Genomic DNA, 576,716 nt, shown 5'->3' with positions numbered 1-576,716 from the left:
AACGCCATTACTAGAGAAGAAGGTATTTCTGGTATTTCTCCCAACTCATATGTATTGCAACATCTCTAAAAGCAATGCAGGAGGCAATACTCAAATACTATTTTAAATGACTTTTTGTTTGAGTTTTTCTGGTTTCATTTATTCAAGAACAAACATGTTCATTCTGAAACTTTGTAACAAAAATTGTGGAATGAAGAATGATTACACAGATATTCTTAGAAACAGGTATCAGCTCAGCAAGTGATTTCCAGGCTCTCTTTTTCCATGTTTCCAATCTAGTTGTTTTTCCTGTCAGATAAGGACATACGGACTAATCTTCTAATGATGAAATGTTGTTGATACAGGTAAGTTAAAAGAGGTGTGGGACTGATAGATATAGAGAAACACTACTGATAACTTGCTAAAATATTGTGTTTGTTTTACTTTTTCTTTAATAGCTTGTATGTTTGAGCATTACGAAAGATTGAGCATGTGCGAACAAACAAGCTTCTTTCTGTAATCTATGCTACTAATCACCACTGTTTGTAAATGTCTGAGTTCCAGTTTGCTAACATTGGAATATATTTTCATCCTCCAGTTCACACCTTTCCATTGCTCTTGGGGACTGGTACTTATTGTAGGTGAAGCTAAGATTCTTGCACTAATTTCAGCAGCTGGAGCTTTGACAGTTATCAAATCTTGCGAGATTCCACAATAACATGCAGGAATGGTTATAACAGTTGTTACTTTTTTTCCTTATGAATATTTTGTAGGAACTTTGAGCTACGAAGTTGTGCAATCTTTGGAAGTCAGTGTGGATTATAATCAACATATTCTAGTTAATCAGGACCAGGAAATTAGTGAGATCCTTAGAGTGGCCCCCATGGATCACCACGTCTACAGTGCCAGCATGGAACAAGTGAAGTCACCTGAACTTTTCACTCTGATGAAAGACTGGCAAAATGAGTACAAGGCCCCCATACTTTCCTAGAAGCAAAGAAGGCTGAGTGGCTGATTGCCAAGTGTACCATGCCAAGAGTTGCTGGGATCTCTGACACATTCCAGTGGGAATATTAACAGGTCTGCATATTGCTGGGTAAAGTCTTCCAAACTTCCAAGAGTGCTGTGAATTTCTACTGTTTAATGTATGTACGGTTTGTGGTCCCTAGCTATCCGGAAACTCTCAAAACTCTGCAAATACCTTATGAAACTCTCACACCCAGACAGTTCTCCAAACATTCCTTCTTCCCTCTTTGAGCATATGTGGTCTCCAAATCCTAAAACCATCTGGAAGTATAAGCTATAGGCTTCCAATCATCACCTTGTAATAGGATTAGCACCCCATCAAGCCCACAGATGCTGGGCATCTGCTGTGAAATAGCTGTAATATTTTGAAATAGGAAGTATCATTGAAGGGGTGTGTGGAGCCTGATCCGAAGCTTACCAAAGTCAGTGAATTCTGCTACTCCACATGTCTCAGTAGGTTTTGGGTTAACCAATGGTCAATAACAGCTTTGGATCCTCTGGTTCTTTATCCCGCCTGAATATATTCTGAAGCAGCTCATAAAGACCAACTGAGAGTTATTTTGTCCCTTTATGCTGTGTGAAAATATTGAAATAATATGAATTGGCTACCAAAAGTCTACTCCTGGACAGTGCAAAGACACTCTATGGAGAACCTCTAGAAGAGCCTTTTTAATCCATGGCCTTAGGAAGGCAAGAGAGGAGTGTGTCAGGTGTAGACAATGCCCTGACTCCTAGCAGCAGTGTAGCCCACAACAGGGTAGAGTCCAGAGAAGTTCTAACTTAGGTTGTCTAAATTATGTGGCAGACAGAGGTCCAATGGCCTAGAATTGGGTTGTTTGAAACCTTCCTTTGCTCTTCATCCCGCTGCACTGTGGGTGCTGTGCTCCACCTCCCAGAAAGGCAGTAAGCACACTTGCCTCTAGGTTGCTTGGCACCTGTTAAGCTTAAATTTGCTCTATGATTTTATCAGTGTGGCAAGAGATCTCAGTTCTGATATTAAAAAAGAAGTTACCGTTGAAGACATGCTTTTTACTGTTTTGGAGGCTCTACCTAACCCCGCATCCATCTTGAATGGCAAGAACATTCTTAACAGTTACTTGTAGCTTGTTTGTCCCAGTTTGATAGGTTTATTGGTTTTCAGTGCTTGTTTGTCTTTATTTTGTGTTCCTTCTTGGACATCCTGTTAAAAAGTGTGGCCTATGTTGAACAATCAGTCCTTTCAGCAAATTATAAACTGGAAAACATCTGAAGTAGTGCCACTTTTGACCAGGAGATGACAATGGCTCTGTCCTCCAAGAGGCATAAAAAAGTTATCAGGTACTATTACTTGCCGGCTGAAAGGTTGGCATGAATTCAGGTACTTTGCTGGATTTGCAATATACTGAAGAAATATACATCCACCACAGTAGGATGTTGTGGGGTTGTTTGGTGGGTTTTTTTTGAGCAATATGGAGTTTCTGCTGGAAAAGTGAAATGTGAGTCAGGATCTAAACTTCTGCAAGAAACAGCAGGCATCTGTCGTCTTGCTCAAATTCATGTTTTCATTTCACCCATGAGGGGGAGGAATCTAATGATGCTTCTTTCCAGATATGAACATCATATGAGGACATCTGAATCTCTGTCTTTGGTGTGGACCCATCTAGTCTTTAAAGTAAGGTCAAGAGAACAGTAAAGGACTGAACTGAAAATCATATTAGAAATTCTTCAAAAGGGAAGGCATGCATTAGCTGACAGTAAAGGAATTTTAAGAGGCAAGCACCAGCTGTTACACTAATAGAAGAAAGACGGAACACATTTGACCTGGCAATTGTTTGGAGACTTTATTGTAGTAGAACAAAAGAAGAGCCTGAAATCACATGAAAACTCTTATGACTGGGGGGAAGCAGGGGGTGGAGAGAAGGGGAGAAGAAAAAAGGAAATGATACGTGCCTTCAATTCTTGTTTACAAACTGGCGTGGTCCCAAATGAAAATTGAGATGCAAATTGTTTTGTCTTTTCTCATAGACTTCAATACTTATAAAAGCAAACTCAACTCAGTATATTGATGTTGGGCTTAATTTGGTCACTGAATTGTGTTCTCTTGAAAGAACTGAAGCAGGTACATACTGCTTGAGCTGTCATTTTATGCTAAGGTGGGTACCTTCAAATTGTAGCCATCGGTTGCCCACAGGATGAATTGTATCACCGCTTTCCCCTACACCTCATCTGCCCACAAGAGCTTTTTGAGTGGCACTCCTCCTTTGGGGTCAAACTGGGTAGCTGTGGGCCCCCAGCAGAGGCAGGTGATGGAGATGCCAGAAAAGCACGTACCCGCATCCCTAGAGAGGCTTTCTGCCTCCTGAGTTGTGGCAAATATCACTAAGCTGTGGAGCATCAGAATTTAACACGAGAACTCTCCCTGAATGACAGAGAGATCTCTTGCAAAACTTGGATCAGATTTCTGGCTTAAGTTTGTAATTATTTGAATCTGAGATTTTGGTCTGCATTTCTCTATAGTAGGAATGAAGCAAAGGGATTTGAACAAAATGAGAAAGAACCCAGTGTTCACTCTCAAAATGAACTGAAACAGAATCTTTTCTTGCTGTTTGAAGTTGCTTTAACTTTATTAATATTATTTTTTCAAATTATTTACTTTTCATCATCTTTTTTTCCAGATTTGGCAAGGAAAATTGGCTACCCTTGCAGACTGTCTGCTGCACTGGTCTTGTCAGCCAGGAAATGCAGTCTTCTAATGGGTAAATAAATTGTTGCTTTGCTCACTTCATATTTAGAGTGGTCATTTGTTATTGTTATTACTTGTAATTAATTTAATAATTTGGCAACTTAAATATAAAGCTATACATCTAAAATGGAAAAAATGTACAAATACTAGAATAAGAGAACTTTGTAATGAAAGGTAACCTTGAGCTTAAAAGGTTGAAAACTTCTTAGAAAAAATGACATTTGAACAAACTAGTTTTTGTTGTTTGTGAAGTTTGTGTAGTGTGTGAAGTATCTCCACTGGACTCTGATAGCCATATTTTTTGCAGTTATTCAAATGTAACAGTGTTATGTGTAGAATATTGAATTGATGGATGATGAAGTCAGCTACTCAGTTTCAACCGATCGTGAATCAAGTCCTAAATGTCTGTAGATGTTCCCTAAAATTCTTTTGTATGTCTTGTATGGCAAGATGAACATTTTCAAGGTTAACTGAGTTAAGAGAAATAATTTTGGAAATGTGAGAATTTGTGAAAGGGCTGTTGTCTTTTTCTGGAATTTAAACAAGATTGCAACTTTTGTGCTGGGTAAGATGGTAATTATTTCTGTGCAATAAGAAAAGTGTGAATAACTGTTTCAGAGAGAAGGGGTGGTTTTTCAAGGTGTATTAGGAATAGAAAAGCCACTTATTATTTCAGTGATATATTTATGAGAAAGACAAAATGTGCCTAGTAAACTGAAAAATTCTGTTTAATTTAATTTGAAGCAGTGATTACTGGAGTAAGAAGAAACCAGAAAGAAACCAAAGAACCTTTGCTTTATTTCTGTGGTGCAGCTCTTTTGCAACTCGACTTTTTTCTGACAGTAGCCCATTATGAGGGGCAGACAGGCTACTGATCATATCATACAGCTACACAAGAAAACTAAAATTTCATAGTGCTTCAAAGAAGCTACAGTTTATATTTTTTGTTTGGTGTTTGTAGTTGTAGTGATCATGTTGTTAGTTCTTTCATTCCAGAAGGGCTCACTTAAAGCCCAAGGAAGCTGTTGAATGAAGTAGTGGTGGTCTTTGATGTCATAAAATATTGCAAGTATTACAGACAAAGTGGTTGTGTTAGATTCAGTGAAGTCATCCTATTTCTAATGTCACAATAGGTTATACTGGGTGATTAAGTTTGACTTCTTTGAATACCAGAGATGAACTTGAAATCATCTAGGTATGTGTGTCGATAAAATGGTGCAAAAAGCTGGAAAAGATAGATTCTAATAAGCAGGGAATTTGTTGAGGTGAAAAAGGCAAGGGTAGCTAGTGAAGTGTGAAGACTGGGCTGTGGTTCTGAAATGAAAGGAGAAATCCCACCTAATGAGGCCTGATGTAAGATGAACTAGCAGAGATAGAAGAAGTATTTGTTTGTGCCTGCTTAGTCAGGTTCCCACCAGCAAGCCAAAATAGGTAATTTGTGATTTCAGTGTCAAGTGGGGGGAAAATGCAATATCGGCAAGCAACTGAACTGGAGAAAGAGCATGCTATGGGCTGTCATTTAGTTCTTAAAAAATATGTTTTTACTCCGTCATCACAGGGCTTGTGGCTGGGTGACAGTGACCAAGGAAGTAATGTAAAGCTGTTTCTGACCTTTGTCTTCGACCAAGTTGGGTGGTAGCAGTTGCCTGGGAGTAAAATGCCAGGGCTCAGCTATCCTGCTCTGTGAGGAGCAGCGAATTTGCCACCAAGGAGGGTTCAAACCAAGTGGCTTGCCACCTCTTCACACATCATTTAGAGATTCGCAATGGTTAAGGTATTTCCATCAGCCTCCAAGACTCAGTCCAGGAGCAGGTGGCAACAATACCTGGGACAGCAGAAAGAAGTGTTTCTTGGTAAATGTAAACCCATGTGCTTGTGATGAGTAGGCAGCTTCTATCGCAAGAGCAACCCATCATATGAAAGTAAGTTAGTCTCACTTCCTGCAACTATTTCAATCTAGCACTCATCCTCTGGATGATAATTTTGAGCAGGCCAGTTAGACTGTTACCTCTTTCGCCTGTCTTTTTTTTTTTTTCCCTCCTCAGTCTATCATATTTACCGACTTGTATTTTTGCCTTTTCTGTAGTACCCCCTATGTCTTGCACTTAAGTGGTTTTCTCATTTGTTTCTGTCCAGGGGGGAGATGGGATGAAGGAATATGCCACAGATACTTTAGGAACAATAGAGTGTTCCTGGACTAGAATAATCAAGGATCGACACATCAACCTTTTCCACAACTCTGCAGTAACAGCTATCAGTTGCTTTGAATGGAGTTCCAGTAAGACTAATGAAATGGCAGCCCCCACTGCAACCAGCTACACTGTCTCAAGTAACTTCTTGTCAACCAGTGATAATCTACCTTCCAGTGACTTTCTTTTCTGTTCTGTAGCCAATTTTCTGTTGATGGAGACATAACTTCTTTCTCTTGTCCTCACTATTCAAGACATTTGTTGCATCTGAAACATTAATCTCCTGTGAAGTTTGTTAAATGTTTTCTGAGTATCTCAGGAAATGCTCTCTGTGCACCCTCTGCTCCCCCCCTGTATGTGTACACTGGCCGACATCCCCTGTGAGAACTCCAGCCAGTTAGCAAGACATGAACTCCTCTTCCTGAAGCCTGGTTGGCCATCATTAATCAAGCTGTTCAAATAGCTTGCTTTGTTTTAAAATCAACTTCAGCTAATGTGTGTGTCATTTCCTGCTGTGTCCCCAGGCTCTCTCAAAAACAGTGACATGATCTGGGAACTTTTCTGGTTATCCAGACTGCTGAGGGGTCTCAAGTGTTATAAAAGTCATCTCTAAGGGAGCAGCACCCTCTTCCTCAGCCCTGTGTGAATGGGAGGCTGCAAGATGGTGATGCTTTTCCAAAAAAGGAATTAAACTTTCTTGATTGATGTGGGGATTTGAGGTACCCTGCTCATGCATATACCAGCACTTCATAAGAAAAACCACTGTTTCTGTATGGTGCTGTGGGCGGCTACCTGCCTATGATGGCTCCATGGCAAATTAGTGCTAACTCCTCTGAAGTGACTAATGGAGTTAAGTTAGGATCATTAATGTCAGAATCTATTTTGTGTTGGTCTTACAGCTGTGTTAATTAATACCCAGATGAGGGATGTGACAAGAAATAGTTAAATCATGGAGGAAAATCAATCTGAACCTTTAATGAATTTTTGAAATTAATCTTGGCAGGGAAGGGAGCCTAGTGTGGCAACAGTTTCTCTCTTACTACTAACCTGGAGACAGAAGTAGACGGTGTAGGGAGGACACACCTCTGTTCCAACTTTTATCCATGAGGCTTCTGACCTTTATGTTGTAACGCAGAATTTTATGTGGTGGGTCATCCTGCTAGAGATATTCCACTTCAATATTGAATATGCACCAAATGAGTCAGTGGCAGAACTAACTTACCTGCAATAGGAAGCCAAATATATTCCATTTATGATATATTCTTTTTCCCTGATGAATATTCAGTTGTTTAAGCAAAACAAACCAAACTTCTTGGGACAAACAAAAGTGCCCATGCAGTAGTACCCTATGGTTTGATAAGAATATGAGAAGATAACATTCACACCTGATTAGGAAAACAGAGAAATGAACCTCAGTCTTCAGTACCCTAGGCATGTCCTCTAGTTCCTCTGTTCTTCTGTGAAAGGGAAGCAATCATAAGAACTTCAAATGTAACTCTTTATTTGCTTTGTTCTTCTTGGTCCTAAAAGAAAAGCTTTCTTATTCAACTGTCGGGAATGTTTCATTTGACACAAAACAGATTTCTCCCTCTCTGTCCCCCTCTCCCCTCCACCCCTCTCTCTCTTTCTCTCTCCCCCCCCGCCCCAAGGTATTTTAAGTGTTTTCTACAGATTTATCATGAGATATATTTTCAGAGAAACATTTTTGATTCAAATGCTGAACCAAAAAGGATTTGTGCAGCCCTGTTTAATATATTCAAGATATTACCTTCAGTGAAACTGGCAATTTAATAGTGTTTTCAGTCAATGAACTGTTTTTGTAGCCTTTGGATGCTCTCTTTCCACATTCTACCATGCAGTGCAATGTGTTGTAATGCATTTTATTTAGTTCATTATTAGTTCTCTTCCACTTATGATCTTCATAGTCTCCATGCTGCAAGATAGCACTAGCCCTAACATAGTGGACCACAATTGTGCCAATGTTGACCAAATCAATCTGTCAAATAAGTTGTGAGCTGATCTTTGTAAAAAAATTTAAAAAGTGGGTTTGGTTTACAAGAGTTCCTATTATTTTCTTTCTTTTTTTTCTTCATTTTTTTAAAAATTCAATTATTTGGTGATAAAAGAATTAAAAGTGGCAGAGATGTGATACTCTTAGACAAGTAGGATGGATCCTCTTCAAGACACTCCAGTTTTTTTGCAAGATACAGTTTGGTGTTTTGCATCAATAGAGATGTAGAACAAGAGGAGATTCTTTTTCTGTAGGCAAAGAATTATCTGTGAATAACTGCAGAGGAGGCAAAACTTAAGGTGGTATCAAGTAATTTTTAAGGTGGCAAAATGCCTGTCAGTCTTCAACTTTTATCTTATAACAGGACTCACGTTACATATGAAGATCCTGGTTTTTTAGAAAGGTCTTTTCAAAATATAAAGCTGCTCTTATATGGAGTTTTAAAAACTCAATTTCTTTTAAACCTATCGCATTCTTCAAAAATCCCTCTTTCAGAAGGCTGTAAAATATGTATCAGTCTTCTGCATCTTGTCCTGTTGCTTGGTAAGCATCTTTGAAAAGTAGGTTATATTGATCCATAGCATCTTCCAAAGTAATTATATGTATTTTATGTAACTGCAGAAGTTTTTGACCTTTTACGGAGCATTGCAAGGGACCCTGCTGCCACGATAAATGCCCATAGGGGTGAGGTCTTTTATGGTGGAAGGATGCATGATCAGCTTATGTACAGGGGCTGTTGGTGGGATCAGCTCAAGCCTTTGGCCAGCCAGTGGGTTGTCTGAGCTCCCTGATTCCTGGGGCAGGCTGCTAGTGCATGTGGGAGCTCCTCGCTGAAGCTGCTGCCTTGTCTGCCTTCCCAGGTGGCAAAAGTCGCTGCAAGCCTGATCCTCCAGAGACCGCCATTTGACTTGTTGCCCTTTTCCATGGCAGGAATGGTCTTGCCCAGGCTAGGGCTTGGCAAAATTCAATTCTGTCTGAGCTGGTAAGAAGCCTTGAGTTCACTCTGCCTGTGAAGAAAACCTTCACAGGGTCACAAACAGTGGAAAAACCAGAGGAGTGGTCCTTTCTGGACTGAGGGTGCTGAGGTCTTGTCAGCATCAGCTGCGATGGGACAGGTCCCCACAGCCACTCTGCTCTTAGGGAGCCTTTTCTTTGTTCTGGAGGTCTTTTTCTTTGTACTTAAATGCTTATCGACTCTGCAAATATGCAGGCTGCTCTATATGGAAACTATACTACTGTTTGCATCAAGAGGCTTTGTTTACTAAACAAAATAAGTTAAACATAATTTATTATAATTATTCACCAGCTGGTCATTTAAAAAGCAAAAATCTTGGTACTATGTGCTTAGTGCCTGAAGCTGTTCAATTTAAACCTTTCTTTTAATTCCCATGATGGCTGGATACTGTGCTGCACATCAAAGGAATTTTGGTTTTAAAAGCAATGGTGAGTGCTAGGCTCCCCTTTGATTGCCATCCGCAGCACAAACAAATCTCATTAATCAATATTTTCTATATTTCCTCCTTGCCTTTCTGTCAGTGCCAGAGATCTGTTTCTGATTTGCTATGCTTTGTTTTAAATGAGGGGGAGACTTCTATGGCTATCTTCTGTCTAAAAGGTAAATTTCTCATTACTTTAGGAATGAAACTGTATCTGTTGTAACTAGGGCTTGATCTAAGCCTCCTCAGCTTGAATGTCAAAGCAGGAGCATTGAATCAATTAGAACAGACATAAGTCTGTGAGCAATCCATTGGCCAGGATTCATTCACATAAAATATTTGGTGTACCCTTGCCAACTGGAGTCAAATTAATAAAAGTCACAGTCTGTTCACAGACAATTCTTGAGAAAAGTGATAAATTTGCTGAACAAATTGTGACTTGCTCATCCACTTCCAGTTATGACTAGAAATTATTATGATTAACTGGCGTACTTTCCACACAAGCTTCTGAGACACAGTCCTCTTTAATTTCCTCCTAAACTGCTTCATAGTTTTGTTGTGTGACTCCACACAATGGCTACTGTGGTGTGAATGAATAACCTGAGATGCAGTTTCAGTGTAGCTCGCAAGCAAATGTGAGGAGGAACTGGCACCTTTGATGAAAGCACCTGTTGAAAACTCTATTCATTAGCAGTCTCCATCTTCACATTAGACAAATCCTAACTTTCATCAGGCCAAGTATATGGGACATGTATATCCCCAGTATATGGGATCACTGCATGCCTCAAAACGCTGTCTGCCCTTGAGAACTAAGCGTGGCAGAGGGAATCCAGTGCTGGTAAGGAGTCACATTTGCCGAACTCATTTTGGAGACTAGGAGTACACGGTGACTAAAATACAATGTTTTTAAGGTAAGTTAAATTGCTTCTAGCCTCAGAAGAGCCCTATTCCTAATGTTCCTGAGGTTTTAGCTATGCTGTACTGACCATTACTTCACTATTTCAGTGTGTTATCTGTTTTAAGGCTTCTGTATAAAACACGAAACACAGCTTCACCTCTCTGCATTATGTACACTCGTGGGGGTTTTTAATTCTCCCCTGCCATGTATGTTTTCTATTTATCTTCAGTTTCTTGGTGCCAGACATTTTGGTGCATCTGCTGCCACCAATGAATGGCTGTGCCGGGAAAATCCAACTCCTTAGGGTCGGAAAGGGAGAGAATGGATGATTATTTTTCCATTCTATTGAACAAAGCTGGCTTCTGTTGCCATTTTTAACACTCCAGTATTACTGGAATTAATTTGATGCATCTGTTCCTGAATTACCTCCCATAGTTCTAGTCCTTACTAGACTTCCAAACCAGTGTTGATTTAGGCTTGTTTGTTCCAATCCATATTGCATTCCCATAAACTCTTTGCTATTTTAAAGCAGTTTAATTGGTTTTTAAATCCTTCAATATTAAAGATACAATAAATTTCAAACATCATTATGTTATTAAACACATCTCTAGATGCTCGCTAGTGCAGTATAAAGCCTGGCACTTATCACATTGTCCAAATAAGTTGTGAACATTTAGGTTCCAGAGCCTGGTCAGGGACAATTTAGTGTGAAATCCCCAGTGTGTAACACACTTTCCATAGGGATTCTCCAGACCCCAGCTTAACTTGAACCTACTACTGTTGACTTAAATAGCATAACTGATGAGACAATAAATGCCTGTTGGTCACAGATAACATTTTCTCACATTTAACACTTTCAGAAAGCATGTAATTGACAGATGCTTCACCTTGAATTTAATGTTTTTGAACTTAGAGCTGTGGGGAGATAAAGATTCATTTAATCAATATGTATTTGTGCTGATCTTGTTGAACACACATAATTTCATTTGACTGGTGCTACTGTATCTCATTCTCTGTGAGTTTCCAGAGTTGCATCCCATCTTGGTCCTTATGCATGGATTAATTCAGAAGCAGGAGGAACAAGGTGGGAGAGAAGAGTCCTGTAGAGAAGGGTTAAAGAGACAATACTGAAACTCCCATTAAAAGCAAAGGCACCCTATTAAAAATCAGTGTTTAAATATGCTGCTGGGGAGATCCAAATTTTCTGCTGTCTTCAGGTTAAATCAATTTAACTCTTTAGTCAATATTTCTCTTTTCCCTTTCCCTTTCCCCTGCCCCAGGAAACAGACCTGAAAACACAGTGGGAGACCTAAAAACTTCCCCTAATCTTGGTCCAGCCTAGGACATAAATTTAGAACAGCATTACATTACACTTCCTATGGCCCCGAGAGGCTGACACAATAGCCAAGAATAGCTGAAATAGAGCAATGCTCTGGCCATCTTCCCTCAACCTCTCGCACACTGGGAACCGAAGAAGGAGAGGTACTGAATTACTGCAAAGGTCCCACGCTGCCCGGGGAAGCCAGCTGCACTAGTGGTGCCCTCCCTCCTGCATGTGCTGACGCAGATGATTTATACCACCAGAAGGATTTAGCATGCGTGTGACATGCTGAGTAGCTGCTTTTAAATAGGCTGCCCATATCAGGAGTGAGAACATAGAGGAGTCCAGAGGCAAAAGATTTATTTTAGGCTAGAAAGAGGTAAAAGAATGTGGGTTTGACACATACCTTTCCTAGCATTTCCATTAAATCTAGCCAGAGTTTCACAGTCCCCACAGTTAGGCTAAAATCCATTGGAGATTAATTTTTATTTTCCCCTAAAACTGGAGGTAAGAATAACCACTTAACCCAGTCACAAGCATTTTGAATATTAAGTGAATAAGCTTTTTAATGAAAGTGGCTTATTTAAAAAACAAACTGCGAAAAAAAACCCTTTTAGCCATTTCAGTTCTAAAACCTGATACTTTGAAATAAAGTAAAATGCATACCTGTGTTAAGGAATCTTATTTTGGTTTTAGTTTATTTATAGTGCTTTTCCTTTATATGCATGGAAAAACAATAGTTTCTGACTGACCACTTAGAAGCAATTGTAATGGAAGCACACACTCCACAAATGCATCAAGTCACTCCATTTAAGGGATAAACTCCTTGGCCTTAAAACATTTCCTGAAGGTCAACCACTTGACAAAGGGTGAAAGAAGAGGTGGTAGGGTTTCAGAGAAACATTCCTCCTTTCTGTTCCACCCTTTTAAACCCTAAACTAGGCTGGACCTTTTCAGCATTGCACTGATTTTGAGCAAAAAGGAGTTCCGATGAATAAAAGGAATTACTTAATTTTGTTCTTGTGAAAAAGGAATGCTGGTGCTAATCCTTCCGATTTGGTTGGGGGAAACTAGTATTGAAAAACTATTGGTGGTGATCTTCCTGGTTTTTATTCTGTTTCTGACTAGTCCCATCAATGCATGAATGTTTCCTCAAGCATCTTTTATACTCTGTATTGCAGGAGCATTGAGAGAAAAATTCTTCTTCATCCTTTGCTTCAGAACATAATCCAATCTATGTTTGATCTGGGTATTGGATTTCTTAGGGAGAAAAAACATATACTCAGGGTGTTGTTCACCTGTGCTTTTTGTGAATATAAGCTCAGGCAAAACTCACCAATTTTTTTCATGTGCAAAACATTGCAATGCACCTTCCCTTTGAGGAGTGAGTAACCTTCTAACCTAAATCAGGAGGTTTAACCTGAATCAGAAGGCTCAATCCCATTCCTTAGAAACTTCTGATGTTTCTAAGCGTTGCTGTGCTCAACTTTTTTTGGCAGCAAAAGAAATTGGGTGGCCTGCGTGGGTAAGACAGTGCCATTCTGCATTTACCTCATGTAGCTGGAGTGACTCTGCACTGGCTGTGGCATCTCCTTTTTACCAAAGGATTCAGGTGTGCTTTTCCTAGGACCTTGCATTCTGATGGCATGGTATATGAGTGAGGCAAGTAGGCAAACTGGGGACTGCATAAGGTGTGCATGTGTCTATCCTTATGTGAGCCAGAAGGCTGTAAATGATTCTGTGGGAATAAAGGAAAAGCAAGTTCTGCCAGACCCAGCAGTCAGCTCTGTTTTTTTCAAGCACTTTTAACCTACCTTTGTGTCCATGAATGCTAGAGATCAGGGTGGTACTGGGTAAATAGGAAGATTTTAAACATACTTTTCCTGCAAAAAAGTGACTGTGCCAGGTGCAGGAAAAGAAGCAGTTAGGCTGAGATTGAAAACTAAGTTACCTTTTTATGTGTATTCTTGGTCTTCAGAAGCAGCTGATGCCTTCTGGCAACAAGCAGAAAGCATGCATATTGTAAGCTTTTTTTCTTAAGTGCTCAGGGGGGGCTAGGAAAATGAGTCCCATTAACTTTCAGTGAACTTGTTCAGCTCAGCCCCAAAGATGTTTTGGATATTTTTCCTTCTAAGACATGGTCCAAAAAGTTCCATATCATGCTTAATGGAAATACTATTCATGTTTTCTTTAGTGTTTCTACAGTTTGTGGAAATGACCTGGTGTGAAATTAAGTCTGTTTCCCTCTGTGTCTCTGTCTTCACCCTTGCCAGTTCTTCTTGCCATTTCTTCCCTGGCCAAAGCCTATATTACAACAAAAGTATGGCAGTTGTCTTGCAGCTGGAAGAAACAAAATATAAATTAACTTCAGTCCTGCATTTTTGAAAAACCTCTTCTTGGCCTCATGGAGGACATCATAAATAACCTTTGGCTTCTGCTTCAGCCAGTTATTTTACCTGGGAAGATCAACTACATACCTCGTTTCCCATTTTCTGTGATGGTTACTAGTAGAAGACAAAACCAAAACAGTAAGCACCTTGGGACTACAAAAATGCTTGAGAGTACCAGGAAGTGCAGGGAAGCTACAGAGGCAAGCGTCCTCTCTGATCGTGGTTTATAGATACTTCTCTTTGTGCGTGACTGTATTACTAAAGAGCACTTGCCAAGGAGAACCACCTTCTGGTCTGGGGGTAGTGCAGTCCTGAGCGCAAGGGATGGGGCACCATGTGCTACCTCCCAGGCAGGGGTGTCTGCACATCGTACTGGCCCACAGAGCCTTGCAGTCTGATTTGGCTCTGCTTGACTGTTGTTATTTCTGGTTTACCTCTGTGTAAACTAAACCACAAGGATGTTAAGTTTATCCAGGCTGAGCAGTTCATTTGCTTTACATTAGCATAAGTCATATACAGAAAGTCCCTGATTCCAGACTCACTTGGTAAATACAGCACTGTGTTACCTCTCGCAGCTGCTGGTTGATGAGCCAATATTGAGTGCCATGGTACCTACTCTGGCTTTTGGATGATTAAATGAATTTGGGCATTCACAAAATTAGATTAAAACATCTTAAATGTGTAGAAGCTTAGTTTAAGAATTGGTCCCTTTTTCTTTATGCTCCTTATATAGTCATAGGAGAGAGATAAGTTGTTCACGCTCTGCATGACTGTTTGAAGAAACAAACTATCAAATCCTATCGAATCAGAGTAGGCTTTTGGCTTACATATCCATATTTAGAAACTTAACATAGAAGGTGTAAGTAATTAAGGAGGAATTTAGCTGTGCTACTAAAACACATGCCTATTTAGCTAAGTGCATTTTGCTAACCAAGTTTGAAACTGGTAGCAGATGGGTGTCCAAACAAAAAGGGATGATACGAGGATCACTTGTAGTAGTAGCAAGAAGAATTTTGGTTTTTCCAAGCAGAAAGATTAATGTGTCAACCTCTTGCAAGCTCAGTTGTTTATTTAGTGTGTTTTTTTTTCAAAATCTGCTGAAATAAGATGGTTATCTTCAGAATTCCACCCACTGACATCTGCAGATTTCTGTAGTTATCTGGTCTCGTATCTTATATTGTTTTTTTGTGAGCTGGAAATAAAGCAGGGCTTGTCTGGAAGGAAACTTGTACTGAAGTTTCAGTGTCTTCTGCTGGATTAGATTCTCTATTTGGCTATGGAAATGATCCCCAACTTATCAACAGGTTTATACACTGGCAAACTTAAACTTACTTGGAAGAGTGCTGATTTTTTATACACATAGTAGACTCTAAAGTGCTTTTTATATAGTTCAGTTCAAGTGGTTAAAGAGAGAAAGCATGAGAAATGTAAACATTGTTGACACGAGCTATTTTCTATTAATTAACTTAAGCATATCAAACAGAGTGTTGTTGCCAGCACTTTGCATGCTGTTCCCTTTCCCCAGAAGCTTGTTTGCCAAATACAACACAGGTTGGATGGTGGGAAAAATAATCAGGGGAATCAAGTCTTGATCTATACTTCTGCTATGTACATGACTGGCACTGGCACACCTGTGAACATGTTTACAGGAGCAACTAGTTTCACTACATAAACACAAGGAGCTAGACTGCTGAGTTACTTCACCGAAGCTTTCTGCTAAGTGTATTTAGAGGTTTTGGGTAATAATGCTAGACAGGATCTCTACACTGCTTTATGCCTTCTTGGATAACTGGTAATCAAAGACTGCTCTTGGCTGGGTACTTGCTGCCTTGCTCTTTGGCATCCAGCCCTGGTGTTCTTTTGTCTCAATTTTGCATAGCGGTTATCACAGTGGCTCAGCACAGAGAAGGAGCAAAAATATTTTTAAAAAGTGCAAAGGAAGAAGTAGAATTAAGATAAACATTTACATAACTGGGGAAAATTACCCAGGAAGGACTGGAAATCTGATGACATTCTGTTTACCTACTGCAGTATTAAAACAGTTTGTGAGAGATGCTAAACAGAACACTTTGTATAAATCACTGTGAATGTAAGGACCTGTGAAGCAGGACAGTAAACACCAAAATTATTAAGCTGGCTCAGCAAAATAGAATTTACTCAAGATATTTTGCACAATACCTTTACTAAAGCTATCTTGAGACGGAAAAGAACAAAATGGTACACAGCTTCATGTTAAGTAAAGATATTACGTACACTATATGTAGCATCTACAAACATCCCCTGTTCTAAACAAATCTAGGCCTTGCTATTCTATAAATGCAGTTCTTTCTGAGACTAGAAAAGGTGCGTTCTTGCTTCATTTTTGTTAGGATACTGTTACTAGCATTAGATAACCGTAAGATGTGTTGCACTTTTAAACCATTTTAGCTAATAGAGGTAAAGCTGTGCAAAAATTTAGGCTTTATATTGACCAGTTCTCTTGTCAGCTTGATACAACCTGACTTTGTGCCCCAGAAATGTATTCACACTTCTAAGAGATCAGACCCCATTGAAGAGATGCACCCTGTTTTTCTGGAAGCAGAGGTTTCATTTGGAAAACTACCACAATATTTGTCTCCCCTTTCTGAAGCTACTCTGAATTTTTCATGCCCTCAGATTAGATTAGATGCATGTTTTCTCTCAAGTTTTCATTGTAATCCTAAACAGGATTTTTCAAGAGTTCGGGTTCAGTTACAATGTTGGAGGAGATGCTGGCAGCTGTGGAAATGGACATTTCCTTTTTTGGCTGGGCTAGGCTTGTAACCCTTGCGATTACAGCACGTGGTGTGTGTAAGAAAGCATCAAACCAATCAGACAGGCAAGGCTGGAAAGAGAAGTAGCGAAAGAGGTCTGGGAAAAATCCCCAATTGGGAGATCTGAGCAAAAAAGAAGTTGGAGAATTATTAATGTGCAGATGGATCAGAAATGTTTCTCCAATGGGAAAAGACCACAGTAACCACAAATTTCACATTTTCAAAATAAAATACAAAGTTCACTTCTTTAACTAAAGCTTCTCAATAACAACATAAGACAAGCATATTCATTAAAATAACATAACAACCCTTCTCACTGCCTGGGAAGAGAGAGAGGAGTAGTTTTGTGCACAACTTAAATTTTGTAATAAATACTCAATAAGAACATAAGCTAGATAACATATGTCATGATAAATAGAGTCTAGTCTACCAGGAGGCATTTATTAATAAAAACTACAGCAACAGCCAAAACAAACAGGCCTCCACAGAGCTCAAGTTTCTGCTTCATGTTCTTTATTTGCCAGTGATGTCTAGAGCTCTGAACACAGCAATGAGACATGTAGTAGCTGAACGATAAGTCAGAAGATGGATACAAGCCACTCAGTTACACCAGTAGATATGGAGACACAGGAAAGTTTGGCACTAGATGAGATGAGAGAGCAGAGGAAAGTAAGGCTATTGAAGCACAGTGAACACAGAAGCATGACAACTGTGAAAGGAGTCCTGGGAGGAGGAAGGATGAGTTGTTTGAGTGCTGGAGCTGATTTATTCACTTTTTGTGGGACTGAAAACTAGCGGCAGACCCCGTCCACTGTCAGTTCTGAACATCTGGACAGATTCTGGACTTGCATCCAAACACTGTGTTCCCCTTTCCTTCTTGCAGTTTCTTGCCCTTCTCTTTGCCTTTCTTATGTGTCTCTGCTTGCTCTGGTGGCAGAGATATGCTCCTTGAGTATTTCCCCATGGGAAATGTTTCTGTACTTTCTCAAGTCAATGGGGAGCTGCTTCTTGGATGACTACCTGTGATCAGCGTGGCACAGTGCCCAGCCTTATTAGCTTGCAGTAAAATGTAAATGTAAATGCATCTTTCTCCATCCTATCTTTGTCAAAGCAGCAGGGGGGTGCCACCGGATTTCGGGTGCTCTAAGCATGTTCATATAATATCTTATTTTATTTAGTTTTATTTTGTTTCATTTTTTTAGCCTTTGGAAGCAGGTTTTATTTTCTTCCCTTTGAAAGCAAACAATTGATTCCAAGGTCAGTAAAATGTAATCCCTTCATAAGACCTAAAGATGAGCTTTTCCTAGTAATGTTATGGTAGGTTGTTCTGTCATAAGATTATAAACTTTTTTTTTGGTGTTAAAATATAAATAAATAAGAAAGTTGTATGTGCTCCCAGGGCACTTGCTGAGCTATGAAAATACAAAGTACAAGTACATTTCTCATCACAGAAAGGAGACTGGGGTTATGTTTGGAACAATAGTAGTCAGTTTCAGAAATGCTGTGATTTATTAATTGTGGCGGCTTCAGATTTTTGAGGCATGCATAATATAATCTTCCCCTCCCCCCCCTTTCCCCCAAACAGATAAAACTTTTGGTTGAATTAGGACACAATTCACATGATGCTCTATGCTAGAGGAGCAGGGAAACATTAATTCATAACAATTTGCTCTGCTCATCTCTGGAACAGGTTAATTATTAATTGTCTTACCAAAAATTTGGTGTCCACTTTAATAACTTTTTTTTTTTTTAAAGATTTGGTTCATCAATTCCCCAGAAGTTAAAAGCCATGCGCATACCATGAAGAGCAAGATGAGAATCCTTCTCTCTCAAGCCAGCTAGTATTCAGGTACATGACTAAAATGTGAAATGTTTTATACTTTTTATACTTTTGTCTCTGTATTTCCTCTTTAAGACACAGAGTAACATAACTCAATTCATTTTCCACTCAGATGGTGTTAAGTAGCTGTTATCGATAACATAAATTAAGAGTACTGTAATATAATTCTTCCATAGAAATGATATTTGAAGAAGTTTCTTCTTAGATGGGAAGGCTTCCCGATCCATAGTTTCCAGGGGTTCATTTTTCACATATGAAACTCCCCATCTCAATACAGAGAGCTGAGCTTGTTGTTCGAGTCAACTTACTGGTGTGTTAACAAACTTTGGCACTTGGAAGTAGGACATAAAAAACTGGTGTTGAAGCTAAGTTTGGGGAAAAGACCAATTCATATCTGATGTCTTGCTCAGCTTTTGTACTTGGGAGGTCTCTGACTTTCTGTAACAATCAGATAAAATTAGCTGTCAAAATCAAAACTCATAACAATCTACTTAAGCAAACTTGCCAGATTTGCTGGAATATCTAACACTTGATCTTTGGACATCTGCCTTTACTTTCTCCATTGCTCAGTAAAAGAATATTGTGTTCCTGGTTAGGCTTGTTTCTCCCCATAATCAGCAGGGCCATTTTTGTTGCCCTGCCAGAGATTTTGTGGTCCTACTTTGGTTGCTGTGATTAAGAAAGATCATTTTGATTCTGTTCACTGTGAATCTGCCTCCACCAAGAACGATAGCCTGGACTTTTGCCTTCCTTTTTCACATGAACCCCTGAGTTGTCTCTAGCTCACATCAAATCCTGCTTTTCTCCACTACAGCTGCTCCCTGAAAACTTGCTGGCAGAGAAACAGTTCTTATACTTGTCACCCATTAAGAGGTTAGTCATCTTCACATTGAAAACGTTACCTTTTGGCCAAAGATTGTGATCTGCCACATCCACTCTGTTCTTTCTCACTTGCTTCAGCATTGGGCAGGACCAGTGTGATACCAGCAGCCAGAAGGGTTGTTCTGGGACAATGGAAGTGGCAGATGTAGCCAGAAGCAGGCTATGACTCACTGCACAGAAGAGTCCTCATGCCGCGATGGATGGGGTCCTGGCATGCTCTGCTCTGTGACTGGGAATGTCATGGCTGGCTTTGGCTAGATGTGCACAATAATTACCGAGTGGGTTAAGGAGGAAACATAAAATAGCTGGAGCTTCGTCCTTTAATGAAAGCAAGGCTATTTTGTTTCAGTGTAACTGCTTTCCCTCAAGCTAACTCATGTATGGCTTTTTGTAGTTGTAATGTGACGCTCACCCTGTTTCACCCCAGAAAGATAAATCTCCTTTTTACCATGCCACTTCATCATCTAATTGTTAGTTGTGGGCATTATGTGAGACAGTGCTTCGGCACAGCAGGCAGAACTGATCCCTGTTGCAAGTCCATTAACTCGGATGGAGCTACCTCTAGAGATGAATGTGTATAGAACTTCAGCATTACTTTAATCAGAGTTTTTCATATTCATGAACCTGTGTATAAAGAGAGCTGTGTAATTAAGATAATTCATAATACTGCAAGGTATTCAAGCTAAGATAAGGAAGGTAACTTGTTTTTATAAGGGCACAAATCGATCTCCTGCTGTGGTTAGGAAAGCTTGATCCAGTGCGTGTGTTCAGAGGAAGATTTAATGGTTGTTACATGCACACAGAGAGCTGCAGCACAAGAAGAATAACGTTTTCTGATAAATGGCGTGTTCATTTTGCTCAGTGTTGATGGCTGCAACCAAGGCTAAAGCTCAATAATATGAATAAAAACTGTATTGAGTCAATGCAGTGCTTATCTACAGCCCCCTCCTGAATACTGGGAAAGGGCAAGATTTTGGGACATGAACTGCTGTGCCTTTCCTTTCTCTCAAACTCCTTAAAATTCCTCAGCAAGTGAAAATGTTTTTTGAAAGGGGAAAAAAACACAGCCTGTAAAAGGTGTATGATCGGTCTTATAGTTTCTTGCTGTTTGCCTGGCTCATCGGGAGCCTAGGAAACTCTCCTCCACCTAAAATATGATCTGCTGTGGGAAAGCAGAGCTTTGTCCCTGTAAGTCTGCAAATGGTACTTATGGAAAGGGTTTAAAAATGTTTCCTCAGTGTTTTCAGCACATCATGCAACTAATAATCAGCTCTGTATTCCCTTCTGGCTCAAGTTATGAAGGAAGGAGGCATTCAGCAAGGCTCTCCTTGCTTTCCACAAATCTCACAGTAACTTGCCATGAAATTGTTTGGGAGAGAGGCCAGAGAGCTGATCTGGGGAGGGTTGAGAAGCAGTTTGTCTGTCGTTGCAGGCTGAGCCCTCTACTTTTTGGGAGAATTTGGCACTTTCCTTAAGGAAACTCATCTAAGGGAGAGGCTGTTGAATAGAAAAGCACCACCTCTTCCATCTCTTGGTGAAGTGCAGATCCTATCTGCAGAGGGAGCAACAATTTTTTCTCCCATTTCTTTGCATGCTCATTCTGAGATCCAAGAGACAAACCCTCCTTCTTCCATTGCAGCACCTCTTAATATATTGTGTTATCGGTGCCTTCTCCCTTTAGTGTGGAAATCTCGAGGGGACTAGTGTGTCCTACTGTCTACACCAGGTCTCCTAATTCCTGACTCAGTCCCATGTAGCCGCCAACTTTAAGCTTTTTGTGAAAGTGGAAATGGTATTGCCAGTTTAATCACCTGGGAAGCTCTGTAGGTGGATCTGAAGGGTTTGTTTGGCATTTAGGTTACACAAATGTCCCTGCACTCATTTTTGTATCACTTTACAAAAAAATGGCTTCTGTAATTTGATTTTGGTGTACCATTCTTATTTACAGTCTACTAGTTTTTCGACCTCACAAATATTAATTTGCAGTTTCAGTGAAGGCTCGCTAGCAGTTTCTCTGATAAAGTACTTTAGGAAAAGTAACCTGATCTTTGCAATATTCCTTTCTATGCCTTGCACAAACGCTCTTCCAAATTACATTGGGAGACCTGAAAAGCTGTTATGATTTGATATAGCAATGTTTATATCTCTGCACAATAAGACAGGCAGAAAACTACTGCTCTAAAACTTTTGCATGGATGAGAGGATGGGTTTAAGTCTAAGGTAAAGTCAGGTGCCTTAATATAAATGTATCCACATGTGAGCTACGGGCTTGTGTTTCCATTTTAGTCAATACAGGTCTAGTAAGTGCCAACAGGAGAGTCTAGAGAGCTAATCAGTTGACAAGTCACTAGAGCCTTGTTTCCTACACAGGCACCAGTGCCAGTGTATGCTCCCAGCAGTACCATACCTGGCCTCCAGCTACGCCTCCAGGAGAGCCTCTGTCTCACATTGTCCCTGTGACAGATCTGCCAGCCCCACTTGGAAGTCCTGGATGGCAGTAGGCATCTGTGCTTGTACACCTTAATTGAGCCCTAGATGCCTACTTTGGAATGAGATGAGGTTAGTGAGCTACTTTTGTGAGGGCTCTCAAAGCTCCATTGAATGATTTGCCTGGCTCTTCTCTAGGCTGTAGGAAGAGTTGAGTCTTATTCTGCAGTAAGCCCCACCTTGAATGTTAGGAAAACTCCAAGGTGTTTCACAAGAATAATCACATTGTCTCTGATGCTTTTGTCAAGTTCTAAACAAGATTATTCTTGATTTGCAAAATTTACCAGATGCTGTTAAATGGCCGTCATCCCTCACTGGTCGTGAATTCCCTGATGGATAAACTGACCCAGAGTTTAGCTGACAGGGCAGTAAGTCAGGTTTGTAAAGGAGTTTGACATTCTCTAAAGAAAGAGACTGTTGAATATGAGATTATAATGTTGAACACAGCGATCCTTCTGAATACACTGCATGTTTCATTCAATTTGCAACAGCTGAGGAAGGACAGATGATTGTTGTACATTACAACACTTATAGAAATTGATATTTTAGTTAAAATAAACTTTTGAACTTTTTTCATTACTTTTAAATCCAACAGTGATTTAACTTCCAAATCTGTTCTCATGCCTAGAGAAATACCTTTGCAATTTATTAGGGCTAGATGCTTTGCAAAGTATAAACTGGCAAGCGAGAATGATTACATGTGTGGCGTTACCCAGTAATGAAGGTTTTGAGTGAAAGCTAAAAGATTTTGCCATTGAGTTTTCCATGAACTGTGATGGAAGGTGTATGGTTAAACCCCCACACTTGCAACCTTTATTCTCATTAGAAGTTCTACCACTACCTTCTTTCCCCGCACTGAGCTCTCTGTTGTTTTTTTAATTTCTCTTTTTTTTTTCCTTTTTCTGCTCCAGACAAATACCACAGCGATGAATATGGCAGAATAACTTATAATATAGTGGAATTGCTATAGTTTTTCCCCTGTCTTTTCCCTTCTGTACTTTACCCACTTGTCATCTGATGATATTTACAAATAACCAATAGCCAAAACAATTCCTTTCAGAGGACTCCAAGCAAACCATTCTGTAGATTCTAGAAAGCTAGAATAATTTATTTCACAGCAACTCGAATATTTATATCCCTGGGCATCTTCTAGTTCTGGAAAGAGGGAGAAACACCAAAGTACTGTGGCACAGTCACTATTTTTTATTACATTCCTGCTTTAACCTCAAATGGGAGAACTTGTCATCTAGACTAATGTCCTAACCACCTGGATCTATTCCAGTATGAGGTGCTCTAAGTTTCTGTGAGAAGCTCTAAAGTCTTGGGGTTTGTTCTGAAGAAATGCTTTAAAGTTTTTAACTTCCTAAGCCATTTCAGGACAAAGAAATGGCTTTTCAAGCTCTTTGAGCCTTTCCTAATATTAGATTTTATAGGTAGGTGGATCAGTACCTTTTTGTTTCTGAAAGGAATAACTGTTAAAATGCATTTCTAAGTATTTTTTCAAACAGTAAACTTATTCCTGGCAAACTAGTTCAGCTGTAAGCAAATAATATCTAGTTAGCATTTTATATAGTTTTGGTGAATATGGGATAGTGAACTAAGATTTTATCTTAAGAGCTGCTCTTTGGAAGGAGACCAAATAGAATGTATCTTCTGATTGCAATTTTGTTTTGCTTCAATGTTTTTCTCAGGAGGATTGGAATTATTATAGCTGAATAGAAAAACATCTTTTCCCATTGATTTGAAAGCAAAATGTAAAACAAACTGGTGTTGTAATAAAATTTAGTCCATAAATACAGAAAAGGAAGAAGAAAGGAATACTCTGAAACCAAACAATCAAACAAACCCTTTTTCTTTTTGGTTTGTTCTGGTTTTTTGGTGATGACATTCAGTGGTTGATTAATGTCACATCAGGCCACGTTTTGTTTAGCTACATAATAACTTTCTGCAAACTCTTTTCACGCCTTTATGGTGACAAGAGCTTGGATTTTCCTAGTGATGATTAGTGTCTTGGGGCTTTTAGTGTGGTGAGTGATGCTCTGATTGTCCATTCTCATCAGGCAACATTAGAAGAAAGTGCTTTCTATGGAATATATCTTGTGCCAAAGGATGCGCATCACTACTCCAACTCGTTATTTTCTCTCCTTCATTGAGATTCATTTGGATGTGCAAAGTTGTCCCTTGAACATGAATGCTCTTTGTGCAATTGGATATACTTCATTCCCTTCTAATCTCTCTGTCCCTTTATACCCATTTGTACAAGACATGCTTATCATTCACAAAAAAGCATTCTCCTTTCTCCTATAGTTCAAGCACTGAATCAGGCTAGGTAGATTCTGCTGATGCTCCTGCTACTTCTTTTTTTTATGTGACCTAGCATAAATGATCTGGCCTTTCAGTATCTCAATTGCCTTGTGTCTCTCTTATTAGGAAAAGGATCTTCATCCAGAGGGTGATGGATCACTGGAACAGGCTCCCCAGGGAGGCAGTCATGGCACCAAGCCTGGTGATATTCAAGCAGCACTTGGAAAACACCCTCAGAGATATGGCGTGAATTTTGGGGTTGTCCTGTGCAGGGACAGGAGTTGGACTCGATGATCCTTGTGGGTCCCTTCCAACTCAGGACATTCTATTCTATGATTCTCAAATAAGGATAAAATGCATTCCTGCCTTCGCTCATTCCTGCTATTTCTCAATCAGACCAGTCAAGTCTATGAGTGAGGGAACTGCGTATTTCTCAGAGTACAGTCTCAGGGACAGGGAACAGGAATAAGGCAGCAGCCTGAGTGAACCCAAAAAGGAAACAGAGAAGCCTTGTTTTGGTGTTCAGCCTGCATGGCGAACTGCTTATGCCAGACACCCCACCTCTACTCCTTGTTGCACTCCCATTCCTGCAGCACTTTGGTTAGCTTTTGCTGCAATGTCTCACCCAGAAGCTGTACAGGGCTGCCTGCCCACCTTCAGGTCTACTGGCACCGGGGCAGTGTCTGTGACATGGCAGAACAAAAGTCAAAGTCAGTGTGTCTGCTCAGGTAGGACTGAGGCACCAAGTTTGAAGAATAGAGAATTATGCATCTGAAGTGTAATTTTTCAGAGGCCAACTAAAAGGAACTGTAGAAAGTATGTAATATGCTCTAAAGTAATTGTTTTGTAAATTTTTCAGAATTTTATTGTTTAGTTTCCAGAAATTACCTTTGAAAGTTTCTTGATTTTGTTCATTTTGAATACTCTAGAATTTTCTCCTTCATTTTCATTGCATGGTAGAAAATCACACAAGCCTGCTTCAAAGATTGGTGTTGCTTCATTTCAGTAGTAAATATAAATGCATTCAAATTTTTAAAAAAGAAACAGATTAATTTAGTATATAATTTTCTGCTTCCTTTACCTGCACTAGTACCTCTTTTGCATCATCTGCTCCAGTATCCTTGTAAATAGGGATTTGAAATTTGAAAAAAATTAAAGGTTTAGTTCCTACAACAGAATCACAGAATAGAACGGCATTCACAAAATCACAGAACTGTTGAGATTGGAAGGCATTTCTGAAGATCATCCAGTCCACTCTACTGCTCAAGCTATGGTCAGCTACAGCAGGTTGCTCAGGGCTGTTTCCAGTTGAGTTTTGAGTATCTCAAGGGACAGAGACTCAGCAGCCTCTCTGGGCAACCTGTTCATGTTTGATTGTCATTACAGTAAAAATCTTTTTTCTTACATTTAATTGTATTTTCCTATGTGAGAAGAGTCTGACTCTTGTCTTCGTTACTATGTCCCATTGGGTGAGATCCTCCCATATAGGTAAGATTGTCCTGAGCCACCTTTTCTCTAGGCTGAGCAGTTTCAGCTCTCTCAGCTTCTTCATATGACAAATGCTCCAATTTGTTCACTAACTTCATGGCCCTTTGATGGCCTCAATCCAGTTAGACCATGTCTCTTTTGTACTGAGGAGTCCAGAACTGGACACAGCACTGCAGATGAGGACACAGCAGCGCTCAGTAGGCATGGAGGATCACCTCTTTCAACCTTGCTGGCAACACTTTTCGTATCGTAACCCAGGATGTTGTTGGCTTTCTTTGCTGCAAGGGCACATCACTGGCTTATGTTGAACTTGGAGCCCACCAGGATCCCAAGGTTGTTCTCTGCCAAGTTGCTTTGTAGCTGGTGGGTCTCCAGCATGTCCTGCTGCATGGCTTTATTCCTCCCTGGGCAGGACTTGGCATTTTCTTCTGCTGAACTTCATGAGGTTCCTCTCTGTTCAATTCTCTGGTATGGCTGGGTCGCTCTGAATGGCAGCACAAGCACCTTGTGCATCACTTCCTCCTCCTAGCTTTATATCTCTGAAAGTATGCTGAGGGTGCACTCTGCTCATCATCCAGTCACTAATGACAATGATCAACATTGTATCTCCCCCCAAGAAAAACCTGATGTACCACCCTAGTGACCATCTTCCAGCTGGCTTTTGTGCCACTGATGACATTTTCAGTTCAGTAAGTCAGCCAGGCTTAAATCCACCTCACTGTCCACTTATCTAGCCTATACTGCAGTTTGTGTATGAGAGTGAGTTCTGGGAGACTGTGTCAAAAATGTTGCTAAGGTCAAGAAAAACCACATTTGCTGCTCTCTACTCATCCACTCATTCATCTCATTGTAGGAGTCTATCAGGTTGGTTAAGCATGATTTCCCCTTGATAAGTGCATACTCACTATGCCAAATCACCTTCTTGTCCTCCACATGTTTGGAAATGGCTTTCATTCCATTCTCAACGGACCTAGGTAAGGCTGACTGGTCTGTAGTTCTCTAGAACCCTCTTCTTGAAGATAGGGTTTGTTTGGTTTTGTTTGTTTGGTGGTTGTGGGTTTGTGGTTTGGTAGTTGTTTTGTGGTGTTTTTTTGTTTGTTTGTTTTTTTTTTAATCTTATCTTACAGCCCTCAGGAACCTCCCCTGACTGTCATGACCTTTTGAAAGTAATTGAGAGTGGCCTTGCAATGCCAGCTATGTCCCTCAACACTTATAGGGGCATCCCATCAGGCCCCTTGTACTTGTGTATGTCCACTTTCTTTCAACGTTCTCTAACCTAATCACCCACTGAGGATAAATCTTCCTTGCTCCAGACTTTCCTGTGCATCTCAGGGGTCTGGGATTTCTGAAGCCAGGTCTTTCCAGCAAAGACTGAGGCACAGAAGGCATTGAAGTCCTGTGCCTTTTCCATACTTCCTATTACCAGATCCCTGAACCAGTCTACAGCAGGCCCATTTTTATCTTAGTCTTCCTTTTGCTGCTGATATACCTGTAGAAACGCTTCTTGTTTCCCTCCTCATCCCTCACCGCAGTGAAATCCAGGTGGGGTTTGGCTTTCCTCACCCCATCCCTGCACACCGTCTCTTTATTCCACCTGAGTCACCTGTCCCTGCCTCCACCTCTTTTATGTTTCCTATTCATGTTTGAGAGATGTCAGGAAGTACTCGTTCATCCATGCATGCCTCCTGCCACCTCTGCTTGAGTTCCTTCTTGGCAGGATAGACCCAACTTGAGTTTGGGCACAAAATCCCTGACTATCAATCAGCTGTCCCACATTCCTCTTTTCTCCAGGACTGTCTCCCATGGGATTCTTCCAAGAAGATCCCTGAAGAAAATAGTATGCTCTTCTTAAGTCTAGGGGTTGTACTCCTTCTTTTGGTCTTGTTTCCTTCTTGATGGGATCCTGAACTCCACCATCTTGTGGTCACTGCAGCAAGGCTTCTCCTGATCAAGTTATCACCAATTCACTCTAGAAACATCCTGTCTTGCTTGTGCCCTGCTGTGTTGTCCCTCCAGAAGGTGTTGAGATGGTTCAAGTCCCCCATGAGGACCAGGGCCTGTGAACGTGAAGCTTTTCCCAGTTGTCTGGAAAAGGTTTCTTCGTCTTCCTGACCAGGCAGTCTGTAGCAGACATCCACTGCAATATTGTCCATGTTGTTCTGCCCTCTAATACTCACCCAAACACCCTTAGCTAGCTCATCATTCATCCCAAGGCACAGCTGCCCACATTCCCATGGCTCTCTCTAATAAAGGGAAATCCTCTCATCATCATCCTAGTTTGTTCTTCCTAAAAAGCCTGTATGCATCAATTGCAGCACTATGGTCAGGTGTGCTATCCCATCACCTCTCCGTGGTCTCAGTAAGTTTGCAGCCTGAAATTGCACACAGACCGCTAATACTTTTTGTTCCTCATGCTGTGTGCATTAGCATACGGGCATTTCAGAGAGGCATCCACTCATGTTGATTTCCCAGAAAAAGTGAGAGCTTTCCCCGTAACGTTGTCCTCCCAGCAATTCTTTATTTGCGTGCATACACTTGCCATGAGCCTCTTTCTGCCCTGTTGTGGTGCTTCAACTTAGGAACACTCAAAAAAGAAATGTTAATTGTTGATAGGCTTAAGTGTGTAACGTAAAATAATTTCCAATTTAATATCACCACTGGGTACTCAGAAATGGTGACTGACTTGCAATTGCCCATTGTGGCAACCATCTTTAATTTTTCTGACATCCCTCCATTTACACTCCTAACCCTATAGCTAAGTTGATTAGAACTAGCTGTAGCAAGAGCTATTCTGCTGGCTTTCTGCCCATAAATAACAATCCATCATTTTCTGAGGAGGAAAAAAGTCTTGTAGACTCTTTACCATTCATCCTCACGTCTATTTGCAGCTCCTTATTTCCCTTGAGAAGCATCCAAGACCATTTGGAAGTTGTACTTTTGAATGTCCTTGCTGATCTCCATCCCCTTCCCCCTCCATTTCTTGGAAGGATCAGCTTACGAAGGCAAATCTCCCACATTGTTTAATTCCATTATTCACTACTATGTGCTCATTTTATTTCTGCTCATCACACAGCATTCTTTAGCTTCTCCTTTTTCTGAACTTATTTGGAAATTCACCTCCCATAAGATGCACAAACGTATAAAAAATGGTCACTTTATCATGTCACAGATCTCTTCTTATTTAACAGCAGATTCAGCTATCAGATTATCATTAGGTAATGTGCTGACATACACATCTCTGAGGGAGACGATTGTGAACTGCTGGAGGAAAAATGATCAAGATTAGTCTGCCAAATATATGGTAGGTATTAATCATCACCAAATAGAGGCTGAACCAGCATTTCTTCTCAGAAAAGCAGCAAACTACAATTCAAAGCTTGTCCCTTTGTCTGCAGAATTACTGTAGCACGCTGTGAACTAGGTTTTTTTTTGAACGAGTCAACTTTGGCAGCACATTGATCTCATAATTTCAGAGTTGCTTTCTAGCATTTCAGTGTTCTCTCAGGATTCTCCTTCAACACATAAACACACATATTTTGATAAAATTGGACTGAATTCACATATAACTCACATTAAGAGATTTCAAATGAAGTGTTTTCTCTCATTCATTGATATTTCCCATGATTGAAAATACCAAAACCTACCAAGTCTTTTCAATACATGTGTACCTTCTTATGCTTGGAACAGAGCTTACTTAACATTGCATCTTTGCGTTCTATATCCTCTACTGTACACATAGAATAAATATTAAGATGCTTGTATGAAGTACTTGAGCTTAAATCAGGACTTGATGTCTTGAGCCTAGTGAGATTTAGATCCCAAACCAATCAGTGTTAGTAAACTAAGGCTGTACAAGCACAACATTAGACTGTCTGTTAAATAGACCCTCACCATCTCCCAAGAAATATAAGTGAAGTATTCTGAAATTCAAGTAGATATGTAGAGAAAAAAAGACTCAATAAAGAACTAAGACATATGATCATATTCATATTCATATGATCATATGATCATATTAATGTGATCATATTCAAATTTTTCCCCGTGTAGATTGAACTAAATCTTGAATGCAGTAGATTACTTCATTTTCCACTTCTCATTCTAACCATTTTGCCCTCACTACATGAATTTGCCTTTCTTTACAATAAACACATCAAGTGTTACATAAGGTGTCAAGGAGGGAGATGTTGTCATGCTGATCATGGTAAAAGCAGCAAAATGCAGATCACAGTGTAAACGGCATCAGTAAAATACAAAAGAAGATGTTTTGTTGTTATCTACTGCCCTTAAATTTGCAACATCTTCAAACAAGTATTCCTGTATCTAACAGACTGTTTAAAACTGCTGTGGGCACATCTCAAGACTGTGAACTCTCAGTATTGTTAACAATTTGCCACTAAGGTTTTGCCAGGAGTCACTGAATAGCACAATTAAATTTGTCATGTTCCTTCAAGGCCCATTTCCTTTCAGGGAAAGATCAGCTCTCAAATAGAACAACAGCTGTTCTAGAGGAACAGGATAATCAATAAGTGACTACTGGAGTACTCTTAGCCAAATGATCTTATCCATTAATATAATATTTCTCCTAGCACAGTTGAAGAATGCTGTTTCATCTAAATAGATAACGTTGTTAAACTACAGATCCCAGTTGAATTTTTAGCTTCAGACTAGGGAATGAACGTTGTAGGGGCCATAAAGCTAACAATTTTGGGAGTTTTGGCCGAGAGAGACTCAGTTTCTCCAGTAAATGACTCTTTGAAGATGGTATCTTCTTCTTTGTAAAAAACTGCTGAACTATTACCATAATGCCATTGAAATTCTTTTAGGTCCTGCATATCAGTTGGCATAAATTTCTTATGTTATTCTGCTGACAACATTGCCATAAATGATTCAACATAGAAGTATGTTAAATACATTACTGTTTCCATTTAGATTTGCATATACTTGCGTCTGAAAAGAGGAGGTGAGAAGAGGGTTATTTAAAATGCTTTTTCCTTCCTCACATCAAATACACTAGGTGAATCCAATGTTGAAACAGGTGAAAGTATTGCTGCATTCTGGTCATGAACACAAGGTACCACTAAGCACTGATATATTTTTTTTTTTAAATCTTGTGTAGGACAACTTCTGGGAATGAATTAGGGAGTGTGTTATGACATTAAAATAAAAGGATTTGCGTAGCAGTAGCTGGAAGCAGAAGTTGGTTTGTTCTCCTGCCAAATGGATATATACTGACTTGCACTAGGCTTATTTAGTACATGGAGACCAAATCATGTTTTTATTGAAGCCAGTGACAGAACTCCCATTGACCTGAACAGGATCTGGAATTAATGCTCTGTTTCTCTGTAAATTATGTTTTCACATCTTTTAGGAGAGGTAGTTTTTTCTTCTTGGTCAACGTGGTAGGAACTTGCCAGAACATCATGGAGATCTATGAAGTAACTGCAGATTAATGTGACCGGAAACGAGAGGACAGTTTGACGTGCTGTCTGTTGGAGAGGAAACTTGAAGTAACAAAACCAGAGTGCAAGGAGACCACTAGAACTGGAAGATGGGTTGCTATTTGGAAACAGCAGGGTAAGACTGTTATACCCACTGCACCTCCAGGATTGCTGTAACTAATATATTGTTTGGAAAGGGGGGAATTTGTTACCCCTCATACTTTCTCTTAACTGCTTAACACAGCTGCTGAGAAAGAGCTGGGCATATAAAATAGCCTGAAGGCAAATGAAGCTAGAAAGTGTTTGGCTGTAACATTTCTTTCTAAAGTTCAGGCAGGAATTGTAACAAATAAGTACAACTAGTGGCTTTTCTCAGTAAATGGAGTGATACCTCAGCTGAGCTTTTTCTATTCTCTCAGTGCCCTAGAAAATTATGAACATCATAACATGTTCAGAGATGACATTGATGCCAGGTCTCACAGCTACTGGCTGAGAAGCGCTGATGTGCAGTCAGAGAATGGTTAATGTTTCTTTTTCATTGCATAGCCAAAATAAGGCAGAGCTATACTGCAGACTCTTTCCCAGTTATACTCTGGGGATTCTGAAATATTTCACTTTTCCTGGTGGCTATATGCAGCAAAACAAAACATCAGGCAGTAGTTTACATTCTTGCTGCCTGCTTTATATAGCACCAACCCTGAAGTGACTCTGGGCATTTATAAAAAGAGAACTCTCACAACACGAAACCCATGTGAAAGATGGTGTTGGCTTTCCTCTGTGGAGATTAAAAACAGAGGGTGTGCTGTACAGTGCCAAGCCTAATTTCATGGCTATGGTAAGCTAGAGAGCCTGTTTTCTGTCCCACCATTGACTGTGTAATGCTCTCTGAAAAAGTGCATTGTGGGTTAATGGTATAACTTTTCCTGACAATTGTTCTTTCCAAGTGAATTCACTGGTCTGAGGATGGGACAGATACTTAAAAATGAGCCCTGAATCTAGATCAAAGCAGGACAGTCCTCCCCAGGAGAAGGAAGTATGTAATGCAAAATGCATCTGAATTGCCATTTCCCAGAACCTTCTATTGCATTAGTAAAACTGGTACTAGATTAGAACAGAAACACTAAAAATCCCTAAAAGTTAGGGACTTCTCAGTGTTATCATAGTAAGACATCATCTGATAGAAAATATAGGATATAGCCTGTTCCCTTTCTATATTCCAGTCTCTTCATGCCAACAAAAGACAGTGAATTACCTATTAATGTTAGGAAAACACTCAGGTTCTTTTTAGATCTCTTGAGTGCAGTTTAACAGCCAAAAGCAGAGGAGAGACAGTAAGTGGAAGTTTCCTTGGGTCATTATTCAGCAAAGGCCACAGTTCAGAACTTCCCCGAAGAGCACCAACGCCCCTGTGAACAATGTAAAACAGCCTGGTGGAATGGAGGAGAATTACATGATGGTAAGGTCAATGAAGAAAGCGTGCTCTGACAGCCTGTTTTGCTTATAGATGTGGAGCTCAAAACAAGAATCTCTCTTTGAGAAGGGGACAGGGCAGATTACAAATAAATCAATAACCAGAAATGCTTGTGGGACAAAATATTTCAGTCTTTCAGGCAGCTGAAGTCCAGACATTCAGGGGAAGTAAGTTAAATAACTGCTGGTGCATTTGAATGAGAACATTCATCTTATTTGTCAAAGTCCCACAGATATTCTTCAAAATGACAGAAGTGTCTGACCACATTTCCCCCCTTCCCTACCCTGAATGAACTTGTGAACTAGTTAGGCGCTGTCTGGGTTCCGGACATTTCAATAGTTTTGGCTCTATTCTAACATTCAGCCTAGAGGAATTCCTGTTAATTTTGTTTATGCTTTTTATTAAGCTTTTGTTTTGGTGCTTCAGGCCTTTGCTCTGTGTTGTATGCACTAATGGGAAAACCATTTTATCTGATGAAATCTACATTTCCATAATTCTGAGTAATGTCCACTTTCTCTGAGAACATCCTATGCAAAGATCCAGAGCCTAAACATTCCTGAACTTTTTATTGTTTGGGTTGTTTGCAAGATACGGATGGATCACAAGTGACTGGGAGTAGTTCTTGGTGCTTCTTTAGCAATGGGCAATCAAGTAAGCAAACATCTAGGGTGCAGTGGGTATTATTATGTGGGAGCCTACAGTCAGCAAATCCAGAAACTTATGTTTCAAGCATCTTCTCTTGGCAAGTGTTATAACATCAGGACACTACACTGAGGAGCCTAGAAGAGATCAAGGTTTCTTTTGCCAAGAATGGTGTGGAAATAGCCAGCCATCCTCATATCACAAGTATTGTGCAACCTTTACTGTGAAAAAGAATATTCTTTCAGCTTTTCTGGATAAGCATCTGGATATCTTTTCAGAATAAGCATCATAATGCAAATATCAGGATGAAGTGATACCAAATCCATCAACCTTATAGATCTTGGATTAGCCTGGCAGGTGCATATACTATCTAAACTCTTCCTATCTGATGCTTGTTTAATGTGGTAAGACAATCCTGCTAAACCTTCTGACTTACTAAGTTTGTAGTTGTACTGACCAGTCCACTGAAGCTGCTTGTCAAATGCTTTTAATATAACTTAAGACATAATTACCATTTTGCCCGATGAAGCTTTTACATGTGCCCTGCTTTTTTTATTTTTATCTTGGGCATGTCAGACAGTTTTGCAAAAATTTGTATTTGAATGGTTAAACTTGGCTTAAAGCCTATGACCAGTTTTTTTCTCTACTTTCGAAGTCTATAGAAAGATTTAGAAGGTTGTGTTTTGCTTGACCCTTGCTCTTTTTCTGCCTTTCTTTCATCTCCCAGAATGTACAGCATAAACCAATATAATCATCCTTGGATTATAAAGAAGAACTTGGAGACAGTCAACAAATCTGTTTTGATGTGTTTTAAATTAAAAATATATATGATTTTACATGATCCCAGTATCCTCCCTGGTAGATAATGCTGAAGTATAAAGTGTTAATGACTGGACTATGTTCAGTGGAAACTCTTTACTCTGGGTCTACTTGATTTACCTGGCTAAGATGAATATTTCTGAAGAAAAGAAGCACAGGAGAGTCTGTAAATCTTCAGCCTTCATGAATGGTACATGGTTTTTGAATGACGTTTCAAAGGAGCTGAGCAGCAATTGAGTGAGGAAGAGAAAAGTCAGTCTGGTATTAGTCTGTTGCTGATGAGACTTGGGTATGTAGAAACAAATTAATTATTTTGCTTGATGCATGTTAGCCTCCTGGCTGTATTGGCTCATCTTAATTTCAGTGAGTGGTGCCATGTGCAGCACCGCTTAGTCAGTATTCACCCGAGCTGTTTGTGCAACATCTGAGGGAATAGAGTGACCTTTTTCTTTGTCCCCCCATACCTTGTGCAAGACCAAAGAAAAAGAAATTTGGCATCTGTGTAGATCTTCTAGGTACAGTGGCTAGTACTTGTCTGAAGCTTTGAGGTCAAACTGGGAAAAACAAATCTATTGCAAACTACAAAAATAAACAGAAATAGATTACAGCTGATTAAAAACCATGTCTTCTCCCCACTTCACTTCAGGTCATCAGACAGATTGTCCGTTCTTCTCATAAAATAACTTGACAATTCAGTTTGGAAACTGTCTTCTAGGAGAGGTGAGACTGCATCACGGGCTATGTGATGAGGTAGAACTCTGATCAGATGGGAACTAACAGACTAACTCAATATATTACAAACCAGATTTATAAAGTTGGCTTTGATTTTACTAGGACAACAGGAGCCTTGTCCAAGCAGCTGTCACCAGGACTGGCACTGGCTGTGAGACAGGGCTTGTTCTTAGAGTTTCACTGGGGAAAGATTTAGCACCAGGAAGTTTCCATTTGCTTGCTTGCTTGTGTAATGGATGGTATGTCTCTTTCTTTACTATTTCAGGTTTTTCCTGGCTCACACAGCAGCATCTTGTAATATCATAACATCCTTTATTTAGATCCACGCAAGCAGGAACTCAGGTTGGTTGTTTATTTATGCTTGGAACTGGGTTACTTTTGTTCTGCATGGCGTTCCTTCACCACAAGAGTGAGAAGGGACTGGCTCATCTCAAAATAAAGCAAATTAAACACTAGCAAAACAAAGAGTAACTCTGATTTCACTATCTGATTTCACCACAGACTACCCTAAGTGATAACAACTTCATCTACTGATTATTGGAAAAATTATTTCAAGAATAAAAAGACTTGGTATTGCATTTAAAATTTGAACAGAACTATGTATCAGACTTCTATCATAACAAGCCTCTCTTAAATATTTCCTTCCTCTACTGTTTTTCATATGTCTCTGCATTTCTTGATTCTGCCCTCAACTGAAATTAGATGAATGTGTCCACTAAGGAAGCTTGGATGTCACAGTAGGTACTGGATAAGCATCCTCACCTGGTGATGGTATAGGTAAGATATTGTAAATCAAACCTCTTTCTATTCTTGAACCCATACATTATCTTGTATAAGCAGTGTTTGCAGATGTGTGTTAATGCTAGAGAATCATGGTGAGACTGAGGAAAACTTCTGTAAGTGCTTCCTTTATTATATGAGCATCTCTGATTGGATTGCTCAGAAAGAAAACTTCTGTGATAAAAATCATAGTGACTCAAGTACTGCAGACGTAAATGGCAGGATAGGTGAAAATACAGAATAGCCCCGCTAAATAATTTGAGTTCAATAGCTTTAATTGTAAACACCAATAATGCATAACATGGTTAACACTTCTGGTTTTATAACTTAAGAAGTTTTCTTCACTAACCCACAAGGATCTTACCAGTTTTGGGCTTGATCTTTGAACTTCTTTCTAGAAGGCCATCTGGCAATATGAAACTGCCACTCTGGAACTTGATGGTGAGGCCATGCTCATTTGTCTTCCTCAGCTCTAGCTTTGGTTGCATTTTGGTTTCTTCCTGGGTATGGTGGGGACACCATTGGAATGGATCTCTCATGAGCAAGCTGATGTCACCTTCAAGGCCTCTCTTCTGCCAGTAGAATAGCACTTGTGACATGGTGGTGGGAAGGGTCTGCCTTGCTGCTCAACGCTATTGCGTTGTCAGACAGACACAGAAGTCTCTAACCTGGAGTCACTACTGGGACCGGTGCTGTTTAATGTCTTTGCTGGCAATGTAGACAGTGGGATTGAGTGTACCTTCAGCAGGTCTGCTGATGACACCAAGCTCTGTGGTGTGGTTGACCTGTTGGAGGGAAGGGATGCTATACAGGGGGTTCTTGACAGGCTTGAGAGGTGGGCCAGTGTGAACCTCATGAAGTTCAACAAGGCCAAGTGCAAGGTCCTGCACAGGGATTGGGGAAATCCCAAGCACAAATACAGGCTGGGTGGAGAATGGATTGACAGCAGCCCTGAGGAGAAGGATTTGAGAAAGTTAGTTGATGAGAAGCTCCACATGACCTGGCAATGTGTGCTTGCAGCTGAGAAAGCCAACCATATCTTGGGCTGCATTAAAACAAATGTGACCAGCAGGTTGAGGGAGGTGATGCTCACACTCTACTCTGCTCTTGTGAGACCTCACCTTGAGTACTGTGTGCAGCTCTGGAGCTTCCAACATAAAAAGGACATGGACCTGCTGGAGCGGGTCCAGAGGAGGGTCACAAAGATGATCAGAGGGCTGGAACACCTCTTCTGTGAAGACAGGCTGAGAGAGTAGGAGTCGTTCTGCCTGGAGAAGAGAAGGCTCTGGGGAGACCTTATTGCAGCCCTTCAGTACTTAAAGGGGGACTACGGGAAAGATGGAGAAGGACTTTTTGCAAGGGCATGTAGTGATAGGACAAGGCATAATGGCTTAAAACTGAAAGAGGGTAGGTTTAGATTAGATATAAGGAAAAAATTCTTCACTATGAGGGTTGTGAGGTACTGGAACTGGTTGCCCAGAGAAGTTGTGGATGCTCCATCCCTGGAAGTGTTCAAGCCCAGGTTCAATGGGGATTTGAGCAACCTTGTCTAGTGGAAGGTGTCCATGCCCATGGCAGGGAGGTTGGAAGTTTAAGGTCCCTTCCTACACAAACTGTTCTATGATTCTATTAATTCTTTGCCTTTTTTTTGTGGTAATTGCCAGAAAGTGTCTTAGACCATGTCAGTTAGTTATCCTGCTCCCATTTAATCACAGACATCTCCAGTTGACTTAACTGGGGCAGAATCCAGCCCATTGTGCTTGTGGCTTTGTTTTTAAGAACTCAACTGAGACCGCTAATTCACTGCACCCAAGCCAGATGGTGGATTAAATTAGCAGCTTTTTCAAAGAGAAAACTGATCTGCACAGGCTTTTTCCTGATGTCATCTCATAACATGTTTTGTTTTGTTGTTTCTTTTTAAATCTCTGTTAGTTTTTAAGATAAATCTAGTTACTTTTTTTTTTTATTTTCTAAGAAGTACCTGTATTTTAAAAAATTGTAAGCCTCCCTCCTCCAAGGTTGAAAGTCCCAGCAAAAAGTACACTGTAGCTCTTTGAGGAGGAGTAGCAAATTGCCTTGTTCCCAGATCTGCTTTCAAATGTCCAGGACCTTCCTCATGGTACAACCCTGCAGAGGTACTGCTCCATACAGTGCTCATCACCAGACTGTGCCTTGTGGGCCTGAGCCAGCTCCCCTTGACAGCAGAGAGCCTTTTTAGTGGCACTGAGGGATTAAGCTCTAAAGGCTAGTTTTACTCCCAAGCAATATGCAAACCCTTCAGACTGAATTATGACTTCTTGATCCCTCTTACTGCTCACTCACCTTTGCAAAGTCAATATGAGTAGTCCCATAGAAGTTTACTAACACAGGTATTGTCAAGGTGATGTGTTGGACAAGAAGTTTCAGTGTGGTCTTCAATGTCTTTGAATACAGCTATGCTGCATAATGATATAAAGTGTGATTAAATCCAAGGTACTGCTAAACCCTTTGTCAAACCTATGTTATGGTTTGACAAAATATTGTGATCTATTAAGAACATTTTTAGCTGATTGTAACTGTACCTTCCAGCCTTAAAATCAACACAGTACTATTTGTTTGAAATATTTAAATGTGGATTTCAAACAACTGCAAAGTTATTTTCATCCCACTTATTTAGAAAAGAATCGCATACCACCAAATGAATCTCCAGTTTTGCTACTGCTAACAGACCTGAATACACTTATGAATATGTTGTTAAATTTTGCATCCTATGAGGAATGCAGGGAGAACTAGGAATCATTAGGTAGTTTGTATTCCACAGCAGGACGCATTCCACTGAAAAAGTCCAGCCATCAGGAAAAAGGTAAATATAGGAACCAACAAAAAAGGGGGTCTTGAGTTATTTCATTTTTCATTATGTATTTCAGAGCTGCATTTTTGCCTTGTGAGTCAACTGGTATGTTCTAGGGCCAAAATTTATACCTGAAAATGTAGACTGAAATGCTACTGACGGGGAGAAAAAAAAAAAAAAAAGCAAGATCTTCAGCTTGTATAAACTTTAATAGTGCTGCTGACCAACAGACCTGTACTGTTTAAGGACTGAGTTTATTATGGTTAAAACACAGTGATATACCCAAAGGCCTTGATCCTTAAAATGAACATTTTCTTAAACACTTTAACTCTCTGATCAGTTGGTTTTAATATCTACATATATGAATTACATCTCTAATTTTATGCAATAGAGAGACATCCCATATTATTTCATTAATGACATAGGAAACCAATGAGAATTAAAAACATAAATTGCTATAAAATAGATTCAGAATCAGGGCTATGCTCAGAGTGCCACTGACACAGTAAATAGCCACAGTTGAAGAGTAGAGCAGAATTTCTTCTTTTTCATGACTTAAAGCACAGCTATCACCAAACCCAACCAGCAGGAATGATTCTGATGTGCAGTCTGCTTTTTTTGGTGTAGTTTCACACTATGTTAATACCACAACACCTTCCAGCATGCATGAACCAAACGATTAACATCTGTCTTAGGTGGCTGTTCTTTATCAGCATGTCCCCAAGAAGAAACATGTGTGATATTGAACTGGTGAGGTTTTTAAGATGTGTTCAAATTCACATGGAAGAGAAACTTCAGAAGTAGTAATGTTTTACTCTCTGTTAATAAGTATTGCTATTATGTCCAATATTTATAGTTCTGTCTTATCTTAGGATGTGTTTAAAAGGCTGTCAGACAGAAATCATCTTGGTAACTGAGCAAATTTCATCTTGAATTCCTTGACAGGTTATAAATATGGAACTATGTGAAATTATTTTTAGAGTCATATTAGAAATGTAGACACACTTTAAATCCAGATCAAATATGCATCCTAATATACAAATATTAGGTGAAATGCAAGTAGGTAGTCAGGTATACCCTGGTAAAATCTGATACAGTTCCAAAAGGGATGGCCCTTGATGTCAAAAAATCAAGAAATACTCATGACAGGATTTATTTCAAAGACTGACTTTCTATGAGAAATTCCAAGCCATGCCAGCTGAATCCAAGAAGAGGACCAGAGACCTGGGGGGATGTAGAAGCAGAATGTAATTTGATAATTTATGGTTCTAAATGCAACTTACTTGAGATATTACCAGTGAAAGCATGGTGACATTTAAAGGGAATTTGTGTTTTGTCTCGACATTTCTTGGGTCACTTACCTAGTATAAAAGTCACAAATTTAATGACCAAATCCAAGATATCCTGTATATGCAAACATCTATCTCTGCTCCAAATTAGGAGCCTTGTGTACAGTAAACTAGTCCTAGAATATTAGGTACTGTGTTATATATGGAAACCATGTTTTGTTTTTTATAACAACACCATTTTGTAAACTAGGACAGGAGTCTATGGTTATTGGTAATATATGTCCATGGAACTAAACGACTGTCTCTAATCAAGGCGATTAGCCCCCTTCTCTTAGAGACTTGTTCCTGAGATGTAAAGTCTCCAGCATGTTGGTGCTATGTTGCGTAAAAGTTTTTGTTTGTAAGAAATAAGAACACCTTAAATTTTTCCACAGAAAGTAGCCCAGCTTTCTGAGCGGGTGAATCAGCTGGTGATGGTCTTTCCTCTGCTGAGTCAGCCAGTGGATGATGCCTCTCTTGTTGTGCAAAACCATTGGAATGGACAAGCAAGAGCTGATGGGCTAGAAAAGAGGTCTTTAGATGGTCTCAAAAAACTAGAGAAGATGCGGCAATGTACAAATGCTCTTTCAGAAGCTGCACTGAGCAGGTGCTGTTTCCTAACTAAAACAAAACTAATTGCTTGAAAGGAAGGCATGTAACAGGCCCAAGGTCACATGTGGTGAAAATAAGCAAGAATTACACTAAGGACAAAGACCACCTTCATAATAAATCTTTAAAATGCAAAACTGGAATCTCTACTTAATATTGGGTGCAGAAGTTATCAGAAGCTGGGAACATTATTATCTTCCTCTCTCTGCATGAGAGTCAGAATGCACCTCTACAGTATGTATGGTTTTAGCTCTTGTGGTAGCTGTATCTGAGTCCTAGTGTCTGTCAGACTGTGCAGTCTGCCTGCCAACACTGGAAAGATGTTAGGTACAATAGAAGCAGAGAGCAAACCGAAGCAGATGGTGCTGATGCTGCACTATGAGCACTAGCTGTGCTTTGAGGGAAGGATTGCTTTGGACTGTGTTTAGTCTGGTCCCCTGTAACAAAAGTCCCCAGGATCCACGTGGTTTGAAGCTGTCCACAGTGCCGATCTCCTCCAGGCCCTGTGTCCCTTGTAGGAGCTGGAGTACATTTGGTGCACATCTGGAACAAAGTATCCATCTCAGTTTCCTCCTGAAGGAATTTAGTCCATGTGTAGTGAAATCACTATGTGAATCGAATTAATACCCAGCAAGTGGGGATGACCGTGGAATTTAATTCAAAATTGCACCACTGCTCTGAAACAAAACGTAAATGTAGATGTCCTATCTTCTCTCCTTTCTTGACCTTTGCATTCGTAACTTGGCAAAGGAGAAAAGTCTGTCTTCATCATCCAAATAAAACTAGGAATAAAAATAAGGATTGCTTTTTTTGCAGGCAACGTTGCAAGGCTGATCTGAAAACCAGCATTTAATTTCGTTGCCTCAAATGCTAGATAGCTGAATCCTATCTAACTTTGAACACAACTAAGTCAGGGTTTCCCAGCTAAATCCTATGACTGAGAAGTGTTAAAAAAGTTTTGCAATTAACCTCAAATGTGTCTAAATTTGAAACCTTTCTCTGTATTCAAATGTTTGCTTTATTTTTATTGAATGCAAATCATCATACATGCAAACAATTATTTTAATTGGCATAACTGCTACAATTTCTTTTGTTTATCTTCATATACTTCACTTCACATTGCAATAAGTAGGGCTATGTTCTCCTGACATGGGTACAACTCAGCCTTTTGGAAATGATGTACTGCTACTACGAGTGTTGCAATTTACAGAAAGTTTTGCTGCTGCCCAATGGTCTTGGAGGGGAAGAAAAATCTTTGGTGACTCACAGCCTGATTCTCACGTATTTTTACACATAAGAATGGACTGGCATGTATCAGTACTGAGACCTAACCTACGTCAAAACAGACGTATCTTTTTAATTATCTTTTTAAAGTTACTTTCCCAAACCTTAGCTATTCCTGTAAAATTCTTTCCCCCCCCAATATCTGGTTCAAAGACACCAGAAGATTTTTTACAAATTCATATCAATCATTGTGAACTGCTTTACCCAGAAAAATCTTCTAAATTATTTTCAATTTAAACCTTACAAAAGTACCTTTTTTAGTGTTTGAATCATTTGGACACTGTTCCAAAAAGTGAACCCAGTACTGAGCACTTCAATACTTTAGAAAACTAAACTCAAACAGTAGGTTAGTTAAACCCTCTTTTGAAGGTCAAGCAAAGTAAAACGTACTGTTTGTGTATCTCTCAATGTAAGCTCTCTTGCATGCTTCCAAAAGACAGTTTTTACAGAGTTCTTCATGTTGCCACATGTGATAACATGTATGTAGTATGCGGGCAGTATGTACGTAGTATGAAGGTGGCTAATCAGAGCTTGCTGTTGACCCTTCGTAGAGCATGGGAAGGAAGTGAGATATCTGCAAAAAGTGTTAAGGGCAAGATCCATGAAGGACCGAATGGGGACAGTGTGGTGGGAAGTGGGATGGAAAAACATCTAAGCTCCTATCTGCCCCAAGGAGTCCAACAGTGCAGATCCAAGTGTTCTTGCAGCGAGTGTTTGGGTTTAGAAAGGAGGTGGCAGGGAATGCTGACTTGCTTAGTGGAAATCTTGACAAAATGTCTGGTTGACTCATTTCCCTGATAGTCATGGAGATTGCTCCTGTCTAGTTTTCCCTATGCAGAGGCATTCTTTCCCCTGCCTTACCACAGCCCTGAGAAATAGAAAAGAAGATGTCATCTCAAGCTAGTTCTATAAACACTGCTATCAGAAAAGACATTTTATACTATCATAAAAAGACCCATTGTGCAACTGGAGTCTTGGAACAAGAATGGATTATAGCTCAACCGTTGTTAAAGGTTAATGTTCCTATCATTGCATTCCTTTTTCTAGTTCCCATAACCAGGCTGTAATGATAGATAAATATATGAGCTATTTCTTTGTGTTGGCAAAATCACAATTCAGAAAGACATAGTTTCCTAAGTTATTTTTAAACTAATATGCTGGTTTATAGCTAGATGAACAAAACCATCTTTTTTTAAGAAAAAAAAAGAGAAAGATTTTTTTATGTTATGCTGCTCTTGCAGAAAGCAAGCATTTTCGTCTATCAAAACAGTGTAACAGCTTTCCGAAGTCAACTCATGAACTGAAAAGGAAACTAATTAAAACAATAACATTAATTTAATGCTGCCAAATGTTAACCAATCTGGTACTTTCCATAATTATTTTTGCTGTTGTAAAATAATTCAAACATCTTTGTCATTGCTTTGTATTGTTATGTTCCTGTAAGTGTTGAATGCTGATTCCAGGGCAGAAATTCTATTTACTGTTAGCTGACTGAGCAACGGAGTCTGCACATCTCTCTTCCCAGCTCTTGTAGTTTTTATACAAGGAGCAAAGTAACATATCCTATATTTTAGTGAGTCGGTGTGCTGCTTGCTTAGTGCATGAAGAGCACTATCAGTGAGATGCCCTGATAAAAAATTTTAGCTTCTAGGTAATTCTCCAGATCGAGGCCTAAAAGTTTTGTTATGACATGGCAGTGGGAGAGCACTTTCTTAGCCCAGACTTTCTTTAAAAGTCAGGAGACAGAAGACTCAGTCTTCACAATCTCACCAGATTCAGAGAAATTTCTGAGTTTCTGTAAAATATTGTCTTGCCCAACACTACTAGTTTGCTCAAACACCTGCAAGATCGCAGGTCCTTCTGAGCTGGTAGGTTCTAGTCATGGAGCTTGCGCGTTGTTCATTCTGTGTTTTGAAGGCAGTTTTCTGGGGAGTCCTTAACACAGCATAGTCCTGCTATACTCAGTGCCTGTTCAAAAAACTTACATGCCATATTGCTGTTACTGGTTATAGGTTTTCTGGTTCAGGGACAAACTGAGAGGAAGGAGCAGGCCAGCTGCAGCTACCTCCTATTTTTGGAGTCCAATCTACTGGAACGATATGTTTCTGAACTCAGAGTAACCCTAAATCAGTTTTTTCCAGGGAAGGAAAGCATTCCATTAACTCTATCCTGGCTTGTGATGGATCTGAAGGGAAGTAAATAATTCCTCCTTTAACAATCTCAAGGAACATACTTGTGAAAGGTAGGTCAGATGAGACTTTTTGGTAGCATGGCACCACGGCAGTGGTATATCCAAGTGAACAGAGCCACTCAAACTTGGGATCCAGTTGGTGGCTAAGTAGATGGACCTTGTTCCATGTCGAGGCTCTGTGTATGAGATTGTTCTTTGGAGTGTGTGTTAAACTGTCCTTAAGCAAGAGATGGGGTTAATCCCTGATAAGGAAATCCTTATTGAAAGATTCTTGCCAAAACTTGAATTTTTCCATTTTTTTACACAGGAAGAAATAATGAAGGTCCCTGTGTAGTTGCTTTCCATATATGAGTGGTATAGCTACCAATCCTGTTTAGGTAACTTTTTATGGAAAATTTAGATTCTCGTTCAAAAAAAGTCACCCACAAAACTAAAGAAAAAAACCAAAACAACCAAAGAGAAAGGCAAGCATCTATTAACCTTTCAGCAAAGAACAAATACTGCCAGTGCCCTTTATTCGTTTTCTGAAATTAACTCTGAAACCTAAAAACCACTCAAAAATCACAGGTATTGGTTATTTGGTTCCTGCTATAGTGATACTGAATTCAAAGAACCAATAATGCACAATTTTCAACTTTTGTTATCATTAAAGCTTCTGTTCCTTGTGCAGATCTCCCACCAACAGTGCTGTGTGTTGGTTGTTTACACAGAAGAGCAGATAGTGCTATTTACAAGCTCCATGTGGGTACAAATGAAATTTGTCCCTCATTAACATTGAAGTAGCAACTCTAATATGTTTTTCAGGTTATACTTTTCCTTCATATACTGCTTTTTAACTTCTGTGCAACCCTTCTGTTGCATCTATCAGAAACATCAGAGAAAAGAATGTGTGGTATTTGAGGAGGAGGTTATGAGAAAGTGAGTGACAGCAGTAGTTTGGGCTAAATAGGTTTTAACAGATATAGTGATACACAACTGTTATTTCCATACCTTTTGCCTCTTTTTCAAAGACGTGTTAAAGATCAGAATTTCTCACTTTATTCCCAGTTGTGAGGTTTACTCTATTAAAATTGAACAAACATTATCTTGCAGTGTTGGTTTTTCTGCTGATGAACCAGATATCACTAAAGGATGAAGCAAACACGTGTCATATCCATACAGCAGGAGAAACACAGGGAGGGGATACCTACATTTTTAAAGTGCTTCAGTTACTAGTGCTTATGTGTAAAAATCAGGCTAGTTCTGCTTTTCTTGTCAGACACCATGTACTCTGCTCTTTCCAAAACCTAGAAATACAACACTGCACATTAGTGTCTGGTTTGCCTTCACTGTGTTGTTAAAATTAATATTGTTTCAGATATTAGTTTGGATACAGTCTCCTTAAAATCTAAGAAACTATGTAAATTTTAAGCAATGAAGTAGGTCTATAGATTTTGGCCTATGGTAAACGACAGACTATAATAATACAGCTAATTGCCTGAATGTTTACCCGCAACATGCAAGTATTTGTAAGAAAAGAAAAGATCAATTAAATTTTAAAAGTCTAAGAGGAATTTTGTTCAAGAGATCTATTCAGAGTGGAAAGCTATAAAGTAGCATGCCCTTTGTTTACAAAAAATACTGTGCTTATTTAAATAGGATGATATATAGTATATACACTTTGGCTGATGTCATATAACGTGAAGATTTGGGAGAGTATATAGTAAGTTATATTTAATTACCCTGCACTCTCAAGGCTGCTCCTGAAGTTTTACTAAAGATTTTTTGAAAGTCTGCACAACTACCAGATTTCAGGACACTTCATGTAAAATTACACTCATGCTTATGCAACACAGTATATTTCTCCAATTTTTTACAAAAATATAACCCCAAATACTGAGGTTTTAGAAAAATTCAATGTGATTCTAGTTTTCGCTCGCTTCTCTTCAGAGTAAAAATTAGCCTAATTCAGAAGTATACATTTTATTAGGAATAGCAAAATTGTAATGCATTTTTGCTAAATTGAAAGTTAGTATATGATTTGCTGGCTTCAGACTTACAGACATTTTTTCTTAAATATAATTTTGGTTTAGTTTGCTGTAGGTTTTTAAGCTCCCTTGTGACATTTCCATACAGAAAGTAAAATATTTTTTGATGTGATAGATTTTTACCTGGACTGGTGATGAAATTAAAACTTCAGCATGGAGATACAAATTTTAACTTGTAAAAGTTTCACAAAAAGAGAAATAACAGTATAATGAATTCTAAAAAAGAGTATTATTATTTTTTTCACTGTAGGTATTCTAATTAGGTTTTTGTAAACCTAAAAATTGTTTCTAAAAGCATGTTTTGCAAGCCACCCCACTCCTGAAAGTACAGTGCTTTAAATAAAAACAGTTCAATTTACCTTAAAGTAAACACTAAAAATCTTGCAACAAAAGAAATGTTGGCAGATATTTTTAAATTACTACATCTGATTAGTCTATCATGTTAAAAACATCCAATACAGTTTGTAAGTGGATAGGAATAACTTCAGGTGGATTTTTTTAGTACGGTTGTCACATTTCGGTAAAAAAAGGGAAACACATTTTAGAGTAAGTAATTTTGATTTCATATTATAAAAAATAAAGCCTTGATCGTCCAGTAACACTTAGAGATTATTAAGTATTAAGTATTTTAGGTTTCTATGTAGTAGTACTCAATTTCAAAGGAACTACCCCTGCCTTGGAGTGAGTAGGAATATTAATTTTCATTTATCTGAATTATCTTAACAGTTTGGGGATTTAAGAAAAGAAATAAGTCTAATATTTCCAGAAGAGGACAGAGTTTGTTGTGATGTTCTTTGGTAGGAGAAATCATCTGCATTAAATACGTAGTAATATGTTTAGATGTAAAGACTGAGTTCAGAGACATGGCAAAAGATAAACACAAAGAAAAAACGATAACCCAGTTTCAGTACATGTTAATTTCTTTTCAAGACTTTATGGTAGCTCCTGAAATTCTTCTATCTTGATCTTCTTTTTAAAACATTCTTTGCATACTGCTCAATATAGATGAAATCCCCGAATTTTCATTGTCAGAAATTACAGCATTTCAAAATAGATTTTTACTTGGTACAGATAGTCAAGACGCTCTCACTGGTGCAAGCTTCACCACTAGCCCTATGCACTACTGAAGCAAATGTCCTACATCACCCATCCCCTGCCCCTCTCCACAGCATGCTGCGTCCTTCTCTCTGGCTTCTATGTACTGGAAAATTTTGACGGTTCAATCATATTTGGGTCATTCTGACTTTTGTCACCTACAGCTAGTGTGAGAAAAATGTTGCTGTGCACATGCAGCTCTATCTCATGGGAATTTTGCAGATCTGCAAAATGATCTGAACATGCCCTCAGAGCCCTATCTTTGTACATTCAGAAGGCCGTCACAGATTTAATTGTCTTGCTGACAACTTTAGCAGTAAAATTGGCTGGCTCTTCCCAGCCTAGGGAAGAGAAGACAAGGTTAGAATTGGTTCTTACTGGAAAGGGAGACTGCAGCCCTACTGAAATGGTTAAGACTTTTCCCTGGGTCTTAACTGGGACTTTGAGCTGGATGCTGCGTTGAAACTGTAAACAACGTTGCTCTGCAAGCGGAAAGAGAAAGATTGATTAGGCAATGTACACAAAACCGAAACAATCCTTCCCTTTCTCTCCCCTCTCTCTTCTTCGAGCCCTTCCCTTCAAATAACCTCCTATGAAAAGATAAAAAGTATTGCTTAAAAATGTGTGACAATTTCTGAGGAAGATTGCTGGACTTAATTTCCATTCTGTTTATCTTTACCTCCCTATATAACCTTTAACATCATAGCTCAGAACCTCTTTTTGGCTAGAGGTAAGGGTTGTGTCGAGAACAGAGATAGCTAGGGATATGCTTTAGTGTATCACAATACATATGCAACAACATACCTTAGGTAGCAGGCAAAGAAGTGTTGAGGACTACTGGGGAGAAAGAATATGATGAACTTGGCCAATAAAGGTGCCTCTGTAGAATGTCATCATGCTCTTGATGGTGCAGATCTTGGTTACATCATGAATATTTTTTCTTACAAATAATATTGTTACACATGTAAAGTTACTTTTGGTAGAAATAAACCACACAAAGAAGACTGGTGATGAACAAGCCTGTCTCTTCCATGTAAAACTGATTCAAGTAAAGAAATTACTGCCTTGGAGTGTAGTCAGTGCCACGTTAGCAGTCTTTGGATGTTCCCATTTACAGTGCAATCTTCTCAGCATCACCTTCATTCCAGTGTGATGTCAATGGATGTTAGCTCCCATCAAACATCATAAATGACAATGACTCATGCTGAGACATATGTAATTAATTACCGTTGCATTTTTGATGCTGATACTGCTCTTGGCTCTTTATATAAAAGAAATGGGAAAGAAGGAAAAGGGACAGCATTCTCCTTTCTAGTAGCTACATTATAAAGTATTTGTAGCTTTCAAAATAAATGACTGCTTTTTTCCAATTTTTCTGAAGGGAGAAAAAATCCTCCTGAGATGCAATCTTAAGCAAAGTACAAGAAGTTCCCAAAGGATGCTGAACATGATCAAAAACGTTTCCAGCATTCTTATAATAATGCCGTGTTTACTTTGTCAATTAATGATTCATTACCCAAAACAGCTTGTGCGTTACAAATGGCTCTGCACTGTATTTATGGAGCTGCAAACTGTAAAAGGCAAAGATTGCTTCACTTTTCTTGCAACCATTTGTTTATCTGAATACCGGAAAAGAGAGTTGTAGAGAGTGTGTAGTGTATCGTATGTTTATTTACCTAGTCCTCTAATGCCTTTGCTCTTTGAGTAGGAGCTCCTGTTCTGTAAAGTTTACCACCGTAGGAACTATCAGTTCTGGGTTATCTTTATTTTCCTTCACAAGTGCTAGTAGGAATGTAGGCAGGGCTTGCAGACTGGATATAGAGCCTGGGGTTAGTCATCTAAGTCTAGGAGTATCAGGCAGAGGGTGAGATGTGGTTTCTAGTCCTGTTTCTTTAGATCTATAGAGCTTTAGCACAGCCTCTACCACTGCCATGGATGAACAGGACCTTCTGTTGGCTCTGAGCAAAGAGGCCTGGGACACAAATAACATCTATTTCCCTTTCAAGAAGACCTGTTGTCCCATTACTTGCATGGGCAGAGGCACAATGTGACCCTATTATTGCAGGGTGCCTAGAAGCTAAAGGCACAAAGGCAATTGGTTTCCAAGAGCCATTATAAGTCAGCCATGCAATTATTGCAAGACAGGAAAAAGTTCAGACCAAATACTCTGTTGGTGTAAATCATTCCAGCTTGTCACTGACTTTAATGAAATTGGTTGATTTAGATCAGTTAAGAATATGACCTATCACACACAGAGATGGAAAATGTAGTGCAGTTGGCTTCAGTGGGAGTTGTGCTCCCCTGTCCAAGGCATAGTGTAATCACGTGTATAATATTACTGAGGTCCTACAGCTGTGGGAGATACATCTTGGATTTCCCCACTTTGGTGTTCTTAAAATTATAGCAGAGCTTTTCAATCACAGAACATTTTTATTTTATTTTATTACTATTAGGCCATCTGAGCTTAGCTAAACATGTGGTTGTAACTTTATTAGACTTTTTCTAAAATTAATTACACCCCTTTCACCCTTGATGGTTTCCACCTCAATAAATTACGTCATAAATGGACACACGTGAAAGCTGGAATCTGCTAGCATTAGTCTAAAGTGACAGGTTTAATGGTTTTGATTTGCACATAATGGTTACAGAATTTGATCAAACGCCCAACATGGCAAAACTCTCTTGTCTTCAAAATGCCATACTAAACAGACGTTGCCATTGCTGGTGCCAAAATGTTCAAGTTGCTTAATTGCAGTCTTATCTTTAGTACGGTTTGTTTGGCATTCAGACCAAAGACCACAGAGGGATTTACTCAAAAAGCCTCAGACATCCAACTCTTCCAAGAGACTCCAAGATGCACAGACTCCAACTCTAACATCCAAAGGAAGAGTTGGTACTTCTGGATGAATTGAAATGCAGCCAGTGCATTTCATACCAGCAGGTAGAGAAGATGGAGGGCAGCAAGTATCTTATATCTGAAAAGGAGGGGAAGGACACTTTGCTCAGCATCACTAGACTATACTTCTCTCCACTTGGGATTCATGTAATGGAGATCACTTGTGAATTGTGAAAGAGAAGAGCTTTGGATCCCCTTACAGAAGCTATCATTGCTATAAGCATAAACCTGCCATTTCCTGACTGTGCAATATTTGCACATTTGTTGAATACTAGTGTATCAACACAGTGATATAAATCAATAGTATCAGATAGTGTCTGCAAATCATCAACCTTTTTTCCCCCAGAATTATTTTTTGTTCTTATTGTTATCAGTTTTTATGACCATTATGTATCTTGTGAATGCTACCTAACTAGGGTGATATAAATCTTAGAGCTCTGAGAAATCAAAAGATACTTGCAAGAAATTTTGCAATAACTATATTAAAATAAAACAAATTGGGCCAAAGTCTAGACATTTACCTTTCAGCTTATGTGATTCTTACCTCTGTCGTTCCATTTTTCCATGGAGGTTGTCAGTAAAGTCTCCCCACAGAAGAAATGATAAAAGGTCAGCAGCAGAGTTGGCCAAACAGTAGTTTAAACTGGTATTGTATAATTTTTTCTTACTGAGTTCATTAAAAATGTAAAGTCAAATTATGTACTATTTTCTTTGATAAGCCTTCTGTATATTTCACTAGTAGCTATTCTGAAGTCCAAAGAGCCCAGGTCTGGATCCAATACCTTTTAGAAAACAGTAAAATGCTGCTAGTATCCAGCTGAGCAAAGGTTAGTCTCAGCTATGGAAAATGAATAAGGATTCTACTCTGCAGGTTGCGATTAGAGTGAAATTTCAGGGTATCACAGGCAAGTCCATACTCTCCAGTTGGTGCCACACCATCCTTTGGCAGCGACTGCTCTCTTCAGGGTTTCCAGAGACTTCCAGACATTTCACCAATGTGCAGTTTCAGGACAGAAAATTACTATTAACTTCCCAGAACGGACATATGAGGAGCTGGATGGAGGAAAGGCCATATAAAATTTACATCTTTTGAAGAGCTTCTCCTGTGAGTATGCTGGGTGTCTTTGCAGACTCCTGCTGGTAGTCTTTAATTTCTTCTGCAGAATTTGGCTCAGTGACTTGAATCGAGGGCTTTGCATGAATTAATACACATTGTGAGTAAGCAGAGTACCTGCAGGTATGGAAAAATCCGGCTGAAGAAGTAATCCTATACAAAGTTAAAAGTATGCTGTGGCCCAAGGGTATGTTCAGTTTGCTTACATTAGCTGTCCTACAGAAAGCCATTATGTATTGTCACATAAGTGAGGTTAGGAGAATTTGGACTCCTAATTGGATTTTACAGCTCTAAAGTGATATATTGTGAAGTGCTTTGGATGCTGTAGAGGAGCTTCTGTCCTCAGAGCATATAGTGGAGGAAAGGGGAGAAATACTCAATCTTTTTGGAGAAAACAGTCAAGAGAAGTAAAGCAGTCTGATGAGGTTGGTACCGATCGCAAGTCTGATAGGATCCGGTTGTCTATTTTTCCTGAATACTTCTCTGTGTTTCCATGGTATTTGATTGATGAAGAACACTTGTGGAAGCTTCATTTTTCTGGCAATGGAAACTAGACAATCTCAGAATACAGCTGATCTATTGTTTCTTTATTGTCAGGCAAAAAGAATTGTGGAGAAGTCCTATGGTTGTATCTTTCTGTCCAAAATCCTGTTGCCTTAGGCTACCAGAGGTACTAAGCTACAGAGGTACTAAGAAGAAAGATGAAAGCCTTGTGGCTCTCCAGAAGCGCTTATGACAGGTTAGATAGCTAACTCAGCTATTTTTGTAAATCTGGACTAGTGCCTTCATCTGTAGGCTATTTAGGTAAGTTTGTATTGTATTCATTGATGTCATGGTACTCCAGCCACATATTAAGACACCTTTTTTCTTTTAATTTGAAAGCATATTTATAAAATATATTATTTTTATTTAATGGTTCCTCCTTTTGAAAACTCAAGATAAACATTAATATGCAAGCACTACTGATAATTTTTTTTCTACCAAGTATTTAAGTTTTCAGTACCTCAGCTAGTTTGTTTAAAGCTACAGCATTTTTATCTACTTGAGATGCAGATAATTCTCCTGATCTTTTGGTTTTTTGTAGGGGAATTGGAAAACAATTCTTAAGAACACACTTTTCCATACGTAATAAGAAAGAGGATCATACGAGAAGAGAATAGAAGAGGAGTTGCTCACAGCACTTAACAAAGTTAGCTCATAGGGGATTAATCATTAGGCAGTAGGTAAATTTACATAATATTGTGGGTCAAAAGGGAAATATTTAAGATACGGTACAAATATTGCCTATTGATTTGTAAATTGAGAAGCTGCAGTTCTCATGGGTTCTTATGAATTGTTAAGATCAAGAAAAATATATTTTCATTGTTTCCACAAATTTTGCTGTTTTGAGAACAGGAGAGATTTGGATATGCGCAAACAAAACCACTATAAGCTTTTACAATCAAGTTCATGGTTCCCAGCTCAGTTTGTCCCCTACTTTACCAGTTCCTTCCCACCATGATTTCTTGTCACAAACAGGTAGTCAAGATCTATGAATAAATCACTTGCTGTCACCTCAGACATATTGTTTTGAAGTTGTTTTCTAGCTTATTTCCATGTTGAAGTCTCAGTCATGCTTCTCTCTCCAGCCTCTAATATTATTGCTTTTCTGAGCATTTTTTCTTGAACTGCTTGAGACTGTTGACAGAAAACTGCTTACTGAAGTGCTCTACCAACACCACTCAGAAGAATGCCAGAGTAAAAAAGACAGAGGATACTATCCTAATTGGTTGAAATATTTGAATCAGTAAAAATATTCATTGTCTATTAGAACCACTAGATTTCATCCCGAAGTCGTTGTTTAGCATTGAGTAGAATAGCAACAAAAGTTATTTCTTGTTGGGTGATTCTTTTTTGTACTTAATTTAGGTGGGGGTCAGGACTATTATCTTCTCTTGGAATGTTTCTCTCACTGTTACAACTCTTTCCTCCACATTGCTCAGCTAGTCTGTTTATAATCACAATTAGTCTCCCACAGGGCTTTTCTTTTGAATGTCTTTTTAAAGAAAGTGATTTATAGGATTACCCTCATAAAGTCGTGAAAATGTCTTTATTGCAAGACAGACATGGTTTGGCCTCTCTCATAACGTAACACAAAGTGTTGGAGCCAGTGACAACCTCTTCAGGGATTTTTAGTCAGTGGAGTTTGCATGGGAGCTGTGTTCTGTCTAGTATTCACGTAGGTGTGTGAATACAAGCAAAATAAGCGAGTGCCAGCCCAAACATTCTAAGCACCTTCTGACACAATCTTGAGAGGCAAATAATATTTTAATTTTGAACTATAGTAATTTAATAACCGACCACAGCTAAGATTGGCACTTGACGGCTTGCATCCACTCTAATACTGGCAGATGAGGGACTTGGCATGTGAAATATTAAAAATCCTTCTCTTTGAAGTTCACAGTGTCAGTGCTGTGCTTGGATACAAAATTTGTTTTAAATTTCATACCTGCCCTCCAGAATTTGGCCTGTTAGCATCTGAGGTTTTCAGTTCAGGCTTATTGCTAGTGGGTGCAGTCTCTCCCTTTATGAACCCCACAGAGTACTTCAATTAAACAACCTGAGCTGTTCCAACACTCTAACACCTTCCTCATCTCAGTCCTGGACTGAAAAAATGGAGAAGTAGCATATTTTGAACCCACTAGAAAATAACTTTTGCCATATGATAGTTAAAGCTCAAGACAGTCCCTATCTCATCCCACTGTGTATTTATAATCCCTCTTGAATTCCAGCACATTCTGTTTTGACATTTTTCTCAAAAGTTACTGAGAAAATATGAGTAGTTTCAATCTACTCCAAAACTCTGATACAAAATAAAAGACAACAAAGATTTAAATTATATAAACAGCTTTGTAGTGAATACTTAACCAAGTCATGACAGGAGAGGTCAGGGACTCAGTTTCAAAATGAAGGTTTCTCCTTCTCCAGTATCTGTCATAATGCATGAAATGAAACTATGAATCACAAAGTCCTGAATGTACAAGACATTCTTAAAGGCTTTATTTAACAATTAAGAGACATGTAACAAATGATCTGGGGCTTTTTTGGTAGGCCACCCTCCTGCCAGACCTCTGCTAGCAGAGCAAGTGCCTTTGTGGCACAGCCCGTTTCCTCTCTCCCCATGGCAGTCTGTGCGGGACATCCCACCACACTCATCTCTCTTCAGGCTTAAACCAGAAATCAGTCTCACTGTGTTTACACAGGGGAAGACCAGCAGCTGCTCTGTTAGTGGAAAGATGTCTGAAACAACTTGGTAATTTTGCAAGGTGAGCCAGTACTTTTTTCCCCTCCTGTCCACACCTCCACCTTCTTTTGTCGCTCTATCTTTCAAAACCATTTTGGCAAAACATAGATTCACTTCCTATGGTGCCAACACAAGCAGTGCTGTTTCCTGTTTATTACTCACTGTATTCTCTGCCTTTGCAGGGCTGGCACTTCAAATATGGCAGAAGGAAGCAGCTGGTGTCCTAAAGTGGCTGTTGGAAAACTGCTTTTTTGACTCTTTACCTCCTCTGATCAGTGAGTACATGGTATACCTTCCACACAGTCTGAGACCTGTGTGTACTTTGCAGTATTGCACTTCAGTGAAGTCTGCAGCATGTAGACTAAAAATGTTCAATTGCAAAACAAATTCTGAGAGAAAACCACTGAGCTGTGTCATGCCCTTGGGGATTTTTCCTTGTAGGAAGACAGGGAACTATGCCCAGTTGTCCTGATGGACAGATTTTGAAAGTATTTCAGGGACAAGGCTTAATGGACACTTGTAGATAATCCTACTTAAATGTGTCATAGCCTTGTGCAAAATTAAACACTTGTATAAATGTCTTCATATTTAAAGTATTCTTAGGAATAATGTATGCTTGGACATTGTGTTGAGAATTATTTATAGCCCTCTGCTTGGAACTTGTGCAACCATAACTGAGGCACCATGTCCTGCTTAGAACCCTGCCATGTAAAAGACACTGATAAACGGGAGCAAGTCAACCAAAAGACCACTTAGATATTTAGGGGGCTGGTGAATAAAGGGCAGCTCAGGTAACGGAATTTATTCAGTCTGGAGAAGAGAAGGTTAGGAGATTCTAGTTGTCCACTTCATCATCCTAAACATAGCAGGGTGATAGAGAAGATGGGGCCAGACTCAGAGGTGTACAGGAAAAGGACAAGTGGCAACTGTCACAAGCAGCAGAAGGAATTTGCGATAATGGTGGTTGAGCTTTGAGCCAGGTTTCCTAGAGAGGTTGTGGGCAAGGCCTTCAGGAACCTGATTTAACAGTGATATCAACTGTGTTTTGAACAGAATGTTGGACCAGATGACCTCCAAGGGTCTCTTGGCCTTAAATGGCCTTATGATGCATTGATCCTCTCCATTTTATGTTACTGATGTTTTCAATACGAGTGTTATATTATTCCTAAATTATGGTCTTTAAGTGTATAGAAAGAAGAACAGTACACAGCCTATTGCTGCAGAATTTACTGCCTGAAAAAAATGTGATTGCAAATAGTCATACTTTTCACTGAAACAGGAATCAACAATAGAATAAGCTCTACTATTAGCTGCATTCTTTATCTTGTGCTTCAGTCACAGAAGTTTGTATGCATACAAATTAAAGGGATGCTATATGATGGAAGAATTGTTTCTTTTTTAAAAGTCTCCAGTTGATCAATTAGCCAAATAAAAGGGTTTCTAAATTGCAGTCCTAATTTCCAAAGTTATGCGCGTGTCTTTTTATATTTTATTATTGTATTGAGATGTTCACATTGCTCTTTTCTACCGTTATCTTGCAATTATACCTGGTTATTGCATTTTTGCTCTTTGTTTAGAGCAGTTCAGAACTGTTGTCATTAGTTTTGGTCAAATTTTGCATGAATTTACTTACCTCTATCTTGTAATGTTAGTGCTGTAGACACTGTGAGAGATTGCAGCCAAAACAGAATTAGAAGACCACTGCTTCTGTCAATATTTTTTTTCTGTTTCTGCAGAAATGTAGGATGAAATGTCATTCTAAATTGCACAATACTTTCCCTTTAGGACAGATTACAAAAGGAAGGTGTCTTCCAAAGGAATTATTATTGTTGTTTCTTATTTCTGTTACAGTCATCTGAGGCCTCAGTCAAAATCATGGCCATGTTATTCTAGGCATTAATACATAGAAGTAGTTCTTGCTCAGTTAATTTGTACTTAAGAGACAACAAAAATGGATAAAAAGAAGGAAAATGTATTATCCACAATTTTAAGCAACACAAAAAGTGTTCCTGAATCAAGATTACTAACTGCAATTGAAATTCTAATGAATTAAAGGAACAAGAGTCATAGCTATCTCAAAGGATGTACCTGCAATAGTAGAGATGAGATTGGTAAGCATAAAAATTGCAGCCTAGTATTCTACTTTGACCAAAATTACATAATGTAAAACCAACATCCTTCTAATCCTACTTATCACCCATTCTTGTTAATACCTTTTAGCAAAGGTTTCAGTATTGCTTATGAGGTCTTTTGTAGTGAGTAAGAATGGATCCCTATCTCTAGAATCTTAACTCAGTGCTTTACTAACTAGATAACTCCTCTTTCTTAATAAAAAAAAAGTTATTAGGGTGAGTTCAGAGCGTTTGCAACCACATTAATTTCATAATATTGGAGTTGGTACAGATACTGAACAGAGGTCAGAAGCAAACTGAATGTAAACCTTCATATAAAAAAAGTTAGATATATCTTTCTTAAGGTCTTCCTTATCCTGTGAAAAGATACTGCCTGGTTTTGGTCTATGTTTTTATGAAAATGGCCTTACAAAGGGCATTTGTATGAATTTCAATTAAGAAGATCAATTAAGCTCTTATTAATTTTCTATGTCTGATTGTTCTTAACCACATCTCCATGTACAGTATGTCTACTTAATTGGTACCTCCAAAGCTAAATATTGATTCTGACGTCAGCTGGCTAGATAAGAGAGGCTGCCTTTCACAGAATATCCATGCTCAAAACTAACTTTCATATATAACAGAAAGAAAAAAATTCATTATTCAAATTGAAATTCTATTACAGGTCTTTATAATTTATTCTAATTCTATTCCATCCTGTTATGGTTCCAATGGGGTGCTCTTTGCTACCGCTGACCCACTTCCAATAGTGCATTAAGCTATGTGATTAACATCTGGCACATGTTGTTTGTTCTCTCATCTTCTCCCCAGGGATGTAAGTGCGTGCAGTGAAGTGGCCTGTTAATTTGTTATGTTAAATACGCATGTTGCTACGTATTTATTAGCGAAGACAAGGTCATGGAAATGGGCCTTACGTTTGGACCAGAAAATGAGCAGGTTTGTGAGCATTTTTTTCCTCAGCCCTGATGTAAAATAATAATGTTGTGGGTAAAATTAATGTAGAGATTTCATTTTATAGGATTGATGTAATATCACCTGTTCTTTTTAAAGGTTCTGTCAGTGTTTTGTTTTACTACATTTGTTCTTACAGATATGTGTGTCTCTTTACTGGTGAATTATCCTGAGTAGAAAATGCTTTTTGGATTATATATTATCTTTTATCTGCAGTAGTAAGACTGAAGATATCATAAGCACATATATGTGTGGTACTATCTGACACTATTTTATCCTTAGAAGGATTAGGACTGCGAGTAAAAAAACAGGCCTTCATCAAGAACTGATGGGCACAGTTCTACAGCAGTTCAAATTTTTATCTTATTTTTTTCTCAATTGTGGTTTCTGAAGTGGTTCCTTGTGCAACTTGTCTTTGCTTTCCGTACTCATTTTTTTCCCCAGTTTATTTCTGGTCAGCTTTGCCTGCATAAAAGCTAAAAGCTGTGAGCCCTTAGCTTTTAAAAATGTGAAAAGTTGATTTTTAGAGTTATTGGTCTCTTTCAGACTGAAGTGTTGGAAACAGCTGGGAGGCTAATCAGTAAGTTTCTGAGAAATCCTAATTAATGAAAAATTTAGTGGTCTGGACTTCTTTTAGAAAAAGAGGCTCTTTCCTTGTCAGGTTTCTATATCAACTGGATGTTTGCTTTGTTATCCTAAGAGCACTTTCTAAATGGAAAAAGGAAAGTTTCAAAAAGAATGCACAATAACAGAAAATAAGAAGATTATAAATATGAACTCTGGCTCTCTTAAACTGAATGGCTAAACTTTAATTAACCTCAGTGGGGCCAGGATTTCATTCTGAAGGTTTCTGATAATGTTTTTCAAGCCACAGAATGCAAGTATGAAGAAATACTGTTATCAATGATATACAGAAGTAGAACATGCCAAGAACTACGATGTATGTTAAATTCAGAAAGCTTTGTTCCCATCTTTGCACTGTCACCAGACTTCCCACATGGGACTGATTTTCTCTGTCACACTGAACTCTTTGAAGCAATCACAACTGCAAAATTTGGCATACCAGATTTCAGTACTGCCACTTATATCCATTCTCCTTCACTCTTCATTGCCCGGTCTAATGTAATTGTGCATCTTGTTCTGGTTTTGCTCAGGATATCCCGCAAACTACAAAAATACCCATTAGCTTTGATTGGGTTTATCTAGGTTTTCAAAGCTTAGCAAGTTGATTTAACAGTTCCTATTTCATGTTAAATTTTTCAACTAAAATGGGACCTCTGACCCACTGTTGGTAGGCCAAGGACAGCTAAGATTGCAACAAGGAGGAAACCTGTTTGTAGGAGAGACTATTTGCCCCAAGAATCAATTTCATCATTTACCAAGATAGGCTGAGAAGCTGTCATCCAGTAAGCTGCTATAACAAGCTACATTTGAGTGACCATATTCTCAGCCACAGAGACTAAACCAGAGATTAAACCATTCTGTCAGAAGTAAAACAAGATAGAAGACTGCCTTAAAATTGGAGAAGAATTTGGAAAATTAAAAAGAAAAATCAGTTCCTGATGTTAAACTGAAAGGCTGTCAATGCTTCAAGAGCTTACTTGAATTAATCTTTCTCTCCCATATCAGGCTTTCCCCAGTCTGCCCCTAGGATTCAGCTCACTATTCTGAATCCTTTCATGCTCTGCAGCAGCAGGAGATGATAGAAGAAGAGTCTTCACTTGCAAGAATTTAGTACCACAGACACCTGGGACACCCAAAGAATCCTAAGCCTCTGTGGTCCAGGCACTGGACTTTTGACCTTTGTGTCAGGTACCTAATCACTGAGCCAACAGAAACTTTGTGACTGCACATAATACTGATTATGAGTTACTGAAGATGCCATTGCTTCCTGTTGAATATTATTATAGGGGTAATTTCTGATGTAGTTAATTTTGTCTAATGTCAAATTAGAATTTTCCAGTGGTGATTATAATTGGTTGTGTTTTGCTGCACATGGAAATTCTTAATGCTGCGTTGTTTAAATCATAGTTCTGGAGTAGTAGTTGAGAAGGATTCTTCATAGTGAAGAACTGACAACTGTAATTGTGCAGATTAATTGAAGCAGGTTAAGCAATTAAGGAATTCTATTTATAGCCAGAACCCATTTATCACTCTTCTTTCCATCCTTCTCATTTGTTATCTTAGGTAGAAGAGAAAGAAATAGCACAGCTGTTATAGCTAACCAGAAACAGTGAATGTTTTGTGTAAAGGTAGATTCAGGGCCGGTCTTGAGATCTAGATTAAACATAGGTCAGAATTTGGGTTTCATGACTGAGTCAGGGCCAGAGTTCAAGTTCTGATTTATATGAGTCAAAGAACTTAGCAAACTTGTTGACGAGATTTCTCATCAGAATGGGAGTACCATCCCTTATACTCATCTTCTGGGACAGTCCCCGTCTTGAGCAATGTGGGTCAGCTGCTCCTTTGTGAAAGTTTCATCACTCATCTCAGTCTCAGGAAAGTGACAGACTGTTCCTTAAAGACTTTGGCAATAGCTGAACCTCACTGGAAGAGGGGCCTCCACATTGTTTGCATAGGGGCCAGGGCCAAAGCCATTAATGTGGTTTATGATTCAGCAGCTGGAGTCTGAATAATCTGGAGGAATTTGTATTTGGCGTTCTGGTTTTGGCCTGTTGCAACTACTTTCTTGTTTTTATTTCTTACATATTGATGAGGTGTTTCAGAAGTATAATTCACAATGAATATATGATCCAGCCTGGAGCAAAGAATAAAGGGTTTTGCTTTGTCCTCTGACTGCTACCTATCCCTTGGCCCATTTCATGATCCAAGGAAGAGAGGGTCCATGTTTCATGGGAGGGGTGATGATTATCACCAATGCAGAGAAGGATAAGAGATTGTAATGGAAGAGCTAAGGTCCATGGTAAACAGGTGAAATAAAATTTTAGCTGCTGTAAAATAAAATTTTAGCTGCTATAAAACTGGTAGCTGTTTAGCAGTCAAGAATTAGTTCTTGTTAGTTGTACTTTAGTCTGCCATTGCAATTTTGTATCAGAGCAGGGTGCATATCAATGAAAATGACTGTGATATGTCTGATGCCCCATTTATTTTGCTTATTTTAATTATGGTTCTAAATGATACCAAGGGTCTTCTTTTGGATTGCTCTCCATATCAGAGATAACATAATTTTTTTTTTTTCTGGATCATTTCTAGATCTCAGTAGTTTCATTTAAAGGTAAAAATGACTCTTCTTATTGTGACAGCAAATTCATGTGCATTTTTTTTCATAGTACAATTAAAGTTCTTTCACTTGAAAGACTTTTTAAGGCCTGATATGCTGGTAAGACTTGAAGATTGTTCATTGTGAACTCAGTTTTACTTCAATAATAGATTAGCACTAGTTTTCAAAGACTTATGTCCCTATTTATGTTCTGAAGTTACATATTAAGCACAGTAAGCATTATGGTCAATTGCCAGCAGTCAGATAAGATCCGGCTTTACCTTGTTGCTGTTTCCAAAATGACATGAAAACAGTCCTTCCTACTCCTCTAAAACCGTTAAAAAAAAAAAAAAAAAAAAGGAAACAAAACCTTTTAGATCTTTCTATTTGTCTAGACATAAACCTAAGTATTTCTTTTTCTACACTGAAAACTTCTGTTGTTACTATTATGCTAGCATTTAGAGACTAATCAAGGACAGAGCCCTAGAGATGATTTCTGCCCCAACAATCTTACTGTTAGAGATGGTGGAAAGCAACCTGGCAAGTCACTTCCTCACTGTAGTCTCCCACTTTGACAAACCTTCACGAGGAAGGCTTATTTCTGGTTTTAGACCTTTGTCTACCAAGTGGCTTTGGTTTCTAGGCTGTGTGGCCCTAAGTATGCCACCAACTCCTGCGTCAGCTGGGTTTCTGGGCTTTTCTGGGGAGTTGCCACAAACCCAGGGTCATTAAGGTTTGACCTAAAGTAGCACTTTGTTCTTCTGGAAATATTTTATTTTCTGCTTTGCAGAACAATTACTTATTTTTGTTGGTTTTCACTCCAGTGAGATAGGAATGAAACAGTACTGCTGTTCCTGTGAGAAGCCCAGCTAACTTGTAGCCTCATTAAAGAGGAACCAAAGGCTTGGGGAGCCTTCAGTGTCAAGAGGGCACCCTGGGACCTTGCTGGGGAGGCAGTCCTGTGCCCCCAGGATGCCATACCTCACCCTGCAGAGAGAGCAGACCAGACCCAGGTCCTTCCTCTCCTTCTTTGCATGGCAGCAGCAGTCGTAGAGTTACAGGAGGGCCCTGTGTCTGTGCTGTTGGTCACATTGCTGGTGATAAGACAGTTAGGCTCATTTGCTGCTAGCTGCACACACTCAATACTGGGCTTCCAGGTCATGGGAAGTATATGGATGAGCTCTAAAAATAGGAGGCCACTGCTTTGAGTACAGCTGGTAAGGTTTCTGGGAAATAGCCTTTATAGGGGATCTGAATGTCAGTTCATCTAGAACTTGATATGGCATTGGTGGGGACATACCGAAGAGTGTGACTTAAGTCAGCCAGTGTTGTGGGAATCTTAATCACGAGGACACTCATGTTACATTGAAGAAAAAAGGACAGGCAATCCCAGACAAAAATAACTGTATAGCCAAGATGTTTGCCATTATCCTGTCCCTGTGGGCCTGCTGTGCTTAAGACCAAAATCATAATCTTGCTGAAGGCTCCTTTATTGCCTACACCATTTTTCATTGTCTAGAGATTTCAGTTTCACAGATGAAAATTAAGAAGCATCATTGTCTTTACTGCTAAGCTGTGCTTTGTTGAGAAGTATTTTAACTTATGTGTTTTGAGGCTAAGATCAAGACAAAGCGTTTCAGTATCATCTCTTTGCTAGGTCAATCTCTGATGTTTATGATTGCAGACAAAGGGCCTAACCATTGAGTCAGCCTGAATGTGTACTAAGATGACTTAGGCTGAAGAAATATGAATGCTGCCTTTCAAAATGGGAAGCATGATCTTCATCTGCCAACATACAAGAACATTATGAGCTTATCCACATCATGGTATAGGACACACAAGACAAGATGATAATCATCATTCCTTATACAGATTTAAAGATGCTGACTTCTATATCTGAAAAAAATACCAAAAAACCCCGTAAGACAAGTTTTCTGTCAGATTGCCAATCAAATGCCAACAGATAGAAGCAAAAGGAAAAAGCATGGCAAAAATTCTTATCTGCAGCTATCAAATCAACAGCCATTTCCCTTGACAATGAATTGGAGAATCTTTAGAACATTCAGAATACCCAGAGCAAGGGCTTGGAGGCTCTGAAATATTTGAACTGGTGGGTGTTTTTATATAAGTGCAAACAAAAGGTGTCACTACCTTCCTATGGCATCAAGTTAGTTACAGTCTTGGACACTACAGTAGTTACGCTATTGACATTGTAAGTTTTGACAGTACCTTCTATGGAAAGTTGCCTTTCATTATTTTAGTCATTTAATTCAAAAGCCCTTGGGTAGGAATTTGTGCATGCTCTTGGGAGTCAAAGTCCAAGGCATCATCAGTTGTCTTTCCAAGGTCTTCCATGTTACCAAATCCCTGAAACATTTTCTGGACAGCTGTAAGACTGCCAGGGACTGCCAGCATTATTCCACCTGTATATGATCACTGTAAAGGCCAGCCTTATCCCATCTCTATACCCTCAGAATGGTGAAGACCTTGAGACTCTTGCTGAACAGGATGTTTAACTGGTCACACACTGAGAACATTGACATTTAATAAGCTTAATGGCAGTATGGGGGTTTGTGGGGATCACAGGTGCTGTGTGAGCAAAGCATTTGAACCATGCCTGCATCCACTATTTGCTGAAGGAATAATCTTTCCAGTACTGCTGCACCTTGCTTAGTGTACTAATGGGTGATAATTGACATCAGTGATGCCGGATGATTAGCAATTTTTTAAAAGCTTCCCAAATCAGGTATCTCCAAACTGGAATTTATATTGTACCAAGAGCTCCAAGGGAGTGCTTGCCAGATTTATAAGATTACAGCATCCTTCAACAGTGTGCTGATTGTAGATGCAGTTGAGCCTAAACTTGTTAAGTGACTCAAAATGTTCTAGGTCAGTTTGAGAAATTCTGAGAAGTTCTGAGTTAAGAAGGAAGAATATGCAACTAGATGAATCAATGTTGGTTTCCTGTGTTGTGGCAACAAAATAAATGGCAGCTATGCATCTGAAGATAAATTCAACAAAGTCAAATATAAGTCTTTTATCTAGATGGAAAAACTCCATGCAGCTGTACAGGTTGGAGGCCAAGTGGCTGGAATGCAGCTTTGCAAAAAAGAAGGACCTCTGGGTCCTAGTGGACAACAGACTGGACGTGAATCAACAGTGTACTCTTACAAGAAAGAAAATCAAACACACACTGGGTTGTATTGGTAAGAGTGGAAGCAGGTTGAGGCAAGTGAGCCTGCCCCTATATTGCTCTAATCAGTACTACAACAACTTTGTTTCCAAAAAGTCAGCAATAATTAAAATGCCTCACTGCCTGTTAGCAAGGGGGATCCTTAGAGAGGGACTGGACAGCATTTAGAGGCATTCAAAAATATCAAGCAACTGCTGTCCAACTCCACACTCATCCATTACAATGAACAGAGGCTGTTGTTGATTACTAGTGATGCATCTTTTTGTGGTTTTAGAGCCATTCTCAGCCATCCATTGAGATGGAATTGAAGCACCTTTTTCTTTGTATTGAGGAATGCTGACATCAACTGAACAAAATACAAATTGATTAAAGGCTTGCCACTTCTAAGGATTTACTTCAAAGGCAAGCCAACAGCTTCAGTCTTACTGCTGCACATGCAGTGATAGAGTTGTTTGTATGTAGTGATTGAGTATTACACTAAGTGCTTATGATCACACAACTTTGTGAGCCAGAAAAATAGATTAGAAATGCCAATGTATGGAGATGACTGCCTTTGCATATGCCAGATTGTGCTCTTCCACATGCAGCTGAATTCTCAGTGCTGGAATTCCTCCCATGCCTTTTCAAGCCAACCATGTCATGAAAATGGCTGCCAACAATCTATCCAGAACCTGGCATGAGTCCTTGGCTGGGTGGGGAGGAAGAGGTTGGCCAAAAGACCAACTGAATTGAGCTGAAATAGTTTTTAACCCAGCAATCTGATCTGTCTGCTTATGAAGAAAGTCTTTTATTTTGCTGTTCCTACAGGAAATCAACAGATTATTTTGGTTTTATCTACATTATCAGTAGCAAATTCACATATAGTGCACCTAAAAACATTGACCAGAAGTTGCATATGATGCTCTGGAATCAGTGCTGTGATGGTCATAGTTGAATGTGTCAGCCACCAATAACCACAGTGTTTCTTTGGGATATGGTCAAGAATCAAATTCACCGGCCTTTTCTTTTGAAAGAATTTCCTGAGTACAATAGGTTTCTATAAAATATAGCTTGAACTGATTTTTATTGTCACTGTGAACATTCATTTCAACAGCCTTTGCTGTTTCTCAACTATTTGCGCATCACAATTACTGAATATGCTGTATTTGACATCAGAACTGCTTTCAATTCTGGTAATTTCAAAAGCAACCTGATTTGAACTGTTACTATTGCATCATGCCTTTTCCAGGGAAAAAGCCTGGTCAACTGACTCAGTCAGTCAGAGATGTTTAAAAAGGATTATAATACACTCACTCCTCAGGAGTCAGCTCAGATGAGTTAAAGTTGGGGCAGGTCAAGCCAAACAACTGTCCTCTCAACCCAGCTCTTTCTGAAAATTGTGACACAGGTAAAAATAAGCTGTGAAGTCACTCTATCATTTTATTTCATTTGTGCTTTTAGAGTAAACCAACTCAGAATTGCAAGAATCCGTGAAGCTGGATCAACTTAAGTTCCTTTAACATTTATTGATAGAGCCTTGTTCAAGCTTATTGGAGTCTTTACTTGGAAGGAACACTCCCTAAGTGTCAAGCAATGTATAGAAAGATCACAGCAGAAGTGAGTGCATACTGAGAGATGACTACATTATCTACAGGGGAAAGCTATTCAGTATATGCACAAAGGGAAATTATAGGACAAGAAGCTATTTGCAATGCTCTGTTGGTATGCACAGGAGTGTTTTCTCTTGATGCAGAGAAAGTTAATGAACTAATAGATGTTGTTCTTTCTTCTCTCTGCTGCTGCAGCAGCAACCTGAGATACAGGAGGACCTCATTCATTTTTTTTTTTTTTTAAATATTATGTTGGTGATACTCTAAATGTCATATTCACTTGCTGTTGACTGCCTCAATTTGTGTCGTGCTTCTCAAGCACAATAGGGAAAGAGACAGAACATATTATAAGCAGAGTAATGATGTGAAAACATTGCATTAATTCAATTATTATTTAATTTATCATTTAATGCCTTCAGTAGGTTTTGCAGAGGATGGGATCAACAGAAAGAGAAAGGTGTTGAGAAAGATAACTGGAAGAAGAAATATGAGGTTGTCAGGGCAGCCAGAACCTGGATGACAACGAAGTGTGAAAAGCGTGTAACATGAAACCAAAATGACAGACTTTTTATCTTTTGCTGTTGAGCTAACAATTGATGAAAAAAAGAGAAGGAATTACACAGGCCTTCTAGGATCCAATTAAATGTATAGACACATTGCTGCTTTGGTGGGACTGATACCAGCTCCTTTGGTGGTATATGTTTGTTTGCCAGACCTACTTGAGCCCTTAGGTTCAGGTTCCTACTAGGAATTGAGGGTTGGAGGAAGGGTGAACTGCAATACTTCTGGGGTCTGGGCTAGTCAGAAGATTTTGGTGGTTCTGAGAATCCCCTGTCAATAGTCACCGGCCCTGTACTGACTTCTGAGGCTTTCTAAGTGTTAACCTCAGTTCCTAGCATGAACTAACCACCTTCTTCCTTTTAACTTAGCTTGCTAAATTATTTTTAACATAGAACATTTAAAGTACAAACAGCCTATAAAATGTTAATGAAAAATGGTCTCTTTTCCCTGACATAAGATTAACAAACCCAGGCAAAACTACCAAATGCTGTGCAGTGATATCTAAGCTGAATAACATGAGCTCTTACAACAAACTTTGGCACATAAATGAAATTAAGTTTTTCTAAGAGTTTATTGATGTTTCCCATTATGACATAGTCCATATGGTTCAATTCATTCAATAAAGCTTTATATAAAAAGAAAATTAACCTATAATTCTGCCATTAACTGCCAACAATTAATATTACCTCTGTAGAAGGAAACTTCCCTCAGTTTCATTCTTTACAATTCAGCCCCAGAAATCAGTAATTTATCATTATTGCAACAGTGCACCTTAATCAAAAACAGAGAATGCAACTACTTAAAATGATTTCTAATTTAATTACGTGCTTTTAAAAATGGATTTTTCATATTAGTGATTTCTTATGATGGAAGAAAAAAAAATCACTCCATAGCATTTCAGGAAACACAGTATAAAGATAACAAATCTCTTAATCATATTTTTCTTTTCACAGAACTTCATCTATGAAGTGTTTTTAGAATTAATATGTAATCTGTTCATCTGAGTAATGCCATAGTGGAAGTCTGTTTTATGTAACCTCACTATAACATTCCTATGAGTCCTCAGAAAACATTAGGAGATCCCTATTGCCTTTGAAAACATAGGGCCAAGTCATTAATAGTTTTGCTTCTAATTATAAATTAGTGGGTTTTCTTCTTTTGCAACTATAGAATTTGGAACATATGATAGCAAGAAGGAATAACAGAGTGAGAACCTCCCTGAAACCTTTTTGTCTTTTTTAGGAGAAAATAAAAAATTGTTTAATTTCCAGTAAATACTTGTGATAACTTGTAAACAAAATTATATGAAAAATTGTAAAACAAAGAAAACATAAAAATAATCCCCCAAAATAGGTAAGCCCATGTGTACCTCAAGTGAGTTGTGCATAAGAAGGATTCAAGCAATACGTGCACATTTTTGCCACTGACTCACTGGACATGATAAGAAGGGCAGGAGTTCAGAAACATCACTCTAAATGCCAAAGGTTCCATCCATCTGATATATTACATCAAGCTGACCATATATCCTCACTGACGCTCAGAAGTGCTTCATGGCATGCCCTAGGGTCCTGATGCAGTGATCATTCAGAGCTGGCTGGAGCATGGTCTGTTTCCATTCTGGTCCTCTCACCTTTCCCCAAGAGTAAAGGTGTTGAGAAGGAGCTGGTATGTATCTGGATTTTATCATAATATGGGGCAATATGTTCAATGGTTTTCCTGAAGCACTGCCAGAACCAACTATTTATATATAGCTCGTGAAGAGACAAAGATGAGTTACAGATTGACTTTGATAAGATAAAATTAATTATTCTCATGGTATATGATATATTCCAGTACTGTAATGCTGGAAGATAGCCCTAAGCAATGACCCCTGGGAGCTGCAGTTTCATTCAGTCAGCCCAATACTGTCAGCTCCAAAAAAATGCCAAAAAGGAGACTATGTAAGAAAACTGTTTTTTCTCATTGCCCAGTTTAGTGAGTAGCATCAGAGGGCATGGGGAAAAATCTCATGCTGATCTTACTCCCCCACCCCTGCTACTCATAGTGCAGATGCCTCCATTAGGTACTATAAAATCATACAAGCAGAGGGATCTAAATGACCTGATGGACTGAAAGAGGTTGTCTCAGCCATCTGTTTTTCTCATCTCTTGTCAAGATTGTCTAAATTGTTCTCTAGAGTCCTCCAAAGATGGGAACTCCCCAAATAGTGTTACATGATAGTTCATTGTTTTTCCCAATACTTTTTTTCTTTTTTCACTGTCATTCAAACCTGTCGACCAGAACCATTAAAAAAGTAATCCTTTCTTTTTCTTTTACAGCTTTTTTCTATAACTGAAGATTTTCTATAACTGATGATGTTCCTTTTTTTGTAGCTTTGTTCAAAATTTTTAGACTGGGAATGGAACCCTTTTTTGGAATTCACTTCTTAGTTTCTTTTTAATACTGCAATTGAAAATATCCCTGTACATCATAAAAGTCAGATAGGTGTTCAGCTGAGCCTTTTGGGAGCTGATATTGCAAAGCACTAAGTCTTGGCAAGAAGCCTCCTCTGGAAGGTGTTAGCATATGACCTGTTCTGGGTTTCAGTGATGGAGAGAGAGCTCTCAATTAAGAGACACCATATTGTCATAGTTGTGTAAGATACTGTCTGAATTTCATGACATCTGCATAGACAGTGGAGCCTCCAGTGCTAATTCTGAGAACTAAGCTTGTGGGAGGCTCTGCTGACACTATGACTACCTCAGGTTATGTGCCTAAAATCAGATGTAATATTTTTTTCTTCTGTGACCCAACTGTCCTGTGGGTGTAACTAATTTCATGTAGATTCAGCTGCCTAGGAGCTAAAGGTGTCTAGTTTAAACTAGATGTGTAAAATCACACTGTAGCCAGGGGACCCTCCAGAGAATCATTCATCCTTTCTCAGCCATTGATCTCACTTTTTAATGAATTCTTCCCTGGACAAGCTTATTATACTTTTTTGGGCATTGAAGGGGCCTAGACGACTAAGATTGAGACTGTTAACATTAGATAGGATTAACATTTGAGGTTATTCATATGTAAAGAGAGATAATTTTACTTCATGAGGACATTTAAAGCATACTGAATGGACCCAGTTGATATAAAGTATTTTAGAAGTGTGAAGCTAAGTCATAAAAGAAAGAAGGTATGAATCTTGTACCTTTAGGAACAAAGAATTTTTGTGTTGTTTTGGAAATGGTCCATGAAATGGCAATGAACAGAAGAGCCTCCTGGTAAAATGAACAACTCGGAATTCTACTGTGTAAAAATTTGTGTCCAATTAATGGAATAACATGATATGGCTCTACAGGCTGAAGCAAGCTTTGCAAAAGTATATTAGGTGACCTTTGTTTTCCTTTCCCTTTGTGGGATTCTTCAGCCCACTAAAATAAGGTTACTGTAGGGCAATTAAGCTTTAAGAATCTTGGGGTTTGGGTTTTTTTTGAGTACAACTCTGTCCTGCACTTTGTATGTCAGAAGATTCTTTCATGTGAAATTTATTTTTTTAAAAAATCTGCTTTAATATCTTTTAAACCAATGATTTTCAGGGAAAATAGTAAAATAAAGCAGCAGTAATTTATGGATGGTCAGGGAAGTGAGAAGAAAGTGGGACATGAAAAAAGGATAGGTAATGAGAGTGGAATCATTCCTGCTGTTATGGGTTCAGCATACAAAATACGTTGTGCCAGTTATGTGGTATTGATACTAAATAGGAAAAAAAGTTGTTTATTGAAAATCTGTGAACAGAAAGAAAGGTTTGACTGGTGTTTTACATGGAAAAATACTGCAACAAGTAAAAAGAGGTATGTAAGTTCCTAAACAGATTATTGTCTTAGAACTGTCATTACTCCATCTGATAGGAGTTTAAGTTTTCATATTTTTTACTTTTCTGGATGGTGGAAGATGAAAACTGAGTTTCCAAAATTGGGAAATAAGCTACACTTTTCATTAGGTATTATTTATGAAAATATACTTTTCTGGACATAGTAAAAATGTGAACATAAAAATATTTGCTTATATCATATTGACATGTGCTAAATAAGGTTATCAGAACAATCCCATCCCTATACATTATCCATGGTTTTAGAATTCTTTTCTTATTTTCTGGTATTAATCCTAGCAAGTAGTGGATCCCAGCATAGAAATCAGAATCTTAAATGGGCAGAAAAATAAAGGAACACTGATAGCATGAATATTGGTGAAAATTATTATTAAAGAGAGCTTTTAGGTACAAAAATTACACCTTGATTCAAATTTACTAAAAATGTATAGGTGTTTCTCCAGGTATTCCTGAATTAACACTTGAATAAGCAAGTTCACCGCTGTAAATTTGAAAGTCTTGTAGCCACTCTTCCACTTTCTTTTTTAGTAGGCTTTCAGTCAAGGGATATTAAATCCACCCCTGACACATATGAACAGTGAGTGTTCAAAGATCTGAGTAGTCAAATATCCAAATCATTCTAACTTGGAAAAACTGACCTCTCAGTAATACATAAGCCTTACAGGGCTTAGTTTGGGGTATGCCAAACATCAGATTTTTCTTCTTTTTCTCCTCCCCACTCCCCCTCACCCTGTGGAAATTTTGAAATTAATATATAACCTATATTTCCAGTCTGTTATATCCCATGAGACAGTCTTTGGCTTCTGTGCAATGAATCTAGGGTATTTCATGTGAATAAACTAGGAGTAGGAATGCGACATCAATACATCAGGTTACAATAAATAGCTGAAACCTGTGATACTGTTTTTTTGATCTTTCTTAGGTCAGCAAAGGCACCATTGACTTTCTGTGTTTATATTCCTGCTTTGATGCTTCCTCTGTTCAGACTTTCTAATCCCTTCTGTTCTTTTCCCTCTTTGATAAAAAAAATTCTGGCAGTTGGGATAGCAAAAGCTTCAGATGCAGTGTGTGAACATCTGGGAAACTTGACAGTAAAGTGTTGAGTCCAGCAGGCAAGTAGTTGGCTAAGTCCGTTGCACTGCAATTACTGGGTTATCTCTGACGTTGGAGACCAATATCAAGTGAGTCTTGTAAGAGAATGGGCTGAAGTATCATCATGGAAGCATTTGCTCATCCTTTCTGACACTCTATTGAGTTCAGCAAAGTGTTGGAAGAGGTTCAGAACAAACACTGTAACAGGAGACTTACTGCTCTGTGTTATGCCTGGTGGTGAATCTGTCCCCGGGCCTGATGTAGTGGTAGCACCAAGCACACACTATGTTGATCCTCAGCTGTCCTTCATTTCCCCATGCAGCTGTGGGAGTAGTTCTTATGCTGGCATAATCTTTCACGAGAACTAAAACCAATTCAAACCTTTACCCTGAAGTCCGATATTTTTAGTTTGTGTTTGTCTCCTTCTATATCTTTACCTGATTTCCTTCTATATCTTACCTTATTTTAAAAATGATTTTCCATCAGATTAATTGCTTACCATAAAAATTGCCATTGTTCTATTTTATCTCAGAAATCAATCTAAGTTTACTGCGTTACAAAAAATTACAGACTCTGGGGCCTTAAGGCTTTCCTGAGTTGCTTTTCTTAGCACATCATATGAGTAAAACCAGGCAAAACAGAAAAAAAGCACAAGGCAAGGAACCATTTTGCTACTTGTTTGCTACCATGCAACACTGCCACCAGCATGGCTAAGTGTTCAAATGAGATGAGTTTATAGATGAAGAACAGCTGGTAATAACTGAATGAGAGAGAGACAGGAAAACACTTGCAGAAGTCTGACCCCACAAAAATTGTACTTTTGGATTGTTTTGTTGTTTTTTTTTGTTGTTGTTGTTGTTGTTTTTTCTTATTTTTGCAGGTCTCTTTATGTTACCTTCGCATCAGGTTACATAGTTGTTAACTGGCAGCAAATCAGAGGTGATCACAACAATTGATGAAAAGTAACAAATCTAACCATGATTATTTTGGATGATAAAGAAGTAAAACTGAAAAATCTACAGGGGAAACACGCAAGAGTGCTGTAGAGACACCAGCAGGGAAGAATGCAGATCAAACCGCAGAAATGGCAGGTGAGCAGTCTGTCTAAATTTCACAAAGTTTAACCCTGCTGTCCTGCACTCTGACTTGGGTTAGGTATTTGTTAACACTGCACAGAGCTGTGAGGATGTGTGCTTTACTTAGCATGTATCCTTTGGTAGAATAATCTCTCTGCAATGTAACTGGTATCAAATCTGGTTTCCATAAAGTCAAAGGTATGAAAGATAATTTAAGTATTTGTGTCAGGGCCCTGGGGGACCCGACTGCCCCTGCATGCCCCCCCCGGGCTCCTCCCTGCCCTGCCTACATCCCAGGACCCTGTTTCAGCCCTGTTACCCCCCGTGTGCCCGGCTGCCCTCCTGGCCCAGGGATACCCTGCAGCCCTCAGCCCCCAGAGAGTTGCCAACCCACACTGCACGCTGCCAGTCTGCACTGTTAGAATTTTCCCAAAAGATAAATTCCTCCCCCTGCCTCTTAAATTAATCTCAGGGAAGTATTCACAGTTTCCTATCTCTCTGAAACTTCTGCGTTACTGCATCATATGCTGAAATATAGTACCTAGAGACACTTGATAGTTTCAAATATGGTAATGCCTCTGTTCTTCATTGCTCAGAGCTAAAGACCCAGAACCTCTAAATGCCCACAGAATGCTCCTTTCAAGACTAACAATCTACAGTAAGTAAAAATAATTTTAAAAGCATGCTTTTATGATACGGTTAGATATAATTATAAGCAAGGATTGAAAACATTACCAAACTTAACCCTTAAATGATGTTTTTCATTGGTGGTCTTTTGAATGATTTCCAGAAAATAAGATAAAAGTAAAGGTACTTTACCTTTTAATTTTGATAATTATAGATAAGTTTAATTACGCCAAACTGTATACCTATTCTGAGAGATATCTCTGGAGTACTGCAAGCACTTCTAAGCAGAATGAAAATATAAAGGAAAAAATAAATAAGGGCATAAAGAAACTCTGAATGTTTGCATTATGCTATTAGTATGAATGGCTAAATAACAGGATATCTTAGAGGTAAAGAAAATAACACAGATTTATTAACATATTTCATACAAACAGTAATAGTCTCTTTTGCATGAATATGAGTATTTACTGAGTGTAAATGGCAACACTCCATGATTTATATTTCATGTGATGAACGGGAGTGCCTGCTTGCACTAGGAACTCATCTACACCTTATTTCACAAGTACTGGTAAAGATTCAGTATGTTTGTCTGGTTTTTTTCACCTGTCACAGCATACAGGTATGCTTATTGTCAGAAGTCTGTCAACCACTTATAAGTTTGGACTTTAAAAATACAAAATTGTCCATCAAAGCCTCCTAAAAACTGTCCTGGTTTAAATTAAACTCCTATAAAACCTGCAACTGGACTCACACTCTGCTGTTTCTCTGCTCTTTGCTAAGAAACTGTCCTTCTTGTATCCCTTTTTATAAATACTTAATGTCAGCTTCCCAGCTTATCCAGAGGGCTGACAGATCCAGGTGCATCAGAGAAGAGATGCAGCTTTTAGGCTTCTGGGGGATGCTAGGGAAAAAGCTGGCTACTGTGTCCCTCTTTTATGTACCAGCAAAGCTCCAGCTCACATGTGGTTACCCATAGATGTGGTCATCTGTAGATGTGGTGGTATGTAGGTTATCACCAGGGCTGAAAGAAACTGACTCATTGTGCATCTCTGCCAGCAGTGCTCTTTGAATATTTTGTTTGATTATCTTATTTTGAGATTTCTTGTTTGCTTTTGCAAAAACTCCTTAGCTGTGTCTTATAGACTATTCTTAACAGTATATTTGACTCTCATCTCTGCAAGTGGGCAACTGAAATGTCTTGCTAAAGTCTCTTCTCTTTAGAGTCTTTTTAAGTTCTATCTTAACAATTCTAATGCCTTCTTTACTTTTTTTCCACACTTCACACTAAAAAGTCCTCTAGCTAAGTTATGCCCCTTCATCATGGAATTCACACCCCACCCCCTCCACTGACGCAAACTTTGGAGAGCAGCTCTATGGAGGATAACCAAAGTGCTGCCTCCAGAGCTAAGTGTGCTGTCCTCGCTTGTTATTGTAACATTGATATACATATCTTCCCTTCCTCATTTTTTATATCCTAATGTCATTAGGACAAGCCTGCAGCAATTTTAAAAGCTGGCTGCACAACCTCTTTGACGTCATTACAGAAAGGTCTTGACTGCAGACCCTGCATGTACTGTCTGTGATATAGTGTATAAGAATCTATGTCAGTGCTGGCTCTCAGGGAGCGCTGGAAATGGTTCAACTGTCTGGAATGGGCAGATGGCTGCTATCAAAATTTTATTATCACCATCATTATTATTACAGTGGTTTGTGACACATATTGAACTTTCAGGCTGGTGCTAAAGCTTAAGTATTTGAGCAACACTTTCTGAAATTCAAATCCTTCAAATCCTTTCCAATCTGCCTCCAAAAAGCAGGAGTAAGTTTAAAGCTAATTAGACAGATTGCTTGGTTCCACTTCCAACTTTCAGAATAATTATCTCAAAATTCTTGTTCTCATGTAAACACAACTGTTAACTATTTTTAATTGCCTTGATTTATTGCAGAACTTAAATTCAGTACATGTTAAATGTTCAGCAGGGTGGAAATAAAATTTGAGTTTGTTAAGGGTGCATATGGATTGGATTGTCTACCATGGCCTCTGTATGGAAAAGCTTGTAGTTAACCAAGGCTACTAGATACTGCCTGCGGGAGGTATCCTCTGTAACTAAGCATACTGAGGGACACAAGACTAATCCATATAAGTTTTTTTTAAACAAACGAAACTGCAACATGAGTAGATTTTCTGGGAATACTGTAAGAGTGACATCTCATTTTTATCTTGTAGCAGTTGCCTCCATTCTGTTGGGTATTTAGTTATTTCAAGTTTCTCATGATTTGCTTGTGATACCTCCGCAGATGGCTGAGGCTTTTTTTTTCTGGTTCATCCTGGTAGTGGCTCAGACTGGGTTATGTTGGCTGTCTGTCATTGCTTAGTACTTGTGTTTGGTTGTGTCTCCACTGCTGTTCTGTAGCTCACCCATGTGAGGTATACATAAACCACTAGTGCTTGAGCCTTTACCTTTTGTGATTCCTTTTGTGGTTGTATTTAGTCAATAACCTGAATGCAGTGGTGTTGGCTTTTGGATTCTTTGTTCTGGTCAAGTTTCCTGTTTAACTTGGTGTGCTTTCCACCCTGTCTGCAACGGGCCTGACAGCAGAAGTCCCCTCAGCAGAGGTATGATTTACTGGCATGTTAACTTCTGTTTCCAGGATGTCCAGAATTCTAAGCAGACATCTTCTCTTGTTTGTTTTGCCTTCACCACCAACTTCTTAGTGATGTCTTGGCAAGGTATCTAGTGGGCATGCTGTCATTTCTTATTAACTAAGAGCTGGTTTGTATCACAGTTATCTCCTCTTCTTAACATCACCCTTTCCAGTACCGTCATATTGCCCTGGAGTCCCTTTCAGTGTCAGGTTCAGTGTCAGAAAACTTCTTATGCACCTTAAATTGCTCTTCTAGCCTAGGTTGGGTCTGATATGCCCTTTCACAGAGACAAAGGGAAATAAACCCACTTTTCATTCCTCCCCTTCCTATGTCTGGGTCTATTCTCTCTTCTGTAACAGGGTTTTGTATCCAGATAAGTATAACAGTAATTACATGTGTCATTTCACTACCCTTCCTCTATGCTACAGTTGTGGAAAAGTCCAATGCAAAGACAACTGATTTTGAAGGGGTGGAGAAAGGGGGAAGGAAGGTAGCTGTATTACCTGACTGACTAGATCTGCTGCACTCTGCATTCAGCACATTCGCTTATAAACGATACTGAACAAAGTTTTCCCCTAAACCAACTTTTCCCGGGCATTGATTGCTGTCAGTGACAGAAGTTGCAGCCTGTAATGAATCGAAAGGTTACCTTCCAGAGATGTTGTTTCAAGTAACATGAACAGAGCCAGTCTGAGCTCCAGAAAAACAATCACAGGGAAATAGCATGCAGTTTGTAACTGTCAGAAGCGGTGGCAGCATTGGGGTGTTACCCCACAGCTTGTGAGCTAAGTGTTTTTTACAGAAGAGGAGGGTCAATCCTTCCACAGCTGTTTGGACTCTGTCACCTGTAGCCAGAGATAACTGAGCTGCTAGAAAGTTCATTTGCGGAAGGACTAGTGATTGCCATGAATGTTTCTTTTTCCTCTGTCATAACCATCTGGAAAGTTACTTCTCTTTGTACCTGGCTTTCAGCAAAATCAGCTGTGTAGCCCTCAGCAGTGCCAGAGCTCATCTCCTTCAGTTTTTCAGGGAAACTCACTGTGTCTCAGCCTTGTTCCTCCCCTTTGCTGCCTACAGAGCATGGCTCTGTAGTGAAGGTCACAGGCACCACAAATCTCAAACTGGGAAGGAAAGAGAAGTGTATGTTACTTGCTATTCCAGATGCGACCACTCTCAGAGTATCATTGACCATGTCTTATCTCACTATATTTAAGTGGAATGGAATCTCCTGAGAGATTTAAAATATCATAATCATGAAATGAAGGTAAGTTGAGTGAGCCTACGTCTGTGTTGTTTTCAGTTAATTTCCCTAGCAACATTGAGCAGCCTGTCCAGGGAGCTGTGTCTGTATCACCTCAGATTTTTCTCAGACTCTACTCCCACTCGATAGCAGGCAAGAAATAAATTTTGCTGGCATCTTTCATATACATTCTCTTGTCTTCCCTCAATAATTAACATGACAGATAGTGGCACAGAGAAAGAGAATGGCCTATGTAGACTAATTTACACAGTGCTTAGGGTTCAATGGATAGCTTACTAAGATATGTAACCTCTCTGCTATTCCCCCACCTAAAATATTCAGCCCGACTTACTCAGATACCTACCATGACAGCTTACCTCTATGGTTGTGCAAGCATAAGCTACTTGTCAGATGTGTATCTGACCTTGTTTTCAGATGAAAATGAGGCTGCAAGGAGATTTGCAATCAAAACCAGTTAGTGATGAGATGAATTGCGTAAGAAGAATTGACTTTAAAGGATAAATGAACTCACATTGAGTTGTGCAATGCTGCAACTGGCCTACTAACTGCACCCAAGCTAGTTGACTAGCAGCTAGTTCAGGAAACTCCTTGCCCATTTCTGGGACAAGCAAGATTTGACACACCTTCATAGGATGTGCACAAGAGCGGCCAGCTTTCCATACCTTCTGAGCTGCATGCCAAAATCTTCTTATGATCAAGACCACAGACATGTATTTCTTGAGTTATGAGGAGGGTGATCTGGAGGTGGCTTTCACAAGCAAGAGATGTTAACTCCTGAGAGGTCCCATCGCTGCACCCTAGGGCAGTGTCTGGTGTGCAGCTGAGTCTCACAGCAGGCAATGTCTGCCTTGGCAGCCCCTTCTGCCCCAATTCCCCTCACAGATGGGGGTGTTGATTGTCGAAATTGTGCTGCTCTAGGTCATGACAAAACCATGCCTAGACTGCTCCTAGACAGCATCTGGTTTGGCAGCAGTCGCTGGCCCTCCTAGAGAAAAGATATGTCCCAGTGAATGGACAAGTGAATGAAGAGGGAATTATTTTCTGCAGAGATCATATCTGTCCCAGGCAGGTTAGCTCATAGCCTAACCATATCCAGCAAGTGGTACCACTGTGCGGGGCTCCTGAATTCCAGCCCTCAGTCAGCAGCCTGTTTCTTCATAGCTCATTCATCTCCAAAGACCGCTATGGTGGGCTGGAACGAGGACAGACCGCTCAGATTAATTCAACTGTGAGCCTGGAGTCTACATGGTCTGAGTTAAGTATGTTCTTGAAAGAGGTTTGGCCCAGATCAAAGGGAAATAAAGTAGAGTTTGCATACTTTGCTATAGGGCTAGAATCAGAGAAATCTGAACAAAAACAGACCAAGATTTTTTTTACATGGTTGGATTTTTATTTTTTCATGGAAATCCTGACAGAGTACTTCTTTCCTATTCCTTTAAAACACATTGGCACTTGACCTATTTTCTTCTCAGGTTTACCTACACACAGCATTTTTTGTAGCTTGGGAGAATGCATCAGCTACAGTCACGAAGAAAAAAGCATTAGCCTCATAAAATTACAGTATGATCTTTGAGTTTGGCTGGCAACCATGCTCTAAAAACCACAATAGTCAGGACACAGGGTCAACTGTGAGAGACACTTCATATTCTCAGGCCTGTTCATATAAAGAAAATCATTCCTTTATGAACAATGAAAATGTGCGCGCATGCATGTGCATTCACACAGGTTTAGTAGTCCAGAACCAGATGTGTGATAGGTAAGGTAGCATTTTAGGGAAGGGGGAGGGAGAGCAGGAGAAGGCAGAAAACAATGAGGTGCTCAGGAAGGCAGAAGACATTGTTTTTCTGTAACAAAATAGTCGATGTTTAAGTTGGGGGTCAGTATTTTGTAGGTATCTAATTTCATGGTTATGTAATAAACAGTATTTTTGTAGACACTAGAAGTACGTCATTATGCACTTTTCAAAACCCTGCAAAACAGACAATAGCAGATTTTTAACTTATTTGATTTGCTGGAGATTTATTGTTGAAAAAACCCCAAAGAACAAGAGATGACCTGGCATTTGGAAGAGATAGATGAATGGGACATCCAGGGTATGGACATTAGTTTTCATTTGAGGTCATTTGGCTGCAACACCCAAAATGAACGTTTTCATCAGTTATTGCTCAGTTAGAATTTAAAAGTATGGAAAAAAAAAAGAGGCAGAAATGACTGTGAAATACAGTCTCTAGATGTAGTTAGATTTTTGGCCATCTCAGTTTCCTGGTCCTCTGTATTCTACACACAATACTGTGGCCAGAACAAGCTACTGTAGATGTGAGAAGAAAATGCACATCATCCTGATCTAAAGCACATGCCTCAACCACTCCATCTTTGCTCAGAATTTAGCCAGTGGTAACACGTTAAAACACTTAGGAGTCCGTTCAGCACAGGGCTGTGTTACATATGTATGCTGGCCTATTCATTAAAATTCATGAGTAGGAGTGCCTTAAACTTGCCTACTACAAGGATTTTTTTGTTTGGATAGTCCAGACAGGCTCATAAAAGCCACCAGTGCTTTATATTCTAGATCCAACTCTGCAACAATAAAGCTCCTTAAAATTACATATACATGGAACTAAACTAAATGCCACAATATAAAGAAAACTGTCAAAGCCCCACACTCTATTCTTTAACTACTAGCTTCATTATTCTCTGTAAGGTTAGTGTCTCTGCACTGGCTGAATTAAAGCAAGTCTTATATTTCATGGCTAGAATTCCAGTAAATGTGGAGCATGATACGCAAATATTTTCCTCTCCATTGAAGACTTTATACATAGCCTCAAAATTAATCATTTCTGGAAAGAGGGTGGGGTTTTTTTTTAAGAAAGTTAGCATGAATAAGTGCTTAAACTAGGCAAGTAAGATGTATAATAGACTGCTGCTAATCCTTTTAGCTAATCCGTCTATTTTATCATTCTCACCTGTGAAGAGGTCTTTTTCTTCACTTCTCATGGAAGGTTTAATGTTGGATTTGCACATTCTATAAAAGACTTAACCATGTATATAGCATAACAAATATGTGTAATCCTGCCATTGTGATAACCACTGTGAATGACCTTGTGTCAGACAATCACCTGTTACAGCTCCAGATTGAGTCTGCAGGCAGGTTTAGTTCTAAAAAGGCTTTGCTTCTAAAATGGTTTGATTTTAGAAATGAAGTACAGAGTATTTATTGGAACAAAGTGAAGTAACTAATGAACCTGTCTAATTAATTAAGACAAGAATAAATGATACAAGTTTCCCAGCTAAAATAACAGTAATTAAAAAATGGAAGAATCATTGAGTCCTGGATTATGGAAGAATTTCTATATTTTTTGTATCAAGTTTGACTTAAATTCTCAACCAAGATTACCTTATGAATATATACATAAACACACATGTACATACTTTAGCTTATATGTGCAGACTATAAATTATACCTTTTCAAAGTGAATTCTGCGTCTACCTAGAGACTTTGTAGCGAACCCTGTAAGTAGAAAATGCAGAAATGTGACTAATCACTTGTATTTCCATATGTTTTTAATTTCTATATTTCAACTGAATTTATTTTTTTAAAGTTCCCTACATTTTCACTCCAACATTTCCTACTTTTTTCTTTTTTATTTATACCCAGTAGTTTGAACAGCTCTTGGAAAGTACACAGAAGTTAGTGAGGGATTTTGATCTCCAGGCATCACTGCAGGGGGAGATTTGCAGTGTTTTACACAGCAGTAACAGTCACTGCTTGGACAGTTAGTGGAAACTTGCCAAGGAGCACCTTTACTCTTCCCATGCCCTGAGAACCATGTTGACAAGTGACTGACTGTGTTTATAGGTCACTTGAATTTCTGGTGCTTCCCGTGTGACATAGGTAGTCTCTGCCCTCCCTTTTTTATGAGGTCTACACTTTGTATGTCCTCTGTGTTTTTAAGTTTTCTGTCTGTCATGCTGTAATGTTCCCATATTTAATGCTGCTGTAAACTAGTCAAATCTTGTAGCAGTAAAAACAATAGTTGGTGATGGTGCAGAACTTGGTGTGTGCCAGTTGCTTGGGTACTTACCCAGCATCTCAGGCAGTCCTGAGGGCTACGTTTGAGTTCTTTGCCTCTTCAGCTGCATCAAGACCACTCTACTTGAGCTGCTGGTTTTCAGGTTGTTAGTTTTGCAGAGGTCCTTGCAGTAGTTTCCAGCAGTAGGTGCCCATAGAATTTCTTCCAGATACTCCTCCAGACAGGAAATCTGAACGTGACATGTAGCAACTCCTGAGTGTCTGAAATTTGCTTTTTGACTTACCAACATAATTTGTGATTTTCAGTTAATTAGCCCTGGACTCCAGTAGTTCAACACATGCCCTATTCAGCCTCATCCTGCTTGGGAGGATTATGGTAACCTCTGGCAGAGGAGCAAGTGGGAGGCTGGGAGTGATGACTTCTGTAGCTGTCCCAATATCAAAAGTACGGGTGGAAGCTAGTTTGAGAACCTCTGTGAGGTGTACTTGAGGAAATGACAACTCTTCAGGCATGTCTTTGAAAGCACAGCTAAAGCATATTGTTCCACCAATGAGACATGGTATTAGATTTATTTTCATATGACATTACTTAATAAGATAGGCTAAAGAAGAAAAGAACCCTCATTTTTATAGGTATATGAAAAAAAAGGTAAGACAGACTTAACAAGATTTGCCCCAGCTGTATGCTTTTCTTCTGAACTGTTTAAAAAACAAAGTGATGGACTCTGTGTGGATGTGTAGCACAAAAGCTTTTTTCTCTTTCCGTTTCCTTTCCCACCTCCTGATAAAGCTGCTGGACTTTGCAAGTAGCTGGGCATTCTACAGGCAAAAAGATTGCAGCACAAATGACTTCGTGTAAACATAAAATATTAGAAAAGCCTGGTCTTTCTGTAACTTCCTTTCATGTTGTAGCCAGAGAAGATGGCAGTCAACAGGTGTGTGTCTCCAAGTTTTGTCACCTTGAGAAAATCTGGAGCCTTTTCCTTCTCACAGGTCTGATGTTCATTCTTTCCCATTCCCACTCTCTGTGTGCCCCTGTTTACTATGCCCTGCCTTATTGCTGCTAGCTTAGGCTTTCAGTGTGAATGAATCTTTGACTGACCTTCCTCATACCTTTTGCTGTGGCATATAGCCCTGTCAGGACTGAAGTGGTTTATGGATTTTATTTGTTTACATAGCTCCAACGTGAAGATTACTCTGTGAAAGTTCTCAGAGCATCCTGAGTGAATGCAGGAGTTCAGCTCCTCCTTCAGGACTCTTGAGGAGAGTTTGGGAAGAATAAAGGTGGGATTTTTCTTGTAAGATAGCTGGGAAAGTCCTACTTTCTCACAGTAAATATTAGAGTACCTTTCATTTTTGATCAGTCAGGCGGCTTACTGACAGGACTATGGTTTCTCGTGTATGTAGTAAAGTCAGTCTGAAACGCATACCCTGTCCATCACATTGTTTTTACAGGCATAAATTTAAATAATATATATCTGTTTCAAATAAGTTGCATAGTTATGCTCTTGCCTTGCTTTTCTGCAGCATCTGGGATCCATCAAATTATTATACAGCTGGTTAGATGTAAAGTATGTTTGTGTACTCAGTGCCTGTATTTTCTGTTTCTGTGAATTGTTGGTGTTTTATCATCTCTTTGTTTCAAATCAGCAAAATTGTAATAGTCTATATTTAAATTGTATGGACAGCTTAGTTTCATAACTTATATCATCCTAACCAAATTTCTATTATGGAGATAATTAGGTAACATTTTATAGTGTGAATCTATCATTAATTTGAGTCATTATGAGAAGCAACAGGTAGTGTAACTCCTCATAGGTGTAAATAGATAGGCAAACACAAATTAACATTATTCAGTTTATCTGTTATTGGAAATAAATTTTATTCATTCTTAGAAGCATAGCATCACTAGTTTTAATGTTATGTTTCAACTATGACTTGTTTTGAAAGTTTTTTCAAATTAGAGGCACTAACTGGAGAGAAGAATTCATCTCAGAAGCTGAACCAGATGGTGATCAGGCCAACAGGGACATGTACTACTTCACTCTGCCTGCCCTCCCTCAGACTAAAAGCAATACATCAACACTAGTAATGCCAGCTTCCATGACCTCAGTATTCAATTACGTTTTTTTCTTACAGTCTTACCGTTTTTATAATCCCATAATTTTTTTGAAGCCCTGCTCATAATTTTGGAATAGCTGAGGTTAGCAAAATGGATTTTCACCAAGGGTAGCAACTATAGAAGGTGCCTGAAGTCCAAGTTGTCTTGAGAACACAGGAAAGGCTTTTTGCTTTCTGCTCTTTATAATGCTTTTCCTAGAGCAATTCAGATGTTTTCATCAAGGGATGAAAAAAAAAAAGTCCTCTCTCACTGACTGCAGTGCCAAATGTTCTACTTGTCCTCGTATTCATTAAACAATTCTGGTTGTCTTACTGCTGGTGAAAGAGTTAAGGAGGCTTTCACTGATTTTGAGCTTCATGAAACATTGCCCTGCCTTCTTTGTGTCATGAACTATCAGGTTAACAACATTGTTTCAGAGCACTGTGGCGATAAAGATTATGTAGCTTCATACTAAGGGATGTGTCGGCCATCAAGAAGAGTACATGGTTTAGGAGAGTCTTAGATGAGCTTGGCAGGCAGAATCTCAACTCCTAAAGTCTGTTTGCTGTGGGACCACATGGCATTTGTGCAGTGATGTGTTTGTTGACAAATGTGACATAAAGAAATTTAGGAGGAAAAAGAAACCACATTTTCTTAAAGCTTTTTAGATCACTTTGTGGTTTAACCACACGCGCAAAAACTTCCTGAGTTGGAAACAGTCTCCAGATGACCTACAGGCTTTAAAACTTACCAAACCAAAAAGCTCTCTACCACAAAAGCATTCCAATGGTTGTGCTCTGGTAGAAAATAGTTTCTCATCATACACTTTAGTACTGAAAAATGTTCTGTTTCCTTGTCACCTTTTCTTTTTTCTGCATAAAATACAAACTTATAGTTTAACACAGATTTTGGCTTAAGGAATAGCTTTGTATACACAGCAATAAATTGGGGCATACAGTAAAACTTTTCGGTAACTTGCCAAATTATCTCCGATGTCAGCCAGGCACAACTGTTTTTCTTGGCATTAATTTCAGTTGCGTTTAAACTGCATAATGCACATTTTTAACATCCTTTTGTAGAAATAGCAATTTCACTGGAAAACTTTAATCCACTGGGAATCTGGGGAATAATTGACCACCATGTGCAACAGTAATTTCAAATTAACAATCTAATTTATCCATTATTTCAGTGGGGCTTTGAGCTAGAGGATTTATCATTGAGGCTAACATGGGTAGAGATTTTTTCCTGATCTTTGACCTGCATGCTTTCTTTTACAAGCTCCTACGCTGTGAGGACATCGACACTTCCACCATGAAAGACACCATTGTACAGTTCCTTGGGATTCTGGGTTTTTTTGAACGTGCTGGATTGTACAGGTTATGTTTCTCCTCCACACTAAGTGTGTCTGCACTGTAGTCAGATGTAAAGGCACCTCATTTAGACTTACCTGGCTTTAAACCAAATACCTCGAGACTGATAATCTAGAGCGCTGCACAGCCTACGTAAGCTGCTGAAGAAACTTGGCTCTATGCTTCCAAGGCTACATTGTTATCGATACTAGAAGTAGCTGGTTTAAATCCAGTTTGGGAGTGTTCCCATGAACTATTCACACCTTTCATTACTGGGTAATATACTCATAACAAGTTAAAAGTTTATTGAAATCCAAGCTAACGTTTAGAGTCTGATTCTTCCTCTAGTCATCTTGGTCCTATCTTGGTGATTCAAAAGGACCTCACATGGGCTGAGCGTTACTTTTGTATGGACCTTTGCAATATCGAAGCAGGAGTAAATGATCAAGGTTTAAGGCTTCTTAGCTTAATATTGTAAAAGTATTCCCTGCCTATAAGTACACTTGTGCAGCTTGTGCAACCATCTGTAAGCTTGAATAGGGACAAGTCTTCAAGAATTGTGGGCAGAACTGCTAATGAAATGCAACCCTTCCCTCCCTTTTTCCCATTAAGCAGTTGATCTTGTCTCTGCTCATCCAAGAAAATAATCATAGGGCATCCTTCAGTCCAGGTCCCTCCAATCATGTTACATTGTAGAATGGGTGTATTTTTCACCAACTGACCAGAATTCAGTCTGAAAGTGTGTTCCTTTCTCTTCTGGTAAATAACCTTAGTCATTCTGAAGGACCTATCTTTACGTGTATCAAAGGTCTTTAGCTACCTCAGTTTTATCTGTGGCTTCACATATGCTCCTAAAAGGAAACCTTTTTCTGCAAAGCCTGGAAGTTGAACTCAAATAGTTCAACAGGGTGGCTTCAGCTTTTCTGTGAAGATGAATATCAATGATCTAAAACAAACACCATAATCATTTTCAAGGTCAAAAAGGAGTGAACCAATTTTCAATCTTCTTTAAGTTGTCAACTTTTAAAATTTACGTTGATGGTGGAGGTAGAAACTTGCAGAATTTAGACCAGCTGGCAGCATATTTTTTAATTACTTGTGACTATTTTGTATTCCTTAGGAATAGCCTGCAGACTGTCAGAGCTGAATAGCATTGTGTTAGAACTCAGACTGAGAGGCCTGCTTTTTGGGATCCATTTTGATCTCTGCAGGAGTCAGCCACTGCTTCTTGTTAGTTATATGGTACCGTCTTTACTTTGTTTAAGCTTATAGACCTGTAGAACCAGGAAACTTAGCTACCCCCTTCTAAGAGATGAAGTTAAGCATCATTGTTAGAGAAATACTGGCATCTTTCAAATTAAAAGGCTAAGTAGATTAAAAAATTAAGTAAAAGTGATTTACTTAATAAAGAAAGTAAAACTGAACTCAATGTTTCAACAAATTTAGTGGTGGGACAAACTGTATCTGACCCATATAGTTCTAACACTTGCAATTCTGCAAGATGAAGTGGCATTGTAAGTAAAGGATTCTTATAGCACCTTTTTAGATACGTAGCAGCAAAATGTCATAAGATGCTTCCTGAAGTATAATTTGTTTCCTTTTTGAAGCAACACATGTATTCAAAATATTGCCCTGACTGTGGGAAATACACTAATCACATTTCTATAATATATTTAAAATTCCTTGAGTTTTGTATCATTTCTGACCAGCTACACTGCTATGGCCACTAAAAGTCGAGCTATAATAAGGTCTCAGGAAAGAGCATGCCTTCAGTACATGCTTAGGCCTGCGGTATCAGGTCCTGCTTTCTGCTCCCAGCCTCCCTGATTTTCAGATCTATTGCACTTAACACCTCTGCAGTTCTGCTGACGCCTTTGCCTGAACTTTGTGATGTGTTTTGTACACTTTGTTATAGCTGAACACAATAGACTTTTGTGTTGGTTTAGAATGAAGTGTACAATTAACTCTTCCCTCCAACAAGATAAATGGTACTGATTAATTATTTCTTTCTGTGTAAAGATAAAGCACTATAACCAATTCCTGATTCTCTGTGCTGTGTAATACATCAGCCTGAGTACAGTTACACAAAATAGAGCAAGGAATCATGTCCACTTTCCACTTTCCTTTTTTTTTTTTTTAAATGAAAAATGTGATAAGTGAATTAGAGGCTACATTTTAAAACTTGATCATTTTAGCATATTATTTCACTAGGTGGATTCTGTGCTTTTTGGGAATGAATGGGACAAGTGTATTGACAATAACCCAGTTTGACAGACTGGTCTTAGCAAGAATTTCTGTACTAATTGTTCTGGCTCACGGCTACAAGTTCACATTTTCTACCCAGAAATCTAGAGTGTTACAGTCTGGTGCTTTTGTCTCATCATAGAAGATCTTCTAAGAATATGGGAGGGGTATATCTTTCTGCATTCTGTTTGCAGATCCCTCATGTGATCCAACACTTTGGGATTGCTGATATGACCTAATGAACTACCTAATGCAAACAAATAAGAACTCTGAAAAACTGCTAGTTCCATTTCAAACATTTTATACTGGGAAACTAGGGTGCCCTTGTGTCATTTTTTTTCTATCTTTGACAAAGCAGTGGTTCAAGTTGAGTGCTTATCTCCTATGTGAACTGATGAGCAGTACATTTGGGTTTATATTACCTCATGTAAATCAAACCAACATAAAACTAACGTAGAATACCTGCACGCTGTCCCCTTCTCTCATTGTATAAAGTCTCCTGTGCCCTGAATCTTTGTAGTATGTGAAATGTGTGGCAGATATGCAACACACAGTGGGTTTCAGTATCACTTGAAGCAGAGGCTATGGAGTGACTGATACAGAGCTTGCACTTCTTGATCTAAAGTCTCAATAACTTGCCATGCACTGCTTCTTTTCATATGCCTGTCTCTTTGTCATACCATTTTTATTCACACCAAGGAATTTCCAATGAAAAAAAGCATCATTTACCTTCTCTCCAATATTTCTGCAACGTGATTGAATGTGATTTTTCTCTAAGTAACACAGGTTGCTTAAAAATATATGTATATCTCTGTTTATGTTGCTGTTGATTTCAAGAGAGATAAGGCCTTTTATTGAATCCACCACACACTTGGGATTTCTGATATATAACAGACACCCTTGAGTTCACAAAGGGTATTTGACTTTCTCTTTATGGGGATAAATTTTGCCTAACTCAAAATATACCGTGTAGTGAATGTGGATGTTTGGAAATGTCTTTGAACTTTGATTACAGTTAAGAAGTTGAGAACAATTTAGATATGGATATTGCAATTCAGTCTTTGTTAACCAGTGATCACAATGCGGATTTATTCATGAAGTTCAAAAGATATAGGTGTGTCTTAGAAGACACTATGTGTTCCTGAGTGCCTAGTGCAGAGTTGCCATTGCTTTATGCATAGCCAGGGTGAGTTACTTAACTTCTGTAGGTATGGAAAATGTACAATAGTATGCATAAGAATCTTTTCTTTGTGTCTAGCATGGCAGCAGATATTCATTAGTTAATGTGTCTGCAGCTTTGTAAGATATAAGTAATACACAAAAGCAGCTCCTATGGAGTTCTTTCCTAAAGGCATAGAAAGCCATGTCTACTTTGGACAAATTTTATTCTCTCCATGTCAGCATTTTTAACCTTAAAGGGTTGGAATTCAGGCTGTGTCCATGGATTACAACTGGTCATAATCTGTAAGACTTGTATATCTGTGACTATGCAAACCTAATTCTGATCCTATGTTTCTAGAGAGACTGCTTGTGGAAGCAAGATTTAAAATTTGTTTTCCATTAGTATTTAAGCTTGAGATTAAAATTTGCACTAATGAAATTCAGATGCACGATTTCACGTAGAAGCCGAATATGGGAAGATCACCAAGCTGGCTGAAAAAAAAAATCAGGCAAGTATTTACAGGAAATAGTTAGACACTACTTCCCTGGGTCTAAGAGAAAATTTAGAAGCAAGAAGTTTTGTAATGGATTTTATTACTGTCCCCTATCATCTGGGGTTTTTGTTGTTGATTCTTTGTTTGTTTGTTGAGGCTCAGTTTATCTACATTCAGGCTAATCTGGGATCATAGCACCACAGAATCATTAAGGTAGGAAAGGACCTCTTCAGATGATCTCACCCAAACCCCTTACTCAAGCAAGGTCACCTAGACCAGGTTGCCCAGGACCGTGTTCAGTCAGGTTTTCAATATCTCCAAAGACAGAGACTCCACAGCCACTCTTGGACAATATATTCTAGTATTTATTCTAGATCTAGTATTTGATCACAGTAAAAAAGTATTTCCTTGTATTAAGATGGGATTTCATATACTTGAGTTTGTGCCTATTGCCTCTCATCCTGTTACTGGGCACTACTGAGAAGCAGTCTGGCTTAATCTTCTTCATTCCATGTACTGGTGCCTGGGCTTATTCCTCCCCAGGTACAGGACTTGGCACTTCCCTATGTTGAACTTCATGGGATTCCTGTTGGCCTGTTTCTCCAGCCTGTCCAGGTCCCTCTGAACAGCAACACAACCATCTCATGTATCACTCATTCCTCTACTTTTCGTATCATCTGAAAACTCACTGGGGGTGTGCTCTGTCCCATTGTCCAGGTTGTTAAAGGAGACAGTAAATGGTAAGGACACAGTATCAACCCCTGAGATACACCACTAGTGATTGGTTTCCGTCTGGACTTTCTGTGTCTGGTTACGCTCTTTTGGGCATAGCTGTTCAGCCAGTTTTCAATCCACCTCACTGCCACTTATCTAACCTGTACTTGACCAGTTTGTCTATGGGTATGTTTTGGGAGAGAGTGTCAAAATCCTTACTAAAGTTGAAGTAAACACCATCCATTGCTCTCCTGTCATCCACGAAGCTAGTCACCTCATTGTACTAATCCATCAGGTTGGTCATGCATTATTTCCCCTTTGTAAATCTATGCTGACTCCTCCTGATAACATTTATGTCCTTCATGTGTCTGAAAATGGTTTCCAGGATTATTTGCTCCATCACCTTCACAGGGATGGAGGAGAGGTTGACCAGCTTGTAGTTCTTTGAAACCTCCTTCTTGCCCTTGTTGAAGACAGAGATGACATTTGATTTCTTCCATTCCTCAGGAACCTCTCCGAATCACCATAACCTTTCAAAGTTAATCAAGCAAGAACATCAGCCAGCTCCCGCAACTCTCACAGCTGCATCCCGTCAGGTGCCATAGACTTGTCTATGCCCAGTTTAAGTGTTTCCTAACCTCACCCTCCTCAACCGAGGGTCTTCTTTCCAGAATAAATCCAATAAAATCAAGACAGAGGAGCATACAGCTATTAAAATTAAGGCCTTTGATTTATTTTAATGGCATTCTGAATTTTTGTTTTCCATCAGAGTGATCCTGGAAGTTGCTGAACATGCAAAATTCCTCTAGCAATTTCTTGGAATCTGGAATCTCAATACCATTTTGTAGCATCAACCTCCTCAGAATTGCTCATGAATTTCATGTATAAACTTGAGAAATTATTCTTGTAGATATGACATATATTTTGTTTGTTATTTTAGGCCACTTTATACTTGATCTGATCTCCAAGGTCAGTGTTCTTGTGTCTTTTTCAGGGTAAACAAATCTGTATCCTTCTTTGACCAGGACATCACATCTTGAAAGTGTATGTGACAGAGCTGGAATTCACATTACGTCTGTTTCAATGGTTCGTTCTGACAGCCAACAGGAAAGGAGCATAGTGTTGTTCCCTGCTTCCCTGCCTGGATTTATGACTGTGCCTTCATCATTTCAGTAATTCTTTATTGCAGCAATGTCCTGGGAAAGTTTTTATTTGACTAGGGTAGGTGATAACACAGTGGTCACGCCAGTGTGAAAAAATGGTAATGTTAATGTACAATTAACCGGGTTTGCTAGCTGTTGTTTTCCCTCTGCACCATATTTGTGCTCTTTACCAAAAACCTTCACACTGAAGAATATTCTTACGCTACCCTAAAATTGCCTTGCTAGGAAATTTAACAGAAAGAATTAGTGACAGTTATCCAGGCAATATGCATGTCTCAATATATTTATATTGCAGGTTTTTTGTGATCTTTCTGAGTCTTGTTTTATTAATCTTCTCTCACTTTTCAGTTGGCCTATTATGACTTTCTGGAGTTTTCCCATTATATGGTCCCCATGGACCACAAAATTAGGCTGAAACGTTTGTCCGTAAATATTTGCATTTCTGGTGGGAAATACAAAATTCTAGAAACTCCCAAAATGGCAAAAAGTCTGAAAATTTTCACATTTCATTATGATTCATTGTTTAAACAAGTATCGTATGTGGTACAAAAGCAATTGAAACGACAAAGTTTAAACGATGTGCTTTCTTTAGAAAAAATGAATAGGGAAACCAAACTGTAAGAAACTGTAATGTTTCATGTGAACATTTTTTATTGTTGAAAATATATTAGAATTGGCACATTATTTTAATAATCTCTCCCTGGGAAACAGATCCTTTTTAAATTATCTTTATTATTTTATCAGTAGCAGCATTTGCAAAGGTTTTTGCATGGGATTTTTTTTTTCTGTTCTTATTGTTGAGCAAGAAAAGGTAAGAAAAATTCTCTATAGTTACAGGGAGTTTCATCCTAGCTCTGTAGTCTGTCCTTCCCCACTTCTCTCAGCCATTTGAAAGAAATTTCAGATATGTTAACAGAGGTCATTTCTATGGGAGACTCTTCTGGGAAGAGCTGGCAATCGAAACAAAAAGGAGAATGAGGGGAAGAAATGTTAATGTCACCATTTTATTCATGGAGTTATGATAAACACACTGAAGTCACCGATTAACCCTGTGACAGAGCCAGAAAATGAACCCTGTGACCCAGTCCCTGGCTTTAGCAAAATAATATAATCTTTTAATAAGGAGCTTCGTCATAGGTGGCAATGAGAGAGAGGTCGTAAAATCTGAACAACTTGCTGTTTATTTCTTTATGATGGCTTGCATCCTACACCTGTAGTATCAATACTGAAATACGCTTATAATCGTTATATTGAATAAAGCCATTGTCTCAGCCATAACATCTTTGCCTTTTAGGAACATTTTGTTTCATTATTAAGACACCTATATGAGATAATATTCCCCCCCCCCCCCCCCAAATATTCCTGGTCCTGGTCTGACAAAATTAATTAATGAAATGCTGGCCCCTACTTCACATTGTAAATAGGTTTACTCCTCTACTTCAGAAAGCTACCATTGTAGTGAAGCAATAAGAACTTCCGTCTATTATTTATAAACTGCAGGAGGCTAAATATTGCATTAGAAACAGCACTTGCACACACAGATATTCACATACACTGCAAAAGAATTCGTGCTTTGTCTGGAGGATAATGAAGTCCCAGAGGTAATTTCTGTACTGTGTGGGAAATAATGTCTCCTGCAGGAAATTTATAGCCATGATTGTTCAAAAGAAATGAAAAATATAGTGTTAAATGTTTTTAACAAAAGCAGTCAATTGTTTCATGTTTTTCAGCTGACTCCTACCACTGCCAATTTATAGAAGTTATAAATCCTGGACAAAGTTTTAGGTCACTTCATAGGAACTAGTTTGACTAACTCCAATATATTGTTTTGGTCACATCATAAAATGATTTATTGAATATGCATTTAATTAGAATTCATTGCTGGCCTACACTGGAAATAATAGAGTTTATACCAAAGTTCAGAAAAAGCCATTTGGGAATAGCATTAGAAGATTCTAGAAATAATTGTTTATTTTGGTCTATAAATGACAGTAAGAGTTGTCCAATAAATAACAGATTATTTGTCTTGAGAAGGGTCTTTTCCACCTATATTTAGATGTAACTGAATGCTATAGGTGTGAGGATGAAACAGACAAAAGCCTGTCACTAAAAATCTTGAGGCATCCATTCAGTTCTTGTCCTAGGCTGATACTGCCAGCTTCAAAGGACCTTGCTGTGGTTGGGTGGGAGGCTTGAAGGTGATCAGACACAATGATAGTTATATGGTCACTTGCATGGTGTTTCCTATAGAAACTGCCATGGGCATGCTTAGCCTAATGAGTTTTCTCATATGTTATGATGAATTTGCAATACATCTAAGCATCACCTTCATCTGTATAGAAAAGGGGAAACTCTGAAATTAAATTCAAGTTTCTACTCATATTCTTTAATCAGAACAGAGCATGATGACTTCTTTCTGAAAAAAATTAGAAATAATCCATTTCAACATGTCTTTTCCTCTGCTTATCACAGAGTCCTTCACACACTTTTAGGGAGGTGGATCAAAAACCACCCTCTCACCTTTACTGTCCTTCCCTTTTCCAGCTGTCCTTCCCTTCTGAGATCTCTGACAATGTTTTTCTGGAGTTTTGGGTGATTATCAACAGGTGTACAATTTCTCTTTTGCTTTAGCTTCTCTGTCAGTAAAAGGAGCATAAAACTACCTTGCCTGTTCCACAACAGCTGTGAGCCAAAGCTCATGCTTATAAAGCACATTAAGCTTGGTACATGCTAATGTCAAATAAGGGTAGGTTAGTGATTTTTAGTTCTTTGGATTAATTGATAACAGGAATAATTGAAGGTGAAGATAAAATTTAACCTTTTGGACTTATGTAGATTTGAGGGGTTGTATTATTTTTGTCCGCTGGATCTTTCTGCTGAGGTGAGTTTTATTCCTGAGGGGGGGAAAAATTTAAAAAAAAATAATCCAGCAGTAACACTGAAGAGAAATCCTGTAATGTGCAGGATGCCTCCATGCCCATGTCCGACATGCCCTTTAGAGCCTCTGTCAGTTTCTCCTCAAGTCAGAATCCACTTTTCCTTTATATGAGACTTCCATTAAAGTATGAAAAGCTCAAGACACTTACAGTCTTTCAGTCACTATTTAAAGGATGCTGGGAGTCAGAAAGAAGCACTAAATTGCTTGTGTAGAGATGAACCAAAGCTATCATTCACTGCATGGGTTTTGGACTAGGCAAGGGCTTATTTTAACCCTGTACTTTCAGAGATTCCTCACAGGATCTTTTTTGCTGCATTTAAATCCCTTGCTGTTATTCAAGTAGCCTGCTGAGACCTAGAACAGCTTTTTTTGGTGGGCTTTGAGGAAAGCTGGGAAGTGTAGATAGATGATGCAGACACATCTGGGTATTTCCCTGTAAAATATCTATCCAACAGCTACTCACCCTCTCTTGTTTAGTTAAACTAATAATTTAAAGATAACTATCAGGCGTTTTTCAGCAAACCCCTCACTGAAACAATTGGATGTTTCATAGTTTCCAAAAGCTTCCACAAAAGTCAGCAGGTTTATGATTTAAAGAAAAACACCCTATCACATTCAACAGCTATGAAAAATAAACTTCCTCTCAAATTTGACGTTCCCTGACCATAGTGTAATCTTGTTTAAAGGGCAGTTACTGCATAAGACCTTTGTAACTGTTTAGTTGAAAGTTGCTTGTTGTCTCAGTGAAGTGTTCACACTGAGTATCTACCTCTGCTCCTGTAATGCACTTGAGTGATGCTTGCTCACAGCACTAAATGCAGTTCATTGAGAATAGGTTGTGTAAAAGCTGACCTTTAGCAAACAGGAAATAATCTTCAGCCCTTGAAGGCTTAGAAACTGCCGTAGAAATTAATCATCACTTCTCTAGTAGTTTACTAGGCCTTTTGGGGTTGGACCACACTTCTGGAACGCAGCTCTAACCTCATAGAGTCACAGTTCTTCCCACGCACCACACCTGCTCTTGAGAAAAGTAACTGTGAGCAGTTCTGGAAAAGCAGCACATTTTTTTTCTCTCCAGGTAACAAATCCAGGCTCCCAGGTGGGAGTACCTCCATGATACTCTCATTTTGTCACTTGATGACTGAAAGCGATGTGAGGATAATTCAGCACTAGACCCAACCCAGTATATGGTTAAAGCTAGTGTGTAAAGTTAACAGGGCCTTTACCATCTTCTGCCTTTTCCTTATCAGAAAGAGAAATTCTCTCTCCTTTGCATAAATAATCTTCATTTGCTTAATGCATATATTTGTCAATATGGTCCCAATGTTTCCGTGTCCCTTAGGGAGCCAAGTCTACTTTGATCAAAAGATGGCAGCAATGTTTGAATTTGCTCATATGGACTTGGCTAAAAATAACAGTCTAAACAAAAATGCTTTCAGTTGCTCAGCAAATCATAGTCCATAGAATGCTGCATACTACTTGGGAATATAACCACAGTAAAATCAGGAACCTAGGAGATCTCTCAGGAAACATGACTGGACTCTATTTCACTTATTCTCTGAGGTACCTTTAAAAATTTAGTTATGTAATAAATGTGGTTGGGAATGATTCGTTGAAATGGTTTATATGTGTGTTGGAAAGTGGCACTTCATCAGAACCACAACTTTTTTTTTTCTGAAATATTCCAGCTTCAATAAAACTTTCAACAACACGGGTTCTTTGAGTCCAAGGCAGAATTTGGTGGGACTGGAACTGGGGCTTGTAGTTGGGGATGATTGCCCTAGAAAAGTTGCTAGCCCAGAGTCTACAGTGTTTGCATAAAATGTGATAACTTGTGCTCCTATTCCTGGCCTGACCAAGCATGAGTGTCCTATCTAGCAGCATGTTAGCTAGTCTGTTATAGGCATTCATTTCTCTCTTGCTTTTACTGATGTAAACAGAGACAAATGAATGTACATGGCCCATAATTACAATTTAACTGGAATTTAAAAGACAATGTGTAGCAATGAGAAGACTAAAGTAACGGAACAGCTTTCCAATAGAAATAGCAAAAATATTAATCTGATAAGGTACAAATCCTAATTTAGTTAACAGAGGACTTCATAAACTTCTCTTTGTGAAAGGGATTATGTATGCATTTGCCTCTAATTGCAGAGGGAGAATGAGATGGGCCAACAGGCCCATTCCAATCTCATATTTTTAAAAAGTCTCCTAAATTCTTGTCTTCATCTTGCTGCCATACGGGGACAGTTTTTGAGCTTAAGGTGAGATGGAACAATAAAACTGTTCCCTTTGTAAGTCTATTGGACAAAGTGTTGTAAACTCAGGCTTTATATAAGCATTGAATTAGTTGCCCAAATGGCAGCTAAGACAAAACATCTAACTTTTGTGCATTTTCATGCAGTTGTATTCATAGTTATACTTACATTTCTCAAAAGTACCAAAGCCTGGATACAAGGAAGATGTGACAAAGAGCTCATGTGAGAGGCAGAAATCATCAACACAAGAATCCTAAAATGCTTAGAATGTTCTTCATTAGCATAAAACTTCTTCAGCTTCTCTTTTCTGTGTGTTTATTTCTGGTCTGAAAAACCTGCAAATTTTTGAAAAGGAATGCATCATATTTTCAGCAGGAAAAAATGTGAAAACCTTGAAAAGCATGATTACAAGTGCAGTAAGGCACATTATATTCTCTTTCTGTTCCTTTGAAATGACAGACAGAATTAAGAACTTGTTATTTATGTATTCTGCAATTTTAGAACTTAATAAAAGTAACTTATTGTTAAAAAAAAAAATCTTTGAAAAAGTTATGGCACAGTGGTTCACAGTGAATGAAATTGTCATCACTAGGCCAAAACCGACTCTAGAATTAAATTTCAGGTCTGCTAATTTTAGGCTTCTAAGAGAACATAAATTCATTCATATTTTTAAAGTGTAATAGAAAATGGCAGTCTGTTCTGTACTCTAAAAAAGCAAAAATCTCCTGAGAAAAGAGGAGTGTGAGAAGTAGATAGCATATTCTGATAGTGATGTATTATATGGAGTACTTGTTTTCAAACTACTGCAAGAAAATGTCAAGATTTGCAATTAATTAAAATAGTTAAAGGTGCGTGTTATCTGCTAAGCGGTTTGTCATTCATATTCTATAAAACTAAACAGTTTCAGCACCTAAAATGCCATTTTTTTCTAATCACAGTTTAGCTTTTGGTTGTTTACGTTGGGGTTTTTTTTTGTGTCTTTTAGGAGAAACATAATCACCCTGTGTGAAATTAAAGCTCTTTCAAAGGGCTGCTTCTCTACTTCTCTTAACATTGAAATAGACATCAGCTTTAATGAAAGCAGAGTCTGACCATCATGGCTGTTGCTCTCCGTGAAGTCCAAGACTCAAACTAGCAATTCTGAGAATGCTCAAGGGCAGGTGAAGGTACGGGTTCACCTTGTTTCCTTAGGACTCTTTAACCTTCCTCAGTTACTTCTTGGTTTTAATTGAATTAATGCCTCTTTCAATAGCAGTTGAAGCAGATAGTTCATTTTTGATTTTTTGTACATTTGAAAGAGGAAGGGGTTAGGGAAAGGAGGATACATCCCTAAATAGGAAAGGTGGTTTACCAGTCAGACAACTAATGGTGGTAGCACTCAGCGCTGAGAAGAAAAAAGACACTACAATCGTGCATTAGGATGTGGTAGCATTAATCCTACTGCAGAACTTACTGGTTAGGGACAAGGCAGAAAGATTTCTGCAGTTTGTTTTGGGTAGCTGTTTATTTTTACTTTACTTTTTGTTGAATGTTGCAGAATCCTTCGTGTTGAGATGTAGAAAGGGGTGTGTTTTAGAGAAAGAGCCATCAAGAGAGGATCATCAACACACCACATCTGGGTCTGGGAGTCCTGTGCTCAATTTTTACCCCTGACAAACTGTCTTGACTCAGTGTAAGCAGGTTGCTTTTCCTTGTATTGCTTCTGCACATAGAAAATGAGCCTACTTCTGACCAGAGATGTTGAAAAGCTACATTAATCTTTGTGGGGTGATCGGACATGGCAGACTAAGCACCTGGATAAATGACTGACAACCAAGGCTAGGCAAGTTACGATTTACTTTTTTTCAGCTCAGGTTTTTGGATTGCTTTGTGACCCGTTATGCGGGAAGACACCAAGGTACATGTTTTAATCATGAGGTATGTGACTGTAAAATATAGGTTTGTCTATGACAGAGCCATGATATAACTGAATGTCAGAGAAGCTTCACTTTTTTGCTCTAACGCCTTTCTTTACACAGCAGAATGAGTGTTGGTTACATTAAGATTTGAACAATATTGCACAGAGGCAAAATAGGAATGAAACTGAAGAATTCTGTCAAGAGTACCTTTCCAGGGTGTGATCCCTTTCCCAAATAAAATTCATAGAGTGATATAGTAACACATGAAATTCCTCATAAAGTAGCTGATCCAGCTTTTAATTGCCTGCTTACAAAGATTTACATTGAACTAGAACTGATCCTAGTAGAATTTTCCTTTCAAGGAAATTTATTGTGCACATTTTCTTGACTAAATGCCTACTGTATTTTTGTCATACGTTAACATCTGATTTGTTTAATTTAATACTCTGTAGATGTAACTGTTCTCCAGAAAAAAAAAAAAATCCCTGAACTTTGGAGCAATACATGATCATGCTTCTGACACAGTAATTGCAGTTTTAAAAAAGTAGGCAGTAACAAAACTAAAGAAATCAAAAGTACCTGGAGTGCCAATTCTGGACACAAATTCTCACAGAACTATTGCTACAACACAGGAAAACTGAAACTCCATTTTCGTGCTAAAGATTTACAGGAGCAACATAGTTACTGTTACTCTAAAATGTTTGCAATGTGAATCCAGAGGTAAGTGATATATGTTTCAACCGTTTGGGCTTTTGACCTTTTCAGTATTTGTTTGCCATTTCATTCTCCCACCTATAATCTGGAGATTTATGGCAGAGTAAACGTATTAATCCTAACAACCATATTTTCATTTGGAAGCTGGACTGACTGTCAATAAACATCAAAAGAACTACTTGATCTTCAGGGGACGCCTATTACAAAAGAGGGCTCATGCGTCACACAGAATTGCTGGAGTAAAATATTTTTATTGTGCTGCTTGATGGCAGTTATCACTTGGGAACCTTGCAAGTTTCCCTGGACATTGGGTAGCTGAAGACTTAAAACCTTTCCAAGTTTTTTTGTGCACGTGTCTTTTGTTGGCATGCATTTAAGTAAGGTCTTAAAGTTTTATATTAATCAGAAGCCTTTTTTAGATCTAGGCCTACAGCTCCTCCAAAGACAAAGAGTCTTTACAAGGTTGACCCAAGTTGGCTGATGATGGTGAATATGCCTCACATGCTATGGACACAGTCCAAAGCCCAGTAAAGTCAACTGCAATCTTTCCACTGACTTCTGTGTATTTTGCCTCACATCCTTGGGGCAAAATACTGCCACTGTGAGTCACATGAATATATTTTGGCCCACAATTAATTAAAAAGCATTGAATTCCTGAGACTACTCATGAGACCAAATTGATAATCAATATGAGAGTGAGGAGTCTGCAATGAACGTTGTCATTAGCACTACGTAGTCCACATTTACATTTGTCCTCTGACCTTTGCCTTGTTTTATGATCAGGAAGTAAAATTTTTGTTTTGGAAGTATCCTGCCTACTTGTGTTTGTGCAGTGTGCATTTTTACAATATTTATGCACCAGTGGAATTTGTGATATTTAGTTGAAGATGAAAAGGTATATCTCTTTAAATTTTAAGCAGTTTAGTGCAGAAATCCTATCATATTGCAAGAATGTATAAAACTTAAGGCACTAGAATTACAAACATAGCATTGAAGTAAGTGGTCTGAGCTTCAGAAATATTCAGTCCTTTGGATACTAGGATAATCTAAATATTTGTGTTTGAATGCACCTTTAAAAAATGGTCTTTTTTTCATGAAGCTTGAGCATCTTGGCAAGAAATAGTTTTGGACTTGACAGGCAGTGAATTTTATGTTCCATTTATGTGCAGGATTTCTGGGTGCCAGACCCTGTTTTTACAGAAAAGAAATTTGATTCTCTCTGGTGTTAGCAATACAAGTACTCATCTACATCTAAACCTCTTTTTCAAAATTTTATTGTCTAATTGTAATGTTTATAAATGAACAGCTTAATGCAACACCAGCTGTGAAAAAAATTTTGTGGGGAATGCCACCCACTCTCCTAATGTTATCCCAAGCAAAGTGTGCCTTATGTTTTCACAGACCGCTTCAGAATGACCTCCTAGACAGACCCGATTATCCTGCTTCTCAAGTGCTCCATGTCATTGTCATCAAGCCGACTCCTGTGGCCCTCTTACCCTGTACTCTGCAGTCAAGGTGACTCCAGCATGCAACAGCGCTCCCAAGCTTGCTTGGGTCTAGGTGCTTCACACAAGACTAGTGTCATTTGTAGTCCAGTGTGGGTGGCACATGTCTCTGGGAGTTCTTGACCACCTCTGCACTATACTCCTGCTCACGTTTGCTAGCATCCATGCTGCACTGACACTTTCTAGCTGCTGTGTAGACTTGCCTGCCAGAGCATGCCATCCAATGAGTGTGACCACAGCATCCAGCATCCAATAATAATATTCTGTGATGTTCAACAGCAGTTCCATTTCTGGTTATAAAAATTTTACCACAAAACTGAAAAGTACCTACCATTCTCAGAACGTTTTTTTCTGCAAACTCATGCTTCTTTAATCTTCCTAGGATTTTTTACAGTTTGTTTTACAGGAGTTTATTTGATTTATGGTTTTATTAATTTTCCAAGAACTTTTCCTAGTAGCATTGATTTGCCTGTGTTTTTCCAACAGGAAATGAGATCAAGAATGGTGCATGATGCCAATTTTCAAAATTTTATTAACAGCAGAGAAATGTTTTTTGGAGAAAAGTTGAGTTTTACCACCTGTGTTCTCAGTCCTGAAGATAGTTTTCTGTAAGGACTTGGGCAAATCTCTTCACAGCACTCCACCTCAGTTTTCTTCTGCGTATAATGGGGATAATAATGCTTTATCCGGCCTAGAAAAACACAGTGGAAAGTACAAATAGAAAGCCTCACGATAGGAATGAAAGCTGTTCTATCTGAGCCAAATATTGGAGCCTTGTTAGGATTTCTACAAAGTGGATTTTGATATCCTGTTCATGATTCTCAAGAGTATAAAAAAAAAAAAAGCCAAACTGAATTTGACAGAATCCTTCGCTCACTTTTCACTTGGACAACATGTAAATTGTCAGCCAGAGTTTGCTTATGTGCATGCTGAGCAAAAAATATTAGACCATTATTGATGGAGTCCCTAGAGGGATAAACCGTTTTCTATTGTAGTCTGTGAGTGTCCTCTCTGATATCCACTGGACTGGATGGGTTGGACTGAGTTGTAGAAGAAGAGAAGAAAAAAGGCAACCAAAACCCAAACTCAAATACCACATTACTCAATGGCAATTTGCTTCCAAATGTTTTCAGTGTTTTCAGGGGTATCCTTGTCACAGAGCAGCAGTTGCTTCTTCCAGCTGGATAGCATAAACATCTCCTTGTACCAAGATAAAGCTAGCAAAAAATCATATTTCTTTACTAAAATACTGGTTCTACTGTGGTTCTTTTTTTTTTTACGCTTAGTTTACAGTTATCCTTTTTAGAATTAATACCAGTCTCCTGATACAGGTAAAAGATGGGAGTTAAGTCCTGTCTCCTAAAGTTTGTGCCTTAAGTCATTCACAGCTTCAGAGAAAATGCAAGGGTGGTTATCATCCAATACAGCTATGGCATAGTTTGAAGCTTCAAGAGTGGTGAGACATGGAATAGGGCCTCACAGTGATAGGATAGGTTTGTTAGCAAACTCCTCAACAGCAGTATACTGTCTTTATTAAGATAAACTAAAGCAGATATTAATTGGAACCATATATATCCTCGACAAAAAAAAAAAAAAAAAAGAAAGGAAAAAGCTTCTAAGGAGAGAGAGAATCAAATTAGAAGATTGGATCTAAAACATATATACTGTAATGCTAGCAAGCCTGAGGAAATGCACTGGAACCTGAAATATAATCCAAAACAGCTTTAACTGAGGTTCTGAAGTTGAAGACCTTAAAGCATGTCTTTTAGTCTGACAAACAAACTGATAGCTGTGAGGGTTTAGCACTAAGCCATGAGTTTTGAGCAGATGGTGAGGGTGTCACGACTCTCAATCTGCTAGAAGTAATATTTCAGAAAATTGCAATAGACTAATCTTAAAACCAAACAATGTTAAAGTGATAACTTTTCTTCCTGACACCACCAGCAACAAGAAAAATATGAATGTGAATGCTGGTCTTTCCTTCCACCACTGATCAGAGAGCTTTTTTTGTCTCTACTGGATTGACTCACAAAGTGTCTTTTTAGAACAGGTTATTTTGATTGCATTTTCTGCATATAAAACTTTCTTCTGTAAAATGTGTGTGTATTCGCATTCCTAGTTTATTATACTCCTGTTGCTGTTCTTAGTGGGCCTGTAAGTTTACAGGGTGAGAAGAAGAGGGAACTTGTTTTTAGTACTATATTCTTTGTGTCATTTGACACAGAATTAGGGAAGACTGATTTGGGTGTGAAAGTTGTGCATGACAGACCTCAGATAACATGCTGCTATTATATCCACAGGGAGGAAGCAGTGAGAAAATCCTTGGAGATCTATATAAACAAAATCAGGATTTTGATGGCAGTATATGGAAATTCACATTTGCCCTCCAGAAGTAATTTCTTTCTCCTGTAAGTTTTGGCAAAAAGCCATGCAGGTAGTAATATATTTTTCCATACCAATGGATCCCAAAACACCTTGTAAAAGCATACATATGTAGCAAAACAAATATGCCTCTGTATCGGTTGCAGCATAAGCCACACAGATAACCAGTGCAGAGCAAACTTGCAGATATAAGCATTTTTTTGTCTCCCCACCCTTTTTTATCCTTATTAACACAACCTGCATTATCAATATACCACAGACACAAACAGAATTGTTAAAGTTTGCCAATTAGTTACGTTAAAACAACCTAAGTTAACCAGGTAACATCAGATTTGCCAGTCTAGGTAGTACACACTGGCATAACTGGTGGAGTTAAAGCAGTGTAACAGAGAAATGAATTGAGCTCTTTTTTTTACAGAGCTGTTTTTTTAGTGCGTTTCACTGTTATAAAATTGAATAAGACATTTGTGAACTATGAATTATGGAATTAAAGATTGAGAGTCTACGTAGCTAGTACTTTAAGGGCTACCTCTACCATTAAGTTAAAAAGAATCTCCTTGAAAAAACACATTTAAGTCTGACTAATATTACATAGGAAGCAGAGACTGTGCCATAGGGTTTTTTATATGGAACAGAACCTATTAAGCACCTCATGATGTGGAGGTAATTCCAAATTACGTGAACAGAATTTTCTTGATTTACTGGCAACGTTATTTTTCAGTGCTACAACTAGTGGCCACTGGCATGCTTTAGAGCCAAAACAATGTTCAAGTAGTCCCACCCTGGTAATTTTCTAGCCTGGTTTTGGATGCAGTCATATGAATTCCACGTCTAGTAAAAAAAGTAATAACAACTTGTCTGTTCCTTCTTCATATTTCTACAGTATTGTCTTTCTGGAAAATGTACTCTTGTAACTCAATGCTATATTAAAGGAAAATGGCCAGAATAATCATCTTTCTAATCTGAATCATATCTCCTTTTAAGAATCCACTAAAAAACAGTACATGTCAATTCATTTTGGTCTCCATGATGTACGCAAGATAGGGCAGAGTTGACCAGCTGCAGTTAACCTACTGGTAAGCTCGGCCAATAGATTGCTCCATACTCCAAGCAGATGTTTCTCTTTTAGGCTAATGGAACTCTTGTAGATCATATCCTTTCCCAAGAGAAAACACCAGCACAGTTGGAAGCTGGAAGGATTCATCTCAATAACAAAAGGAAGGTGCCAGCAGCATCAGCAGCAGTTTATTAATAAAAATCCATGAACGGAACAGCAATCACATTTTGTTTTAGCTTGTTTTTTTTAAAAAAAAACCCCACCAAACCAACAGTAAAACACCATTTTTCTTCTCTGCATGGCCCTCTTAGATGTAACATTTCTTTTTCCTATAGCAATTTACTTCTGGGTGAGAGATGAGGAAATTAATCTCTTGCTGTTAGCTGTACTGTTGTTGTGACCCAGTCACAAACTGGGAGAACAACAGCATATATGTAAATATTCATTGTTAAAGCTCACACATGTCACAGATGATAATTGCTATACTGTAGCTGTGTCCTAGTCTAAAATAAGGACAACTTTATTATGCTGGATATATGGACTGGATTTCATTTGAATCTTATACCAGAAGTAGCTCTACTAATGTCCCTCAATTCATACTTGTTTGTGTCACTGTAAGAAAAGAGTAAAGTTCATTATATTTGCTCTAGAGGATGAATGACAATGAACAGACCTAGGCTTCTGTACTAGACTTTGAATAAGAATTGCTTTCAATTCCTGGAATCCTTCTCTTTTCTCTTGGGACTCATACATCCATTTTTGTCTAGTCAACGGTACTGAGAGTTACTTATGAAATGGTAATTAATGCCAGGGTTTTATATCTTATGTAAATGTGACCCGACCCCTGGAGAGACAAGTTTCACAGAAAGGACATAGAAGACAGTTTGTCTTGCTTTGTTACAGTGTTCCAGAAGCAGTGGCAAAGGATTGAGTCTCTTCTCTTGCTATGACTGTTGGAGAAAATGTTACAAAATGCTGCAAAGTCCTTAGAACAAAAATACATATCTCTCTCTCCTTCCTTTTACAATATCTGACATAGTGGAGTCCAAGCTCTACCTGGCTCCTACAATGCATACATTTCTCCCTGGGGAGAAATGATGGGGGGGAGATGCTAAGAATTTTCTCAATGACAAAAAGACAAGAGTGAGGAGAAAGATGTTAGTATCAGAATATCGTTTTTCAAAGAGTTTAGAGAAGGTGGAGCACCTGGTCCAGCAGCCTGGAGTGGAAGTGTTAGGCAACTTGCTTCTCATTTTCTCTTGTCATACATGGTGGGTTGTGGGGCAGGTAGTGTTTGTTAGCACTCAGATGTGTGGGCTCAGCTAAGCAATGAGGACTATGCTGTGACTACCACATCATTTGTAAGCTACTTTGCCCTGGTGAAACCTCTGCTGTTGATGTTGAGGGAAGAAGTGGGGAAATAAGTAGTTTCCATTACAGTCCAATTGAAAAAGAATGGCAAACAACACCGTATCTCACTTTTCATTGGTTGTGTAGCAGTGCTGGCTTTTAATAACCTCTTCTTAAGATTATTTATATAGCCTATTTGCCATTATCCATATCAGTTCATGCCCTTTGTGTGTTTTAGATAACATTGTTGTGTTTCCTTTGACTTAACATTTAGTATGCTGTGAACTTGCCAATAGTCAGAGTAGTTCTGGGCTGCCACTGTCAGATCCTTTCCATAAGATGTTTATTAAGCAACAATTCATTATTATAGATTGTAAATTGAGGTTTCACACGGGAGGTCTCTGTAGCTACACTTGAAGGTTCTCTTTGCTTGTGCCTCTGGTTAAATTTCTATCTCATATTTAAATGCTGAGAAATCTTTCTAGAGAGAAAAGGAAGAACTCAGGCAAAGTTCAGCATCCTTTCTGATGGATTCTGGGAGGCTGTGCAGTGGCCAAATCTGAAATTCCCTAACACCCGATTTTGTTCAGTTCTGGGATTTAGACTTGGCTTTCCCTAGAAAACTGGCCACCCACATGAGTTGTAATCAGAGCCAAACTGCTTCTGCCTGCTGTGTGGCTCTCCAGCCAATTTTCATGCAGGATCCATGAAGATCCATTGAATACACTATTCAGAGCAGCCCCCTGTGCATCAGCAACGCTGATGAAGAGGTAGGCTGGGTCATGGGACACAATCATCAGAATCAAAAAAATGTGTATATAAAAAAAGCTCAAGATACCGTCTAATCCCAACCAAACACTTGGCAAAAATGAATATTTGGGACTCGATTATTGACTGGAATATTGACTGGACTGCTAATGACTTACTGGTGCTGATCTCTAATGATTAAAAATGTAAGGATAAAAAAGAAAGGCTTTCAGGCCCTACACAGTCTAAGTGTTTGCTATACCTGCAGAAAGAGGTTCCTGATTAGACAGGATGTAAAATATCACAGTCCTCCCTACTTACCTAAAAGTAAATATAAAAAGTGTACGCAGCAAAGATAGAAAACAGTTCTTCTCAGACTACAGGCATCCATGAACCATCATGATGGCCTTTCTCCTCGTTTCTGACTCCCCAGTCATTAGGGAGTCCAGCTCCTGGTACAGGATTAGTACAGGCCTTTAGGATTTGTGGGGATTAAGAAAGGTATTGTTTTGTTTGGTTTTTTTTTCCTTCTGGATCTCATAGTGCACATGAATCTGATGGCCAAATCATAACTGTGATACTGTGGGACTTTTACTTGTGCTGACAGCAAGGCACACGGCATTTTTTTTTTAAATTTCTAATGTTTTTAAATAATATTCTGCAGCTTAGACTTTGTGTTACAAGGCAGCCTGCCTCTAACAGAAGAAAAACAATCTTTGATACAGAAATTCCTCCTGAGAAAGGCTTCCAAAAATGAAACAAAGGAGGAACAAATTATTCTTCCCAGAGCCTCTGCTGAGAAAGACTCAGAACATGTTCTCTCAGACAGAATACCTGAGAAGTTACTTGTCTCTTTTTTAGGACCAGAGAAGCCATCTAGGGTGCTCAAGTGTAATAAAAACCAGGAAGACAGGGAAAAGCATCATTTGAGGCATTCTAGGTCATTGCCTCCTGATAGTCACCTGGACCCAAAAGGCAGTCACTGCCACGCACCACAGGCAGGACGTGTTTCTCTGACTGCACTTTAGTCATGCAATAAACCTGTCTATTGCCTCATGGTCTACTAGAAAAAGCAATTGTGTGCAATACACTTTTGCACTGTTAATACCCACCATCCAGCTGAGACAGTAGCTGGGGCAAGTGGCATTGCACTAGGACTGAAACAGGGGAGCAGAGGTCTTGCAGACTGATGACACGGTGTTTGAGAAATGACATTAAGAGTGAGTGCCATCCAGCAACTCAAACCTGGATCAGACAGCAACGTTGTTAGGAGTTGCAGGTGGGCATTTGTGCCCAACTGAGGGACTCAGTTTGACCTGTCATCAAACCATGAAGGAAGTTAAGCAGAGAAGGAAGGCAGTATCAAGGGCCATGGCAAAAATGATCAACTTCGAACAAGCCCACCAGGCTAACTAGCAAGAGTGCTCGGGTAACAGAGAGATGACAGCTGAAAAGAGGGAAAGTTTTACTTAATGTTTGTAGAGACATACAGTTGATCCTTAGGTGTATTTTCCCAAATCAATGCTGTGATCCTTCCCCCTTAATAAAATTGTAGGTATACATGCAGGGCTTCTGACCTGTTTGTACGCTCAAGGAAAGGTGTTTAGTATTCCTGCCAATCCTTCTGCCATTGAGGGATTACATTTAACTAGTCTACTCCCACTGACACCCTTCCACAGCTCTCTTGCAGCCCTTTGCTGTTTGCAGCTATGTTCTTTCACTAAAAAGGAATTCCTTGTCCCCATCCTGAAAGCTCTTCACAGTCATTTCTTTGCCTGCATCTCTGCTGCCCCTGCCTCCTACCTCCTGTCCTCCTTTCCTTAGACTCCTCTACTTCTTCAGCTCATTGCTTATTGTCTGCTTTTCCCACATTTTGCAGTTTTATGTTTTATCCCACTTCTTGTGCAACAACCCTGGCTCCCTTTTCAAAGTTTACATCAAAAATCTGTAAATCTGTCCTGTTCTTCATTGCCAGTGTCTTGATTGTTGGTGTCATTTTGTAAGTGAATTGATGATCTTCTTTGCCCAGAATACATTTTAAGTGCTTGATAGAGGAGACAACTCTGTGGTTTTATGTATTGTAAAATACCAGCTCCATTTTCAGCTCTTCAGTATTAATAAATGACATGTAGCAAAAAGGAGTGGGGTGGAACATGGTGTGGTGCTGCATGCTCTTGATTTCATTGAAATGGTCTGAATGTGAAGACAGAAAGACAAAGAGAGTTAAATTGAGATATGCTCTAGGGCTTTGTGATAATGGAAAGCAGGAAGGGTATTCCTTTGTGGATTTCAGGACAGAGGTCACTTTTACTCACTTACTAACCACTCCCGTTTCCTCCATCCATTCAGCAGATAAAGCTGCTGTCTAAGTCAATAGCTGCTACGCTTAGGATATTTCCTATCACAGTTCTAGAACAAAAACAATTTTGTTTGATTCAAATTGGAGTCATTCCCAGTTCTTAGTGGTAAAACAAATATATATATACACATACATGTCTGTAAATATGCACACATACACAAAGATTCACACTAAGAGTTGCTCATGCAGTGGAGTAAGACTAAAAGTATAATGTGAAAAATGGAACTGGAATGATTAAACTATATTTATTAATGAATTTTAACATCAACAAGAAGTACTAACCTCTCTAGGGAATGCTGTTTGTTCACAGAACAATTGAAAAATGAACCTTTATCTCAACAAAGGAATGCTTGACCGCTGAGACATTTGGAAGATTTACACTTTAATATATACTTATACTGCTTTACATTTTTATTTTCACTGTATTTTAATTCAGTGCTAGGGCTGGGATTTTAAGAGCAGTTGTCAGACCCAGTTTCTGTTGAGTGTTTCAGCAACTACTGTTGATGTTTTGCTCTTTAGCAGAGTTTTCCCGGGTCTGAGTTAGATGTCACTTTCTTGACTTTCCCCCCTAGAAATCTCCTAGAAAAATTCTCCAGGTGTTGCATGCCTTTCTAGCATCATGTGTACTTACTATCTTATTTTTCCTTCTACTTTGCCGTCATGTCTTAATTCTGGAGGATACCCAGCACAGAAATCCAGACTCCTCTTGTCAGAATACCTGCTTAAAAACCTTCCATCTCTTCTTGCCACAGTCCTTTCTCCAGAAGCTATGAGCATCCACCTTGCTCTTCATTGACTCCTGTCACCATTCTCTGGCTTCATGAAGTAAATACTCTTTTTCAAACTGCAGTTAGTAGCATATAACTGACTCTCTGCCATGCCAGTCAGACGAAGTTACTAACCACTCCACCTGTCCCCTCTTCTGCTGCTTTTCAGTATTATTCCTGTGCATTCCGATATGCCTCACATTTCTTTTTCCTCTTAGAAAACGATATGCCTGTCAGAGTCAGTTTTGCCAGTCCCCACTTATCAAAACCTCATGTTAAATATACACTGCTTTTTATCCTATCTGCTTCACTTGGAAGGTTGTTCCAGGATTTCTTTTTTCCAACAGTTAGTACTAGATAATTTAGAACCTACATTTATTTGTAGCTGGTATATACACTAATATTTCAATTTGTCCTATAGCTATAATAGCTCTTAATAGCAAAGTATTTGCAGACATCTCTAACATATTCCTTAAAATAATTTTTTGCTAGCCTAAACAATTCAAGATTTTGCTGTTTTCTTTTAAAATAGACTTTCTATTTCCTTTCTTATTCTGAAGGACTTTTTCTGTACCTGTTACAGTTTGAATTAATATTTACTGAATATGAATGACCATACATGGGGATTACTACTATGCCTTCGTTTATTTATCTAACAAATTCCAACTTCGCTTCTTCCATCTTCATTTCATTTTCTCCCACAGGTACTATTCCAAGTCTTCTCTGTCTTAAAGCCTCTTTACTAAGATGTTCGTAGTCTGATTAGCTTCTAAATTTATGTCCTAATATCTAGGTGTTGTTTTTAGTCTCAGTCCCTGCCTTCATCCCTTTGTCTCTACTTTCATTCATCTCTACTTATATCAGGTTTAACTCAGCAATCAGGTCAGACTCTGAGGTGCAACAAAACAGTTGTCAAAGGTCCAGAGCTTTCAGCTGAGGTAGATAAAGCTTAGTCCATCAGCAGCAGTGCATTTGTGTGCCTGAACCTGGGAAATATCTAGTGGAGAGTGAGTCTTTAAGACACTGATTTCGTAAAATGAAATGGATTTCTCTTGAGCTTGTGTTAACTGTGAATTTTCAGATTGCTCAACCTGACCACAATTGGTGAAATTTCAGAGGATGAATAAAAGACCAGTGCAAATACCTGTGCTATTTCAGTGTCAGAATTGCTGCTCCCAAGTACAAGAACGTTCTCCTTTTCTTAGAAAAAAAAGTACGTAAACTGTTCTTAAAAAGAATAAGTAGTTTCTTTTTCTTCTGCTCTGTTTTTTAGCAATGATTGGACTACTTTGGCTGAAACCTTACATCCTCCCTTCCATTTAACTAAAACAAAAACTCTGAGGCAGAAAATGAACCTGGAAACTTTCAACCAGAACAGTTAGTTTAGTAATTTTGTAAGTAATGGAAAACAGTGTTCAGTGACCTTTAATAGTATAGGTAGTTCCTATTTTACTTACAAGAAGAATTTTATTGTGTAATGTGCATATGTGTTTTATTCAGTATGGCAATCTGAAGTCCCTACTATTTTACTATGTAATGATTATTATATATTTAAATGTAAGAAATGTACTGAAATTTACTGGAAATCACAAGAGCGTGCTAGGTCTCAAGGTGTTTTGGTTTAACAACCCACTTCTATAGGATGTATTAGAGAGTAAAATTCAGTGCACTTCATAAAACAATGTATATTTAAAAAATAATATCTCATTAGAGCAAAAGCCTGAAGGAAAAAGAATTTTAGTTTCCATTCTTGGGTCTGCTATGGATTTCCTATGAATGAGGACAATAATATAGCCTTCTGTTTTCATTTGCCTTATCTTTAAACACTTCGCTATACCTAATCCTCTTTCCTTCTCTGTTTTTTAAAAATGCTTGTCGAGCCAGGATTGTACTTTAAATGGGCCTGTAGTAACTTGCATGTTTGCTGGTCCTACTTTTTCTCTTGGCTATTGGCAGCATTTTAAATACTGCTGACAGCTAGTTTTTTGTACACATCTTCCAATTACATATGACAGTGTGCTTGGCTTGAATTTTGGTTTAAAGCTGTCCTTTGTAAATAAACGTAATCTATTTTTGGGGAATCATGGAAGTGATAATACACTGATTCTAGGCTCCATTACTAGTCTGACTGGGAGAGCGTGTAATTTGTACTTGCATGGTGTTAGTGACTGGTATTAGTCTGTTCCTTTCTTCCAGACAGTGGACAGATATTGTTAATTCTCTACAGCCTTTGTGAACTTCTAATTGAGCTGGCATAATAATGTTTATTAAAACAACTCTGTGGCATACATTCCTGGGATACACAGATGATTGCTGATCCCATAAATACATGTGTGTTACTCCTTGTGAGGTACACACTTCTGTTTAGTGTGTGCCAGGAACTAATGAGCTCAATGAAAGGTCTTTGTCCAACTCTTTCACTGTCCTTAGATGTATGTTGTTCAACATGCTTATATACAAATCATTCAGCTCAATAGTTTCGAACAGATGCTGCAGGAATAGGAGATCATAAGAAACTCCCTTCCATGATCCTTCTGTAAGGATCTCTGTGTTGATTTAACTCAACCAGAAAGTCATTAGTCTTTTTGTATATGATTAAATCACGGAATCACAGGTTGGAAGGGACCTCAGGGATCATCTAGTCCAACCTTTCTAGGAAGAGCACAGTCTAGACAAGATGGCCCAGCACCCTGTCCAGACGACTCTTAAAGGTGTCCAATGTGGCCGAGTCAACCACTTCCCTGGGGAGATTATTCCAATGGTTGACTGTCCTCAATGTGAAAAATTTTCCTCTGGTGTCCAATCGGAATCTCCCCAAGAGCAACTTGTGTCCGATCCCCCTTGTCCTCTCCATGTGAGTCCATGTAAAAAGGGAGTCTCCATCTTCTTTGTAGCTACCCCTTAAGTACTCGTACACGGTGATGAGATCCCCTCTGAGCCTCCTTTTCTCAAGGCTGAACAAACCCAGTTCTCCCAGCCTATCCTCATATGGGAGGCTTCCCAGTGCTTTGATCATCTTGGTGGCCCTTCTCTGGACCCCTTCCAGTCTGTCCACATCCTTTTTGCATAGCAGGGACCAGAAATCTACACAGTACTCCAGGTGTGGCCTGACAAGTGCTGAGTAGAGTGGGATAATGACTTCTTTAACTCTGCTGGTGATACCCTTTTTGATGCAACCCAGCATCCTGTTGGCCTTCTTGGCCGCAGCAGCCCACTGTTCACTTATGTTGAGCTTTCTGTCCACCAGGACCCCCAGGTCCCTTTCCACAGAGCTGCTTTCCAGCCAGGTGGATCCCAGTCTGTGCTGCACTCCTGGATTATGTTTTCCCAGGTGCATGATCTTACACTTCTCCTTGTTGAATATCATAAAGTTCTTGTTAGCCCACTCCTCAAGCCTGTCCAGATCTCCCTGAAGAGCAGCTCTCCCTTCTGGAGTGTCTACTCCCCCACTCAGCTTGGTGTCATCAGCAAACTTCATCAGGCTACACTTGATGCTGGTATCCAGATCGCTTATAAAGATGTTGAATAACATTGGGCCCAGTATCGATCCCTGGGGACTCCACTAGTGACAGGTTGCCAGTTTGAGAAAGAGCTATTTACCACCACCCTTTGGGTGCAGCCTGTCAGCCAGTTCCCCACCCACTGCACAGACCACTTGTCTAGGCCATAACACATCAATTTCTCCAGGAGGAGACTGTGGGAGACTGTATCAAAGGCCTTGGAGAAGTCCAGGTAAACAATGTCCACTGCCCGCCCCATGTCAACCAGGCAAGTCACTTTGTCATAGAAGGCTGCCAGGTTATCAAATGTCTTTGATAAACTGTTCTGTTATAGTAAACTGGAGTAAATTACCTCCAGTAGTCAAGAGTACATTTAGAAACCAGCAATAAAAGGGAAGATGGCAGATGGCATTGTTTTTCCATTTTGACTTGTTAAACCTGACAACTTGGACCTTATGTTGTCTGTATGTGTGCTTTCCTTACTGACGAGACTTCCTTCAGGCTGCAAAGACTCCCATTAGGAAAGCAAAATTCATGGCTTGTTGAAACAGAGCCAAGTTGACCAAGCTGCCATGATTGGATTTTTTCAGTAGACAGGTGACTTTCCTGTGGGCTCAGAGTCCTGTTTAACAAAAACATCTTGCTCCAAACCCAAACATTTCAGTAAAAACAAAAAGGTGTAATGTTTATCTGAATGTTTCATCTGGGGCAATCCAAGCATCTAAGTTCCTCTTGCAAAAGATCTTTCCTCCTTCTCTGTCTTTCCAATAAAAACTCAAGAACTAATGCATGAGTGTTTTCAAGAATTATGAAAACACTAGAAACCAAGGGGGCTTGCTCACTTTACTGTAGTGCTTAGAGTACTAGCCCGGAAGCTGGGATCTGTGGTTGTTTCTATCTCTATCCTGCTTCACATGCTCCTTTAATTCTTCAAGCCTTTGCTTTTCCTCTCACTTCTTGTTGTTGACCAAAATGGAAGACATCACTGTGCCAACACGTAAAAGCATGGTTCATCCACGCTTTTGAATAATGACTACATTTCTTTTAGTTCATATCAAAAGGGCATCCTAGATCTGGAGGGGGATCAAAAAAGGCAGCAGGGATGATTGATCACACAGCATCTGCATGAAGAATGAGTAATTTAGATTTCTCCACCCTGAAGAAGACACAATTTCTAAGAGATAGCCTAGAGGTTGACAGTGGTATCAAGAGAGTTGATATTTATATGTTTTTTACCATCCCTTTCAACTAAGTGGACCTACTAGGAGACCAGCTCAAAGCAAAATGGGATGGGTCGTCAGGAAATTGAGAGCAGACCTGTGGAACTCCTTGAAAAAGGATGTAGCTGTGAGATATTTTTGTGTTAAGGGAAGCCTGCATAAGTATTTAGAAGACTTAAATAGCACCATGTTCAGGGAATAACCTGAGCTGAAACAGTCAGATAGGAAGATGCTTAATGAATGTATCATATAGCCTTTCTTTGTTCCTTCTTCAGCTGCTTATGGCGGCTCTTTGCTGCAGGATCCAAGTTTAAATGGACCTTTAGTCTGAACCAATGTGGCTGTTCTTACATTTGCTCTGTTTTTTTTTCCTTAGTGCAGTATTGAGAATACTTCTCTTACATAGCAATGATGGTCTTTTTCATACTTAATAACACCAATGTTATCTTGACGAGAGCAACAGCACTGCTGTGTCAGCAGGGACTTTGGCTCTCATGGTAGAGGACAGTGTGGACAAAAAGTATTCTTGGAAGGCATTCTGGTCCCTCCCTTTAGAAAACCTCTCAATAATTAGAAGGGACCTTTTACTTTTGTGGGCGAAGAGTACTTGCAAGCACATCATTTTCAGTGTTACCTTATTAATCCTAGTGTTTGCTAGCCAAAAAGTTAATTCTCTAACTACAGGTCTGAACTTTCACTTAGCCTGGGAGGAAGTGGATCAAAATGTGCTGCCTGTCTGTAACTTGGGAGTTACATAGAAGTCTCAAGAGGTTTTACAGATTAGCAGTTGATAATATAACTTGATAATTGGTCAAGAGGTGTTCCAAGCCATATAAAAGAAAGTTTGAGAAAACAGCCACAGGGAACTCCTAAAGTCTTTGATTAGGCCTTGAAAGCTTTGGGCTATTACGAGTGTAATCTTGGCATTGCCATTTAACAACTGTAAACTCAGATTGAAATATCCCAAGTGTTTTAGTTTCTGCAGCTTTAAGAGCAAGCAGGAGTTGCTGTCATATGTCCACAGTTGTATATTGATGATATGTACATGGCTGGTGGAAATCCCCTGGTGAGTGGAGTATGTAGGAGAAGACTGTTAATTTCAAGCAGGTAAGCAAACTAAGAAATATTGGAGTTTTTGCAACTGGCTCATGTGGCTTTAGCTAAATCTAGTAATCGAGAATGTGTCCTTTGGAGACATCAGAGTTGATTTGGATTGGCTGTGCCAAGCTAACAAAGGTGTTTCCTGTTCAAAGTAATTTCAAGAAAGCAATGCTACATGGAGATTTCTGGTCACACTTCAGTCCGGTTGCTGTTCTTCAGAAGGAAGAAGAAAAGGTTAATTTGTGGTCAGTCATGCTGGTCCTCTTTTCCTCTCATGCTTTGCTTTGTATATTTTCTTTAGGTATTTCTTCAGGGAAGCCATGAGCCTGTGTGCTTATGCATGTTGTTTTGATACACGTAGATGAAAGTTTCCATATGCTTTTCCCCTAATTGCTGACCTGTTGAAATACTTTTTCATTTTGAGGCAGACACTCTGGAGACAAAGTGGTTCCCAGCAAAGTTGCTTTTCTGTTACCTGTTTTCTTGGGATCTATTCCATGTTCTGAGATGAGCTTGCTTTGAGTTTGCTACCGTTGTATTAGCTTCATCTAAGCTGCTTGTAATATGAACTAAAGCAAAACTCTAGAACCTGAAGTCCCATTAGGTGGTCCCAGCCTAGAAGACCTTGCAAGCAAAGTGTAAGACGAAAGGTAAAAGGTGGTTGTGACAAGTATGTGGCAAAGTGAGAATACCCTACAGTATGACACCTGCTTCAGTTCATGTCAAGTGCCTGGTAGGTAACCTGGCTTATGCATGGCTGAAGGTCTCCTCTGAATAATGATATCTCACATGACATACAGATGCCACAAGACATTGTCCAGTAATATAAGTGGGCAAGTTTGACAAGTGAGCAGTGATGGTATGTCTACTAGAGAGACAAAGATAGGAGCTACCAATTTTACATAGTTCGTGATGATTGATAAGGTACAGATATGCCATGAAGCATTTTAGAAATCAAGACTGGGATCTTGGACCTCATGCAATTAAATTTTTATTTGATTTTTCTGCTTCCAAATGTTTCTGAATGTAAAATTTTACTCAATTTTTGATAAAGGTTCAAATCAAAATCATCCAAAGTTAAAGTGAACATCCTAAAATAGATTCAAAAGTATAGATGTCAGTTATACATTACATATTTTAGCAGAGATCCTTGTCAGGTTCCATAAACTAAAAGCTATTTTTTCATTTTATTCTGCATCAGGAGTATAGGAACCATAGAGAGCTATTATCTTACAGACCTGTTCTATTAAGTGACTTTTATTAAATTTCCTTTTCTTTCCCTATAGTATTGAGTTTGAGTTACACACACACAAACCCACACACACCCCCCCAATTACTTCAACCAGGTGAGACTGCAAGTTTGGGTAAATATTTAATAAGAAAAACTTTCTATCTGGAGAAATTTTGTGTATACCACATCCCATACAAATTGTGCTACTGAGTGAGAGAGGGGGTTTGGTTTTAACTAAAGTAGCTCAGGGCATTGTTGGCTTTTCTAAAAGAGAACTTTCAGGTTGTTTGTGGGTTTTGGTTTGTTTGTTTCCCGATTCTAAGGAAACTCTTGCATCTATATCTATCTTAGCCTTAAAGCACTTGAATCTAGGGAGCATTCAAAACCCCTTATGGATCCAAATTTCTAGTCCATTTCTCATTTAACTTTATTATACTTTGAGATTTGAATGGGCTGCAAGAGGTCTGGTCATGTGGGTTGGGTGTGCCCTCTCCAGCAAAGCAGGAAGGGAGTGAGGAACGCCAATGGGCAATGTGCTATTGAAAGCTGCAGAGGGATACAGCAGGTAGCGAGGCAAGCTTGTAGCTGGTACACCAGAACTTCAGATGGAACAAAACTTCGCATAGCAAAAAACCAAGAAAGGTTTAGTAATCGGAAGAAGAGGGCTACCCTTAGATTATTAAACGTCACTCAGGTGTGCCCCAAGTTTGTTTGCTTTTCTCTAACATTACTCTTTTTTAAAAAAAAAAAGACCTCTTGAAACATTTACTCCTCTAATAGAAATTGTTTTTCTTGTCCAATTAAAAAAAATCGGTATATTCATTTGACCAATATAAATTATGATCTGCTTTCTCAGGCTGCATGTACTGGCAAGACTCTTTACTGTATGTTTTTAAAATGACAAATAGGACTTAAATCTTGGCAGATACATGTCTAATTAATGCACTTACTGCCAGATATGATGATAACGGTAAGACAGCTGTAAGCTTCCTTATCATTGGTGGCTGTGTCTTTTTTTTTTTATTATTTGCTTCAGATAAATATTTACATTTCAGCTGGATAGAACTAGACCTATAGAATTAGTATTTTGGCATTCTCATACCCATAGCTTGGATATGCAGAGCATACAATGAACTTTCCATAGCTTAAACTGAAATACTGAATTTATTGTAATTGGACTATACTGTAAATAGGTTACCTGTTGCATATCCTACTGTGTCAACAGAAGTGAAAAATTATGTAACTTATACAAATAAGTACAAGGTTTTCAAAAATACTTCTGGCTACTAAAATACGCAGGTCAAGTACATAAACAGTCTTTGTAAATTTGCATGTTTCCAATACTGCAACACTAAATTGGTGCTTCTACAAACATATGCTAATTAAACATCAGTGGCAATACACCCAGCCCCTTGAGATACTGAGATTGGTCCAGTGAAGTCAGAACTTGGTGTTGTGCTACTCCTCAAGCAAACACATTCCTCATTTTTCTCCGTTTACTCATCTGAACATTGGGTACTAGAAAACTGCCACTTACAAATGTCTTTGAAGGCTTCTATTTATATGTATTACAAATGTATAAACAAAGGAAGGTATGATACATGAATGAAAGACTAAGCAAGTGCTGTTCAATGTTTCTTAAGTCAACACTGCATCTGATAAGAGTGGCAATATTGGTGGACACCAAAAATGGTTATTTGAAAACCAGAGTTAAATCCTTTGTTCTTATTAGAAAAAACCCTGGGCTTTCAAGTTTCTTAACCTTCTTGAAATTGCTGAATTAAAGGTGATTGCTGTGTTTCTAAATTGGATCCACTTTATGGGGCTGTTAGGCTAGTTGTCTTTGTCATCATTTTCTTCTTCTGACATAAGTAGTTTTAAATTGTGCTTAACTGAGAGTAAGTTTTTAAATTACGCCCTGCAGGTTGAATAAATAACAACATATTACTGACAGACAAATAAAAATTAATCAAATATGAAGTGATGATCCATTCAGAGCGCAGAACACCACATTAGTTTTAATACAATTGTACAGAAATATCAGGTTTTTTAAGCAGAATTTCCTGTGAAAGTACACTGACATTATCAGCACTTTTAGGAGATTGTTAACATATTCCTATGTCTTTAATATGTGCATGCACATTGTAAACATTAAGAATGATCACTATGCCTTTCTTTGAAAATGACTTTCAGAATATTTAAAAGAAAAACCATCTTCAAAGCACCTTCAGCTACAAGTGCATACAGGAACAAGTGAAAACATTTAAAGCTTTGTAAAATGGGCCTGTTCTGGCATTTCAGAAATAAGTTTCCTTACTTCTGCCTCCCAAAAGAGAATTTCACTTCCTTTTTGCTAGTCAGCTCTTGCCGATTTTGTGTATTGCTGTATCAGTACCTATGCATTAATGTTAGCTGTGATTACTGTAGGGCTGTGTGAAGCTGGCTGGTGTACAGGGACAATGACTGCTGGAGGGTGGCAACGACCCAGCCATTTACTGACAGCAGCAGGCAACATCAAGCCCCACCTGTAGTTTTGAAGCAGCTCGAATTGTCACTGTGCAGTAATGAGACAAGTTGCTTCCAGAGTACCTAACTTCCAATTTTATGCTAATACTGGAATTTGAAGCGCCCTGGGCTGAAACCTGCAAAGCAGTGGCTATGCCTGTTACATCCTGCTCTTGCTTCTCTGCTGGAGGTGAAAGCACCAAGCCATTGGAACAAGCAAGGTGTATTTTTTTATCTGTGGAAAAGTGAAATTCTTTGGATAGGGCAGGAACTAGAACTGAGCTTTTTAAATTGTGATTTTTGCAATTACTTTCCAAACAAAGAATAAAGAAACTTCAGGTTTCTGGCTGTCAGATAACATGCCATACCCCTCTCTTCTTGGTAGCTCAGCACTCATCACTGACTTGATATCATGAATCTCACCAGTGAGGCACTTTCTAAAATGATTAGCTTGTAAACATGTTTGTGTGAAAAGGTGTAATTAAATATTGTCCATGCACTAGGGCAATCAAGAGTTTTACTGGATGAAAGGAAAAATCAAACAGATAGTAGACAAACCCCTAACAATTTCTTCTTATATAGCTTAAAAACAAGACGTTATTTTATTTCTTTTCTTAATATCAGGATGATTACATGTTTCTGGAAGGTATGGCCTTCATAACAGGGAGGTAAACAGGAGTTCAGATCAGAATTTAATAGTTTCCACAGTCTAGTGATAGTGGCTACAAGCTTTTAATTTGGCATGTTGTGGAAAAAGGGTGGAAACGCAAAGTAGAAAATGGCATTGACAAAAACCTACTTTTTTTTTCCTCTCTTTGGTAACATTTTATTGTGTGCTCCAGGACTAGTATTAATATTTGCTCAAGGGGTCTTTTGGGGTACAGTTTTATTATGTTACCTATTAACTCAGTTAGGATAAACAAAAATAGTATTTTTTTTCTTATTGATATTCAGTTTCTGCCTTCACTGCTTTACCTGTATACATATTATTATAGGCACCCAGTTTGAGTTCAACTTATGGTAGTTAAAAACACACTTTCAAGTTTTGCAAATTAATTGAAATATTGGAGAACCAAGATATCACTCAGAGTGGAGTGTAGCTGAACCTAATGTAAATGAACTACTGTAACACTGACATTACAACTGATGTAATCACTTCAATAGTTTTTCCACTATCTTCAAAAAGTTCTTGTAACTTTTTTCAGTGTAGACTGGTTTACCTAACATATTCTGAATATCCATTTCTTTTAATACTGAGTGTCAGATTTTTTTTTTTCTTTTTGAACAGGCAAACTTCAGATGAAATATCCCATTGTTTTGGTGGATTTTTTTTTCTTCCTTTAATTGCCTACTCAAACTTTTCTTCAGGGCTCTATGTTTATGATCAAACTTAAGAACTGCTTTGTCTCCATTTTGATTCCTTATGGAAATGTTCTCCTTTTTCAAGATTGAACTATAACTTTTTAAATACTAAACAGCTGGATCCATGTGGAAGGACCCTCAAAACAATGTGTGTTTAGTTGCATTAATATCTTAAATTATGGTGGTCAATTTTGATGAACAATTTAATTTTCTGTACTGTTTACTTCTCTTTATAATATTCTTTAATAGAAGACACAGCATTTAGCCCTTACTTGTTCTTTTTTACCTGATTCCCAGACTTTAGTGATTGTATTTGGTTCTATCTAGGGCAGCAGAAATAAGATGTTCATCCATTTCCAAAGCAGCAGTGAAACCTCAATAGGTTACTATTTCAATTTACCCCCAGCTGCTCATTACAGTCCTCTTTGCCTGGATAAAGTATGAGGACTCCCTAGTTTTCATTTTCAGACATCTTTTGCTCAAAATAGCCAAGCTCAACTTAAACAGTGGGCCATTGCTAACCCAACATAGGAATGTGTTGCTAACACCCATGGAATCCAGTGCCAGACTATAGTCCTGGTCTGGAATTTACTTGTTTCAATGTGATTAGATTATTAGTGTTACTATTTCTCCTTTTTGTCATGGCAGGGAGAGCAAAAGAGAAGTCTACAGTCTTCATGTAAATTACAGGCACTTACGGATCCTTCAGCAAGAAGGATATTATAGGAATGCAAATTATTATAATTATTGCTGGTATAATAATATACTACAACATGCCCCCTTTGAAGGGTGATGGTGATTCAAAGTACTGGGAAGAATAAATCAAAAGCATTTTCTTCCTCTTACCCAAACACAATACTACGAATTTTACTCTCAACTGGTTGCTTACTATAGAAGTGTATGTACCACCACTTAACTCTAATATGGCATAAGCTTCTGCTGCTCCCTGTTCTGTTATTCCACAATCTGGAAGTACATTGTCAGGAAGGATATTTACATCATTAAGTATAGGGTTTCGGTTTTTTCAGCAGAAATAACAAATTAAAACCTTAATTTCTGGTTATTTACACCACATATCACCACTTATAACTTCTGATAATTAAATATCTTCAAAAGCAACATGAATTTACTAATCTGTGAGTCAATCTAATGAAAATAAGTGTAAAGAGAACCATATACAGCTATCAAATATGCAATTCTTTTCACAATCATAATAATTTTGATATAGCCAAATATATTTTTAAACATTTAATTTACAAATACATTTGCACTAAGAAATGCTGACTACAATAACAACAGCTTTTGAGTCTCCAGATCTTGCATGAAATGTAGAAAAAACCCTTAATTTTAACTTGCATAATTATTTTTAAAAAGAAGTGGTATAAAAGCTAAATGTTTGCAGAGGGGAAATAATATTTTTTTGTGGCTCACCTGCTCTTTATCAGAATAATTGGGCTTCTGACAGTGCCTGACCATGGCAGCATTGTTTCTGTGATTTACCTGGCTGCCTGCAATGTGTCTGCTTCAGCAAAGAATAGTTGCCTGTCAGAGTTAGTTGTAAGAAAGCTAATTTGTCTTCATTATTGAACTTCTCATGTAAATGGAGGGTATTCAGAATATTTGGGAATGTTTTAGGCACAAAGAGCTCATCTATCACTAGTCTATTTAATCAATTAATGGTTGCTGCTCACTTTTCTCAAATAATTCTATTTTTGGTATGTATTTTTGCTCTGTAGAATTAGACTTTTCCCTACTTTCCTGATGATCATAGAGACTAATTTCCATTTTGACATCAGGTATGAGCTACAATTTCTAAACTCTAACTGTTGAACATAAATATCCTTTGCCCTGACAGAACAGAGATTCACTCCCAAAAATATTTCTGCACATATATTTTAATCTCAGTCATGCTAAGCCTTATTCTCAGAAATGTACAGAAGTTACTCAGGCTGTCTATAGCACTGTGAATTCTTTAGAAGATACTGACTTCTGCATTTGCTTCAACATCTGGAAAACATTATCTGTATCAATATTTTTGGCTTAAATAATAATAATAATACCCTATCCACTTTGAGGTGAATATCTGCTCTCAATATTGTTACTTTTATTTTTTTAAAAACATGATTTAGTTGAAAGAATGGAAATATTTCTTTCAGATTTATTCTTCATCTATGTCCAAGTATTTGATCATCTGGGTTTAGATGTGGAAGTTAATTCCTGTGAAATAAGAATATCAGTAGTGTTGTGTCTGTATTGTGCTGACTCCAGGAAAGTAATTTTGGAGCCAGAAGGTAAACATATGGAAATCCTTGCAGCAGCACCATTCCCACAACAAACATCAAAATAGCATCTTGTTTGTTTTTGGAGGGGATATCAAGGCAGTAGGAAAAAAAACTAATAATTTTTTTTTTCCGATCAGCATAACTTCTGGGTGTTTTATGTTTGGTTTTTTGGTTTTTTTTTTTTGTGAAAACTGCAGCAGGTGAATGAGAGGAGAAATAAGGTGCAACAAAGAGGTTTCACCTCTTGATGGTCACACGTGGATCTACAAAAAGATGGGCAAGAACACCAAACTGACTTGAAAAGGTTGCCAAACATTGGAACAGGTTGCCCAGGGAAGCGGTGGAGTCACCATTCCTGGAGGTATTCAAAAGATGTGTCAATGTGAGGCTTAGGTACATGGTTTAGTGGTGGGCTTGACAGTGTTGGGTTAATAGCTGGACTCGATGATCTTAAAGGTCTTTTCCAACCTAAATGATTCTACGATTCTATGCTTCAGGAGGGGATGCTTTGTTAAATGAAGGTATTTTCTGGATGTCTTGCTGTGGTTTTTTTCTAAATGCTTCTTTATAGTCAAGGAATTGAAGAAACTATTCCTTTAAGACTTAAATATGTTCAAAACTTCATGTTAAGTTACCAATAACTCGTATCTTCACAAAAGTGAAACCAGGTCTCGTTCTTTGCCCCACCTGTAGGACATTCCTCAGCACACTTGTTCTTAGACCTGTTTATTCCTAAGCTTCCCTCATGTTAGACCAGCTGTAGCTGTGTCTATTAAACAGTTATGACTATAGCCTTTTCGTTACTTTAAAGACAATGAACTTTGGGACTCAAGCCTTTCCCTCCCCTAATGTGCATGCTTCTGTGGATTTTCCCACCTTTTGAACATTATGGTTTTCTGTCACAGGTGCAATACAGCTGAGACACACAATACTAATACAGATTTTTGCAGGTTTCTAATATGATGACAAGACTTAAATGAAGCAATAGAGTCAGAGTATGTATTTCTCTACTGGATTTTCTTTTGCCTTGATTCTCTCGTTCCTCCTGTCAACCTTCTGCTTCTGACACCGTTTTTTGAAATGGCCAAGTGATGGTGACTAGGTTCTTCAGCGGAACAAAACCCACTGCAGTCCACAGGGCGTGGAACAGTGAGTTCCAGGTCTTGAAACTGGTTTGCCCTGGTTTGCAGCCTTTGGGATCTGTCTCAAACGCATTGCTTTGAATGGACTATTACTATAGTTTAAGGACTTGCTACAAGGTTATTCATTCTCTTCTAGATTTTTTCTCAGCCTTAGGGCAGAGGATGGTGGACACCACACGTGGATGCATTCTAATGCAAGTATGTTATCTAATGCAAAGGTTGCAATAATTGACAGCTTCATAGCCTAACAAATGCATTCTCCACCCATCACAGAGCAATACATAGTATCCAATCCTAAAAGAAATGCAGCTTTTTCTTAAGAGGGAAATGAAAATGTGGTGCTACTTTAGTTTAGAAACTGTTATCAAATTTCTTTACTGTCTGCTTGAGATTTTCTTTCAGTAATATAGCATAATTTTAGAGTGTTTTACAGAAAATTGAATGAATGCTATCTTAGGAACTTTTTAGGGCATTAGGAAACTTGTCTGAAGTCTGTCTGTAGGTTTGAACTTCTATTCCTCCAGAGTGGGAGAGATGCTGTGCACCTAAGTAGCTGGGAAAGCCAGTTTCACTAACTTACCATACAGACTTAGACCTGACTGAAAATCAGTTTTAAATTCATGAATTGTACATGAAAATTATTTCTTTTGGCAAAGCTATTTATCAAAGACTTGATGGTAAGCATGCCAGTCAACATCATGATGCAAAACCAACTCAAATAATCATACTAAACATAGGGCCTGTCACGCCAGTGAAATTCAGTAGCTCACTGTACCCTAAGATATTTTTTGAAAGCAGCTAAATCAGCTGATCAAGAGAAAGTAGCAAGAAGATCTGTAACATGTCATTTAAAATACCTTGTAAAATGTACATTGCATGTAGTGTAGGTGTGGCTTCATTATCTATGAACTTTTGATCCTCTTATGAATCATACTTAACTGTTGGCATTAATTATATCTTGTACCAAATAACTTCATTGTTATATCTGAATGTAAATTTGGACCTCTTAGGGTTTGACCAAAGGTAATCTCCACTTTGGGGCTAAAAAGGGCTCCAAGTAGACCCCATCTGTCCATAGACTGTGTAATTTTATTTATTTTAACTATTAGGAACGATTACTGTACAACTTGTAGAAGACAGCTGTGTATGAATGGCACAGTGTTAAAGAATCAAAAATGTTTTGTTGGATACAGTAATAAAAGGAAAGAGTTTTCTAATAGCTGATTTTGGACCTCTTTAAGCCCTTGTACTCTGATAAGCTCATGCATTATTCAAAGAATTATACCCATACTATGTCTGTGCTTGTTGGGTCACTTTTCTAATAACAAGAATTTTACACATCAGATAATGGTATAAAAGCAACTTTTTGGAATAGAAGTTGTACGTCACAGTTTTTAGCCTGAACAATGATAGTTCCTCGTTGTCCCACTGGGATTCAAAGGGTTAACCTGGTACAACCCAGGGAAAACCAATGTAAATCTTAGGATGCTGAAGAGTGGGGTTTTGTTGTTGGGTTTGTTTGGTTTGTGTTGTTTTAAAGAAACACATGGTAAACATACACAACACCAGCTGCCACAAGTAACAATGAACATGGTTGTTTTTTCTTTTTCAAAAAGTACCAAACCTGGATCAAAGCCGTTGATCAGTGCAGAGTGTTAACTGCTGTTTGATATACAGAGTAATTAGTGCAAGACTAGTTCCATTTTTTTCTGCCATGTGTCTCCTGCTTTCATATGTTCTAGGAATGTTTTTTTTGAGTAAAAATGTATAGACTTTAAGCTAGAGGAGGCAAGACCTATGGTCAACAAGATTCTCTTTCTGGGCACAGAATATGGCTTACCAATTTGTCCAGTGAAATTGAACCCTGTACCTCTCGCCCACAGTAAATCAACCTCTTTCCTACATTTTGAGGCAAGACAGTGAAATCTGTTTCACTATGGCAGAAATGAGGCAGAGCTACGGAGTGCCTCCAAGTAGCAATGAAAAAAGCCCTTGTAACAAGGGAAGTTGACTGTACTCTGTGCCAGGATACCAGCAGAGGTGTGATGCTGTCCATGCTTCAGTTTTAAAGACCCCTATTCAAACATATCAATGACTACTTCAGAATCCTAGAAATATTCCTCCTTGCTTTTCCTTTCAGACAGTCTAAATCATCCATGACAGAATTGCCTAGCTCTTAAAGAAGAGATCCTCAGTCCCTTTTGGTGAACTGGTCCCATGCTTCACTGTCCTCGCTCTTAGAAAGTTTTACCCTTGTGTCAATGTTTAACTGCCTGTCCCAGCAAATTACAATCATTACTTCTTACTTTGTTAGAAAAGAAAAAAAAAAACCAAACCCACTACTGGTTTTTTTCCCCCAGTTACTTTTTATATATTTGGAGACTGCAGTTCATCTCAAACATTTCTGATTCAGGTGCTTTTGTCACTCAACCTTTCCTCAGGGCCATGCTTTCATCTGTTCTCAAGGTGGCAATGAGAGCCTCTTTCACCATTGTTTCGTAGTGCTTGTATGTGCTACTAGCTCACAGGTGTATGAAAACATTGTCAAGAAAGATTCAAGGCTGAATGTATGCGATGTGCTGACGTCAATAGCCCCGGCTGCAAAACAATATTATAACCTGGAGAAAACAGAACAAGTCTATAAAAGCTGTGTTAGTAGAATCAGTTGGTTTCTCAGTGCTGTATAATCCTTCCTCAAATACAGTAACTCTCCAGCAGACCCATGCAGCTTGCTCAGCCTCTAGATAGTTGTACATGTTCAGACTTGACTCTTTCGTCAACTAAGCAGATGAAATAACTGTGCTTGAAGCACATCTTATTTCCTTGCCAGAAACCCTGTTGGATGGGTTTCTTTGTACTCCTTCAAGGCAATGACAGGCCCATTCTTTCTGGCATGAGACAAATGAGCACACAGTCCAGTTGCTGCTGCCTTCTGGATGTTCTCTAGTGTCTTCCTGTCCACCCTGATCTTGCGTGACTGAGAATCTGTGATCACCTTGCACAAGGCAGCTAGCTTAGCCCTTGAAAACAAAAGCTGTGCAGGAAGGATTTTCCAGACCACCTAGTTCTTAAAAGCTACCTTTGTTTTTTTCCCTTGGAGCACACAGCTTCATATTCACTTTAAACCCACATCCCTGGGGCCTATCAATAAAAGGGATGGGTTTCCCCCACCCCTAGTCACAGATGCTCCTTTTTGTTGACTATATCATCTGCATGGTGAACAAGATCATTGGACTGACCTAGCTGAAAATTAATTCATCAACAAAACTAACAATGAATTTTCTGCACAATATCTTTTCAGCTTTTCTGTGTGGAATGGCACAAGCTGTATTGGAGGAATAAGGAATAAATTGGGGCTAACATGGGGCCAAGGCAGCGCAGCAGCGTGGACTTAAATTCACTGAAGCCACTGTGCATCACTAGTCTTGAAGGAATCTGATCATTATTTATCTCAGCAAGATCATTAAACCTCATCCTTACCCCTTCAGTAGAGTGCTGCAGTGGGTTAGGCTCCATCCTTCACTACACTTCTGTATAACTGCTGTTCTCAATGCCATTCCCACATGTTGCTGTACTATTAGGCAGGGCATCGCCCTCTTCTGCCTATCCCAGCCTACGTGCATTACTGGGAGTGCTGTTTCAAATGTGTTTCTCCCTGCTGTTTTGTATCCTTAAAACATGCCGCTTTTATGGGTTCATTTCTTCCCAGCTTGTCAATGTCTTTGGAGCTCATAACAGGGACAGATTTTTAAAGTGAAGCTAGGTAAGCTCAGGAACAATAAAAGCAGCAGATTGAGAGAAGGGGACACATACACATCTTCACCTTTTTGGATACCACCAAATTTCTGTGTGCCAAACTTGTTCTGCTGAACTGCTTCCGTGCTTATGTTTCAGCATAAGCACAACAGACACTGCATCCCTATACCAGCTTGGGTGCCTTGCACATTGCTTGAACTTCAGATGTAAACGTTCGTGTTTTCTTGAGTTTGGGTTGAACTGACTTACCCTTCATAGGAGACGTGATCAAAAGAGCAGCTGAGGCCATATCTTGATTTTCAATGTAGCACCCTAGTCACAAGGTGTTGGCTCCTTTTTGCATCTTTTCTTATGCAGCATTGTGTTCTGGATCCTATGGGGACTATATTTTTCAGAGCCAGGTAACTCAGTTGATGTTCATGTGCTCCCTATCTAACAGAATGTACTGTACAGTAATATATGATATTTTTCATACTTGCTTTTCAAATCATTACACTTGAAGAATCACCTTCTACTTGCACTGGTAACAAAACAAACCCATGCTTAAATCTGCTGCTGCATAATTTTTCTTATCAAAGTTCTTTTCCCATAAAACCTGATGTTGAAATATTCAGCAGCCTTAGGAAAACATGTGACTTCCTCCCCTCAGTTACTGCCTATCAGAAGTTGGCTCCCCTATTTAAAATGAGACATTTAGAACATTTGGGATTTACCTTACACACAGTAAGCCAACAGATGAGGTTCCTCCTTGACCCTGTAGCTGATCATGAAACTGTCAGGAGAGAGTTATGTACTTCAAGAAGGCATAAATCATGTAGTTAATCATAACTAAACCTGTGGAAGTTAACAGGAATCAGTTAAAGGCACAAAACCAATCTAGCAGCCATTTCAGCTGCCCGTTTTGCAAATCCATCATTTGGAAAAAGAAAAACATCCAAGGAAAAACAAATGTCTTTTGCTTGAACGCATACAATTTCCAATACAGAGGTGGTTGCTTGAAATCCCAGCTCTAAATAATTTAATTTGTTTAATTCAAAGTATGAATTAAACATGAGGATGTGTGAGGGGTGTTGTTTTGGTTTTTGTGGGGATTTTTTGTTGGGCTTTTTGGGCTGGGGCTTTTTTTTGTGTTTTGGTGATGGTGATTCTTGGGGTTTTGGGTTGGTGTGGTTTTTTGTTTTTTGTTTTGGTTGTGTTGTGGGTTTTTGTTGGTTTTGGGTGTTTTTGTGGTTTCTTCTTTTTTTTAAAATCATACTTAGTAAGTTCCCTGTCCTGTCTGACCCAACCAACATTATTGGAAGAGAAGGTCTTCTGGACTTCTAAAATTAATTAGATACAGGATTGAGTGAGCACAGACCTGGGCTCAGAGTGGATGTGCAAAATTCAAGCCTGAATTTGCAGCTGAAACTAAGAGTAGAGCTTTCTGCACTCGGATTTTTGAGTCCCGTATTAGAATTTCTGTCAAAAGTGTTTCCTGTGCCTGTTACTTAGGAACTTGGAGCAAGTGAAGTATTGCTCTAGCCAAACAAAACTACAAAAAGCAGGGCTTGGCACAAAAACAATTTACAGTTTGATTGAAGTGGGGAGAGGTAGGGGGATGGGAATCCAGCTCCATACTAGGATAAAATCAAGCTCATTACCTTTATATATTTATTTTTATGTTAGGTTAAAAAAACTGCGTGGGAGGGAAAAAGGGGAGGTGGGGGGGTGGAGAAGAACAAGAGATCAAGAATAGAGAATTGAACCTGAGCCTGCCTTGTCCAGATCAACTGTACTATTGGCTTCTCTGACATCTTTTTCAAAAATCTTTTTAAAATAACTCAATCTTATATTAAAAAAAAAATGAGAAGAGGCTTTATTCCTCATTGGATCCAATGTCGAAGGTAAATGAGTATTCTGTGGCAACTGGATAGTGGGAGCACTTCACACACTAAGGCCCAGAAGGCATTAGCTGTTTATCTAGAACAAAAGATCTGCAGGAGGAGAAACAGAGCAACCCACCAGTAGGCCTTATATTAAGCTCAGCCACCTGATACACTGGCATTAAAATTACTTCTGTGGCTACATTCACTTTTGACCAGGAAAAGGGGAACCTGGAATTTGCTTGTGTTATGGCAGAGCCTTAATTGCTGGACTTATCAATTATTTTTTGTACTGCCTCTGTGATTTCTTTTTTTTAAAACTGGAAATTCCCTTTTTCTTGATGCAACTTGCTTTGCTCTTGGTACTGTTCCATTAAAAGTTTTGTTATTCATATGTCAAAGTTTCTGACAAAATAAATAATTTCATTAGAAAACCTCTGATCAAGCTGTAATTGGCATGCTGCATTCCAGAGCACTTCTCTACAAAAAGAGAGAATGCATATTGTTATGCTCTACTCCTTATGATCCTCAAATCTAATTAAAGATGCCTTGCCATCTGTGAAACAGTTGCAGCAAAATATGTGAAGGCAACTCCAGTTAGCATGTAATAATTTCTAGCCTAAATGTTCCTTTAATCCTTGCCTTTTTGTCTCCAGATGATTTGGGAATAAAATCCTTGAAGCAAATATTTTTGGGCACGGTCATCCTGAAATGTCTCAGTTACTGGTCTGTTATTCAGGAAGTTAGATTACATGGTCACAGTGCTGCCTTCTGGTCATAGGCCCTATTTAACATCTACTGTTATCCTTACCCTTTTCCTTTACCCCTTTCAGGGTGTGAAATACAGACACAACACTGTGCAAGAGCTCTGCGTGGAGCATTTCTTTGTTCTCCTTCTTTTTTTGGTATATATTTTCAGCTACCACTTCCCAGAAACTCTCTGGGATAATAATGTGTAGTGGAAGTCTACTGTCCCAGGAGACTATGCTCAGCTACAGCAGGTTTGAATTCACAGTGTATTCAGGTCTTGGAGAAAAGACCTATAGAACTGATAGGAATGGTAAAGGAGGCTGGTTAGATATTGCTAAGGTGCTACTGTTGAGTGGTTTGTTTGGTTTTTAAATGAACAAAAAAAACCCAAACCAAGATTTAATAAGGACTCTACCTTCTGAGAGAGATTTGTTAGAGGAAAATATAACCTTTCATTTCAGAGGATGGTTTAAAAACTTGCAGAAAAGTAGAGCTTTTCTGTGATGGTCTCCAGCACCTGCTGGTGTCCAGCAGATGGTGCTGAGGAAAGCAGATGTTTCTTATTTATATAAACAATAGTGGGTGTTATTACTGGGTATCCTTCTCCCCATTGTCCAGTCTTCATTGCTGCATACATGCCAAGTGGCATGAAGGAACCTTCCTTAACCATCAGCCACTGGAGATGGAAAAATTATAGCTCAGTTCCCCAGCCAGGTATGTAACATTCCCTGAGGAATGTTATGCTCCACACTTGACTTAACATATGGTCATAGAATTTCATCTATTGTAAACTGGGAAACCAGTAATAGGTATTTTGCAAAATGCATCCCATGCTCTGAGAGATAGGGGTTGGACTAGACTAGCGCAGCTATATCCCAAAAGCCATGATTTTGCCTTGCACAGATTTACCAGAAAGTTTTCTACCTTTGGCTTGCACTGACAATAATCTTATTAGTTGGCTGTGTGATATATTGCAGGCAGAGCTGAACAAGTAGATTAAAAAAAAAATCTGAAAGCACTTGTGACATCAAGGGATAGATGAAATCACCAAGACAATTGAATCATATTTGCAGCAGAAGATAATATTGCAAAATGATAAATCCATAGGCTGTTTTGGCTGACTTGTTTATGTCTTATGCTTTAAAATATTGAGGCCAAAAATGCCAGAGGCCTCTGCTGCTCAAAATGTCAGCTTGAATAGTTGTATAAGGCTATCAAATCTCCTTAGGAAGTAAATGGTATAAAGGTTTCAGTGTGAGTAAAAGTTGAGGCATGGAGCATTTACAGACCTTGTTCCATAAAGGTTGATCAAAAGTGCTTGGTGGGAAGGTGGATGGGTGATACCCTCACGTTTACTTATAAGAATTGCTATTCTGTTTGTACCTCAGCCATGGTCCTAATGGTTAATCAGATATTTGGGAAGAGCAATCACATAAGTCCTATTTCATACCCTGAGCAAAACCAATCCAACTTACATAAGAGTTGGAGATACAGAGGAAAGAATGAAACAAAGTTGAGCAACATGTACTACGGGACTCATGGGAAAAGCAGTGAGCATGAAGCCAATAAGGTCTGTGGCTTCAGAAAGTAAGATGCTGCCATGGAGGGCCCCAAGGAGACTGGTGAAGGTGGCAGCAGGTGGCTGCTGCAGATAGTGTAGGCTCTTGTTTGTGAAAGATCAAACCATTTGGAGATCTTTCAGCAAGGCTTACATGCCTGCTTTTTGCTAGGATGGGAAAAGTAAAGGGTGGCGTCCTGGGGTCACAAGTAAAGCTATCATGCTGATTGGGGTTAAGACTTGTAAACCTATGTTCAGTTCCCTGTTTGATGCAAATTGTTTCTGTGGCAACAAGCAAACCATCTAATGTCCCTGTTTCTTACTTCCCTATCTATAGTATACAGAAAATAGCTTCTGTATTATCTCAGCATGGACTTAAATAAATTACAGAGTGGGAGGATCTGTTCCAGCAGTAGTAGGGATAGAAGAAAATATGCTGGACATAATGGAGAATGGATAAACCTGGAGAGGGAGAAAAAGATTGTCTTTTAGAAAGTAAATGCAATTAGAAAAGTCTTCAAAGGAAATTAACTGATGTTTAAAGACAAAACAGATTCCTCCCCCCTGCCTTTGATTCATCTTGATTTTCTGGAAATTGTTAAATTGTCTCTTTCTGATTCAGCTGTTTACTGGTTTGGTATTAATGTCTTACTGTAGGCTTAGCAGCCCTTATTTCTTATTTCCTTTGATATGGCTTTAAGTGATAGCATCACATCCTGTGTTAATTTGACTTGGGAAGAAAAGTATTTGATGGTTTCATTCTGCAATTAGCAGAATAAAATAAAGTACCCATATTCTCAATGGATAATCAGAATGTTTAGCACCTTAACACTGGGCTCAGCAAGCTGAAATATCCACACATACTCTGCAGCAAAGTTCAGTAGAGATTCCAGAACTAGTGCTGTCTACATCGTGCTGTACTGTGCAGGAAAACAGGCTGGAGTCCTACCAACATGGTGGCCACAGTAGTGCAGTGGACATCTGCACTGGTGAGTTCTGCCTTGCAATTACTGCTGTGCCAGTGCGTTTGATCTGTTTTGGGTAACATTGGTGGCGTTCTGTAGGAATAAATGTATGCACGCAAGGAAACAACATTGTGAAGAGGGACTAAGGCTGGGATCTGATCTGCTGCAGACCTGGATGTAGGAGATGCAGAGGCACTGCGCCCCAATATGGTGTGCGCTGTAGGGCAGGAGCCTGTGGGGTCCCATCAGCACTCCAGTGCCCGTGAGCCCTGCCTTGCCTGGAGAGCTGTAATATGCATTTCTCCCCAAATGCGGAATTATAGTTTTAGCTGGCCAGAATCCACAGATTAACTGCAAAGCCCTCATCTCCACCTCTGTGGTCAGACCTGTTCTTTGAATGCTCTGCTCACATTTGGTTAAAAGGCTGCTGACACACAAACGGAGCGGCCTTTAACCATGTATGCACCCAGCTGCTTGTATGTCCAATGAAAAATGAGTTTAGTATTTTGGTTAAATGGCATAAGAGCCATCTCTATATTTCAAACCAAAATGACAAAATAACGTGGCATATTTTCCTTGCACGGTCACATGGTATTAAAAATGTTTTGTGGAGGAATTATTTTAAGCTAGAAAATATTCTGTTTGTTTTTTCTGTCTGCTGAGATAACAGCAGAATGTTTTGTCTACAGATATCCAGTCTTCGTTAGCTGCTGGAAGATGTAAAACTGATTCAAACTTCTTGGAACTTCAGCTCAAAACAGGCATAATTTATAAAGCTTTAGATGAGAAGTTTCTGAGAAAGGAACTTGCTTTAATAATAGGGAGTTTTGTTGGTTTTTCGTTTTTCTTTTTTTTTTTTTTTTTAGGGTTGTTGGTGTTTAGAATATACTTTGTATTAATTGCTGTTAGTGTTACTTTTCTTTGGGTTTGTTTCCATCTATATGCCTAGACCTCTTGCTCATAATTGAACTGTTGGGGCTGTTAATTAGTCATATTCCTGGTGGTTATCTTTATTATGGTAAGACCTTGACGCCACTTAGGAATATGATTCTGTCTCATTAGATGTTGTATAAACAGAGTAAAAGAGTCAATGGCTGAAGACTTCACAATTTCAGTATGCCAGAGAGAAGAGCAGAGTGATGGATTATAATAAACAAAAAGAATAAACATTACACAGGACAGCAGTTTTTTTTGATTTGGTTTACTTAATTTGATTTGGTTTATTTCATTTGTTTAAATTTTAAGTAGGTGGTGCTCAGTAAAAATGAAAGAAGATCATTTGATTAAGAAAACAAACACTAGAGAAGACGTGGGAAGGGAAGCACTGAAGCGAACCCAGCAGGGAATAAGAAAGGGAAATAAGGGAATTAGACACATTAAAGGCTAAAGTGAAGTGTCAAAGAGAAAGTTGTAAGAAAATATATGAAAAGAAAACTATAGTGAAATTCCTGAAGACATCATGAACATGTGGTATTATCAATTGGTATTGCACTGCTTAGTCTCCAGTTTAGATGTGCATTTTGTGTTAGAAATGTCAACAGGTCTTTCTAAACCAACTTGCTTCATGGTGCCTGTGCAAATGCTGGTAGAGGGCTGGGGACATTCTTGTACTGGTTGAGTAATCTTCCCCTGCTGGACCCGTGGTTCTAGGCTCTTGGCAGTCTGCGCAAGTTTAAAGATGACTATGAGGTTGGGTTTATTAAATATGAGGGACCAGGCCAGCATAAACTGATCAGGAACACAGAGGAGCTTAAATTTACTTCTGTAATCCTCATTAAGGATCTCGGTATCTGCAGTTTTCTGTGGTAAAGGGAAGCAAAGGAAGCTGTGTTCATCTGACTGTTAGAGAACGGATCTGTTTCCCATTGTGTCTCACGTTTCAGTAGTTGCTTTCAATGCCTCTTTTATTAATACTCCGGCCATGAAAACATGAAAACTAGATGTGTCTTTGGCATTGATAATGTTTCAATTAGTAGGTAGTTGGTGCCTATATTAATATGTATATCAGTGTTTGGAGAAGTTAGTTGTTTCCATATACTCTTTTTAGGGAGGATATCTTACCTGGAGTCTGGTCTCTCAAACTGCTGCTTTTTAATGAAGTTGAGCCTGCACCATCTGCTAGCCACACTGATTACTTGGAGAACTTTCATGTTGCTATTCACCTAATAGTTGATGTATAATTTACGTTTTATGTTAGACGATCGCCTTGAGGCATTTCTTCATTGATTCCAATGAAGACTTAAGTTATCTTTTGCTGTAGTGTCTGCATCATTGTTACTTTTTTTAAGGAAAAACTTAAAGAAAAAAACAGTTAAATATGCTTCCTGTCATAAACCTGAAATCTTGTGCCAGTACCTTAAAATGCAAGAACAAGCCATTAACAACTGCCCACGAACATGAAACTGTTTTAATTTGTTGCCAAAACCAGCTTATCAGATTAAGATAGCTGACTGGCCTTCCTAATGTTTGTGCTTCAAACTTTTTCTGGTCTGTGGTTTGCTGTGTGGGATGCTTTTATGTTGCTGGTTTGAGCCTGACTTTTGGTTATGAAAAATGCATATTTGTTATGAATAGAACACAAGAAAAGTATACGTTCACTTTCACTGTGCTAACTTTAACATAAAAACACTAATATAGCTGAAACTACCAGATTCCGACAGTCTACAGCAGCATTATTGAATTCTCCCTTGCCTCTAGAAGAATGTTGAGTATTTGCCTGCTATATAGAACAAAGGGTCTATTTCTGCCCCAGAGATCTGGTATCTTTAGTAATAGTTTAGCTACTCCTACGATGCTGTGAAAATAAATTTGTGTTTGCAGAGGGCTCCAAGATGATCAGTTGAAAGGCTCTGAATAAGTACAAAGTATAATTATTAGCCAATGTTTAACAAGGATTTATGATTAGCATACTGCCTGTGTAAACAGTATTTAACCTAGAGTTAACATAGATCGAGGGCCAGGTGCCCCACTTCACTACATGCTACTTTTTTCCTCTCACTAAAACTCATCTTAAAATGTTTGAGCTATTTGTATTCAGTTTGTTGCAGCTCAGTCTAAAACTCTCAAATGAGGCTACTTTGTTGATAAAACACTGTTTACTTAAATCTTAAAAACAGGCAGGAAAGAACCACTTGATTTCAACAGCTGCTTTTACAAGGGTGTTTTGGCAAGTAGTCATCATTTATTCAACCACCAACACAGAATTAACATGTTAGGGTAAAATTCAAAAGTTTCTTTAGGTTCTCCAAGGAAATGCATATTTAAGAGCAAATCTCCAAGTTTGGCATATTCATACACACTGTAGTACACACTGGAGGAACCTCTTTCTGGCTTAGATTAGCAGTTCTTGGGTTTCTGAGGAGTGTTGCTGTCTTGCAGTAACTGAGAGTCTACTTCCTAATCGCTGTTGGTATTTGACCACCCCAGGAACAGGTTATGTGGCATACATCACCTGACAGTGGTCATTAGAAATACTTTGGTTGAGAAGTTCTTATCCAAAGAACCATACCGATATTTCTTGAGATTCTCAGTGCTCCAAGTATCATTGTGGATGCAACTCATGCATTTCATATTTTCAATGAGATATTTAATGTAATAAAATTCAGCAGGTAACAGAGGCAGACTTTCAATAACATGAACATTATGATCACATGTGCATGTCTATCTCTATTCCATCTCATACTGGGGGTTGTGGTTCACTGTATTTATTCAAGACCCATGCAATAGTTTTGATGGGAATGAGAACTTGACATACCTTTCTGCTCCCTGTCAGAAATGACACCCAGAAATTTCTGCTTAAATGCCTACAAGTTCATTAGAGTTTCTCTGTAAGCTACTTAAGCTGCTTTTTACCTCGTTACTTGGGAAGAAAAAAACATTCCTTTAATACAGCTGGACAGGGGTTAAAGAGAACAAAAAAATGTGTTAAATAAGTATGTAAAATTTAAAAAGGGTATTTAACAGACTTACAGTATCCAGGAGAGTTTGCTAGATTTCAGTATTTCACAGTGCTTACCAACTTCAGCATGTGTCGTCCTTTTTGCTTGAAACCTGTCTGATTTCCATTCAGAAGATGCAGCTGCTTGTAATGCCTCTTTCACTTATACGTTCAAGCAATTCCAATATACTATAGAGGAAGAAGGGAGGGGACAAGAGGAATATCACGACAATCCTTAAGTCCGTGTCATGGTTTGTCACAAAGTAAAAGGTATATTCCTGTGAAGGTCATCCCAAGGATGATCAGAGCAGCAGCATGTCCACTGACTAATGCTACCCAGCGCAACTATAAATAGAACCTCTTCTCTCCCTAGTGCCAGCTAGATGTTAGATTTGTGATCACAGCATTTACAGTCCAGCTCAGTTCAAACAGATTCTGTGCCAAACAGTAGGCAAAAAAAGCAAGCAGACTTCTTTAGATCTCAGCACAGAGGATGTAGAAAATTACATGACAAATTCATTATACGCACAGAGTCTTTGTGGCTGAAGTAAATATTACTCCTGGGTCAGGCCCCTTCCTATCTTCACTGATAAATGAACTGGCATCAATGAGTATATTACAAAGACTTTATGTTTTGGCTTTAGTTTATTCAGACATAAAGTCATGCTTTTTTCACTCAGTCAAAGACCTCAAAGAATCTCAGCTTTGTCTGAGCAAGGTCTGAAGAGCCAGGTCTAATACATTAACAATTTAAAAAAAAACAAACCAAACATATTAATGTTCTCCCTTTTACGAGTTTGCTTTACAATGTGCAATTCAGCACTCTTTCTCCAGGAGAGAAGCAAATGTTAGCAGATAACGCTTAGAGCAAAGAATCCACGGCAATGGACATAGGCTGCTGATTTCCTAAGCACATCGGTATTTTCTTTGAACTGGAGGCACTAAAACTTTGTGAATCAACAGTTTATTAAAGTGCATGGTGGGGTTTTTTTATTATTGGAATTATTTGTATCATGTCAGAAGACTTGTGGTTTTGCATGCTGAAATTTTTTTTTTTGCATAGGGCTGCATAGAGACTGGTTTTTAGTGGCCACTGGGAATGTTTGCATGCAAGATGATGGTCTGTACTCTTGCAAGCTTACAGTCCAAAGGAGAGAGGAGGAACAGCAGGAAATATGTCAAATGCAAGGGGAGCTCAAAGTAAGAGCAGAGCAAAAGATTCAATAAGCAGCACTTCCAAAAAAGCAAATGTCTCTCTGTTACCAAACCTCTGTTGCAATAGTATCTTCAGAGGAGAAAACAAGAAGGCAGTCTGGAGCTCTATAGCTGTGTTTCAACAGCCTTTACAACCATTCTATTTACAAACTTAAAAACAAGACAACCTTCTCTCCATGCAGACCTGCGTATTCAGCTAGTAGTCTTGAGTACTGCTCTTCAATGTGTTTATCAGTTATGATGCCTTGCCCTTGCTACCAGATTTGCTCTTGGGTGCACCTGTGCTACTTCATGGCTTTTAAATAGGCATCAAGTGATTGCACTTGGCTTCAGGAAAAAAGTATCAACACAAAAAAGAAGTAAAGCTTAGCTTACTTTCACTAAGGTTTGACTTTGTAGGACTAGCAAAAGGAAACATAATATATTCAAAACCACCCATGGATGATTCAGAGAGAACATGACAGATATGTGCTAAATAAATTGATATTGCCTTGTATAAAGCTAAGGTTACCTTCTGCATTGGATGTAAGTACCATCAGTAGAGGTTTGGTAACATATCAAGGACAGAAATAGCCTGCATGCCCTTGAAGTAGTAGAGTTGCATTGTGAATGTGCTGTTTTGCCTTCAGGGGTTGAGGGTAGTGGAAGGGAGCTATGGACAATTATATTTTTACTAAGATTTTTATCATATATCAAAACCTAATCTGAATTCTCTGAGGGCAGTACTTTGGTCTTTGAGGCAAATTTCCCTGATTATCTGGATACCGATCTTATATCATAAACCACAAAGCTGCAATCTTTTTTGCTTCTGAAGTAGCTCCCAAATCTTTTGGGTTTTTGTCAAACCTTTCTGGCTTTTGCCTCTTGGCATGGCTGTACCGATTTCTCTAAGTTGTGGTCATTTGGGGTCATTGTTATTATATCCTGAAATGTTTTGTTGGGTTTTTTTTTTAGGGAGTGAAGGGGTGTAACTATTTTAGTTTCCTTCTGTGCAGTAAAATAGTCTTCTGTTTCCCGTGGGTTAGAGTGCTGTATCCGTTACAGGATTGGGACTGTCTACTGTCGGTGTAATAAAGCCTGCCATATGAGGATAGGCTGGGAGAACTGGGTTTGTTCAGCCTTGAGAAAAGGAGGCTCAGAGGGGATCTCGTCACCGTGTACGAGTACTTAAGGGGTAGCTACAAAGAAGATGGAGACTCCCTTTTTACACAGAGTCACGTGGAGAGGACAAGGGGGAATGGACACAAGTTGCTCTTGGGGAGATTCCGATTGGACACCAGAGGAAAATTTTTCACAGTGAGGACAGTCAACCATTGGAATAATATCCCCAGGGAAGTGGTTGACTCGGCCACATTGGACACCTTTAAGAGTTGTCTGGACAGGGTGCTGGGCCATCTTGTCTAGACTGTGCTCTTCCTAGAAAGGTTGGACTAGATGATCCCTGAGGTCCCTTCCAACCTGGGATTCTGTGAAGTTGTACTTACAACCATAGTTCTTCAATGAAAGACAGGAGGTGCTAATGAATTGAGTTACCTAGCCCCCAGTATGTGGTGTTTGGGTACAGTGTGTTCCTGTAATCTCCGGTAAAAGCTACTAATTCATACCTCAAGGGACACACAACTCACTGAGGTGGATTAGACTGCTCTTAGCACCTTAGTTTTTCTCATGGTACTAGAGTGTTAGTACTAAGCATTGTCTTTTTCTTGGTTACAAACTAGAACTAATCGGGTCTTCTAATTTCTTATTTTTTTGGTAAATTTCTCTCCACCTTTGATTTTTTTAGAGTAGCTGCTTATGCTCCTGTCCAGGACAAGCAGGATACTGGTCTGTGTTTAAAACTCTGCAGAGTGTTTTAAGAGCTTTAAAGTAAAAGATTATCTTGCTAAAAGTCTTTGACTGAAATTTTAATAACAGAAATTTACCCAGTTCCTGGGAAATTGAATGCTATTGCAGTGTGCTTCTAAGCTCCCAGGAGGCTTTTTTTTTAAGCAGGTGTTCTTTTGGTCTGTTGATTTTTGGTCTTTTTAGTTCTGTTTTGATGCGGGGGGGTGGGGTTGGGTTTTTTGGGTTTTTTTTTTGGTTTTTTATCTAGAGGAATGGAAATATAAACAAGCCAGCAGATGAAGAGCTGTTCTTGGGTGCATCCTTGATTTCCATCCCCCCTTTCAGTTAAGGAACCTTCTGTTCTCTACTTCAGGTCTCTTCTTGAGCTTAGGGTTGGGATCCAGGGTAAAAAATATGCCACTAATCCATTTATAAAAAGGTTTCTTAGAAAGTCATGCTAGGAAAGTTTATGAGCAGCTTCTGGCTGACTCATTATCAGAAGGTACTTACACTAAGAAGTCAGTAAAGTGGACAATTGATCAACAACTGTGTCCATTTTTCTAAAGTCATTTGTTAGGTGACAGAGATTGTTAGGCTTGGCTGAAGAAAAATTCCTGTGCAAGTAACCACAGGACCAGGTACTTTAGTAAGATATGCTGGTATAAATCTTAGGAAAGTCTGCTGTCATCCAACAGTGACAATACAGTGCACTTCATATGGCTTTACACACAGTTTATAATAGCAGACGCCTTTGGGCAAACAATCTATCCTTCAAGATTTACATTTGTGTATCTCTCTGGTAAACTGTTTGTCTAACTGAAGACACTGGATTAACTAAGCTACCTTTTGTTAATTAAGTAAAAGCTTACTCTGCAGTCATGTAGCCTTAATTAGCCCAAAAGCTAGTGAAAACACAAACACAACTATTAATCTATTCTCCAGGTTATCAGAGCCTTACCAAAGGAAAACTGTGCCGGTAGTATTGTCCTTAATTTTAATTGCTTTAAAAATGTCTACAGTGAGGGCAAAGATTTTTTTTAAGCATGCCAAAGTGGTTTATTGAGGTAATAATTGTTCACATGCTTATCTGAACGATATAATATAATTGCCTAAATACGAGCATGTGACAAATAAAATAAGACCATCTATCATTTATGTGCAATATGCCTAAACTAACTGTGAGAGTCATTGATTTCCACTGTTCGATCTCTCAGCCTTAATTTTCTCTCAGACTGATTTTCTGTGTTGTTTAAAGATGGGCTTACAGCCAGATGTGGGATGCAGAGAAGCACAATTATTTCTGCTTCGTAAATGAGCAGTTTCAAACATGATCTCTTCTATGAGTTTTCAAATACTTTATCTGCATTTTGTGCTTTGAACCCACCTCTCGTTTTCCAGAGATAACTTTGCATCGTGTGTGAACCAGTACAGCAGCACCATAACCAGGAGTTTCACCTTCCTATAGTATGTTGCCAATGGCTGCTCCCAGTGTGAAACACCGCAGACCTTCTATCCAGTGTCTATACTTTTAATTATGACAATGTACATTGATAATCTTAATTCAGCACTCTTACCTCTTTAGGAACAAGTAGGTGTCAAGTGGGCCAAAGGAAGCAGCAGCACTCACTAGGGAAAACAACAGCATGGGGGCAGGGTATGGGGAGAGATAGGCAGATGCTCCTGGCCCACCGTCATCAGAACTGCAAGATTAGGGATTTTAAAGCAGATGTAAAACAAAGATGCATGTATGAAGCCCTTCCATCAGCAAAGCGAGTGGCAATGTAGTGGACATGGAGAGTCTAAGACCCTCCATGAGACTTTCTGCCCGTAAAGGTGCTGTTCTTGCACAGTGGGTTGAAATAGAGAAAGGGTGTGGACAAGGACTTGGTTTTGAAAGAGTGGGCATTATATATCTTCCACCCATTTAATACTAAGATACCAAGGTCCAGCACAGTACACAAAGTGTCTGTGAGAAGAGGCAAATGCTGAGCTGGCTGAAATAATTCCTGTGCCTGTGTACTCAGCATTGTATATCCCATTCTTCCAAATCCTCTTCCACCTTCTCTGGAGAAATTGTCTACTTCATACCCTAAAAAGCCTTTTGGCATACTGCCCCCCTTTATCCACCTCCATTTAGACTTCCATCAGGCACCTTCCTTAGGCTTCCCCACTTTGATGCCATGTGCTGCCTTCTCCAGTGCCATAAATAGTCTCCCTGCCTGTGGTCTTTCTGCTTTTTAGCTCTGGACAGCCTTCATACAACTGTCAATGTGAATGCACAGCCGTTAGCTGGTGTGTGGGATTGGAGAAGGGCCGAAGGACCAGCTTTGCATTTTCTTAGGAAAAAAATCTCTTGTGGAAGGGTCTGCCTGCCAAGGCTTGGGTCCTGTAGGGCAAGCTGCTTGCATTTGGCTCAAGGCAGACGTAACGCTCTGCCTGCAACCCTCTGAGTGGCCAAGGCCTAAATGCTTCTTTGTAAAGAGTATGTTTACTTTATACAAACTTAAGATAAGACTTTTGAAAACTTGATTTTAATAAAAGCTAAAGGTTAGCAAGATATTTAAAGGGGCATGATGATGGTTTACTTTATCCTACCTATAAATGTTAAGGTTAGTTGGTACAGCAAAGACAGTGCAGAAATTAATGGAGTGTATATATAAAATGGGAATGCTGTCAGAGCCAATTTTGTCAAGCATTATGAATACCACTGACGTAAAATGAAAGAATCTTTTTTCATTGCTTTGCTTTTCTGAGTGCCTGGGAACTTGTTGGAAAATCAGAGATGAAGTTCTATTTGAAAGGCATGTACAGAGAATAGGTGAAGATGATACAATGTTCATGTTTATAAATCACTTTGGTAGTCTTGACTTGGAGAAGTTTGTTGAATGTAGTGCTATCTTTTATGTAAAAAAGTGTGCCTGTAGTCTACAGCTTTAAGGATTTATTTTTTTCCTCCACTTTATACTGTAGAATTGTATTCTTTCCCAATATGGTGTTTGAGATGTTTTAAAAATAAATCATATTGACATTTGCATTTAATTACAAATTTCAAAGATAAGAACACATAGTTTATACAATATTTTGGCACGATGTTCATCTGAGTACTACACAATGAAAACAAAGTCTATGAAATTTACATTATTCAAGGAGCCCAAACACTTAAGTTTTCAAAAGTTTGTGTATTGATATGGAGAGAGGTCCAAATAGTGGTCCACTGAAACCAACAGCAAGCTCTTAGTCCTCTACAGAAATAAGCCTGTGGGGTCTACACAAGTTAATTGAGCTGGGGAGTGATTGCAAATTAGCTTTCCTTCACCATTTGTTAGAGGATTTTGTGAGAGGGAGAACTATAGAGAGTAGTTAAACACAGCTGAATCTTAAGACAGTATTGGTATACTGCTCATCTTTCGCCAGTGGTATTTCAACATGACATCTTTGCAGCTACAAAGTCTCAGAAGGATTTATCTCTAAGGCTTTTTCTGGAGGTAGATCACTGCAGGATAACTGAAATACTTGACATAAGATTTGTTTCATGACTTTTACCGTAGTTTCCTTAAGAGACAAGAGAAACTTGTCTTGAGATCAGAGCTCTGCCATGGTTGATATTCCAAAGGCTTGCTTGGAGCAGCAAATATAGGAGACCAAGTACAGCAAATGGGTTTATCTAGCATAGTATCCTTATAGCCAAATTGGTGAGGTATGGAATGGGTATGTGAACAATAAGCTGGGTGGAAAATTGGACAGACTATTGGGCTCCAAGGGTCATGACTGTCAGCATTATGAAAGCCAGTGGATAGCCAGCCACCAGTGACATCACTCGGGATTGATACGGGCATCAAAATTTGGTAACAACTTTAAGAATTACTTGGATGATGGGATAGAGTGCACTCCTGGCAGGTTTGCGAGGTGATACTGAGTTATTCAGGGAGAAACTGAAATGCTGGAGGACAGGGCTGCTATCCATGGAGACCTAGACTGGACAAATGGGCTGATGGGGTCCACATGAAGTCCAACAAAGGTAAGTACAGAGTACTGCACCTAGGGTGGAATAACAGGCTGGGGGCCTGGCTGGGTAGAAAGCAACTTTCCAGAAAAGGCCTTGGGAGTCCTAATAGACAAGTTGAACACGAGTCAGAAGTGTGCCTTTGCAGCAAAGGTGGCCAAAAGCATAGGGGGCTGAATTAGCAAGAATGCGGCCAAAAGGAAATGTTTCCTTCCCTTTATATGGGACTGTGAAACCACATCTGGAGTATCATGCTCAGTTTGGGGCTCCCCAGTACAAGACAGACACTGACATACTAGAGTGAGTCCAATGAACGGCCACCAGGATGGTTGGGGTCTGGAGGCACATAATGTATGATGAAGGGCTGAGAGATGGAGTTGTTGAGTCGTTAGAAGAGTAGGCTAAAAGAAGATTTTATCAATGCCTACAGCCATCTAGTGGGATAATAAAGAGAAGAGGAAGCTGGGCTCTTTTCAGAGGTGTGTGATGGAAGGGTGAGAGGTAATGGCACAAAAAGGTGAGAATATGGGGTGCTCCAATTTGGTCTAAGAAAAAACTTTCAACCATGGGGTAGTTAGATTCTGCAACAGGGACCTGGAGAGGTTATGAACTCTCCAACCTTGGAGATATTAAAAACTGAACAAAGCCCTGATGAACTTGCTGCAACCTTGAGCAGCCAGTTGGATTAGATGACCTCCAGGCATCTCACAGAATCACAGGTTGGAAGGGACCCCAGGGATCATCTAGTCCAACCTTTCTAGGAAGAGCACAGTCTAGACAAGATGGCCCAGCACCCCGTCCAGACGACTCTTAAAGGTGTCCAATATGGCCGAGTCAACCACTTCCCTGGGGATATTATTCCAATGGTTGACTGTCCTCACTGTGAAAAATTTTCCTCTGGTGTCCAATCGGAATCTCCCCAAGAGCAACTTGTGTCCATTCCCCCTTGTCCTCTCCATGTGACTCTGTGTAAAAAGGGAGTCTCCATCTTCTTTGTAGCTACGCCTTAAGTACTCGTACACGGTGACGAGATCCCCTCTGAGCCTCCTTTTCTCAAGGCTGAACAAACCCAGTTCTCCCAGCCTATCCTCATATGGGAGGCTTCCCAGTGCTTTGATCATCTTGGTGGCCCTTCTCTGGACCCCTTCCAGTCTGTCCACATCCTTTTTGTATAGCAGGGACCAGAAATCTACACAGTACTCCAGGTGTGGCCTGACAAGTGCTGAGTAGAGCGGGATAATGACTTCTTTATCTCTGCTGGCAATACCCTTTTTGATACAACCCAGCATCCTGTTGGCTCTTCCCACCTGTATGATTTTGTGGTTCTCAGCAAGTGGGGAAAGCAAAACAAAAACCAAGACTAACTCTAAGACTGTGAATTCTTTATAGACCAATTAGCAAATGACATTCGTACACTTTTAACATCCATATATTTCTGGGTTTTTGTTTGTTTTTTTTTTTTTTTTAACTGACTAATGTGACTCCTAAAAACTGAGTGCTGTTGTGAGCTAGCTCTTGTCTAGGATGTCTCTCACAAACATTATAGAATGGAGTGTGTTCCTAATGCACAGAAATCTTACTTCATGAAGTATATTTCCCTCACAAGCCACCAGTTAAAATATTTTTGCTTTACTTAGATGTTTCTCCCAACTTCTCAAGTTCCTTTGTACTTTCAGATTTATTCATTCCTTTGCATACCTGCCACCTCCTTTTTTTAAAAGTTGTAGGCTCTAGGCACACTATTTTATGCAAAACATTGCGCTGGATTCAATAAACTTTTTCTTTAAGACTATCAAAATGGTTTATAAGATCCATGTATCATATCTCCCAAAATATACTGAAAAATGGGAATCTTCCAATACTATAGTCTCCAGGGTTTTTCTAATGACTTCCTAAATGTAATGGAATGTACAGCAGGACTTTGAAGCATACTTTGTCTTCCTAATGTTACTACTTCCAATACTTATCATCGGTTCAACTGTATTTTCAAAGTCCCTTCCAGGAGCCTCGTGATTAACATGAAGATTACAGCTTTCATTTATTTCAGAAGCTTCTGTCCTTTATAATAATGGATGAACTTAAAATACAGATGACTAAAAATATCCTAGAAGATGGGAATGGTGAAATAACACATTCCTTCAACACTTTCTTGAAGGAAACTAATGAGGCTGAGGAAGTAAGGGATTGCTTGAGGTATTGAATCAGACAGCTGGAGGGGGTGAAGGTAGAACTGCTGGAATTGCACGTATATAATTCCATTCCTCTGGAGAGAGGATTTGTCTGTGAGTGGAGGGGGAAGGAATAAACCTCAAGGGACAGTTCAGTGGAAGGTATAGTTCAATGGATAGGGGAGGCTGAAGTACAAGTTCCTTTCTTATTAAAAAAAAAATAATAATAATAAAAAACAAAAACCAAAAAACCAAAAAAAACCCAAAAAACTCACACCAAAACCAAACAAACAAAACCCCAAATACCACACCTCCCAGCCCCCCCAGCCCCCCCAAAAAAGACCAACCTCCAAGAAATAACAATGAAGCTTTTGAGACCAAATTGTTACAAGGGTAGGTCTGAGCCTAGATCATTAGTTGTCTGGGCTATATTGGTTTTCACTGAAAACAAAGCCTACTGAGATACTTATCAATCTTTCAATACCAAAGTGCTCCCCATGTTTCCAGTGACTGAATACTTATTCTGCAACCTTATCAAGGCAAATCCTTCAAAAGACAACTAAATTAGTTCCCTTACTTGCATAGGTTGGGGCTTTTTTTTTAAATTCAAATATTTAATGAGAAGTTAATGAGATCTAATAAGATCATAGCTCAAATTTCTTTAGCAATTGGATATGAACTGGAGTGCTGTCAGATTAATTTCCATTTTAATTACAGCACCAAATCTGCACTTCTGAAATAGTACTTGAGGTTGCTGGCCATATCTTCAGTGACTGAAAGGAGTTTGATTATATCCAGTAGCGTTCAAAGGTCAGTCTGCACCTGAGGTAATGTTTTTCTCTGTTCAGAAAATAAAAATATTTCAGTAAAGCTTAACGTTATCCTGCCTTGCATGCATGAAATTAATACATCACAAAATTTTAAAAATCAATTTCTATTATGTTTCCCAGTATACAGGATCCAAAAATAGTAGTTAGGATCTTTGGAAAATAATATCCTATAGTCTATAAATCATTTGAAAAGCTGAAATCCAGCAGGATCTCAGTTTCTACTGAGTTATAAGAGACTGTCTACTATGACAGAGATTCTTAAAGTGTTATTTCATATTCTAATTTTTCATGTGCACAATTTTTAATATTGTGTAACAGTTATTTTATATTTATATAGGTCCTGCCTTGTGCACGTATTCAAGAACTTTGCACACTTAAATTGTTTCAAATTCTCAGCAAAACAGCCTAAAAGGTATTTCAGTAATGCCTATCTACATGCATGTGTGCCTTCTACCTGATATATTAAAGATGTCTTTCAAAGTTTGAGTGGTTTCCCATCGCTACAACTTACAATGGAAGCAGTACCCCTTTTTGTTATCTTGAGTCCTGTTTCGCATTTCATTGCTATGTAAGAGGTACAAATCCTGGATTTAATTTAAAAAAAAAAAAAAGTATATCTTGGAGAGGTGTCATGAACTTTAAGCCAATTTAACTTCAGGGATCCATGAACTCTTACATCTGCCTCACCAGCAGAGGTATTGCCTTTGTTCTGAGGGAGTTGTTCCAGATTTACACTAGTATGAGTAAAAAAGTGGCTTGGGAGTTTTACCCAAATAAGAATTGAAAATTACCTACTATTTGAAATCAAAATTCTATGTCATTATAGAATTTTATTGTCATATAGAGACAGCTATCAATGTTAAAAGGTGATAAGGAAGCAGGTGAGTTCAGCCAAATGCCAGTGTACTTTGCACACTTCTGATAAAGGAAATAGCCCCTTGATCAAAAGTATGGTAGTTTTTTGGGTTTGTGGGTTTTTTGTTTTTGTTTTCTGGGTTTTGGTGTGGGTTTTTTTTTTAATTATTATTTGATTTTATTTCAATAGGAGTGCTATAGTCATCAGCCTCTCTGGCAAGCAGCAGAAAGTCTAAAACAAATAAACTTCAGTGGCAATTTCCTGCCCTGGCTTTCTAATATCAAAATTACAAGTGTCTAGTTGAAGTACTTCTTAGCAATGAAATAAATGGAAACACTGACATAATGGATCCAGTATTGTGCTGTGCCTAGTTTTAATGAGGCTTTGTCTTCAGCAGAGGTACAAACATCATGGCAGAATCTGGGCCATATTTGGAAAGTCGTGTTCAGAACATGCACACAGCTGTTAGGTGCTGGTATGTAAGAGAAATGAACGAATTAGGAGTGTGGTAGTGATAAATCAAGATATACCTTTGTCTCTGAGAAATCCCAAAACAGATGCCTTAAAACGTGTTCAGTTTTGCCTTGTGACAGGTTCGTTATTCTACACAATAATAACCACAAGATACAGTGTGTTGCATTTATCCATTACATTATTTTTAGCAAAGGTGATGGAGGGAAACGATTGAAGTGTTTCCTGTTCCTTTGCATATTCTCAGTGCCCTCCATACATCCATTTGACATGCCCTGGTTTTAGTTCAGTATCTACAGATGTACACTGGGCTTTCTTTTTAGGAAAAGGAAAATATACATTTTGGTTTTAATTCACTAGGCTTCTTCCACCTTCATAGAAACTGCTATTTAATAAAGCACCATCTTTATTCAGTATACTATAATTTCAACTTTCTAGCAACAGGTTAGTAATCCCAATCTTTTTTCATCTCAACAATGAAAAAAAATATTTGGAAAGTCTGTAACTTCTATCGTATCTACTTTTTGGCTGCTTCTGTTTGTAATTTGTAAATATTTTGAATGTTTTTAGCCTTTTGGAGGACATTTGCAGTTTCTACATGATATTAAAAGGCTTTTGTCTGGATACTCCAAAGGCTGAAGGGTGTTTAACTTTTATGTCAGCTTTTATATGCTTGACTTTGATTATACAAAATTATGAAATAAAAGAGGGGTTTTCCACTGGCTTGTTAATTAAAAGTAGTGATATTTCTGCTGGCAGGAGGTGGATTATTTTATTTTCTTCCTGAACTGTTTGCAAACTTTTTTTGTGTTGAGGAGTTTGGGGGCAATAGAAAAGATATAGCAAGAAAATTGGGCTTTTAATTCCCCCTCAAATCAATTATTTTTATTAGTAAGCAAACTGCAAAACCAAGAAAATCTAATACAGATAATAATGCAGCATATAATCCCCTGTCAAAAAAAATCCAATGTTTCCATTAAATAGTGAAATTAATCAGAAACTTTACATTCTTTTCAGGGTTGTTACTCGGTTGTGGTTTTTTTCTTGTGTGTGTGGTTTTTTTTTTTTTTTTCTGTAATGATCAGACTCCTTGCAAAATCCAAGGAAGGAATAAAAACACCTATCCATCATTTTTCACAATCCTTTGAAAAAAATCAGTCTTGTACCCTTCTTTAATCCACAATTCTCAGAAGAACCACACATAATCTATGTGGTGTGATGGTTTCAACAATTCTTTCTGTTTGCCTGGAAAGAGAGGTCAATGCCTACATAGACTTGCATAACATTTGTGCACATAGTTCAGTGTCATTAAAGGCAGGACAACAGTAAAAGGCAAATCAACAACATTGAGAATCATTGCTAATACGAGTGTAGAGGTAGAAGAGTGAGAGCAGACTAAGAGTGTGCTTTGGGGACTCTTCCAAGAAGGATGATGAATAGACACACTTCACCCTGGCCGCTTTTTTCAAAAAAGTTAAGTAAAGAACAGCTAGGAGCTTGGGGGGAGAGTAAGAGAAAGTTTACTTTAACTTTGTGCGGAGAAAAATAGAAAGTCTTCTGTGTGCCTAAATGTCGTATGTTCTCAAGTCATACTTCGTTTGCAGGCATTTGCAAGGTTTAGCTGTCTTCTATCTCACTGGTACTTCAAAAGGGATACATTGCATTGCCAAGAGCCACTTTAAAATCCATTAAATGTAAGTAAAAGTGTCAAGCCTACTTCTTCTCCTCTCTCTTCCATAATAAGCAAGAAAGAAACCAAACCCAAAACATTTAAGATACTGACTTGCTTCCTTTGTTGCTAAGATGTTTTGCTGTAGCCGAGGAGCTCTGCTGCTGAGCTGTTATAGTTCTGTGTATTTCATTTTCCAGAGTGGGGAAAAAAACCTAATACAGTGACGAGGACAAACCAGTTCTGGCTGACTGTAGCAAGCTTGTACTCAGGTTCCAGATGCGTGAGCTATGTTTAAAGTGTTAGGCATTTGCTCCTTCTACAAAGATGGCTCTGCTGAAATATTTCAGTGTAAAAAGTCATTTATAGGTTTAAAATAATAATGTGAATTATGTTTTGAAAATACAACACACAGGCAAAGGATCCAAAATTTACGAAATGGTATGCATGCTTCAGCTTGGTCCTACTTAATACTTAATTTTTGTTAGTAGTATAAGACTATGGAATGTGACAGGTTATGAGGAAGTAGGCCACGTTAGAAAGACCTTTTGAATGGTAACTTCAAACACAATCTCTTTGCTCCTTGGTTATCAGTCTATTTAGGTGTGTTATAAATAGTAAAGATAGATTGTTAGATACTTTCAATAGGAAAGAGTGGGGGCAGGACAGGGAAGTAATAAGTTATGAGATACCAATCATTTCCATCAACAGAAAATGACTCATGATTCATAAAAGCTTTCTCTATATTAGAATACGTTGTTCAGAATTTTGTTTAAAAATTAAACAGAACATCTAACTTTTCAGCAGCTGCAACTTCCTGGCCTGATTTCCAAGGGACATTCTATAAATAAAATATATGTTTTAAAGCCTGAATTCTCTTCAGAAGAGCCTATAGGCAGCTTTGGTTGGATATTGTTTTTCAGCACAGCCTTATTAATTTGCCAACTGAACAATGCTTTTGCAAGGAAAGCAATGAGTAAGAAGTATGTTTTGAGTTGGCAAGTCAGAATAAGGCACCTTGCAAAAACAAACATGCAAAAGTTAGTTCTCTGCAAAATCTAAAACAAAACCTATGCCAGTATTTTTTTCTGAATAGCAGTGTACAGCAGCATGGTGAGATTTCATTCAATTTACCACCTGAGAATAATCCTCTAAAGGTATAAATTTCATGGTAAATCCTTCTCTAAGGCTTTCAAAATTCTGCACATTAACAAGAAAATATACAGTGCACAATTCAATATGATCTATGAGGAAAAAGGAAGGCTAGAAGATGATCCCTCTGCCACTTTCTTGCCACACAGGCTATTTGCACATACTTACTTAAAAGAACCAGTTTCTTTTCTGGTGCCTTTGAGATGCCATGTGACTCCATAATACAGAATGCATCACAGGCACTAGAGGGCAAGGCTTAACTAGACACTACAAAAGAGGAAAGTCCTCTCTGAAAAAGCTTTTCCATCCTTTATTATTAAATTCTGGTGTCAGGGATGGAGGTTCACTATACCTTAGGAGCAACTGAGCTACCTTAGAGCCAATAGAGGCAGAAGGTGGACACATCATGCAGTGCTTCTTGGCAGTCTGTTTTAGTGTAGGGACAGAAGAGCACACCCCAGTGATATTTCTCTATGACGTGTATAGGTATACATTTGTTTTATTATTTGCTTGTTTTAATTGTGTATACTTAGCCAGATCAATGCATGAGATCTGGTGTCTCCTAACTTTAGTAATGGCTGTATCTTTACTATTTAATAAACAGGCCAGGTACGATGCCCTGGCCAAGTGGCACAACATAGTGTGGCTTATGTCTGTGCACTTAAACTCTCATCCTTCCTCATGTCCTCTGCCTCTGACTCCCCCAGATAAGATGGCTACATCTAGGCTGCTAACCATGAGCAGTGCCCCCACATAGGCTATCACCTGAACTAAGGCCAAGCACTCACTGGGAGAGCAAGCCTTCAAATGAACCATAACCATACCAGGGAACATGCTAAGAGTGAGGAGGTACAGATAATTGTGGCCCAGTGCTCAGTCTGTGTCCTGGCCTTGTTCTGTTTACGGGAATAGGCAGAGCACGTAGCCAAAGGGGTCAGGATGAGAGCACAGCACTGAATGTTTTTAGCACACTAGGGACATTTGCCCTGCTGGCCTTGGCAATGTTTTCTCATGCACCACTTGGGTCATATGCTCATTCCCTTTCCCTCCTTGCTTTCCCCCACCTGCACCTTACCTTTCTATGCACATCTGAAAGAGATGGTCTAAGCAAAAAGCCTATGATTATACTTTGTCCTGATTGTGCCCTCTAATGCTTGGAAACAGTCTTTGAATTTTAATCTGCACAGCCATATGAAGGCCAGGCACTTCAGGTCCAGGAGCCCCGGTCACAGACTTGGAATGAAGGACTGATCCTCTACTACCCTTTAAAAAAATAATGTTCCCAGGAATGTACAGGACTGCAGAAGGCTGCCTGCTGCCCTGCCAAGGAGCCTGCAATAGCGTGTGTACTCCTGTGAACTTCTGCAGAAATGACATAGTTTAATTTTTGACTTGGTTTGTTTCCAAGGGAATACAGAGCCCTAACCCAGGCCACCCTGTGTTACACACCAGTGACTTTCCCACTGATGGGCAGTGTATGCCTCTGGGCTACAAACACAAGCTGTGGGCAAAAGCAAAGAGAACCTCAGAGTGGAATAATTGTTATCACAAGTAATAATACCAGAAATGAGTAATTTCTCCTGCAAATGTGACAGCAGTGTGGGTAGTGATGCCATCACAGAAAAGGTAGTGGTAGAAGGGACAGATTTACTGTATGGGTCACTATGGTGATTCTCTCTGTTTTATGTAGATGAGTTCATAAAGTGAATAAAATTCTCCCTCAGTGATCTATGAGTTCATGCCCTGCTGCCTTCCAGCAAGACAAGAGCTCCCTAGTGCCCAAAGCATTTTTCAAAATACTGTATAGGATCTAAAATCACTGAAGTGTTTGAAAAGTTTCCCAACACTAAATTTGTCTGTCTGTAATGGTGGAAACCTGGTGGAGTGGTACTCCTTTCAGGGTGTTATGGGCCAGACCTTAAAAGCTGAGAGTGCAGCTTGATTTTGGCTGGCCATTCTATGGGCACAGATTGGTTGACGTGCAACCCATGAGCATCATTTAGAGGAACTGTCAGTAAAGGAGTATGTGGGCTTAGAGGTTATTTTAGTTCTTTTTATAATTTACAGAGCAATTAGCCAAAGAGGAGTTGTTTTCTTAACAGAATGCTGCGATGAGTTGTCTTCACCAGTCAAAATCCAGAACAGATCTGGAAAACTACACAACAAACACAGAAACAAGGACATAAAACTCTGCAAGGGGGAGGAGACATGAAACTTCACAAACTCCAAGACAGGAAGGCTGATCCTGCTCTCTTTGAGATCAAGGACAAACTGTCTACTGGCTTTGAACCAAGAACTGGTTCAAAATTAATAGGAAAATTTTCTTTTTATTTGTCTCTTTTTCTAAGTGTTTATTATTTTGCTCATTTGAAAGTCTATTGCCTCCATTCTAAGAAGTTTTTTTTTCCAGGATCAGAGATGTCTTACATTCCTCAAGTGCAATTCATTTCCAATAAAACACTCCATGTTCCATATCAAACATTAATGTTTCCAGATTGTAAACCTGACAGGTTTAACAGATTTATTCTTGTTTTCTATTAGCGTGAAGTTAAGATTGTGAGGTTAACATTTAGCATGCTGTGGATACTGAGCCACTCTTTCTGTGTCCATGACTTTGCTCTGTGGTGAAACTAAACTGCCAGAATAAATCAGAAAAGCAACTCTTTCCTGAAGTGGCTGAGGTTTGAACAATTGTAGTTTTAACATTCAGTACAACAAAGAAAAAAGATGCAAAATATAAAATCTATTAATAACCAAAAAAGCAAAAATTTAATAAGAAAATATCCTGTAACTAAATATTTAGTGGGGAATAAGTGATTGCCTCAGAAAATAGAGGTAGATGAGAACTATACAGAAAAATCTGGGCTAGTGCAAAATGTCATTAATTCCTTTATGATAAGTTATGGCGCTGTTGACATGTGCAGCCATAGACTTGAGAAATGTCATAGGCTGGAACTCTGGGTGACTGTAGCTCCCAAGTTCCCTACCTGCATCGTGGGCAGAGAAGTAGTGACTGCAAACCCTCCGTTTCCTGGCAGAGGGCAGATGGAAATCTCCCATCAGTTTCTTAGTGTAACATCAAGTCACAGTGTAAAAATGATTGAGACCATGCCTTACGTAAGCTCTCGACCAGGTCTGTGCTGGACTGTGGGAAGGCTGGGGCAGAAGGGCCACCCGGTGTGCTGACAAAGGACAAATTAAATCCTTCTTACTTGCCTGATCGGAAGCTCTGGTTGTATCTATTTTAGCATTACTTAAGCCTCCCTTAAACATGCAAACAAAAAATAACCTCCTTGTTGTTTAGTTCCTGGTTATTGAAACTGTTTAAAGTATTTACAGTAAGCTGTGTTTGGATCCTCTATGGATAAACAAGCTATTTTTTTATGTAAAGCTTATGTGCATAAAACAAACACACTATCTGATTAATTGTTCCAGTGCGAGGAAAAATGCAGCTTACTATGAAAAAAATCACACTAAGGGTTTTTTTTAAATTAATTTTAAAAAGAAACAAATAAACCTGTAATTAGAAATACTTTTGTAGGTTCATTAACAGGAACAGCAACAAAGTAATGTGGAACACAGGTTTTGACCCAGTGTATGAATACAATGTGAACAAACTAGCCAGCTCTAGGTGTCTTAATACTTGGGGCGATTGGCTGCCTGTATGTGTAAAGTGCCATGTTTCCTACCTAAGTCCCTGTCGCTTAAATGCCTGTTTATATGGGAAGAACTGTAAGCTATTTTGAACACTGATTTTAGCACAGTTTGGCTCATAGAGATATTCCTTCAAATTTTCTACAGCACTCAAAATGTAAAGGAGTGATTTTCTGATACTGGAAACATGTAGTAGAGCTTCTTAAGAAAGTAAGAATTTGATGTTAACTTTAAGGTTAATTCAGTGCACTTAAATCCACCTCCTCAGGCATAACTAGAGAGATGGAAAAGAAATGGTAATGTAAATAGACATGAGTTAAGGAATTAAAATGACTTTGCAAGAAAATTCTATAGCGAAACTGACCTTTGTTGATGGAAATAATTTGGTATAAAGCTTAAAAATAGTAAGATTGATCCAAATGATCTTGCATTTGGACCCCAGGATTGCAGCTTGGTTTCACGTCTAATGTTAGAGCCAGCAGGCACATATCACGCTCAACCAGAGGGCTACAGCAGGACCACGCTGGATGTGCACCGGTCGTGACTTAAATATTTATTTGCCTAAAGAAAAGAATGAGTCTTGCCTACTGATATTGGTTAAACCAGATAAGGCAAACAGGAACATATTTATCCAGCTAAGAACAGATAGATTATTTTTTTTAATGCTTTGAGGTGACCCTATGTAAGCAACATATGATTTCCTGTCCGCCCCCCATCCCCCTGATAGCATATAGCATGGTTTTGTATTCATCTCAGCAGAGTGTGTTTAATTGGGTTCAGCACTGCCATAAGTTGACACTACAGATTTCTGGTCTGGAGCCAGTTAATGTTTGTTGCAGATGTATCTCAGGACTCTTATAGGCCTGCCAGAATGGAGCTGCTGAGGGATCCTACAAAGCAATATGTTTGTGTTCCTGGTGGAATAAGTAAGCTGTAACTTTAGGTGTATCAGATTACTTGACATGCTTCATAGGTCAACTGATGGAAAAATGTCAGCTAAAACCTCCCAACAGTGATTCTTCATCTCTTTCTCTTCCACCAACCTGGTGAAAAAAAAAAATATTAAAAAAATTCTGGCAACTGCAGTCTTTTATTTAGAGGAGGATCTGGTTGACTTCTAGTGAACAGGTCATCGTCCTTTCAGTTTCTGCTGTGTTTTTCGCATTCATGGATTTTAAATACTCTAGTAGTTTTACTACTTTGGTAGCCAATTTATGGATTATTAATCACATTTATTACTTTTAATGTGGTTCCCTTGTTCTCAATTTAATGTGCATACTAAAATTGGTTTACTTCAGGATGTGAGCATGTGTGAGAATTATGATTATTTTTTAAGTACTGTCAGCAACGCTTTTGTTAAGATTTTCAGATCCTGACAACTGCACCTAAAATGCTGAGTAGCAAAATTTTAGTTTAGTTTAGTTTGTATGGCACCTGGAGGTAATTCTGTACTAGGAGGCTGCTCTCATTATCTGCATTGGGTATCGGCTGAGAAGTTTAAGACACAAGACTCATTTCATTCCTAGGAACTATTATTAACTCATCTTTTGTGCAACAGAGATCAAAGTGTCTTGAATAAATATGAAAGATATTAAATACAAAAATCTTAAAAAGCTAACAGACAATTCTGTACTCTTACAGATGTGTTAAATTTTATATATATATATGAACACACTCAAAAAAAATTCTTAGTATTGTGTACAACATTTACTCAGAGCAGAGCCACAGGGAAACTACTCTATTTCATCTTTTTTTTTTATACAAACCGACAGCATTTTTAAAACAGCTCTTTCACGTCAGCTCTGTACATAATTGTTCTGTTTTGGCTGGTTAGTGTTATTTGTTGAAATACCACTTCTTATCTTCCATCTCTTTGCTGGCTGTTGTCCACTTTTCAGCTACTCTGCATCTTCTGACTTGTTGGACTTCTTTGGGAAGATGATTTATAGTGCTTTAGATTGTCTTTTTATGCTGCCTGCTTTTGTTAATTTTCTTTTTCTTCGTAATATGTCCCACTATTGTGTTAGTAAGGAGCATTCAGATTTTTTTGTGAATGTGAAGATGACTCTCAGTGTGTTGCAACTATGTGGCAGTGATGAAGGAATAAGGTTATTTAGTTTGGAGCCATAGTTCTTAAGACTTTAACAACTTAAGATTTTATTCTGATATGACAGAAAAGTTTTCATACTCGCATTTCAAACTAGATGCTTTAATGTTTTCATTGTCACCATTCTATAATTGTTCAATGATACTAAGAACAAGAAATATCTCACTTTCTTTTGCAGGAAATAGTATAGAAAGATGTCTCCTCATGAGGAATGATAGAGGACAGTAAGGCATTGTTGTAATTTTTCTTCTTTCTTTAAAAAAAAAAAAGCTGTTTTTAATAAGAACCTGGAATTACTCATGTGTAGTCCATCAAGGCTTTTATGATCTTCAAAACAGGGAATGCTTTTTGTTCCAGCTGAAGTCACATACCAGAGTGATGAGCATCAGAAACCCTAGAGAGGCAGGAAGACAGATGTCCTATAAGGTTAAATTCTTTTCTTCTCCGGGTTGACTTTTTCTGTAGAACATACCATTATGTGGCATTAGCTCCAACTCTCGCTTTTGAGAGTAAACTGAAATTGTTAGATCAGGCCATTTTTTCATTGTCCCTTGTTTTAATTTCCAGTTTTATGTGTGTTGTAAAGTGCAACAAGACAATTTCTGTTGTGAGACCTAAATACAACTTTATCATAGTTTATTAAAAAACATGATGACGGTTATTTGGTTAGCCACCAATTTCCTTTCTCATGCTCGCAGTCTCAGATTACTAAACTATCATCTGGCATTCTCAGACATGCTAACTAATTACCCTGTAGTAGACAAATAAAGAGCACATTTTACAAGTAATGTGTGGGATGTACTAACTAATGTCGCTTTATATGTTGCCTGGATACAGCTTTTATTTGTGTTTAGGACTATTTAATTAACTTCTTAATTGTAAAGTACAGAGAATTGAAGCATATAGTCCAAAGTCTAGTTAATGGAAAAACTCAATAGACTGTAATGAACTTCGGATTGGACACCTACTGCTATGGTCATTAACCATATTGTAGTTGTAACATAAAAGATGAAAATTAAAAGGAGCTTAGATGAAGTTGAAGGAGTCTGTGTGGAGGGGGAGGATGTTATTAGGCATAGCAGAATAATGAAAATGCATTCGTAGATAGGATTGTTCAACATGTATCACTCAGAAGAGTAAAAGAACATTGAACAGCTGCTCAAATGGACATTCTTAGCCTTTCAAATAGGTTAAGCAAGAAGGTCCTGTGGAAGAACTATTATATGTGGTAATGGGTAGTGATCTCTCTCTCCTTTATATTGGCCCTTCTTATGGTTTTGGGATGCCAGTTGCAGGAAATAAATGTTTGATATCAGCATATACTGCTCAATGTTCAATGAAGAGACAGAAGGAAGTACAGAAGGCATATAGGTAATGTTTAAAAGTAAGCCATGGCTCTCTCTCCATAAAATTCTAGAAATACATAGTGTAGAAATGTATCTGATACCTGAGTTAATTGAGGAAGATGGCTGGGACTGAGTCCTCTACACTTAGAGAGGTTGACCCAGGAAGAAGCGAATTCTTGATTCATTTGCTCTCAAGATATGCTGAATTTCCATCCAAGAGGAGAAGGGGAAATAGAACAGCATAGCAAAATTGTTGGAGTTAAGGAATTCATAGTACCAGCTGAAACATGAGTGTATCATGAAACTGCATTAGGCTGCCTGTGCAAGATGGGATGGGGCCATCCGTTGCTTTGTTTTCAAACTCAGTTAAAGGTACAAAAAGTCCACACAACCTTAAATGTGTGCTGTCTATCTAATATCCTCTCAAGGAGGTTTAGGATAGGTAAAAACACTATAATAATAGTGTATCTTTTACTGTGGTTGTGGCTGCCATACCTGGTTTGTGGTGAAATGAGGGGGTTTAGTCTAAAACAGCTAATTTTAGTATTGACATGAGTGTTAAGAAAGGATCAAAATTTTTAAAAGTCATTGATAAAATGAACAGTGAACTGATGACCCAGTTCAAGAATATGGTGAAAGACCACTTTAGTAGAGCTGGCGGCCTCTGTTCCCTGGGACAGGAGGCAGAGCCAATCAGAGCAAAGTGAGCTTTTTCTGCTCTTCTCTGGAGGCATGATTGATGCTTTGCTGCCTTCTGTGCTCATCCCTGTAGTTGCAGAGACTTTCTCCTTGCTCAGTCTACTTCAAACCTGCAGCATGAATTAAAGCAGTGGGAAATTTATGGATGGATGGATGGATGGATGGATGGATGGATGGATGGATAGATGAGTTGCCTTGGCTGAAACAGAGCTACCTGATGGGATATAAGGTCACTGTATTTGTTTTCCAAGATGTTTTTTTATAGAGGCAATGATTTACTGACTATGAATACTTTCAAAGATCTGCTTAAACAAAAGCTGCAAACTTAAACCAGTCTGCTGTATTAGAAGCCAAAGGTTTGTATTTGCTCTACTGAATGGAATTTTCTACTGCCCTAATCTGACTGGAATGGAAAATAAGATAACATTTTGCACATTTAAAAAATAAATTAAAAAACATCGTTTTCAGCAGTTAAGGTTAGATAGCTATAGGTGTGCACACATATATACATGGGTTGAACAGCACCTCTTTCGACATTACTCTGGAATTTTGCTCTCACGCTGAATCCCTTCTGACTTGTTGCAAAAGGGAGACTGGACTTCTCTGCAATGATGATGGTGGTGGATTTGATTCACAGCCTAACAGAGTTAAAGTGTTTCATGCACCACAGCTTAATAAGAAAACAATCCTGAGGATGTTTGAGTGTTATTTACCAGACTTTCTTTATACCAGTACCAAATCCATCTAATCCATTGGATTTTTTGAGATTATGCGCAGTTGAAATGCTAAAGACTAAAGTCTTTCAGAAAGATTTCCTTTAGTTCAGTACAATCAGTCTCTAACCCAGCTTTTACAGACTTCTATGGTAGCTACTTTACAGCCCATTAGTCCTTCAGAAAAGCTGGTCTAAGTTTTATAATCCCTCTTCTTTTTTTTTTTTCTTTTTTTTCTTTTTTTTATTTCTTTTTTTCCCCCAGATAATTTTTCAGAAGCCAGGAGTTTCTCTAAAATCTTTCTTGTCTCATTATTTCCTGGCAATTCTGAGCTGGTTCTTTGTTTTCTATTCTGAGAGTCTGGAATGCCACAATATTTCTCATTTAATTTTTGAGGAAGAGCTGTCTAGCTGTCATGTAAAAGTTTTGGTGTCCTTTTCAAAAATTCATAACTTTTTAAAATTTTACACACATGTGTTTCACTTAAAACAATATATCTAGTGTTTTTGTAACAATGATGGTATGGAGATTTAAGGGATGTAAGGTGTGTAAGTATATATTGACTCCCCTTCTACTACTTGTTTCTGATACAAGAAAAATGAAAAGAAAAAATTACTTCACTCGGTGCTGTCCTGTGCAGTTATCCCACAGTACTGGAAAAATATATTTTTAATAAAACATTTTAGAAGAATGCCAAGTCATTCCTGAAAGCCAGTTCCTGTCAGAAGTCATCTTTTCACCTTCTTTTGCCCTTCTGAGCTAATTGGGATAATGAGTAATTTTTTAAATTCTGTGTGAGTGGTGTCTAGCATGCTGTAAGTATCAGCATCAGGACACAGGAAGAAGTGGCACATAAACCTGGAGGCCAGTATGTCCAAGACACACATTTGCATGGGAAAGAAAATGTACCTGAACTGCCTTTCCGCCATCCAGTGCTTCAAGCAGTTATGGCTGTCAGGCTGCTGACCTGTAATACATTACTGTAAAACCTTAAGTGTGCAGGCATGGCACTCAGAGTTCAATAAATAGCAACTTGAAATCAGAAAAACTGGCCTTGTTCACCATCAAATAAAATATGAAGTCCTGAATCCAATGTGTTTTAGCATGCTAGATGTTTTGCTGAAAAATCTCCAGCACTTTTTTGTTGTGGACTGACACAATGGAAGACATGTTAATATATACCTTTGCTATGAAGGAATTTTACAACATGAAAGTGCTCCACAAGGATAGCTTACAAGCTGCTTTTTCTCTAGGTTTTGGCCCTGAAACTCCAAATAGTCAGATATTGGAAAGAATAATACTGTAACTTGAAAAAAAAATCTTAAATTAAAAATCACTTTTAAATTAAATTTAGATTTAAATTTAAGCAAATTAAAATTCACTTTAAAAAAAAAACACACACCAAAAAAAAAAAAACAAACCACCACTAAATATTCTGCCTCTCACACTCTCTCCTTCATAAAAAGCCCTCTGGACAAATCAAAAACAAAATACTTTCCTCTGCCCATTTCAGGCTACAACTAGACAACCCCTTTGCTTTTTATTTTGGTTAGCAGTTTGGACTCCCTTACGCCAGGACTAAACTGAACAAATATTATGCCTTAGATCATTTCAAGAGAGAACAAACTCCAAAAAAAGCAAAGAAACAATAGACAACATTTTTTTTTCTCAAGGAAAAATAGGTAATTAATTATCCTTCTAAGAAGGATAGATAATAATTTGCAGGCAATATTTTATCAACAGGAGTACAATTTATATAGATTTTTAAGTCAGGAAGGAAAAAAGGAACCCATGCACAGTAGTTTTGAACTAGCTTCAGCCCTACTGTTCTGTGTACACAGTGTAATAATATCCTTAGCAAAACAAGGAGTGGTTTATACAGCCCCATGCTGCATAGGAACCCTGTAAATACTGGAATTTTACATAATGTATAAGTGTCATGCTTTATAGAGGGTATTACATACTTTTGCTACCAGGAATGAAGTTTTGTGGTTAGTAAAAATATTCATCTATAAGCCTGTTGCTGGTGTGTTGAGCAATATCGAATTTTAGAATACCTGTTCAAGTTCAGACCCTTGCATATCTCCTGCTAAGCAAAATGTACAGAGTGATGGCAGTACTTCCAAGTGTGTTGACAGTTTCCAATTCCTTGTGATGATCCCCTGATATAGACCCAGCAAGTGCCTGCTGATCTCATGCTTCCTTTGAAAGGGAAGGGAAGTAAAAGGCCACTTTACATACCCATAAAAGGCCCCATTACATACCCATAAGAGCTTTCAAAACCTGATTAAACTTTGGCTGTGGTGGACAGCTTCCCTGGTAGCACCAAGGCACAGGTCATGCAATCTTTCTGAAGGAGAACAGAAAGGAGTCTTCCCTGAATTCCTGGGGATAATGCAGTTGCCCACATATACCGCAGCTTTTGCACAGTGTTTTAGCCTGGGAATGGATACGTCTAAGTGTTTCTTGCATGTGATGACTCTTTATAAGTTTTTGTGTCACTTATTACATTTTGAGAGCTTCTCTGGGGGGCTCCAGACTTGTTAAATGCAACAAGGGAAGAAAAAACACTGTGAGGAAAAAAGGGTTTGCTAATTGAACTCAGTGATCATAGCAAACGCCATGACTGGCAAAGAACAAATTCAGGACTTAGGCAGCTCTCTTGGATCTGCAGAACTCTTGCCATTTTTGAGCATGAACTCTCTCTGGCTAAGAAATGCCTCGGGAAGGATGGTGCTCTTTGTTTTTCTGTCATATTGTCCCTTAAAAATCTAACTAGAAATTAAGATTTACAGCCCTCGTACAAGGCATGGTTGTCTCCAAAGGAATATACCTAAGCAGCTAGAAGGCTGAGGAGAAGGATTGGATCTAGTTGTCTGGGGATTCAAGGTATATGCACTACAGGATCCTCCTGTTGGAAAAGGTGCTAGGCATGAGGTCTCCATAACAACAACGTACTTGGAAACATATTTACCTGGATGTATGTAAGCAGCCATGCATCCTTTTTTCTCACAATTTGAGCTATCCAGGCACAAGCTGGCTCAGGGGATATTTAGTTAAGCTAGTGTGTCACTGTGTAGGCCAGAATACTCATTAGCTGGTACCCATGATTGCCTTAACACTGCTGCCCTACTTCGGCACAGGGCTGGTTTGCCTCCAGCAGGTGCAGTCAGTGCAACAGATGTATGCGTGTGTCACACCAACAAGGATGATCAGCCTACAAGAGAGGGAATTGGAAATCCTGTTAAGTCCATCAACAGCGGGGAGGCACAGATGGTCAGGACCTCTGAAAATCCTGGTACTTATTCAGGTTTCTTACCATGGATCTAAATGCCTTATTTTAGGTTTCCTATTCCTGTTCATGTTGTCTCCATTTCTCACCTGGATATCGTTACTGTTTTTCCTGAGCAGATCTTTCTGTTTATCTCTTACTAGGATATTTTGCCTGATACTTCACCCAAAACAACTCCGCTATTGCAGTGGAAGAAGAGAGCATTGCTGTTCCCAAGGGAACATTCTCTTCCTACAATTGTAACAAGATGCTTCTGAGTAAAAATTCAAAATAAGCTACGTGTTTTTAAGTTTACATAGCCTTGCATTATGCTTTCCTATCTAACACCCTGCCTCATACCAATCTTCTGTTTCTGTCTTCCTGCCTACAATGATCTGCCTCCTGTGAATTTTTGTCATTTGAAGTCTTCCCTATCCTGACACTGAGTGAGATCACATGAAGTGTGAACATGACAGACAGATTGTGGACTCTCAATGTAATGTGTGGAAAAGTAAGAGTGCTCTGTTGGGTAGCTTAGCTGTGTTTTTTAAAAACATAAAAAATACATAATTTTAACATAAAACTGAAGACGACCAGCCCAATTGAAACTGATTTTTGTTGTGCTACTTTTTTGGAGGCTTTTTGGCCCCATCTTCAGGAGTAAAATGTGTGGTGAACACAGCTAGTTAGAAACGTAATGCACTTTCACACAGTGCGTTAGGAACTGAATACAGAAACAATGAGGGTTTTTTCCTCTTCAGTGAGAACTGGGGCCCAGGGAGACAGAGCTATCTGCTCTGTGCTCATGCCACACTACTACCTTAATAAACATAAATAAGGTGAGATTCTGGGCTTTGGGTCTGGTCCTCTAGTGTACTGGTGCCCCCTTAGAAAAGTCAAGTGTCATCCCATTCCCACCAGGCCTGACAGGGAGATACTCATCACACAGTAGTGTCTGCTCTCCAGAGTTAAGTGTGTTTATATCCATGTGTGACAGACTGTGTCTATATGAATGTTTGGTTTCCACCCAGCACCTCATAGCGTGACAGTAGAATCAGGTCGAGTACTGATGAGCTGGGGCTGATGTCATTTATCAGGACTAGAATGTGAATCTAAGTATGTGTTCAACAGTAGATGAAGATACTCAAGTCAGCAGATGTTAGGTACATTACAGCCCTCACTTGTAGTGCTACTTTGAGAATTACTTAGTTTTCCCTTATTTTCTTTTTTTCAGCTGTGGAATAAGAACAAATTTTTCTCAGTGTAAAGTGCTTTGATAGCTTCCAAATGGAATTTCTGTAAGTACACTGTGGGTTATTATAATACTGGTCTTTGGATTTCACTCTAGGGAGAGTGCATTAATTATGTAAAGCAGACCAAAATTTAGCAATGTTAATGGAGCTCAATCTATTAAAAAAATCTGAGAGGTGTCTTGGGACTTTGGACTGTTACTCCTATACTTTTGAGCTGGCTCAGAGATGACACAATAAATCTGTTCTACTCTTCAAGTGCTGGATTGAACATCCTGTGCTCTTGATAATTTTAAGGGTGGGTAAGTGGAGATAGATATTGTTGCTCACTGAAAAAGAGTGGGATGAAAAGTCTGTGTCTTCTCTGTGTTGGATGTGCCTATGCTCATTTCTGTCCTTAGCCATGTCAGCCATATGGAAAACCTGTTCTCAGATATGGGACCAAGAACAAAGTGGATCCTTCTAGGATTGCTGCAGCTTTTAAAAAAATGCTGACAGGGATGTTCACTTTTCTGTCTGCCATCTAGCAGAGGGTGGTTGTACCTGATAGCTCAAGAAGACCCGGAGACCTGGACAAGTGTCTCTGACAGTGCCCAGACAATGTTCAGAAGGAGCAAGGAGGATGACCAGAAATTTTGGGTACCCTATCCCTTTGCAATGAGATAAGCAGAGGAATGTGGGCAAGCATTCAGCATACAGCGTGAACAAGCTGGAAGTCAAGAGTTTCCCACTGGCACAGAACTAAGAGAAAGTATTCACTGACTCCTGCAGCCTCAGGGCTGAGGCACAGCAATGAGAGCATTGTGTCTGAGTGAGGATCCTGCAAAGATCTTAGACCAAAATCCCCAGTCTTAATGCCCAGAAACTCTGACGAAACTTAGATCCTAAATCTGTGGCTCAGGTCTGCTCCTGAAACAACATCTACCTGCCTAAATAAGCATTAAATTGTTCCTAGATTTTTCTGCTTTGCTGTTTTCCTACATTGTGGACAAAAGGTTAGGGCTCCCACAAACAAGGTCTTCATTAGCAAGCTGAGATTCCAGAGTTGGAAGACATGGGAAGGAATTACCATGGTCCTGAGGAAGGAAACTGACTCAGTTCCAGAAGATAGTGATGCAGAGACAGAGCATTTGGTTTCATCAAACAAGATGGGTTAATCTCCGGCAGAAGTGTTTCCAAACTTTGGAGGTCAATCGAGTTTATTTTTAAACCTAAAATGTTTTGGTTAGAACTAACATCTATAAATCCTATGGCCAGAGTAGCTTAGAACTACATGTTATGGGAAGTGTTAATTTTTGAGCTCGTATTCTGAGTCTTTTTGTAGCAAACAGAGAAGGACAGAGGCCACTTAGTACTAGCACTGCCTTATTTGATCCATTTTAGATACTTATTTAAGGATTAAATGAATAACACCTTAGAAACCCTTTCCACTGAGAAGACTAGTGGAGTATCTCAAATATAGACATATATATTTATACAGATGTACTCCATTGCAGATTGTGATTGATATGGATTCTCTGTAGTGTTTTTCCATAATTTAGTGTTTTGGACAGAACTTTCTCTGCCCCTTTCTCTCTCAGCTAGAGAGTTGTTTTCTGAATGTTGACTATGAAATAGAATAGTGCCTATAAAATCACTGAGAAAGAAAAGCAAATCAAAATCTATTTGAACAGCTCTCTAAAAATCAAATTAAAATTGTGCCTTCACAAAATCTATTGCTTTAATGGACATTCTAAAAAGGGAATGTTTCTTGTTTAGTTGAAGCAAGTAGCTTTCAACAGAGATTGTTCTACTATATTAGAAAGAAACAAGGCAACAGAGAGTTTAGAAAGTGTATAATGCAGATGTTAGAATGCTGTGTGTTTCACATCTATGTTATAGGTAAACACAATATGGATATAAATGAAATATGTTTTGTTTCTTTTTTTTAATTTAAAATGATCTGAAAACTACTGTCCACTTGCATAGCAAAGAACCACTTAAAACCACTCTAACTTGTTGAAGACAGAAATTTTTAAGTGCAACCTCCCACACCTATACCCATTCATATTCTTCATTGATGCTAATTTATACTTCCACCTGGAAAACAGTACTTTTCCCTTCACATACCTCAGATACCAAAGACGATAAGCTATTGAAAAACACAGTGGGGTTGGTGGTTTGTTTTTGTTTTTTTTTTTTCCTAATGATATGTCCTTTATATGTGTGTTTCTAGGATTACATGAGGACAAACTTGCTCCAAGGCAATCATACTAACTCTGGTGTGTTTCCTAACTCTTTAGTGTTTGACTTTGCATCCTTAACATTATGTAACATCAGTTCTGTATGTAATATACATCCTGCTGACAGTCTGAGTACTTGCTGAGTAGCTCCCACACACTGTTTCCTGGCCAGTGAGTGAATGAGTGACTTCTTTTTAATTCTCTGAACTCCTTTAAGCTCCCACTCCCTTCTCATTTCCCAAGGCGATGTAGCTGGCTGACAAGTAAGAGGTCTCATCTTCCCTGCAGCATTCTCACCAGCTGAGGTTAGGTGCAAGCAACAATTTATATTTTGTCAAAAGCAGAGAGGTGATTTTATGGTGTTTTGACAGAAATGTAAAAATGTGAAGTAGTTCAGCTTTTGTTGCTTGTGGAGCCAGGTTAAATGCCCAGTATGTGCTGTGTATTGCTCCAGCAAGAGGCTGATTCAAAGGGAGGAGCATCCATCACAAGTACTGCAGCTTCACCACCCCCCTAGATGGGAACAATTGGTACCACAGATTTCTATACCCTGTTTAGTCTGTGCTTTTTCACCTCTGTTTTCTTTTATCACTCTTATGTGGTCTCTGTGTTTCTGATGGCTGGGACATTTGTATATATATTGCCTATTATTTAAGAAGGATGTTCAGTGGGAAAGAGTCAGTCAGTCCTGGCTGAAGGGGATGTGTTCACAGAGCGTCCCTGCTGTGGCTGAGTTCTTGTGGGGGCTGTGTTCCCCTTAAGAAGTGATAGAAGAGGAGGAAAATGCTCATTGCAGCCTGTCAGTTATCTGATGGGTGTGAGGGGGACAAGACTTGACCCTTTTGAGTTGAGTTTGATTTTGGAAGGACGATTGTCCCAGAGCCCATGGGGAGTCCAACTGTTCCTGCCCACCCTCCAGGGCTCTCCCCAACATTGCCCATGGCCCAGGACCCCATTTCAGCCCCCTGGGGCCATCAGGCCCTGCCCCGGCGATGCCACAGCAGGGCCAATCTCCCACTCCCCACAGCCCTGCCCGGCCACGGGCCCCCAGGCTGGGCTCACCCATGTGCCCATACCCTGGCCCAGGGCTAGGTCTGCCCCCGGCTGCCCTGCTCCTGGCTGCCAGGCCCTGCCCGGCTGGCCTAGAGGGATCCCCCATGGCTCCCAGCCCCTAGGGAGCTGCTGGCCCATTACCAGCCGGCCTGGGCCACCTTTTTGACACTGGTGAATTAGCCACCATGAATGCAGGTGGGTAGGGAAGTCCTCATAACCTGGGCGCAGATCAAAGACATCCACTGCAATTCCCTCATCCACAAATCCACTCATGTTATTATGAAAGGTCAGTCAGGCTGGTTAAGTATGACTGACTTATCCTTGAAAAATCCATGCTGACTGTTCCCAGTCACTTTCCTATCTTTCATCTGTTCAAAAGTGTTTTCCAAGAGGACTTTATGATTTTTTCCAGGGACTGAAGTGAAGCTGATGAGCCTATAGTCCCCTGAATGACTCTTTTGGAGGACCCTGAAGAGGACGCCCCAAAGGACCATTCTTTTTTTTGAAGATGGGTACAAAGTTTGCTTTTCTCTAGCTACCAGGACCTACCCTGATCTCCATGACCTGTCAAAGACAACAGGGATGGGCCTCACGATGACACTGGCCAGCTTCCACAACCTCAGACGAAGACTGATGTGGTTTGAGTTCTTGTGATTAACCCCTGACTCAGTCTGCACCCACTGCTGGTATTTCCTTGCCTAGAACCTTGCCTGTAGAGACCTGGAAGACCTTGTTGTTAGGGGCTGGGGCAAAGAAGGCAGTCAGTACTTCTTACTTGTCCACTGTCACTGAATCACCTACTCCTTCCAGTAATGGGCCCTTATTTCCCTTGTTCAGACTTTGATTTTGGCAACTACGTGCCCTGGAGGGTAGGGAAACCTCAGGGGTTTTGAGCTAGACTGTCCCTCTAATTTCAGCTGATGAAGTCTCAATATCTTTATTTTCAGAGGTTTTTTGAGTGCATTTTTTTTTTGGAATCTCAACAATTTCTTTAACCTACTTTTACGTGTCTGTATGTAAAAGAATTGCTGTGCTGTCTCACAGCAGCATTCTGAATTGATTTAAAGAGATTTCAGAGCCTTAGCCATAAATGTCACGGAAGTGTTTACACTGCAAACATTTTCTTATAGTGCACCTATTCCAGAGCCAAAATCCAAATTCCGCCTGTGGAAAAACTCTTTGATGCCTTCCAGAAGGAAGTTGTTTGTAACTATATGTTTCAGTGTATGCATTCAAACAATACGAAATAGACGATGTTTTCAAAACAAAAGGTGGTTTTAGAGTTGTTTTTAAAGACAGGTTGTATAGTTCTCATGTATGCACTTGCTGAAACATATCGTGTCTTGTGTTCCTGCATATTCATACAGCACTTAGCCTGATAAACTCTTATTGCATTTGGTGTCTTTGTTCCTTCCATATACTAGAACTATCTCACTATTGTGTATGTATGTGGGCACCTGTTCCAAATTATTTCTAATGACCTTAATTAGACCTATTTAAAATTTGTCATTGTTGCTTTTCAGCCTTTATTTAGAATCATATTGCTGTGAATTTGTCAGAAATTGCAGGAGTTGTAAACAAAGTTCCATGCACTAACAACTGCTGCAGCAGCTGTAAACAATATGCACTACTCCCATAATGTTCTTTAAGTTGCAATAACTTTGTTTCTCTGCCTGGCTCAGTGCTTTTACTGCTTGAAGTTAAAATTTGAAAGTAACCACCTTTTACTAAATCATTGCCAAAAATTAGTGTAATAACTACTTTCTTAATGGTCAAAGAGTGCAGCCAAAACCAACAAATGTGTTGACTAAAGGAAAACATGTACACATTGATATAAACTGTAAAAACATGTTATCAACTATTTTCTTAAATAGCCTTAGGGTTTTTTTACTTCCTTCAAAAATGCTAGGCTGAAAATCATCTTGTCTTTCCTTTTCATGAGTAGTTGTATATGACATCAGGCACATCTTCAAAAACCTATGAAGTCCATATATACTGACAGAAAAGAGGTATATTTTAGTATTGGTCAGTCATTTAATTAGCATGACCCTTGTTGGTTACCTTCCCTTTGTGCACAGCTCTCTCAGAGTAAAGAGCAAATTTGACATGGGAGTCATGGAGGTCAAGTTTTGATCATCCCTTCAACTGAAAGAAGAGCCTGCTGTAAAATATTTCTTCTGTCTTGTCATATAACCCTTCTTTCCTGTGCATCAGCTGCTTTGCAGACTGTGGAAACCCAACTACCAACACTTTAAAGGCTAGAGACCTGTTGTGTCAGTAAAGGGCAGAACAGCACCAGCAGGGATTCATGGCTCTTCCATCCCTCTTTATGTTCCTCTGGTCTCCTTTGCCCATCCTCACTGGTGAGGGAGGAACCAAGGCCTGGATCACAGGGCCCTTACTTCAGGCATAAGGAATGTGGCTTTCAAAGTTCAGCCAAGTATGAGCTACCAAGATACAATGCTCTTTTAAACTGTAAACTTGCAGCCAGCAGCACCTTATTCCATGCATCTGTAGTGCTCAACACAATGCAGACCTGCTCTTTACTGGAGAATGGAGGCAATACCACAGAACTACCGATAGTGCTGAAAACTTAACAGAATTATAATGCATGTGTCTTTTGTTACAATGCTGTGAATGACTGTGTGAGGCTGATGACGAATGTGTAAGCAAAATTTTCTGATAGAGTCAGCAGTAGTTTTATCTCCACTCTGATTAAAGAAACATTGTCTTAGTAAATGTTTCTTGTTGATTGCACCAGTTTATAATCTTGCTTGACTAAGTATCAGAGCACTTCAATGTTTCTCTCAAGCTTATTGATGAGGAAGAATTCTAGGGAGTGAAATAGGGTAGCCAGTCAAACTTTTCTGTGTTGAAAGTTCTTCATATATTAGTTTCATTTGATTATCACTAGTTAGCACTCAATAGTAGGTTACATATATTTAAAATACAAATGACTAATTAAGTTATTCTAATGGACTCTGATTTCATTTCACTTAGATATGATCGCCAGATTCCAAGAGTATAACTTGCAACCAAGACTTTTTTTTTTTTCCCAGGGTGGGGAATTACAGTAATTTTCAAAATACTGCAGAAAAGCTACTACTATGAAATTTGCTTGAAATACATTGTGGTTTTGTACATTTACTATGGGACATGGTCAGCATCAACTTGGGGACAGCGGTAATCCCTAGTGGAGTACCCAGTATGCTTATCTTTTGGCTAGCCTCTGGTATTATAACTCCTTTGAAAACGAATCCCTGCATAGCTTTCTAGGGAAGAGCAGTGTTTCACAGAGAGGTGCAAGAAGTTTGTTTCACAGTAGCATTTGCTACATTTTTACTTCTATTTCTTCTTCTCATTTGAGTCAAGGATGACACGTTAAACAACCTTTTGTTCAAGGTGATAGCGTATAGTGATGTAACTCTCTGCATTCCAGGATTTGTGCATCTTTCCTACCATCCGACACCTATAGGCTACAGTGTACCTTTAATTTATTCATTACAAAGGTCTTTCAATTTTTATATACACCTGTCCTTTGGGGATTTTGATCTTAAAAGAATGTATTTTCCATGTCTGAATTTTAAAACTAACGTGTTTAAATCCATACATCACTGAGAATTCTTAAAAACAAATATTTCCTCCGTGCATTACAGCTTAGAGATATAAATGACTAGGTAACAACTACTGCCAGTAAAATATTGCATCTTTAACAAAGCTTTTCTCTAATGGTGACAGCAGTTACAGTATTACAGTTAGGTGTGTGCCAGGACTTAGAAGTCTCAGACAATGCTATCACTCGATATTTAGATTTCAGATGTTTTTATTTACAATGAAACATTCGACCAAGGATTTTTCATGGTGATTGGACCAAGTGAATATGAGATCAAAGCAGTTTGTTACCATCTCAAGATGTTGGTAAATAGCAACAGAACCATGGCGTGGAACAGATGGGTGTTCTCGCTTGTTTAAGCAGGTGAGTAATTTCTCTGCAAATGGAAAGCTTCCAGCTCAGCTTTGTGGCACTGCAGCATAGTATAGTGTACAGCGCAGAATATGGATATCTATCTGCCTAGCTTACTGGGAAAATAATGAAAAGGAATAACCAGTTCATGCTCAAGAAAATAAAGTGAGCACCTAGAGAGGGAAAGAAGCAAGAAGAAATATCTGAAGGTATTGGAGTTGGTGAGAAACAATGTGATGGACTATTTCTAGTAAGATTTCCACTGAGAGATACTTGACTACAGTGTGTTGAATTATTAGCTTGCTAAATTAGTATTATTTTCAGGTAATAATGTTTCACAGAAAAATGCATCCTGTTTGGAGAGAAAAAAAAAGTCAGAATTCTTGTAAATTTGCTCTTATTATTAATAGCATTTTTATTGTAAGGTCTCTCTGGTTTTATTTCCTTATTTCATGGAATAACAACAAATCTGCCTGTGGGTTTTTTCACACATGACTTGTTACCAAAGTGATTAAACACAGTACACTCCAGTTCAGTTCCTGCCTGTTAAAGTTTAGTCCTCAACCACTTAGTTGTTCTGTTACATGCTTTGGACTATACATACCATAAAGCTACATGGCATCTATCATAATTAAATTGTAACAGACTGATAGAATATGTCTGAAATATCAAATAGAGTTAAGACCTAGAGTCTGTTAATGTGAATAATTATTACCTTGGGCAAGGCAAATGTGTCTGCTTACACCGTTGGCCTCAGCTCTACTGAAAGCCTACAGAGCTCATGGGTAGACTGAGCTGCTCCGCAGGATGCTCTTGGGAACTGCTGTACTTTTGTGAGAGCTTCAGATGGTGCTGTTTTCTATGTTATTTGTTATTAAAACAATCAAACCCAAACCACAACTCTAGGAATAACCTGGAATATGACAGATCAGGGGGGTCCAAAATCCCAAAAAAGGAATTCAAGTTCAGAACTGAGCTGCTAAATCAGGACATATTACAAAAGAATCTGGCTATGCATTCAAAAATGTGTAATTGTATACAAGAAGGTATACTCAAAGTGAAATCCAGTGAAGATTACAGTAGTAGTTATTGGGCTACACTGGTACCCAGAATCTTAAAATATTTCATAAAAAAAAATCAAGCAAAATATGATAGCACCTTTACAGCCTTAGTAGCAGCAAAGATATTGGGCAAGGTATACAAGGTATTGGACAGTATTAACTACAGTGAACAGACGTGTGGTGAACTGAATGTTTAGAGATGTTATGCAAGATGGATCATTTAGAAATATACAGCTTTCTTATATGCTGGAAGGTCTATTTGTTATGGCACTTGAGAATACAGTTTTGTTTTCTGTTTTTAAAGCCTGAAGATATCAGGATGGAAGTCCTGCCTACCAAAGTGCTTTAAAAGGAAGCAAATTTTTATGATCTTTTTTTTCCTATTTAGAAGGATATTTCATGGAAACTTAATTTAATGGGACTATACTGATCCATCCTCCCAAAGCGTCAACTCTTGGGACTGCATCGCGTGGTGGTGGTCTCAGTGGCATTGATGTTAATACCGAGCAGATACCATGTCTAGGCAGCTGGAATGTTTGCTTTGGTTGTATTTCCAAAACTTGGTCAAGAATAGCTGGCACACGTACATACACATGTGCCAAATCTACAGGAGAGAGAAAGAACTCCCTGGCAGTTTGACTGCTTTTGTAGCGGCTTTTGTTGGCTGGTGGTTTTTAATATTTTTTTTTTTCTGCAAACTACTCCAGCAGGATAATCCGTCTGCTATCAAAATCATAGTATTTGAACAGCTGTGAACTTACCAAGAGCTTGGTACCCAAAGAGGAACCACTGAGAGTAGTTTGTTTGTTTGATGATACCTGTAAAAGGGTAAATAGCTTCTTTTAAAGATGCATCCAAGTATCCAAGCCCTCTCATGAATGAAACAGCACACATTGCTGAGGACAAATATCTAGTCCTGTTTCCCTGCCTTCAGTCTTAAAAAGAACTTTGAATTGCTCTCTGGCCCCAAAGGAGTAGAAAAAGACTAATGGTTTACCTCTCAGAATGAGATTTTTGGGTAAGGGCTGGATTCAATTGAGTTGTCTGTAACTGGAGGTTTTCCTTCTAAACTGAATTGAAAGGCACTATTGCCTAACCCCAAGAAAGTGGAGAGGAGGGTTGTTCATTGGGATGTGTCTCTCTATTCCTTTGTTTGTTTTCTGCAATAAAGCTTGATTAGTCAATTAGAATCCACCTTGTGGGGTTATTAGGCATAATGGGAAGTAAATAGAGACATGAAAACCAAGGTGGTAGGACAGAATACGGGAAAGGACACAGTTTTAAGTTCAGACAAAAAAGAAATAGTGATAAGACGCACCCCAAGATGCCACTGCAGAACCATACTAAGCACATTAAAGGGCGGACTTTTTAAACACGACAACAAGCTCTTGAAGTGGTGTGACTTTTTACAAAAGGCTGCTTGAAGTATTTGTTTGACAGAGAAAACAGGAGTACTACAATGAGTCTGGTACAGCCACCAGCCAGGTCAGTAGAGTATGCATTGCCTATTGGAGTTATTGTCTACAGGACAAAATATTATTATTGTTGCTAAGCAGCTTGAATAAATTGAAAGTGAGGTGGTAACAGTGCCATGCAATAGCATATGCAATAATTCTGATATGCACTACCACTTTTATGAGCCTTGTGCATATTAAGCAATCCAAACCAAACATTGATATTTACATAGTAAAACCATTAAGAATAAGGAATGGCTGCTGATTTCATCTGAGTTTGCTGGTACAGATTCAGGCCATCAGCATCCTGATGTCAAAAGGAGAACTAGCTAATTGTTGAGCAGGACATTACTGGATAAGAAACCACATCATTTGTGACCTAGAAAATATGATGTTTTTCCACCCAGCCTTGGAAAACATAAAAGCAGAGTTCCTAAGGCAAAGGACACTAACTGGAGCTTCCAGAAGAAATGAGGAATATTAAAAGCGACTTTTTTTTTTTTTATGCTTCAGCTCAATTTGAAAAAGGATCTTGCTGTTCTTTTTTTGCTGGTTTGCAGGGTTTTTGTTTGGTTTTTGTTTGAGGGTTTGGGGTTTCTTGGCGCGGGTTTCATTGGGTTGTGTTTTTTTTTTTTATTTTGGTGGTTTGGGGTTTTTTTTGAGAGCACACCCCAAGACTGCTATTAATGGAAATACAGGGCTCATTTTCTAAGAGAAGTAGAGACCCTGCTAAAGTCTTAATAAACTGGGCTCTCATGCTGTTGTCTGCTGTCACACTTCATTATTTGCACAGTCATGGGAAATCTTGAGAAATAGAAATTATATTACTGACAAATGGAATTGTTTGTGTTTAAGAGATGCTTTTTATACAGCATTTATTTAAAACTATGGATTTTTTGAATCCTTGTTTATGAAAATTTTAAAACAGCAAATTAGCACTTTCTTCATAAAAAATGCGTTCCCCTCAGTAAAATCTAGTTTTCAAAAGCTTACACACTTATGTAATATACCATGTAACTAAACTAATTACATAGCCTGGTTAATGTGCCTTGCAGCTTGGTCCCCTGCATCTAGATTAAATTCTGGTAAATGTCAGCTCTCAGTACCATAGCAGAAGGTAGCCAGATACAAATGCCAACTTTGAAATCACTGTGCTGCATCAGAAATGAAACATAAGTGAAGAAAACGTTTCATGTCAACTGCAAAAAACAATGTTGTTCATTTTTTGGTAAAAAAAAAAAAGTTTCCTTTTGGTTGTCCTGAAAAAATATTTTTTTAAAAATTACTTTCATTGCAGAAAAAAAATCAGTTTTGGCAATACAGCACTTTTTGTTACAGGGGCTACTCAGCAGAACATTTCTGTCTGTCTCTTAAAATGGTATTCACCTCAGAAAGTAATTCTGTCTCTGGTACACAGCAGGTCCAGTAACATGTCTTAGGTAACACAGCTGGTCGGTACCATTCCTGTAGCAGAATAAAGAGGGCTTTTATGAATTTTAGCTGACATTATCTTCATGCATAATAAACCCAAGATCAAGCTGACAACTGCTAACAAATTTCAATTGAATAGAGTGTTCTACTATTTTTTTTTTCTATGATAAGTGTGGATTTATATTAGGTTTGGGTTTTTTTTAATATAAACTACAATCCTTGACTGGTTAAGCTTATTTTCATTGAAAACAGGTACCTCTATCTTTGAGAAAAAAGAAAAACGCCAAAACATATTTGCTTTCTAGATCTAACTAGTAGGACCCAAACAAGGGTTAATACTAAATGAGACTTTCAGCCAAGACATTAACAGGAATGAATATGCCTGTGTCATAGGAACGCATTAGTTATATCTGTGAAACCCAAGTACGTATCTGCTGTAGACAGTAACCCATCTTCCATTGACTGTCTTATGGGTTTCAGCAGAATATGTGGCTGAAGCCCAGTTGCAAGATACATCATTGGAGTAATTTGTAATATGTAGTGTTTATCAGAATATAAATATATAAAAGATAAAACACACATACAAAGGATAAAACACACAGACAGTTAAGTAAGCTGTGCTGCCTGAAATCTAAACATCTTCAAAGAGATATATCATAAGGCAAGTAATTTCAGAACACAGTAAATGATAACCAGATTTATAAAATAGTTTTAGGCTTTACCATCTCTCATCCCATTGCATTGAGTCTCACACATCTAAGGAGCAGCTACTTTTTTATGTTGATGTAACTTCATCAGTTAATTGGGAAAGATGAAGAAACATGGGTCACATGGAAGGGAATGAACTCAATTACAAGAGGGAAAAGTGAAAAAACTGCATGTGTGATCATTTGATGTGTTTTCTGGGGAGAAGTGGTTTTGCTTTCTTTTTCACCTCTTTCCTTCCTATTCTTTAATGCCGTATTCTTTTTAGGAAGACAGCAGAAGGCATACTGATTTTTTTAAAGTTAGTTTTGACCAATAAGCAGTGCTTAGTACAAGATAGACAAAAGTGGCTTTGGCTAAATTATGAGCCTTTGGGCTTGATCCAAGCTCTGGCTCCACAGGTGTGCACCCTCTGATAACAGCAGAAAAGGAGAAACCTGATATACTGATCAGCAGCTGTTTCTTCTTCCTCCTTTTGGGAAACTCAGCTCTTCTTCAGGGAACACAGATACAGCTGTTGCTCATTAAATGGTTGCAGGATGTTGACAGTCAAGTCGGGTGCCATTTTACACCAGTATTTCCTTACTGTTCAAGCTTGTGGGTAAATTTCAGTTGAGTTACTTGCACTTCTTGGTCCAGGTAATCTGGATAGTAGTTCAGGTGTCATACAGATGGTGAGTTTGACTTTTTAATATGTGCTTTTAAAATACTGATGGTATTATTAGAGCTGTTATTTGTCTTACTTCTGACTTCAAGAGGGCATTAATTGTGCTCTCAGGACTGGGAAGAATACATAGTCAACGTGAAGTGCCTTCATCCTTTGTGCCTTGTAAGGGGGATTCTAGAGAATATTGTTTAAGAGGGTTTGGGTTTTTTAAAACTGTCTTTCCTAATTTGTGCTCTAATCAGGTCCTTTATAGAGGGTTAATTTTTTCTTTCTTCACATTAACACATTGGGATGACTCCAAGGCTAGTAAGAATGTTACTGAAGAGTAAACGGTTGAGAAATCTTTCGTGTATGGTTGAATTCATTGTTTGCTTTCTTTCTCAGATGGTTATATCTAAGTCTTTTGGGGAATATCTGCCTATTCTTGATAGGCTGAAAATTAGAGCAAAATTGAATTTTTTTTTGTTTTTATCTCTCTGATCAGGATTATTTCCTTGCATGTGTTTGTAGCTTGGGAATACAACCATACCTGTAGCTATCCTTGGGTGACAATGATCAAACAGCAGCCAGTACACCTTTCTTTTATTTGAATTTGGCTGAGGATGGTATGTGGTCTTTACTTTTAGGTGCCAGATCCCCACCCTCTAATCATGCCTCTCTAATCTGAGAATCTGACTGTTATAGGCCTTTCTGCTTGGGACTATGTCTTAAATAGATTTGGAAGCAGATAGTTATTAGCTGAAGTCTTTCTTGATCACTATGTCATTAGATTTGCTAACTCTGAGATTCTAGGTGGATTCTGAGATGTTGGTCTTGCTCCTAAAGTTCCTATATAATTTGATAATTCACTAGCCTTCTGCATACCAGTTTTAGACATAAATACTGAAATTGGAATTTATTTGATTTGAGAGGGCCTATGAGCATCTGTGGACTTTGGAAAATTTCTTCTGGTCTCGTGAGCTTTTTTTCACTTAAGATATCAGCAATATTTGAGAGTGATATTTGCTGCTGTTGGTTTACAAGAGTATCAAATGTGCCCAGAGCACAGTATAAACATTTGCATATCTTCTCTTGAACCTGAAGAAGAGAAATAAGTAATTGCAAATGAAAATGACCAATGAAATTATGCTTTAAAATTTTTCTTGGACTACAGCTTTAAAATTGGAACTATATTTAGCATTCAATAATATAGCAGCCTCTTCTTTGTTATGGAGTAGAGTCAATATAGTCAATGCATAGTGTACGTATAGGTGTCAATGAGTTCAGTAGTACAGGATGTGGGATCCCATGAGTAGCTTTCGCTTTTCAAGGGATAGCTCTTCATCACTTTTGAAAGACAGTCTCCACTTTATGAAGAACAGACTGAAGAAGTCTGTGTGTGAAACAAAGTATCTTTGAAGTGCTCAGCTCCAGCTTAATTTTTTCCTCCTCGTTTGCCAGTTCAAAAACAAAATTCTAAATCTGCCATAATTTCCTTTTCTGTTGCATAGAAAAAGAAATAATGGTAATGAACTTTCTGCTGTTAATTAAAATAAGCAAACAGACAGGGTCTGAGACTGAAACCCCAGAACTTCTGAGTTGAGGTATGTGACTGATTTCAACTTTGCAGTTGGTGTCCACCTACAAAATGGGATGGTAAAGAACCCTAAATGTAACTCTCACCTGCAGGCTTTGTAGATGATTGCATCTGGCTCTGACTTATGCAGAACTGTAAATATATAAGAGATATGAAGATATGCAGTTGGATCCAGGAAGCATGCAGAATTCAGTGGGGCTTAATTGTCAGCTTTGATCATGGGATAGAGACCAATTTTTTTTGTTGTTGTTTTTGTTTTCTTCAAGTCTTATGTAAGTGTACTTTCAGAAACCTCAATGTCTGTGTTTTGGAATTGAGTAGGGTCCTATTTTACTTTGCAGCTGCAGTGGAATTACTTCAGGAGGACCCCATTTCTGGTTTTTGGCTTAGCTCAAGAGGCCAGAGACTCAACCCAATGGCATTTCCCTGTACGTCTGTAAAACAGTAACTGCTGAACATCACATCCAATCACTTTCAAAACTTTAGGGAAAGTTACAGGTTTTGATAGCTGAAACTTTGTTGATTTCACAGAAAAGCAATAAGAGAAAATGGGAGACACATGGAGCTTCTGCGTTCTCTCAAGTGCAGCCACAGTTTCAGTCTTTAAGTCAGAGACCTGGTTAATGGTTCCTGTACAGCAGAGTCTGCTCTCACAGTTGTTCAACGTGTTGTTATTCTGATGGACTGCCTCCTATGAAAGTGTCAGTGGTGGGAGATGGAAGGGAAATCAGGACATGCCAGAAAGTGTGGAAGAGTAGTCTGTGGTGTTAGAATATCCTAGTAAAGAGAGACAACAGCTCAAATACCAGCAGGGACAGAAAGAGCGAACAGGAGTATGTAGAGCCAAGGAAAGAGACTGCTGTTATTGGAGGAATATGGGTTGCACAAAAGCAAATTTCTCTGGCCCTTATGAACCAGAAAAATTAGAAATTCAGCTGCCAAGAAAGAAGGAATACTGGGGCAAGTTCAAGGCCAGTATGGAGGTAGTAAGAGGTGGGGGGGAGGGGGGGAGGGTCTGCAACATCAGAAGTTTCTGTAAGGTACACCTGGAGGATCCTCCTATGCTAGAGATGAGGAGGTGCTGTGCTGCACAGGGGAGGACTCACTGCTGTGGAACAGGACAGTGCAAGCCAACGGGGAGAAATTTTGCATATTAACTAGGACAGTAGAGGAGGCAAAGATGTTGGAAGATAAAGCACTTTTGGGAAGGGGGAAGGAGGCTTTGTAACAAGGTCTGATTCAGACAGATGGGGAGTGTGGAGGAAAGACTCAGGAGGAAAGCAAAAAACCTCTATGGCATGCTGCAGGCTCAGCTTACAGAAGCTACAGAGTGTGTGACCCTCTCGTTAACTTCATTTCACAATGTTCCCTGCATGCTTTGTGTAGCTTCCAAGTAACACATGACATCAGCAATCTTAATAAAAACCACCTGCTTCGTACATTTTATGTTCAACTCCGTTAAACTTTCCTAATCCAAAATATCCAGTGCTATCTGGAACAGGAGTATCATTAGTTTTCTCTAAATTTGTTGAGCTTTGTTAAATGAGTTCTTTCCTTAAGGGGAAAAACGTGAATTTACATGCTTTAACTCTACATATTTGAAAATCATGTTTCAGCTCTTCAGCTTTGTACACTGATAAATACATCTGCCAAAATTAACTCCTGATCCTCCTCTTGAACCTAGCCTACTTCTAGCCACGTTCATGACCTGTGTTTCAAGAATGAATGTATGACCCCTGTGGACTAGGGAAGTATAGGGTGTAAATGGCCTTAGATCTAGTGGGAGGAATGTTCAACACACCCCAGAAGATCTCTTTAAGCTTCAGGTTGCCTGGAGTCTTTCAAGTCAGGCAAGAAGCTATGTTTACACATCCCTCAGCACAAGGAAGAAGCTGCTGTGGTCCAGAGGTAATTAATATCAGAAGTTAAACTAGCTGCCTCAAGAAAATAAGTAGCATTAGAAATAATTCCTTAGCTTTCTGCTATTGTGCTCCAAAAAGTCTCAGGTAGTGATGTTGCTATCTGTTAAATATTAGCTTAATATCTCTCAACACATAATAAACAACAAGAAGGACCATTCTCTTTCCCTAGGCTACTGTGGAAAGTTTATTCTGAATTTTGTTTAACTGTGACGGAGCTTAACAAAGTTCTCAGAACTGAGACAGAGGCCCGTCTTTTTTGAGGAATCTGAGTTTTCATTGGAGAGTCACAGCCAGAAGTCAGAGCTCCTTCCTGTGGCTCCCTTCCTTTCCAGTTTAATCTGTTATCAGTGACTGAAGAGCGTTTGCTTCAAGGTACATTTTCCATTTTGAGACAGCGGAGCCATTTGCAGGAAGTTTTTGAATGCCTTTTTGCATTATCAAAAAAGTCAGGCACAAGGCTGGCTTCTGAAAACTTATTTTAGGACAAGGAAAGGGGTTATAACCCTGAGGCTTTGCTGTTTAAATCTGCAGAACTTCTTTGGAGTCTAGCTAGGATAAATGAAAGGGCATGGGCTCTGCTGGTTGTGTTGCAAATTTTCCAGAGTGCTTTTTTCTGAACAAGCCAGAAAAAGATTTGCCTGAAGGGACACACGAATATGGGGCACTCAATGAATAACTTGTCAACATAGAAGTTCTGGTTTTTTAAGAGGCAAAAATAAAAGGACCAAAAAGTGGGTACTATAGAGACTGGTGGAGAGAAGAAGGCACGAGGTTGACCTGTGTGTACTTTCAGTAGGATGTGCAGCATGGTGAGGAAGTTGGGTGGTCTTATGAGACCACTGGTCTCCCTTTGAAATTTGCTGCCAGAGCCCAAAGCCTCAGGTAGCAACGTCCCCGTGCCAAGCTTAAAAGCATGGGGCTCAGTCTGGATGTAAAAAAGTGGATGAGACTCCATTTCCCCTGGTCTCCTTTGAATTACCTGCAGTGAGGAGACAGAAAGAATGTCTCTCTCTCCCCCCAAGTGAGGATTTCTTGTTCAAGTCTTTTGGAAAGAAATGGAGTAAATTGATCTTTGTTTACACTTAATAGCCTGTAATCAATTCTGCTCTCCTTTGCTGCCTTCTCGCAAATGTTGGTGTCTTTCGTACTTTGAGGCTAGACCAGTACTTTTTGTACTTTGAGGCTAGACCAGAGGGCGTTACCACACCTAGTACAAAACAAAAAAAGATTGTAAATAAATATCTACATATAAATGCCCCAGACCTCTCTAGACACATGCTTTTAAATCTATTTCTTCACCATTTCCCCCTTATTTTCACATTTAGATATGGGTAGCTGTAGTGTAAAAGAGAGGTATATATTTTTGTCTGCTTAGGACATGAGAAAGGGCACAGTGCTCTCTGTTTCAGCAGCTGTTCTCAGAGGCCAGTGTGCTAACTGTATTTATTTATTAGTGGGCTGTTTTGGTTAGGCTATTTTTTCCCCTACTATAACTTGTTGCAATTCTGCTGTAATCAGTGGACATGCTTTGCCTTTCTTACACCAACAAAGAGATTGGCCCAAGAGAATTTCATAGGTTATTCCCTTTTGACCTCTGAATTCCCCAGGTTAAGATTTTTTCCTACATGGTTCTTCCATTATCCTCTAGCTTGGAATGCATGCTCCTGCTATTTGAAATAATAGAGGTATATGCCATGTGTTTTCTGAGGACGTGAGCCATAACCCTCAGAAATTAATTTGCTGTTTCTCTAACCCAGACGCTATAGAATACGTTACATCTGGATGAATAACGAAAATATATTTCAGTCAAAGTAAAACTGCAGATTCTTTTTGACAGCAACCATGGTTTCTAATGTTTCCTTAATTTTCACTTATGCATATCTGAAGTGATGATTAATCTAATGAAATGTGCAAAATTGCCCCAGTAAATCTGACTTTCATAAATGGAAATTATCTTAAAGTTTCATAAAGTTTTCCAACATGCAGACCTAAACTTACTTTTGTGACGCAAATAAATATCACATAAGTATATCTTCACTTCTTAAATTTCTAGTAGTTCTGGAAGATTAATTTCATCCGCTTGAAAACACCATGTTTCTCTGCAAAGGTTTACTTGTAGCAAGAGCAACTGTGTTTCTTCTGAACAGTAGCAGAAATGTGTTGCTTGCCCCTAGAGTAAAAAAGCTGAAAACTGCCTTCCCCTTCCCTTCCTGTTCAAATTGTGAAATTGGCCTGAAAAAATATTTTCTTTTTCTTTCCTCTTCCCAAGTCATTCTGATGTTTTGTGTTATAATCGGGGGTAACGGGTCCTTATTAAAAAATGAAAATGTGAAATGCTGGTTGTCTTGATTCCAACTGTTTGGGCCTTAAGATAAAACAAAAGAAGTCATGCATATCACAATAAATCCTGAAAGCTAGTAACACAATGAAAAAACGTCATCGGAAGCTGTGCAGAATGCAGAGACAGAAAGATTAGCTTGGGGGCAGTTAAAGTTTTTGCTGACTTATCTTCTGGTGTGTGTCATTTGACGTCTACTAGTGTTGGGTGGAGAGAGAGAGAGAAGGGAGCAGCATATTCACCCTACAACACTTGAGGCCTGTGTAGCTACCTGACCTCCCTGGTTCTCTGCTTTTTGGGTCTCCAGAGATAAGCTGGGGGAGAAAAGCACTAATTAGTTTATGAGTGCATACACTAGATGTTAGTGTATAGCTACCTGTAAAACTGTTACTTAAGCATGACAGTTTTCAAGAATGGGACAGTAGTCCCTAAAATTTCTTGTGAATCTTGCAGCAATAGTCTGTGTTCTGGATGTAAGTCTGCCAAAGCAAGAGGTCTTTCATTTGCTGTGTACTTTTAGTGAATTCAGCTATTTGGGCTCTGCTACCCCTGCAATTTTTCATAACAGGTTTGTTGCATAAAGACTTTAAAAAAAATAAAAAAGACAATGGTCCACATAAACATTTCTGAGACAATAGACTCTGAGGTTGTAAACACATACTTGTGACCTTATTAAGATGAAGAGAATTTTGGTTTGAGGGGAGGAAAAGCTTGTGATCGAGAAAATACAGTCACAATAATAAAACAAAACAGAACAAAAAAAAATACTGTCAGCATAATTATTTTGGGACTCTCGTTTCTGTCCTGCTGAATGCTGCCTCTTTGATGCCCTTTATTCCAGGACAGAATACACAGTTCATACTAACAGAAATCTAGAAATGTCATAATTCTAGTAAGTAAACTTTTACCTACTGTATTATTCAAAAGAACAAAACTTCACTAAATTAATTTTGCAGTCCAGAATTGCTATGAAATGGGAGTCAGTACAAGCACTTCTGAGTATTATCAAAACAGCTGTTCCTTGCAGGATGACAGATACGAAGATTATTTGTGTAACTTATTTCCCATCAGCATAAAAAGACACACAAAAATGTGCAATGAGGTTTTAGTAATTCAACATTGTTACTGTTACTAATTAACCCTACAAGCAGCACCAAAGATCAGTGCAAAATTCTTTTAATGCCTCCACCTCTCTAACATGTTGCTGTACGCTTCTATGGGAGAACTTACCTTGGGCCGCATGTCTCCGGGACACGGGGCTCTACCCACCCTGGGGACAGTGATGCACAGACATCAATATGATGGATACAAAATGTCCGTTTATTTAGCTGCGTCACACGCTTATATAGCTCTTGCGCTTCCTGTTCCTGCCACTCCTATGGGGAGGAGTCTATCTTTCCGTCACATCCCGTGATCTTCCGGTCGCCGATCCCTGTCTATTCCCCAACACTAACACAGAATTTCAAATAGATGATGTGTAAATGTTGGATTATTTATTTTCTGGCCTTTTGTTATTATCGGCATTGTGTTACTTTCCGTTATACTACCTGTGATGAAGACAGCATATGTAAATAAACCTGAGAAAAGATGGAGCCAGGGACAACCTGTATGTGTCTGTGTTAATATAAGATAATCAACCAGCTGGTCTTTCATTCCAGTTCCTTATTCTCCCCTCTTTTCTCCCCAGAGCGAGAGAGAGATTCATGCTCCCTGACTGCCCACATGAATAGGGTAGATTATGTCATTCTAGTGGCCAGATGTCCTGACCACAAAATCCACTATGACAGCCTTAACAGTCTCGGAAGGGAAGCTCTCAGCCTCAGGACTGTCCCTTATGGCCAATGAGGAAACGCAGTGCTACAGGCATTTTCAGAAGCTGACTTGAAACTTTGCAGGCAGCACTTGTTTTATAGTTCATCTGACACCTCTATATAAGTGGCAGCTTCTGTAGCGTTCCTGATATATAAGTATAAAGGAACCAAATAACCCCAATGGTGTACATGGCTGATGCAGGGACACGCACAACATCGTGCTACCACCTAAAGCATGTGCACATGCACCCCTGCCATCATCAGGTTGAATTTTGTTCTGCCTTATTGTCATACCAGAGCTAGATTTTGCTGTACGTGGATTTCATCTTGCCCTAACTCTTGTAATTCTTTTGTGTGTATAGGGCAAGCACACTGCATTAAGAGACAAAATTAAATGCAGGAACTTCTTTTAATTGAATCAGAGACACAGATGGAGAAAGAAGGTGAATGGAAATAAAGCAGAGATGCAGTGGGAAACTGTTCTTACTGTTCCTGTCCACATCGTTATAGCTTGTTTTCCTTAGACACTGAATTACATCTTCAGCCAGTATACAGAAACCCTGTTTCACTGACTTCAGCCTTGTTCTGTTGCTGTTAAATTATAGTGGGCTGAACCTTAAGCCTCTGTATTTGTCCAGCCCTCAGTTTAACTAAGGCTTTTCCTCTTTTAAAATTCATTTGAGTGTCAGTATGAAGATGCTTTGGAAAGAAGGACTTCTGACAGGCCTTGTTTAGTCTACTGCCAAATTAGTTCTCTCTTTAAAGGGCCTTTGCAAGTTTTAATTCTGGTATTTCTACAAAATCCTTCAAGTAAAGTGCTAGTTTTATGCATTTTTCTTACTTTTCAAAAAGGGAGGAGTAGTTATGGCTGAACTACAGAACCCAAGATGTTTGTTTAAAAATATATACAATAAGATTTCTGCAGTCCAAATCCACATTTAATGAGTGTACAATATGTTTTTTTCTAGTCTGCTTGCATCGCTGGTGATGTGTGACAGAAGCACAGATTTGCTTAAGTTGTAAATTAAATCCGTTTCTAGAAGTATAGGTGAGAAGTCAGTGTTAGATTTAATTCCCGTTGCATGAGTCACTTCATTTTCACGTGTCTCTACACTTGATTGGACACACTGATATTTTAAATGCATTACAAATTTAATCAAAGGCATCAAATAAGATACACAATGTTGAAATTACATCCAGGAAAACATCTGGGACGATGGAGTGGGAATTATTCTTGCATAAAAAAATACAGATTCTGTACTTCACTAGATTAATTGAATAAACAAAGGAATATTGAGGCTTCTTAGTTTATATGGAAGGTCAACTCATGGCAGATTGCAAACTGATGCATTGATCTTGAATAGATTTGTGAGTTTCTGTACCTTCAAGGACGACTCCATTGGACCTTTTCATGTGCAGTCTGCTGACAGTGCCCAGATGATATCAAGAAGACTAATCCCATGTGCAAAGTCATTCGGAGTTATAGTTAACAGGTTTGGGGGGGGGATAAAGGTTCAGCCTTGTAAATTTCATTCACACAGATATGTCTATTACCCTTTGAAAAACAACAGCTTAGAGAGGAACAAGCTTTTGAAGTGAGGTTGATGTTATGGTTATTGCTTTACTGTCAAGATAGAACACCCTGAAGGTATCTGAAGCTGTGTTCTTTTGCTTCTTGTATAGTATATAATCTTCCTCATGTTAATAAAATATACTCTTTTCTCTTGAAACCAACCTCCAAAACATTTATTTTCTCTCCAGATTTGCTCCATATAGAAACCTTGCCGGACTATGATAACAGTAAGAAAAATCAGAACTGATATAAGTCCACAATTCTGTTCAGCTATCTAGATAACTTTATATAGTTCAGAAAAGGCCTTCTCCACAGTCCATTCTATGTTATGGATGCACCCCTACTGGTTTTTTTCCCAGCAATTTAGACTTAAGAAGTAGAGACTGAAGAGATTAAAAATCAATCAGAGCACCATAATTAATATATATAATTTTCTTTCTTACTATGTGTGGAATCTACACAGTTACATTTACGTGTTAGAATGCCATTAGAATGAAACTTGTAAGTAAAAAACATCACAGATCTCATCTTTGATGTTTTTAATGAAATCTCAGGTGGGCAGTACATGGTGAAAGAAATAGACTGTCAAGTTTAAATAAAACGAAAGTTTGTAAAATTAATTGCAGCTGACCTTAGAAAAATTTCCTTTTATTGCTTATGAAAGAGGTTATCACACTGAAAGACAGTTATATTAAACTCAAATACTTCTGAGCAACTTGAAATCTACAAAAAACCCTATATTCTGCCTAACAATATGTCTGACCAGGGCTGTCTTAAGTTAGTGCAATAGAGGCCTTTTCTTGATGTCTCTTTTTCATTATTTTGGAAATAATTTACACTATCTCAGCTTAGGTGTCAATATTTAAGTGTAAATAAGGAAACAAAGAGTAAGTATTGTACGAGTATAAATCAGTAGGAAGAGGTTTCTTGTTCCATAGTCTCTTACTCTACAGACTGCATTGCTGCAATTTGCATTCTGGGTGGTTTCAGTGAATCCCTGTGCTGCGCCTTTGTCATAGGTTACTCCAGAGATATGTCAGGATATAGCAAACAGAAATGCCCAGGTCTTAAGATTACATACATGAAATGATTGCTACTCAGGAACTCATAACCTGGAGATCCCATTTACCCTTTCTTTTATTATTAAGATCAGTTCATGGAAGGCAAAAGAGTTTAAAATTTTGAGAAATGGAAGTTTATTTCTGCAGAACAAATAGGTGAGCAATGACATACTCCTCCATAATGTGCTACTGAAACCAGATTACCAGAACTGAAACCAATTATGAAATCCAGGATTGAGAAATATGTTATTTTAGAGGACAGTTATTCTGTAAATTCATATTTTCTTTACCATCTTTCATGTAGCAGTTCCTGAGTTCCCTTGCCCTAGGCTAAGCTGAAAGTTATACTTTGAACAGGTCAGTCCTTCATTTAATTTGAGGTAGCAATATTCGAATCTATTGCGTTCAGCTCTGACTATACAGAAGGTGTCATTTTAAAAGTTGCTTATTACTTGAGCTTGGCTTGTTTTGCACAGAAGAGGAAACTGAGAAAAATCCGAGGTTCAGTTTTCCATCAGGTGTGGAGTATTCTGTCTTTTTTCTTTTTTTTTTTTTAAACTCAGACATGAATGAGACACTTCTGTGAGTATTTCCACAAAATGCCCAAAAGCTGGAAAGTATTTGAAAACCAGAGATTGGAAAAACTTATAAACAACTTCTACCTCCTGCTGCTCTGATCTGCCACAAAGACTGAGGGCCAACATTTTACCTTTCTTCCTCTTGGATTATGAAAAATCGTTGAAAACTACGTTCTTCATATAAAAGGCTTGAAGGAAACTGGCTTGAACGAATAAATTGAACAGATGCGTAACCTTCTATTATGCAGATAAAATAAATAGCTATGTTTTGTGAAATCACTATCAAATTACCAACTACACAATGCCAAAATACTCTTGTAGAAATTAATGGGTTCATAGCACCCATGGTAAGCTCAGTAGCTGTAAACCTGACTCTTTCTATGGTTATGTGTCGACTTCATGCTCCTTTGATACTAAACAGTTTATGAGCTCTGTCTTTGTTTGGGTTATGAATGCCTTCCAAATCTTGAGGTATTTATTTACTTTAATTTAGTCTCTAATAATCTGATTGAAATGAGACAATGTAAAAAAACCTGTTCTTTTCACTGTAAGAAGAAAGTATTGCCAGACTTACTTGTTCGGGTTTCTGTTTATTTTCTTGCTTTGTAGAGGACTTTTTGGTGGAGAAAGTTTACTTTTAAAACAAGGGAAGTCAGAAGCCATCCCTACATCTAGTTTATAGGGAGATGAACAATGAAAAATGGATTCATTGAAGTCTGGTTAAGGACCTGGTTAAAATTCTGGCTTTCTTGAACAGTAGGGAATGTGCTTTATTACTCACTTTCTTGGATTAGATCTAACAAATCTGTCAAAGTAAAAATACAAGTTATTTCCTTCTTGCATTTGTAATAGAGGCTGTTCTAAAGCTCATACTGAATCTGTGTCTCAGAAAACTATCTTGCTAGAGTTGCAGTGTTTAGGGTGATAGGAAAAACCTAAAGTCCTGTCTGTTTCTGGAAATGTAAGCATCTCATCGCATATTTTTTTAAATTTTAGTTTAGGTGTGGCGGTCTTGGGGTACAGGGAAAATTCCATCTTGGTTAATTATGTTCTGTCTTTCCAATTGTCTGCAGTCAGACACAGTCATTTCCTTTTCTTCCAGCCCTGCTTCTCACTGTGATGTTTATAAGAGATGTTAAACAGCTGCGTTCTTAAGATCCAGAGGTTGATATATTTACAACACAGGTAAAGTAATTCCTGTGAATGCTCTGTACTCTAGAAGGGTTGGGGTTTTTTTGTTTGGTTTGGGTTTCTTGTTTTTGGTTGGTTGTTGGTTTTTGGTGTGGGTTTTTTTGTGTTAGTGTTTTGGTCTTTTTTTTTTTTTTTTAATCCAGAATACTTGAAAGTAGTCCATAAGCATCTGTAACAAAATTCAACATCCTTTTGGGAAAGATGTAAACACCCTTCAGTCAGTCATGCTTTTAACCTCTGAAAGAAATGACCTTCAAAAGAGGTGGATAGGATCATTTAAAAAACAGAAATTACTTTGACACCTTTTAAGAAAGCTATGGAAGTTGAGTGTCACTGCTGTACTGTGCCTTACTGAAATAGGAGCTGACTATGGACCTCATTAAAGTATCAATGTAGAGTCAGGCATTTTGGAGTGATCTATAATAGATGTAAGTAGGTTGTATGCAATTGGGAATATGCGTCTATGCAAGTCTCTGCTCATTTTTACAGCATGACCTAGCTTTGACTCTGCATAGTCAATTAAACGAAGAGCTAAGTCAAGTGTGCCTGGAGAAACTATCTATTCCTTCGTTGTAGATTTTAAAATGCTAACAGTAAGTGAGGTTTTAAAAAAAAAAAAAAAAAACCAAAAAAAAACACCACCTTATTAAGCCTGCAAAATTAAGAATCCATGAAGTAATTCCTTGCCTGCCCGCTCCTGCCTACGCAGTTTTAATTCAGTGTGTTTGCCACATGTAAGGCTAGTTTAGTTATGATCTTATACTATTTTTCTGACGGGCCCCCTGTTTCATTTGGTGCACAAGATAGATGGTGTTCATTTAATAATATTGTATTAATTTCATTGTTTGGCACAAGGTCTTTTGTACTCCATTACTAAAACCCTGTCTGAAGAGAGAATTAATTATTTCTCCTTTTGCTTTTTTGGCAGTGCCCATGACTGAATGTCTGACCACTGCATAGGCTTTCTTCTAGTTGCACAACAAACCCATGAGGTGAGGGGTTGATGTGGTTCCCATTTTATACAAAGACAAAATGAAGCCCAAGGCAGACCTGAGTTGAAATGACACGCTAGTTCTTAATACGGGAAGCCTGTGTTTTTTCAGGTTCCTGGCTGTTGTATCAGGATTTTATCATTTCAGTGCCCAGCTCCTCACATGAGTTGCAGCTAGGATTTCTGCAGAATTGTATGTTTGACATCCATTAAGCCAAAGCACAGTATTAATGACTACTGCTAAAATTTATATTTTTAATGATTACTCAGCCTTTGACAGACACAAGCTTAAAATCCAGGTTTTGTTCAGCTTTCACCTGCCACAAGAAAAAGGCTTTTCTTTTTCTTACTGTAGAACACAGTTTTAATACTGGACCCAGCCAAGAAACAATGTTCCAAATGTATGAATATTTTCTTGAGGTTCAGGAATTTTTTTATTCAAATCCAAGCTGACACATCTTCCCTCCACCTTTTCCCCTAGCACCCAACAACTGCTTTTTTTGTCCATCCAAAGTGCAGCAATATTTCATTTCAGAAACCAAAGGCTGTTTTCACAGCACAAACTGTTCAGTGTTTCAGAAGCGAATTATTTTCTGCTCTTTCCCTGGCTCTCAGGCTGAGGGATTATTGAAACACCAGAAATTCTTTCTCCTCAGTGGTCTTCTCAATCACATAGAAAGTGTGGTCTCCCCAGCCAGCCCTGGTGTCTTTTCTCCCCTTTGACCTAGCTGTTTCTCGTCCTTGCCCAATCCTCTCTTTTCCTGCCCTGAAATCTTTGTGTTGCATTCAGTGAAATGATTACTTGCTCACAGAGCTGGAAGGTGGAGGATTGGAGAGCACAGGGGACAACCTTCACATTTGTCATTCAGGTGTCCATTCTCCAGAAGCTGGAAATGCTGGTCATGTGCTCAGTACCAACATCTTTGGGGGAATTTTCACTGCAAAATGGAAGAAAATTCTGCTGAGCATGTCTAAACTGGTTTTTCAAGTGCTTTTAACATGATTGAATTAGGGCACAGTTCAAGGGGATGAAAGTGTGCCTTCCTGACATAAAACCGTTTCCTTCCAAATGTTAATCTCAGTGTTTCAAAGTTTTATGAATGCTTCAAAACACTAAAATGACCTGAGAAAGTGTCATCTGAATATTTTTTTTTTTTTTTTAAATAGGTGGGAAATGGAGGGAGTCAAGTAACAGCAGATATTTCTCTGACTTTGTGCTCAGAAGTGGCCAAACTATTTTGGCTGAAAATGTCCAAATAAATTCAGCCTGAGGCATACCCTGAGTGCAGGGAACTGTAGTCTCAGTGGCTTCAGTCCTTTATGACTATCCTGGACTTCAAACATGATCATATAAATTGGAATTATTATGCAATCTTACTAACAGGCTATGTTACCATCCTGCTCACAACAAACCAGTCAGCATAACTGGAATTCCTAGTTATACTGTGGTTGTTAAAAATTAGTTTTCTGTGACTTGTTGCTGGCCTTCTAGCACACCATAAATACATTTGAAAAAAAAAAAAAAAATTTTTGCTCTTTAAACTTAACCTGATTTTCTGCAACTTTCCCCACACCAGAGTGGATCATGTATTGCAAAACAAGTTTTAGTTGTACTTGGCTTCCTGCTCCCCGCCTATAAATGATCCTTTTCTTTTAAATGATGGTCTCTGCAAACCTGACTTTAGCAAAGATGAAACTATCAGTGACTGACTCTTCACTCCGATGAGACAACTTTGTTCTGGTTGAATAAGAATTCTGGGAAAATGACCCTAGTGACTATTGTGAATAATTCAGGGATATAATCTATAGCTTTTACTATCTATAGGCATCAGTATCTAGTACTATTCCCCCACCCCCACCCCAATGTACAGATGGAATTCCCAAATAAAGCAGCCATTGAGATGAAGTTTGCCTTCTGAAACAAACTTGTGAATTAGCCAAAACAGGCCTCAGGCACAGATACTAAAAGCAAACTGGAAAACTGAAATAATGGCTGTGCCAGCAGTATCTTGTATCTTGCCAGTTTTATCTTGGTATTATTAACATGTAATTCAAAATGGTACTGAGTTGATCTCCTGGATATGTACTGTGGTACCCAATGACTGTTTACTTACCTTGATATCAGCTGTGTATTGGTCCTACAGATAAATGAAGGCGTAATTAATTTGGATTAAAACAGCAGTGAAAGAAGTGTATTTGATGTAAACTAAGTGAATAGCTGAATTTAGGTTCAGATTCTCCTACAGGCTTGAATCTCTCCTGAAAGCTTAGTTTAAAAGACAGAGTTCACTGCTGTTTAACATTGAGGTAGCCAACCCAGGTTAAGCACCCACAAAGACAGGCGTTCCTCCAGCAAAGACAGGATATGAAGCATATTCCCGTACAGTATGATTGAAGTCTTGGAAAACTATTCATTTGGAGAATCGATGAAAGAAGTTGCCATGACTCACAGTCTCCTCAGAAGCTATCAGAAAAATATGGTTTCAACCCCGAACACTGTAAGTGGTTGATTTGTCACAGCTGCTGTATTTTGTTGTTTCCTACCGTGCCCAGGGGCTATCACATTCTGTCTTTTTTTCCTTCATTTTTTGTTTAGTAGAGATATTCTGGGATTTTCCTTGAACATACCTACTGTAAGAGAAGTGGCCAGCAGGAGCAGGGAGGTGATCGTGCCCCGTACTTGGCGCTGGTGAGGCCGCACCTCGAGTACTGTGTGCAGTTTTGGGACCCTCACTACAAAAAGGACATCAAGGTGCTGGAGCGTTTCCAGAGAAGGGCAACGAAGTTGGTGAAGGGTCCAGAGAACAAGTCTTACGAGGAGCGGCTGAGGGAGCTGGGGTTGTTTAGCCTGGAGAAGAGGAGGCTGAGGGAAGACCTTATCGCTCTCTACAACTACCTGAAATGAGGTTGTAGCAAGGTGGGGGTCGGTCTCTTCTCCCTAGTAACAAGCAATAGGACAAGAGGAAATGGCCTCAAGCTGTGCCAGGGGAGGTTTAGATTGGATATTAGGAAAATATTCTTCACTGAAATAGTGGTCAGGCACTGCAACAGGCTGCCCAGGGAAGTGGTTGAGTCACCATCCTTGGAGGTATTTAAAAGAAGGGTAGACGTGGTGCTTGAGGATATGGTTTAGTGGTGGACTTGGCAGTGATAGGTTGGCAGTTGGACTCAGTGATCTTAAGGGTCATTTCCAACCTTAATGGTTCTATGATTCTATGAAAAGTGTTCAAGGCAACTTTGGGAACTTTGATGTGGCCATTTTTCAATTAATTGATTTTGTTAGCAGATGCTGAGCTTTCTAAATTTGTTTTCAGGAACCTATCTTATTTTCCTAACCTGTCAAATTCAGTGAGGCATCTCTGAAAATCAAGAGATATGAAAAAAATTTCAGGCTCTGCTGTGGATCTGCTGGGAGACTTTGAGCCAGGCGTCTTCTGTCTCAGTTTTCTCACTCGTAAAATGTGGATAACACTATTTTTTACCTACCTGTGTTAAAGTACCTGGAATTCTAGATGCAAAGTATCATACTCATGACAAGATTCCCCTTACTGCATAGCAAAGATGTATATGTTGCAATTATTAATGGCTTATAAACAATTCTGAAATCTCTGCAAAGTCCTGTTTGTAGTACTGGGAATCTATTAGTATATACTTATTCTGGGCTTTTTCTTTTTGATGCAGGCCATATTTTGCTATGAATTTTGCTGACATCTCCCATTTGTTGGAAGACAGTTAGGGCATGTCTCTCTCTCTCTCTTTTTTTTTTTTTTTTTTTTTTTTTTATAGTTAGGTCCTGAAATCCACTGCTTATGAATCAAAACAAAGAAATGAAGCTACTGTTGGGGGGGGGGGGAACCAACCACAAAAAAACAACCCAGCATTTATGGCATAGATAGATGAGATTATCAACCAATGTAGAATAACATTTTGTAAAATCAATTCCTTCTAGGTAATGACAGATTTCAGGGATTAAAAGTAAATACAAGTTGTATAATTCCATTTCCAGGCTTGCAATTCCTCCCATAACAATAGACTGATTACTCTTCATTTTAAGCTTCTTGGCCTATTTCTGAGTGGTGCTGAATATTCACTGCTTCCAAGGAAATCAGAGTTGTGCATGCTCATTACCTCTCTGAACTAAACGTCTGGAGTACGCAGCTTTGTGATGTAGTCGTAGATTAATTATAAATTACAACAGCGAGTATGGCTTGGTCTATGTATTTTGTTTTATTCTCATTAAGATAATTTGAACCATTTTTATGACTATTTAATGTAGATTTCTCTGTTGAGTAGTTGTACCACCAATCACTGCCTATACAGTAGGGCAGAATAACAATGACTAAATTTTATTCTATTCCTGGGTGTGTTCAGAATTGACACAAGCAGATGAAGTCTACTGCATTAGGCCTGAAGTGAGGCCCTTAGCATTTGTGATTTTTCTGGGTGAATCTCTGCAGAAGGGAAGAAACTTTTTATGTTAAGGTGTTTCCTTACATCCCACCCTGTGTGGAGCATTGTGAGACATTAGCTGTAAATTGCTGAAAAAATGAAATTTTATGGTAACGGGTAGCAAGCTATTGTCATGCACGACAGATTGGTCTACCAAGAGTTAGTACTATTTCACATTCAAAGGCATGACTTGACCCCTTCCAGACTTGGGGTCTGAGTTGCAAGGTTTTTAACTCCAGAGCTGACCTTCACTTACAGTATAGCATACCTGGATTCCATGTGTTATGTAATACCATCTTTGTTTTGTTTAAATCTGGACTAAGTTTTGGACTTTTTAGAAGCAGATAAAATCAAGTTCTGGACAGATTTATTTTTTCCATAGCTCAGGCAAATGCTCTGCATATATTACTGCTGCTGAGTTATATTGCCATGGAAGCTATAGAAACCCCCTAGAAGAGTCCACTGAACTCATCACTGTTTCTTTGTAGATAACACTGACATACATGGCAATTCAGAGAGTTTACTGTCTACATTAGGAAGCAAAATATTTTTCAGTTTGTACGTAATTAGATATTGCATGAGTAATCTGAAAGTTAAAATAATGGAAAATCAATTCTGTGAGGGAAAATAAGATTATGTATCCTTTCAAAAAAACAGCTGGAGGAAAGGTATTTGTGTACCAATGGGTTATATGTTATTTGATGACAGAATTGTAAAAAAAAAATTTGAGGTCTTTGGTTTCAGGGTTTTTTGAAGTAATCTTTTAAAAACCTTGATATTTTTCCTAGAATTTAATTAAATTTTCCACAGAGAAAGCAAGTATTAAAGTCTGAAAGGTAGGACTGCTGGGAATTCAGGTAAGCAAGGCACAAGTGAAAGACCTCTAGAACTGCTTCAGTCTTTAAGCAGGAAAAATATACAGCCAGTCACAAACTGGAGTTGTTGAGACAGCAAAAAGTTTATGAAAATGATGACCTCGAGAGTCTTCTGCTGTTTAGGGTTAATATATTGAACAATCTGGTGCCCTTGCAATTGAACTAGAAGCCTGGCCAAATTTCAAATCTATATTCCACTTTTCATGTAAGTCTATCACCAAATAGAAAACCTGTGGCTCACCTGTAGCTTTTAACAGACCCACCATGGCTCTTTTCTGGATATTTTTTGGATCTTGCTGCTGCACCATGGCTGTGTTCTTTTGTTGATTGCAGGGAGCTCTATGAAGGTGCCTTGAAAAATTGACTTCAGTTAGAAAGAGTGCGAAAGGCATGAATTCTCACTCTTTTTCCCAAGATTGGCCAAATTCTTTTTCAGGGTGCAGAAAACTATAATTTCTAGTAGCAAGAAGTGGTAGCGCTCTCCAGATTAAGAATACCTTTACTTCCTTTATAGAGTAAGTTTAGCAGAGCTGCAATAAGAGCTCCCTGATGGTACATATTAAGGAAGCAGCCTCCCTCTAGCTGAGTCTGTGGGAGCTGCACTAGCCTCTTGCCTGCTGGAGACAGTTATTTGCACATCTGACATGCCATTAAAATACCAATAAACACGTTATATATATTTTTGAGCTTTTTATTGCTATTATAACTTCACATAGAATAAATGAATGTAAGTGTAATTCTAGCTGGAGTTGGGCTCGTTCAGCATAGCCTGCAGCTGTCGCTGTTTCCAGCTTTGGAAATTCAGAGCATCTATTTGTTGCACAAAACCTGAGGATGCCTCTTGCAGTGATACTTGCTTGGGCTGGTGAATACACTGTGTCAGCTGTGTGCTGCTCTTTCACGCAGCTGCACTTGTGGACATCACTGGATTCACAGTATGGCACCGTGATGCTGCAAACTGGGCTCACACATCATCAGCATGTTGATGTGTGTGTAGAGGGGCTTCAGTACTCTCGCTATAATGCTTTTATGGATTGATAATTGTTGTTAATGGTGAATTACATGAGGAGAGCAGCACAAGTTCAGTCTCCGCTGCATCTGCTGTACAACGATGGCCTAAATTAAAACGTGCAATAGCACATGGCTGATATTAGCTATCTTGTGTTTTGTCAGTGTGCATATTTGCAAAATAACAGGAAAATATCCTGCTGTGGACTAATATGCTGAATCAGTGTTGGCTATTGAACTTTCACTGAATATTAACTTCTACTGCACTTTGCAAACATACTTAGCAAAAGGTAATCATGCCAGCCTGAGCCATTGATTGAAATGTAGACCTGCTACCACTTACTAAGGCCAGTTCTTCCTATAAAGAATCCCAGGCTACTGCCCTGATATGCTTTTCAGTATCATGGTGATGAGGACCTGTGAACTGTTCTTTGTCTGATGTCAGGAGGTTTCCTTCGCCTTTCAGGATAAAGCCATCTTTTCCTGCTGATGGTGTTAGCAACCTACTGTCAAATCTGTTTGATGTTTTGCTTTGTTGTTGGAGCTATTCTACAATGCCGATTAGACTAAGGGTCAAATTTTGCAGTCTTTTCTCATAAACTCTAGAGTAAGCCTTTCTGATGTTAACGGGATTGTTTAGATGTAACAGGTAGAAAAATTGGATCCTGTACTCTTGCTCAAGAGAGAAGTCAAAAGGTTGAAGTCCACCTAAAGATTTGTGTTATCATCAGAAATGTAAATAAAAGAGATGGCAGTCACGAGGCTGAATGAAGGATGATGGGTCAGCATCTTGGGCACTCCCAGGTGATGGCACGTGGAAATCCTGAAGGGTACTTTCAGACACTGGATCTAGGGATATCATAAACTAATTAACTCAGTAGACTGGCGAGTTAAACTAGCAGCTCTCCAAAGCAAAGTTTTATTGAGATATTTCCTATGCTCCAGGCCAGAGAGGGCAAATGAGGCATCCTGTATTTGTACCCGAGAAACTTGCTATACAAATCCTGCGCCCTTTTCCCATGAAGTAGTTCTATAGACTGCAGTCCACTAACTTACATTTGAGCATCACTGAGCATTCAATCTCATTGTTTCATGACATTTTATGATAAAGAGTATCAATTCTGCAATATTGTAGGTGCAATTAATTCATAAGCTAGACTTAATCTTCATAATTTATTAATAGTAGGCATCACATATTTCCTAATTGGTTACCTTCTCGGAGAAGCTGTGGCTTGAAATTAGTAGATCTGCATTTTATTGAACTTGCAGAGTTGTATTTGAAAATAATATTTTTTAAATGACAGGGTGTTTCAGTTATCTGCTTTACAATCCTTCACTTTAGTGTGATCATGACTTTGAGGACCAGTGAAGCAACCTTTGAAAGCTGTTTCACTTGGACAGCTTGTAATAAAAGGCTCTGTGTCAGTAAGCGTTATATATCCGATAAGAGTCTGTGACTTGAAATACATGTGATATGCAAAAGTGAAATGAACTGGTGTTCCTACCAATCGTGACGTACAAGGTCAGTACAAACTACCGAAATATTGGATTGCAAAACAATATGCTCTTGGCAGTAAAAGCCCGAACTCAAAACAGCTTGATCATTATAGGGAAGCACAGAGCTGTGCAATAAAATTAACACTATTTGAAGTCAGTTTCTAAGAACAGGTTATGAAATCTGAAGGAAATTTAAAACTGTTTGGGTTTTTTTGCTTTTTTAACATTCTGAAATTCTCAGTCCTGAGCCTTTTTATTTGTGCACTTCAACCCAGGGACTGTAGCAGCTGAGCTAGGAAGTCCAGCTGAAGCCCAAAGGATTAATGAAAGGGAGGGAGAGGCAATTCCCTTTTCTTTTTGAGTGTGTTGGTGTCTTTTTTTCAACACTAGTGATGAATGTGAAAGCGATAAAGACTGAGAAGCTAAGAAGCTGGACTTGAGAGAAAGAGCTACTTCCCACAAGGACAGTAAACACAGGAATGTATTGTCAGCTAAACTGCTGGAAGCAAAGAATAGAGCAGAAGTAAGTTAAAAAATCACCCACTTTTTTTGGTGAAGATACAGGATGATAAAAGCAGGGCAGTGGACTTAAAATTGGAAAAAGAAATAAAAGCAAGCCAGAGGCTACATCCTGTCCATAAATTTCATGTGTTCTTTCAGCATTTTTTAAGTGCTTTTAGCTCCAGTAAAGCAATGGTCCAAAGGACTGAAGACTTTTCCATATTAGTGGTAACTTCACTGAAGTTAAAAGAACTTTAGTATGAAGTTCTTACTGAATGACTTGTCATATCTGACCATTTCATTAGACCCTGTGAAGAAGGTAAAACTGTGAGTCTGCTCGTTCTTTCCTTTTTAATCCCCTGAAACAGATATAGATTTTTCTACTTATCTAGCAATATCATTATTTTATCTGGCCATATCATGCTTCAGTGTGCAACCTGAAAGTCTGTGATTTATGCTCTCGGCTATATGAGTAAAAGGCACTGGCAGTACTGCTGTTCTTCTATTTCCTATATGCTTGCTGCTTTCCTACTGGCTGCTAAAAATGGGGCTGGGGTGGAAAACTTCATTAGCAGTGACTGTCCAGATGGCCGAAGAGATCGCAACTATAAAAAAGAAGTGGTAGGCCTAGCCAGGCCTGAGACACACACAGCAGTGGAGCTCCCTCAGTTTAGGAGCATGGGAGGGGTCTGTTTCTCCCAGAGGTACTCCTCTCTTGAGAAAGCACTGCAGTCAACCTCCTGAATGGTTGTGTTTACCTTTTGTTAGCAAATATGCATTAATTTTAAAAGCAGTGTGTTCCAATGCCCCCAGTGTGTAAGTCCACATAAATGACAGCTGATAGGATTACCCTACAACCCTGTATGGCAGAAGCCTGATGTAGTGGCTTCAACAGGTCCAACCTAGCTAATGGCCCAGGGTGAATTCGTTCTTTTTTTACCCTTGAGTGTTACATGTCAAAAGGATGTAAAAAATTAAAAATAAGCATAGGAAAACCAAATAAACTTAATTCCCAACCCTCTTCAGCCACAGTTGCAGTGATTTTGCACAGTAATGTAACTGGTTTCCTTGTGCCTGCAGGCATCTTACCTCTCCTGTTTACTCTTTAAGAATGAGAATTTGAGTTGACTTTGACGAGAGGTGGATGCCCAGTTCCAGGAAGGAGGCTTGGTGTTCTCCCATCCCAAAGGTTAAGGCTTTAATCGATCCCCTGGAGCTAAAACAAGACAATGATAAAACACCCACTCCTTAACAAAGGTAATTGTTGTCATAATATTTTGAAATGAATAAGGTTACAATTAAAAGTTTCCATTCACATCTTCCCTATTGGCTTGGTTGCTGCCATTGTTCTGACTTTAAGAGTAAAAAGATTCTGTAAAAAAACATCTTATTTGTCATGACACTAAAGAATTACTGCTATTCACAGATTGGGAAAACACCATCCTCCTCCTTGGCATGGATATAGTAGTTACTGCTTTTGAACTTGCTGTCAAACCTTCATCAAGATTCATCCAGGGTTGTTGAAAGTGCCCCATCTACCCAACAAAGGGCAAACTCTGCATGAGTATATGTATACATAAAAGTTCCTCTTGGATTCCCTTTGTCTGTTATTTCAACTGAAAACCAGATTTATAAAGTCAATTTTAAAGAAATTATAGAAGAAATTGCTTTCTCCTTAGCATCTAAACATTGTTCTGAGCATCTCTGGACTACAGTTTTATGTAAGAAATTTTTTCTTGTTCCTCTGTTCATGTTTTGCTCTCTTTTACACCATGGCATGAAGGATACCGAGGAAGTTCTTGATTAGCTTAGCTGAATCAAAATCAAGTGTGGTTTGGCTATGTTCCTTTTAGGACCCCATTATCATAATGTGTCTGGCCTTTTTACATAGCTAAATTACTCTGTGGTTTGAGTGGTGAGGAAAGAGTCCTGATGTGTTTGTACTGTCAAACTTTTCAACACCATACTGTACATTGCTCATAAGAGCACACTTAGAAAGAAAAACCCCTTGTTGCCACGTGGCTAGACTTTAGGCAACTCCTTACAAGAGCAAGCACCTTAACAGAGCTGGAGCTGAAGTTTTTGTCTTCTTGAAGAATTGAATGCAGCCTTATAGCATGATTTTATTGGAATATTTAATGTAAGCCTGTACAGCTGTTAGTTGTTTATGCAAGGAGACAGAATTAGGTAGTACAAGTCAACCTAGCACAAGCAAAGCTGAGCTAAAATGTGCTCATAACTTGTTAGTACTAAAGACTTTTCTCTCAGTGACATCTTCAAATAAAAGCCATAATGTTCAATTCTGTAATTCTTAGTGATGATTTCAATAACAATCAGGCTGGATAATCCATGAGATAAATCAATGTGTTTGCCAAGTTCTGATGGCCTACTTCGTCCACTGGTAACATTAGCAGATTTGTAGTTAGCTGGACTGAACTTTTAAGGTGAATTTTTTATCCTGTAGAATAAAACCTGTGAGCTAACCTGTGATTTGAGTCAGTTAAGTCTTCAGCATATGAGAATTCAAATACATCTTTGAGCCCAAACTCCTGGGCCTGGGGAGGAGTAGCTAAGCTCCTGTATTCTCAGGCCTAGACCTGCTCATTAAGAAGATAGGAACAGGAGATGGTAGTCTACCAAGCAGTCTAATTAGTAGATCAGCAGTCTCTAAATTCCAGGGCTTTGTGTATCAAAAACAAAATTGTAATTTGGCAAAAGACAAGCTTATAACAAGCCAAAAATTTTGTTGCATTTCTTCCATGCACTCATCCTGGCCTTTTTCTCGATTTATTGGTTGATAAAGATGGATTTTATTTTAAACAGAAAATTGAGGAACAAAGTTCTAGAAAATGGGTTGAGTTGTATTCTGCAGTTCTAACAGAGAAAAATCAGACCTTAATTTCCCTTGGATTTCTGTGGGGTGTTTTGCTAGCTGTGGAACTGACTGGCTCAGAGTCAGCCTTGAATCTCGGTGTAAAATTGCCTTTTGGATATACTTCACCACTGTTTGTTTTTCAAAGACTTGTTTAAATACTGTGAGGTTCAGTCAAAATAATGGAAAATTTTAATATCTGTCAGTTTGCAAAGGATATTTGTAGCTGTATTGGTCCAAGAACAAAATCTGTCAATTTAAGACAGTACAGATAACATGATATCTTTGTATCTTGTTGAACAGAGAGTAATTAATCTTTGTATAATAGGACACCTGGAAGAGGAAATTCTGGGCCCTCAAGCTTGAACATTCTAAAATATTCTTGTTCCAATAAGAAGTATCACATTATCTACCTTGTCTACTTAAACACATGTTCAAAATGATGGATTAGTGGCTATTTTTGGTGCATTTTTGCTCTGTGTTATCTTGAGTCTCACTTAACTTATGCAACAATTTTCAAACTCATAAAGAGGTCCTCTTTATATGGCAAACTGAATCATGATCTCTTTTCTTTCTGCTCTAGTCACGCTTTTAAAAGAAGTATAGTTTACAGTGTTGCATGAATGTGTTCTTGGTTTATTTTTATTATATTTAATTTCTGTCAGCAAGATAAAATATTTTCAAGAAATGAGCACAGCTTTTAATGAATCTTATGCAGGAAAACCAGGTAAAAAAATAGTTAAGAGCCTCTGTAAAGTTGTTGTTATTATTGGTAGTGCGATATCTATGGAGACATACTACTGTCACTTGTAGTAGAGGAAAGATTGTGTTAACAATTACTGCAATTATCAATCACTGCAGTATTGATAACATTTACAGGTGCCAACCCTTTAATTGCAGTCGTCTTATTGTTTGCAACACTAGTTAGCTGGATCTGTAGAAATATATAAAATAGATCTAGCCCCTATAGCTTACTGTGACTGTGCATGGGCTACAAGTCTGGTGCACATCAAATATAAAATTGGGGCATGAGAAAATTAGAGAGGCAGGAGTAACTATGGCAGAAAGAAATCCTTGGTTAGTACACTGGTGTTTTACATGGCAGTATTCCCAGGAACCATGTCCTGAAGGGCAGTTAGATAGTACCATTAAGGGGAGTTAGATGCATTTATGGAGTTAGAGACCTTGTCTTTCATCCACAAGTAGTCTCACTGAAGTAAGAGGACAGTATTTCCTACTGATGCACAGAAATGTAATAAAAATAGCTGGTTCTCTCCCTGAAGACCTAGCTTACAAATGCATGATGTGCAGGTCAAATCTTAATATTACCATTTGGTAGGGAAATGAAAAGTAAAATAGAGGACTTGTTCACCTTAGCCAGTTAGGGTTCAGAGAGAGCTTGCCCAAAGGATGAAAACAGGTGTCCATTGCATTTACAGGGAAATTCTAAACAGAAGAACTATTGCAATTATTCTCAAGCTCTCACTGGGGGAGTAGTTTGAAATTGCTGCCAGGCCTCCCTTGGAGCACTTCTAGATAGGGGCTGTCCAAGAGATGTGCTGCACCAGAGCACCTCCCCCACCAAGCCTGACCGCTTTGTGGGCTGTGGCATCTGGCTCTAGGCTGTCTAGGAAAATGAAGTTTGCAATGAGCTTTTGTCACTTCATGATCACAAAAGGAAAAACCCTGCTAAGTGAATGATACAAGGCTGTACGAGTCACTGAGGCCTTTATAAGCTGCTTTGTTTTTTCACCTGGGGTTTTCAGTATTTTATAAATTTAAGTCTCCTCTGAAAAATAGTAATAGGTTTTAAAAGTTGTATTCCTGCTGAAGGAGAAGAAAAAATCACAAAGTTTGAGTGTATGCTATGTTGACTAGGCTATCGACAGGTGGTTAGAGAAAGCTGGACAATATGCAGATAGATTTCCTGCCCCTCTCCCCACCTTTGTTTTTTTCCAAATTTCAGTGAAAATGGTAGCCCACTCTCTGGAAGCAATTCTGCTCCAAGAGGCTCGTGTGCCTGAAAAGATTCAGCACTGAATCCTCCTTGGCTTTTTGATAATGGACTCCTGAAGTATTTCTTCTGGTTTAAAAGTGTTTGAATAGCAAGAGATGTGTAACTCTATGACAGTGCTTTATTTGCTACTGCAGAATTTATCAGAATCTTTGAGACCCTCGGGAGGTCCTTCAAATTTGTAATATGCAACGATCACACAGTACACCTGTGTAGCTTAACTGCATGTATGCTATACAGGAGTCTTTGCTAGGAAGCAAAGAAAAAAAAATACTGAAGTTGTCAGGAGCACAGGAAGGCAGCAGCAAAGATAAAGCTAGGGGAAAAATCTCAGGAACAATCTTAATGTTGCCACTCACGTCATAGGTCTGTTAAGGACCACAAGAGAGCTTGAATTAGAACTTAGCCAAACCCAATATGAAGTTGAGATCAGGTATGGCATGAGTAAGTGAGATGTCAGCGATCAGCTACAGAGTTCCTTTTCAGCCGTCAAAATTGCTCCTAGCAGAGAAGCAGGAGCTTAACTGCTGAGCAAGAAGCCAAGTTTGGGAGGTGTAAGGAAAAACATCATCTGCCACGAAATTGTTAGTTTTGCAGTTATCTGTACTGCTCACTTCATGGCTTTGGATGAGGAATGTTTGGGGCACCCCTACATCTGTGGAAGGGAACAGACGCTGCAGTTGGATTTCTGTTTGGTGGCCTGAATGTGCCCACCTTCTGTGAGACTAGGGAAGGGAGTCTGTCTGTAAAAGCAGCTACTTCCACCTACGTTTATTCTGGCTCCTTTCAGTTATCCATTCCTAGATAAATTTTTTTCAAACGTGGTGCCAAAACTGCAAGGTGCTGGTCAATTTTTGCAAGCTGCCTGAATGACTCACTTCATTTCTCAGATTACTCGCAAAATGGAGGGGCGGGGGGAAGCCTAGTGGGACTGAAAGCATTTGGCAAGCCTGTACTGTCACTTTTGAGAATCAGAATGGCTCATTTATGGTGTCTGTTGTTGTGTAGCAATTTTTTGATAGTGGCTACAAGATAAATGTATGGTAGGGGTTCTGCTAAGTGCAGGGGGATGTAACAGCAGTTAGCCCTACTGTGTCAGGGAGGCAGTGCTGCTAAAGATGCTTTCCTGGTGATAATACTGTGGTGACTCTGCCAGGTATACAGAAAGGAGATGAGGTGTACAACCATTTTGGAGTTTCTGGCTAAGGCTGTGGAGTGTCCCCTTGCACAATAGGATTCAGGAGAGAATCCCAGAGAATACAAGTATGGACTGTCAGAGGGTAATGGATCTGCTGGGAAGCCCCAATGTATCAGGGAACAATAGGGTCTATTAATGCACCCAGGACCACTGAAACATCCACTGTACCACCCCCTGCTTTCAGAGCAACAGCCACTGGGGATTTCCAGTCAACGTAGGGAAGCCACATTGTTTTTGTGAGATGTGAGTAGCATTGTGAAGGGGTTTGTGAAGTCTCTCCTCCGACTGGTCATAGGAAGAGCTGAGAGGTGTCCATTTGTGCCAAGCACCCTTAAATGCAGGGGTGTTTTTTTTGGAGAAGAATCCTTTTAGGGTGAAAGGCAGTTAAATGGCTGCCTGTCACAGACCTGGTCCCTGCGTGTGTTTGCTGTGGGTGGCTCCCATCACTCATTTTGCAGGCACTATTATTTCTGGCTGCAGTGGGCCTGTAAAACATGAGGCTGAACTCATAATGGAGGTTGCTTGGGTTGAATTAGAGGGATTCAGGTTGGTGAACAAAATCCTGTCTGTAGATATAAATGAAAAAGCTGGCCTTCAGCTCCCCACTGCTGTAGTTGCAGTAGTCCTTTTCTGTGAATATGTGCAGTAGAGGGCACTAGTATGTTAATTCATATCTGGTCACACACTATGTCTTTAATGGGATTCACCAATAATATAATGAGGGCTAAAGGCTAATTAATAGTAATTGTGTATTATTATAACATATGTTAGCCTTTATTAGAGAAATAGGTCAATTAATCATAAGTGAATAACTGACCGTCAACTGTGTGTGCAACCCTTTTCTGAACTTTGGGTTGAATTTCTACAGAAAGTCCCGCTAGAAAATGGGGATTTGAATGAACTGGTATGAACGCTTCAGCCAGCTGTCACTCCAAAATGGTTGATGAGCTGTCGGCAACTGGTGTGGGTACAACTTAAGTAAGACAGCTGCGGGAAAGATTCTGCTAGGAAGAATGTTCCAGAATGTAATTTTACCATGGCCCTGGAGAGCAAAACAAAGGGCAAAAGGCTACTCTATTTTTCCAGTAATTGTGCAAAATTTAGTAGTTATCAAAGATAAAGGATGTAGCTTATGGATGAGAATTCATAGTTTGCTTGATACACTTCTAAGGAAGCATCCCAACAGAAGCCTCCAAAGCAGCAAATACTTCAGTCAGGTTGCTTAGAAATCATGTCAGAAAGTTGGCTGCCTGAGGGAATCAGGAATATGACACAAAGCCATGAGGAGTGTGATACAGGTTAGTGGTTCACATCTGGCCCAATTCTTTGGTAGCAGGACTTTTTGTTTTCTTATGATGGCTCTGTATCTTTGTGCAACAGGTTTGCTAACCTGTTTTGTTGTAACTATGCCCAGGTATCAACAACTCTGTAATAAGCAGCATTTTCTACAAAGAAGCCAATGAGCAAATAAGCTAATTAAAGTTCCTGCTCATAATAAGCCTCTGCAAGGACAGCATTCAAAGGAATTCAGGCACTTATATCTTAAACTGATCCTTTTTGCCCACAATTGTAATACGACACATTTTAGATTAGCGTCATTATAAGTTTTATATATTATAATATATCTATAAATAAATGTTATAAATTTATATATAATGAATTAAATTATTATTATTATAAGTGTTTATAACATAAATATTGTGCCATATAGAATGATAGAATGTCCTGATTTGGAGGGGACCCACAAGGATCATCAAGTCCAACTCCTTTTCCTGAACAGGACAACCCAAAATTCACACTGTATCTCTGAAGGAGCTGCCCAAGTGCTTCCTGAATAGTGTCAGGCTTGGTGCTGTGACTGCCTCCCCGGGGAGCCTGTTCCAATGCTCCACCACCCTCTGGGTGAAGAACCTTTTCCTAATATCCAGCCTAAACCTCCCCTGGCACATCTTCCTGCCATTCCATTGGGTCCTATATTAACACAATAACACAAAAGTGCTGATCTGGAATAGCTCTGTCCTTAGCTATCATTCATTTCTAAAAAACAGACAATAAATGAACTTTAAAAACTACAGATATGAAGCTGGTACCTTTCTCAGGCATGGGAAGTAATTTAGTAAAACTGGGGGAAAAGTTAAGGTTGGCACTTGGTAAATTTATATGCAAAAATATTAGAAAGGGAACATCCTCCCAGCTGGATTTTTCCAAGCTGTCATTGGTTTTTTTGTTGCCTTGTTTAATGAACATTTCAATATCTTTGTCTCCATAAATCTGTTGTATACATTGAAGACAACTATAGTTGCAGCAGTGTGGTTTTGGCAGACGTTAGTTTCAGAATTGGGCAAACATTCATTTTGCTTCTCTGCATCATGTTATAATATCCTAGAGTCCTTTCTTCCAGTCTGTAGCAACTTTTTGTCATGTGAAGAGATACTGGTTTGAATTCCGGAGGGAGAGGTCATAGCTTCAGTGAGTGATGATTAAGCCTTTAGCTTCAGTGTTCACAATTCTACACTCTAAAGAGATATTTGAGTCTCCTACATTAGTGTGTGTGTCATCACATATCTGTCCTCCTTTTCTCCATAATAGTCAGCAAAGAGAACTCTCTCATAATTCCAAGTGAAAGAGGAATGAGGAAAATTCATGATCCAGCTATAGATGAGAAATGAGACAACAAATTTTCTTTCATGCTGCAACCAAGAAAGACCAAAATGGCCCTTAGTTTCATTCCAATCCTTTTAATTCAGTGGGTCACATTTATAACTGATACAATTTCAGGAAAATCACTCACTGTAAACATGGGCAGAAAATTTGTGTTAATTTTAGAATTATAGAATAGAATCACAGAATCATTAAGGTTGGAAAAGACCTCTAGTATCGTCAAGTCCAACCATCAGCCCAACAATACCATACCTCCTAAACCATGTCCTGAAGTACCACATCTACACGTCTTTTAAACACCCCCAGGGATAGTGACTCCACCACCTCTCTAGCCAGCCTGTTCCAGTGCCTGATCACTCTTTCAGTGAAGAAATTTTTCCTAATATCCAATCTAAACCTCCCCTGACACAGCTTGAAGCCTTTTCCTCTCGTTCTATTACTAGTAACTTGGGAGAAGAGACCAACACCCATCTCACTACAGCCTCCTTTCATGTAGTTGTGGAGAGCGATAAGGTGTCCCCTCAGCCTCCTCTTCTCCAGGCTAAACAACCCCAGTTCCCTCAAACCCTCAAGACCTGCTCTCCAGACTCTTCACCAGCTTCGTTGCCCTTCATTTACCACACATTCTAGCAAACCCAACACAAAGGCTTTGTCCTCTGCCTGCATAGAAGGTGTCATCACATGCAGTAGTTCAGACATTACAGCTGAACAGTAGGAAGAACCCTAGTGAGGACCAATTCCTGGTGTTGAGGGAGCATGAAATAGGAATGTGTGTGTGTATACAAGTGGAAGGAATGGTGAAAGCTGTCTTTCCCAGCTAAGGGGGTTGTTTGGGGCCATTTTTTTCTGGGTATCCTGAAAGAAAATCCCAGGCTGAATAGATTTAAAAATCAACTTTGAGATGTGTTAAAAAAGAACGTTTTTTCCTTTGGGAAACAAAGCTAAACTTTAGGAATCCAGGATTAAAGGAATAGAGGTGGAGTACCAGGGAAAAGTTACAGAAATGTTCGGCCTTCCTCATATGATCAGGTTGACTTTGTCAACACCTTGTTTTCATCCCAGCTACTAGTAATTTGAGTAATTTATATAATTGGCCCATGATATGTGTGTACTTTGGAACAGAAACACATTCCTGATGGTTTAACTATGTGGTTAACTGATTAGCTAATATTTTTTTCCTATTTATGGCCTGATTCATTTCTTTTTACTGTATTAGTTACAAAAGTCTCCCCTTAAAATATGTGTACAAAACCCCAATGGAGATCACAGTAAACATTGCACCATGTCATTCCAGCTCTTGAAACGAACAAACAAAAAATAATGAAATAGAGGCAATAAAAAAAGTGAACAGCATAGTAATTTTGATCTGTGCTTTTTGTTTCTATCACTAACCAGTATGACAACAAGAAAATCCTTTAACCTTTCTTGCTGCAGTAGCACATCAAACCTACACATATCTGTACCTGTTCTGAGATTAACTTGGGTTAATAAATTCCTATAAAGTGCTTTGATAAGTTTATTTAAATGTAAGGCATGACTGAAGCAAAATCTGCTCTTAGTGTTTTATTTTCTAGTGCTGAGATGAATGTTGATAGGAAAAAAAAAAAAGAAATACAGAAGGAACACTACACAATAGCCTGGAAAAATGTTCTGCACATTCCCTGTATGATTTACCTTCCTTATTTTCTCCCAAGGAAAGAAAAATAAAATGTAACGTCAAAAAGTAGGATATTTGGCCAATTTATTATAGAGGAAGAAAGCAAAATGTCTGACTGAAAAGTAGGACAATTCTACCAAAAGTAGGACAGCTTACTGCATATTAAGTACCTTTGGATTATGCTTATTGTATCATGCTTACTTTACACATACAATTAGTTCTAGTGACTTCAAACTGGGACTTCCCACGTGAGCTAACTGAGGAAGATTTTTCTCACATGGTAAAGCTGTAGTACCATATCAAAAAGGGTCAGAATACCCACCCCTCAAGAAAAGAATGTGGAGAACAGCTATAACTGGTGGAGTTCATGTCAAAACCAAAAATGTCACTGGCACTTAGTCTAGAGATAAAATCAGATTAGAAGAACAGAGTATATCAATGATGCTGGAATAGGTTACACAGATTAAAATTCTAGACCTGGACAGCTAAATTTAATCTCGGAATAACTGTGCAAAACCTGTGATGTTTGCATGCCTTTAAGGTACGCATACGGATGAGATCATGTCAGTGTTGGCAAAGGATGAAGAAGACATAGCATGACAGAGACATTTTTTAAATTAAATGCATTATTTTATTAATGCATTAACAGATAAATGATTCTTTTTAGTGTTCCAATGGCATTTTGAAGATAGTATTTGCAGGAGCCAGTCTCCAGAAGCAATGGATCTGGAAGTATATCACATACATATATAAGTATATTTATAGATATAAATTATATTTATATTAATATAAATTATATATTAATTAGTAATTATTTTATAGTTATACTAAATTATTTTAATAAAACAATTATGTAGTAATTATAAAATATGTTTTTATATAGATTTTATTTATATATATAAAATATTATATAAAAATATAATATTTATATTCCATGAGGTAAGGTGTTTGAGTTGTTGGGTTTTGTCCTCTCACAGGCTATGTGCGTATGGTCCAGGTAAATCACTCCTGGCTAGACCTACAAAGGAGCCCAGCTCCAGAGCAGAACGTAGAGCTTTGAGTTAGGCTACTTAGCTCCTTACACTGCACAGGGGGAGTTAGTTCATACAGCACAGGATTCACCTTGAGAATAGTTATTGCCTGAGCTGGAAATAGAGGCTGCTAAGGAAAGGGTATGTCTTGAGTCCCTTTTAATGTTGATAGAGAGCTCAGAGAGAAATGGAGTGGTTAAGTATGAGGATTTGAAGGTTGGTAATAGCTACTTGATATAAGATGTTTGACCTGCTACCTTGAAGGTTACAGCAGGCAGTGTGAAAACATCACTCCTGCAGTTGATGCCCAAAGTATGCCTCAGTCCTGTTTAGCTGCCAGAGCCCTTATTTGGATATAAGCCCTACGCTCTGGGTCTCAGATCCCCATCTATTAAATACTGTAGTCAACAAAACAATGCTATAGGTCATGCATTTATAGTGCCCTTTGGTCTTGATACTGTGTAAAACACTAATAGATCTATGAGCGGTGCAGCTGATACCCTTGAGGGAAAAGATGACATCCAGAGGGACCTTGATAGACTTGAGAAGTAAGCCAATGTGAACCTTATGAAGTTCAACAAGGCCAAGTGCAAAGTCCTGCACCTGAGTCAGTGCAATCACCAGTATCAGTACACACTGTGTTACGGGCGGATTGAGGGCAGCTCTGCAGAGAAGGATTTAGGGATACTGGTAGACAAAAAACTAGATATGAGCTGGCAATGTGCACTTGTGGCCCAAATGGCAATTCTATCCTGGGCTGCTCCATTCTTGCAAGACCGTATCTGGAGTACTGCATCCAGCTCTGGGGTTCCCAGCACAAGAAAGACATGGACCTGTTAGAGTGGGTCAAGAGGAGGACCATGAAAATGATCAGCAGGCTGAATCGTGTGTCCTATGGAAAAAGGTTGAGAGAGTTGGGCTTGTTCAGCCTGGAGAAGAGAAGTCTCTGGGGAGACCTTATTGCAGCCTTTCAATACTTAAAGGGGGCTTATAAGAAAGATGGAGACTTCTTACCAGGGCCTGTAGTAATAGGACAAGGGGGAATGGTTTTCAGCTAAAAGTGAGTAGATTTAGATTAAAGTAAGAAATTCCTTACTATGAGAGTGGTGGGACACTGGAATATGTTGTCCTAAGAGGTTGTGGATGCCTCATTCCTGGAAATGTTTAAGGTCATGCTGGAAGGGGCTTTGAGCAACCTGATCTAGTGAAAGATATCACTGGTCACTGCAGGGCAGATGGACTATATGATCTTCAAAGTGCCTTTCTAACCCAAACCATTCTATGACCCTATAGTAACAGCCCTGACCAGCCTCACTTGGGACCAACACCCTGCCTATGGTCACAGAAGCCCTACTTCAGCTGGGGCTGTGCTATGTTGCAGGGGTGCTTGGGCCTGACCCTGCCTCTCGCTGCTCTGATTTACTGCTCAGCCTCCCTGGACGGACCCTGAGCCCATGCTGCAGGCAGCCTGCCTCTGGCCCTGAATCTAGAGTGCACCTCAGACTTATGTGACAGGTATTTCTCTCTCTTGGGTGGACCCCAGACCTGACTTGTTACCTTGCCTTGTCTGGCGTTGTTAATAGGACCTGCCTGTGCCACCACCCTGGCCCTGTTGAACTGTGCCCATCGGCATGGGTGGCCCTTGGCTTCCCTCTCGTCCCTACTTGTGGGGCAACCCCACTCCTGCAACTCCCTGACATGCAGGCCTTTATGCAAGGGATCACCTCATCTATGTTGTACCAAAAATTGTCCAAGACTTTGGTTTTACCTCTAGGAATTATCGTTTTTTGTCATTCTCCGTAGAAGGGAAAGTTTAAAGGCTACTGACCTGCCTCTTCAGTAGAAGGACCCCTTCAAACACACCATTCTTGTCCATGTTTTCAGCAACCACTTAAGTCAACACAAAAAACCTTGTAGGTATTATGCATAACATCAACTTAATCCTTAACATTATCAGCCTTGTATGTGCCAGGCAACGACATCAACCCTGGCTCCTTTCCCTCACCCCAGGGAGACTTCCTGAGGTTTGAAGCAGAGCTAGAAATCCAGCATGATGTAAAGACACTTTTTCTGACACAACTTCTCAACCCATTCCACTTAAATTAGCTTACACAGATGTATCTGTGATTTTTCAGGAGGCATGATGATGTACAAACTGACTGTGCAAAAGGATGTGGGAGAATGAAGGTGAGGGCATATTAGTATGCAGAAACTTAATCTGTGCACTATTCCCTTCCTTCAAAAGAAAAAGACACATTTGCAAGCAGGGCCTGCTTAGCCTGTCTGCCTGAACCAGTGAGCTTCCAGTTTTGTTTGTGTACAGTCAAAATGATGCTTCTATTGGCAGGAAAAAAAAGACAGTGCTCCTTTATAAGATTACCTGTAGATATAATTTTAAAGGGGAAAATTCCATCCATCTGTGTCAGAAACAAATGTCAGCATCCAAGGGACAGAAACCACATTTTTCCTTGATTTAAATTTGAAAGACTTAATAAAATTAGTTAAGAAAGGCAGTGGCTATGAAGAGAAGTCTCAGAGCATGGAACTGGGAGCCAGTAAGATCTGAAATGTAATTTACGTTTGAGAAGCGGTGTAGCCAGAAATGGTGTTTCTAAGAGACTGAAAGAAAAATGTGGGTTCTCTCACAAAAAAAAAAAAAAAAAAAAGAAAAGCAGCTGTGTCTGACCCACAAAGTGTCTAGTTGGGATTTCAGTAAAACAGGCAGAATTACAAACATCAGATTTAAATCTTGTATGTTCCAGCTATGCTATCTATTAATGACTGAGAATCTAAATGTTTGAAAGTCTCTGTAACAATTGCATGGATCTAGTAAACACATGGCTTGCCTTTTTCAGCGTGAAATTGGGTACTTTAAAGGGATAGTGAATGGAAAGCCAGGTATTTTCTAAGTCTAACTGTTCATTATAGCTCTTTGCTGACTCAATTTTAAATGGCGCTTTTTTATTAGTTTAACAGTAGAAGATTAAACTTAATGACTATGCTCATTAATAAAATCCTGCTGAGCCCTTAACCCATCCATTTCATATACTGTTTTACTATGTACCACTGTAATAATAAAGATGTTTTAAATGCCTGCTAAAAGAACGGTAACTGAACTGAGCCAGACTGCTGACGTGAAGCAGTGCTATACTGAAGGGAGAAATGGTTGACAACAGGCAAACCAGATGCAAAGAGAACTGGAGTTTGCATTAAAGCCAACTAATGGGCAGAGTGCATTTAGAAGCTCAACTGGAGGGATAACCAAGTGCCCTTAATGTAATAAACAGTGCCAGTGGGATGCATTTACTGCCAAAAGCATTAGTTTACGTGTAGGTCACACCAGAGCTTTATGGACTGCTGTGCTGTAAACAAAGAGCCCAGTGATCACCTGCTAACTCTGTGTTGAAAGTAGAAAGCCAGGAGGAAAAAGTTGGGTGTATTTTGCCAAGGGTATTGTAACCCTCAAATTCTCCCTTTAAAAAAAAAAAAAAATCTCTCAGAGCTGTGAATTTTGACTAGTGTCTCAGGCCAGAAAGACTAGTCTCTATGTGTTTTTAATTCCTAAAGTTTACAGTGGAATATGTGAGACTTCTCAGCTGGCTTAGATGAAAGCTGAGGAGCAGCATTTTATTTCCTTTGGTTTGGTGTGGGGGCTCTGGTGGGTTTTGTTTTGTTTTGGTTTTTTTTGCTTTTTACATTTTGTCTGAGTTCTTCATCTTCAGTCTTAATACTGCATTATTGTTCAATACAGATAGAATGCTAAAGGCAGCTATAAAGAGATGCCACCTTGGAAACAGGCACAATTCTTTGTAATATGGAATTGAATGGCCCTCTAGAACTCCTAGCTGAATAAATCAAAAATTTTACTTCCAGAAAGGATTGAGGGAGCTTAGGGGAAGTTATTTTTTTTCCCCAGTTCTTTTTTCATTGTTTGTTTGGATTTTCGTTTTTGTGGTTGTTCGTGTGTTTTTTGGTTTTTTTTTTTGGGGGGGGGGGGGGGGGGAGCGGGGCGTTGTTTGTTTTTTTATTTATGTAAACTGTTTTCTAAAAAGACAAAACTAGAAATTATCCCAGGCTTCGAAGAATAAATGGGAGAGCTGGAGTGTCTCCAGCAAAGAAGGAAATATCTGTCAGCTATCAGAAGGACTAATCTTCTTCAAATGTTTGAGGAAATATGATCAAGATCAATTCTTTATTCTCCTTCCAACCAGCCCTGTCTGTTTAGCTGATGGGAAGGCTTCAGAGGGTTTATCCCACACAATGGAGGAAATGGAGGAGACCTATTGGCCTGAATACTGTAATGTCCTAACAAAGTCAAAGTTAGCCTAAATGTAATGCAACTTTATTTTTGCCCAAATGCTGTGGCTTCCGAAGCCCTAGAGCAGCTTCATTTAAAGATGAGGATTCCAACAACACAGATAACATACTTGTGATCTCCAAAGTGCTGTGATGACACTGAAAAGACTTTCCCCAGAATTAAGTTACAACAGATAAAATAGCTGGAGTTCTTTATGTAGATGCAATTCTTTACTTACAATTCTCTAAAAAAATTATGTTTTGATTCTGCAACTTCTCATTTGAATTTAACTGAAATTGAAAAATGCATGTTATATAATGCCTATATGCATCCTTCTGCAAGTGAAAGATTATTTACTATGTTATTTTATTTCTTTAAATGAAATTAATTCATTCTAACCCTTATCCTATTAACTTTCCAGTTGATTTTTATTCACAGTACCTCACTCTTTGCAATAAGTAACTTCCACCTCTTGTTATTTTTCAAACATGAATGCATTTGTTATGCCTTGATTAGTTGTTAGATGATCCAGCTACAACTATTTAGTAAGGCATAATAAAATAATCCATTTCTGAAACGGTGCAACTACATCATACTATGTAGTTTCACAGAGGCTTTGAAATCATCTCTGATTTGAGTAGAGGTTATATAAATAAGTTTACTCTCTCTTGCCAGCCAAAATCTCCCAGTCCCCAAATTACTTATGATATAAAATGTCATATATACATTTCTTCTGCTGAGCATGATACAACTTATTACTAATGATATTTCCCTCTGAATGATTCTTGTCTAATTACATTGTATATAAGAACAGTAGATTTACTGTAGTGAGCAGAGACTCAGTTTTAAGAGGGTTAATAGCATGAATTAAAGAACCACTGCTCTAGTGAGGTTTTTGCCTAGTTATTAAAATATTCACAGAAATAAGTAAATTTCTGCAAGCTGAAAAGAAGTGTCAGGTGTATCTAAATAAACAAATATTTAGGCTCAGGCACCTCAGACTTTAAATCAAACAATATCTCATGAGGATTTTGTAACTTCTAAAGGCTACAAATATTTTTTTTTATTTTAATCTTTCCTCATTAGTTTGTCCCTTCTGACCTTTGTATGACGAGGATTTTCAGGGGGAAAAAAATAGTTCATCATGCAATTGCTGAATGAATAACTTGCTGCTGTCATTTCAGCAATCCCATTATCTGTTTAGATGTTTTTAATTAGATAATTAAGCCATGTTTTCTGTACACACTAACTCTAATGACTATGACTGAAACCATCATCTGCACCCTGAGAAGTCACTGAAGCCCTGAATGAGCACAATCATTTCTCTGTAACCTCTGGAAATCTTTTTTTCAGCAAGTGCTGCCCACCACTAATATCCTTTGCCTTTGTGGAGAGATTATGCAATGTACATATTGCATTTACTATTCCTTTGCTTCCCCTTTCATAATGTACAGCTCCTTTCTAAACAGCTGCCAGTGATTTTTTCCACTGTTTTCTGTGTGTCCATCTACCTTGTAATTCTCTTCTTCCTTGATTTGAGTGTCAAAGGGATTCCTTTCCGCAGATCATAGGAGAGGTTTGCATATGTCTAAGAATAAAAACCACTGCCAAACACGCAAATTGCAAACAGGTGCCAAGACGTCTTGCTCTTTCCCAGCATAAGGGAGAGGTTCCCAGTACAGTGAAGATCATTATACAGAGGAAAAAAAAGTGGGATCTGTTGACAGAAACTACAGTTTGAGTGCCATCAAATGTACCTTATTCCATTTCCCTCCTCGTCTCTTCTCTTTCACATGCCTGCTGTTCAGGATTTCACTTTCAAATAAATATTTGGCACTTGTATCCAAAAAGACAAACAAATATGCAGAGAAAATTTTGCCTGAGTAAGTGAATGCTCCTATTCAAAATTCTGTGGCTAGATGAATGGATAAGTGACAACAGTGATGAATAAATAGTGCCTGGGCCTGCCAAAACCCAGCATTAGAAAGTATAAACAAAGCAGTACTGAAAACAGATGGATTCATTTTAAGTTTTATCCCTTTTCAGTCAAGAGATGCTAATGAGGCAACTTCACTCTGTACCATGACCCTGACACATTGTGTGCTAACACCAGCAAGGAGCTGGACTGACGCGGGGTCTGAGTGCCAGCACGCAGCTGCCTTTCCGCAGGACTAAGTAATTATTACCAAAACTACAAAAAAGCACGAATCTTCCTGCTGAATAATGACAGAAGTGAATTGCACATAGGCGTTAGAGCTATGTAATTCCAGTAATTAGGTATTTGTGAGTATTTGCACTGGATTCATTGCAGAAAGCTAAAACATGGGGGTTTGATTGCTAGGGCTTTGGGGGGGAGAGGGAGGGTTGCTGAGATAAACTGAAATCTGGTGAGATTTTAGAGCAGTTCCCATGCCTGTATCAAATAATACCCGTTGCCTGTTTACTTTGATGACAGCCAAAACTCGGTGGGTATCAGAGGCAGGTGCAGTCTGTTCGGCAATTGGCAGAAATATGATATGGCAACTTTCTCCTGAGGAAATCATTCTTTAAACTGCTTCTCTTAGAATCCAAGTAACAAAGGCTGTTATGAAAAATATAGGTTATAGGAGTTTCAATTTCCAACTGGTTAAACCAAATTTTAAATATAATGAAGTTATGCTTGAAATAAAACTCTAGATTTGAAAATTACGTATATTTGGGAAGCTTTGGTCCAAATACCCAAAATACAATAATGTGTCTGGACAAAAAGCCAAGAGAAAACATATCTACTTGTCTGGACATGTGGATTTGGATACTGCTTCTAGAAGCAAATTATAAGAGAAAAAGTGTTTCCTAATGATAATTGCTTATTCTTAAAGTTCACAGCAGGTCTCAACTTTCCTGTGGTCTAATCCCCCCTAAAGACTGCTGCTGCCCGCTGCTTTTTTGCCTCTCCCTCCTCCCTGTCTCCTCCTCCCGTGCCTTTGATACCATTTGCTTTTGGAAGGAGAGCTGTTCACCTGTTTTGCTCTACAGCTTTCTTCTTGCATCACTGATGGCTCCAATAAAATTATTTGTATATTTTAAAAAAACTGTATTATATATAAGTGATGTATCCAGCCTGTGCTGCTAACAGATTAAATACCTTCACTTTTCACACATATTTTCCTTCCAGGCATTGTGAAAACTGCTTTTGGCCTTTGATCCTCTTCTGCAAAGATCATGTGTGAGCCACGTATAATTACAGCCTTCAAGCCAGTGTTGGTGGGATCTGTGTCAGGACACCTGCAAGCTGGAATGTGTCTCACCTGTTGAAATAAGTATTTTATAGCTACATTAAAGGTAAAGGAAATATATAGCCTTAGAAAGTAAGATTATTTTAAACAGAAGCCAAGAAAAACCAAGCTTGTGACTTCTCAGCCAGCAGGGAAATCAAATTGTAAAACAAAAGCATTTGAAAACAAAAACCATGACGCTCCCTGCTTTCTTTTCCAATTTTTGTGTGACATAACTCACCTTCATTACACTTGGTTATCTTGCAAGGGTTGTTGTAAAGGCATTCATATATATTTATTTGAAGTATATTTTCCTTACAGTAACTCTGTAGTGCTGTTACTGTTATTGCTAAATGAAGAATTGACCCTACTTCTTTGATTGCACTAGAGCAAGAGCCCTAATTGCTTTTTCTGTGCTTAGATATAATTGCCGGAATGAGTTTAATAACATAAATAAAGTTGCTGCCTTCTGCTGTCCTTTCTCAAGTTATCTATCATCTAGTTGATTGTACTAAATTCCTGAAAGAGTTCTGGTATTCTAGATAATTTCCTAATCAAATATGATCATGTTACTTGTGTAATTTTACTTATCCTACAGGGGAGAAAGCATGTTTACTATTGTTCATTCCATGGGGATTTTGAGATCAAAATCATATCGTAGTCCCATTTCCCATCCTTCCCCATCCTTGATTCACTTTTGTGTAGTCACTTGGAGGATGTCACCGTGCTTGTCTTTTCTTACCAAGGAAATTGTGCTATCAAACACGTACAGTTTGTTGACCAACGGGGGTTTCATGAGATTGCAAGAGAGCCATATACCATATTCATCAACACATCTGGCAAGTTTTCTGATCGTTGTTGCAGTTTTGTTGAATTAGGTGGCCCAATGGTTTTCCATGAGCAAGAAGAGGATAATAGTCATGTAAGGCAAGCAATTACTAAGTTTCCTGGGCTCAGTCCAACCATGGGGAATATTCCTAATTTAAAGAAGCTATAACTTCCAGTATATATATTTTTTTTCTTAAACCTTTCTAATTTTGGCTATCAAACGCAATAATAAATTGTATTCCCTGTTGTTCTTCTTCAGAGACTGTGCCTAATCCTGGCATCTGTTTATCATTTCAATGGTAAATTACAGCTGGGATATGCTAACCCCAAAGTGTGAGTAAGAACCTTTTCTAAACAATTGGAAGCTTCTTGGCACTTTATAGTTGATTTATAGTGATTGGCTTAGTCTTCATTCTCTTTTGATAGTCTGTCTAACATTTGTGCTATTTTCTTAGCACCAGAGCTGATTGCTTTCTCAACAGAAGAATGGTTTTTCTGGTGAAAAGTGAATTTCAACTAAACTTAATTTTATGTTAATAGCCTTCCCTCATTGACAACAACTTCTCCTTCTCCCCTCCCTTCCAGTATCAGCAAGGGAATGATGGAAACGTGGAATACTCTTTTTTCATTAACATTTCTATGGGCAAGATGTAATTTCCTGATCTGCTCCAAAATACTTTAAATTTCAAAACAATTTTAACTAATAATTTGAGCAAAAAAGTAATGAATAATATAAACATATTAATGTCCAAAATGTATTATCTCATTTTAGGTATCTTCTGCCCAGTTCTCTAACTGTGGTTAGATAACTCTGTGATTGCCTAACAAGAGACTAAGTACAAGAAATACAAGAGTGTATCTCGGAGCAAAATTTGTGCTACTTATCTCTATTGCCAGTAAATAAGATTAGAGTAACTGTTTATACATCTGTTAAAAGCTATTCTTCTTGCAAACAATAATAAATAATGACTTTGTCATTTGGAGGACAGTGGGAAACCTGTGAAGAGGTAAGAAATTTACTTTTTTTTCTCAAAACAGATGGCTTTCAGGGCTTATTCCCATGACATGGCTGTCCAAGGAAGAGTAAAATTAAAGCTTTATTTAGACAAGGGTTACTATTTTAAATAGTAATCTAATATTTACATGCAGCAGTGAATTTGGCCTTTGCCATATTTTGTATTGTTCTGTTGGTTTGTTTAATAATAATTATAGGATAGCTTTGTTCGCTATTGGAGACACATGATATAATTCTATGCTGCTAACTGGGAGTAGGATGGAAAAAATGGGCTACAGGGCAGACGAATGAGGCTTTCATTGGCTTCACTACGAATGTCACACACTTAACTGAGAAACCCTAATGAAATTCAGGAAAATTTTTCCAAACTGCCTTACTCCTTGGAGATGCCTAAATTCTGGAAGTTTGGAAGGTTTCTGACACTTCTCAACAAATGGCATCTTGAAATTGTGAACTAGAATCTGAGGAATAATGGAAGAAAGAGAAACTAGAAACTATTTGTAGACGATGATCCTTATTGTATCTTTATACATAGGGATATATGATTCTGTGTGTAGCCGTGGTACTTCGGGACACGGTTTAGTGGTGGACTTGGCAATGTTAGGTTTACAGCTGGACTTGGTGATTTAAAGGTCTCTTTCAACCTAAATGATTCTATGATTCTATAAAATAAGTTTCCCTGACATCTGTAGGATATACTTCCATAAAGTGCTGGGATGTTATACAGACAATAGCTAGCTCTACCTCTAGTGGTTTTAAGATTATATTCTACATGGGTCAAAACACCTGTCTGTTCTTATGCCACTTATTCTGCTCAGTATATATGTTCTCCTTTAATGACCCTTAACTGTTCATTAGTATTTTTCAACAAAGTATACTACAAAAGACAGCTTCAAATAGTCTTTGACTCCTAACTGAAATATCTGTACCCTCTCTAGTGAGAGTAGCAGAAACAACATTCTAAAAATGTGAAGTATCCATATTATTTCACTGAATATATGTAAATTTGGTTCACAGTTCCTCTTTCCCTTTAGCTCAGTTTCTTTGTTGAGGTTTTTTTCCTATACTTTCCAATATTCTTTTGTAAGGTCCCAGTTACATGTAATGCTTCAGAATATGTTGGTTTAAGGACACTAGTAATGCTGCCTCTGCCCAGAAAAATAAATTTTCCATGTGCTTAACTCTCATATTAACTAAGTATTTTCTTATTCTGTAAAATCAGGAGGTCTGAGCACTTTGGTGGAGTGTTGATTTTTAGCATAGTTCTCTATCTGTGTTATAACTGTATGTATTTTATCTTTCTAAAAGATACCAGAAATAACTCTACCATTTTCCTAGCTCTGGTAAATATTCTGTGCTTACTTGCTTTTAATTTCAACATTTGTTCACTCTCCGGGAATAATCACAAACACCATAATTTTACAACATTTTTATAATTGAGTCCCTCCCTTCTGTACTGTAAGCTTAAACATTAATGTTAAACCATTTCAAAATTAAATTCTGGTTGTTTCTAGGACGGTTTCTTAGTGCCATATGGAGTTCTTATGAATGGTGTGAATGGAAAAGAGTTTAATTAAAATATTCTTAACCTGAAAGATGAACATCAGAATAGTCTTTGAGAACTTCCCAGAAATTGAATTTTCATAGCCAGGATTCGATTTGGATTTCCCCTTAAAGGAACCATTAAAGGAACTAGTGAATTAAAAATGCATCTGAGTTCGATAACTTAGCAGTTAAAAGAAAACAACATTTAGAAGAAAACAACAGCCCAACTTTTTCATCTTACTGAAGCAGAAATAAAATTCTAAATCTATTCACATCCTCTAAATACTCATAAACTTTCATTAAAGTTATGCTAAGCAATAAGTCAAACAAATAGCACCAACTGTGAAAGCAAGCCTTAATAATGTGCCCTTAATAATGTGGAAGATACGGTATAGCCAAACCTGATCACATGAATCAAAAATTCTTTAGCTTGTTCATCCTAAAAAAGCTGGGACTTAAATCAGAAATATGGATAATGCATACCATCAGTGTGGTTTGTTTTGATTTGTGAAAGTCTAAATATCCTTTTTCACTGAGGGCCCAGTTTACACTTACTGAAATTGTAGCTGGAATGAATTTCCATATATAATCTACCAAGGCATATATATACATGCATATATGTGTGTATATACATACATACATCTATGTATATATAGGTATGTAAATATTTTTTTCTTGATCTAGTCAAGTATGCAGTTCAGTAAACCTGTCCATATGCAGAAGTTCCGTACATGTATTTGTGAGACAGAGAGCTAAATATTGAAAGAATATATTAAAAATTTAATGCCCTATATTATTCTTGTTCTATGCTAGACTGGATTTTGGCCAGTATCTGAAAAAGCATCTGTTTTATATAAAATATTAAGAGGCAAAATGGCAACTGTGGACATGTGTCTGTAAGGCTTGTTTTATTTCAAGTAGCCAGGAGCGATATCTTCCCTCTTCTCCCAATCATTTCATTTTTAAAACTGGTCTTTAAAATAATGAGTTTTGATGTCCAAAGTGTTATAATGTGAAGATACAGTTTTATATTGCTGTAGTGTGTAAGCTCATTTTTATTATTACCATTAACATGAATTTGTATGTGTATATTTTTAGTCACTTATCAAATATGGAAAATAAATAATGCTACACTATTGTATTTAAATGGTAATATATTTCTGTTACTCATTGTCAGTGAATAACAGCAGGTTTTAAATGTAGATAGATCATATATGATTTGGTGCTGCAGTCCCTATCAGCTTGATGAAGGCAAGATGCAGAATTTTACTTTTTTTTTAAGTAGTTATTCTCCTAATGGGTGTATTTGCCATGAATAAGGCAATTCTTCCTCTGTGTCAAACATTTCAGAATCATAACTCTTATCTTAATTTGGGGAAAAAAAAATTAGACACTTGATGAAAATTCCCTCACTTTCTTTACTAAAGTAAGGTTTTTAGGTAGCCTGATGAAATAACCTGTTGAGTATATATGCTCCAAGTATTGTGCTTAGAAACCTTTTCTTCATTAAAAGTGCAGGAGAAACAGATGGTTGTGTTCAGGTATAATTATATTATCTAAAGATTTGTCTGAAGGAGAGAATTGACTTCATATCTTCGATTGATTTATCTTTGCTTTGAATATTGCTTTGCAGGCATATGCAACAAGCAACTGTACCTGTGACCATGTATGTAGGATGCAGCGATGTCTTGTTTTTTCTTTTGTGTTATTACAGGCTAAGGAAACTCAGAAAGATTTCATGATATGCTTTGATGTAAGAACTATTTTTATATCCTGGATAGATTTTAATATCTTTGGGAGAAAAGTGTACGTGCTCTCTCTCGTGTACACACACATTCTGTGTGTTATCAGAACAAGATAGGAAAACATATACAGATCCTTCTGAATATTTAATTAATTTGTTACTGACAACTTAAAAAAGCAAAGGAGGCTACATAGGACTATTATTTCATCCTTCTCCATCCTGATCAGTATTTCGACTTACAAGTGGACTTGTTCTCTAAACCCTTTTTGATAGGCTTTCTTGTTTTGAAGTGGGTGAGCATGATTTCATAATGTTGGCATTAAGCACATGGCTGGGGGGGTGGTGGGTTTGGGTTTGGTTTTTTTGTTCCTTTGTTTGTTTTTAATTTTGAAATGTAACTTTCACTCTGACAGTAAATTCCAGTATGGTGGCTGGGAGGGGTAGGGAGAGGGTGTTTGGTTTTGCTTGTTTGCATTTGTTTTGGGGGTGGTGGTGTTGTTTTGGGGAGCGTTTGTTTGTTTGTTTGGTGATACTTCAGTATTTTCTGAGAGTAGTGCTGCTTGGGAGCCTGGAACTCTATTTGTTCATTTGCATTTTCACAGAGTTTTCTTTTTTGCTTTTGTATTTGAAAGAAAAGAAAGACCTCGGATACGATCATAGCTGTAATGGACCTCCAGGAATGTCTATATTTCAGTCCCTAAATGATGAAATCTAAGAAGCATTGGCTGGGACCCACTGGCTGGGTGTGTCCTCATCAGTATACTCCATCATATGAATACTAAGATTTTTTTTTTGTTTTGTTTCCCCCCTTTTTTTTCCCCCCAACTTCCTGGGACTTCAGTTGATGAAGCGCTGTAAATCCCACTTTGCGTTTTAAGGCACTAAGCCAGACAAATAATTTTGATAAGATGAACCAAGCCTGTAACTAATAGACAAAAGGAAACGGGGGGGGAAAGACCCTTGAGAAGTTCTGCGCTTTCTTTCCCAAGGCTGGCATCAGCCATGGGGGTACTGTTAGAGTGTAACAGCATAACCATAAAGCACTCTCTGAGGTAGAACTCATTCTGTCTTCTTTAATTAAAAACCTTTGACTCCATGTTTGTTTATTTTTTTCTTACAACAATAATCACCTGTTCTATTATATTTCCAGAGTTTATGTTCTGAAGAACAGAATGAAGGTATTAGCATGTATTCTACAGAAGAAAGCAAGCCTATGTAACTGGACTGAAAATCCATCTTTGAAAGAAGTTAATTTATTTGGATGTTTAAAATTGCAGAGAGGTGCTCATCATAAAGGAAGGTGGCAGTATCTTTCTCATGAAAGGTAATGAGAATGAAAGGAATGAGACTTAGATGGCAGACAGCATCTTAGACATTTGTACATCTTCTTGGTTGAATCTCCTTCAGAAAAGGTGGTAGAAAGGGGATTGTCCCTGCCCTTCAAGCCCCTCTTGAGGCAAGCATAATTTTTAGCCTTGATTTCGGAAACTGTATTGCATGAGCAAGCTGCCATAACTCCTGCGTGCTCTGCTCCATTGCAGTTTTATGCAATATCATCTATCAGCTAAAATAACAGGCCACATCAGCTTCAAATAGGGAGGGAAGGGGGAGGGAACGGTGATTTGAAATGCAAATTGTAGCCTAGCTTTTTGCTAGTTTTTGTTAACTGAGCCAAGCTCAGCATTGCAGGCTTCCTCCACAATAAAGGAGGGGGGGGAGGGAGGTTCCCCTAAAGGGCCACTCAGAGCAGGACTCTGATCTAGTCACTAAATTGCTGCTTAGAGGAACCTCTGCCTCTCCCTCCCTAAGATTGTTGGAGGATTCGGAGGAGATTAATCTCACCAAGATAAAGTTATCCTTTGTGAATATCTCATGACACGTCATCAGTGAGATGCAACCTTGCTGTTCATGACATAGGATGCTTCAAAGCTGCATAGAGCTCCGCACGCCACCCTTGGTTCACGACCCTTGTCTGACCGGGTTTGTGTGACAGCAGACCTGTACAGTAACATGCTGTGTCTGTGTTTTATGAATGTTCCAAATCTGGGTTTCACAATATTTGCTTGGGCACTGAGAAAGTCTGGGAATTTAATCTTGGCATACACTTGGAGCCAAAAATATAGAGCAGCAAATGGGCATATGAAAGACCTGGCTGAAATTCATCCCTGTTATCCCAAATGTCACTCTGAACATTCTCAGAGACTTTCAGACTCCCGACAGACTCAGTCATGCCAGTGTATCTGAATTTAATGTGCTGAACCTGTCAGAAGTAAGTCTCAGTCAGCATATTAATTCACTAGCTTTACAAATGTGATTCTTTAAAAGATTTTTGTCTTTGTGTTATAGATTTTTGTGATTTAAACATTGAATTAGCACCTGCTGCAATATCGGTCTTAACAGCCTGTGTCCCATTACACATACTTGCAAGCTTGTTTAAGAATGCAAATAAATTACTGTTACTGGAGGAATACTTTAACTACCAACACTCAGTAAAACATATTCACCAAGTGGGAATCAGTGTCTAATTTCTCAGTGCTCTAGCAAAGCCTCCTCAGTTGTTCCGTAAGATAATGCAACAATGATATCCAGTGTATGGCTGTATGCTTACATTTTTTTTTGCTCAAGTACCACATTGCACTTAAGATGGCCTTCAATCCACAGTAATCTCTTTAAATTTTTCCTTTGTACAAAATAAAGGCAATGGTATATGGAAGTAGACGCCAAATTCAGCTTGCTAAACCATACCTACTGTGACTAGTTAATAGCTTCCTGATCCATCACTGCCACATGTTTCTTGCTTTGCAGGTAAATATTCTGTCACTTTCGAGACTGAAATATCTAGATTTCCTTTATCAGTTGTGTTTATATCAGTGTCAGCTGTGCATGAAACTTGTTTGGATTAAGATTTCATTATGAATTTGAGATGGCCCAGGTTCAGTAAGAGATTGTTTTAAAACTTCTCTGATAGACATGGGCAGTTTTGGATTATACTTCAGACCTAGCTGCTGTCTGCAGGATGAAATCAAAACCACCTCACAATTCACAGTTTTGTTTGGCCTTAAGCTTCAATCCTGTGCACTGACAGGAAGGGCTGAACTCTCCACTCCAAGAATGACTTAACTCTTTTGGACCTGTAGCATACTGGAGTGCGGTAATTTTCAGCTGTATCACTGAAAATGTTATTTGCCTCCTATACAAGGTCCTGTTTTAAATAATGAGTTCTTCTGTCATTATTGTGGTGTTGCTGTATTGCTAAAATACTCTACTCAAATATGAATGACATTGCAGTAAGTCCTCTAGGAGGAATACAGAATCATGCTACCATCATAAAACATCACAGTCTAAAGCAACTAAATGCAGAGAAAAGGAAAAACGCCTAGGTTTTCTTCCAGTGTAAGCCCAGATACTCTTTATGGAGTTAGCCTTTGTTGAGCAACTTCACAGTTGTTTCACTGTGCCTAAGAGCAACCTAAAGTTGATTCAATGTTTTATAAAGCAGATTTAATTTAAAAATAGTGTCTAATTTATTCTTTGATTCAAACAAAATGCAATGTGATTTTTTTTCTTCTTAATAGATAAAACATTTTTTCCATGATATATACATAATTTTCATTTTCTAAAAAGCTACACTATCTGAGAAATTCCACAAACTCTAGTAGCATTGACGGTCTTGTGTCTTGCACTAGCGCAGTTATGTTCAAAAAGTATGCAACTTTAAGATGTGCTTTGCTTTCTTTCCAGAATCTGTTTCTTTCTGAGAAAGAATTTTTATTTGTAAAATCTGAGAGGCAACAGCAAGGTGTCTCTAACAGTTTAGACGTACAGGTTCTTGACAAGTTTCATTGTTATATTTTAGTTAATACAAAGATTCAAAGATTAGCTGGATTAAAAGACGAATGCTTCAGCTGTAAGTAAACACATTGTGTGTGAACCCCTAACACTTTTGAAAATAAAAGGAAATTTTCTGATCTGCATTTCAGATCTCTGGAATAGATCCATAGCCAGTGCCCAGCTTTGGTACTTGGTCTAGACGCTGAAGCTATAGAGCTGAGAAACTGCCTGAAATGTTGTCTTGTACTTGCATACAACGGTTATGGAAAGGAGAAGAAATCTGTGGAGTAGTGGGTCCTCTAGTCTCAGCCTTCTGACGTTTGCTGCATTCCTCTTGCGTGGATCTTCTATACATTTGCCCAGCATTGAGTTAAGTCTGGTTGTTTGAGATATACAACTCTAGACATGCACATGGTTTTGAAAATGCCGATAAGTTGTCGAATAGACTGTGTTTCACCCAGGTTTAATTTAAAGTTGCAGTCTTTAAATGCTGCTAAGAATGGGATTTATACAGCAGGGATAACTTAAAGTTACACTATCCCTCAGACTGAAGGTTCTCAACATATTTTATAAACTCCTGCTATAAATGGAGAAAATAGACGTGAAAAAATAAAGTTACAAAGAATAACATGCCAATGCATATATTAGCTATACGGCATTTAACTGCTGACGTGGGAATTTATACTTCATAACCAATCAAAGACTTACAAGAGTTTTTAAACCAGCAAATGGTCAGACATTGACTACAGCTTTACCAGAAAATTACTTTTCTATGAAAAGAATACCTAACACGACAGAAGAAAACCCACCTATTCTCCACTAGTAATATTAACAATATTAATATTACTCAGTAAAGACAGAAATTAACTAAATCACTGGAATACTTTACAAGGAATAAACCATGCCTCATCCATGTGATGGCCACCAAACACTGGTGAGCAAACCAATGTCTTATGTAGTGATTTTATTTTGCACTGTATTTATGAATGAGGAATTGGTCTTTGTTTTAAGCTCTAATTCTCCTGTTCTAGTCCCCTACTAACCTACTTCCCTTTGAGGGAACCACACATTATAAACTAATCCCTTTCATCTCTCTGCAACTTGAACTGCCTAATATGATGGTGGATTTCTGCCTTTTCCAGTTCACCTCTGCACGTTCGGTACTGTAAAAGCCATTCAAGTTCCTCCCGTCTAGATTATCAAGATGAGCAGCACTTTCCTGAAGTTGTAGGATGAGCGGGGATGGCTTGACTCTGAAACACACTTGAGCACGAAGGTTCGTTTGGCCAGCAATGAAATAAAATGTGAGTGGAGTCCCTGCTCATGTTGGTCTAAAACCAAGAAAAGTACTACAGAAATTGAAAGCAATTATTAAGAGAGAAAAATTTACTCGCTTTCTTAGGGTGAGATATGCTAATTAAAGGAGGTGCAACTAAAGTTTTAGAAATGTTGTGGAAGAGTCAAAGTTGATGAAAACATTTTGTGAAAATTGGCAGATCTGGCTCAGTTTCCAAGTTTGTAGCAGTCCAGGCTGTGTTTCACCTGGTTCTGGGTACTTTCCACACAGCACTGACTATGTTCAGCAGCTTCTAAATTTAGTAGGAATTTTTAAATAGTGTAACAGACTAAATCTCAAATTTGGGTCTGTTATTTTGTATTCAGTTTAGTTACACACTGAAATCTGCAGTCTGCAAATAACCATCATGCAGTCCATTGGATGTAAGCATCTCTCCTGCCGGCTGGGTAAGCATGGGAGCATTGCTGCTGCCTGCCTGCTGCTGCTGTCGTTTCTGCCCCGCCAGGCTGCTGCACAGGCACAGGAGTCGCAGTTACAACCCAGCTCCTGTCTTCAGCTATTGTCTGAGGACTTCAGCTGGACAACTAACCTGCCTCACAAACAGGCACCAGGTAGGAGATAGAACTAATTAACTGTTCGCAATGTTCATTGTTCAGAAATGGGAAATTATCCAAATCCCGGTCTTTTGAGAACCAGCTACCAGTGAGGTAAAACTGTCTACCTGCAAGGCTCTATGTGTGTGCAGCTGAAACAAAGATCAAACTAAGTAGTGCTAGTGATCTATGTTTTATTGAGAACTTCTATAAAGGTGATGAACTTACAGTAAAAAAAGCTTAAGGAAGGATATCTAAGCAATTTTCAGATTTTTAAGTAAGGTTATAATATCCCCTAAATTTGTTTCAAAAATGGTTATTCAAGCAGTGCTAAGGAATGAAGTATGATCTTGAGGGAAAGGACTTCAGTCCATGGCGCATCTTTGTTGTTCCTTTATTTTGCAGAAGCTTTGTTTTAATCAGTCATTCAGGCTTTTACCACCCTGACCCTGAAGCAAAGAAATGGCCTTTGTTGGTCTTTTCCACACCCCTGAAACTTTTGATTTTGCTCTTTTTTACTTAAGAAAACAACAACTAAGACCTGTCCAGAAAAACTAGCCTACCACAACTACTAACAGCAGTAATGATAGATACCCCTTTGTTCATTTGGTTAAATTAAGCCTGTAAATAATGAGAGCCAAGGTGTTTAAGAGATTGCCTCTCTGACATCTTTGTGTGCCTTCAGATGCCCTTCTGGGCAAGGCAGCCTTGCTGGAGGATCTGCAGTTAAGCTGTTAACCACAGCAGCTGCCCTCAGTAAATGACTCAAGTTATGCAGTGGCTTGTCAACCTCCTCCTTGAGCACAGGAAGAATCTGGTAGAGACACAAGTGACATCAGCTTGTAAGGCCATCCTCTAAGGCTTCCTTCAAATGTGTGGAGTGGGGGATACATCTGAGAAGTGAAGGGATATATGGGTAGGGATGTGGTGTTGTGGAGACTTTAGACTCCAGCATCAGGTATCCCACAGTCAAGATCCAAGAAGTTGTCCAAATTAGGATAGAAGGGTCTTTTGCCACCCGAAGGCTAGATAGTTGCATGTCACAGAACTTGCACTGTGATCGCTGGGTGATGTTTCATCAGTGAAGAATAGGAAATAAAGAAGTCCTTGGCTTTCACATTAGAGTGAAAAAGCGTGAACTCTGTCAGAACACGTACCAACCAGACACGAACTTCATAACAGTCACACTTCCATGCCTGTCATTGCTGTGTCATCTGGCCATTTTCATTCATTCTGAGTTTTGTTATTTTAACCTTAAGATGCCTCTCTGTGCAATTCAGTTGAGATATTTCTGTTTTCAATAATACATTTGCCATAGTGCTTTCCTTCTTCCTTCAGACCTCTCTGAAATCAAGCACTGCAGTCCACTGACATGTTGACAGTTTTGCATGAATTAATGAAAAAGAAGTTGGAAGTGGCTGACAAAGATTTATTTCTTATTATTAAACTGATTGTGTATCCAAGTTGATCTTCTGAAAAGAAAATTAAAAGAAGGAACTGAAAAAAAAGTGCTTGAAATGTGTGATTTAGAATATATTCTGTTCCTCAATCTACAATATATAATTTTAAGAGTTAAAGTTGCTGTCTTGAGGTGGAAATTCTTACTCTAAATGGTAAGCAGGACAGCCTTACTGGTATTATTTACTATGCTGAGAGGAAGTGAAAATGGATATTTCCAACACTGGGGAAAACATAAGTCCAAAGTCGGTCATTTAATAGATAGGGGCTAACTTTTATTTAGTTCCTTTTGCTTAAAAAGAAAAACATGAATCATCTTGGTAACAAAACAGAAAGATACAAGATGTTGACGTACCTGCTGAATATTTTCTTATATAGTACTTCTGATAAAAAGCTAAAATGCTTAAGTTTAAGTGATCCAAGCATAGAAGTGACACCGAATCTTTCTGAAGCAATGCACTGTAGAAGGTGTTAAGTTAGTATATCATATAAGGCTTGTATTCCCTTCATTTGCATGCGCCTCTATTTCACAACCATATTTCCTTTTACACTTCAGCCATCCCCGTACATTCTGTATTTGGCTTTGCACTCACCTGGTCTGTGGCAATAACCCCAGGCAAAGAGTACAATTGCGGCTGGCTGCCAGGAGCAGAGGCCTGGCGCTGACTAGGCAAGGGTTTGCATGGCACACGCCAGCTTAAACATGGACGCTTCCTTTCTCTGTTTCCCTGCCTTTAGAGGCCAGCCAACCAAAGATGAAATTTCTCCATTCCTGGAACATCTGGCTTAGACTCTCAATGCTCATAATTATCCTCCCATTCCCAGCTCTCCACAGGTGCAGGGAAGTGCAGGGCAGGTTCTCTGAGAACACAGCTCTACAGTAGATAAGTTAATTTATAAATCTTTGGTAAACGCATGCCGTATGATTTAACATACATTTATATTTTTATACCTTATGCTGAGAAAGGGTCTCACCGATAAAATGCCAGTTGGAAAAATATTACATTATAAGGTTATGAAACCTAGGGAAAGATCCCAGCTCTTAGTAAAAGTAGGGCTTTGTATGGCAATAAAATCTGCACGTCAGCATCTTACACTGCCATATCACTTATGCCTTTTCCATCTACCCCTATATCACTCATTCACTTTTTATACCTTCTCTCATCACAGGCCTTAGCTTCTCAGGCACTTACTTACCGTCATTCACTGCTCCCCCCTCACCAGTCGACCACTTGCTGTCCTCATCTCACACGGTAACCCCAGGAAAATCTTCCCAGCCATTCCCTGGCAGCCAGATACTGTTATAGTCCACATCGGCTTTTAGACAGGCTCTGACCTGTGAATGTCGTTGGAGCCGTGACCCGTTCCTTGTTCGGCTCAGCACGGCTTGCGTAAACAGATGGTGAGTAATGGCATGCAATGCCTACTTATCTTTCTGTGCCTCTCTCCATATGGTTCCTGTATTAGACCTGGAAACAAATTGAAGGAGTTAGTGTGACTAGGAAATGAATTTCATTACGCTGCACAAAGTTGCTGTTAAAATTATTGTGTTCTTGTACTAATAGAACGGCTGTGTGAGTCAGTTCAGATCTGAGATGGGACTATGCACTTCCCTCAGTTTTACTGGCGTTAAACCCACCTGTACCATGCCTAGATCTTACTCTGTGGCGTGTAAGCCTGCAAGCCATTTGAGCATACATGTGAATTTCTCAGTTTCCCATTAAAATCAGTCTCATGACAGGTGTGAGCATTAATACCTGTATGTAATATCTGTAAATGTTCTGATACTACACAGGAGCACACAGTCTTAGAAATGGATAATGTCACTTGCTCCTTTTGGTGGTGGTAGGGGAGATAGTATTTAAATATATGAAACAGCTTGATATTAAAATGGATGCGTTTAGATCATCTTAGACTTATTCAGTGAGACTTAACCTCAAAGGTCAAAATTATTTTATGAATATTTTTGATATATTTGTTTCTCATTTAGTCACTTGGGACCAAATCCCCAAGAGGGAGCTACAGCATGAGGGATGCACAAAGCCCGAGAGACAGTGAGCAAGAAAGTATGATCCTGCAGCAGCCCAGTAAAGAAGGAATACACCTGAGAGTAGGGAAAACAGGGAAAGCAAGTCTTAGCTTCTCATACCTTCTTCTGGCTTGGCTCATGGATTTTACATTGAAAAGTCACCGGACAAAAGGCACAATCAACTAGGTTTAATTTCCTTTCCTGACCCCAGAGCTCTCTCATGCCTTTACATATCCTGCTTTAATCACTAGTCTGTAGTAAAGCTGTGGAGGAGGCCATTCACCACCCTCCCACTGACATGAAATGGGGCCAACTTACAAGAAATAATTAAGGATTCTTTGTTCTGAAAGACAGCATGATTACGTATAAAACATCAACATGTATACTATATACTACTGAAAAAAAATTGTTGCCTTAACCATTGATGTGTGGCTAGAAGTTATTTTCTAACCCAAGAGAAAATAATAGAGATGTCTCCCTCTTGAGAAGAGGCTCATACAGCCCTGAACCATGTACAGCTCTTGAGCAGGTCAAAGATGGTTTCCAGGAACATTTTGGTTGTATGATTAGCTCTGGTGCTGTGAGAAGGTGCAGCAGGTTGTGGAGTAATCTGAATTTCTGTTTGTGGGATGGAGTCTGCCAGCCCAGGCTACTGAAAGTGATATTATTACACTGATTTAGGACCCAACTGCATGGCTAATGAAGTCTGAACCAGTAATGTGCTGGTGGAATTCCTGAAGAGCCCCAATCAGCTCCTGCTGGGAGCTCCTGCTTCCCTCCACTTCCTAGCATTTCGGGCATGGATGTATACTATGGCTTCCATCCATAGGAAGGTTTGGGTGTGCAGCTCATATAGGCAAAGAAGCTGGGAACCCTGAAAAGCAGGCATGCACGTGAGGGAGTAGATATACCTGTCCCTGCTCCAGTGGTTGCTTTATGTATTTTAAATACATTTTAATCTTACATTCAACATTTACATTATAAATCTTATATAAACCAGCTTCTGGAACAGGCGCTGGGATCCAGGTGTCTCTGCCCCTCAGTCAATGTTCCTGCCACAAGGCTGCAGAATCGTACTCATTGCTTCTTTCTTTTTACCACAGATATTTATTTATTTATTTATCTATTTATTTATGCAGAGTGAAACAGATTTATCAACAAAGTTTGCAAGATTAACAAAATATTCCATAGCCGGGAATTTAAGGCACTCTGAAGAATGAGAAGAATTTGCTATCTAGCACTGTACATTTTGTGACTTGTGATTTTGGGAATCTGCTACCTGTGCCTACCACATGCCTCTGGGATACAATTCCTCAGGCGATACAGGTAGAGGAACTGTGCTTGTGGATCCTGCCAGACATGAATTAGGCATGGAGAATTCAGCTCTGCTGACACTGAAGGACTCCTAGACATGCCCAGGAGTGAAACATTAGGCACCTGGTTTAACATTGGAAGCAGAGGACTGTAGGGGTAGCTGAAGAATTTTTTGGATGTGGACATTTTAAAATGAACAATGTCTTTGAAAATCCTACTTATTTGCATCTTTAGATACCTATCTAACTGCAACATTCTGATCCCTGATCAATTTAAGACCTTGTGCTTCTTGCATGTTATTTTAAGACTTTGCTCTTACAATTTTTTCCACTCTAAAAGCAGCTTCCTAATGTGACTCAGAGGGAGACTGTCATTAGTAGGTCATTAATGAGCCTGTAACTTTCTGCCCATTAAATGTCAAGTGAGAATTATTTCAATGAAATTAGTTACATTTTTGGCTAATCAGTGGGACAAGTTTTCATTCTTAGCATCTCTTTACTCTGAGAGATTTGGTGATTTTGCTTGGAATACATTAGTTAAAACTTCCTTTCAGCCTACATTTCTCTTTCTCAGCTATTTAACCAGAAATGCATTTTGGTTGTCTTACTAGGAAAGGATGCTTTGAAAAATTCTGTCCCATTTCCTAGGGTGCCTTGTTAAGAGGTTGTGTACATGCTTATAAATGACAAAACCAGAAAAAAAAAGCAGAAAACCTAGTGTATGTACAGAACTATTTAAAAATAATAGTTGTTTGCTAACATTTTTGGTAGTGGGAGCTCTGGGATACAAAACAAAATGGAACTGGCACCAAATAGAGTAGCGCATATTAGTAAATATCACATGATTTTTCAGGGCTGTCTCCCAGGACTGTCACAACACAGGTTATGTTAAAGAGCCAAGCTCAGCAGCTGCACTGACATTCCTGTTTGATGAATTTGTGACCTTCCTGAATGTTATGCAGAGTACTTTTGAGCATCAGAAAAAAAACCAAAAAGGTTAAGAGAAAGTCCAAGAGAATACTTGGTCTTTACAGGCCAACTAGCTGGATACTACAGTGAAATGAAAGCCTATGGGACGTAGGGCCCCACCCTACAAATATTTATGTATCCACTTAAATTTGTTGAATGGTTTGTTAACTTAAAATCATGCATATTTAGGAGTACCTGTGTGTTAATTAAAAAAAAGAAAAAAAGGAAGAGTGGAAGAGTTAACCTTAACCTAGCTATCAGGAAACTAAACACTATTTGATACATAAAATAAACAGAGGGTCATGTTCAGATTTGAATCAAACAACCGAAGTACTTGCAATTATTACTTTTAAAAAGAGTTGAGTATTTGCCTACAAAACCAGTACTTCAGGCAGCCTTAAAACTCTAACATACAGCATTTCTTCAGTTATTCTTTTCCTGAACCTACATGTACGAGCGAGAGAAACTTATGGCATAATTATCTAATGTTAGCAAAAATTAGCAAACCAAATTTCTGGGACAAGCATTCTAATATTATTAATACTGATTACCGTCTTCAAAAAAAGACGACTGTTTGTGATCATGTCACTATAAAATATTTCTTTCAAAAATAACAAGACACCACTAAAAATACTTTTATTGTATCGACCAAAACAGGCAATACCCAGCACCAGCGTCTTAGAGAGCCAGCCCGTGTGGACGAGGTTCAGTGCATCTCAAACCCGGGGCAGGGAGACAGGGGCTGCACTCGGGGCCTTCACAACGAAGGGGTATTTTTGAAGGATTTCTGCCTGCCTCATTATACCTCATTTTCCCATAGGTTTACTTGTTCTATGACTTGTTTGTATATGCAGAAGAGTATGCTGTTAAAGTATTGTTTATATGCATAGGAAAGGCACAGATGATTAACTTTCTGTAGACTAGCATCATGTCCAATATTGCAGTAAAAACCTGTGCAAAATGTGAACTCTCAGTTGTGATAAAATGCTATCACTTTTTGAAAACTAGTTTCCCTTCATGGGCATCATTGAATACACTCTGTTTTTAATAGCTGTTAAAATTATGCATCAGTGATGAACATCCTGTGACTTCCCTGCAGTTAAAACTAGGTGGAGGTTTGCATTTAAAATAGGAGAGAAATCCCTGAGTACATTACCCCAACCTCGTAAGCAGGTTGCGTTACCTTCCCTGGGAATCCACCTGAGCACAACGTTCCATACACGTGTATCAACAAAAGATACATGGACAAAAAAAATAATATACAGAAGCTGCAAAAGATACCCTACAGAAGGCTCCAAGTCACACCCTTTCCTTCGCAAAATCAGAATTTTACTCTTTTGTTAGGGCATGACCATTCTAGTAAGCTAAAAGTAATCCGTTCATTTATGAATAATACTTATTTTGAAATATAAAGTCTGTACTTTTTTAAACGCCTCTAACGAAAGTATAATAGACTTTCAGAGACTGAAAAGCTCACTTCTATACTTGAGCAAAACCTGAATCACAGCCTTCTCTTTACAATGCATGAATATCACAGAATCACAGAATGGTAGGGGTTGGAAGGGACCTCTGGAGATCATCTTGTCCAACCCCCCTGCTTGAGCAGGGACACCCAGAGCAGGGGGCACAGGACTGTGTCCAGGCAGGGTTTGAATATCTCTAGGGAAGGACACTCCACAGCCTCCCTGGGCAGCCTGTCTCACTGCTCTGGCACCCTCACAGGAAAGAAGTTTTTCCTCATATTGAGGGGGAACTTCCTGTATTCCAATGTGTCCCCATTGCCCCTTGTCCTGTCGTTGGGTGCTAATGAAAATAATCTGACCCCATCCTCTTGACACCTCCCCTTCAGATATTTATAAGTACTGATGAGATCCCCCCTTAGCCTTCTCTTCCCCAGGCTGAACAAACCCAAGTCTCTCAGCCTTTCCTCATAAGGGAGATGATCCAGTCCCCTGATCATCTTGGTAGCTCTCCGCTGGCCTTGCCTGAGCAGTTCCCTGTCCTTCTTACACTGAGGGGCCCCAGAACTGAACACAGTATTCTGATACTGTGTATCAGAAATACACAGTACTTCGATACTCCAAAACAATATTGCAATTTTTTTCCTAACACAGTAGTCTTAATTCTTTGTGAGCACACCACAATGAAAGGTGTTGAAATTTTCATGAATGAATAAATTTGATGAAGGTATTTGTCATCAAGTGGATGCTTTCCACAATATAGGACTTCATTTTTGTTCATTACATACCTCAGTCATCCCACTATGACGAAAGCTTTGAAAATGTGAATTACATGAAGCAGATGCAGTGTGGGTGTGTGAGTATGCCTGCTCTCAACCCCGAAATAACATTATTTACTATTTCCTTGCTGAAAATGGTATAAAAAAATTATTCTGATTCATATGGTAAATATGTTTCAATGCCACATTCACTACCAAAATCATTGAAACAGTGAGACAACTTACATGATAAAATCTTTTGCTACCTAAAAATCTAGATGCTTACTGAGTTACATGACGAATTCATCATTTTCAAAACTTTAAATTGAGTTGCATGTGATATTCTTTGTAAAATGCCACTGAAGCCAGAAAAATGCTCATGTTTAAAAGTAAGCATATTTTTAAGTGCTCCAGTAGACAGACATCTATAAATTTGTCATGGCACCTACTGGTCATGACCTAAACATCTGAGGATTTAGACGACTTAAGCAGAGGTGGTGTGAATTATTCATTAATGTTTGTAAAATTATTTGAGATCCTAACAGAGGAGAGTGTCGATAAAATCTAGAACTTTACCATCATGTATAGGTTTTAGTCACAGTGTATTTCACAAACGAGGCAAACTTAACTTTAGTCACTAAACTAATATTCAGTGGAATTATAAAAATTCATAAAGAATTATCCACACAAGTTGTGCAAGGTCATAAGAAGGTGAGAAAAGTTTAATTACGAGGAAGAAAGAAGAGACAAAAATTATCAAAATGAATGAATAACCACCTTAGTACAGACCAAAAGCGATACAGGTGAAACTGGATGAAAAAGTCATAGAGACTGTATTTTTCTTTCCCCCCATGGCACTCTCCAGTACGACATGACGTGGAATTCGCTTGTTTTACTCTATTGCTTCTTTACCCCCAGAAAAGCCTCTTCTCAATTCAGCTTCATCACAGCATTTCTGCATGATTTGGAACTTCTATTTTCTTCTTTCACTTTTGGGAGGACAGTCCATGTAACCTGTTATGGGATATGGCCCTGTGCATGTTTATTGTGGTTTCCCAGGCCAGCTGTGGCCCATTTACTGTGACCGCAAACCAGCAGCGGTATGAGAAGAGACCATAGGGTAGTGTGGGCAAGCCAAACAAATAGTGATTGCCTGATCTGTATAGCTGGGCTAAGCAGTTCTGTTATGAAATCTTTCCTCCTTTCCTTAATGGTCAGAGAAGCCATTGCTTCCCTGTTTAGATGGAGAATCACATGTCCTGCATGGATGCTTCATGAAAAGTCCCTTGAGTGGATTAGATAAAAGTACAACCTGCCAGACATAGTAATGAATAAAAGGCATTTCATCTTCTCTGCTAATCTACCATTTAGCTTTGGAGAAAAGATAGGTTGCTTTATCAAGAAATGACAGCAGAGCCCATGACTACTAAGGACAAAGTGATTCTGAGACAGACAATTACATCCTGGGGAACAGCCAGCTGTCCAAAACCTCCTTCAACCTCCCGTTTTTTTTTGTTCATCTCCTGCTTGTTGTCATCCACAGCAAAATGCCTTTTTTTCAGGTATATCTATTTTGACTTTCTTATCTAATTGAATGTTCACCTTTACTGTTTTCCAGACCTTTCTGTGATGGTAACCATGAAACTTTGTGGGTTTGCCTCCTTTGAAGTCTCTAAGAAATCTCTACTGTTACCGTGGAAGATTGCTCTCCAAATGGAAAATAGTATCGCTAGGTTTTCACTACAGCACGATATTCTGCAAGTGGCAGTTTCTTTGGTGAACGGCTGATATTGTTCCAGCACATTTATACAGTGACCTTATTGTATGTCATTGTTGTAATTCTCTTTGTGTCATTATAAGTGTCTGTTCATCAAAAGGACCCCGATTCTGCAAGTGCTGAAAAATCTACATCCCCAGAACTTCAATGAAGTCTTGAGCTGTTCACTACTTGCAGGGGTAGAGTCTGCCTTCCCAGAATTTCTCTTTAGTAGAGAAGGAAAACAGGATTTTCAGGTAACTGTAACTATATGTTCAATGTACTGTTTAAGGGCACTATCTATCACCTGTAGACAGCTCAGCCTGGTGGGTGGAATCATATCCTGAAGAATGAACTACAACCAACACCCTCCCCCCAATTTCTTTTTGTGTTTCTCTGCATGGGAAGTCTCCTAATCAATCGCTATTTCTCATCTTCTGTGAAACTTGCTTTCTGTTTGGCTCATCACCCACCACATTGTCCCACCTGGTATTGATTTTGACAGAGATGCCAAAATTGCATGACTGATGCCTTTGTGTTAAAAATCTTCATAACCAAAATGCTTAAAACTCCCTTAGTTAATCAGCAGATGAATAAGAGAGAATTACGTTGCTTAATTCAGGCACATGAAGAAGTAATTTTATCATCTCCCACATGGCAGGGAGCACAGCAAAGTTCAGCTTCCCGTGTATTGCTCAATATACAACCTTGGTGCTCAGATGAATGAATTGGTAAGTCTTGAGTTGTGCTTCTAGGAAATCTAGAGATTAACACATTTGTGCTAGTTGTTGTTTTTGCAAGTCTTGATTTTCAGTGTGTTATCTAAAAGCTCCCTGAAGTCAGAATCAAGATACCAGGAAAAAAATAACCAAAATCTGGCTTTCTTCTGTAAACCTCACTAGCAGATGGCTTGAGGACGTCAAGCCCATTTCATGTGAGACTGGGAAGATGCTGTCCCTGGCTTAGAGTTGCCAGCTTCAAGGAAGCTCAGCCACTGATTCCTTGCGCCCTGATCCTCGGTGAAGCCTAACACCCAGAAACCCCGCTTTGTTAGCTGGGCTTTCGGTAACCTCAGAGATTCAGGCAGGCAGACCTCAGAGACGTGTTTCAATCATTTAATGAGTTTGAAACGCTCTTGAAAGAAAACCCTTACTATTAGGCTCAAACCATTATTATAACAGCTATTATGAAGAATACAGGTTTCTTTGCACTAACCTAGAATCTGTCCAGCCAAAAAAATGCTGCTACTTTTAATCTAAACTGAATAATTCATGTTTTAGCTTCAGGAATTAAAAGAATAGAGACCATTATCTGCTTTGATCTCTGTAAGTAATATACATTTCAAGGGGATGTGTAGCAAAAAATAAAGGTAGGGAGTGCTTAGTCCTCCAGTGCTGCTTTTTTTTTTAAATTATATTTACGATTGTGTTTAAAGTGTCAACATTTTTGAAATCAGTAAATCTGATTGTAAAGTAAAGTAACAAAGTGAAGATAAATTAAGATGTAAGTGAATCCTACTTGGTAGGAAGGATTTGGTCAAAGGTCTGATCTATCTGAACTGCACCTGTTGCATGTGTTGTCATCCAGTATCGCAATATCATTTTCTTTGCACTCTTTGCACTGTTTTGATGCATCTAGACTTAAATAAGATGTGCGTCTCAGATATTTTTATAAAAACCTGAAAAGGATTTAGGAGTCATACGATTATTACTACCTGGGTTGTGACTCCGCCTCTGGGATGTTAATGCCTGGGGTAGATGGAACCCAGCTATGTTTTTCTAGGTGTATATGGCAACCTGCTGATTGCTGTCTCACCAGAATAAACTGTAAACCTTTCCAGCTGTTCTTAATCTGGACCCTTAACCTTTAAAAAAAACCAGAGGCTTTCCATTGCTCAGAGCCAAACTTTGCTAACAATATCTTGGTTGTTTTCAAACCAAGCTTCAAACATAAAAATGACTAATAAATCCATATTCCATAATAGTTAGGCTGGAAAATTATTACTTAAAAACATACTCAGTTTTTACGACCCATTTCTAGTAAAAATCCAAAACATGCTTCAATAATGCTACCATTTCAGATACTCAGATCCTAGATGATAGGCACGATATCCAGATAGATACATCAATAAACATGTAAAAGCTATAAATCTGTCTCAAATCAGTGATTTGTGGATGTGCAAGGGGGAAGAGGGCTTGGAAATTCTGTTTTCTAATCTGTTCGTTTCCTGACTCTTAATGTTCTGTAACTGCACAGCTGGTGATTTTATTTTTCTGTGGTTTGTATTATTATGTGCTAAATACATTACTCCATGCCCTTCGGTGGGACCTGAAGAACAAGGCCGTGATCTTGCACGGGCTTTTTAGTCTGCACCTGATTCCACTCGTGTAGGTCAGCGATTTTTGGCGGCCCCGGAGCCCGGGCCGCAGTCAGCACCTCGCACGCAGCAGCTCCCCGGCGGAGGAGCCCTCCGGTGTGAGGGTGCGCTGCATTTAGGGGAAGGAAACAGTGGGGTTTGGATGGAGCCACAGCCTGCAGATTCATAACGCTTTGGAGGATCGTAGCCCGCTGGCTGTGGGATACCAGTTCGGGCTTCCCATTAAAGCAACAACAAAAATAGTAATAATCATTCATAAACATCCATCTTTCTGACTTTTTTACGACCTCGTAATTGCCCCCCCGCCCAGACAGGCGGATTTATGCCTCGGCCGCCAGTGCCCGGTGGTAGGGAGCTCCGCCGCCCGGGTGGCACCGCCGGGTGACGGGGGGAAGGACCACGACACGGGGGGCCCGGGGCAGCGCCCCCCCGCCCCGGCGCGGCTGCGGCGCCTCGTCCGCTCCGCTCGGTGCCGGGGGCGGGCAGGGCCGGCGCAGCCCTTCCCGGGGCGCTGCTCCGGCCGTTTTTAAAGCGGCGATCCGACCGACCCCCTCCCCGGCATCCTCCCGCTTCGTTACTGCCTCCAGCCGCTCCCCCCCCGCCCCAGCCCGTGTTTGGTGCGGTGGGTCTGGTGGGGTTTGGGTTCTGGGCTGTCGGTAGGCTCCTCTCCCGGCTGGGGGAAGCTCACATCACTCGTTTTCTTCCGTGCAAAACTCAAGGACTATCCCAGCAGCGTTCAAGAGGGAAAGGCGTCCCTGCTCTCTCTTCCTCTTTTTCTCTTCCCAAGGAGCCTCCCTTCAAGTCCCTCCCGCGGATCTCTCTCTCGCCCTCCCGGCAGGACTTTGCAACTTCTGCCCCCGGCTCCGCTGGCCTTTTATTTGCCATTTTTTCCTGGCCTGGTTTTTTCGTTTGTTTTTTTTTTTTTTTTTTTTTCTTCTCCTTTTCCTTTTGTCATTTCTCCCTCCCCGCGGTCCGCAACGACCGGGAGGCTCGTTCCCCGCGGCCGCGGGGCACGGCCGGGACCACCGCGGCCGGGCGCGGCGCCTCCAGCGGGCAGCACCGCCCCCTCCCTCCGTCGCTGCCTCCGCTGGGAGCGCGTGTGAGGGAAGCGATGGCCTAGAAATTAAGCAGCACATCTGAGGTGGTACATCTGCCTCTCCCCCCCTCCCTTTTCTTACACTGTTTAGGGTTTCTCCCCGTCTCTCCCTCTCTTGCACTTTTACAAGAAATTTTAATTTACTACTTCCCCCGTCCCCAAGTCCGAGGTGGTCGCGGAGGAGGCGAGGCGCTCCCCAGCCCTTCATGCGCGGCGCTGGGCTCCCGGGGAGGAGGCGAGCGGGGGGCCAGCTCCGCGCTCCGCAGGAAATGCCGGCGCTGCGGCGGGCAAAGCCCCCGGCCCCCCGCCGCTGCTCCCCGGCCGCTCGCCGCTGACGGCCGCCCGGGGGTGGGGGGGTTTGGTCGGTCGCTCCCGGCCCCTGCCCGGCTGGGAATAAGCCCCGGGGCGGCGGCCCGCGCTGCCGGGGGTGCGCACGGAGGCCCGTCGAGGCCATGACCGGCGGCGAGGCGCGGAGCCCGGGCTGCAGCGGGCGCTGCCCGCCGGCGGGGCGGCAGCCCGGCACCCCGCGGGGCGGGGGCAGCGGCGGCGGGTGGGGGGCGGCCTCCCGGGCCGCGCTGCCGCCGCCGCGGGAGACCTGGCGCCGCCGGAAACTTTCCTCGGCGCTGTGCGCCGGCTCCCTCTCCGTGCTGCTGGCCCTGGTGGTGAGGCTGGCGCGGGGGGAGCGCGGCCGGGAGCTGGCGGCGGAGGGCGCCGCGGGGCCGCGGGGCTGGGGCTGGGGCTGGCTGCCCCCCGGCGCCGTGCCCCTGGGCCTGGCCGGCGCCTTCTTCGGCGCGGGCCGCTACCTGCTGCGCGGCGGCGTGCGGGCGCGGACGGCGGCGCTGCTGCTGGCCGCTTGCTGCGGGGGGGAAGCGGTGGCGCAGACGGCGCTGGCGGCGGGGGAGGATCACTTGCTCTCCCTCGCCTCCACGGGGGTGGTGCTGAGCTGCCTGGCCGCCGTGACATGGCTGGTGCTGAAGCTGAGGCAGGGCGTCCTCATGCTCGCCGTGACTAGCGCGGCCAGGACCACGTCCCTCATCGCCTTGGAGAGGGTCCCGGCGTCCTGGCGGCCCTACCTGGCCTACCTGCTGGGGCTGCTGGGCGTCCTCCTGGCCGGCTACGCCGACCGGCTCTGGCCCCCGCGGCGGGCCGCCCCGCTGGCGGAGCCTCCCGCCGCCCCCCCGGCCGCGGACGAAGCCCCGGTGCTCAGGAGGCGGCGGCGGTCCAGCTCCATGATCTCCCCCGAGATGTCGGGCGGCGGCGGCAGCAGCAAGACCCACCGGCGGACCTCGCTGCCCTGCATCCCCCGGGAGCAGGTAGGGCAGGGGCTGGGTGGGGAAGTGTGTGTGTGTGTGTGTGTGTGGGACACGGGTCACGGGCCCCAAACTTTGCCGGTGGCGGGTGGGGATCCCGCTGGTGGCGGAGGCGAGGGGAGCTGCGCCCCTCCGGTCGCTCCCCGGTGGCCGAGCACGGGGCGGGCTTTCCCCGGTGCCCCGCGGCGCGGGGAGCCCCGGGCGGCGGACCCGGGACGGGGCTGGGACCGGGTCCCGGGGGAGCAGGGGCTCTCCGGCCCCAGACTGGCTTGCCTCGGCTGCGGGCGACGGGGAGACAGCTCGGGATTTTCTTTTCTCTTACAGCCACCACTGGCGCTTGCTTTTCTTACGCCTGGCAGAAAGTTGAGGCGGATGGTACCCGGCTGGCTCTCGGAGCTGTGGGAACCTGCCGCCAGCACAGCCCTCAGCTTTCCCAGCATCACTTAGGAGCTTTGCTTTCTCAAACCTATAGTTTCCCAGACAGGTAGCTTAGCCCTATTAAACTTGCTTTAAGCTTGAAAGGTGTGTGAGCGAAGTGGCTTGTCCTCGGTGGGAGAAGTCCCTTATCAGGGCGGTAGTGTGTCCTCTGAGGCTGGTCCGCACAGCGCGGTGCTCATCTTTGCACTTTGCTTCCCCAAGGCTGTTCCTGTGCGTGTAAGCTCCTGCTCTGCCACAGCTGTGGGAACCGGTACGCGATTTTTCTCCAACTTTGTTTCATTTAATAGGTTGTGGCTTGAAAAGATGAGTGAAAACTTACTCTGTTACCAGCAATGTGTTCTTTTAAACATGCACCTCAAAAAAACTGGAAAAAGAAACGTGCTAACACCATTATCTTCACCCCACAGCTGTATAGAGTCCTGCCACGGGCAAAGGTCAGCTTAGTTCGCAGCATTTTCTTGAGTTTTAAGAATGCCCCACAAAAAAATCGCTCAATGGGTCGAGTGTAACGGAGCGTATTGAAAATCAGCGAAACCCTTGCTGAGCAGTGGGAAGGGAAACCTGGAGGAAAATAAGTGACAAATGGTGTTAAGCTTTCTTTTTCAATTAGCACTGAAAATGACTCTGTGTACTGCGGTCAGCTGAAGCGTATTGCCGTACACCAAAGGTTTTCTCCTAGATTGCTTGCTGGATAAGCAGCTAAGTATTTTCCAAGTGATGGCATCTAACCATATGGTGTGGGTGGCTAGTTTGTTTCTGGAAATGGTTTGATTACATCCCTTTGTGGTTGGTTATGACATTTTCTAGAAGAGGGCCTGACAGCCTGATATACTCGAGGCTTATTTTACAACAAATGTACTTATTTATTTAACACTTTTGTTTAGATAAAATAAATATTTACCACGGTGTCCAGGCAAATACAGTGTGAAAAAGTAGAAAGCTGACTCAGTTCTGACTTTAACAGGAACTGAGGGAGGGAGAGAGAGAGAAGGGTGTAAGAATAATTTGTAAATACAGTATCTAAGGCAAGAAATTCAAACTGTCTATACTTACTTGACAATGCTAGGCGTTTCTGGTGGTTTCTTATAATAATAATTTGTAGGGTTTTCAACCTATTTCCACTCATTCTCACACTTCAAATAAAAGCAGCTTTTCAGTTAACATCTCTAAATGTAATCATTCGGAGACAGGGCTCACTAGTTTGTGATCATGTCCTTCTCTTTTCTTATGGAGGGAATTCAAGCCATCTATACATGTACACCAGAATGTCAAACTGGAGATGGGTAACAAGGTAGATTTTTCTCCCCCTGCCAATGGAGTGTTACTTGGACAGTGGTCAGCTTTGCCCCGAGCAATTCCGGCTTCCAAGCTGCAGAGCTGGACTGGAGTTAGCTGGCGACTGTTCAGTTTACCCGCTGCAGGATTTTGGCAAATTTCTCTTTCTTTTGTTCTCGCTCTCTATTAATCAATAGTGAGATCTGGTATTGCTTGCATCACTGCGTGATTAGAAATGGATGACTACTTTCGAGTTTGGGGAGACTTTTTGTCCTTTTTTTTTTAGCACGATGTGGCTGTGTGTATGTGAACCTCCCTCCTTAAAAGCTGTCCTCTTAAATAAATGTTAGCAAGATAGGAAAATGGAAAAGCTGACACAAAGCTCTGTAAGGACCTTGAAGAAATGCTGGGAGAAGTGGGACTCTTAGAGCAAACAAAGTTTGTGTTTATATCAAAAATCAGCTCCCCGTAGACTTAAAGAAACCATAGGTAAATGTTTCTCTTTTGGACAGTTTTTAAATATAACATGTTAAAAATAGAGATGAGGGCTTTATAAACAAAATCAGGCTTTCCCTCACCCCCTGTTTTTAAAAAACATGCCCTGAAAGTTTCTGGTCCAAAAGATAGTTCTTTAATACGTTTGGGAGCTGCCAATAATTTTCATCAGGAAATGGATCTACTTTATAGCTTTGAAATGCGTGCTTTCATTTGGTGAATGACATTAGGTGAAGTTTTAGATACCTTTCCTATTGCTGAGCATTTAATTGAGCTTTTATTTTTCCAGAGTGTGATTTCCCTCCCTGTCTGACTGTTTGTATTAATAAGAGTTTCTATGAAAGTCAGAAGTTCTGAATGTATTTCTTTTTTTTTAAGTCATGTGCATCTCAAATATAATCTGAATTTTCCCCTACTAGAATACAGAATTGAATTTACGTGGCCCTGTGATATAAGGGACGGTACCAGGAACTGTAAACTAACATCACAGATAGAGGTATTAACATATTTAAAATTAAAAGCATACTTCTGTTTAAGCTGCTAATAGGAGTAGCTGGAAATGCATATGGCATGAATTATTCCTTCTGTAGAAACGTCTTATCTTAGTTGCTTATCAGTTCCAAAAGGATTTTAATAAAAGAAAAACTGTTTCATTAAAAAAAAAGCCACCATCCAAAATCAAACCGCACCAAGATACAACCTCTTGTTGCTAAAAGTGCTCTGTACTAGTTTTTAATTTAATTCTATTTTTTTGTGGTTGATTTTTGTGTATGTTCTCTCACTTTCTCAACTTTGGTGAACTCTTCGGGTTAAAAGCTTCCAGTTTGGCGTGCGTGTAGATCTCATTGAGAAATGTGTGCTTTGTAATAGCCTGATCCTGCTCCCAGCTGAGAACTGTTGTCTGCCTGTGATTTCATCAATGCCAGCTGAGGATGCTCAGCTCCTTGAGGGCTCGCTCACCCAGATTTGAGAGAGGCTGCAGAGAGAAATTGTGAACGGATGGATAAGACAGTGAATGAACGAACAAATGCTTCCCCCCCCAACCCCGTGGTAAATGCTCAGGTACCTCCAGGATGATGGCTTTTGGAGTTTGTTCTTCACATTTTTTGCATGCATTTTAGTTTTTCCTAAAAGTGAGGTGGGGGGCAGAAATGTGTTCTGTGTCTTGGTGTTTTCCATTAAAATACTATGTGGCCAGTGTCTTTTGGAACTTGTGCCTCTGATCTGGTGTGTGTTAATCTTGACATACAAGAGTCCAAAGGGATGATTTCACCTTGCTGGGTAAAACACTCCACAGGAGATAGTAGCTGGACAATTTTAAACCGTGCCAAAGACTCCCGATTTTGCTTTTAAGCCTTGCTTGTTGTTTGTTTTGTTTGGGTGGAATGGGAAGCTTTCAGCTAACTTGGATTTATTACAAGTGTGTGTTAAATGAGCTAGAGCAGCTGCTGCAAGTAGTTCAATTTACTTAGCCTTTTTAGATTTTTTTTTTTTTTCCTTCATCAGAAGACTGACACAGGTACAGCATACATCAGGATGTGAAGTACTTCTTAGTTCCCAAACCAGTGGGTGACACAACCCCGTGTGAGAAGGCTCTAGCAAGGTGCTTCCCCTGCTGGAAAGCCCCGATCCTCAGCGTTGGTGGTGGGTAGCACCAGGACGGAGGAGTGAGTTTCTCCTGCAGTTCTGATGTCTCCAGCTGTGAGGCCAGGAGCTCCATGTGCAAACTCCCATCCGTGTCCTCTGGCTCAGGGAGGGTTTCTACCCATTTTCCCTCCTCCTTTCTCCTTGCTCTTTTCCTGTTTCTGGGCAGCTGGAGAAGTAGAAAGCTGCTTGCCTCACTGAGGGACACCTGGGGGTCTGTCACTTACTTTTAATTGGTTTGAGACTTGGTAGCTGTTTTGTGCAGCCACATCTTTCCCTGCCCGTTTTTCCTTTGAAGAAGTTATTTTTTTCAGATAAGTAACTTTGGTGCCAGGCTCCTCTGTCTTCCTCCAGTGGCAGCAGAGGGGTTTTTGCTTGATTTGACTATTTTATGTGGGGTTCTGGATGTGACTCTGCCTATTCCCAGTCTGTAGCCTGGGAAAATTGTGAGCTGGGACCATCGTTATCGCTGCTTGTCCGTGGAGCTGAGAAGACAATGCTGTAACAGTTCACATAGTCAAAGATATCTCTTCGGCGATAAGATCTAAGAAACTGAGGAGAAAAATAAATGTATTTGTTGGGTTTTTTTCAAGGGAAAATTAAGGCTTTATTTGTTCTTCTCATTGTTTGACAGTGAGAGCTTTGTAAATGCCAGGAATACATTGCTTCCCTCCCCCTTTCCTGTCTTTCTATCATTCAGTCCTTAAAAAAAAAGGGTAGATGTACCCTTATCTTATAACCAATTTTTAATATTATGTATCCTGCCCTCTGGCCTGAAAACAAGAGAGATCTAAGTGCAGCACAGAGAGATTTAAAATTTTGGAGAGAAGGAGGCAGATTAAATATTGAACTTTATGATGTCAAAGTTATGGTCTCCTATTAGGCATGCAGTGCCATGTACTGTATACCACCTTCTGCTAATAAGCATTATTGAGTGGTAATTACTCTGATAAGATTTGCTGGCATTACCATTTAGGTCACTACAAACCGAGGAATACTGAGGAGTTATGTCATCTGGTGACTTGCTGAAACACAACTGTGTTAAATATTTAAGTAAGGCTCCAGGAAAAATCACCCAGGGATTCCAGACGTAATACTTTATTTTCTTTTGCATGGCTTCATTTACGCAAACCCGCTCTACTTTGGGTTTTTTTCCTTTTTTTTTTCCAACCTCACAAAAATGTAAAAACTGCTGCTGAAACTCTCATGATTGGTTTAGAATCTATTTTTGTCAATTGGTTAAATCAAGAAATGCATATTATGGCATATTGGCAAAAAAAGTAAAATACAGTAGTGACTTTCTGCTCTTTCTGCCTGAAGTGTGAAAATGCAAGGCTGGGGAACTGAAAGAAATCCTGTGTACGCTGGGTTGTCATGTTAATTAAATAAACAGCCAGAACAGTGACCCTGTGTATGAAATGTGTTTTGAGAAGCTTGTTGGGGGTTGGAGGGGAAAAACAGTGACACATGATGTTTTGGATGTTAACTGCGACATTTGTATGAATTTGTCCGGATCTGCTGTTACTGTGCTTGCGTTCCAATTCTTTTTTGCAAGAGACTGAGACATAGCTGTATTTTGCAAATCAAAAAAAAAAAAAAAATCCCACCCTGGAACTGGAAAGGCTGCTGGATTCTGGTGCCTGCAAACAACAGGGCTTGAAATGGGGGTGAGCTGACTGCATCCTACATGGTTTGAGAATAAAAAGAACGCTGCCGCAACTGGAGTTTTGAGCCTGTTGCTGTGATTTACTTGACTAATCTAACGGGAGATGTACAGCTTATAGGATACGGCTTGATGGAGAAGGAAATAAATTTAAAGATTCAGATAACAAAGCGGAAGTCGGGTTTTTCTTTGTGCGCATTCTTCTCTGCTTGTTTTGGAAAGAAGTTTTTCGATGAATTACCAAACCCTTTCCTCACTTGGAAATACATGCCTCTCCTTTGGACTACGTAGTTCTTCAGGTTTTTGGTTTGTTGTTGGTTTTGGGGTTTTTTTTTTTTTCCCCTCCAACTTTGTTGGCTCTAAGCCCTGCTACAAGTACAGTGGTAGCATCGGGAATTCTTTGCATCAGGGTAATGATTTGAGAAATAAGAAAAAAAAATGAAATGTGATGTCTGTCCAAGTTTTAACTTGTGGGGAATATCAGTGTTTTTCTTTCTGAGCTGTCTTTGGAGACGTAATGAGATTGTGAGAGGAAGAACTGCTCTACCTCTTTATCAAGCTTTTCCTTTTAATGAAGAGTTCGAGCTTCTTTTCTTCTCCCTCTGTGTGGGTGTATGTAATTGTTACAAGCCTATTACCCTCATCATCATTACCGTGGTGCAGTAGCGCTGGGCACCCGTCCCCTCGCCGGCCGGGGCCGGGGCCGGGGCCGGGGTGGGTGAGGGCAGCCCCCGGAGGGGGTCCGGGTCCGGGTCCGGCGCTGGCGGGACCGGACCCCTAGAGGGCACGAGAGCCCCGGTTCTGCGCCGGCACCCGCCTCCTGAGCCAGCCTGCCAAATCAGTTAAAAACATAATAAGCAAAATCTGTCCGTGGTACTTAACCGAGTCTCTGGTTTGGTGTTTGGTGGTTTTTTTTTTTTGTGTGTGTGTAGATTTCGTTTGGTTTTTAACGTTTTGCTATCAATCCACTGCGATTACAGCTGCGTTTTGCCGGTAGCTGAACACCTGGGTAAGCGTGAGGAGGTAGGGGCAGATCAACAAACCTGCGGTAAATGAAGGCTCTGCTTCTCTGATCTGAGCTCTTTGGGTGTGCTAACAAAGAAATAATTGGAAGGAGAGCAGTAGTAAGTTTTGGCCTTCGAAAAGCCAATTGCGAGTGTAATTGGAGATCTGGGTACAAAGAAGAAGCTGCCTCCAGATCTGCTGAGAATCCAGAAAAATAGGCTAAATGACCACTGCTTTATGTATTGTGGCACCTCATGACCCTATTCACGCATATAACTGCTTATAAATAAAATGGGAAGCACCACATGAAGAGTGGAATGGCAGAACATGCTGATGAAACAAATGGTCCTTCGTTACACTTGAACATAGGAGGGAACAGGATGGCTTCCTAACGCTACGTTAAGGGTTGCTGAATGAAGGGTAAAATACGCGCAGCAGGAAAGATACTGGTTATAAGAGTTTGGTTGGTGAAATTAAATTTTTAATTTTGGAACCTGTCAGGAAAAAGACTCTGTCTCAGCTGGCAGTGCTGGTCACCCAGAAGGTCTCTGTGCATGTGGAGTATTACAGTGAAATTAGGTTAGTGGAGTCCTGGTATGGAGTGCAATATTGAGGTTTTGTCATCCAAAATGAATGGTCGGGGTCTACAGATAACCCAAACCTCTGATTGTCATATAAGAAGAAACTGGAAAGAATGTAAAAATAGATCTGACTGAGGAGTACTGAATAGGTATTTTCCTAAAAATGGGAAAATAGAAGGGAATCTGGAAAAAAGACAACACCCCCACCCCAAACCAACTCTAAACCAAAACCACCCCAGAACGCAACCCTTTAGTTTTAAACTGCTAGGTGGAAGTCTGGATGTGTTAGAAATACACACTGATTATGGAACATGTGTCTCACAAGGTATGAATGAAGCTATTTCTAAAATCCTTAGACATTTGTATTTATTATTTATTGAAGTTTGCAGGTTTCTTACGCCAAGCAGGTTGAGGGTTAGAAAAACTGGCTTTGTTTTTTTTTTTTTTTGCAGCCACGGCACCAGCAGTAACCTAAGTTGTTCCTCACCATCGAGTACAGATACTTCTGCTAGTTTCTTACACTTACTTTTGCTATACAGTTTTAAATAAACCAATGTATGTTTGTGTTTAATGTCATAGAGGATAAGCAGAACATATGTTTTGTTACTCACATTACATAAAAATATTGATCCTTAGCAAAAATGTACACCCCAAATTTACCTTAAAATGAGAATGTGGGACTGCTGAAGAGGCCGGAGTGGCAGGCTGCCTGCCCGGTGGTGGCAGTGAAGCCTCTCAGGTGGCAGTCTGCAAAGGCACCCGCAGGAGCATTTATGTTTGCTGACCAGCAACGGATGAAGGTACTCGGAAAGGGCTTAGAAGCTACATCTGAGCAATTTTTTCTCCACTTCAGTGAGCAGTAATCTAGATATGCTCGCCCAAGCTTTTTGTTGCCTGCAGAATAAAGCTTGTGAAACCTTGTCTATGTTCATGTATTAAATCTCAATTGAAATGACAGCTGTAGAAAGGTACAGACCTCTGTGCAGAAGTGTGGATTAAAAAGGATTACACAACCTTTTCTTATGTGCTGTCTACCCTTGCCTTTCTTAATGCAGCTTCAAGTGCTTTTATTATAAGATTCTTTCTTTCTCTCACCCCCATCTCTTTCTGATTGTAGCCTGTTAGAGCTCACCAGCTAACGGATCTACCTTGGGTTTCCTTGCAGAGTAGACTATGCTGCTTCATTTCCACCACATGCTCACACACACACACCCCCCACCAGGTGCAGACAGGGCTCTTCCTATATTGGTAATACAAAAATCCTTCCCCTGAACCTTGCTGGATGAGTGGCAAAAAAGTGCTGCATGCTGGTAGATTTCTCCGGCGCATTTCTCTTCAGTTTCACTGGTGATGCTAACCACAGGCTACTCTTGACAAGGTCTGATCGCTGCCTTTTGTGTTGATAAAGAACGTCAGTGTGTTTGGGTGCATTCATAATTGCAAGATAACTGATAAGATGTTTTATTTGTGGCTGGAGTTTTAGTTTGAGTCTGCCAGTGGGATTGTTCCAGGAATACCTGTGCTGAGACATAGCTCTGCATCTTGCTCGTGTGAGACAATAAATACCTTTAACTTCTTCCAGAGGTTGTTCAGTGATGTTTTAAAATGTATGTTGTACAAGTCAAGGTTGTTAAAAATGCTATTTTTTCTTACGTTCTTTTTGTAGCGATTACTGATAATCTCCTCCCTGCCTCCATTGACTTCAACGTGAATTGAGAGTGCTCAGTCCTCCCAGGGTAACCTGTTGATCGTTTCAGCTGAACCATTAGTGTGGGGGAGTGTGTGTTCCCATACACAAATCTGCAGAGCTGCCTTTTTTTTTTAACAGCTAACCATACTCTTTCCTATTTTAAAGAAAGTAATTCAAAGCTAATGTTGGTTGTGCTGCTTGAAATGTGACCTGAGACCTTGTAGCGTGTTTTTATAGATGTGTGTACACACACACATATACATATGTCTTTATACATATATACATATTGTGTGTGTACGTATATACATGCTCAAATTATTATTTTGTAGCCTAGAGGGGTGGAATTCTTCATTTGACTCTGACAGCACAGTCTGCAGCCTGAGTTACATGTGACACTGTTCTTTCTGCATGTTTAATAATATTTTCTGATGTCTCCACAGGCAGGCATGTCTCTCTGTAACCATTGCTTGACTTTTGATTTAATCTTTCTTCTGCTTTCCTAACTTGTAAATGTGTGCCAAGTTTTGCAAAAATTTTCTTTTTATTTGTAAGTACTTGAGCAGTGATCTTGATCAACAGATAAATACTTGTGCCTTACAAATGCATGCCTTCCAATATTCAAACTGGAACTTGGTGCTTCAACTCTGTTCTAGAGGTGCACAGGCATATAGGTGCTTTACATGGTATCTCTGAAGCCTAGATTGACTCGCCGCTAGCTTTAGCTGTGGCGTGGAGCTCAGTGCTGGCTCAGCAGGAAGAGATAATAAAGTCCCTGTGCAGCCTAAGCCAGTGTTGTTCTCGTGAACATAAATGGGAGTTTGTTCAGCGTGGAGCTCTGGCCGGTTAGAAGTGTGATAAGACCAGTTGAAATAAATCGGCAACTTGAAGTTTTACAGCTAAGGATGATGAGCATTAGCTGGTAAAGCTTACTCTTGTCATATCTAATGGCTATGTTTTTGCTGCTATGTACCTATTCTCAGAGAAGCCGTGGACTAGTTAGTATGTGTTATTTATTAAGACAGTTCTGAAAATTTATTTATTACAACAGTTCCCTGAAATTTGCTGCATTTCTGCTGATTCTGAATTCAGTACGAGGTGAAATGTTGCAACATAATTCATATGCCATTACTGAGGTTTCGTCTTTTTTAAAGACCAGCTTAATTCATATGCAAGTACCATTCTTAAATGCAGTCCTAATTGTCTACTGATTACACAAAACTGCAGATGAATAAACATCTTCTATTAAAGGATTTAATGCTGTACTTCCCATGTGCCTGTGAGAAACGGAACTGTGAGGAAGACTCTGCTAGAGATTCAGAAGTTAAAAGGGGGTAAGGCTGGAAGCGGAGCCCTACCCTTTCCAGTACAAGACTTCTGCTCAGAGCTGCAGAGCATTCTTTTTTCCTCTGACTTGTCGAGAAGCAAACACATTTAGTGCTGTCCAAAAGCAGGCAGGTATACCAATAAGTGTGTACAATTTGATTATTTTGGGCACCACTGGCTGTGTATGTGCCTCGTTGTACTGAGAAATCTGTTCAGTGGCAAAGAGAAATATTGTCTGTGCCATATTGATATTGAAAACTGACTTCTGGGTTGCAGAATATGAAATGCTAATTGTTACTACGCTTGCTGTGTTTGTGTCAAGAGGTGTAATAGAGGAGCATGGGATAATAGTGCAACAATTAGATGGACAGGGTGCCAGCACTAAAGCACATATTCCAGTTTAAATTCCGCTTGAGGATTCAAGCATGTTGTTTCCTCTTGGCAAGGCACCTTTGGAGTCAGAGCCAGCTAATAGGAAATACTAGGCACCAGGGCTTAACTGAAATTTGGGACATCTAAACCTAGCTTTCCGGATACATGTGATGTGGTGAGACAGGGAGATGGCAAACCCAAATGTTTCTTGGAGGGTTCTTGAACATTCTTAAGCAAAGCAGCGAAGATAGATTGTCTATCTCCTTCCTCTTAAGTCTGTCCAATCTTTATTTCAGCTTTGTCTTCTGCTGTGTGTGGTGTGGAAATCTAGGCCTAAAACACGTGATGTTATTATTCAGGGTTGATGGATGGTATATACTTGTGAATAGCAGTGACTGAGGCATAGATTCAATGTTTTTCATTCCAATATTTTAGTGGCTATCACCCCGGATCTAGAATTCTCTTTTCCTTTTGTATTATACATAGACAAGAGAGAAGATCCTTAAGATTAACCTTAAGGTTTCCTGATTTAGGCTGTGATCTGCCACTCGAGCAGACTTTTTGGAAACCCAGAATTTTACATTCTGTGTTCATGCTTGGACATGCTGTCATATTTAGATCTTTAGATTTTGTTATTCTTTTGGAAACTGCAACTGATCTGTGATCAAAAATGATAAAATTCTTGGCCATGAATTAGTACAACTCCTTAATGGAAGAGAATTTGCGGCTGCAAATATATGTGCTTATTTCATGTTCTGATTTGCTGTCTGTCTCTTCTCAAATGAAAGTGGAACATGATGCTGAGGAAAATGTTGATTTTTAAACTGAAGTCAGTGTATTGCAAAATTTACTGATATGCACTTAAACCCGTCCCAAAAAATCCTCAGCTGGTGGGAGCGGTGACAAAACAGCTTCCTTTACAGTTATCCATTGTACTCATGAGAACTTGGCCTAGGGGCCTCTGGGTCTTTTATTTGGTTAAGGTTTTTAGAACTGAGATAAAAGTAACGATCAGATTGTCTTAATCATTCATAATAGCAGGTTAAGGAGATGAGAACTTGAGGCAGAAACTTGATAGCCCAGAAAGTTGCTTCCTATCTTTCCTGTGATCTTATGGATTGCTATCTAAAACAGTGAATCAGTGTTTCTAAGCATAATTATGTCCTATGCTATCTTTTGAATGCTTGAATTTGTAATCTCAGATGTTTTTAATGAAATTTTAGATATCTAACTTCTTAGATGTATGTAGGGTTTTTTTTCCAAGTGTTTATTTGATAAAAAGCAAACTTAAGAGAAATGTCATTATATTGATGTTCATATGCTCTGAGTTAATAGCTTCCTTAGTCCCACTCTTCTGAATGGTCACATGTTCCTTTTTGATCTAGGAACGTTTACATCAACAAGCTGGTTATTCCGGTGTCATTCCCTATCTTCTAGCCCAGCAAATCTGAAACTCCTGAAAGACAAGCCAAAGAAGTTAAGGGTGGGCTTTGGACACTTGATTCTGCTTCCACATGTAAGAAAGGTTCATTAGATTTGTTTCAGACTGTGACTGGCACCCAAGAAACACTACTGTTTTGTCTGGTGATATATCTTTGCCTTAGCTCATCTCACTTCTCTCCCTTCAACCAGATTCAACAGCGTCTGGTGATTTTTTTTTTGTTTCTTTCTTTTGTTTTGGTTTTGTTTGCTTGTTTTGGGGAGGTGGATGTTTGTTTGCTGAGCCAGAGAGATCCGTCCATGAGTTTGAATCTATGGAGATGCTATCTCAGATTTTAAGGGATGACAGAGTTCCCTGGCTCTAAAAGCAAAAGTTTGAATGCAAAAATTTATTGGTGCCTTGGAGGAGATTTCCATATATTGATAACAGATATGCTTTGGTCACAGTATGTGATATGAACATGAAGGGCTTGTAAAATAAGTAGAAGAAGAATCAAAGAAAGGCAGTTTCAGATAAGCACAGGTAAAATTTCCAGTTAGAGTGTGAAGTCTGTTTTAAGAGTTTATATTAATTGCAGAAAAATGCTCACTGGGTTTTCATTTGTTAACACCAAATCAAGAAAAGCATTTAGTTGATTACCACTGTTATTTCCCCTCTCCCCATCTTTTCAGTGTGTCTTAATTCTAATGAGATGTGTGTGTACATATATATAAAAATATGTATACACAGACAAGTTTTTTAATCCGTTGCTTTCTATAGACTGTAGTGGCCTTTCACCTTTTGGGACTGTTTGTTCAGAGCGATGGCTGGAGTGATAGTGTGGCTCGTGTGACATCATAAACATTTGTGTTGGCAATCCTTCCTCGTGAAGGACTCTGAAGTCTGACAGTGGTGAAGATGACTAAGTAGAGACAGATTTATGTGGAAATCTTATTAATACCCATAAAAGAGAGAATGAAGGCATAAGAAATTTGGCTCCAAATAAACAACCAAAAAATGCTGTGTTCTTAGAAGCATTTGGCACAGCTCCATTGTGCCTTTTGTGGGAACTGGCTCTTTGTCTGGCCTAATCTTGACTACTTTTTTTTTTTTTTTTTAAAGATTACTAAAGACTTCCACTTTTCCCAAACTTTCTCACAGTGGAATAAAATTAATTTTCACTTTGGTAATGCACAAATCAGTTAATTACTTCAAAGACAATGTAAACCAGATGTCTTGCGTTGTTTCTCAGCAAAGATTTGACGTTAGCCTTGCTGTGAGATCTTTCGCTGCCACCAAATGTCCCTAGATGTTATATGGTGCTCATAATCAAAGCAGTTTACAAAGAAGGAGAAAAATTTTTCAGCTACAGTGTGTGATGGCTGGAAAGAAATTGTATCAGAGATGTGAAATTGTAATTCAGTTTTTTGGTACTTGGATCTAAAATTTACCCAGACTTTTAAAGAGCAGGGTCTGAACTTCATAGCAGAGGTCAAGCTGTTCATAATGAGCTTTACAGTAGGTGGTTCTGGTGACATCCCTTTTTGATTTAGCTTTCTGGAAGTTAACAGAAAGTTAGCAACTAATTGACCATTGTGTGTCTGTTCTGTCCTGTATATGTTAATTTTACCCAGCCTGTAGCTCTTGAGAGTCTCACGGCATCCTGGGCCATTTGCTGTCAAGGCTCCCAAGAGCACTGTCCTGCTTGGCACACCCAGCACTCTTATTTCGCGTTTGCTGTTGGCAGCAGAAGCCCCTCTATCGTACTGCTGGAAAGAAAACCTCCTTCAGTCTTAATTCAGTTCAGCCCAGGGGGTGGTGAATATTGAAATGCATGTGCAGTGACAGGAGAGTGAGCTCAGCATCTGTCAGGAAAGACTTGCCAGCAGTTGGATGAAAGGGTCTTCATAGCAATTTTGATACTGAGCCTGGGAGAGGTGCCTGTGACGCTTGGTGTGTGCTAGGATGCACGCTCTTGTCTGTGCAGCTGCAGTAAGTTTTCTACTTAGAAAACTCATCTTAATTTTTTTTATAATACACAGTATGTACAGAATTTTTTTATAAATAGAATACCTGTATGCAGTCTTTCCATGTGGGTAGAGCTTTTTGTCCTGGAAATGATTTCTAATATTCTGAACACTGTTTCTTTTCTGTTCCTGTTGAATGTGTAATTGAAACAATTTCTCTTTTCCTTTAAACTGTTACTGTAATGACCTAGGCATGTAGTTAGTTGAGACATTGTGTTTTAGATCTCTAACTGATCTATTTACCAGTGAATGTCTTGTACTTTTTCCATGTGTATATTATTTTTCCCAGCGAGTATGACATGCCAAACTCATTTCTGATGCAAGCACATACTGATTTGAAATAGGAAGCAATGAATTAGCTTTTTGGGCTGGCTTATGAGCAAGATCTTATTCTTTATTTGTTTGTTAATCCTTATTGAATGTGTGTAGTATTTAGGCCTGCTGTTTGCACTGCCACTGAAATTGTAACCGTATCAGAAGAATAGAGCAACAACAAAATGAAGAAGAAAATAGGAAAGAATCCCTATCCGGGCGAGAATATAATTCATGTCTTCTAATGTTTGCCAAGGTAAAGGTCTTCACCATGAACTGTTCTTTATGGACCTAGGGAGAAAGCTCCCGTGCACTGGTATCTGGCTCCCTTCCCTCATTTGGTAGCAGTGGGAAGTGTCCTGCATTGAGCAGTTGTGGGTGGGATTGATATCCTGAAAATGGCTCACTGGCCAGGAAGTGGAGTTGCTATCTCAGATTTGAAGTTCTAGGGCTGTGCTCCTGGGGTGGTAGCACTTACTGTGGTCTTCAAGTTCCTGAGATGGCATAGTTCTTTTTATTAACTCTTGGTAAGATTTCAGGACTGCCATCTCCACCCATCCTCTGCCTGTTCTTGCACTTCTGTGTCATTTTGGAGAGCAGTAATGCTGCAAGAAAACACATTTCCTCAGGCCGGTAGATTTTATTAAGTGACTTTGTCAGATGCTTCCAAAGATGCAAGTATTGAAGTCTTTTATTCCTTTGGTGTTTGAATATCAACCGGCAAATTAGTGTCCCCTCTGCTAATCTTGTTTAGTATTTGTATTGCTCTCCTTACTTTTAGAAGACCCTGTAGACTTATGAGGTGTATCGTATATTCAACTTGTGCTGAACTGGGTGGGCAGTAAGGGCATTTGGCATCTCACAAGAGTGAATTTGCTGACAGATTAATCCTGTGTTAGCTTTCATATTAAATGTTGTTGCAGAAAAGCTGTAGAAGCTATTGTTAGTTCTTGCTGGGCCAGTGATGTGTTTAGAAGGCGGGTACTGAAATAGTTGGCTGTGTTTTAATGGTGTGCTTCTCTGAGCTGCTGTCTTCTGAGTTAAAGGGTTGCCATATCTCTCTGCAGGGTTCTAGGAGTGAGAGAAAGCCTGAGAGCTCTTCCTGTTGGGTGCATTATATCTTGTTGGCCATACCTGAGGCAGTTGAAATACTAAATCAAGTGAGGTGGATTAGTGCTGTGTTCTGTCCTAACTTCCTTGCTTCAGCTGTGTGATTTACCTGAGACCAGCTAGCTTCAGCTGGTGCAGAATGAGTGTGCAGAGGTGTTTGGATAAAATTCAGTGTGAAGGGAAGTTTGGTTCTCAGTCCACCCTTGTTTGTCATGGAGGCCAAATGCATTGCATCCGGCCTCTGCTGGATGAAGCCTGGAAGTCCAGAGTTCCTTCTGAATTCTTCTCGTACTTTACAGCTCCTCCCTGCTTTGTATATACAAACAACATTCCTAGAGAGGACTAGAGGGCGGAAATGGCTATGAACTAAACCCCATATCTTTTCTGATATGTCAGAAGATACCAGAAAAGAATAGTGTGCTCCATGTCTGCTGGTAGCTGATTTCTTTTCATCCTATTTATTTTGTAGGAAAAGAAGGCTTGGTTGCATATTAGGGAAAACTTTTCTAACACTAATGGTAGTAAAGCACTGCAACAAGCTATCTAGGGAAAGCCCATGTATGTACATGAGAAGTTCTTTCAGAATACGCTTTCAGATGTTTTTCCAATTGGGTCTAGATACCAGCGTTTTCTTAGGTGAGTGTAGTTGTTGCTGCCAGCATTTTCCCCCAGCCCACACCTCCACTGCCCACAGCTGCTGGTGGGCTGTCTCCCCCAGCTGCTGGCCAACATCCTTGTGCCATGACAGTTTCTCTCGCTGTTGGGATGCAGAGCCCAGCCAGTAAGCCCTGTTTATGTTCCACTCATATTGCCTAAAGTGCAATGTTAATGTTACTCTGGAGCCGGGAGCTTGCATTGCAGGTCCCTGCCCTTAAGTAGAATTACTGAAGAACAGATCAGGTTTCTTGCGTCTCTTCTGCTGTTACCCTTTGCTGGATCAGGAGCTGGAATGCTGTTTGGTTTGCATTATCAGGTTGTGATTGGTGGCAGTTCTTCTTTTTATTTCCCTTGAATGATAGTGTTAAGTCCCAGGTAGGCTCCTAATTGCTCTTAGTTTTGGCCAAGCTACAAGTTGATTTATCAAGTCCGCTTGTTAGCTTAATGCTTTTATGGCTGCCAAAAGAGTGCTAGGTGGTGTAAGTGAGATGAAGTGGCCGGGAGTTGTTAGGCTTTGCCTGTAGGGTGGTTTTTTAGCAGCCAGTTAAGAGACAGGAGTTTGGAGGGCATGACAGCACCAGAGGGCCAGACCTCAGGATCCTTCCTCATGTGAGTTAGCAACAGCAACATTGGACTTGGGAGAGAGCTCCCAGAGGAGGAGGGTCTGGGGATGTGTGCATGTAGGGTACAGCACGTTCTGCACATTATGCCCTGCCTCCCAGCCCAGTAGTTCTTGTCTGTTTGGTTTTTTAATGTGCTCATTGTCAGTTCGTGTTGTTATGGGTTTTTTTCTTTTTTCCTTTTTGAAGTCACTTCAGTCTGAGCTAACTGGATGGTTCTTAAAGGCTGTTAAAATCTCAGCATGCCAGCTGTAAAATTGCCTAATCAACTCCAGGAGATAATCTTTCCCAGGGGAGACCTCTGAATGCATTGACTGTCAGTAGGAATAGGTCAGATGCCTCCAGGTAGCTTTCTGGGAAGGGAGTCTTGTTTTCAAAACTGTATCTACCTGCTTTGTTAAGAGCTAAATAACTTGTTAGTGGGAGCTGTAATAAAAATCCTCTTTTAAATTTTGTGTTACAGCCTCTTAAAGAAAGCAAATAACTCTCTTGTTGATGCTGTTCAGTGTAGAAATAAAGCAGCTGTTGTGACTGACAAAGGCTTTAAGAAAAAACTTCAAATCAGAGTTTCTCAACTTAGACAGTTGATCAAACTTGGTGAGCCTTTGGCAGTGCAATCTGGAGGTCTTTAGCTTCTCCTTGGAGTCTGGAAATCATGTTGAGTTTGGGCCTGAGAACTAGTTCAGAGTTGTATTTTAAGTGGGTAGCTGTCACCTGGACAGAGATAAGCTATGACAAGAATGAAGATTTTAATAATTCTCCTACATGTCAAATAATAAAAAAGTGTGCTGAGTTTTAGTGTATTGAACCTTCTTTCCTTCCTGTGCTGGACTCCAAAATTCAACAGTGAAAATACTGGAGAATGTAATTTGGAAATTATGCTGGCCATATTGGTGGCTTAAAATACCTGGCTAAAACTACTTCCAGATTTCTAAAGCTTTGAAATGCAAAAGTGAATAACTGTGAATTATATTAAGGGTTCTACAGATGTCTCACCTTCCTCCCCCTGAGCTGGGGAAGCAGAAGGAAAAAAACAACCACCAAACAGGCAATATTGCTCAGGCTTATGCTTCTCTCATTCTGGTATTTCCACTTGTGAGACTGCAGTGGCTGTGGGGCTGTTAATTGAATTACCTCCTCAACACCACTGGCTCTCCCTTTATGCATGGGGGCCTGTGCGGTCTAGGATGTTCTTGTGATTCTGGGCTCACAAGGGGGAGAACAGAGTCATGCTGTGGGCTCAGTAGTGCAAGTGCAAATGACACAGTTCAGGACCAGGATGACATTACGTAGGGAATTTGATTGCAAAATAGAAGTGTTTATATATAGAATAAGTATATATGTGTATTTTTAATTGATGTGTGGGTACATGCAGGCCTATTAATAGATGAAAATAAGGAGAGAGGAAGTAAAGCACCACAGCTGTGATTTATCAAGGTTGACATGAAAACAAATATTATTCTAGTAATCAGAGGAAATTCTTTGTAAAGCATGTACAAGAAAGGTATTTTAACCCACCTCAATGATTTCCTGCCCAACTATATCTGAGGAAAATCAGACAGACTTCTCCCCCCGCCTCCCCTGCCAAGGGTCACTTTTAAATAACTATTTCTCCCCTCCTCCATTTCTGTTGACATTGGGGTTTTTGTTTGATTTGGATGCTTTTCTTTTCTCTTGTCAAATGCTTCTTAACTGATTTTTGACCTGGTGTATAAAACTGCATCTTAAAAATTGCAGCTGAGGGGTAAAGAGAGGATTTGGTTCAGCATTTAACTGTTCGATGTACGGAAGCTGAAGGAGACACGTGTATGCTGCTTTGGGTGTTGTGTGCCTGGCTGGCTGGGTGCGTAGTTGCTTTTTCAGTGTGCTTTGCCAGCCCTTCCTTGATATTGCCTCCACTGAGGCTGTAGGCTGGGCAAACTTGGTACACCTGCCTGGTGTGCTCCATTTAGTGGTGGGAGGTGGTGGTGTGTGTCAGTCACTGTTGAGTTTGCCACAGCTGTTTGGGTAGAGACTTTTGTACAGGAGGTGAAAAGACTACCTTTACCCACTCTACACCATGACTGTTTCAAATTCTTAAGCATCTAAACTCCCAAGAATGGTATGGGAGAAAAATAGTCAGGCACCATAAGTAACCAGAGAAGTGGAGGTAAGTGGTTTAAGCGAGGTCACCTGGAAAATGACTGGTGGTCCAAAGGGTTGAATCTGGCTCTTAAAACACTGTGGGTTCATCTTAATGAACTTCAGCTCCCTGAGGGTGACACTTTGCTTAGGACCCTGCAAGTCCCTAAACCTCTCTTGCGTTCAATTATTTTTAACTTTGTTATTAGAAAGGATTTTTCTAACTCTTTTGTATGTTTTTATATATGTTCATTTCATAGATATATATATATAATGTATATAACATATATGTTCATATATATGTTTAATAACATTCCTGCTTCAGTTGTCTGTCAAAAATGGGAATTTAGAAATGCAGCCAAAGGCTGCAAGGAAAAAAAGGGGGGAGGAAGGGTGGGGTGGAAGGAAAATACTTCAGAAGTGGATGCTCTACTTTCTACTGCTCAGAGAAGTTTCCCCTTTCCTGTTGGCAAAAAGACTATGAATGCCTTGTGCTAATAAGCCTCTATCTCAATGTGTATCACAAACCACAAACACACCATTTATTTGTGGGGAATGATATTAATACTTTGAAGAGTGACTAGAAATAAAAACAAATCTGGCTAACACCATCCATGACCTGACTTGATTAAAAAGAATTTCCCCCTTGAAAAACTATTCAAATGCTGTTTCTGAATTAAACTGTGGTAATAATAGTGGCTGATAATGCAAGACAGAAAAGGATTTGCAGGAAGTGTGAACTTGAGTTTCTTTCTAGCCTGTACTGAGCATGTAGATTGGAAAACAATGATAGGCAAGGGCTAATCGAAAGACTTCACACTGGGGCTCTTTAGGTTTTTCTCGTGTGATATTCTTAAAATTTAATGATGATATTTATGTTTTCAGATGTCGATTTATCTTTTAAATATATTGTAAAAGGCTAAATTGTAGAGAGGGGGGAAAGAATGAGGGACAGCTGTTTCTGTCATGTTGAAATTCAGCTTTGGCTCTAGCATTTAAAGGGGTTGGAGGTTTTTGCGGGAGTCTGGTTAAGGGGCATTTTTCTGCTGTGTCACAGGTGAATCAGCCCAAGACATCTCTTGGGTTCTTCCCTGATAATTATAAGCACACTGCAAAGGTGCATGGGGCTATTGGGCCCCTAACGCTTACTCCCTGGGTACAGCAGACCCTGCATATGCTGGCACAGTTCTTTGTGTGGCTGTTGAGCCATGTTTATCGTGATGCAGGCAGAGTCCTAGCGAAAGAACTGTGAAAGCAGTCTTGGAACATGTTGGTTACTGAGGCTGGGTGGAAGAAGGACAGGGAGGGAAAAGCTCAGTCATTTGCCTTTGTAAGAGTGGGAGTCAGCATGAAGGTAAAGGAAATTACTCTTGATGTGGAAACAGGTCAGGAAATTGCAGGCAGAAATGGAATAGCTTTGGAGAAGAGCATCAGTAGGGTGCTTTTATTCAGCATCCTGCATGGTCATGGGACTAAACTTCAGTTTGGGACTTAGATTTAGCATAAGTTCTTGCCTGTTGCTCAGTTGCTTTTGGCAGTTTACATTGAAGTATCTGTGACTTCAATTATAAATTGAATTAATGTGTCATTTTCCTCATCCTTTGCTTTATCCATTTTGATCTTAAGTCAACCCTGGTGTAAGAGACTTTTTGAGGGAGGATGTCAGAGGGGATGCGCATGTGCTAATAGCTGACATGTGGGTCCTGGTCTCACAGGGAATTCGTAATTTCTGGAAATTATGTAAGAGAATACCTCTGGAGAGTGCCATTGCTTTATAGAACTTTGGTGAGCTAGAAAGTGGGGGAAGAGATTTAGCCCAGGCATGGTGCAGTCTTAATAGGCCACCAGGTTTCCAGGGCCTAATCTGTTATCATTGCATAATGTTGCAATATGTTAGCTGGTGGGCCAGCTCAGTCAGGATGAAGGATAGGGATCTCTAACATGGTGGTGCTTTGCACAGTGCACGTCCCTAGAGAGACCTGTGAATCCCACCTTGTGCCAGCCTCGCTTGAGACCAGTAAATCCATTCCTGATTATGTACTGGATGCTGGAGTGAAGCAATCAAACCGAAAGGTACTGATGCTTTTAAAAGGGAAGGGAAACTTCAGCCAGATGAGGTTTTTGGCATGACGTCAGTAACTCCTGCTTGTTACTCTTTCTGGGCTGTAACTGGGCAAACCACAGTTAAGGCACAGAAGAATATTTCTTTGACTGAGGAACTAGTTTGTCCTAGAATTAAGCGTCTCATGATATACAGCTTTTTATACAGATAGATATAAAGTACTATTACTGCCCTTGGTAGGTTACCCCAGTACTAGAAAGATGTGTGGTGAATACACTTCTTCAAGGAACTGGCTATAAGACTGAGGGGATTTCAGCATGCTTTTTTTACAGGAAAATTGAAAGAAGTCTTTCTTTGCTTCTCCTATGCCACGCATTGTTGCAAAGAACAGCCAGAATCCTGGCTCTTCGCTTCTCTTGCACTCAAATACTCGTACTGTGTAGGAAATGGAAGTTCTGCTGGACAGGCTCGCTGGGGTGAAACCAGCATGCATTAGCACCTCAAGCGTGTCGGCAGCTGTGGCTGGCACACGTGCCCAGTGCACCCATGGCAGGAGGGAGCTTACCCTGCCTCATGTGCCACGTGCAGTCAGCATCTTTCCTGAAGATAGAGTTGGAGTGATGCCCCTGTGCTTTATCCTGTTTTGCTCACATTGTGGCTAAAACTTTCTCTGCTAGTTGTTAAACAACAGCAAAGCTACCGCTTCTGGTCTTTATTACTGTAGGTAAATGCGTTAAAATAACATGGAGGCCTAGCAGTAACCTTGCAGTTGACATTTAAATCTGTCCCTTTTTTTCCTCCAAACTTTTTTTTTCTTTTTACTAGCATAGGGGTCTGAATTATGTCATTTGATTAGTGAATGCTCATCCTTTCTCCTGCCTCCAAAGATGCTGCTGAATGCTTTGGTGGAGATGTGGAGCAATTCTTAAGGGTCACCTATGAGCTACTTGATGCTAGTGGCTTTCTAGGGGCTGCAGGAGCAGCCTGTTGGAAATGAGTTGGAGCTATTTGTGGAGCACCAAGCTGTTTATTTCATTGCTGCTGCATGACTGTCTGTTCCATGATGTTTCATTTTTCTCCTTTAGATTTAAAACCCTAGAGTGCCCTGTTACTTGTCTCACCTTATCACGTCAGGCACACTGCTTCTTTCTTTGACGGTAGTGGACTATCTGCTGACACTCTTGCATTTTCCTACATGAAGGAAATGTTTGTGTGGTTGCTTAAGGTGGTTGTGCTGCAGTTTGGCTCAGAGCTGTTACAGCGCAGCTCATATTGCCACTTCCTGAGCTGTGTGCCTGAGCTGGTGGTATTCAGATTGCTCCCAAAGGCATTAGCACCCTGGCATGTGGATGCTCTGGTCCGCTGGTATGGGTAGAAGCAGGGCTCTGCACACAAGCGGTTAACTGTGGCTCAGCTGTTCAGAGGTAACACCTAGTTCAGTCACCTCAGTTAACTTTGAAGCACATGGTAAATTTCATGAAATTAATGGACTTGTACTCAAAACATTGCCTACAAAGAAGTACTTTATATTCCAGATGTTTTAAATTGCCTCCATATTTATAAAAGTGATACTTAATCAAAGTAACTGAATAGCTTTTTGACCAAAACTGAAATTTATTTAGAATGTTTGTGTTGGGGAAAATGCTAGTAAAACTTTATTCCGCTTGATATAAATGATTTATTTCAAGAACACTTTATAAGCACACTGCTTGATTTTTTTACAGAGTTGAAACGTAGGAAGAGGGAGAGGAGATGTCTAGGAGTAGCCTTGGTGGGGGAAAGTAGCTTGTCTTCATGAAGGATAACTGATTTCGCTGACATGGGGAATTGTGCTGTTAGCTCAGGACGGAGACATGTACCTAACAAGCATTTAAAGGGCCTCATTTGGAAACCATGTGGTGATGCTGAGGTTCCTGGTGGCTTTCCTTCAAAATAAAAAGGAGTTTGTGCAGTCAAGCTGGAGAAAAAATAATCCTATCTTACTGAAGGTAAAGAAATTCTTTGTATGTTTTGCTCTTGATGTGAGCAATAAAAATAGGGTGATGAGTTTACTTGGGGAATGGAAATCTGGCTTTTAAGTGCTCTAGGTCGCCCTTTTAAATCAGTGACAGATAGGCACCAACTGTCTCTACAGTGTCGGAACTTGACTGACATCCTTCACAGTGAGAAGCAATGGAGGGAGGTGAGATCAGCTTGTCTGCCTGGTAGGAGGTGCAGAGTTAGTCTTTGGCTGCCTTACCCAGTAAATAATGTATGTAAGTCAATGAAAGGGTTTAACTCCATGAGAAAGGCTATTCCGTAAGCCTTATAATTCTGTAAGCTGTTAATGACTATATTGTCTGCTATGCTGGTAATTCTGCTGTCACTCCCTGGTGAAGCAAGGTGCCATGGAGACTGGCAAAGTCCTGTCTACACTTCGCTTGCTGAGTCTGAGTGACTGAGGAAGGAGTCAGTTTGCACAACAGTGGTGAGGTGGCATGGATCTGTGTGTGCAAGGAGTCCTTTGGCCATCTCAGGAGCTGAGATGTGAGAAAGTGCTGTAGATGGGTCAGGACAGGAGTCTGTGAAGCTGACTTCTGCTTCTACTGATGCAATAATGTTCACGTATTGATTTTTGGCTGAGATGTGAGCACTTATATTTTTTCCTTCAGTTCTCTAAAGTGTTGGTGTTGTGTTTGGATGGTTGTTTTTTTCCTTTTTTTTTTTTTTTTTCGTAATGATAGGCACATCATTAAGGTGATTTAGGTGGCTTACCAGGTCTGATTTCATTTGCTGTTGAAGAGCAGTAATGTGCCATACATCTTCCACCCATGTTAAATGCCAGGGTTTAGTTTATTTTCTTCTGAGCTTTCAACCACCAAAAGGCTGATGCATGAAATTTTATGGGAAGTCAGTTTTTACAGGCAGAGCCGAGTATCAGAGACAAAGGTTAAGTTTTTTCAGTTCTTCGCTATAGCATGTTTGACGCAGCCTTCTGCTTTCTGTCCTGTGCAGTTGTATAAAATCAAAGTGCAAGAAAGCAGTGAAATGGCTGCAATGACTTGTGCGTTAATAGGTCTGAAATCAAACACAGCTACACTTTTTCTCTTAAGGTTTATTCAGCCTTTTACTCTTTCAACCTTATTTTTGTTAGTCTTTCTGTTTATGCTAGATACCGTATTTCCTTCCCAAATAACAACAGAAGCGTTTAGGACCTTTACCAATTTTTTATACGCTAGAATTTTCATGAATACTTGGAGCCTAAGCAACTTCTCCCCCCCCCACCCATTAGCTGTTCTTTAATGTGATAAATTTCTAGGCTTTTCAAGCAACTTCCTGGTATCATGTTGCTCAAAGAACAAGTGATTTGTAGTGTGTGGGTATAGCAATTTGGACAGTACTTATTTAATTCAGTTTCTCTGAGATGAAAAAAATCAAGCAGCTGCTTTTTTTTCCTGCTGGGAGATGGCAGGAGATTGCTAACTGCTTCCTTAACTCCCATCAGAGATTCATTACTGCTGGTCTTTCCATCTTGTATTTAAAATTTAAAAATAAAAGATTAATTTACTAATTTAAAAAAGGACTCTTCTGTAATTTCAGTGTCTGCACCTTCTGAAAGACTGTCTTGACTATTGAGTAACACACTAAGTATGTCAGACTTTGTAATCACAAACTGGGCCAATTGCTACAACGAAATAGGAAATGGTCTAAGAAATGAATGTATCTGACACATTTACTGATGATGGGAGATCAACTGTATTTTTAAAATAAAAAATAATAAAAAAGACACTTTATCAAGATGGGGCATTGCAAGAAGACCATGCAGAGTCCAGAAAACAGCCATTTGAACAGGAGTAGACATTGCGACTGCCAGAAAATGAATCAGGGTGGCAGGTTGTTTCTAGGTATTCAGATGCACTGGATATTTTTATAACAAAACTACAATGATCTCAGACACCCAGCTGTATAATTGTTTAATCTCTTTAGCGCAGTTGGAATAAAGATGCTGGTACATATATTGTTTCCTTTAACAAGGCTAATTCTTAATTTTGCATCTTGATTTTATAATGTGCGTGTTTTGTTTGGGTGTGTGCGCGTGTGTGCCTGGGGGTTGTTTCTTTAAAACAAGTGTTTTTAAAGGACTACCAAATATATGGATTCTGTTAATAGAGAGTGTTACTGTGTAGGACAGTGATTTGTTGTGCAATTGGGTGGTTGTTTAGTGTAAAGAAAAATATTAAAAAAATTGGCTTTGATGAAGCAGACAATTTGGTCAAAATTTTGTATAAATAAAGGAATTACATCTCTACGTCTCAAAGCTTGTTCCTGTAATGGCTGTACATGTCACGTAAATCCTCCATATTTTAAAGATGGTTACTGTCCCATCATTGTTTGACAGCGCCAGGGAAAATGACAGGAGGCATAAGTAATAGTTTGTGTGCCCACCCCAGATGCCAAAACAGGAACATGCAGACAGTCACTGCCTGGCTTTTACCGGTCATTGATCCTGCAGCTTTGCATTTCCCCATACTTTGTTTCCCCAGGTAGGAATACCTACGTATAAGACAGTTGTTGTTTCTCAAACTGCTTTGTGATAAGGAGCAGTCTTACACATTGCCCTCTCCATGAGGGCAGTGAAGCTGTTGGTTCTGTCCTTGAGCACGTGGCTGTTATTGTTTTGCTTGATCTTGCTGCCATGGCAGTAAATGCTGGTTTTACCACTGCCTAAATTAAGGTAAAAAACAGGGACCCAGTTGTTCACACTTAACTCGTTGCTGGGGAGTCCTTTGCTGGTGCTTCTTCCAGGGCAGCTCTGCCTCACTTCTGTGTATTGCACTGTTTGTGTTTATTCTGTGTCTTCTCCTGTGCATGTTGGCAGGTCTGAAAGTGATAGATCCAGCTGTCCAGAGATTAATAGGTTACAGCAGTCTTGCCAAGGCAGGGGAGCATGTAGGGTTATATTGGTAGAGCACCCCAGGTAAAGGGGACTTTGACTGTAGGCTCATTCCCAGCATGCACCAGTTTATCCCAGTGTGCAGTACTGCCTTTTTACTTGTCACAGTGGCTTTTCCACCTCTTTGCCCATCTTTATTGCCACTGCTCCCCAGTGGGGATGACAGAGTCCTGTGTGACTCTGCTTGCCAGGCAGCCAGCTCCTCCCGACACTCAGACCCCACGGCTGCATACCCGAGCTGGGTGTGTGTGGATTAGGCTGGCACATCTCTCACTGGCTGCTTTTCAACTGTGGTCCAGAAGTTTGTCATGTAAATAGCGTGACTTGGTACCAGTTTCTCCTTTGTGTGTTTGCAGCACACAAGAAAAGATGACTTGGCTGGTCAGGTCATGAGCCTAAGGATGCTCTGGCAGGGGCCGTGTTGGAGCCTTGGGCGACTGCTAGAGTGTCCCAGTAACTTTTTTTAAGCACTTTTTTCCCTTTCTTTATTTTTTTCCCCCCCAGTTGGAAAACCTTTTTCCAACTGAAATATGTTAAATTGGGTCATGAAAACAGGCATTTGCTTGGTTTGCCCTTCCTTCCTGCTCGCGTTCACCTTCTTCCACAAAGACAGATGCAGAGGTTTCTGTGAAACAGAGGGAACTGAGGAACAGTTGGAAAAAACCCTGTGAAAGCAATCGTTTTCTGTGAACTTGGGCTAGCAGTGACTCTCTCTTTATGTCCTCCAGAAGGCTTGTTCTTGTTGTGTTGTTTCATGCCTGGGATGGCTGAGGGTGGAGGTCTGTAAAACTGCTGTGAAAGGGCTGTGCGTGATAAGAGTGGGAGGCACAGTGTCATAATTAACGCTGTCAGAAAGTGTTTTTGTAATGTGACTAGTGTTGTATTTCCAGCATATTGTATTCATTTTCCTTTTATTGTGGACTGACAGTACACCCTGAGCTCAAACCAATTTTTTAATCCTGAAAATGCTCTCAAGTCAAATCTAGCTGTGGGAGTTTAGGCCTCTAGGAGTTTAGGGCTGCTTCACAGCTGGAAAAAGTTACTTTTTCCATTAAAACAAGCAGTAACTGGCTTTAAGGGACTTACAATCTTTTTATCTTAAGAAACCTCATCAGTATTAGGGAGAGCTTAAATTGTGATGGTCTGCTAATCAAAACTAAGATGTCCTGGTTTGTGATGTTTCCATAGCATTGAGTGTAACGTCAATGTTAACAGAAACGGGATGCATATCTGTAATGATTCGCAATGAAAGTTTTTAATTAAATGCATTTGTGAAAGCTTTTGAATCCTTTGGTAGGTTTTATTTATTGATTGCATGTTTTAAGTTTGATTGCAACAGCAAATTGCTTGAAGGGATCTGACTGCAGGACCGTTTTGCCTTTGCTGTCTGCAGCTTTCTGGAAGCTATGCGTACATAGGGATCAAAATAATCATGTAGCCATCAGGTTCATTTTTCCTCATGAGGTTGGTCGTGTGTAACTCCCTTATGTGACATCTCAAACACCGATCCAAAAGTGGTATCCAACCGCAAGCTGATTTTGGTCTTTGCAAAAGCCATATTCAGGATGGTTAGACTTAATGCAGAAAGCAGAAGCGTGTATGCTGCCCTGCTTACTGGCTTCTGATTGCCCATTTCTTAAACAGTTTTTCTCCTAAATGTTCGCTGGAACTCCTGTTTGCTGGGGTTTCTGTTCCTGTTTGTTTTTTCTTCTTTGCGGAGAGAGGTTTTGTGGTACTTCTTTTTTCAGTGTAGACAATTTAGGCAACATGTAGAAGCACGTGAACCTGGAAATACTTCTGGGTTTAGGAATACATGCATACATAATGTGTGGACATACCTTTTATACTTCATGTGTAATAATAGTCAATTGCATTGATATGCATCCAGGTGTAAGGCTCTTTCATACTTGCGTACTTTGATATTTGTGTGCCATCTTTTTCTCTTCACTTGAGTTTGATTGCAAGTTACAACATTAATTCTTTATATGGTGACAGTTGATCAAGGACTTTGAGAGGCAGAACGACTGAAGTTGGACCCTTTGCACAAGCTATGTTATAACGAGAGGATGGATTTGTCCAGTGGGAAATATGAAATGGTGACCCCAGAGCAACTAATTAGGCATCTTCAAGTTGTACCACAAGCTTGTTATCCCTGTGGAATTTTTTCTTACTCCTTTGAAAGCACTGACTGTGAATCCAATGTATTTTTGTTTACTCCCCACGGGAACTTTGTAGGTTCTTACATTAAAGCATTCTGTAGCATGGATTTTGAAGCAGGTTGGTGGTTTGTTTTAACCAGTAGCAGATTTCATTCGGTGGCTGGAAGATGCTAGTATGTAAATTTACTTGGATGGGAGGAGGATTTGTGGGCTCATTCTGGTTTTGAATCGTAGAAGTGTATGCTTGCAATTAAGAATATGATTTTTTATATATATATACTTGATTTGAATTCCTATTTTGTTTTCTGGTGAAGAAACTCTATTCAGATCAGGAGTGAAACATCCCTCTTAATCGTTCACAGTGTTACAGTGATACTTAGAAGCTCCAGTCAGATAGAGATCACCTTCTACCTGGTGGTGTATATACATGTATGTAAGAGATGGTATCCTAATCTGATTTTTTTTAATATAGTGTAAATAAACAGTGCTATAATGGGGCAAAGTCAAACTTCCTAACACGATTATTACCTCCGGTCTTTAACCTAGAGATATGCGTACCTGCAATACCAGCAGCCGAGGGAATTGGGTTTTGTATAGTGCGCAGGGGAATCTACCTCCTCTTCCATGACAGCTCCTCTCCCTGTGGCATTGTCAGTCTGTGGGTGACTCAAGCCAGCAGTGCTGAGTGGGGGGTGACAGCAGGGCTGGCTGATGGCAGTCTGTCGTTGGTGCCCTTTCTGGTGTGCTTTCTCTCCTGCTGCCCTTGCTGAGGAAAACAGTGGGAGCCTTCCTGCTCAACAGGAGTTGTGGATTGTTAAACCGATTCAGCTATAACTTCATAGGTGTGTTCAACTTCCTCCTTGTCTGGGGTCAGATGGGTTGTTTTTCATATTTGACTTGGAAACCTGCTCTATTTGTGGTACTGTTTACCTGCGTCCCCTCCTCTCTGCTCCTGGAGAGGCAGCTGGCGTGGACTTCAGTGTAGCTCCCCGGTGCCCGTGCTCACGTGCTACCAGAGCTGAAGCTGTTCGCACCAGCCAGCGCATAGGGGTTTTCTTTGCGCTGCCCTGCCAAAGGATGTCCTCCTGTATCACTACAGTGGTTAACCTAGTGTAAGCGTTTGTTGCAGTATTTTGTTCTTTATCTTACCAGCCACCTGTATACCAATGCAGACTTGAGATTCTGGGTTTTTTTTTGTGAATGTTTTGACTTCTCTCTGTGTGTGGTTTCTGAACTCTGTTTTGAATTAAGGAAAGAGTCTTTTGAAAAATAGTGTGTCAATTTAATTTTGCTGTGGTCCTGAATCTTTTATTTTTTTTCTGCAATGGTGGTGGAGAGCTTAATTCTTTTATTGTTCCATTCAAAGGACCTTGAATGTTGTTGGATGGGAACTGAGAACAGCCTAAAAATCTAGGATCTTTTCAATATGTATAAATCGGGATGGGTAGGTGGATTTGAAATCACGGGCCACCGTTAGTTTTTCTCTTCTGCTTTTCCTGTTGATATTTTGATTCATGTCGTATAGGTTTTCAGTAAAAAGCCCTAAGTGTTTATTTCTAGTCCCAACTTTATAATGTAGGGTTCTCATTTTCTACAGTTCTTCAACCTGCAAGAGCTTTCTTGGGACAGGTAAAAATGTTGGTGAAAATAGAGATTTTGTTGATTGTTCCTACGAACTAAGTTGGTTGCAGCTGCTGGACTTGCATGGTTGCAGGTGGAGAGGCAGAGGTATTGTAAATTTGAACGGTGTTTACGTCCCTGTCAAGCATACATTTACAAGTGATTATGTTCAGTAGGACTTGTGTTTTTTTCAGGTTGCTTTTAATGTATCCTTTGGTGATGAAGATTTGGGTTTCTAGAGGCTAGTGTTGCTGTTGGCACAGTCATGTTTCCTTTCCAGGTGGAAACTGTTGCTTGCTTCGTTTCTCCTGGAGGAGGTGGGCAGGAGAGGTTTGTATGTGCCACCAAGTCTGCGCTGAGGCTGTAGGAACTAAGGTCGCTCCTGGAACTTTGACTTGTGTGTCGCAATCAGCTTTTCAGCTGTGAAAGAAACTTGTATTTATTGCTGTTGTGCTTTTCAAACAAAGATTGAAAGCATAGGGATATTTGTAAGTGAACTTGGAAGAATAGTTGGTTTCAGGAACTGTCCCAGAAGCCTGTAAGCAGGAGGGAAAAAGTATGCACTAGCACTGGAGGAGGTTTTCCAAGATCCCAGCTTGTGTATACACTCATCACCAGTGGCTGTGCCATCTGTGACCTCTCAGACTAAGCCCCTGAGCAGCCTTTCTGAAGGAAAGCATGGCAAAAGCCCTTTGAGGCCAACCTGCTCTGCTAGTTTGCTTTGTGGCTGTTTTATTCTCACTCTCTTTCTCTCGTGCCCTCCCCCGGGGCAGTGCTGCTACAGGTTGTCCCACATGAAGAAAAGGTCTTGGTCAGAGCCAATTCTACTGTAGTGGTCTTATTCAATGTCAGTGGTGTTGCAAGTCCTTACCTCCATTCTGAATTTCAGCTGTTGCTCAGCACACTTCAGATACTCTAAATCCTATTTTTCGTATGTATCGATGTGCTTAGCACCGTGAAGGGTCCTGCACTCTCTGGCTGTTGAATGTACTTTGATGCTTTTGACTAATGGGAAGCATAAGAGAATAGCAACAGAATAACTTTTTGCTCCTTAGAGATCTGCCATCGTTTTCATCTCTCCTCCATAGAGGAAGGATATATCGTTAGCTCTTAGAGGGGAAGGAGAATGTGCTATTGGTTGCCTAGATTGCTTGCTTCAGTTTTATGCTGCTGCTGTTGCTACTACAACTATTTAGAACATTGTCCCTCCTGGATTTTTGTTAACCCCTGTTGTGGATTTTACACATATTTCTGTTCAGCAAATCTCCTGCCTGTGCATTTTTAGTGCCTTTGCCAAATTACTGTTTTCAGAACAGTTTCCCACATGCATACAGTAGCTGACCAAACGTGAATAGTTGTGTTTGGAATAAGTAAGTTATGTAAAATGCAGAGTTGTAAATAAATGTCTTTCTGTTTTTACCCTTCCTTTACTGTCTGACCTGTAAATTCTGACTTCTTGTATACTTGAGAAACAAGACACCACTGAGGTATTGAAATCATAGTGGTAGAAAAAGTATAATAGAGAAGAAAACATGCAGGTTTTCAGCTACGCTTCTGCTAATACAGAGTGCTTTATTTTTCAGTATCTTACGTATTTGATGACAAGACACTGATTCTTAAGTGCACTGCAATGTAGTGGAAGATTTTATTAGCTCTCATAGTTCTTACCAGTATAAAAACATTATGGTCTCACCTGTTACAGAAGAGAGAACATGGGTGTTACTTCAGCATGGCTAGTGGTCTCTGTGCCTGTTCGCTCACACGCAAGAATAATGCTGGGCCAAATGTTCGCCCGTTCCTAAAGCATGTTGCCCAATGCAGATCTGCTCTGTTTTTTGTCTTCTGTGAAATATGAGCGGATACATTTTGTTGCTTGCAGGGCTGTAGGGCATCCCCCTTTTGCTGACTACATGTTCAGACTGGTTCATTAAACTGTCCAGAATTTCCTAATGCCCGGTAATCTATATTAAGGAATTTCTGGGTAGGGAATTTTAGAGTGTCTTTGTGAACCCACAATGGCAATGCTGGTGGTGCTGGCTCTGTAGCAGGCCCATGGGTTTGTTTTTTTTTGTTTGTTTGTTTTGCATTTTGTTTTGTTGTTGTTTTTGTGGCTGTGTTTTGTGGTTTTGGTTTTTTGGGTCTTTCCTTGGGTTTTGTTTGTTTGTTTTTGAGTAGAAGGTTATAATGTGTTCGTGCATGTTTTGTCCAATCAGGAGGTCTGTGTGTAACTGAAGCCTGATGTGACTCTATTTGTAATCCTCTATTTTGGTTTTTATCTGTGAAATGTAACTGTGGCTTGATATTTATTTTTGTTTTTAAGACTCAGTCTAACATGGGTCAAGACTTTAAATACAATTTTACTGTCCAGAAGAAAGAACCATTGCTGACCAAAAAAAAAAAATGTACACAAATGCAGGGAGTCCCCTGCCTGCCCCCCCCGCAAAACAAAAAACAACAACAACAAAAAAAACCAACAAAAACCAAACACACCAAAAAAGCCAGCCAAACTTGTAAATGCATTAGATAAGAAATGTAGGTAGAAGCACATCTGCTTAATACATGAGTGTGGCCAGAGTTAGACATAGCAATGTTAGTGCCAACTGATCAAAGGAAGGGGTTGGATGATACTTAGTAGGCAGGAGTGTAGACAAATTGACTCATAAAAATACTGTAGAGTTTATTATTTTGGATGTTACTGAGCATTAAGTTTTAGAGAATGTATGTCTGGCTAACATTTAATTTGGGGAAGATTTGCTAAATCAACCAGAAAGAAGTAAATAAAATTTAAGGCACGTTGCCTTTAAACAAGGCTGCAAGTGAATGACAGAAAATAGGATGGATGTTATTATAAGGACACTTGGTTACTGTTTGTCTTTTTAGATATATGGTTTCCATAAAAGCTGGTATAATGGTGGAATAGGAAAAGGATGCACCCTGTCATACAAGCTTTAGGAGCTTGTATGTTGAATAATAAGCGGGCCTGGCTGAGAAACGAATGCTATGCTTGATTAAATGATGAAGCCCTTTTCAGCTTCCCAAAATGAAGATGGATTTTAAAATATGGAGTTTTTACATGTCTGTGCATTGTTCCTGAAATTGCTCTATTCTCCATCTGTACTTGAGAAGGAGAGTGTGTGAAATGGAAGACACCTCATTGCTTGCCCTGGCATTCCGCTCCTCTCCTCCCCACACATCCGGCTGTTGAGCCAGCCTCTGGGCTCCAGCTCGAGCGCTGCACGCCAGCAGCTCTCTCAGCCAGCTGCTCATGCGCTCAGCTGGGCTGTTGAGGCTTCACTTTGAGAGGGCTTGTTTGGTCCCATTGGAGCATAGTTGGTATGCTCTGGAGATCTAGCTGTCAGCATCTTTGCTGTCTGGAAAAAGAAGAAATAATGACAGCAGAGAAGAAAGCCTTAAGTGTTGGTACCTTAAAGTGTGGGAGATTCCCACCCACCCCCCCAGCCCCCCCCCCATTGTATGCTTGATGCATGTAAGTGTGGATTACAACAGTTGATGGGAACCTTCTAGGGACCCTACCTAGCTTGCTGTCCTTATTTAGGCCTTCCATTTTCCACCCTTTATTTCCTCTGAGGGCTGGCCTGGCTGGCCAGGCTTGCTCCAGGACCTGCCATTGAAGAAGTGAAATTTTAAATGAGCTTGCTGTAGGAAGAAAGGAAGGAAGAACAGACAAGTGGACGAGTGCTCCTCCAGTAACACTCCAGATTTGCTGTTGGGCTTTACACCTAGCTTTCCATGCAGCAACGCACGCCAGCTGACTTCCAAGTCGGCTGTGCTGACTCGTTTTCTTTGCTTTGGACTAGGAGCTTCAGATATCAAGGAAAATTTACGTGACTGAAAAGAAAATAAAAAGCACTCAGATTTCCCACACTTCTGTATCTGGTTTCCTTGCCAGTGGCTGTCGCGTGAGATGTTGATACCGCTACACCCAGTCCTGCACAGTTGTGCCGGTGCTGGATGTACTCCAGCTCGTTGAAGGAAATATTATTCTTTTTATCCCTTCCCTGAGGGCAAAAGTCCTTCCGTGGTCCATTTAATTACTGCAGGTTATTGTGATTGAAATTTCCACTACAACAACAGGTGCCAGGAATTGCAGTGTGGTTTCGTCTGAAGCCTGACCCTGTGCTTACTGATTTTGCTGCATATTGGGGCTGGTCAGGAAGGCATTTTCCCCCCCTCCACTCTCACCAGCATAATTCTGTCAACAGAAGCCCAGGTGTAGCTGCACTTATTCCAAGCACGAAAGTCCTGTTGGTCCTGTTGCTAATCCTCCTGCAGAGTCTTCTGCCAAAGTAAGCTGCATTTTGGCTAGGTAATGGCGTTCACTGGTATGGCAAAAGTAAGCCATTAAATCTGTTCCAAGACCCTGAAGCAGGCACCCAGTGCTTTCCTGGTGTGTGGATGAGACAACTGCAGAGTGAGTTCCAGCCTGGATTGAGTTTGTTAGCTGGAGCCATAACTTGAACAGTCTTTCCCCATTGCAGCTGGGCAAAGTGTTGTGAAGGGGCTGTAAAACGCCCATAACCGATCTAGGGAAGGTTGTGGAAGCTGCTTCACAGCTTCCAAAAGTTCAGTTTGCATTTCCCTCACCCCAAGCAGGTTGGGAATAGGAGACCAGTCTGCTGAGGAGGTTGTATACAAGAGAGGTTTTGTCCCGGTGAGGTATGCCGTCTCCGTGGTGTTGGCAGGATATGTTAGCCTCAGTTGAGCTTGTATTGTCATGGGCTTGCTGTTATCGGTTCCTGTGCTAGCTAGTCATGTCTAGACGGTGGTGTAACAATATACCATAAATCATGTTCAGGATCTTTTCAGCCTTGCACAGGAAACCTGGTGCTCTGCGCAAACCAAATGTCCATAGGCGTAATCACAGGAAGGCTGTGTTCCCGTGTGTGACGATGGGTAACGAGTTCAGCACCTACAGCATCTCAGCTCGTTATTCCTTGGAAGGAAGTTGAATATTTTTATTTTTCTATCAAGTAAATAACTTCTTTCTGAATTTTATAGATGTGGATTTATAAGGGAGAGGGGTGGGTTGGGGACTTCAGCACCTTTCATCCTCTACTGCTGTATTGGCATCATACCATTTTCCAGTGCACTGTTACAGCATGTCACTGATGTGCAGACAGAGATCAGGTCTACAGCGGGTAGCCTGTGCCTGCGCTGGCACTGCCATTCCTTGATCTTACTCTAACAGACAATATGAGTCCCAGGGCTCCTTTCCCTTCAGTGCTGCATCTCTCCTTGATCTACCATCCAAGCCCAAGCTGGTTAGTATTGCCAAGAGCCTTGAAAAATATTTCTGAGAACAGAATTCAGATTTCTGACATCCACGTGTAACTTACACCCTCTTTAGCATCAAATAAGAAACAGCCTGAAGTTCTGTGAACTGTAATTTATCTTTTTCTTTTAAGTAGTTTAGTTTTGTTTGTAATTTAAAAACTTGTTTGATTTCAAACCTCATTGCAGGCCCTAGAAATGTCTTGTGGGTTGGAAGAAGAGAAAACTTTTGCCAAACTGGTTTTCTAGTTAATAAAAAAAATCTGTGATTCAGATGATATTCAAAGTAATTTCATAATTAGCACAAAGCCCCGGTGCTTTTCTCTTTTGAGGTGAAAATGCCACCCTGTAATCCACCTCTACAGGAAAAATGACATAAAACTGTGGGTTTTCTACTCTGATTCATCTTTCTTTCACACATGCCTAAAAGGTTTTGAAATCTGATAAGGGTTCAGGCCCTCTTTGGTAGCAGTAAACAATTGCAAATAATACAGCCATGTGTATGTGTGTTGACTTTTTGTTTACTCTTCCAAGCTCTTTTTGATCTTATTATGGCTTCTGGCAAGAGAAGCGGTCAGCACGTACTGGAGTGCTGTGCTTTTTGCTACACCCTGGCACGCCTGCTTTGCTGGGAGGCTCTGTGGTGTGCTTGGTGCAGGGACCGCTGAAGGAACCCCATGCTGATACAGGCAGATTTCTGGAGACCGATGGGGGGAGGCTAAGGAAGCTGTCCCAGCCATCTCTCTTCCAGCACAGCTCGTTCTTACCACTTGACTATTTGGTTTTTTTATCTGTTTCTCTGCTAGTCTCTTTATAAATCACAGAATCACACAGAATCACAGGTTGGAAGGGACCTCAGGGGTCATCTAGTCCAACCTTTCTAGGAAGAGCAGAGTCTAAACAAGATGGCCCAGCACCCTGTCCAGACGACTCTTAAAGGTGTCCAACGTGGCCAAGTCAACCACTTCCCTGGGGAGATTATTCCAATGGTTGACTGTCCTCAGTGTGAAAAATTTCCCTCTGGTGTCCAGTTGGAGACTTTGAGAAATCTGAAACTTTGAGGAGGGTGAGTTTCTTCCAAAACATGGAAGAATTTTCATGAGGTGTTAGGACCCTGTTGTCCCTTCGATGGAAATCCCAGGTGGAATTTTCAAATTTCCTTTAATCTTGTTCTTGGGAAACTCTTCTGCTGTCCAACCAAAATCTCCTCTCCCTACACACTCCTTCCTTTTCTTACTTCTGTACCACTATGAGGTCCCTTCTGCTGCTCCAACACTGTCATAGAATCCCCTCCTTCCCCCTTCCTTTTTGGGTTCCTTGTGCCACACGTACATTCCTGGGGAAGTACCCTTACAGAAAAGATAATGTTTCCCCTTTAGTCTGTTGTGTGGCAAGAGCTGATTAAGACATCAAGCTCTAGTGACTTGACCATGCTCCAGTATTTGTACATAGGCTTGCACAAGTGCAATTCTGTGTGTGTATTCCAAATTTTTTTTCAGTCTTCCTGGAAATAAATTATAATTGCCTTTCCAAGTAAAAATGTCTACATTTTTATAATTTTTCCCCTCATCTTTATGCCAAGTGTATCTTGGCTCTACCCAGACACCTGATTAAAAATGTTAAAACACACTTACCAGTGTGCAATGGCTACATTTATAGCATCTGACTTGAATGTTTGTTTCATAGTCTGGGTTGTAACAATCTGATTCTCAGACTGCCATTGACGTCAGTTTAATAGGAAAATTCAAATAGAACCTGTATTAGATTTTCACTATTAAGTTAACAATAAAAACTTTCTACAGATGCCTTGCGTAGACAAGGCTGTTAACAGAAATATTACATTAATGAAAATCAGGCCTCCAGAAACATAGACTAGCTTATTTTTTTAAATAAATAATTTTGTTTTCCATGTTCTAGTTCACAAAAATATTTCCTTTTTAATAGTGCTAGTGGTTTAGATGTTAAGTATTGGGAGGAGGCAGCTCTTGGCCATTTGTAGTCATGTTGCAAATCTCCTACCTTTTCCAGAGCTGGAGAGCCCTTCCAAAAGTCATTTGACTGACTTCATTGCTCTCAACCTCAGATTTCCCCCTTGGTTTCTGCAGCACACCATGTTTCTCAGCTCTTTCTTAACCTACTCAGTCAGGGTGCTCACAAGGTACTGATAAAACCAGAAAAACTCTGGAGGTAACAGCTCTGGTCAAGACAACATTTGTGAGGGTTTGCACTACTTGTAGTGGTCAATAGTCCCTGCCTTGAAGACTATGCAGTGTACTGCAAGCAGATGGCAGAGAGAGGAAATAATGTTCTTGTCGTTTTATAGATGGATAAATTCTAGTGTAGACCAGGTAGGTGACTTGCCCATACTTAAATCAGTAAATCCAGGCATGGACTTACCAAGGGAGTCCCAGAGCATTTTGCCTCTCCTGTTAGCATTAGTTAGTACTTCTATGAGACAACGGATGATAAAACCTTATCTTGCGGTCTTTGGTAAAACAGACTATTTGCCTCATCATAGAAAATCAGCCTGCAAGGGACTTCTGAAAGCTTGTTTAGTCTTTCCTTAGATAGAACTGGCTCTACCCGGCATGTTCCTAACTGGCGGTTGTCTCAGTTACGCTGGGGAAGCTCCAGCAATGGGCATCATTTGCAGAACCTGTTCTAGCACATCAGTGCTCCTATTCCACCAAGGATGTCTGCATGGTCAGCCAAAATCTCCCAGCCTGCAAGCTTCCAGTGGGCATGCAGGGCTGTTTGTTCCATCTTTTTAATGTCTATGAAGGCTGTTGCCATGTCTCTCCTTGATCTCATCTTTCCTTAATAGGTTGTTCCAGCTTTCACAGTAATTGAGACTTAGGCAGTCAGTTCTCAGAGTTTGCAAAGTCTTGGGAAAGTTGCTTGCAGGGTAGTACTGTGTAAGCGTAGGCTGTTTCATTGCTTTTTGGCACAGCCTTAGATACTGGTGTGGCCTTGACTGTATTTCACAGAAGCAAAAGATGATAAGCAAGGGTTTCTGGGCTGCAGGTCTGTGACTAGTGTGCGCCATCTGATTTTTGAACTGCACTTAGGGTGTGTGGGGCGAAACAGCTTTCTCATATTTTACGTGGTCTCTGAGAGGGTGGTGAATCCTATTCAAAGTTAGAGCCTCATAAGAGGCCTGGAGGGTTTGGCTTAGGCTTAAGGACTTGAAACTAATTCAGAAATACCCAGGTCGTAGTTTAACTTCACAGTTCAATTACTGCCTAAAGAAAATGAGTTATAACATCTTAACAAGTTACAAATTTTTGCAGGAAGACAGCTAGTTAAAATCAGATTACTCTGTTTTGGCGATTTAGCCTCTGTGCAAGACTGGCCAATATTTAACATTCCTGCGTGTGAAAGGGTCCAGAGGGGTAGTGTTTTTCTGGGCACCTGCTCTTTGAAAAACTGAATCTCCTGATGGCCAGGGCTTCAGTTACCTTAATTTTTGTGTCCAGCACTGAATGCGGATGCAAGCAGAGCAATGACCAGGTGTGGACACATACATTCACGTTTTATATGACTTCTGTCTTTTCTGTTAAAACTTTTCAAGAAAAATGAGTATTTTCAGGGGAGAGGTAAAGGTAAACAAAAAAGGGTGAAAGAAAATGAACAGGGAGGAGGATTGGAAGAAGAGAATCATAGAATCGTTAAGGTTGGAAAAGACCCTCAAGATCACTGAGCCCAACTGCTAACCTATCACTGCCAAGTCTACCACTAAACCATATCCTCAAGCACCACGTCTACCCTGCTTTTAAATACCTCCAGGCTTTGCTAATGACTACGCACGCGTCTTACTACTTTACTTCTCCCTTTAGAGATAAATAACTCCCTGCTTACCAATGCATTTACTTAGTGTAGATGTAATAATATCAGTGATGATTCAACTGTTCTTGTGCAAGGTAAGTGTATTTGTGGTAAGCATCTTTTTACGCCAGGAGAAATGCATCTGTATGAGGTTTGTCATGATTTAGCTATTTGAAGAGAAGAATTGTACCTCTGGAACAAATGTATAAGGCCTGTATGTGTATTTCTGTCTAAGGATACGTAATCTTGAGCCTACACATAAAGCAGCTACTAAAATGGATGGGGGTGCTGAATGAACGTCATGTGCTGGGTTGCAGTAGTGTGGTGAAATTTCAGCCAGCTCTTTATCTTAGCATCAGGGGAAGGACTCACTGATGTCTCTTCTTGTGGAGTCACAGGACACCCATTCCTCATGAATCTGATGGATCCCCAGAGCTCGCTTCCCTACAGCCTTGAGTAGAGTTAACAAAGCCTCTGCACACATGCTCCTTCCTCTCCATGGTGAGGAGAGCAAGGGAGGTGTCCTGACGGGGCCAGTCACGGTCCTCAGCAGGGGTCCCTGTGTCAGCTTCAAGCACACAGGTACATCTGTGCTGTTGCCCTGGGGGACAAAACTGGCTGGCATTCCCAGAGTGGATGTAGACCCACTTAAGTGCCCAAGATGTCCATGTTACAAATTAACCGAGTAGTGCCACACTGGAGGCAGCTCTGTTTCCGTGGTAGGCTTTGAGTCTTCTCTATCCCATAACCAAAATGTGAACCCAACCTAGCCTGCCTGTGGAGCTGAGGCCCTGTATACACTAGTGTATTTCTTTTTTAGTTTCATTTTGTCTTTGCCAGCTGAAACAACAGGGCTTTTAAGACACAGCTGCATTGCGCTACTGTGGTTTAGGGATTTTTATTACTTCAGCAGTGTTAGGCAGGTACACTGCACAAATGGGCACAAAAGATGGCATTAAGGGCTTTGTCGTGAACTTTCAGTGTGTGGTAAGGGCAAATGAAGGGTGCTTTCTATCTGTCTTCCCTCCACCCCCTCTTGAGAGCATGGGATTTCATGAGGTGTGTTTTGGATGAATGTAGACTTGCATAAACACAGTTATTTTGCTTGTCTGCTGCTGAGATGACAATGTTCCATTGAAATGTTTGACAGCCTGAAGTAACTGACAATTATTTCACATGTGCAATGTTTATCTCCGTGGCACACCATGTGATAGCTCAGAAGTGACACTGACATTCAGTGTGAATCTTGCTGTTCTTCCCATCAGCTGTCCTAGTAGTTTGCAACATTTTGAAAACACTCCCCGCTTTTTAAATCCGAACAGAGGCTCTCTGTTTGAAGTCACGTTAGGTAACTTTGTGTTTCCTTACCCTTTTCATCCCCTGGCAGGACAGTACACAACAGTGCATCAGGAAGAGGGGACTAGGTTTAGATATTAGTAAACATTAAAAATAATGTTCTCAGTTTTGACCACATCTGTTTACTGGAGATCTTGTGAAAGCTCATATGTATTTATTTGAAAAGTTGAAAGGATCAACAGCATCTGTTAATGTGACTTGGGGGTAAATACAGCACAGGTCTTTCGAAACAGCCCTGCCGGAGTAGCTGCGTAGTGTTGTCTTGTTGTTTGTTTTTATTCCGTTTGCAGATTCCCATATGCATGTGAAGATCAGCATCCTAAAACACCACGGGGCTTGAAATTGTTTTAAAACTTTGTTAAGAATGTATAATCAACTATGCTGAATCTTCTGATGATTTCTTTTGACTATGTAGTTACATAGTCAAATTCTAATTTGTGCTCTGTTTGACTAGGGATGAGCTTTTATCTCGGGCAAGTAATGCATGTATTGCACTGGCACTTCAAATATAAACTGGCTACACAACTACTGGGGAGGCAATGAATGCTTATTAGGAAAGTGAATAATAGTGTATTTGCTGGAAGAGGCACATATATCAAAAGGCAGGTAGTCAGTTTGATGGCAGGGGGGAAAACCTGCTTTTTGTCCATTACGTCATACTTCGAAAAAAAACCAAAACCCCTTTCTCCTGTGTACAGCTTACAGTAAAATGCAGACTGATCTGTTTTCAAGTCAGATTGGCCATCTGATTTTCATGGTTAAGCACAATGCTTTGCATTATAAAGTCAGAGGCAAGCTGTAATACGTTCAGTATCTCTTTTTCCTTTTACAAAGTTAATTCTTTGAATTTTTGGCAAATTGACTGCTGATTTGTCAGTGTCACCTTAATCTACAAAACAGATAGTGAGCAGCTCCTTCATCTACTTTTTCTCCTCTTCGTTTAAAGAAAAAAGAACAGTTTACTTAGATATTTTCTGAGTTTATCCATGTTGTCCGTATTAAAAACACAGTTTTCTGTGTTTATAAGGTGGTGTCAAAGGAACTTGTATGCTTGTGGCCATGCTGTAGGCATTGCCATGGTGAGGTTTTCCTCTATACTGACATTTAGGTAGAGTGCAAAACGCAGAGTCTTTTATTCATAAGCCAGATGCCTATTTCAAATGTGGCTGTGAATTTAACTTACTGCGCTTGGCATAACAGGACTCTCTTCTAGGTCTGAATGAGTCCAACCTTAAAAAAAAATTCCTAACAAATGTTGCAGCTATTTAGACTGAAAATTCACTTCTCTCCTATTAGCAACTGAGATTTATTTTTCTGTTTAACTAGCTGTATCTTTTGTTCGTGAGAATTGGCATCCTGCTGTGGCATGGTATGCGTCCAGCAGTGAATGTGAACCTACATTGTAATGTCAGGGCAGAGACGGCAGTGTGATTTATTATTGGACTGGGCAACTGTTGAGCTTTGTGAAGCTCAAGCAGCCCACAGAGATTCAGGGATGGGTGACCCTGGATTTTCCTCTCCTCCTGCAGAAGTGAAACTTGGGGCAGAGCCAGGCTGTGGGGGGCTGTGTCATGGCCTGGTGCCGCTCTGGGCCACTCCAGGGGTCTGGCATGGCCCGGCACGCGCGTGGCCTTGCAGCTCCATCAGCGTCTGGCAGTGGGCCTATGCAGGTGGCTCTGGTCAAGCCCAACTTACAACGTAGGTGTTTTATCAGCATATTACTTGAATAAAGGCATTTTTCTTTCGCGATGCAGGGAATGATGCAGTTGCATGTTTTTAATATTATCTGCAGCGCGCATACTGAGAGCATTGTGTTTTTCTTCTTTCCCTAACCCAGCCAGTTGACTACAGTGCTGTTTTAGTTCAATGCAAAAATCCGAACTGAGGGTGATATACTTTGACTGTTAAGGTTCCCCAGCTGCCAATCACTGGTGATTCATCAGGCACCTCAAAGCAGTCGGTGGAGGCTGTTGTTGACTGTGTGCCTCTGAGCAGTGGTGGCCTGCTGGGCTGCGGCAACTTGTGCCGCTGTGGAAGAGGATTCCCCTTTGCTCTCCACAGCTACTACAGAGCCCCAGACAGTGCTAGGATTCTTTTTGTCCACTCAGGATACAGGAACAATGCCAAGTATGTTGTCAAAAGCAACCAGGCATGAGCTGATGCTATGTGAAAGCTTGTGAGGAACAAAATCCGTAGTACTTGGAGTATTTGAGGTAACCAGAGGCTCTGTTACCCTGGGTAATCACAGTAAAACACCACCTACCGTCATGGAGATCATTCTGCTTTATTCTCTGTTTTTCAGGATGGTAGCATGCTTGCAGTAATTCCTAGGTGGTCTCTGTATATGTGTGGTGATGTCAGCAGCTTGGGGAATTAGCTTTGCTGAAGTTTACATCTGCTGACTCATCTGTTTGAAGAAGTTGCTTCTTAATTTTCAGTGGGTAATAATTTTTTCTCCCCTCATACAACAGATGAGGAGAAAGACATGGTTATGAGGTTTAGCAGGGGCTACCACAGTACAGGTTTTCCTTGCAGTCATTTAAGTTACTGCATATTTTAATGGCTGTAATATACAGAAAGCCTCAGTTTCATGGCTCTTCTTGGACCTGGTCCAGCTTTTGCTGTGAAAGTACAATTCAGCAGAAACCCTTTTAGAATATTTTTTTATTTTTAGTATCCAAGAGTTCTGCATGTGGTATCCTGCATCCTCACGAGAAGAGTTGTAGCAGTGGTGCCTTGGCACTAATGAATGCCTTGATATCACTACTTAGTTTTTTTCCACTATTTTTTATCATTGGGTAACAGAAAGTAAAAGCATTCTCTGCTTTCCTGCTCTTAAAATCCAGTTTTGCTCCTCTTCTCTCCCTCCTCCCAGCACCCTTTTGGGCACAAGAAGGAATGGTGTCTCTGGCAAAGAAACAGGTAGGGTTTGCTTGGTAAGTGGAACTGATTTAATTAAATCTCCTTTTCAGCCTCATAATGGATCCATTCAAGAAGGCAAAGGAGTAGGAATGTGGCTTCTGATTCTTGGTGTTTTTTTTTTTTCCCTTTCTCTTTCCTTTTTCCCTCCCTGCAGTCGATGGGAGTAAAACGGCTTTCTAAACAGAATGCCTTTTCTCCTGACAGTTTAAAAAATAGGCTATGTTAAAATATATTTTATGCCTAATTTTTATTAACTCGTCTTTGCGCTCCTTAAAATATTACAGCAACTGTATTGTGTGCATAGCCATTGCTCTAGACACATGCCAGTGTAACAGTGAAGACTGCAGATGTAACATCACCTGAAACCTCACAAACATTGAGCAATACAAGCTTAATACCGTGGAAGTCTGTTTCCCATCCTAATTAGCTCATGGTCTTGTATTATTAGTTTTATTCTGCCAGTGCACTTTGGTTTTGCTATCTTGGCAACTGCTGACGATGCTAGCATTACTTGGAAAACTTGGATTTGAAATTTTGTTGAAATGTTTTTTTCTCTTTGGAGCCAGCGTCTTTTGCAAGACTCATCAGTTTTGATAATTTTTTTGGGGGGGAATATGTTTGGAAGAGAGAGCTCTGAAGAAATTCAGAGAGGAAGTGTGTGCACATGAGCATGCAGATGTGTGGTGGGCCATTAAGGGACTGGCTTGAGATGTGGAAGACTTGGTTCAGCTTCCTGGTCTGTGTGCTACAGAGTAATGTAGGATGGAAAACTACTCTCTGACCTTTGAATTGGGTGGAGTAAAAACTCAATCAGTGGTTTTGTACCGCCAGGAGATTGCTCTGACTAATGGTTTACTTTCTTGAACTGGAAAGCAGGGATTTTTCATTTTCAGAATGAAGTTGTCACAGCAGGATCAGCTGTAAACGTTAGGCAGAAAACCTGGTCTTGCAACAGATGGGATGACTCGTGTGAATAAATCTGAAGGAAGTAAACACAGGCGTAAGACAGTTGTTTATGGTACTTATATTGTGCCAAAGAAATGTATGTACACACTGAGACATGCGTAAATCTAAGCTGGTTTCCTTATCAGACACAATATGACTTTTCTCTGACGGAGCAAATGAACCCTGGCTCGCTCTTTAGCTATATTGTCTTAGGTGTTTGAAGTAGCTCTGTACTACACTGCATCATGCTGAGAAGAAATAGTCTTTGGTCTTAAAAGATTGTGCCTTTAGCTACATGTTTGTGTATGCCCATCTTCAGAGGGGGAAGATGGATGCCAATAACTCGTGCTGTCATGCTTGCTGGAAAAGATTACTTCCCACTGAGTTTGCTGCTGTTCTGGTTGTTGTTGCCCTGAGAAAACAGAGCTGCACTGCCTATACATTGCTCAGAGTTCAATGGAATATTGTGCTTTCTGACTTAGTGTAGTTTAAACTGAACAACCCTATGGCCTTGCTATGGCTCTGCTCCATCAGTACGCTGTACCTTATCCATCTCCTACATATATACTTTGTTGGACGTCTCTTAAAGCCAGCATAATTGTTATTTAACTTCTTGTCTTCACATCTCCGTACAGGAACGGATGGGTCAACAGATTACACACACAAAGTCAGTGCACATGCTGAACATGGGTGAGAAGTCCAGAGCAAAGCAGAACAGCTAGTTCTTGGTTTTAGAATTGAGCAAGGGCAATGATTTACTTGGTGTCTGCAGTTTATAATAGTCTGTTCTCTAATCCATGTAACTGCTTCAAAGAGGTAAAATTTGTTGTGCATAGGTAGATGTCTGGCACGGTAAGCTGAATGCTGACATTGTAAGAATCCTGACTCCAGTGTAATCATCTCCATGCAACCCCTCTGACAGCATCAGGTTGTTTGTTTGCTTAGAATTGCTGATTTTTTTTTCTCACCGCTGATAAGTCAATGCATATTCCCTATGTGTGTGTGCATATTCCCATATTGTGGAATACGGTGCATCTCTTCCCTTGGGGAAATGGCCCTAACTATGTAACTAGAGACTTTATAAATACTGTAGAACAGCTGTGCTCAACACAGCAAGGACTTTGTTTACTTCCACATTATTTATTCATGTATTCTTTTTTTTTTTTTTTAAAGCCCCCCCCAAGTAATGGTGCATACTCTTTTTTTTCTTTCTCCCCCTGAAACTCCTTTGGTGGCAAATTCAGCCTTCCCTACGCAACACCATGTTCAGGGGTTCCATGACTCATGTGTAGTTGGAATACCTACTGGGGCAGTATGAGGGGCTTAGATGCAATAAAATGAATAACCATGACAAGCTCTACATAAGAGCTGTTTGGTAAATGTTCTGATACGAGAGAATGCCAAATGAAACAATTCCTTCCTTCCTTCCTTCCTTCCTTCCTTTGGTCTGAGAAGTCACTGTCTTGAAGATGAAAGCAACTGATAGTTAATTCCATAGAAATGTTTAAAAAATTATAAAATATTGAAGATGCTTCAAGAGTTGGTGCTTTGGGTTTTTTCTGTCATGGCTCTTGCATTATGCTATGGTATTGCATTCTATGTAGAAAAGGCTGGGCTTTATCACTGGCTTTAGCATTCAGGCTGAGATCTACATCGACAATAAACTTTTTGAGGGAGTCAGTAAGTGTTCTTGTGGGTGAAATGGAGAAGATATTTTTGATAACTTCTCATGAGGGTTTGTCCTGTTAGAAGCCAGGGCTCCATCCCATTTTGTATCGCTTTTCCAGCTGTGGTCAGTAGCATTTGAGTAGCATTTGATGCTGCAGAGAAGAGAGAGGAAACCTAGCAACACATTTGAAAATAGCTGGATCTTTTTTTGAAGCATCTCTGTGAACTAAGTAGATCCACTTCAGCCAGTCAGACTTCCTGGGGTTGCAGCATAACGGTGAGTTGGCAGTGCACCTCTCTGCTCTCTTCTCTAATAGTTAACCTATTTAGATAGCACAGTGGTCCAAGTGAATTTCATTAAATGTTTCCATTACTATTATATAGCTCTAGTATGCTTTACTCAGTGAGCATCATTAGAAAGTATTTTTTAATTAACTGCATGTAATCTGGGTTTCAGTAATGGGAGTTCAGCTGAAAAATTAATTTGGCCAAGCTATTCTTATGTATAGCTTAATATAACAGTACATACGTGCATGCTTGCACTTCATTGTCTCTTTCTCACTCATCTTTATTACCAATGATCCTGTGTCATTTATTGGGCATCGGTTTTGTAACTTGAGACTCCTGAAGCTAGAAACTGTTTAGAAAAATAATATTGTTATATTTTTCTCAGTGAAAACATAAACACATTAGAACTGGAGAAAGTCTATCTCAGCTTCTTTCAACTAGGAAGAAAATGAGTTCTGACAACTGATTTTACTCTTCTGGTGAAGAGGATACAGCTGGCTGTCTTGATAACATTCTGCATGGTGTGGTGCTTGGATTGTCATCTAGTGCTACCACATAAAACACATTGCATCATTAAGCTACTATTCTAGTTCTGAAGGACATTTTCAAAATCAAATAAATAAACCTCATGAACCAGGTGATGAGACTTAAAGCACAGTCAGAAAATAGTTTGAAATCACCATTAAAAAGTAATGAAGCGATTTTTAAGTCTCTTTTTTTTCTTCCTGGAAATTAATGGTGTTTATATTGTAAATAGGGCATTCCAGTGAATTCCCACAGAGATACCCATGGAGAGTGAAGTAGCTTAAATCTGTGCCCGCCCAGGCATTCGTTTATTGTCGGCATTGGTTAGGTGATAGATACAAACCTGAAGATGAACTGCGGCCTGGCTCCTTTGTTCTGAGGTCATGTAAATGTTCTGTTACTTTTTTATATTTCACGTAAAAAGTCTTGGAATAGCAGATCCATGTTTCTCCCCCTTATGTCCTGCACCGTGGTCTAAGCTAACCCGTGAAACAGTTTTACATCTCATGTAAGAGAAATGACTTTGGACCCATCAAATGGATGATCACCTTCAGTAAAGCTACAGAAATAATGGACCCTGTAATCTCTCACCTTCATCAGGAATATTTAGATTCTGCAAAAAAATTGCTGCAGGAGAAAAAACACCAAGGAGTCGGCAGTTAGGAAACTAGCTTAAAAGAATCATGAGCCTTTTTTAAAATCGGAAATATTTTTTTTCTCCTCTTCTGGTTTCTGAGCCTTTAATGAACCCTTCAAGTGATGTTTTCAAGCTTTTTAATTTTTTTTTTTCCACAAGTATGAGAACTTGAGATATCTTTTAAAATAAACAAAACAAAAATCCTGCCACTGAGGCTCTTGGATTCTCACGGAGTCTTATGGTTCCAGCAGCTGGAGCTTTAGGAAGAATATGAAGCTTGTGATAATAGTCACCCCACCCAAATGGGTTAATGTCTGGACTTCCATGGGATTACACATTTCAATTAAATGCAAGATACGGTAATGGGAGCAAGGTCATGAGCTTGAGTTCCCATTACACATGCTTATTCACATGGACAAAAATTCAATTAAGGGAGTGCAAAGGAAGTGGGCAACGTTAGGATGTGTGAAGTTCAGAGAAATTATTTCTTTGGTTGTTAAAATTGCCTTCCTTTCTTCTTAGTGTCTTTGCTTTTACATCAGTGTTGCATCTCTGATTCATCATGTTGCATTTACCTTTCCTTGCTTTTAGGAATAGAGAACTGTATAGATTCCCTAGCCTCTAACCTAAAGGATCTTTGCTTTCTACATCTGTTCTATCTTATGCGAATCAAGCTTGTTCTTATGATCTTCAGGGAACTGAGGGACTGGGGTGGGATGTGGTAGTAGGTATGCCAATGATTCTGCAGAGATAACGTGGTTGGGATGCATAAGGAAACTGAAGAATAGTTTCTTACCGCAGTGGTGCAGGTTCCCTTGTTTGTCTTCTGAGGCAGGTATTTTGTTTCCTTTGTTTCTGTTTGGCGCTTTGGTCTATGTCAAGAGCAGCGGAAGAACTGGTTCCAAAATATCTTCTGATGAGCACACTTCTGCAGCTGAATTTCCATTCAGCTCTTCTCCCTCCCAGCACCCAGGACTGCCGTGAGCCACTGCCATGAGGTGGCTCTTGAACACGTTTTGGAATAGATGGAAGTACCTTAGGCATTACACACTTCTCAGCAAGAAATAGTCTTTAGGCCCAAGTTATCTTGGGCAACAACTTGGTTAATTGCAGAGAAGCAGAACAAAACTGTTCCCGAGCACAGTATAACATTTCTCTCTCTTGCTGGAGTGAATGATTGCTATGCAGTCAAACTCTCACTCTTCCAATCCTTAATGAGTGACAGGTATAATGACTTCTGTGGTAGAGGCACAGATCAATGTCTAACAGTAACTCATGAAGGCTGACTTAAGCACTTGGGATGATGGAGATTGATCTACGGCAATGAACTGAATTATTGGAGTTGTGTGATGGAGTTGGTACGTTTAATATCCTGTGCCAGGTAGCTTGTTTGAACATATGCCAGTAACCTTGTAGTCTTTCTTTTCCTTTCAGCCAGGAATTCAGTAAAGGACTACTTCTGTATACTTGACATGGGTTGTCTTGTTTCCTCAGATTTTCTAAAAATTGGAAGGAGCAGTATGCTTGCAGTGAATGCTCAGAACATCAAAAAAAAGCTTTATGTTTCCCATATGATGCCATTACTGTGGGAAAGCATGGTCACCTGCAAGAGTCGTTCTGTCCAATCCCTCCTGGTAGTTTGGGGGTTTCTATTTTTTTGTGTGTCTTTCAGTTTCTCTTTGCTCTCTACCTTTTTGCTGGTGAGTGTGACAGACACCTGCCAAGTCTTTCCATCCCGCTGGGGAGGATGAGCTGCTTAGTCGATTGAAGATAATCTTGTACGTAAAGCTGCTTTTCCTTGTGGGAGAAGAATTTTCTATTTTTTTTGGTGTTTTGGTTTGGTTTTTGGGTTTGCTTTAGCATGGAAAAAGGAAAAAAATCTAGTATTTTGTAGTTCAGAATTGCTCTGTGTTAAACCTCATAAAAGGGATATCTCTGCCTACTCATGGCTTTTGAAATTTTTAATTACGTGAACACAAAAAAGTCTGTATGTTGTCACCCAGATGTATTATATGACTAAACTTGCTGTGGATTTCCTAAAAATTTCAACATGTATCAGAGCTGCAGATTAATCCAAGGGCAGGCTGAGTAGCACATCTTGTTAACCCTCTTTGATGCTCTGGGTTTGGGACATAAAATACCTAATGCCAGCAAATAGCCCGTAGCAGCGCTCAGAAATCTTAACCAACTGCCGACCCAGTTAGCCCAGTAGCAGATGGCTGAAATGGCAACTGCAGCCAGGACATGTAGTAGAGGGCTGCATGGTGCAGGTAGTTTATTAGCACCTGTACTCCTGAGGATCCTGTCGTGGGGTCCTTAATGAACATGTTAAAAATAACTGAAAGCTGATTAGCTGTCTATGTAGGACAGAAGAGCAAGTGAGCAGCAAGGGGGCTGACTTGGAGAGGTGAATACTGCATTTAAATGTAACGTGCTTTTACTTAGTCTTAGTAGTGAAAGACAACAGCCAGCCTGTGATTAAAATCTGGCAGAGCAGCCCTACGGCTCCTTCCCCCACCTCCTTTGAGGCTGGCCCTGTTACTTTGCCTGTCTTGCTCTCCCTTTCACTTCCCCTGTTTCGAAGTCCTGCCAGGAATAGCACATTTTATACGATGCCAAATGTATAAATTCCTCAGACCACTTGGTCTGGGAGGAATGTACTAACGGTGTGACTGACTGAGTTTTAATCTGGGATGTTTTTAATTTTCAGACCATGTTAATTTATTTTAATCTGAAAATTACAAGATTTGTTTCAGTTCTCTAATTTATTGGTTCTTTTAATACTTATTTGCCTTTTTCTTTTTATCAAGTAAGTCTTTCCAGTCTGCAGTCACACCTCCTTTTTCTATCTTTGATAACTGATAAAGGAGCTGTGTAATGCAGTAGACTGAATCCCCTTGAGATGGCAAGATCAGTGCATGTATTCTGGTTGGTTTGTGTCACACATGATTTTTATTCCAGTAGCTGTTTACTAAACATCCAACTGGGGCTCATCTCCAGATTGTTGACACCTATTCAGAAATGCTCCATTCTGTGGGATCTGATTTTGGGTTTTGTTTTGTTTGGTTTTTTTTTTTTTTTAACTGTTTTATGGCCCTCCTTGCTGGAGGAGGAAGGCAGACTCCAAGCTGAGGAAGTGACAGGGCACCCTGTGGTATTTTTGTTTTTCATTGGCATAAGGTCTAGTTTTGGAAATTTCCTTTTAGTCTGTTCAAATGCTTTTATTTTACACTAATGCCATAGACATCACCGATTATCAGTGCAGTATCTACTTCTAGCATGAAGCAACTGAGTTTACTAACTGAAACTGGTGTCTTCAGTCCTAGCTGCTTGCACAGTCTCAGACTGAGTGGGAGATAATAATTGTCTGAGTGCCTCCCCCCAGTCTCCCAATAAGGAATTTCCATTTCTGGAAAAGCTTTTGACCATATTGAAGTTCAGCATCCTCCTTTTACGTAGTTTTTGCCTGTGTTAACTCATTTCACACAAACATATTTGCTTTTTAATTATGGTTTCTTCCCAGTAGCTGTCTTTTCCTGACTGCTGTAACAGGAAAGTATGACTGTGACAAAACTTCCACTGTGATGCCATTAGCAGGGCTATGATGCAACTGCACCAGTCAAGAACAAACAGTCGATCAGACAGCACATTTATTAAAGCACTGCAAACCTGGATCCAGAGACTGCATGGGTTCTGCATGGGTCCACATCCTCCTAAGGGCAGTCTGAACAGCCCCGCTGCTCCAGCAGCCACTGTGGCATGGTTGGGAACTGGGAGTTGTTATCTGAACATCAGGGCTGGCTGTAGCAATATGTACAGCAACCAACCCAGAAATATGGGCACCAGTAAATTTATTGTCTGCTTCGAGGGGTGGTGCCAGCACAGCCAGTCAATACCTGGAATTAGGAGAGGCTTCTAGATTAGCTGTAAGTCAAGGCTCTTTGCAGAAGGGAGATGAATAAATCTTTGGTTCCTGCATGTCAGTTGGATTTTTCTGCTGTCTTAGTTTTATTGCACATGTAGTTGATGCAGTCTTTTTTTTTTTTTAATTTTCTTTTTCACCTTCTTTTTCAATAGGCCCTTTCCCAGCTTTTGATACAGTCTCAACTCTGTTTAAATTCTTTCTTAGAAACGAGAAGATCTTTTGCTGTTTTTAGCCTTCACAGACTCCTGACTAGTTGTTGATGTAGAGACTGCCTGCTGGGTGCCAGTGCAGGCTTCATATTGGCTGGTGGAGAGAGACAAGCTCTGCTTTGTTCTGTGCTTTTTCAAACCTCACCACCAATATGGTGGGCAGATGGCAGAAACACGAGCCCTGTGTAAATGAAACCACGGTGCTCGCTGTGAGAAGGGTTGAGGGATGGAGAGCTGATGGCCTGTGAGGAGGAATGGCTTGCTGAAGGGCAGCGAAAGCCTGGCGTCCTGAAGTGTACTGCAAAGGATAGGGGGTTAAAATTTTTTAACTTTTTCTGTAAAGCAGCTAATTGTGACAAAACTTTGACCAAAACCATCACAGATCTGTTGAATGTTATGAAAAGCAGGGCCACCACTATGCCTCCAGTTATTCCAGGGGAGGATGAAATTTATATTATTTTACTCTCTAATCACATATTGTGTTCTCATAATGATGCTCTTGATGACGCCACTGTAATAGGTGAGCAAAACAATGTTACCCATACTTTCGTCCTGTAGAAATTGCCTCTTTACAATACATGGAAGATTTAGTACAGCACATTGTGACCTTGCATGTTAGGTAATTATGTAAATGCCTCTGTGGCGCCTGTTTAAATGCAGTTCTGTGGATAGACTGATTTGTTCTAGTCTTCATCAGATGGCAATTCAAAGGAAGAAACACACCATTGGCAGTAGGGCAGGATAGCTAGTAAGTTTGGAAAAACTCTTCAGCTGTATGCTCATCTCAGTTACGGCTGCCCCTCTGCCAAGTTGTACCATTTGCGGGGTGGGGAGAGGCTTTCGTGTCATTTTTCTCACTGCAGAAGTCTAAGATGACTTGTCCATGTATATTGATTTTGTATATAAATACATAAACATTGGAATAGCGGTGGTAAAAAGTATGCAAGTTAAAGCCTTTTCTTTTTTTCCAGAGACTTCAGGCCAACCCCTTGCCCCTGGAGGCTGGGACCATATGTGTCTCAAGAATTGGCTCAAGTAAAGCTAAGACTAAATTCCTTGAGTGTTTGCTATAGCACTCTTGAAAATCAACCTTACTCAACTGACAATACAGTGTTAAAGCAACACCAGTCGTAAAAGTTTATATGCTAGAAAAAAGCCAGTAAGATTTTGTGTGGCAGAGCTGCTTGATGGCCCTCCTTGGGACAGGCTGTTGCCTTTCTAAACTCAGAAGTGAGAGTAGAGGGATTTTATCCCAGGACCTTAAGCTGTTGGTGCCCAAGTCACCGTATGCTGCCTTAGGCCAAATTCCGTGTCATCCAGAAGCAGGATAATTTGGTTGAAGACGTACTGATACAAACAATTGTTTTGACTGTGTAATTTTTTTTTCTGGCTCTTCCTTTCTGTTTAGGTAGCTAGACACAAAAGCTGAAAGTGGAACAAGGCCAAGGGGTTAACAAAGCCTAAGTCAATTACTTTCTTTGTTGTACCACCATCTTTGTTATTTCCTTTCTCCTTAACTAACTTAGATCAAGGTGAAATCGAAGAGGAAAGATGCTGTTGTAATTTATTAGCTTCTTGAAGGCAAACATGGAATAGTCCTATCCTGCTTCTCCCATGCTCACATAAAAAAGGAAAAATAAAACAGAAATAAAAGGGTTGGGTCAAGTTAGCAGGATTGTTTCACCTCTTCCATTGTGGGTGCTCCTCTGTATGGAACTTCATGCTGTATTACAGCAATTTACACTGTGACAGAAAGTGTTCAGAAGCCCCATTTTGAGTAAATGTTTAACTTTTGATAAATGCTGTATTGTTCTAGCCAAACAGCAGTACAAACATGTCACCGTTTGGTGCCTTTCCAGCATGCACACCTTGTTCTTCTGTGATGCTTTTGCTAAACTTGAATGAAATCAAGGTACATTAGGTACTCATCTGAAAGGTAGACATGGAATTCAGCCAGCAATCTTCATAGTCAGGTTCGTCCTCGGTGTAATATTTTGCACTGTCCGTGGAGGTCTGAACTTACATATTTCTTCTCACTAGTTGTGTCTGAGAACAGGCCCACTTTTCTGCAAGTGGTCTTGTTGGCCCAGGACCATCTCGCTTGTCCATAAATCTGTGACGAGATGCTACCATATTGTTTTCTCTTCTGTCCAGATGAGCCAGAAGGTGGAGTGTCTAGGTAGTACTACTCACTGACATATTGCTTTGGTATTCAAAGGCTGAGACGGGCTGTGCAGAATTGCAAGCATCTCTGAAGGTTGGGGAAGAGCTCTGATCAAGCACATCAGCGGAACTGAGTTGCGTTTGGAGGGTAGACAGGGAAAGTAAAGATGCTTCAGAGACAATGAAATAGAGCTACTATTTCAGGAAAGGGAGAATGGTCTAGCCGGTGGTTGCCTCTAAAAATACTTTAAATATCATCTGAGTCAAAAAAAAAAAAAAAAAAAAGACAGGCTATATGCATATTTAGCAAGAGGAGAAAGTTAACCACCAGGCATCTTGCCTTTCGGAACATTTTGCTGTAGGTGGAAAACATTGTTATCCTCCATGTCTGTCAAAATTTCCCATGACAAACTTCATTAGAATAAGTCAGCAACTGTGAGCCCAAAAGTATGTTCTAGAGCTGGCAGCAAATGTGTGAGAATAGCTCTGATAAAGAGGTTTCTGCCATCGGCATTCCCTTTCTGCTGTTGGGCTGTTGCTTCCTGTTCTCTGGAAGGAGATTCAGGAGCAAAGCATGTTCATGGGCAGAAGTCGTAGTAACTCCTTAGAGCAAATAGCTTGATCATGAGGCACAAAAATGAGTACTCGTAAAAATGGACAGATCTAAGCTCTAAGCCAAAGCTATTTGGTATGTTTACACAATGCCCTTGAATATGGAAAATACTGTATTTCTGACTGACCATCGTGCACTAATGGCAGAATAAAGCTCTCCCAGAAAGAGGGCTGGACTTGCTGAAAACAAGACGCTAAAGATGAGAACCTGCAGCTTATTCACTGAGTACAAACAAGTAATACAGAGAATATAATTATGGAAATTCTAGCAAAAAAAGTATCTTAGTGACTTAGTTTTATATTATTGGATGTTTGTTCTTTGAACCAATGAAACAGTGCTTCAAGGGTGATTTTTTTTTTTTAGAGCTAGTAAGTGTGGTTTTTGTAAAATGCAAATTTCAGCAGCATCAAAACATTTTAAACAAGACTTGCAAAGTTGTCTAGAAGAGTTTACCTTTTTGCTCAAGAAGTTGAAGCAGGCAAAACATTTTACAGCTTGCATTTTCCTGTAATTTGGTGGTGAATAATCCACATTAGTAATCCAAACCTTACATTTCTGCAGCACTGTAAATAAAACTAGAATAGGGTACTCTTTTTTTTAAGTTATGATGTTTTTATTTTAGGCTTTTTTCCTCGTGAAAGTGGGGCTGTATAAACATTGGTAACACACATATGATTACAATATAATAACAATTTTCTCATGCTCCTTGCTGTTCTTGAGTCAGCTGGTGGAGCTTGGATGGGGGGGTGGATTTATCCAGCTGTTGCATCACAGCATGTGGCTAGTGCAGGTGTAACTTGCTCCTGAGTACACAGTCTGAACGTGTTTTGCATCTGAATTTGTCTAGTGATTTGCTGAGGGCTTGAGGTACTGCAAGCTTTCTTCCTAATGTAAAAATTCAGTATGTTGTTTATAATTCGAATTGGTGGTCCTCTCTTAGTGTGTTGGGTGCTTTCTGTACTTCATTTTTGCTTCTATGTGGAAAAATATTTTAAAACATGCTTTTAGATTTCATCAAATGAGCATCCGGTATCACTTAAAGAAAGAAGCCCCCCCCACCTTATCCTCACTTCTTTTTCTCAAATATTATTGCATGTATAGTGCGTTATCCACTTCAGAATTGCTTTTTTTCTTTTCTTTAGAAGCCAAAGTTCATCATCATTAGGTGATGACGCTTCTCAGTGTAAAATTGTCTTTATAACATGCTATCTAATAAACAAACGACATCTTAAAATACTCTGTGGGACCATTTGATAACTTGGACAGTATGTAAACAGATCGAAGTCTTCATAAAAACCTCAAAAACAGCCATTCAAAACCAGTGGGGCTATATATCTGAAAGAAAATATTTCATTAGGGAAAAAGTATTATATGCTGAAGCTTAAGGTGATAAATTTCTGTGTATATTTTCCAGTATAAATCAGCATTGGACTGGCTGTAGTAATTGTTTTCATGGCTGGGGCTGGATCACAGTGACTGCTTTCACTGGTTGGGAACTCCCAGCAAGACAAGCTTGTCAGTCCCATGCCCATGTAATGGAAACCAGCCTTGGTTCTGTTGTGGGAATGCACCTATGGATGCGTAAAGAAGGATATGTATGTGTCAAATCTGCAGAAGGATGTCCCCAGGAACCTGGGATGTACTACCAAATGTGCTGTGATCTTCCCCTCGCTGCAAATGCCAGGTATGACTCTTTGATCTTGTATTTATTAACGTAAATGTGCTACCTACACCTCATCAACAGCCAAGGCACTTGACCCTTCCCACTACAGTAACCCACTTCAGCAAACAGAATAAATTGCCTGTGCTGCCCATTCATCCTCTCTCAGGAGAGGGCTGGAGAACAGGAAGAAGCAATGATGGTTTGGCCGCCTTAACATGCTTGTGGGAAGCACTTGGGTGATGAACCTCATGTAGGAGTCCATGTTTCTCAAACTTGCCTTTATTCTAATTAAAACTATTGATATTTTTATTTTTTAACTATATTTCACTGTCTCTGAAAGCTGTATGCTGTTCTAGTGTACGGCCCCGTGAGCATGTTTTTGGGCAAGCAGGACTGGAACCTTTAATAATTTTTCTAGCTGGAAGAGCAACAGTGAAACCGAGCTGCAGCTTCACATACGTGGTTTTTGCAATTAAGGGCTGCAGCTGTTCTACTTTTTTTGTCTCTGTGACGCAAATCAAAGTGCAGCAATGGTATTGCCTAAGGGAAGAGAGAAAGCTACTTGCTTGCTTCCCCTTGCTGATAACTAAGCAGTGATGACAAGAAACTGGGGCAAAGGAAAGTTCAAAAGCAGTATCTGAATATTATAAATGACTGAAGAAATGCAGGTGCCTCTTCCTCAGTGAAAAAGGGAAATAAAACTGTGTGAATGTCAGAAGAAATAATCGGCTACCTAAAGGAAAATAAGTAGGGCTGTAAATTTTCTGTCGCTCAAAGGAGTTCTGACATGTTACAGTAGTTGGAGTCTGACATTACAGTCAGCCCCATTTTAAACATGATTAACTTTTACCCAGTAACTTCAATATTAGGGACCTTGATTCTCTCACTTTCTCTTGTGAATCCCTTTTTCACATGCATTTCGATATCAAAACCTGAATGATGAGATCCTATTTAATCTTTTGGGGTACCTCGTATAGTTTAATGCCATGCTCTGGTGCAAGACAGGCGTGGGTGAGATCTTAGCAGCAGTGTTGAATGTTTTAATGGATCTTTCTGTTAGTAATTTTGAAGTACTGTCCTTTCATTATCTTATAACTTGGCCAGTTTGGGGGAGCTTGTGAGAGAGACAGCAAATGACATGTCTCTGATACCGTAGCTCCCTCCAAACTCTCAAATTCATGATCTGAAACAAGACTTACGAGGAAATAGATTCTGTTTTTCACATGGGTGAAATAATGTGTTTCTCTGACATCCTGCACAGTGATCATTCAGCCACTCATACACGTAATCTCAGGCCAAATAACAAAGAATCAAATGTTGCAGACAAACTTAAAATGAGCTGTATCATGGAAAGTGTTGAGCCACTTTAGTAGCTGATGCTACTGGCCCTGCCTATACTACAGTTGCCTGTAAGTTCGAGTACAGAGTTGAGTCAAGGCTTTTTCTTCTGGTGGTACTTGCATCAGCAAAACCCACACACTATAACAGAAAACAAATCCACATTTATTGCAAGGCTGGAATTTGAGTTTGGGGTGGGTTTTTTTGTTTTGTTGTTTGTTGTTTGTTTTTTTTTTAACTCCAGCTTTATTTTTTCAGACAAGACAAAAATAGATTTTAGGAACAAATAATAACCATCAATCTAACTAGTTTACAGTGTTTCACTTAAAATAAGGAAACAGTTTGGAAATTTATTTATATGTTTGTTACTAAAAATTTTATTGGTAATAAAGAGGCTTGATGACTCCTTTGCTGGAAACTGGATTTATGTCTTAGTTTTCATGGCTGGAGGCTGGGTGAGTATGAGTGCTTTATAATGGCACCTTTTGGGAAAGATCTATAAAAGTACTCGGGAACTTTTCAGTCATCTGAATGTTATTGAGTAGCTCGCAAATGACCTACCCACACTTGTAGTTATTCTTCAGTCCTAAAGCATCATAAATTTTTTATCTATGGGATCCCTTCTCTCTAAACACAATTTCCTCAGGCTGATGCCAGAAAGCTTTCTGAATTCTTCAGTTCCGTTTTGATAGCTGGTGGCTCAACTTAATGGTTTGCAACACGAGCACATTTTTACAAGTCTTGTCTTTTAATGTAATTTTTATACTCACGTGTAGTTTAGGGTCATAAGGGAACATTCCTGTCTCCTTGATCCAGTTGTAACCATAACAGCAAGTGGAGTTAGGACTGGAGTTCAGACATTTTTAGGACTCCCTCCCTTTGCAAAGAGAAGGTTGAGCTTCAAAATCTGGTGTTTACTGAGTATTAATGATATTTTCTAATATTTGTTTCCCATCAGTTCTACTGTCTTCAAATTAATAAAGTAATGATTACTCATTAACCTTATTATGGCAAATCAACATCAAGCCTAATAAGTCCTGCTGTAAAATGCTTTAATATCTACTTCAAAAACAATATTAAAACTTATTAGTCATTCCTTAAAGCTGATTGACATGCTAGGGAGTTTCATAGAAAAAATACCTAGATGGGATGTGTGCACTGCTAGCATGATTTCAATAAATTTTAAAACTTTTTCCTCCTGTTTATAGTTATGATAATTGGCTGTTAAAGACTTTCTACTGAGTCTGATGCTGACTCTCCTTTATTGTTTCCTGCTTCTAATCACCCTTGAAATGGATTCATCTCCACCACAGACACATTATTTAGCACAAAAACCCCTTACCGCTACTTGTAGGATTTTCCAGGGCTTTGGTACTGATTCGTCAGTGGGCAAACTGTTTGTGGTTGTATTTTTTGCAGTTGGCATTGTTAAATACAACTGAATGTAGAGTTCTGAAAGGACACATGTGCTTTCCATTTCATTCTGAAGACTAGGTTGTTCCTGCATCAGTCACAATCCCACTTTTCTCTGGTAGTGCTGTCCGTGTGTAGCTTTCAGCTTCATCTCTGTGGTACTCTGGGGCTGCACAGGTGATAGACTGCTGTCAGGATCTGCACCTTGTCTTGTGGGAGATCTCAGTATTTATTATTAAACTATTTCCAGTGTGTCTGGAGTGCCACTGAAGTGCAGAGCCATCGTCTCTAGCTGTGCAGGCACCATGTGCCTCAGCACCTGGCTAGGCCGGGGCATGTTTGTCCTGTGCAAAGCTGCTTTATGGAAAATTAGCAGAATTTGGTAAAACTGTGCAGTCCAGCTCAGTAAAACGAATGGATTAAATTCATTCAAGACCTTGACAAATGTTTAAGGGAAAATATCAGGTATACTGAAGCTCAGGAAGTGTAAGTGGTTTCATAAGTTGTCTAGCCAAAGGCATTTGTAGTCCTCCCGCTTTGTATTCAGCTTTGTGTAAAGCTCTCTCCATTTTGTTAGTATTAAAAGAATAAATACTTTTTTCCTTGGTCTTGCAATGATATTTAGGGTAGATATCCTCATTCTGCAAACTTACACAATTACATTTTGATTTTTTAAGTGTTTTACTTATTTTTTGAAGGTAAGATCTTGTCTTCTAAATAACTTTGAAATGCTGCGTGAGTAAAGCCTTGAACAAATCAAAGATTTGTCCACCATTTGTGGAAATGTTTGATCTACATCCAGACTATAATAGTGTAATTCGGTCCCCTGGGTCACTTATTGGAGAAGGCAAGGTCTTAGATCTGTAAAAGAGATCTTTTCATGCTTTCAGCTCAGACTTGCTCTAAACAAATGTAAAAAGACATTTTAATTTTATTTTCTGAGACATTATGAGATATAAATGTGTAATTAAATCTGTGTTAATTTATGGGTTTTTAAATACATTCCAGTGGCCTATTGAAGGGATAAGTTTCTTACCCTTCCCCCCGCCCTCCCCTTGATTCCTCCTCTTCTGACAGGTTCCCAACTCTGAATGATGCCTGTAAATAGGAACTACAGTAAAATTGTTTGTATAACGTCCAAAGAAAAGGAAGAGTCCTCTTCTGGCTTTCAAAATCACTGAAATTTGTATTCATTACTGTCGAATGTAGGGATGACTGTCATCAGTGTTACCTTTTGGCAGTAGAGTCATGGTCAGGTACAGGTTTATGACATGGCAATTAAACAACTGTGTCGAACACTGATAAACAATACATAAGCTGCTTGTAAGATGCCATCCTCTAGTAGAGATGAAAACAGTTACCTAGCAAGTATTTTCTTATGGTTTTATTTCAGCTTTGCTGTTAGCCTATGACAAGACCTGATTTAAGACGTCCCAGTTCTGTGTTAGTGCCCCTGTAATCTCACAGCTGGAAAATAGCACTGATACCCAGATTTGATTTTTATGGGATGCAATGAGAATCACTTTCAGGTTTCTACATTTAGTACCAAAGAAGAGAGCATGGGACAGGGAAGAAGACTGCCTCGCAGATCCACCTTCTCAAAAAGAAATCTAGGGATTCCTAGGAAAGAAGAGAATGGTTAAGTCGTGTTCTTAGTGGTTGCAAAATGTTAGTGTTTCTGTTCAGTCCAGTTGTAGGCCGGGGCGCTGAGTTGAGGAGAGTTAGTAGTGAAGTACTGGAAATAACCAGATTGGTCCACAAAGATATTTTATTTAGGTGTTGGGTACGTTTTTGTTCAGGTTTATATGCGATAACTGAGCACAGTGTACATATTACTGTAAGTAATGTCACCTCTATTGCACTGATATGTTTTCATCACCAAGGGCATGGTTGTACATGCCATTGCTAATTGTAATAGGGATTTGGGACAGTCTTTGCACCTTGCAGCAAAAGCAATTGGTCTTAGTCCTGGCTATGATATCCTCTATTTGGAAACTCAAGCAGTTGCATTACTCAGAAAATACGATTACTTGTGTGCGTGTATTTGGGCATTTGCGTAGTATTTTTCCAACTTCGGGCCTTTAAATACTCAGCATCTCTTCAGGTTTAGTCTCATGGCAGCAGGGAGGATTTGAATGCTAAAATGTCCGTTTTCTAAATCTGTTTGTGTATGTGTTCAAAATAACTTTGCTTTTCTTTTTTTCTGTTTTTATGTGAACTGCAGTTAAACTCGTTTTTTCCATTACTTTCAATGTTTGGTATTTAACTTTCTGTTAGTTTGTTTGTTTGTTTGCTTTTTCCTCTTGGATAAACTCACAGGCAAGTACTTAGGGTTCTACTCCATTCTTTTTACCTAGTGTAAAAATGTTAAAATACTGTCATAGAAGTAACCAGCATTATTTTTTTCCCCCCATACTTGCTGTGTGACCACTTAAAACTTAGGATTCTTGGCCTTTCAGCATCTCTAACAAAATGGCTTGGTGGACAGGTTATGGAATAATTTGTGAATTCTTACCTGCCTGTGTGAGGCTGGTTTTTGGGGTGGCTGGAAGGGAAAGATGGAAACAGGCAGGAATCATAACTACTCTAGTTTAATTATTAATGTATTACATCTTGCATAAACACTGAGCATGGGAGGGAAGATGTTTCAACTGAAATTGTTTTTTTCCCCTCCTAGTGACAGCCCTCTATTGGCCTAAAGGGATTTAAAAAATATTGCTGTTCTGTTCTGTGTTCATATTAATGTAATTCTCTTTTGTCCTTACAAACTAGTGTTAAGAATACCCAACTGTATGCAGAGAGTAGCCATTGGGAACTATTCTTCAATTGCTTTGCACAGGTTTGGTGACTTTAGAAGGCCCAGGCCAGTGGATCTAGAGATACACACCTTGTCTTGGTGTTGCAATCGGTCACCTGCACAAGGGGCTTTAGTTAGTCCCCATGTTTAATTTCCGTTGGCTTCAATGAAAGATGCGGATGCAGAGGGCATTCCAATAGGGCTCCACACCTCTACAGAGAGAAAGAATATTTGTATGTCTTAGTGAGAATAACCTCTTCAGCTTTCACCTTCTGATCTTTTCCTCCTCCATTATTTGATTTCTCTTTTCCACTGGCTGTTGTTGTCAGTAACAAGGGAGATTGTTTTGGTTTAGGGGCAATATTAAATGCATCTTTGAAGTAATTTTGCAGCTGGACATATACCTTTTCCCCTTGTCAACCACACCACTTGGATTCGTACATAGCTGAAAGGAAATTGGTCTTGTAAAGGTGTAGATTAAGATAAATGAGAAATACAAGACTTGTATTTTATGAGACGTGCTAGGATATTATTGCAAGATTTTTGTTTCTTAAATGCAGCAGCCAAAACATTAATCTCTGACTTGGGTGTCTCTTTTAAGCTCAAAATAAGTGAAGCAGTAGATCTGTTAAGCTCAGAATAAGAGAGGCAGTCAGATGGGACAATGGTGTAGAAAATGTGATCCAATGTATTTCCCCCCCCCCCCCCCCCCCCCCCGAATGTGTTGATTTTAAATTCATTCATAGAGCTACATAGCTTATTTGCAGTTCCTCATAATTATCAAATGAGCTCTGCATAGGAGCAGACAACAGTAATCAGAGAGTCGATTATTTACTAGTTCCTCTGCTTGCATTTGCATCTATTTTCATTTGCAGTATTACAAGAAATTTGAGAGGACTTGCAAAGCACGAAAGCAAAATGAGAGGTGAGAATTTCATTTGGCTTTCATTTTTCTTTGCCTCCAGTAAAGTTCTTTCAGCGTTTGCTCCCCGATGTACTTTTGCAGGTGGGGAGAGAAGCAGACAAGCAGAATTTCTTCTGGTGATTTCCACCTAATGAGAAAACTCGGTGTGATACAAAGCACTCAGCATGGAAAAAGCTTTGGAGCGCACTGACAGTTTTATTGACTGTCCCTTTCGTAGTGACATGCCGGCCCCCTTTGAACTGATGGTTAACAGAAGTGAGTGAACACACATGGCTTTTGTAATACAATGATAAATTGGTGGACAGTTGGACCATGATGGCTTTAGGAGTTACGTGTTCGCCATCAGTGCCCCGAGGCCATTTATGTTCTGTGTCAGTGGGGTGCATCTGAATACCATATGTCACAAAGACTAATGTCCTAGCTCTTCCTTCTAATGGGCATGGCAGACACTGGGCGCTTGGAAATTTCCGTGCCTGCCTCCGAGATAAACAGTAACAGGGACAGCTAATTGTGTATGTTGTTAAACACCAGAGCTGCTTACTTGAAAGGTGGACCCTGGCAATTAATGACAGCCATTAAGGGAGTGAACAGGGGAAAAAAAAAACAACTTTTTTTTTCCTGACACGGGGCTTGGTGCTAGCAAATTAGACAGGGTCTTGTCCAGACCACTTGCTGCTTTTAGGAGAGAGGTATAGGTTAAGGACAGAGGTTGGAGTGTCGTAATTTTTAAGAGAACTAGATGATACTTCAGATGCCTGTTTGCAGAGGCCAATGCAAGTAAACACTTGAGACAATGAAATTTCCATCTTAACTGGGACTGAGAAACTGAATTGTTAAAAATGTATAATCACCCAGTATAGTAAGCAAAAGTCTACCCTTGGCAAGAGGTCAGGTTGCGCTGTGCATATATCATAAAGATGAGGGTCCTGGTGCAATATGCATATGAGTAAGCAAAATGTTCTGGAGCGAGGCTTTCAGGCGAGCACTGTGTTGTCACACATGCAGGGTGGAGTTGATTACAGGGATACACTCCAGGTTTAGTGAATTCTGGAAGGAATTAATCTCTGAATTGACAATAAATTTAAGTGCTGTTACCTGCATTTTCCCAGGCTTTCCCTGGCTTCCAGTCTTGTTTAGTGTAAATGATTTAATGGAGTTTAAGGTAAACATAGCCATTCCATATTTTATTTCAGATGCTGGATGTTCTGGGAACACTTGTGGCCAACAGTAGAATGACCAGCATTGTAAATCACAAGAAAATGGCAGGAATGCAAAGAATAAAAGATATTCATTACAGATGCATTTCATCTATCTTTTTTTGTGAGAGTCAAGAAAAGGCTATCCATACAGTAACCACTAAGACGATGGCTCTATTCTTTAATGTTTTTAGAAGTGCCAAAATGACACTGTGGCATAGATGAGACATTTGTCCATTGACGCTCATCCTTCCATTCAAATGTATTGCCAAATAAAAGGAGGGGTGTGTAGGTTTCTGGAGCAGAGAATGACTGGTATTTGTTCTTTAACCAGAGAAGCCAAAAGCTGGGAGGGCAGACCATTGTCCGTGTAAATGGAAAGAACAGAAACCAGCTGGAAAAAAGAGGTGTTCGTTTCCAAACCAGGTCAAATATACAAAAGCTCATGTTACATGGTCTTACATATTTCTTTCTCTGTGCTAAAGCATTTAGGATTTTCAGGGCATATTTGGCATGTTGGAGAGGGGTTCCCATGTTCAGTACCTGCATTTTGCTGAATGCTTGAGCAAATAATCACAAAGAATTAGTAGGGATGGCAAAAATGCACATATATTAGAGAAGCTAGAATTAAAACCTTAATTAATCTGGAGGTTTTGAACACTGTTACAAAAGTACTTTTGATATAAAACTTCATTCTTGGAACAATGTTTTCCTTGGCATGTAAACTTGCTGTTTAGTGAACATAATTTTCAGAGCATCCCAGCAATGTTATATGATGTGGTAGAATCTGAGTCCACTTCTTTTGCTGCCTCTTCGCTGTCTTTCAGATCTTATCTGTGTTCTTAAAGAGAAATAGCTTGTTATATAGCAGCTGTTTCACTACCATGCATTTATGCGTTGCATTGTTTCTGTTGCTTTCTTATTCTTCAAAGCATCTTCTAGCTTTAAAGAAGCTTCTTCAGACCTCATATGATATAGATCTGCATCTTCCCATTACAGCTAATTAAAACAAAGGGAGAGGTTAAATGACCTGGTCAGGGTTATGCAGTAAATCAGTGCTGCAATTGGGTATGGGAGAGAGGGGCATGAGCTACGGAATAAGACACTACAATCAAAAGTGTGTCCCCGGAATTATTTTTTTTTCTTTTTTTTTTTTCCTCCTCTCTGACTCAAGTGATGGGTGCTTTTGCATTCCTGGTCTGTGGCTTCTTAGTCCCCAGATCAGTTCTAGGGAGCTAAAGACAAGTTGTGCTGCCAGGCTGGGCAGCAGAGGTGGATAATGAAAGGGAAGAAGGTGGCAGAAGGCTAACCATCTCCACTACAATGTGGGTCCAAAGTGGGAGCTTTAGAGCATGAGGCGAAAAGCTTTCCTGTTTTAATACTAGGTGAAGTAATGTTTCCCTTGTATGTATGATCTTATATTTGAGCTAGTAATCTTGTGGGGGTAAGTAATATGTGCTGGAAAGATTTCTTGGTGGTTGCAGTCTAGCAAAGCTGGAGTGAAGAATTTATGGGCAGGGGGCAGGATATGGTCCACAACTTACAGGCCCTGTGGCTGCATTTCAGTCCGTTTCCCTGCTGCTGTTCGATTTTGCTCTCGGGTGTGTACGCAAATGTGTGGTTCACCGAGCACATTTGAAGGGCCCAGGCAGCCTTCAGGCCCTGACCTTCCCTGGGGAGATGTGAGGAGCAGAAGGGGGTGTGATGTGCCATAGCTGATGGCAGATCTGGAGAGCAAACCCTGCATCCTCCCTGTCTGCTGAGAAACCAAGTTTTTACAATGTGTAATGAATTTGTGCGTTTACACAGGAGCCCTGTAGTGAGAGACTGATACTGAAGGTGGCATAAAGCACACTCCTTGTCAATTTACTCCCAAACCTGCTGGCTTAAACTGGAAGAAAAAGATTCTGTAAAGGTCCCTGAACTCTAGTCTTCCAGTTAATCTCAACATTTCTTACCTGATGATGCTTCAGGTTGAGTATATTATTATTCTGAAATAATACATTGCCTGATTTTAATTAATTTTTTTTTGAGGAAGAATTAGTTTTGTTTCCTTGATTCAGTCTAATCCTGCTTCCTGTGATAAATGGCTTTTCATGTAATGGATGCACTGATTATTCCATGGCACACATCTGCTAAAGGATGCCTTTGAAAGTCAGGCTAATTTGTTGGGTAAGTGGCAGATTTCTGATTGCAATCTCCTTTCAGTACAGAAAATGACTTAAGCAAGACAATAATCCTCCCTCTCCTCCCCTCTCCCCCACCCCCCAGCCTTTGGTTTAGTTTTTTCTGTCCTCATCCCCCTACTCTAATTTTTCGTGCTCTCTAGGTACACTGTGGTTTCTACCTCTTCATGAACAGTTATCAAACATGATTACTAGCAGCTTCAGTGTAGTACGGTTTGCACATAACGTTGACACAATTATGAACTCAAAAGCTTCACTACATGCAATTATAGGATTATGCAATCTGGCTTTAAAACAGAAACCATGTATACTGGATTCTGAAATCCACATAGAAATGGGGATTTTGGAAATAGCTGTCAAAGAAATGCGTAGCTGAATTATTGCTAGAAAGGTTCATGTGGGAAGGAGTGTCTTATCTCTCTGGGCATTATGCCTGCATCTCTGTGTCAAATGTGTGCATAAGGGCAGAGAGACTCCGTATGACACAGACTCAATATGACGTTATTGTAGTCTCTAATAAATGTAAAATGTTAAGCCCTCCTCCCCTTTTTTCCTTTTTTTTTTTTTAAATAAAGAAGACAAAATATTTTCATTGCTCTTAGGCTAAATCTGTGCTACAAACTTTCAGAATTTAGGGATGGAGCTTTATTTTCTCCTTTCTTAATGCTTACAAGCCTCTGTATACATATAGCTGTTACAGCTAAAACTGTTTTTATTTTACATAGCCTGTTTCATTGCACACACTGGTCATAAACTGCATAAACAAAACCACCTTTATGGATCCTGGGAGCTGCATTAGAAGGCTTGGCTGGTACAGTTGGAGCATCATATCCCACCTGGTCTTTCTTAGCACTTAGCAAGCCTTATTTTCAAAGCCGGTAGGTACAGGGAGTTCCACTTCAGGGGTGCACGAACCAAGAGTGGAGATAACTTATATTTCAGTGCATGTAAATGATGTTGCTCAAAATGGAAGCTGGGTCTTCTAGCTTTATCCAATGCTGTGACCAGTATATCTTATAGCCTTCGTATATAAATTTATCTGTATTTTACATATGTACGTAAAACATCTAAAATGCTTCCTCTGAAGATTTGCTTAACCAGACAAAACTATTGCTGTTTAAGGGTACAGAGAAATAAAATTGACAAGAAAGTGAAGACTGGGCAAAGTTTCCTATCTTTAATTTTGCAAATCTACAGTAGCCACTGGGATGTTCTTTTTGGCCTGATATAGCATGTGCTCTGCCAGTGACACAGCATGGATTTCAGACAAAACTGCATTAGGGAGGAGAGACCTCTGAGGATACCTCTTCACTCTTAGTAGTGCCCTGGAGTTAGCGCTGAGATGGGGTGTCTGGCAGAGGGAATTAACTGTATGTATGAAATACAGTTAGGTTAAATTGATCTCTTACTAGAAGAGCTACGGATGGAGAAAACCTTGGGATTTTTGGTAAACTCTGGTTTTTCTTTTTGTCATCTAGCAATCTGTTTTTTAAAGAAGAGCTAATTAGAATATATAGTTGATCAGGTACTTGTATTTTCTCATTCCTAGTCACTTTGTGAAGAACAAGTTGAAAGCTCTGTAGTATTCTTTGTACTTTCTTATGGGTTTATTTGGAAGGTTTTTCCATTGTACTTCTATTTTTTTTTCTTTTTCCCATAATAAAGTTTGAATTTGGAAGTGTGTGTGAATTTGAAGTAGCAGAGTTAATGATCGTCTCATCTGGCTTTCTAAAATAGTGCAAGGCACTGAGTCACTTCTTGCCACTAATAAATTGCGTCATTTTGCCAGGATCAGAATGTTCCAGTCTCAAAGCAAATAGTTTTAACAGTGAAGAACCAGTTGTTACCATATATGTGTGTGCACATGTGTATATACATATTCTCTCTCTCTCTCATGTCGTCTTTTCCAAAGATGATGACTGACCCTACTATATGGGGGCAGTGAATTAATAATCACCATTTCTTTCCACTTTGCGTCAGCCTTCAGTTTCAGCAAGGGAGGAGATAAATATATTCAGACTATAGTGTTTTTAAAGGTGATGTTTATAAGCATGAATGAGGAAAAATGTGGGGAGATTCTATGGGATAAAAAAGTTAGAGGATACTAAACTTATCCGATTGACTTTTTATTGTGGTTTTATTTACGACATGTTGGATGTATCATCTTTTATATCCAGTCTTGAAGTGATATCTGCCATATTTGGGAGTTCTGTTGCAATGCTCTAAGGTAAATGCTGCAAAAAAGCCATGTGTGTTCCTCTTCCTGATTGTGTGCGGAGGTTCGCTGTGCTGAGCATTTGATATGTTGATTTTGCAGATTTTATCAAACAGGAATGAAAAGCACCATTTTTACACTGATGATTTTATGTCTGTTTATCTTCTCATGCTTTGCCAGGAAACCTGATCCATTTTGCCATCAGGATTTCATCAGGCTAAATGAATGTTAATGTTTTAATGGCCCCACTGGTAGGAAATTCCCCTCAGTTGGGATTTGCAGACTGCATGGGGAAGCCAGCGGAGTGGTATGTGTGCAGACAGTACAGATGTGCAGGGACCTGTGGCCAGAGAGGCTCAGGTGCTGGGAGAGGCCAGGAGGGGCTGGGCAGCTGCGGCTAAGGCAGGGGCAAGCCTTGGCGATTGCTCAGAGATGGCTCTGGTTTATTCCCATTAATTGTGCTAACCCCCTAGCAGGGGACTGTAAGTGCCAGCACACTGAATCTCATCTGAGAGGAATCAATTTGTAGGGCTTTGGGAGCCTGGATCTTATTGTACTGAAGCACTCAGACCCCAGGACTTCTGTGGCTTTGTTCCCCATGTCTTTGGCAATGCTGACGTGAGCCTTATTCTGTTTCTACTTTTTGCCCCTGACTGAACAGAAAAGATAAATGGTCTGTGTACAGGAGAAGAATGCCAAACTGTGATGCTGAGATAATTGCTAAAAACAAATAAAGGAGTTTTTTTAATTTGCTGTTTCAAATTGTCTTAACAACTGATGGTTTATGATTATTAATGAATTAGCAGGAAAGTCTCCAATAGCTATTCTCATTATGATAGTGTTGAGAGAGGTTGAATTTTGAAAAATTAATGGAGCAACAGGTTGCAGAGGATGTCAGTGGTGGCTTTGGAGAACAGGAGCTGAGCAACAGGGCAGAGGTTGATATTTGTGAGGTTCCTGAAAGCCCTGTACTGTTGAGATAGTTTTAGTCTTCATGCTGACAAGTTTGGTAGCTGCTATTGGTTGTACTTTCTACTTATGGAGGCTCTTAAAAAGGCATCTGACTGGTATAGCAGGGTGGCTAGTGACCCGCTCCTTTAAGACGATCAATTGAATGCTGGATTTCAAGGGAGGGTTAGGTAGTAATCGGTATAAACATTTAGTAAGAAGAGGAAGAGAATCTAGATATCTTTCCCCCTGTAATTTTTCTTAAGGCAAAAGTAGTGAGCAATGGGTTTAAAAACCTCTCAATTTAGATAGAGACTTACTATGTAATAAAGTTCTGTTGCCACAGAGTGGGTGACAGCAGGTAAGGAGCAATTCTTTTATTTCAGTGTCTTTGCTGTCTTACCTTAGTTCATATGGTGTTTCCCTGAAACTCACACAAGCTGTCTGCAGCAAAGCTTATAAGGAGCAACCCTCTCCCACCCCCCGTTTTTTTGAGGCCAGCGTGGACTACCTGCACCTATAATCCACGCACGGAAAAGTAATTCAGTGGCACATTTATTCACTGTGATATCTTGAACAGCTGAGCTGCCTGGACCAGCAACAAATTGCCGTGCTTTGTGGATCGAGGTAAGAAGTCCAAAGGGAATGTGGCCTTTGAGGTGCAGGGCTTGCACGGCTATTTTGGGTTATTAGAGGTCATACGTGCCTGATGTCTTCTAGCAGGGCATCATCCTGCCATCCATAGGAGCTAGAATATGTTTGATCTGCTCCAGCATGATTAGATTTTGCACTGATGCTCTACGTAAGGGTCGTATAAAAGCCTTTAATGGTAACAAAGGATTTTGAGGTGAATAAGTCAGTCTCTGGTAGGTAAAGCTGTTGAAGCCCCAAAGACTTGACAGGCAGATTCAGGTTAGAAACGCAATGTATATTTTGCATGGTTGTTTGATCAGGCACGTTTTCCAGCTGCCTCAGCTGGAAAAACTGGACAGCAAATCTCAAAACAAACACAAAAAGTTTTGATAGAAAAGAAATACAGCTCCACTTTTCCAATGAAATATGTTATGAATTATTGTGATAGTCACCTGAAAGAGCCATGCCATCCATAAGTTATAAAAACACAGAAACAAACCATTATGTTAGGGTGCATTTACCTGTTAATATTAAAAAGTGTGTATATATTGTTTTTATTTGCCTTTTGGGGGGAGTTTTGTTTTTGTTTTTCCTGGTACTTTTTTCAACCTTTTCCTAGCTTATTGTCACTGGAAACTTCCCTTTAAAATGAAAGCGGGTATTTCCCCATTGTTACCTTGCAGTAGACATCAAAACTTCTAGGGGAGAATAGGAAATATCAAGAGATTTGGGGTTGGACTGTGTGGCAGCTGACCGTACTTTGAGTGGTTCTATGCAGAAATACAGAACCCAAACTATGTTTTGCATTATCCAATAAAATGAAAATATGTCGAGTTCAACTATTTGAACGATCTGAAAATATATACAAGTTCTGCATAATTTGTGTGCATTGTGGTATCATGCTAGTGAATTTTGGTGGTGGCCTTCTTTGTATGGCAAAACACATGAATTTTATGATAAAGAATCATGAAGTATTTATTTTCAGCTGAGTTTTTTTACAGTCATACACATCCTGTTTTCTTGCTTTTTGTATAGATGTGTTTTTTGCCATGGTCTCTAAGAGCTCTTGGGCCCATGGGCTATTTGCAGACAAATTTCTCAGAGGATATAGAGAGGTGATAGGAAATTATTTCCTAAAATTTGTGTGAAAAACATGGCTGGGTGAAGGAGAGAGAAAGGGACTCAATTCAGTTCCCTCCTTTTCACAACTGAAGGGGAAAACCTAAGATGACCTCAGCTTGAATTTCATATGGGAACGTTTGCATGGGGCAGGGATGTATGTGTACCGTGGTCATGGAGTAGAGCTTGGATTTTACTGCTGGCACAGAACAGCTACAAGAGGTTGCAGACAGGTTTCCCTGTGGAAGCATGCCCTCTTAGCGTTAGGGGAAACTACTTGCCCAGGCTGAAATGGTATGACGAGAGGTGGAGAACCAGGTCCTGGCTCTGAAGTAGAACAATGTTTGGAAACAGTGAAGTTGTGCAGAATCCCATGTGGCTGTTGCTGAGTTAGCAGGAAGTACTTGTGGTGTTATCATTATAGTGGATATACACACTTGACCCCAAAATACTTGTTTTCAGAGAGTATCCTTTCAGTGCGTTTGTGGCAAAGTGCAGGAAGTTATTGTACAGCTGGTTTAAATTGAAACTTTTGAGGATAATGGGACAACTCTCCATCTCCTCCCATCCCCCTCCTTAAGTTTTCATGCAAGAGCATATTTTCCGTGACTCCCTTATTGTTTGAACATCAGGATATTGCATAAGTCTCTTGGGGAAAATACAATATGCAGAAGCAGAAAATGACCTATGCCCACCCACAAGGGCTATTAAATGCAGCTTCATATATAGTGTCAATAATGAAGAACATTGGAGGGGAAAAAAAGTGTGGGTATTTGAATGTTTTAGTTATTGGGGGTGGCAGTATTCAGATCCAGGTTCTCACGCTACTTTCTGCAATGACTGTCTGCACGACCACGGGTATATCTCCTAACCTCTCTGTTCCCCTCTCTCCTGCTTTGAAACAGAGGTTTCCTTTCTCCTCATGGTAAAGTGTGGCGGGCAGGGGAGGAGAGGATAGGGAAGTGCAATGTGCAATTCAGGGTTTTTTTTGTTGTTGTTTGGGTTTTTTTATTCCTTTGCCTATAGAATCTTAGATGAAGAACTCATTAAAGAAAAACATAAATAAACAGGCTAAGCTGTTAGACAGCTTGTGCAAATTACAGTTTACTTTGGGAAAGTAGCTTTGGTGGCAATATCATATGACAGGCTTCATCCTAGACAAGAAAAGATTAACACTTGGCAAATTTACGTAACTGCTGCTGAGGGCAAGCATTCCTGGGTCACCCTGTGTTCCTGTCAAAATAATCTGGAGTTCCAAGCTTTGCACAAATTGTGGAAATGCAGTCCTGTGCGCTGTGATCTCTGGTTCAGTGTTGTGGTTGAAGTCAGTGGCCCAGTTCATTTGTTTTGAATGACAAGACAAATACCTTAGGGTTTTTCAGAATCAGGGATTAAATTTGCAAAGTATTTTATAGACTGCTTATGCTTAATTTCCCCTTCTCTGCCTGAAAAGCCACCAACTCTGGGTTGAACGAAACAATTCTCAAAGAGCCTGTAGCAGCGCTGGCGGTGCACCGGGCAGGATGAGCAGGCTCTGGCCTCTGATCTCAGTATGGTCAGACCATTGGAGAAGATGGAAAAATAAACATGCACCTTTCATGTAGATGTGCGTGGGCGTTGAATCCCTTGTTCATAAATGGAGAATTAGCCACTTGCATGGCTTACATGTTTTCAGATCAGTAGCAGATATGGCACGAAGCAGAAAGGTAGTGGTGGAGGGGAGCTGAAGTTTAGTTTGGTCTCTTCTGGCAGGAAACCAAATTCCATGGGCAATGAGAGGTCTTTAAGTTTTCTCTCTTATCCCGTCTTTGTCACTCCTGTTCTGGAGAGCAGTGAGAAGTCTGTTGGCCCATGGAGCAAAAGAGGAGCACATCGCATCCTTTATAACCCTCAAAATGGAAAAGAGAGGGGGGAGTGACAAATAAACATGGAGATGATTACACTCCAAAGGCTCATTTATTTTCAAGTGCAAATGAAGGGGATCTGTTACCCAATAAGCCCTGGCACCTGCACAGGACTGAAAAGGCACATTTACACCATCATGTGAATCAGCACAGATAGTGAAGTATCAACAGGCACTTCATTTATTTTGTGTCTAGGTTCAGGATGGAAAACAGACCTTTTAAAAGTTGATGCCTCTCTGCAACATTATCTTATCATATCCTATTGAAGAATGTCAATTGACAAATTGAGGGAAGATTGTCTCTTCCTCTCTTTGAAAGGTACCTCTCCTTAAGAGGATAGTCTGACTACGTGGGGCAGGAAAAGGAGCAGCCCTGACAGAAGCTGGTACTATAAATCATTTACTTGAAATAAAATTTCGATAAGCAATGTGGAGAAATCATCTCACTGTTTTATTATTCTAGTTAATGTGAGCTGGCACTCTGTGTTTATTGCCCCTGCAGTTAAAGTTTATGGAAGTTCTTCAAAGGGATGCCCTTGAATCTGGGACTTAGTGACTGTTCCCTCTACTGCTATTGCAGCTTCTGACTGGGGCAGCTTAGATTAATTTGACTTTTATTGCATGAATGGTTATATACAGCTGGCATGTATCAGGCCTGAAATCTACTGCTACAAAACTACAGTGTTAAAAGCCAAAAAATGCTAAGCCACATCTTAAACCTCAGGAGAAGAATTTGAATATCATATTGATAATACATATTCTGAGGTTACTTATTTCATTTAAATAAATATGCATGTTTTTTTTTTTTTAAAAATCTTCTGGGTGTGTGTGTGTTAAACTCTCTTCACACATGTCCCTCCCAGGGCTGGGTGCTAGTGTTTTTGGTTTGGTTTTTTTCTCCTCCAAGTGAAATGGGGGATCTTGATGTACTTCTGAGATTGCCACTGATGCATACTTTCTGAGAGAGAACATCTGCTATTATAACACTTGTTGTAGATTTGCAAGCACTGAAAGTTGAACAAAATAAGAACTTTTCAGCTTGATCTCAGGTTTCATTTTCAGACCGCGGATTTGCAGACCTGAGTTTCATTGAAGTGGTGGTTTTTTTGAAGAACGGAGCAGATCTTCATGAGACCTGTCTGCATCCATACAAAATGGAAGGGAAGGTGCCGTGTTACAAATGGCAGCAGATCAGGAAATCAAGGGTTTTAAAACAAATTGCATCCTGCTTCATTCAAACTGAACAAGATTCATGAGTGTGAGGGAAGCCTACAAAATCTGAAGTAAATTAAATCTCTTTCATTATGAAACAACCACGAAAGAAGTGTGAGCACTGGCATCTCTGTCTTTAGGCACTGGTTGAATTTTTGAAGGTGTAGAGCCTATGTCAGCCTCTGTGAAGGTCATACAAAAGTGCATGTATGCTGTGCTTCTAGAAATCATGGCATGTTCAGCTGGCAGAGCTCCCTTCCCAGTCTGCTTTATTGGGGTCTGCTTGTAATGCTGTGTTTCTGGTCTTACTTGCTTTTATTCTGGATTTTGTTGATGTTGCCAGTACAGAATTATATCCGCTTCTTTCACTTCTCCTTGTATTTCTGCTGTGGTCTTAGAGTCTTGTGTTAAGGCAGGGCTCAAAAATTTTCTAATTTTACTTCCCATATTTCCTTTTTTTTTGACTGCTCTGATGGTAAGCTTTTATGGGGCACACAAAGTCTTTATCTCTGCCAAGCACATGGTGTACACCTTGTACACTAGTGAGAATCATTAACTTGCAAACATTGTAAAAAAGGTTATCTTCAACACAGATAGGTGAGCAGTCAGAAGGATGGAAACACTACAAAAGAATGTTTTAAGTAAGTCATTGATAATCCTTTTTATGGGCATGATTGAGTAAAACACTGAATACTTTGGCCTTGAACCAGAAGAGCTCTTAACTGGGAGTGTCGAGCCCAAAAGTAGAAAGGGAAGACCTACAGTGATTTCAGTGAGGTTTCTTTCCTTGCTGAAATTTGAGCACCTGGCCTGTGTGTCTTTGGAATGTGGCCCCTCTTGGGTAGAGCCCATGAAGGTGTAGGATGGGAAATTGCAAGCCCATCCTCAGCTCTTTGCTGTGCCTTTCTGACATTTGTCTGTCCCATGTTTCACATACCCTAAATTCACTTCATGCTTTGTCCTCATGTCCTAACTTGATTGAATCAGTCCTGGAAGTGGTGAAACAGTTTGGTGTTTGCAGACAGGGGACTCATTCCTGGTCATGCTTCAGTGGAGTTCCAGAAAGAGTGAAGTTGCACCAGATGTTTTCCAACATGTCCTGGTAGGTCAGGGGATCTTCCTGCGTGCTCAGTCTGTACTGAAGTTCCTCATTTCCAGGTGATTTCTTTGTAGCATTCCTGTCAGTTGTGACCTCATACCTACCTGTATTTTCTTTCTCAATTTAAAAACATGATAGGTTGAACGTTTAGATTTTGCCACTTAGTCTTCCTTGAAAAATAAATTATTTTGCCATAATGTGGACTAGTTGGCTCCTTGAAAAGAAATAACTGAGATTTCCATGGTGGACTTGTTTGTGGGTTTGTTATAATAGCATGATTTGTATCACTGTGCATATAAGTAAATAAACATTAAGTAGGGAGTTTCTTATTCTGGGAATAAATGGACTCAGAAGTATCCAGAGGACTGGAAATTTAATGGGAGACAAAGAAACAAATACAGTAGGCTACCATCAAAAAACTCCTTCCTGTTTTCATAATTTTATTATTTGTTCAGTAATGGAAACATGATGTGGGTAAGTTTCCCAGAAAATCTCCAATTTCCTCATGGACTTTCTGTGAGGTAACTCATAGACTTGTCAAAATCTGACCTATTTTCATGCTGATGTTTACGTGCAGTCCTAAGTTTCTTCTCAGTAAAAGCAGTTTTTTTGGCTTTAAAACCTGAGGAGTTGAAAAACAGAAATAAAATTGGATTGCTAACTTCATTGCTTGAAAAAAGTAAATTTATCATGAACATCATGCTGTCTAGTTTATTTTTTGTATGTATATAAACCAAATATAACTTAGTAACCTCTTTTTCAATGAAGTACTTTAGCCAACCAAATAACTTGATGACTTAAGAAAAAGAAAAATTACTTCATTTGGGGTAGTTCTTTGTGGTGTAGTGACAGGAATTAGTAATATGGGGGAAAGTACAAAGTGTCCTAACTCTAAAGCTACAGTTTTCTAAGAGAAGATGGATGCACTCAATGAAAAAGAGGAGAAAAGGCTAAATCACTTACTGAACAACTGGTAATTTATCTAAGTTTTCTCCTCAGTAACCATTTGATATTTTTCCATAGCCATGAGTTGGCACTCATAGGTCTGACTGTACCAAACATTTTTCAGTGTGCTGAACACAGCACATGGCTGGGTGCAGAGCTGGCAGCCTCTAGCTGGGATTCTGCCGGCATGTGAGGCAGACAATAGTTTCCACTGAAAAATATGGGCAAACCAAAGGTGAGAAAAATAGATGAAGAACAGATTTTGTTGCTGCTGGAAGCTTATGAAATTGTATGTCTAACTCCTTTGGTCAGGCTTGTGTTCCTTCATTTGATTGTAGGGAGTTGATGTTGATTATATGAATGGATTTAGGATTAGAGTCAGCTGCTGTAGAACTGTTCTGGTGTTTGTAACAACTACACATTAGGAGGTTGGACGAGATGTCCTCCTGAGGTCCCTTCCAACCCGAATTATTCTGTGATCCCTATGAGCTATTAACTGCTTGTATTTGAAGCTACATAACCTTTGCAAGCATTAAAACTGTCTTTTGATGGTTGCTAGAAAAGGTAAATAGGACTACTTAGTGGCGTTTTCATTGTAGTGAAGCACTTGAAAGTTGTGTGACGTCTATGTTAGTATCTCTATATTGAAAGTGTTACTGCTTTGTGATCGGTTAGTTATGTTTCAGTAGGCCACTGGTGGACCTCTTCTCTCCAAAGCTTAGACCTACTTGCTAGTTAGTGTCAGCTTTATCCTGCCAAGAAAACGTGCTGCTCTTGTTTCGAAGAAGAATACATGGGGGATGTGTTGCAGGCGTCTTTGTCAGAAAACTTGCTTGCGGAAACCACTGCAGCTTGTTTTATTGCAAATCAGAAGTCCTCTAGAAAAGGTAGTTTGAAGGTGTGCTGCAAGTCAGTGGAGAATACAAAGAAGGAAATGTAGAATGAAAGCAGACAAGGTTCTAGTTGTTTTGATGACAGCTGAAACTGCAGTCAATGTTTTTGTTTTTTCCATGACTAAAATACATACTCTTAGGGCTGTCGTATAAACATGTGATATGAGGGAGTCTGTAAGCTACATCTATTGGATCCAGAGGCTCAAAACCCAGAACTGGTAATTGATTTTGCATGTGGTTTTTTTGGTTGTTTTTGTTTTGTTTTTTGGAAGGCAGGGCTGAAATGTCTCCCTTAGCTCTTTGTACGTAGGTTAAATGTGTTTGAGCGGGTCCCTGAGCACTTTTATGCTTGCCAGTGATTTTGCAGAACATTATGAAAATGGGAGAGGCAGTTGTGTGAATTCAGGCTTAAATGAAGACCAGGGATAAGAGAGATTCTTGTTATCATGACAGTTACTTCTTACAAATGGATTCCAGTGATGTCAAGTAATAAATTCTGGGGACATTTCCTCCACTCAGTGTTGATGCTGTTTGGTGAGTAGACAACATAAGCAGAACATAACAGGAAATGCACCTCGCAAATTGCAGTAGGATTTGTGGATGCTAAAGATGTCCTACGTCGTGATTTCCTGGCAGTGATGGGTTTTCCTGTCCTTCCTCCTTGTGCTTTTTCTAATCTGAATTGAAATAAAATCAGAGGTGTGAAACCTGCATTGTTTTCTGTAAACTCTGAAAGCCGTTCCATAAACTGTCCAGGTGGTGTTTTGGTCTGACACCTCTCAGCCGTACTGTTGTCTCTGGCTTATGTGCCTGTTTTGGTATGCAGCCACAGGAGAGGAAAGAAAACATATCTTCCTTGTAGAAAAGCTGAAAAAAAAAGCTGTATTTTGAAGTATCTAGTGAGATTACTAGAAATGGTTGAATGCAATTATAAAATGGGCTTGATAGCATACTTGTAAACCACAGATTTGAAGTGTTGTTGCTTCCTGTTGGACAACTGGAGATCTGGCAAACGAAATGCCCAAGAGAACAAGTTGGCCAAGAGTATGAGATTTAATCAACATTTGAAAATTTATTCTCTGTACCACAAGGATGCTTGTCTTCATGATTTTTTTTTAAATCTGTCCATATAAATAAAAGTCCTTGCAGTACATGAAGTATATCATCTTTATACTGGACACATTTTTCCTCTGCCTATAGGTATAAACAGAATAATGACATCTTACTCTGTGGACTATGTGTGTCATTCTTATAGTGCATCTCCTTTCTAGGTCACAAAGCTTCCCCCTGCCACAGTTTTCTGTTAAACACTGTGACAGTGCTCAAGAACACAGAATTTTTTGCATCTGAAAGCAGTGCCTCATTGCAGGATGGCAGTGGCGTACAAAATGATTAAAATATTAATTTATTCAGAATTGTAAGATATCCTAATTTCAATAAAAGTATACTTACTCTTAGGAGTGACTCATAGATAGATGACAGTGAGCTTGAGTGGCCTATTTAATTTTCTTTTTCCTGTGGTTATTCTTGGGAAGTTTTACTGAAGGGTGTGGTAGATATTACACAAGAGCAATGAGTGTATGGTAGAGATGTCTTCGAAGTGAATTTTCTTGAGGAAGTCATGACATTAACTTTCATTTCTTGCAATCAAAACACAAATATGGTTATGTGACTCCAGTGCAGTTGATGGGATTTTGGTAGCTGAGAACCAGGTTTGCTGATGGGTCTCTACCAGTTGTATCCTAGTGGGTCTACTGTTGACCAAAGAAACAGGTCTCTGGTTTCCTCGCCCTTCCTGTGCATTGGCTGCTCCATATCCAGCTGAAATAGTCAGATTTCTGGTAGTCTGTTGGCATTTTTCCAAGTGAAGGACTAAATCACTCCGAGACCTCTTTTTTGCAAGTACTTCATAATAAAGTTGTTTCCACATGAATGCTTTCTTCTGTATTTCACATGGACATCTGATTCTTCTTAGAGCTGGGGGTTGGGCTGGATGACCTCCAGAGATCCCTTCTGATCAAAATTATTCTGTGATGCTTTAGATACACAAACTAATGATGCTCAAATAGGGTGGGAACACTATGTATACCTTAAGCACTTATGCAGAAAGCACAGTGATGCAGAAGTCTATGCTCCAAGACTAAAAGCTGAAAATCTTACTCAGTCATGTGGTCCACATCTTTAAGGAAGGTAAACCAGAGTTGGTTTTAACTGGTGAGTTAGGGCCAGCTGGGGACCAGGCTGTTCTGCTGCATCTTACGAAAGGAGATTGAAGCAGTGGTGGCATTTCAAAGGCATCAGTTTTACATGACAAGTGTTGCTTTGAGCAGTGCGGTGACACTTTGGTACATGATCTAGACACTACTTTTCAGCACACAATATTTTCCTGTGCCACAGTATACTTGAAAAGTGATTTATAACTTAGTAAGTACTTGTAGCCTTGTAGTTTTCTTTAAAAATTGACTCTCACTTCCAGAGAAGCCATTTTTGCTGTCAGAATTTTTAGTAGTTGATTATTTTGTGTACACCCCACTATGCCAGCTGCAGGGGAGAGTAATTTTATTGTGGTTTCTAAACAGATATATTTGGAAGAAAAATTTGGCCAGAAATAACAGATCAAAAGGCAGTTGTCGTTTTGTGATGTGCTTATTAGGTAGCATCATCTTCCCTTTCCTGCCCCTCATTTATCAACTGAAAACTTCTTCAGATTTCCTTTTAGAGGCGCGTCATTTTGGGCAACCAGAAAAGAAAGAGAAGTTGTACGTGTCTTGTTTCCTTTTATAGCAGGAAATCAATGTGAATATACATTAGCCTAAGTAAATGGGCAGCTGTTCTAAAGCAAGGTCTTGACACACAAACATTGTAATGACGTACGAAGGCTGATATATGTACACACAGAGAAATGTCCATGTATTCCTCCTCCCCCCCCCCAGGGTCTAGGGAAAAAAAAAAACAAACCCTGCTCATTACCATGGTCACTGTTCATGATAGCATTTGCCAAAAATTACCACACTGCACTTCCTTAAGCTTGATGCTGCAAAACCCTCTCTACCTTTTAACTTCTGTTAAGGTTTTGCTCCAAAAGAGATCATATATGAAGGATTTGGTTTGTATTTTTTCTAACAACCATCAAAATCAGTAACAGATCTTCTCTATTTCAGTGATCTAGGATCATAATCTGAGCGCACACTTTATTCTTAAGAGGAAAACACTGTGGTAATTTGCTGGCAAATACTCTAAGGCAATCGGCAAAGTACTCTTGTAATTTCTGCTAACCCAGAGGAAACCACAAGCCAGTCTGTCTTGGGTAGTTCCTGTGATTTTTCTCATACCAACAGCTGATGCCTTTTCTTTTCTCTTCTGTGATGCTACAGCTACTTCACTTGGAGAGCTTCATGCCTGCAAACCAAGCATTCGTGTTGGCTTATGTGAGAAGTCAATTTCTACAGATACTTTTTGGTGTATTGGAAAGTTATCTGATCCTTGGCTTTCCATCTTCCCCAGTCAATCTACAGGTCAAATTTGTTCTTTTTTTACTGTATTTGCATGGACTTGAAGACTAGTGGCATTTCCAGAGATTCTGTTGCTGTGGCTTCCATTATTTTTTTTTTTATCTTATCTCCGCAGTTTTTAATATTATTTTTTAACCAAGACTTGAGCTATTTAATACAAAGCTTCTTAGGCTTTGTTTTACAGTGGTGTGATACAGACATCCAAATATAGGACCAGTGTAGATAGCTGGACCTTATTGCCTAATATGAGATGTTTTCCAGATGGCTTTGGACTGGGCAATTTGCACATGAGGGGGTGCTTTGATCTGCATTTTGGGGAGTTTGCATGTGCAGGTGATTCTAGCTGTGGTAAAAGATGAGCCATGCATTTTGTTGAAGGAGGTGCTCCGTGCCAGCCAGAGTTGGGACATCTGGGTGGTACTAAAAAAATCAACTCTTGACTTGTAAGAATGATTGCTGATGTTTTGTTCTTCCTCTTGAGTGCCAACACCAAGAGTAGCATGTTCAATCTGGGGACTTATTTTCATTCTCAATCTTTCCATGCACCTCTCTTGATTTAGAAAAAACCTTGTTGTCAGGAATACACAAGTGGCTTGGCTTTCACTGAGCGGTAGTCCTGGTTCTGGGGTTTTACTGGTTTTCCTGTGAAGTACACTGGAAAGATGGATTACTTAACTGTTTTTATTCACCCATGCTGAGTTTGAAGGCAGGCAAAAATCCCATCATCTTCCTCCTTTGGAAGTACTTTGGCTGTCGGTTTTCTTTTCTCTCCCAGAAGACGTATTTTTCTGCTTACAAACTGGATTTCACAATCACAGAATCCATTTTCCAGATGTTTGAGTATACTCTTTCCTAATGCTTCAAGTGTATTAACGTGCTCTCCAAACTGCACCACTTTTTTGTTACGAAGAAATTCACCTTAACTCATCTATAAATTATGATGTCTGCATTGTAATACAACCAAGCCAGTTTTTCTTTTAATCAAGTTCTAATTTTTCCAGCCAATGGAGAAGCTGCATGACTTCCTTTTATTTTGGAGGGTGAAAATGATTTTGAAAGCTGCATGGGTTATTAGATAAAGCACTGCAGTGAAGGGAACTGGAATTGGCTTTGCAGTTGATAATGCATTTATACAGAAATGTGAGGCTTTGTAACAAAATAGAGACAAATATCTATCTTTCACAAATGAAGATAACTTACTGCCTCATTCCCTTACTAGTTTGTGGTGGTGTTTTGGTGTTTTTTTGGTTTGGGTGGTGGTTTTTTTTTCCCTGCTCTTGAATCACAGTACAACTCTCTTGGACAAAATACCTAGAAACTGAGTTTGTGAAACCATGATTTTTAAAGTGCTTAACTGGCTGTGGTTTCATAGTTACTTTATGTTAATCTTGTTAAATTCAGGTGGCTGTTGATGGAGGAATACTACTTCCTCACCATTTTTCTCCATTTTATACCAGAACTGCTATTAAATCGGTTGCACAGTAAGCTGTCAGGAACCGATCCTGCCGAAAACTTCCCCTCACCCCCCCCCCCCCCCCATCATTGGTTTAATCTTTGTCACCAGCCTGAAATTGAATTGGATTTATATACTCACAAAACAGCACATGTATTCATTTGGGCACATTTTATCATTACGGTATGTCAGCAGGCTGTGCCTGCTGATACATAGGCAACATCAAAGTGTTTAGTGGTAGACCACTGACTTTCCCCCATAGCCCTTATATTTAAAGTTTGCTTCTGCCTTGTTTTTTATATATTTTCTTGAAGTTGAGATGAATCTGACATTCTTTCAAGGAGGTATTTTTCATCTAGATCATCTTAACAGTTCTATCTGCATCATCTTAACGGTTCTGTTTTCATCATGGATCTATGAAGAGTTGTATGTTGGCAGAATGGAAAGGGGAGGAGATTGTCCCACTGTATTCTGCGCTCGTGTGGCCTCACCCGAGTACTGTGTGCAGTTTTGGGCGCCACAGTACATTAAGGATATAAAGCTACTAGAGAGTGTCCAGAGGAGGGCCACAAAGTTGGTGAAGGGTTTAGAGGAGAAACCATATGAGGAGCGGCTAAAGTCACTTGGTTTATTCAGCCTGGAGGAGACTGAGGGGAAACCTGATCGCAGTCTGCAGTTTTCTCACAAGGGGAGGAGGAGGAACAGGTGCTGATCTCTTCTCTCTGGTGACCAGTGATAGGACTCGAGGGAATGGCAGGAGGATGTGCTCAACATTCATTAAAACTGCCTTGCTTGTACTCTAATGATACTTAAATTTAATATGCTGCGGGTCAAATTTTGGGTGTCATGAGGTGCATGCTGTTTCTCTAACCAAAGACCATGGGCATTCAGAAAACTTATATAAATAGGTGGGTTTAGCACCTGTAGCTTTCACGTTTGGACCTCAGGGGGTCCCTTTTTTTTTTTTGCCCATTATTTTTAATTTTTTTTCCTTTGGCTGAAGTTCATTGTTTATGACTGAAATGGAAAAAACAACAAATGTAAAACCCTGTATCCTGCTCGTACTGCTTTCCTGTTGAAGTAGTGACACATAAAGGCTTATGTTTGGATTTTCATGCCTACTGCTCCTTCACCATCATACTTGGCGTGATTCTTTCAATCTTTCATGATCCTGGAATTTCAGACTATTAAGGATAAAAATGCTGCTCTGTGGAGCATTTGAAATAGAAGTAGCAACCTGAGGACAGTAACATGAACAGTGTGGAAAAGCACTGTTAGAATCACTCATCTAACTTGTTGCTGAATCAAGCCTGATGCTCTTTTTTTCCATTTGGCTGTTGTATACGCCCCTTGTAATCATGGTATTTAATAGGGGATTTGCAAGGACTTAGTGTTGGTAACTCCCAAAGAAATCTAGGCTGTCAAGAGATATCCTAAGAAAGTGCATGAGAAAGTGTGAACTAAGCAATGTGAGATGAGATTTTTTTTGTCTCCCTATTTACTGTCCTAAAGAGAGCACTTGAGTGTTGATGTATTCAAGACTGATTTGCCATGTCATGACTCAGTTATTGCACTGGAACTTGGCTCAGTGGTTGCAGGAAACTGTTCTGTTTGTTTCTATTTTAGCAAGACCCAGCAAGTCATCTAGATGTCACTACTGTATTTAGAAGTGGGTGGCCAATGGAAGATGAACTTTTGTTGGTCCAGTTCACTAATAGTATAGAGTATTTATAATCGGGTGCAAAAGGTGGGAACCCGTACTCTGCTGCAGCCAGTGTTGACCCTTCCCAGGGAGCGTCAGCTTCGGCCAGGCTCCCGGGGAGAGCCATGCACTCCCAGGCAGCAGTCTGGTGAGAGAGAGACCTCTGCCAAGCCAAAAGAGTAAGTGGAAGCAGCTGTGAGGCACTGTCCTGTCAGCCACTTCTGCCAGTCACTCAGCTCTTATGAGGCTCCCACCACAGTGTCTACATAGAGAGACCCATACAAGACAAGGAAAACAAACTAGTTTCTTTTTCTCCAGGAAAACAAGCCTGGTTTTGTTTCTCCAGGCATACCTTCCCCTGAACTAGCTGTCTTAACAGAAGAAAATGGGTTTTTTTTTCTCCCTGAAAATATAGAGAGAGGCTTTATAACAAAAAAAAAAAACGGTAAGGCTTGAATGGCTGTCCGTCAACTTGTGCTCCATACTCATCCTTTTTTGGTGGGACAGAAGATATTGTCCGCCTTTTCGGGTAGGACCCACAAATGATGATGCTTTACTCTAAAATCTTTCCAGCCTCTGGGATACTGAAATGTAACTCAAATGTGGTTGAATAGCAAAGATAGAGAGAGATATAAAACAGGATGTAGACTTGAGTCTCTCCTTTTCTGCTCTTGAATAGAGCAGCTTTGTTTTCTGCATTCAGAAAAAGCCACAACTGCCGTGTGCCACCTCACTTTGACTCTGGTTGCTTTGACTAATTTAATAACAGTGAAACGAGATATTTGTGTTGTAGGTGAAGGAAGAAAAAGGCTTTCTGTTACTCTTATTCCTGTTACCCAGATTCTTTTCCGTATCTTGCTCCAAGGGATAATGTGGATTACGTGAAAGTATGGAAGAGGTCCATTAATTCGGCGTTCATAGCCTTTCAGTATTTCATGCCTTCCCAAGATACTACAGTTGCAAATGTGTCATCTTTAACTGCTTGTTGTTGTAACAGAAATTTGATGATAGAATGCGGATTTAAGGAAAAACAATAAAGGTGTATCAATAAATCTTTACAGAATTAATGGATATAATTTATGGAATATTTTGCTCAAAACAATGAAACTTGTTAGTTTGTCTTCAATAACTAGGGCCAAATATGGAACAACTTCCTGCTTCTTAATTTCAATATTTTTTGTTCTTCAAAACTAGGTCAATACATTCAGATTCATTACTAGCTTTGTGGTAGCTGAATAGCAAAGATTCTGAATGTGAATGTAGCCTCCTTTTCATAGCTACTACTTGCATGGTGGCTTGAGCATTACAGGTGAGATCCAGGAGACCCAAATAGTATGGTTAGAAACTACTATAGGTATTTACATTAGGCTGTTGGGAGACACTGTCAACTGCATTAACAGCTGTGAAATAGACCCTGTGTGTAAGTTTATGGATTTCTAAAATTATGCAAATTTTGTTATCTCTCTTTATAAACAGAAATAAACATAGGATTTTATTTGGTCAAGAGAAATAAGCTTGAAAGTTTGAGGCCAGTTCTGGTTTGCCTGGAAGAACCTTGGTAATGGGGAGCTGCCATAATCTGCCTCAGTGCCTGTGCTTGTATTTTATTCAGGATATTTGGTGTAGTAGCAACAACAAAACCAACAAAAAGCACACAGTAAAACAAAACTGAGCTTATTTTGGCTGGGGGTTGACTAGACATTTACTGTAGCTGAACTTTTTATCTGACTCTGCCAGCTTTAAGTTTACCAGTCAACAAGGGTCTGTAATTGTTATAAGCTGTGCCTTGATGGGTGTGTTTGTTTAAAAGAAAGACTCAAAATTCTGCTACGTAGTATATCCTAACTCAAGTAGAATGTTGTTCTTTTTTATTATTATAACAGAAAGGGCCAAGAAACGCAGGTTTCTGCTAGAACCTGCTTTATTCTTTTGGTAGGCTGAGAATTACTAGGTTTCAATATTCTATGCGTACTTCATGTTTTGTTCTGTTTTTTTTTCCTGTCCTGAGGGGTGTAAAAGAATCCCAATGCATCAAAAACTTATCAAAAAAAACAGTTTATGCCTTAAACATTATTGTGTGGAAATCCATCTAGGAAAACATTTGGGTAGGTGAGGGGGCTCTGTTTTTCAGGAGGATCCTCCAGATCTGTAGCCATTAAGTGACACACTTGTCGTCTTAGGACATGTGTCCTACAGCCAGTGTTATATGAGAAAATAATATCAAATTACACTCTTATGTTCTTTTGGATATGTGAGGATATTTTTAAGAATTCTCTATTAAAACTGGTTCCAAAAAAGCACTTCTACTGGAAGTAGACATCAACACACCATTGTTTTATCTTCTGACTTACTAGCCAGGTTAAAATACAACTCCCTAATGCTTAAAAGTGCTGTACTCATGCCTTTATTATAAACAATGGGAGTCCTTTTAAACCAATACCTGATAACTAAGCAAGCTTGTGAGTAATATTTCACCTTAGGGAAAACCCTTACATAAGAACTTTCCATTGTATAACTAGAAGGAGAGGCTAATTCAAGTAGGTTTTTGAAGTGTATTTTAAAGTTTTTCCTGCTTTCTTGTATTATGGTGGTAATTTTTGTCTTCGGGCAGGTATTTAAAAGAAATCAATTTTCATGCCAGTAAGGAGTAAATCAGTTCATGTAAGCTTTACCAGTTTTCTTCATTAAAGTGAATAGGATGGTTCTTTCAATGCTGAGTCTTGAGTACTCTGTTAATATGTGTATATATATTACAATACAGACAGAATATTGTCACTACATCTGTAAAATACAGGCATATATAATCATCAGCATATTGTATTTTCGGTAGTTAAAGCCCCTTAAGAAACATAAGCAATTGAATGGTATAGATAAAGACAAAGCTAAATGCTGAATTTCAAGAAGGTTAATTATGTTTAGATTATCTATTTAAAATGTGCTTTCTTTTATAGTGACAGTAAGGGTTTGGTAACAGCACCATATTACGTGTCTCTTACACTACTTTTTGACATTATCATCATAGTTACCCTGTTACTGACTTTTTAATTAGTTTGTGTAAATGCGCTTTTGTTATATGCAGTTGTTCAGAACAATACATAAACCTTGGTGACCTCCAAGGGAATGACTCATTACCATGTACCAGTACTTAAGGGGTAGCTACAAAGAAGATGGAGACTCACTTTTTCCACGGAGTCACATGGAGAGGACAAGGGGGAATGGACAGAAGTTGCTCTTGGGGAGGTTCCGACTGGACACCAGAGGGAAATTTTTCACATTGAGGACAGTCAACCATTGGAATAATCTCCCCAGGGAAGTGGTTGGCTTGGCCGTGTTGGACACTTTCAAGAGTCATCTGGACAGGGTGCTGGGCCATCTTGCCTAGACTGTGCTCTTCCTAGAAAGGTTGGACTAGATGATCCCTGGGGTCCCTTCCAACCTGTGATTCTGTGACTTGCTGAACTAGACAGTGTAGGTGGTGCTTGGTGATACCTCTCGCTATTCTGTGCTCTTTCATGGTGGGATCGCAGCAGGGCTGCAGAGACCCTTTCGTTGTCCTAATACTGCTGTTTGTATGCTCTTTCTCCTAGAATAAAATAGTTGAAGAAACAGTGCATCATCTTACAATGTTAAATGCTGCTCTTTACTGGCAGTTTGCCTTCTCAGGCCATAGGCCCTGATGAGAAGTGCAAGCACAATTTGGTGAATGCTTTCCTAGCTTGAATGAAGAGATCCCAACAGATCCCCAATGGCATGTGTAGGCAAGGCAGTTTTTGTGAGGTCTGTGCTTTGCAATTTGAGCTAAGAGGCAAGTTGACTGGATACAGGTTTCCTTGTACGTGATCCAAAAAAGTGAGTCTTAGTGCTCAGCTGCACCAGTTTACCATGGGTTTTCTCAATCTAGCAGAGTTAAAATTGATGATCTGAAAGCCTGTTAGTGTTGGGCTCTACTTGGCTGCATCTGTAGGGCCAGAAGACATGCATCATCTTGCCACTTCCAACAGTTAAACTAATTTCTAAACTCAACTTCTAGCGTGCATCCAACTTGTTAAGGATTTTGTTTTCTGCAACCACGAGGTGCAGATGGGAAAGCAACTTCTCAGTGCTGCTCCTTTATGTTCTTCCTGCTGGAGCTTTTGCTTGCAATGTTTCTTTGGCATCAGAGTTTTTGTTCTGACCTTAAAGCCAGAAGCTGGTGCTGCTGTGCAGGGCTGCGGTAAGGAGCTGAGGCTGTTAACGTGGGGCTCACTACCCAGGAGGGTAGTTCTGTGCTTCCACAGCTCAATGGCTGTGAAACGTGCTCCTCTCTGACAACCACATCAGAACTTATCCTCTTTCATCTTTCTAAATAAAAAGATAAAATCCTCCTGGTTTCACACAGCTTTTGGCACACTGGACTGCTTTCTATTTGTGGTTTTATGCTGGTTCTGACTGGGGTGATCTTTATTGCTGTGTGGTTCTAGCAATCAAATTTCAATTTGTTGTGTTGGCAAATGCTTAAGGCACAACAGAAACTTTCTATATTTGTGAATAGAAATATGTTGTTTTCCTTTTTTTCTTAAACCTTTGGGATGATTTTCCATCTCTCCAGATTTGAATTGTTCAAATATGTACTCTGTATGTATATGTTAATCCATGTTATGTTTTTGGTTGCCATAAATATTTCTGTGTTTCTAGCACCACTTAGCAATGACTAACGTGGGGTTTTTTTTTGTTTAAGCTCTCTTTGTTCTCAAACCCACTTTCAAACCCTGAGGTAGAGAAGGGTGATTATCAAAGAAAGTGTGAAATCGTAAAGAGGTTGGTGAAGTAAAGGCTATATGTGTATTAGGAAAGTATTGCAGCATGTAATGCTTACTCTTCTCCTGTGAGGTCCACACTCTAAATCAGAAAAGAATGTATCTTCCATGATGTTCTTTGACCCTAAGTAAAAAATGTGGATCTTCACTCCATGTCTTTAGATATGGAAAGGAATTAATGTTCTCTGGCTTAATGGCTGAGACCCCTTTAGGTCCCCAGTCTGCAAAGACTATTACAGTTGGATGGAGCGTGTTGCTCCATTAAGTCAGGAGGAGTTGTCTGCAGTAAGGAGAGGTGTGCATGTGCACTGGTTGCTGCAGGGGCAGCACTTGGAAAAAAATTGCTGTATGCACCTCTGCAAGTTCACCAGAGCAGTGTTCCAGACAGGGAATCGCAAAAGCATTTTCTGTCTGCAAAATGCTGTAAGGCTGTGTACTTTTGTCGTGTTGGGTAATTGCACCTTTAGCAGGAATGGCTGGAATACGCAGTGGCATTTTTAAAAGATTTGTAGGATGTGAATCTTATTTGAGGATCAATAAGGTTTAATAATTTTATAGCTATTTGCAGGTTTTGTAAAACATTTTGCAGGATTGGGAGAAGATTGTGAAATTCCTTAGAAAGGATACACTCAAAGTAAACAGTGCGACACACTTGGGTTATACACATTAATAGAAATACTTAACTGATTGAAAAGACCTCAGCATTGTGTAATAGAAATTATATGTTACATTCCAAGATCCCAAGGCGTGTTACAGTCATTAATTAACTGGGAACAATAACTTCCTTTGATGACAAGTAGTGTTTCCTCCTGATGAGGCACAGAGGATTAGATGCCTATCTAAAAGCAAAAACATACTGTTCCTAAAAGATGTTTTTAAAAGTGCCTTTTTTTTTTTTTTCCTTTTTTATTGGCTTTCATTTATGGGTGTATATCAGATCACCTTCTGTTTGTTTAATCGCATCCTACTCTTCCTCTGCTTTGGTGATAGCAGAGGAGTAAAGAGCTTTGCTCAGAGAGCAGAACAACATTCTGCTGGTGTGAATTAAAATTCAGTACAATGTTGTTTTAATGAAAAATTGAAAGCAGACACTATTGTAAAGAGTGAATTTTCATGCAAAAAAATATTTTTCTCTTATAAGAATAGTTACAAAGATTTTTTTTAATATCTATTCACTAGTACATAGCAGCTTTTAGCCTAAAGGAAGGATGTCAACTAAAGTAGAAGATGGTGTAACATAAAAAAAACCCAAAACAAACAAAGAACTGATGAAGGTTTTGTTGGGAAGGAAAGAGATAGATGATGTCCTTTCTCCCACCATGCCATTATGCTGTCTTTTGTCCCATGTGGCATCAGATTTATGCCTTCTTCCTATGCAACTTAAAGTTTAGCTAACGAAGAAATGTTTTGTATTGGATGTAGGTGTTCAGTTTTCATGAATATGTGGGCTGGTCTCGCAAGCAGGAAGGGGTCAATGCTGCGCAGTAAGAAGTAAATCCACTGTAGTTCCCCTTTCCCTCCTCTCTGCAGCAGACAGATGGTTCTCGTGATTTACTTATTTTTAATAGCCCTTTGTGGGATGCTGAAGGAATGTTCCAGCTGAGGAAAGCCAGTGTAGTAACACCACAAATCAGTGTGCCAGACTGATTCCTTTGCTTCCCAGGAAAAAAAAAAAATGCAATCAGTAAGTTCTTCTGGTTTAGACTGGATAAAACAATGGCTGCTCCTGGGGCTGATAAAGTTTGGAGGCCTCTTTAATAAGGTCTGTTTGAAAATCTGTTTTCTCAAATTATGTCCAAATACTCCCTGTGAGCTCCCAGTCCCACCCTTTTGTCCGGTGCTGAGCCCTACGCAGTTATGCAGTGCAGCTTGTGAAGACTGCCTGCACGCCATTCCTAGCAGACATCAACCTGTACACCAGGGTGGTGTTGCTTTTCCCATCCTTGTAGCTGTGAATAAATCCCCCTGAAAATTGCCTGTTCTATGAGGGATTGATATGAAGGATTTGATGTTGTTGTTGTTCCTTTTTAATTTGTTGTTGTTGCTTTTTAATTTTTCTTCCTTTTTTTTTTTTCCTTCTAATCAGAACCAATCAGTAAGCTCTCCTTTTTGATTCAGGATTTCATGAGAATTGGTAATTGTAATGTGTTTGTCTTAATAAGGGATGCCTTTGCTAAATAGGCTGATGCCAACTGACTTGTTCATGAGAGGAAAAAAAATGAGTGAAGTACTAGATACATTGAGTGATCCGTCTCGTATTACATTGATGTTAACATATGCTAACAGAAAAATTAAATTTGGAAAGCCTAATTACTAGCTACTGATATACACAGCTCAGTAAAAACAAAGATCAAAACACTCCTACTCCATAAAAACAAATAAACTTCAGTGCTCTCTCCTCCTGGCAATCAGGAGTCAATTTAATTGACTGAAACTTTAGGAGGATGTCCAAAGTCAGGTCCAAAGCTAAGGTGGTGATCTTAAAAGCTCTCACAGAAGTTATATTGCATTTTCAGCTCTTTCAAAGCTGTTTTTAGTGAGCAGGCAGTTTATTCAGGTTCTGTACACCTCTTCTCTAGAGAGTTGAGTTGGTTAGTCACCCCCTCCTCACAGAAAGGATGCTGTTCCTCTCCATTGTGGCACTTCCGATATTTGATGAACCAAATTCCAGCAGAGATGGAAGAGATGTCTGGTCTGAACCTCTCTGGTTTCCACTCATGTCTGTTGTTTCTTAACCTCTGGCCATGCTTCACTGTGAAGAGCTTAGCTTCATTCTCTTGATAACCCTCTTTGTAGGTGTGGGCAGGCTGCTGTTAGGACCCCTGAAACCACCTCCTCTCCGGGCTGAACCAGCCCAGCTCCTTCAGCCTCCTCACAGGGCAGGTGTTCCAGCCCCTGACCATCTTGGTGGCCCTCTGCTGAACTTGTGACACTTTATCAATCTCTTTCTTCTATTGGGGTGCAACAAAACTGGACAGAGTCTTCCAGATACTGTCTAACAAGTGCTGAGCAGAGGAGATAAGCCCTCCCTTCCCACGAGCTATTGGCCCGGTCCCCATTGGTACGGCCCGGGAGGCCACTGTCCGTCTCTGCTGCCGGGCACTGCTGGCTCGTGCCCAGCTCGCTGCCCACCCCAGCCCATTTCAGCAGAGCTGCTCCCCAGGCAGGCAGGCTCCAGCCTGGGTGGCTGCTGGGGCTCGTCCTCCCCAGGGCAGGATGGGGCCCCCAAGCTTTCATGAACACAACCGAGGAAGAGGCAGAGTGGATTGGAAATATGCCTTTAAAGTTTGTAAGTTGAACTTTTTTTGTATTCTCTAATACACTGGTTACTTCCCTATGCGTGCATACTAAGATTTGCAATTAATATGTGTATCCTAAAACCAGGAAGGATGGGAAAATTGTGTACCAAGACTTGTTTGCTTTTGGGTTCTGCCCTAGATTTGCTATAGGCATATGGAAAAGCATGTGTTGTAATGATCAGAACAATGAAACAGACCACAGAGCAAGTGTCTAGAAATAACTGAGTCTGAAAATTAATATTGCCAAAATATAAAACTATCAACCCTTCTCAGTCATTAATTCTTATTCCTGAGTATTATCGTTTTCATCCTTTGGGTTAAATGTTGCAGGTATCATAATTAATTGAGGCAATCCTGGGGTAGCGAGATATATTGTATTTCTAACTCCTTGGAAAAAAAGTTGTGAGGATAGGGGATCTGAATAGGATTGGTGGACCATAGCTGCGTGTGCTACTGCAGTGCGCTTATTTCAATACACTGTAGATTTAGGACTGATGTAACAAATAAGGGGAATTACCATCTAGTAGAATGTGAACTGATGGCCTTTAGATACTGTAAGCGAAACCTTTAAGCAGAAGTGCCTCTCGCTGCTAGGATTGTTCTGGGGGTGTGTTTAGAAAATTCATAGAAGCAATCAGGACTAGGTGTGTGTTGGAGGTGGCTGGGGGAAATACACTGTTACCTCCTCTTTGGGACTCTAAAATGAAGTGTTTCAGTTTCAGCTCTGACCATGGGAGTTCACTTTATAAAATCTTTAGATGCAATTTAGCACATGAGTTGGGAGCTTCTGGCGCTTGAAGGTTTGATTTGGCTGGGACTGGATCATTCTGTCCCCTGGAGAGACTGTGCTTCCTCCATCTCAAGGTTGAGGTAACGGGGGAATGTTATGGCAGGATTACAAGCTTGCAGTGCAATTTAACATTTGTATTTGTTTTCATGCAATACGTTACCTTTACAAAAACAGCGAAGCCTTTACTACTTTTTTTTTTTTTGTCATGCATGTCTCATACAAGTGGCAGTTCTTTTATTTTCATGGAGAAAAATATATATAAAAAAAAAAGCGCCTCCTAGACACACAATGGAGAGGGAGAAGGAATAGAGAGAGGCATGAATACTATTCCAGAAACTAATGACATGGGTTTTTTCCTTGGAGATTTTTAAGGAGAACATGAATGTGTTTTGTCTTCTAGTTTCTGGAGAACACAGCTAGGACAGGGGAAGCCTCATTTGTTTTCAGCCCTGGCAAGACTCTGGTGTGACAGCAGGCAAGATGCTCAGAATGAGATTCACAAGGGTGCTGAAGTGCTTTGTAGATAACTCTGTTACTGGGCGCTCCACAAAGGGCTTGCACTTAGTGTGCCCTGGGTATTTCTATTGCCTGAGGTTGTTATATTTTTGTCTGAAGGACCTGTTACCCTTAAAGTGATTTCTTCTTGCTATGCTCCAAGTGGCTTCCCAGGAGCTTTCTAGTTCCTTTACTGTTTAGTGATTTCTGTATCTTCAGCATTGAAATTTTGTGGCTTTCTCTTTAGTCCCCACAGTTAAATCTGTTCCCCATCACAAATGCCTGCTTTACATGTGAGAGACTAGAACCTGCTGAACTGCCTGAAGTTGTTTTATGACTTATGCTTAGCACGTAGCTTACTCTTTTGGGTGGTTAGATAAAAGAAGCTATGTCATTACCTACTACTGTTTTCTCATGTAGCTATTTCCTGACTTTCTGTCTGCCTCTTTTTAAGCTGCCTATTTTAACCCTTGATCCTCAAAATCCTCATTCTCCACCTCTTCTCTTTTCCTTACCCAATAAAAGCTCTGCTTCCTTTCTCTTTTTGTAGCAAGAGATGTTTCTACCCTTTTCCTCCTGCCTCTTGCTGACTATCCAAAAATTTTCCTGCGCAAGGTTATCTCCATGCTTACTTACATGCTTATATTACACAGTTCCTGATTTGTCCTTTCCACTGCAGGGATTGTTATTGAGGTATACAATCTATTAGCCTCTTTTGCCAATAGCAACCTGTCTTGTAATGATGATGACTGAGAGATGAAGGGTTAGAATTTCAGAGAAATGAGACAAGTTGTCTAGTCAAAAGGCAGGAGTCATAATGAAGATGATGTATGTAAAGTTTGTACAAGTGGAGATTTAAAATACTCCTTTTCTCCCATTTAATTTGCCCAACATCTTTTTTGTTAAACATTATTTTAAAAATAATGATTATTTTAGACTTGTAAGTACTTATTACAAATGGGAGTGGTACAATCTTTTTGGTTTCAAAGTTTAACAGGTGATTGCTCAGGTCTCTTGCTTGAAAAGTTTTATGTGTTACTCTGGGGAAATTTAATAAATGTATTCACACTTGTGTTTTCTTGAGTTCTTGAGAATGGGGAATATGTGAACACATGAATTTAGGAGCTTAAAAGAAGGGTAGGTGAACTTAAATGAAGGGCCAATACAAAATGAGGGTCAACACCTAAGGGAGTGAGCATTTAGTAGCTCTTGCTGATGTTAATGTGAGTTCACAGACTCGGGGGAAAAAAATTTGTCATCAATGTGTGTTTTCTTTGTTGCTGGGGTCCTGTCCCCCTCTTCCAAATCCTTTACCTAATCCTAGGCTTAAATGCAAAGAGTTTGTGTCTATATTCTTGACCCCTGAATCTTAAACATAAACATGAAATATCTTAATGAGTCACCAGTCTCCATTGCCCAGATGCATACTGCTGGGCTTCTTTTTATCCTGTTCTTTGGATGTATATAGCCAGCTGATTTTACAGCATTTTGATGCTTTCTAAGTAAACACAGTGAAATTTGTCTAGAGCTGTGGGTTTCAGATTGGTTTATATATAGTGAGCATTTTCCTATAAATTTGTGATTGACTGGTTGAAGTATTTAAAATCTGTTTTGAAATAAATGCCCCAGATATTTATAATTGGTGATAAGGTAAAGACAGCTGTAAGACATAAATTTATTGGTTATGGGTTGTCTGCATTGGTTTCAACTGAAATTATTATGCTGATATGGGAGAGCAGACATATATCTAAGAAATGGAGTATTCCATAACAGTTTTGTGATGTATGGAGCAGTTTTGGAAAACTGTCTTTGCTGCTCTGAAGGGGAAACAAATGTGCTGTCAAATAATGGAGGTAATATAGTATCTTTTATCCTGTCTTGGTTTCTTGCTGAAGTCAGTTTCTGAAGTATGTTCTATTGGGATGGAAAATTCTTCTTTCCTCTATATTATGAGGAACAGATCACTTGGAAAGCTACTTTAAAAAACTATTTCTATACCTAGGCTTTTTCTATCATTTCTGTCATTTAAGGGCATTGCTCCGTTCTTGTGTGACTGTGATCTTACTGCCACCTCTTTGCACCTTCAGCTCTTTGCTTGTGTTTCAGAATGTCTGTTAATTTGTTTTTCCATAACATGGAGAAATAGTTGCTGTAAGATCCACCCACATTTATGTTCTGCAGTGCATTGCTTGTTGACTCAGTTTGACTTGAGACTCAAGGTGTCGTGAGAGGTTGCAGCCAAAGATGTGTTACTGAACTTGTGCTTTCTAAAGATAAACCTTTTATCCTAAAAAACTCAATAGAAATAATATTTTGAAAGGCAGCAAATTCTTGTAGATGATCATAAGTGTTTAGGAGTACTCAAGCAATCAAGGGCTGCTGCTTTTACTTGTGGATTACCTTTAGTAGCCTGTGTCTTGCACATAAGGCAGAAGTATAGTTGGGGATGAAGTCCAAGAGTCCCAAATCATGTACTTATTCCTCCCTTCTCTGCCATGTTCTAATCAAGTGACCCACCGCCTGGCAACCACATGGGCATGCCTGTCAGTCTGACTTGTTCTTAGGTCCACGCTATCCTCATATCCAAACTGCTTTGTCTATAGTTAAGCACAAAAGCACAGTAAGGAATAATATCTGAAGTTTGGTGTGGGCTCCTTGCTTCCTCACCTCCAGTACAGACAGACTGGTAGAGCCATTTTACAGCCCCTCTGAGGCTTGCATTTTGCACCCATACGTAATTCTAGTGTTGGATGTGTAGCAGTGACAGATGCTGAGCAAACAAATCAGTGGGACTCCTTCCTACAGAAGCTTGATGATGCATGTTCAAAGGCATTGTGAAATTTGTGGTTGTGCAGATCTGTGTCAGGGAGGCCGCTGCAGCTCAGTCTGGTCTCCAGCTTCTTGCACTAATGGCCAGAAGCAGCGTGAGTAGATGTTGATTGCTGTGATGTTAACCCTTCCTCTTGATCAGTTGTTGGTAATTCTGTCTAAATCTTTGAAATGTGTACTCCTGAATGCTCTACCTCCTGAGCAGCAGATTTATTTTTAAATAATAGTGTTACTAGTGGTTTATCTATGCAACTAAATGCTGAAAACATTTAATTTTGAAGTAACAAAGTAGCTTAAAGAGCCTCCATGCAACATATTTTCTAGAATGTTTTTCCCCATGTACTCTAATGTAAAGGGGGGGAAAAAGACTCAAAGGCTCAGCTTGGCCTCAGGAACAAAAGTGCATCTTACAGTGCTGTGAGTTACTCCTAAATTGCTATATACATGTTCATTTGATCTCTGTCTGCTTGACTTAATTAAAACACTGGAATGTTTGTTCAGTAGATAAGAACATTTCTGGGAGTTATTTAAATTAGCAAGTACTCTGCTTACTGTCATTAAATGTCTTTCCCCAGCCCTCCTCCACTGCTCTTCACAGTATGTAGCAATAAGTGATATATGACTATAAAATAATAACAGTTAAATCACAGATGGTTGAAGATAAAACCTTTAAATGAACACTGAATCTCTTCGCTGTTCATGTGGAAGGTTTTGGCGTGGGGGTGTTTCTTTTGGGTGTGTTTCTTTTGAATGCTTTCTAATTAAAAATCCTATTGGTTTTACTTTTTTTTGTTCCATTCTACATACATTTCTCATTCTGTTCATGTTTTCAATAGTGGCCATGACTGTGTGTCCTGCTGCCTGCTTTTCCTCTTTCCCTTGGGGCAGGATTTGCAGCAAGAGCTGATGGTGATCATGTAGAGGCACCTTAGCAAATACCAGGCACACAGTTGCAGTGTCATGGGCTGTTTTAGTCACCCTGTTTGCCAGGAGCCATTTTGCCTTGGAGAGGTGCTACATGTTTTGGGGTTAACTTATATTTCTATAATACAAAACCTGAGAGAGATTTTCAGTCGTCTTTATTTGAGAGCACAACCTACTTGTACGCCACTCCTTTCTACAGTTTTCTAATGATTTAAATAGCGTTTAAACCTGACTACTGCATATTTAGTCCTGTTCGTATTTTCATTCCCCTTTGAAGTGGTATTTTTGCCTTGCCTTCTGAATTGCTTTTGCCTTTTTAACAGCATCAATACAGCTTAGGAAGATTATGACTTCTGTCTCTTTTGTCAGAAACTTTGGATCTTGACATGAGCGAGACAGGTTTTTTTGGGAGGAAAGTTACATGAACTGGAATGATGCAAGCAGTTCCCCACTACCCAACTAGCAAGACCAGTGTATTTGCTTTAGTGAGTTAGCTTCAGTTCTCCAGGCTATCACAAGAACATTTGCTTAAGCTTATGGCTTCAGGATGTTTATAGCTTCTTGCAAGATCAAGGTCTTGGTGGCACATTCATGCTGCAAGACAGATGAATCTGGTGAGGTGTCAGTTATAATGCGGACTGAGGGAATTTGTTTGACTTCATTTTAGCTGTGGTGAAGTTGTAGATTGTCTTAAAAACATATTTCAATATAGTAATAGCAATTGGAATAGGCTGAATAATGTTAAAATGTTTAATCAAGTTGTATGTTACCATTCACTTTCCAGAGTATATTTTAATTTGATTTTTCCCCTATACCCTTTGTTTGAAATATTCAGCAAATGTTTGTATTTTTCCATTTCTCATTTTTTGCTATTGCAACTGTGGAACTTATTTTGGTCTTTTAGATGTGAATGGCTTGATCTTTTACCTGTCCTTGTAAGGCATCCAGTTGCTCAACCTCTGTGAAGCAAAACATTGTTTAATGTATCCTGATCACCACAAGAATATCAAGTGTAAAGGGAAAAGATTGCTGTATCACTTTCTTTTGTTAGTTATTTTTTAATTTAATGTAAAAAGAAAAACACCACCTCGGATTGGAAAGGCTTCCTACATGCCATAAGTGATCCTTTGTGTCAAGAGATTAATAGGCTTACGGAAACGCATGTTTCTTACCAAGTATGCAGGGTCCAGTGACCAAATATTTAAGGTTTCTACCATTCTTTTCATACCTGGTAGCTTGGAATAAACCAGAGGTTACAATTTAATTCACTGATGTGAGTTTTCTGAATTCACAGCTAATTTGTAAAAATCCACTGTTCTTACCAAGGTTGGTTGTCTAAAGTGTTTCATAATGTAGTTTTCTGGAAGGTGCATTTTTATTAATCTATATTGCTGTTTCGTGAAAAGCGTCTCAACAGCAGGGAAATACAGATTTGTTCCACATAGGCAGAATGTTTGTCAGCATTTTCCATTACTTTTCTCTTTGCCATGTTCAAGATCAGTACAGGTATGCAGTCTGGTGCCTCAGCTGAGGTCCTCAGGTCTTTGCTGAGTTGGCTGTGTGCCCCTCACTTTTGCAACTTCTTCCTCACTGTCAGATCACCATTATTTCATGTTCTCCTGTAATATTGGCTCCCTTAGGAAAGACTTAAAAAGAGCTAGATTCTTTTTCCACTTAGAGTGTTTTGATGAACAGAGGCAAGAGGTTTGAAGTGGGTCATTAGGTGTCAATGTAAAAGAGAATTATCTCCCCAAATTTTCAGTGTTTCATTGCGGTGCGCATGGAAGATAAAGTGTAAATAGTGGTTGTCATGTGCTTCCCTATGGATTATTTCCGTGGAATCTCTTCATTTAACAAATGCACAGGGCTACAAGATGCTACAGGAAAAATGAACCGTGCTGTATTATTTGAGTAATGGCATGTGATTTTTACACAAACTTGGTTTTGAGGAGTATAAATCAGGCTGTCACTTTCTCATTTGATTAATTGTGAAACTTTAGCATTCTCCTTTGATATTTAACTAAAAAGTAATTGCCGCTGTTTTAATTACCCACTCACACCCCCCACCCCCAAAAAAAAAGAAAAAAAAAAGATATTATAATTGTTTTCCTGAAAGTACAAAGAATTATCGTTGCTCTTTAGAAAGCACATGGTCTGGGAGTGGCTTTGCTAGGCAGTGCTAAAATACATTGTCCTACCTCACAAGAAATTGTTAGTGAGCAGAAAATATGGGTGGCACACGTGTAGGGTGACTGAGCAAGAAGCAGGATGGCCTTGTACGAGGCTGTTCAGGCAGCCAGTCACCATAAAAAAGATCTCCTGTATTAAGTATACAGAATGGTTTGCAGGTATTTAAACGGTGTGTTTATCTAGTGAAAAATTCTAAGGGTCTTTTCTGGAAATCATATGCTTGGCCCAGCAGGATAACAAGCACTGAGCAGTGTGGATTAATGCATCAGCCTCTGCATCTGGTAAGGACTTTCATTTGGATCGTTTCTCAGTTTTTCCTCATTCTGAAAGTTGCATGCACTCATGCTTTCATCCTTGTATTTTTCCTGTTCAGTCATTTCTGCGTACAGCTGTGTATGCTGGATAATGCCACATTGTTTCCAATGGTTTCTTTTTTCTCTTCCCTTCGTTTGAATTGTGCTTCAAAACTGCAAGGCTGTGTAATACCATTCATGAAGTTGAGTAACTGGAGAGGGGGAAGATGGGGGAGGAGAAGAGCTGTACAGGTGCAGATATACAGGAAGATTACTCCAGATAGCAAGAACTGCAGAGGAGTTGGCTTGCGTAGCAGAAGTGCTGAGGTTATGTGGAGAGCAGAGAAGGCAGCCAGCTTGAGATGAGTGCAAGTTTGTAGCGGGGGAATAGAAAGAAAGCAGATCTACAAAGTATGCTGGATGAAGTCCATAGGGAGCTTTACAAACCAAGAAAGATATTACTTATGCTGGGTCAGGTTTCTTTCCATGCAGATGTTGTGTTAGCTCTTGCATTGCCATTATCTTGGACCTCTTCAGTGTGACTAATATTGCACAAATTTCAGATCTTCTTTTTGTCTCCATGCATGCTCAAATGCAAGGAATAAACCTTGTAAAGCTTTCTTTATTGCTTGTCCTTCCACTACCCTGAAGTAAAACTTTGAAATGACTTCCCCTACTGGATTTTTGAAAGATTAAGTAGGGAGTGAGTATACTATAACTTACAAATCAAAACTAACTTACGTGCTTTGCAGTTACAGGTACAGAACTGTAAAAAAAAAAATCAAAATTTTTTTTATGCTCCATTGTATGATAAGAATAAGGAAGGTGATTTCTGAGCTTCCTTGCTGTTTGTCTGTGATAGCTGCTTTAACTCTGCTATGATTTAAAGGGACTGTGGCTAGGAAGAGGCTGTGGATAAGACTACATAAACTGTGATAATGCCTCATAAATGTCAGCTCTGTGAAGAAACCCCAGTGTTTCTGTTTCCTTTGAAAACCTTAGTCTGGTTCATTTTGGTTTATGTTCCATTGCTGTGTTTCTCTGTCGTTACCATCTTTCCTAGCAACAGCTAATTTGGGAAGTGCCTTTTGATGCTGTATGGTATTTAGACGATGTGTATCCAATGCCATGATCCAACCTGGCTTAGCATAAGTAGCCAGAGCTGCAAGCATATGGTAATGTCCGTAAGGAATTAAACTAAAGCCTTGAGGACTGGGCAAAGAGTCTTTCCAGAAGAGCAGGGATCTGTCAACAGAATTGTAGCCCATATGTAATTCCTACAAATCTGTGAGCGGGAAATGCCAATGGTTGTTAGACCATGCATTAAATATCATTGAACAGATGTTCGGAGAGCCTTTCATTCATAGTGCTGTTAGCAATGAATGAGGTATTATGCTCCCGTTCTACATTTTTAAGTGAAGTGTAAAGATATGTTTGAAAAGGAGAAATAGTCTAAAGTGCACTCTGCTGCCATTCATGTTCCAAGACAGTTTTTTGTTCTCCAATATCTAAATTAATTATGCTGGAAATAAGTATTTAACAGTACAGTGCCAAGTTGTAGAGAGTATGAAATTACACAGTGAGTATTGTTTGTTTTCAATAATATATACATATATATCTCTCTTATATGGTAGAGAATTTTTCAGAAACAACAGTTCGTGAGCTCTAGCTTTACCGTTTCCTTAGGGCAGTCTTATCTTTGTTCTGTGTTCCTTCAACATATGTGTGCTTTAATCATGTTGCTTTTGAAGAGTTTAGAAGGCTGCAGGGAAAATTAGATATGACATTTTCCTAAATCCTGTTCAGAAAACTTGTGTTAGTCTCCTCCACCTTCTTTTCCCCTCAATTCTCTTCTTGTTTTACACTAATGTGAATTACTTTCTAGAGTTTCCTGTCTCTCTCTTCTGATTATAGAAGAGTCTTGGCTGTCTGACTTAATCTAATCCTGATGCTTAGTCAGCTCAATTTGTACGAAAGGATCCCACTTGAAATTCCTGTTAAAGGTCACACAGGAGGAGGACTGTGATTTTCCCATGGGTCACTTGCAGGCACAGTGCACTGACAAAAGCCCAGGTGCATGCATCTCAGACTTCAGCGTATTTGTACCTTTGTTGACCTTATGATGTACAGATCAATTTATCATGTTACATGTGAGCTTCTTGGTCTCTCTCAACTATGGTGGTCTGAGTTTAACAAGAAAAAGTAATGTTTAATTAAAAAAAAAGGGGGGGGGGGGAAGGGCACAAAAAAGTCTTGGAAAGGAGTACAAACTAGCTTTCTTGAGAATGACATCCAAACTCCCAGGGCTTAGGAAAAGAACTTCCCAGAGGCTAGAGGGTACCATATCTCCCTGTCAGGGAGCTCTTGCACCATCCTCCTAGATGTCCAGTACCAGCTGGGTGAGGGACACTGAACTGAAACACTAATGAACAATTCAGTGTCTTGCCCATGCCAGAAGTGTGGCTTCCAGAGGCTCCCAACATGGAGCAACTTAGCATTTAAAGATATTCCCTTTTTTGATTTATTTTATCAGTTCCTAATGAATGGTGTAAAATGTCTGCATTTTGGACCTCAGTAGAGTGAAAAAAATACATTAAGAGAAAATAATAATTTTGAGGCACCTTTATACATCTGCCACCATTGTATATTCCTGTCTAGGTTCTATATGATGCCTCCTCTTGGACTTTAAAAGTGGCTTGTAAAGGGAGAGTGTTAAATCTACAGCAGGTAGAGGGTTTGCGTTTTATTTCTTTTTTTGTTTAATTTGGTTGACTTGTGTGCTATGTTTTTATGTAAGTCACAAAGACTTCTGATATCCCATTTTAAATTATTATGGTCATGCTTTTTCTTGTTTTCTCTTTGAAAGAAAAGTATGAGAAAAATCTGAAGTTACTGAGTTGGCTGTGCTTTGGGTGGATTTGGACCAGATGACCTCCAAAGGTCCCTTCCAACTTAAATTATTCTATGATTAGAAAATATTTTAATTAAAGATTTATATTTTCTTTTGAGCTTCCCTCTTTGTGGTTTCCCCATGCAGCATTTTTGTGTGAAGCCATTTTGGAACAGAAAGTGAGCTGTCTTTTCGTGTTCCCATGGTTTTTGTACATTGCCGTCATCAGTTGTGCATACGTAGGTCTGGGAGTGAAGTCTTCAAGACTCCTGTGACACAGAAATGCTTGTTACCACCAAGTGGCACATTCATCATGAAAGTTCCCTCTTAATGGGGAGCAAAGATTCAAGAAAAGTAAGACGACTAGCGAGTCAAATAATTTCAGCCGAAGAATTAAAGATGACAATAAGAGGAATTCTAGAAATATCAAACTAGTTAAGCTAGTTAAATAATTTGTCAGACCTTACTTCAGAACAGAATTTGTCGTTTGTGCTTAGGTGTTAAATTATGTTTCACTTTTTAAAGATTAATAAAAAAATTATGCAAATTAAAAATTGACATAAAGAACTTTATTTTGAGATGAACCTACTCTTGGGGTTAATTTGAAATGTTGCTCTTTCTTGACCTAGGGTGATTTCTGCTCCCCTGCTTCCCTTCTTTATTTTAACTGAGCCACCAAGCCAGAGATTTTCATTACTCATTTAGCTCTGCTTTCAAGCACTTAACATGCTTATGTTAACCATATAAATGGGCATTTCAGAATGCTAAGCAGATTAAATGATCACTAAAAATATTATACCGTTTCACCAACAAATTACATTAAACGTAGATCTCTGAAACAGTGTAGCGTTTCCTGGGACCACGTTTCATTTGAGATTGAAAGAACAATAGACGCTGGAGGAAAATACACTAAATTAGGAAGAAAAGGAGGAATTGTGAGGGCAGGACAGCAGGCTGACAAATAACCATCTGGATCATCTTGCTTTCAGTATCCAGTCGTCTTAAAATCTTAGGTCTGGAAAGGACATATGGTGTGGTCTGTTCCAGTTCTTCCCTATCATGGTCAAGCATGTTATGCATTCCTCTTCATAAACCAAACAAGTTTCTAATTCCTGACTTACTGAAAAAGCATGGAACTCTGCAAGGATTGCAGCGCTTTTAGTGTTTGCTTGAAACTTGATTTCTTTTAGCTTTAATAAGAATGTTTATCTGGCAGTGGTTAGTCCTTATCTTTTCATCTGTGTATGGTTAATTCTTTGGTGGGAGGTACTCATTAGGCTATGTGTTAAATTCCACTAATTTGTCTTGTGCCAACAGAAATTACTATGGCTTTGTCTGTTTGTTATTATTTCAGAGTAATTGCTTTTTTTTTAAGGTCTGTTTTATGTTCATTCTGTTGCAAATTCAATGGAAAGAATGTCTCAGGGCAAAGGGAAAACATGTCACATAGCAGGAATAATGGAGTACACGGTCTCAGATTGTGACACTGGTGGTCTCAAACGTGACTAACAGCTTTTTGCTTTTATTTTGGTAAAACCATTAAAAAGTCAGTCCTGCTCTAAAACGACACCAAAAAATGGCAGCTGACCGGGTTGTCCTTGAAACGCATGAATGGGCTGCTGTCGGTTTCGGCTGTTTGCCGTCTCCGGACAGCGAGAGTGCTCTCCCTGCTGGCTCTCCAGCCGAGCCTCTGGCAGCCGCTTGCAGCAAGAGTGACCCCGTGCCAGACTCCGCCGAGTCCCCGGAGTGCCAAAGCCTTGAAGACTGAATTTAAACAACATCCCAAGTAAATGTAACAAAGAGAGCTTGAAAATCTTCCCTAAGAGTTTTCAAATGGCTCGTGTGCTGGTCCAAATGTACTGTTGATGCAATTCTATTGGAACTGGGAATTTTAAACCTTCAGGGGATTGATATCACTGCTTGTAATGCATGTGTGTTGGATAAAGTGAGCTGATGATCAAGGTCCACAGCTTTTTCACGTTGCTAGGGATTACTGAACCCAGTTCTACCTATGCAGAGCTATGGTGTAGAAAAAAAATTATTTTTAAATGTAGAATGTCCTTAAGAGTTATCCTAGTGTTGATAGAAAGATGACAAAAAAATTCATATATAATGCACCAGTGACAATAATGGGTTTTGTCTGTTCACTGACTCAGAGTTAGATGAAGCTGAATGTAGTATATATTTTACTCTTTACTTCTTAGCTGCCTTGTTCTGCCTGTTTTTAGATTCCTCCTAGATTCCTCTTATAGAATCATAGAATCATAAATGTTGGAAGAGACTTCTAAGATCATCAAGTCCAACCATCAGCCCAACACCACCAGACCTCCTAAACCATGCCCTGAAGTGCCATGTCTACACGTTTTTTGAATGCTCACAGGGATGGTGACTCCACCACCTCTCTGGGCAGCCTATTTGAATGCTTGACCACTCTTTCAGTATAAACATTTTTCCTAATATCCAATCTAAACCTCCTCTGATACAGCTTGAGGCCATTTCCTAGAACTTGTCTTCATAAAAAGAATTTCATCTTTGTTCAAGAACCCTAGACTCTAGCTGATTCCTCACAATTCCATGGAAATACGTGTTTCTTGCAGTATGTGTAAAATTGCTATTGAACTGACGTGCTGATTTTGTCCTAGGACAAACCACATTCCCTTTATTCTTCAAAAGTTATTGATTAGCTAAGCAGTTGCTTCTGAGTATACATGCTATCCACCTATCCAGGCTCTGTTCTCAGCATTTCTGTTGTAAATTGTTGGGTTTTTATTTGGCAAATAGAGTTCATTTAATTTGCAAAGGTAGCAGATGCTTAAGAATGGATTTGTGTGTTTGGAAGGGATCCCAAAGTGGTTGGAGAAGTAGCTATGGTGATCTAAGGTTGTAAAAGGGCTTGTCTGTCCTAGAGAGAGCTCAGTTTGTAGGCTTGCTTGTCTCTTTATTCAACACCTGCACTGCATCAGATCATCCAATGTAAAAAGTGTGCATCACCGCCTATATCCGTATCTGGTGCACTGTGGAAATGGTACGCTTCTGAAAGTTGATAATGATGTGTGTTGGAAAAGCAGTTTTGAAACCTCTTGTGGTACCTTGTGGTGTGAAGAATATGTTAAAAATTTAACTAGTTTTTACATTTGCATGTCTGACTTACTGTCTTGTGTTTTCAGAAAGGAAACAAAAAATGGGGAGACCCATTTCTGAGGTCTGTGGGCTGAACTTGGGGAATATTTGAACTGAGCCCAATAATGTGAGCTTTAAGTTTGTATCCGATACCTTCTTCCATCAGTTCAGAATAGGAAAATATGGAACCATTATTCTGTGTGCTGTCTGCGCAGTTCTGATATAGCCGTTTTAGTGGAAAGCAAGTTGTTCACTTCACCCTTGAGTCCAGAAGGGGCTCTGTATAACGTCAAATTTGCATGCACCTTCTGGCATATTTATTAGTGAATGTTCTGAAGCCAGTTACTGCTGCTCTGGTGTGTAAACGCAGTAGTCCATTTTACGAAGTAATGATGTGTCCCTACATACTAGAGAACAGAATTGAGCTCAGACCTGGCATTGAGCCCTGATTTTAGTCACTTGTGCCCCCCTTACCCCTCCTTCACACATGACCACCCCCTACCACCCCCCCAACCCCCATCTTCTGTCTTCCAAGACTTGACCCAGCGGAGCTTTTGAGTTCCCCTGTTCTGGGACAACTTCATCACCTGGTTTTGGCAAGCTTATACGCAATTTTTTATATGGTTCTGAGCAAACACTGAGACAATGTTTGCTCTTGCCTTTGTTCCTGAGAGGTGTTTAGGGGAGGATTGGTTAAAAATAAAAAAAAAAAAAAGAAAAAGGTTTGTTTTTCCTGATATTTACTATAACCCGTAATAATTTCTAGGCTTTAATTTGGGGCCAAATGTGAGCACATCTTGTATTTATTTTTTGGCTAGCAGGGCAAAGTGTATGTTTGGAAAAGGCTTCAGATTACACAGAGGCTGCTTGGACCACTGGCTTCAGCAGATGGAACTGTTTAACAGATACTCACCCCTGCTCTGTGTTCCTCCTTGAAAGGTTTTTGCATGCTAATGGCCAGCATTTAGATAGTGGTATTTTAAGTCTCTTGTGTAATACAGCAGATATCATAATCTGCATCGCCGTCCTCCACCCTTCTGCAATAATGTTGATTTTTAAATCAAAAAGCTGTTCATTGATAAAATCTTTCCCGAGCAGGGGTCAGTTGTCCATTTCCTGAGCCGTGCATAACTCTGTTGAGAATACTATTTTTCTCAGGCGTAATCCTTCCTTTTTGTAATCTCTGTTCTATTTTCCATATGCTGTCCCTGGATTATTTCCAGGGAAGAAAAGAAACCACCAAAAAACCTCCAGTGAAACCAAAACCACCAAATCTCACCCCAGCTTCAGTACTGTTGCAGCATCTGTTCTGAGACTCATACATTAGTACTTCTATATGGGGCAGTTGTCATACAGTTTCCATACACTGACATGTCAACACTCCAGTTTCTTCCTCTTGTAAACTGTCTTAGACTTGCAGTAGCTTGAGGGTCAGCTTGCTTGATTAAGGACAGCAGAATTTGGTCTTGGCTTGTGCTTGTGCATCTGTAACTTTTAATCTGGAAACACATTTTAGTCATTTTAGAGTGTAGTCTTGCAAACAAATACTTTTTTACTTCCATCACTTACAAGGTTTATTTGAACTAAATTCTATTGCAACAAATAAATATAAACAGTACTTCTGCCTAACACTTTTTATCTTACGATAGCAAAACACTTCACAAACCTAAAATTCTCAAGTTTTTATTTCTTCGAATTACTGTACTCGAAAGCCAGGAAATGGTGGAGCATGGTTCAAAATCTTTATCTAATTATATGCAAAGCTGGCATTCATGCTGCTCCACTGTCACCAGCATACTCGGCCTGGAGTCTGAGAAAGAGAAGTGCTGGAGAGATAAGTCATGTTTAGGGGAATGGGAAGACTCTGAGAAACAGGATATGACACAGAGGCCATGGGAAAAAGTAAAATCTCCTTTGCCACAAACCCAGATGCTCGTGCTGAAGCTGGGCTTTCAGACTGTAGTAGCGTCGTAGGCCTTGGTGAGGTGGGCTCCGTGTAGGCATAAGAGCAGCTGGCATTTGGGGGTCTTATACAGCATGCTCACGTGTATGGTCAACACTTAGTATATGATGAATTTGAATAGAAATAATTTTTATTAATGTTTGGCAAAAGCAGCTGCTCATAGAAGCTGGGACTGTATGAGTAATTTTATGCTGAAAGAAGATTTGGGCCTGGAACAAAACACTGGGGATCTAAGGAGGAGCCCTTAGTGTTGCTAATAAATATCTGCTTAGGCAGATTTGTCACTCATGTTTCTGAAAGTTTTGTGGCTGGATAAAAAGAATGTGCTTTTATTTCTTGAGCAGCTGTGCTTTTAAATGGGTGCAGCTGTACCACAGTGTCCATTGACACCAATTCACCAATTGCTTCATGATTTAGTGTATTGGTTGTAGTGGGTAAGTGTAGTCAATCAAGTAGAGAGGTTTTTGTTTTGGTTTGGGTTTTGTTTTGTTTTGTTTTTTACTGGAAAGTGAAGAAAATCTTGTGAAATAGCTGAAGTTTGTTAGACTGGAGCAGGCACAACTGCAGTTACGTTACTGCAAAAGCTTTTGAGGGATATGGAAGTCGATTATCGTTTGCTGCTAGCTGAAGCATGGCTTTGCTGGAGCTGTCTCTGTTCCAGCGAGGGCATGACCTGCTACATGCAACGTGGAAGTCATTTGAAAGATTTACTATGGCAAGAGCAACACTGCAGTTATGTAATGAAGTTTTTTTGTTAGAAGTATGTGAAAACAGGAGCTGTGAACTTGCAGGCAATTCAGAGCTGAAATTTTTCCTTATTCTCACTCCAGAAGGTTTTTTTGGAAAGTTTAATGGAATGCTGTTTGCCATTTTTTGATGGGAGTGAGTGTGGATATCTGTTTTGAAGGAAACTTAATTTTTTTTAACCATCCCATTCTAACAGTGAATTTCCTAAACTCACAGCATTAGGGGAGTGAAAGTTTTAATCTTGGCTCTGCTGATGATTTGCTGAGTAGACTTGGAAGAGGCCTTCTGTCTTCCTGTTGTAGGGATAAATTATTAAATGTCAACAAAAACGTTTTATAGGTATACAATAAGGTATTTCAGCATAATCTTTTATACGTAATACTGGAGCTTTAAATCCTCATCTTAAGGACTTTTTGCAAAAGTGAAAATCAGGAACACATGGCTGCTACTCAACTTCTGTCAAAACTGAGGTGAAATCAGGAGGTGGAGTCTGCTGCGGAAGTTTGCTTTTTTGTATAAATTACTACTATTTCTAGAAGATAAGTAACTCCTGTAATTATGTATGCCAATTATTTTGTGTACTATTTTTAAATATCTCTTTTTTTTTTTGTGTGTGTAAATAATCCAGATGTCTCTCCAAATAATGCCATACCATTACAGTGTTTTCCTTGAATGAAGATGCCTGATCATTTTCCCTTTCTTCATCCAAAAAGTAAACAAAAGCCTGTCTTTTAATCTGTTAGGCAGTTTTAATTGTCCTGGAGATAATGGAAAAGGTCTTAAATTTCTCTCAGTTTCATAAATGCAGGTGTCCAGGTAGAGGAGGGAAATACACATTATGTTTGGAGACAGTGAAGGAGGAGGAGCACTGGGAGCGCACTACCTCTCAGACAGCAGAGAATCCACAGGCAAGTGGTGTTTTAAATGTCCCCCATGGCGCAAACTTCAGTAAGTGTTTGGATTACCTTTGGCAGCAAAGGCAACAGGCTCTTGTGAGCCAAACTCAAGGGGAACCTGTCTTCCTCCTTCAGTGGGAACCTGCCAGGTTTGACCTGTGATTGTACTTTTTGATACATCAGGCTTCCTAGCTCCAGCGCTTCTTTAAAAAACGTTTAAGCTCATAATTTTCTAATGGAAGCAACTTGCTGAATTGCTCAAGTGCTTTGTGATGATGCTTTATTCATTTGAGCTCAGGAAATGCTACAGCTTCTCAGTGGTTTTGTGATGCCTTTTTTTTTTTTGTTGGTTTTGGGGTTTGTTTTGGTTTTTGTTTTTCGTGGTTTTTTTGGTTGTTTGTTTGTTTTTTTTATCACACTTTTGTCCTACTGCAGTTTACGTTAGATTAGATTTAAATTTTTGACTCTGCTTTAAAGAGTCATGTTAAATGAAAGTATGACCTAAATGTTAGACTTCTGTACCTTGTCCATTCTCACAGGGATTTTGATTGATAGATATATTTTTAAAGGAGAAAATTTAACTACACCCTGATACATTGTCTGGGCTGTTGCTCACTCATGGGCCCTGGAACTGACAAATCTTTCAGTTTATTGTGGTCCTGAGAGAGGCTTTTGAGATGTCACTGCATAGCAACTTCCAGAGGCATAACATTGCCTGTGCTTTCAGTGGCTGAGAAATCATCTTGTGGGGGGCAGAGATTTTTTAATTTATTTTTTTTTTTTAATATTTGAAGTAGGTTTTTGTACTCCCTCAGACCTCACTTTTGGGAAGCTGGGGGGGCAGAGCGGTGTTTGTTTTTGTCTGGTTTTGTTTAAATTTTCTCACTTTTATTTAATTCCTATCTGGAGTAACATATATGAAATTTCTTGTACTGTATTAGGACTTCGCAAGATGCTTACTGATTGGTTAATATAGACATGTTGATTAAAAACTCAGTGTAAACCACTGAAGCCAGCTGGAATTACTTTTACTTGTAATGGGGCAGTGTCTGCGCTACTGTGGTTCAATGGGTAGAAAACACAGCAGTCCTCTCTGGAGAAGTCAATTTTCCCCTCAGCAGTTAACGCTTAACTTCTCTAAAATTCCAAGGAATTTCTTGTGTGGTGATTTAAATTCTATTAAGGACTGTAAAAGCTGGAAATTTTGAGGTCTGCTTGCTTTTTGATTGCATTTATAATAAGGTGCAAACTTTCCCTTGTACAAATCCCTTCTACCTTTTGCCTGAAGAGAACCCCCACCAAGGACAGGTGAACGTCTTTAGAAATTCAAAATAGCAACACTTTTTTAATAATTTCAAAAAACATTTGATGTTTTGTGTGTTCATGAGCACGCCTTACAAGCGATGCTATTTTAGGGTACCTCATACTTTAAGGAGTCCAACACCTGGAAGGCAGAGGCTTTAAATTAATTTGATACACCTATCAGGAGAATATACTTTTTTAATGTGTTCATTAGTGTCCCAGTACATCTTCAGTTGTTTCACTGGTTCCTTTTTCTAACATTATGTACATTAGGATGGTACCTACCTTTGAATATGGTATATTGAGTGCATACTGAGAATGTAAGCGATACACTGTGAGGTTGGTAAATAAGAGTGAATACAACATATACTTCCTTCACAAGATATTGAAGTGTTGAGATCCACAGGTAAGCCTATAGACCAGGGACACAGATATTTCAGTAGTATAAAGGGAGATTGTGCATGCTGCTGTTGGAGGATCATTGTAGAAAATACGAAGCTGTATCCTATTTGTTATTTTCTAGTTGTCTGGCTATTAGGGACTATTTAAAATCAATATATATCCAATTATTTTAGGCAGGGAGGGAGTTTGGTAGACCTGAAACTTTTTCTGAAGCCAGTGGAGTGGTATGTAACATAATTAAAATGGTCCATTTTCAGAGCACTGCTTTGGTTTTATCATTGCAGTATTAATAGATTATTCCAGGTTAAGTCTGATCATGTGATATTTATCAGGCACCTAGTTCATTACATTTTTACTCTGGCCATGACTAACAGGGTCTTGGACCCCATCATACGCAAGAGCTTCTGGCTCACAAACCATCATTTAGATAATTTCTCTCTCTGCTGTCCTATGAAATGATTGAAACAGATGTCCTCCTTCAGCTGCTTTCCCTATTCCCTTACACCCTTTGTTTCTTTCTTTCCCTTATTACAAAGCAACTATGGTATTTACTACTTTTCTGTTTAGTCCTGGATTCTTCTGAATATTTATCCTCCTACTGCAATCTCACCCAAAACTTTGTATAATTGTTTCCAGTCTCTATAAATGCTCTTCAGAGGAGACTCTATCTGAAACCCACATTCTGTGTGAGCAATCAGGCATTTCTTAAAATGTATATTGTTCTTGCTTTGTGTTGAGCAGCTGAGCCTGGTAGCTTGTCTGTCCCTTACAATAACTTTTTTGGATCTACCGACATCTCTCTAGCAGCCCCATTCAGCTGGACAGCAGCTTTTGCACACGTGTTTGTGCTGAACAGGTAAGCTTATGTAAATGCAGAAAAAATTGAGTCCACTGTATTATTCTTTCTCTTCGTATATGCACACCAGTGTCTGGCATTCAGATGTTGGATTAGTTTCTGCTCTTTATTGTGGGGATGGATGCCACTTGGTTGCTTCTGTTCCTGGCCTTGTTTCAATGCAGTCTGTTTTGCAGTGTATGGGAGGGCATGTGTTTTGTTGTCGCACAAGGAAACAAGGAAGGCTCCGAGGTTTTGGGGTAGGGTGCCTTAAAACATGTATGCTGTCTAGTCTCCAGCCAGGATAAAGTAGTAAATGTCAAATACGTTAAACAGTCAAAAAAAATAAAATTGCTAAGAAAAGAAAACAACTTGTAATTAAATTCCATAAACCAATAATAATTGCAAGCATCACAAATGTTTTAATTCACTGGTCTGACTATAAATCATTTCAGCCACAGCTTGAAGTCTGTGGAAACTACCTGAACTGTGGGCTAGGGAATATTCGTGACTTGAGGAGAACGTTTTTCAGCCTCTTTCTCTTGGGAATATAGAATATTCCCTACTTTTTAGCTGTAGGATCACCGAGCGGACCCATATTGTAAACAACATATGCTCATTAATATACACTCATTAATGCTATTTTAGGCAGAAAGCTGTATTGGAAACTTTTCACTTCAGAGAGGGGACAAGAGTGGGAGCCTGGAGGAAACACTGCTGTGCCAGTTGTATGTGCGTTTAAAAACAAAACAATCCCAGCAGCACCACTACCCCCCCGCCCCGACCTCTTCAATATGTTATATCACCGCGTATCTGTGTATTTCTAATGGCTCTTTTAAATGACAGCTTCATAAACTGAAGTATCCAAAACAAAGGCCATGAAGTTTACTTTGGCCATCTCAAGTAAATTTTCCTAATCTAAACATCAGCAGTGCCTTTCATAAATCAGTCCAATGACGTCATCTTTTCAATTAGTGAAGTCGGTATTTGTGTTCTGGCCTCAAAAGCTATTTGACCAGTTAATGTTTTCAGGTTTTGTAGTAGTCCAGACTTCTCACCAGCTGCAGTTCTCAGTAATGTGCTTGAGTGGGAACACATTTATCGATAATTGCCATTTTGATAGTGCGGATAGCAGACAATGATTAATTGCTAACCTTCTTTATTGTCTACCAGAAATAACAATCGTCGTCTGCAGACTTTGACGTTGTCCATAATACATCTCACACTTCTTGTTGTTGGGGGATACAGGCGTCTGCAACTGAATAAGTATTAGCTGGACTTTTGGGAGGAGGGAAAGAAGAAAAAATATTGGGTGGATTGTGTTTCCAGGAAAGGTAAAACAAGGTAGTGGTAGAGCTGTGAGTGAATCATCTGTCGGCCTGAATGTGCTGGTTTGTTTTGTTTCCCAATAAGTACTTGAACTTGAGGTAAAGGGCTACTTCAGAGAGATTCAACTTCGGTCTTCCTTTCCGTTCCTTTCCGTTAGAGAGATCAAGCCCGTGCTGACAGGGAGGTTGCCTGTAATATTGGGGTGGAGAATGTAATGGTTCAGTTACAGCATATCTTTTTCTGTAGATGAAAATGTGTCCACTGCATACCACAGAAGCAAGAGAGGTTTATTCTGATAAGGTTTTTAGCAAAATCCAGCAACTGGCAAGAAACAGCCAAGCAGAGCAACAGTATTCTTTCTCTTAATCGCACCTCCCTCTCTCCCTATGTAGAAATAACAATAATGACTGACATGAGCTGAAAAAAGTCAGAAAATTTAGAGCTGAGTCTTAACTCCTATCCTTAACTCACCCTAGCAACACATCTAGGCATTGCAACACAGATGCTATGTAAGGTCACCTACTAGCAGCTCTGAAATGTCGACTATGATCGAATTCCCTTAAAGAGAAACCAAAAATTATCTCAAACATGCAAGCTATTCCATATGTGTGTGTATAATGTATGGTTTTGTTTATGTTAATGAAGAGACTTGCACCAGTAAGTGGTGACGTGCTTGGCTTGAAATGTGCAAATGCTTGAAACCTTGCTCTGTGAATCACTTTCTTTCACTGTCCTTTGAAACAACCTGAGCTTGAATTCCATGATACTATTTCTGTTCTTCAGCTTTCTACACACAACGGTCTTTCACCAGACCTCCTGCTACTTGTCATTGCTATGGCTCAGCTTGTTGATAGCAGGAGTGGGAGCTTTATGAGCTAGACAGTCTTTTTTCCATTTGTTTTTCCCCCCAAACCTATTTCTGAGACAAGTTAGAAGCCATGATATTAACAGTGCTGTTGGCCTGCAGCAGAGGCTGAAGATGCAGCATCAGAAAAAACTGAAGCTGGAGTGTAATTTGAAGGTAAGTAATGTTGTAAGATACCTGGAATGAGTTCAGGAAATGCAGGAAAATACCATCACCTTTACTGGTGAGATACTTGTAGGCCTCAGCCTATTTCAATGGTATGCTTTTTGCTTCCTGCTTGCCCATTAATATGTGGCCCTCGCTATAAAGGTTTAGCTGTTAATTGACCGCAGACTTGCTTGAGAATATGGAAAATTTCCCTTAATGTTCTGGAGGAAATCTTCTAAGTCCTAGGGCTCATGCTTAATAAATTGCTGAACTGATCATCTTCCCCTTTGATTTGCCTTCAAGCAAGTGAGCAGGGAATTGGGAATAGGGAATGCGGGGGTGGGCATCACATCCATTACTGAAGCTCGTGAATAGAGCATGGGGGCTCCTTCTTCAGTGTAAATTTAAAGCAGTTCCCTGTAGCCTTGAGAAAGAGAAATGCACTCGAGCTGGAGATGTCTGTCTTGTTGTTGAGATACTTGTGCAGTGTCTCTTTGCACTAAACGTTTTGGCTTACCTCATTGATAGGGTTGTGCTTTAAGTCACAATTTGGCCTTGACCAAATGGACTTAATGGTTATTTTTCTATGGGTTCAGGAGTTTTTCTTTATGATTTCTGGAGTTGACTGGGTGAGTTGCTTTTTTTGGGGTGTGAGAGGAGTGCATCTGTGAGGGAGTTAGAGGGTCAGTTTGGGGGGACAGAGGATCATTTTAAGGCCTGTCTGTTTTGGTTACTTTTTCAACAATATTCCTTGTAGAGCTATTCTAGAAGGCAAAATGAAACTTATTTAAAAGCATTTTCCTCACATATCAATATTAATGGCCATCCAGGCAATGATGAAATAAAATTTATTTTCCTAAAGTACCTCAGAAGCTTGATAGGGTATCTTAATTCAGTGAAGACAATTTGCCTTCATAGGAATATGGCCCAAGTCTTTCTTGTGAATGATATTTTCATTAGATGTTGCATGGGACAATTTCCAGTTTGTTAAAAGATCATATTGCTTAGCAATGGATTGCTCCAGGGAGTTTTTCTATCTGCTGAATTGTATGATCTCAGTCAAGGGATAGTGTTGTGGAAATATTAATTTGGTGGTTTTGGTCCTTGAAGAGAATCTCCATTCTTTGTATAACTTGTTCAAGATTACTGGGATGCAGAGAGTTACAGTCATCTTGAGAAGGCCAGGGGTGGAGTGCTTGCTGATAACCTAGTGGTAGCAAATCGTTGTCCAAAGCTTGGTGTGTATTCAAGCATCTGTAAAGGAACAGAAGACTGAGTGATTTCTGGAGTGTGTTAAATTTGACAAGCAGAGCCTGTGTATTTTTCTGAGAGGCTGAAAGACCGGATTCATGTATTATCTGGTAACTGTAGTAGATAGCAGGTTTTTCAGTTGCAGTATTACGGATTCTGTCTGACCATGGCCTTATCTCTCTAGTGCTGCCGGTTGCAGGGCAAGTACCTTTTTTCATCCATTATGCGGCAGCTCCTCGCATGTCTGAAGGGAAAGCTTTCTCCTTTCACTTGGGTCACTTGAGCATGCCAAGGTCAGCACATGGGAGGAGCAGAGTCTGAGTGTTGAGTTTTGCTTCATGCAAATAGGAGAAGGCAGCAAAGGGGAAGCTGTGTCTTTAAAGACCAGTATTGAAAACATTCCACAGGGTATTTTTACAAGTTAAATCAAATAATTAGAGAGAACACAAAAAGTAATTTAAGCTTGGGAAGCTGATTAGATGGAATTTGTTTGGGGTTTGCTACCTGAGTCTGGGATGAAAGTGGATAAATTGGCCCGCATACAGGTGAGGCAAGGTAGCCTGGAATAACTGCATTCCAGCAAAACAGAACAAAGATGACTTTTCAGCATGGAAAAGCTAAACTAGTGACAAATTCATGAGCTGTATGATTTTCCTTGGGCTCTTTTCTTGAGAGGAAATGACTGACATGGCACTGATTTCGCAGCCCTACTGAGAACACTGTGGTGGTAGATACATCTGCCTGTCCCATGTTCTGCTGGGATTACTTGAGTTATAAATCCTAAAGAGAGTAACCTCTGCCACCTCTAGCTGTTGGGTGTAGGAGGCAAAACCATAAAGAAAGGGAGTTTCCTGGAGAGTCTGGGACTGATCCTAAAACCAGAACACATGAGACCAAGACCCAGAAAGATGCTCTGATGTGTAAAAAGTGAAGATGGGAACAGTCTGGGTGGTTTTTATGTATATGGAAATCTGCATTTGCATGTGTCCTGGAAGGAGGGAAGGAGTTGACTTAGAGCCATACAGGAAGTCATGATAAGTGTGTGTGTTTCGATAATTCAGCAACAACCACAGACCGAGAAAGCTGAATGAAGTGAAATGAAATAGTGTATGGCTAACTCCTGGCTAAAAGTTGATAGCGTAGGCTGTATCTTCAGGGAACAAATTTTCTTTTTCAGCAGTCTATTTTATATGCTTAATTAAGCATAAATAAGCTAGGGACTTTTTAAAAAATCCTTTCTAGAGACTGAAGGACACCTAAATCTTATTTTCAATTTCATGTATTGTAATTGGCCTTGAGCTACATGTAATAGGTTGAACAGTTTCTAGGGACTATAATTTTGATGAATGAGAATAATTGCTTATGCGTAGCTTCAAGATTGCAACTTTGTAACAGTTACAAAACAAACTGCATTTCTGAGACTTTTGTGGTATCATGAGCATGTTTGGCACATACCAGGTGCTGTGTTCTTCCTTTTTCGCAGATGTACCAGGAAAACTACGGGTAGCAGTATCATATGTCAGCATGTGTAAGAGTAGCCAGTAGGTCCAATGGAGTTTAGTATGTCTAGGTGTAGCCTTCTAGGAAATCCATGACCAGTGACAATATGGCAACTAGACTGGCTTCTAGTAGCAGAGTGTCTTTATTTAAGTTTAACATCTGGGGAAAAAAAGTCTGAAAGCAGAAGATCTTATTTAGAGATATATCCTACTTGAAGCTCATTCTCTTTACGTAAGCTTATGCAAGAACTTTCCCCAGTAGAAACGAGAGTATATGTGTGCAGGAGGTAAAAGGCAGCTTATCAACGACAACTTCCTTTTCCCTCTAGATTTTTTTAGCTTTGTGCTTGGTTGGGAATCTTTTTAAGTTGCAGTTTTCCTGACTTGTGCTTTCTAAAACCATTTTGCACATACCTGAAGGTGTTTAAAGCACTTTCCAGGAGCACACTGCTGCCACAGTGCCTCGTGACAGCCCCAAGCAACGGGGCAGGAGAGAATAGGGAAGTCTTATCTAGAGCCTTTGTTCCATCATCATCTTTTGCATTTTATTTTTTTCAACTGCCTGATGCAGTTCATGCAATAGACATCTTGGTACCCAATGTTGGTTGAAGGGGACAGACAATCCTCCATCACGGAGTGTGATATGGGGTGCTGTAGCCTGAGGAGTGGGAGGCTGGGGAAATGGGGCTGGTAGCAAAAGCCAGACCCGGACATGCCTGTTGGGTTGCCCAGGGAATTGGTGAGGGCCAGGTGGACACAGCACAGGAGATGTGGGTGAAACAGTGGTTGCTGCCTGCTCCTGCCCACCCATCAGCTGAGCTCCCACACCTTGATTGCTCCAGAGGTGCTGGTGCCCTGTGCTGGGTGCAGAAACAGCTCTAGGTGGACTCAGGTCAAATTAGTGGTGTTTACTAACTCAGGCTTCACCTTACAGAGGGTTGTGCTGCCTGTTGCTCAAGCGTGGACCCTGAAAAATAGCTCTGCGTCTGCCTGGCAAGTAATTCTGTTGTATTATTCAGGAAACAGCTTTGAGAAGAGCCATGTCTAGTGTCCCTCCATCTGAGGCGCTACTGACCTGCAGGCCAGCCAAAGCCTCCAAAGGATGGCTGAAACTCGACTGCATTCCTCAACACGCAGTGAATGGATGGTACGGTTCCCTTTGCCAGTTCAGCTTGGTTTAGGCATGAGTTACCTTAATCAAACCTTGCAAGAGAATTATGTTCAATGAAGTTAAATATTTTTCAAATGCTTTTCTGTCTTCTTTTTCAAGTGTTATATAGAACAACAACAACAAAAAAAACCCTCTGTAAGGTTGCTTTGCCAAGTGTTTTGCCTTTTTAAAACATATCCACCCAATCCATGTAGTTCTTCACAAAAACTTTAGATATCCTTACCTCAGTGCCTGTGAACATGAAAGGGTTACAGTGTGGGGGAAGTTTTAAGGAAATGGTTCATGCCTGAACTGCTGATGTTTGATTAAAAAAACAGCTATGTGGAACTGGTAGTTATTTTTCTTTCTTTTTTTTTTTTTTTTAACCTATTGGTAGTTATGTTGTTTAGTATATATGTTATCCAATTCCATTAGAACATACAACATTCAAGTTTCAAACTGAAAGCTGGCAACTTAAGGGAGTAGGATTGTTCAAAATATGAAAATATGTTCTAGTTACGGAGTATACTTTGGGCAAACATTAGCAAGGTTCATATTAGAAAATGTCTAAGTCCACAACAGTACCGGAAAAAAGCTTCACCTCATCATGTTGTGAAAGCAAACATAGTAGTCTGGTATTTCAGAGTATGTTCTGTTTTGAAGGGAAAGTGTTGAATGTCTGAACAGCTAATAATGTCAAGTGCTATATAATAAGTATCTAAAATATTAGAAGTCTTACTCATTGATAAAGTAGTTATGTCAGTGCCCTTTATGATACTTAATTTTTTGTATGATCAGTTATTTTTTCCATTCTTGGATTACGTTGTTTATCCTTATTAATTTGTCTTTGTCTTTTGCTGACAACTGGGGAATCCTGTTCTGGTTTTCATTGGCATTAGAATTGTCAGCACTACAAGCAGGGCAGCTGGGGACCCCCCCCAGAGCTCAGGGGATGCTCCATGCTCTGCTCTTTAAAAGGATGGCCTGTAGTGGTTGTGCCTTTCAGACCCAAGAGTTCTCAAATGTGTTTTCCATGGCACGCACAATTGTCTTTGAAGTACTGAGGAAGGAGAAACTAGGTCTGAACAGGTGCAAAAGAGGAGTGTGAGAAAGAAGATTGAAAAGAAGTAGAACTAGTTCTGTGATAAAACTAGGGAAATGTCGCATGCTTTGCACTTCTGTCAAGAAAACAACAGGTTTTCCATTGAATTTAGAGGTGAAATAGAGTAACGTTGCCTTGGCCATGCTTTTGTTACATAGCCACGTAAGTGAAAGGAGAGGTGTTTAAGGCTCTTAGGAGCACAAAATTGATCTGAAACTCACTTTTTGCATCTTGTGGACATTGACTGCATGAGTGTAAGGACTTATAACATCTTCAGGTTGAATTTTGGAGTGATTTTAATCTTTCCATTGAATTTAAGATCACAATGTGCGGTAGTGTAATTGTTAACTGAAATAAGACAGAGGTTCTGCTGAACCAGGAAATTTGCAGGTGATGTGTTTACTCTCAATGATTCTCTAGATAATGCCCTCCCATTTTCACTTCTTAATTTTATTTTAAGTAAGAGAATCTGCCTCTCCTTTCCCCACACCAATCTCATTGTTCTGGGAAATAGGCTGTAAGCTGCCCGCTGGGAAAATGGACTTCAACATTGCAAGACCAGGGAGGGGGCATACATTGGTGGCCAAAGAACAGGCGCTGTTGGCACCTTTATTTCTTTTAAGCAATAGTACTAATGAACTTCAAGTGCAGTCAGTCCAGCTTGTTGGGTATTTATTACATTAGCTGGCCATCAGCTTTTAGGGACAAAACCTAGTTCTTTCTCTCATCCCTGCCATGATGTTAAGGGCCTATATTTTTAAAAGATGTTGTTGTGGAATTACCATTTTCTTGCCTGAGACTTTAAGAACTTCGTTTAATTTCATTTCACACTTTTTATTTTTCTGAGTGACCCTTTTGCATCCAGAAAAGTTGGATTTGTGTCTGGATAGCTAATGATTTCCTTGGGCTAGAAGCTATAGGGAACTGTTAGCATTATTAATCTCAGTGATGGGGATCTCTGAAATTGCTGAGATAAAGGACTCATGTGCATAGTTGGTCTTCATCTTGCTGTGTAGGAGGCTTTTAAATTTATAATCTCATTTCTTAAGCATTCATAACAATCTATTTACACATAATTTAGAGGTCTGTCAGATCTCTAAAATTACCCTATTAAATTATAGCAGCTAAGTTTTAATGCAGGTCGTAATTAGTTACATGTTCCAGTGGGGAATTAAAATCAAGCTGTTAGCCTGTACATCTTCATCAGAGAACAAAAAGCTGTGGCTAATTATTCTTACGGTGTGGGACTGCTGACTGATTCATGATGCAGGAGCAGAGCTGTGTATTGCATCCATGTTGTGGACTTAATGGCAAATAACGATGCCTTCCTGGTCTAGAATTACTGGCTAATTGTTTTTCAGGTCATAGACATTGCACTCACACCTACATGGTAATTTAGAATTGCATGCCATTTTACCTGCTGTTTCTTGAAAGCTATGATTTAGTACAATGTAATAGAAGCTAGATACTATGGGAAAAACTGCCATTAATGATATATTGAGAACAATGAGAACATGGATAGTTTGGAAGCTTCAATCTTTCCCAACTTAACTTTGCTTTATCAAAAGCAGAATGTTACAGTGAAATCTCAGAGGCATTATATCAGCCCATTCCAGACCGCTGCAGTTGACAAATTACACATTTGGTTTATAATCCTATTGACAATACAGGCAGTGCTCGTCATTGCTATAGAGAATAGAACAAGAGCGTCAGTGTTATGATGAGCTTTAGTCTGCATGTCTGACTTCTCTCCTGGCACATTCTTCTCTTCTCTCATTGTCATCTTTCTCTGTAGCCTCTTGATTTAATTTCTCAACTGCACATTCTCTGTAGCACTTATCAATTCATTTATAACTTTGAAATAATTGTTACAATAACTGTGTAAGTGGCACAAACTGATCTTGATAAAGCATCGTTTTTCTCATGAAGATAAGGAAAAGGAATCAGTGTAACCAGAATTTCCAGATAAGCTCTGACCTGTTGGACAAAAACTAAGTGCATATTTCGAAATCAAGGGAAAAAGAAAAAACATGAGGGGGACTGGGTGTGTGTGTGTGTGGAACTGGAAGAGCTGCTTTGAACAGTGGCGTATTAATATAATGAGAGGGGTTACTGTAAAGGAAACCATGTATGAGTGTAAGCAATAGTGCCTGTGACAGACATCTGATGTAGTAAGTAATTTTAACAGAAGATTAATGTTAAAATGGTTATTTGGCTCAGGAAGAGCAAGCATGACATCCTTGTATATACATGTTATGTACTTGTTCTGAGATCCTGTGTATAGGGGGAGGGTCTTTACCCTAAGTCTTTATGCAACAGCTAAGGAAGAAAAGAATGTAGAATATGTTATGATGAATTCCAGCTCTGTTTTACCTAGGTGCATGAGGGAAGACAAAAGCAGTTAAAGTGGCTTTTATTTCAGAAGATGGAGAACACAAGTAGAAGAGAAACTTCTCAAATTTGACAGCAATCAATAGGAAGAATTGGGCTGAGTATGTCCGGGTGGGAAAGCAACACGAGTGAAAAGGAATGACAGCAAAGTAAAAATGGTGGATTATTTTTTGTGTGTGTGTATGTACGGATGTATATATGCACATATGCAGGACATAGAAACAAAGTCAAGGAGCTAAGAACAGATAGGGAAATGTACTAGAAGTACCCATGAACAAAATCAGAAAAGCTAAGCCAAGAAGTGAGAGGAAACTAGCAAAATACACCCAAAATAACAAGAAGTCATCATATGTAAGTGTTCAGAGGAAGACTAAGAGTCAATCCACTTCTTCATGTAATGGCAGATCATTTGATAGACACCACAATATTTTTGAAATTTACTCTTGACTGTCTAGCAGCTGTCATTATGGAAAAGGTCAGTTGTATGCAAGATGGCTGACACAATTAATGTGATGAGACCACAGATGACAACGTTATATGAGGAAGGTTAGAGAATATTGAGATGTTTGGGGTAATTTTGACTTGATGAATTTCATGCTAGGACATGTAAAGAGTTGGTGGCTAACATCTTGGAGCTGTTAGTAGCCATATTTGAGAGCACATGTGAGACAGGCCTGTGGATTAGTGTTAGAATCTATTTTTGAAGAGGGGAAAAGCAGATAGGGTAGGAAATTTTAGTTGTCCAGTTCTCAAAAAAACACTGAAACAGAGTAGTCAAAATACATTTAAGCACCTAGAAGAACAAAAGGAAGAAAATAACAGCTGATATTGGTGTTTAGTAGCAAGCTGAATGATGGACTTCAGGGAAAGTTCAGTAGATATGAAGACTCCACGGAGCTAAGACTGACTGTCACTGCCTGGCAAAACAGGTTTAAATTTCAAAATTTATCTGGGCAAGTTGAAGTTGCACTGTGGGAAATGAACTGCAGCTCAGTTTGATAAATGCAGATTAATGTAGCAAGGCAGTCCTAAGGAGGACGGGGAACAACTTGCTTGGAGCAGCTATTTAGAAAAAGATCTGGGTTTGTTGTGGATCATAGCCCCCACTTAGAAAAATAATGTTATGTGGTTGTGAAAAAGGTTAGTGCCATAATGAATACCTAAACTAAACTATTGTGTCAGCAAGATGAATCACATAATCTTTCTACTTTGCTCTGAAATTCTTTGGCTTCAGATTGGGATATTTCTAATTTTGGGCTCCATGCTCCAGGAAAGATATGAGCACAAGTCCAGAGGAGAGTACTTAAAGTGAATGGAGATAAAGAAAACATGACCTCTGAAGAACGATTGACAGAATTTGAGCCGAGTCAAAAAAAAGCTGGAGGAGTAACATAAGTCTTTAAAAGGCTCTCGCAAAGAGGAAATAATCATCTATTGTGTAAATTAGTAGAGAATAGGATTACTTGCACTGGCACCAGAACCAGTGCTGTCAAACAAGGGCAACCAGGTGTCTGTCAGGCATGTCACCAGCATAAGTGATCCGGACTCAAGGCAGGGATATGACCTAAGGTAACAGAGATTCCTTCCAGTCTTCATTTGATTCAGCAGTGACCATACTTTGACCCCCAGCATAATAGCATAACTTCTGGCAGTTGTGACCACTGAATCTGATTCCACATGATAGCTTGTAGCTTGCTTTTTCTCTTTTCAATTCATAAATGGATCTCAACTTTTCCTAGAGAAATAGACAGGGCAGGGAAGGGTGGTTGAGAGAAGAATGATGACAGCCTTGTGCTTGAAACAAACCTGCTACTTTCCACTTCTATATTAACTGGCAATTTATAACTTACTTTGGTCTCTTGCAATAATTATGTGCATAGATGTTGTGATGACCAAAGTCTAAAATTCTTTATATTGGGATTTCGCTCTCCAGATCAAAGCTAATTTGCAAAGAATACATTTGTACGTACACATGCAACTCATCAAATTCATAAGTATACTTTATTTTGTCTGTCTTTTTGATCGCATCAGTGCAAATGATTTGTAGTTTGACCCTTTTGAAGTTTGCTTCAGGGTGATGTTTGCCGTAACAGTTATGTGAAGTGCAGAGATGAATGTTTTCATTTTAATTAGAACTTGGTGGAAGGAAGTAGGTTCCACTCTCTGCAGTGGAGCTAAAACTTGGGAAGGGGGATGCAAGCCATTCAGAAATCCCCCAAAGCAACAAGGTGAAATTTTAGAAGCAGCTGTTCAACTTCAAGAAAAAAGGGAGAAAAGTACTGCAGGAATACTGAGAGATGAGTATATAACTAGAATTTCTGATTAAAACTTCTGAAACACTAGTCTCTCCCAAGCCTCCATTGGATCCTTCCCTCCTTCCCTCCTTCCCCACTGCTTTATTTCTATCACATTGACCATTGCCCATATACACATTTCCATGTGGCTAGAATTCTGAAACTGTGAATGCAAAGGTGAGTAATTTCACTGAGACAGTGTTTAAAATGATACCTCAATACCTTACAAAACTTTGAAGGTATGCTATGATTTTAAATTCCTTATAGAAAGTAATCATTAAAATATGGCTACAGTATGTATGATTTTTAGGCTTTAATTTAGAAATGCCTTTCTATTATTAGAGCAGAAGACATTGTTACTGTCTGACTTGCTGTACTCATCATTTGGAATGATGTTGGGTGTTTTAACGTTTTTAGAGAGCATCAGATGTGAGATTTTTTTAATGGCATAAATATGTGCTTTTCCTCCTAGTGTCTTCTTGATCCGTGTTATTAAGAAAAGTGCCACAAGACACTGAGGCATAAGGTTGTCATCTGTTGCTTTCCTTCACGGTTCAGTAAAGCAAGCAAATATGCTGCACTTCTGCAGTTTTTAGGGCTCGTTGGTTGAAATGGTCAGCGCTGTATTCATTACCACATTTGCTTTACCAACAGAGAGGAGAAAGAAAATTGCTCTTTGCTTTGAAATCCAGCACATAATAAACTGGCCAGAGCAAAGCATGACCAGGGCTCTGCTACCAGTTACATACCACAATGTTTGTTTTCTTACCAATGTAGAGGTTGACGGAGTTGTTCTTTTTCTCATGTATGTATCACAATACATAGGTTAATTGAAAGTGCCCGAGGCACTCCTCTATACCCACAGTATCACCAACTATTTTGTGTCTTTTGCAACATAAAACTTTCAGCATGGAAGTTAAGTGTAAGGCCTCATGTAAGTGTTACTTAGGAGGTCTACCCATCATGAGAGAACTGGATGGATAGCGGCACAGACCTGCTTGCAAAGAGACTGGGGAAGTCAGAGCAAGTTTCTAGAGCTGCGTTTCATCACTTCATCCTATGCCTGTTGGACAGAGGGCATTTTCAGGAGGTATCACAGGTTGGGTTCCTGTCTGCTCCACCCTCGGCACCTCTGCTCAGGTCAGGGCTCCCGATTGGAGCCAGCATGAGTGCGGCGCTGGCTTTTACTGATCTGGAGACCTTTCTGTTCTGAGCTGCACAGGGCTGGCAGGGAGCGCTGGCTTTGAATGAGCTGGTGTGTCTAGACGGCGAAGTGCCATGGAGGAGTACAGCTGTGGTCTTGGAAGCAGTGTAGCTGTGCCCCAAGTAGCCACTAATTAGCCTGGACACTGTACCACACTGACGTGGTGAGGCAGCTTCCCGTACCTGAGCTGGCTCCCGTGGCCTTGCACAGTGTTGTAATTCTGTGGTGTAGACTTACCCAACTTGTTTTGCAGAAACCACCAAATGGTTATCAAACAGGTAATGATTTTGGCTGCTCTTGACCTGGGGTAGATTTGGGCTGATACGTGTGAGCTGACAAGTTCCATATCCCATTTCCAGAGGTTTTGCATTCTTTGATGTACAGTGTAATAGTTATTACGAATTTATTTGATTACTAATACAGTGTCTGAGCCTTTTATTAAAAGCGACAAACCTTTTGAGACTTGTAGGATTTAATGTTCTTGACTGGCTCACTCTTTCAGGGTAGCTGCTGCTTCTGCATTTGTAATAACTGGCAGACCTCCTTATTAAATGCAGTATAAGAAAAAGCATATTTCCATTGAAATGAATACCTCAGGAATGAATTCTGTTTTAGTGGGAAATGTTCCAATCTGTCTGTGCTTTTATTTTGCTCACCATATGAGTCCTTCCATATATCTTACTGTATTTGTTTTTGCACTTCTTTGCAGTGCTGTGTAACAGAGCCATATATAGGTATGACTGCTTTTCTGTTTCGTAGCCTCTGGTAGTTCACATGCGCTTGTCCATGAATGTGCACACACAGTCTGAGCCCTCTGATTGTCTAGCTGTGTGCAGTAAGATCGATTAAATCCTGATGGACTGTTCTGTTAAAGCACTTCTTTATTTCCTTTGTGATGTAATACAACGTATTCATTAAACAAATCTTTGATACTCCAGTTTGTTGGAAGCACAGGCCAGTATTAAAACGTCACCCAGTCAGATAAAAAAATCACTCATTTTCTAGCTTTTCTTTTTCCCTTATAGGCTAAACTTCTAGAAAAGTTGGTTTCTCTTGGCCTTACTTCATTTAGAAGAGTTGGTCTAGTTATGGACGTGTCAGTACTGGAAATCAGGGATGCTGAGTCCTTATTGCTGCCTGTCAGATAGATCTGTCTGTCACTGCCCATTAAATGTCCGCAACAGCTCCATCAGTTATGGGACAGCCCTTACCTGGCCACTTACAAGCTATATGCCATTCCAAAAAATAGATTGAATAATTTAATATCTGAAGAGTAACTACATAATTACTTCAGTGTTAAGTATATCAACATGTTCTCAGATGATGTTGGAAAGGGAAAGTAGGAGTGATCCCTATAATATGCTAAACAGATCTGAGCCTTCACCAGAGGAGTGACTGGCTCCCTGCTTCCCACCTGCCTCCACACCCTGCATATCCCACCCCAAACTGAAGAAGTTGTTGAAGAGCTCTGTCTCTGCTAGCAGTCTCGCCACTATTAGTTTCCTTTCCAGTAGTCCTCAGCATCTATCTTAAGCTGGTTGGTGGGTTAGCCTGGCAAAATAGAGTCTAACTTCACCTCACCTGTATGTACAGAAACAAATATGCATCTTCCTAGCAAGCTCTGCTTATGATTTGTAGCAAGCAAATAGTAGGGAGTTGGCCCAATCCTGGGATGACATCTGCTAAGGCAAAAAGAGTAACTGGTTGGCGTTAAAGATGAATGTGGCATAGGTTGTGTTGTAGACAGGGAAAGACTCTTGAAAAAGGGGTTTATATACAAGGCATATGGACATGTGTTGCAAGCACACATCCATGAACATTCAGTTCCAGCTGTGTTTCTGAACACCTTGTTGTGATTGTAAAGATGGGATTTGTCTGGCAAAATGAACTGCATTTCAGCTGTCCACAGAGGTCTATTTCATGGTCAGTGATGATAAAAGGCAGTTCTGTCAAGCCTTATGACCTGCTCTGTGTCATGCTTCATCTCGCTGTTAGAGATGGCATGGGAACATGCCTGATGCTCTCCATTTGACTTATGAAGGCAACATCTCAGGAAGTAGCTTGCATCTGGATGTCTACACTGCACATATTTACAGGTAGGAAGGTTTAACTCCCTCCTGAGTTACTGATCAATAAGCATGTCTAAATAGCATGTAGTTCCTCTGGTCCCATCATAATCTGGCTTCAGTTATTTACTCCCTGACCACTCAGCTGCACTGCAGTGCTGCACTTAGTCTTGGCAACAAAATGTCTTAGGGTTTGGAAAGTTTAAATGTGCCAAATGATTACAGTTCATCTCATCAGCAACATGCAGTGCCATAAAGGTTGTTAGACCTTTTTTACCCTCTTTACACTGGCTTACAATGGAGCATTGAATCAGAGTATTGCTCTTAATATCCAAGATGGTAATTGATTTGGGTTTGGAGTACCTGAAATGCCTCAAAATCTGAGCTGGGGGTTACTGCTGGCCTGTTGAATCTTTCTGCAAGAAAGATAATGTGGATCTGTGCTGAGAGCAAACTCCTGTTTGTATTTAGACTGACAGAATAAATTTCTGGGTGACCATATCAGTGATGATCTCTCTGCTTTACTTGAAGTAGGAAGTGTACTACATCGCCCATGTTGTTTTCAGGATGTTGGGATGCGTGTGATATATTTAAAAAAACAAACAAAGAAACAAAAAGGGCTGTGCAAAAGTAGTGTGTGTACCATTGTAGTGTAATGCATTGTATTTTAAAACTACACTGGCATCACAAAAAGAGCTGTAAGAATTATTTGAGGTTCTTGACATATAGGTTTCAATGAATTATTTCAGAAACTCTGTTTGTTTGGTGTGGAGAAAGAAATTATTTTTCCGGTCCTATAGCTACATCATGTATAAGAAAACACTGCTTTATGCAGAAGGCTTGGGGGAAAAGTATCTGGTTAGTGGAATTTGAGTTTAGGGATAAAGTGTAAAGGAAATAAACATCTGTGCAACACGGTCTGAGGGCATGGTTAGGCTCAGGAGATAGCCGTGTAGCCATTCCTTAATTTAAGTACATCATCAGTTCGTTCTTTTAAGATTGCCAGGTGTTTTGCTATATACGATGAAGAATGTTGATATGTTTGCAGGTGCCCACCTTCCTCTGTCTTCTGCAGAAGGAATCCAGCTGACCATCAGACTGTTCCTGACTGAAAGTTAAATGAATTGACCTTCCCCGTGTGTATTCCACCGTTTTGAGGAGTTGCTTTACATGACAGTCATGCATCTCAGTGGTATCCACCATGTGCTCCTCTTTACTAGCCAGTCCAGAAGACCAAACAGTAATTGGGTACCAAAGATGTTCAGGAGTTTTTTGAGATTGGGACACAGTGTGGTGTTTGCTCACTGTTCAGTGATACCAGTTAAAAAAATTACCACCACTGGGCTGTTCCTTATTTCTCTCTCAACTGAGAAAAAATGTCAGAGAGCTTCCCTTTCATTTTAATATGAAGAAAACCAGATTAATTTAAGCCACCTTTATACCTGGTTTGACACTACATTAAAAGAAACTACATTTGTCTTCCCTTTGCCTTGAGGCATGAGCAAAGTGGCTTCTATCTGTCTGCAAAATATCATTTTAAGTTCTTATAGTCTTCTACTTGATGACTGGGCAATGATTTTATTGGCTGTTAAATGGTCTGTATCTTATTGAGGCTCGGAAAGTAGTCCATTATAAGAAAGCCATGGATAGTCACTTGGCTTGGACAATCTGTAGGGTTTGGGTTTTTTTTTTCTGTTGGTAGGTAGGATTTGAAACATGCATTGCTCATAGTTGATCTCACGTAATGTGGGAATAAAAAACTGGGTGAAATGGAGCTGGATTAGATTTTGTCAGTGGAAAATGGGTAGAATAATAACTTGACGTAGACAAACAAAACTTGACCTGTATTGTATCCATATGGAAATGGTAGGGCCATCCTACAAGTGTCTCTCCCTGTAACACTATATGGAAATAGACAACAGCCATAGGCTGTAGCTTAAGCCTTTGCCATGAAAAAAATCCCAACAGCACTTCTCTTCTTATATGGTGTCCTTTTTCCCTGTGTCAGACTGAGGTATTTTCTGTATAATTACCAGAAGGCAAAAAGGAAAGACCTTCTCCTTAACCTCATTAGATATTTTTTGGGTTGGTTTTTTTTTTTTCCTTTACTGCCTTAGCAGTTAGGGAGCACTTAGTTAAATATTCTTGGAAGAACCTGAGAAGATTTTTTGGCATGCTGGAAGGAAGGTTTTAAACAATTAAGACAGTATTATACTGTACCTGCTGTAAGAGAGGCGTTCTTTGGGGGCTTGCAGAAGCCTTGGATGCATGTTTTCTGTGTAGCCCAAACAGACACTTGCTTGGGTGCTACTAAAGCAGAATGCTTCTGTTCTCAGAAGAAACACCTGGGAGCATAAATGCATTACACTTTGCTCTGCAAGCTGGACGTACTCGGAAAGCTAGGAAGGTAGATGGAGCTATGATGCCAGCAGATTGAACACTTGTCTTCTTTCTTTACTATAATTGCATTTGATTTTCAAATTAAAGTATTTCCTCCAGACTCATGGTATGACAAGTCCAAAACTGTGATTGAGTGCAGGGTTGAGGGCTGTATGGTGGGAACCAGGTGTTTTGTTTGATGAATAGTTGCTGTGGCTTTTATGTTTTGTTGCAGGGAGTAGGAGGGAAAGAGATTTATTTTGGGGTGCTGGATGTCTTTTTCCTTTGTAGCACTTAGAAACTCTTTCATTTTAAAGAATGGGTTTTCATAGGACTATGGCCGTAGTCCAATATCTGTTAAATAGCTGTCAGCCTTACAGCTACCTGTTCTTGCATTCGAAGTCTTTTTTGTTGTATAGGTGACATTGTTAAGTCAGATACTGGCACTTTCTTTAGTCTTTTCAAGAAAATTCCTCCTTTGACAGTTGTCATAAATATGGTATCAGTCAGTTTGGGTGCACTCAGTCAAAGCACTCTGGTGTTAGCAGTAGGCAGAATACTGCGAATCGTGATACATTAATGAGGACAAAAAGACTTACCCTTTTCAGCAGTCCATTAGCACTCTTGACTGATTAGCTCAAAAGGCAACCATAGTTCCAGGGAAATGAGTCAGCAACAAGTCAGGCCAGATCCTGAGTCAGCACTGCACCCGCCCAGCCATGGGGCTCACCATGACCCTGCTGCCCTTTTGAGACTGAGACTGTAGCTGGCCAGCTGATGGAAGTGATCCTTCCCTTCTCTCCAGGGATCCTAAGGCTTCCTATGATGTGCTGTGTGTGCTTTACTCCTGTGCCAGGCAGAAGTCCAGTGGAGGGGTCACCAAGGCTGGGAGGAGAGGCTGAGGAACTCGTGATCTTTTTGCTCTCTTCGGACTCCCTAAAAGGGTATTATAGGGAAGGTGGAGCCAGGTTTCTCACAAAGATGCATATTGTAAGGTCCAAAGGCAATGAGTAGAGCAAGAGAAAGTCAGCTTAAATGGAAGAATTTTTCACAGCGAGGGTAGTTAAACTCTAGAAGGGTGCCCAGAGAGGCACATCTACCCTGGGATGGAAAGCTCACCTGAGTTAATCTAACATTGATGTAAGCCTTGATTTGAGCAGGCACTTGGAATAGGTGACCTCGAGAGGTCCTTTTCAATCTAAATTATTCACAGTTAAAAAAATTACATGTTTAAGTAGGTTCTCAGTCAGAGTTTAGTAACCTCATCATTAATCCAAATCGAGATTTACCCATCATGTTTTAATTGTACTGGTTTCTTAAAGAACTCTGGGCATTCTAAGCTTGGTGGTGGCTTCTCTGGATTTGGAGAGCAAGATTCTTCTTTGCATTCATGGAAAATAGAAAGTAAATTTGCAGGAAGTGAGACTGTAGAAGTGTAAATGGTGCAGGCTTGGGCTTTGGCTTCAGGCTGTGACCAAATAATGCAATGTTTGTTCCTTTGCGAGTGTGCATCCTCAGTGTTGATCTGTGGCAGTGATGTACCAGCTTCTCCTCTAGCCTTTGTCATCATGTATAGTAACCCCAAATTTGTAGCTAGCCTGTGGCCTTTGTGGCTGCATGGTTTTTTGCAGTGGTGGTGATGGACCCTCTGAAAGGCTAAAATGTCAAGGGGTTAGCTCTGTGTCTCTCCAGGATGTTTGTTATTGCAGTAACACAGATGATAAAATGTATTAGACAAAAGTATCAAGTTTCTCAGGCTCTGTGAAACTAGGAACAATAACTCTCTTTTTTTTTTTTTTCTACCTCCTTGTATCTCAGGTGCCGTTATGTACTCCCAGGCTTTTTTCTCACGGATCCTTGATGATGTTCCTTCTGACAAAAATGACAAGCTACATTTAATAATAATAAAAATAGTGTACTACTTTTGGGGTTCTTTTTTTGTTACTTGTTTCCCTAGCAAGTAGTATTTAAAAGCACTGCGTGAGTAATCTAGAAATTCGCAGACATGCTTGTTTGCAAGAAAGACAACGTTGTCATGGGTTTGTCCTCTTTCAGGAGGTTGGTAGTCTTGCCACTCCCAAGTTTCCCTTCACTTTTCTCTCAGGGACTTCATTCTTTTATCCCTGACATTTCTTGAAGCGAATATTGAGTTTTTGTTTTTCCTGTCATTAGGCTGGCCTACCTCAAGGAAAAGTTCAGACCCTTCCAGGGAGAGGATCAAAGAGGTCAATTATAAATGAAAGGTAGGGGAAGGAGGGGATATTTTCCTGTCTTGCTTCATCATTTTAACTGATGGAGTCTGCAGAAGCAGAACAGTCTGGTGCTTGTAATATTTGGGGATAGCTCTGTGTTTTCTGAGCTCATTGTGGAGAGGAGCCAGCGAGAGAGCTGGAGAAGGGAACAGGCTGCCCACATGTTTAGAACAGGCTGGGAAGCTGCTTCAGGTTCCTATTTCCCAATCCCTGCCCACAAAAAGGAGGGAAGGGAGGAGGTTTCTCCTGTTCTTTTGCAGAGGGGGAAAAAAATAGAGAATGCAACGAAAAATGGAAAATTAAGAGGGATGGGAAGAATCTGTCTTTTTTCTGCTCCTTGGGGGACTGGTGCTAGATAGAGCATTTGAGGCAGAAAATGCCCTGTTTGGATTTTCAAATACTTGAATTTCAACTGTGCTGTTGGCCTCAGAAACTTGTGAGGAAGTCCAAAAGAAACAGTCTTCCTCTCCAAAGAGGGTTAGCTTGCATCATGTAGGCTCCTTTACTTGTAGAGCCATATTTAGTGATGTAATGAAAAAAAATGTGGAAGTGGTGTCTTTCAAATCTCACTCTCAACCAACCTCAGGCTTGGACAAAAGAAATTAAGGACTTTTTATAACCTGTATTTGTCACTGTGTAGATGACAATAAAAAACATTCAGCTTTATCTTGGTTTGCTTTGTAAACTCTTGATAAATTCTCTTTTGCCCCCGAAACCAGAGAGGGAAGAAAAATGTTGACTTTGGAAAGTATGACCTCTCCTTACAGGAGAGGTACTGATGTGTGGTTGGCTGCTTTGGATTCTTTTCTGGTTTTGGTTGGTTCCCCCTTCCCCACCCCCAGCACATGGGGAAACATTGGGAAAACCTTAAAACAGTCTTCAGAAGATTACTGCAGTGTCAGCCCTGTAGTACTCACCTACCTATTGCAGCCTCTCCTGCGGGTCTGATGCAGGAAAATAAAATGCTGTGTGTCTTCAGCTTGGAGAGATTTTCCTACCTTTAAAAATTTCCATGTTTCTCCAGCAAATTCATAATTACAAGGAGTCAAGACCTTTTGTATCTTTTACACAGTCTTGTCATTGCCCCACATAAGGAAATAATTCTGTGTGGTCTCTCCTGAGCAAGTTCGCAGGTTTTTCATATTGTAGAGTTTACTGCAACTTACATTAAAATGTGCAAGCTGACCGTGGCAACCCAGATGTGACTTCTGTGGCATCACCCTGCCCATAGCAGTAGTCAAAAGATACTGCTTAATTTATTTTTACTACTTGAAGCTGTACAAAGCAGAGTGGAAAGAAAGCTGGAGCTTGAAATATCATAGCAAAAGGTGAGATATTCAATCACCATTCCCATTTGCTGCTTCTTGCTAGAATTTGGCCCAGGTGGGGATGGAGGAAAGGCAGGCAGGACAGATTTCTGCCTGGTCTCTCCACTGCCTTTCCTCACCTTTCAAAAAGAGGCATGAGGGCCACTGCCCTAGCTTCATCCACAAGAGGAGAGTTGGAGGCAGCAGTGAGGACCTACTGGTTGGCTTGGCCAGCTGTTCCTCAGCTTTTTGGCTCAAAGGCAGACTTTCCTTCCTCTCCTCATCATCATTTTTGTTTGTACCCTGTGAAGAGGTGCAGCTCAGATGAGGCGAGTGGCCTTCCTCATCATGGTGGTCAGCTCATCGGAGGACGTGTCAAAGGACCACAAAGGACCTCCTGAAATCAGGAGGAGGTGCTGCCTATTCCCCAGGCTCCTCACATGGAGCGCTCTGTCTTTTGTCCAGCTCTCTAGTGTTTCTCCTTGTTTCCTTATTCCTTTGGGAGAAAGGGGTGGGGCCACAACTGGAATGAACATGGGTCCCCCCTATGCATAGAAAAGGAGAAGGCAAACATGTTTTGGACTTTAAAAGCCTTCCTTAGTCAGATGCTTCTGATCACAAGGTGATCATATGCATGGTTGTTACTGCAGTAACCATGTTGGATATGTCCCCTTCTGGTCCAAAAAGCAATTATTATTCTCATTGTGACACTTGTCTGTCTTTTATGCGTTTCCCGATTTTAAGTCTGGCCTCTCTATTTATTGATAGTGCTTGAAGTTTTGTCCACCCCTGAGTTTTTGAGACCTGCCAACTTCAGTAGGCTTGAACACAATGGCTCTAGCACCCTCTGCATCAGAGGAACTGTGACTGTAGGGTTGTCATGCCTATGATATCAGGGGGGAGCTGCATGCTAAGCAGCTCAGGAGGGATGCTGGCATGTGACCAGGGAGAGCGGTGGGCTAGAGCCAGCACCTGCGGGGTAGCTGAGTCCTTTTTGCTGAGGAAGAGATTGATTCAGTATGGAGCACGATGTTTCTGTGTTTACAGTCTTGAATGAGCCAGCAAAATTATATGGAGTTTAACTATTTTGTCTTAGAGGAGAATGAGATTTGTTTGGTGAGTGAGTTTGGGTTTTATTTAAGCTTAAGTTTTTGGGGTTTTTTAGAATTTAAATTTTTAGGCATAGGTAATTCTGGGCACTAGAGCAGAAGCAGCCAAAGATCCATATGTTTCTGAAGGAGTCTAAGGTGTTTTGAAACATGCTTATTCTAAGCATATGTTTTATGCTAAATGTTTGCATAGGTATATACAAATAGTCTTTGAAACCTGGTACAAATTAAAAGCTGGTTTAGACTCAAGTCCAGGAGCTTTTTATGGCAAGGTAAAAAAACCCAAAAAACTAGAGCGTCCTATATGGGATATAAAAATGTTAATATTTTAATAAAGCAGATTTCTTCATGTTGACCAGGTCACTAGAGCTACTGTAAGCAGTAGGGCTGTTGTAGGAAGGTTTTATGTTTCAATATAAAGATCCTCTTTGTAATTAGTTATTTTGATATTTTGCAGCTTTCCTTCTTGGAACTTGGAATATGTAAATATTCAGCCTTACAGACTTGTTTGCTAGAGGAAAGAAAAAATTAACTCTGTGAATGAGGGGGGAAAAGTCACTTGTCTGAGGGTTTAAAATGCAAATTGACTTTGAGACCTCTCTTGTTTTTACAGTTCCTATGAACTCAGCTAATTGCTGCTGTACCAGTTAGACTGCAAATATTCATTCCCTCTGTCTTTCACCTGATCTGAGCACACACATCAACATCCTCCATTAAATTAGACATCTGATAAAGCAGCAGCCTAAAATACAAGTGCCCATTCATCCTTAGCCAGGCTTCATTGTAACTGTTTCTCACTTTTTTCTTTCCCCCAAAATGAAGTAATGTACATAGAAGTACCAATAACCACGTAACAGTGCGTGTCAAAAAACCCATCTGGAGAAACACTATTGAAAGCTCAAGTTTAAAAATTATGAGCTTAAAGAACAAGGTCCCGGGAAAATAGATTGTTAGCAAAGCAATATTGGTCTTAAACAAAGAGTACATTTAGAAGCTAGGAGAGGTGTTTAACCTTTTTTCCTCTTCCTCTTTTTCCTCTTCTTCAAGACACCATGTGGTTATCCATGCTTATGATTGAAGGGTTGGTTTCTTCCTTCAGATAGAGACTAATGTTTCTACTGAATTAGGTAAAGGAAAGCTGTCTTGTATAACTGAAAAAAAAAATCTGAACCTAAAATTATTTTTGATTATACTTTAACGAGACACAATTTCTGAGCCTGTTCACACTGGATGATTTCACTTGCTGCATCTTTTAAATATTCATGAAACTTGAAGGAGAAATGAAGACAGGTCTCACTTTTCTGACTGTATACCTCATAAAACTCCACTGACAAACACTGTAAAAGGATTTATTGTGTTTTCAGAAATAGGGAGAAGGCTAAAATTACAGTAGCCTGCATGAGCTTACTTAGTCTACATCCCATTATACCCTTCATGTTCATCTCATGTCCTAAGCCTTTAAAATAATATACACCTCCTACACATATCTGCGTATTTCCTTTCCCATAGCTTCTTTGATCCATATATTTCACAGAATAAACCTGTGCTGGGTGTAAATGTGTGCTCTCTACTGAGGGAAGCAGTGTTTTCTTAGATCACATTTTTGAGGATGCCAGAATGTGTTTAGAGAATGAGTCAGTAGATTGCAGAAGGAAAAATATGAGGGTTAAAATAGGTGAATGATGCCCTAGAGTGCTGACTTTTTGTGCAGTACTAGGCAATTTGTTTAAAATCCAGATTCTTGGAAGTGAGTTCCTGGTTTTATGACTGTTTGACTCCTTATCTTATTTACTGAATGCTTCCAGAGATCAATGGGAACTGTTTTGAACATGGCAAGTATTATATAATATGAAAAATTCTCAGAAATAGGCCTTGATTTTTTTTTTTTCATACTCTACCTTTCAAATTAGTAGATGTATTTGACCTGACACTCTTTGTCTTAGCTGTCTCTTCCTTAAGGAAGTCTTATTCAAATAAGTATTTCTGTAGCTTTCAGATGCTGTGGTGACGAATGTTAAAAGCTCCCAGAAAAAAAGGACAGGAGAATTTCCATAGCTTGGAGTTAAGCAATGTTAGTGCTATATCTACTGATGAAAAGGCAGCTGCTTATTCAAAAGCATTTGTAGGCAGCACCCGTTCTGTGTGCCAAATGAGATAGGACCCTGCAGTGAAATACTTTGTGGCCACTTCATTAAACTCTATGCTGTGCAATAGAAGAAAGAGAGAAGTAGAATTGGACTTTTGAGTGTTTGCAGCCTTTCATTTTTTTCACTCCTAAGGTTTTCACTATTCAGGTGAACCAGTAATTCAGAGAGATTGGATTTCTCTCTACCTTCTGGCCATAAGAGGGTCAAGATTCCTAGCCCAAGTTTCAAATGTGCTGTGCATATGCTCTGTTGGGTGGATGCTTTGGCATATTTCTCCCAAGTCTCACTGCTCTTGACACGTCTTACAAGTCTTTTCCCTGGATTAGATTTCTAACCTTTGTTCATGGTCCCCAGCTTGTTCTCACTGTTAGGGAGCCACCAGTGGCATGCTTTTTTGAGGATCCCAGTAAATCTCCTTCCTCCGTCCTGTTGTCTCCCTCTGTACCATTCTGGCTCCCCATGTCTCACTACGGTTCCCACCGTGACCTGGCTAATCCCAGTTTCTTGCCAAGTCCCACCACGGATCTCTAACTTCCTCATGCCCCTATTCATTGATACTGCAGATTTCTTCCCAAGATCATTCTCTCTCCCCTCCAATTCCCCATGACCTTATCACTTTGCAGTCACTTGTGCTGGACAGTGTGTGACTCTGGAGCTGAGACACTCAGGCTTTTTTCCTGGCGGTGACTCTCAGCTTTCACAACAGAAGACAACGGGAATTTTTATTCCTCTGTTTCCTTATTTTACCAAGACTCTTCAGTCTCCTTCTCAAAAGTATTTAAAATCTGTGAAGAAGCAGTTCTTCAGTCTGTAAGCGCAAAGCACCACTGTTAATGAATGAAGTGAAATAAAACTGAAGTGGAGTTCATGACGGTAGGCAAACACTCAGGCAATTTTCCACCAAGGTGCAGGGAGCCTTTCAAACCATTTTAATGCTGAGCATCACTGCAGAAATCTAGCAGTTACTTTCTTTGAAGTGTTGGCCCCTGAAAATAAACATCATAGGCTTTGAGGAAGTCAATTCAGCCTCAGTTTGGTGTCTCCCAACATTTGTTTTCCTCACTGGAAGATGCAGTACTGTGTGTTCCCAGCCCCGCAGAACCTGTACATGCTGCCATCTGCCTCTGCTTCCATCTGCTCCCCTGAGCTTGCCGCAGCCAGAGACTGTACATGCCCTTTCCAATGGCTGAGGCATAGCAACAGGATGATTATCTAGTCTAATGCCATGACAGTGTTTCTCTGGAGGAGCCAGGGGGAAGGTAGAGGTTTGCTGGTTTTAGCATACTTCGGTAGTTGTTTGGCGCTTGCAGTGTTTGAGGGTAGTCTTCCTGCAATTTGGCTGCCTTGCATACTGTGTGGAAAAGGCCTTGTAGCAGAGACAGCAGGTGCTGCATATGCAAGGTGATTTTTGTTTTTTCTTCCTGCCAAATCTTTTCTTTTAAATTTAACAGTTCTTCCTTTTTCCAGTGTATCAACAAGATTCTTTGAGACCTAGCTATGTAACCTTGCTTGATTAGATAGCGGTGATTCTTCAAAGGAGTTGGGGGTTTTTTTGTGTGCTTTTTGTGTTTCCTCCACTGTGCATCTGAGTAGGACTTCAGACCTGCATGAGGTCATGCCCCAGTTTTCTCCAGGTCTCTATTTTTATCTTGACAAATAATATATAAATAAACTTCGGAGGTATGTGTTAGTACACAATAGTGTGCACCCACAATTTCTTAGGGTTATCGTTAGCTCAGTGTGTGAGAGTACGTGTGTGTGTATATGTATATATAAAAAAGTATATCCTTCATCTATATATTGGAAACTCCTTGAAGAACCTCTTCAAAAACAGTACTAGGCAGCTTTTGCTGCAAGAGTTAAACATTTGAAGAGTAGAGTCCCATGCGTGGTTCTCATGGGCCTATTTTTAGTTTCCCTTATGGGAAGAATGGCAAAAAATAGACTAGGACCATGACTTTGGATTTAGTGCACATAATGTTTATAAGTTAGTTGACAGGAGCGTGTGCATGTGAATGTGCCACAGGATTTTAGTACTACACTTCCTCTACATTCATTAACAGGACTCCCGACAGAGCTACTGTAGTTTCAGTGCTCCTCATACTAATTTTAACATGCCGCTATAAAATGCGTCATAGCTCTGAAGTGCTATTTGCAGCCTTGATTAGGGATTACTGACCTGAAAGTTCTGTATTTCTCCAGTGAGAGAGACACTGTCTTGAATTCATAAATGTCTCTCTGGATTTGCTCAGAGTGCTTTGCTCCTTTACCTCTCTCCTCCCCTACAGAAGCTGCGGATGGGGGGATGCACAGGGTTTTGTTGCATTTATGCAGATGGTGCATTTATCACCTGCAAGTACCAGTGCTGCATCTTTCAGATGTACATAATTTTAAACAAAGAAAATAATTTAAAAGAGTGTTTCAGAATCTTTCACTTCTTTGGTTATTGCTTTCACCTTCTGCTGTCCTTGCTGGTTTTCAAAGTTTTGTTTGGTGTGATGGGCTCAGACCAGAAGGTTAGTATTTCGAAAGTGTAAATGGTAGTTCTCATATGGCTATGTGACTCCACGACTCGGAGCTCTTAAAGCACACTATATTCTGATGCTCATTTCAAATCATGGCTGTATAGGGATCAGGTGAGAGACAGGGACATACAAACCTGCTGCCTTTTGATTGGGGGGAGGGAACCAAACCGAAACGCCAAAATCAAAAACATTTAAATGTTGAAAATTTTAGCAGGCTAACTGTTGCAGCTATTAAACTTTCCATGGAAATACCTGCCTCGTATTTTCCAAGTCACTTTCCATTGCAGCTGTTCCCTTACTAAATAAAATGCTCTGCTTTGTTAGTGACTTGCTAGCATTTTAGAAAGAAAAAGAAAAGGTGAGCATCTGAGAAAGGCTCTCCTCCCTGTGGGCTTCACACTTTGTACCTGCAAAGTTTGAAACCTTTAAAAGGATAGGGTAATACTGAAGTAAAATGCTTCCTGTCCCCTGAGTCAGTCAGAAAGGAAAGCAAGAGCCCTGACTTAATGAAGAATTGAAAATGTTTCAAGAGTGCCCCCTCCCCTTTCAATTCTACACCTGCAGAATACCTGCACTTAAAAACAAAAATCCTTGAAACGTTGACTGGAAGCAAGCAATTAAAAGATCCAGCCTTTGCTGTTCGTCACTTACTGGGCAATTACATGGCAGCTTTGCTGCCTACAGTGCACGAATTTGTCTCTGAATCGGGTGTGCAGGACCAGATTGTTCAACACTCAGTTCATTGGCCATTAAATGAGCAAATTATTCCAGCAGCAAAAAGAGCAAATTTCTACCTTGCCCTCATTTTTCCACCCATGTCTGTCATTCTTTGTTTATGGGAAAGGGAGTGAGGAGGAAAGGCAAATATTTCTCTGCCTCCAGGATTGCAGGCAGATGGAAGAGACGCGCTGGTCACTTCAGTCACAGCTCCAGATTTGGTCCTTTGCCTTTTTAGATTTTGCTGTAGTGAGTGTTTCTCTGTTCTTGTGGTTCCAGCACCATAACAACACGCAGATTTGAAAAGCCATTTTCCCTACAATTAGTGGATGCCGATTCAAAAAAAAAAAAAAAACAACCCAAAACACAACAAAACCAAAAACACTACAGAGAGCCAGATCAGGGTGATAAATTGTGAGGGTGGGGTAGCAGTTTTCCTTTTAAAAAACTGACCTCATCAGGCAGGTAGCTCCATTTCTGCTCAGATAAATGCCTACGCTCGCTGCATCACATGCGTGTCATGTCTTTCATCTGCATTTTATAAATGCACAAAATGCTCAAAATAGGTTGCAAAAACAAATGGTTGCCCTGTTAGAAGTGCAGAGTTATCGCTAATAATGAGGCGCAGAACAAGAGTAGGGGGAGTAAAATCTTTCAACGGTCTTCATCCAAATATGTGTATTTAATTTCCCCTCTTCTCCTAAGTGTAAAAACAGCAGGAAGGCCCCAGAGGGCCTCGGAGCAGAAGAGCAAGTTAGAAGGGCTGGCTTTCAGTGCACCGGTGAGGAGACGAAATCGCAGAGCTCCGAGCCTGATGCGCCGTTTCCTCTCGCCCCCCTCCTCTCCCCTCCGCCAGCCTACATTTCTTGGCTCCCATCAGCTCCAAGGCTGTTGGGGTTGTGACGTAAATGACTCACAGCGAGTGACCCCCGTGGCAAACCTGTAAAACATTATACGGCATGAATAAGAAGTCTCTTATTAGGTCTGCAGCTGGCGAGATGCAGACATATGGCAGCAAGGATGTTTTGGAAGAAAGGCACGGCTTGACAAAGAACCCAGTCTCCTGATAAAGGTTTATACTGGCACTTTCCTGTGTTTATAATACCATATGCCAGGGGCATGGCCTCTTTTTTCATCATATTGTTGTTTAACTTTTTAAAAAAAAAACTTAATCAGCTCTTAGTTAGAGGAGTCTGAGGAGAAACTTGATACTGATATTATTTTTTCCTTAGATTTCTCTGACTGGAGTTATCCTGTTGAACTGCCTAGACTTAAATCTGTTTCATATATAAAGTGAAGTAAGTTTGTCAGGACCAATTGTTTCTGTTACAAGAATGAAGTTTTATTTTTGAGTACATTCTCAGAACAGACTCAATACTACCTGTTTGGTTGTGATTTTTTTTTTTTTTTAAATATAGGTATTCAAGCTTGCTTGCTTGCTTTTCCCTGTGTTAATTTATTATTACAGGATAGTATAAGCATGGTTGTTTTCAAGGAGGGTTGCTATTTGAGTGTGTTTTTAAAAACTCTTTCCCTTGCAGCCTGACAATCTCAATTATAACCTTTTCCTGGATCTAGGCATTCAGTCCCTTGTTTAAGAGCTGCACAATCATGTTCCTCTATCAGTTACTGTGACAACTATTCTTTAAATGATCATCCTTGACCTTTATTAGTCTTTCAGGCTGATTGATTAGTTAAATCCATATTTACAGTGGTAGCCAGAGAGATTTTTGGTTGAGTGTAACTGCTATTTTGGGGTTTTGTTATCGACAGGACAGTAGCCCTTAGGATTTCCAGCTGGGGAACTGGCCTCATTGTTCTAGAAGCTGCATAAAACCAGGACAGAAGATGCTTTCTTCTGCCCCAGAGAACTTGCAGTCAGACTGCGTTTTGGCTTAAGGACAGTTTTACCTTAAACTGTTTCAATACCACCCAGCCCCCATGTGATACAGAGGGTATAAGAGCCTAGCCCTCACGTTGGGAAATTCGTATTTTAAAATGCAGTGAGCTGGTTTTCTGGCTTTTTGCAACTGCATTCAGTGACAAAGTGACTGGCTCATGAAGGCTTGAGCTGTTGGTGCTGTAGTGACACTGTCCTCTTAGGGCTATAAAAATTCTCCAGCAGTAGCTATTCACCTTGGTTCAAGTTCTTAGCAGTCAAGAATTCGTTGGGCAATGCACTGTGTGAGGAAAAACCTGAAAATAAATAGTTATAGCTTAGGATAGATGCTAATAAAAGGCAAAAACAGCAATAGCTAAAAAGAAGTCTGGGCTCTTCTTTTTGCTTTTTTTCCTGACTCCTCAAGATACAAATTAACTCTTGTCTCACGCCTCCTCCGTATTTCAGGTTCCTGTAGTTAAATATACAGCTGTCAGAAATACACAAAATATCTGGGTTCAGAAAAATCCTTGGCAGTAAAATAACTTTTAATTATCATGTTTTAGTTTTCATATCTTTATCTGCTCTGTGGTAGAAATAGTGGTAAAGACCTTAATAGTTTTCAAGCTGCATTGAAACTATTGTGATCCTCTGTGCTTGCTAATAAAATAGCTGAGTTATTGGGGTTATTATTGCAAATCCTAGTGCATCACAAGTGCAGGATACACTTTGTCTCTGTTCTCTTGAAATGGATGGGATACCCTGCGCAAGCAATGGAGAACCCAAAGTGAAAGGCAGAACAACTGGGTGTGCGGAGCACGGGCAATGCCTAACGCACCCCATGAAGCAAGCAGATGACTGTGTACAACTGAGTCACTTCACTGTGCAATTGTTTCTTGGAATTTTTCTTAACAGAGCCATTTTTACCTAGTTGACTTAAGAAACCATTACTGTCCTCAAGCTAGTTTCTATCCTGTCAGTGGGACAGGCTTTTTCTTCTGGTCTCAGCCAGGATTTGACAAAAATAATGAATTACCTCCACCTTGGTATAGCTAGTCCTGTGGGTCTGTTCTCCTCTGAAGTGAAGCTACTGCTTACTGTTGTTCCCATGGGGACTTGGGGACAATTAGAGATTGGTGAAGAAGAATGGAGCAGCTGAATTGGCCAATTAAACTCTCTTCCTTGTTTGCTTGATTTAGGGCTGGATTTTGCATCCCTTGGTGGCAGTGTGGCCTTTTAAAAAACAAAAAAACCCCACAGTGAATACTTCTTTGTTCACTTGGCAGTTAAGTACATCAGCTAGACAAAAGGATGAGCTGTATGCCCTGTCCCTCCTCAACTTTTCTTGACTTCTTTGGAGCAAAAGCAAAAGGCTCACCATGGCCTGGCATGCCCGGTATTGCCCCTGTTGGACTGTGGAGATTTGGGTGAGCCTCAGGTTTTCCATAAGTATTATTCATTAAAGGGCTCCTTCTGCAGAGATTCCCTCCATTGTGGTTAAATGAAGATTGATATTCTATAAAATAAATATTAATTGTTTGGGAGTTAGAAGACTCTCCACTCTCTTGTTAAGAGCTGGAGAGGAAATGTGTTTCCTCCCTGGTGAGTCTACCTCCCTGCCCGAATGCTTCATCCCCCGTCCCACCTTAATCAGAGAGGGATTCCATGCTTTTATGGTGGGCAAGTCTTCTCTACAATGCAGCGCTCATCTGCATGTTTGTATGAGAGCCGTTGTTGTGTCCAGCCAGGCGAAGTGCACATAGCTGCACAGGGTGGGCTGGCACTGAGCAGAGTATCCAGGGTATCAAAAGCATGTGATGTATACAGGATGCGCTTGGCTCAAAGTTGGTATATAAGCAGCATTAGAATGGCTTTCTGCTGATATCTGTAAAAATGGAATTCCTCCCTGGTATGAAATCCTGGACCTATGACTCCCCCACGTGCAGCAAAACAAAAACAGCCATCTGCTTGGCATGTTCTTAGCACATTTCTGTTTTAGGTTTGTTGTTTGGTTGGGATTTTTTCCTTCCTTCTTCCAAGAAAGTTGACATCCTGCTTCCAACCTCCTCCTACTAGGAAATTAAATTAGATGTTAATGAAAATTAAAGGCTCCTCCAGGAATAAATGAAGCTATATTCTGCCTTGTCCCAGCTGTGAAGACGAAAGTGAAGGAATCTATTTTAGATCTGGGTCCTCAAGCAGAGGTGAGTCTGCGCACGGGAGGATGCGCAGCTGATGCCATCCTGGCAGAAGATGGCTGGCAAGGTGGGAATCGCAAATAAGAGAACATGCATTTGTAATTTCAAAGTCGTTTTGCACCACATCGTTGCTATGTGACAGGCAGTGCCAGCTAACGAGCTGAAGTGCTTGTGCTACCGTATAGAGCGGCTGAAGTTTGTACCCCTGCTCTAGCCTGCTTTTGTGCACGCATTACTTGGTGTTTGCATGAGTTCCAAGGATATTCCATCTCATTCTTCTGCCGCCCATTAAGTAGCAAGATTACAGCAAATTGTTGGCCTAGATATAGCTTGCTCTGCTCCCTGGGTTGTAGATCAGACTCTGACCTCATTCTGTCTTTGCTTTCTGACGTCTACATCCTGTGAAGTCTGCTGGGTCCTTCATCCTTATGGCTTAGCTATTTGTAAGTGTTTCTCTACCGTTCTGCACCCAGGGAGCCGTTTTGCCGGGCACAAGCAATGGCGTAAGCACAGCTCTCAAGTAGCTTGCAAGGAGCTTGACTTGCTCCCATGTACCATGTCCCTGGGTTGTCTGGTCCTACCCTGGGGTGTTCCAGACCTGAAAGCAGGGGGAGGAAGGAAACCGGGCTTCAGCATTGTGAGTTTTCCTAGAGCCTGAGTGCTTGTAGCCTTGTGGGGCATACCCCAGCAGGGCATCAGGCTGCCTGGTGAGCTGCTGTTGAACCTCTTGCTTGTGAACCTCTCCTGGCTTTCTCTCCCCTGTGTTCTCACATGCATGCATCTTGAGGCCTCTTGATCTTAGAAAGATTAGCTGGCCTGTAAGGTCAGAAAATTTAGCCACTCTTTCGAAACTGAGAACCACCCAATGGCCAGATTTGGAAGGAGGACTGTGGAGGCATTTCAGGAAAGAGTTCCAAATACAGCTCTTTTTTTTCCCAAGCAGAAGCAGCCTGAATATTTTGAGAAACTCTGTGAATGAAGTTTCTTTACCACAACAGCAGAAAAGCTGATTTGGGTCAGTAAGCCCCTTAGAGCTTGACACAATAATGGGAATTTTTTCCCTGGGTTTTGGTTCTTTTTCCTTCTCAAATTTTAATTTCAATACTCTGTAGTAAAACAAAACTGTAATGCAGTTGTCCCTAGATACTGAAACAGGAGGTTCTGGTGTCTTATAAAAATCCTCTTTCTCCCTTCCAGTGCTTGCATCCAAAACAAAATCTTTGGCAAATTCAGTTTGTGAAGCATTTCAGTTTTGAAAAAACCTGGTTTCAATTCTTGCAACCAGGTCAACTGGTTGTGTTATTTGCTTATGTGTAGGTGCTCTTTGCATTCTGTACCTCTACAAGATGCTTCATATCAATCTGAAGGCACTTTTTTATGAATAATCAGAAGTCTATTTCACTGAATAAAATAAATTTAAAAAGTAAATCAAAAACCTCGTGTATTAGTATGTGAGGACATTAGAGCTATGGTATCCACGTAATGCATTTTTAACTGTCATGCTCTTCAAGTAAATACTTAGCATATATTTGTGCAGGAAGACAGTAGGAATTTTCATGCTAATCTGTACTGTTGCAACAGCAGATATTTAGGCAGTTGGATAAGCTACTGGGTAAATTTTCACATGCTTTCTGACCTTTCTGATGCTGGCATTGCCTAGTCTTCTCAAGTAGCAACTGAGATAATTCGGCCCTTGAGATAAAGAAGGAGAGATAAAGTTATTTTTAGCAATCACTTGCTTTAGTTCTGGCATTTTGTTCTGTCCTGCCCATCCTCTGCACAGAGTGGAAGGATGCAGCTTGTTTATTATGTTTTACCATATCTACTGTGCTGGCTTTTTATACCAGGTAGAGCTGAGGTTTGCCCTTTGGCAGCTTTCCCACCAACGCAGGGGCAGTCCTCTGTGTTCTGGAGATGACGGATCAGCCACAAATCCTCAGTTTTCCATCCTTGTATTTAATTTTAACCCCCTTCACACTCCTGGTAGATAGAAGCCTCCCTTCTCTCTTAGAATAAATTTCTTTTTTTTTTTTTTTTCTTTTCTTTTCCTACAATTCAGATTCTAGGAACTGAAATTTCTAAGGAAACTTGAAATGCTGTGAGAAATATTGCCACTTCAGATATAATTTGTACAACTGCAGAAAATCAGCATGTGTGTCTTCTGTAAATTACAATAAGAGTATTTAGTACAGTCATCTTAAGAACTTCCAAATGTTTTCAGCTTATCATTAGTTCTATCTGTGGGCACCACCTGTATTTCCATCCCCTTATTTCTTGATCCAGTGTATTTAATATTATGAAATATGTTGGTAGCATTATGCATATAGCAGTTGAATCCCGCATTTTAGTTATAGGGCCAACAAAGTGTGGCATTACAAGCTTTTAGTAGGCTGTTGCCTGGGAGCCTCTATTCTTCTCTGCGGCTGTCTCTTCCTCAGTGCCGCTATCCAGGCTGCCACTGAGAAGGGCATTTTCTCTCTACTGCGAATACTCGCATTTGTGTGGCTCCTTGGTAAGAACCGAATTTCCTCTTATCAGACTGGCTGCACGCAGGCAGCTCCGCAGTCCACCTTGAACTTTCTGATTTTCTCGTTAACCAGCACGGGTGTTTTAACATGGGCTGTCTTTTCGCTGAAAACAACTGAAAACACCGGTTCCAGGACCACACTGCATGTGCTGGGGGGAGCAGGGCGGATGTGTGGGAAGAAAAGTATTAGGTTAGGAAAAATATTTAGGATATATACATTTTTGTTTATGTTCTATATTTAGGTATGAGTAGGGAAGGTTTCTTTTTTTTTTCCTTCTGCAGTTCTCACAAGCTCATAAAGCATCTGTTTCTCAGCCTCTGTCGCTCTTGCCTGAACCGAGGTGGTTGGTGGCCCTGGTTCCCCTTCAAGGCGGCATTGTCCTTATAAAGGGACCCATTGAGAGGGCCAAAGGTGCACAAGCACCCGACATTATACATGCAACTGCTTATCTCCTGACAACATATTTGTGGAAATACAGGTCTTCATTCTAATAAACTGGGTAAACTGCAATTATCTGTGATTTCTTTCAGAAAAATGAATTGTGCAGAAAAAAATGGAAAGTAGAAGAGAGAAAATATTCTCCAATTCATTGTGAATGCTTTCATGCCAGAGGTACCTCATGCATCAAAATCACTTGGTCTTGATGAACAAATCGGAAAGCTTCACGAGAACGCTTTTTTCCTCCTGGCATTTCGACTCTTCATCCCTTCCTCTCTCGCTGTTCATCTCTGCATCCACGTGCAGAGCTGAAGAGGACTGAACATCTTTAAAGCTCAGGGAAGGTTCAGTTCAGGTCTGGGGCACAGCTGTTGGTTTTTTAAGTTCGTTCACGTCATTTTCTCTAGCTAAAGTCCTTCTAGCTGAGTAAAGAGGGTTGCAGAATGCCTGGGTGTTCAGCCACAGATACAGGGGAAAAAGTTTCACTATGTTGGATCCTTTGAGGTTTCCTATCTTTCCTGTTTCCCTTTAGTGCTTTCTTAAAAAGGAAGGTTGTTGATATTTGAAGCCTGTCCTCTTTCTGAAATTTAGAGGGCTGAACAGTTTGTTTTCAGAAAGAGCGATAAGATTGCCTGGCAGCTGAAAACGAGAATAATTCTTTTCCCTGGTGTATGCCCTCAACTCCCCCAAAAAAGAACTTGGATGTAAATAGTTGATCAAAATGAAGCCTATGGTCTGATTGCCTGAACTGAAGATGTTTAGGTCCTGTTCCCAGTTTTGCAGTACTGTGCTGGATAAATGCCTCCGTTCTCTGTTAAATGGAGATAAATCACATTTTTTTTTTTCTCACAAAGGTCCTGTCTGAGTTAACAAGTTTGTATGGAGGTCTGGAAATAAGTGCTTTAGAAGTGGTTGCTACTAAGATTTCTCTGATTTGTAGCTGATACTTAATAGCAGGGAGACACTCAAAGCCATCTAGCAGAAACTCAGACTAATTGTGTTTAACTCTGTCTTCCGGAAGACCAGGCTGGTTCCCAGGCGTAGGAGGGAAAACAAAGAACAACATCCAGGCCACGCTGAATTGATGAAAATCTTGTTAGCATTAGGGCATCCAGACTGTATCTGCAATCAATACAGATCTGGAAATCTCTTTTTCAGAGTCATACAACCAGATCCACACAGCTGTTTAACACTTAGTGGTGGGAGGGGGTGGTTGTTCTTGTGTCGTGTGTCCCCCCCCTTTTTTTTGTTTTGTTTTGATAGCTAAAAATATAAATACCTTTCCTTCTGGGCTCTCCTGGTTAGAGTAAAGTGATGCATAAAATTATCTACTAAAATAGCACTTCTGCTGAATCAAAATAGCATTTTTACACAAGTTGAACATAAGAAGATGAAAGAACAATATTTGGGACACTGGACAAAGGAACTTAAATTACTTTTTCAGCAAAAATAGGAAGAGGCTGAAGACATTGTGATGACATTAATAGAAGGGAAAGCTCTTATTTCTGAGGGAGTGCTGAACAGCTTGTCATTAGAAGAGGAAATGCTGCTTTTTTGATCAGGTTTGTTTTAGAAGTATATTTCAGCAACATGCAAAGTCAAATTATGCAAGGAATAAAACTTTGGGGAAAAAAAGGACCAATGGTGGAGGAGGAAGTATTGCTCATATAAAAGAAAACAAATTTCAGAACTTTCTATGTTGAGTAGATGGACCTTTTTAACACACAACCTTTTTTTTTTTTTCTTTTTTGCCACAGAAACGCTATTTAATTTTGTTGAAGCCTGTTTCAGACAGGCAGATTCGTCAAAATGACATATTTTCAATGGAAGATTATTCCACCAAAGAATAAATACTTCCGCAGCTTTTGTGTGACTCAGTTTAACCGATCCAAAACTGGGGTCCTAAAACAGAGGGGATGGGGCAACCACACGTCTCTCAAGCCCGCTCCTTCAAGGTCAGCTCTTCCGGAACAGGGTCCTCTCCCCTCTGCCCTGCTCTGCCTTTCTCCTCACTCTAGAACACCACCTGGTATATCCATTTGCACCGTGACACCCCTGATTAGTGTATATGCTGCGCATCCTTTACACCATGAGAGAGACTGTACCTTTTGTGGGCTCTGGTTTTGCTGTTAGCAGTACTGTGACGGTATGGAAATATGGCTTGGGTGACCACGTGGAATTAAATGTTGGCAGACAATGTTGCAGGGGAATGTATTTTATGATATCCGTCTAAGACAACATGCATAGTTTTATTACTTTAAAAATAAAATCTCAGAAGCAAAGCTTTTAAAGAGTCATACTGGTTTGAAAGACAGGATTTCAAATCATGGAAAAACCTGCAGCCATTGTGAAAAAATCTGTTTTTACTTTGACTTCTAGAAATCTCCACTGAGATTACTCCCATTAGAGAGGACGAAGTTGACTGCTGATTCCCCCTCTAGAGCACAAGCCTGGTATTCGTCTTCCTGGCTTTTGCCTGTTTATATCTAGCATCTCTGCAATCCAGATGGGGAAAAGCACATGTGACAGCGTGTGTGTATGTGTGATTTGGAGCAGCAGATGGGTGCGAATGACAAACTGTTGCCTGTGTAGGCACCTACCTAGAGATTACTCAGAGTCCTGCCTCACTGTATTGTTGTTCTGTTCCTATGCACCGTTATCAAAGAGGGCACTGTCAGGGCTCCCACATCTGAAGCTTTACCTAACTTGACAGGGATCCTGTGCAGGCATCCAGATTTCGGTACCTTTCAGTACTGATGTCTGTTCCTGATGTGCCTTCCGTCTACAGAAGCACTGACAGTATTCAAAATCATATAGGGAGAAAAGCAAGGTGGGATTGTCTTTATATTTGAACTCCCTTGTAAACAGAGATCCTGCTTCGGTGTGGTTTTGTTCCCCAAGTGGGCCTGTCACCCCACATTTCTTGCCTCATTTGAGTTGCCTTTCTCTTTTCTGCTCTTCCTCTGAATGTGTTCTGCATAAAGAGAAAAGCGATAGCAAGTGAAGTGCACTGAGAGAGGAGAGGTCGGTGTTTCTGTTGTGGTCCTACACCTATAGCTTTTGATGGGCATGGGCACGCTGTTATGAGCTGTTACAGAATTTCACATGTTGTCCGACAGCATGACTGCAATGAAAATGATGCTGTTTCCAGTGGCAGGGACATTTATGGCCCAAATGTATTTTTGCATGCATTTCAGCTGGGCTGTCACTTAAAATTTTAGGAGAGGGAAGCCTAAAATGCGTGTGTAACTTGCTGCCTTGAACTAGTCCCTTTTGAGTAACCGATGCTGCGGTTGTGGGTGAACGTATAATTGCTAGGTTAGGAATGCAGTTAGCACAAGGTTTGGTGTCTGACTCACGACAATGATTTAGAATCCACAATTTCTGTAATTTCTTTATGTGTTAGACCTGCCAGCTCTGCTGTAAGGCCTGGCTGGGGTACCAAAGGGGAAGCTTTGCCCTGCCAGCGCTCTGAGCTCTGCTCGTTTCATAGAGCCAGTGAAGCACCAAAGTTTGGTGCCTGCGGTCCCACAAATTTGAGGTATGTAATCAAATCCTACTGCTGTCTGGCTGAAACACATACTCTGTGGCCAGGAATTTGCATGTAAATGTCAATGTGAAATTATCGTGGTGAATTTTCTGCGACAGTTGTTTTTTTCTTTATTTTAAACCATGCGGTTACAAGGGTGAGTAGAAAAGATCCCTAGTTTGCTGCCGGATAGACATCTGAGCCCCACGTGAGCGCTGTGCCGAGGACAGTTGGAGGAGATGCGGAACTGGGCTGCTTGGGAAGGGGTGGGTGAAATGTGTCGTGCTGGAAGAAGATCACTGAACTGATTTAATTAGTTCTGTTTCAGAGGATTCATTTTTTCTCAGGTCACTGCTACGTTCATCTATTTGCTTTTTCCCCCCCTCTTAGCAATAGACAAATGCAGGGTGATAATTAATTTGGCAGGTTGATTGAGATTGGGTGGCAGAGAGGGGAGTTTTCCTGGATGAGTGATGAAGCGTTGCCGGTTGAGCTTAAAGTGAATAGTCTGAAATAGAAAGTAGTTAGTATAAAATCCCCCCAAGGGCGTGTTTAAACTGAATGTACTTTGAGTTTTGACATTGAGCTTTTTAGTGAGCTACCAGGCTCTACAGTGTAATTTTAGGACATTTGCTAGCTGGGATCTAGCTGTCGAAATGTCAGTGCTGCTATTCTGCATTGTGAAACCTCAAAACTAGGAAAATGGGGTGTTAATGAAAGAAGTAGCTTGTTTGTGTGGGTGTCAGGCTGCAACGAGCTTTGCCAGAGCGATGCTCATTTCTTTTCTAAGCCAACCCTGGAAGCTGAGGCTTCACCTGACCAGGCACGGTGCTGCTCTCTCAGTTGGAGAAGGCACTGTGGGTCAGCCTGCTCTGTGTACTAGCTTGAGGGAGGCCAAATTCTCAGTATTTTAAAATTTTCATTGCTAAATCTCAGCTATCCCTCACTGTGCTACCATTAAAGTTAATGCGTTTCAGGAAAATGAGCTGCTGAAACTGTAAGAAATTACGTTTCTGGCTTTTTGCCTCACTGTATTTTAGCCTCACCAGGGGCTGATTCCTGTAATCACAGTGTTTTGTGTTTCACACCAGGTGGACATTAAGTTGCCATATTAAAAAAAACAAAGTTTGTTTTTTCCTTTTCAGTAAGTGCATATGGTAGCAGAGGAGATATGATTTGTTCAAACTACTAGATCCTGTTGCTTACAGGAATTCGAGTTCTGGGGGGCAATGGCACTTCAGCCTTTATTTGACTTCTCTGACCAATCAGTTGGGGTTTGGGGGTTTGCTTTCTCACCCTCTACTGCCTTCCTTTTTGTAAGCGGCTCTTTGTTCTGGTGAGAGGTTTTGAGTTGACAGCTATGATGAAACACCATCCTGCACACACAAGGAAAGTACAACGGGGACGCAAGTGAGTCACGCTTGTCCTTACCCCTGCCACACTGTGGCTTAGTTCCCTTGCAGAGGAGCAACTTCTGAAGGTCTGGTGAAACCTCCATGCTTACTTAGTCCTAAGGGTTTTTTTCTGCCGAGACTGCCAGTAAGGATGTCAATTCGACAAGGTTTTGTTTTTTGGTTTGGGGTGAGGGTGGGTTTTTTTTTTGTTGTGGTTTTCCCCCCCCCGCCCCCCGTGAGGTAGAGACTTATCCACTGGGAATTGAATTGGGAAATTCCTATTTTTATGCAGGCTACCAGAGAGTGGTCCGTTGTTGGATTAGTACACTTACTAAATCAATTGGACTAAGTTGCCTTCCGTATGACCTTTCATGTTTTGTGTTAGTATTATGGGTGATTCAACTAAAATCAGAGCTTGACTGAAATATCCTTTAAAAGTTTTCCTACTCTTTCAGTAGGGTTTTTAACTGCTATGCAAAAAGACATCCCTGTACATTCAAGGAAGTGATTTCTTTGGAAGCAGAGACCCTCCTGTGCACTGATAACCAGCTGAAGAGAGGGCATGTTATATTTGAGGCTTGTGTTGAGTAACAACAGAAAGTGCAAATAACCGTATATGAAACTAGAAGCTCTGAGAAGATGGAAAGTGAGAGGAAAACTATGCCCTAAACAAAGAACAGTATTGGTAACATATATTGCAGCACGGATTTTTTTGTAGAAGTCTTTAGACTCCTTTAAAAAATAAATAATAGGCTTTAAAACCTAAACATGCTTTCAGACTATGCTGACTTTGTTGGAGTAGCTAACTAGTTTATCAAGCCTGTGCCAGGCTTGGTATTGTGACTGGGGTTCTTAATGCATAGTTAATGATTCCCAATGGAAAAACAGTAAATGAGCTTTCTGACTTTTGCTAGGAACTTAATTACACCAGAATGGACTTCACTGTGTAGCGTTGAAATCCAGGAACTTAATGTGTCTACTTTGAATAGCAAGCAAGATTTAAATAGTAATTTTCTTCTTTTTAACAATCTATTTTTGTTTTTTTATCAGCTGGCTGTTACATTTAGGAGTCTTGATATTGCTGTGTTGCCCTGGCATCCTCATACCAGGGAATCTTCTTTGGAGGGTTACTGTCTGTAAGTTATGGCCATGGCTAAGGTGGGAGGATATCAGAGTATCTGTGCCCACATTTTTTATCTCACCAGTATGGAAATTTTTATTTTCTAGGGCTTTGGTTTTCATGATTGTGCTCAGAATGGGAAAGTGAGTACACGGAAGATTTGGTGAGCACTTTTGCGTGTTGAATACTAGTCCACCAGATCAACATACCTGTTATTAATCCACCAGATCAGTTTAAGGGTATAATAAACCTATTTATGATCAGTTTGTTTCATTCATTTATTCTGGAAATCTTTTAAATATCCAGGTTAAGATAAGACTATTAACTTAGGAAGCCTTTGCTGTACATCTGCAAGTAACTCTTTATGTGGCATCCATCCTTGGGGATCACTGAAGAATAAGAGTTGCTTTTCTTTAAAAAAAAAAAAAAAAATTAGTCCTTTTCTGTATTTTACTACAGCTCTGCCTCCAAAACCCATTGTTTAAAATCCTGTTTGATGTGTGAAAGATTAATAGGGACCTGAGAAATTCAATGGTAGGACTGAAAATAATAGAAACCTGTAGGGATTTGTTTAACTACTGTCATCTGTTTAAGTAGTTGTGACAAAAATCTATATAAATCCAGATACAGGGTGTGGAGGTGGATATTCCCCTGCCTTTTCTTTTTCCCACCTACGTTTCTTTTATGTCACAGTACCTTCACACTATCTGAAGTTAAACCTGCTCATTTCAAGAAGTGGTGTGGAGCAAGGGACATGACAGTTGTCCACAAACCCACCGCTGCCAGTTTGCCATGTCGTACATCTTCGCGCCTCCTGCCCCCGTGCAAGGGAGCCAGGATCCCTGTAGAAGTCAGATGAAGTTTATTGTCTGGAAATACTCTAAAAGGTCATATGCTGCCATGAGAAAAGTCCTCAAAAATGTAGTCTCTCTTGCCGTCTCGCCCAGCGCCAGATATGATCTCATTCCTTTTATTCCTTTGGAGCTGAGTCCCTGGTTAAGTGCTTGGGACGGTTTCTTTGCCGTGCCTGTGAAACAGTCACTGCTGGTGCCTTTCGGGTTGTCCTCCTGTACCACAGCGCCCTATCGCCTCCCCTCAGCCTTACCTCACCAAGTGCCCTATTTTCTTGGTTGCCTTCTGCCACAGCAGCTCAGAATCATGTTCGCTATCTCAACAGAGTATCTGCCTGATAAATATGTTTTTCCCCAGTTTTGTGTAGCCTCTGGCGGTGCTGTGGTTTTTTGCTTGACCTGGGAGAGGGCTGTAGAGCTTGAGGAGGCAACTCCCTCCAGGGCTTCTAGCTTCACCAGGGTACCAGCTTCAGATGGCTTAACTGCATCCCTACATGGGGCTCATCCTGCAGGGAAGTCATTCACTGCAGCTCCTTTCCAGACCCATCATTCTACCTCAGTGCCGCTGCCTCCAGTTCAAAGCAAGGCCAAGTTTTGAATCATTTCTGCCTGTGCCTCAGTTAAAAATCTTATCTCTGCTTCCAGCTGTTGTCCAGCAGCCCACAAACCTTTGAAACAACTTACTTGATTAGGAAGCAGCTCAAAGGCTCTTATGCTCCTTCCCCCCTTCCCCCCCAGTTTACTCAGTTAGTTAGTTAGTTTGTTGTTGTGGTGGTGGTGGTGGTGGGGAGGTGTTGTTTTTTAACCAGTCTCAGAACGGGGGCTGACTTTGATGATTTGCAGGACTCCAATGTGTTGGCAGCGTTTGGGTGGAGAGTTTCCTCCCCACTAATTGCAGAGCCAGAGGCCGCGATGGGGCGCGCGTGCAGCTCACATATCTGGCTGAACAGTGCAGCTCTGACATCTCGTACTTTAAGCTGACCCTGGGAATTGGCGAGGGCTTGTGGAAAAGGGATTGTTTTTTCCAAATTTTGGAGCACTTGGCTATCTGTGTCATAGCCTACACGTGCCTGTGTATGATCACGCTCACCACACAGCAAGAAGACATCTCTGACGCTTTGGATGCCCACAGGGCAAGCTGCAGCTGTGCGATGTGATGGTGAAGGTTGTCAGTGCAGCCATGCAGTTGCTCCCCCGTTACATTATCAGGATCTGGCAGTGCTGAATCTCAGCAGCGACAGCCCACTTAGCTTCTCCTGCTGATGGTGTCTACACCAAAACTGCGCTCCCTATGTCAGTCGAGTCAGTAAATCACCTCGTTTATCTTGATTACCATGGAAATGCAGGGAACAGTCTATCGAATAAAAGGAATCTTACTCAAAATAGCAGTGCAAAAAAACCCCCTGTGAGTGTCTGTATGACCTGACTCCTGCGTATTTGTAAAAATAAATGTTTCTTCTAATATGTAATCAAGGAAATAATTTGTGCTTTTTTGTCACTGAGGAAGAAATTTATCGGGAACATTTTGTGCCTACATGCTGGTAACAAACAGTTTCTTTTTACCAGTGGAAATATGATCCTGACTGAAGCATAGCTAATACCCATTCAGTCAGAGAATATGTATCATACTGTGCCCCATTCAGCGCAAGCTATAAGGAGGCAGTGTCAAAGAACCTAACAGTGAGACACTGTTCCACATCTTCAACATGCCCATTCAACAAAATCTCTCCAAAGAGGGAAGATGTTATGCTCATGTTTAAATACAGGCTCTGCTATTTTGGCAAAGGCTGGAACCAGGTGCCAGCCAGATTGGATGCTCCTATCTAGCTCTACTGGACGCTGATTCCCAAATATAAGCAACTCTTAACACTGTTGGCTACCACCCCGCCAAAATTTCTCAGAATCTCACTGGTAATTAATTTTTGCTGCAACTAAATGCTCTAAATCCTCACAGGAGTGGCAAAAAGGCATTTTTACAGGTTCTCAGCTGTTTGGGAGAGCTCAGGGTATCCTATTCATGTATCGTAGTCAGTTCAACAGAGAATATTGGATGCTAAGTGTTTGGCTCCTAATCCCAGGTGGGGCAGAGGAGCAATTTCTCTAGCGTTTCTGTGCTTTGCTTAGTGATCACCTTTTGTTTATTCAGTAGAGGAGAGCAGGGCTCTCTTAGGCTCCTTGTAGTGGAAATGCATTTCCGGACATAGTCGGAAATCTTTGAAGTCCAAGGGAAGAAGCCAATGAGCTGGGACAAGGTCCTAACATGTGCATTGGACTTTGTGTTCCTGCTTCAGTCTATTTGAATCCCATTAATAGTCTTGGTCAGTTATGGCTGATTTAGCTCACATTTCTCATCACCTTTCTCATCTAATTATTTTTATAACTGTAAAAGTGTTGTGTACGTGTAAATGTATATCTAAATAAAATTCCATAGTAGACTATAATCTGAATAGAATTGGAATAAGCTCTGAATTGATTTTAAGTCTTTTATTAAACACTAAGTATAACTGCTTCAGTGGTCCTCTTAAGTATGTACCATGAAAAGATCTGCTCATTCTCTCTAATGAAACTCTGCAGAGGGTTAAATTTGCTTAAATTAAAAAAAAAACAACCCTGTGGTTTCAAAATGGCATTGCATTCTGCTACTGAGGACTCCCTCCCCTTCCTAAGAATATACATAGGACTGCTCATATTCTAAATGTTGGGGGGTTTTCCCACTTGTGCCCAATCGTGGAGGTGCTTATAATAAGATTATGCCTTTTCTATTTCTGTGACTTTTTTGGGTTGGTTTTTTTTTCCCCCCCAGCCATGGCATAGTTAGCAATATTGCTCATTCAAGGGTGCCAAAATCAAAACTCTAGACCAGAAAAGATGATTTAAGGGGGGGGGGGGGGGGGCAGGGGGGAAAGGCCTAGAAACAGCTGAAAAGGTTTCAATTGTCATTCTTTATGTTCTGTCTTTTTATTTATTTAGATCTTTTACGGTATGCATGGGTCATATTTTCCTGCAGTTTTCTAATACTAAGGAGGCTTAGAATTATGGTTTATGAATTTTAATGAAAGTTGAGATTATTATGTAATCATATACTGGGGCTTTAACTAAATCACCAAATAGAACAACTGCATTTAGAGAGGTGAGAGCGGAAGGTGTTAATTTTTAAACGTCTTTGTTCTACTTTGGCATGGGTGTTTCAGATATCTAATGCACACAGTTACTTATACCATTCCTTACTCCTTTGCGAGTATCATTTCATTAGTGACCTCTGGTTTATATTTAAAACTTGATTTTACAACCACGAGGCCTTAAGACTTCTTAGTGTTTATCACACAAGCCTGAGTTTTAGACTACAGGCTACCACCCTATATGTTCAGAGCAAGCTAGCCCTGTTTCACTTCTCTTTCTTTCTGTGACTGTGATTTTGGTATTAGGGTCTTCTCTATTCTTGCCCCCTCTTTCATTCACAGTCCTCACACTCAGCTGGGCTGGGGGAGGCTGTTTTCCCTGGAAGTCAATTAGTAGGGTAGAGTGAGCCAGTTGGCTTTAGCGAAGCCTGTGTTTTTGTGCATTCTTGAACATGAAAGAGTTGTTCTTGTTGCTAAAAGCTGCCGTCATCTTTAAGTGTTAAAACTGTCAGAGCTGGGTTTCCGGGACAGTTTTAGAGAAATGTAAAGTAGATACTTCCCTTCTGAGAGAGACTGCATGCATATAAGCCACATGGGAGTTTGATTTTGGTTTTATCCCTCCTTTTCTGCTGCTTGTAGGCTCAGCCTCAGCAGCATGGTCAGTAAGAAGGATAAAGAAAAGTAATTGGATGGGGTGAGGCTGTTTACCATCACTCTGGACCAAATCGATTCATAGTAATTTTTACATGAGTTGGTGGGGTCTGGAACAATCCCTTCTGTTAGTGATAAGCTTAAATCCCTCTACTTCCAAAAGCATTTTTATGTCAGTATCTCTGTTTTCACACATGCATCAATTAAACAATAAATTTTTTCTTTTTTCTGATTTCAGAAGGTTGACTCAGACTCAAGTCTGAGTGTGATTTATGCACACTTTCTATGTTTCTGAGTGTTTGTGGTTGGTTTGGGTCTTTTTTTTTCTTTAAATGCTGTTTTCTTCGTCTTTTGATTTCTATAAAGCTTATGGAAATTATGATTTCCAAGTAGCCCGACAGGTCAGGCATACTTGCTTTCCTCCTTTTCTGCATAGCATACTCCAGCACCTAGTGTTCGTCCATTCAGAGAAAGTCTTTCCCAGGTTCGGAAGTAATCTAGCACAGCATGGCTTGTAGAGCTAAAAGGCGTCATACCAAGGTGATCATCCCTCTACAGGATGTTGGCCTGGCAGAGGTTTTGTTACAACTGCTCTGCCTGTTTGTTTTGTTTTCTGTCTTCTGTACAGCTTGAGGTCGTTTTGTAAGTGTGATATACTTTTTATTTCATTTTTCCTCCTTCACTCCTTTGTTACTGGTGGACCATTGCAGATATGCCAAGAACATTCTAGCATGAGACAAAAACTTTCTTATACTGTGAGGAAGAAACACATTTTAAAGCCAAGTAAGATTTGGTAGGTTATAAAAATGGGGGGACAAGGTTGGTTTCATAGAGTCATGCATTTTACTACCATGCTTGAAAACTGCCTAGACTTGATAAGGTCTGTTACCATCCTAGAACTCTTCCTTTGCTTCCTCGTGTTCACCATTTTACCAGGTGAACCATATAACCACATAACCATTTTACCACAGAGTTAATTCGTTAGAGCATCCTGGCATAGTACATGACATACAAAGAGGCAACAATGGTGTTGAAATTCTTTTACACTAGGGGAAAGGGATCTGTCAACAAAAATTCAAACACAGCTGATTCCACAAAGAACGTTTGTAGAGAAATTAAATGAAATGCAGGTTGTGTAATTTGCTGTGAGGAATTAGCAGTTTGCTGATAAAACAGTGCCAGAATAAGCAAGGGGTCACTCCGTTGGTTCCAATGAGTTTGACTGGTTGCTTCATTGGTGACTTTAGCCTCTTTTCAGTAAGCGATTTTGATAGTTAGATGCTGAGAACTGGAGCAAGAACGAGTTGTTATAGCCTTTGGAATAATTTTTCACTGTAATATTAGCTGTTGCTCCAACATCCAGTCTGTGGAGCACCCCAGGATTGCCCACACCTGGAAGAGGAGCAGGGCCAGAGATGGGGGACCTGTGCCAAAAGGCACCTGCAAGCTGTGGAGGAGGAGCGGCAGAGCAGAGCAGGGGCTGGCTGTGGAGCTGGGGAAGCACAGGAGAGCGCTCTAGGGGCTGAAAAACTCTGGGGTTTGAAGCACCATGTTCACATGGTGCTTCATGTTCAAACAAGATGCAAACCACGTGCTTCACTGTGTGAAACATCAGGCAGTAACTGGGGAACAGGGAACAGGGTGGGCAAACCATGCCTGAAGAAGAATGGATGTTTAAGAGGACTTGATTTGGGCTTGAGGATTGGTGGTGATCACAGGTAACCACCCCTGGCACACATCAGTCTGGATTCCTGGGACTGACTGGAGGGAGAGCATTCCTACATTTGGTGTACCTCCTCTAATGGGAATGATAACTCCAAGCTTCACTCTTAACTGCATTGCTTATGTTTGGTGCCAATAGCAAAGCAACCCTTCGCTTTTCAGTAAACTATGGATTCAGTGAGGGTAGGAGCATGAAAAACCTGGCAGCGGGATCTCGTGCTACACTTGGTTTTGAGGGTGTGGTATGCTCTGCCAAGTGTCTGTAGAGCCTGGAGAACTACAATAATCGTAGCCAGGCCTGTAACATTAATCCAGTGAAATAAGAGGCATATTTTTTTGTGTTAATTTCACTGGTAGGAAGTTGTAGGTAAAGATATCCTTTATCTTGCTGGGAATCGCAGGTGCTCAGGTTCATGCTAAATTAATTTTTCTTTAGCTAAGTAAATTAAGAAAGCGGGCAGCACTTCCCCACAAGGCATAGGGGCTGAGGAGTTAAAACTGAAGAGGTTTTCTTGGTCCAGAGTGGCAGGGGCCAGGGAGGAAGCACAGGTATGAGGATTTTGGCAGAGGTTCTGTGAAGCACATAACCTTTGGTAGGTGCATCTCTTGGTAGCTTTTGCATGGCAGTTATTTACTGAGAGGTTAGCTTTCATAAGCACCAAAGCTCCGTTTCATACAGTAGTTAGCAAACATAACAGTATGGAGAAACAAACAGGGAAACCTGGCACAGCCAATGTTTCCACCAACAGTATATGGAAAAAGGAAATAATTACAGTAAAAAGAGGGGGGTCAGTCGTGAGGCTGTATCAGGTGAAAAAACTGGTGTGGTATTTCTGATATTTGAAGCCTATCTGCATGTCCAGTTTGCCTGCAGTTATGGGGGTAGGTAATCCTAAGTGATAACCTAAAGAAATGAAGGAGCCCTTGGAGAAGGAAAGGATAAGTAGGAACAGTTGATGGAGAAGATACAGATTTCTTAAGAGATGTATGTGACTATCCTCGTTTTTCAAAGTATTTTTGATCTCTTGTCCTGAGATGAGTGTTTTGAAAGCATGTTCTGCCATAAGCACAGGTTGTAAATCTCATTGCCTACCTCTGACCTGGGAGAAGGCATTTCCTTTGGGAAGGAATATTGGGGAAAAAAGAGCAAGAAAATGTACGTGACTGTAAGTCATTACGTGTCACATTACCCTACTATCTTTCAGTCACATATTTTTATATTTGCATTAAGCTATACTCATATGAGTAAGAAAAAGCATTACCCAGAAGAGATCCCTGAGTAGCTGTAAAATAAAAAAAACCCAGCTCCCAGGCTGGAACACATGCTGGCCGAGCGCTCAGAGGCAGGATTAGCAGCAGCAGCAGCAGCCACCTTGTGTGCTGCACAGCTCGGGCTCCACTGGAGCCATGCCTGGGCACTCCCAGGTGCTTTCCAGGGTTTCTTAGGCAGGCATGGGGATAGCTTTATTGTCAGCAGTTCACGTTTGCCAAAATCTTCGGATACATAACGCAGTAATAAAGCCTACTGGGTATTATTCTCTCTCTTTTTTTTGTCCCCTGCCATGACGTAAATGGAAAGAGCTGCTGCGTGCAAATTGTGTGCTGCTTGAAGAAAGAGAGTGAGTGCCTGTGTTAGCGTACAGTTATGATGTACAGTAGAAAAAAGATGGGAGAAGATAAATTTTTTTTTCTGGAGTCCATCTGTACCATCCAAAGTCTGACCACTTGCCTCACACCACAATCTCTTGTAGGGTTGCACAGAGGATTTGAGAGCTGAATTCGGGCTGTAATTAATGCTTGCCTTCTCTGTAACTTGAGAAGCTGTGTATCATCACAAATCTTAATTTCTACAAGAACCCATCATCTCTAAACTCTCTCTTTGGTACCTCTGCAATGTGATAGCCCCAGCCTGTTTTCCCTTAGAGGGTGTACCTCTCTTTTTTTATTACATTGAGAATAATTCAGCGGTAAGGCAGAATTATAGCCTGGTGTAAAACGTGCATTGATATTTAATCAAATGTCCCCTGGTTTTGCTAATCTTCTTCTTGATATATCAGCTCTCCTTTTGCCAGATCAGTATTAAACATTTGGCCAAAGCTGAACCTATGGCAGTGGGTATTTTATGGGCATGAGCAGTGTTGCGATGCTAGATGTGTTTTGGCTCTGAATGTAAAGGTACAAAGTTATAGTAACAACTCCCAAGTCTTCTCACCCTCATTATGGAGCTAAAAGCTGTGTGAAATAAATTGTAAAAGCAAACCTGCTTTTTCAAAGAAAATATGTAATGGATATAAAAGTGTGAATGTTTTGATTAAAGCTAATGAGTGCAATTTCTCATATGGCTGTTGCTTTTCTTTGTTTTTCAGCTCATGGGGCATTCTGAATGGGATCACAAACGAGGACCCAGAGGCTCACAGGTCAGTTGTTCAGTATTTCTTGTTTGGTTTTGGCTTTCTGTTAGGTTTGAGGTATTCAAGCAAGTTTTCCATCTGACATTGGCAACGTTGTTCATTTTGTTAATATTTGCAGGATTGAATCAATGGAAAAAAGCATAAAACCATGACATCTTTCATTAATATAATTTTTGAGCTGTAATCCAAACAGTTGATCCAAACAGAGCTGAGTCATGCAACAGAAAGATTCTTTGAGTAGCAGAAAGATGGATTAGGTGTATTGAGAAAGCATTTCTTACTCAGCTGTCTCCATCAGGATATCAAAGGAATGTAATTTCAAATCATGTGTATGTTTTGTGGTGGTGTTTTTTTTTTAAACCTGACAAATTTGTAAGACTTGGATGGCCCTCTCACCTTGTTCAGTAATAAAGGGATTAGTGGTGTTATTTGCTCTTGACACATCGTTGAAAGGAAGTTATGCCAGTAGTGTTAATGGCATCATGCAGGTAATTTTTTTATTTTAAAAAAAGGTATCTATAGCATTACAATTGCTGCAAAGGAGACATTGCTGCCAGTACTGATGTTCAGGAATTTTTCTGGTTGGGCAAAACAGTCTTTCCCATCTGATGTTGAAATTATATAAATACATTATTAGTGCTTCGGTACTTTGGAATTGCTTTTTATATTAATATGGACATATATGTCTAAATCTCTAATAAACAGGCTCTGCTGCTGTGGAGCTACATGTTTGCAACCTTAATCTCAATAGGGTAGTTCCTAGACTAACCTTCATAATGCCCCTTGCAAAAATCACTGGAGTATCTACATTTTTAATTAGAAAGTATCATATGTTAATCTGGAAACTGCTACTTATTGTAATAGACAAGATTTACTATTTTTTAATGCAAATTCATTTACTAAATTTTGCTTTTTTGCCCTTCTTGTTGAATAATTCTAAATTTTTTCCTGAAGTTTTCTAAGCTGTCTTGCATCTCATTTCAAAACCTCCTTGAAATTTGCAAGAAATTCAATATTTCATTAAACAGTTTAAGATGGGTTGCAGATCTGATTTTTTCAGGTGACAGTCTGTTTTTTCAAAAATATTAAAAAACCAAACTAGTTCTCAGTGGAAACTGAGGAATTTCAGAAAGCAGGGAAATCCTATCCAGTAAGGCGAGACCTGTGCAGTACATAATCTCTCCTGCCTCATCTGGTGTACTAGTTGACCAAGTTGTGTTCCTCTGGTCCAAAGAGTAGAAGGTAAATTGGATTCCTCTGAACTACTGTTGAGAGGATGGCAGGCAGTTACTTGAAGGACTCTTAAGGTGACCTAGACTTTGTATGTCCTTTGTATGCTCTGAACCATGCCCTACAGTCCTAATGCTTTGCCTACAGCAGCAAAATATTTAGACTGCTGACTGGAGCGCCTATGAAGTCTGCGCTGGTTTTGCGTCAGAGGCGGAGGCCTAAACCCTGTCTTAAGTCCTAATGCCTCTTACATCCTGTTGGCTGTGTGCCTCCATGCTTGAAGGACTTTTTGTTGTCGGTGAGACTTTTTTTAAGGTTTACAGCTAGCCAATGAGAAACGTTAGAGAAAGGGATTTAGGTGGAAGGTAAGTGGTGTATCAAACTGGTCCAATAGATTTTAAATTAAAAGGTATGATGGGTCAAGCTGACTGTCAAAAATGTGTCTTGCTGCAGGAAATTGGACTTGGGCTGCTTAATAGATCCCTTTTGAGCTTTCTGGAAAAGTGAACTCACAGGATGAAATAGTTGCCAAAGAATTTTTTAATTATTTGTTCTCATGAGGCTACGGTTTCTTCCAAGGAGCGTTCCAGAGAAATTAATATATTGCCTGGTTTATCTCTTTTGCCCCATTCTGAGAATAAGGAAGGCTTGCATGGCATGGCCTAATTTCAAAGGAAAAGGTCTCATGGACATTAACTCAGGTGCGGCAAATGCCCATCTATATGGCGTGCAAGTAAAATAATTTATTGGATACTGTTAGGGAAGGTTGTACTTGGGCAAAATGAGATAACTGATTACTAAACTTACAGGTGAAGTTTTCTGAGTTTCAGTAGAAGCTGAGGAGGAGATAATTGTGAGAAGATAACTCCATATACATTTAAAAATTTTCTCTCTCTTTCTGAGAAGTTTTGTTCTTTCCTTGTGTAGTGTTTTATATAATCCATCACCATTCATATTTTTAAAAAATAAAAAACGGGGGTGTGGAGATGTTTAGTGGAATTCTCTGCAGGTCAGCCTGCAGTTGCTTAAACCTTTCCTGAAGGATATTGTTAAATTATTGAAAACATTATTCAGGAAAACTCAGGTTTTCATGTGGAAGTCTCCTGCTGATCATTTTTTTTCCTCAGGGAGAATGTCTTTTATTTTTTTAACAAAATAATCAAAAATACTTCCCCCCCCCCGAGAGCATGTTCCTTCAAAACAGGATAAAATCTGCATATGTTGGGTTTTCTTGACAGAACAGTGAGCTGTTTCCTTCTAAATCCATCAAAAAAGGAGTGCATAGTTTTTTAATCATTTTCATTCTGTAAGCACTCTTTTATTTCATTTGGGCTGTGTATAGGTGTTCTGCAAAGCTTCTAGAAAGCTGCTTCTTACAAATCTTAGAACCACCTTGTAAAACTAACAAACAGTATGTACCACAGAAATGTTAAAGGATAGGGTGAATAGGGTGGGAAGAGAAAATGACCCAAGCTCTCTGATTACCATGTGGTATCCTAGTGCCCTGTCACAAGAAGCACAGGAAAAAAGTGTCATTAGGGGGAAGAAAATAAGCCACAGTTATTCCACTATAGCCTCAGACTTTGTCTTTTACATGGCTCTGATAACTGTCTTTGATAGGAATAGTTATCTATATCTAACAGATACCATTAGTCATAGTGGTATAGTGGTATAGTATGGTGTAGTAGTGGTAGTTCATCGCATCAATGTTAACTAATAATTAGTTAAACCTAATTTAACTAGCTCCTTGAAAGGTTAGGAGAAATTTAGGAGGTTCCAATTTTTGCATGTAATATAAAAGATCTGTTTTATAATTTTGTGATGTAGTTGCACTGTTGTCAATTTGTGTTCTTAGAAAGTGTACCCTTTGTTAAATAAGCTCTTGCTTAAAAATTAAGATGAGTAATCTGTTAGGTATACTTCTCCTTCAAATCTAACACATTAGGTAATTAAAGATGGACTGGCAATTGCCTGCAGGATCTGCCACAGTGTTGCTTATGGTGTTTCCCTTGGTCTGTGGGGCTTTTCTCCAGCTGAGAAACGGGACCTGGGAGGAGAGGTCTCTCCTGGACAGTGGTAGCCTGTGCTGCTTGGGCAAGCAGCAAGAGGGGAGGAAGGGGTTTAGGCTTATGTTACTGGGAGCCAATTTATTAGTCTTCCATGATCTTTTAATTCTTACAGAGTCAAGTAAAGAAAGTGGGAGGCTAGATCTTAAGAAGCCACCTGTATCTGTGAATGTTAGCAATGTCACTTGTGAGAAAAGGAAGTGGAACCACTGGTTTACCATAATATGAAACTAAAATCCACATATAAACTCATAAAATTATTCTACCAAGACTCATTAAACAAAACTCTAATTCTGTTAAGATTTTTTTAAGAACTAGTAGGTTTCCTATGGTATGTGTTGAAACATGAGAGGAAACTACTACAGCGTATGTCATACTTCTTTAATGACCCACTTGGAAAATATGTTCCTTTTCTGCAAGTGGGAATTAAATGCAAAGTGATGTAGTTACAGGTAGTGATGGATGTCAGATGAAATACTCTGAGGCTTATGGGATTTTCTGTTTGCGGGAGTTTGTCTCTTGATAAGCATCTGCAATTCAATAGAATGTAAGTGGGACGAGTAAAAAGCTGTCTTTACGATATTTAGCTTGCTCCTGACTTTCACGCCAACACCGTGCTCACTGTTTCATAGATTACACACATATATATGTACACGTATGTGTGTATGTTGTAGGATTCCTTTTCTTTTAGAATAATTACACTATTAAGGCTGTTTAAATTAAAGTGAATCTTTGCCTTGCAAAGATCAATGAGTTCCTGGCTGCCTACTTCTTTTTTTTGCCCCTTCTTGTTTTGATCTCTGAAGATTATCATTTCCTGCTGTAAATGCTTCACACAGAGAACATACTCTCTGCATCTGAAATCATGCAGAAAGTGCAAAGTGAATTTCATTATGTTCCATGCTTAATTTTTAAAATTAATACATGTTAACATTTAGGCACAAAACTTTGAAACTGAGTTCCGAGGCAAAGAAATTCATAAATGTTTAGGAATGTTTAACCCACCTAAAGAAACATCTCTCTCTTAAATATACACATGCAGCCTGTAAAACTACATCATCTCACTCATGTGAAAGGAAAGTGTTCCTACCCATTACTAATGTCAGTACATGCTACAAGAAAACGTGACTAGCAGAATTCATCCTTGGCATATTATCCCTCTGCAGAAAAAATATGCAAACCGTATTTTAATTATTTTACTAAAACATAATATTTGATACTTCTAAGATATTTCAGGTGGGACCTACAGCATGTTTTGTGCACACATTTTTACAAGGGACCTTGAATGTGTGGGAGTTATTTGTTGCTCTGTCATCAAGACTTGTTTGGCTTGCTGGAGATGTAGGCGTAGCCCCAGGAGTCAGTGGAATCAAGCGATCATTCCTCCAACATTAGAAAAGGATGATAATCGAGAGAGAAACACAGAGGTCCAGTGTTTTTAATTCTCGTTAAATATAAAAGCTCTCAATTATATATCTGAGGTGCTGCATTTTACCCCTCCAGTTCCTAAGCAACAGCTATTTTCAGATTGAGTGCGTCTGGTGTTGTCTACCTACTTCATGCTTTTGCGAGGTAATTCGTCAGTGAAAGCTAGGCTTTTCACTGTCTCGCCCGATTCCCTTTGTCGTGGCACTATAAGGAGACGGATGCTTTAAAGAAACGGGAGAAGCTCGGGTGTAACCGGTCTCAACCTTGCAGCTTGCAAAAACTTGTGAACATCGGGGAGCTCTACCGTCTACAGCAATGAAGCAAAGGAGTCAGAAATAAGCTTCTTGACACTGGTTTGAGAGAAGCTTTTTTCTTGAGTGTGGAAAAACCTCTAGAGCAGATTCAAAATCATGAGCCGGAAATCTCTGTACTTGCTGAAGCGTAGATGGGAGTCGATTCCCGCTACTGACCAGGTACTGTGCTCTGGTGAATCTGTTGTGTCACTGTCTTCCCTTGCAATGCCACTGTAAAGAGATTTATGGTGATTTAACGGTGGTGTTTGGGGTCCTCTGCATACAGTGAGAACCAGCTGATTGTTACTTGTCATTTCCGTGATGAATAGTGCAAAATGTTGATAAAGCCGATTTTGCAAGTCATGTGCCATGGCAGCCCACTAATGCAGGCTTAAGTAACTGACAGAATTTCCCTGTCTCAAAAATGAGACTTCTCTAGAGGTTTTAGGAGTATTTTAAGCTGAGTGGCTAAGGAAAAGTGTAGTCTACTGCTGGTGGGTTCCTTGGTGCATGCCTTTGCTCCATTTCGTATTTTACATGTATGTATGTAAGTATGAAATTACTGAGTACAAGTAGATGTAATGCATTGGCAGAACCTCAGCTTTTTCAGCATCTTCTTGGTTGATGCATCATTCCAAGTATGTTAACAAGGACAAGAGTAAAGCAGATGTAAATGATATAGACCAGATGTAACATAAAAATTGTGGGATGCTGTTTGGAGCAAGGATCGTCACCATAAGTAGGACTAAGATGTGATGAATGGGAGTACGATTAGTACATTTCCTGCTTCTTGCTCCAGGGTTCTGTGAAATTTTTTTCAATCTCTTACTTGGGATGTAGAGACACTAAAATAATTCTAGAAATAATACTGAAAGGAAAGTGGAGGTAGTACCTTATTACATGTTCCAACACAGTTTTCTGTTCATAAAACGGTTGACTGTGAAGGGATGCCTTTGTCAATGGGAAAGGGGCAATTTGGGAGAAAATTCTTCAACAGAATGAAGGCTGGACTACAGAATTACTTCCCAATTTTTGAGAAGGATCCTCCTGCACCCTTTTCATTGAGAGGGGGAAGGGAAGGGCAGATTACTTGCCATATTTTATAGAGTTGTAGATTTTTAAAGCCAAACTGGACCACTGTGAACATCTAGAGATGTCAGACATTACTAGTCAAAAAACATCTTGCTGTCACAGCCTGTCACATCAGGCCAATGTTTCCTGGTTAAATAAGAATATGTCTTTTAAAAATATCCAGTCTTAATTTAAAGCCTTCAAGTGAATAATAATCCACCATATTCTCTGATAAAGTTTTTCTATTTTTTGTGTTGTCTTTTTTTAGCATAATGCCTTTGTGTTTCACTTTTGCTCTTTTAAATCTCCCACCAAATCAATTTGCTACACCTTTGAATGCCAAATTTAAAAAACTGTCTTTCAGAAATATTTTTTTTTCCTGAACAGACACTTAGATTATTCTTCTGCTTTGGTTTGCTGTCATTTAAACTAGCTAAAATACTAATTTCAAAGGAACCAGATTATCTGGTAATTTTGCAATAAAAAATTCACCCTGAAAACAATAAGACATTGTTGATGAATACATTTTCATTGGATTGAAATTGAATTCAATTGATCCAGTTCAATCAGGCGTTCTTAAATCTCCTGGTAAAAGAAGGGTAAAGAAATGCTCTGATATGAAGTGACTCATTAGTCACCTTGCTTCTGTTAAGATGATGTAGGGGCACTACTGCTGTTTCAAAGGAAAGCTGTATTTTAGCCTCTTGGCTTCCTTCTTCCTCTGACAGAAATGCAGATCCTTGGCTTATTATGAACAGATATTTGACCAGTAAGGGATCCTTGTTGTTGCATTTGGGTTGCTAACCAGTTCACTTTTCCAGTGTTGCCTTTTCCTTTCAATCACTCTAACCCTGATGCTGCATTGCATCATGCTGTGTTACAGTATGATGTATCTGGGAAAAATAAGTGTTCCTTACCTAGGTGTGAGGTGTGCTTGACTGCACTGAGCTGTGTATCCTCTCCATCAATAGCCCCTCAACGCCTCTGGAGGGTTTTAAAAGAGAAAAGGAAATTGCCCTGACCCTTCTACCACTTTGGGCGAAGTGCGACTTAGTGATGCACGTAGATGGAGTTGACTTGAGCATAGTGTGAATCTGTAAGGATTGTTTGAAGGTAAATGAATGGAAGAAAGATGATGTTAAGCTTCAAACACATAGATATTTCTGTAGCTGTTCGTATTGCTCCTTACGCTGGGTGGCACAGGTGGAGAGGGGCTCCTCTGCTTGTTTGTTGTCTTGCTCAACAGTGCCTCATAGGAAAATGCAGTTACCATGCAAGATGACAAACACGGAGAGGCAACTTCTTGAGCATTTTAGGCTGATCCTGTTCATAGGATCATAGAAAAGTAATAGCACTGCCTTTTGGTGCAAATTAATTATTTAGTCCTTAAAGGGATGCACGAGCTTACTATGCTATAGGTTAAACTTGAGGAAATGATATTATATTTTGATAGGTAGGTAGTAACATTGTAGGTTATTTCTCTATTCAGAGGAGACAAAAGATATTTATGTTAACAAATGACAAAACCTCTCCAAACTGGCTTACTGTATTACCACTTTTTTTTTTTTTTTTTTTTTTTTTTTGGGACTGCATGAAGGAAATAAAATGGAATTCTGAAAGTGGGATTTTTGGCTTGATCTTGTTTCTAGTTTAAAATAATGCAGCAGATCTGGCTTTTAAGAACATGGCAGCTGTAAGTCTACAGTGAAGTCTAATGTGAAGTCTAATACTCTATTTGAATATAATTTGTATCTTTTAAAAGTCTTTAAGTGATTTTTATTCCTCATCTTGCATACTTTACATCAAATCAAATGAAACACAGAACCATGAGCAGGCTAAGAAGTAGTGGTGGAGAAAAAATAGGAGTAGTTATGATGGCTATAGACAATATTGCTGGGAGCAGTGGTGGGTTTTTTTTTGAGGGGGAAGGGGTTGTTTAATTTTATTTTCAATCTTTTGAACAGCATTTATGCTCACAGACACTACAGCACAGGAGTCTCTATGGTTTCTGGAGCCTGGTATGACAAAGGAATTTTTTGGTTGGTTGTTGGCTTTTTGTGTGTGTGAAAGAGTAAGGAAAGTGTGTTTGAGTATGAACCCTGCATTAGATCTTTCGGTTTCAGTTGATGAGAAACATCTTACCTAGCTATACACTTTTAATGGGAGATGCGGGAGAGCCTGATCCTGTGGGTGTTTTGCATGGGTAAATTTAAGCAAAATGGTGATGAATTTTATATCATATATTAGCCTCTCTTCAAAAAACTGTAGTATCTCTTAGTGCTTGAATCATTAATGTATTTATATCTCTCAATAATTTCAGAAGAAACTGCCTTCATAAATCTAAGGAAAGAATATATGAATGCTTTACTTTCTTGTCCATCCAGCAGTTCGGATTGCCTGAAAGTCCTTCCTGAAGTTTCAGTACAGGTTTTTGGGGAAATTCTTTGTTGGTTTCATTTGGTGTATGTGCCTGAGGATCTTTATTTCTTGGAATGATCCTAACTTTTTTATCCCTGATAGCTACAGCTGAGAATGATTTCACTGAATGGATACACATTTAAAATGGTGTGGTAACCAAATGAGCCAAAGGTGATGAGGTGTTAAATATTTGCTGTAAGGATGTTGAGTATTTCCCTCTGCCTGAAATTCCCTGTAGAATTCATGAGCCATAGTCTTTGAGCATAAGCTGTATTTGATACCAGTCCTAAAACAGTAAAAATCTTTACACGTTAGCCCATGATGTAAATTTTTAATTGTTTCGTTAATGACTATGAATTTAGAAACAGGAACTAGATTTATACAACAATATAGAAGCTAAATAACCCAATAATTAATATACAGATTTATGTAGCTATAGATTGTTCAAAGGAATGTGCTGTGCATGCAAACACATCAGTAATATTTCTTTAGCTAGAAATGCATACTTATAGCAGTATAAACAATGGTAACGATTTCTGTACCATTAAGTCACCAGTTTAGATTTTGATGGATTTGTTTAAATCCCAGGAAGTGATGCCTCTCTCACCTGCCAGTGATTTACAGCACAGCTATGCCTAAGGCAGTTTGCATGAACGGTACAATATCCTGTTCTTTACCACTGATGTGGCAGAGGGGAGAAACTCCCATGGCCTACACCCTATGCAGGGTGCTAAAAAGCAAATAAACTGATTCCAATATGACTTGAGTCATAACTCTGTGAAAAGATAAATCCAGGGATATTCCGAGAGAGCTTGATATAACATTACATGATGCAGCCACCATATTTTCAGTGTGTTCATGTGTGAAGTAATTCTGATAGATTAAAACTGCTGTATAGAAATGGAAGAGGTTTACTTTGTCAGGATTGGGAACTGTGTTTTCACATTTTTCTTTTTTTTTTTTAATTAATGGCTCACTCAGCCACAGACCTTTTTGCTAGTTGCATCTTGCCTTTCTGCTCAAAATGGTTCTCGCTCATAACCCCTACATAACCCCTATACATCCATGAGGATGGAGATATCTGATATCTTTGAGAAGGCTGGAGCTCCTGTGCTTTATTTTCCTCTGTTGTCCACTAAATTCAGACTTTTCTTTGCTGCTGTCCGGCTGTCCCTTCATCCAGCAGCCTGACAGCAGTATGGTGCCGCCAATCGTCTTCGGCCAGAGCCAGCTTCACTGGGACTTTCATGCTGAGGAAACATGAGACTCCTCGAGGCAGCAGTTTTTGCATCTCGACAGCAGGCGTAAATGCATCAGTATTGCTGTTTGTATAGGGGAGAGCCACGAAGGAGGCTGGCTTACAAGCAGAACAGTATTAGGGACCTGGATGAAAATCTTCAGAGGAGCAAGCATTCTTGGTACATGCCTCTGCCATGAAGCTCTTCATAGAGAAGCAATGGTTATGAGAGGGGAGGCCTCAGAGCAGTTGGTGTGAGGCTGTGTAAGTCTCCCTGCCTCACAGATTTCCTGAGGATTAGGAAAATGCAATAGAACCAGGGTCACCTGAAACCAAGAAACACCTTTTCCTTTCAAGTGCCCATGCCTAGTGGGTTGTGCCTGATTATTCCTTTTGCACAACTTGTCTCCCAGGCAAGCTATGGTGTGTGGTGGGAGCCATGCTCACCATGGCACCACCACTGCCACCGCACACGGTCTCTTTAGGAGGTTTTAGTGGCAGCAGAATAATAAACGCACAGAGTCATGGAAGTGAAATGCAAGCCGGGGTAGAGGTAATGCACTACCTTGTATCACTGCATTTACTTAGAAGTGTGTGCCAGGTGTTACAGCCTTTGCATTCATAGCTCACCTTCAGTGAGCTCCTCCCATCTTCACATTAGAAAGGCCCATGGGGAATACATGCCTGAAGCAGAGTTCCTGCTGGGACATGTCGCAACAGTGATCCTTGTATCTTACCCAATCCCTCTTATAATACCTGAAAACAGTTTAAAAAAAAATGTTTCCCATTAAGTACGTTTTTATGGTTTTCCGCGGTTATTCATTGTTAATAAAACCTTACATTATCCTTTCATTCAGCAGACAAGTTTTCAAAGCCTTGGCAGCACAGCAGAGATTTGTGGAGTTTGGGATGTTATGAAAAAGAGGCCTCATGGGAGAGTTGTGGGTTGGTTGTAATATGGAGCTGGGGCTGGGGGAGGAGAGTTGCTTTTGCACAGCAGGAAAGGTGCAGAAAGCTGAGACTGGGATTAAGAAAAGATCTATAAAATACTTCTTTGCTTTCTAATACAGCAAATGAATGCAGAAAACTATCTCAGAGAAATAGTCAGCTTCAGATTTGGCCTTGCTTCTCTTAGAAGTGAGGAGTTGAGCTACAGGCACTAGCTGTGACTATGAGACCACTTCTGTGTGTATTCCCGGCTTTCTACCCTGCTGCTGTAATGAATGTGCAGGAGGAGAACAGGGTGGTAATGAGCTTGGCACCCAAGAGAGACCCCTCTTGCTTGCCGATGTACTACCACCACTGCTCAGGAGATGACTGGAGAGGTTAGTCAATACTCAGTTGGTAGTCAGCGTTGTCAGGATGTGCATTTAGGCCAGGGAGCAAATGTTTCCAAAGTGCAACAGAGACAAGTTCATTTCAGAAGGGTCAGCACCAGAAATATACTTGTCATCGTGCATGGCTTTGGCCAGGCAAGAGCTGGGGGGAAGCCTTGGCACTATACATGCTGGCAAATGGCAATAAAATGTCGGTAGTGATTCACAGGAGCCTAAAGTGTGATCGAGAAATTGAAATTAGTGTTGATGTACAGCTGAAAGAGGCTAGAAGCTGGCAGGGCAAAAGACAGGATATGTTATACTGGCAGTTGTGCGACACAGATGATGCAGGCAAACCTCCTGCAACCTCCCATGCCCATCACTTGTAGGGTGGAGAAAAACGTTTTAAACGGTGTCAGCCACTCCATGAATCACCTGCTCTGTCATCTGCTCTGCCCCAAAATGGTTGGCAGTGGGACAGGAGGAATGGATTGGAAGCTTGATAATGACAGCCCTCCTCTTAAGGCTCGGTCACCCTGTCATGTCAATATTCTTCACAGTTAAGCAGGAGCTCAGCACAGATTTTCAGAAATATTGCCTTTCTTCTTGAAAATCTCTCTCTGTTGTTAATCCTCCCAGGGGTGTAGTGCGAGTCTTGCTGCTGGTCAGGCAGTCCACTTGTGTGGAACAGAACACAAGCTTGCTGATGACACTTGACTTAAATTGTATTCTGCTTTTTTCAGTGCGTGAGTTCCAGTTCAGGAAGGCTGCTGTTTGTAGGATCATAGCCATTCTGTAGTTTGCAAAAGGAATTGGCACTGAAATGCAAACAGCAATCTGAAATGGTATCCTGGTGAAATGATTGCTCGAAGCAGCATGTTGGGAGGATAAGTAGTTAGGAAGTGTAACATTTGACTTAGTATTTTCTAAAGCACAGATAGTGGAAGAAGCTGATATGCTGTCCCTTTTTTTTTGCTCCCCAAGCATTTCTTTAGTCTGGAGAGTGCATATCACTTCTGTGGTGCAGATATAGATTTATTATGGCAGTTGAACTGAGAGGACAAGGTTATGAACTGTTGTCATTTGGAGCAGAGCAAGTGGATCTTTTTCTCTCTGGGATGATCACACTCCCGAAATACCCCTTTATCTCCCTGCATTTCTCTCATCATCGCAGTATATCTTTCTGGTCCAGCAGTTTTCACCATCCTCTTCATTTGTTTCTTTGTTTTCAGATCCCTGTTTTTTATAAAATGTAAGTTTACTGGCTGCAGCTTGTATTTCTCAATTGCTTCTTTATACATTCCTTTGAAGTAGTTCAGAGGCTTATGGTCTTCATGTTAAACATCAGTTAAGAGATTTTGTTCATGTACACTTTTCCTGTTTTAAATTTTCCTGTTTTAAATTTTCCTGTTGGAAACTTAAGAAAAAATGCTTAGGGCATCAGTTATACTTGCTTCTTGGGCTTAGGGGGAGTTGAAATATATTGGCATCTGACAAAGTTGCTGGTTACTTTTAAGTACCCATAGAGAAACTTGTAGACTTTCAGAGAGTTTAATCTGCTGAAATTCAAATCCTCTGCTTTAGCACAAGCTAAAGCTATCTGCATGTTTTCAGATTGCAAATTCCTCAAATTGCCGAAATTTGGGCATCCATATGCCAATCTGAAACAAAAACTACACTGAGAATGTTCTGAGTCCAAAGTGGTGCACCTCAAAGAAGGTAGTAGTTAATGATGAGTAAAACAGAGTCCCTTAATCTTCTGGAAATGGCTATGCTGGATGAAATTTTCTGAATACAGGCTAACGGTTGCAGAGGGAAACATCAGCACAAATGTTTAAAGTTTTGCAAAAGTATAGCCATAAGCAACTGAAGACAGGGTCTTATGAAGGGAGGCGATGGCCAATGTAGTAATGGGCGATGCAGCTAGCTTCCTTGTAATGAAAAAAACTCACACATTAAAATTATGTAGCACTGTGGCTTTTGTGATGATAGAAGACTAAAGTTCAGCTCCTCACAACTCTTAAAAGCTGAGAGTTGTGCCACAAAGTGTTCTTTTCATTTCCAATAACATCTTAAATTTCACTTATTGCGTATGTGTATTTCAGGTATTTGTCGCCTTTCCAAACAAATTGTTGAACACAGTCATCATAAATTTTTGGCTTCCTGTTTTCAGAGATGAACCCAATTATGGAATGAACATGATTAATGTACTTAATTTTTTTACTGAGCAGTGATTATGCCTAGTCTTCAGCCAGGATGCTTCCACTGGTATGTTAATAGTAGCATTGCTAGAGGATGTGGGCTGCTATAACCTTCCTTACAGAGTTTCCACAATGCCATTAATATCAGATGTCTTCAGTAACGAGGACAAAATGAACTGATTTCACTCTATGATGGAAACTTTGGTTTAAAAGCATTTTTATTAATACTGGTTTAATATTTGTTTTTTCCCCTGTCTTTTGTGTCCATATTGGGAAGACATGTATGCTGTAATTGCTGCTCTCTGGGATAGTTTTAAAGAATAAATAAGTGAAAGTATTTCCTATTGTTCCTTCCTTACAAGAACACATGCTGAACTCTCTAGTAGCTCATTTTATGAGTTTCCCAGTGGAAAAGCTCACAGCTGATCGGCTCTGTTCTCAACAGCAGATGTTCTTTTTCTGCTTGACTTTAGTAGTGAGCCATAATTTTGTTCTCTGCCTGATGGATCAGTGTTCAAAATTTCAAAATGAATTATTGGAGCAGCCTCCTGAGATTTTTGAATAAGCCAGAGCTGGAGTAAATCTTAAAGTCAAGTCATAAAAAAGAAAATTTCATGTAGGGCTGGATTTTTACAGATCAAAGGTTCATTGTGTAATCGGTCTGCATTGCTCAATTTTCAATTCCTGAATAACCTTGAATGTTACAAGAGCAGTATGAATTCTTGCAGTCCATAGAGGAACTCTGAAGATTATCAGACTTGAATCTAGAGTTCATAATTATTGAGTTATTGGGCTTTAGGCAGGACTAAAAAAAGCTACTTGTTACAGTGAATAGACAAGCCGCTAGAGGAGAGGTAGAGGTATCAGTTACTGAATTGCAAAAAAGAAAAAAAAAAAAAAAGGCACAAAAAATGTATTTTTATTAATAGACCTGGATGATGGACAGAGTGCACCCTCAGCAAATTTGCAGATGGTACAGAACTGGGAGGAGTGGCTGCTACACCAGGTGGTTGTGCTGCCATTCAGAGGGACCTGGACAGGCTGGAAAAAGGGGCCAGGAGGAATCTTACGAAGTTCCATAGAGGGAAATACAAAGTCCTCCCACATCTGGGGAGAAGTAACTGCAGACACCAATACAGACTAGGGGTTGACTGGCTGGGGAGCACCTTGGCAAAGAAGGCCCTTGGGGGTCCTGGTGGACACCAAGTTGAACATGAGCCAAAAAATGCATCCTTGTGGCAAATAAAGCCAACAGTATCCTGGATTGTATTGGGCAGAGCATTGCCAACAGCTTGAGAGAGGTGATCCTTCTCCTCAGCTCAGCACTGGAGAGATGCATCTGGAGTGCTGGGTACAGGTCTGTGCTCCCCAGTATGAGAGACACACAGAAATATTGGAGTGTGTCCAACAAAGGACCACAAAGGTGATTAAGGGACTGGAGCGTCTGTCACATGAGGAGAGGCTGAGAGAGCTGGGACTGTTCAGCCTGGAAAAGAGAAGGCTCAGTCAGGGAGATCTTATCAATGTGTTTAAATACCTGATGGCAGGAAGTAAAGGAGATGGAGTGAGACTCTTCTCAGTGGTGCCCAGTGACTGGACAAGAGGCAATGGGTACAAACTGAAATACAGGGGTCCCCCTTAAAAAGTAAGAGATAATTTGCTCACTGTGAGGGTGACTGAGCACTGGAACAGGTTACCCAGAAAGGTGGTGAAGCCTTTGTCCTTGGAGATATTCAAAACCTGACTAGATACAGCCCTGAGCAACCAGCTTTAGCTGACACTGCTTTGACTGGGGGAGCTGGACTGGATGATCTCCAGAGGTCCCTTCCTATCCTCAACCCTTCTGTGGTTCTGTGTCCCATGTCATCCTGAAGATAAGCTTCCATGGGACACTGTTTTTTCCTCTAAACTACAGGAAGTTTTTTTTTCACTGAATTTAGCAGCTCAGTCACCTCAATGACGAGGTGCATTAGTGCTACCAGATACTTGTCTCTGCTAATATTCACATATTTGCTGGTAAGCAGAATTGGCAAGAATGTCCTGCTGAGAGAGTGGTGCCACAGCATAACGTTCTGTGGCACTTGCAGATCATAATGCATTAACTGGTGTCCTTCTCTGTTCTGGATGATGCTGATAAGAGAGATTGAAAAAGTCCAAAGAGAAGGAGAATGGAATTTTTTGTATTCTTTGCAGCTCACAGAGAGTGAGCGATACAGTGTTAGTGATCGTATCCTGCTTGTTGAGGTGTGGAAGCAAAAGGTGAGCTTGTAGAGTTGTATAGATTCATCCTCTCTACATCTCAGCCCCATCTAGTAGCTGGAAGACACGTGGTAGTAGCAGATGTTTGCCTTTTCGTTTTCGCTACACCTACCCCCATATGCATATAAAAATTGGGAGGAGGGGAAAAAAGCTGTAGATTGAGAAGGGGAGCAAGAAAAAAAAATCTTTCCAAACAGAGCTGGAGTGTTATTAAAAACCAGCTACCAAGGTAGTGATTTAAAACATGTAATCCCTTTTCAGACTACATGGATAATATTTTGGTAGAAACCCAGGTAACCTTTCTTTTTGTTTCCAATAGTTTTGCTTCTGAAGTACAAGAGCTCACTTCTCTAAAAATGAGAAAATGTCATTCGTTAATGTTGTCTATTATTCTTCTGGTGTCTGACAGACAACTTGAAATTTTCTGTCATGTACAGTTTTGAAAGTTCATATGCAGTTCTCACATATGTGCCCTCAGCTTCAGAGTAACCTCACGCATATGGCATTTTCAGTTTTCACACCCAGGATAGGGGGACCTGGATCTTCAAAGGTAGGTGATGGATATGATAGAAATGTGGAATGGCAATAAGCTTTTTGTGTGTCATATCATCAAGGACCAATTTTTATAGGTGTCTAAAAATAATAACTCTCTGCATATACAGATTGTGTTTTAGGACTCCTGGAGGGGTTTATGTGCTTGCTTCTTTTAAACTAACACTTGGAGTTGAGTGAACATTCTGCGAATAATTATTTTATATTAAGTTCTTCATTAAGATGCAGAAAAGGAAAGGGGGTAGCTGACAAGAGAAGCTGCAGTAGTACTTTCTATTCCTTACAACTCTGTGGGATGTGAAAGTGACGTACAGCTGAAGTCCATGATTAGGATCTTAAAGGATCAACGTTGCCTTTGAGACAGTGCAGTCTCAGAATGGCAATTGTTGCTGGGATTTTGATGTGGTTGCATTCTCATCACAGAAACAGCCCCTGGACAAAATCACACTGTAGATTTTGACTAACTTCTGTCCAGATAAGAGTTGATTAAAAATATGAATGTGCATGTGGTTTCTGTGTGTAGCTGCCACCTCCTGTCTTACAAGCAGAAACTAGCTTTGTTTTTTGAGCTGTTACTAATATTAGCATCGATGAGGGCTGCAGCTTGATGTTGGTGGAGGAGCAATGCAAGGCACAGTGTCTCCTTCATCAAAGGACGCAGTGCAGATGGACAGTGGTACATCAGCATCTCAGTTGTGGTAACACCCCCAGCATGCTTAGGCTATAGCAGAAAAGGGCATGCTGTGCACTGGATGGTTTTTTGCTGAAGAGCAAGTGAAGCATGGAAAGGGAGGAAAAGTAGAAACTGAAATGGAAGTGCCTGAAGAGGCGTGTGAATCAGTAAGGCACACTATCCGGTCCTGTACCGGACACATTTTCTGGACTAAATCTCATGATCTCTTGACATGGGGTATCCTATTGGCTTTGGGACTACATAGACAGCACCTTTCTTTCAAGATTGTGATGCTCCTTTACACACACACACACACACACACACCCCCACACACCCCCAACACTGAGTCTTAGAGTTGGGAAGAAGAAACTGGAAAAGTTATGCAACTGGGCAGCAGATTCCAGAGATGCTTGAGGTCCTAGGGATGTGCTATTTTTGTTGCTGCAGGCATTTAAAAAAATGTACTTCCAACATTTTGTTTTGGAATTATTGCTGGAGTTCTGAAGTCCAGGAATTTTTAGCAAGTCCTCACCATGGGAGCAGAAAGAAACAAATCCAAGATATTTTAATATGGCACACATAGTTCTGTTGTTGCCAAAGGGAAGTGCTCTACTTAAATGTCAAGACAATGTTAACAATGGCTGACTTGAGAGAAATGATCTGGTGATCCCAGTCCAGTTTCTAATGGTCAGTTGTCTCTCACTGAAAACTCTACCACAGTCTTTCAGTGCTTGGGTGGCATTTATTGTGTAATGGATATTAACCTGCACTTTGCTTGTTTCTTCAACTTGGGCTTTTTGGAGTCCTTGTAGTAGGGTAGATGAACCTTCCTTTGTCAACACTTCTTTCGTGTGCTCTAGAGGGAACCACTTGAGGTGGCAATCACATAAAGGTGCAGCACAATTTCTGGGTCAGACTTTTCTTCTGGTGATATTTGGAAGTGCACCTCCTATTTCCCTTTAGTTAGAAATTGGTGTATCTTGATCTCAGCTGCCTTTGCTAGGGAGATAAATAAGCAGTGCGATTTTAACTTGTAAGGTTCTTCCCATCGTGGCACTTGATCTCATTTGGAGTACTTTTCTCTGTTTTCCTCTCACTTGCCTGATCATCCCTCCAGTATGAAGCTAACTAGTTAAACATGTTCCCCTCATATTCCCTGTCATGTTGGAGTAACACTGATGACATCAAAGGACCTTTTCAGTCATTACCATGAAATTGGAATTTAACTTAATCTTGTCTGTAAGTTTCTCACACTGCCATAAAATCTTCCATGCGTATTGATCCTGGGCCTGTTTTAAATGCGGTTTTTAGCTCAGTAATACATGATTGTTATATTTCCAGATCACTTTTTTCCCTTCAGGGACCCCAGCCTAACTACTTCTCCTATTCACCTGGAAAGCCTGACCAGTCCTTTATGAAAACTAGGTTGTACTACTGGCATCCCAGACACTTGTTTTCAGCTGCCCAGAGTGCATGTCAGCACTTACTAACTTTTCTTCACCTGCACATGTGATGATATTCTTCTATATGCTTAATTTACTGTATTAGGGCCTGTATCCCTTTTTTTTTCCCTTCAGAAATGTTCGAATGCCTCTTTACTTTTTGACTCATCAGAAGCCTAGTATAGAGACCTCAGACCTATGCTTCTTCCTCATTCCCTTCTAGATTCCTCTTAGGCCTCCTTTGGATCATCTTTGGCTCTGTGTAGGTCCTTGGATCCAAGCAAAGTTTCCTTAGCCTTGCCAACCTTTTTATTCCTTTTACAACATTACTAGTATGGTACTTTTCATATCCACAAAATGCTGTCTAGGTTCTCAATATTTAAACCTCAATCCCTGCAATGTCCATTGCTTTGATCTTTAAAAAATTGCCTTTTCAGTTAAGGGCAAAATCTTCAAATTGTTCTTGTTATTCCTGTCCATCTGTTACTACTTGTAGTGATTTGCTCTGCTCTCATCAGAGCCTATCTATAACTTTCATTTTTCTACCCCGTATCTAAACTTAACTCTTTCACTGTGCCATTTGACAGTATCATAACCTAGTGACTCTCTCTAAACCAGGAAGACAAAGGATGAATCTCTCAAACTTCTTTATAACTTCATTTTGTTTCTGCTGACTGTTAGTATCTGTTGGGTGTTTTTCTATTCAGAAAATTTTTTTCATTTTTGTTGCTATTGCATTTTATAAGCCTATGGCCTTTATTATACTACAACACATGTTATGTTACATGAGAATGTTGATAATTTACAGACCAAAAATTGGCTCTCGTAGTGCTATAATTTTTTTTTTAACTCAGGTGACAGAAGATGCCTGTCTCTGCAACAGTACTTTCACAGAAACATCATAACAGATGATGTGACCATGTTTTTACTGTTTTCTTAATTTTTTTTTGGCTTGCCACCCAGAGAACAAAGTGAATTTGGCATTGTTATTTCAATTTATAAAAATACATTCTTTGTCTATTTCATGTAATTTAACTTTATTTTATTTGCTTTCTTTCCATGAAGAAGTCACTCATCAGTGACTATTTCATTTTATTTTATCATGATTCATTAATGGGGATGAACAGTTTAAAAGTACTGGGGGGAGATGCAGTTATAAATAGGAGTAGCTGGTGAAAACTGTGAAAATCTGAGGTAGGATTGCTACTGTGTCGAGGCGGGTGGAATAGGCTGCCCTGTGTACAATGTGCTCTGGATGCCTTAGCGGGGTGTAACCTGATTTCTAAATTCCTGGCAGCCAGAAATATTGCTCAGTGAGAATTGCCATCCAGGTGATGCCTTAATTTGTTATGTCTGTGTGAGGATATTATATTAACATCAAGTGAGATTTTTGCATAAGTGCAAGAAAATGACTCACTGCCTTCTACTTTTTGCCAGCATCTAGAATATGGTCTGTACCAATGTATCCAGATTTCTTTTGCGCACTAAATATGCTGTGGGGGTGGGAAGAGTATTGGGGGAATAGCGACCCAGTTTGTGGGCTTCTGCTGCTGCCAGGACACCGGAGCACTTGCTGCATGCTCAGTTTTCAAAATGAAACTTGGCAGAAAACTGCCCTGTCCTGTCAGTGAATTCATCTCTTCAGCTGCTATTGCTGCACGCAGGTTTGCCTTCTGGGCTCAGTAATTGTCAGAAGACTTCTCAATTACTTAATGTGGATCGGCGTGTTGTGAGACCTTGACATCACCATTTGCCTCATGTTGTCCACTTCATGGCTCTGTGGCTTACGTTTTGAGGCTACATGCAAAACCCTTGCTGGTCTTCTCCTGTACTGGCTTTCCTGCTGCAAGAGACAAGATTTTTTTCCACGCTCCATGTTTGATACACTATAGAAGGATGAAAAAGGAAGGAATTGGCTGTATTTACATCTGAGTTAATAGCAAGGACAATTCTTCCGACGCCGTTTCCTGCTAGCAGGAGAGCACTATGCACTCCTTTCATAAACCTAATCCAAGCTCTGTCTTACTGTTACTTGTCTTCTCCCCCCTCCCCCCCCCAAATTCTTCTCTAGTGGTAAGGAACAATCTTCTAATTATCTACTTATATTTATGCCCATCCTATTTTTTACAGTCCAACATTATCCTGTAGCATAAACCAGCCCCCTCTAGGGGGTACTTTAATGAGCAATTGTATCCCCCTCCAGCCATCAGCCTGCTACGTTAGATAGGGTTTGCTTTTACTAGTCTGCCCACAGGTTATTTTCCTCCTTCCTCTAAAGGCTCTTTTCTGCATTTGTTGCAGTTAGGTATAATTCAACTTTCCGCATAAATTGGATAGAAATTAGACTCCACCTAGGTATATGATTATTGGAAAGAGCATAAATCAAGTATAAATCTTATTTTTTAATGCTCTTGTAAAACACAGGCCATTTAGTCCAACTTCAGAGCATGAAGTTTTTCCTCTGTGTAGTATTCCAAGAGATGTCTAATCTGTGCCTTGCTCAATGGCATAAAACTTCCCTGCACCTAGCAAAAGGCTTTTTCTGCTTCATCTAAGTATTATGTTTTCTTGTTATGACTGCATTGCATCATTGCCTTGTATTTGTTCTTGAACTGAACAGTGAACATGACCTTGACCATCTGAAATGGAGAATCTTTGAATTTGGGCTGATGGAAAGCCACTATCGCTAGTCCCTAAGGGTATAGCCTTTAGCTGCACTACTGAAATATGTCCATTTTTATCACTCCACCCCTCATCCAGTTTTTTTGTTACTATGTCCCAGTTTTCTGTTGTGTGGGAAGTGTCTTCAAACGCTGTCATCAGCATGTGTTGTTTGCTGACTGTACTTCTTGTGAGAACTCACTGATAAGAATATTAATTATGATCTTTCTTGAGACTGACCTGGCCTTTGAGAAATCAAAAAGATTATCTCTCTGCAGTCCACAGTGACACATGCTCATAGGTCATTCCTCAGAATTTTTGTTCCTAATTTCCTCAACAGCAGCAGCCAGACTAACAGTTTTCCATCTGATATAGGTAACAGAAGCACCACAGCTGTGAAAAAATTATGTGTGTGATGTCAGCGGGGAGGAAGATGAGGGGACTCTAACACTTAGTCTGTCTCTGCTGTGTCTGGAGGACTGTAGTGGCAGAAGCAAATGTCATGCAACTGCATACAGGTTAAGTTCTTCAGGGACAAATAATAGAAATCTTTCTGATGAGCAAGGTAGGCATTGAGCAAAATGTATTTAGTGAATAACTTGTATATTGTATGAATGGAGAAGAATGATAGTGTTTTTGGACATTTTAAGAACAAGAACTCTGAAATTATGAGAGAGAGATACCTATGTATGATAATTAGCAAATAGAAAAGGGATATAAAGTTGGCAAAACTGAAAAAGGAGGTAGTATTGTGCTTGCCATGTTCACAATTTGTGATTCGATTCCAGAGGAAAAGGGAGCAGGAAGAATCCCAGTCCTAGAGAGCAAGAACTGGGTTTTCATGGCCTTCCCCCCCCCCCGCCCCGCCCCAAGTTGTATTTCATTTAGTTATATGAAAAAACAGTTGAAGAAAAAGGCAGGAGGAATGTTCCATCTTGCACTAAGGGACAGAAAAACAGAAGCCTTCTCTAGGGCAAATAGAAATAAGAGATGGAGTAAATTGCCAGTCATCTGCGTCTCTCCCCTAGATTACGTGATACACTGGCCCAGTTAAAGAGGAATCTGCGGCTAAAATGCAGTCAAGAATTGCATTTTATTGGGTTATTTTTCTCATTACAACTGTGGTGCCAGTCTTGTAATCAGGAATTTACCCTGATGCTTTGCTAAGGTGTGCTTTCTTTTCTTTATCTAGTGCTTAAAGGGAAGGCAGGTGGCACTTTCAAGTCTCTGCTGGTGAATGGCACAGCTGATGACTGCAGTCAAATAACGGTAGTGCCTTGTAACCCAAACCAAGTGGGGAACCTGTGTTAGGAAGTATTTCCCACCAAGCTGCATGTGCCCATTTGGGAGCTGGTGATGTCAGATACAAAGTCCTCCCTCTGGCAGATGTTCTCCAAGGCATTTCTGGTAGAAGCTTAGCAAGAGAGTGAAAGCACTTTGTGTGTGATATCAGATTATCTCATATTATAGCAGCCCATAACATACACTTTATGTATCTAAGAAAGGGTGCTAGATCCCAGCCCTTTGTCAGATCCATGGGTTATCAGATATTGTGGGATGAATCTGGCAGTTCGGTGCAGCTTTTCTTCTGCTCTGCTGTCAAGCTGGAGTTTCTTCAGATTTGCAGTTTTTGTGAATGTTTAAATAATACATTTTCCATAGGTATATGGATAGGCCATATATGTAGGCCTGTGGGAGCGATGTGGGTGTATGCTGCATTAAAAAAAAACATCTTACATAATGCAAGAAAAAAAAAAAAAAAGAGAGAGAAAATGTGTCATGTCTTTGTTACAAAATTTTTATTTCTGTTGTTTATTATTTGGATCTGCTATATCAGACAAATATGCTCTGGAGAACCAATTACAGCTTTGGTGCGTGTTGTGCTGGGTTGTTTGGTTCCAGGACTGGTCATGGAGAAAGCAGAAGCAGCATCCTGTATTTTCAGCTCTGGAAATTACTTCCTGACCATGAAACATGTCTGCACTGCATGATTTTAAAAGAAATTCTTATTTGTTATTTGCTCTCTGATAATCAGTCCTGTGGAGAAGTGCAAACAGGTCTGCAGCTCCAGGTCTTCTGGCTGTCCAGCTAGTTGCATGACTCCTTCCTTAGTTTGAGGAGTTCTCTGAGGAGTAATGATTTTTAAAATTTTCTTCAAGTGATTAATTTTCTGTTGATAGAAACATTTTATTGTCTTTTAGAAGGCAAGGCAGAAAGTGCTACTCCTAGGAAAGAGCAGCCATTTCCTTTTGGAGCAGAAAGTAAGTACTGATGAAGGAGAGCAGCTAGATAGCGCTCCTAGTGTAAGTGTAATCATTTAGGTTTAGATGGCTTGCAATTACAGCTTAACATAAATGGGTTGCTCTGCAGGCAGAAAATCAAATTAAGCCTAATTAGTCAGTAATTTCTGCTTCACATCTCATATAGACCCCAGTTCCCTAATCCCTATCACTGCTGTAAATCTGCTAAGAATCAGCTGGACAACAGAAGTTAAGGGCAGGTGGGCCAGGCCACGTAGCTACAGACCCTGTATTGAAGCCTTTCTCTCTCCACTTTGAAAGTCATACCAAGTATTACCTCTCATGAAAACTGAAGGTCAGGTAAAGGAGTCTTGCCAGAACTGAAATACATTTGGCTTTTATTTTGCTGTCAGACTTGGTTGAGAGTGGCCTGGAGGTTTCAGCTGTTTCAGTAGAGGGCTTCTGAGGGATGGACAGGAAGAGAGGCACCACATTATTAGCCTTATTTCAGTAAAATATTGCCAATGTATAAAAAGAGAGGGTGGTATGCCAGAAATTTTGTATCTATTAGACTGTTATAAATAACTTCGTTGAGACTAGAGCATTTCTTAGCTTGTTTGGGTGATTTTTTTGGTTGCTGCATGTTGGAGTTTGTTGACGTACGTAGGAATGTACAATACTTCCAAGAGTGCTCATTAATTGTGCATTAGCATGTATCTGTAATTATTGTCCTGATTACTTCCCTGATTGAGTGTAAAATGAATGATATACTTGGTAGCATTTATGTAAAATACTCAAATTAAAGAACAGGATCATAGGTCTTTCAGGGGTTTTGCACTTACCAGCAGGAGGACAACTGAAATAACAAATTTCTTTTCCTTGATGCAGACACATCATTAGTTGCTGCCACAGCAGACACAAATTTCCTTTGGCATTCCCACTGAAATTAGATCACACTCCCTCCCTCTGTTTTCTGATAAAATTAATACAATTGCATTAACATTAAAAAGAACAAAAGGAGCATGTGACCACAGCAAGAGGCAAAACAGATTTCAAAGCAGATACCATCTTTTGTGCTGCTTAAATGCTGCGGGACTCTATGTGAGTGCAGAACTGGGTATTCAATCATAAGATAAAGTGTAAATCTACATATCTAAATTATTTTAGTAGAAACTGGAGTGAAATAGGTTTTTTAACTGTTTTCAAAGAGAGTTTGTGATCTGGCAGAGGTTCCAAATGCTTTGACGTCCACTGTCATTGTAGGTGTGTGGGTTTTTGGGGGAGGCAGCGGAGGGCGTTGGAAAGGTTTCCTGCATAGAATAGATGCAGTACAGAAGAATCTGTTCCTCTGCCTCAATTTTGATATCTCCTGCCTCTAATTTGCTTGGCCTACCTACAAATCATGGAATAGAATCATAAAGTCGTTTGGGTTGGAAGGGACCTTTAAAGTTCATCTAGTCCAACCCCCCTGCAGTGAGCAGGGACATCTTCAACTAGATCAGGTTGCTCCAACCTGACCATTAATGTTTTCAGGGATGGGGCATCTACCACCTCTCTGGGCAACCTGTGCCAGTGTTTAACCACCCTCATCATAAAAGATGTCTGCCTTATATCTAGTCTAAATCTGCCCTCTTTTAGCTTAAAACAGTTACCCCTTGTCCTATTGCAACAGACCCTGCTAAGAGGTTTGCATCCACCTTTTTTATAAGCCTCCTTTCAGTACGGAAAGGCCATAGTAAGGTGTCCCTGGAGCCTTTTCTTCTCCAAGCTGAACAACCCCGACTCGCTCAGCCTTTCCCCATAGGAGAGGTGTTCCATCCCTCTGGTCACCTTTGTGGCCCTCCTCTGGACCCACTCCAACAGGTCCATGTGTTTCCTGTGCTGAGGGCTACAGAGCTGGACGCAGCACTCCAGGTGGGGTCTCACAAGGGCAGAGTACAGGGGCAGAATCACCTCTCTTGACCTGCTGGTCACACTGCTTTTGATGCAGCCCAATATATGGTTGACTTTATGAGCTGCAAGCGCACATTGCTGGTCCATGTCCAGTTTTCCATCCACCAACACCCCCAAGTCCTTCTCTGCAGGGATGCTCTCAATCCCTTCATTCCCCAGCCTGTACTGATACAAGGGATTGCCCCAACCCAGGTGCAGGACCTTGCACTTCTCCTTATTGAACCTCATGAGGGTCACATGGGCCCACTTCTCAAGCTTGTCCAGGTCCCTCTGATGGCATCCTGTATCTTAGGTATGTCAATCACACAGCTCAGTGTCATCTGCAAACTAGCTGAGGGTGCACTCAATCCCACTGTCTGTGTCTTTGATGAAGTTATTAAACAGTACTGGTCCCAGTACAGACCCCTGAGGCACACCACTTGTTACCGATCCCCATCTGGACATTGAGCCATTGACCCTCTGGCTGCAACCATTCAGTGATGGTAGCCTAGTCACTACCTGAGTTTTGGGCGTGGGTTTGTGAGGATTTTTTTGTTGTTAAAGGCTTCTAAACAGTGTAAAATTTCGTGGTGAATATAACTAAAGAATACAGGAGAGAAGGTGCAAAACAAGTGTCTTTGAATTGAGCTAGCACATTAGTAATTGTAAGATTGGAGGGTGGTTCTAGTGTGGCATCTTTTGTTTCTTTCCTAACTTATCAAAGTCAATGGGTTTGGGGAAGACTATTGATTTTGGGAGTACACTGATATGTAGATTCAAGCAAATTAGCTTTGGTATTGGGAACAGTTCAGCCTATACTGAAGCAGGCAGATATCCTCAATAACATATCCCATTTCTCAGCTTACCTGGCTTGTGTGCTTCTAGTAACTAAGAGGTCTTTCTTGGTTAGCTTTGGTATTCCTGTATCACGATGTCACTCCATAAGCATTGCAGTTAAACCACCCAGCATCTGTGTTTCATGGCAAGTGTCAGTGGCCTTGACTATCTGTAATTGCTCAACTATTTACTTGCCTTTTGTGCTTTGGAGGTTTTTTTCCCTCGTCTCTGAGACAGTTGGAAAAAGATTACTAAAATTCAACTGTTTTCATGTGAGGGAGACACCAGGTGCAGTGGATATAGTTCAGAGAAGATAGAGCAAATTCCATCTCAAAAACAAACAAAAAAAACCCAACAGAGCTAAAATCAAAAAAGCAGCACAGTTTGGCAGGGTAAGTGCAGACGCCTCAAGTTACAGAGAGACGAGGCTTTTTCTGTTGTGCCACATTGAGAACAAAGCGCTTGTGTGAGCTCCTGAGCAGCTGGGGTAGCAGGAAGATGAGGAGAGGTGGTGGCAAGTCCTCTGAGCGAGAAAACCTGCCACAGCGCGTCAAGCCCAGGATCAGGGCACAGTGGAAACTCCATCCTCATGCTGACTGACGTAGACACTTTCCCTGCTGCTTGAGATCAGTGTCACGTCATTGCCTTGTAATGAAATAGTTTGACACTGTACAATGTGGAAACTCCACATCTCTAAGCACCCTGTGCAGAAGACTGCACCAGGCAGATTGCTTTTCTGCTCTTCTGCGATGTCAGATGCTACCTCAGCGATAGTTAGATGTGCAGCTCATGTCAGAGGAGTGATGGCTCCTTGAAAAGCACTCCTGACCCAACTGGCCTGCTTTCTCCTTCTGCTTTGTCTTGCGTGGACACAGAAATGTCCCCTGGATGAGCGAACCAGATTTAATCCTGCCTGTAAACTATTACCAATGCTGCCTCTGTAGCCAGCTGCAGAGTGTTTGTCACCGATGAAGCTGTGGGAGCAGAAAGAAAGCTGCCTTTGATTTACCAGTCTCAGATGACGTAGCATAGATGTCAGGAAAATCATTTAAGGACCTCTTAACTGACCAGAGTTATTGAGTTTGTAGCAAACTAGGAATGGTATGATGTCGTTTTGGCACTGCTCCTTTTCCCGTGGTAGATGTGTTGTAACCCGTTTTGGAAAGTGTCTGTGTTTTGCATGTCAATGTGCTAATCAAGTTTTAGGTAAACGAAGACACAGAAGACTTAGTCAGTGCTTCAGTACTTTTCGCAAAAGGCTCAGTTCCAGCTGCATGCACAAATATTTTTCTTGTATATAAATCTTCTTTACCATAACAGAATTAGTGAGGCACAAATAATTTTCCTTATGTTGTTTGTTTGGATTTTTTTTTCTGCATTATTTCAGAGGAGGAGAAATACCGTAGAGTTTGTGTGCTTCCATGTGTATGAGTCAGTGACTGAATACATGTTTTATTCATCTCCTCGTTTTCAGACTGGAGATATTGCAGCACCCAGCAGGCATGACTCAGGTGAATCTGTGCCACTGTCAAAGTACTCTGGTGTTTCATACTGAACTCTTTGCCCCATCTGACTGCACTCCTGCCTGAAGTCACTGTGTACCTTGTTTTTGAAAATGTTTGTGTTATTTGTGGAGCTTCTCCCCCCCCCCCCCCCCCCCCAAAAAAAAAAAAGGCTGAAGTAGAAGGCAACCAAGACCAAGAAGGGAGGTAATGCTGAGACAGGAAACACTGTTTTGCAGAAGAGCCTAGATAGAAATGGAAGAGGAAAAGAATGATGATATCTTTCTACCTCATCTTCCTGCCAGTTAGGGATTCATCTGTGTGGGTTATCCTGTGCCACCTTCCAGTGAGACAGCAATGAAAGTGAACGGTGCAGCTGTCAGATGTCTTCCACCCCCTTCTTATTCTCTTAGCTTGAATTTAAATATTTTGAAGGTTAATACACTTAAATTCACACACTGATTTTAACAGGAAACCCGAGTTTGTGGGCTTCAATGTAAATCATTGGAATGCCAAATATCTGAGGTTAAATTTTTGAATGGTTGTTTATGCCAACAATTTATAAGAGTGGAGGAAATAAACCTTTTCTGAACAGCTTTCCTAACAGAAAGTGTGACTTAAGCCAACAGAAATGTGCAAATACATAGCTTAGTGCCAAAACTGCCTTACATGAATTAGATTTATTATACACCAGACAGAAAGAAATTCAAACATTTGCTTCAGCCCTCGTTCTGTGTTGAGATTTGAGTGTGGGGAGGGGGTGCAATCTCTGCAAGATAAACTGCTTGGGAAATTAAACTTTGGAAGAACACCCCCACCCCTGACATTTTTTGTAGTCAGGCTCATGTGATTGTCTGTCATTATAGTGTGGGTGAACTTCCTGAACCCTGACATTGCAACTCTGCTCAGTGTCACAGCTACAGTATGTCAAGCTCATAACAAAATAAACCTCCCACCGGAAACGGCTTCTCTTTGAAACTCACTCTAGTCTTCATTTTAAAAAAGCAGTATCATATATCAAGTACACTGAAAAGTTATTTCAAGCTACTTTTCTATGATAAAGCACTATGGTTTGGCCGCTGCTGTAAGTGCAGATGTATTCATTGCATTCCAGGCTTTGCCAGTGCTTTATTTTATTTATGGCTTGCTCCCTTCTTTTTTTATTTTTAATAAGTGTTGGTAAAATTTGTCACGTTGCTCCAAGCTAAAGACTTCAACACAGTGGTAAGTTAAATTTAAAACTCTTCACAGTGATATATGTGCTAGATTGGCTAGCACAGCAGAGAACATGGGGGTTAGCAGAAAGGTAAGTTCACAAATGTGAATTAGCTACCCTTTGTCAAAAATAATTTTGTCTTGATAAAATTGGAAAGTTAAAGCGGTAATGGCAGAGCTCAGCTACAAGTACAGAGTGTTTCTACATAAGGTAACGCTGGATGTGCTGACAGAGCCCTTACGTTCAGTGGCCATGATTTGGTGAGATACTCGACTGTTACAGTTTGAAGTCTGCACGTGGTTTCTTCATGGTTTCCCATTTACCTTTAAATCTTTTCTCTCTCGTTGTGGTGATAGTAAATATATGGCTAAAGCAAGGTTTAAGTTACTTATCTTCTCAATGTACACTGCCAGCAGTCAAAAGCATGTTCCCTTGAAAAAATTATAGTTGTACACACCTGCATTAGGTCTCTGAAGGCTGCTATAAAGGTGTTAAGGGACCTTAGCATGAGAACCAAATTTGGTAAAACCACTGTGAATTAACTCTCTAATGAAGTAAACACCTGCTTTAAAAAACTTGCTGGGTTGGAACCTGTGTTACTCATTTTTTCCTCTTCGGCATCTTTTTGGAGAGGGTAAGGTGACAGTCCCTCAGTGTTCCACAACTTTGCATGGCTATTAATGTCAGTAATGTAATCAAGTGACCTGTTATTTCTTACTGTCATTCATGTAAGTACAAAGATTTTATATGGAGCCTTTGTAATTTTATTCTTCTCAGGATATTAACATTTTTGTACTTTTAGTCTAATGGAAGGGTTTAGTTAGCTTGTTTGCTAATGGCCTGTAAAAATGTGAGCGTAACACCTGCATTGTTAACCTTTGGTTGTTGGTTGAGCTTCTGACTGTGCTTTATAGCAGTGTCATAAAACTCTGTGAAACTGTCTTCAGACGAGTATGCCCAGTCTTCAGAGGAAGCTGGTGATGGCTCCGCAGAACCCTTGCACGCATTTGATAAGCATGGTGCTCTCTGCTTCACGAGTGTGATAAAAGGGGACTTTGCAAATGTTTTAGGCCTCAGTGCCTGAGCCTAGGATTTCCATATTTTACCTTCCCTTCCTTGGTCTGCAGTGGCTGCCCAGATTGTGTCAAGGCCACATTCTTTCCACTGCCAGAGGTGTTTACGGTGCTATCAGCTGTGAGTTGGGAAACGCAGAGCTCTCACTAAGGGGTTGGCACACAAACAGGGAGAGAGAAATCATCTCAAATGCCATGACCGTGTGGATGTCCTTGGGTTTATATTAATTTTTTTATGAACACCTCAGTATTAAATTCAGTAGTCTAAAAACATTTTTAAACACTTTTCAGTTTACCTTACCTTCAGTTAAGGTATGATTCAGAGTTTGCCAAGGATCAGACTAACACAGGTTAAACGAGGCCTGATTCCCTGCCACCTCACACATGCAGAGGTAAGAAATGAAAGCAGTTAATATAAAATTGGGTCTGTGTTTGTATGCTGTTATCAGAAGATCAACCGAATTACTACCCACAAGGCCTCCGAGCTTACAGAGGTCCTTCGGGGTAGCCGGTCACCTGTCAGCCCGCGATGCTGGATTTATTCCAGTGACGGCCAGACTGGAACTTCCCAGCTCAGGTTGGGCCTCCATGGGTTTGAGCTTACTCAGCTCTGATCTCCTAACTGAAATATGGAAGTATCTTTAAGAGAGAGCAACCTCTGTGCGAGGGCAGTGAAGGGGCAAGTGACATCCTCAAGGCCTGAGTATTTACTTCTCATGGGGAGGTCTCTAGTTATGTGTTCTGCAGTAGTTGGAACAGTAGATGAATTGGCGCAAGTTAAGTTTCAGGTGTGCCTGGGAGGAGAAAGTATAACATTGATCAGAGAGAGAGACGGATGACTTGCTTGAAAAGCAGGACAGTGCAATTGGAAAACAGGAAATAGCAATAGGAAATGCTATCCGCACAAGAATACACAAATATTTGTAGAGGAGAATCTGCAAGTGGCACTGGTCTTCTCCCACATGATTTACTGTTGTCAAAGTGATGGGCTCCCTTTAAGTAAGTCACATTTAACGTATGCATATGACAGTGTACATCAGTGTCTGAATAATCCTCACAAACCTTGTAGACAAGATTAATTTCAGAATCCAGAATTTTGGTCCTCCATCTGGACTTTGTGTTAATTAGGAGCTGAAAGTTTGTTAGAGTGGAGCTTCTGAGGGTCTCCCTGGGAAGCATTGCAACAGCCATTCCTTTTCTTAGCTGAGGAGCTCCGGGATCTGCAACAGCTTCAGAAGGTGGAACTCATGTGTTTCTCATATGGGCATGGGGAGACTGGCTTTCTTTTGAGTGAAAGATTGGAATGGATGGAGAGGCATCTTGTTGGTTTTGAAGATAACACAATCCTCTGGGTGACCATTTAGGTACAGGGGCTGTATTTCTCATGAGTTCATTGAAGTATTAACCTGGGACCAGTGAAAGAAAGCATAAAAACTTCTTATTTATTGCTGAACGTAAGCCTTCCTGGAGATTGCTCTAAGCAGAATTACTGAGTGGGATTTAGTTGTAAAGTCTGAAAATTGTTTATATTTAAAACAGACCTGACGTGATGCAGACCTGAGAGATAGGAGAATTTGGAAAATCTGTCTCATCTGTCGCAGTCATAGCTTTAGGTTTATTCTCCTACAGCTTCAAGTGGAGGCTTAATACTCATAAAATTATGGCAGGATGGTTTTTTTTGTTTATGTATTTTTATGAAGTCAATAAAGAAATGTTAAGCAGAAGTGATTATACCTGAAATGGCAGCAGGGAAATAGCTGTGTATCTTCTCCATCCTGTGATTCATTCCTATGTCAGGATTCACAACAAACTCAATTAAACACACACTTTCCTTGTAATTGCCCATGTGTTAGCAGAAAGTAGTCAGTTGTCGGGGGTTTTGTTCATTTCTGGGTTGGCTGCCTGAGAACATAAGGATTTGGGGAGAAACTGTGGAATTACCCATAAATTTTCTTAATTGAATTGAGCATGAGCTTTCAAGCTTAAGATGTGAGCAAGGAAAACTTTCCAGTTTCCAGGCACAGCTGTCTCATTGCAGTTATTTACACAGTGCTGCTTTGACTTGCAGTTAAAAAATTACACTGAGGCAGAGATTAGGAATTCAAAGAGTGGTTTTGTAAGCAAAAATGCCTTGGTTTCATTCAGTAAGAGGAGATGTGGTGAAGGAGGGAGGAAGGGGTGGGGGGAGAGAGCACAGGAAAGAAAAAGGGCTCTTACTTCAGGCAGGATTGTATATGTCAGTGAGATCTTGATCCTGTAGAGTCTCAGGCATATGCTTTATGTTACACAACTTCAGTGAGACAACTTAGAGCATGTCATGTCTGTGGCCCTAGATGGCAGGTCAGCCTCCTCCCTTCATGGCTCATCCTCCCTAGTTCTGGGTCCTAATTGATTGAGAAATAGTATTGGGGGGATTAAGTTTCTTTCTCAAAGCTATTATAAAATTTCTCATCCCATCTTAAAAACAGCTCGGAAGCTACTTGCTTCAGGCTTTAAATGTGGTGCATGGAGGACACATCTATCATTTTAATGTTTGTTTTAGGGTTGTGTACTGTTGCCCTTTTCTACATTTTGATGTGAATTGTTAACAGAGATCAGAAATAACTGAAGTCTTTGCTAACAGCAAAATGTTCTTTCATACAAAAAGATGCCTGCTTAGTCTGCATGCATGTGTGTTGATAGTACTATTTTAGCTCATCACGGAAAAGATAGCTTACATTATGGACTTGAAATGTTGGCATTTTACATTAATATTTGAGGGGTTTTTTTCTGTGTCCAGTAGCACATAATACATAGCAGCAATAATGTACTTTCTGTTGAATATGATCCAAAATTAGTAGCTGCATCTTATATTATCCCTGCAGGATTTCAACATTATCTGTACAGGTCATTTATCTCTTGTCATTGTGAAACATTTGTGTGAGATTTTACTTAAACTAGTTCAGAATTTCTTTCATTGTGTTCCAGATCAATGTGTAAGAAATCTAGTCAAAGTAGCCCAAATGAGTTCTGCATCTTCCATACTGTGCAAAGTTTCTCGTTTGTGGCTGGAAGTTTTCCGTCTTTCCCTGTAGTCTACACTGAGATTTGTTCCTCACGTACAAAGTTTCAGCAACCTGACAGAGGGACAAGGCAAAATAACAGAGAGGATGTACTGCATGTTGCTTGATGCTTGGTAGCAGTGTCTGAAACTGGGGTGCAAGGGAACATGTGGCTCCTTGGCAGCATAAAACAGAGGCAAGAGATTACAGTTGCCTTCTCTGTGTGCTTTGGGACTTGTCGGTGGGGGGAGAGTGTACTGCAAGGTGAACGGATTCCTGCTTTCTGCCAGATCAGGGATTAGATGCACAGTGTTCTTCCTTACCCCACGTGCTCACAACTGTTCTCCTTCCCTAAGAGAACTGAAAACTTCTGAAAGAGACTTCAGCGGTTGTTTTGGAAACCTTCAGTAGCTTAAGGAAAGCAAGAGACACCCCTTTTTTCAAGGAGGTCTACGTAGGCAAGAGCAGGAGAAGGTGGTGTGTGTGCCTGCGCTGCTTCCCGCAGAATTATGGCTGTCTCTGGGCTGACAGCGCTGCTGCAGGTTTTTAGTAACACCAGCCTGAAGTGCACATGCACCGTGGAAAGCTGCATTCCTCCCCCTCCCGCCCAAGGCTTTTGCTTTTTTGGGGGAGGTGGTGGTTGTTTTTCTGTGCCTGCTGACGTCAACAAAATTGCCAGATGGCATTTCAATGCTTTGCAAAGAGACAGGAGCCTTTTATTACTGGGGTCACGTGGATCCCATTCATTTGCATTCCCAGAAGTGGTCTAAAGCTTTTGCTCGCTGTACAGGCAGAGTGCTCTGCACCTTCCAGAGACCCAGAGGGCCTTCTGTGGGATATTGTTACCTTAAGTGAATCCTGTAAGAGGCATGCATTGATGAAGGTTTTGCTTCACATTCATTTGGCTACCAAGTGTTGAAAGCCTCCAGGCAGTTGTGCTTTGCAGAGGTTTTGTGGATTTCTTTTTAAAATGACAAAGGAATACTTCTACGAACTTTGGGTAATAAACAGTCCTATGGCTTAGAAGGTTACTTACAGTCTCTCAGATCCAGGTGACTCAGTGGCTTGCGGAACAAGCATGCAAGTCCAACACTGCGGTAAATGTTGGCAGAGAAGAGGAGCTATCTGGGTTTAGATTTTGAAGCTTTCAGGCTCTAACATTAGAGCTGGACTGTGATGTGATCAATGCATTGAAATGGAACGTAGTCCCTTTATACCCCTGAACAGATGACTGGGAACTCAGTACCAGATGCACAAGATTAAACCAATTTACTTTGCTGTGCTTGAGCCATCCCAGCAGCAGCTGGGCTGGGGACATGGCAATACTTGAAGGCCAGAACAATCTCTTACTGACGTGGTAACTCTGACAGTAGCCCTTGTTTGGCAGCTAACCCAGAAGAGAAAGAGCTTCTGATTTGATTTTCAGTGGACTGAGACCTTGGAGAAGTGGTCCTGGATGAACCTGCAAAGCCTGCAGGGAAACACGTGGATGCTGGAGAAGGAAAAGCCAGACATAATTTTGGGGAGCAAGAGACAGTAGAAGTCTTGTGCTTCTTGCAGATTATGAAGTCCTTGGACTAGTTTCACATGTCAAAGGGAGGAGAAATGCATTTCTGTCTGAGAATAAAAGGCAGGAACACTTTTTATTTTTCCCTGAAGCAAACACAAGGTACCTTGGCTGGAGCACATGGGCTCTGAGGTGTTGCAGAAAGGAGGCTTAGTCTGGTTTTGACTCCTACATCACAATTTAAAACTAAAACTCCCCAAAACCTATGCAAGATTACCACAGGCTCCAGAATGAGCAACAATCTTTGCTCACAAACCAGCTTTTAATACCTTACTATTTTATTTTCTACCAATTTCAGCTTTCAGATGTGCCCTTGTGGTGCCTTCTTGCTCAGAGTACACTGCGTTGACAAAGATGTGCGTAAGTTACTAAGGGCCATCTGTCTGAAAAAAAAATATGGGGCAACATACCCCTGTGATCTTTCCAAGTGTGACTATTTTATGGCTTAACAAAGTGCTATTGAAAGGCATGAAACAAGCAACATCACATACTCCCCTTTCCTGCTTGATAAGCCATGTGTTGATATTGCTTACCCTTGTCTTACCAATTTTCCAGCTGTATGATATGCACTAAGTTCTGGTGATTTATCATGGTATTCTGTGTACGTTAAGCATTGCTGCAATTCACATGGTGTTAAGTGGTTACAGAAGAACACACAAATAAATATAATGAATTATTGGACTCTTTAGATTTGGTACCATTATATTCATGACTAGGAAGTGGGGGAATTACTTTAAGCTGGCTCAGAGAAGACTGGTTGATGTTGCGGAGTACGAAGAGTAATAACCAACTTGACCCTGCTTTCATAACTCCATTCTTCAGCTGGGGGAAGAAAGAGTACAGTTTCTTTAGGGCTGGCGTCTTAGGGAAACTTATTGCTCACACTGTGCTCCAATACCTAATTTAATTTCACAGGGGAGTAGCGATTGGCGTTCACATCGTGATTCACAGATCATGGAATGGGAAACAGCCTGTCAACTTCTAGGGAGCTGAAAGGGGGGAGAGTTGCTTAGAGAAAAACAAAAATCTGTTTTGTGAAGGAATTCAGCTCGTGTGCGCAGCAGGCAGACTTCAGTTGTGCTGTGACTCCTGCTGAAGTTAGAGGAGTCACTCTGCAGATTAAATTGCCCTCAGTTTATCAGTTTGTAGAGTCTTGAGCGCAGATGAGTCCTTTGGTGGATTAAACAAACCAAAAAAACCCCAAACAAACAAAAAAGAAATAACAGTCTTTCCTATCTAGGGTGAGAAGTTTTTGAGACTTCAGTTTGAACGTACCCCTTCTGTACTTCCATCCCAAATTATCTGTTCTGGATTTGCTCCCACAGCCTCTGTAGTTTGTACCTAATTGCAAACGTGCTGCTGAATACTTTGCATCCTTTTGCAAATCACATCAACAAACTGAAAGAAAGCACGCTTACACCAACATGCACATGTAAACACTGTCTTGTGTGTGTGCGCTGCTGTTTCATTATTGCATTCTTTGCAATATTCTTTCATTTTCTCTCTTCCATTAATATGTGTATGTAGATAGTCTCAGCAGCTTTATTAAAAAAAAAAAGTGCAATAATCTTCAACCCAATTTAGGGAATACTTCCACACTAAACACTGCACAATTGTAGATGGAGTTTAGCATCTTCAACAGCTCTGGTAGCAGACAAGTGAAAAATGGGGAGAAGAGGGGCATGTATGTGTTTTCCTTATATGTTTGGCTTATTCCTCTGAAAGAAATTCTGCTCTCTTAATACAGTTGTCAAGCACTGCATGTATTGCTGGGTAGTTTTGTGTGCCTACAGAAATGTCTGTAATCTTTCTGCTACAGAATATTTTAGCATGAGGGTCAGTTCAAAATGTTATGAGATTCCCTCCACCTCCCCCAGATAGAGTAATTTCTTCATTGTTTGTACAAGATTTTCAAGATCATTGGAAAGAATGTGAACAGCAAGAGACTACTGGGCTAATATATAAAAAACATGGATGAAGATCTTTTTCCTCCCAAATTGATGGTAGCATTTCATGTGCACAACAGTTACAGTCTTGATTTGAAGGAAGAATAGTGCCATCTGGTGATCCCTGGGAAAAGCTTTTCCGCACCTAAAGCTGCAGGATCGTAATGCACTGTATTTAAAGTTCTGCTCAGTTGTACCATTGCTGTTATACCCTTTCCTGCAGCACTGATTCACTTGTAAGCAGTTACCTAGTATTAGGTATCCTAGGTAGTGTGCTCATTTATGGAAGTATTTGTGCTCTAGCCTTGAATATGTATTCAAACCAGCTGTTCTGTAATTTTCTCGCTGGCATCCCCGCTATGAAGCTCTCATCCCCTTTTCCTGTTGTGATTTTCATTTCTGCAGCTGGATGTCCTCATAGCTGTGCTGCATACCCCCCTCTCCTGCCCTCTCCCCTTTTCCTGTGCCGTTGACCCTGTGAGATCCTAGCAAACCATCCGGGAGGCAGTAACCCTTAGAAAGACAAGTGGTATTTTTTGCTTCCTTGCTCCATTCCACTGGGAACTCTCAATCTGCATCACTTGGTTTATAAGCGAGGCAGTGGCTCCACTCCAGGAGAAGACCTGCGCTTTGATCTCCTTTCTCATTATGTTCTCATCAGTAATGAAGGGCTGGCGTCCAGATCATCACTGATGCTGCTGCCGCCCAAGGGGAAGCAGAGTTCAGCCTGCTGCTCTGGGGCTCTGCTCTGGGGTTTTGCATGGCTGTCAGCTTGGTGCAGGGGGAAAAGGTTGTGTTATGTTAAAGGTGGATTCATAAATTGTTTATACAGAGCCAAACAAACATAATTCTACAAGCAAAAATAGTTACTGTGTGTGGTTAGAAGTCTGCTAATGGACAGGTTTTATTTAAAATAATTTATTCTGTGTACTTGCTGAAACGTCCTTTAACTAGTTCTCATTTAGGCTGATCGCATAAGCGCGCCCTTAAAGCAGAGCAGAAACCCCTAAATTATATGTAGAGTCAGAACATGATTTTATCCTTTTTGACTGGTTACTAAGTACACCCAAATCCACACAAATCAGGCTTCAGAATTAAATATGAAGTTCTATTTGTAACTTGTCTGTTTGTTTTTAGCTGGCACGGGCTCATATGGTTCTCTTTATACACAAAGGATTACCTAGTCTTTAGAGACAGCTTTTGATTTGCATTTTCTTCTCTGTTTAAAAAAAGGCCAACTAAATGTTAATTCCTTTCTTTCCAATTAATTCCCTTCCCCCCCATTTAAACGGAGCTATTAACATGTTTAAGTGTGGGGTATATTACTACGGCTCTGTATAGAATTAGATCATTATATAGTTAGTTATGGCTTAAAGGCATATTTGTATCATGTTGGAGAAATCCTTTCCTAATTGAAGGCATCCTTCCTAAAAAACAGAACAAAGTGGGACTTCATCATGCTGCCTTCTTGTGCCACCTTGATTTTATTGACAGGAAATCAAACATATTTCTTTGATCTGCCAGTGAAGATAAAAAGGGCAGCTGGGTAGTGTTGTGCATGTTTAATTTGGATGGGTATTTTATTTTGCTGTAATATCATATAGAATGTTTCAGCTTTACTCTCTACAGCAATTACAGCTTGCATTAAAAAAGGAAAAGGATACAAATAAATTTGTACTCAGATTAAAAGCAGGGTGTTGCACGGCGTGAGCGTTGCCGATATACATCTTCTGCTCTGTATTAGCATTTTTCTAGCAATGACAGTAATTAAAAGGACAAATAATTTAACTGAAGTGATTCTTCTTTCTAGAGAAGGTAGCTTCCTAATGTTGTTGCCAAAAAACTCGCCACATGCATTAGGAGCAGAAGAGGGGTGTACAGAGAGAATCAATTTTCTTTTTTACTTTAATAGGATAAATGAGGTGTCCAGGGCCCCTTGTAACACTCATATTGAAGCAGTCAGGGACATAATACAGAAGGAGAAAGACTGATTCCATATGCTTCATCAGCTGATTTCTCAGAGCACCGTATGCAAAAAATTTTGCTTGTGGTCTGTTTGAATTTGTTAACAAATAAGCTTACATAAAACATTGCAATGAGAGATGTGTGTGACTCTTCAACAAGGTCAGTGGTATGAAGTCAAGTGTTTTCTTGTGATTAAAGTGGCCTTTTATCTTTGTTGTTCTGAGTTTAACCTCCCAAAGTTAAACTGGCTATGGGGGGAGACCTTTAACTTCAATACCCTGCATTAGGTCACCAATGTTAGCAAACCTAAATATTGAAGGCATCTCCAGGGTCTAATGCATTAGGGATCACTCCCAGTTAAGTCAACAGTGAGCCTCTGACTGCGAGAGGTACACTAAGCCTCTGCAGAAGTCTGATGCAGCAAAAAAATGCAAATGCGGGCAGCAGCCTGTTCTGCAGGACAAGTCGTCACAACCTTTTTGGAAAAAAAAAAAAAAGAGTGACTTTGTTTCAGCATTTGCAAAGTGAAGATTTAAGTTTTGCAAAGTTAACATGACTTCTTGTTCCTATCTTTTAATAAAAATGCTTTAAAATTGCTGTGAAGCAAAGCTAAAACAAGACCTTTCAGTTGCCAGAAATTGCAAACCAAATAATTTTTCTGTTAGGGTACAAAATATTTTTGGTGTTTGTCTAGAGTTGTAAATACAGTGAGAATGCTTGAGCGGCCTGGTTTCAACCACTGTTTTTTGTTTGTGAGGACACCACTGTTCTCTGCCTAAGTGAAGTGTCATCGTCAAATAGCTCAATACTACGTCCACAGATGAATAGGATTCCTCCTGAGTTAAAATACCAAGACTTTGTACTGATGTATCTTTTCAACTGGTTGATTTTCAGTATTAAAAAAGACATTTGTATGTTGATACTGCTTTTCTGTACCTCCTTTTAAAAATTCAGAGCAGCCTTTTAACCCATCTGCCAGGAAGTGTGAACTTCTGTATGGTTTTAATACACCATCTCCAGCTGTTTTGAAACTGTCCCTCATCGTGTCCTCCTTGAGGAAGATGTACTGACAAACAAATCTTCTTCTTCAAACCCTGGCCCTGCCTTTCCGCATTCTCCATACATTCCCATACTCCTCCATGCTTCCATACATTTCCATACATCTACATACTTTGCTGTGCTTTTCTTGCCTTCAGCAGCAGCTCGAACCCTGTGCTGATACTGATAACGCCTGGTGGTGGCTGGATTGCGCGCTGGACCTCTCTTCTGACACTGGCGGGCTTCACCCATCGGGAACTGGTGCCAGGGCTGTACGTGGCGTGCCAGCTGGCCGGGCAGCATAGGGCGCTCTGTGTGTTGTTGACCCTCTTGGCAGAGCTTTCCCAATCTGTAATCAATCATTTTGTTGTTGAAGAAATGTTTAGTTATTTATATACCTGCATGTGCGTGCAACCAGGCCGAGGTACCTAATTAGTTGTCTGAAAAAGTAATAACTGTCAGTGCTGCAGGTGTCTTACCCATTGTACAATGCTGCTTATTTTGCTTTGATCCTGTGGTCATGTAGGACTTCATAGCAACACTGTCACAGGACATGTTTCTTAGCTGTCGGCAGAGGTAGTAGCAATTTGGGCCTTTAGCTTTAAAAGGCCAGAATGTCAGTACCGATCCTGTGTCTGCTGTTTTGTGTGCTAAGAAAGTAGTGATGATTTAAGTGGGCTGTATTGACTTGTTCTCTTTTAAATTGTGATTCAGTGTTTCTCTTGTAACAGTTCAGTAACAGTCCTAGTGGTAGAGTTTCAGTGGGTCATCTTGTCCCTCCAAATTCACCCTTCCTACTCCACTCAGTAAGGGCTTCTATTGCACTCACTGGTACATCATTACTCATTTCATGCTGGAGTAGATTCAGATGAACCACTGAAGTTCAGCTTCACAAGGGGATTTAGCGTTTTAAAAAAACCATGTGTGACGTACAGTTGATTTTTTTTTTCTTAATACCTACATCCAAGCAGAAAACATAAGTCACTGTAGAAATAGATATCATTGTCTGGTTGGGTTTCCAGCATAAGTACCAATGCTTCACGGTCTGTGTCTGTTTTTTGGTCTCTGTGGTTGCCTTTTGTAAATGAGAAGCCGATGCTGTTAAATTTAGATGTGAATTTGAATCCAAGCTTTCCAAAACCACAGAAGTGTTTGGCCCTCACCAAAAAGTGCAGACCCTGAGCCAGGTGGTCAAAGTTCACTATGGTGAGATATTCATGATGTAGAAGTACATATTGGATCGATCTCTAATTAGAATTGAGAAGCATTTTCTTTTTCTAAAATGCAAGTCAAGAGCTGCTCACGACCGAAAAGCCACAGGTTGAAAGTAGGACTTTTCTTAGATTAAAAACTGTGCAGAGGACAAATCAGTCACCACCTCCATGAAAGAAATTAGTGATTGCTGAGGTTGCTTACAAATTCTAGAGCCTTTACATCTGGTTAGTAGATTATAGGCCAGAACAGTAGTGGCTGAAAATGGCCATCTTATGCAGGCATTGACCTATTGTTGTGATCAGCTGTACACCTTATATCTCAGCAGGCAAATATTTTTTTCTCATTTGTGACAACAAAGGCAAAATAAGCCTTTAGTATAACCTAACCTAGTGTGTCTTTGAGTTGATCCTTGCAGGTCAAGGATGAAGTAGGTTGGAAGCAGTCCTCAGGGCTTGCCAGTCTGTCAGCTTATATCTGTGTTAAGTGAAAAAAAATCATTTTAATATCATAGAAGACATGTAGAGGATAGTGTTTTATTTTTCTTGTATATGAATTACTGTTGCTCTCTGTTCTGATCTTCAATGAAGTGTCTGCCTACAAGTAATCTAGGAGAGGTGGGGGATTTTCACATAAAGTACATGCTTAGTGTGCCTTTTGCAGGTCCTGGCTTTAGATGTTGAAGTAGCTTATGCTTTAGAGAAACTACAGCTCTGCAGCACTGATGATGAAGTATTTGGGGGCTGCAAGTCCCTAAGGCTACAGTTGCTTTTCTTGAATGAGTCATAATATAAAAATCCAAAGCCAAGTCTTAAAGAAAAATGAGTAATTCTTTTCACAGAGGAGTTCATTAGTGACATAAAGTCATGAGAAAGAGGAGGAGGCATCTGTAACACTAGACAGTTATTAACTGGTATTACTGTGAGTGCTTTAAATCAGGAGAACTAAAATAATGCAAGCCACAAGGTCTGACAGAGAAGAAAAAAAGTGTGAAAAATTGGCCAATTAGATCACAGTAAGGCAATTGCTTCGCTTTCACGAACGCAGGATTTATCCTTTTCAAAAGGTGCAGAATATCTCTGCCTGCCTTTGGCTTCAGTGAAAGCATGTTCTAAAAAATGGACCACTAAATATCGTTAGTGTTCTTGGTCACCTGGAGATCTTCCTGCTCCTGTTTCTACAGCATATGCGAAACATGGCCCGAGATATACATCTGGCTCCTGCTGTTGTTTCCAAATCGCTGCCATAATTTCAGTGAGAACAGACTGAAATTTAAAGACGCTGTGTCTGCAGCTTCACTGATGATTATTTCCTGGTTTCTAATTTTCTTTTTGTTCTGGTTTTCAAGCCTTAGTGAACAATTCTTAAAACCTCACCAAGTTTGCTTTTTTCAGTTTATTCCCCTCATGGCAACTCCTTTTTAGTATTTAAAAATGTTTGGCACTTTTTGTAGCAATTCTTTATCTCCCCCCCTGACGCCCCAATCTTTTGCCTTATTTTAGAGGCTGCATTTATTTCCTTATGTTTTTATAATATTTAGTAACGCTGTTCTTAATAGTGTTAAACAGTCCTTAGTGAAGGACCAAGGTGGATGTGAATCTTCAGATGGGATAATTTTCATATGTATCTCTGCAATGTGCAGCTAATTGTGATGTCGCTTCTCAATTTGCATCCCTAAAGAGCCTGAGATACTTTGAAAGGGAGAAAATATGGCAGTACATGGCTCCTTTGGCTTTGTTCTAGTGTAACTGAGACTGTCAAGTTGAAAATGTGGGAGGATTACTTAGTACGCAGGAGGCAGAATGGTGATTATTGCTTTCAATGGATCTTTTTTTAACTCATGCTCTGTATTTGGCTGCTCTGTTTTAGTTCACCGTAGAATTAAAATAGCTTCCCATGCTAAGCAGGCAGTTGGGATATTAGAGCTGTAAACTCAAATGGGTAAGAATACCAGGTATTAATAAATGGTACATCCTCCGCTATGTGTGCCCCCAGCGTCATGCTCCTGCTGGGTCTCAGCTGGTGTTACTGCATCTCAAGTTGAGACTGAAGACAGTTGTCACTGTTTTCTTTGCACGAACACAAACTATCAGCTTCAAGCTACCAATTTGTGACCATCTGATATACAAATTGAAGAACAATAACGTAAGACAATTGAGGACAGTCTCTGAAGTACAGAATTGTTTTCCTCAGTCTGTGTTATTCAAAGCAGATTTGAGCCCCATTTAGAATTTAATTTTTCCCATCTGCTGTGTTTTTAAAAAAAAGTAATAATTTTTCAAGTTCTGAATTTAGTTGGAGCAGTGTCTACTTTTTAAATAATAAACCCTGAGTGTTTGCGACTGATTCTGTGGTCTGCTTTATGTTGTCAAGTAGATCTTCAGGCTGGGATAGTTGTGATAGTTTAAGATTTTTAGGCAGCCAAATTGCACAGAAAGTCCCTTGGAATTGGGTGACTGAGTCCCCAGTTCCCTGCTGAGAACATCAAACGTCAGCGTCAGAGTTTCCACAAGGTTTCCAAGCTGTGACCAGCGGCTTTTAGCCAGAAAGTTCACCCCATGCTCTCACCTCCTTCCAGGAGCTGCTTTCACTGGTTCCTCCTCACGGTATGCCTTATTGCAAGTCACCAAAACTCTGAGTATCTTCATTTGAACTGGGATTTCCCCAGGAGCCCAAAGTAGAGTGCCTGTACGGCTGGTTCCAGCTTGCCCCTCACCGCTCCTGTGTGCCGTGGAGTGGTGGTAGTGCTAACCACACCACATGTTCTGAGCAACAACCTTCTGCCCCCATCCCCAGTGATTTCTGGGGTTTTCTAGCAGCAGCTGAGATAGCTGTGCTCTACTGTGGCAAGAAAAAATGTGGAAAATTAGGTACTACTCTATGTCAGTACCAGTGGAGTTAGTTAATTTGAGGTCCTTTCTGTCAGATATAAATGGTGGGGAATTCTGTTGCGTTGGATTATGTCCAGTACTTGCAATCACACGGGTGCAGACTTTCCTAGTCTGTTGGTCTTGAATCTTATCAAATCTAGTCATCCCACTCCTTGAGATGATTTCCTAATCTATCTATTTGTTGGTGTTGCTTGCTTGCCAACAGTCACAAAGAGATTTTCTTCTGGTGCGTGTTACAAATTTGGGAAAGCTTACTAGGTGACCTGAAAGCAAGAACTGATGATAGTTTCCCATGAAAGTGACAAATGGCACCAAAACTGCTTAGAGCTAAAATATATTCTCTGTTTCTTTCTCTCTGGTTTGTTTTTTTTTTTAAAAAAAATTCATAATGCTTATCTTTGAAAACCTTGAAGCCATGGTTTCCTGAGGGCATGTCAGTTTGTCTGTTGTGTATGATATGGAAAAGAATCTCCTATATGTTCTTTTTTTTTTTAATGTAGATGTCTTTGTTAAAGCTGAGAGACAGACTTTTCTCTAAGCATCTGTGGCCCATCCAGGGAGATGCTCACCCAAGCCTGGGCACTGGAGATGAGCAGTCATCATGGTGTTATCAGTGCTAATGATTACCCTGATATCGTCACTCAACAAGAGGGAAGAATGAGGCGTAAGTCTGAGTTGCAGACTGACAGTGCAGCTTGGATTACATGTGATCCTTTGCCCCTTGGGATACTGAGCGCACAGAGCACAAGGCCACGTGGGCAGCGTGTGGAGGTGTGCACACTTAGGGCAGGCAACATCCTCAGGCAGTTTGGTGGCTGCTTTCTGACAACCTACAGAGGTCATGCAAGGCTAGCTTTGGTTTTGTTTTTCCCAGGGGCTGTATAACTAAATCTGAACATATCAGGTCAAGGAAGGCAAAAGGCCTTAGTGCACCTTCAGTGCCTGCTGCAGAATAAATGGTGTCAGCTTACCAAGAATTTTTAGCGTGGATAAAATGCTCCAACAGTGTTCTTATAAATGTCTGAATAATTTTTCTCAAACACTGAAATAATTCACCGCAGACAAATAACAGGCACAGATCATTTCAGTCTGAGCTCTTTGGCTGACAAAGCTATCACAACTGAAAGATCCTGTGAGAGATGATCAGTCAGCTGTAGCTGTGAGCTTTGTGAATGGTGCCACCTAAGACAGAGGTGCAGGATGGCAACTGCAGCCCAAAGTATGCTATAAATGGTGATACATTCCCCTGATCTTATGAGAAAGGGAAAAAAAGCATTTCCTCAAACCAGTGCCTCTTTCTGAAAGGCTCCAAATTAATTATTTGCAAAGTTTGGGATTACTCTGAATAGATTAAATAGTAGAGCCATTGAAGAATGGTATTGCTTTCATCCTGGTTTTCTAAAGAAAGTAGGATTATGTGATCATGCTGTCTGACAGTTTCAGGCAAATTTGGCAGATGGGGGGAAGCATCAGAGATTACTGTCTTCCTAGAAATTTCATGGCAACCCATGGGATACCAGAGGAAGGTCCAAATTAGTGTCCTTGCCTGGTAGTAGATGACTGGCCATTAAACACAGTGAGACATTATGAACAGGGAGACATATAAGCCTGCTCACCAGCGTGTACATAGCTCCAGGCACAGCTGCCTCCTGCTGACTCTGAGGCCACAGAGCTGTTGCTGAGGAAAGGGGTCTTTGCAATGCAGTGAGTGCTGAGTGGACAAAATATAAAACTCTTCAGTGAGACCCATTTCATTAGATCCTCTGTTTGCAGAACTACTTTCAAAAAATTTCCTCTGGCTGCACTGTGATACTTGGACTCTGGCATCATGCTAGCAAGTCCTCCGCCTACAGACACACTGTGTGTGGCAGTCATGACATTTTCTGCTCTGCAGATCACAGTTCAGTGTAATTGTTACCAGGGAGGTCTGTGTTGTTATGGTGGTGCCATCCCAAACACTATATAACAGGATCAAAATCATAATCGCTATGGCTCAAGCAAGATCCAGAGTCTTCTCTCATTATCATAGAATAGTTTGGGTTGGAAGGGACCTTTGATGGTCATCTACTCCAACCCCCCTGCAGTGAGCAGGGACATCTTCAACTAGATCAGGTTGCTCAGAGCACCCTCCAACCTGACTTTGAATGTTTTCAGGGATGGAGCATCTACCACTTCTCTGGGCAACCTGTGCCAGTGTTTAACCACCCTCATCATAAAAGATGTCTGCCTTATATCTAGTCTAAATCTATCCTCTTTTAGCTTAAAACCATTACCCCTTGTCCTATTGCAACAGGCCCTGCTAAGTAGTTTGCGTCCCTCTTTTTTATAAGCCTCCTTTCAGTATGGAAAGGCCGTAGTAAGGTGTCCCTGGAGCCTTTTCTTCTCCAAGCTGAACAACCCCGACTCGCTCAGCCTTTCCCCATAGGAGAGGTGTTCCATCCCTCTGGTCACCTTTGTGGCCCTCCTCTGGACCCGCTCTAACAGGTCCATGTGTTTCCTGTGCTGAGGGCTCCAGAGCTGGACAATCAGGCTCGTCTCTTGTGCTTCAGTGTTTGCTTTATGGTTATGTTGTTCAGTGCTGTAAAGAATCGGCAGCAAAATTAATTATTACATTGCTGATTAGGAAGATTTTCTTCGAGTCAAAGGGAAGGTGTGATATTCAGTCCTACCAAAGAATATGCCTTACAGAGCTTGCAGCTGGTCCACTGCCAGGGAGCAGAGAAATTGCTGTGCATTATTAAGGTGGAGAAAAGATTCTCATAAATGTCTTGTTTGCTTGCCAGAGAAGAGAGAACCCAAAATCTTGTGTACCAAGTACAAAGTAAGAGTAAAATAAAAGTAAGAAGTCTGGGTACAACTCCAGTTCTGCAGCTTTAAATACAGAAAAGTGAAATGTCAAAGGATTGTACGCACACTTTTCTTTTCTCCTTAGTCATTCAGTGAAAGGTGGAGTAGTTAAGTCTGTGGCGCCTTTAAAATGATTCATTATTTCCATAGAAGCCAATTCATGTTTATGCTTCAAATCACTTTGTGGACATTAAAATAATGGAGAATTATATTTGCTTTTAATTTTGTTTCCAGACAGCTTGGCCTGAGCATTCATGATGTGACTTGGAAACTATATCAGATTGTGAATTATTGTTGCTCGTAATTGTGTGAAGATTGAAGATAAGCTGGATGCTGCCTTTTTCCTTTTTTCCCTCTTCACCTCCCCCATTCTTTCACTTACGGAGTGTTCTTGAAGATAATGTGGTGAAAGGCCAGCATCTCTGCCTTCAGTGTTTTTCCTTGTACAAGCCACAGTAAATGAAGGTTTTATTTTTTCCATAACACGAGGCTGTGTGAAATGCATTGTGGCTTGTGTTTGATAACTGTAGGGGGGTTTTTTGACCCCTTCTTTATTTTTTTATTATGCGTAAGTTTTGACTGTTTCATGTTGTCATGTTAATCGTCCTTTCCTGTAGAGTGCAGAGCACGCAGTATTTTTTAGTTGAACTGGATGTGTTCAGTTTTATGAGAATCATATGCAAAACCCCAATGAGGGGCAGGGGAAGACTTCTATTTCCAGTAAGGCATCTGTTAAGTATAAGGATGTCAAATCTGCTTCACAGGTGGGTCAATTGTTTCTTAACCAAGAACAATTTGTATACCAAATTTATCTATCAGGTCTTATGGATAAAGGAATTTGTCATTCCTATTTTCCTAAATTTGTTTTTCCTACACAATTTTATCTGCTTTTTCACCTAGTGAGTGAAAAGCTATTCTCAGATTTTTATACATAATTTAATATAAGAAAACGATTGGGATTTCATGAAAGGTAATGTAAAAGCCTACAGAAGGTTATGCAAATTTTGAAAGTTTTTTTTTCTAGCCATGTTACAGAATCCAAAATAAACTATTCAAACCTTAAAATTCAAAGTGATCATTAAAATTTACCAGAATATTGTTTTCACATTGCATTTGAGAATGTTCCTTGAAGATAAGTTTCCTGCCATGACAAAAATTGTCTGTGTGACAGTGGGACATGGTACCTGTGATTTGGTCCTACAGTTGCAGCAGTATGTGTGCTTCCTGGTACGTGAAAGTTTTCTTGCAAATTCCCAGTAAGTCCCCACACGTGCAAACTTAGATGATTGCACAGTTGGTGCTCTGAACAGTGCATGTCTGTCCCTGGTCTCTCATGCATCCTACTGTGATCTGGCCATCTTAATTTTCATATTGAGATCTTTAGGGAAAAATCCTTTCTTTTATTTCTGTACATAAAAAGATGACCCAAAACATACAGCAAGTGCATTTGGGCCCAGTTAGGAGTTCCAGATGTTACCACAGCCTAAAACACCCACCTGGATGCCAGTTTAAAAAAAGAAAGGGGAGGGTAGGGGGGAGGAGGCAGGAAGAAAGCACAAAACCAGCTGGTTTTCAGCATTGTAAGGAATTTTTTTTTTTTTTTTTTTTGCTCCTTACTTTAGTTATCAATAAGCATGTTGAGTTGATCTGGTTTTGCTTTTGTTTCTGGCCTGTTTGCTTTCTCATTCTCATGCCCTAGAGCATTTTGGTTTTAGTCACTGCATGACATCGCTTTAAATCAGAGTTGGAATGAAGTCATGAAGTGAACAGTAAGCCAGTCTTCTCCAAAATTCATGGGAGGAAACTGCATTCACAATTATTAGCATAAATTGGTAAATGACCATTGTGAAGTTAAATTCACTTTAGCTTAGCTCTTTGGGTGTTTTGTTTTGTTTTATCAAGTTAGTTGTTTGTTAGTGTTGATTGCAAGCATGTTGTTCATGCCTCTATTCCCAAGTATCCGGCCTTTGAGTTTCGATGAGTAAAGTGGTTTGGAAAGAATCCAGATCAGTTCACGCAGAGGCTATGCACGTTAGTAGAAAACTACTTACAAAGTCTGAGAGTGGATTTTGTATGCACTTTTACCATAAAAGAAAGACTGTGTTGCATATATTATATATGTGTACATGTGTGTGTATATGCATATATACCATTACATCAATCTAAAATTTTCAGCAATTTACTGTCTTGCATAAATCTTTATATTGTTTCACATCATCATATGTATTTTATAAAAAATTCCAGGTTTCCTTGCCCTTTAGGGAAAAACAGTTTAGTTTCTGAGTAATGGTTTGCAAAGCATACACAGTTCTCTACTGTTTTGTAATAGAGAATCTAAAAAATAGAATATTTTTAAATGGTTTCATGCAGTCAATTCATTATTATTACTTTTAGAAAATAATAATTTAAATACCTGTAATTTTGTCTAGTCAGACTAGTCTGATAGTGCTCTAAATTCATTCTGAGATAGATCAAATAGTCTTCTCACAAAAGAAACGGTTTTCCTGTATATAAGTTCTGTGCAATTAAATTACAACATATAAACCGTACCAGTTTGGGTTGTTCTATTATTATACTGAAATCGGTGGATTAGAGCTGTGCTTACCCTGCTTCTTTCTTCAAAAGCAATTTAAGCTTGGTCTGTTCTCCTTTTACATATGCTCTGATTCTAAGTATTAAGAGTAGTTCAAACAATACCATAACTATGATATATATAAAGTGCCATTTAAAGCAGCTCAGCTAACTACAACACAGCAATGTCTTCGAAATACTGAGTAAAGTGTTTTCACTTTGAAATATCATGCAATACAGGATGTCACGCTGCACAGTTTGTTGCTGTTGGTGTTTTATGGTGACCCTGGCTGGGCTATGCTGGCAGCATGTACATCTTGTTTCAGCCCTGGTGAGAGACACTCAGCGTGCACCTCCTTACAGGCATGGAGCTGACCTCTGTGGGCGTGCTCCATGCAGGCAGAGTGGATGGCATCATGGGTTTCATGTGCGGTGTCAGTGGAAAGTGTCAGATCTTCAGGTAGTGCCCTTTTGGTCAAAAGTGCAAAAGGTCCTGCCACCTTGCTGTAGGAAGAGCACACTGTGCAGAGGGTGAGGTGGTATCGTGTGTGCTATTGCCAAACTGTCAAGCCTTTCCCAGGTGTGAGGCACACTTCCAACGACCGAATTGCTTCACTTCCACTGATTTGTTCTGGTGGGGTATGGGTTGCAGCAGCTTTACTCTGTGTTACGTGTGTAGGTACCTAACTCGATTTGAGTGCAAGCTGTCCTTCGTGGTGAGGTGCAGACACAGCTCAGGAGGAAGGATGCAGACCCGGTGTGCGGCGTCTCTCTTCCTGGTTCCTGGGCCATATGGCCTCAGCACCAACTCCTCGCATAACTCAGCACAGCCTGGCATTTGAGTCAGACAAATTGTCTGGGTCCCAGAGTCAAGGCAGGGGTCACCGAGACGTGACAAGGCGGCCCCACATGTCGGAGACCATGTGGCAGAAACTCACCGTTGAGAAGAAAAGGGCTCTCCCTCTCCCCACTTGGTACTAATCATGGAGAACAATGCTGGCTGCTTTGCAAACTGTTAGTACTGCTGTACAAAATCTGTGCCTCTGCTTATGGCCCGCTGAGTCAGACTTGTTTACTTCATTGAAGTATTAATCTCTGTCTCTGACTGGCAGTCAACAACTCAAGGCTCCAGGCTTAATAAAATTTCAAACTGTAGATTATGTAGTTTTGCTGAAAATATGAGGCTCCTATCGCACTTTGAATGATGTATTCTTCCTCACTCCCCTTTGGTCTGTTTTTCAGGACTGAGGTTAAGATAGATAATTAATTCCTCCCATCCCAAGCCTTGTCTTTTAATTTAAGAATTTTCTTTAGCATCTGCCAGAATTTTCTGCATGCACTCCTGAGAGGTTAAGCAATGAAAGAGCCATTAGATTAACTTCAGCCATTAATGTTTTTCAGTAGGATGAAATAGCACGTTGTTATATCAAAGAGTTTCTGGTTTATTTTATTTGGTATCATGACAAAGAAAAGAAATGTGGGAAGAAGAGGCTGGTTTTCTAGGTGTGTGAGAGGATGGTGAGTGAGGAGGCCTGTCTTCTGGTCCTGCAGCTTACTTCACAAAAAGTAGGACATGAGATGTGGATCCTGTGTTAGCAAGAACTAGGACACAAGGAGCAGATCAATGGAGTGAAACGGCTATTGCCGAGGGCCTGAAGTCCACCCTACGCAATTGGGAAGATAGTGGGGAGAGGTTTAGCTATACTTAGCTAATATATCACTTTCCTCAGAAATACTTTGCTATTGCCTGTTGAGCCTTCTATGATAACAAAGCAGTGTCAAGCTCTGTTACGCTGTTCTTTGATGTGTTGTGAGGTCCATAAATGCTGTCACTTGCAAGACACTCCTGGCCAGGGCCATGATCACTCTCCTGCTAAGCAGTCTGCCCAATTCACCATGCTACATACTTGCCCCTCCAAGAAACCCAAATGTTCTTTCACAGGCATAACTTGCTCATTTGGAAACCTGTGTATCTTAGATTTTTCTAAGTACATGAAAACAAATTAGTACAAAATCTCCTGGAATGGTCTCTCTGGCAAACTGCACTTACACCTGCTGAGAAGTCCCTAACAGTAGCAGCAGGATTGAGCTTGTGTGTCAGAAACACAGCAAAGGAAAAATGGTCAGTCTTGGAGTGTCCTGAATTAGCAATTCCACACAGAATTTACGGTGATTTATAGTGCATCAGTTAGTGAGACTGAAATGTCACTGCTGCATTGAAGGTTCATATGCCGCATGCCTTTCTAGTTGTTCTACTTCTGTGCTGATCCAATCTCATTATTCCTCTAGCAGATTTTAAAGATCCTCAGTCTTTTGCAATTGTATAATATAGTTGACAATTCACCAACTTAACTTTCCTGCTTTTGGCAATAGACTGTTTCTTTTAGTGCCAATATATTGCCCTACAGGGTTTCGAGACAGATGGTAGTTGGAGCTGCTGAATGTCAGGAAGTTCTGGAGAAACTGAAAGATGCATTTATGGATCAACCCTCTTGTGCGTGCACTGGAAGCCCTTTGCTACAGCGGTGTTAGAATACCTGTGTATATGTTGGATGGACTACACATATGAAGACAGTTTACCTGGGCAAAACAAAAACAGTTTACTGTGCAAACCACAGTAGGTTTGCCATGCGTCATTTACAGATCAATTATGTACATGTACTGGGTAGGGTGTGTGAGGTTTGCTGGTGATATGAGCTGCTCCTTGGTATTATTTCTGCTTACGTATACTTTAGTTATTAATTCTTCCTAAGTGATATGAGAAAAATGTTCCTAAATATGAGAAAAAACTTATTTCCTATGAGGGTGACAGAGCAGTGGCACAGGCTGCCCAGGGAGGGTGTGGAGTCTCCTTCCCTGGAGACGTTCAAAACCCGCCTGGATGCGTTCCTGTGCCGCCTGCTCTGGGTGTCCCTGCTCAAGCAGGGGGTTGGACAAGATGATCTCCAGAGGTCCCTTCCAACCCCCCTACCATTCTGTGATATATGTAAAGAAGGGATATATTTCAAACCCAAGCAAAAGTAAGGGCCATCTGAATTGGTCGTAGAAGGCGTAGAGTAACTATTCTCATCACTTCTGTCTGAATAAAATAAAGATTGGAAAACCCACTTTTTACTCCATTTCAATTTTGGTGTAGCTGTCCAATATCCAATTGCTTGGAGAAGAATATTGTTGCCACCGTACCAGAATGCTATATTTAAATAGTATGGAGATGTTTTAAAAATCTCAGTATGTGCTTGAGATTCATTTCATTCATTTAAGTGTAGGCATTGAACATTGGTTGTTCTAGATGCCTCTGTAGTTAGTGGAAAGTAATCTCTCGAGAGACTCCTCCCATCCTAAGCTATGTTTCCAAAATTATTTGTGCAAAAAGCCCCTGGCCATTGACTGTGCCTCTGAAGGGAGCCTGATCAATTCATTCAGATGGGTTAAGTCAGCTGCAGATGGTGAAAGCTGGGAAATCAGGTATGATGAAATTCCAAACTCTTTGCAGGGTGTGAGCATTATGCCTGATGATCGATCTATTCAGCATGATTCTCCTTATTTAAAAAATTACTTCATGTTATGATTTTTCCACTCTGTGGGTAACTGCTTTAACAAAAGTTGTGAAGAGAATTCACCACAGCTTTAGATACTGCTCAGCAGGTTGTTCACTGCTGTTGTCTTACAGGTATTATTTTTGTCTTCTTTAGTCTTCTGGTACCAGTATCACAGTGGATATTGCTGTCATGGGAGAAGCACATGGGCTCATTACAGACCTTCTGGCGGATCCTTCGCTGCCCCCCAATGTGTGTACTTCGCTGAGAACAGTGAGCAACTTGCTTAATACGCAGTTAACCTTCCAGGCCATCCACAAGCCAAGGGTGAACCCTTTGGTGTCCTTCAGTGAGAACTACACCTGCTCTGACTCAGAGGAATGTCCAGAGAAAGGAGAGAAATTAGCTATTCCCAAGGTAAGTACTGGACCCTGTGTATCATCTTGTAACTTGTCTCTCCCTAAAGGGACAGCACTGGACTAGTGGGACATGTCACTGGGCTTTTTGCTTGTTTGCTTCAGATTAACATCTTATGCACTAATCATACCCTACTATAAAAGGACACCTAAATAGGTTGTTGGTTGCATAGTAAGACAATTCCTATGTATCCTTCAACTCATGGCCAGGTTAACTTTGGTTCAGGCACCTTTAGAAGATGATGTACCACGCAGGATAGCTCACGTAGATAGTGTGCTTATTTCCTCACAGGTGTTGGCTGGAGCTTAAGAGAGAAGAAATGATAGGGAGCAGAGCAAGCAAATGCCCTTCAGCATCCAGGCTCACAAGTCTGCCCCAATACTTCTCACACAGAAATTCCCTTCCCACTCAAAAGTTTTGAGCCACTGCATGTGGGGTGACTATCCTAGGCAATGAGCAGTGGTGAATTAAGTAATAATATGAGGGACCTTTTTGCCCACTTTGGAGATTGGAAATTAAAATTCTGTATGAATTTCAGTGTCTCTTTCCTTCCTTTAGCTAGAGGTATCAAACCTATAGAAGTCAATGAAAAAGTGTTGATGGCCTGCAGGTTCTTTGTATCAAGTTTAAAATGTTGTATACCAAACAAGCAAATAAAATCATCACAATACTCTAGTATGACAAATATTGTGAGCTCATGAGAAGTAGTCTTAAGAAGAAAAAGAAGATTGAACCAAAAAAAAAAATACACATATTACTCCCTTGACATATGGCTTTATGAAAGCTCAGGAATCCAATAGGAAATAACTAGTGTTAACCACCCACATTTAGTAAGTGAACTATTAGAAAGAACGCATCAGCTTTGAAGTAGTTTGAATTGTAGGCTCATTGCTAATTAGCTGTCCTGCAAGGCTTACATTTCACTTTTGAGGCTAAACCAAAATCTCCCTTGTAAAATTAAATTTAGGCAGAGTACACTGCACAGACAAATGCTTTTTTAACAGTTCAAATGGCACAGCCAGCATTCATTCCTGCGTTTCCCAGTATCTGAATTGCAACATTTGTCAACCATTTTTTAAGATATTTTAGTATGATGATAATTATTACCCTCTTTACCTATGTAGCAGCTGTATATATGAAATGGACGTTCACAGGTTTTTAGGCTTATTTTCCAATTTATTTTCGTGTACATGTCTACAATGGCTGTACTCTAGGCTGAGGGGAAAAGTTATGTGGAAGAACACTGCCATCACATGAGCAAACACGCTGAACAGATACCAGTTTGCATAACACCTAGTGAGGAGAAGAGAAATGAAGGATGAAGAAATGAATTAATGCTACAGAGAACTAATTTGACTGAAGAATTCACTGACCTAAATGTATCACGGTTCATAAAACTAATAGTTTGCAGTCCTTTATTTAAGTGTCTAAATATAGATTTAGGGTCTTTACCTTAAGCATAAGGATAAGGAGATAGTATGCTGACGTATTTATCTCTAAGTTTGAGCTTCAGAACCACAAGTCTCTTCCATCTCATATCTCTTAACCCTCTGGCAAAGTCAAAGCTCTTCATCACAGAGACATATTTATTTTAATTCTTAACTATAAACATTTCACGAGAACTACAAGAGAAACATCTTATAAAATTAGAGCATCTGCAACAGCAAAACTGGATCCACAAAGACTCTCTATCATCATCCTTTATTATCTCTGCCTTCAAATATTTGGAAAAACAATGTGTTAGTGGAGAAAATGAGGAGTCAGGTGAAAGAAAAACACAGGGGAGTCAAGAAAAATCTGCTGTAAAGTGATACTTTCTCTAAGCTTTTCAGGAGACATCATATCCCAGAGCATGAAAGTTTTATTTCAGTGGGTGAACTTTGGATTGGGTAAATATAGCAGGAAAAAAGTTGGAGCTCCCCTCCCTTATTTTTTTTACAGCCTTTCTTGCCTTGGATCTCTGGTTCTGAGAATTTGTGACAGTTTAAATCACAGAAAATAGTTGAGGCTGAAAGTACATCTGGAGATCGACTACTCCAGTCTGGAAATCATCTTGTCCAGTCCCTCAGCTCAAGCAAGTTCAATGGAGGAGGTTTCTCTAGGCTCAACCTAGAGCAGGTTGCTCAGGAAAATGTCCAATTGGGTTTTGAGTATCTCCATGGATGTAGACTCCACAACCTGTCTGCACAACCTCTTTCAGTGCTCAATCATCCTCACAGTAAAAAAAAAAATTTCTTACATTTAAGTGGAATTTCTTGTACTTCAGTTTCTGCCCCATTACATCTTGTCCTGTCACTGGACACCACTGGAAAGAGCCTGGCCCCACCTTCTTTACACCCTCCCTTCAGGTATTTATATACCTTGGTAAGATCTCTCCTGAGCCTTCTCTTTTTCAAGCAAAGCAATCTCAGCTCTCTCAGCCTTTCCTTTCACGACAGATGCTCCAATCCCTGAGTCACCTTTGTGGCCCTGATGACTTGTTTAAGAGACTTTGGCCACATCATGTATGACCAAAATTTTGAAAGAGCACAACCAACAATGGCTGGCTCCGGTGAGAGCTCCAAGTGCTGAACATCTGTGGCTATGGGGCTGTGGATATATACCTTTTTGTAAACTTGAAATAAGGAGGGTGGTCCAGACCCTCCAAGCATTTAAAGCACCGGCTGTGTTGATTTGAATAGAAAGTAGGCACCATAAGACCTGGGAGAATCCAGATTGGAGGTACCTCACTGGATGTTGTCAGGCAGAATTAATCAAATGGAAATGTTTTTCTTCTGCATGTTTAAAGTTTTTGTAAGCCTATATAAACTCTAAGCACTGATTTCTCTCTAGCGCTTACGGAGAAGTTTGCCTCCAGGACTGCTGAGACGAGTGTCCTCAACTTGGACCACAACAACATCAGCCACAGGATTACCTACACTGGAGCCAGCTCCAGTGAGAAGGGATCGCAGTGCCAGCATCAAACCTCATGAATCATCTTCATCCAGGTTACAAATTAAGTCCTCTCTCTCTTATGTCTCTCTCTGGGCAAATTGCTTTGGTTCTGTGTGATACTATCCCTTACTTAAAAATGCTGACTCCAAAGCGTGTTAGTACTATTTCTTCATGTTTCTCTAAATTGGGTTGCCAAAGAAGTGGCATTCCCAATTTTAGTCAGATTATGCCAAAACTGTTCCTATTATTTGGAAGCAAAATAAAATAATAAATCTATTTATGCTAGCAAAGTGCAGAATTGCACAATAAAATTGGAAACAAGGCAAGGTATCTGGTTAAAGTCTTCATGATATGTAGCAGTTTCCTCCATTGGGTATTGCCTAGCCAAGAAAAAATTTTCACAAATAGCCCAGCTGCTGAACATCACTTCTAAGAATACACCTAGTGATGTGGTCCTGTCATTAAATAAGTTCATAAAGCAGTTCTCCATCCTTTAGGTATTAACTTCCAGAACACAAAGCCTGATTTTAAGTGGATCCTCCCAAAATACATAATTCTGTGCGTGTTTGTCCATAGAAATGGAGTATCATAGGCTGTACAGCACTGTCATGCTCTGCAGCCCATGTCCGCATTCAGTTCCAGAATATAAGAAAGCTTATAGGGCTCCCTGAATGAACTCATGCAAACGCAATACCAGCAATAGATGGTAAACAAAAACTATTGAATTAGATAAGTCCAAAAGTGATTTAGTGGAGAGAAGAAAGGAGATTTGTTACCATTCAGAAAAAAAAAAGGGTATAATCTAGGAGTAAAATTACAAATGAAAATTTGCTAGAAGAGATTGAAAGCAAAGCTGAAAATGAAACGGGCAGCGTAAAGTTTTCTTGCAGGGTGGTTGCTGTACTTTCCCTAACTTCAAGCAGTGCAGTGGAACACTACTTTCCTGTTGACCACAGAGTTTTTAGCTTCTGGAATTCAGGATCCTGACTGTCCCATCCTTAATCCCAGCTGTCTCATCTACTTAAAAAGGCTTTTCCTAATTTGCCACAAGAAGCAAATACATACAGCTGTTTTATTGGTGTGCAGACTGAGTGTCCATTTCTATTTATTTATTTATTCATTTAAGATGCCCCATATTTTCAAGGGTTCTGTAAGCAGGTGCTGGTACTGGAAGAGTCACAACTACAAAGCAATCATTAATGAAGCCTTGAAATGAATTTCAGCAAAGTCACTGGAGGAATTGTACATTATTTGTTGGTCTTGCCTGGAAAGTGTTCTGGATTCAATGACGACATATACACCTTAAGGTTATGCTCATATAGAGCATCGTAGAAACAGAGCACTAGATCTGCAAAGAGATTTGCATAGGCTGAGGTACCTACCTACTCCATTTTGTGCCCAAAGCAAAATTTAGTTCCAGTTTGCTAAGGCACATCCCTGAAAGTCTTTCAGAGTCACCCAGAAGCACACTAGTTCTCACTATTCTGAAGGGACGGGTTTTTATCTTCTGGCTATAGTCACTCATGACTGACTACATCAGTTAGGTATTCCCTGCTTGCTTTTACCCATTCTCTTTCTCTCAGGGCCTGATCCCTGAGCCAGTATCATAAAATACATAGTCCTCCCATCAAACAGAGAGAGAGAAGTTGTGTCTGCTCAGCTGCTTACAGCCAGCAGCTGAGTGATTTAGGGCATTTACAGACAACTACCCTAATAAAGTTGTTTCTCTGCCTGAGGGCACTTAGACCTAGGCACCTTGAATTCTGGGACTTCCGTGCTACCAGATGGCTTGAGGGGAGCTGTATTTAACCCACCACAAGGGCTGTGGCGGATAATCCAGTAGCAGCCAGTGAAGGAAGGAGTTGAATGGATTGTGTTGTGGGAAGGGTGCTTGACTGAGAGAAGAGAGGCTTGGGTCCCAGGCACTGTTAACTATTATATGTTGCATAGCTATTTCATCAGTATTTCTTTCTTTCTGGCTCCATCAGTGTTTTTCTGTTCTAGTCAGAAAGGAGCAGAGCCTTCAAAGGAAGGGTGGAGGGCAGTCAGTCGTGCAGCCTGGTAGATATGGTGCCACCCTGTGAGTTCACGTCCCCTCCCCACCTCAGCAAGGGCTATCATTTTGGAGCTTGTGGATGAGGAAAGAGTGTGGAGACATGCTTTGCTACGGGGAAAGGAGCAGAGCAAAAGCACCAAATTCAAGAATATAATTTAGATCCATGATATCAGAAGACTCACGTGGTTTTCTGCAATTCAAAATTTGGTGCTGGTAGTGGAGAAGAAGATAAGACCTGAGACGGCCCAATATCACCAGTGTTTGCTGTTGCATAGCTTGGGTGAATGCAGCCACAGAGAGCTGCTTTGGTCAGCCTTTCTTCCAGACACGTAAACCTTTCCCATAGAGGAGGCTCTTGTGCAGAGCGCCTAGGTGCTCAAGGCAGCCTGCAAGGCAGACTGAATGTCTGGTGCAAGAAAAATACGTGGCTAGCCAAAGTTGCCTTTGTGAGGAGTCCCATATATCTCAGTAAAAGTAAATATAAAGAAGATATAACCAAATGGAAATGTTCTTCAGTCACCGGCCTGCGGTTCCCAGAGTGCATTTGATTTATATTGTTGATCCCAGACTTTCACATAGTATGTAAGCATCCTAAGATGGGAATCAGAGGGGGAAGGAGAGCAATTAAATATTATTGTTGGTCCTTTTCTACGGTTGTTATATAACTCTGCATGATGAGCCAGTTAAGGAGGCTATCAATTCTTCCTACATCTAATGTCACCAATTGTATAATTATAGCTCTGTCAAGCATCCCAGCCTACTGTTTGCAGTTCATCTTTTACAGTAGGAGAAACAACGTGTATTCCAGAAAGGGTAAAAATGAATCCTGTAAGTCTAACTTTAAAAATTTTGGCAGACCAATACAGATTTGCTTTCAAGGAAAAGAATTTTGATCTGAAGGGGGGGGGAAAAAAAAAGTCTTGATTATCTGCCACTTCCAGTGTATCAAATTCAAGCACACCACAGGTCACAGAGAAAGAAACATTTCATGGCTTGAAGGGTAGGAGAGGGGAAATGACACTGCAATTGCCCTGTGGCCTATTCTGCAGTTACAAAATCTGCAACTTGTTCCTCACAGTCTGGGACATCACCTCTAGATTTCTGTAGTCACATATTTGCAAAAATCTACCTTAAATCTCTGTTTAAGATTAGTAATCCTGTATTCTTCCAACCCCATGTCACTAAACTGGTAAAACATGGTCGTCTTATAGCTTCAAATGATTTGGGGAAAATAACAGAGCTTTCACATTCCTTCTCTCAGTCACTTTTATATCTTCTCCCTTAAGAAGTCAAAGAATGTGGTCTGGGGTTTTTTGATTTGGTTTGTTTTTTCTTTACAGTGGACCAGTGTGTTATATTCTTCCTGTCTATTAAAAACCAAAACCGCAAAACAAACAAATTTTAAAAAACAGCTGGATTCTTTCTTCATCTTACTTCATCACAGATTATAGGAATTTGGGCCAACAGAGACAACCAGCAAATATTTTTGTAGGTAGTGCTTGCTCTTCCAAAACAGTAATGTTTTTGTAGACTTAAGACAATGTTACGTGCTTTTTTTCTTTCAGAACATCTTGTTTTTTCCCAAGTTTTTTTTTCAATTTCAGGTGGGACTAGGATGCTTTAAAACACTGTCTTCTGTCTTGCATATCATCTCCTCACTTGGGTGTGAGGCTGTGAGAAGAAATATGGAGCCTGAGAGGCTTAACAGATCTGTCCAGAGAAGTCACAGGCCTCATGATAAGAGCCAGTGCTACCTCCCTGCAAGCAGCTGACATCTGATGAATGTCATTCAGGAAAACAATGATAAACACAATTATCTTGCTTTACAGAAGTATTTGGCATCTTCTGGTACACAGTTATAGCCTGAAGGCTGAAAACATGTGCCCATCCTGTGGTAGGGTACCAGCCTTTGTTCCCCACACACACAGACACGTGCACCCTCTTTTCCTTCGGTAAGTTTCTCTTGGATCAATGACCAATATCTTCAGGGTCTGTCAATAGGATATTTTTTGAGATGCAGCACGTGTTTCAGTTGACTAGAGCATGAGTGTTTCACCCAGAGAAGAGGTACACCACTAGCAACAGCAATGCAGGGCTCTTCCAAGCCTCCTCCAGCCTCCCAAGGAGCTCCTCCAGTGCCCAAAGAGTTACTGGGTGTCTGCCTTGGCGGTTGCAGCAGAGTCAAGGAGACTGTTCACTTACACTGAGAACTTCTGGCACTTCTGGCTCTTGTAAGGAGGCATTAAAAAAAGAATATATGTTTAACTTATTTCAAGTCAACTTTTAAGCTTCTTTGTACTGTCAGAACAATATAATGAAGACATCTTTGTATAAATAAAGTGAATAGGCCTCAGCACTGAAGGAAGTCCAGCTTTGGAGTATCTGCCTTTTAAGTATTTTTGCTGAATGCAGTACTGAGTGCCTCACGAATAGCAGTTCAGCCAACAGATAGATGCTCTTTCCCTCATCAGATTTTGTGCTATCTCAGTATTACATTCTTCTTGCTGTGGCTCCTAACTTCTTAAGGTCTGCCATTGAGGCTTTTTACTGTGTCGAACAATGCTTGTTTGCACTCTGGTTTTGCAGCACTGACTCCTGGAACAGCTCAATTCTGATGACAATCACGAAGAGCAGGTCCTTCTCCACCTCCTACGCCATGTCGTCTACCAACCACCTGAATGCCAAAAGGCAGAGCCGTCAAGGTGAGTGGGTGTCCGTGGCTCTGTCAGACTCATTTAGCTGCTTCTCTGTGACTGGCACGTGCAGCTGCTTTTGATCTCTGTCCAATCTGTGTCTTTTCTTATTTTTCCATCATTATAAATATAATTATTTCCTTTCTTTAAAAAAAAGGCAAACAAAACAAAACAGTGGCTTAAATTAGTATAGCTCATTGTAAATTTTTTTAATTTTATGATTTACAGAGGTTAGTCATGACATGATGTGGCATAACTAAATTATGTTGTGATCTATATCCATGTAAACCTCTTGAGTACAGCAGGGCTGAGAACTGAGTGTTTTCTGTAATATTTGTTAGATTAACTGCACAGACTACGTAATGTCATTCAGAGCTGTAGGTAGCAACTGACCCATCTTATGCAAATATATCCAAGACAAAACCGTTATCATTCAGAGGTCTATCTCTGTATATTCGTTGTTGAGAAAGTCCAGGTAGCTCTTACTGATTTTTAGAGATGAGGAATAGAGGGCTTTTTACTCAGCTTTTTGCATGAAAACATTAGCATTTTAAAATTCTGCTAGCTATACCTATTTTGGCAAAATTCTGAGGTAAACTCAAGTGTTTTTGTATGTAATTTCACATCACATTGAAGTTACTGTTTTATTTCTTCAGCACTGCACATGTGTAAAAGTTCTGGAGGACCTGAGCAGATGGATGTACTTTTAAAAATTCTTCCTGTATTATTATTCTTTTCTTATCTTGATTGTTCAAAATTCCTTGCTGTACCAAGACATGTGTTCTCTCACTTTTGGCAATAAATGGTTAAACATTGGATTATTGAAAATAGATTTGCATTTTCCTGGTTAATTTGTTTATTTTTGGTTACCTACCCTGGCAAATTACTCCTTAAAAAAAAAACCCACAACCAAACATATTTCAATGGACAGGAGCCCAGACTAGTAATAGAAAGCCAGGGTGATTAGAAACATTATTGCAAAAATTGCTGTTAAAATTCCCTGGACTTGTTTTAAATTGTTGAAAGATGACCATATATATTGTATTCTCTATTAGCCATAATAATACATAATAATCCAACTCAGTCCCCTGTGCAATTAACAGACTGCGATATGTTTTTGAAGCTATATTTCTGTTGGATGGAAAGCGGATATCTCAAAGGATTAATAAATGTGAAACGGAGGCTTTCTATATTTTAAAGCAATTTCCATATGTCATGGCCATCTGATAACTTTTTAATTTTTCTGTAGGCTGTAGGTTTCTGATCTCAAGACTACCGTAATATCCTAGTTGCAATAATTGAATTAAGACAGTAATACATAACACATGTTTGCTGAGAAATACCCTAATCAAAATTTAGGAGATGTTGGATATCTCAACTGTCAGAGTAACTGTCAGAGATTATTTTTAACTCTTGGCTGTCAACAGTAAATCATATTTTAACCTCATATCACAGTAAGTTTTTATCAGGAAAAAACACTGGAACTGTATACATATATCCTTCAAGGTTAGTATTTCATAAACTTATGTCAACATGTTGCCTTATTCTAAGACCATTTTTGTGTCTGGAATGCATTTAGACAGCGGGCACAATTCAAATGTAAAAACAGTTAAAGTTCCTAAGCTCTTTATATCATTTGGCTTTGAAGATGAACATGGTAAATTAATTGGTGCTGGGTTCCTACAAACTTTAGAACAGGAGGTAAGTCAATTTACATGCATTCCCTTTTAAGATAGATTATGTTTGCTCCTCTGCACTTTATTGGGAATGGGTCCTTTTTGTCTGAGACCAGAAAATGTGAAGTGGATTCAAAAAGAAGGCAGCGCTTCATCTCAAACACTGGGACTGGCTGATGGATTTCATCTTGGCAGTGGTGCCTGTATAGAATAAGGGACAGAGAGAACTTCATCTTGCTCGTGTTTGCACATGTGGATATTGGCAGTTTATGATACACCAGCTCAGGAGTACAATACCATGAGGTACACATAATGGTTGCAAGTCTCCCATAGTGAGCAACAGATATTGAAAAATAAACTCAAGCTGCACAAGTTCAAGGCTGAAATCTGTGAGGAATGTGAAAATGGCACCATAAATGCAATATCTTATATTCATATAATGTATGACTACCAAAAAATTATATTTTTTTTGTTTATTGCTAGTCTACACAAATGTAGAAATTCAAATCTGCTGGGAATGCGAGTAAGCCTTTCTTGTCCGTGCTTTACAGATGGAGACAGTGAAGCAGAGAGAAACTGCATATGGGTCTGGGAACTGCCTATTTGGAGTTTGGTGTCTCTGTCACTAGAATATGTTGATACCAATAGTCATGCCACTAACGCATGCCTTTCATTTCATGCCTGCCAGTTAGTTAGTGCATCCTGCTCATCAAGGAGAATATTATTCATGTTTTGAGCCAGACCTTCAGCAGGTAGAAGTGGCTGATATTAATGGAGATTTATCTCTCTGTGACATCTGTGGGCTTGGCTCAGAGTGAAGGAGGATTTTCTTTTATTTTTCTATTTGGAAGCTGTGCTGGTACCTGCGCATCTCAAGAGCAGTATTTCTGCACAGTGAACTCATACAACCCTCTGCCACTTCTGTTAATTGACAAGACCCGTGTTTTCTCTTGCCAGGTATCCCGCCAAATATTTCACCTCTCACTTCCCCATGCCATTCACCAATTCAGGGGACGCCTGCTACAAGTCCTACCGGAAAAACATCATCTGTGTCATTTCCAGACTCTACAGATATTGACAGCAAGCAAGGTGCAAAGCCACACAAAGTCTTAACTTCTACTCAGAGTGCACCTAGCATGTCAGACCCTATTATCAGCCCCTCTGTCATCTGCAGCAGGTAAGGTAGTAATTTGACATGCATTTGAACGGTTTCACGTTGTTCTCATGAACAAGCTCTTTTGGCCCACATATCTAAGCAGTTCTTAGTGTATGAGTGTGTAGATTAATGCTACAAAATGCTTTTAAAGTGCAAGACAGTTAGCTACATTTATAGCTTTTACTCAGTCAGGTGCACAGTCTGATTCATGAATAAATTCTTCATCAGTAACTTGCAGATCCCAAAGTTGGATTTCATGTTAACAACTTGTGTTTCTTATGCCATGCCCTTAACGCTAACAGTCACTTTCAGATCACAGGCCAAGTCTTTCACAGCAGGCACCTGATGTTTGACAGAAAAATCTGACTGCTAGGGTTTATAAGCTGCTGGCCTGTAGCCTTCTGATAAGGGTGTGCCAACAATGCCTGAAGACTACGTAATTTTGAGTGCTCTCTCAGAAGTGGATCCTGTCCTCCCTAGACAGTCAGGTTATGTAGCATTGAGATTTTTTCCAGAAATCAGCTGCAGCCAAGTTCTTCCTACTGTGAAGAGTTACAGTAACACAGTTTAATTTCACACTTTAAAGTAGTCTGTTCTTAGATCAGGCAGACCTCCTCTGCAAAATCATCATTTTGGAAAGAAAGTTGTTCTGCTTATCTTCTCAAAAAGGATTCAGTTGCTAAGCTAGATTACTGGAGTTTGCAATATGTGTCCACTTCAGAATAGTGGGAAACAGTGGTATTTAGAAGCCTGTTCCAGTGCAGCTTCAAGGTTACCTTACTCATTAGATGTTACTTTTGGTCATAGCAGTGAGTGATTCCTGACTATTGGCTAGCCAGCAGACGGCATGTCATCTGAGGCTGGGTTAAATGTTATCAAGTTTGACTATCTTTGGAAATAGTTTTTCATTTCTGGCCTCAGCCACGTGACTTGGGATGTGTCTCGGTATGCTGTGTGCAGGGCTTGGAAGTGGGTGTGAGAAAGTCATAACTGAGATCACGAGTTTGCTCAAGGGAATCATCCTCACCAGAGTTCAGACTAGGATTCTGACAGGCTTTTAAGATATATTTAGGTGACTAAACAGAAACTAAGTGCTTTTAAAAGTTTTCCAAAGGTACTGCAAAACTGGGACTTGCGCTGATTCATTTGAAATGAAAACCATATTACGTATAAGAAAAATACCATAAGTTTGCTTCTGTCTTATTAAACTGCCTTTATTACTTCTTCAACAAAATATTATTACATTAACTAGTAACAGTTATCGCTAGAAGCCTTTTGTTAAAGAAAACAGTTAACAATTGCATTAAAAATGTCAAAAAAAATCATCAACATAAGGTTACTGTAGACAGAGATGAAATATATTTTCTTGATATGTGTAGTCTTTGATTTCAATGTAATCACTGGTAAAATGCTCATTAACTTTTATGTGCCTACTGTCTTATGTGCTCTACATAGGTTGCGTAACATATTTAGGTTCTTAATTTCCTTGTTTTCAAATGTTTAGACTGCATAAGCATTACAAAATGTTACATTGCTGATATAGACTTTGTTGTTGGTTATTTGAAGCAAACGTTTTATTTGAAATATTATGGTGTAAAGACTGCTGATAGAACTGGCAACCACTCTGACTAATTGTCACTGTTCTGTTAATGTCTATTGAAAAATCATACGCATTGTCACATTTCTAGCCATTAGTATATAGACATGTCATATCCACAGTCCACAGATACAAGCCAAACCAACAGCACAAAAATAATGCAACCCTTACTAATGTAAGCACAATTAAAAACAACAACAAAAACACAAAGACATTAAAAGGCTAAGACAAGCTGAGAGTTAAATGAACAAACACTGGAAATAAATGTTTTAATGTTTGAACTTTCTCATTGCATATCACTAATCTTCATACTATGCAATCCCCTACATCCACTGCCAAAAAACCTGCCTTGCTAGGAAAACATACCAAGTCAGCAAACCTCTGCCACCACCAACCCAACCCCTTCCCAGACTACAACAAGAGAGAAAATGAACTCTTGATGGGTTCAGTGCTTTCAGTCAGACCCACCCAGGCAGTGGCATCAAGATGGTAGTACAGTAGAGTTTGAAAACTGCATTGAAATAATATGTAAGTAATCATTTTTAATTCTGCAGTCGATGAGGCAGGTATCCTGTGGAAAAAATGTTAAACAATCCTGTGATTAAGAAGTATATTATAATGCCTGTGCATGAAGGGTGTTGAGTTAAAGTTGCATGGGCACATTTAATTCTGACATAGAACAGATTTCAAGTGTTCTACTAGGTAGCTCAGTATTTTTTTTTTAATATAGTGTTTTATGTGGACCATACGTATTAAATCAGGGTGAGTTTTTGCATATCATCTGGAAATAAAGAGGTACACTCATAATGATGCAAAAGCCCTGTAGCATTACAACCAATCAAAGGCTCTCTTTCTCTTTTACGTTTTGGCTTGTTAGTGTTGACCTTATGGAAACCACAAGGAATGTGGGAGAGAGAAATTAATACATTTTTTTCATCTTGTTCATAAACCCGAGTGATGCAAGATTTATTTGCCTGGCTATGCACTACAAGTATCATTGTATACAGATTTGTATTTTTATTTAAAATTCTTTCAGGAATTCATTATGTTTGCAGGGCGTACCAAGCTCCGGAATATGTTTTGGATGACCCAGTCAAAATGCAATTACATTGTAATTTGAAATGTTCCAGCTGGTATTGAATTCACATTTAGGGCTTAAAGGGAATCACACCCAAGAAATAAAGCATTTTAATGGAAGGGAAGAGCCAGTCATTTGGAAAGGCCGTGATATTGTGATCCCTCCCATGTCTTCCTGTTCTGGGAATGATGAAGCAAGGTCTGTCTTCTTGTTTCATTGCTAAATGTCTGGATGCCAGGTCACTCACCTCATGTTCTGCCAAAATGCTGCCTTGGTTCTGATGTGCTTGGTGTATTGTCACTGAAGTAATGCCAAAGTACCTTTTTCCTCCTTAAGAGGAGCTTATTCAAGTTTTAAGCAAGAAAAGGAGAGTAAAGCCACATCATGATTGTGTTTAAATTGAATAGTGTAAGATTGTATGGCACTTTAGCACGTTTTCATTATTTTAATTCATGTTTATAGGGCAGCAGTAGTACAAAACCAGGGATTTTTTTTTTGTACTGATAATCTTAGAGAATAAAAAATTCAATTAAAAAAATAATCACATGGTTTAGGTTTACTGATGGCAACACATTTAATGGTGGTGGCCAATTAATCCAAGGTCTTTTTGTATTCTTGTCTTTTTATATTCCTGACTTCCAATAAAACTTCAGCTCGCTTTTGTAATTTTGTCTGGAGAATGCACCCTGTACTATAGCTTGCACTGTGTGACATAATCTTACACTGTCAGCAGGGAATCATTTTACATAAGACTGTATCTAATGTGCATGGTTCTTTATATTGTGCATGTCTCTCAATGTATTTCAGCTGTGGCAGACCCTATAACCAAATAGAAGCTGGTGATGGGACATTAGATAGAAATGATGGTACCACACACACCCTGAACAGAACAGGTAATACTTTGTCCATCAAAAACTCCTCATCCCGTAAAATTCAGTAATCATTCATGGTCTGTCATAAAAGGAGAACATACGTAGGTGAGACCGTACAAATTGTCTTTGAGGCTCCTTTCCTTTTTGTATGTACAACATGTGGAAAATGCTAATGAAGAATTCATTAGTTCAAATATAAAGGAAATGTGGTTTCCCTCATCTAACCTAGTCAGCTCAAATAACAGTCCTCAGAATTTTTCTCACTCTTCAATCCCTGATCCTGTTTTTTACACTCTGCAGGGTATATGCTTTAATGTCTTTGGACAGATTGTCCGACTTTGGACCCAGCCAAGCAGCACATATGTATTATGAGTCAGAGATCCTGTTGCTATTATTCAGAAGGTCACAGGATGACTTTGATGCAATGCTTGCTGTTCACATGACAAGCTTTGTGATTTGTTGTAGATGATCCTGCGCAAGCCACTTCTGACTATGAGACCAACAACAGTGACAGCAGCGATATCGTACAAAATGACGATGAGGCAGACTGCTCCAAAGAGCAGACGCGGAAGGGATCCGTCTGTAGGACGTACACGCCTGAGACCATCATTCTGCACCCCTTAATAGCACCTGAGGTAGCTTGTTTAAGTTCCACTCACACAATACACTGAGTATATACTGACACTGAGGAGGGGGAACCAACAAAAAACCAAGCCAACCAAAAAAACCAACACAAACACACACACCAAAAACCAAAACAACCTAGGGCTGTCTAAAGAGTCTAACCATGGTTTTAAGCAACAATTGCAGCAGGCTCCTACCTTGCAGTAGGAGGATTGACTTTCAAAAACTGAAAGGAACCATTGAAATGCGTGACAGCTTCTAAGCACTGGCCACTTGTGAAAAACTAACTATCTGTTTTGATGAACAAATATAAGTTTATGGATCTGGCATTAGGCATTTCTGAAATGTTTGGCTTCTGTGTTAGCACTGCCTTTAAAGGGAAAAAATTCGAAGGAAGAGAAATTGTCTTCTCATACTACCAGCATGATACATAGTCTTCCTTTTCAGCCACTTCACTTTCTCAATGGCCTTGCAATGTTGGGTAATAAATACAGTGGCCCTTATTTTAAAATAAATTAACACTTGTCTGAGGGTGCTGCATGATAGTTTTGTTGGTGTATGTCTTGAACATAAGAACATTGCGGGATGGTGAGCAAATGCTGCTCTTCTCATGACTACGGTATTCAGCTGTAAACGTGATTGACACGTAGAGGGAATTTAGTTAAACTTTTCACAGCCTGTTGTACAACTGAATTAACAAATTTAAATTGGCATGAGCTCTTGAAAAATGTATTGTAATCTGTTGAACTGGAGTTTGACATGCTGAGAGAAGGCATTTTTCTTGGGATATTTTGGCATTTACTGACGTACAGTTTTTAGTAATAATAAAATTCAAGGAAGTATACAGGGAGAAATGTGAAAGGAGGGGCACACCCCATCAGTTATTTGCAGACCTTGAAAAACAAGTAGGTTTCCATTTTAGATGTACAAGTCTTCACTTGGACCGAGCTCCATTAGCCATGTTAGATTATATCAAATGGGTCCTGATGCAGAAGCAGAAACTGAATGCTTTTCCCTCTCTACTGCAGCAAATTTTACAATGAAGAAGACAGACTCCCTTGGAAATGAATGAATGGTTCCCATGAATGAACGAATGAACGTCTCTCATGGATAAGCTCAGAGACTGACATTTCATATACAGAATTTCCTATTCATTCAAGTGAAACAAATTATAAAGGAGAGTGACTAGCTGCAGGGCTGGTAGAAATGGGGACATCTCTGCTGAGCTGAGTCAAGTACCATTGGCTTACAGATGATGCTAACGTGACCTTAGTTTTTATGAGCATAAATTTTTGCATGAGATGCTTCACAGAGCTAAAATTTGTCTTTATTCTGATTTCTGGCATAGGACAAGCCTATACTTGCTCCTGAGCCTCTGATTATGGACAACTTGGATCCGCTGATGGAACAGCTAAATAGTTGGAACTTCCCAGTCTTTGATTTGGTGGAAAAAATCGGAAAGAAATGTGGTCGGATTCTCAGTCAGGTGAGAAGGGTATCTTGCCTGCAATGACTGGCTGAATTATTGACAGATTCAGGCAATATAATGTTAGGACCCATTGTCCTTACAAGCTGGTCATCCAGTGAATTATGATCCTTGCCACCTAATTCAAAACTGACAATATGAACTCCATCTCATTACATTCCTTACTTTTTAAATTTCTATATTTTTAGATTTAAAAATGTGAAAGAAAAAGCCACACACCTATTTTACCTGCCACTCTCTGCAAATGAGTTTACATAAACCTTTCTAAACATTCTCTTCTGTCTGCAGGAGGTGCTGCCACCCCTGACCGAGTTCTTTGTGAAAGAGTTTCTCATAGGGTTGGTTCAGTATGGGAAGGCTAACCAGTAAATATATTCAGTTGATGCAGGAAATAAAGAACTTTGGTCCTTTTTTATACTGGAGATTTCATTCAGGCTGTGTTAGAAAGCAAGGTCTCAGGAAGTGGGGGGTGGGAAATAGTCCTTGCTATATTCCCTCACCTTTAAAGAGTCAGCACTTTGATAGTAAATTCATATCATTTTACGTAGGGAAGACTAATTTACTATGAATCAGGATGTGAGAGCTTACTAGTCTTTCTTTCAACTATCAGTTTTTCATTCTCTCCTTTGAACTGAATGCAGGTAGTGACACAGCCCATCTCTACCCAGAACAATTAATGTCACTTCCATAATCCCTTTCTTGGCTGAACTTTCTGCTCTGTTATACCCCTTTTCCTGGCATGCTGACAAATTAGCTGTTTTTTCTTACAGAAGTATTGAGGTTTATTAAACAGGAAAGGCAAGTAATTATATTCAGGGATGGAAGGGAATAAACCCCAAGGGATTCTGATCTAGTATCACTTTACAAGGTTTTGTGTAGCAATGAGTGCTGGAAACAAGAGATTATGTTAATTGATGTAATGTGGGACAATTAACACCCCTCCACAAACACGGAGGTAAGTGTGTCGGGCAGATCTCAGTGCAACAAGCTCCAGAGAATGCTGTATCAAATCTTGGTCCCTTGGTGGTTAACTATTATTCAGCTACATTCAATTAGCCAGTGGTCAACCAGGAAAACCACAGCATGAATTCAGATTTATTCTGTGGTCTGCCTTTTATCATTTTGTAGCTTGGCAAGAACATCTTATGTTTAACCAGCATGCCAGCTCTCTAGGATAATTTTAGAGAAATAGGCAAGCTATCGCTGAATATAAATTTATATAAATATTGATATAAATTCAGTGATGATCGTTGAGACACTTTTGCACTAGACAGCAAGCATGTGATTAAAATGCTCTTCTAGATCATATTGGTCATGGTGTTTTCTAACAACAGAGCATGTTATAGAATGAGAAACATAAGGAAAAACAGAACTTTTTTTTAATGGCATAACCAACAGTTTGGATGAGCCAAAATTTGTTTTGGTTTTACATGGGTGCCTCTATAGGTTTTAAGCACTTTACCAAGCTGCATGGAGTTCTGTACCTCTCAGGACAATTCCCCTGTGCCTCCTTCAATTTGCACCAAAACTCCACACTCTGTTTCCTAACATCTGCTTTTTGCACAGGTTCTGAGCACATTATCAGTTTTGCAGTGCCACAAAATGAGGTCTATGAAATAAAATAGTGAAGCTTTAATAAATAGTATTTGTGATCAAACTTCAACATTTTCTGTAACAGCTGTTTATAATAACTCCCACTCCCTAAGAACAGAATGTAGCAAGTTCAACCTTGTTCATAAAATATAGCTCCTTTAGTTCTTTCCCCCACCTACTCATATGTTCCTAACAAAATTATTTTCAGAAATAAGAGAACTAAAATAAATCTTTCTCCAGCTAAAAGTATTGTCTTTTTCTTGTACAATTTTTAAATCCTGGGATATTATAAACAAAGGAAAACAAAAGCTCTAACGATTTATTCTCTGTATTTTGCCATTAAATGGACTCATCCATTAAAAAGAAGTAAATTAACAAGCTGAACTAACTATGTTTGCCTTGCTAGGTTAAATTTATGAGATGGAACAAAGCAGGGTTGACACATGCCTCTAGGGAAGCATTCGGTTTAGAAAGCAAATGCTGGCTTAGCATCTTTAAAGCTGCTTGAGATATCTGTTTCTTCTTTTTGGAATGTTAAATTGATTTAGACATATAAAAAAAACCCAAACCAGTCAGCAGCCATAAAAGCATCTGTGCAAAGTACAGTGGAAAGCACTCTAAATGTGGCACTAACAAATATGCATGATAGGGGTTAGAGAGGAATTTACATACTGGTCTCATTTCAGAAAGGAACAGCAAAGCTCTCCAGCTGAGTTGATCCTTCACAACAGGACATACAGTTATATAATGTCTTTGGTCACACTTAACACTCTTCTTATAGCTCCTATAATACTAAAACCTGTGGAAAAGAAACTCATTTTCTTTGGAAAGCAAATAAAGTGAAAAAGTAAGTAAGCTGAAGTCAAGGTCTCTCTCTAGCTTTTATTACTGGGCCTATAGAGATGAGAAATGCTGGCGACGCTCCTATGGTCTCAGTACATGAGCAGCATCAAGGTGGGGTGGCATTGCTGCAGTGCACGTGAGTCGGTCCACCGGTAGTGCCAAGAGGGATGTTTGGTCATCTCGTTATCATGCATGACTTCTGCAGAGAGAAGCTGCAGCCATTATACAAAGGAGTGAGGGGAAATCAATCCCTGGGGGATGGAGTATTCCCAGGATTGTCATGGCAGCCCTTGTGAGGAATCATGTTTGTCAAAGCCAGAGACTGGGTGCCAGCAACTTAAAAGAAACACATTTGCAGAAAGAAAATGAAAGGGACCAAAAAAAAAAAAAAAGAGGAGTGCAAGAGTTTTGCCTGCAAACAATGAGTGGGGAACTGCTAACCTAAATTTTGTGCATGTCCTCTAACGAGAGCCATCTATGTGTGCCTGCGACACCCAGGAGAGGAGCTACAGGTGGATAACAATGCCCATTTCCAAAAAAGCTTCCATTAGGAATCATTCGGGAGAAGCACTTGTCCTTCTTCAGGCAGGACTGCCAGAAGTGTCTGAGTTATGAATGATTCATTCAAGTGTTAGCAATCATTGCAGAGACAAGCAGAAAATGAAGGCAGGAGGGAAGAGGCAGTGTGGAGCACCCACTGCCAAGCGCCTGGCAGCCGTCAGAGTTTCCCTGGGCTTGTCCCTGGCAGTGGGGACCACACTGCAGCTGCAAAGGCGCCATGCTCAGCCCATGGTTTGGTAATTCCCACAGAGCTGATGAAGCAGCGTGCAGTTTGGGAAGGAAGGATTTTTAAGAGACAGAAGTGTTTAGAAAGGGTTAATCCAGAGGAATGAATAAGCAAAACTGCACAGCTGGTTTGTTTGGTTTTTTTTTAATGAAAGAATTCAGTTAGTTGACTTTCTGGAAGACATCAATGCCTTTTTTCTGTCTTTCTGACTTGCCTTTACCCTTTTCTTCTCCCCATTTGCTAAGAAAGAGAGAAAGAAAACATTACAAAAATGTCTAAACTACTTGCTTAGCTGTTTATGCTTTCTAATGAGCGCAGAGAATAATACCATTTTACTCCAAATCATGGGGAAGAGCTATCATTCATATTCACAGTCAGCTTTGCTTCTTTTCAGCTGCTGTTGAATTTCCTGCTCCCCAAAATCCAAGGTGGGGATAAAACATGCTTTTATGACATGCTTTAACATACCCATCCAGCATTGGTAGTAGAGACCAGTAAGGTTTGTTCCTTCAGAATAATATTTCTTTATGCTTCCTCTTTTTATACAAGGATATTTTGCTGGAAATATGAAGCTCACGGTCTAAGACTAGAGTGTAAATCTATATTATCTCTCTCTAGCTGAAAGTTTGGATCCCAGCCGCTTTATCTCAGCCATTATTCCAGATAGATAAACAGAATTCTGTGCAGTGTCTAATCTAAATTATGCTCAAAATCAGTCTCTTCACTTTGCCTCAATATAGGTGGATCCGATGGGGTTTTCAGAGGGTAAAGTTTTGCCTTTTACAGGCCCTACCAGACATTCTAACCTCATGTCTTCCAGAGCACTGTAATTCAGTTGTTCCTTCACTCCTTTGCTATAAAGAGCTTTTCACTTTATGGCCAACAGCCATGGCCACAAAGAGAAATTACGATCACCAGCAGTGGTTTTTTTTTTTCTGACTGCATTGCTAGTGGCACTTAATAATTATGGTAGGAACAGAAGGAAGAGCTGGAGCCACCAGCAGAACCCTAACGGTCAGACATGTGTCACTAGAGGGGCATCATGGATGGTGTCAGATGCACACTCAACCTGCCTCGGCATCAGCACTGCCTGTTGTGATGCTGTGCCAGAGTTAGTTCACATGCAGATTTTTCCTGGTAAGGAATGACTAGGAGGGGAGGCGGTGGGGGGGAGAGTATGGGAAGATCATTAATTCTGTTTCTGTTCATTAAACTTCAAATGCAACTCACAGGTCCCAATCTATATACGCAATATGCAGAAAGAAATGGCTGTGGATAGGTGTTTGATTTACATTCAAGTGTGAAACATGAAGCATAATTTGTAACCATTTCTTATCTGTATAGTGCTCATCATTCCAAATGTGCTTTAAATGGCTTAGCTCTAGGCAGATCATTACCAGACAGATGGCATCAAAAGGACAGAATTTAGCTAACAGCAGTAAATAAATAAAGAAGGTAAAAGGCTTCAGGGTCCAATTTGTGAAAGAAATGAAAAGGTCAGGCAGTAATTTTACTATGTCCCATTGTTCTGTATGTCAAGTTCAAACTTGTTTTCAAAAGCGTCCATTTTGCAGCAGCTGCTGTCTACATTTCTGAGCACTCATCTCTCCTGAACGCCCCCTCACTCATCCGTCACATTCTCCCTTCCAATCTATCCTCTCCTGGACGTCTACAGGATCTTTCCATGCAGGAACACTGAGGGCAGCTCTGCTTCCTAAGGCACTTGCTGCCTCTGAAATCCTGTTGGAGAAGTCATTTTTGCCGTTTCACTTCCAAAATGGGAAGAAAGGTTCTCTCCCTTTGTCGTTCCTTCACTTGTTCCCCCTTTTTCTGAGAATTGATTTGACACATAAATGCTGCTTGGAAAAGTTTGTGGGGAAATTTTTCCCAAGACACTAAGGACCTCTGGATATTTTCCTTTATGTGTGTATGTTTCTGAGGTGCTTGCAAAATTTGGGGGATCCATATGCCCCACGGAAGAGAAGAACATCTGGGTGGGTGTAATGAAGGAATGAGGACTATTTGGTACTAATAGCTTGTCTGTTTGGCTATGTAGCCACATCCCTGTGGAAATGCAAATAGCTGCAGGTATAGCTGGATCAGATGTACTTGAGCAGATACTACCAGGAAAGCAGGTTTTCATGGGGTAATTTGACAGAATTACTTTTGTATCTAATTTTAGAGTTTTTTCTGGCCTATTTAGCAGCATGGTTGTTTTGTATTTTCAGGTATCATACAGGCTTTTTGAAGACATGGGGCTGTTTGAAACCTTTAAAATACCAGTGAGGGAATTTATGAATTACTTTCATGCCTTGGAATGTGGATACCGAGAGATACCTTGTAAGTAAAAATTCCCAGCAGATAACGATGCTTCTGTAAAGTTCTGGGCATTTGCCATACACTTTGTTACTGAAGCCTTTCTTCTCTCATTATAACAGCGACTTTTTTTCTTCTGCCACATAGTGACCAAATGGATGGCACTCTGGTCAGGGGCTGGTGCTGAACCACAGCCTCTCGTCTTTTTTTACTGCACTTGATGTTTCGTGTGGTTTCATAATAATTCATGGCAAATTTTGTGCAAGCCTGAAACCATATAAAGCTACTATAAGTACAAAGAACTGTTTCTTGATGATGCAAGTGTACCCCCGTGCCCCAACTGGAGGTAATTGAAACATTTTTGCCCCATAAGCAATTTGGATTTTTACACAGTAGCAGTGCTGTGCTACCCAAGGAGATGAGCTTTGCAAAGCAGAAAAAAAATATGCCAAGCAGATGAGTGCATCTTGTTTTTCTGCAACTACAGCTCGGCTGATATTTTTCAGTCTGAATCACTTATTCACTGAAAAACCTGCTTTCAGTCATCCCCGTAGCGTTTACTAATTCAAATAAAATTTACCAAACCGCTTCAACTGCGAAAGACGCTTTTTTTTTTGAGGAGGTGAAAGGGAGTTATTAACCTCTTCACCTGGCAGATAACCCCAGTGTTGAGGAATATAGGACACCCTGTTTCCTTCCACCTCCCAGTGAAATGTCTGAAACATTGGTTTTATAAGTCATATAGTCTCTCTCAAAATATTAAATACCAATTGGAACAGCTACGGTGGGAGGGAATGAAGGAAAGCTACCTCAAAATGCCTCCCAGACGGGTGGTTTGGACCCTCTTCAAGGAAAGTGAGAGACCAAATTTCAAATCTTTCCTTGTGTTTGAACCTGCTCAGGTATTTGAAGCAGCAGATTGTAGCCTGAGGCAGTTATAGGTGGATGTCCCAGAGTCTGTCCGTCCTACCAGAGCCATTCCTCTTTGTTTAAAACATTTAGCTATTCATAGAGTCTCAGGAATTTTTGTAAATCTAGCCCTTCATTTCCTTGGTTTTTCTTAAGTGTGCAGAATATTTTGTCTAAGACAAAATTAATTTACCTTCCAGTTTTTAATTTCTGTTGAAGGGGTAAAAACCAAAACAACTTGTTTGGACTTAACCACTTTTTTCTTCTGGTTGCTGAACTGAAAAATGGCTTAATCACACATAACTAATGACTATCCCAGTGGAATTAAAGCAGTACAAGTTTCACAAGAGGCTAATCCAGCCCTTACTCCTGAAAAAAGCATTAGACCCCTACGCAGGGCCACCCTCCAGGTTTTGCGTGAGGAGGTTAGTGTCTCAGGAGAGACGTTCTTAGTGGTTCGAGGGAGGCAGGGGAGGGAAGAGTCCGTCCTTATTTTACTTTCTTCTTACCAAAAATAGCCATTCCTATGCTGCTTACTGTTTTGCCGTTAAAAATTTCAGCTAGCAGTCACTAACAAGCGTTTAAAGGGAAGGTCACAGGGAAGACAAAGGAGAGCAAGAGAGGAAAGCAAGGGGTAAATAAAAGGGCCAAGTGGTATGACATCATGCTCACGTTTAGTGAGTAAGCAAAGTGATTGCGAATTATGAATATAATAAACCTTTCTGTGTTACACCCATCTGCCCTCGGCAGGCAGGATGCTGCTGATTTTAGGCATAGACATAACAGGCAGTTGCCTCGAGCACTGGAGTATAACATCATCATGATGGTGAGCCCTCCTCTGCCAGAGCCAGGAAATGCAGACTGGCAGCTGCTGCCCCACTGGTGGCAGGGGTTAGAAATGCCAGCTCAGCAGTGCTGCTCTGGAGGGGGCAGGTGGCTGTTCCAAGCAGGATCAGGCATTATCCATCCCCTAGCAGTGGCAAGAGGGCAAATATGGCTCTCCAGGGTGCTTTCTCCATCCCAGGTCCTCTTCTCCCATAGAAGGAGCAGTCTTAGGGTGAAGTTCAGCTTCAGTGCTGAGAAACCCTCTGCCAGCCGCACGCTACCTATGTTTGGGATACAGCAGGTATAAAACCAGGTTGCTTACATCTCTTGCTGCCAATCCCTTCTACTCTGTCACAGTACAAAGGATTTTTACCCCTAATGAATCCAGTAAGTAAAGTCAGCTTTGCTTATTACTTCTTAGAGAGCCTTCTGGACTTGTGTGTTGGTAAATTTTCCTAATGAAAGGTACGTATCATCCCCAGTGTTACCCTGATTCTTGACCATTGTCGTCTTAATATAACCTAGTTCTTCACCTGTTCCAATCAAGCCTGTTCCAGCATTGGTTTGCCAATGAGAGTCATGACTGATAGGCATTACCAAGGTGTCTCTAAATAAGATGACTGATTACCTAAAGATGTAGCCAGTTACTGTGAGTTTTACAGTTTGGGGTGACCCAGCAGTGGAGTCCCACATTTTTGTGCCTTGTCCTCCAAAATGCATCTTTCCAGAAGTGCAGCAGGAGGAATGTAGCCACAGGTTATCATTTAGATTAGCAGATTTCTTTGTGTTTACCTAGTCACTGTAGAAGATGCCTGTGCTCTGCCCAAAACTAGCCTGAATCACAAGCTGAAATGCTTGTCCCTCAGTGGTTTAACTCCAGATTTATGCTTTGGTCCTGGTGCAGCAAAGCATTACCCCTCTTTCAGAATCATGGTTGCTTTTTCCAAGCCTATGTTTAGATGATGCTTTTTGCTGAAATAGCGTGTGATTCTTTTTCAGCCAGTGGTGTTGATTGTGGGATAGTTTATCTGGCCTTGAAGGATTTGGCTATATGAGCCTTGAGGTGACTTTTATCTCTCATTTCTGCAAAGAGAGCTTGTAGTAAACCAGATTACAGGATCCAGGGCCTGAACTCTTATCTCTGGCCAGAAAATTGCAGAAAGAACCTGGTTTAACTGTGCAGTGAATATGTATCCTGAGTTTGATTTTTTTGCAGGGTAGCAGCTAGCACAGCACTTAAATTTGCTCAGGTAGAGTCAGGTAAGTGTTAATTGCCTTGTATTTAGAAGCTAGGTGAAATCTGGCTACTGAAGTGGATGAGATTTTCCCACTGATTTCATTTGAATCGGAGGTTAACAGTGCATATTTACCTGCTGGCGCTTAACTAGCTAAAGGCAACCACTGGAGTAAAGGATTGGAGCTGGTAGCACAGGTCAGGCTCCTTGTTTAACACTTTCTTTGCAAAGTTTCCTACATTGCAGATACTCCACTGTTTTCTTTTTCTTTACTGGTGTGAGACATACCGTTGAACATGCTTCAACTTTAGTAAAAGAAAAAACTGAGCGTTTACACAATACAGCTGTTTTTCCTGCTTGTGATGTTTGTCTCCACTCAACTGACTGCTACGCGATAGCCACTAGATGGTGCTGATTTCCCTCTGTCGGAAATACCCTTCGTGTGTAACAGCAGGGTCACTTGCTTTGTATCGCAGATCACAACCGCATCCATGCAACTGATGTTCTACATGCCGTGTGGTACCTTACTACTCAGCCCGTCCCAGGACTCCCAACTGTGATTAATGATCATGGGTCAGCAAGCGATTCAGGTATATTTAAGTGTGAAAGTATATATGTTGTATTTTTAAAGTTTTTGTCATTAAATTTGCTGTAAGAAAGCCAACAGTTGAGGATTGTGTGTACTTATTATTGCGTGAGGATTGCAGCACTTGTTATTATGTAGACTTTGAAGTTCAGTAGTGTGTTGGATGTTGAAGGTGTTATGGTATGTTTGTGTACCTTTGAAGAGGATGGAATTGGTCCCCTAAAACCTAATACTTTACATTTAACGACGTGTGAATGCAAGTCTTTATGGTCACCCATAACAGCAGACATTTGTTACAATTTTATTTTTACAACAGTTTTTTTCCTAGGAAATCTGTAATAGTGCTTTTCAGTGCTGCTCCAGAAGCAGTGTAGACTTTTAAATCCTCAAACCCTGTGTTGTTTTGCTATTACAAAACCACTGGAACACGCAGGTAGTGCCATGCACTTGCTGCTGTTTGGCTGTCATGAAGTGTTCCTTTGCCTTCCCTCACTGTCTCCAAAGAAAGAGACTTGTTACCATTTTTGCAACTGGTTTGCAAGACCACTTGTCTGCTGTTTTATGATTGCTCCTTACAGGAAGCTGTTCTTATTGCATCTTTATATTAACTTCTCCAGGTTCAGCTGTAGCAACTACAGGACCTGTCTATATTTTGTGGGAGTTCTGAGGGAGTTATTGGAAAAGTAGGGGTTTGTTCTGCAGAAACCACTTCCACTTCTGCTTTTTTTGGTGGTGTTTGTGTAGCATATACATATCATTTGTGAAACCCTTCAGGATGTTTTGGTGGGGCAGGAAACATTTTTATTCCTGGGAAATATTACTAGCAAGTGTTGTTGGAGGCTTTGTAGGTGGGGTGAAATAGGTGGAACGAAAGGGGTTGAGTTTTGGGGATTTTGGGTGTTTGTTATTTGAAAGACATTGTTCAGCTGCATGTAAGATCCATTCAAGCAGATTAAATTAGCAAAGCATCTCACTCAGTGTCTGCCCCTGACAGGCATGTTCAAGCTGCTTCAAAAAGAGGCTGTTAAGAGGATTGTCAGCAAAGATTCAAACCCTAGGCCTTTGGATTGGAAAACATGTACTGTAATTGAATTCATAAATGCTAGTCCATTGCTTTAAGGACTGTTAGTGTCTCATAGACTAATCTATGTGGTGAAGCAATTAGAGGAAGGAGTGGGAAGATCGCGTTACCCACAAAGCTCCAGCATTGCTGTAAATCCATGGCTTATTGCTAGTAACTTACATAGTTTGAGAACAGGCTCTGCTGGACGGCTGGAAGATCCACAGGTGGGATCATAATTTGTTCCTTTCCAATTGTGTGCCTTATTGAACTGGATCATGTGCACAGTATGAGAGAGCACTGAGGTCAGGATGTGTTTACTCGTCTTTTATGTATTGTAAATTTACTCCTCCTTTTCCTGCTTTGTTACTTCTATCTGTTTCAGTAAGTCACTGAAAAAGTGGTATGGATCTGTTTTCTTAAAAATGTATTTATTTATTTCTGCTCAGATTCTGACAGTGGAATCACTCACGGCCATATGGGTTATGTGTTTTCGAAGACATACACACCTACAGATGACAGCTACGGATGCCTAGCTGGCAACATCCCTGCCCTCGAATTGATGGCTCTTTATGTAGCTGCAGCCATGCATGATTATGATCATCCAGGAAGGACCAATGCCTTTTTGGTAGCAACAAGTGCTCCCCAGGTAAATAAATCTCAGGTAGTGTTGCTGTTAAGTTTGGAAAGTCTTTAGTAACAGCTTCTCCTTGCCACTGGTGCCTGTGGCTTCCATTAAACACAAGTCTACCAAACATTTTCAAACAGCTTATCAAAGTGACAGAAATAATTGGTTCACTTGGGGGTTACCGGTAAGAGTCTTCTTGCACACCCTCACCACCCTCAGTAGAGCTGGTAAGAAAGGTACTGATAAAATGTCTCAGTGAAAGAGAACCTAATGCTCTGCTGACTGATAGAGAGTCTATAACTGTGAAATAAGGGAGGAATTATGCTACCCAGTAAGGTATAGAAAGATTAAAATAAAATAAACACCTGTATAGTTGACAGTGCACCACGCAAGTTAATTTGTGCATGATCGTAACATATTTTCTGTTGTTCCTATAGAACATGAGCAGCTGCAGTCTTTTGCAAATGTATTTTTACACTATGCATCTATTGAGGTGGGGGGGTGTATGGAAAATAATCCCAGAAGTTGCTGCCAATGCCGGGAGTTGAATTCAGCAATTGTGAATCACTGTTTATTGGCTTAATTATGAGATCATCTTTCCTTACTTTACGTAGCTGCCCTGCCTGGCTTCAGCATACTGTGCTGAAAAATATTTCTATGGACAAGGAAAGAAAAAAAGATAACTGAATGGTGAGAAGTCGGGTAGGGATGCAGAAATTCTAGATTTTCTCCCCAACTTGGATCCAGACTTCCTCTCTCACCAAGAGCAAGTCCCCTGAACTTGCTCTGTATCAGTTTCTGTCTATAAACTGATAGTAATACTACTCATCCTTGCAACATCTTTCTGTGATCGAGAACTTTGATACTCTGGCCAGGTAAATAGATTGGTAGAAGATGTATGCTATCCTTAAATCTATTTTTAAGAAATGAGTGCTATAGCATTGTGGTTGTAAAAATCAGCAAGGGACGTTAGATGATTAGCCTTAATGTATTGTCCCTAGTTTGAAAATATATTAATGGGAAAAAAATTAAAATTATCTTTGTTATTTTGGGGGGGTTTGGTTTGTTGCTTGGGGTTTTTTGTTTTGGTTTGGTTTTTATCTGATATCACCTGAAATTTGCAGAACTTGTATTTGGCATCTAGGTTTTTTTCTTCTTTTTCATGACAAGCAGTACCAACTTCCAGTAATGACAAAGTGCTGCTGTATTAAAAATCTGCCCTCGGGGGTTGGGCTTGGGCAGCAGAATGCATCTATCTCAAATGCTTACTGTGCAGTTAAGCAAGATGGGCTGTAAAGCTGAGTTGCTTCAGCAACCCATTCTCTGGGGTAAAGAATAGATTCTATACTTCAGGATAGGATTGAATTTTTTCATGTCTAGGTGACAAAAAAATAGAATAGAGATGAAGAGCCACTGGAACATGTGTGTATATATTTGTGTAAAAAGTTACAAAAATTGTATCTATTTTACACAGAAGCATATTTCCAAAAGCTTTTCTTTCCACAAACCAAATTGTGAAAAGACTGGATGCTGCTGAATTGAAAAAATTTCCTGGACAGTTGATGTCCCCTAATAGATCTCTCTTAAGTTTCTGAATGGAATTGCCATCACTATGAGAGTTACGCATCTTGTTTTGGTAAAGGTTTAACCAATTTTGGATTTTAGCATTAGAAATCTGTCAGGCTGAGTGTGTGTTGTAAGGTTGCAAACTGGGATTTCACTTGTTTCTGTGTTTGGAATCAATCCAATAAGGACAGAATTGCCAGGACCTAACACCAAAGACAATAATCCCTGTTAAGTGAGGTTAGTTCTGAGAAACAGGGAAGCAGAAGCACACACCTATATGATATTAGTCATTAATTTGTGGCCTGAAACAGAATAATGTATTGTCATATGATGGGTTCAGTCAGGACTGAAAGACCCTTGAGCGTGAAAGACCCAGAATTTTCAAGTCAACCTTCCAACAAATCTTAACCATCACAACAACTCAGGTGTCTCCTATTAGTCCTGCCAAAATCACATCTTCAAACCTCGAAATTCTTTAAAAAAAAAAAAAAAATCAAACAAATCAACCAAACCTGAACCTCCCTCATGCATCATCCCCACATCATTCTCATCTCTGCATTGCAGTGTTTCTTTTGCTAAGAGGTTTCTCAGCTTTCAGCTGCCTGAATTGCTTTCACAGGCGGTGCTGTACAACGACCGCTCCGTCCTGGAGAACCACCATGCCGCAGCTGCCTGGAACCTTTTCATGTCGAGACCAGAGTACAACTTCCTGGTCAACCTCGACCACGTGGAGTTTAAGCATTTCCGCTTCCTCGTCATTGAGGCAATTTTGGCTACTGACCTAAAGAAACATTTTGATTTTGTTGCCAAATTCAACGCCAAGGTAAGAAGATTGGTTCGGGTTTCTGGTGGATGGTCAGAAAAGATTGTGGGGCTTGGTAGCATCACAGTGAAAAGGCTAGAAAGGCTGCTGTGTTGCTCTTAATTCTGAATGTCCTTTTGGCTGCTGGAAGGGGTTTAAGGCTAAGGATATTATGCACTATTTGAATGTAAATCCCACTTACATCCTACTTTTTCAACATTGTTTTCTTGTTCACTGCCACTTTAGACCTATTAGCAAAGCACTTTGGGGAAAAAACCAAAGGTGTTACCAAGTTTCCATAATGGCTAAATGCTTAATGTGAATTTTTATTGGTTAAATCATACTATTATATTATCAAAGCACAGAAATCATAACAATTTTGAAATTCTAATTTCAAATGCAATGAAAGCATGATTTTTCTTTCCTACTGGGTTTCGAATGGGTAGACCCCAGAGTCAGGTCACTAAAGATCTTTCCTGCCCGCTCCATTCAGTCAGTATAAAATCACAACCCTGGGAAATCATTCTTAAAAATTATTGTACAGTTTCAGCCTAACTTATTGGAAAACACCACCATTAAAGTTACTTTCATAAACTCCATCATCCATGTTACCTACATGATACCTGCCTTTGGAGCTGGTACTGCCTTCTTGTTCCTTGTGAGAAACACACCAAGCAGTGTATTTCTCATCCAGGACTAGGACCTCCTAGCTGTTTTGGTGACATAGATAAAATGTTTTCATGTGGTATTGCTTAGGATAGACCTGTATCCTGAATTTTTGTAGCCTCAAGGTACATGACTGGTTTTGTTTTTCATTTCCCTGTAACATCTCTCGCTTTGTTAGGCTTTAAAGAGCTCTAAAGAAAAGCCTTAAATTATGGTCCAGGGTAGACAGAGACCTGATCTATAGCTCCATCAAAGTCTGAACTCCTTCTGCACCCCTGCTAGTCATGTCCCAAAACCTCCAGTAATATCAGGGGGGTTTCTTTAGGTATTAATTTTAAACTCTGGGATCATTTTCACCAGCCTAATTTCCTCGTAAAGTATTGAACAGAATTGGCAGATTCTCATCTGTCAGGGCTACAATGACAATAAGCACAGGGAATTTAGGCTGTCTGAATACATCCTATGAATTTGACGGTTTGGACGAAATCCTTCACTTCTGTGAACATAAGCAAGGAATGAAAAAAGACAGGCTAAGCCAGTGATTACCGTGGCTTTGTCACAGAGATTAACTGTCTTAACTGTGGAAGAGGACAACTTGACCAAAGTACTAGGTGTAAATTGAAAACTAAATCTGTCTTAAATCTATCAGGCTGGACAACAGTAGGTATAACCACTGTTGTAACCAAGCAAGATAATACCTGAGACACTGCAGATAAATAGGAATGATGTATCATGTCGTGCCAGCTTGCTACAGATTTGTAAGGACATCTGTTAACCTCCTTTTCTCTCCTTATTGCTTGAATAGTCAAATAGTCATGCATGGAATAAAAAGCGGAGGAGAAAGTGAACATATTGACTAGTGCTTGTGGCAGAGCCTGGCTTTCCCAGCATAATCACTGCCGTAAAAATGGATTATTTACGTTTGGTTGGCAAAAACTCTTTTGTACCAGAGCGGTCTCAGAGAGCAGACCTGACATGTTTGTATATGGGTGGAAGTGCTGTAACTGATAAAATTAGCTCTAAATGATCACATTATTGATTGGGTTGCTGAATTGTAGTTTAGTATATTGAGACCCTTCTGTATGGAAGTCAGCGTAAACAGATGTAATGTAAGCATCCTCCCACCAGAGAACTTGCAGTCTGGGAAGTACCAGCAAGCAATAATGAAGGAAGCTGACTGTCCCAACGCTTTGACAATACCAATGCATTGGGGCACTTACTGTTCTCTGACATTAGTTATGCTGGATCATGTACACCAAAAGCAAAGTCTTCACCATGTGGGCCCACTGCTGCATGGGGCAGGGGACCTGCTGACACAGAATGTGCACATTTCACCTAGTCATAGCACAACAGCTTTCTCTCCATTTTTAACTATTGCAAAGTTGACGATTAAAGCTGTGTTTCAAGGAGGGATTTGAATTTCAAAAATTAAGTGGGCAGTGGAAGACAGCCCCTTCCACACTAGGAAGTATTCTAGGAGGAAAGGCTGAGATGGGAAGATGTGGCTAACAGCAGTAAAGGTTGGTATCGCTGACCACTTGGAGATGTAAAAGGCCGAGGTCCTCAATGCTTTCTCAGCTTCAGTCTTTGTGGCTAAGACCTGGCTTCAGGAATCCCAGGCCCCTGAGGTGTGAGAGAAAGTCTGAGGTGGTGAAGACTTATCTTCAGTGAATGGCATCAGATTAGGGAACACTTAAACAAACTGGACTTACACAAGTCCATGGCACCTGACGGGATGAGCCATGTGTATAAATACCCAATGGGGAGAGTAAAGCAGATGGAGCCAGACTCTTCTTAATGATATCCAGTGACAGGACAAGAGACAATGGGCACCAACTAAAATACAGGAATGCCCATTTAAAAATAAGAAGGAACGTGTTTACTGTGACGGGGGTTGTACATTGGAAGAGGTTGCCCAGAGAGGTTGTCAAGTTTCCCTCCTTGGAGATATTCAAAACTGAACTGGACACGATCCTGAGCAACCTGCTCTAACTGGCCCTGCCTTGAGCAGGGGAATTGGACTAGATGATCTCCAAAGGTGCCTTCCAACCTCAACCCTTCTGTGGATCTTTAAGGTGACACTTTTTTTAGAGCAGTTGATAGTATATATCACTTTATATATCCCACTTTTTATTGTGGGAGGAATGGGAAAAATAGAGAAAAGGAAAAAGATAGGGAAAACTTTCAGACATGCTTAGAACAAGCAGGGAAATAAGCTTGTTACTTGCATCTTCACACTGCAATTAAATCAGCACAGCATTTGATGGTAATTTATCTTTGTATACCTATTAGGTAGTGACTTCTCGGAAAACGTCATGGAAGGATTACAATTGTTTGTTTTCCTAGCAAATGCTATCAAACAGGCACGTCATTTGCTAAATATTAATTTCTCATAATTTATCTGTGTTCACTGATTTTCGCTTCTTCTTCTTTTTACATATTGCTCTACAGCTGATTGTAAATTCCAACCTTGGGTTAGCTTACCTGCTTAGACTTCTGATTTTGTTAAATAACTAAATATACTGTAAGATATCCCAGGACAGAACTTCCTCTGTGGATGCATCCTTTGACCCAGGATTACTGTCACGGTTTCCTTTTCTGTCTATTAGGTGAATGATGATGTTGGAATTGACTGGACTAATGAGAACGACCGCTTGCTGGTTTGCCAAATGTGCATCAAACTGGCTGACATAAATGGGCCTGCAAAATGCAAAGATTTGCATCTGCAGTGGACAGAAGGCATTGTCAATGAGTTTTATGAACAGGTAAATAATGCGTGTCCAAAGTTGTATCTGCTGGTTGCATGTCTTTTGTTAAACAGTCCTGCAGCATGCTAGTGCTGGTGATGAGTGAACACCACAGAGAATAAGGGTGAAAGGGTGATGGCTAGAGTTACACTAGTCCATCCTTTTGCTGGATCAGTGAAAGTCCATTTGTTACTGAAGCTTCTGATGTATCCTTAAAGACCTCTGATGATGGGGTTTCAACAGGCTTAACTGTTCCAGTCTGGCACTATCCTTACAGCAGGCATGGTGAACAAGTGTTCCTTTCCTCTTTTCTTTCTGTTGGCAGTCGTCATGTCTCCGTCTCAGTCATCTTTACTGCAAACTCTTTTCGTCCTTCCTTCTGTCTTTTCAAGACATCAGCTGGTTCTCATTGATCTCCTCTGCTGTCACTCCAGGTGGCTTACCCTTTAATTGACATGTGGTCTCCAAAACTGGACACAACACCCTTGTTGAAATGATCTAAACAGAGCAGAATTATTTTAGCTTCCCTGTGGGCCACGTCTCTGTTCACACACACTGAACCTTTATGTCGTGAGCACGACTGAAACATTGGCTTTCAGTTCATCACAGACTAACCATATCTGCTCCCTACATGTTGATCCTGACTTGTACTTTATTTTTTAGAGATAATACTTTCAGCTTTCAGGAGGTTTGTCAGTACAACTGCAGTAATTAAGCAAGGCTCAGCTGATGGTAGCACGAGGAAGGAGGACAGCCACAGATTGATTTACAAAGCCCTGGGAATACAGCCAGGCACTGGTCCTCTCCTGCCAGGTGTATGGGAGCCCTTAATTGAACCTTTTCTCATTATAACCTATTTAGCCCTGCCGAGTGCAAGGGGCAGGGCTGTTCCCACACTATCACTCTCTTTCCCAAGTGGGAACGTATTTTGAATGTGCTGATTACACTAAACTCCACATCCTGCCTTTTTGAGAGGAAGCAAGCAGGCTAAATCACTGAACCAGACATCCCACAGGCTTCTCAGGGAGGCTGTGCAGTAACTGGAAATCACGGACTAATCCCTTTTAAAGCCTCTTCATCGACCCTTAGATTTATTTTACTTACAGTTTGAAAAGAAACAGGATTTTCTGCTGCTGCTGCCTTCTGGGGCATGTAAAGAAATAGGAAAAGGGACAAAATTCAGACATTGACCTGAAGGTCCTTCATTTATTTCAGATCTCCTAGAAAAAGAAAGAACAATGACCCTTACATATATTACATATATACTTGGCTCCATTTTTCTTTTCATATTTTCTTAAAGAGAGTCCCATAACAACAGTGGTCAACCTTCATCTCCCAGATTTGTCTGGTTTTATCACAACTGTCCCAGCAAATTGTACTTCACTTAATTCTGGTGATGACCATAGCTTATATGGGTGACTACTGCCTGCAGACAAAACCTGTTAATCAGATATATAATATGACTCTCCTTTGATCCAACATAACTAATGTCAGAGGGCAGTAAGTGCTCCAATACATTACTATTGTCAAAGTGTTGGATAACAAGCTCTGAATCAAGCTTGGGAGGAACACGTGTGGGAGGACACCGTGTTATCTGTTCCACGGTAGGAATCTGGGTTATCTTCTATCAGTCAGGAGGGTGTGATACTAATGATTTCAGGCTCTTGGAAGCTGCTCCAAAGGACTGTTGGAGATTATCTTTCTTATATTCCTGTAATTTAAAAAAAAAAAAACATTTGAGATTTATTCACTCTGCAAAATTTGATTCAGAATAACACGTTAATGGCATTCCTCCCAGCATGGGAATTGTGGGCAAATGTATTTGAACTCTTGGCTTGCAAATTCCAAGATGGCAGGTAGTCAGTAAGATATATGGGGATTTTGGTTTTGTTTTAATAGAAGATGTGTATTCACCGTATTGAGAAATCAGTATGTCCCAGTGGGTTTCCTGTTTTGGGTTTTTTTGCATGGCATGAGTTGCAGTGCTGAGAGGACACTGATGATATTGGAAACAGAGAACATTTTCTTCCTAGGACTTACTTTTGGCATTAAGGAAGAGAGGCTAGAGTCTCAGTTTATTTATCTAGGTTAAAATCTGATTTTCTTTAATGTAATATGCTATAAGAGGTGTAACAAACCACCTCCACCATGCTTTTGATCATGAGATTTTTTTCTGAGAAAGGAAAAGCCTTCATTTTCTCATTTCTAAAAAGGAGAATTCTGTGGGAAGTTTGAATTTCCCTAGAATTATTATTAAAAAGCATACATATATACATTCAACCAATGCTGTGAAAATAATGAAATATCTTTCTTAAATATCCTTTAATAAATACCAATTCCTTTGAAGAATTTAACTCCCGTATAAATAATACCTCCTTATTAAAAACGTGTTGCATAGAAACATTCAAAATCCCGTGCAGTATTGTTAAAGTATGTTTCCTTTTCTCCCCTCCACATGCTCAGCATTCTTATTTGAAGACAGGTTAGACATATTAAAAAGAATCAATAAATGCACTGCAAGACGTTTCATATAATAAATCATGTTTTAACACAACATGAAAAAAGAATTTGTAAATATTTCAATAGCCAGCTTTCTTCCCACTACTGACAGCTCACAACCAGGAAATCTCAGATATATTACTGTAAAGAGCAGCAAGCTGACACCTCTTCTTAATTCGCCTGCTATTTCAAGAATGGATGTCATTTTAGTGTTTTTTTTAAACACTAATATTTTGCATTTAATGTTTGAACATAACATTTCGGGAACATAAAAGTAACAAAACAAAACACAAGGAAATGAGACATTTGTCGTACATGCTTCAAAATTTAACTCTCATTTTTTGGCCTTCCCAGATATCAACAGGGTGTTGAGCAGATACATCTCCTGTAACTTTTGGAAAATTTAGGTTGCAAGTAGATAAATTTGGGCAATCTGTAAGGTAATGGAAACTGAAAATGTCTCTCCAAATTCTAATCTATATTCTCAAATATAGATCTCTGTATTGTATTAGAACATTATTTTGCGTATCAGGCTTGATTAGGGGGATTCGATTTTTTTCTTGGGGAGGGGGCATCCAGTCTTGACATGTTTACTCAGCTGAAAACGTACTGATATCACCAGAAGCTTTGCTGTGATAGGGATGAGTGAGTGTATCAGACTTGGTTCTGCAGTAAAGTTTTACCTTCTTTTACATCAAGAAAAGAGGGAGAAAAAGCTCTCCCCATACTTCCCCTCTAACCTGTCTTCCCGAGAAGAGCTAGCAAAAAGCTTTACGGCAAAGATTTACTGCTTCTGAATAACGCCTGCTTTCATAGGGGTCATTCTGATCCCAGGAAACATACTTATGACCCAAAGCCAAGACGGCCTCTCCAAGTTATGGGTAGTAAGGACAAAATTAATAAGAAAACTAGTTTAATGAGATAGCCCTTGCTTGTTGATGTTCAGTTTTGTTCCCAGCAAAAAGGTGGCTGATTACAAGGTGGTTGTGAGCTAACAATCACAAAATCAGAAGGGATTTTTTGAAAACAATGTGAAGAAAGAAAGAAAATATAATTTTAAAATTTTCATACAGTATAAAGTACAGGACAAGGGCAGTGGGCATCGTTTTGCATAGTCATCAGCTAACATCCTTGTTAAATTCACACTATCAGTAGTGGGTCTTCTTACAAGAGAAGAGCTGTAACTTCGTTTAACCATTTGACCTGATGGCACTGTAGTAATGTCATGCTGGCATGCTATGGAAGTGGCATATAAGAGTTGCATTATTTTTCTGTAATCATTTTTAATTGGTTTGATGTGCGTTACTTCTTTTTGTGACACAGTGTTGTTTCATTTACTTCAGAGAAATTAGCGTTATTTTTCCTCTCCAGGGTGATGAAGAGGCTAGCCTGGGCTTGCCAATCAGTCCTTTTATGGATCGCTCTGCTCCTCAGCTGGCACACCTCCAGGAATCTTTCATCACTCACATTGTGGGACCACTATGTAACTCCTATGACTCAGCGGGGCTGATGCCAGGAAAATGGATAGAAGATGGTGATGAATCAGGAGACACTGATGAGCACGAAGAGGAAGAAACAGCAGAAATGGAAACTTGTGAAAATGCTGAATCCAGTAAGTTGTTCACACTTGTATTTTTCATCAGAACAAGTTCCATATTGTGACCAAAAACTAAGCAGCCTTATTATAAAAGCACAGAGACCGTGAGCTGGTCAGGTTTGACATGGACCTCTTCAGAGTTAAACTGATTCAGTGCTTTCTTTGGTGAAGCTGGCATGTAGCCAGTTACGTTGGTAATGGAGACACTCAGTCCATGGCTTCAGGACTGATACGCATTACTGTTTACGTCTACTGCTCATTTCTACCTTCAGCTGAGGTTTCTGGTGGTGGATCACCTGTCTGTGCATGAGGCCTTTTTGAGACTTTCAGAACTGATGTTAGTAGACTGCAACAATTTCAGTTGAAGAAAGGATGGTTGGGCGATTTTTCAAAGAAAGCATTCATCATTTCCATGAGTTAGCATGGTGTACAGGAATAATAGAATGAGGCTCTGAGGTGCTGATTCAGTAAAAGGGTTTTTAGCAGTGGACGTATTTTAACGCAAATCTCTTCAAGCTAATGTGTGGAGAAGAGTGGGGAGAGGATCGACACTGAGCATTGCTGGGTGCACATTGTTCTGGGAGCTGCGTCACTCTGGCTAATGAGTAACTGAAGCTGGTAGTCTCCTTCCTGTTCTCCAGAAGGGCAATAGTGCCAACATTTGTCATACTGAGAAGAAAACTTTGTACCTTGAAAGGAGATCTCAGGATCTTGTTGGAGGTTATTTTTAAAAGAAAAGGCTGCAGCTGTAGACCTGTTTTCTTTTACCAGTTTAATCTGCATGCATTACCTTTTTCTCTCTTTTGTGTTCGTCCTTCCTCTGAATTTCCTACTATTCTTCTTTTATTTCCTTCCTCGGGGTCATCTTTCTCCCCCTCCCCTATATCTAAGCCTTCTGGAAAGTACCAGCCTTAATTGTGCTAGTGAAATACTGATACATAGATTTTTCTCTTTAACAGCCTCACTTTTTCCTGTTCTGTCTCACACACTTTCATGCCCTGCTGAGTATCATGCCTATTTTCTTTTGGGGAAGCTGAGAAGCGGAAAAGTTTGATGACTGCAATAAGTCACATAAGGACGTGGAACTAAAATCTGTGTCACCTGGTGTGCAGAACTGACCTTCTATCTCCAATTAGATCCAGGGGTATACAGTTTGTATTTAAGAAATCATTGCTGTTGTTCACACACACAAACACATTTTAAGTTCGGCAGGTTCACATGCACAAAAAATGTTGTTGAGAACAGCAAACATTAAGTAATATAGCACACACAGGTTTATTTTAGCACCGTATGATCAATCAGCTCTGTAGTAGCAAGCAGAGCCACATGTTTCTGTGGCAGATTGGCATTAATGGAATTGCCTACCATGGAAAAGCAGACCCCAAAGCCTGAAACTGAAATTGCTGTATTAAAAAGATAGATGAAGGATGTTCTCGTTTATCCATTGTAATGTCTAACTTTACTTTGAAATCCTTAGTTTCCTTTCACCTCATCTCTGTATTCACTTATGTTCAGTATCACTGGCAGTCAACGCCAACAATGCTGCTTTCAGGTTAAAACCACAGACCATTATTAACCCTTGTCACATTGAAAAATCACCACTTTTTAGGTGGGTTTTTTTTTCATGCTTTACTCCATGACAATACTTTACTATTCAGCCTGGTGCTTTTAGGCTCTTTATCTTTTTCAAAACCTTAAAAATTAATGTATCAGAAGTTTTGAAACATCCAAACAAATTCTTCCTACTCCCTTCTTACCAAATGTGGGGTGCTCATCTTCTTGATCGTGTTACAACATGTTACAAACTGTTTTCTTCCAGTTCCCGAAATTCTCTGTGACTGTGTGCGTCTGAATCAGGAACCTACAGCATCTTTTGTGTTGCTGTAGGCATCTTACAGGTCCTTAGAAATCTATACCTATGACCAAAAGACACTTGGATGTTCTAAACTTTCTCAGTGAAACAAAACAAAAGGTTGAGATATCAGATGCATAGGTACTAAGAGTTGTGTAGATGTTGGTGAAGGTCTTTTTCTTGATGGAAATGCCTTTAGGCAGGTGGAAATATAATTGTGGCAGAAAACGCTTCACCTAGGTCCTGATAATTCACTAAAGCAGTTGAGATAAATTTAAGAGTTATAAACCGTTAAGGTAGCTTAAGATCTTTTTTGTTATTATACAGAAGCATGTAATTCCCCCAAAGTTCTGATGCAAATGTAAGAATTAACAAGGCTCAGTCTTTAGTGGTTCAGGCAAATTTTAACACCACAGCAAGTGCTCGCTGGTGTTTGCAGAGAGCAGCAAGATGTGGGGTCACCCAGGAAACCCAGGAGAGAATGTCCTGCTGCGGCATTGGCAGGGTAGGGGCTTCTTATTAGTGCTAAACCTTGAAGGTTTCCTACAGGGAACCAAAGGCTTTCTAATGAAGGATTGGGTTGGATTTGGTCTGTGCTCAGTGAAAAGCTCTTTGTTTCCAGTTCAAAAGCTTCAAGGGCTGAACGTTTTGGATCCTGACACAGACATACTTTAGGCAACCTCAAATACTAATCCACACAAATTTATTTGGTACAAAACATTCCTCTACCTCACCTTATTTAAAAAAAAAATCAGCAGTTGTCTTTGGAGGGGTTATTATTTCAGTTCTGTGGCTGCCATTGCCACTGTTAATGAGCAGGGAAAATTTTCAAGCTTTGTCCTGTTAAGGAGTTAACAATCTGTGTTGGGCAGGCTATATTGACACAGAAAAAAACACTTCAGACAGCAAAACACTTGTAGTGCATCTGTGTCAGGAGCCATGAGAACTACCAGTGGCAAAAACATATTATAGGTTAACAGCAGGGGACTGGTGCTTCAAAACCAAAGATAAGAGAGCTCCCAGATGGTATTTGGCTATATGACCACTTCTTCAGTGGTCAGACTCCATTGCAATGCTGTGCAAAGCGTTTAAGGTCATCTCTACTGCAGTGGTGAAGTGGTAAATCTCTGAAAAGGCAGCATAGGAATAGGTTCCCTCCTTTGATTACTAATGCTTTCTCATTCATCATCCTTCTACAGCTCAGATCAGACATAAAATGTGGAGAAAACAAAATCAGGATTTTTCTTCTGGGGCATCCATTGGGGGCAGGGGGGACGCACAACACAATTTAATGTGTGCGTTACGGAGTAGGTTGATCAGAGTCTTTAAGTACTTGATATAAAAAAGAAATGAGGAGGAATGGCTCAGCAACATGTTTTATGCATAATCATTCAAGCACTAGATGTCTCTGTGAGCTGCATAGTCAGGGACAGCATACAGCCTGTGATACGGTGAAGCCGGGGCTCAAACTGTGCAGGAAACCCGGTTGCTTTCCTGGAGGTCTGGAGAGGCATAACTTTCTGAATTTTAAGACTGTTTAAGTGTTTGATTTTAAAGATCTGTTGGTGCAGTTCCTATATGTTAGCTATATGTCAGTTCCCCTCTGCTTGCTACACCTTCAGTCCATTTTCCTCCTTCTCTCACAGAAAACAGTACGTTAATGTCATATGGTATTTTACAGGAAAGAAGTTCAAGAGGAGGAAAATCTACTGTCAGATCACTCAGCACCTGCTTCAGAACCATAAAATGTGGAAGAAAGTAATTGAGGACGAGGAGAGGTTAGCCGGGACAGAGAAGCAAGGCACGGAGCAATCCACACTGCACCAATCTTCAGAACAAATCCAGGCCATCAGGGAAGAGGAGGAGGAGAAAGGGAAGCCCAAGAGGGATGAAGAAGAGAACACAACTGTAGAACCAAACCAATGACAATATTTACAGCAGTATTTTAAGACAGACTGACTCGTGCACAGACTCTTTCTCAAGCCAGCACAGCATTTAGACACAACACTGTAGAAGTATGGGATAATGCGCCTACAGCTGTTTAATTTGTTTCTCTTTCCTTTTTATGGTGAGGTACATTGTTTAAACTCCTTTGCTCAAGGAAGCTTTCACACTGCGACACCGGCTTTTACAGACTTTCTTTAAAGAGATTTGGGGTTGGGTGGAATTATATGAATATATATATATAGCCAGGGTTATTGGCTGCGCACTTCAGCAAAATACATTTAATGATATATTATGGTCACTGTGATATTTACAGAAGAAAGCTCTCTAAGGAAATGCTGCTTCTAAAGCACATTTGCAGTTAACAGTAAGGTACCAGTTAAGTAGCTTTTGATCTTAATGCCGAGGGATAAAAGTTCCAAAGCTTTATATGGATGATACATCCTGCCAATATATGTGTGCATGAGGGGGTGTTTGCAAGTGTGAGTGAATATCATGTAATATTGCGTAGTTTGAGTTGTTATACTAGCTGTAGCACATGTCCCAGAACACGACAACAAACAGAAGGCCTGAGTTTCAGAGAATTTGTGTCCACAAGGGAACCAGAGTCCGTTTTGAGGAGCTTTGCATTCTCCGTAGCCCTCCAAGTCCCAGTTTGCTCCAGCTGCAGGCAGCAGCCTTTCGGCAGGGGCTGCGGTGGCCCGGGCTGCAGGCCTGGCCCCATCCGGCTGTGTGGGCTCCTCCACCTTCTCCTCTTCCTCCTCCTCCTCCTCCTCCTCCTCGGTGCTTCCCAGACTGCTGGCGAAAGGGATGTGCCAGGAAATTTATTTTCCAAAGGGGGTTACGAAGGACTGTGTGGCACGCTGGTCTGTTCTCCTTGAGAGGACCTGGCCCTCTGTATACTTCTGAGTGCGAGAGTGGCTGTGTGGGACTGTGTGCGTGTTTGGCAGGAGAGAACAGAGAGCAAATGTGTGTGCATACTCGGACACTAGAGGCATACTGTCATCTTCCTACCCTAACCTTATGCCTCCGTGCATCAGTGGCCAAATATATCATTTAAGAACGAAGCTAAGCTATGTCCCTTGAGAGCAAAAGAAGGGGAATGTGGGGGCCATGCCCTTTCTCAGAATAAAAGGCAAACGATGCATCAGGAGCAGTGTGGGGGACCGGTGCCGGTCCTGTGTCGGCCGGCCACTTGTATGTCTCAGCAACCACTCACATGAGCTTCAGAGAACTTGTTTTCTTCAGTGTGAGGTGCTGGATGGGAGCAGTTTGTTACTGGCATTCTGCTTAGAAGCAGCATGTTTGAACCCACCAATATACTTTTTTTCTTTTTTCTTTTTTCTTTTTTGTTTAAGAGAAAGGAAAAGATCAGGCCTGTAAGAAGAGCAGATCTTTTTTTTGTTCTGTTTATTTGTTTTCTCTGTTGTTTATGCTGTGAGCCAAATGTCTATTTAAAAGGTTGGATATTCACTTTCAATATTTTATTTCACAATATTATATTTGTCAATGATTAGCTATCTAGATGTAAATATGGAAAAATTTTTATGGGTTCCTGTAGATAATGATATCTTTAAGAAAAAAAAAAAAAAGAAAAAGAAAAAAAGGGAAAAGTTTTTTTGTAAAGCTAATTTTTTAAAAAATAAATACAAAAACATTTTTATACAGTGTAGCCATTTGCAAACCCAACAAATAAAGTCTTGAGTAATTTGTATAGACCCTTCTGGGAAGCCAATGGTCTACAGGATCAAGGCTTTAAAATACTAATGCTCTTTGGGACTGGCAGCACCAACCAGTACCACACAATTTAGAGTTTTGTTCCCACAAAAAGAATTATATATATATAAAGTTCAGTATCTCTCAAAAATCATTTGACTATGTATGCTTTTTATATTTTAATCCTGCAGCCCCTTGCCAAGAAGAGGATTGCTTGTGTGAGTAAGAATGCTTGTGAAAGGAAGAGTTTGTAGAAGTCCTTTCTATATGAAATTTCTGACATTGCATCCATCACTTTTTGTTATTGTTACGCATTCACCATATTTCGTTATCCTATTGATACCTCCCCAAAAATGTTGGAAAACATCCTCTGTCAAAAAGCCAATCAGCATGTGTGTTATCACTTCAGAGTTTCTTTCTGCTCTGCATTTCCGTTAGAGTGAGCTTTTGCTACAAAACAGGATTTTGGTTTATTGCGGTTTGCATTTGCCTGATATTGTCCCATCCTACTCTTACCAGTAGAGAAGACATTTGCCCTTCGACAGAGTGACTCTAGAGCATGGCTCTGAATGCTCTTATCAGCAGAAATATTTAGTAAGTTTTTCAATGAAATCAGGAAAGCAAAGATTCAAATTACACTATTATTTTAAAGGGAAATGGTATAGCAGAATTCATTCAAAAGAAAAAAGATGTCTCCACCAATTCCACCTTGCACTGTTTTCACACCTCTTCAGTCACTTTGATTAATCATTTTATCTGGGTTTCTCTTGTACCTTATAGTATGAGAATAATTTAATATGCCTCGTTCTGTCCTGTAAAAATTAAACTTACAGAGATGCTTTAAAATGTCACATCTTCAAGCACTTTTTTTCTCCGTTTTCAGTGCATGGTCACTGGGACTGGATTTTTTTATATTGATTTTTATGTTGCCTTTCCTAGCAGAAGAAGAAAAGAAGTTATTGCAGAAAGTGTTGATGGGGTGCCCCGTTCATAAAATTACAAAGAGGCATTCAAGAATGAGGTGAAGTCCTGCAAGTGGACTTCCACACACTCCTCTAAGCAGGCATACACAGGGTTGAACTAAGAAAAATTGTCCTAAAAATGTGCTCAAAGTGCATTACTATATTTTTCCTAGTCACCGTTTTTAGTTGCCATTAGGTAAAATCAGTGTCAGCTTCTAATTTGTTAAGATTTGTTCCTTCTTTATTGCCAATGCAGCTGTCACAAATCATTACTGCATTGCTACACAAGCCTGTTTGTGGGTACAGCTCGATTGACTCAGGTCTTTTACAGTGAAGGAATTGCTGCCAGGCCGAAAATCAGAATGATCATTGATTTTACCCAAACTGGAAGGAATACCAGTGAAGAAGCTAAAAGAACTGGGAGTGGTTAGCTTGGTAAGAGGTGACTTTTTTTGCACTCCAAATAGTTGCTAATAGAATCCAATTTCTGCAGGTGTCCACTCCTTATGAACCTGATTTTCAGTCCTTGCAGTGCACTTCTGGCAGGCGGTGATCAGGAAATTTCCCAGGTTGGCTTAAATATAACACATAAGAAAGTACCAGGGAGATTTTATGTCAAACGTGTGAATACCATTTTTGTTCTTTTGCTTTGGGGTTTTTTAGTAGATAATGAAGCCGGTAATTTTTAGAGGTTTTTATAATAGTTTCTGGTCTAAAGGAGGTAAAACTTTTTGAGCTGCAGTTGCAGCAACCTTTTGGAGTCTAGGCCTTGATGGTTTTCCTCTTTGCACAGTCCTTTGGTGTTGCAAACCCCAAATAAACTACAGCCTGTGCAATAATTTTGGGAAAAAAAATAAAAGAATTGTATTCTGTCGGTAAAGTGCTCAGCTTTCAGGTGGGGTGTTTACAATGTTGATAGGGGTTTCTGGTATGTACAGTATGCAAAGAAGTTTCTTAAACACTAGAAAAAGCAAGGCCCATTTAAAGTGTTTTGCAGTTAAAAAAAATCATGTTTTAGTTTTCAGGTCTTTAAAAACAGGGAGAGAATCATTGAACTATTTTTTCAGATTGGAATTTTGTTTTCTCCACTGTAATGTCACTTGGTGTCTGATCCTATTCCCCTCTAGTCAAGAAGTCTGCTATTCCCTTAAGAGGAGGCTTTCTGTAGAGCTTGCATCTCCCTGTGTAGTGAGAAGAGCACTCTGCCGGTCACGTAGCAACCACATATAAACCCTTGTATCTCCATATTCCCAGTTTGCTTCGTAGTCACATGCTGTTTACCATGGAACATAACTTCTCTCATTATGCTTGTGTTGCAGAAAGAACATATGGAAGTGGAGAGTGTGAAAGCCCCAAACTATTTATTTTATTACTTTTAAGAGGAGCCTGAGCCTTTGGTTTCCAAGAACCCAGAAATACCTGTGTCCAGAAGTAATAATTTCCACCACATTCAAAGGGCCATAGTTTACTATTTATGCTCCAATTCCTGAGGGAACCTGGCATCTCTTGATTTGTTTTGAGCTAATGTACAGGGCGTGTCGACACTCATCTCTGAAAATCAGCTGCTTCCTCCAGTCGAAAGATGGTGTTTGATGCAAAGGTACAAGCTATGCCTCACAAGTGAGTTGTAGGAATCTGCTAGGAAAAAGGTATTCTACTGTGCTCTTGGCAGCAATTTGAACTCCCTTCCTCTGTGAATGAAACCCCTTACAGAGAGCTTGGGAAATGGCTGTGTATCACCAATGGCATCCCCTGTGACCTTGTGCAGGGTGCTGGCTCTCACAGCAAATGATGGTCACGTTCTGGCAGTAAATGGTTCCCAGGGCAGATGTAATCTAAGAATGCATTTGTTAACAATGCAAGGATAAGTTAACGATGTTAACTGTTCATCAGTTTTTACCCTGACATCATGTATGAATCCAAGACTGCGATTGCTCAGGATGCATTTGGGACGTTTACCCTTAGTGTACTACTGTTAGAAGTTCTTAAGATCCTAGGGGTCTGAATTTGGAAGGAAGTCTGTAAAGATTCAGGTAGATGCTTCTAAAAGTACCATTTGCATCTAAGCAAATTTTGTACCCAGCTCCCTTTTTCTGCTTTCCATGCCGGACTTTAAGTTCCTTTGTTTTCTCTAGAAAAGTCTCCTAAATTTCTGTCTGCTTTTTAGATACAAAAATCTTTCTAAAATTCTGGCCCCATCTGTCTGTCTTCCTTCAGAAATACCCCCGAAAGTAGAATGCAGCATGGAGAAGCCAAGGATCTTGCCAAACTGAGCATCAGTCAGTGGTGCGGCCAATGAGGACTGCCCAGCCTGTGCCCCAGTCTGGGCGCATTCGCACCCAGCGCCATGCCTATGCTGCTGAGCTGTGAGCTGAGTAGGTGTGCGTAGCTGTCATTTTGGTTACTTGGCAGCCTGAGCCCCACCAGGTATTAGCGGGACTTCGGGTCTTAGAGAATTTTGTCCGTTCTCAAAATGAACCTTAGGCACTTTTCAAAATTTTGCCGTAAGTATAATGCAGCAAAGTGCTTGTGGTTGGTCCCAGGTGTTAATGAAGTACTTGTGCAAAGTCTCATTAATTATCTGGCACATCCTGCTTGGTCCGTGTGGTGTGATCCTATGCTGGTGATGGTGAGAGCTTTGCTGTTGAAGTTGATGGTTGCAGGTTTGAGTCCACCCTCTCACTGACTTTCCCTAGGCACAGCCAGATGTGCCAGTCAGTGTGAGCCTGGGCAGCCCGGCAGATCCAGCTGTGCCTGTGCCTGCAGCTGCGATCCAGAGAAGGCACAAGGCGCTTGACCAGCAAATACCCCAAGCAGATGCACCAGCTGATCGAAGTGTGAGAGAGGCAACGTATATGTGTTGTGGTTCATTTGATAGACATAGGGTTCCATAGGTAGGGAGGGCAGTAATGACAGTCTGTGGCTTTTCTTTCTCTGAAAGAAGATGCTTTTGACTGTTGGAAAACCTGTAATTCATAAAAACATATAATACTTGCTGTTACTTTCGCAAGTACTGTTATGGTTGAGATGTTCCAGCATTACATGTTTAAGGAAGAAAGGTTTCCATTTAAGGATGAGTAGGAGAATTTCTTGAGCATCCCTTGGCTTCGTGGGCAGAAGATTAGATTGAGGCTTGTGCCCAGAGCGGAGAACATGCCTCTGCCAGGTCTGCTGCAGGCACCGCATCTGGGAGGCAGGCGCGGAGGGTTGCTTGCTTTTTCCTGTCTCGGGCCTGGACATTGACCTGAGAACTTGGGTATTCTTCCTCTGGCAGCACAGCGCTGGTGTAATTAGTCCTTGGGTTGATGGGGTTGTAGACATGCAGGGAGAAAGTCAAACTGGCAATTCATAGGAAAGAGAAAAGGAAATCGTAGCCCAGTGTGAAGCAGACTTTATGTCACACACTTGATTTCACTTTTCTTTCAAAACCAAATGTAATCCCACTGTAATGAAATAACCATGGAGTTTCTGGGGGTTTAATTACTGTTCGATGTTGCAGCATTAGTCAAAATGGTGGCAGCATTAAAAAGAAGATAATTATTCCCATTAAGTAGGGTAAGGGAATGCTTTTCTTTTCTTTTTTTTTTTTTTTGTAATTTTTTTTCATATTTTTAGGTGAATCAACAAATAGGAGTGTCCAGGCCTCCTGAAGAAAATGTATGTTAAGTGTTTTTGAACAGATGGGGGAATATTTGAAATTAGGTGACAGCTGTCTTAAGCAATCATTGGAAGAGCTAGCAAAAAATACTGGTTATTGGAGGCAAACTTTGAATTAGAGCAAAATAGCACCAGTACTTTTGAAAGCAACTTAGTATGATAAATATTTCTTTGAATTTTGTCACTTTCATTCAGCAAAACAACATTCCTCTGGAGGTAAATCAAAGCAGGGTTTTAGCCCCTGCTGTGGTAGTTATTGAATCCCAGTGTTGGAGGGAGCAGTGCTAGAGTTATCCTCCATTTACATCCAAATTATGATTTATTCAGAGGCCATTAGTGGGATTTTCCTGGCAGGCAGGTGTCCTTTTGATGAAAAAATATATCATGCCTCCTCAGTAGGATGCAGACATTGCCTGTGTGAGCACCCACCTGAATTCTTAGGACGATACAAGCTCCTCAGTAGACTGTGGTCAGAAGAGCATGGGTGCATTTCTGGAGAGTCCATTATCACAATGACAAAAGGGGGAAAAAGCTTGAGCTATGTGACAACACTACTTTGATAAAACTGAAACAACAATAACCATTGTGCAGTTTGAAAGCTTGCCAATGTCACTTGAGGTGTATGCAAAAGTTTCCCCAAGTGCTTGCACGTGTAAAACTATTCCTTCTGAAAGGTGATGAGTTCAGGTATAACCAACTGTCCTTGGCCGTGGTCTGTCAGGCTGAAGGATATAGTGATCCAAGAAGGATTTTTGACTGAAGTAGTTTAATTCTCCCTCATTAAAGAAAACTTTAGTTGGTGCTAGAGGAGGAAAAAGAATGATAACATTTATTTCAGTTGAGCTTTTCCAGTGGCTTGTTGTGCCAGTTGTTTCTTACTTCCAAAGCCATGCTTGCGGTATGTCCAAGGTGTGGAAGTGGGGCAGCAGATGACACTTGGTTTGCTGTTGATGGCATGTGGGATCTGTGTGTGCCAAGAAGCACCACTGAAATCCGCAGGAGTGGAAAGGGGTGTATCCCAGCAGCGGATTAGATGAGGAAACCCAAATATTTCTGGTTTCTGTCTGTGTGAAAGCACAAGAGCAGGTAAAAAGGACTTTGCCACGGCTGCAGACTATGTGTCCTTTTATGATTGAATTCTCATGTCCTGATTCAAAAACCATAGAAGTCAGATCAAATAAGCAAAACACAGCGCGTGCTGTGGCCCTGGCAAGGCAGGCGTGCGTTAGCTTGCATTTCCTCGGGCTCGCAGAGGGAGCTGTGCTTGCAGTGTTGGCCTGCGAATGACATGGGGTCCGGGACAGGACTGCACGGGGGGAGGAACTGGTGGGAGGTTAAGAACAAATGCTGAATTTCAGAGGGCTGTTGTCAAAGTAGCTGGACAAATACCTTAGAGTAATGTAATCCAACTCTATACCCACCTCGCCGTGGTTTGCTTACAGTGATAGCCCCGAGGCAGTGGGCTTAGATGCTCTGGTTTTCAGCGCTGTCTTCCTTTGCCACAGCGAACACTTACAAACAATTAATGTGAATTAGCAACTGCTCTTTGCTTTTAGGTATTTATTTAATGGAGATTGAGTTTTTGGGGTTTGTTGTTGTTAGTTTTTGTTTCTCCCCTGGCCCTAATCTTTTTACCCCCATGCTTTCATAAAAAGGAAAAAAGAAAAGGGTCTGCAATCTGATCGGAGAGAAAACAGGGGTTTGCCATGTGTGTACATACTGCTTTAGGTAGAAAGCCCATCGTCTCTTAAAGCTATCTTTCCTTTTCAGAATTCCTGCCTGATTCTGACACACGGTGAAAATCTGTATTTGAATGCAAAATTTTCATTTTTAGATGTTTGTAAACCGTAATACAATACTGCAGGTGGCATCCTAAAAGATCAAAGACAGCATTAATAATGGCTCTGTGGTGTTGATGATCTTTTCAGTATTTCAACCATGTCAGCATACATTTGGTCATTACTTTTCTAAAGTTAGGTCTTCTTTTCTTCAGTAATTGATATAAGATGTTTGCATGATGGAAAGTAATTTAAGTTCACTTCTTAAAAAAACGTGATTCATACTGTAGGTTGTGTTTGTTTAACAGATTAACATTTTCACTGACGGGTGGCAGTTTTTTTTTTCTTTTTAATGCTTTTGATAGAAGAACCTCTAGGACATTTTCCAGCAGAAACACATTTTGTGATCTTTGCCTCCAGTTGTGGAAGTAGTACCTTTCAAAAATAATTGTATTTCCAATACAGTTTGGCCATCTGGGTAACAATACACAAGTATGTATGCCACGTTCAAGCTATGATTATAAAAACCCCATTTTGGTGAAAGTAATCACGAAATTAATCCAGCAAGGTCAAAATCCTTTCTGAGTGAAAATTTTGGATGTGTCAATATAATTGAAGCACGTGATGCCCCACCAGATTTTGGGGCCAAATCATACAAATTTTGTATTATCAAATTCACGAAAGGTCAACCAATATTTTTTTTTACTTTCAGAAAACACTGAGGAATTTGGTCACCTTACATCCTCTCCTGTGAGGTTTGGCTCCTGGCCTGCGTCCTCAGGGCACTGCGCCTCAGACACCATTATTTTATGACGGTCATTCAGACTCAGCTCTAGCGGCAAGTTTCCGCAATTCACCCATGTAATTCAAAATTAATCCCTCCTTGATTTTTTTTCAAGGTGAGAGAAAAGAGGGGAAATGTAATTTTATATGGCTCTATTCCAAAAGGGTTTTGTGTACCTTTCTAATTCTTTTGAAGCAATATTTTAAAAAATAACTGCCAGCCAAAGTGGCAATGCAGAAAAGTGCCATCTTGTTCAGGATTTGTACACGCCAGTTTTTAACACAGTGTTTTCACTAAGTACTACATACATTAATTTATATTTATATATTGTCAATATTGTTGTAACCAAGCTTCTCCTTTTTAAACACTTCAGGAACAAGGCCTTGTATTTTTAGGTGATTTTCATAAACAGAATAATTCTTTTCCTTTCACTAGTATCTTGCACTCGATACATGTAGCAATACTTAATATATTCTCTTCACAAGTATTTGTTAAGTGATTTAGTTAATGGCTGATAAATGTTTTGTACAAAATAGATTCTGTACAGGAAAAAAAAATCTTTTAGATAAACATTATTTATTTTTACTGTTTTGTAAGTTAGACACTATATGAAGCTCCTTTTTTGCCAGAATTACTGGAAGTGCCTCTTGGTAAAATGTATTATACAGTAAATATGTATTCAAAATTATTAGAAATACTTGTCACAAAATGAACAATGTGGATGTTGCAATGTGAAGACAAATGTACAACATAAATATAATTCTGTGGTATCCTGTTTGCTGTGTTTCTTTTTTCCTTTACTGAACAAATTTGCTTCTGGTGTGCCCAGCCTGCAGTTGAAGCGCCAGTCTGCAAATGACCTGTAGCTTCTTCAAACTCTGATTGAAATCCAGTAAAGCTGGTATATATTGAATTCCCATTTTATCTCCCAGCCCTGCTTGGTATGTGTTAGGGACCCGTGGTATTGATTTATTGGTATCCTATCATCTGCAATTTTACCAGCAGAATTCTGCACTTTGTTTCAGGTCACTAATAAATCCCATGTTTAACGCTGTGTGACTCAACCAGTCTCTGGAAAGCCTCATTATAAATATCCTTCTTTAATGATGACCAATATTTCAACATCTGTCGTCTGTGTACTTTTCAATCCAATTAATACGGACCATACTGATTGAACGTGGTCTGTATTACGTGGCACTGTTCAGCCATAGTGATGCAGAGTGAGTAATGCTTCCCGAGAAAATGAAATGTGTTACCTTAAGAGTGTTTTCCTTATTAATCGCAGAAGCAATATGTTAAAGTGGGACATCAGTAAGTTAGATCGATTTTCTTGCAATTATATTGGTAAGTATACTGTCATTCTTCAGTGAAAGATTTTGCTAGTCCATTATGTGAGCTAGGACTGACATTTAGCCAGCTACTTTCTTTGCTCACTGTTTATAATTTTAAAGTATCTTAGAGCGGTCTAAAATTTCCCCAATTTTTTAAGTTTTATTACTTACTTTCATCAAAGATGTGGAGAGCTCTTCAGCCAACTCATTTGAAATGGCTGCATACAAACTATCTGGATCAACAGCATATTCAAAGCCTCTTGTCCTATAGCTTAAAAATTAACAGATTTCAAAGTATGGAAAAGCATGAGCAACATATCTAGCTGTCAGTTTTGAAGTCCCACTAGTTTAGTTGTCCTCTGGCTTAAATTCTGCATGGCAAAAAATGTAAGGAAATTTACACCAGGCAGTCATTAGGAAGGTATTAGCTGGGATCATTGCCAGTACAAAAGTAAAATATGATTATACCTATTCTGAGGGAACTGCTCATAAGCAGCCGGTCTGTCCCAAAGACTTACTAGTTCCCTAGCATGGAATTATTTGATCCAGAGATTCACAGCTGCCCACAGAAAAGCATACAACTGGAGTAATGAAGAAAACCTCATTTCCTTCAGTACTCCTCATCACAAAAAGTAGGGGCCACCAAGGTAAAGAATGCACTTTTCTTTGAAAATCGCTGAACTGTCTCTGGAGCTCTTCAAAAAGCAAGAGGTTCCCATGGGAAGAGATGAGCCATAAAGCACAGAGCAGAAGTCGTCAATCTGCTAATGAGACCACACATGAGCATGCCTCTCCTGGGGTTCTGGTAAAACATAAAGGAGGCCATGACGCACAGTCAGTAGTGGCTCAATTAAGTGTTGCATTTTCCAGGTGTTCAGATTACTCTCAATTGCCCAGGCAAATCCACTTGCCTAAAACCACTTAAAATGTTTCACTAAAAAACAGAAATCTCAGAGAACTCTTTGTATTCTGTTTAGCAATGCTTTCTTTACCGTTTCTTCAATTATGTCACCAAAATCCCATGGAATCCAACATTATCCCTCATGCAACCATGGACTCCCTGGATATCGTCAATGATTCACGTAGGGGTAGAACAGTAAACGACTTTGACAGTTAGATGCGTAACTTCCAAGCGCTACCCTGACTGACGGGGTCTGTAGCTCTGGGATGGCCATCTGCCACAATCTGAGGGAGATTTTTAACCACTCCACAATGAGATCCCAAAAACCTGGCATGCTGAGAAGGAAACTGTCCAAGCCAGCTACTTTGTTGAACAGCTTCACAGCCAAGGGGTGATAGTAACGTTGCCTTAACTCATGTGACATGGGAGAAAACATGCAAGTTTAAATTTTACCTAAGGTTTTGATGGCTTGTGTCACACCACACACTAAATAACCTGGGATAGACACTGTTGTAATGGTTTGGAAGTCTGATACAGATAAAAGGTAGCTGCAACGTCTGCTTGTCTGCAGCCAGGAAATACAAAGCAGAAGGTTCCTGTTTGATCTGCGTGATGGCTTCACTTAGAGGGACTTTTGTTGTTGCTGGTAAATTACTTCCCCTCACAATCCTTTGCACATGTCAATTGTTTATTACTGTGCTTGCCAAAGGCATTATATTCTACAAATTCAACACCTTCTGTGTCATAAACTCCACTGTTAAATTCTTTACACCTTCTCTTTCCACATTTCTAGCCAAAATCTCTGGGTGTAAACCTAGTTCAAAGAACTTATCTGCATTACAGAAAGCGCTATGGGGTTTTATTAAGATTAATGGTTTTAATCCCTAGTGGCTGGACAAATTCCAGTTTCTTTTATTACGTTCTTCTAAATTAAAATTCTCCCCAAACCTCCGGTGGGTAGAAATGCTTCCTGCCCTGAAGAGATTAGTCATATCACTGGATCTCTTCTTTATCCTCCTTGTTATACCCCCCCAGAGGTGGGTTTCACAGGCCCCATGGAGATTTTTGCAAAGTGTTGTTCTGTATAAGTGTACATTACTTCTCTTTTTTTGAAAATTCTAGTCAAAAATCTGTCTGGGTCTGTAATTTGGGGGTTTTGTTTTTTACTCACCATTCAGGAAGAAAAACCTCCTCACTTTTACCTGATCGGTTACCTTCTGCAGGTGCTTTCAAGGTGATCTACAGTCGTTATGCATGCTTCTATACATTACCTCAGGCACCCACCATGGGGAACATATGCAGAAAAGGTGGTATTGTCCTATGGTCAGGAGCAGTAAATGCTAAATTTACTGCAACTGCTATTTTTGAAAATTATTCTTCCTGAGGTTTCGTGAAAGGGGCTGAAAGTCTGAATGTCATGAATAATTTGATGAGCGCGTCAGGGTAATGAGACTTCTTAGAAGGACCTGTGAATATCCTAACTACAAGTTATCTGGGCCCAAAAACGTAATTAGACAAGTGTTCTATTGCTTTTGCTGTTCTTTGATATGAAAATTGTTCATTGAGGCTAGACCTTAGTTGGGCAAAGAAGTGCTAGCATAAATAAAATAATAACGGAGCATTTGGCCAAGTGACAATCTGAGTAGCGGAGGACTCATTCTACTGAAAGTTTCTATATAGCTTTGCAATGCAGTATTAAGGCTTGGGAACGTGTTCTCTGTCAAACTATATGAATTATGTAAATTCAAATTTTAAGACAATATGGTATATCTGAATACGATTTATACTTTTTTTTTTTAAGTCAGTATTTTCCTTTTATCAGAGAAAAACAAAAGTTTCTTTGCAGCTGTTATGTGTGTACTCAGATTTCAGCACAAAGTTTATCTTTATAAGCAAGCCCTTATGATTTAAATAAGTCCGTTGGAATATGTTTTAAAAAATGTCTTTTACAAAGGAAAAAGTTTCATGCTTCTGAACACTGGGTGCGGAGGTTGAGACTTTACAAGGTTAACATTTGCTCATGAAATGTACTCGAAGAAGAAGCAGCTGGTTCCTTGGAGCTATGCCTCAGATATCTGTTGTTGTTGGATGGTTTAAAGACTGACCCACAAACTTGCTGTGTTGTTAGTGTATTGGTAGGTCTATGAATCAAGATTACTCTTGTCACAACTATTCACTATGGCTAGACTAGGCTTTGTAAATGTAATTAATTTAACCCTGTGCTATAGAAATGAAGGTGGTCTGGCTTCTAATTTTCTGTAACTAATACAAAGTAGGAATGCAAAGAAAATAGAAACAGACCTCGAGGAATAAGCTTTAGTCTGCTTCTTTGTCCTGTAGCTGCTTTAAAGGCTTTGTTTCAATTATGGAATAAGTATATACAAGCAAGCAATTTCTTTTAGTACTATGGGAAAGCAAAACCTGTCTTGTCTGATTGATTGTCTAGCAAGCTTCCAATGAGTTTTGTGTCATTGTGCTTGGAAGTGCTCGGCTGTGGGAGGCACTGGAAAGTGACACACAAGAGGTGTCGTGTCCTGTATTGGAATCGGTAGTGATTCGTTTCTCCATCTCAGTTCTTGTTAGTAAATTGTAGTAGGTAATGTACTGCATTGCCTTTCCATGGGATATCCAAGGCCTGGGAGACTAATAAATTCCTACCCGGATGACACTTTCTTCTCTGCCAGATGAACTTGCTGAGTTTTAGTGAGGATGTTGTATTCATTTACTCTAAACATCTGGAAAAGTATTGTAGAGGACATAACATGACCATTTCTGAAGAACTGCTATAATTAGCTCATAAAGGAATGGTGATTCTCTTCTGGAAGGCGTAAGAAAACTTTCCATAATGGAAAATACCTTCCCCAGGGTGGTTTTGATAAAGTTCAAGTTAAGATATTATCTATACCTATAAAGAAGTCAGAGAAAGAGACTTTCCAGTCTCTTTCCAGAGAAATTCCAGTAAAAGCCCAGCTGTGATAGAAAGCTGATGCTGAGGTTTTACAATGAACCAAAAATCCAGGAAAGATGAGAAGATTACACTAAATCCTGTGGGCCTCATTCTTCAAAGCATTGCTTCATCTTAAACTGCATAAAACCATACTTTAGGTATGTTTCTGTAAGGGTGGAGGACCATGCCCTGGTGTTCACTGATATGATTTGTAGCATAATTAGGTCTTGAAGGATGATGTGAAAGGGATTTATATAAAGAATTTATGATTCTGAACATAAAACTTCCATATTAGAAGGGACAATGTGGTGAAGGCTACCAGTGCAGAATAACTGGAGTCTGTGTCAGAAATCATTGAAGGAGACAAGGTCAGCAACGAAGATTAACGGTCAGGCAAAACAACTACAGATTCTGTATTGTGTAAATTCAGTTTTCCTAATAATTGAAGGAAACAGGCTGGAAGCTGTTCTCTGAAAGAGGCTGAAAGAACTCATAATCACTAATTCTCCTAATCACTAATTCATGTGAACTATTAGGCACCCTGATATTTCCTAGAAAAGGGGAAAAGAGGTTTCCAAGTTTCCAAACCCACCAAGTAAGGATATAAGACACATTAAAGTACAAAATATGAATTACGTGCAGTGTAATAAAGTTCCAGCTGCATTAAGAACCCAAAATGGAGATATAATGGAGGAACGGATAATAATTTGTATTAAATTTAGAAAAGTAGAAGCCTGCTTCAAGGCGCTGTGTTTGGCACAGCACCGGTTTGAGTGTCTGAGCTTTTAGCTGCCATGGGAACATACCCTACTGCAGAGGGTGGGAGAGAGCAAGGAGGGGAAAGGAAGAAGAATTTATACTTTTAATACCTTCTCTGTTTGTATAATTAAAACTCATAGGTTAGCAGAAGACACAGGATTTATAGCCTCTCCCAGATCAAGCATCTACATTGGGAACTAGTCACGTTGTTCTTCACCTTTACACAAACTTGCAAATAAATGCTGTTTCAGTAGCCATGACTTTGTGACATGAAAAACACAGGGTTGGAATGAAGTTTGCAAAATTTTCCTTTCGTTGTGGCAAAGGACTTGACTGAGTCTCCCGTGCAATTCTGTCCTCTCTTTAATGGTTTTTTTCATTCTGGTTTTATATCATGTTGATGGGAACTTTGCCCTGAGGCTTTCTGGGAGCAGGGCATACTGGGCATACCAGGAAGGGCCAGGGTCTGGATGGGAAAGCTTTCTGAAAGACTGGTCCACCCTACATCCCATCTTCCCCCATGCACCCCACGCCCCCCCAACTTTTTTTTTTTTTTTCTGGTCCATTCCCCCTTGAAGCCTTTCGTTTCCTGGGAACGAGCAATTAAGAAGATCAGGATTTTTTTTTCCCTCTCCACAAAGCTTTGTCACGTGCCCCATCAAACTTACAGCAACATACAAAGAAAAATACTCCTGGGAGGGTTTAGATGTTCTTCAGGATTTCCAGCTAGGGCACCCTGTGTCTTTGCTTTGCCAGTACGCCCAGTGTCCTGGAGTTGATAGGAGGGGAGAAAAGAAGAAAAAAGTGAGGAGGTGGGGGAGGAGGATGGGGACGAGATGAATACCAAGTGCTCAGGCAAAACAAGAGAACAAGTTCCCCCACCCTTATGCTTTCTTCTTTCTCTGCCTCTAGTATAAGACGTACCACCCTTAGACAGGGTAATTTCTAAGGGGGGGTTTCCCCTCCAACTTTTCACACTTTTAAGCTGGGACCAGGGCCCATGCATGTATGTATGGGTATGCATAAGCGACAGAGGGAGCTTACCTATGAAAACTGGTAGGCACAATCTCTGGGGATTTCTACTGCCAGGTAAGATTTGGCTTTTCTTCTTCTCTTTGTTAAGTCATCTTTCAGAGATGATGGCCTTTAGCTGGGTTCATGGGTAAACAGTCTCTGTACTGGTCTCCTGTGGCCACCTATTCTAGCAAGTGCAGCTCCTACACCTGCAGGCTGACACAAAATAAAGGCATGTCTAAGGAGGCTTACTGCAAAGCGGAGGAGCTTCCAGTGAGGGGAAGGACTTTTTTTCATTGCCTGGAGTTTGAATGAGTGGAGGGGTGCTTCAGGAGCTGCCTGGCAGTGTCTCAGCCGTGCATGCTCAGGATCGGACTTGTCCTTGGACCTGACCGTCGGGCACAGCCCCACATGTCAGCCTGTGGGAGGGTGAACACCACTGCCACCTGAGCTGTGTCACAGGTGAGTTATTGGGTGTGCTTTTGGTGGGATAGAAAGCAGATCCTCCAGAGAGGGCTCCTGCACCCCAGCTGGAGCTAGGAACATAGGTAGGGGTTGGAGCCCCAGCTGTGAGCCCAGGTGACAGGCAGGGAGTAGGTTTGAGCGTGGCCAGCAGTTGTCATTTGAGCACAGTGTCACCTGCCTGGACTCAGTTGTCATAGGTGTAATGAAATTTGTAAGAATTCCTTCACTTCAGGGCAGCCACTTCAGTGTCTTTCCTTCCTGCTGGAATGATTGATGATCAAATTCTGCCTGCTCTTTCTTTCAGGACTCCCACAAAAGGTCATTTTACAGTGGAACTTGCTTGGTTTGATTTGATTTTTCCCAAGTGTGATGGTAAAACACCATGTTATTCCCTTCTTTAGCTTCACAGAGACTAAAATGTCTCTGGCTTTGAAGGCTCCTGCTTTAGTCCTGTCCTGTGCATCTATATTGGGGATGATAGTACAGAACACGTTAACAGATTTTATATATATATTTTTTATATATATATATATATATATATATATATCAGTTTTCACATATACCTACTCTTCCTTGACTGGCATGGAGTGGAGCAGCTTTTTTAGAATGATAGAATCAAGAGTGGTTTGAGTTGGAAGGGACCTTTAGAGGCCATCTAGTCCAATGCCCCTGCAGTAAGCAGGGACATCTTCAACTAGATCTGGTTGCTCAGAGCCCCATCCAACCTGATCTGCCTTATACAATAGCCAAAACTGCCTTATACAATGCCTCTTCAATGTCTTCCTTTCTTAATCTCTGATAAAAGTTACAAAAGGTATTTAGAAAAACTAATCCACAGAAACTCCACTGATTAAATGTTTTCAGAGGTCCTTGAAGAGTTCAGAGTGCTCTGCAAGCTTCAGAAGATGCTACCTGTAATTAGGAAACACTATTTAGATGGTATTTGGTTGAAGGAAGGGAAAGTGTGTTGTCTATGTATACACAAGTAATTGTTAACGCTTTGGTACACTTGGTTTTGTTCTCCCCATATGGTTATTTGTTTATGTATTTTTTTTATATAAGAGCTGAATATCTTTACTGCCAGAAAACCTGCATTTTGGAAGATTGTGTGCAGGTTTAATAATGACTGATAAAACCGGTGTCTATGTTTTTGTCATTGCAAGTATTATGTGGTAAAGATATATACTTAAAACAACAAGCAAATCTAAATCTAAATCTTGTGCCAAGGTAACTGTTGCTCAGGTCTTATTTTTAAACTGTAGAGTGAAAAGAGAGAATGCACTTTACCCATAAAATAATACCCTTTCAGTTCGGAGTTAGTCTTCCAATAGATCCAGCTTTAAGAAAACTGTGTGTGTTTCTGTGTGCATATGCATCCAAGCATAGACACTTCTGCAGTCATACATGTGTTGGGTCATGTAATGAATGCAAGATTATATACATCTCAACTATGTGCATGCACACATGCACACACATATATATACAGGGAGAGATGCATGGAGGCTGCTAGATGCATAAGGCTTTAATTTAGCACTGTAAACATGAGAGGGCTGAATTTAGCCCAGGGTGTTTCAGTGGTGATAAGGCGACTGCATTTATGTTGTCTTTTTAAAGCACAAGATAGAAAATAGAGAACAAAACCGACCTTTCTTAAATAAGAGGAGTGCTGCAGACTGATTCTTCATTGTTGGCAGCCAAACTGGTCCAGTAACCTGACCTCAGTGAAATGTGCCACTACTTAGGATTATGTTTTGCTGGCATTCCTGCCACGTCTGGGGACGAAGAGCTGACATGGGCTATCTGTCCTCATGTTTCATGGCACTGGAGAAATATGGTATCCAAGATATGGCAAAACCCCAAGGTTATCACTCTACCCACATCAGTAACGGACCATCCTTACCAGCCAGGTATCTGCTTCAATAAAAACAGAGCTATCTCTGACCTTCCAGTCCAGTTGGCAGTGTATTACAAATACTCCCAGTATAATACCAATGACACCAAAAAATATTTGGGTGGCGTAAGGCAAGTTTGTGGTTAGAGTGAAACACTCATATTTACACCGGTTGCACAAAAGAGGAAAGATTAAAGCTAATACTGTGGTGGGCTGTGGTGCCACTGGGCACACTGCTCTGCTTTCTGTGCTAAGAGTTTCCTTCAGAGGTGTTGTCAGGGCAACCTAACTGATGCTCTGAGATATATGGCTGCAGGTTGCTCCGGGCCAGAAAACTACTGAACTCCTTAGAACCATGCCATAGGAACAACTGGGGATACATTAAAGCCTGTCAAACTTGTATGTCTGTCAGTCCTTCCTAGTCACTTCCATTTGTCATCCAGAGTCAGATAATAAATGGTATTCATTTTTATACTGTAATAATTTCTTATATTGCTGAGTATAAGTTTTGTTTAAGGACCACTGTCCATTTGAGAATCATACCAACTCGGTGCGGCATGAACTTGTATGCTGCTGTCAAGCATTGGTGTGTCATATTCCACCCCCACACCTCCATGGCTTTTCTGGGGGGTGGGGTGTCAATTGTGCATATGGGGTGCAGTGGAGGAGACAGGGCAGGCCCTCTGCTCCTCTGCTGGACCTCTGCTGGATGTTGCTTTGCATGGAGGTAAGGACAATTCACCTATCTGTGTTTCAGCTGTTTTCCTTTTTCAATTTTTTTCATTCTGAGATGGCTGTGGTAGTAATATGCAGAGCATTTCATACCTTAAGCTAAAGGCTATTTGATGTGCTTACATGGCAGCATACCTTATGCGAGTGTTATGCCTGTTCTCATGAGTTTGAGTGACTTTTTCCTCACGTAAGTGCTGTGAGGAACAAGATGGGGTACATGGGTCCATTCACCATTGTGCAAGTTCAGAAGTGGGGACCAGAGAGATAATGTGACTTTTCCTGATATTGCAAGAAAGTCAGAAGGAGAGCAGAAATAGGTTGTAAGGTTTCTGCAGCAAGCACAAACCATTCTTCTGTTGTTATTGTTGTTTTTAAAACAAATCTGTATGCTGATTAGTGCTGACAAGGAAATACATCAGAGACCTTGTCAGGGCAGAGTCAAATACAAATATTTCTCTTACAAGTAGTCTGTAGCTCTTATTTCATCTGATGTGATGGAGAGAGCTCAGTGAAAATGTTGGTACCACAGCCACAGTCTTTTTGCCTTGTCCTTATATGAACAGTGCTTAGGCAAGGATTTGCATGAGCAAATCTCAGCATCTAGATATACTTTTGTCATTTTCACTTACATTTCTGGAAACACAAGTACCTACTGCACAGACCCTTAGGAAGCCATGAAAACACATGTATGTGCATGTATATATACATAAAACCATGTATATTTTTTACTTATGTAGGATCTGTGTCTTTTGACAAACATAAAGGAATAGGAACTTCTATTCGTGTTTTCAGCCAGCAGTTCTATAAAACATAGTGCTGCTTAAAAGTGAACACAGAAGCTGATTTCATAAATATTTTCACATCTGATTTAGAGATTGAAATGAAGAACAAAGTACTGCAGTATGTAAGTAGAGATTTAAGAATTACTGATATCTTTTGTTCTCTAAGTGCAGTATTTAGGTTTTCTTTACTTCTTTGTATTTACCTTCAAAGAAGCAAATTCACATTTTTCCTGTAACAATTGACCACTGAGCCCCAAGGCTCTATCTAAAATGGTAAAGGGAACTAAACCTCTTTATTCTTGTGTAACTCATTAGCTAATAGCAGACGATTAGAGCTAATGTTTCAATCTAAAACAATTCAAGTCCCTCATTAACGAGGCTAGATTTCCTTTGATCTAATTACTTAATGCCCCAGATATATGGGAAATTCAGAGAACAGCTCTGAGAAATCGCTGCAGACATGGTCACATCTAGAGACATGAACTTACATATAGGCTCCAGAAATGTTGTTTAAAATGTTAACAAGCCTCATTTAGTCTGCCAGTAATACTTGGTCAAATGTTCAATGAAATCACACTGATGATAGCTAGAGAATGAAGATGACTGTTTGCCGAGTATGATTTAATCTTCATTATTATAGGCAAGTGGATTGCAAGTCTCCGTAATTAAACATCCAGTGCGCTGGTCAGATTCTGTTGTAAAGTTTGATAATTGCTGTTGTAGGGAAAACAGTACAGCGGGGTGTTGCTGTCACATGACGAGCTTTTGAGGCTGAGCTAATAGGATGTCTTTTTAAAATGTACTCCATGTTTTCTGCTTTATAGGCAGGGGATATCATCATGGAGATTTCGTCAAAAGAAAATACTCAGTTTTTCTCAAACAACACAATCCTGCCTGTTGACCGTTCTTCATTCAAATCTGAATCTTCTGCATCCAAGGAAAAACAGTCATGGTGTGGAGATATAAAGGTAGAGTAAGAGTTTTTGAATATTCCAGTAGGGACTTAGAAAACCTTTTTTTGATGAGCTATCCCTTTTACAGTTCTGATTATGTCTTGCTCAGTTAGTATGAAATTATTAAATACATTTCTAAGTCACAAAAACCATCTGCTTCAGATCTGTATTTGCCTGACGTTTGGCAACGTTCAAATATAACATGTTGGTTGAAGCTTGTGTTTTATGATATCTTCAAGGGTCATCCTGAAAGGTCACTGTATCCTCCTTATCGCACCACCTTATTTTCCTGAAGCCAAGAACAGTATCGACAGACAGATACCACAGGCAGCTGTTAGTACAGATTGCTTTTTTAGGATAGTAGCCATGTTAGGCTTCTGGGCTCTGAAAAATAATATTTGTATTATCGTCTGCGTGTTTTGAGTGCTATATTATTAAAGTATTATTGTAATATTCCTGATCTGAGAGAACTCCGCATGAGGTGATTTTGAACCAAAACTGCAGAAGTACCACCTCTGTATCTGCATTTATCTCACCCACGAGCAGTAATTTCTCGAGGCAATGGAAGGTCCCTGCTTTAAGCCTCGTAATGTAGCTGTACCTACCTGACAGTAGCACCTTGGAGGAGCGTTCCTCCCTGCGTGGGACACTGGGGTACAGGAGGCAGCATGTGTTACCATGTTTCTACCTGCTTTCTAGAGCCAGGTTGTAAAACGCTGACACTCTCTTGGGTGAGGTCTCCATAAATCGCCATGCAATGGTGAGATGAGATGATTTGAGTTACATGGAAAATTAATCTTTTGCCTTAACCAGTTCTTTTCATCTTGAACAGGTTTCAGAAACTAATCCAGCTCCCAATACAGTCAATGACTTCAGCAATAGTTGACCTGACATCTACATATTATGCAAAGCAGTTAAGATACTGCAGGATTAATTGAGTCTGATGACTGCTACAAAAATATTTCAGTTCCTGAATATTCTCCTTTATTTTGTCTGATCCTGTAAAGGCCCAGAAATGGGATCCTGTTTTGAAATAGATGATGAGTTGTATTAATTCAATTTGTAGCATAATAGTAACTCTACTATTGTTCCTCCATTTGCTACAACAATAATCCAATTCCCTCATTGAATAAACCTTCAGTCACAGATTAGCCAGTCAGGAATCAGCTTATTAGCTCCAAAAATAGAAAAGCAATAATATTTCAGCTCAGTTTCTTTCAAAAGGTTTAAAAAAATTTGTCTTCTGGGAACCCAAACTAATATGATTAACCTATTCCAGTAGGGACTTAGCAAAACCTCTTTTTTTAGTGAACTAACCTCTTTTCATTTCTGATTATGTCTTGATGAGTCAGTATGAAATTATTAAAGATATTTCTAAGTCACAAAAAAATTCTGCTTCAGATCTGTATTTGCCTAATGTGTTACCAAAACAGCATGCACATTCAACAGGTGGTTTTTTAACCAATTATCAGTCTTCCCCTGTGTTAAAATTGCCATTATTAACCAGAAAGATGTGGTGAAATATTTGCTTACAGTCATTGACAAACCACAGAAGAATGTGAAATAATGTGCACCTTTCTGTCCCAGCCCTAAATGAGGACCATTTTTCCACTGCTGCGTGTGGTCTCCATCTCCTTCCTGGGACAGCTGTAAACCCAGTACAAAAGCTTGTGCCAAAGAGGGACAGAGGCATTTGAAGTTCTAGTTTGATCGATACTATTTTCCTGTGGAAAAACATATTTGCTTTCACATTGCTATTTAAAATCCAAGGGCATAAACACAGAGAAAATGTGAAATACTATGGCAATATCTTTACTAGAGAGCTCTTTGAGATCCCTCACTGTGGGAAATAAGAACCAGATACTGTTTATTTACCTACAAGTGCTTCTGAAGGAGGAATAATCAGCACTAGATAAAGTGTTCAACAGTGATGACAGTGTTATTACCAATGTGCCTTGTCAAATGAGATGTTGTAGGGAATATTGCACTGGAGGTGAGTACATCGCTTCAGAGCACCTGCTTACTGAAAGCCTCATTGCTCAGAGAGCAGGCCAAGGGTCTAGACGTCTCTTCATACAAAACATTATTGTGTTTTTTAATTTCTGGTTTAGGGTTTGTGGCTGGGAGGGTTTAACACCTTTTACAAAGAGCATCCCTATATTTTCAGTCAGCACAACCTGTATCTGAAGGTAGAAAGCAATTTTGTTGTTTCCATGTTGTTACACGGTGTGTGAGTATCTCTGGAGCTTGTAAACTCAGTAAGGATGCATTCTGTGAAGGCAAATTTAGGCAACAGCTCTGCAGGAGTGAAACAGTTTGTGCTAAGGAGCCTGCACTCCCACTGTATGCATTTCAGGTGGGGAGTTACTTCAGACCAGCTCTAGTCTTGTCCCAGAAACTGAAGAGCCATTGGCTCTTGAAGTGAATGTAATGTCCTTCTGGAGCACATCTTCCAGTTTAATATTTTGTGAAAGGGATTCAGTCTGCACATTTGCAGTATGTACCAAAGCACAGTGAAAGGGGTGGGAGCGTCAATTCCAAAGCCCACTCCTGATTCAGACTAAAACACTAAATCAGATATAGTGATAACTAGTCGTAGCTTTGGCCTCAACCTGAAATTAGCAGCGGCTGATAGCAAGGTTAGTTTGTATGATTATTGATCATAAGAAATAGACAAATCGGCAAACTAGCATTTCGTAAGTAGAAGAAATATTGGCATGGTTATCTGGGAAAAGAGGTGGGAATGTAAAAATTTTTAAAAAATGATATGTAAAGTAAAGCCCTCTGTAATGGCTGATTTTAATCACTGACAATTTCTTTCACAGATATTTCTTGGTGCATTGTCTTTTGTTTATTTTGCTAAAGCACTGTCAGGAAGTTATTTAAAAAGTACTATCACACAAATAGAAAGAAGATTTGATATCCCTTCCTCTTTGGTTGGCATTATTGATGGCAGTTTTGAAATTGGTATGTACTATAAAAATGCATTTTTGTTTTTCAGAAAAAAGCAGTGATGCAATTTGTTATGAAAAATGATTGCATGAATCTCCTTGAACCATTAAAACTGAGCAAGAGTCACCTAGTAAAAATCAGCATGACTGTCACTATGATTACATTGGGTAGGATAGGGTTGCTAATACCAGCAATTCAGCACAGTCCTAAATACTTTGTAATTTGATAAGCTTAGTGTCTGGCTAATTAATACTAATGGAAATTTTGACTGTTGAGTGAGAGTTTACTTGCACAGATTTCTACCTTCTCTCTCCTTTTGTCGGCAGTCCACCTCCCGCAAAAGTGTGTGCCCTTCATGATTTATTAAGCAGCAAGAGTACATAACCTCTAACTGTAATCTACATTCATTGTCCAGGCCATCCCCTTCACTCTTGCACTAAGGTTTCCAGTATGACATTGTCTCTTACGATTTCCGATTACTAAATTTATCTTGTGGATGTTCAGTGGACTATGGTATTCAGGGGAATGAAATCTTAGCCTAAACGTATAAAGTTCTGTTTGAGTCCCTCTTTTCCTGCTTTCCTGGTTATTTGTTCTCTTCAGCTGGCACAGTCCTCCTTCTCTTTTCCGGCTGCTTATCCAAAAGTTTATGGTTTTTGTTATGGAAGGCATTGGGCTCCTGTAAGAATGCCTGGAAAGAGGGAGAAACACCAAACCCACACAATCAGCCCTCTTCCCCTGAAATCGCTGCCCATAACATACACTAGGAATCATTATTTTAGGGGATCTCTTATCAACAAGCTGTAAAACTCAGTTTTCCATTTGTACTCTCAAAGGGAACCTCCTAATCATAATTCTTGTAAGCTACTTTGGAGCGAAGCTTCACAGGCCAAGAATAATTGGAGCAGGCTGCTTAATTATGTCAGCTGGAACATTCCTAATTGCGATGCCCCAGTTCTTCATGGGACGGTAAGTGCAAAGTGATCAGTATTTTCCAACTGGGCTATGTACACTGAATGTCAGCTCGCTAGAATACTTAGGAACTGATTGTGAAGATGCCGATAGAAATAGACATATGTGGATGTGGTTACTCAATTTAATTTTTTTGTGTGTGTGAAAAGACTTAGTACTGTAGAGCAAATAGTTCAATATATGCTATTCCTAGTTGTAATCAACTTATCATTTTATTAGTCTGTGATCTTGATCGGCCACATTTTGACACGGCTTAAGAATTGTTGAAGCTTGACTCATGAAGTGATGACTAAACTCAGGAAGGCAATCTGAGTATTAAACACAAGCCAGAGGATAAATCCACTGTCTGATAATCTCTTAGTACAGATTCATGCATCATAGCAGAACAAAATGCCTGTTAAGCTGAAATGCATCACTGTGACACAAAGAGAACTGAAGGCACAATTTTCAGGTACTACCACAGTATAAACCAAGTTCCATTTATCCCCTGTAAACCATCATTGGCAACACTGGATGCAGATGAAGTTTGCATTAATGTCCTATGGGCCTATCTTCCATGGTAGTAACAGATCTGTTTGCTTTTTCTCATAAGTTGGGACAGTAAAAAACAACTTTGGTTTATAAACAGATATCGGTATGAAAGATTCCCTTCCACCATCAATTCGACTGTTAGCATCTCTCCATGTCTGCAGGACAAAAGCCAAACTCCACTCTCAGCCTTGGAAAAATCTCAAGCAAAAATAAATGCAGGTGAGAATGATCTCTGTTAAATATTTTGATAACCACAATAAAATACATCAAAAGGCTCCCAAACACTCATGCAATAGTTTATTAGAACACAAAAAATAATAAATGGGCATCATTCATCAGGTGAATCTTTCCCCCACAAAAGCCAGATCTACTAGCTGGGGCAAATCTATTAAAAATAAATATATAGCTGCTACTGCCCACTGCCAAGAGGTTTTTTTTTTTCAGGCTGCAAGCTTTCCTCCAGCCTTGCTGTCTTCTCCAGCAACTTTCTTCAGCTTTGTGGCTTGCAGAAACACCAATCTCCCATGCCGACCTTGGAAAGTTATAGTCTTCCTTCTGCCAGGAAACGTGCCTTTAGATCCTTGGCCCGCTGGAAACAGCTACTTGAGTCTCCCAACCTGCAGACCCCCCTTTCTTGTTTCTCTCCCTGCCTGCTGACCCACTTTGCACCCCACAAAGCTGTCTCCCCTTCGGGTGCATTGAGCTCCTTGTGGGCAATGAGCCTTCCTCCTCCATGCCAGGCCATGAATAAGCTGTGGATGAACAAACAAAACCCTCTGTATGTCATAAAGCATGTATATGTTTGCGTCCTTGTACCTGTGGATTAGACATGGCTGGTAGTGCTCACTACCATCAGTGTTTCCCAAAGGTTTCTGTTAGGAGATCCCAGTTTTGGTTAGAAGGAAGTGAAAAAGATTTCTAAAATGGGATGTGGCAACACGTTTATAAAAGTGGCCAACTTCTAATATCTTTGCCTGAAGCAGTTCATGATAAATGTGCATCCACCTCAAGCTGATTGGGTTAAAATTGCCATCCCCACACCCCACAAAATATTTTTCTCAGTTTTCATACCAGTTTTCTCACATTAGAAGTATTTTATAAGTCCTGTGCTTCAAACTGCTATGAAAAACACATTATTGTCGTGTCTCTTGTGATGTACCCAGGATGTGAAAAAGAAGCAGGCTCTTCCATGTGGATCTATGTTTTACTGGGAAATCTTTTGCGTGGAATAGGTGAAACCCCTATCCAGCCTCTGGGAATTACATACATTGATGATTATGCCATTGAAGAGAATGCTGCCTTATACATTGGTAAAATAAATATTATTTTTATTCCTAATGGATTTTTCCCCAGAGGAAACTGAGTGATTCTGAATAACAGAATGAGTATTATTGAACTAACTTGCCCTGATTGTTTTGTTTGCATAATTTCCAATATTAAAGTTTATTTAACAGTTACGTATACTCAAGGGGCCAAGTTCCCCTTTAATTATACCAGTACAGTTCCATTACCTTAATTTAAGGAAAGAATTTGACCTTAGGTTCCTGCTGTTACCCTAATCTTCCTAATTCTTCTGGATGTGGACTGCTGAGCCTCTGTGCACATTCAGTTCTCTGGAAAGTGATTAAAAAACATGTACTCTTTTAAGCACTTAGAATTTCAGCAGGCACTCAAAACATTCCCTCCAGATTCAGGTAGAATTATAAACAATAGTGCTGAGGCTTTAAAAATCTGGTATCGCTTCTTTCTTGCGCTCATTGTCTGAAGACCTCTGCACATTCGCCTGAAATATTACCAAAATATCCTTCCCCATCAGCATCTTATGTGACAAGTTTCGAGCCTGGCAAAAGGCAAACACTCAGGTTTACTCTGTAAAAGATTCAGTCTTACCAGATTTCCAGATCCATTTTGAAAATTCAGCATATTCAGAAAATTTGTCTGGGGGTGTATTGAAACATGTTAATATCAGGTACCAAAGCAAAGTGATATTTTCAGCCTATTCAGGGTTAAATCACAACTTAAAGTGATCAGTTAACCCAAATAATTGACATTTGCTTTCCAGTTACTTTAATCTAGTCAGCTAAAGTGTTTCTAGCAATTATAGATTGGTGCCGCTATTGAGTTTAGGCCATTAAGTTCCCCGACTTTTTTTTCCTTTGGGCTGAATTTCATTCTTTAATTGGATGATAACAAAAAAAGTAGAAGTATTAATGTAGTGGGGAAAATTTTATTGTTGGCTTTTTTCTTCTTGAACACGTTCTAACTTGTGTAACTGTTGTGCTTAGGAGCAAAGGTTGGCTTGGTATTTTAAGACTTGTTACCTAGCACATGTCATACTTTGCTGTTAGGTGCAGCAAGAACCAGTGCTCTTTTTAACTCAGAAGCATAACAGTCCCCTGTTTTCTATTGCAGGCTGCGTACAGACAGTTGCAATTATAGGGCCAATATTTGGCTTTCTTCTAGGATCCCTGTGTGCCAAACTTTATGTTGACATTGGCTTTGTAGATCTGGGTAAGTCAGACAACTCAGGTTTTAAAAATTCAGTCAGGCTCCAAAATGCCTAATTTAGGCCAAGAACTAGTCTAGTTCTGGTCTAGTTCTGGTCTAGTTATCTTCTACACAAAAGGGCCTAGTGGGGGTAGAGCAGGTATTTTATGAAATAAAAAGGATGACAACAATGCAATGCCCCATAAAGAAAAGGCAAGCAAGAGGATGGGTATGGAGCAAGCAGGAGGCCTGACTCTTCCTCAGCCCCAGCAGATCTACAGCTGGTGGTCTCCCTAGGAGATGCCCTGGTGAGGAGGCTCTGGGGGGACAGCAGGCACCAGGAGGAGGCAGGACTGAGGCTCAGGATCCTGCCGAGAGCTGTGTGCATACATTTTGTCGTACTTTGTAACCGCCTAGAAAAGCTATCCTCCAATGAGTACCAGGGCTCCTGATTGCCTTCCTCCTCAGAAAAGACCTTCCACCCCATTTTTCCATGGCACTTTTGTGCAGAACAACCTAACTGGGAGCAAGTGTGTGACCACCTGGACTACCCCACGTCCTGGGCTTTGCAGCCTAGGTAAGGATGTGCGAGCAGCACGGCTGGGGACCCTGCGGTGTCAGGGGAAGGCTGCTGCTGTGTCACAGGAATCAGCAAGTCCTTATTGACCCCCCCACAATTGTTCTTTTAACACCGATAGAGACACATAGCACAGCTAAACCTGGCAAGATGGGGGTGGACTCCTCTGGAGAAAGTTCCTGCAAAATCACCTTCCTTGTTATCAGCAAACGTTCTCAAAAAGCCTTTATTTGTTTCTTCTTTTCTTGACTTTCTCCAGACAGTGTAACAATTACTCACAAGGACGTGCAGTGGGTGGGAGCCTGGTGGCTGGGTTACTTAATAGCAGGTGTGATTAGCGTTCTGGCCGGCATCCCCTTCTGGTTCCTGCCTAAGCACCTCCCAAAACCAGAGGGCAGAAAGGACTCCAGTACCTCTTCTGAGCAGTCAAAGTTCATCACTGAGGATAACAAGGACCAACACAGATCTTATCAGCAACAAGTGAAGATTGCTGAGATGGCAAAAGGCAAGTCACTAGAATTTCTTTCCTGACCGTTGAGTCTCTCTCTCATTAGCTTTTACAATTTACACTTTCTGAGGCCATGTTTTAATGGCCTCAGAATTAATTTCTCCATCAGGTGTCACTCTCCACCTAACTTGTATGCACAAAAAGGGTCTTGTCATTGTTCCCTGGACCTGCTCTTGCATGTAGAATTTCTCCAGCTGTGGTTTGTAAAATTATGCTAGTGGCCCAGCAAATATCATGAAAATCTGCAAAAATTTTTCATTCACAGATCTTGACTGTTGCAGGAGTGGGGGTCAAAACTATGGCAATCGTTTTCTGCTAAACCTTTTTCTTCAAGGTCATTCATTAGAAAAACACATAAAATACCTGATCAGAATAAGGATGGGCACAGACTAGATACAGCATTTATGGGGTTATCTGGATTTAGACATGAGCTGTTTTGCACAATTACATTTCCTTGGCCCTACTTTGCCAAAAGCATTTTCCCTCAGTACTTGAATCTGTAGCTCAATATGTCTGTGCTTACTGTCAGCTGTGCTGAGCTCCCTCTGCCCCCAAATTAAGCCAAGAGATGCTGTGGCCGTTGAGGGCACAGAGAAACCAAATCAGTCCTGTTTTATGATCAAAAGAAGGTATATAAGATAAGATGTATCCTCTGGAATATTGATGCTTAGTATTTTGCTCCACTGTTCCCCATTCAGAAATGGGGGAGGTCTTAGGAGCATCATGGGACTTCATGATTCCTTCTGAAATGCCCTGCAGCCCTCTGGAAGGTGTAAACATATTGCAAAGCATTATTCCCAGCAGTTTTTCTCTTTCTGACCTGGTTGTCATTTCTGCCATTTTGTCTTCCAGACTTCTTGCCATCGCTGAAGAACCTCTTTGGGAATCCAGTCTACATTCTGTATTTGTGTGCAAGTATCATTCAATTCAATTCTTTAATTGGCATGGTGACATATAAACCAAAGTATATTGAACAACAGTATGGGCAAACATCTTCAAAAACTAATTTTGTTATAGGTAATGCTATATCTGCTTCTTGATGCCTTAAAAATGGACATTTTAGGAGTGGCATATATATACATATAGGGAGAATTGGATGTTTTTAGGACATGTTTGTTTATTCTCCTTCCTTGTCTGGCTTTAATTAGTAGCTCATAGAAGGTAAGTATTTCGTTTCTACTTTAGCACTAATTAGCTCTGAGTTTATGTAAGTGTTACTGCAAAAGATTTCACAATTTCATACTTTATTTCCCATTCTCCTGGAAATTTGAAAAATAATGTATGAACATCACAAGAGAGCAGCTGAAAAGAGATTTAATTTTAAAATGCTTTACATAAATTTGTCATCAGACAGATCTGTTCCCTTGCTGGCTTCCCATTTATTTCAATGACATGAAGATCAACTCAGTGAATTGACCATACCGTAGCTGTGATATTGCCAGTGATTTCTTACTTTCTGAAGAGGTTGGTGTTAAATAAAAGGAAACCAAAGTCACATCAGTGATCATGTTAAAAACTTAACATTATCTCAGTGAGATGCTGGTGAAGGAAAAATAGTTATTTCTGCCATAATTTTATCTAAGAACCTTTCTCTGTTGTGAACTTAGTCTCCCAAACCCTCCCATACAGCACAAGAGAGCCATGCTGCTTCTGCATGGATATGAATTTGGATATTCCTGGAGATGTCTTCAGGATGGTGAACTTCACTGCCCACTTGCTGAACCTGCAGGCTTGGGTTCAGTTCCTGAGGTCCAGGGATTCAATAGCATTAGACAGCAAAGAGGTTTACATCCATCCAATAGAGAGGGAACTGCCGTGTTTCAGAGCAGCATTAGTTGCACAGCAACGGAGCTATATATATGCAGAAAAGCTGTATTGATCCATTGTGCTATGTTAATTCCTTAAAGATAGAGGCTGGAATTTCCTGGCACGAAACTCCTAAAAGCAAGGAGAAATCTTCAAGCATAATCAATGGCCAGAGAAAGTCCAGAAAATAATCCCTACATTCAGTACAGCACTTCTCATTGTATTTAAAGATTTTCTGGAGCTAAGCTTTCAAGTATGTGCAAACTGAATGAAGATTAAGATCCATCTGATTTCACAAAACATAGGGACTCTATCTAACAGAGAATGTACTATGGCTTGGTTAGGGAAAGATCCTGGCTAAGTGGCCATCCCTGCAATAAGGTGTTTCACCTTCCTCCTTTACTACTCTCTCCCAATGTGCCCTTGCTGGGAAACTAACAGTAGCTATTTCCTTTCCCTACCTCTTTTTCTATTTTTTGTTTTGGAACAATTTCTATCACAATCTCTCTGCCAGATATCGGAATTGTCAGAGCAATCTGAAGCACTACAACAACAAAAAAAACCAGCTGGAGGTCATAAGAGGGTATTTTCCAGTAGTCGCAACCCAAGGAATGTGCAAAGAAGTAAAATGGCGCCTGCTGTGTTTGTATGGTTTTTCTTAAATATACACACTCCCCCCTGCCCCTGATGCCAGTGTCAAGCAATAGAGTTGTCTGTAAGGCTATGAGACAAAGGCATGAAAAAAAGGGGTGCGTAGGAACAGGCAGGAAGAGTGTGGGTACTCTCTGGTGCATCACACAACTCCCAGTTTCAATCCCAGTCTCCACTTACGAGCAAATAGAACAGGAAAACCGATGTGTTTGCATGGGGCAAACACACTGAAGCTGCAGGTTACCTCATCAGTAACTGAGCTAGGCTCATGTACTCAGCCAAGACATACATACTAGCATCGCTCCTAAACACTGAGCTCCTAAACATTTTTGCATGCGTACAGGTGGATCAAACACAAACTCATTCCAGAAATTCAAGGCATCCTAGCACATTTCCTAGTAGGGGTATTAGACTCCGAAGTCATAAACTAGGCTTTTATATCAAGTTGTTTGAAATCATGTTCTAATGCTTCCAGTCCTCTGAATAAACTTCCAAAACATCATCTGCCATATGCTTTGGTACTTGCTTGTGCTTTGTACGCTCGCTCGGCTCAGCACCGCTAGGTGTCAGCATGAATTAAAAGCTGCAAACCGCATACGCAGCCCTGGGCAAGGGGGGAATTTAATGTGCTGGAAATGGCTGGTAAAGCTGGGAAAATAATTTTCAGTAACAGTGAAATCCAGCAAAGGGCACCTTATTTGCTCATGCAGTAGCTTTGATGGTCATCTCTATTTAGATCTCTTTTTTTCCGTGCACTGAATGGGATTGATTTGATTCTTTTTGGTCTTGTTGTCTATGTCTATCAGTATGGACACTGCTTTGAGCACAGCTGTCCAGGTAAGGCTTAATGGTCACCCAGTTTTACAGGTTTCCTTCAATGCTCCTTCACTGATTGCCTAAAGCCTGATGCAAAAAGAGACCCCACAGCGTATACCTATCTTTTTGCTGTTGCAACACCCACCTAAGGGAGCATTTCAACAACCAAAGCTGAAGAAATTCCCTAACTCTCCCGGGCACAGAGACAATAACATATCATTGTGTCTGTCCCTCTCAGAGGCTTCTCTAGGGGATCATTCATTTTGTGGTTGAATCAAAACAGAAAAAGCAGGTCTTGCTCCAGATTTCATAACACCAGATAAAACTGAATTTGACCTTTAAGAATGAGCAGTTCAAGATCCTCCTGTGAGTGGCAAAGGGAAGGAGAGAAGCTGCCCTGGAAAGCCAGAGTGGGGCAGCCCCAGAGAGCGGCCCCTGTTGCTCCTGCTGTTGCTATATGAGTGAAGGACACAGGGAAGGTCTATAGCAAAGCCCCAAACTGTGCAGCAGGACTGTGGCTGTCTTGGCTGCCAGGGGTAACATGATGCCCCAGAAAACTTCTCTGTACCCAGAGCAGCTCTTGTGAGAAATGGCACTAAAAGTATTTGAATTAACACTTCAATGATCCCTCCACTGACAAACTAACAGTGGAGAAAACCACCTAGCTTAAGAAAATGGAAGATAGTTATCTAAACCTTATACATAATATCTCTCTTTCAAAGAACTAGCAATGAAACATTTCCCTGGGAGCAAGTTTTAAAAGTGGTCCCAGCACCTTTCTGGGAACAATCCAAATCTGGACAAATATAATGCCCTGACTGAAGATTTTTCATGTTTTGTTGCTTCATCTTATCACTGCTGCTGTTTCTTGTGGCTGACGAGGATAGTCCGTTGAGCTGGGGTTTTCGTTAATACAGTTTTTTCTGTTTGATTTCAGGTCTTATCAACATTCCTGCTGTGGCCTTTGGCATATTCTCTGGGGGGCTGATTATGAAAAAATTCAGAATCAGTGTTTTAGGGGCTGCAAAACTCTCCCTGGGATCATCTTTCTTTGGTTACCTTTTGCTCCTCTCATTGTTTGCGATGGGGTGTGAGAACTCGGATGTGGCTGGACTGACCGTGTCATACCACGGGTATGCTGGGAAGGGCATGCTTCAGCATAAAGTGCTATTGCAAACGAAACTCCTTCCTCATTTGATTCCACAAAGTATATGTTGTTGAAAAGAGAATGACTGACCTAAATATGCTTCCCAGAAATTTGATTCAAAGCAGTGGAAACCACTCCGTCTATTCCAGCGGGCAGTGTGTCAGAACCGTTTCATGATTGCTGCCTTCAGCCCAGAGGAGTTTATGCCACAAGTGCAGATTATTTTTCTGATTACTTTTTTAATTATTATTGCCATGGGACCCATCCTTTGAGCCTAGAGATTTCTGGAAATGTGAGGAGCTCAGTAGGGGGGGTGAGATTCAATTAATTGTTCCTTACCTCTGTGCGCTGCTGAACGACCCATGGCATTTAACAGACTCTGAACCCAAAACCTAAGGATTCATGGATTAACCATGAGTTAGCCATTATGTTAATCGTGAGGAACATCTGAGGCTAGCATTTTCTGGTCACTTTTGCCTATGTTACTGCTCTGTAAAGCTCACTTTTTGGGAGGAGTTTCCAGTACCGACTGCACAGCAGCCCCAGGAGCTGCTCCGCTGGTGACTTCAGCAGCAGCTGGCTGAAGTGGGCAGATAGCTGTCATGCTATATCAGACCCTCAGTTTGGATTAATCCCATTCTGATCATTTCCTCACTAACTTCGACAGCAGCCGTTTCCCATGAGTAGCTCACTCCCCTATTTGCCACTGGAATAATCAAACTTTTTTCCCCAGTTTTGTTAAAACTGCATCAATCCTCGGAAAACTAAAAGCTTAGAAAATCTGAGAAAACACATGAATAGAAATTGTTATCTGTCCCCCTGAATAAAGTAGCTACTATTTCACAGTAGGTGGTCTGATATTGTGAAAACCTTTTGATAACAGAGAAATAAGAATTTACACTGCAGCATGGATGTGAAGAGTCACCTTTATGGACTACAGACAGAAGGTCTGGCCAGGCCCCATGATTTGATAATGATTTCTTCCACATCTGCTAGAAAACGTCATTGTTCTTTTTTTCCCCAGAACTAAACGGATGACTGATTATGAGCAAGCCCTGTTTTCTGAGTGCAACTCAGGCTGCGCATGTTCCAAGAATGACTGGGACCCCATCTGCGGGGAAAATGGAGTTACCTACATTTCTGCTTGTCTCGCTGGCTGCCAGGCATCCAACGGCAGTGGGAAAAACACAGTAAGACAATCTTTCATTTCCATATGTGATGCGATAGTTTTCCTACTGCAACCAGTTCTGTCAGAGTAAGTGGATTAAAATTGAGTGAGGCACATCCTTTCCAGCCCTGAACTCTTCAGGTATTTTTTTAGCAATATGCCAACCACATTTAAAACTTTCTCAATTACTGTTTCCAGCAGAAATCCCAAGCAGAGAATGTAGGAGGGTTTGGGTTTTTTTAGCTGTTGGCTACCAAAACTCTTTAAAAAAACCCACTAAATACATTAATCAACAGTGGATACTTTCTTTATAAATTTCTTGTTCAATGACAAGCCTTTTCCTTTTGAAAAACATCTTCCAGTTTGGATTTAAACTGTCAGCTACCTAGAAAAGCATAATGTGCAATTCCTGAATATCCACTTCTCCACTGTTTAGGTTATCATACACTTTCCCCTGCTGTCTTCCAGGTATTTTTTAACTGCAGCTGTGTGGGAACCCTGGAATCTCCTTCACAACGCTCCTCAGCTGTGGTGGGATTATGTCAAAAAGGAAATGAGTGTCCAAAAATGTTTCTGTATTTTTTAGTAATATCGGTTATCACTTCATATACTTTGTCAATAGGTGGCACACCCGGATACATACTGCTTCTAAGGTAAGGAATAATTTCTGCTAGCATTTCAAAATGCTTTCAAGGTGTTTTGACATGTGTAACTGGGTCTCCCTCCCTGCCTGGTACTGATAAATATTTTCAGCTATGCAAGGTGGCTTTTAAAATACTTATTTTACTGTTGAAGGGCATCCTCATAATTTGACAATGAGTTTTCTACCATTGAAGCAACAATGTGCTTCTGATTATCTCTACTAGCAATACCTTTCTCTTTTTAAACATGATATAGGAGGTCTGGTTATCATTTATACCAAATTCCACTTCCCTTAATGCCTTTTACATTACCAGGATTGTGTTAAATGGCCTCTAGTCAGATGGAAATTAGCTCTGCATGTGGCAATATGTACATGTTACACTTATAGGCAGCCAGTTTTCCTCACTTACAATGGATACCGATGCACAGCTGCACAGAGGTGACCTATCCTAAGCCCTCTATGTACACTCACCTCTTCTCCTCTAGTCCATTTTATTATTTCATATAATTTTTCTGTTCCAGTTTTCTCTCTTCAAAACAAAGATAGTTTTAGCATGAGATGGTGGGTTTTTTTCTGTCATAATAATCACAGGCTTATTAAAATCTTGTTCCAATACATATTTACCTGCTGGAACTATTTGTCCATCACTGAGTGTAAGCTTTAAGCTAATTTTAGAAAGTGCAAAAGGAATATAATAATTCCAGTGATTAATCTGGATTTTTGTCAGCTTCTTGCAATTTTTGGATTCTAAGTGCTGTTTCACTTTGTTTTGGAAAGATTTGTTTCTCAATTCCTCTTTACAAATTATTTCCAGATGGGTACATTCTACTTCCCAAACAAAACAATGGTAAATACAGTTTAACTAATTTTTATTATTGTTGTGCTTTCTTACCCCAAAATTCTCTTTGCTTTTGAATGAAATTTTCTGGAACAGGCCCTGTCTCATTGCCAGTGTCTTTACATCACATGGAAAAAGCCAGTGCTAGAACAGGCTGAATATAGGCTATATGGAAAACCCAAATTAAAAAATGTAACTTCAGCTATGGTTCCAGAACAGTCCTTGAACCAGAAATAATATTCACACAGAGACTTTCAGAAACGGTTGCGGTGAGGATCCTTCTACCCTGCCCTCCACAAACGCTGCCAGTGAGGTATATGCCTTAAACCATATAAGCTGCATAGCTTTTCCCACCCACCTTTCAGGGTTACCATTGAGTACTGCAAAAACACATAGTGTGGGTCTTTCTCCAAGGAGTCACTCCAAGAAGAACAATCATATTATAATACATTTGAGACAATTTTTACTGAAGCTTATTCACCGCTGAAACTGTCCAAGCACCAACAGGAGGATGATTCATGAGCTGAGGTCTTGCAGCAAAGCCTTCAGGATTTTTACCAGATTGCCCTCTGTGGTTGCTTCTCACACATGGGGATCTTTTGTGTTGTATAAGTATGGGCGTAGGGCTATGCAGGGCTGCAGTTTCCTCCCCCTTTCCGTCCACATGATGTCCCCTTTCTATCCATAAGATATACAGTAGAAAATGCACAGATATGGTACCACACAGGGCCTTGATTCTTGCCATGCTCAACCTTCTGCTTCCCACCTTATCCCCACCGCAGGAGTGCCTGGGAAGAGGTATTTGTAGCTGAACACCTATGAGCTAAAATCACACAGAGTTGCCTGCATTTCTCAGCCCTAAGAACTTGCTCTCAGGGGAATTAATGATTAACAGATTTATTTAGAAAAGCTTAGGGAGGTTTTCAATAATGATACTAAAACATTTTTTTATATGAAATCAGCAAAACAGTTTTCTTGGTTCTGCTTCAGAGCTTTTATTTCTGTTGAAAGTCATTTTACTTTGAGAGCCATTTGATCAAAACTGGGAAGTTATGTGCTTTTCTGCTGGATACAAGGCACACAAATCTGATGTGCAGCTAAATAAAACATTTTTCAGTAAGTTTAATCCTTTTGGGGTTTTTTTCCTCTACAAATGACCCGTGGGTACAATTTCACTTTAAGCCCATGCTTGCTTTCCTGAAATCCATCACTGACTGGCTTTCCCTGAAAATCTGTCAGAACTGAAGGTGTGCTTCTGTTCCCAGAAAGAAAATAAATTCTCTTTAAAAACAAATAGTCCCAAGGTCAAGTTGCAGACTTCATTAAGTATTTTTTTCCAATTATCTATTTTCAAAATTATTCAGTATTCAGTCAGTTCTGATAAGATTCCAACACTCAAGCAAGGTGATGTTTTCAGATGAGCGGATATCGTTGCACCTGCCATGGAACACAAATACATCTAAATCCCTTAAAGCCTATAAGATTTAGTGGCATTTCAACTTCAAGTGTTTACATTACTGAAATCATTGAAATATACTCAGAACTAGTGACCAAGTCATTTGCTGAAATGTCTTTTTGGTGGTATTAGACTAATTACAATTGCCAAGGAACTTGGGAAAGCCCTGAAGTTTTGGAGAAAAACCCCTGCAATTCAGATAGCTGTTTGCCAAGCACAAGTTACTATAGCAGGTGTTTAGGCAGTGAAAAGGAAGTCTCAGATCTCCCTGAGAGGTTTGGCTCTCACTCAGGATCTCACTTGTGTTTCCTGTTTTCATGCAGAGGCAATACAAATGCTCAAACAACTATTTTTCCATCTGAAAAATAATATTTTTTTTTCAGGATATAAATCCTATGGAACACATAATAAATATCCAATTATTGGTTCCCCCCCCCCCCTACTTTTTGCTATCTATGCCCTCGCATTTGGTTAAAAGGACTTCTAGGCTGAGGCTTACTTGTGTAGCATATATCTGATAGGAGGGCAAAACACTATTCTTCCAGCTCAAAATGATATTGCATTCATGCCTGCATAGATGGCAGTGCCTTTATAAGCCACAGTATAACAGACTATAATGCTAATATGTGATCAGGGCCTTAGAGAATAGAGCGCTCAGATTACAAAATGAGACGCATACAATGATTTTTAGACCATGGTACTTCAGTGTTGTTTTCCATATATATCCTTCACCTCTTTTCCCATTTTCACTAAATTAAAGGAAGAATACCCAAATATAATTTACAATATGGATTCTTAATGTTGTTCTGGCAGCTACATTGGGAAATAACAAAACATCACTGGTGGGAAACGTAAGAGTTCTGCAACATCTTTATTATTTTTAAAAGGTATTCCTGATTACATTAATTTCTGCAGAAGCTGAGCCCATCCTAGTTCAGAACATATAGACCGGACCTCCAAAGGGCTGTGTTTATCCATAGTGACAACTGAATTTCAGCTCATTTTTTTTTCTTTTTATATTGAATAGAATGACTGTGACAACAGGGAATTTTATCAATAACCATAATGATATACATGTGTTACTCACTCCACATATCAAGCTTGTCCAGTTTAATTGTGTGACTGGGACTACTCACATGCTAAAAGCAAAGCATGTACTCAGGTTATTGCTGGACAAGGTATTGTAATAGGCAGTCCGGTATATACTGTGTGGAACAGCAGACTTGAGCAGCTGATGAGGTTAGCAGCAGATCAGTCTTACTAATTTGAATGGCTGCATACACACAGTGCTGCTAGCATGGATGTGAAAGGCAGCTGTTCTCCTGCCCACCACCTCTACCCTCCTAGAATAGCCAGGATGATGACCCAAGGCTGGAGCAGGACTGACCTGGAGCCAGAAGGACTGATGTCTCTGCTGGGCACCTGCTGCAAGCTCAAAAAAATCAAAATGCAAATGGTCTGTTCTGTCAGAGAATGGATTGGAGGATTTACCTTTACAAGAGGTGTCATCCCAATCCTAGATACAGTGCAACGAAAATTGAGTGCCTAAATACCTTGTACTAGCCTGGGTCATGATCCACAGTTTCAGTGTGTTTAACTGAATAAGACTATCCAATGACACATGATTTCACAACCAATTTTTTTTTGTCCTGTGTTAGTAACTTCTAGATGCTGGTATTATCTGAAAACGCACCACCTTCTTAAAATGTGATCTTGAGCATAAATATTCAGAATTCCTAGATACTGATCTGGCTTATCACACTATTTCCATATTTCTGTAATTCTGTTAACATCAGTGTCAGTAAGGAGGAAAAACTCGCATTTTTCCTTCCTCTTGCTTTCTATTTGTGTTCAAATTATCCACAGTCAATTCTTTATTTCTGTTTAACACTTTTTTTTTTTTTTAGATGCATTAAACCACACTTGAAATCATTTGCACTTGGTATCTATACCCTGGCAATAAGAGTACTTGGTAAGTCCGGTTGTACTCTTGGGTCTCTCTTTACTAATCATTTATCCTAGAATTAAACTTTAATTGTTGGAAAGAATGATGTTTAGCTGACAAGTTTACATTACACTATTTAAAAAAAAAAATTAGGAAAAGGGGTAGAAAAAGGAAGCATAAATTGTATATCTGTGCCTTAGGTATAATAAAAATATACACTGTTAACATCCATAGAGGTGACGAGTGATCCTTCGGACTATGAAGCTAACATCAAAATTGCTTCTTGTCTCTTTTTATTCAACAACAAGCATAATAGAACAGCTGTGGCTCAGAATTAGTGATAATTTTTCAGGCATATTTTCATTAGTTTCTAAGGGAATTAGGCTAAGCACAAGTGTGTCTGAGGGCAGGGTTCACTGCAGCCTTGTGCTACAGCCACCTATAAATTTTCTCTGAAGTCAAGTGTACCATGAGATGCCTATGAACTGGAACTCTAAAATCCTCTAGGTCTTTATAGAAAAGGTGATAATTAGCAAGAAACAAGTCACTTATTTAAACAGAGCAGAATTAGATGAGATGCATGAGGCAGACAAAATCAAAACAAGATGTCGGCTGCTTTCTCACACCTTTGCAGGCCAGGATTTTCCCCCCAGGCTTACTTTCTTCTCCAGCAACCATGGGTGGCTCCCCAGGTTGCACAGAGTCCATGATGTCCCCATTAACACCTGAAGAAAGCCTTTTCTTTTCCATCATCCACAAGCACTGCAGTAGGTTTGCCCCTGCCACAGTAGGATCTCAGGCTACTTGTAGCCCCACTGCAGGCTCCCAGTCCCACTGTCTGTCTCCCTTCTCGGGGCTGAGAAGGGAGACTCCCCCAACCCCCAAGCTGAACAGGCTCCATCACTCTTAAGAAAGAAGTATCTCCTGTTTTTTTTGTTCCCAGAGGGGTCCTGCAGGGAGAGGAAACTGAGCTATGGCCAACACAGCTTCCGCTGACTTCCATAGGCTTTTTGATGGTCAGCTGTGTTTCCTTCCCACCCTGATTCCCCACAGGGAGGAAAGGGCGGTGTGTGCCTAGGCAGTGCAAGGCACGACTTCTTAACCAGCAAACAATGTGGAAGTGTCAGTGCAGTTCGAATGTATTATTTGATGTTCTACATGAACTTGTCTCTAGATCAGAACTGATCATCCTGGAAAGTAACCTTCTTGCCTATATTTGTTAAATACACCCAGCGGGAATTCCAGCCCCAGTGTATTTTGGAGTAGCCATAGATACCACTTGCCTGAAATGGGGAAGCAAAAGATGTGGGGGAAGAGGAGCATGCAGACTCTACGACTCCAGTGCACTCAGGTAAAAGTTCTTCTCCATTCGTTCTTTAACTTGTGTTCTTTAAGGATATCTACACCTGGCACTGGTAGAAGAATTTCTGTCAGAAAATTTGAGTGAAAGATTTGATGCCAAATGAAAGAGTCTGACTAGCAATATTAACACTAGTGCTCAGGTTTTAGCATTCTCTTTTGGTTTAGTCTCTTTGGGGGGGGTGTCATCTTATTTCAATATTAGCTGGAAATATTTAAGTCACTTGATTCTTCACCCAAAAAAATGTTCGGTCAGATCCTCAATTTTATGGTAAAACTTCCCCCATTTTTTAAGAACTCCCTTGTGGGAGAGTGTGTGTGTAAGTAAATAGGTAAGTAGATAAGTAAAAGGGCTGTTAAACCTCATCGTTGCTCCATGTTGGAGCTGGGCCACAAAAAGGAAGGGTAGGGTGCCACAAAGCATGCTTGGCTTATCTAGAGGCTTAAGCACACTGTTGTCTTTATCAATTTATTGCTAAAGGAGAGTAATTATCTGAACTGTATTCATGAAAGGCATTACCAGAAATGGAAAATTGAATAACAATGATAAAAGGAAAATGAGAGAAAAGGTTGCCCTTCTGCCCACCCCCAGGAAAACGCATGAGGGGAGGGTACATCTTGTTTTGAAAGTGTGAAGAACAAAAGCTCAGTTGGGACTCATTATAATAAAACATAATGATGTTATTGTTGCTGTTGTTGTTGTTACTGTTATTATGCCCGTAAAGGAAAAATACCATCAAATGATCTTGGTATCGCTGGTACTGTTTAAGAGGCATCCAAAAAATAAATTAATTGCCCTAGAAATATTACTGTTATTCTCATTGAAGCACATTGGGATGGAGGAGGTCAGTCAATGCCTGGGACACTTTCTTGGCCACAGACCACACAATACTTGACCTGGGTGAGCTGGCAAACTCTCATCTTCAGGGTCATCACCTTGCTTGAAGAGGTTTCTTACTCAGCCTTACCGCATGAAAATATGAATGTGTCCTTGATGCCTTCTAGTCATATGTTGCCTTTGAAATAGGCTCTGATCAATCATTTCTCTCTCAGGTATGTGTACCTGGGGCTGACTTTGGTGTTGGGCACGGTGTCCATTTTCTTCAGTGTTGCTGTCCTTTGGGTTCTCCGGAAAAGGTCTTCTCCACAAGATGAGACCCTCTCAGCCAACGGGGAGAGAGGCGCCTGTGGGACAAAGAGCAGGAAAGATAATTTTGTCAATAGTGACCGTTTAATTCAGACAACTTACTGGCCAGAAAAGGAGACTAGACTTTAGGAAGACTAAGATCTTCACTGTGACTTTTTCCCAGGGAGTGGTGTTCCAGGCAAAAATTCATCATCAGTGAAGCAGTATCTTAGTATCCACTCTGAAAATGTTCACCTTCATGTAATTTTCACTGTAAACACCAAAAGCAAAGACAACCATTTTAGCACATGTACAGCCCTGAAAACACTGCTCACCATTTGTCCTGCCAAGTCAGTGCCACTCAAGTGAGGGGATTTGTTATGGCTGGGAAGGTGTGCCTTGCTGCCTCACCAAGAGGCCAGTTTTATGGCTGCCCCTCAGCTCCATCCCTTCTCATGAAGCTGCAACTGCTGCCGCTGCCCCTCGGCTTCCTTCTGTGTGTGAGGGTAGTGGGAAGGCTGCAATGCAGCTCTCTCCACCATGGTACCAGCCCGAGAGGAGCTGGTGCACAAAACCTGACTTGGCAACCAGGAAGGAGCAGGGATATTCTGCACATAGCTCACTCTTGCAAGCAGTGTGACACGGGGCAGGAGGAAGGTGGTTTCCTGGAAGGACAAATCAGCTACAGGGTCTGGGTATCTCATGAATTCAACCCATAACACTTAGGATATCAAATGTTGTGGTTAGGGACTCTTTTTCAAGTAGCTCTGTTATAGCACAACAATAACAGCATAAAAGTTGACATTGCAGTCAAGGAGACCACAAGAGTATAATTCAAAGGAAACTGGAATAAAAATAGAGCTTTTTTAGGTTTCCAGTGGTTTCTTGTTACTTTCTAGCTTGCTAGTACTCAGTTTACTTATTAATTCCATGCATTTTATGCAATGTAATAACACTATGATACAAGATACATATGATTTAGTTTTTTTAAAAAGCTATGATAAGACAGCTTGGGAACAATAAAATGAATTCAAAGACCAGGTGAGTTGGGGCTTTTCCTTTTAATTTATTGTATCTGCTAGCTGAAACTAAGACATGTATCATAGTATCCCTTTATACATAATTTTTGCAGTTTGACAATATTTGGTATTAAATACATTTGGGGTGGGAAGTACAATGTTTAAGACAGAACAAAATCTCAGGAATGCTTGCACTGGAAAAGATAGTGACAACACAACAAAGTATGTCTTTTAAAGCAACTAGAATTTTAGAACACATGATGAAAGGCAGGCTTCACCCTTCATCATAATATTGGCAAAACAATCTAATATCACATTGCTTGCATCTCACCAGTGACTGTAGGTACCTTGCTGAGCTTGCAGGTCAGAGGCAGATGTGAAGCCTCTCCTGTGGGATGCATGAGGAAGGGCAGATGTATAAGAATGGGATTTACTGAGCTTTATCAATGATAGATGTTTACCATGTGCCATTAGGGAACAGCCTAATCCATTCAATAGGAATACCAAGAAGAAAGATGTTGCTTGAGCACCAAATATCTGCAGAAGGTAAGGATTTAAAGCCATCACTTGAGAAAATGCAGTTGTCAGAGGAAGGACCAATGCCACCAACCATTCACCACGTGGGCAAGTGTTCAGGCAGTGGCCTGGAATATGGGAGAGTCAGTCCACTCTCCCAGCTCTTTGTCCTCCCAGGTGAGTGTCAGAGGCTACAGACAATGGGATACTGGAGAGTTGTGGCTGTTCACTTTGCCTTGTATAAGTGGATATTGAACTAAACAAACAAAATTAAAATAATTAGAAGGTTTGTGAATATGGGGCTAACTGAAACATTATGGCTAGGGTAAATCACAAACATTGGTATTCCTGTCTCAGGTCTCATTCATACTACATCATCATAAAAACAGTAAAAAATGCCAAATGACATCAACATCTAGGAGTAGGAGAGATGCTTGGAGCCTTCCATAGCCTCCTTGGGAGGGCACTTTTCATATCAATGAGCTGTCAGATCCAGTGACAGAAAGGGACAGCCCAATTAAGTACACAGTGGAATCAAAAAGGAGGGATATCTGCATTTCACTCAATGCTTAATGTTGTATATGTGTCAAATAAATGGGGATGATTCCTAATTTGCAAATCAGTCCTGGCAGGATTTATGGCAGGACACTGCTGCTCAGCAATGCTGAAGCTGTCATGGAGGCAGTTCTGCACGTGCCTGGCAGCCAGATGGCCAGGAAAATTCACGGGCTTACAGGACTGAGAAAGAAATTAAGAGAAATAAAGATATTCTAGTCTAACTCAGAAAGAAACAGGAAAAAAATCAACTTCTTGGGTTATCACCTAAGCTTATGTATGTAAGCCTGTACTTAGTGAATGATTTTATTAAGAATGGGCTTTCCTTCCATACCCCATTTTCTTTACACATGAAAGGAAGAGGAATACTATAAAAGAATTTGTTTCAGTAAGTCTTATTTCCATAATAGTTTAAAAATGAGCACTCTTTTCCTCTCACCCTTCAGCAGTGGTAATACTCTAAGTTACTAAGCAGATATACTCCATTCCCATTTTGAAATAATATCGTCTGCCACTTTATTTTAATACTTCAAGTAGTAACAGGGATGCATGGATAAGCGTCTGGCTAGAGTCATATTCTGGATTTGTTATAACAGATGAACAAGTGGTCTCAGCACTAAGGGGTTTGGACCTGTCAAGTACTTCCTACCGGAGTTCTTTGTCTTAAACTAAATTTGCAACTGATAATGTCTCACAAAGGTCAACAAATTTGGATTTTTTTTCTTTTCTTTTTAGAATTAGAGATGTTAAACCACAATTGAGAGACTGCAAAGAAGCCAATGCCTTTCATTTTCAAAGGTGAGACTGTTAAAAGAATAGGCTGAGGAGATTTCCCAACCATTGATGTCAGCTTTTGTGGCCAGAGGGAGACTCACAACTTTGTAAAGAAGTACCCATGGGCTGTATGCCGTACAAAAATGGTATTCATACATTTTGATCTTGTAGCAAGTAATCTAGTTGGCCCACATGGGAGAAGGCAAGGATACCAGGCCATGCCACATATTGGGATGTGCAACAGGCCTGGGGCATATGAGCCAGTGCACACTTTCTCTTCTATCTCCCAGCAGAAAATGCAATTCTCAAATGACATAATACGTCTTACTTATAGGCACATCATTTCTAATCATGTCGGGAGGGAAACATCAAGGACTTCTAACAAATGAGGGAGGCAAAAAGATAAGGTCAGTGGACTGTGGGAACAATGCATTTTATCTATAGCTCTTGCCCTCCCAGCACTTGAGAGGAAAGAAGCATCACTATAGGATGAAGTGTCTTCAGGTCACAGACAGTAGAATAGCTACCCCACTCTTGTGCCACTGTTAAATTGCTATACATGCTCCTGTACTCTGAGGGAGCTGCCAAAGGACAGAAAGCAAATGGTGTGAATGTATCAAAAAGAATACATATGCTGAATAATGATAGGTTGCTTCCTTGATGTGCTCAAAATAATAAGATTGATGTATGAAACAACTATTTTAATATTTTCAAATAGGAGCAACAAGTGCCAGGTCCTGCACCTGGGGATGAACAACCCCATGCACCAGTACAGGTTGGGGGGTTGACCTGCTGGAAAGCAGCTCTGTTGAGAAGGACCTGGGAGCACTGGTGGACAACAAGCTGACCATGAGCCAGCAATTTGCCCTTGTGGCCAAGAAGGCCAACAGTATCCTGGGGTGCATAAAAAGGAGTGCGGTCAGCAGGTCGAGGGAGGTTATCCTCCCCCTCTACTCTGCACTAGTGAGGCCACATCTGGAGTACTGTGTCCAGTTCTGGCTCCCCAGTTTAAGAAGGACAGGGAACTGCTTGAGGAAGTCCAGCAGGGAGCTACCAAGATGATCAGGGGACTGGAGCATCTCCATTATGAGGAAAGGCTGAATGACCTGGGTTTGTTCAGCCTGGAGAAGAGAAGACTGAGGGGCGATTTCATCACAATACCTATAAATATCTAAAGGGTGGGTGTCAGGATGATGGGACTAGGCTCTTTTCAATAGTGCCCAAGGACAGGACAAGGAGCAATGGGAACAAGTTGGAACACAGGAGGTTCCAGCTAAACATGAGAAAAAGACTTTCCTGTGAGGGTGACAGAGCAGGGGAACAGGCTGCCGAGGGAGGGTGTGGAGTCTCCTTCCCTGGAGACATTCAAAAGGCACCTGTACGTGTTCCTGTGCCCCCTGCTCTAGGTGTCCCTGCTCAAGCAGGGGGGTTGGACGAGATGATCGCCAGAGGTCCCTTCCAACCCCTGCCACTCTGTGATTCTGTGATTCTGTGATTATTATCATCTGAGAGAAAACACTGGCATTACCACTTTGGCTGGTTTGACTACTGATGACACAACATACTTTAACTGTTTGAAACGTACAACTTAGTTCAGCATAACATTGAAAGAAGAAAAGTTACTCCTCTCTAGAAGCTATGACGTGCATAGCACATAGTCTTGCAAGTAGCTAAGTCACAGGGGTATTTTAAAAGTATTTGTAAATAGAGAACCATTATGGATAATTGTGAGAAATATGAAGAAAGTGAGCACACTTGTTTAACAGAAGAGCATAGGAGGATATTGGAAACTAGCAAGCACAGCATAAATGAGCAGAGGTGATGTTTCATCTCACTAATAGTAGAATTATGGGGATAGACGTTTACACAGATTTAAATAGTGACTAGGTGAAGAGGAAAAAATGTACTGAAGGCTTTTAAAATGTAAAGACCAACTCAGAAAGTCCCAGGCAAAAATTAAAAAAGAAATCCCTGGAGAGTGAAAGGTCATATGAGGAAGCATGGTTATGTATAAGACTACAAGGATGACAAATAGCAACAGAGATTAGGGCTGGTTAGTGTGGGAAAAAGATAACAAAAAGAACTGTAGGTGGCATGGGAAATGTTGCTAGGGATCAGCTGCTCACCATCTTTTCCATTACAAGTGCTAGGGAGCACCAAACCAAGATAGTAGAGGGAATGTTCAAAGAAAAGGAGTTGGCTTTTCACACAACAGATGTGAGACACAAGAAATCATAGAATCATAGCACCATAGAACACTTTGGATTGGAAGGGACCCACAGGGATCATCAAGTCCAACCCCTGGCATGTCTCAAGGGAATACTGAAGATGGGAATTACAAAACACTGCCCAAGAAAATGCTACTTGATTGGTACTAAGAAAATGACTCATTGCTTACAAAGAAAATTCTCCCTGGAGTACATTTCTGTTTTCTTTAGGTGGGAAGACCAGACGAAAGCACAGAAATCCTTACAAAGAAGTTTTGTGTCTATAGGTTCAAAGGGAGACAGGATAGTTTTACAAAAGAAAATGTCGTGTGGGTCATTGGGTACCTGCCTTTGTCTCCTGGTTGTGCTCAACACTTCTCTTGTATTTTAAACTAATTTGGTATTGGGAGAGTAGTAGAAGTACTGCTGACTCTTGCTTTCCCTAAGCATCCTCCCTTGGCTACTGCCTGTCAGGGCTTTGAAGACAACGATGGCCCTGACCTGCCTCCCTGGGACCCATCTCCACCTCTGCCCATGGGCTCCAGAGCTCCATTTCAGCTCCAGCATGCGCACACAGTCCTGATCTGAGCCATTTTGGAGGTTTGCATGTGCTGAGCCCCTCCCTCGCTCTTCCTGAATTATTGTTTGGGTTTCCAGGATTGTCCTAGGGCCTGACTTCTTAACTTGCTTTTGGCTGATGGTCACTGGCATGAGGCTGGGACAAGGGGCTGTTGCTGCCTCAGCTCTGCTGACCTTGATCAGGTGTTGGATGTACAGCCTGCACTGGATTGGCCCTCAGCTACCAACTTGTCCCCCCTCGTAGAGCAGCCCCTGCCAGCAAGAGCCTTTGAGCTAGAGGGATCGTAGGTCTGACAGGCTGTTTGTCTCTTCTTGTATTCTGGAGTACTGCTGAGCAAGTGCCACATGAAGCAGTTTTTCATCCAGTCCTAATCAATCTCTGGAAGAAAGAAACTCCATAGTTGCCATAAAAAATATGAAAGCAATTTAAATGTGGGGCCCTTTAATAGTGATTTAGTGCGCTCATTAAAATGACCTTACTTAAGCAACATGTGGCTAATGTCATCAGGAGGTTGGTACAGCTCATCACAGATTAATACAGTTCACTGAATGTTGAAGAGAGTAAATAAGGAAAGGATTTAGTGGTGAGCAAGTGGAGTACATTCTCACAGCTTGATGGTGACCAGGTCAGGAAATTTTCTCTCACGGGTGTTGAGGAAGGTAACTTTGAAAGGTTGTTGTACACAGTGGTAACCAGAACCCTCTACTTGGTCCCATGATGTTGGCACTTCTAAAAGAAGATGCTGAGAAAAGGGGACCGGTTTAGAAAAAAACCCTGTGAGGACGCTATGCAGTCAGCAAAAATCTGTTTATCTAATTCTGCAGACAAAGGTAGACTATGGTCCAGTGCTTGGAAAACAAACAGGTCAAAACTGCATCAAAAAATAAGGTACAGTGTTCTCACTAGAACAACTGTCTTTGGGATGTTATAGATTTTTCTGTCATGTGTAGTTTTAAATCAACTTGACCATTCTTGCAAAAGATGTAAGTATAAGAAGATGTAGTGTAAGAAGACAGATGAACAGCCTAGTGAAGTTTTGTTGTATATAATGCCAGCTATTCAATAACTTGAACCATAAACTTTTTTTCAGTCCTTATATCTCAGGTAATATCCCAGACCATGTGAAGGTGATGGCGTTTTTACCCTGGAGATTTCACCTGAAGTATGCGTGTTTGTCATTGTTGTTATGCTATGATGCAGCACACATTTGGACCAGCTCCTACAAAAGTCTAAGTACTCCCACCTGCCAAAGACTTGCACACATTTAGTTTTGCATCCATTGTAACAAGTCAAAGCCAAGCTGCTGATTAAGACTGAATGCAAAGAGAAGCTGTACAATCAGCATTAAAGACACCCTTTTTATTTTAAATAGAAAAATAATAAATAACATTAAAACAGCACATCCTAGTCTACTTTTCCCCAGATAGATACATGATGCAAATCAATGACAAAATTATCAATGAGTTCTTATGAAGGACAAAATCTTCACTGAGCAGTGGAAGGAACAAGTCCCAGACAACAGCTAAGATGGCAACACCAAATCAGCTTATCTGCGTGCTTTTTATTTCTTGTTAGTTCTACAGCAACAAGGTGAAAGTGGATGCACTGAAACAGGAGCACCAAGAAACCTTTTCCATTATTGTAAAGGTTTTTGGTGTTCTCAGGATTCCTGTAGTAGCTTAACATTTGCTTAGGTGAACAGCATCCCTTTTACTTAGCTCATTAACTAAGAGTTAATTTTTAAAATACATTGATTTTCTTTATTTAGGGATTAGTGTCCCGAGAATAAAAAGGGCTCTAATCAAAGCTGCCTACTGCAGTTGGCCTCCGCCTGGCCGACTTCTCCCTGCTACTGCTGTCTCCCCCTTTCAAACTGACGCCTTGGCAGCCACTTCTGGTGGGAGTCTGCTGCCACCCTCTGCCTGGAGGAGTCTGCAACCAGCTCCTGCAGTAAAGGTGATTCTTAGTGTGGCTTTTGTAAGGATTGTTTTTATCAGCAATTACTGGTATCTCAGGGGATTTTTATTATCATAATCCAATTTTTTTCCCATGAGTGTAAGTTACAGTCATATGGGAGGGCTTGGATGAAAAAAATGATGAGCTATGTCTTTTTCAGGTGTGAGATCATAGTCTTTAATTTGATTTCAGTAGTTTTCCAGTTCTTGATTCAAGAAGTCAACATGGAATGTGAATGCTTCCACAGACAGCTTGGACAACAGCAGTCTGAATATAGAAAAATTCTTCTCAGCCATACAGAAAGCAAACTATAAAAGATATTTTAATTCCTGAAAAATTATAAATTAATGTTATATACAGGACTAGAAAAAAAAAGGGAGAAATTGCTGTGTATTCATATGTTAGAATTAGGAAACCAAAGGAATGCTGTCTCCCCTTTTACTACATGAAGAAGAAAGGGGCACTTTTTCTACAGGTTCTACTACTTCCATTACAGAGTACATTTAGCTCCATGCCTTTTCATAGTTTTAAGATCAACAGGCAAACCGCTCCCCCCCCCTTGGGTAGGTCTGCTAATACAGCTGAAGACAACCTGAAAATGAAACCTTGGGAATGCAAGGCTCCATTGAAAAACATTGTAAACCAGGAGGGAATACTTATGTTGACATAGTCAGAAGCTAATAGTGGGGCTTGCGGCACACCTTTAAAGAAGGACAAGGACACAGGTGTTTGTGTGCATGTGCCCTTGATGGAACACCAGTAATGACACAGATTAGCAGAAGTATGGTATGCCATCCTGTAATAAAGAGCAATAGACAAGGACCAAGATACCTCTTTGGTGACTAGGATATGCCAATCATGGTATAAGAAACTTGCTGGAAGTGGATGGTTGATGCTTTATTCCACAATAGAACATGAAGAATCCCCACCACTGAGGAGACTCACATCTGTTGTAGGACCACGAATTTCAGCCTCTTGCATGTAGTTAATGCTAAGTACATGATCATTTGACTGAGAGGATATGCTTGACTCTTTTAGAGACCTTGCAGGGGGCAGTAGTGTTGTTTTGTTTTGTTTTTGTTTTTGTTTTTTTTATTAAGACCTAAATCTGATAGATGCAATCATAACATAACACCATGTTTTTTCTCTGCAACAATACATGAAGGCCCCCTTGACCATGTTATTGATCACTTAGTTATGGAAAACTAAAATTAGTTCTGCACAACAAGTTACAAATAAAAGGAATCAATAAAATGCCAAGAGAGCTTTATGGAATATTATGGAACAAGTTATCCTTGAAGCCATTATTAGGCACACGATGGACTGGTGATTGGGATCAACCAGCATGGATTTGTCAAGGGCAAATCAAGGCCTGACGAAGCTGATTGCCTTCTACAATGGGATGACTGGTCTGGTGAACAAGGGCAGAGCAGTACATGTTGTTTAATGGGACTTCAGCAAGACCTTTGGCACAGTCTCCCTTATTATCCTGGTAGCCAAACAGGTGAGATATAGTCTACCCACTATAGGGTGGGTAGAAAACTAGAGGATCTGAAAGTGTGATCAGCAGTTCAAAGCCCTGCAGCTGGTGGCCAGTTGCTAGTGATGTTCCACAGCAGTAAATACTGGGACTGGTAATGGTCAACAACTTTATTAATGGTTTAGAGAACAGGACCAGAATTGCTCTCAGCAAGTTCATCTATGACACCAAACTCAGGAAAGGGGCAGTTCATGCGCTGGAGGACAGAATGGCAGAGGAGGTTTGATGAGGATGGAGAAACAGGCTGACAGGAACTCCTCAAGTTCACTAAAGAAAAATGCAAAGCCCTGTACCTGGGATAGAATTAATCTATCCACAGAATATGTCGAGGGAGTCAGCCAGACAGAGAACAGCTTTTCACTAAAGGACCTTTGGGTCCTGGTAGATGGTGAGTTAAACATAAGATGGTAGTGCCCCTTTGAGCCTGCATACTAGGCTACAGTTATTAAAGACCAGAAGGTCTGGAAAAGTGGTTCTTTCCCTCTGTTCAGTAATTGTCAAGCTGGATTTGGCATATTGTGACCAGTTTGAGTCACTCCAGAGCAAGACATATATTGATACACTCAATGATGGATCTTATAGCCTTTGTCAGCTATCTAATGGGTGCTTATACAGAAGAGAGCACCAGACTCTCCCCTGCACACAGGTGATGCACAGCAAAAATATGAGAGGCAATAGACACAGGTCGCAGCAAAGAGAAGTCTAATTACATGTGCATACACAGCTACGTATAGAAGTTATTTACTGTCAGAGTGGTCAGATACTGGACCAGGTGCCAAGGGAGGCTGTGGAACCTCCTTTCTTGGAGATTTCCACCAAAAACTCAACTTGATGAGGCCTGAGCACACCAACAAACTTTGAATTTAGTCCTGCTCTTAGTGCAGAAGATTGGACCGGATGAGCTCCAGAGTTTCCTTCCAGTCTAAATTATGCTGTGATTCCAAGACTTTCCTCTAAGCTTTTCTCTAAGATTACTTTCTTTTGGAAGGCATCCCAAACTTTGATGAAGCCAACAGTTAAGACCCATCTATTTTAGGTTTCTTAGCTAGGCACCAGTCTGTCTCTTTAGTTTTCATTACTGTTATTAGATTTCTAAATATATTATGCGCAACATTCCAGCTTCACTTTTTGAAATAATAGTAAAGGCACAAAGCTGGATGGAATGGTTAAACAGAGGATAGTCCAGATATCATGAGGGAAAAAAAGAAGAATGAGCATCAGAATGGCAAAACAGGAGTGGAATACAAAGTTAAATAGAAGGTTGCACAGCTGGTGGCCAATAACAGGAATTTCTACTCCAGGGTGAGCTGAAAAGTTTTGAGAAGACCCTGGGTGTACCTGTTAACTGTAGATAACTGGGAACTACCTTTAAAAAGATGCTTTTCTGAAAATGCTATATGTAATCTTAGAACATGTCAGACAAGTCTAGAGATAAGGAATAGTTAATATTTCAAGATGTGGCACTGGTGAGATTGCACCTGGAATATTGTATACGGTTTTAGCCATGTGCATTGAAGAAACAGGGATCCAGATAGAAAGCGCTGTAGCCAAGGGCTCCAAGGATGTGCTGCAGAATCAAGACAGCCTATTTTTCATTAAATTATTAAGCATAATTATCTTGTTTGCCTAGTAAAGCAGGTTGAAAAACTGTGCTCTCTTCATTTATGATCAAGGTTGAGTCCTAAGTATCCGGTTGAGAGGAAGAGCTTTTAAAGCTAAAGGACCCTGTCAGTTCAAAACTGGAATATAATTTGAAATTAAAAGGAGGTTCCTATGCATCAGAAAACCAATCTTCTTCAGCAGCCTTAGAAGAGGGAGGGAATTAAATTTGTATTGTTTTCAAGGCAGGGCTTGGCCTTTTCAGAAAAGATGTTTTTGTGTTTGCAGACTGGATTTGTTTATCTAGATTCCTCCTGCATTCTTATTTTATAATCTTAGTAATACTTGCAGTTGAATTGCCCTGACATGTAGTTTTGGAGTGACTACCATTTTCTTGTTGATGATGCCTCTTGTTCTATGAAGCTAAAGGGAAGTCGCTGGTTAAGAGTCAGAAAAGCCAAGAGCAGTGCAAGGTATCATGGTTAACAGCATCGAAGGCAAAATTTTATTAAGATTATCCAAAGGTCAGAATTTTTAAGTAGGCTGTAACTCTTCATAACAAGTAAAAACTTTGGCGTGGCAGCAGTGGTGGTAAGGAAGGGTGCACAAACTATGAGGATTGGCACGTTTTGGTGTAACATCCAGGCAGAGAGTAGTCATAGTTCACATGCTTAAAGAATGACTTCTCTTTCAAGTACACTCACTTTCAGGACTCAGGCATAAGGCATAACAAGGGTGCAATCAAATAAAATACTTCTCAGGAAACCAGTTCAGGTTTCCTTGAGCTAGAGCTGTAAGTAGGCAAAGGGCAGCTCCAAAGTACACGTAGCTCCAATATACTTTCACATTGGCTTTGCCTGTACTGTTAATAGCACTGAACTATAAATCTGAACAGTCTTCTAAGCATGAGAGTTTCTTGAACACCTAGTTTGTTCAATATACCCAAGGCATCTCTTCCTGCAAGTCAGTGGCTGGCTCTAGCAGGTCTTAGCCGAATGGACTTTAGCCATAGGCTGTGAAAATAAAACTTCATACCAAAATATATTTTACTTATCAGTAAGCAGGAACACTTTTAAAGTTGGGACACCCTGTTTTTAAATGCCAGGAAGGTATGAGGTATTATAATCTTAACAAGCTCAGGATAAAAGGTATTTCACAAGAGTGTACAAAAGGAATACACTTGCACATTTTCTACCTAATTAATTTTTGACCACTGTGGATAAACATGTATTTTGGGACCTTTAACAGAGGGCAGAACTGGGAGGAGACAAGATTAAAACGGCCTAAACCATAGTTTGTGTTAGAAGTTAATGATTCTTCTACCAAGTACCAGCACAGCCTTGCTTAAGGAGACAATACTCTGACTTTTGAGCATTTGTGTGGTAGTATAACTGCTGTTGTTGTGGATACAGAACCTAGGTAGGAACCTCTTTAATACTCTTTTTGTTTGTCTTAACCTTTAAATGTTGCCATTTAGTGTTTGCAGCTAACGAGCTTTACCTGTGTAGTACTAGTTGCATTTCCTGCGACTGATAACACCAGTAACATTCCTGTTGTAAATGTCAATGCTTTAATGATGGCATCATACATTTGTATGTGTGTCTCATGTCCTGAACAATGTAAGCAGCATTGAGGTCTGCACAGCACTGTGATATTTATTTTTCAAATTAGGTAAAGTTAAAAGATTCCTTAATGTATTTAAAAATCAATAAGGCAATTGGATTAGCATTGCAGTTAGTATAAATCAATATAGTTCCATGAACGACTGGATGAAATGTGGTTCTTGATTTGTGATTTGTTAGCCAACTGGCTGGTGGTATAACCCTTGAGAGTGCCACTGCGGCAAAAACCAGCCCAAGGACTTAGAGTGTTTTTGCTGGATTCTGAAAATTCCTCAGACATCATTGTATTTTCTTTCATAAGAATCTACAAAACCTGTAGCAAACTATTGTCTTGACCTTTGTAAACTGATTACCTTTTATTCATGCTAAGGTGTTTAAACTGGTGCTCTTATTCATTATAATTTGCATGTAATTAGGGGGTAGAAAATCAAGCTTGATTCTTGTTAATGTTCACTAAGGAATAGATCTACCTAACAGGCACAGAGTTAGGCCATGGCACCTATAAGGTCATATACCCTGGAGAATGAAGAAGTCTGCAGTTGTCCTTTGCAAGGCTGGTTGCTGTACTCTGGAATGAACTCACAAGGTGCTGCATGGTTCCCATGATGCTGTGAAGGCTCTCAGCTCCACCAACACAAATGATCCACACTGATTATTAGTTAAGACCCTCGATCTCCCCCCACCCGAAGTGTTTCTCAGAAGAGACTGTACTGAGCACAAGACCAAATGAACTTGTCAAATATTCCCTGGGTATGATGCAAAACTGAACTGGATGAGTGTTAACTTTCATTCTCACGGAATGGCTTGAGAGGTTTTGGTCTTTTTTTTTTTCCTTATGCTCACTTTTGGGCAAAGGACTGTTTTCTTCCATTGGGAAGGAAGTCAGGGTGACTTTTGTTTAGGCTGATGGACCACCTAAACAATACCTATATATTATTTGACTGATCTCATCTTTCTGCAGAGACAACTACCTCAGGTCATTACTATGGCAGAACAGCTTGTACAGACGAAGCGTAACAGTTTTAGAGAAGTCATATTTGTGAAAGGACACATTTGGTGCAGAAAGCTTCATACTTTTCCTTTGCTTGTAGTCAGATCCTCTGTTTATTAAATGCAGGAAAAAACCATTAATGAAATAAATCTAAAATAGCAACTTCATCAATACTTGAAATCGTCAGGCTCAACAGTTAATGCATGCTGACATCAATCGTGAAACAACCTTTTGTCTTTTTTCCTAATCTTCTTGTGGCATGGCATTTCCCCAGCCTTGATCTCTTCTATCTCCAGCAGATTTCTGTCTAGGTCAGGGTCAGCTGAGGCTGGGAGGAGATGCTGCCAGCAGCTCCAGCTGTTGATCCTTGCACATAGCTCAGTAGCATTTCTCTAGATCAGTTGCATCATCTTTTTGCTTCCTTTCCCCTGTCCTAACCTTCCCCAGAAAAAGTAGCACCATCCCGAGCAGCTTCTTTGCAAAGCAATGATAAGACTTGTGTCATTCACCACTGATAGGAGCTGGTCACCGCTGTTCTTGCCTGAGAGTCCTTCCCCTGGATTGCTGGAGGAGCTGAGCACTGACAGCACTGAGCCAACTAACTTCCACCTCCTAGCTGGCTTTACACTTTTCTGTGTGCATCAAGCAGCTTTTGCCCCATGAAGATGTATTTTACTTTATTTTTCTTCTCTTTTTTATCCGTTATCTTGCCTGGTACCCTAACCTCTGCCTCTGCCTCTGGATGCCTTTTTCACTATTTGCATCTAGCTGCTTAACCTGCTTTTTGATCTTACTGCCCTCCCTTTGTGCACCTTGACAGTCTTTTTCTGAAACATTTACTGGGATAGCCTGCTAATATCTAAACTTCTTCAGTTACATGTATGGATATCTGGCTGCCTTTCTCTTTTCTCTACTTTGTCTCTCATTTCTATCTTCATGTTTCTCTACTTTCATTCCTTCTCTCGTTATACCGAGATTCTAAGTCATGTTGTACCTTCAAACTCTCAAAAATGCCATTTCTTTAGTCCTGTGACCTGCAATGGCTTGCTACCCCTGCATCTTATTGTAGTCCTCAATGTATAATGGCAACATGGAGAAGCTAACATCTTCAGATTACACCAGGGCAGATAAATTTCAGAGGACCAGATGCTTAAAAGTATTTGTGTACTAGCTTTTTCTGAGCACTAAGAGTCTCATTTCACAAGCATTTGGTAATTGTGCAGACTTGAGGAAATCCTTTCCTCTACTTCTTGTTCCTATCTGTCGGAGGAGCCAAGTGGAAGGAAAATCTATTTTTTTAGTCCAGATATATGTTCTGACCTAGACTTACAGCACAGCCACAGAAGCAGTGCTACTCATATGAGTCAAGAGTTTGGGAAGAAGATATGAGCAGTGGGAAAGGAAGGAACTTGTTCATGCCATTAGTACCTAAGGACATGTTCATGAACTTAAGCCCAAGAAAGTCCTAAACTGTTTAGATCTCTGTTTGTGTATTTGTCTTAAACAGCCTTAGGTATTAAGCCTCTTCCACCTGAGTGAAAAAAAATGTGCATTAGAGCACTGCCTACCCTTTAAATGCTCTGAAAAGTGTTACCCTGCTATATGGCCTGTAGCAGAGTAATTTGCAATTGCAGATGGACTTTTTCCAGCATTGGAAAAGTTCATCCAACTTTTTTCAGCTCCGTTCAAGCATGGAAAACTTTTCTTTGTGTGATTTCCCCCCCACTCTCTCTCTTCTTCACCCTTTTCTCAAATGAGGAGACTACTGTGAAAGGTGAAATAAATCAGTTCCTGTGAGCTATGATTTCTGAGTTCTGACTTTAGTTTCAACACTCCTGTCTCCTCTGTGTGTCTAGATCTGCAGATCTGAAGCGAGTTTGTTTCAAGTGACCCATTTTTTTTTTCTGAGGGGCTCTGCAGTGGCATCTGGATCTTCCTTCAGAAGTCTGTTCTATTTGTAGTTGGAGTGGAACGAACGGGCAAGTGTTTTCATTCTTTAAATAAACTTTGCAAATAGATACATAGAATTCCCTTACAGATTTTCACTGAAGCATTCTTTTTAATTGCTTACCCATCTCTCTGATACAGCATTTTAAAATACTAAGAAAAGAAAAAGGTGAAATACTGTACTATTCATTGCAGCAAAACCAAATTCAACTTAATCATGAAATAAGGCTTTCAACAATAAAAAATTATGTTATATCAAAGGGGGAAGATTTGTTGTCTATGGCTACAGGGTGTGCTTTTCCCAGGGGAACTGGAGCAGTTCTGCTGAACTGCTGAGTTGCAGATGATTTCATGCATCAGGGGATATAGACAGCACTCTGCAAACAGAAGGCGATTAAGGTTACCCAGTACACTATTGCATGAAGAAAAAATACATAGTCTCCTTATAGGAGGTCAGGTAGCTAATGTAATAAATTCTTTTGTCATTAAGAATTGTTTCCAACAGGCCAGTGTGAAGGAATAAGTCGGATGGCTCGGTGTTAGTACACTGAGTTACTACACAAGTTACTGATCAGTTACTGATTGAGTCCTAAGCTGGGTGGTCTGAAAATTCAGAGCTTCACTAGGGCTGTCTGTGCTTCAGCACTGGTGCTTTAGCGACCCTTGTAGTTTGTTTTTGGAAAGAGACTTTGTCTTTTACTCTTCTGTGGAAATTGTCTTTTTAGCATTAAAAGTCATTCTAGACTGAAAAAAAGAGCGGGGAGGAGTGGGGGGCAGTGGGGAGAGTGAAGGCCATTTCACTAGAACAGAAAGATGTCAAAACAATACACTTCAGTATTTAAATGAATATACACTTTGAAACACCCGAGTCATTGGGCCAAATCCTTTCCAATGAAAAGGTTCAGTTTCAATATCTCAGCATTTCCCTGTAACTATTGTTTCATCAGAAAGGTCCTTACGTAACTCTTCTTTGGCATATGTGCTTTTGTACTTATTATTTTTTTTCTCTTGGGTGCAGAACACTCAGTAAAGAAATCAACCATGACAGTGGAAACTGAATCCAGCAATGTCAGTGACTCAAATCAAGAAGCAGAACCTGTCCAGCTTTTGAATGATGATGCAAACAAAAATCTACCAGTCAAAAAGGAGACTTCTTGTTGCACTGGCTTGAAGGTTTGGAGCTTTATCAGTATCACCACAAATTACTGTTGTCATTCGTTAAGAAATGTTGTTCAAGATATGACATGACAGGTTACTTCATTCCTGTTCCCCTTATCTTTTCTGGAATTGGATACACACTGGAGGTACAGGGAAGGTTTGGATCTTGTCTTTGTCCTAAAGAAAATAAAAATTCCTGATTTAACATGCTTACTTTAAAGATAGTCATAGGTAGATCCCTTTTTGGTCATTGGAGAGAGGTAGCAACCTCTAGTGGAAGACTTGAAGCATCCTAAAACAGGTGGCTGTGATACACTGTTTTCTGGAGGTTGCTCTCACCACCCATTCTTGTAGGGCCAAAACAGGGTGAGGTAAATCATATTCCAGGACTTTCATTTAATGCAAGGTTGTAGGTCAAACAGAGCACTGATTCCCACAAGCATCCAAGCTTTCAGGAGCACACAAGAAGAATTGACGGAACAAAGCAAGTAAACTAGTGAGAATTTTGCTTTCACTTTAAAGCATTAGTATTTATTGCTTCTGGCCAAGTTGCAAATACTGCAAGGGCAAGGTTTCTTTTGACAGTGATGGGTTTGGGTTTATGTTTTGACTCCTTCTTCAGCCAGTTTCATCTCAGGTTAAATTCCGTAGGCTCAGTGGACTTGCAATCAGGGACATATTTCTCTCTATAAAAGGCCTGTAAAATGAAAGATTAATGGAAAAAAATAGGTAATTGTAAGCTTCTTAACCATCCAAAATAGTTCGGCTCAAGTATCAGGCAAAGTTTGCTATACTTTTTAGTTTATGTGACTCACATTTGCCACCCATCTACACCTGCAAAAATAGAATCTGATCTCTCTGGGAGACTCACAGAACTAAGTTTGCCATCATGTATGCGGGAAAAGTTGCACAACTGTGGATCTATGTCTAACTTTATGACAATTGGAGTTTAATAGACACAATACCTTGGAGGTAGTAAAAGGCAAACTGTTTCTCCCTCACCTTTCCATCAAACATTTTGTGGTTTATCGGGGGATTGCATTTTCAAACACAAAATATCCAAGTCATTTTTGTTTGTGTTTTTGTGCTTATCAGCAGTATATGATTTCAGCCAAAACCCATGAGAGCACTGCTGGCATAAGGCAAGAATGGCGGTTCTCACAGACTTTTTGCCAGTTGAGCTCAGGAAAAATAAAATGTGTCAGGACAAAACCTGCACTTATGAGATTTTTCTCTTCATTCCTGACCAAAAAGAGTGCAAATATACCTATTTTCAAGTTTTACTTCCAGGATTAGCTTCATTTCTTACAGTAGATAGTATTACAAAGTCTAAATCTATATTTGCCCAACATTGTGTTATATTGGAACTTTTACCCAGTGAGCAATGAGTCTATTTGTTTTTTAGACTATGTTGAAATAGTTGGATAATATTTAAACAAAATTAGTTTAGCTTTTTATCAAATACATCTTTATTTGCAAAAGCCACGTTACGTGTTGGTGGAAGCAACTATAATATTATAAAGAATATTAAGCTTTCCCTTAAGAGGTATATGGTGGACGGGCAACATAGCCGTAATCCACACTTTTCAAAACATATCATTTGAGACAGAGGTGAACTTGGTCTGTACCACCTTCCACATACTGCGATATCATAAAAACTTGCATAAGGCCTTTCTTTTGATGCCATGGCTATCTATGTGTTTGAGTTAGAACTAGTTATGAACTGGCCTAAAGTAAGTGACGTGTGGCCCAAACAGAATATAATTGGGTCTAAGATTAATTTTACGTCGGTCCAGTGTCAATAAATCTATCTTGATGAGGTAATTTACCTCTGGCAAATTTTACATTTCTGCAACATCTAGAAATTTAGAAATCCCACCTTTTGGGCTGCCCAACACTGGGCCTCAGCTTTTTGATAAATTTAACCTCAGGATATCTGTAGGATAAGTAGTCCCCAGTGAGTTGTTTGCCAAATTTAAGTTCCACGATCTGTAGGATTTCTACTTTGGAAAACCTCTGGCCAGCAGTGCAGACTGGATTGAAAATGACTGGAAGATCAGACTTTCTGGTCATTAAGATGGCTATTGCAAACCTGAACTTTAAAGCAAGCAGCTGCTCTCAGTGCAGCACCTAGAACCAGCCCTCTCCAGCAGGAGCAAACATTGCTGAGAGACCACCCTGGTGCTCCATAGCATTAGGGTACGTGAAAATTCACTTACAATATTGTGATTGTAATTTGGGTAACAAATGCATACTATGATGATGATTGCTCCACACACTTTGAAATATATTTGATCCCTCTGTGACCAGTTTCCCTGCCTCTGCCTCCCATTTTCTGTCTTAATCTTTCCTCAGGCATTTCTTGCTGCTTTATCATTCAGCTACTTGAGTAAAGCGTTGTCTGGTACAATCATGAAAAGTTCCATCACTCAGATTGAACGAAGGTTTGGCCTGACGTCCTCTACTGTTGGTTTCATCGATGGGAGCTTTGAGATGGGTAACTGATATTCCATAATGCACAAAAAACCATTCAGAGAAATACAAGACAGAGTATCTGGCATTAATTTTGGTTCATGACCTTTCAGGTAACTTGCTGATGATTGCATTTGTAAGCTACTTTGGAGCTAAACTTCATAGGCCCAAAGTGATTGCTGCTGGATGCTTTACTATGGCTTTGGGAAGTCTTTTAACAGCAATGCCTCATTTCTTCATGGGATAGTAAGTACCAAGATTAATGTAGGTAATCTAATTTTGGAATTGGATACTGCTTTCTGGTTTATGAATGACACTTGGTGTATATAAAGTCTTAGATTTCAAAGGCCTGTAGAGCCTCACCTTGATGTACAATGAATCACAGTTGACACACAAACCACTGTTCATTTTATCTGGTTGTAAAAATATAGTTCTTCTGAAGTAAATGTTCAACTTCTCAAAAAAACCCAGGAAAATCAAAATGCTTTAGATTTCAGTCAGACTTGTTGAGAAAAGAGGCAGAGAAGGAAATGATTTTACAAAATCATTAGGTTATTTTTTTCAGGAGGAAACATGAAATCTTATGAAACTTCAATTTTCAAACAAAATACATTGTTCTTTGAAAATCTTCAACCATGCTACTGTGCCAGTGCTATTGCTTTAATGAATTATATACTTTTCCTGAATGGTTAACTGTAAGAACACCTTACTGGGAAAATCAGTGTTAACATAAGAATGTGCTATCATTGGCTGTTAACAGATATTTCAGGATCATGTAGGCAGGAAAGTCAAATGATTAAGAACCACAGTAAAATGATGAGAGATATAGAATCTACCTATATGATTTCCAGAATAAGTTTGTGCTGTTTTGAACAGGACCTCAAAGCTCTGAGCGGGTAACTTCATATTGAGTGACATCTCTACCTGAAATATGACTTTATTTATGGTAACGGGTAAGTCTCGTGTAAAATCAGGGATTCAGAGCTCACTCATTGAAGAAGCCAACATACAAAGGTGCTTATTAGAAGACATCTCACTCCTTGAAAGAGGAAACTGGAACGTTGTTGCATCAGATGGCATATTTTTCTCTCCTGTGGCAAACAGCTGCTCCTCACACAAAGCAGCCTCTCAGCTTCATGCAGAGCTGCAGATGGATCAGTACTGGTAGAACTGGTACCAGGGTTTTTCCTGTTCCAAATGCACATGGCTGGTTAAACTGATTTTCTGTGGCTGGTTAAGCTAATTTTTATTCATCTTCTCCAGGCTAAGAGATTCATTACATGTTGCTTATATGTGATAAAGTTTCTAGCCAAAGCTTTGATACAGTGATAGCATAAAGACATATTTCTGTTGCTCTCTTAAATGTATTAGAATAATTTTAGGTATACTACTGTAAAGATAAAACTAGGGAATGTTTTTTTTATAATGACAGTGGATCTTGCACTAGCATCAGACTTGTATTTTCCACTGCTTAAGCCAAACTATGCGTCTTGCTCATCTACACTGGGAAACATACAGTTTCTTGTGTATTTGTGCCAGTATTTTTATGGTGAAACTGTTCTGCACTGTCTATTCTAATGTATGTTCTTTGATTCAACCTGAAAAATAAGCCTGCCTGGTCTAACAGAGCCAGCCCAGTTCCTAGAAGCAAAATGTGTGCTTTACCATGTTATTCCACTTCTGCTAATTGTACTTTGCACCTCAGCAGAGCTCATATCTGGGAAAAGGATTGTGCTAAAGCAGTCAAAGGGCTTCGAGCACCTGAGCTGCTCAGCTGCCACCCCACAGCATTGCTCTGCTGCCTGCAAATACAGCTAGAGAGTGTCCTTTAGCCACTAACTTCATTCACCCGCTGCCATACAACAGCTCTTTCTAAAGCCAATGCCAATTATTAGGCAAAGAGGAACCTCCTGAAGATGACGTCTCCATTCCTCTCTCTCCCCCCCAACCCCCCAAAAATTTATCTATTATGAAAAGGGGGACTCACACTCATACTCAAGACATTCTTCTTTTTCTTCTTGGCTGTGGGGTCAGCATAGGGAGCTTGCTTGGACCTGACCCTAAATTTTGATACTGACAGTTCAATCTTACCTGAATTACTTTCAAAAGGCTTCTTAAATTTTACAGCTTAAAATATTATATCTTCTAGACAGACGATTCTAACTTCTATTTGTTCTTCCTTTTAGTGTTTTGGTTTTCCAAAATGTGCTTAAATAATCTGTTTTGCTCCTTTAGTAGGATTTGATTTTTAGATTGGTATTTAAACAAAGATTCCTTTCTCTTTAGGGAAACAGCGGTCAAGTGATTCCTGCCCTACTACGCTAGTATTTCCTTAGTGAACCCTGCTTCTAAACCTACTGTTGTGTGTTTTCAGTTATAAGTATGAGACAGCATCATATACAGCTTCTTCAGCCAACTTGACTTCAAGCATGAATCCCTGTTCCCTGCATCAAGATGCGAACAAAACCTTGTTGGAAGTCTCCCAGTCAGGTAAGGAACTGTAAGTATAAGTACAAATAGAGGAGCTGATTTTATCCCTGGTTGCAAGTGGAGTAAATCATTGCCCCATGCAAGATGCTTAGTTAGATTTCTAACTTCAGTCTCTACCTGTCTGGGAACATTACCCACACTTAAATGCACTTCGTGCATTTTATTTGGAGAAGAAACATCCACAAATTACTAGGATCCCCATTTTCCTATGTTCACACTTCCAAATCTGAAATCACCCTAACACTAAAGGGGATGCTGAGACTGTGTGCGAAGAAATTTCTGAAGGCATTCAATTACCCAGAACCTGGAGCTGGGGAGATGGAAGAGGTAGCGTGAAAGGACATGAAACTGGAGAGAGTTAACTGCAGGCAAATGGAGATTTCTATGATTCTGCTTACTATATGGAATACAGCTGGTTTACATGTTGCTTGGCATGTGACATAGGTAGAGAAAGAGCCAAGCTGTGCCCAAGAAACCATCTGAAACTTCTCAAGTTAAAGATATAAGTTATATGCCAGATAATCTATTTAGGAGAGTATCAATCTGCCATGTTTTTTTTACATGGGCATTTTTTCTGATGGGTGATACTTATCTGTATTTCTAGAAACCAAATGCAATGGAGGTGGAGGAAAGTGTTACTAAAAGATTATTAAAAGGTATAATGAGGTTGATGGCCTTTCGTTAATCTTCCATAAGGATAATGCTGTTAATACATTAAATACTAAACTATAATAATTTCATGTGCTGAATTTCCTGTGATTTGTCACTCTTTCCCATTCATTATTCTATAGTTGATGTAAACTAGATGTAAGAGACATGAACTCTCGTTATCTGCAGGCTGTGAGAAGGAACCATCATCATATATGTGGATATATATCTTTCTGGGAAACATGTTACGTGGAATTGGTGAGACACCAATAACCCCATTGGGCATCTCTTATCTTGACGATTTTGCTAAAGAAGAGGATGTTCCTGTGTATGTAGGTAATCTCAACATGAAGCAAACTGAGAGATTTGTAGTGTAGGAGGTTGATCATACTCTGCAGAAGAAAACATCCAGCCATTAAAATGTACTAGCATCTGCTTCATTGTATTTTCAGCATGTTTGCACACAATAGCCATGTTGGGCCCGATGTTTGGTTTCCTGTTGGGATCTTTATGTGCAAAACTGTACGTGGATATTGGATCTGTGGATTTAGGTAAGCAAAATGTAGGTAAAGTGAAAGTAAGCTAATACCTGTCAGTAACAGGTTCCTCTATACACTTATATATGTTTTTATTACACTCATATTAATATAATTTATCTTTAATTTATATTGTTTTCCTTTCTTTTTATATATAGTCTATTACAATTTTATTAAATTACTGGATGCTTTTAGTGTAAAGGCAGAATTAGGCAGGGAACATATTTTAGAATCATGTTTTGGAATTAAAGGATTAAAATATATGTTTAACTTTAAAATTTAGTACCAAGAACTCTCACAGACACTAGATGTTTTACTAAACTAGGATCTTAATGACAGGATTCTGCTAGCATAACCATTTTACAGTTTTGGTGGATTATCTGCCCTTTCAGCTGAGCATTTTATGTTATTTACAATTCATGTAACGTTTGCAATACACTTCTTTCCAGCCCTTGCTTATTCAGATGAAAAGAAAACACATGAATGTAATCACATCTGCCAAATGCCAGAGGGAGCAGAGCAGTCCCCATAAGTGGTGGCCATGGTCCTGCATCCTGTTCCCTTGCAATGGAAGACTCAGGAACCATCTCTGAGGTGGTGTTCCCTAGCCAGCCCACCTCCCCACCTGCCAGACCAGCCTGATGGGAAGTCAGGCAGTGTGACTGGTGACAGGTTTTTCAGGAAAAGGCCCGGTGTAGCAGCAGCAGTGGGTAATCTGGTTTTGCTAGCAGGACAGAGAAGATCTCAGATCTTCATGATTCCATAGTTTGATAGATTAACTATTTTGTCTCTGCCCTTTGTTAAGCCAATGACTGATTCTGCTTAAGCATAAGGACAGTGAGCCAATTCTGGTCACACAGTGAAAAGGCTTACGGTGTTGGTCCACCACCAGACATGCCAGCATGTAACATTCATAAAAATACAACCAACTGCTCTCATCTTCCTTGAAATTGAAAGTTGTGGCTAATCTCACCAACGCCACAGAGAATGCCCATATGCTTAATAATAACCAACACAATTCAGTTTTGCAGTGGATGGTCTCAGTAGAAACGTCTCAGACTAGGAAGACCCCATGCCTGAGGCCTGTCTGCACCCATTTTGGTTTCCTATTTGTTGGATAAGGACCTCTATGTTGCCATGTATGCCACAAAATGGCAGTCAGCAAATCATATAGAGAAAGGCAGGCGAAACATAACACCATTCAGGGTATGATGCTTCCTACAGGTGTGGTATGTACAGTATAGGAATATATATACCGTATATATAGGAATATATACAGGAAGGCAAGTATGATGCCTTCACTGCATGAACAGTCTCTCATTAGATGATTACCATTACCACTGAAAATCAGACATTGTGTAAAATGTAGCTAGTTTTGGCAGGTAAGGGTGGGAAGGTTCAACTTCTTTTAGGTAACTTGTATCTGTTTCCCTCAATTCTAGGCAGCATCACTATCACCCCACAGGATTCCCGCTGGGTGGGCGCATGGTGGCTTGGTTTTTTAATAGGTGGAGTAACCAGTTTCCTAGCTGCTATTCCATTTTGCTTTCTGCCAAAGAGTCTGAAAAAGCAGGAGGAAGCTAATAATGACAATACTTCATATGGTCTCTTGGAAAACATGGGCGCCACGAGGAAGGCACTTCCTCCTGCAAAACCTAAGCCAAGGAAGTGGTCAGTAATGCTGAAAGGCAAGTGTTTCGCAAGTTGTATGAATGTGAAAAGCAATAGGCGCAACGTACACGGGAATGTAATAGTTCAGCAGAATATTTTGCCTCCCCTACACTTCAGTCTAAACCAGTTAGCTATCCCAGGAAAGGAGGGGTCTGCTAAAGATTATTAGAAGTCAAAAAACTTCTTCAAGGCTACGAGGTTCTGCATGCATCACCTGCAATGCATCATCACCTGACTGGCACCTACCTCTAAAATGTTGTGCTAGAAGAAATTTGAAGAGTGGAAAAATTGTTTCTGTATCAGGACCTAAAAAAAATATTAGGAGGTTCCTTTCTCAATATGGAAAGCCAAATTATTTATCTGATGAGCACGGAGCTCATGGAGACTCTGAAGCACATTGCTGCCTGAGGAAAATACAGCAGGCTTGAACATCAGCTCTGATCGTGCAGTTGTCAGGCTAAGAAAGGAGTGGAAAGTGCTTTGCAGCATTAGCCAAATTCTTCTGTCTTTGTTCAGATCTCAGTGGAAACTGTTGGGCATCTCCACAAAGGCACCTCTCACTTAGCCTTCAGCCTGTGGTGATATTCATGTAAGCTGAAAGAAGTCTTTGATGTGTGGAGCCCTTCAGTCTTCATGTACAGATCTCACTAGAGCACCCAGGCCTTAACCCATATCTCTGTCTTCTTTTAGGATTCTCTTCCTGTATCTCAGCCTCTGCTGTTTTTCAAGAATCTGATTTTACTTTCAGATACTCACATGCAAATGAAGATTAGTACAACTTGCACTTGGACAGCTGAGAGAAGGATTTTGCCCTAAGTTTTGTAGATTACTCACCAGTAATTATGCCATGCATCTTTCAAAGCCAACTCATATATCCCTTTCTTTCAGATTTCTATACCTCCCTGAAAAAAGTATTGAGTAATCGAATGTACTTTACATTTTTGTGTTGCTCACTGTTACAGTTCAGTAGCTTTATTGGTTTCTTGACTTACAAACCAAAGTACATGGAACAGCAGTATGGACAATCTACATCTAAATCTAACTTTCTAATAGGTGAGTTACACTGTGCAAAGACTGCTTATGCTATAAGCTGTGCATGGGGAGAAGCCCTGGCGTGCTTTTTCTGAGACTGAATTCCTTGCAGAACCAGCTGGTGTAAATGGCGATCTCTTCTGAACTTAAATTATGTAAAGGCAGCATACAAACTACAGTTTTGGTGCCTATGGGACTAGAATAAATTGGTATAGTATAGTATAGTACAGTACAGTATAATAATTATATGTGTTGTGTTATATTAATTATATTATAGCAAGGGCACCCCAAATATCCAATGAATGTGGTGTGGGAGTTTTAAATGCTGCAACATCTGATTAATGCCTTGCAATGGAAGTGGGTTTTGAGGGTTAGGCCCTTCAAAAATAGCATACGCAACCCAGGGATTAGGCTGAGCACAAAGCCACCTGGAGTCATCGAAGTACAACATAAAGCTGCCAGGGATATCACACTGAGAACAGAGTTTGACCCTTAAACCCAGAGTGACTCTCTTATTTTAACATTCCCCTTTTATAATCTCTTTCAGGACTGACATCCTTACCTCCTGTAGGTATTGGGCTTTTCCTAGGAGGGCTCATAATGAAAAAGTACAAAATGAGCATCATTGGAGCAACCAAGTTTGCATTTACCATGTCATTTTTGGCCTATGTCACCACTCTCTTGCACTTTTTTGTTGGCTGTGAGAACCATGTAGTAGCAGGAATGACAGTGTCCTATGAAGGGTGAGTATAAAACGAAGAGTATGTTTTTCTCCATTGCAGCAATAGTTCAAAAAACATACTATGATATCAAAACTAAATGAGAAACATGCTTTTGCAATGCTTAAGAGAAAGTGAACACTACCGCTTGCCACTGTAATAGTTTTATTGGTCAGCAGAGTGTCAGCCTGGCAAAGCATAACACTGGGTAAAGATTAATTAGAAATACATAAACAAAATTGCATCATTACTGATGTAGGTTGTTTGGCTGTGGGGGGTGGTCTTGCTGTTTCACACAGTGCTATCTCTACCCAAGCAGTAATTTTCTAGCAAAGTATATTCAGTAAAAGGGTAAAGCATATGTAACAGAGAACATTGGTAGCATACCCTGCACAGAGATGGAAAGACTGCAACATGCTAGACCCTCTGCCTACTGTAAACTAAAAATTAAGTTTTTATGCCTACTGAAGATAGTCTCTCCTCTCAGGAGAGAAACAGGGTTTAAAAGTTACAGGCTGTTCTTTATTCTTGGAGAGAGTAAAGCTACCAGTACAGGGGATGCGTGCTAGGATATGGCGGTCCAAGGGGCCCAGCAACATGCTGGCATATGGGTTGTCACTGCGTCATGTCCAACCTGCTCAGAGTACCTCATGTCTAGTGTGAACCTGTTTACATCTCCCTGAAGGCTTACCTACAGTTCAGTAACTTGTCAATAGAGTTCATTTATCAAGCCATACTGGTTCACAGCTGAAAAGGTGGAACTGGACAGGCAGGATGCCACAGATATTTATTTTTGTTGGAACCTGGGGACTAATGGTCTTTTGCTTGTCTTGTACCCTGCAACATTTTCACTAACAGTGCAAATGGTGGACCAGGGAATATGTTTAGTAAGCACTGAGATGAAAGAGATGGAAAGCACGTAAATTAACCCAGAAATGAGAACCTGAGGGAAGACGTCACTCTTCGTTACAGGTCTCAATACCCAAAAGATGTCTGAAAGTGAAAGGGTATTCTGCATTCTCCATATCCTCTAGGAAGAGTTAGGCTATTCTTTAAGAGAGGAGTATTTTTAATTATGGAGAACAGGAAATCTAGTTTCTATAAGTGGTGCATTTTGACCGATAGGTAAAGATATACGTGCAGAGGCTGTATGAACCCTTGCTAGCTCTACATATGATTAGAGGATAATCTGGCCAACGTCTCAAAGCATTTTAGCTTTTCCTTTTTCTTTTCTGTCTACACCTGCCAGCTAAAATCAGTAGCAACATTATTATTTGTTTTAAAATTCTTTATAATCTAGTAATCACTTTAGTATCAGTGCAAGTAGGATGGAATTTCAGGCAAAGAGATCAATGCTGTAGACTCAGCTATGAAAACATATGCCCTGGGCATATGAGGTGGGTTTCAGGACAGCAACACTGTCACACAGAAGGGACTATGTTGCCATCAGCACTGAATTAAAAGTTCTTACCCCTGTCTGAACTTAACTTCCAAGCAAACCCATTCCGTACCATGAAAATGCCATATTTTCTGAGTGCAACTCTGGCTGCAAATGTGCCTCCAATGTGTGGGATCCTGTGTGTGGAGACAATGGACTCACGTATGTTTCGGCGTGTCTAGCTGGGTGTACAACTTCGGTGGGACATGGAAAGAATACAGTAAGACCCTGCTTCAGTTTCTGAGGCTTTTTACTAGCTTATTTTTCATGTAACATCAGGGATTTAGTAATATAATGCAGTTAAGGGAAACAAAAATTGCTGGAGACCAGTCACTAAAGTATTTATGATTTCTGACTACAAACAGCACAGAAAACATAGATATTTCTCTGAGTTACTGCACACTAAGCGAAGAGCCTTAGCTCCTTGTTGTAGACCCTAGCTTTCACCTCTTGTAGATCAAATAAGATGGGGAAAACAAATAATTCAAAGTAGTTACATGTTGTCTGAAAGTTGTCGATAGCTTGCCTTTCATAAAGCTCGTTCTGGCTGCCCTAAAGTTTTCAGCCAACAGTTGAAGTACACTAAGATAGTGTAATATCTTTCTTGATACTGATCATTAATGTGTAAATATAAAAAATTATTTGAGAAGAGGCAGCTTGTTTCCTCTGGGATGGCAGGATACTGCTTATTTTCCTAGCTGGCTGAATTTTGTTCAGCGCAGATTGTTGAGGATATTGCATAGAGTCCCAGAGAGGAAGCTCCAGTCCGTGGATATAAGCCGTCATTGGACTGTGTCACTCCCGTTTTCTGATGCCAGATGATCACTCCAGAAAATACGTGATCTGGAGCTGTCTCTTGCACTCTCCAACACATTTTTCTTTGTGGTTAGTTTCTCTCTGATGTCTACAGTCATCTTCTCCAAAAGACATTCTTTGCTAAAACCTTAAGGTGGGAAGCAGGGGAGAAGGGCTCAATGGCATCCGTGACAGTGGGACTACTGCCTCCCACACAAGTCTGCCCCTGTAGAGGATCAGGTTTGTGGCTCACAGTTCCCTTTACCTCAGCACTTCTTCAAGTCGCTCAAGACCTGGTTAAAAGCTATTGCTCCTAAGCTACCAGTACACCCACTGCTGATCTCAAGGCTCTACATGAGCTGTGTCTTGACAGGTAGCTTCTGCTTACAGCTGTAAGGTACCTCTGGTGAATCAGCATTAGCATAGAGGGACCTGTGATCCAGGTGCTTTTCACAGAGAGAAGTGAGTTAACTGGTAGTGTTACCTGGCAGCAAAAGGCACATCTTCTTGAGCCTTGCTTTTCCCCTTCAACTGCCCTCCAGGGACACAAAGCTGAGGCCAGCCTCGGAGATCCTGCAGGTACTCCAAACCTCTTCCAGAAAGAGGTGCTGTGTCCACTGTTAAAAACATGCTGGCACAGAACATCCCTTCCAACTCTGAGCACTCTTTGTATGAAAGAAAAAAAGATGCTGCCCATTGCCTCAGGAAAGATAAATAAAATAGGAAGAGGACGCTTAGGAAGGCTTTAGGCTCTGCCTGTGTCTGAAAGCAGGATTCCCAACTGCATGAGCAATGTCCTACCAAGCATGGCCAGCAGGTTGAAAGAGGTGATTCTGTCCCTCTACTCTGCTCTGGTGAGACCCCACCTGGAGTGCTGCATCCAATGCTGGAGTCCTCATCACAGGAAAGACATGGACCTGTTGGACTGGGTCCAGAGGAGGGCTACAAAAATGATCAGAGGGATGGATCACCTCTCCTCTGAAGAAAGGCTGAGCAAATTAGAATTGTTCAGCCTGGAGAAGAAAAGGCTCCAGGGACACCTTATTGTGGCCTTTCAATACTTAAAGGGAGCTTGTAAGAATGGTTGGGACAGACTTTTTAGTAGGGCCTGTTGTGATAGAACAAGGGGTAATGGTTCTAAACTAAAAGAGGGTAGATATAGACTAGATAAAAGGAAGACACTTTTTATGATCAGCGTGGTGAAGCACTGGCACAGGCTGCCCAGAGAGCTGGTAGATGCCCCATCGCTGGGAACATTCAAGGTCAGGTTGGAGGGCGCTCTGAGCAACCTGATCTAGTTGAAGATGTCCCTGCTCACTGCAGGGTGGGGTTGGACTAGGTGACCTTTAAAGGTCCCTTCCAACCCAAACCATTCTATGATTCTATGATTCTAAATCTGCTTTGTGTCTTCCAGGTCTTCCATAACTGCAGCTGTCTTGAAACCAGCAGTTCATGGACCGGAAGTAACTCTGCCACCCTGGGACAATGTCCAAAAAGTGAGGATTGTTCAATGAAGTTTATTTATTATACAGTAATACAAGTCATAAGTGGGTTTTGTTATGCATTGGGAGGCACCCCAGCATACATGATTATGTTTAGGTAAGTAAAACTGTGTACCGCTGGTTGAGGCTTTCCAGTGAGGGGATTAAAGTTGTGTTTAGGTTTCTCTCTTTCCCATTGCAGAAAAGACTCTCTTGCAGTATAGCATGCTTTCTTTAATGTCATTTCCCATTTGTTTGTGGCTGTTAGCATCAAATCTTACTTTGCTGCTGTCTGTAAGTCTGTTCTATTGCATAATGGTTTCTCTTCTGTCTGTTACATGCCCAAGTTTTCCGGAAACTGTCCTCTTTCTCTGCTTCAATATTCTGGCTGTATGGATTTTGAAAATGCTGTGCATTTGTCAGGATTTCTGGATGTGGGGTTACTCTAACAGATTGCACTTATCAGATGTCTGGGAATTCAGGACATTAGAGGGCTCAGCCTGAGGCTCTAATGCTCATGTCTGTTGAGGTACACAGGTGAAAGTGTACCAGGATGTGATTTGGAACCACATACATAAAAATACATTAGTGGCAAATTCAATGGTAGTCCTAAGAGCATTAAGTCCTCCTAAATGAGCACGGAAAACAGAATGCAAACTCCCCTCCCTTCCTCATCTCTCTGAGGTATTTTTCTGAGTGCAGACCATGTTAATATTTGGAAGAAGATGGCAGAGGCTGGATATATAATGAGTTCAAGATCAGAACCTGTTTCTGATGCTTAGAGTGTAGTTCCTCATGAAACAGATGGACATATTGCCAGATGGCTTTGCACAGCTTAAGATGTGACACTGGAAAGAGGAATGTCTTTCGAGAATAGAAAGATGCTGCACTAATGCATCTACCTGCAATATTTTTGTCTGAAGGCACTGTGATATTTCCCATCAAGTAAGTAAGGTATTTAGCATCACATGAGGAAAATGTATGCCAGGGAGTTAAGGCAGTTGCAGACCCCATTTCAATAAGACTAGGATAGACTCTGATTATGACTTTAAAATTTCACTTCTTCAATTATGCTTAGTGAATGGACTTCCCAGGAGCTATGTGATGGAAAATAATAGATTAATTCACCTTTTTCGTACCACTTAACATATTTTCAGCACACGTAGGAAGCACTCTCCTGCCAAAGCTTGGCTTTCTGTCATTAAAAGTATTAAATTCAGGGTAGTTAATGGCAGTTTAATAGGCACGTCTAAGTGCTAGATAGGCAAATACTTCATACTTATCCCTCTTTCTTTCAGATGTGTTCATCCAGAGTTGAAATCTCTTGCAGTTGGTCTATACACACTCATTATGAGAACGCTAGGTAAGAGAAAACATTCTGAATAACTAAGATGCTTGCTTGTATGGCTTTAAATGACACCAATACAACCACCATTTGTAAACCAGATGTATCCTTGAAATAGCTGTTAGACCCTGGGCTGTTCATGAAGATCCTGGTTTTTTTCCTGAAGGTCCAATATTCAGCCAAGCGTTCATTAGGAAACCAGCTAACACAATTTTTATAATCTTTGATCTGCTGATTAAATGGTGTTGCAGGTTGGCAGCCTGGTGTTCCAAAATAGGAAAAGTTTCTAAGCAAAATTAAAGTATTATCTTGAATTTCTAAAGAACACTGTAAGGTTTCAAAATTACGATTCAACCAGTGGCTCACTGAGACACAATGCTGCCAGTGAGATTGAAAAGATGTGCTCTAGTAGGGCTCTATTCAACACTAATACAATTTTGCTCATAGCAGAGTGCTTTCCTCATGTTGAAACTTCACTTTCCTGGTAGATGACAGCTTAGATTTCAATTCCCTTTAAGCACACTGTAATGCTCTTTTAAAATCTTTTTTATTTGAGACTTGCTAATGGGATGGTTGATTAAGATGCCTAGGCAGGCAAGAAAACATGTCTCTGTTTCCTTTTGTTCTCTTTGTCAGTGGAATAGGAATGCCTGCATATCAGAAATGTGGAGAAATGTGTGTGAAGAGTCAAACCACATGATTTTGCTATGAAGCCTAAAAAATCAACAGCAGCTTACAAATGTCTACAAGCAGAGCTAGGTTAGGGCTGTAGTCTCTACTCAGGATTGTGATGGGACATTTTGAGATAGAAAGGTCTGTCCACACTTTGTCCTCTTCTACTTTTCTCATCACACTATGGAGGGGCACAATTTCTGCTCCAGCTTTCAGGACAAGCAATGTCAATGGGATCCTGGAAGGTCTTTCAGCTATGGGAAATAATAAAAAAAACCCATTATGAAAAAAGAACTGCCCCCTTTCTACAGGCTTCTGCTTCAGCACATTGGGCCAGCATGCTCCTTGCATCGTAAGAAGGGGTAGAGCCACTGTCACTGAGTCACAAAAGCTGGCATTTCCCTTCAGTGACTCAGTGATCAAATCTGATGTGTTCCCATCTTCCTTTTCTAAGGAAACCCCAAAATGAGCATTTGTCCCATCATTCCCTGACTACAGCACTGATGATTGTAATACACAGGCCTTTAGAGATAGAGGACTGAGTTCAGACTCTGAGAAGAGCCCGAGGGTAGAGCAGGCTGAGAGTATACCTGTTTTTTACAAAATAAATTCTTTCCTGTATAAGAATGCAGGATGTTCCTGTAGAAGCAAAGTTAATGTGAAACATGGTCCTGTATGCTCTGAAACCTGGATTCCTCTGAAGTTAATACCTTTACTTTGGCAAGGCTAGGATTTTGTCCCATGTCTGCCATGTTTTGTTGTAAAGCATAAGCTTATATTTGGCTAAGTCACACCAAGGGTGCAACTGGAGTTTCTCTACATTCAGCAGCATTTTTGAAAAGCATATTCAGTCTCTCTAATCATGTATACTTGGTGCTGGCAGAAGTGACTCTCAGCTGCTATCAGGTAGATATGAAGTCAGTGTGGATAGTTCAGGTGATGCATAAAAGAAGGAACTACATGTCAGTTCAGTGCTCCAAATGCACCATCAGTCCAGCTCCCCCTTGCAGGAGCTTAAGCTGAAAGCCAGCAGTGGCTCTTAGCGCCATGCTTGAGAAACCATTGTGCATGACTACAAGCCTGGTCAAACCCATCAGACCATGTTTCCTAGGGACTGATGATCCCTGTGGCATAGAGAGGGTGTCCCAGCTTGCAGTTACTCTGATAAAGAAAACTCCCCACAGCCCAAACCACCTAGTGCCACTATTGCAGCATGTAACTTGCCACTAAGAAAACAAAAAGCTGATTCCTGAAAAGATGTCTTTCCCTGTGAAATCTTGTGACATTTTCGCTTGTTCCCTTGCAGCTGGGATTCCAGCGCCGGTTTATTTTGGTGCACTGATCGACAAGACATGCTTGAAATGGGGAAGCACAAGCTGTGGGCAGCGGGGGGCTTGCAGACTATATGACTCCAATGCATACCGGTAAGGCAAATTAGGGCACAAAAAGCCTCATGCATTTCCTCTCTACAGATAGACATGCTTTGTTATGTTATACTGTAGTGTGTGAGGCCACTGATCAAAAATTATGGTCAGATACTAACTCTGGACTCAGATTTATGTCAGCCTATAATTCCTGAAATTGATAAATCTGAAGATCACATCTTAAACTCTTAGTTTTCCAGTCAGTTTTTATGTGTTGCAAAAATCAATGACAGAGACTTTCTGGAATGAAATATGTAATTTTAATATCCTTTGAATCAATTTAAAAGACCTAGGATTGTATGATTTACCATCAAGAGGAAAGATACCCAAATTTACCTTATTTGCAGGTAGATTTTTCATACTGGCAAGACTGTCAGCTTTGTGCATTGGCCACATTTGAGAGAAAAATAAATTTTTAAAAATCATACCAAGCAGCTGAAGGTATTGGTTAAACACAAACAGTATCAATCTTCCGGAAGAATATTCCAGAGATTTGTCTGTTTCACACAAACCATGGGCATTTCTGCTGTGTTTTTTATTTTTTGCATAAAATAGCCCAGTCTGGTGATCTCAATATGTTTTGGGTCCTAAAAAGTCTAAGGCTTTAAAATGATCCAAAAATCTTAGAAACAAAGGGAAGATGATGGAAGTTATCTTTGCAGCTTTTCTCATAAGCAAAAAGAATATTATAAATTCTTTAACAGACCTTTTTGCAAGCAAAAACATCCAGTTTGTGGTGTCATTCACAAAGAATGAGTTTTAATGTTTTCCCCTAAGCTACTCTGTGGTTTTGTTATATACGTAATCCTTAAAATCCATTACAGTGATTTTTTTCAGTGTGTCTGAAAACTTTAATGCCTGGCACTGTCTTCTATGCTCTATCCCACAGGTATGTCTACCTTGGTTTATCAGCAGTGTTAAGAGGTCCTTCCTACTTGATTGCAATCTTTTTTTATATATTGATAAAGAAACACTTTCAAAATAAGAACTCCAGGCCTATGCAGAATGGAGGAAGAGAAAGTGCTCCTATGAATACAGAAGATAATTGCAAGATCAAAGAACATTTGCCAGGATCTTCTGATGCAGAGAATGAATCCTGTATTTAGAAAGCCATTTAGACCAGTGTCACATGAGTCAGGACAGCTTCTTTCAGACACAATTTTCACAATTTTATGAATAACTAAATAATAACATCATTCAGAAAGTAAAACTAATAGCAAACCTGCAATCAACAAGAAAAACTAACATACAAGTATGAAAGTGCCTTACGTGTACCTGGTTATCAGTAACAGACAGAACAAGTTACAGGAACTGAACCGAATTCTCAACAGATACAGGAAAACCTCCCTTGGCATTTCCCATAGAGCCAGTCTGCAATTTTTAATGGGGTCAAAGGTGACTGCTGGCAGAACAGCCACATGCCAAAGGCCAACGCAATGTGGTGCTGATGCTGCACGCAGATCCATGCAGTAGACTGCCACAGGAATGACAAGCTCAAGGCTAACAGCAGTGTTCTGATTTCATCAAGTTCAGCCAGAATTCATAATAAAACCAAAGCCTTTAAGTAAAACGTTTCCATCTAATCTAAATTAATCACTTCAACAATTTTTATCACAAAATTGACAAAAGCAGTATTTTTCCAAGAAGCATTTTAACTTAGCTCAGCTGAAAACTTTATGCCTATTTAAAACTACAAATTGGTTCCCATAAAGAAAATAATTGTTTTTAAAAATCTCGGAGTTGTAGCAGTTATTAAAAACTAACTTTTTTAGTTAACTGACTATGAAACGTAAGTAATAACCTGAATTTTGTAGTGATGTTGTTTTCTAAGCAAAATCTATGCACCATATGCTGGTGGCTTTATTGCTATACCATGTGCTGTCCAGCAGAGGACACTCAAACAATACCGTTACCCCTATGACTACTGCAAATACTCGAGCCATTTGTCATCTTCAGTCTTTATTGTTCTGGGAGAAGTTCACCACCAGGCAGGCAAAACACTTACCTGTGTTTTCATACACCTTAAAACTTTCTCAGCTCAAATCTTTAGCTCGTATATTCAAAGTTGCTTTTGTGCATTTATTGGTTTGTGTACATCGTATTTGCGTGACTCAGAGCTTAACAACTGTTTTTACGTTAAATAAAAAGATGTGTATTTGCGTATCATTTCACAACAGTGATTGAATTCTTTGGTTGATACTTTAAAATAGATGCTCAGGACTCAGTGGGATATGGTTAATAGACATGTTAGATAAAAAAAGTACATTGATAAAAATACTGAGTTGTTCTGAAATGTGCTGTCTGCCATGACAGTCACTTAGTAGTGATTGCAGCAGCTGAAGGAAGAAGAATGGCACTTTTTTTTCCAAATGAAGTGATATTTACTGGAGGCACAGATTCTCCATCTAGCAGAACTGGTATGACTCTGCTTGATCTTGTCTTACAATAGCATTTGCAAAGGTTTTGATATATCCAGGTATAGCCTTAGGAATGACCCGTGGGACCTAAAGAAATGAACCACCTTACCTAACTATTGAACTTGGGAGTGAGTTTCAGCAAGGAAACTAACTGCAACTCTCTAGTTCTGCTTGCTTTTCAGCTGCTTTGTCCAGATGATATTTTTTAACATCTTCTGGTGCATATATAATCTCCTATGGTGTCTTTAAAGCCAGGGGTACTGGTGAGATACTTTCAACTGAAAACCTGTAACCTTTGAAAACATATTTTATCTGACAAAATATACCAGTTTTAACTGAAAGTAAGGCTAATTCCATATGGCAGGTTATGAGAATTATACATGAGGAATCAATGATGTCAAAAGAAAGTGTAACAGTCTGCAGCAGATTGAGAATGCTTTTACTCCAGGCTCATGAGGTCAAGGAGGCGTCAATAAGCCGGCCTCTTTGGATACAGAGGGGAAGGCTGGCACAGGAAGGTCATAACCTGATTATCGCGGATTTTTTTTCTTTCTTATGGAAAAAATGGCTCCAGCCAGAGTCGGTGCAAAGCCCAGCTGCCTTTGGGTGCCACAGCAGCTCAGCACCAGAGAGACCGAGAGCAGCACTTTGCTTTGTTGCCAGCCTTAAAAATCTTGTGGCCTTCACTCTATCGTTAAAAAGCTGCAACTGTAGATCATGCATCTATGGTGGAAGCAGAGTAAATAGAACAAATTATTTTATGTCACAGTGCAATTCTGCAATTAATGGTTCTGCTACTGTTGTGTCCTGAGAGCCCTTGCTGCATAAGAAGCACGGCACACACATGCATACACATGCACACACACGTGCGTGCAGGTACACAAAATGGTAATCTCTGCTGCAAAATGTATGCATTTGAGGTATATATTGCCAAGCAGAAAATCAGAAAGAAATGATGACTGCTGATAAGCAGGTTCAGGAGAGATATGAAGAAAACTAGAGAGCTAATTTTGAGCATCTTTACAGCTCTGGGAGGAAAGCCTAGACACTTTTTTCATTGTTGATTTTGAAGGGAGGGCAATTACTTGGTGGAAAGATGTGCACAAATGTGTTTCAGCAATAATCTGTCACAGCAGCCAAAATTTTTACACCCTGAGTAAGTAAAATTAAATGCCTACATCTACTCTTTTATCCACTGCTGTAAATATAACTACCCTTAGATCCCTTTGCTTAATTCTTTGGAAAGGCAGGCTAGTTTTATTCGGGTGCCTCCCTTTAGGTACTGAGGTTTTGAACATTAGGAGCAATGCCTCTAACCCAGAGAGGCAGAACATACAACTGACAAAGCTGGAAGGTGTTGCAGCAGTTGGGGTGGGTGGGTAAGTTCTCTGTGTGCTGCTTTATTTTTCTCCTGGATAGGTGGGGTTTCTTGGCAAACTGTGCAAGAGAAAAGGTTTTATCTTGCATGCTTATAATGCCTAATCCTGAGCCTTCTTCATATTGCTGATTCGGCCCAAGCCAGGCCAGGTTTGAGCCCTGCAGACACGGCCTCAGCAGCAGTACAGGTACCTGTCGAACAGACACCTCCCTGTGTTTCCAGAACTGAGAGCTTACCAGCACCTTAAGCTTCTTGCAAACATTAAGCGCTGAGCTTCATAAAAGAGCATGAAAAAGGAGGAAAATTACAAATAGTGTTCTTTCAGAGTAGAATGGATGCAAACAAAAAGAAAAGCTGAAAGCATTTGCATAATGAGGTCTGGGAGAGCAGAAGCAAATAAAAAAAGGTTTATTAAAAGTTTAAGAAATTACCTTGCCCCCCCCCCCCCCAAAAAAAAGTCAGCAAAACTTATATGCTATGTACTGCAAAATAAATTTACTGTGTTCAGTGCTGCGCACCATGGGTGACAGAGAAAAGCATGAAAATAAGAAAAGTCTCTTCCTGTTTTGCTACTTTCTGTGCCTAAAGCAGGCCAGGCAATTACTTTTGTCTTTTCTGTTAGTGCACAGGAAAGTAAATATATTGAATCTTGTCCACTTAGTAAAAAGCACCTGATGTCCAAAACCAACACAGAAATACTTCTGGAGCTAAGCATGCTTTGCTTAATGTACTTTTAAGTGAGTTCCTACATCTCAAGACAAAGCTGAAACACATAAAGAAGTGGTTTCCAAGGCTGTGTGTGGTGCCATGAACTTTACGTTTGATTCAATGCAAAGCGCGAGAAAGGATCATTTGGTCTTTATGTAGTATATACTACCCCATGGATGTTATCCTAGTTTTATTCTGAAGTAGGATCTACATGCAATAAAATACATCACAGACATATGACACAATACAAAGACAATAACTTAATCTGTCAGTTTTATTTTGGTGATAGATTATCTACTGGTGCAAATCCATCCACTGTGAATAACTTCACTTATCTGTCCAAGCTGGCATGTGGGCTCATTAGTGCTGAACTGAAACAACGTTAACGATTAGCTCTTTTATTTCAGAATTTATAAAATTGATTTCTTGGCAAAATGGACATCTGTCCTGTGTTTTATCCATAGCAGCAAAATATCAGATGGTTACTTTAGTTTTAAACATATGAATTTTATTTTCTAATAAAATTCTTGGCATTTTAAAAAAATACCATTAATTGACTGTACCAGTGTGAAATATTCTGGAGTAATGTCAAAACACATGGGAGACTCTGCAGGACTGTGTAAGCTCACAGTGTGTGCCCTGTTGGATTATGGTCGCAGACCTGGCCAGGGATGGACCACTGATGTGCTCTAGTCACTTCAAGGGTAGATGTCTCATATGCAGTTCTAGCTCTCGGGTCTTTCAAAAAATTCATCTGGAGTCTTAGCAGTTATTGATTATTTTTAAAAGATACTTGCCAATGGTCAGAGATAGCACTAGTTAGTTTTCTTAGTGCCTGCTTTCTGGAATTCCTTACTTCCACACACGCTAAGGACCTGCAAGTATTTCCTTGCAAAAGCTCTTTAGTTTCCAATTATTCACACTATTCTTTTTTTCTCTATTCTTGAAAACAGAATTTGAAAGAGAGTACAATAGCTGACTCATTTCTGAATCACGATTAATTTCAGCCCACTAGTCTTTTTTTTATCCTCATTTTAATACAGGGGATTTAAAGTTGTTTGTTGTTTTCATTGACTTCAGGAATGCATTGAGTTGGTTGAAAAGAAGCATTATGGAGGGTAAGAAATGCTTTTGCCATCCAGAGCTCATAACTGCCCATATTCCAGCCCTATTAGACAAACCTCCTGGGCTATAAGAAATTCAACAGCTAGTTGTTAAGGTCATCCAGACATTAGCAGGTCTGGAAGACCTGCCATTGCATGCACTCTCACCATCTCTACATTGATGTCACTGCTCACAAGGGATGAACTTTGCTACCTTGCGGTCAATTCTGACTTGCAATAAATGTCAACGTTGGCATTCATAGATGTTCATTGGAAAGCAACAGCAGATGATGCATTGAACAAGTACTTTTCTGTTGTTCCTAAAAAGCTTCGAGAGGACTAAAGGTTTCACAAAATGTAATATTGCAGAACAAAACTGCCTTAGCAGCAGGTACTGATGGATGGATGGATGGATGGATGGATGGATGGATGGATGGATGGATGGATGGATGGATGGATGGGAAAACATTCAATTTCAGAATAAAAATATATCAGATAAATGTACTACCTAAATTATTTTATCTCCTAAACCGGCTGATGTGGTGAAAACAGTTATCATAATACAGTCAGAGAGTACACATAGGAAGTCTTTGCAAGACAGCAGATATTCAGTGTTATTTTGAAAGTTGAATTAAGAGGGAAAAGAGAAAAGGCATGGGAATACAGGGAATAGGATTTATTACAGTAACCACACTAAATCATCTGGTCCAAATTCTGGCATCAACAAAGAGACTGTGAATAATCCAGCCCAGCTGATCCAAAAAGGCACCTTCTGGGTAGGGATGGCATGCAGGGCTAGGATTGTTTGGGTTGACACAGGAGTGAATGTCTGCAGTGTGCAATTTCAAGTTGAAGAAGAAAACCATGTGTTAAGGAGTTACTCTCCTACTTGCAATCATCTCTTTCTAAGCTGCTGTAACATTTCTTCTACAGTGAGAGCTCAATGACCAGCATTAGCTATTTTTGTTCCTTTCCTGCTCTTCAGTTTTTCTCTCAGATTATGTCTTCTGGGATGTACAGAAACAAATGGAAATCATGGTATTTCCACTACAGTTTTCATTAGTGACTTCAAATCTGAGATCGGTCTCCATCAGCACTAGTCAAAGGAGAACGGAGGACAACTGAGCTGAAAATAACTATTGTATTACACATAAGGACTTGAATGGTCTTACATGAGAAGCAATGTTGTTTATCTTCCAAAACTTCAGTAGAGGATCTGTTACCCAAACACATGAACTCAAGGTAGCCATTTTTTTACACATTGAAGTTGAACAGACTACTGCCTTCAGTTCCTTGCTCTGTTAAAATCTTATTTCCTTGGCCAAGAAAGGCAAGCTTGGGAATCATAGATAAAATAGCATTTTCCAAAGCACTTATAAGCCAAAATCTTTCAGATTACTTTATAATGGCATGCCAATGGATGCAAGCTCCAAAAAGCTTAACTCATATTCAATAACGAAACTGAGGACCGTCTAAGTCCATTTGAATTATTTTGATCACAGTAAACATAAAACACAGGCAGTGCTTCAGGAGACATTTTCTAGTCTAAAAAGAAATAGCCCCAAAAACTAGAATGTTATGTTTTTTGTTAATAGCTATTGAGTTGCCTCCTCATTCTGGATGAGCTTTCCAAGGCTGGAAAATATATTGTAGCTTATAAGTGTTTTGCAAACATGATTTTATCTGAAGGCCCCAACTTTTTATTTCTTGACCCAATAGTAAGTTTTGCCTGGAGATAACAGCTCTGCCACTGGATGTTTAGCTTGAATTCTTTTAGCCTTGAATGACAGTAGTTATGAGCACAACTTAGCCTCCCAGCTTTCAGCACAAGCTTTTGGCTTTCAGTCCAAACACTTTCTCAGCAACTGTAGTGAGTTTGTAAAGCCCATGCAAAGGTGTCTTCTTCACCACTGTAGCAGGTGGTGGCTGGATTCAGTAGGTTAAGTTCACCCAGCTGTGATCATACCTTTGACTGCAGTGTAAATCTGCTCCTCTTTTGTCTATTGCTGGTTATTAACTTTATGACCTAGACATTTTACTGATCAAAATAAGGTCAAGTATTTGAAGGCTAAAGCCAGTCAGGGATTGGTAAACATCTATTATCTTCAGAGAGGTTGAACCTGGCTTTGAAACGTC

At 40.0% G+C, this 576,716-nt stretch overlaps 3 protein-coding genes and 1 long non-coding RNA gene across 8 annotated transcripts; all 4 read left to right on the top strand.

Annotated features, from left to right (window-relative positions):
* Positions 1-71,805: 71,805 nt before the first annotated feature.
* On the top strand, positions 71,806-96,881 carry LOC142066739 (uncharacterized). The gene is made up of 4 exons (XR_012663767.1): positions 71,806-71,992; positions 72,574-72,635; positions 95,950-96,130; positions 96,813-96,881. It is a non-coding gene; the product is annotated as an uncharacterized LOC142066739 (long non-coding RNA).
* A 141,827-nt stretch (positions 96,882-238,708) lies between these two features.
* PDE3A (phosphodiesterase 3A) lies at positions 238,709-503,800 on the top strand. 2 transcript variants are annotated; one of them, XM_075114585.1, is made up of 16 exons: positions 238,709-240,439; positions 400,784-400,834; positions 453,246-453,506; positions 456,339-456,493; positions 461,083-461,198; positions 463,823-464,042; positions 467,504-467,589; positions 468,034-468,203; positions 469,541-469,678; positions 475,130-475,241; positions 478,663-478,776; positions 480,282-480,481; positions 482,646-482,849; positions 486,104-486,259; positions 490,112-490,352; positions 493,871-503,800. In XM_075114585.1, exons 1-16 carry the CDS (start codon positions 239,579-239,581, stop codon positions 494,113-494,115), a joined length of 3,330 nt encoding a protein of 1,109 aa, XP_074970686.1. In that variant the 5' UTR covers positions 238,709-239,578; the 3' UTR covers positions 494,116-503,800. The 2 variants fall into 2 exon arrangements, with proteins under 2 accessions (XP_074970686.1, XP_074970694.1); XM_075114593.1 differs by lacking the exon at positions 238,709-240,439 and adding an exon at positions 240,976-241,124.
* A 10,876-nt stretch (positions 503,801-514,676) lies between these two features.
* On the top strand, positions 514,677-536,153 carry LOC142066719 (solute carrier organic anion transporter family member 1C1-like). 2 transcript variants are annotated; one of them, XM_075114561.1, is made up of 14 exons: positions 514,677-514,820; positions 517,631-517,772; positions 518,594-518,726; positions 519,358-519,479; positions 520,424-520,570; positions 521,673-521,771; positions 522,584-522,829; positions 523,685-523,849; positions 527,043-527,238; positions 528,277-528,442; positions 528,889-529,073; positions 533,265-533,329; positions 534,536-534,653; positions 535,715-536,153. In XM_075114561.1, the coding sequence occupies exons 1-14, from the start codon at positions 514,692-514,694 to the stop codon at positions 535,935-535,937; spliced, it is 2,136 nt and encodes a 711-aa protein (XP_074970662.1). In that variant the 5' UTR covers positions 514,677-514,691; the 3' UTR covers positions 535,938-536,153. The 2 variants fall into 2 exon arrangements, with proteins under 2 accessions (XP_074970662.1, XP_074970672.1); XM_075114571.1 differs by lacking the exon at positions 520,424-520,570 and having other exon boundaries at positions 514,692-514,820.
* An 11,683-nt stretch (positions 536,154-547,836) lies between these two features.
* On the top strand, positions 547,837-571,148 carry LOC142066706 (solute carrier organic anion transporter family member 1C1-like). Of its 3 annotated transcripts, none has more exons than XM_075114548.1 (16): positions 547,837-547,952; positions 551,067-551,125; positions 552,112-552,266; positions 554,607-554,748; positions 554,837-554,969; positions 557,098-557,213; positions 558,051-558,197; positions 558,314-558,412; positions 559,840-560,085; positions 560,957-561,121; positions 561,648-561,843; positions 563,315-563,477; positions 565,467-565,651; positions 566,832-566,896; positions 568,857-568,974; positions 569,864-571,148. In XM_075114548.1, the coding sequence occupies exons 3-16, from the start codon at positions 552,135-552,137 to the stop codon at positions 570,078-570,080; spliced, it is 2,124 nt and encodes a 707-aa protein (XP_074970649.1). In that variant the 5' UTR covers positions 547,837-547,952; positions 551,067-551,125; positions 552,112-552,134; the 3' UTR covers positions 570,081-571,148. The 3 variants fall into 3 exon arrangements, with proteins under 3 accessions (XP_074970649.1, XP_074970639.1, XP_074970629.1); XM_075114538.1 differs by having other exon boundaries at positions 551,056-551,125; XM_075114528.1 differs by having other exon boundaries at positions 551,003-551,125.
* Positions 571,149-576,716: the final 5,568 nt, after the last annotated feature.

The sequence above is a fragment of the Phalacrocorax aristotelis genome, chromosome 1 (assembly GCF_949628215.1).
Source record: "Phalacrocorax aristotelis chromosome 1, bGulAri2.1, whole genome shotgun sequence".
In the NCBI taxonomy this organism is placed as follows: domain Eukaryota; kingdom Metazoa; phylum Chordata; class Aves; order Suliformes; family Phalacrocoracidae; genus Phalacrocorax; species Phalacrocorax aristotelis.
This window is presented reverse-complemented; position numbering and strand designations above follow the sequence as displayed.

Coding starts and splice junctions, on each gene's coding strand:
- PDE3A (XM_075114585.1), top strand. CDS start 239,579: ATGACCGGCGGCGAGGCGCGGAGCCCGGGCTGCAGCGGGCGCTGCCCG. Junction 464,043..467,503: donor CCCTCTGTCATCTGCAGCAG/GTAAGGTAGTAA, acceptor AATGTATTTCAG/CTGTGGCAGACCCTATAACC. Junction 482,850..486,103: donor TTGCCAAATTCAACGCCAAG/GTAAGAAGATTG, acceptor TCTGTCTATTAG/GTGAATGATGATGTTGGAAT.
- LOC142066719 (XM_075114561.1), top strand. CDS start 514,692: ATGGAGATTTCGTCAAAAGAAAATACTCAGTTTTTCTCAAACAACACA. Junction 522,830..523,684: donor GATTGCTGAGATGGCAAAAG/GCAAGTCACTAG, acceptor TTTGTCTTCCAG/ACTTCTTGCCATCGCTGAAG. Junction 528,443..528,888: donor ACGGCAGTGGGAAAAACACA/GTAAGACAATCT, acceptor GCTGTCTTCCAG/GTATTTTTTAACTGCAGCTG.
- LOC142066706 (XM_075114548.1), top strand. CDS start 552,135: ATGACAGTGGAAACTGAATCCAGCAATGTCAGTGACTCAAATCAAGAA. Junction 563,478..565,466: donor TGGGACATGGAAAGAATACA/GTAAGACCCTGC, acceptor TGTGTCTTCCAG/GTCTTCCATAACTGCAGCTG. Junction 566,897..568,856: donor ACTCATTATGAGAACGCTAG/GTAAGAGAAAAC, acceptor GTTCCCTTGCAG/CTGGGATTCCAGCGCCGGTT.